This window comes from Tachypleus tridentatus, chromosome 5 (assembly GCF_004210375.1).
Source record: "Tachypleus tridentatus isolate NWPU-2018 chromosome 5, ASM421037v1, whole genome shotgun sequence".
NCBI lineage: Eukaryota > Metazoa > Arthropoda > Merostomata > Xiphosura > Limulidae > Tachypleus > Tachypleus tridentatus.
The window spans coordinates 40,593,950-41,170,665 of NC_134829.1; the positions used below are offsets into that span (position 1 = coordinate 40,593,950).

The following is a 576,716-nucleotide window of genomic DNA, read 5'->3' on the forward strand; positions in this document are numbered from 1 at the left end:
TTCTGAAGTTAATGAAATTCAAAGCATTTATGAACACTGTGTGTATCTTAGCACTACTGATTTACTTTTCTGTTGTCTATTTATACTCACGGAGTTCTTTTGGTTGTCACATGTTCAAGGTATTGGTTGTACCTATACTCTGCTAGACATTTTATTAAAAACTTTTTAAAATGAGTTTTGTTCCATGTTGAAATTTGCAAAATTGAAAGTTCTGGAAGATTCTTATTTGCTGATGGGATTTTTTCCCATATTTTTCTAATTTTCACTATATTTTTCTAATAATTACATAATTATATACTCAAAAAAAATTTAAAAATGCATTTTTTTTACTGTAAAGTAATTATTTATTAGCCAGTGTAAAACAGTAGTACTAAAGAGTACATAGAGAGTTTCAGTGTCTTTCATATTAACCAGACTTCATAATTCTGTTTCTATGTTACACTTACTGTTGAAGGCTTGATTCTTTGCAGTGTTGTGCAAATGTAAAAACCCTTGGTCTGCAAAAATTTTAAACATTATAAAAGTTACATCAGTAATTGTTACTGCTAAGTGTATTTTCATGAGAAACAGTAAAAACTTACTGATAAGTCATGTAATGAAGCTGTAATAAGTTGTAACGTAAAATATAATTAAACATCATTTGTTATAACATTAGTTATTTTCAAAACTAAACTGTATTGACTGAAGTTATATCGAAATGGAATAAACATATGCTACTGATTAAACTTAACATATATTGGCTGATTCTTTGTTCGGATACATTTAAGGTTTGTGGAGAACAGTCTTTTCTGTCTGACTAAAAGTCCAGACTGATTGTGAATCTGAAGATTTGTAGTTTGCATCTCATTACTGCAAAAATATACATAATATGACTACAAATTTTAGGATGGTGGATAGACTACAAGGTTTCTGTTTCAAATGTTCAAGCACAGTTACAAGAGTTTGATAGTTTTGAAGGGGGAAACCTATTTAAATTCTCTCAATGCCAACTTGTTAGACTACTGTAATCAAACAGCATGAATTCACTGTAATAACTAAGCACATTTATATTATCTACACAATCTTTAGCAAAATAAGAATTGAAGTTTTTTCTCATGTAGTTAGTTTCTCAGTAATTTTGACAAATACGCGTGTTTCAAGAAAACCATTGAAATTGTGTAATTTTATTTGCTTATGTTCTCTAAGCCAGCTAATGTATATTTTGTCTGATGGGGTATTACAGATGGTAATACTGCACATCTGTGTGGAAAGGGTCAACAAGTGTGAGAGAATGACTAATCACAAAATGATATTCCTATAAAACAGAGGATTCAGTACTTCCTGTATCATAACAGAGTTTCAGTTCTACCTGGTTATGTGATGTGTAGAGATTCATTTCAAGAGACAAAGTAGCTGATTGATTCACAGGTCTAGAATAGATCGTTATTCACTTATCTACACAATTACGCATGATGTTTTTTCAGTATTAAAATGAAAGTAAATAAAGCTGACAGTAATTCTATGATTGCATCCTTTGTTGTGTATTAAAGATAAGTTAATTGTTATCAGTAGATTTGAGATCACACGTTGAGAAATTTTCAGTCTGGACCCATTGCAGTGAAAACAATTCAGTGACTTGCTGGTGTGGAAATCCTATGTATTAGGTTGAGGAATAATTTGTGAGCGTTTTTAAATAATTTCATTCAAGCATTACATGCAAGACTATACAATACTTCAATGCATGAACGCATTACACCCAAAACATTTATTATGATACTTTATTTCATGTAATACCTAGGTATATAGTATGCATTGTTTGAAACGAAATTGCAAGAAATTAAATGCGAAAAGCAGATGGTGTCGAAAATGCTCAATTTTGTCCACTTGACATTCCATTTAATGAGCTGAAAATGAAAGCAAAAATTAAAGACATATGAAAATCAAACACACCATCTATTAGAGCAAAAAATTATCTACCAAATGACATGAAATATTCGTTTCATTTATGAATATATTTTTTTAACTTGAAAAAACACTCACGAATTATTCCTCAACCCAATATTTGTGGGATCAATTCATTCCAACAATGGTTACTCAACATTACATAGGTATGAGTGAACTATGTTTGATAAAGCAACTCTGTCAGGTTTGTTAGATCATTTCAACAATGGTTACTCAACATTACATAGATATGAGTGAACTATGTTTGATAAAGCAACTCCGTCAGGTTTGTTAGATCATTCCAACAATGGTTACTCAACATTACATAGGTATGAGTGAACTATGTTTGATAAAGCAACTCTGTCAGGTTTGTTAGGCAAAAGGAAGATATGTTAAGGTGCTGTGTGAATTTTAAGCAGATAAACATGGTAATTTGTTTTTGTGCCTTTCTTTTAATGCATACAAACAGTTGAATGTCTGAAAGTGCTAGACGATTTCCATTGGTCTAACATATTGGATCTGACATGTGGCAAGTCAACTTGGACAACAAGAAGAGGATTAATAGAGCTTGCAACACAGGTAATGGCTTGTATCAATTCCACCATGTTCAGCAATATAGAAATTTTTTAAAATATTTTGTTTACTTAGTTCATTTACATTTTAATAAGAATCATCTTTCTATCTCAACTTAGTAATAATTATGGTTTTTGAATCAAACACGCCCCTTCAGGAATTAAGTGAAAACAAGGAGCACTCAGAAATAGTTCATCTTCAGTTTCACACACAAAATTAAAATGTAGTTCTGCTGAGGAGTAAAAGATATTAAAAGTCATGCATCTGATATGATACGTGCTGACAGTTAAACTAATGAGTGATTATTTTATATAATGTAAGGTAACAAGGACTTGTGCATTATAACTAACTGAACTAGTTGGAATTCTAATTAGATAAATGGCTGATGCAGCATCTGGGAAATGCTGTAAACTTGATACAAAAGAAAACTTATCTAGAATGCAGTAAGAATAATTTTATGTTAAGACAATATAACCTTCACGAAGTAAAGATTCTGGATTAGGTCAGGGCACTTGTCTCGTAATCTGAGGGTCACAGGTTCGAATCCCCATCACACCAAACATGCTTGCCCTTTCAGCCATGGAGGCACTATAATGTGACGGTCAATCCCACTATTCGTTGATAAAAGAGTAACCCAAAGTTGGCAGTGATGGCTACCTGCCTTCCCTTTAGTCTTACACTGTTAAATTCAAAACAGCTAGTGCAGATAGCCCTTGTATAGATTTGCACAAAATTCAAAACAAACTAAACTAAACCTGGATTACAGGTGAGTATCCTGTGACAATCACTGGTTAACTTTACAGCAAACCTAATATCCTGTGACTATCGCTGGTTAACTTTACAGGAAACCTTTTTCATCAGTCAGAAATGGAGATAAACCAACCAATTATAACAGCTCTCCACATTTCATCAGAATATATAAAGAGTGATTGTGTCATATACACACTGATCTGAAGATGAAAGGCAGAAGACTTTTGAAATGTCATTCTTTACACCTGTGTTTCCAGAACAGGCAGTTTGCCATTCATTCAACTATGTTTCATAACCATTGAAACTGTTTCATTCTAGATGTCTTTCTTCTCTGTAGCAGGTGATATTTACTCTGCCCAAGATGATATTGTATTAATGTCACACATCTGTTTTAAAAGGGTCAGTGACTGTAATATCCTTCACTGGCATGATAAATAATATCTATATGTACAGCCAATGAATGCTGTGAGAAAATGATTTGTCATGTGGCAGTTCTATCACAAAACATTTATCTTGAGGTGGAAAACTGTTGATTTATTCATAGATCTATTGGAGGGGATTATCTACCATCTATTAAGTACACGTGCCATTTTTTGCTTTGTTTTAATATTATTTCACTCAAAACTACAACATTATATATATCCACTCTCCTTATTTTTCATGCACTTTAAAACTCAGTTAAGTTTTTAAATAAAAAGTGTTATATAAATTTCCTGCCATTAAACAAACTTGTTTAATATTTTATGTAGATTTGAGTAATACGGAAGAGTTTGTATTCATAAGTTGATACATCTTTGCATAAGATATTGTTAGCTCTGGCAATTTGTTTTATGGCAGTGTTGTGGTTATAACCTTTTTGTCATAATGTTTATGAAACAAATTAATGCAACTTTCATGGTTCTTACTGTCAGCGCAAATTATCTTAAAACTAAGAGTAGTTTTATCATGGAATACAGGTCAGCGTTAGAGCTACATTTAAATAGTAGATCTGAGTAGCAAAGAAATCCAAAGTAAATTTAATAAAGTTATTGAAGAGCTTACATATCTGTGAAATAATGATAGGGAACCTTTGTTTTCTGCTTATATGAAAAACATGCCACAATGGATCATCTCCAGACTTTATGAGAAATATGCCACAATGGATCATCTCCAGACTTTATGAAAAACATGCCACAATGGATCATCTCCAGACTTTATGAGAAACATGCCACAATGGATCATCTCCAGACTTTTGGTTCCTCTGTATAATTTTCTGACAGTCTATTTCCAAATTTTCCATAGAATTGCTAGCATAGTTGAGAACATTGGTTTTGATCCTAGGTTTAACAAGCTGCAAACTCAGGTACAAAATAATAAAATCTGATGAAAGTTAAAAAAACAATAACAAATAATTGAATGAACCTAGTAATTTGACTCGACAATTATGTAAAAGTTATTTAATAAAAAATTCTGATCAAGTTATCTTTATATATCCTAATTATACGTTGAGATAAAAAGTTTTGATTCATGATTTAAATTTTGGTATTCTAAGTAGGATTGTTTTAACAACAAAATCAAATAGTTTATCTGCTGTGTTCTGTGCAGAGAATCGAACCAGAGATTTAATGTCGTAAGTCTGTACGCTTTCCGCTATCCCATCGGGGTATCCAATTATAATTAAATTTAAAGTTTTTTTCATTATTTATGAATTGAAAACATTTTCACAAGTAATGTCACATCAACATATTTGTAACGATTCAGAACAATCTTTTAGCAATGTTAGAATTGAAATTAATGGTTTAGCCTCATCTGTCTGTAATAACTAATAGTAATTACAAACTTTGAAGAGTTTGAAGTTTTAAACAAATTACAAAATAGTAGCATTGCTATTACAGTATGGTATACTGATAAAAGGGAGACCAAATTGCAATGATATTTGCTAGAACTAAAGGAAATGCCCTTAATGAAGTATGGTATTGGAGTATTATAGCATCAGGGATTCAAGTTGGAATCTATCAATTACCTAATGTTCATAAAGCAGGTTATCCTTTATGTCCAATATTGAAATTTATAATGACGCTTTGCATTTCTAGAAGAATCGTTAAAGATGTTCACCAGAAATGAATATACCTTAAAAGATAGTTTTGAGTTCTGTCATGAAATTTAAATTTGATAGTAATGTTTATTATGCTAATTTTTACATTGAATCATTATATCCCATTAGAAGAGATTATACAGATGTGTAAAAATTTGATTTGCAGCAACAATTCCAATGAAGTAAGCATTCAGAAATCAGTTTTGTTTTTAGTCTAATTTCGTTTCGTATTATCAAACAGAGGATGTCGCCACAGGTTCAAGAGTGGCACATCTCTTGCGAACTTCTTTGTCTGTTTTTATAAAAAACAATAGTTGGACAAGTACCCACAATGGTTTGAACCTCTTCACTGTCGCAAGTTTGTTGATTACACCTTTATTATTAAAAAAACATTCTGATCAGGTTTCCTGTTTTTTGAGGAACTTGAACAGAATCGTAACCTTCCATTCCTGGAAATATTGATAAATACAAATAATAATGGAAATTTTAAGTGTGGAACATATAACAACAATTTCACGGGAATTATATTCCGATTTTGTAAGTTTCATTCTTACCATTTTAAAAGAAAATTTATATACTCATTCATTGTGTGTATTGAATTTCGCGAATAGCTACACGAGGGCTATCTGCGCTAGTCGTCCTTAATTTAGCAGTGTAAGACTAGATGAAAACAGCTAGTCATCACCACCCACCAGGTTACTCATTTACCAACGAATAATAGAACTGACCCTCACATAACGCCCCCACGGCTGAAAGGGCGAGTATATTTGGTGTCACGAGGATTCGAACCCGCAACTCTCAGATTACTAGTCGAGCACACTATAACCACCTGGCCATACTGGAGAAAACATAATAAAGATACGCAGTTTAGTTATTACTTCTATTTTAACGAACGTTGAAGACTAAGTCCATTGTTTGAAAACTGTAAGTGTAAGCAACAGTAAATTAAGGATTTAATGTTTGTATGCACGGGTCGTTGGATTAATGTTGTAACATAGGTTCATTAACTGTAATGCAATTCTTTGCCAGTAGTGTTATACTGTTCATGACATATGTATATACATATGAAATCTGTTTGATTGTAGACATAGTTAAAAAGACTTTTATTAAATTAGTATTAACGAAAAATGATTTTTCTATCGTTTTCAAAACAACGTGTTAATTGTGAAACATTTTAAAATATTTGAGTCTATATATATATATACATTAGCTCATAAGACCTCGTTCACCGATGTAAGAGCAGCATCTATAAACTGAATGTTTACTCACTCACTCTGATTAATGAATGGATGGACAGTAGATGTTGAGAAGTCTCTAGGGAAATCCGACATTTCTGTTGTAGTGTTTGCATGAAACCTTGTGCAGCAGAGGGTAGCTACGTGCACGAGGCTTTAAGACACTCAAGAGGCGAATTCCGCTGAAGGCTGCGAAACTACGTGTCACTTTGCATTTTTTATTCATAAAACATCGTGTTGACTACTAATGCCCTTTTTTGTCGAGCGTGGGTTTGGATGTTCTATATTCATGAGTTGGCCATCCCTTGCAGTTAGTATCTGCTCTGCTTGAGGTTTGTTATGAAAGGGATTAGTTCCTGAGAGACTGCATCCGTCACAGGAAAGTTCACCATCTTGTGTTGGTGCACCATATCGAACCTCCATAATAAAAACACAACATGCATTATATTTCTCAATGCCGTTTTGACAATAATACTCTCAATTTGTATGCAAAACCAGTTTTTAAAATTTTTGCCAGCACCTAGTAGACAGCCAAGACGTCTTCAATGAAGTCTACGAGGTGTAGAAAGGAACGTCAAGAGAAGGTTTGACTCTGTATAAAGAGATACGAAAGGAAACTGCGTGGTGAAAGTCAGCATCTTTAATAAAGCTATCAACTCGTTATGTTCAACACTTGACTTGTTTCTCTATAACAACGAAAAGTATTTTAAATAAACAATAAACTACAATAAGTTATTTTATGAGTTTCTTTTCCTCTTTAATCTAATCTTTCCAGATTTAATGTTCTAATAACTCCTAGTGGAAAACAAAGATGATATCTTGGATTTTACTGTTTTAAACTTGTTTTTTTCTGCTGGCTCCCCGCTAGTACAGCGGTAAGTCTACGGATTTACAACGCTAAAATCAGGGGTTCGATTCCCCTCGGTGGGCTCAGCAGATAGCCCGATGTGGCTTTGCTATAAGAAAACACACACACTGCTTTTTTCTGACTCCCCTTCCAGTGGAACAGTGGAATGTCTGCGAGCTCACACCACGAGAAACTGGTTTTCGATACCCGTTGTGGACAGAGCAGGAATAGCCTATTGTATAGCTTTATGCTTAGTTTTAAAAATAAATCTTTGTGTTTGAATTAAGGTAATAATAAAACAACTTTAGGTCAAGAATGCGCTCTTTTTCTTTAGCGTTAGAGAAGAGCATTTCCTATATAAATGAACCCCAACTAAACCATAAATACTTGAAATAAATTCAATGTAATAAAGCACATACTTTATCGAAAACCTGACCAATCGGTCGTAGTTAATTTTGTTTTTAATAAAATTCTGGTGTCATATTAATCTAGAATAAATTATAGACTGAATAATTAATTAAGGGACTAATAAGCAAACAAACAGAAACCTTACCAACAGACTTTGATATTTTATGTTTTTACTCTGAACTGCTTATGGGACACAGTGGTTAAGTTTAGGTAGCGCCTGTAATCCATAAGGTTACTTCTGATCTTTATCACGCTTGATTATTATAAGTGTTATCGGCCGGTCTCAATGGAGACAAAACCTAAAGTGAAGATGACCTTTGTGACACTAGACGGATATCACCAGTTTAAAAGGATGATGTTTCGGTTGGTCAACTAAGCAACGACATTCAACCTCGTGATGAGGAATATCTGGCACAAAACACCACCATCGAACATTATGTGAACAACATTCTGACCCACACAACCAGATGGGAAGACCGCCTGAAGAAACTTAGAGTAAGTCAGGGCAGCAGGTTTGACCATAAGAATATCTAAATGCTACATCTATTGGAAGCAAGGTGGGCAACAGACAGACGGCCACGGAAAAAGGCTAACCCATACGCAAGAAGTGCTAGCAACGACCAAGCAACAGGTCAGATTCTTCCTGGGGTTAGTGGGGTACTACAGAATGTTCACCCCAAATTATACTGAAGTTACTGCACCATTAACTGTCCTGACCAAGAAAGGTCAACCCAACAAAATGAAGTGAGAACAACCACAGCAGATGGCATTCCAGGAAATGAAGAATATATTAGGAAGTTTGCCAATCCTTAGAATGTCAGACTCTAATAAATCGTCCATTGTTCAGGCCAATGTATCAGAACTGGAGCAGTACTTCTGGAAGCAGCTGCAGATGGACTGTTTCCATTAACGCGCGTCAGTAACAAGCTGTTGAGAAATGAGAAGACTCGATCAGTGATTGAACGAGTGTCTGGCTATCATATCTGACACTTGGAAATTTCAGAACATTGTCTGTGGAAAGGAGTTCATCATCCAGACGGACTATCAGCTCCTTCCATACATTAAGGGGTGCAAACTTGACAGTACGAGAATCACGAGGTGGCGTTGTTCTCCCAGAACTACAGGTTCTGCATTGAGGCCATCAAGGGACTGGAAATATTGGTGCAGAATGTATTAACGGCGCATAAGCTGAAATAGGTTTTGTATAAAGTGAAAAGGTGTGTAGATTTTTCTTCAAGAAGGACTTTTTGTAACATACACATTGTTTCTGTTTAAGTTTGATGCGAGTTTTATATTTAGTTAGGAGCGATAATGTATCACAGGTTTGTTTAGGTAACTGTTAATTAATCATACACTGTGTAATTCAGTAGTAATGAATTAGTGTTTGTTTCTGAACTTTTCTTGTTCTTTTCATTGAGTATTATTGCATCATAATATCTGGTAGTATATGGAATGTTCCAGATCTTTGTCGGGATATAACTACGCATGAAAAATATAGTTAGAAATATTTGGATTCAGACTGCATGATTGTAAATTTAGTCATAAAGATCATATAGTGACGATTTTTAAAATGAACTTATCACTGATTATATTGTAATAACAGATCAGTGAAGAATAATTCGTCTTGACGATTGTGTCCCAAAGTAAATGAATCAGCCTTAATGGAGTTTGACGAAAAAGAGAATTGTTTAAAGCTCTGGACACAACTGTGATAACAACAATGTAACGAACATTTGTACAAACGCTTAACTCATTTTCATATATTATTTTAAAACAAGCGTACTATTTGGTGTTTGTTCTTAGTGGAAATTTGCATACCAGTCACCAATGAGTCACATACACCCACTGTAAAGAATGCGGCCCATACTAAAACCTGACAGGTATGAGTGAATTTTGCTGTAAAAGTTTGTAGGAACTGATGATTCTGTGTGCAAAGGACGTTAAATATTTCACAGAATTTTGTTTGAAGTAAAGCGAAACAAAACTGTCAAAATGAATGCACAGTTTGGTAAAGATTCACAAATCTGACATATCGTTTCCAACGTAGAGCATTTTAATTACAAGCTGTATATATTTTTATATAAAATCACTTTCCTTAATTGCACATTTAAAGACAGCTTTGGGTTTTTCTGATAACATTAGAAACTAGAGATTTGATGAAGATGTTTATTTAGCCAGTCTAGATATTGACCCTTATATGAGACTATTGACCTTTGTATTATTCTATTTTTAAAGACAATTTTTTTTACAATCCTTTAGACGATTGATAAAACTTGCACACAAAAATATGTTAATTTTTTTTTAGTTTAATGCTGAATATTTGTGAATAAATTGATGGAATCAGCATGAGGTCCAGTTTAGTGCCTGGCGCACAAACATAAAGATTAGTTCAGTGAAATTTGTAAAATTTAAGACTTTTAGACATAATAGTTAAGTTCACCTGTGAATACCACCTTTTCTTTACACAATTATGTTCAACAAACGAGGACATTTTGATGATGTTTTGGTTTTTTTCATCAGAAACCCACACACACCGGACTATACGCTCAATTTGACAGTTGTGTTCCACTTTATTTCAAAGAAGATGATGAGAAATATCTTACGTTTCGTGCATTTTTATAGTGAGGTTTTCTCAGACGAAAATTCATTTTTAAACCTAATTCCTTCCTGAACAACTTTGTAGATTCTAAAACCAATTGAATTATTCAATGACTACCCCTATCAGGTCACTGAATTATGACATTCCAAAGCTACGACGAGCGACCTCTTTACTACATACAGGCTCAAAACGAATTTTTTAAAAGCAGAATTAAAAACCATAATCAACAGATTCTATACAAAAATTCGCCTTCAGTGTTGATTTCTGTAGAAAAATCAAAACCTTTGGAATTGTATACATTGCATCCCCTCGTTTTCAACAGAATCCTGCCATTTATAAATTTTGCTGTCTAACCTGTAGTAGTTTCCAGTAGAGGGCACTTTGTAAAGAACTAATGTCACACATTATATTTTTAATTTGTGTCTTTGGCGAGAAAGAAAAAAATATGACACTTGATAAAAGGAAATTTTTTTATAAGTTGTCAGTAATATGAAATTTATACTGTAAACATACTCTGACAGGTGCATAGAAATAACAACCATTTGAAAATGTAACAAACAAAGTATGAATATTAACTTTTAAAGAGGTGAATTTTTAATCCAGTCACATGATTAACGAGAAAATGAAATTTAATGTGCAGTATTGTCAGAAGATGGCAGCAGGCTACTGGACTAAGCCTCTTTTTTATCATTAATTTCATGCAAAGTTACTCCTGAAGGTTTTCGTTACTGTTTAAACAGATACTGAAAGAATGTTTCACGTGTGTTTTTCAAGATCTATGAACAAAATGTTTTAAAATAGTTTTTTATAAAGCAAATACATTAAAGATTTAATTATAGGTCGCAGTTAAGCCATTTATAAAAGTTATATTATTAAACGAATTATAATATACAGCAGTTACTTTTAAATTACAAAATTAAGTTACTGTAATTATGTGGTTAATTAAATTGTTCAATCTATTACTCTCCATCACATCTGAGTGATTAATCTTCATTGATTTTGGTTTAAACAGTGTATTATTTTTTAACTTTTTTAAATTTAAACATGCAATTTTGAGATTTCACAAAATAAAACTAGTCGTAAGAAGACTCAAATCTACAAGGTTATCCACTTCAGTTACGTTTATTATTTACTCTTAAAGTGTTTGTTTGTTTGTTTTGAATTTCGCGCAAAGTTACTCGAGGGCTATCTGCGCTAGCCGTCCCTAATTTAGCAGTGTAAGACTAGAGGAGAGGCAGCTAGTCATCACCACCCACCGCCAAATTTTGGGCTACTCTTTTACCAACGAATAGTGGGATTGACCGTCACATTATAACGCCCCCACGGCTGAAAGGACAAGCATGTTTAGTGTGACAGGGATTCGAACCCGCAACACTCAGATTACGAGTCGAACGTCTTAACCCAGCTGGCCATGCCGGGCCTACTCCTGTTGTCTTTAGTACACCATCATTTTGACTTTTGATTTTCTTGTTTCAAAAGTCAAGAGTTTTTAAGTGATTCTGTCTAAAAAAAAAAAGCTTCATAATTTATCACGTGCAACTCAGTTCTGTTATCATACTTCATATAGGAAAGTAAAGACTTCTTAAAACTTTTAATAACTGCAAACAAGACAAGAGGTCGATAGGAAGTTATATAAAATATCAGGTACAAAAATTATACGTCAGAAAATCCAAACGATTTAAACTAGATACCGAGACACACGCGCGTTAAACTGAAAGACCACGTCGGAAACTTTTGTGTCTCGGATATACCCGTCCCTAATTTTGAATTACTAACTAAAGGAATAGCAGCTAATTAGGCCCGGCATGGCCAAGTGTGTTAAGGCGTTCGACTCATAATCCGAGGGTCGCGGGTTCGAATCCCCGTCGCATCAAACATGCTCGCCCTTTCAGTTGTGGAGGCATTATAATGTGACGGCCACTCCCACTATTCATTGGTAAAAAGGGTAGCCCAAGAATTGGTGGTGGGAGGTGATGACTAGCTGCCTTTCCTCTCGTCTTACACTACTAAATTAGGGACGGCTAGCGTAGATACCTCTCGTGTAGCTTTGCGCGAAATTCAAAACAAACAAAACAAAAAAAAGCAGCTAATTATTAGCATTCGTCAGTTCTTGACTCCTGGCACCGAATAATGGTATAGATTGACTGTCACGTTTATAACGCACCCAGAATGTGTGGATGTGTTCATTAGTAACTCAGCTCCAACCTCGGTCCTCCAAACAGTTTTCCCAGAAGATAACCATTAAACCACAACTTTTCCTTCTTAAACTATAAAAAATAAATCTACAAGTTACTTCAGAGTTCTCTTTCAGAACTTGCAGTGCATACATGAAGGATTTACACATTTTGATAACATGTAAAACCTCCAAGTAAACACTATAGATTTGCACATTTTGATAATGAAACTAGAAGAAACTACAAAGGCAAAAAACGTTAGTTGAAATATTAATTTCCTTACAATTATTTGAAGTGTAAGGGTCGTTTTTGTTTTGTAACTTTATTATAAAAATACTTAATTGTAACGGAAGTAATTGAAGCTTGATACATTTGTTTTGGAACCACTGAATAGATGTATCCAGTTACAGTTGCTGTTAGTTTTGAAATAACGAGGGTTACTATATTAATAACTAAAAACCTCTGAATCAAGTCAATATTAACCAATTCCAACTACAATATAAATAATTATTACAGTTACTGTACGAAAAATATAGAAACATCCATAGTAAACAAACTAATAACAATCCAGTGAGAGGGCTATACATACTAAAATTGTTAATTTGACTCCGAAAGTTTTTCTTAACTCCAATTTTAGTCCATTCGCCTCGTGCATCACAAAGTTAGGTACTCTCAAATTTAAAGTAAAAACCAGACAACAAGAACAACAAAAGATCAACAGTCTTCTGCTTATATCACATAAATATGATAAAATTTGAAACTCGGTTCAACGAACGGCAGTTTCCTGTTCAAGAAAGACAAGTATAGAAGATGACGTTTCTTTCCTCTTGTGGCAGAAGACTATCTAAACGTCATTCTCTATACTAGTGTTCCTACAACAGGAAATTGCCGTCCATTTAACCAAATTTCATCATGATTGATTGTTTGGAATGAAGCACAAAGTTACACAATGGGCTAGCTATGCTCTGCCCATCACAGGTATGGAAATCCCGGTTTCTAGCAGTGTGAGTCCGCAGACATGCTGCTGTGCCACTGGAGGGAGGGAGAAATTTCATCATGAATACCCTCCCTAAACAACCAAAGAAATGTTCAAACTGTTTTTAAGATCCTCCAATAGAGAGAAAAAATACTTTAGAAGTCCAGATGAACACAATTATTGCTGAAAATGTGTTTTACTTTAACATGAACTTGTTTTCTGTTACTCAAGGTTGTCGCCAAGTGAATGTTCTGTGGGGTGATGCGAACGAATACAAATACGGACCACCACTAAAATTAAATTCCATGCACGACCCCTTATAATTTATTTGCAGGTTAGGAGTGGAACGTTTATTCTTGGCACACACATTAGGTATTGAACGAAATGAACGGTCAATGATCCCGTACTAATCAGACAAACGCCATACTATAATAACACGTTATGGCCAGGATATATCTTTTATAATTTCGTTTATGCTGGGACAATTAATTTTGCTTTCGACGATCGTAAAGTTTTAGTCGTAATACGTGCAGTATTACGTGTATATACGCACATATTTAAAAAAAAATTCACCATGAACACGAACGAATATCACTAAGAAAACACTAGCGACATCTTGTTCGTTATTCATTTTCACTATTACAAAAAAAATCAAAGTTTATGTGTGCTGCTTAACACTATTTTGATACTTGTTTAAACACAACATGGAAAATATATAAATGTTAGTTGAATATTACTTGTATATGATCACAAAATGATTCGTGAACTTTTAACATGCTGACTGTATTTCCTTTTTTCTCTTATTTCTTTCTTTTTTTAATGTATATGTTGCATGGCCAGGTGGCTAAGTTGCATAGTCAGGTGGTTAAGTTGCATGGTAAGGTGATTAAGTTGCATGGCCAGGTGGTCAAGTTGCATGGTAAGGTGATTAAGTTGCATGGTCAGGTGGTTAAGTTGCATGGCCAGGTGGTCAAGTTGCATGGGAAGGTGATTAAGTTGCATGGTCAGGTGGTTAAGTTGCATGGCCAAGTGGTCAAGTTGCATGGTCAGGTGGTTAAGTAGCATGGCCAAGTGGTCAAGTTGCATGGCCAGGTGGTCAAGGCAAACGACCCGTAATCTGAGGGTCGCGGGTTTGAATCGCCGTGTACCAAACATGCTCGCTCTTTCAGCCGTGGAGCGTTATAACGTGACGATCAATCCTACTATTCATTGGTAAAAGAGTAGCCCAAGAGTTGGCGGTGGGTAATGATAGCCCTCGAGTAGCTTTGAGCGAAACTCTAAACAAACCAATTAATGTATATAAGGTATAATTACAATTCACAATAACGTAAGGAAATACAGATCTGGTTATTTATCATTTTTGTACTTCAAACTTCCACTTTTCTTTGTTTTTGTGATTAATTTTAAGAAAAGGGACTTTTCGTATCAAACTAAACATTTTGTTATATTGTAATCTGTCCATCAAATAGGAGTCTTACATACACGAATAAGAAAAATAATGCTGTAGGTACTTCAAAGCCAAAAGGTACAGAAATAAGATAGGGATTAATACACAAAGTCACTATATAAGTAGCCAGATATTTCCAAGAGAAACTTTTATCTACAATTATACGTTGAATTCCTTTCATTTGCATGAATTCAAGCTTGAGTGAAAGTATTTGAATTGGATAGTGCTTTAAAGTCTTACAATGGCCAGTTCCCATACACTTGTACAATTGATTCAGTGGCTGATTGTTGTGTAGATATTTTTGTATGGCTTTGTGTATTCCTTGTTTCAGTACTTTTTTACCATTTTTGCATCATTTTTGGTTTTTATTTCTTATTTCTCTACGTTTTTAATACAATCAATATTAATGAATGACAGACAATATGAAGGCAACACTTTTAGCCTGGCACGAAGAGTTGTTTTGTTAGAGAAACTCTACACTGTTTCTCTGAGCTAAAATACAACAGTTTGGTGTGTAAGTCATCACAACAAGTTCAAACATTAATAAACTAGCCTAGCCCTTCTGAATCCAGAATCAGAATAATCGATAAAACGTTTAGCTGTTTTTCTACTATAACCATGTGTTTTTGGCTAAACTGGAAGTTTTAATAGCTTTTGAAAACCTATGTTAGAAGTTTAACAAAGTTTCTTAGATTTTTATACGAGAGGTTTGAGACTACGATGAACAATATATAATGTCATTTTTTACCTTCCCTCTCTCAACATACAAAGTACTGCCATTCTTAGTTATACATATAGTCATATGCTAAACACAGCGAGCCATTTGTTTCGCTAATCGCATATTTTCGTGGTCGAATTTAAAGTTTTTCGACTGCATATGGTTGTGTTAAGTTTTGTTTCGGTGTATGTCTTGATGAATACTGAACCTAAACACTGACAGATTAAAGATATACATATATAAATATATATTTTTTCTCCCAGATGTATTTTTTACCACTTTTCTTTAATTTAAACAGAGGTTGTTTCATAACTACAAGTAGGCATACAAACTATTTACTCAATTAAAAACAGATATTATTTAATATAAAAACAAAAAAAAATAGATGGAATGGACTTCTTGAAGAGCTCTAACCCGACGTTTATCAGAAGGTGAACTTCATTTGGTAGACAATCGTATAACTTCGAGTCTCTAGTGGGAGTTGATTAAATGTTATTATAATATTATGTACTCGACACAAATATCAGTACAACGACGATATTGGTAAGGGTGATTATTACTGACAGAGACATTCGGTGGAACATCATGCTGCTAGAGATGGTTGTTACCAACTGGTGGTGCAAAGAGACACAGAAGTAATTAGAATAAGTCTATTGTAATGGTTATTACTGACTACTGCTAGAGCTAGACACGGAGATCAGTTACAAAAATCATATCGCTAACAATTGTTGTTACTGACTGTTGCTACGGTGAACACCAACCTTAGTTACAAGATGTATAAAGTTTAAAACGATCTTTTTTTTTTTGAAGAGAAATCATATTGTGCGTCTTGTTATATTTAAACCAAATTTAAGTGTTTTTTTATGCTCCTTACCCCTGTAAAAGAATAAAATAACATGCTGCTACAGGTAAGGTTCAACAGAAACCAATTTAATGAACTGAAACAACACTTGAAGGAGATTTCTCACATTCTAAAAACACTGTTAATTAGCACCTGGATGTGATACTAATGTCCATGAACAATAAAACATAAATTATAATATTATTTATTTCGAATATCCTGCAATTATATCAATCACTAACTCTCTTGTGACTCACTTTATGAAGCTTGCGGCAGGGAAGTTATTCACTGCGTTAGATCACGAGAGTACATCTCTTGCTTTCGTAAACTTAAATAATCGTTTGCTACATTTGTAGTATAAATACGTCATCGCTTAGGGACCTGATGTTAGTTTCGTTATACAGACATATTTATTCCAAATACGTATAATTACCTGGAAAGTATGTTAGCTTCTTGATGTTACTAAAGATTTAAAAATTCATAAACTAATCGATAGAATGAATAATAAATAAACGGTAAACAAAACCACAATGAAAAACTAGAAATTTTACGTCTACTGACACACACACAACAAATATTGGTGATTACACCTACATTGCAAAAAACTTTATTTGTCTATTGTTTCTTGATAAAGTAACAAATCTGGCACAGTATGTCCTTCCTGACGCTCACTTTAACAATGCAGTTGGAATATCATAGGTAGGGGAACAGGTTTACAAAGATTTCTTGAAAAACGCAGGAAGCTGTAACTGATCTTTTCTTTAGGAGTGACATTTATCTTAATATTTTCTACACAAAATATAGATGAAACTTTAACCCTTAATTGATAGTTACATAGGTGTGCCTGATCTTAACATTTTATACATAGGTGTGCCTGATCTTAACATTTTAACATAGGTGTGTCTGATCTTAACATTTTATGCATAGGTGTGCCTGATCTTGACATTTTAACATAGGTGTGTCTGATCTTAATATTTTACACATAGGTGTGCCTGATCTTAACATTTTATACGTAGGTGTGCCTGATCTGAACATTCTAACTTAGGTGTGCCTAATTTTAATATTTCATATGTAGGTGGGCCTGATCTTAACATTTTATGCAAGGTGTTCATAGATAAACAAGGTCAGCTGATCTTAAACTTCCATAAAACATTCTACTGAGAGCGGAATGTAATCGTTACATAATATGAGTACCTGAAGAAAGAATATCAATAGTAAATACCAGTTCACCTTTGTAAGGTTATAAATGATCTATTGTTTGTTTTTGATGAATTTATGTTCAGAGTCATTCACATTAAAGGCTAGTAGGACTTACTTCCCTTGGGTTGAGAAACGACATATTTTGACATGCCACATGGATTCCGCTCGACTTACATGTCACCACAAAGCCGTCAAGTGGGTTTTAAATCTTGTAGAGGGCGCTGTGTTGTTGTCCCGACATAATTAATGCAAATAGTATGCATATTTAAAATTAGCTACGAAAAATAAATACGGATGATTGAAATGTCGTGCAGCAGTGTATTCTTTTGAAGGAAATGAATCGATGTTGAATATGTGTGACGACAGCTTTAATTTAGAGCTAAACAATTTATATATATATCGTAAACTGCACAAAATAGTTACCTGCGAATATGACTAACAGTAAAAAAAGATCTTTCACAGTAGGCTTAACCTTTACTGTCGATACCTTGAGCCTGTTTTACAGTGAGTTTAAATATCATTGTCGACATTGGGCCTGTTTTATGGACTTTTCTGTTTTGGTTTAGCTTCCAGACGATCATTTGACTGGAAACGGAACGACCTTTGGGCTCGAAATTTCGCCCTAGGATCGATCAAAATCATGGTATATCTAGAACATAAATTTCACCGAAGAAATATCTATATTAAAGAATTCTGGAACCTTACAGACGGGTCATTAAAATTGTTGAAATATTGTATGCAGACCATTTGGTAAATACGGACTAGATGTTTTCGTATGAGTAGCTGGCTTGAAAGTAAGTATAATAGTATAATTAGTTATTTAAATTCCGTAATATGTTATGCTTTAGTAACACAATGAAAAGGCTGACCTAGAGGTTCTTAAGTAACATAGTTGCTACTAGAGGGCACTGTCAGACAATGATTAAGTAGAGAACTTTAAAAAGTAACATATTAACGCCATTTCTCAATACTATTCGATAGGAATAGCGTGTCTTATTTCTGCTCTGTTCCAAAACATATGAAATTCTTTCTTATATCTATATGGTGTGATTTTTATATACTGAGAATGGATAAAGGATTCAGAAAATGTAAAACTTATGCGCAACGAGAAAACTGTTTGTTGCATGTTTTCTTACGTGTAAGTTTTTTCAAGTTCACGATTTTTCAATGCTATGTATTACACACTACATTCGACTTCTCCCAACTAAGATGCATCAGAACTTAACCATCTCTCGTTTTTCCTTTTTATGTTGATCTTACATAATTCTCTACTGTGAACACACTCCCTGTTTTCAGTTGTGAGCGTGTTTTAAAAGTATCAATTAATCTTGTTCAAAGAGAGAAGGCAAAACCTTTGTGGCGACTGTTGCTTATGGCTGGCTTTTTTCGTCTTCATTGGGGTTTAGATTCATATATGGTTGGCTACCTTTCCTCTAATTAGTAGTTTGAAACTAAGGACGCTCGTATTTGAACACTAGGGGTCTCTGTCTTGACTTTTTAGCCCACAGGTGCATAAGGTACAGTTGAGATGGGAAATATTTTCGCTTGCTCTAACAATCCCTGGTTTCATTTCTGTTTCACCATTATTTTCTATTTTTTTTTTCATTAAGTACATGTAAAACATGAGCAATTAGTTCGAATACTGTTTCTGCTAGTTAATAAAATAATATATATAATTAAAGGAGTGGCATGTGTGTGTGTGTGTGTGCATGGAAAATTATTTAAGCTTCATTAGACTGTGCAAAAATAAAATTAATAACACTAAAGTACACCATACATTGCAAAGGGGGGAAGCCTTCTTTTGAAAGCAATGTTTATGTGTTAAGTCTTTATGTGTAAATTTCTTCATTTATTTATAGACACAAAGTCCATCAGTTTGTCATTTTTGATCAAATTCGGCTCAAAAGTATATTTTGTACTCGAAGTGCTTAGTGGGTATCACGTATTGTAGAACAGTTTTGATCTATTTAGGCTTAACCTCGCAGTCATTGAGACGCTCTGCACGGCCATCATATTTGTTCGTAAGTCTGCGTAACTTACCTCACCCGTAAGTAGCCTGCTTTAGTTAATTAATGTACACAGTACTGCCTTCATACTTTATAAATTTTGTGCATTTAAATGCAAAATATCACGGTCCGGCATGGCCACGTGATTAGGATACTTGACTTGTAATCTGAGGGTCACGGGTTTGAATTCCTGTCGCACCAAATATGTCCGTTCTTTCAGCCGTCGGGGCGTTATAATGTGACGGTCAATCCCACTATTCATTGATGAAAGAGTAGCCCAAGAGTTGGCGGTGGGTGGTGATGACTAGCTGTTTTTCCTCTGGTCTTATACCGTTAAATTAAGGACGGCTAGCGCAGATAGCCTTCGGGTAGCTTTGCGCAAAATTCAAAAACAAATTTGAGTGAAATTCGAAACAAATAAACAAAATACCACGAATTAAAAAAAATTCGTTTCGTCGACATAGTTTATTCTTAAACAACGCTGGTGTTGAGAGTGTATGAAAATATTAAAATCTCAAAATATTTTGTTTTTAAATCATACTCGCGGATTTCCACGGCGCCGCAAATCATTTACGCTATTCTATGAGCAGCTCAGAGCTTGTTAATATTGATGTATATTGAAGGTACAGAATGGCTGAACACGAACCATACGTCACTAGATCATGAAGAGTATTTGTCCCAGTTAGGGTTAGAGCCCTGCAGACATTAAACGCACTATTGTTTTCTGGTCTTATCAGACGTTTCACCTAATATTTGTTTCGATACATATGTGCTTAGCCTTATATGGACTTCCTGTTGACGAATGAAGCTCCATCAACAGTAAAGTTACAGCGACGAATTCTCCATTATATTACTAATACTTTCCACGTAATAGGTTCAAGTGGTCTGGAAAGGAGTTAAGGTTTTATTATATATTATTCTTTAGTTTCACTCAGAAGTTCTTAATAATGAACTGGTAAAAACTAGTAAATAAACTGTTTTTTTACTGTATAAACTTACAAGTGAAATTAAGAACAATACAATATGCCAACCATACTTCATCTGCCATATCCGGTGCCGAAACGGCCTTTCGTTGAATACCAGAGCCCATCTTGCTGGTTGGGATACGATAAACATAGGTGTTATTTATATATCATAACGTTTCATGAACAGCAACTTTTTTGGTGCGAATTAGATTAATCAAATGAATGTTAATGCTCTCAGGTCATCCCATATGTAATGTCCGAAAATTTAATACAGAAAGTGCATCATCATTTCTGTTTGTAGAAGGCTTTGATGACTAAAATATGTAGTAGGACGTGTATAAAAATATTCAGACAAATAAAATAAACTAACCCAATTCCACTTTTTCAGATCATTAATCAAATAAACCCTTATGGAGATGGATGTGTCTGAGGAGCACATTAGGCATATAATGCTTTATGAGTTTAAAAAAGGCAATAGTGCAGCAGAAACTACACGAAACATTCAAGGTGTTTATGGTGCGGAGTCTCTTAATGAAAACAATGTCGAAGATAGTTTCAGAAGTTCAGATCACGTGACTACAGCTCAAGTGATGCGCCACGTTTAGGTCGTCCTGTTGAGTTTAATTATCACTTTCTGCTGGCTGCACTTGATGAAGATTGTGCTCTTACAGTTGAAGAACTAACACAGAAGCTCAATTCAACCCATTCAACAGTTTACCGTCATTTACAACACCTTGGAAAGGTGTCAAAATTTGGAAAATGGGTCCCCTATTATATCAGACTTCTATTATCAACAGTTATAGAGCTTGAATGTTGCACTGAAAGAAAAGAGACCTGCTTTGATCAATCGTAAAGGTGTTATGTTACATCAGGATAATGCACAGCTCCATAAAGCAAGGATCACATCTGTAAAGATTGAAGAGCTAGACTGGGAAAACTTCCACATCATCCTTATTCTCCAGACATTGCCCCATCTGATTATCATCTGTTCTGAAGTTTGCAGAACTATCTTGATGGAAAAGAACTTGGAATACATAAAAATGTCAAAACTACCCTCTCGACATTATTTTCGTCCAAACCCCAAGAAGTTTATAGAAGTGACATTCAGAAGCTTGTGAATCGTTGGCAGGAAGTAATTAATAATAATGTAACATACATTATTGATTAAATGACATTAAAAGCGTTTGAAATCCTTTCTCTTTTTCTGAACCTAAAATCAGACATTACTTAAGGGATGGCCTGATACTAAGCTAACTTGTCCAAGTGAAACTAAACGAAAAGAGAGTGATTTTGTAGCATTCTACAGGTACCAAAAACGTGGAAACACAATAATCTAAACGGCCAGGTCAGAGGGCACTATGGTTCAAGAACCAGCAGTCTGAAGCAGCTATTATTAAGATAGTACCGGGATTGACTAGCTCTCTGCTGAAAAAGGATATCTTCTTTGGTAGTGCTATGTCTCGAACCAATAGACCATGCTCAGATATCTATATTAAGAAATAATCAAATATAATCTACCTATATTTGTTAATTTTTTTTAAACAATAAAATAATTTCTTTCTTACAAAGATTTTGATGCTGTCAATATGTTTTGTTGTTTATTCAGTTACAAAGAAACAAAAATTATGTATTTATTTCCCTTTATTTATGTCGGGAAGTTGTGATTATTTAATTAGGTTTCGTTCAATTATTTTAAACGTGTTTGCAACTCGCCCCCTGTCACCAACATCTCGACTTAGGCGCTCAAAACTCAGTGACATCAGACAACTGAGTAGCACGCAAGACCGGAAGTAAACAAAAATTACGTTCAACATGATATACGATTATTGTTCGCCGGCTGATAAAGGTGGATAAAAATCATTTTATTTTTGTTACTTTAACAGAACAGCGACATTCATTGTGCTAGAATAATACAATATTCGCGAAGCAAGAAGCTACAGCGTTTCACCAAAACTTAGCAGATAAAATTTCAAAACTTTAGTAATAGTAACAATAATAAGTTTTTAAATATGTGAGTTGGCCTTGCGTTCGATCGCAACAGAAGTTCCTAAAAGCTCTCTACGCCACAGCCTTCTTCCGCGCGTTCTCGTACCTTGTAGTCGGCACGCCTGCGCTCATTTCCTGCGGGGATGTCACGTCCCGCTGGGACTTTGTCTTCGTGACGTAGCTACGACTCAGAGCCCTGTTTATATTGAATATCACCCTTCGCTGCCCACATTCAGCGTTTGTGCCTGTCTGCGAATAATATTACCACGTTGACTCCTATACAGGTAGGCTCGGACGAAACCAACGGCTTTGTAAAGCGGCTTCTACTAAACAACAAATTAACGTTAATATTAATCTAATTTACGACATAACTGTTTTGTTTGTGGAATCCAATCGTTCACGTTTTCTTCTCCGTGGCAACTGGAAGAAGTTCGCACCTGTCAGTAATCGCCACATACTGTCATGTCCCGGCGAAAACAGGCTAAACCACGCGCGCTTAAACGTAAGTAACTTCAACATTGGCATTTTGTATGACATAATATTCAGTACGCAGTTTTACCGCATTTTAGACGAAGTATATTTTAATGTGTAAAAGATCCAGGTTAATTTTGTGAGAAGAATAGCAGAAGACAGTGGTTAACAAAACAAGTTTTGTTGATACAATTTACAAATGAAAATGAACTCATCAGCTGTGTAACGTTTTGTTTTTTTTAATAATTATTAGATGTAATCAGTGTTAATATCTTATTATAATGAGATTAAATTATAAACCTTTACACATTTATGCTTATAAATTTGGCTTATTTTACCGCTTGGGTTAAAAGTGTTGTGTTTGGGTGAGTGTATTTTCTAACTGAATCAGTGACATTTTAACAGCAACTTTGACTAGCGACTTTGTCTTAACTTCGTATGTATCTATCTGACAGGCTAGCCGTCTTGTGAATGAAAGAATGCCTACTGTACATGTTATATATATAGGAGACGCGTTCAGGAAAAACGCACAATGAATAGTAAATACAGGCTTAAAAGTTTAGGGTAACTGTCTTGCTTGGCATTATTATTACAATCAGAATTAGCGAGCGAATTGGGCGTGGCTACGTGAGTGCGGTATGAAATATCACTCATCAGCACAAACAATGCTCTTGTAAATCAGGATTTAGTGGCTGGATCCTGTATTTGGATTTTGTAAGACAAAACTGAGAACGAAGCTAAACTTGTGGATTCTATAGGTCAAGTTGATGTTTAGATTTTCATCATAGGGTTACTTTATTTGAAGTTTTTTTTTTTTTTTTCAGTTAGTTTCTGGTTTACTTTCGTGCATGGACTTATGTTTTGAAGAGTGGTTCGCAAAGAGTTTTGGAAAGGGCTTTTGAAAATAAAGTTATTTTAATGTTTGTCTTAAAATGTGTATATTAATATAGCTTAGTCTCTCCCGTTAGGGCCTGGCATGGCCAAGTGTGTTAAGGCATTCGACTCGTAATCCGAGGGTCGCGGGTTCGAATCCAGGTCGCACCAAACATGCTCGCCCTTTCAGCCGTGGGGGCGTTAATATGTGACGGTCAATCCCACTATTCGTTGGTAAAAGAGTAGCCCAAGAGTTGGCGGTGGGTAGTGATAACGAGCTGCCTTCCCTCTAGTCTTACACTGCTAAATTAGGGACGGCTAGCACAGATAGCCCTTGAGTAGCTTTGTGCGAAATTCAAAACAAACAAACTCTCACGTTATCACCAGATCTGTATTTCTCTACAACCTGTGGAAACTGCTATCGTAGTTCGCTTGGACGTCACTACGTCCAAAGAATCCGCAGAGCCTGAGGTCTCCCAGTGGTTTAGGGGAAACTCGAGGCTCATATCGTTAAAATTATGAATTCGATTTTTGCGCTAAAAGAAACAAAAACTGAGAGCCACTGCACTGGAGGCACGGATATCTTTCGTAGCTGTAGGAAGATAAGAAACAGATTTATAGTGTTAATAAAACAAATGTTTGCACAAGGGGACATTTATGTGCCGTTATTTTATAAATGTAAGTATTCAGTGTTTTGTAGTATGTCACAAGAGATTTGTTAGGCTTCGTAACTTGAGCCAGTGTAGGGTCCAGCAACTCACAGGTGCTGATATGTTCAGTACGACTTACTCTGGTAAAATACTAAATTTGACAATGCAAAGAAACAAGATCTCATTCGTTTTTGTACAATGTTCTGGTGGATTTAGAACTTACCAATTCAAGAATAACAAACTGTATAATACACAACGAGATAATATTGCTGTTTATAGTCTGGTAAAGCACTTTTGTTTGTTTGTTTTTCAGTGGAAAACTGAATGATCCTAATATCCCCGTAGATATTTTGAATATCATCTCAAGAATAAAAATGTACAAATGAAAACAAAATGCCCCCCCCCTTCAGTGGCAAGGCGATGTGTCTGCGGACTTATACCGTTAGAAACCGGGTTTCGATACCCTTTGCGAGCAGAGCACAGATTACCCCATTGTGTAGCGTTGTGTTTACCTACAAACAAACACAACAGCGTAAAAAATGAATTCGTCCACCACTGTTTTTTGAGGTCATAATTCAAGAGCGGGCGATATTTAGGAGTTAGAGGGCGTAAGCGAAAAAGTAGAATTTGTTCTCATGAATGTGGTGATTTTTATTGTCGACCAGAAATTAATGCTAACTGTTTTAAGTTCCACGGCTGGTAAGCTCTCTCTCTGTTGCCTTTTGTTTATATGTCTGTTTTGTTTAGATATTTAATTTGATAGATTATATGTGGCTGCTGAGTTTTTTGACGAAATATTTTTTGTCACATAGTTGTCCGGGTATTTTTGACAGACCCTGTTTTATATGGTTGATGAAAAATCGTAATATAAGTCTTTTTCTTGTTAGTGTTTAGTTCTGACTTGACCGATGATTTATTCGATTGTTACATGACCGAAGAATATTATTGATTAGATATTTTGTTGTTATACGTTGATTTGAATATTTTATTATAAAATAATTTTATAGATTCGCTATGTTTTAACTGACGACCATGGTTCTTGACAATAACCTTGCATCGTAGTTCCTATTGCAAAGGGCTGTCATATCCAAAGCATACAGTTCATTCTTGGCGGCCTTCCATAATCCATCTAATGTACAAAGACGACGGCTCTCCATCGCCCGTTTCAACAGTTCGACCACAGAAATTCGAATGCAACTTGAGTGCTGTGTTTTCGTATGGAATAGCACGAGTTCCTGTTTCGTTCTTTAGTTGCTTAAGGTTTACGATTGTTGAACGTTCCGAACCAAGTCAGTACTTATGTGTGGTACAGAGGGGACAAGAACATTTTATTGATAATAAACAAAGCTAACCTCTGAATTTCCCCCCCTAACCATTGAACAGTAGAAAATTGTATAAGACTTGTTACACTTATCACGCACACATACGCTTTGTCGACTATCACTACGTATTTCCATTGTTTTTCTTTCAGCTAATTACCACTCACACAATTTTCTACAGTCTTTTCCTGGATATGATGTGGAAACTGCTTTTGTGGCTTTTTTAGATAAGAATCCTTTTGATTATGTTGCATACAGTTCGTGATAGACATGGATAGATTTTACTAATGATCTATAATGCTCGTGGGTTTTAAGTTATTTCAAGAGGATGCAATTTCATTATCATGGTTGGGTGCGACTTGTTGCAAGTTTGTTTTTTTTTGTTGTCCTGGTACTTTAAGTTAATCGATATAATTTTATTTTAAAACCATTAAGTACAAGAGATATCCCCGTCTTAAAAGTATGTTTCTTTCTCAGATCTCAACACATCTTTAGTCTTAATATATTAATATTTTATGTCGGAAAAGATTGTCGCATACGTTTTCCAAAAACGACCACTTTCCAGTGACATCACACTACCTACAGAACACCAACCAACATCACAATGTCATTCTAATACAATCAGTTCCAATTTAGTATAACGTATTGAGCCCTCTTTGTAACTGATAAATATTGTTGGTGAGGTATTATTCTGTTTTTGTATAATTGATGATTACTGTTGATTAGATATTATGCTCTTATATAATTGATGGGTATTGTTGATGAGGTATTCTATTTTTACATGATCAATGGGTATTCTTGATGACATATTCTGTTGTTTTATAATTGATGGGTATTGTTGATGAAGTATTCTGATGTTATATAACCAAATAATATTGTTGATGGGATATTGTAGCTTAGATAACAGGTATTCTTAGTGAGATATTATTCGGTTGTTTGATGACTGATGGGTATTTTACTCTTATACATATATATTGTTGATGAGTATTGTAATAGGGCTTTCTGGTATAATTTGATCGATTTGTTCTTGTTGAGATATTCGATTGTTATAGGATTTGTGGATATTATTGAGAAGGTGCCTCATATATACGTCCGTGACTGATGGATAACAGTCTTGAAACCTCGAAAGGAAAACCAGAATAATTTTATTAGAGAGAACACTGACAGAAGTGACATAGCAAGCTCTTGTCAAGTCTTCACTAATGATATTACAACAGCTGATTCTACAATATCAAGTAACATTATATACTCTCTATCTAAGGTATTTTCAGAATAGAACACATTCATCGTTCCTTTTTTTTTACACCTAAGAAGATGAAGGAAACAGATGTTAGATTCTAAAGAATTGGGGGGCTTGTGTCTGCTATTTTCATGCCTCAGTGAATGAGCCTTTAAACGTAAGGGTTATAAATTATGTCTCGAGTTCTGACAAAATAGAAAATAGGGGTGTACACCTGCTACCAATACAGCAGTCACTTCACCTTCCTCGGGGCAGCTGGTTTCCTTGCTCTAGTTTTATATTTTCGTTTAGTAATCTATACCATAATTGTTGATTTTGTTTTTAAACCTCAATATCCAATTCGTTGCGCATATAAAATTATCCTAATGTCACATGGAAGTTTTTTTGTTTGTTTTTGAATTTCGCACAAAGCTACTCGATAGTTATCTGTGCTAGCCGTCCCTAATTTAGCAGTGTAAGACTACAGAGAAGGCAGCTAGTCATCACCACCCACCGCCAACTCTTGGGATGCTCTTTTACCAACGAATAGTGGGATTTACCGTCACATTATAACGCCATCACGGCTGAAAGGGCGAGCATGTTTGGTGCGACGGTGATTCGAACCCGTGATCCTCGGATTACGAGTCGAACGCCTTAACACGCTTGGACATGCCGGGCCCCACTAGGAAGTTACACACCCTTGTTTGTCTGTGTTTTCACTTCTACTTCTTTTGTTCTTTAGTATGTCTTAAAATAATAATGCCGCGTTAATGGAGTTTGTTTAGGGTGTGGTGCCCCTAATGATGTTTCTGACAGTTCTGTGGTTCTTCTTTACGCTTGAATCCTCTCTCAATAACAGACATTCATCAGTGATATATGCCACTCAATACAGGTTGTGGCCCTGGGTAATAACGTTGGAGAATGTGGGCTTATATTCAGCTGTCAAAATATTATAATGTCATATTTGTGAAATAATGATAGAACTAAAGCTGACAAGCCCCAGTACGTAGATAAGAGACTACACCTGTCATTCTGCAGTTTCGATGTATTGGTGACTCTGTGATGTATCAGTAACGTTGTTTTTCATGTAGTAGTTTTGTAGCAACGAAACGCATGCATGCGTTCGTCCAGTCTGGTACGTGATTAACAGTGGCGTTGTTACACAGCCACGAACAAGTTGTATTTTTATGGTAAATTTTGCTTATTTATAACCGTGTTGTGCAAAATGTGAGGCACGCCCTCCAGGGGAATAGGGGCACAAAGAGTCGGTAGGGGACGCACAATTACGACTATGGGAACACGAGAATTATATACCTGATAATACAAATTTAGAAGTAAAGAAATTAAAAACCTACCTACGTTAGAACAAAGTTGTCGATACAGTTACATTCTACAAACTAGGTTTCTGATATTTTTTTCACAACCCTTTTATCTTTGGAGTAATAAGTATTTTCAGTTTTTAAACCGACAAACTTTAATCAAGAATCTGCTACTTGTTCAAAATGTCAAATGTAAACCACGACTTTCAACCTACTGACAAATATACATTTTCTTATATTTCTGTTTAACTCTCTGAACAGACAGATACTGATTGAAGCAGTTTCGTTTATCACATTTCACGTTAAATCAATTTCTTTAGTCGGCTTTAGGCATGTGGGGAAATATACATTTACAAGAGGTATGTCTAAGTTATCGAGTATTTAGCGGTAACTGTAATCCCCCTCGCGAATGTATTTATCAATATATTACCCAAGGGGTCTACTCCCTTTTCATTTATATTCGTTCGTGTAGGTTTGCCTTTAATAGTGTGTTTATTCACGTTTTTCCCTCAGTACTCTGAGCTAATGTTATTTACAAAATGTCGTGTTGTTTACTTCCTTCATTATGTGTAGTAATTAGTTTTAACGCTGCGTGTTTAATTACTGCATTTAACATAAGAGGTGCTTAACTTAAATACAGTTGAGCTGTATTAAAGTTGATATGTTAGGCTTAGCTTGGACCTTACTAAAGGTACGTTTCCCGAACAAAGGCCCCACGCTAGTACAGCGGTATGTTTACGGGTTTACAACGCTAAAATCAGGGGTTCGATTCCCCTCGGTGGGCTGAGCAGACAGCTCGATGTGGCTTTGCTATAAGAAAACACACACACACCCGAACAAAGTTAAATCTGCGACAGCGCCCTCCAGTAGCACAACTGTATGTCTGCGGACATGGAATGCTAGAAACCGAGTTAAGATAGCCAGCCCAGTGCGTAGCTATGTCCTTAACTACAATAAAATAATTATACAACAGTAGTTGAAGTTGATAGCTAGAGTTTCAACGTTCCGCACGTTAGATATATTAATTAGTCATTGATGTTTTCATTAGTCGTGCTGGTTATACCATCTATATATTGAATGTCGTTAATTATTTATTTTCATTTATGTTTGCTATTTTACTTTCATTATAAAGGCTGTTTTGCAGCGTTAGCTAAAGACACGTATTTAGAACTAATTTAAACTTTCGCCCGGTATGGCCAGGTGGTTAGGGTGCTCGACTCGTAATTGCATGTTCGAATCCCCTTCACACCAAATATGCTCGCCTTTTCAGCTGTGGGGGCGTTATGTAGTGACGCTCAATCCCACTATTCGTTGGCAAAAGAGTAACCTCCGAGTTGACGGCGGGTAGTGACGACCAATTGCCATCCCTCTAGATTTACACTGCTAAATTAGGGACGGTTAGGGCAGATAGGCCTCGAATAGCTATGCACGAAATTAGACACAAACAACCAACATCTGAACTTTATAAGTTGTCTAAACCTCGGTGAATATGACAAGGATTAAACCAAAACATATCGTCAACATGTTTTAATCTAACTTGGGTAGTGGTAGTGATTAACCATGCAACTTATATTAGGCTTTACTTGATAGATTATTTAGCTAGAGTATTCATGATGAAACTTGTTTGAATGAACGGCAAATTCTTCTTCTACAACAAGCAGTTGCCGTCCATTCAACTAAATTTCTCCACTGTGTTATTTATAGCTTGGACACTGGCAAAATTTAACTTCATATTATATGTTTTAACTTAATTTTGATGGTGGAATAATTCACTGAACAACTTATGATTATCTTGGACACTGGCAAAACATAACTCAATGTTATATATTGTAAAGCATCTTGGGTAGTGATAATGATGTTAGGCTTAGCTTAGACAATGCAAAAGTTAATCCAGTGTTGTATCTTTTTAACGTGACGTAGGTGGTTATAATAGTTAAATATACAGCTTACGTTAGGCAGTGGCAAAATTCAACTTCATGTTGTATGTTTACTGTAGAGTAATTGGTGAAAATTACTAGCTTCACGATGTACTTCAGGTTTAGATATGCATGTTAGTTGTGTAAAGACAATATATATATATATATATACATATTTGGTTGCATGTTCAGAATCCTTTCGTACACTTGACTTTTATTATAAATAATGTATTTACTTTTGACTTACTCTCGTATTTTTTAAAAAGTTGTCTACTTACATTTATAAACACATACTAATTTTTCAAGTAAACTAGGTAATTAATCTTATTTCAATTCACCACGTAGAGGATGAAGTCGACGAAGGTTACACCGACGAAAGCCCTGAAGAAGATGAATCAACGATAGCGCTACTCTTAGGGAGAAGAAAAAAAAATACTGGCCACATAATTACAGGTTGGTATGCTAGGTGTTTAACCAATGATCGTTAAGTTATTAAAAAGTAAAATTCCATGATTGATAGATTTGTAGTAACAAGGTGATATTAGTCTTTGTTTGGAGCTCCTGCTCTAAACCCGTTCTCATAATTTAGGGCTAAGTGAAAAAAAGAACTGCAGTGGTTATGAAACAGCGCCCTCTTCTTGTTTCCTTTGGAAGAAAGTACTTAATATCAAATTTAAAAGACAAAATGAAAGGTCATTTGTTCGATAAAAATTAACATAGAACATTAAATTCAATAATAAGGCCCATACGTATTTTTTATTGAAGCTAATAACATCTGAGTATGTGACGTCGATAAAAAAACTTATGATTTATGGATATACATAGCGCATGTAAACATGTACATGATATAATTCAAATAAATAGGAAAGGTATTGTTTTTCTATTTAAATGCCTATTTGTTTTGTAGATGTACTTAAAATTTGTGTTTATCTTGATATTTAAGTTTTATTAGGTTATACTATCTGTAGTCAGTTGAAAAGATTAGTAAACTTACAATTCAAAGGTTTCGACAAGAAAACCACGAAAAAAAACCCTTTGTGCTAGCTATTGGTATTTATGCTAACAAACTGTTTTTGTTTTTGTCAACCGGATAACAGCTAAAAGTAACTGATATAAAATCAAAGTTTTCGTATCAAATGGAGTTGGACATGGAAAATATTTTTTTTAAATATAAAAAAGTATCAAATGGGTAAAATAGTCGTTTCTTTCGTCGTAAGCAAAACCTCCTACTAGATTAGTAGGAGTGATTATTGAAGTGATGGCTTTTATGGAATGTGTTTTACATCAAAACCTTTGCACACTTACTAATATATACGTAATTTATTTGAATACTTGACTGAAACAAAGTGTTTGCTTTTTATTGTATCATAAATATGATTTTAATTTTCTCTTAGTTTGGTTTGGTTGTTGTCAAACACAAAACTATGCATTGTGCTCTGCCCATCACAGGTATTGAACCCACATTTTGGCGTCGTAATCTTGCAGACATACCTCTGAGCCACAGGGGAGGGAACTTAGAAATCTAAAAAAAGTCTCGGGCGTTGTACTAGAATATTAATGTTTTTTTTTCTCTCTGAGTGGTTGGTTCTTTTAATAAATTTTGTTGATAGTTGGTCTCCAATACGTAACTCGCCAAAAATTTGGTACGAAACAAATTTAAAAGAATATTTTCACCACCAGTGGAAGTTTATTGTTTTCCATCTGAAAAATTCCCTTGTAATCTGATCACCAAAAATTTTGTTTCGTGATAAACAAACAGAAAATTAGCATAAGAGACAATTTATTTTAAACTTGTAATTATGCTTCGAAGGCATGAAGTTTTCTAGAACAAAGTTTGTTGTACACTTGTGTTAAAACATATTATGTCCTCTTTATATCTTTCTTTTGGTGTTTTCCTTCTTTTTTTTTTGTATATGCTGTTATCCAATTATTTTGGAGCATTCCTTCGTTTCTGTGTATTCTTTGTTACTTGCTTTTGACTTATTGTATTCTCGTGGTTTCTGTAAATATGTACTTAAGTTTGGCTAAAACTAAAGTTAGTTTGTTAACAAGAATAGCAATAAAAAGCAGAGATTTTTATGACTATCCACTAAATTGCCAGTACAGGACATAACATGCATTCCACTTCCCTTTATCATAGTTATGGTGGGTTTCTGCTTGTTAGGTGTACCTTAGTTGATAGGAACTATAGATTCTTCAGATAGGAGAAGTATTTTCGTTTTTTTGGTTCAGAGATTATTTGTCTTCAGAGGAATTTTGATTGGATGTTTAAGATGAACCTCCACTTACATGGATATAACTTGGTTCCATCTCTTTTAAAATATGTAACAATCTTTTCTGAGACATGTAAAATGTTAAAGAGAAAGACATTGTTATTGAAATATGTTTAATCAAGCTTGTATTGAATATCCGACTAATTCCGTAGCTAAGACTACGTTATTTAACCTGGAATATTTATATTTTATATTTGTTGATATTTATATATTTATTTACTTGTTAATCAATGTATGATACTTTCGAACATGCGCTCCACATGATTGTTATTGTAGGGGCTCCAAACCGGGGACCACGGTCATTTTCTTATCACAAAGTGGTGATTTCTTCTGCTATAAGCATACTTATTTATCACATGGTGATGACGTCACTTGAATACACATCACTTACTTATCACACAATGGTAACATCCTCCGAACACACACATCTCTATAAGCATGTTGTATCACACAGTGGTAACATCTCTCGAACACACGTATCGCTATAAGCACGTTTGTTTATGATGCAATGGAGACATCTGAACATATATCACGAGAAGCACATTTGTCTGTTACATACTGATGACATATTATTAATACACATCAGTTTAAGCAAACTTTATCACACAGGTTGATGGTATTGATTATTATTTGATTATTTGGAATTAATCACAAAGTTACACAATGGGCTCTCTGTGCTCTGCCCACCATGGGTATCGAAACCCAGTTTATAGCAATGTGAGTCTGCAGAAATACCGCTGTGCCACTGGGGGCAGGCTCATGATATCTCTGAATACATACTGAATACATTTCAGTATAAGTATACATGACATTGAGGTCGGATAAAGCAATAAAGTTTGGTTAGTTTGAAACCACTTATTTAACCAACCAGAGGTTTTATTAGTAGACTGAAGTGTAATGATCAAATCATCATCGTAAATGTAAATTAATTTTCTTAAAAAAATTAATATTTGAATTACCGTTGTTTTGTGTAACAGTTGAACGTTCACTTTCCGCGTGGAATCTGTAAGCAAGTTTGGTTTGTTTTGAATTTCGCGCAAAGCTCCATGAGAGCTATCTGCGTTAGCCGTTCCTAATTTTGCAGTAAAAGACTAAAAGGAAAGCAGATAGCCATCACCACCCACCGCCAACTCTTGGACAACTCTTTTGTCAACGAATAATGGAATTGACTGTTACTTTATAACGCCCCAGGGCTGAAAGGACAAGCATGTTTGGTGTGATCGGGATTCGAACCCACGACTCTCAGATTACGAGTAGATTAACTTAACCACGTGGCCGTGCATGTAAGAAAGTGGTCTGTATAAAATACATACGAAAATGTTGGTATAAATGTGGGATAAAAAGCACTTTACAGTCAAAACAGCAGAGTTGGAAGGCGACTGCCAAACGCCCTTCTATTTAGCTATGTAAATTTTGTACTGGAATGTAATGAAGACATTATTGGATATTGTTGTTTATATAATAAAATGCAAAATATAACTAGCCAGGACACACAGTTAATTAATTATTGAATGTTACTATCTGAGAATAAAACAACTAAATTCGAAACATACAACTAATTACAAAATATCTGCTGTTATTTATGACAGGATACAGATGATAGAATCAAGTTTGTATTGTAATGAATGAGCTTAAAAAATTAGGACAAACTCTGAAAATAATACCTGAATTTCAATATACGTAAAAAGTAACAAACAAAATCGTTCAAGGGGTTTTCGAGTTCCTGGTTTGAATGGATTGATAAAAGTTACTTCATAATATATATATTTTTTACTTATTATAAGAAATTATGAATGAAATCAAAGAATAATAAGTAATAACATGTCAGCTTCGCCATCTCTGCCATATCTAGTGCCGACGAGATCTTTCGGGCAATACCAGATCTCATCAAGACACCTGGGACACACCCGACATAATAGACACTATGTCATCAGTTCAATGAACAGAAATTGTAACGTTTGTGAATTGGATTGAAGTATGCTGTGACGTATCTAACGCTATCGGGCGCTCTTTCACGTGATTTATTCAGCTTTTCTGAACGTCCTCTAATTAAAGTGCATTCTCAGCGGGTGTTTGAAATCTCCAGGTTATTTAAGGACGAATGATTTGTGTTAACTCTTTTAGCTCCAAATCAACCAGGATCTTATTGACAGGAAAAAAAAAAAGGAGAGATTTTGTGTCAATTGTTGTAATTTCAAATCCGCATATTCTTAATGAGGACAAGACGATGGTTGTGTTAACTCTTGTAACTTCAAATCGGTCAGGGCCATATTGACAGAAGGACGATGGCTTTTGTTTCAATTGTTCTAATTCTAAACTGGGCGGATTCTTACTAACAGTGTGTGTGTGTGTGTGTGTGTGTGTGTGTGTGTGTGTGTTTTCTTATACCAAAGCCACTTCGGACTATCTGCTGAGCCCACCGAAGGGAATCAAACCCCTGATTTTAGCGTTGTAAATCCGTAGACATACCGCTGTACTAGCTGGTGCTTTACTAACAGAAGCCAAAGAAATTTTGAGTAGATTCTTGTGATTTCAAACCAGTCAGGTTCTTATTCTTATGATAGAAGGACGAGGCAAATTTTGTAACTCTAAACGAAGCAGATTTTTACTGATGGCAGAACAAAGGATGTGTTTTAACTCTTATTATAACACCGAACTAGTCAGTTTTTTTTTTATTGAAGGAAGAACGTGGAATTTTGTGTATACTCTTATAATTTCGAACTGGACAGGTTCTTATTGTCTAAAGGACGAAAGATTTATGTCAACTCTTGTTCCTCCAAAATGAATGACAGCCACCACAGCATGTTTGACGTTCTTTCAAAAGGATAATAGAAGACATTGATGGGAGGTTATCTATTGAGACTAAGTAACAGCAGGCGTGTATAGAGCTAGCCCAGGAAACTCTCGAATGCACCATACCGGGCGAGAGTGGGCGAAAAGACGCTTGGCTTATGAGAACTTAATTCCGTACTTGGCACCAAAGGCAATTTTTTCCCTATAGAATTGGGTGACGGCAACCCACTGAGAGGCAGGTAAAACCTGAATAATAGCATAAATTATCTACGGTAGATTTAAACTTTAAAGTAACACACCTACACACATATGCTCACACCACACATACATAACACTTTAAAGGTTACTTAAGAAAACATCATTCGAACCTCCTTCAGAACCACACAGTTCTCCACGTATTCATCCTGCTGAGCCAAGGTCAACAAAAGCACGTGCTATCGCCTCACCCTCTTGTTGGCTAAAGATTAATGACTACTGTATCTCGCATGTCGTAGGATTTTCAAATAAGCGTTGCCATGGTAGTTTATTGACCCATTTGTTATCTAATAGCACTCAGTGCAAAATGATTTGGTTAGGTACGGTTATGTTTTCTATTCATTTGGTACAAGACAGCTTCTAGCATTTTAATCCAGTCATATATCTGCTGTACATCTAGTTATTCCATGTTTACTTTCGCAGACCAACAATTAATTTAATTTTTATTATCTGATGTGTTAGAATGGTGTTATGTCTCTTTGTATATAAAAGTAACATGAAAGTTTGTTTGTTTGTTTGTTTTTGTTTTTGAATTTCGCACAAAGCTACTCGAGGTCTATCTGTGCTAGCCGTCCCTAATTTAGGAGGGTAAGACTAGAGGGAAGGCAGCTAGTCATCACCACCCACCGCCAACTCTTGGGCTACTCTTTTACCAACGAATAGTGGGACTGACAGTTACATTATAACGCCCCCACAGCTGAAAGGGCGGGCATGATTGGTGCGACGGGGATTCGTACCCGCGACCCTCAGATTACGAGTCGAACGCCTTAACCCACCGGGCCATGGCGGGCCCGAAAGGGTATCGAAACTTGATTTGTAGTGTTCTACGTCTGTAAATTACAGCCGGGCCACACTGGGGTGATGGCTATTGTAAGTTGTTATTTGATTTTTATATTTATTAATACTTCTTTGTGCAAAAAAATGCATGGCTACTTTTTGCCTTCACTTAGACTTTCAACCAAGCATCGAAGAAATATAGCATCAAAGTGAAATTCATATTTATATGGAAAAATATTGTTTCTATATTTGACGTAGAATACTTATTTATGTAGAACTTCCAGTTGAAAATCAAGCCCTATCCTACAAGGCCCGGCATGGCCAGATGGTTAAGGCACTCAACTTGTAATCTGAGGGTCGCGGGTTCGAATCCCCGTCACACCAAACATGCTTGCCCTTTCACCCGTGGGGGTGTGATAATGTGATGGTTAATCCCACTATTCGTTGGTAAGAAAAGTAGCCCAAGAGTTGGCGATGGGTAGTGATGACTAGTTGCCTTCCCTCTAGCCTTACCCCCCTAAATTAGGGACGGCTAGCGCAGATAGCCCTCGAGTATCTTTGCGCGAAATTCAAAACAAACCAAACCCATCCTCCAACGTCAGTAAATCATCCGATTGCACGAAAAATAATAATAAATTAGACTACTATAAATAACAGGTTCATAAATTATCTCAAAGCTGACTTAATTTAGCTAACTTCACACAAAGTTTCACACATAAGCCCAGACATATATATGTATGTATATAAAGTTTTCGCCATTTTTCCTTTCATTTTTGCCAACTTCCTTTAACATAGAAATCCAGATATTTCATGTTATTATTCAGTTTTTCTCGTTTCGTACACTGGTTATTTTTGTTACTGCTATATATATTTGTTAAAATCTTGGTAGTGTTTTATAACTATCTAATTTGCATGAAATTTATATACCTACATTTCTGAAACATAATTCTGTGTTACGATATTGTGGTTATTTTTAACGGAAAACTTTTTTTTGCTTATTTATTTTAAATATTCAAGCAAAGCTAAACAAGAGTTATTTGTGGTAACCGTACATAATTAATATTCATGTGTGGTGTTTTGAAATGTCACTTACCTAAACCGACTGACAGACTAATTGGAAAGCAGCTAGACAACAACACCCAACACCAACTCTTTGGCTACTCTTATTGGATAGTGGGATTAAACCTTCATTTTTATAATACATCAACAACCCCATAGTGGGAAGGATGATTTTGCGACAACGGAAAGTAATTCATGGCCCCCTCAGATTCAAAAGTCATTATTATGCTATGCTTCACTCCTCCTTCGAGACAAACTCAGCACGTTTATGATAAAAGTCAATGCGTATTCCATTATAAAGTCTGTAATTTCCCCCACTTAAAAACGAAAGCACATAATTTTTAATCAGCGAATACTTGATTGACTGTTTCCACGATTCACAAAAACAAATCTCTTTCATGTTAGGCCCGGCATGGCCAAGCTTGTTAAGGCGTGCGACTCGCAATCTGAGGGTCCCGGGTTCGCATCCCCGTTTAGCGCAGATAACCCACGTGTAGCTTTGCGCGAAATTCAAAACAACAACAACAACAACACCGATACCCTTCCGTGGTAAAGAGAGTACACATAGCATTGTTTAGCTTAGAAACAACGAAACAAAAACCAACAAACAGTAAGTGTGGATGTTTTGTTGATGTTTTAATTTTTAATACTTTGGCAAAATCAAAATTGTAGCGGATCTTCTGTAAAGAAACATTACAAATCATGCTTTGTTGTAAGGCTATTAAGATAGTTTACAGAACTGAACAAAACATAGGTTCAAAGCAGGAACTACAATATAGTTAAATAACGTATCTCACAGATTAAGCTATTGCATTAGATTTGCATTAGAATGTGAACTGTCCTCAGTGGCGTAGCCAGGTTTCTTCTCAGGAGTGGCAGAAAATTTTAAAAGGAAGCTATAAATTAAAAAGCTGAAATTAATCTGAATTTGCAATAAAATGGCCATCAAAACGAATTAAGTACAATAGTACTTGCAGAAGTTTTATTATTTTTTGTTATTAAATAATGCAAAACTAGTTTGTTACATACACTGCTGGGCAAAATCTTAAGGCCAATGAACATAAAGAAAAAATATGCATTTTGCGTTGTTAGACCCAACCACTTATTTGTGTAGAGCTTCGAAAGATGAAAATAAAAAATGGGAAAATAAAATAAAAAACTTTTTAGCATTTAATAGGGAATATATGAACACCATAAAATTAGCCTAAATACCAGCTGGTCAAAAGTTTAAGACCATACCAAAAAGAAGTTCTAAACAGGGTAGGAAATGCCCAACAAGAGGTCTCAGTAGTGAGTTGCACGACCGTCATTGCAAATAACTTCAAACATTCGCTTTGGCATGGTCGATATAAGCGTTTGCAGAAGGCTGGCTGGAATGTTATTTCAAGTGGTGAAGATGGCTTCACGAAGATCATGCATTGTTTGGAATTGACGTCCATTTCTATAGACTTCCCTTGCCATCCACCCCCAAACATTTTCAATGTGTTTCAGTTCGGGCGCATACGCACGCTGAATGGTCCAAAAGAATCACGTTATTCGCCATGAAAAAGTCTTTTGTCCTGCGGACATTGTGGATTGCAGCGTTGTTCTGCTGAAAGATCCCGTCATTTCCACATAAACGAGGGCCTTTAGTCAATAAGGGATGCTCTCTCCAACATCCCAATGTATCAAGCTGCTGTTTGACGTCCCTGTATAACCTGAAACTCCATTGTTCCATGAAAGGAGAAAGCACCCCAGATCATGATGGAACCTCCTCCACTGTATCGTGCAGAAAATGTCTCTGGTGGGATATCTTTATCGTACCAGTAACATTGGAAGCCATCTAGACCATCCAGGTTAATTTTTTTTTTTCTCATCAGGGAACAAAACCTTCGTCCATTTTTCTACGTTCCATGTTTGGTAATTCTCAGCAAAGTTTAACAGAGCTGTTTCGTGGTGTAGAAGGAGGCGTGGCCTTTGAAGACGTTTACGGTTTTGAAAGCCTTTCTCTCGTAGATGCAGTCTTATTGTTCTTGAGCTGCATTCTGCTTCCGTAAGGGCCTTAATCTTATTCGACGATCGGATGGTGTCTTGCCGGACAACCCGTCGAATCCTCCTGCTCAATGCTGAAGAAATTTTCTTGGGCCGACCACTTGAAATTCTCGTTCCGTATCCCTCAGGATCTTTTAAGAAATTTACAACGGCAGTTTTACTACGCCCAATCTCACCAGCGATGGCACGTTAAGAGAGACCTTGCTTTTGCAGCTCGACAATTTTGTCACGTTCAAACTCTGTCAGCTTTTTAGCTTTGCCATGTTTTTACCCAATGTAACAAAGGAGATGTCAGTGGGAGATGTTGACAACGCTAATACTTGAACACAAATGACTAAATTTCGTTACGTGTTTACCGATTAACGCTTCGTTTCAGTATGGTCTTAAACTTTTGACCAGTTAGTATTTAGGCTAATTTTATAGTGTTTACATTTTCCCTATTAAACGCTAAAAATGTTTTTTATTTTTATTTTCCCTTTTCTTATTTTCATCGTTCAAAGCTCTACTCAAATAAGTGGATTAGTCTAAGAACGCAAAATGCACATTTTCTTTATGTTTATTGGCCTTAAGATTTTGGTCTGCCATATATAAGCTGAAAAATAATTAATATACCTAGATTTTTCAGGGGCCGGGACCTCTCTAGGCTACGTGTCTGATTGTTCTTTGAGATTAAATAAAGATGAATGAACAGTAATTAGACAAACACGAACAATGTATTCACTTTTTATAAGGTCCGGCATGGCTAAGCAAGTTAAGACGTTCAACTCGTAATCCGAGGGTCACGGATTCGAATTCCGGTCGCACCAAACATGCTCGCCCTTTCAGCCGTGGGGGCGTTATAATGCGACGGTCAATCTCACTATTCGTTGGTAAAAGAGTAGCCCAAGAGTTGTCGGTGGGTAGTGATGACTAGCTGCCTTCCCTCTAGTTTTACACTGCTAAATTGGGAATGGCTAGCGCAAATAGCCCTCGAGTAGCTGTGCGCGAAACTCAAAACAATTTTTATAAAATTTGATTTTTTAGCGCCAGCAGAGCAGCACCCAGAATTGCTCTGAGTGTTGTTTTTTCTCTTTTCCAAGTATAAACTTTCAGCTCAAAGCTGAAACGTTTTGTTCTTACTCAAGTTTTGAATATATTTCATGTGTAATTTTGTAAGTTTTAATGTAAACTTAAGGTTTTATTGGGTTTCCAAAATTACTTTAAAAAGTCTATAACCAGTAGTGACTAAACCCTCCGAGGATGGGCTACAACTCTGTATTTTGTTGAATTTCTGTACATTTTATTACTTGTTTTAAGCAATGGCATAATGGCTCATAGAATGGCTGTAAGTTGTTTTTTTTTCAAGTACAAAAGTTTAGTTCGTAGCTCTGTGATCTTTTGAAAGATTTTATATCTTCTTACAGTTTTGGATTTAGGTGGTCAAATTCTTTCGACTGATGTATCTGATCACGCTCAAGGTCTCACAGATTAATTTATTATAATCCTGGGCTGGTAGAGATCCTGATGAGTAATATAATTGAATTGAGTATACTCACACCCCAAACTTGGCTTTGCCAACGCATTAGAAATATAGCTAATAAAAAGGTGGGGGTAAAAGTCTTATGGATTACTTTACCTTAATCCTGCTTAAACGAATTTCGAGTGTTCCAGCTGTTGAGGATTCTTTCTAGTTTTTTACAGCTATTTCGTAATCATCTTTTGCAACACAAAGGGTTGAATAGGTAAGACATATGACAACCATAATCAATATAACGTCATAGTGGAACAAATTGTATTAGGACTACATTTTGATATTTCTAAACATTTCGTATATAGTTTGATGCCATCGATAGTTGATCGGTATTAGGAATGGTATATAATAGCATTTTCCGACGTAAAATAATGGTACAATTAGATCATAACACAAATATCCTTTGCATTTAATTACATTAATATACAAATAAATATGGATCATTTGGGGTACCAGGACCATTCATGAAAAGACTTGCAACAAATCGCACCCAAGTCCTGGTAATTAAAATGTGCCGTCGTTTAGCAGGTGTGAATCCACGAACACAACTATCGGTGGTAAAAGCGCCAGATTAAAGTATGGTGCATACTCAAGACGATTCTACGTCTAGAAAAACGATACAAGTCGTGTGCACGTTTGTTGCATAACATGTTGGATGTCTTTTGTTTTACAAGTAAGTAACAAATACTTTGCATGTATATTCGTGACTCGATGCCGCAAAAATGCGTTTCGTTCTTTCAGGTTGTGGGTACGCTAAAACAGTGACGGTAAAATCCCACTACTCGGTCAGACAAGAGTTATGAACGGCTACGCGCAGATATATAATCCTTGTATAACCTTGCATGAAAATTCTAAACAGACACACAGTCGCCAAGAGCTTCATAATCATCGAATGGTGATCTGCAATAGAAGCCTGGCATGGCCAGGTGGGTTAAGGCGTTCAACTCGTAATTCGAGGATCGTGGGTTCGAATCCTGGTCGCACCAAACATTCTCTTCCTTTCAGCCGTGGGAGCGTTATAATGTAACGGTCAGTCCCACTATTCCTTGGTAAAAGAGTAGCCTAAGAGTTGGCGGAGGGCGGTGATGACTAGCTACCTACCCTATAGTCTTACACTGCAAACTTAAGGATGGCTAGCGCAGACAGCCCTCGTGTAGCTTTGCGCGAAATTCCAAAACAAACTGTTATATTGCTATCACACGCAATAGAAATGAATGAGTTGAAAGTAATGTCAGTCCCATGCTGTGTCTGAACCCTGAATTTTAACCGGAGTCTTTTCGGTCTTTTCATAGAAAAACCTTGGTTTAAACCACAAAAATGAATGACAGGACTCTTGTACAATGCAATGTTGACTGACAATTCGCTGCTTGTTTTGGGGAAGAAAGGGCAATACTGCAAGAAGCCACTACTAAATGACTGTTTCTAAGGGGATCTGAGGATATGCTCCCCCCAGAAAAATGTTTGAACACTTAAAACTGTGATATTGAATCCAGAGCCATTTTAACTGCAAAAAATGTGATGTATTAAAAGAAGCAAGTTTTAGTTGCAAATATACATGCCATGAAAAACTGGTCAGGCTGTGGCCTCGCTGGCTTAACCTTTTCATACGGCTCTGGGGGACGGGAGCTTGAAAACACGAAACTGTAGCCACAAGTGAACAATGATTTAAACTACAGTAATATAAATTAAAGCATGTTTACTACGAACACCAAAAGGGTATTAAAAACAATAAAAATAACTCAAATTTTCAGAATTTGTTACATGATTTTTACATCTGTGTGTTTGTTAGCAAGATGTCTTGAAAACGGCTGAATGGATTTTGACGAAAGTTGGTACTCATCTGGAATACGACTAAACTTAGGAGTGATTAATATTTGGAGTGTCACGATTAAAATAAAGCTACGAAATCCCAAAACATTCGTAGCTGTTAACACGGGGTAGATTTTTCACCCATGATATTTTGATAAAATTTAGTGGACTTATGTAGAATATTATTCCTCATTGACCCGCCAAAAATGGTTTGTGTCCGTTGATAATGACGGACATATGAACGCATTTTTCGTATTGTTTGAGCCTCGAATATGATCAACGCTGCGTGACAGAAGTATACGCTCTACTGTGTGTCCTTCTAGTTTAAACATTTAATTATTTCACACTTGTAGTTTCTTGTCTACTTGTTTGTTGTAATAAATCTGTTTGTCACTTTTCACACTGAAAAACTGTCAACAAAACAAATATTCCAGTTACCCGGAAATGGAGGGGTGGGGGCTTAGAGTATGATCGTAAATTGTGGGGAGAAAAAATAGAAGAGAGAGACTACTTGTTTGTAAAAATGTGTGAAAAAGAGAGACGTATAGCAGTGTAAAAACTGATACGTAAATTAACTCTACGGTACCATTCCTTGATGTACATGTAATAGAAAGCGTCTTTTTTCTTTACCCATGGTAGTTTTCATTTTTCTGTATACGATGGTTTTTATCTCCCCCCCCCCCGGGAGATTGTGAATGTAATTTGCATGCTTAGTGAGGTTTGAACGTTACCATGGCAACTGAAATCCCACGACGACTACCTCAACGAAGCCAGAAGAAATACTTGATAAATCAATTTTCCCCCAGGGACAGGCGAAAGAAACGGGCACATTGTTCACTTTTTTATGTTGATTAATTAAGTTTGAATTTCATACCGTAATGAAAAGTGATGTTCTAATATAAATCAAACATTGAATCTCTCTCCAGGAAACTACGTGAAAGAGTAATCTGAAAGACGGGTGCAATTTGAATCTATTAAAATTTACTTAACGAATACCTACCACAAACGACGACTCGTATCTAACCTGTAAATAATCAAGTTAACACAAATTCTCCGAACTTTAACATTTTTCCTGATCCGGTCAATCTTCGTTTGTTTATATACATTCATCTTAAGTTCAAGTAATCCTATCATTTTCTAGCAGCTCTCAAAACGACGTCCCTTTAGCTGCAATTTCCTAGCCGTGCTTTGAAAACAGTCAATTTATACGCGGATAAGAAAAGTCGTTCAACACGAGAGCTCACGTCAATCCACGAGGGACTCGAGCTTACCGTCGCTATTTTCTGTTCAGCAAACGAAGCTCCCTTAATCCCGTCTCAGTTGTGGAAAAGTTTTGAGAAATAAATTAAGATGTTCAGCTAGAAACACTGGACTACAAAATGGATTATGGACCCCACGGTGCCTCCATGGTAAGATAACAAGTCCTTGTAGCAACTGGGAACCCCAAACCAACCGTGTGGGATCGTTGTGAAGTTAAAGAAGTGGGATATTTGGGAGCATATTGACGGCTATTGGGTCGAGTCAGTGGCCCAAGAAATTCGATGCAATAAAATGGATGGTAGTGGGTGGGTAAGAAAGTCAATGTTAGAAACTACCACAATTCTTTGGTTTAAAAACACTTTTCTCTCCCCTCCCTCCCTCCTATACAGATTCAACTATAGTTTAGTCTTCTCTGCGTGATATGTCTGATGCTAACAGCGGGTGTATGGGACAAACACGGTAATTACGTTAGCATCTCTAACTGTTCCCAAACGGTGCGTGTATTACTCGTCGCCTGCAACCAACCAGAAGACAACGCCGCGGTGAAAACCTAGCTGTTTCATTACTTCTGTTGTTTACAGAAGTAAATAATATGGAAAATACACTTTAAAATATAATGAAACTACGCATCTTTCAGTAATAATAATAGACAATTTATTGTTTTCAGTTTAGGAATAGTTAGTTGTTTAGGAGAAAAATTATTTTGGAAAATTCTGTTTGTCATGCGTCACCTTAAACTACAGAATTAATGTTTTGTTAAAGTTTCATGTTTCACTGCTGATTAGAGAATCAATGTGAAAGTTGAGAATTTTTCTTAAGTTACATAGCGTTTATAAAAATCAAACAAGTTCTGAATTTGTATGGGTTCAATTCATTCAGAAACAACAACTCTAACAAGAAGTTAAGGAAGTGAGCATAATTTTCGATTGGAGATAAAAGCGGATCTTACCTTTATGACATAATTTCGTACTGAATATTGCAGAAATTGTTATTTTCAATGTGTTAATAAAACACGCAAGACCAACTTCAACAGAGGGTAAGTTTGTAAAACTCACCTGGCCATAGTTTTAAAATCATAATATTTAACATATGTCTATTCTTTCCTTTATTTCTTTCATTCCAACAACAGTAACCTGTTCTATTCTCGCGCAAATTGTACTTCTTGTGAATCAATAATTGGTTATTTCTTCATACCAGTCCCGGCATGGCCAGGTGGGCTAAGGCATGCGACTCGTAATCTGAGGGTCGCAGGTTCGCATCCCCGTCGCGCCAAACATACTCGCCCTATCAGCTGTGGGTGCGTTATAATGTGACGGTCAATCTCACTATTCGTTGGGAAAAGAGTAGCCCAAGAGTTGGCGGTGGGTGGTGATGACTAGCTGCCTTTCCTTTAGTCTTACACTGCTAAATTAGAGATAGCTAGCGCAGATAGTCCTCGAGTAGCTTTGCGCGAAATTAAAAAACAAACGAACAAACAATCTTCATACCAACAACACTAACGCGTTCTTTTGTGATGCAATTAAACCTTCGTCAGTTCAACAATAATTATATGTATCTCGTAAAATATTCAGCATTTATCTTATGTCTGACGATACCTATCTGTTCTTCCGTGACGTAATCATTCTTTCAGTAGGCTTAAAAGATCAAAATTTCTCTTTTAAGAGGAAAAATTTAAAATAACAAACATGTTGTTATCGTTAACCCTAAAATACATCAAAGGTAAAGAGTGATGGTTCGGTGGTTTACTCCAGAACTGTGTTTCAAGAAAACTGGAAGCACTAGCATATAATTTATTGGCTGGTCAGAGTGACTAACATGTTATTTCCCATTGAGGTCATGGAGAACGACACGATAAAAGAACGAAGTCCTGGTATGATTTCTCTGATGTATCTTTAAAAAAAAAATCATGCTGAAATTATCTTTTACAATCGCTCTGATAACGTTAATGGTAACAAGTCAAAGATCGTATGAAAACAATTAGTTATTTTTTTCATCTCTCCTACCTTCAGACCCTCGCTAGTACAGCAGTAAGTCTACGGATTTACAATGTTAAATTCAGGGGGTTTGATTCCTTTCGGTGGACTCAGCAGATAGCCCGCTGTGGCTTTACTACAAAAAAAACAACACACACACACATTCGTCACTTCATATTCTAAATCGTTATTCTCGAGTTCTGTATTTCGTTTTTTAAATTTATTGTATTGTATTTCCTGTTGTGTATTAGTTTCAATTTATGTTTCTACTATCTTTCTTCGGGCTTGGCATGGCCAGGTAGTTAAGGCACTTGACTCGTAATCTCGGGGTTGCGGGTTCTAATCCCCGTCATACCAAACATGCTCGCCCTTTGAGCCGTGGAGGCGTTATAAGTGACGGTCAATCCCACTATTCGTTGGTAAAAGAGTAGCCCAAGAGTTGGTGGTGGATGGTGATGACTAGCTGCTTTCCCTCTAGTCTTACACTGCTAACTAAGGGACGGTTACCGCAGATATCCCTCGTGTAGCTTTACGCGAAATTCAAAAACAAACAAACAATTTTTCTTCATGTGCTGAACTTTTAGCATGACCATACGTTTATTTGTAGCTTTCATTATTTTTCTTTTATGATTTGTCACTACGTAACAAATGGCAATAATCATAAGTCTTCAACTTCAGCCTGACTTCAAGAACAACAATCATCAGCATGAAGAATAAACTATTCAGTAAAAACCACGTTCAGTCCCTACTGACTCTCTTTATTCTATTTTTTAGTTGTCTTTATATCAGTATCTCAAATTATAGTTTTTGCTGGTATCTGTAAAAAATGTTTGTTTCTTGTTAATCTTAAATATTATCATATTTTTGTGTTCATACCATCAACAACACCTCCAGTCACTAATTACACCCACACCATTACCTTCATAATCACTTTATGTTCGTATCTTGAACATGAATTTCAGTTTGTATAACATTCCCCCTGTTTTCTGTTCATTTTCACAGTATTACCTTTAATATCAACTTCCATAATATTTTCTTTTGTATTTTTATATTCCTACCATTGACATATACATAATTTCGCTAAAACCACAGTATTTCTTTAATTTTATTCTTATACTTACAATACTGCTAAATGGAAAACAGTCAGCAATACCCATCGCCAACTGCTAGGCTACTCATGTCTGACAGAATAGTGAGATTCGACCTTCAACTAAACCACGGCCACAAAGTAGGAATTGCTCCTCAGTTGCATAGCGCTATGTCTGCATACTTTTACTGCTGTAAACCGGGTTTTGATACCCGTGGTGGGTAGAGCACAGATAACTGTTTGTGTAGTTTTGTACTTAAATACAAAACAAGTAAGAAATTACATTATTGCGTTAACAAATTACAAACTAGGAAGTCTCGGATTCCCAATCCAGACAGATTAATCACAAGGCCACACCCGGCTCAGTTTGGTATGTCTGATGTAAATAAAAAAAGGATTTGTAGCTGATTAACATACATATTTTTCAGCACTGATGTTTTACTTCGATTAGTTATTATCGCTGGTCGCCAGATGCATATTAGAGATTCTGGTGAACTGCACGCCTTTAATTATTTAATTAGTTGTATATGATAATTATATATCCGCGGACCTCCTAAAGTGGCAGGTTTGAGAGTTGGCACAAACAGCAATTGACATCGTATCTCTCTCTCTGTCTTCCATTGCAGGATTAGAGGACACGACAATGATCTTTACTCCTAAGTGTGATCTGGAGGTACCTACTGTTACCATGGGGATCGAAAACAGTTTTGAATCAGGTTAGTTATTAAGGATGAGCATCTCCAAGGAAATTATTTTCTTTGGCTCCTGGAGAGAAAGTTTGATCTTGTAAATCCATAATTTTTATATTGCACGTGCATAAGAACTGTCGTTATTATAGTGTAGGTGTGAGGTGTAACAGGTATGTTTTTGTACAAGCATTAATAACATATTGTGATTGGTATGCCACAGTCAGGTGTGATAACATATCCTTGTAGTTAGCGCGGTGCACTACAGAATTATGGTTAAGTAGATGTATTAAAGTAATTCTGTGTTTTCGTTACTTCCAGGTGTTGAGTCACTGACATGTAACTTAATTATTGTATGCACTAAAGTTTTGTGGTTAACATATTTAAAAAATGTAGTTTTTATTACCAGTTGTAAAAAAAACGGACTCGGATCATTATAATAAATAGTCCAAGGCTATAATGAGATTAATTGGCTGAGAAATGAGTTAATTGGATTATAATATACAAGTTCAAATTTAATGTGTTTTTTTTCTAGAGCGAGTTAAGATACAGGAAAAAAATAAATCGAGTTAAGTCGTGTATTTATTTATTATTAAGCACAAAAATACATGTGGGGTTATCTGTGCTGTGCATTATTTTAGGGTGTTTTTCTTAAGTACTAATGTTAAACTTAAGTTTCGATGCTATTACGTTTATTTTTATTAGATGTTTTATCAGAAGTTGATGTTTCATAATTAACCTAATTGCTAACTTGTGTTGCGTTTCTTCAGTTAAGTTTTTACCTTTTGCCATTTGTTTGTTTGTTAGCTCTGGTGTTATTATCCCGAAATGACAAAGCGACATGTCTGTGTGGACTTATAATGCTAGAAGCCGGCTTTCGATATCCGTGGTGCATAGAGCACAGATAACCCATTGTGTAGCTTTGTGATTAACTTCAACCAAATACACAACAGGTTAGACCTTTTAGAATGGTTTCTACCAGTAACAAATCTGACGGCGACAAACTTTCCCGTTAGGATTAACGTCGACAGTAGAGTCATATGTAACGAGTAACGTATAAATTTCATTGAACTTAAATTTGTAGAATAGAGTTATGGTATACAGAAGTATAATTTTTTGGTAAGATAACATAAGATTGCGTTTAGTTCTTGTATTGACTCATCACAGGCTCGGCACTGCCAGGTGGGTTAAGGCGTTCGACTCTCAATCTGTGGGTCGCACGTTCGAATCATCGCCCCACCAAACACGCTCACCCTGTCATTCATGGGCGCGTTATAATGTGAGAGTCAATCCCACTATTCGTTGGTAAAAGAGTAGCCCAAGAGTTTGCGGTGGGTAGTGATGACTAGCTGCCTTCCCTCTAGTCTTACACTGCTAAATTAGGGACGGCTAGCGCAGATGGCCCTCGTGTACCTTTGTGCATAATTCAAAATCAAACAAACTTATGACATATTTTAAATGTAAAACACATTGGGATAGCTGGAGTGTAATGGGATAAATTAGAAAATTGATAATATTTTTGTTTGAATTTCTTTTATGTTTTATATACTATTAGAGATAATGTAACCAACAAAGACATGGACCTACAAGCAATGTGGTACAAGTAAATTACAGAAAAATGGACTTAAAAGGTAGTTTATATCCCATCAATAATTCTATGACTAAAATGGACTTTTAAGTGATTCCTAAACACTTTTCAGAACATTATAGTGATTACAGCCAGCGTAATAAAATTCTTAGTTTTTCAACTTGCCAAAAGAGAGTGCACAATAGACCTTACGTAAGTTGGGAAATATATATTTTTGTTGTTTTTAGAGCTTTTTACATATATAATTTGTATATAGCTGATAATATATTGGAAATTTGTATTTTAAACTAACGCCAGAGGTCGCTAGGAATAACGAGAAATGCATAAGAACGATATTGTCTTTTCTGGGGTTTGGCATGGCCCTGTGGTTAGGGCACCCGACTGTCAATCTATAGGTCGTAGGTTTGAATCTCCATCGTCAAACATGATCTCCATTTCAGCCACGAGAGCGTTATAATGTGACGGTCAATCATACAATTCGTCTGTCACTGCTGAATTAGGAACGACTAGCATAGGTATTTTCCGTGTAGCTTTGCGCGAATTTCAAAACAGACCAAACTCGTTCTCATTTTCGTAAACATATAACGCGATAGAAAATAGTCCTGAGAGATTAAACCGATATCTATGTTTTATTATCAATATTATTTAAACTGCATACTGTGATTTTTTTTTTTTTTAATTTCGTGCAAAACCACGCAATGGCTATCTATGCATAGCCGTCGCTGATTCTGAAGCGATGGACTAAAGTGGTAGTTAACTACTTATTAACACCCACCGCCAACTCTTGGGCTACTCTTATCAGAATTATTTCACTGTCACTCTCGTAGAGCACCCAAACCCAAGTTTGTTTGCGGAGTCATAAACTCGTGGAGTCATAGTCTGATTGCACCAACCACTAGGCCACATCCAGCCCATTATAATTAAAGAAAGAAGATAACCGTTACTTTAATATGGATATTAGATTTAGAAAAAAATAAATACTTTCGTTTCTTACTTCTAAAATATTTTGATTATTCAGTATTGTATTGAAAACCATCAATGCACGGAACTGGCAGAAGCTGGTTAGCGCTGGGACAGCGGTAAGTATACGGATTTGCAACGTTATAATCAGGGGTTCGATTCCCTTCGGTGGACACGGTAGATAACTCGATGTGGCTTTGCTACAAGAAGAATACACACAAACACACACAGAAGTTGGTTAATTTGCAATCATGTAAATGTCTATATTCGTTTCTAAAAAAAATGAATTTAATTACAGATATATCAACGTCATAGACATGAGAATTATACAGGATAGCAATAATATAGTCAATTACAAAAGAAAATATTCTGATTAAACCAATGTCTATCCTTTGCCCACCCTAGAGAAAAACTGGTTGATCGCCGTCTAGTTAGTGTTATAAATAGATTACATGCCATGCAAGAAAAAAAAACGAAATCCTTTAGGGAGAATTTATTTTCTAAAATGGTTGTATTTTTTTAGCCAAGAAAATTATCATGCGATTTTAGAAAGTTTGGCTAGTTCCCAAGTTTCTTGACAAAAATCGAGTTTCTTACATTTAATGTAATTAAAAAAAAAAGGAAAAGTAGATTTAGTTGTCTGTTTTTGTTTACTCAAAGGGCCATTTAGGCTAAGCACCAGTGAGGTCTTTAATTCAGGATTCTATCTTTATTATGTCTCAAAATCGATGTAAATAGAATCTGTTGGAGTTGGATAAAAATGAAATTATGGATATGTCACTTTGGAAAAGAATTAACTCTTATGAACAAGCGTGCATTATTCTTTAACTTCTTGAATACAATATGGAATAATATACCAAATGTCAGTGGAAGTTTGTTACGTTGGATGGTGTCTGATACTGAGAGAGGTTATAATAAAAACAACACATTAAAACACAGATTGTTTTATAACGTTTCATGTTTTTGAGCAATGACTTATGATGATATTTTTTGGTCTTTTTATTTTATTATAACTTACGAGTGAAACAAACATTGAAATATATCGTTAGAAATTTCTCACCAACTAATATTGTTAAACTCAACCACGACGGACGTTTATAACGTTGATGACGTTGTTATCACGTACTTGTGTGCATGACAGTTGGATAACATACGACAGTAAGGGATCATGCACGAGTCACGTGATTACATCACGTGCTATACGATGTCAAAAGGAAAAAAAAAATACAGCCAATGCAAATCAGGCATAAATGGTTAAGCCTAAATAATAAGTAGCTGCATTTGGCGAAATTAAACGAATTTGGTAGATATGTAGGTCTTTCAAAGTTATAAGTGCATTCACTTCACAGCGAAGTGAATATACTGTGACAATAAATCATCTTTGGTGTTTTTGGTAAGTAAGATCCAAAGCTTTGTTTAAAAATTTCATGCACAGATATACAATGGTTACCTGCATGTTGCTGTCCCTACATTTTAACTAACACATTACAATTAAGACAGTTAATCAACAATACCTGCCATCAACTTTTGGGCTGTTCTTGTCCTACCATCAACTCTTGGGCTGTTCTTGTCCTACCATCAACTCTTGAGCTGTTCTTGTCCTACCATCAACTCTTGGGCTGTTCTTGTCCTACCATCAACTCTTGGGCTGTTCTTGTCCTACCATCAACTCTTGGGCTGTTCTTGCCCAACCGAAGAACTCTTGGGCTGTTCTTGTCCTACCATCAACTCTTGGGCTGTTCTTCACTACCACTTTTTTTTTAGCTCACACACGACCCAAAAGTTTAGAACTCGTTTTTTTTTTTTTTTTTGCAGTAACGGGTCACGAGTCATGAATTACGTTATATGAGGTGCTCTTACCTTTGTTGAAGTACACATTATAATCGAACAACGCCAGTAAAAGTGCCGTTACTGTAACACTTGTTAAAAAAGTACTTGATAACCGAATTGTGTTGGGAGAGGTGCGCGTATTGCACACTCTAGTTTAGGGTAACTTGATAAACGAATAACGCTAGTAGATGTGTTCTTGCTTGAGCACTCCTGTTAAAAACACATTGTAGTTGAATTACGTTAGTAGAGGTGTTCTTGTAAAGCACTCCTTTTGAACAACACTTGAAACGTGAATTATGTTAGTTGAGAGGCATTTACTAACACGTTCTTGTTGAAATAAGCTTTTGATAACGGAATTACATTAGTTGAGGTGTTTCTCCTGAAGCACTTTTGTTGAAAAAACCAGTTAATAAACGAATTACATTGGTAGAGGTATGCTAAAGTACACTAGTTGGAGTACAGTTGCATATTAATAGATTGGAATTTCTCAACATGCCAGTAGAAATTATAATATATTCAAAATACGTTTAGTTGAATGCCATGGAATTATCGAATAATATGATAATGAAAGATATTTCTTACAGCTAAATGATATGACCGTGGTATAAATGACAAGTGGTTAAGTAGGTAGATATGGCGCTGTGTACTGGGAAAAGTTATGTGACTCGGGGGTTACTACAGGAATGGCACTATTGTTTGTTTTTGAATTTCGCGCAAAGCTACACGAGGACTCTCTGCGCTAGCCGTCCCTAATTTAGCAGTGTAAGACTAGAGGGAAGGCAGCTAGTCATCACCACTCATCGCCAACTCTTGGGCTACTCTTTTATCAACGAATAGTGGGATTGACCGTCACATCATAACGCCCCCACGGCTAAAAGGGGCGAGCATGTTTGGTGCGACGGGGATTCGAACCCGCGACTCTCAGGTTACGACTTCAATGCCTTAACCCACCTGGCAAGAAAGGCACTATGAGCTGCAAGCTGTCACTTTAAAGGTTTCCTTTATCACATGTAATACTAATTATAAAAATAGGGTGAAATAACTAGGATGTTTTTTCGACAAACCTGATGGGAACCAAAGCAGAAGTACTTCACAATCACCGGGTAAGAAAATTAGTCATCGAAAAGAGAAATAAAAGAAAGTGCAAACAGGTTCAGTTCCAGGAACACAGGAAACATGACAAATCACAATTTAACAGGTGACTAATCAACGAAAACTAATAAAACAAAAATCACGAAATGTTTAATGTTATAGATGTCTGATTCAAGGGCAGATCTTACATTTTCCCTTGCTAATGTATCCTATGTAATACTTAAAATTTCTTATTTTAGAAACAAGTTAAAATGTATTCATGTTTGGGATATAGATTAAAAAAAAACCTTTGTTTGCCACCCATGGCTGACAAAAGCTGAAAAACGTACAATGTTTGTGTACAATTGTATGAAAGTAAATTTAGTTTAGGCCATTAGAATTATTATTTGTGACGACTATCTTTTACTATCTCTTACTGTGACGACTATCGTTTACTATCTCTATCTGTGATGACTATCTTTTACTATCTCTATCTGTGATGACTATCTTTTACTATCTCTATCTGTGATGACTATCTTTTACCAGCTCTATCTGTGATGACTATCTATTACCAGCTCTATCTGTGATGACTATCTTTTACTAGCTCTATCTGTGATGACTATCTTTTACTAGCTCTATCTGTGATGACTATCTTTTACTAGCTCTATCTGTGATGACTATCTTTTACCAGCTCTAACTGTGACGACTATCTTTTACCAGCTCTATCTGTGATGACTATCTTTTACTAGCTCTATCTGTGATGACTATCTTTTACTATCTCAATCTGTGATGACTATCTTTTACTATCTCAATCTGTGATGACTATCTTTTACTATCTCAATCTGTGATGACTATCTTTTACTATCTCAATCTGTGATGACTATCTTTTACTATCTCAATCTGTGATGACTATCTTTTACTATCTCAATCTGTGATGACTATCTTTTACTATCTCAATCTGTGATGACTATCTTTTACTAGCTCTATCTGTGATGACTATCTTTTACCAGCTCTAACTGTGACGACTATCTTTTACTAGCTCTATCTGTGATGACTATCTTTTACCAGCTCTGACTGTGACGACTATCTTTTACTAGCTCTATCTGTGACGACTATCTTTTACTAGCTCTATCTGTGATGACTATCTATTACCAGCTCTATCTGTGATGACTATCTTTTACTAGCTCTATCTGTGATGACTATCTTTTACTAGCTCTATCTGTGATGACTATCTTTTACTAGCTCTATCTGTGATGACTATCTTTTACCAGCTCTAACTGTGACGACTATCTTTTACTAGCTCTATCTGTGATGACTATCTTTTACTATCTCAATCTGTGATGACTATCTTTTACTATCTCAATCTGTGATGACTATCTTTTACTATCTCAATCTGTGATGACTATCTTTTACTATCTCAATCTGTGATGACTATCTTTTACTATCTCAATCTGTGATGACTATCTTTTACTATCTCAATCTGTGATGACTATCTTTTACTATCTCAATCTGTGATGACTATCTTTTACTATCTCAATCTGTGATGACTATCTTTTACTATCTCAATCTGTGATGACTATCTTTTACTAGCTCTATCTGTGATGACTATCTTTTACTAGCTCTATCTGTGATGACTATCTTTTACTAGCTCTATCTGTGATGACTATCTTTTACTAGCTCTGACTGTGACGACTATCTTTTACTAGCTCTATCTGTGATGACTATCTTTTACTAGCTCTATCTGTGATGACTATCTATTACCAGCTCTATCTGTGATGACTATCTATTACCAGCTCTATCTGTGATGACTATCTTTTACTAGCTCTATCTGTGATGACTATCTTTTACCAGCTCTAACTGTGACGACTATCTTTTACTAGCTCTATCTGTGATGACTATCTTTTACTATCTCAATCTGTGATGACTATCTTTTACTATCTCAATCTGTGATGACTATCTTTTACTATCTCAATCTGTGATGACTATCTTTTACTATCTCAATCTGTGATGACTATCTTTTACTATCTCAATCTGTGATGACTATCTTTTACTATCTCAATCTGTGATGACTATCTTTTACTATCTCAATCTGTGATGACTATCTTTTACTATCTCAATCTGTGATGACTATCTTTTACTAGCTCTATCTGTGATGAATATCTTTTACAAGCTCTAACTGTGATGAATATCTTTTACAAGCTCTAACTGTGATGACTATCTTTTACTATCTCAATCTGTGATGACTATCTTTTACTATCTTAATCTGTGATGACTATCTTTTACTAGCTCTATCTGTGATGAATATCTTTTACTAGCTCTGACTGTGACGACTATCTTTTACTAGCTCTATCTGTGATGACTATCTATTACCAGCTCTATCTGTGATGACTATCTTTTACTAGCTCTATCTGTGATGACTATCTTTTACCAGCTCTAACTGTGACGACTATCTTTTACTAGCTCTATCTGTGATGACTATCTTTTACTAGCTCTATCTGTGATGACTATCTTTTACTATCTCAATCTGTGATGACTATCTTTTACTATCTCAATCTGTGATGACTATCTTTTACTAGCTCTATCTGTGATGACTATCTTTTACTATCTCAATCTGTGATGACTATCTTTTACTATCTCAATCTGTGATGACTATCTTTTACTATCTCAATCTGTGATGACTATCTTTTACTATCTCAATCTGTGATGACTATCTTTTACTATCTCAATCTGTGATGACTATCTTTTACTATCTCAATCTGTGATGACTATCTTTTACTATCTCAATCTGTGATGACTATCTTTTACTAGCTCTATCTGTGATGACTATCTTTTACCAGCTCTAACTGTGACGACTATCTTTTACTAGCTCTATCTGTGATGACTATCTTTTACCAGCTCTGACTGTGATGACTATCTTTTACTAGCTCTATCTGTGATGACTATCTTTTACTAGCTCTATCTGTGATGACTATCTATTACCAGCTCTATCTGTGATGACTATCTTTTACTAGCTCTATCTGTGATGACTATCTTTTACTAGCTCTATCTGTGATGACTATCTTTTACTAGCTCTATCTGTGATGACTATCTTTTACCAGCTCTAACTGTGATGACTATCTTTTACTAGCTCTATCTGTGATGACTATCTTTTACTATCTCAATCTGTGATGACTATCTTTTACTATCTCAATCTGTGATGACTATCTTTTACTATCTCAATCTGTGATGACTATCTTTTACTATCTCAATCTGTGATGACTATCTTTTACTATCTCAATCTGTGATGACTATCTTTTACTATCTCAATCTGTGATGACTATCTTTTACTATCTCAATCTGTGATGACTATCTTTTACTATCTCAATCTGTGATGACTATCTTTTACTATCTCAATCTGTGATGACTATCTTTTACTAGCTCTATCTGTGATGACTATCTTTTACTAGCTCTATCTGTGATGACTATCTTTTACTAGCTCTATCTGTGATGACTATCTTTTACTAGCTCTGACTGTGATGACTATCTTTTACTAGCTCTATCTGTGATGACTATCTTTTACTAGCTCTATCTGTGATGACTATCTATTACCAGCTCTATCTGTGATGACTATCTATTACCAGCTCTATCTGTGATGACTATCTTTTACTAGCTCTATCTGTGATGACTATCTTTTACCAGCTCTAACTGTGACGACTATCTTTTACTAGCTCTATCTGTGATGACTATCTTTTACTATCTCAATCTGTGATGACTATCTTTTACTATCTCAATCTGTGATGACTATCTTTTACTATCTCAATCTGTGATGACTATCTTTTACTATCTCAATCTGTGATGACTATCTTTTACTATCTCAATCTGTGATGACTATCTTTTACTATCTCAATCTGTGATGACTATCTTTTACTATCTCAATCTGTGATGACTATCTTTTACTATCTCAATCTGTGATGACTATCTTTTACTAGCTCTATCTGTGATGAATATCTTTTACAAGCTCTAACTGTGATGAATATCTTTTACAAGCTCTAACTGTGATGACTATCTTTTACTATCTCAATCTGTGATGACTATCTTTTACTATCTTAATCTGTGATGACTATCTTTTACTAGCTCTATCTGTGATGAATATCTTTTACTAGCTCTGACTGTGACGACTATCTTTTACTAGCTCTATCTGTGATGACTATCTATTACCAGCTCTATCTGTGATGACTATCTTTTACTAGCTCTATCTGTGATGACTATCTTTTACCAGCTCTAACTGTGACGACTATCTTTTACTAGCTCTATCTGTGATGACTATCTTTTACTAGCTCTATCTGTGATGACTATCTTTTACTATCTCAATCTGTGATGACTATCTTTTACTATCTCAATCTGTGATGACTATCTTTTACTATCTCCATCTGTGATGACTATCTTTTACTATCTCCATCTGTGATGACTATCTTTTACTAGCTCTATCTGTGATGAATATCTTTTACAAGCTCTAACTGTGATGACTATCTTTTACTATCTCAATCTGTGATGACTATCTTTTACTAGCTCTATCTGTGATGAATATCTTTTACTATCTCAATCTGCGATTACTATCTTTTACTAGCTCTAACTGCGATGACTATCTTTTACTATCTTAATCTGTGATGACTATCTTTTACCAGCTCTATCTGTGATGACTATCTTTTACTATCTCAATCTGTGATGACTATCTTTTACTATCTCAATCTGTGATGACTATCTTTTACTAGCTCTATCTGTGATGACTATCTTTTACTAGCTCTATCTGTGATGACTATCTTTTACAAGCTCTAACTGTGATGACTATCTTTTACTATCTCAATCTGTGATGACTATCTTTTACTATCTCAATCTGCTATGTCTATATTTTACTATCTCTAACTGTGATGACTATCTTTTACAAGCTCTAACTGTGATGAATATCTTTTACTAGCTTTTTCTAACAACAAAAAACAGTAAGTGTCTTGTTATTCGTACCTTCTGGCATTTACGCAAAGGCTTGACTTATTTTCGTAGACAACAGGGTAAAATATCAAGGGTGAATTGCGCACAATTGACTCCTGTTAACTTACATTTAATCGCGCTCCACCTGAACAAAATTAATATTTGAATAACTTCAAAATATTTGAAATATTTTCGGTCCTCTAAAACGTAAATTCTTTGTTTTCAGAATCTGCGTAATTCAGGGTTTTCCTGCAGTAGTTGGTCACAAAACAGTTTTCGAACTGCTAAATAAAGTCCCAGGTGTTCAGACATTTTGTGGCTTTATATCTAGATACTCGGAATATTCGTTGTTTAGCTACAATTATAAATAACGAAATAATCTACTTTAGCACTTACAGGTTACAAGTAAACAAGGAAACCAATTATAATTATCGAACAATTATAATTACAGAGGTTTCTTGAAAAGGTCAAATCCTTCTGCGACTAGGAATCGCTGTTGAACTCTGGCTCTGTTGACACAAGCGGATAAGAATGGTGACAGATTCGATGGGGACGTGATGTCATTCCATTGTAGTTCAACCCCCCCTCTCCTATCTATCACTTGGTACCCATCAGAACGTTGGGCAGACTAAAACAATAAGAGTGAATAAAATGTCACACGGACATATCGCAAGTAAACCTCGAGCTCACAACGAATCGACTTTGAGTCCAGAGCGAGAAGCTATTAAGCCTCGCTACCGTCAAGGGTTTCAGAATTGTTGTGTGATATTTAATTCTGGCGTTTCTGTTTGGTGTACTCTCAGAATTTTTATTGTTACTTTCATTCCAGCGCACAAGTTTTAAATAGCTCTAAAACTGATATTTTAAACCACGGTTGTGATACTTTTTGAAGTCTTAATGATTGTTTTTGAAATTTCTTTTTAAATAAAAGAGTAAAAACGTATGTAAAATAAAATTTTGAATTATAATGTACTTTATAATAATGATTTCGTTAAAATATATTTTTTTGTAAAATGGTTTAGTTATATTTGGAATGTAACTCAGTAACATGCACTTTAGAGAACTTTAAAATGGCGTCGTTTCTATAGAGTTCAAGTTCGAACAATATGTTAAATAGATCTTTTAGTTACTTGTTATGTGGCATCTCAGAACATAACCTAGTTTTAGGCGAAAGGCCTCGTCGACATTAGAAATGGTAGGTGTAGTGTGCTTGTCATATTACAGTGCACATTCTCCTTTGCTTTCTATAATGGAGTGTTAGAATAACGTACACCAGGTGGCAGTTATTATGAAAATGAAAATTGCGAACTTTAAATTTTGTGAGCATGTGTAGTTACGTGCGATATATTTTTCTGTGTTTTATGTAGCGAAGTTTTAAAGGTTATTCAAAATAATTCTTTCAGGGTGACAATACCAGAAATAAGTGAAGCCACCATTTACACTTCAGTTTCACAGAACACAACCTTACCACAGTAACGTGTATTGACTGCTATCTTTACATGTAGTTACGTACACAGTATTATCATAGTAACTGTTTAATCCTTTAGTTTCACTTCGTATTCTTACAGTACAACAATAATTTTCAATAAGTCAAGCAAAATTGAGTGCTATAACACTGTTAAATTCTCGATACCATTTACTTACACTGGACTTAATTTACTTATTTAAAAGAATCAGAGTTCACTTTGAGTAAGAAACAGGAATAGTAAAGTAAACATCGTGAAAGCACGTATGATCTCTGAATACGCGTCAGATGACATGGGAAAATTCAGTATGGAATTGTCCAAGTGCTGTCTGTTTAACGTGTCTTTACTGTTTAAACACAAACTGAAAAAGAGCTTCAAGTATTTTGAAGCAGGACAGTGGGATTTATAAAGGAAGAGTTGTTATTTGTTAGAGCAGGTCAAGTGGTCATTTGAGACTGTTTAGTTAATCCCTTTCTAACATTTCATATCTCGACGAAACTTATTGGAACTCTCAATCAGAGATTGTGTTATAAATTAACTTCATTGTTAACTGCTTGTTTCTTATCGAACGTTAGTGGAGCTCCGAATGAATGAATGTATCATCTTTCAAGAGTGGATGTCGTCCAAATTAACTTCATTGTTAACTGCTCGTTCTTTATCCAAATGTTTGTGGAGCCACGAATCAATGAATATATCATTCAAAAGTGATTATTGTCTTAGTTATCTACGTTGTTAACATCTGCTCGGTCTTTTATAGACAGGTATAACTTAAATCCACTTATGTTGGTGCTTGGCGTGTTTACTTTGTTCACTGTAGAGTTTATTTATTCAATGTTTGTACTACATAGTTAAACAGTGGTTAACACGTTGACTTCCACTGGACCCACCGGTGAGTCGTGGTCTATTTACTTTTCAAAGGGTTACTTTTTAGAAAGAGTGTATGTGTAGCCATTTTGTCCCAGTCCAATAAGTAAAATCACTAGTGGGATCCAGAAAAGTGTCGGTAAAACAGGCTTGGGAGTCAATATGTTAAACCTTAATTATGTTTTGTGGCTAGTGTTTTGCTTATTTATTATATTTTATTAAAATATCTTCGTTGTTTTTTTTTGTAGCTATTGATAATTATTTAGTGTTGTTTCAGTGTTATCTGAAGTATTTGTATTTTGTTTAAACGAATCGTTCATTGCTTTAATGAAAGTAGTGTTTTTCACTTTGTTTATAGAGAAAGGTTTCTGATGTGGAGGTTAGTTTCAGAAAACAGAGATGTCTGTGTATCCATATTTCCTCTATATGTTAAACGAATTATTATGCTACTCAATATCTTAGTCAACAGATTAATGTGAAAGTAAAAGGTATTTTATGTTTCTCAACACTGGAAATAAACCTTTGGGAATAGCGTGAGTGGATGGAAGTCTAGTTTGAAGAATTTTGTCCATATTCTATGGCTCTATCACTTATGGCAGAGACTAATGTGAAAGGGAGCCATCTTGTGTTCATGGTTTCTTTGTACTACATATAATTTCCATGTGACAATCAGGATGAAATAAGAGGAGCTGGTCATGACTATGCCATCTTCAAGTCTTTTACAACTCAATTACAGAATACAAGGAAAAAACGTTAGAGCCATCGACCGTACTAAGATGGCGCTTTGTATGATAATAGGGGTTACGAGAGGTTTGGTTTGTTTTGCATTTCGCGCAAAGCTACATGAGGGTTATCTGGGCTAGCCGTTCCTAATTTAGCAGTGTAACACTAGAGGGAAGGCAGCTAGTCATCACCGCCAACCTCCAACTCTTGAGCTACTCTTTTACCAACGAACAGTGGGATTGACCGTAACATTATAACGCCCCCACGGCTGAAAAGGCGATCATGTTTGGTGTGACGGGGATTCGAACCCGCAACTCTCAGGTTACGAGTCGAATGCCTTAACCACCTGGCCATGCCGATCCTGCTAAGATATGAAGCTTAGCTAACATATCATTATAAGCAAATAAAAAAAGTTTATGTTATCATCACGTGTGCTACACACATTTCATTATTCTTTTAAAATAGTGTTGAAGAGAACAAAAGCCAGTAAATCAACTTTGTGTTGTCGTCTTATGCTTTACAAAAAAAAAAAATCTGTGCTGACCAGTGTTGATGATAAATGTATACTTTTGACTTGGCTTCTTCCTTTAGAGTTTTAATTTTACGTTGCATGGTTCGAATGAATCGCATCTTACTATAAATTTAGACATCCAAGATATGGTTTTTGGTATTACGTCGTGGGTGGGTTCTTGAGAAAGAAACCATTTATCTACATGGAGCTTCATGGGCTATGTGGGAAAGGCAGCTACTGTCGTAGTCTCACAGTATAATATATATATATCTGTGTGTATATATTATCTGTAGTGACATTTCTACACTTTTATTTTCCCAAGAGATCAGCATAGTTCCTGAGAACGTCATAGTACGTTTATCATTTTTGTTTGGTTATTAAATTTTGCACGAAGCTACAAAGAGACCATCTCCCATACCCCTCCCTAGGTTTGAACTCATAGTGCGTAGTGGAATTTGACTGTCCCTTTTACAGCTGGCCCACAATTCAAATTGCAAAATGTGTTTATTTGAATTCACTGTTTGACTAATCATTTGGTGCGTTATGTTTATTGATCTTTATGTTTCTCTTTCTCATCTTTTCACGTTTTTATTTTTCACCTGATAAGTTATTTTTCACTTTTATACGTTATCTCACAAATTATTTTTTACCTTGACGCGTTGTTTCACGCCTGACACGTTATTTTACACCTGACACGTTATTTTATACCTTATCCTCCATTGCGTATTTCATAATTTCCTTTAAAACGTTATTTTTAGGTCCTAGACAATATTTAAAATTCTATATACAAAAATCACTTTGTGTAATTTGATTTTGAAGCTTACCTCGTGGCCTGCCGGAAATTCGTCCAAGTTTAAAAAAACAACAACACATTTTACAAGATTGTCTGACTTCTATAACCTACTATTTGTTTATATTATTTGTAAACGGAAAATATAAGTATTCTTATAACATGTTGAAACCAGGTTACAGTAAAACATTGTTTTATTGAGTAATTATTTTAAACAGTAATCCAAACATATTCTACTGAAAAAGGGCAAATGCTAAGCATATAGATAGATATTCTGTTACCATAGAAGACATCTCATGAAGTTTCTTTGAATTATATAAGCACATATTTAAAAAAAATTCACCATGAACACGAACGAATATCACTAAGAAAACACTAGCGACATCTTATTCGTTATTCATTTTCACTATTACAAAAAAATTAAAATTTATGTGTGCTGCTTAACACTATTTTGATACTTGTTTAAACACAACATGGAAAATATATATATGTTAGTTGAATATTAGTTGTATATGATCACAAAATGATTCGTGAACTTTTAACATGCTGACTGTATTTCCTTTTTTCTCTCATTTCTTTCTTTTTTTAATGTATATGTTGCATGGCCAGGTAGTCAAGGCAAACGACCCATAATCTGAGGGTCTCGGGTTCGCATCGCCGTCGCGCCAAACATGCTCACCCTTTCAGCCGTGGAAGCGTTACAATGTGACGGTCAATCCCACTATTCGTTGGTACAAGAGTAGCCCAAGAGTTGGCTGTGGGTGGTGATGATTAACTGCCTTCCCTCTAGTCTTACACTGCTAAATTATGGACGGCTAGCGCAGATAGCCCTCGAGAAGCTTTGCGCGAAATTCAAAAAACAAAACAAACATTCTTTAAATTATAACACTATGTAACAAAATTTTTACTTTTTCTTGTTCCTGGGTAGAAAGTGTTATTTCTCAGTTGCTTAGGCCTAAAGTAAATAGAAAAGACCTATTTGTCTCTTCAAACTTTGCTTTTGTGACCTGGGAGCGTATAACGAAAACATGATGGGAGGCTGTATTTGGGGACTGATACGTGAAAGTGATTCATATTACAGTCGCAAATCACGAAAAACTACCCACTTATAAACATTTTTGTGTAACTTTAGTATAAATACATGTAAATCTTGATTCATATGTTAATTTATTCAGACCTTACATAAATGAAAATGTGCAAATTTGCCCGTTTTTACATAGAAAATAGATTAATTTCTAAATTTTATTATCCAGGTCACAAAAGCAAAGTTTGAAGGGAATAATGGCCATTTTCTGTACTTTTACAACACAATCAATTAAGATATAACACATACTATCCAGGAACAAAATTTCTGTTACATAGTATAATTTATAACAGTAATATACATAACATGTAACTGTGACTTATCATTTTCAACTGTAACGTATCGTTTATTAATATTATTTAAAACGTTTTGTAATACAACTCTGTTAATTATTTGTAAGTTTACTTTGGCGAATATTAGTTGCTTGTTTATTAATAACCATAGTTTGGCAAATATAAGTTTATTTATTTAGTTGATTTCACGCAAAGCTTCCCTAGGATAATTGCAGTAATCTGTCTCTAATTATGAAGTCATAGACAAAAAGGAAGGCAGCTAGTGATATCCTTTTTAAAATACCAAAGTAAAATTGTGAAGGATCTCTTTTATTCATCGGATGTAGTTACTTTGATGATGCTAGAAGATGAATGATTTTATTATTGTGCAATATTCATATGTCAGCGTTATAACTGTAGTTAACAAATAACAGAACTTATATATATATATATTTTACAAAAAAAAGTTGATTTGAAAAATCTCTTACTGTGTTCTAATCATTCGCTTTGAAGTCAGCTGAGAGCTTTCGTTTATTTATCGCTTTATGGCAAAGCTATTAAAACTATCTCCTGTTCAATGGCGTATTTAGGTAGAAGCTAGAGGGGCCTCAACACCAGGGACTATGGTGTTAATGGGGGCCTATTGCAAATTTTATTTTATGTAAAATTAAATGGGATGTAAGGCCCACAAAAATTATAAGCCTTTGGGACCACACAACCTTAAATCCGCCACTGCAATGCTGTTATTCCCAATATGAACTACTGGCTAGTGGGAAAGCAACATCTATTTCCAGCTCTTGGGTTACAACTTATCAACGAATAGTGGTATTGACCATCATATTAAAACGCCTCCAAGACTAAAAGGGCATAAATGCTCGATGCAGATTTCTGGGCCAGTACCGTAATCATCACAAATTATATCATACTATATAAAAGAAGTAATATAGAAGTGTTTACGTTGTGGTGAAAAAACACACAAAAAATAACACACACACATAAACAGTTGTTGATTCCATTGAACAGTAAACTTCGTTTTCGAGATTTTCCCCCCTCTAGTGGCTCAGCGTCTGACTATGAAGGTTTGTAACCGGCTTTCAGTAGTCGCAGTTCGTACAGCATGCATTGTAGAGCCCTTTATGCAATGAAATGAAATGAAACTTTTGCTTGTTACAATGAGCTAGCTATGCCTCTTGTGAAGGTCAACCTTTTTTTTTTTTAATTTGTAATTTTTGAAGCTTGACACTGAATCACCGTGACACATTACTGGAAGTGGCTATGCTTCAACACACAAACCTTTGTTATTACTGTTTTTCGTTTGTTTCTTTCTTCACGTGCAGCTACACAAGGGAGAATTGGCATTCTGCCCTCTACGGAGGACGGAACCTTGGATTTTTAGAACTGTATATCTGAACACTTACCGCTGACTCACCAGGGACAAACACACAAACTATGGCTTTACCAATATTGAAACTTTTCGTTTCGTTGCTAGCACCTCAGAAGGAAGGAGTCTTTGAGGTAGCACTTGGTGTTAAAACTTTTATGTTAATACTAAGCACTTTGGGTTAAAAGAATTTCCTTTACGTGGCCTTGTAAAGCGAACTCTTCAAATGTTTCTATTTTTTTAGCGTCAATACAGAAACATTTTTTTTCTCTCGTATTCACAGACTATTCTCATCAGGTCTTTTCTTTGGAATTCGAAGGAGATTTCCAGCGATACCTTTTTTGCCAACGCCTATTTGTTTATTTATTCTTGTCTTGGTCGAATTCTGAAATGGGCCAACTACGACTGTGATGTTTTCTCACATAGCACGCGAAAACGTGAATAAGCCTAATCTCCCTTTATATTCTGATTCTAACTTCTCAGAGGCATGAGCAATCCTCGTGGTCGTGTTTGGATATCAAACATTATAATTATATCCTATGCTACTCCAGCACGGTATATTGCAATGACAATTGATAGTTATCTATTTCTGACGCTGATCTGTTGCTCTGATCTGATCTCTCTATTTGGTTTATATCTACGTTGTTAGAAATAATTTTTTGTTTAATATAAGGCACGTTGCTGGTATGACTTTCAATAAAGATAAATAGAAAAACAATACAAATTTGACCTACTACACTTGGTTTAGTAAACTTAATGTTATAAATAACTGTTTGTCAGTCAATCTGCGTAGCTGGATTCTTATATTAAAACCTTCATTATTTGTGTGATTTCTGTACATTTGATAAACACTATTTGTTGCTTTGAAAGTGTCATCGTGACGAAATAGATTGTTTAGAAATATTAGATAACACGCAAAAAGTATTTATCATATTGAAATGACAGGTGGGAACACGCTTCTATCGTTATTGTATATAACAGTTAAGATGTTAATGAAACTTAAGTGTACCCGACAGTAATTGGCTTTTTTGTAATGTTTAATCCGAAACAATCCATCCTGACGCACGAAGAATTGGAAATATATAGTAACTTTCAATATTTTTGCATGTTTAATGTAAGTAAATTAATTATTCTAGGTTACTAGTAATCTATGTTAATAATTTTCAATTTTGGTCTGTCTTGAAAATGCTCACGCACCTTAATATCTAAATGCGCATGCGCGCGCATATATTTCATCGTGTGAAAATATACTTTATTATGTATATTATTTATTTGTGTTTTTTTAAATTTCAAGCAAAGCTACACGAGGATTATCTGCGCTAGCCGTCCTTCAGGCAGCTAGTTATCACCGCAACTCTGCCAACGAATAGTAGGATTGACCGTCACATTATAACACCCACACAGCTGAAAAGGTGAGCGTGTTTCATGCAACGGGGATTCGAACATGCGACCCTCAAATTACGAGTCGAGCTTCCTAACCACCTGGCCAATCCGGGCCAGGTATATTGTACAAGAACATATTAAAAGCATTTCAAAGATTTTAAAAAAGTTCCAGCGTTAGTTAGTAGAATAGCATTATAAGTTTACTTACTGTTAGTATTACGTGCGGTAAAGTTTAGCCCTAACTAAACTGAAGCAAAACATGTACCGCAATTTTTAGTACAAATTCATCACTTTATCGAATATAGGTCGTACTTAAAATAAAAGCTTAATTAATTTTAGGCCTACAACAAACGGAGTCACATGTTTTGGTGTATACGATCAACATTCTTTTGCATTGTTCTAGAAGTCCTGTAGTTAAAAATATATATTACAATAAAGGTACTAATTTGGTCGCAAATGTTTTCAAGGTTTCTGGTTGTGTTTATATATATTACGGTTATATAAATTTATATGATTTTTATTTGTTTGTTGAATTTCACACTGAGCTACACGAGGGCTATCTGCATATCCGTCTTTAAATTTCAAGTGATAGGTTGTATAGAGGAAAGATATCGCGTCAACAGCACCCACAAGTTGGGGAGCGCTGTTTTTCCTTTTTACAGTGACGGAACGCAAACAACGAATCCATGTTCCGGCATTATAACCACCGGCCTGACATAGCCTAGTGGTTAAGACACAAACTGCGAGTCACAGGTTTGAATCCATCAACAAAACGCTTGCCCTTTCAGCTGCGGGGAAGCTATAATAGTATGTCTACGGACTCACATCGCTGGAAACCGTTTTTCGATACCTGTGGTGGGCAGAGCACAGATATCCCATTGTGTAGCTTTGTGATTAATTCCAAACAAAGAAATAAAAACAACTACAGACTCCTCTATGCGAAGTTCTGTTTTGCTTCCCAGTAACACAGCAGTATGTCTGCGGATTCACGTCGCTAGAAACTGAGTTTCGATACCCGTAGTGAGCAGAGCACAGATAGCCCATTGTGTAGCTTTGTGATTAATTCCAAAAAACAGACTCCTCTGTACGAAGTTCTGTTTTGCTTCCCAGTAACACAGCAAATAAAAGCAGAGCAACTACAGAATCCTCTGTACGAAGTTCTGTTTTGCTTCCCAGTAACACAGCAGTATGTCTGCGGATTCACGTCGCTAGAAACTGAGTTTCGATACCCGTGGTGAGCAGAGCACAGAAAGCCCATTGTGTAGCTTTCATATAACCGTCCTCGTGGCTGTTAAGAAAAAGGCAAAACGTTATATTAGTTGCCTTGTGTGTGTGTGTGCAATAGTTTTTAGAGAATGCTAATATGTATCATATTAGATACTACAACAATCGTGTTGGTTTACATAAAAGCCTGAAGTATAACTTACGTGATATACTTTGGTTTTCCTTAAAAAAACACAAAAAAACTCGACATTGTAGCTACACATTTCCATTTGATTCAGATAACGTTAACTTTCTGTTATGTTTGCTATAGTCCTTCAAGACTATTGCCGTGAATGTAAATTAAAAATCTATCTACCTAGTGTGAATATATCTGTCCCTATAGCATATAATTTAACATTAGTAGCTCTATTATTTTTCTTGTCTGTTTACGTGTAAACACCTCGACATCAGTTTTACGTACGGTATGAAAATATGGGATACAAATTGTTTAGGAACAATGTTCGCATTTAGTAATTATAGTACCGTCAGAGCTTAGAAAACCAACTTACATTTAACATGTGGATTTTATGTGCTTTGTTCCTTGGAAATGTCTTTAGGACGAATCAATAGAGTTTTGTCTGTTAGCTGTTTTCACATTACCACATACTAGTATGTGTGTTTTCTTATAGTAAAACCACAAGGGACTATCTGCTTCCTTCACCGAGAGGAATCGAACTCCTGATTTTAACGTTGTAAATCCGAAGACTTATCGCTGTTCCAGCGAGGGACTGCAACCTACTAACCTGATTCGATTGACAAATTTCTTTATTTTGTTAATTTTGAGGGTGATAATAAGAAGTAGATGATGTAAAAGTAGTTAGAATATGAGAATAATGAAGATTTCACCCGCGATATTTAGGGCTACAAATAAAAATCATAGACAATGAAAATGATCTCACATTTAAAGAGAGTGAAAGTTTGTTTGTTTTTAATTTCACTCAAACCCACACGAGGACTACTTGCGTTACTGATAGACTCTTTTACCAATACAAAGTGTGATTGGCCGTCACATTAGAACGACCCCACAGTTGAAAGGGTGAAAGTGTTGTGTAACGAGATTCAGACTCCCGACCCGCAGATTGAAAATCAAGCACAATAACCATCAGGCCATGCTAGGCCCATGTGTGTAAAAAACTTCTCAATAAGGACTAAACGTTTGTCCTCTTTAGGACCTCCCTGCCCCCTAGTGTCACGGCGGTATGTCTGCGGACTTTGAACGCTGGATACTGCGTTTCAGTATAATTGGTGGACAGTGCATAAATAGCCATTGTGTAGCTTTATGCTCAGCTTCAAACAAATAATCAAACAGGAATAAAAAATAATAATTTATTTTCATCAAAACGAACCTTCTTCCGGCGAAGCAACGGTACGTTTACAGACGTATAACACTAAATCTGGGGTTCGATTTATCCTGGTAGAAACAACAGGTAATAAAAGATATTAATTTTATCTTTAAAATATTTTTGAAGTTTATTCCTTTTAAAAAGAAATGTTAAAATCTAAAAACATTCATTTCCAGAGGAGTTACTTACCTTTTTCAAAAGCAAATTTGAAAATAAAAGATATGTAATAATTTTAAAGTTTACTATATCTGCAATTCTAAATGTTTTATTTTTAGCTGCATCCGAAGAAAACAACTGCACAATTTAACATTTTTCATACTTAGGAAAGGCATCTTTTAAGCCTGTTTTTTCTGTAAGTGTATTGTTAAAACCACGAATAGGTATGTGATGAATAGGTCAGTGAAATACAGTCCGTTTCCGTGGGGTTTCATCTCAACTAAACTCAATTGTATTATGCAATCAAGAAAGTGAGTCTCATGCGCATGCGTTAATAATGACTTCATTTCCAAGTTGAACAGAAAGGTATTCCGATGTAGTTACTGACTGTATTATTTTGGCAGCAACACGACCATTAGGTTCTCTGTTTTTGAGTTTGACTCAAAGGGGTAGATTATTTGTTTGTTTTTCGAATTTCGCGCAAAGCTACTCGAGGGCTATCTGCGCTAGCCGTCCCTAATTTAGCAGTGTAATACTTGAGGGAAGGAAGCTAGCCATCACTACCCACCACCAACTCTTGGGCTACCTTTTTTACCAACGAATAGTAGGATTGACCGTAACATTATAACTACCCCACGGCTGAAAGGGCGAGCATGTTTGGTGCGACCGAGATTCGAACCCGCGAACCTCAGATTACGAATCGAACGCCTTAACCCACCTGGCCATGCCGGGCCTCAAAGAGGTAAATCATAGGCTGTTAGAGAAGGCACACAACTTTTAAACAGACACTCCAGATTCCTTCTGTGGATATATCTTTGATATATATATTTTTTTTTCTAGTAATGTAGGTTTTCGTTTTTAAGACACCTAGCGTTAGAAAGCAGTGGTGCGCATCAGCAGACGACTGGTAATTAAAACGATCAAGTTGGTACAACATAATAGGATAAAAATGATCCGAGATGAGACTGTCAGTTGTGGCCACCAATTATCTGTAAAGTCTATTCTTTCCACTTGAATTCTTGTGGCGTAGGTATTTGCTTGATTTTTTTTTTTATGTGGCCGGTCAGATGAGTGTCGTGTTTAGTGCAGCATTTATCAAATCAAATCACTATTTTATATGATGACATATTTACGTAACTTTGTTTCACATACAAAATTGTAGAGAAACTGAAAATGTTCTTAACGAGAAACGTAAATAAAAGGCCTTAAATTAGTTTCATTGATTGCTATGCGATAAGGAAAACATCTATTGGTCCATATTACGGCACGCATAACTGTCATGTATAGAGATGAGTTACATACATAGCATACAAAGACAAAAGAAATATTTGATAATATGATAACGTGTCAGTATTTCATAAGATTAAACTATGTAATATCGTTTTGGGCCCGGCATGGCCAGATGGGTTAAGGCGTTCGATTCGTGACCTGAGGGTCTCGGGTTCGAATCACGGTCGCACCAAACATGCTCGCCCTTTCAGCCGTGAGGGCATTATAATGTGACAGCCAATCCCATTATTCGTTGGTAAAGGAGTAGCCCAAGAGTTGGCAGTGAGTGGTGATGACTAGCTGCCTTCCCTCTAGTCTTACACTGCTAAATTAGGGACGGCTAACACAGATAGCCCTCAAGTAACTTTGTGCGAAATTAAAAAAAAAAAAAACTATCATTTTGACATTTCGTCAACTTAAACTGTGATTGCACAAAACCGTATTGGTTCGTTGTAGCATTAGACTGAGATTTACCTTTCCAATCTCAAAACGAAATCTTAATTTTTCATCAAGACATTCATGTTCATATTATCGGAAGTGAAACAACATTTGTTGTTCTTCTCAGGAGATAGGATTACCAGATAATATACACCTATTTACTTCCTCACTGCCACATCCTGAGAGGAGTTTGTCTGTTCAGATGAGGAGAAGGGAGGATGTTTCTAGTTCACTAATCAAGGAAATGTGTGGAAAGTGGGGAGAGTTACAAAGTTTTGTGGAAAAATTTCACCCTGACAAAGCTGTAGCAAACCGCAACATAAATCTTTTCAATGACAACGCCATGTCTTATTTCAGAAACAGTTTACAATGCAGGTAGAAACAAACCTCATGAGACAAGTTTTAGTGAGAAATAGATCCAGTGAGTGTCAAGCAGGTTGTAGCGGTGCAATGAGACAGAAAAGAGAAAGAACTCCAGAAGGAGAGTTACCTGACATTTTTATGGAAGGTGACTCCCCTTCCAAGCAACAATAACCCTCCTACGTTCCTCACCACATTTCACTTACGCCATCAGCTCTCCTCAGCACAGGTGAAGTGCAGTTAAATTTTTATTTATTGTTTTTTATTGTGTTTATAGTTTTTGTGGTTGACATGTAAGTATTATTATACAGGTATAAATAAGCAATATTATTACTTAAAATGCTTCATAATGCGTAATGTTTGGAGGTCTGTAACGGATTAATTTAATTTACAGTATTTCTTATGGGAAAAATTGATTCGGTTTTCGAACAGCCTTTTGGAACAGATTAAGTTCGAGAACCGAGGTATCAGTGTATATTGTATTCGTTTCCTTTCAAGCTCCCCGGACCCGGCATGGCCAAGCGTGTTAAGGCGTTCGACTCTTAATCCGAGGGTCGTGGGTTCGAATCCCGGTCGCACCAAACATGCTCTTTTGCTACTCCTTCTGAAGGTCTTGGAGTTCTTTCGTGGTGAGCTCAGTGTTGTGGTCTTCCACCCACTCATCCATATCATCAACACTCACATTCAAGCCTATACACTTGCCCAGTGAGACAATATCCTCGACAAACAGGCTCAGCCTCAAAGCTTTCAAAGTCTCTTTCTGCAACTGAGGCTGGCCACAATTTCTTCCAGGCTGAGTTCATGGTCTTCAAAGACACTTCCCTCCAGGCTTTGTCTATGATCCTCAAGCAATGGAGGATATTAAAGTGATTTTTCCAGAACTCTCTGAGGGTTAACTCTGTGTCAGAGATCACTTCAAAGCACCTTTGAAACAGTGCTTTGGTGTAGAGTTTCTTAAAGTTCGATATGATCTGCTGGTTTATGGGCTGAATGACAGGAGTCGTGTTAGGGGGCAAGAGCTTCGCCGTAATGAAATTGTACTCCTCCACCAACCCGTCCTTCAAGTCTGGTGGGTGAGCAGGTGCATTGTCCATCACAAGAAGGGCCTTGAGTGGCAACTGTTTTTCCGTGAGGTAATTCTTTACACTTGGGGCAAACACTTCATGAACCCACTCCATAAAACATTGCCTAGTTACCCATGCTTTACTATTAGCCCTCCACATGACATTTAGTTTACTTTTCAGGACATTATTTTTCTTATAAACCCTCGGGTTCTCAGAACGGTACACAAGCAAAGGCTTAAGTTTTAAGTCCCCACTTGCATTACTACATAACAATAGAGTTGGCCTGTCCTTCATTGGCTTGTGTCCTAGCAGTGACTTCTCCTCCTTGGTGATGTACGTCCTCTTTGACATTTTATTCCAAAAGACCTCTCTCATCACAGTTGAACACTTGTTAGGGAATAAAACCCTCAGCTTCTACATAGTTCTTAAATTCCCTAACAAATTTATCAGCAGCGTCTTTGTTAGAACTGGCACCCTCCCCACATCTCACCACACTATGCATGCCACTTCTCTTCCTAAATTTTTCAAACCACCCCCTTCTAGCCTTAAAGAAATCACTTGTACCAGCACTCGTTCCAGGGGTGTTTTTCAGGAGGTCAGCATGCAACAGCTTTGTTTTCTCACAAATGATGGTCTCAGAAATGCTATCACCAGCTATCTGTTTTTCGTTTACCCAAATCAACAACAGTTTTTACCTCTTCCATTGTTTGTGATCTTTGTTTTGTGCGCACTGCCACTCCTTTTGCAACATTAACTCCTTTGATGACCTCTTTGTTTTTTACTATGATGCAGACTGTAGACTTTGCCATACCAAACTGTGTAGCAAGGTCAGACACGCGAACACCACTCTCATATTTCGCTATGAGATCTTTTATCACCTCTATTGTGGCTCTAACAACTTTTCTATTTGGTTTGCTGCTTTCATTATCCTTCTTTGACCCCATGGTGGCTTATTTAATCAGAATATTTAGAAAAAAAATTAAAAACGAGAACGTTCACAGCAGATTTTAGCGGGGGTGTGGACTGAGCGACAGGTGAGGGTAAAATGTTTTGGGCAAGCTTGGCGTGGGCCGAAAATGGTTGAAGGGTCGTTCGGGTCATCAGTCGGGTTATTTCGGGGATTTGGCCCACGACAGCTTGGTTCGGAAACCGAGTTTATGTTCGACAACCGAGACATTTTTTTCTCAAACAATATGTTCGAAAACCGAATTGTTCGAGAAGGGAGTAGTTCGAGAACCGAGGTACCACTGTATTACAATTCTAAGATTCATCTAGTAAGGAAGTCAAATATTTTGGAACAAGCAAAATATTTTTAACTAGGGCGTGAACGACTTGGTTGAGAGGATTACAAAATAAGTACAACCGTAAGAAAATATAGAAATATTTATTGGTAATATCATACCTCAGACACAAGTATTCCTTATTTAATATTAGAAATGTTCTTTGTACTAAATGCTAAACAAAGATGTTCTATTTTATTTACTGTTCACTGAACCTATTTGCTTCCTAATCAGTATGAAATTATCTTTAAATTTACCTGTATCCCTATTATCCAAACAGGTGTATCTAGACTTTCCTCTGTATCCCTTCATTAGTATAGATATCAACCTAAATTTACCTATATCCCCGTGATCCAAACAGTTATATCTAGACTTACCTCTGTATCCCTTCACTAGTATAGTTATCAACCTAAATTTACCTGTATCCCCGTGATCCAAACAGTTATATCTAGACTTACCTGTGTGTCCCTTTACTAGTGTATTTTTAAACATAAATTTAAATGTACCCTCTTTAATTCAAACTGTTATAGATTGAAGTCAAGTTATAGATAGAGTCTAGTCAAACTAGACTCACCTTAGTGTACCTAAAATGCTACAAGTATTTTTAGATTTACCTGTGTGCTCATGAACTATGACGATGGACACCTGTAGAGCTACCTGGTTTATTTTACAGAGTCGATTTAAGGTATTAACTTTAATGATGAATAAACATTGTTTTGATCACTATGTGTTTATATTATGTATAATCAAGCACACTTTATTTAATGTGAACCAGTTGAATTAAGTTTCTTAATTGTTATTATTACGGTCACAAAATGTTCTATGCCTTTATAATACTATTCCAACAAGAAAAATGTTCAGGGTGTGATAAAAAACATGTCATCACATGATGAATTATGTATATTATACTGGAGACATTGAACACCAAATGTATCTGTTGTGTAACATATTTTCTCTGCATTATTAACTTTATTTTTAAATAAGATTTGGCTGAACAGGGGGGAGCGACCAAATCCAACTATTCGGTCAGACAAGAGCGGCCGAAGAGTTTGTTGTGGATACTGTTGACGAACCTGTCTTCCCTCCAGTTTATCAGCTCAAAATTAGGGACAGCTATCACACGTAGTTCTTGATTGGTTTTACTAGAATATTTAGTTGTTGTTGTTTTTTTTTGCGTTTATTTGTGTTTTTAAAGAACAATGCTACAAAACAATGGGCTATCTAAGCCGTGCCCACGACGTGTATCGAAACCCATTTTACCGGTTCGAGCCTTCAGACTTACCGTTAAACTACTGGAGGGGGTGCAAATATCTAAAAACAAAACAGCTATCTGCACATCATAAGTTTGTTTGTTTGTTTTTAATTTTGCTCAAAGCTACTCGAGAGCTATCTGCGCTAGCCGTTCCTAATTTAGCAGTGTAAGACTAGAGGGAAGGCAGCTAGTCATCACCACCCACCACTAACTCTTGGGCTACTCTTTTACCAACGAATAGTGGGATTGACCGCCACATTATAACGCCCCCACGGCTGAAAGGGCGAGCATGTTTGGCACGACGGGGATGCGAACCCGTGACCCTCGGAGTACGAGTCGCACGCCTTAACCCCCCTGGCCATGCCGGGTCTAAGAAAGGACGTCTTTCCTTGTAATAAGTTGTTGTTGTTTTGAATTAAGCACAAAGCTCCACAATGGGCTATCTGTGCTCTGCCCACATCACAAGTGTAAAGAAGTTTCATTTTTGTTAGTAGCTTGTATTTTTCTATGTTTAAAGCGTTGAATTAGACTGCTCTTAACCCTTATTTAGCCTGTGATGGCTGGCTTGGTTGTTGAAAATGTTGATGGAAAAACCAAAGGCTCGAGACGTGATATGACTGAATGCATTCCGCACTTTCAGCTTTGAGCACGTTATAAAAGTAACAGTCAAATCCCATTAATCGGTTACATGAGTCGGATAACGCATTTTTGGTGCCGAGTGCTGTTGGCTAGCTGGCTTCCCTCTGGTGTTAGTAAAAATAGATACGGCTATTCTTGAGCCCTACCAATCTCAGATTTGCCCTCTTAGCTCACCTGCTTGATTTCTACGAATGTTAATTGTTTTAGGATTTAAACACTAAACACGTCTGCTCTTAGCCCTTTATAAAAAAAAATCTATCACTCTAAAGTTAAGTATGTTTTGTAAAAAAACACACACGAAATCTCCAAACCAATTCTTCGAAACACGAACAAATAATCTTATCTACAACCGTCGATGTATCAGAGGTTGTCTTTGTCATTCTTTAACAGTGATACGTATCGTTAATGAATCCCATGTAATTATCCTAATAGAAATCCCAGTACTCTACAAAAGTTATCTGATCGATTTTAATGAGTTCTCTTGCACAATAATTCGTATTTCAAGAGAACTTCAATCTTCCCCAACAATAATGAGGCTTCGAATCTCAGAACTTATCTTATCCCTTTAATATAACAATTAACCTGGGAAGTTTGTGTTGTTTTTTCTCTTAAACAAACTGTTTATTGTGTGAGTTAGTTAATATTATTGGTAAAGTAAAATGATATTAACAGAGTATATCTATTAAAAAATATAGACACGAACTCAGCAAGTCTTGTTTCGCGATCTCTCATTCAAGGATAAATTTGTGGTTAAATATATATACATGTCGTGTTTGCTTATTTATCTTTATAACATTTTTCCTACTTTTTTATAGAGGCGGTAAAAAGCTCGAAATTGATCAGTTATAAAAGATCTTCAATTAAGCTGAAAAACCGAATTTATTAAATAATTACCGCAGATATCACTCGAGGTAAAAAAATCGTTAAGTTTTGTTATTGGTGTATCTTTATCAGAACATATCCAATCACGCACCGACTTCATTACACTCTCTTTTTAAACAACTTTTTATTATTTTTAAAGATTAAAACACTTTTGATAATTTTGAGCAACGTGTGTGACACAACGTAATGATATTTGCGCATGTGCAGGTATGTGGTTATCTGAGAAAACATTAGTTACCTGAGAGTATTTTTGCCTTGTTTGTGAGAAAAATGTGTTTAGTAGAATACTATACATAATTCCTTTTAGTAATATCAATTTATAGGACTGATTTAAAAACACCACCACCAGTAACAGTGTTAGAATTTAAAGATGAACGAGATTACGTCATTAAGTTAAACTAAAATCACTCATTTTGATTGGTTTAATTTTACGTAAAACGTTATTGTACGTTTTGTATTTGTTACTTAGTTACGTATATGTATAGTGTTCAATGCTACAGAAAGGTAATGACGTATTATGGAAACCTAGAATCGCACCCTTCCATTGGAAGCTCATTCCTAACACTTATCAACCTGTCAAACAACACTAACTGCTTACTGGTATCATAAGACCGCATGTTGACAGATATACGTAGTTTTTGTTTGCTTCACCAGAGAAGAATGATATGAACAACATTTAAGGGTGTAATAACTTTAACAACTTGATATTAGACTATTTGATTGTTCATAAAAGAAGTCAATTGTTAAAGAGCTAAAGCGGTGTAGTTTGAAACGTGTAACTTTTTATTTTAATTATTATCAGTTGGCTAATATATATATTTAGTATCCTAGTTATTGTTTTAATTCTTTAAATGCTCTCTTATAATCAGCCAATCAGAGATAGGAAGTTTTCCCGAGACTGTATATTTAACTATTCCTGCTTATCATGTCTTGATCAGTCAGTCTTATTATCGAGGTAAACAATGTAACAGCAAGAAGCACAGTCAAGTTTTGAACGCACAGACTAGACGTAAGACAGTTAACAGCGACCACTGCCAAAGTTTGAATCACTATTTTCTAATCGAATAATGGAATGTGACTGTTACTATTATAACGCACTCACGGCCTGAAGTGCGGAGAGCGTTTTACGAGAATACATCACCAACCATGAATCCTCGTACTCAAAGAGCATACTAAATGTTCAGTCACACCCAGCACCTCAAGATATCAGTGTGAAATATATATATATGTATTTAACTTTAGCACACCCGATAGAACTTTATTGTACGTTTTAGGATTTTATCACATTTGGCAGGATTTCATGAATATTTAGGAGATATATTAAAAATGGAATACAGACTGTAGAGTGGAAATGGTAAAGTTTAACCTAGTGGGAGACGAATCTGTGGTAATTTTTACATTGTCGTGGGTATACATCATTTATTAGTTGAAAATGTTATTTTAAACCCAACAACCACGGGTTATGGGTGTGATGGTTAGGAGAACGCCAAAATCTTTCACTCGAGAGCCCTCGTGCGGTACTGTTCAGAAATAAGGAAGCAACCATACGAGGTCTCTTGTAACCACTTGTTACTGCTGAGATACCATCCCTTTGATACTAATACTGTGCGTTAAGAAGAGAGATGCCATCATAGTTGACCAACATCTTTTTGTTGCGATCCAGGTCGCTAAACCGGATCACAGTCCAATAATGCTACCTCTCGAGTAATTGGGTGTTGGTTGAAAAAAAACTACGTCTGCACTGAACTGTGAGAAAACCCTTCATTTTTTTATGTAATGGCAATCGACACAAGTGTCATTTACAGTCTTTACTAGAGCCACTCAGTGGAATTAACAACCTGATTTAACCGGGAGAGCAGGATCACGTAAACGTCCGAAACCGTAATTTTCACTCGGCTCACAGACTTCAATAGACCGCGATATAATGTTCCACTATAACTGGCGTGTACTTCCTGCCACTTTTCGTATATTCTGTCAGTAGCCACCGCTGTCAGTGATTTGTGGTAATAGCTTTCAATTGGATAATTATCTATTCAACTTATCCGAGATGGGTGCAGAAAATGGCACTTATTCGGGGTGAGATGCCATCTGTAAAGAATAGCACATTTATTAACTTAAAACGTCGGGCTAAGAAGTCCACTTAACACTTAATTTCTAGATATGATTATCATGCAAGCTCATCGGTTCACCTAAATACCCAATGTACCAAGCAAGTTCGCAAATAAATATCCTTGCTTTAGACAAAGTAAATGAAAAGTTATGCAATGAATCGCGGTGTTTGTTTTCGAATAACAAAAAAGTTATTTAAAATTCCTGGATTATGCATCGTAATTTGTTCTGTTTAAGAGCTAAGCAATCGAATGGTCGCAGAGCACTGTGCCCAATACGGGCATAAAACCCGCATATTTTGTGCGATGTAAGCCATCATGTTTGCCGCTAAGCCACCGGGGAGCGGAGGATGAGCTGCGTCCATTCTAAAAAACAACGACCTAGAAATTTAAGGGAACCCCGTAGTAGAACAAAACACAAACACGTTTTATAATGCACTGTTGTGTTAAAAGAGTGAAGTGAATGGCTGTAAGAAAAAAATAGCCTATTTTCAGAGCTATTTATACAGGGATATTCACAGGTACGCCAAGAAAAAAATATGTGCTTTGGAACGTCCATCAAAAAGTAATGAAAATTGTAATAACTCTGCCAGTTTTTGCGATGCCTTAACAAAAGAGATACCAAAATGCAGCTTATATGATGGCTTTCAATAATGTATGACATAATTTTTATTATTCGTAAAATAACTCTGATATTCTGATACAATTTTTAGACTCGTTTTTTTCTCTTAATTTGTTGTTGTTTTGAATTAAGCACAAAGCTACACAATAGGCTATCTGTGCTCTGCCCACCACAAGTATCGAAACCCGGTTTTTAGCGTTGTAAGTCCGCAGACATACAGCTGAGCCACTAGGGGGCTCTCTTTATTTATACATTATCATTATTTATAATAGTTCATCATTTTGACGTTCTCTTTGGACGAACAATTAACAACTGTAAGTCGTATTTTGTCTGTGATTCATATACGTAATTGTTGGATCTACTTGTGTGCGCTGACCGACACAGTTTGTGAAAGGTAAACTTAGTTTTGCTTGAAATAATGCCGTTTTGTAATGGTTCATACTCCTTGTCATTCGTGATGACGAGAAACTCACTTGAAGTGAAAATGTATACTGAAGATGTGCTGGTATTAATACTTTAATTAAAATAAAGTGCAGAACAACGTTTCGACCTTCTTAGGTCATCTTCAGGTTAACAAAGAGAGTTTCCAACTGTCCGTCTAGGAACAAGAGTGTAAACGTGTAAACAAGTGTTCAGAGAAAAAAAACAACAGCCTTCACACGTTTTTGAACATTTCAAATCAAATAAGAACAACATAACCATAGAAAACATCCAGATATTAAGTAGGGAAACAAATAAAAACAAACGCAAAATCAAAGAAGCCGAACTTATGCAGCAACTGAAACCAAAATTAAACCAATACATAGGAACACCTTTATACCTATACCGGCTCGGCATGGCTAGGTGGTTAAGGCACTCGACTCATAATCTGAAGGTCGCGGGTTCGAATCCCCGTCACACCAAACATTCTCGCCCTTTCAGTATGGGGGCGTTATAAAGTGATGGTCAATCTCCCTATTCGTTGGATTACACAATAGGCTATCTGGGCGGTGATGACCACCACAAGTCTTATGCGAAATTAGGGACGGCTAGCAGTAATTGAAGTTCAAACCAAATAAACAGATTATACCTATACTAATTAATAACCTAACTGCAGCACCCCCTACAATCTCATACCTGTTTAGGTTCTACATGCCATCAGTTGCAAACTCTCTTTGTTGACCTGAGAAGGTCGAAACGTTGTTCTGTATTTTATTTTAATTACTTTAAAGTATTAATACTCATACCAGTCGTCTTGAGATGCATCATCATTTCTCATCTCACTGTCAAAGAACACTGCTTTCAGTTCTTTTTGCCCAACACTCTCATTGTCTTTATACTTTGACAGTGTTTTCACACCTCAAATTTTATGTTATTCATCAGATGAAAATCAGTAGCTCCTGCCATTGAAAAGGGTCTATCCCACCCTTAGAGCCAAATAATATGATTAACACTTATTTTATAAAATGCCAACGCATAAAACGAAGAGTGTGTTCAATAACTCTGTGCTTTAACTCTGGATTCCTTCATCAGTAACCCGACAAGCTAACCACTAGACCAAACCTAATTCAAGGAGTTTTGATTAATGTTTCGAAAGAAGAACCTCAGATTATAACGTTGTCATCGCTTAGATACGAGTTTTTAAAAATTAACGTAGTTCTCTGTCCGTGTATTTGTATTTGGCCTCATTATACACCAATTAGGGGTGGTTGGTTGGGCGTTTGTTTTGGAGGATAAATATATTATTTTGGAAACATACAATCCTTTTCTATTCGTATCATGTGGCGAATATTGTCTACAATCCCTTTAGGCTACTGCCATGCTCGGTGATAGCACTAAATACAACGCATACGTATATATGTAAAAACGGCTCGTTTGGGTTGAGAAAATATTTTACGTAGAGGAGCGAACAACGTTTCGACCTTCTTCGGTCATCGTCAGGTTCATAAGAAGAAGGTGGATTTTCTCGACATCACTGATTACAATGCATACGTGTTTTAGAATTTTCGTATAAGTCAACCGCTACTTTCGCATAATACTTTACAAATCTCGTCTGACCGCAAAGTGACATCTGACTGTCTCTTTTACAGCGCACCTATTGTTCAAAAATCAGGAGTATGCTTTAGGAAGAAACGGAACACAAACCACGAACCTTCGAACTCAGAGTTCGAGCATGTTATAACAGCTAAGGTAAATGTAAAGTACAGTGTGTATGGGTTAGCGTGAAGTGGTAAGTGAGTGTTTTCCTTCAAGCGGAGAAACACTAAATGAACGACTTGTTTCTTTCAGTGTACGATTCTTACTCCAAGAAATGTCCGTCAAACCTCACGACTTCGGTGAAATCCCAACAATAATATTATGCACTTTCCTATTTTCATTTCGAGTTTTCCATATTCTTGAATTATGTTTGCGTAATGCATGACGTAACGAACTTTAACAATTGATTTGGCCCAGTGGAAACTTGAAGACAAAAATACATAGACGACTTTTAAGATATAATTTTACTATAACATAAATATAGGCGCGAAACGTGTTTTTTTATTGAAAGACACATCTGACCAAGTGACGAGTTGGTTGGTTGCATCTTTTTGTGAAACTAAATGTCACACAATTGTTTGATAAAGAATATTCGTTAAATTATAAAAGTTCTAATGTTCTATGATATTTCTCGAGTCTGCTGTAATAGCGTTTAACAAGGTATAGATTATTTTAATTGCTACATTATTGTTCTGATATCATAGTATAATTATAATACTAACAATAATAATTGTGTATAATATTGTTTGCTTTCATCACAAAGACAGATTATGTATTTGTATATTTCATGGGTTGAGTAACTCCAGGCAAGTAATATACAACGCTTACCAGAAAAGTTTAATACGTCGTGTAGTGTACGTTACCAAACAGATACGAGCAATGTAAGGGAGGGGGGCTCATTACCATAGTCACGCGTACGTATACAACTGAATGTTTTAATGTATGTTTATCAGTTATTAACTGCATCCCGTACAAAAGTTACGCAAGAAAACAGGTTCGCAGACCTTACGACGTGTTGGCGTCCATTTTGTAAAGTTCTACCTCTTATCAGAAGTTATTAACCAGCGAAAACAAGCAGTTGAGATGAAAATCTCACAAGTATGATGAAGTCGATGATCGGCTGATTAACACGATGTCATAAGAGTTAAAATATCCCACCCACGCTCCAAGGTAGTCCTTGCTATGCTGTCCTTAACTGTCCCAACACAACGTCTGTAATTGTCTTTTCTGTCATTTGGACCTACATGCTTGTCACACACGTTTCTTTTTTACTAAATCCAGAAGCAATGAACTCAATTCTTCCAAGTAGAACTCGCGGTAGTAAAAACACAAAACATATTAATTGTAAAGAAAGATTTGTTTGACCTGTTCACTTGTTTTGTATCTTTTCTTTACTGACCTATTTAGAAATTATCATTCTTATTATATGTTCAGTATAATTCCTCTAAATCTTCCTTTAAGGAACAGTTTTGAACTAATCTCTGAGATAAATGCTACGTCATCATGTTTATTATTCTAAATTGTCTGTGGAATTTCAGTTTTTTGTTGTTTTTCAAGTTTGGATTTAGTATGTCTGCCCGAAAATTATGTACAACAATCAACAGCAGTGAGTTAAGTAGCCCTACAAAAACAAAGAAATCTCTTCACAAGAATATTAAATATTCAGAAATAATAATTTAATGTCGTCTTGTTCGTGCTATAGCACTGTCTTCAAATGATTTCTGTCATAACATTCCTTTTGGATAATTCCTTTTGAAGCCTTGTATTTAAGAATTTTAAAGTTGTCTTAAAATATTTGGAACAAACTTTTCTCAGTACGTATTTAAACAAATATTTAAATCATACAATTATACATTGTACAAAATAAATACTTTCTCCTTGAACAGGGCTTTTATTTCTGTGCACTTGCTCATTAGTTCGTTGCCCCCGGCATGGCCAGGTGGTTAAGGCGTTCGACTTGTAATCCGAGGATCGCGGGTTCGAATCCCGGTCGCATCAAACATGCTCGCCCTTTCAGCCGTGAGGGCGTTATAATGTGACGGTCAATCCGTTGGTAAAAGAGTAGCCTAAGAGTTTGCGGTGGGTGGTGATGACTAGCTGCCTTTCCTCTAGTCTTACCATGGAAAATTAGGGACGGCTGTCGCGCAGATAGACCTCGTGTAGCTTTGCACGAAATTCAAAAACAAACAAACAATGCTTATTAGTTGTTCATCTGTAGAAAAAATACTTATAGAGTCGAAAATTTAACTACAGAAGTAAGTTGAAGTTGATTATGTTTTTTTAAAAAGACGTATCTAAACTTATAAAATTCCATTTCAGAGTTAATAAATAAATATATTTTCTATAATATTCTTAATTTTTAGGATCATTTGTTATATATTATAGAGTACAATAAGACGTCTTGTATCTGTGTTTTTCTTATAGCAAAGCCACATCGGGCTATCTGCTCAGCCCACCGAGGGGTATCGAACCCCTGATTTTAGCGTTGTAAATCCGGAGACATACCGCTGTACTAGCGGGAGGCGTCTTGTATCAAAAAGTGATGAACTTAAAATACAGTTTTGTAGCTGAAAAAATATTAGCGCAACTGGACTTAAAACACAATAATTTGAAAATATGCAAACTGTACCGCTGCCCAGTTAATAAAAACTTAGAATGTCATTAGCTATTGATGTTTTCATATATATTGTTTAAAAACTACGCTTTAATGTATCTTGCTTTTGATTATTTTTTACGTTTCCAAATTGTTAATTAATTTAATTAATTCAGTGAAATAAGGCAGTGTATAAATATGCAATAACACTGTCGAGAGGAGACGAAGTTCAGTTATTTTCTAGTTTGTTTGTTTCTGAATTTCGCGCAAAGCTACTCAAAAGCTATCTGCGCTAGTCGTCCCTAATTAAGCAGTGTAAGACTAGAGGGAAGGCAGCTAGTTAGTACCACCCACCGCAAACTCTTGGGCTACTCTTTTACCAACGAATAGTGTGATTGACCATTACATTATAACGCCACCACGGCTGAAAGGGCGAGTGTGTTTGGTGTGACGGGGATTCGAACCCTTGACCCTCGGATTACGAGTCGAACGCCTTAATCCACCTACCCATTCCGGGCCTGAAAACACACCTGTGCTTGTCAGGGACCGAACCACTGTTTGTAGATAAGCACAAACCTAGACATTGGGCATCTGTGCTCTGCCCACCACTGGTATCGAAACCTGATTTCTAGCGTTGTACGTTCTCAGACTTACCGCTGTGGCACTTGGAGAGGGTACTGGTTTATTAAGCAAATAACGTAACTTTTTTCATTTACTCTTCATGTAATAATTTATATAAATTTCGTGAGTGTTTAAATATCCGTGATTTTGTGAATATTGTACCTGTACTTTCAAGACTACACTTACACCTGGAAGATTTGAAAATATTCAAAAGCGTCGAAAAATTGACCTGCAGTGAAATGCAAATCTTCTAAGTTTTGGTTTGGTTTGTTTGGAATTTCGCGCAAAACTACACGAGGGTTATCTGCGCCAGCCGTCCCTAATTTAGTAGTGTAAGACTAGAGCTGGTCATCACCATCCATCGCCAACTCTTGGGCTATTTTTCTACCAAAGAATAGTGGGAGTGACCGTCACAATATATCATCCCCACGGCTGAAAGGGCAAGCATGTCTGGTGTGAAGGGGATTCGAACCCGCAACTCTCGGATTATGAATCGAGCGCCCTAACCACCTGCCCATGCCGGGCCCACATTCTAACGACTGACTTAGAAAGAAAGAGTCAAATTGTCTAATTATTGATCTATAATGAAAGAGTATGAATATAATTCTCACGTCTTTAATCTCGTTAACATTGTATCTACAATGCAATATACCACTGGAAACTAAAACAAGAAAATTAATATCAGACAACAAAAGTGTAATATAAATAGACGGTAAGTAAGTTTTTGAGTAAATCATCACTGTTTTAACAAGAGAAACGAATAAATAGATGTATTTACAAACATGCAAAAAAGGAAAATATATAAAGAGAAATTTACTTGTGTTTGTTAAGTTTGTAAAGGGTTGAACTCTTTACAGTAGGTGCCTGTGACTTGTTGACGATGAATGTCAACAATAAACGAACGGCACAAAATCCACATGTTTTAAAATAATTTATATTTAAAACAGTCAAACATATGTACAAATGTTCATTGCATTATTGGTTATCACAGTTCTATCCAGAGCTTTAAATAATTGTTTCTTTTTCCGTCAAAGTCCACACAAGTAGGTTTAATTACCTTAGAACACACCATGAAAAGACAAATTATTATCTTTTATCGTTGTTATTACAACAAAACTGTGAAATTACTTTAGAAATCGCCAATGTTCGTTCTTTATGGCGAAACTTACAATCACGCAGACTAACTTCACTTTTATTTAAACTTTCACTTGACTCCCAGTGGCACAGCAGTATGTCTGCAGACTTATAACGCTTAAAACCGGGTTTCGATACTTATGATGGGCAGACCATAAATAGCCATTGTGTAGCTATGTGATTAACCTCAATAAATAAGCAAATACTTTTTCTTTGACTAATTTACCTATTTGTACCAACTCGGTCGCCTCCAGATATATTACGTGTCTGAAGCCTTGAACTTTCTGCATTGTTACGGTAACTGTGTGTCTTTGAATAAAATATGGAAACAACAAACATGTATCTGACACTAAAGTTTCTTAGTTGTGTATAGTGAATATTTTACTAAACTGAAAAATGATTAGTACTTAGTTTTATTCGTCGATATGTTATCCTACAAGGTTATAAAAATTTACTATATCTCACATTTTTCTTTCTAAGCCTATTATGCATACCATAGTATCATTGCAAAATTTTGGATTTATCAAAAGTATCTATTCGTCATATTGTTAGGCTTAAACTTTATTATTTATATTTAGGCCAAATGATACAATATATTGGAAACAACTTACATTATATTTTGTTTTATTTTAAACTTATATGTAGTTTAACTAAAAATGTATTTACTTCTAATGACAATGCGAATTAGAATATGAATTATGAAGCATTCTAGTAAAATAACAGTTTCAATGTGTTCCTTTGTATGGTTCGAGACTAGAGTATATCAATATGTATGATGCATAAAGCTAAAAGAAAATATTTCGAAAAGTGATTGCGCCCAGAAAAACAAAGTAAAAAATATTTTACAATTTGTTAGCGAACTGCAACAGGAATCATTTTAAAATTAAAATGTCTACGGTAATAGCTCCCAAAATCATTGGGGATATCCTGTCCATCAGATGTGCTCCAAATAACACAATTGTAGAATAAGACAGCTAGCGAGGAAGATATTAGATTGTTCAGAAATAAATGTCGTTTTTTAACTGCGAAGTTTGGAAAAGTATAAACCAGTGTTGTAAAAAAGGCGTTAATCAAAGTAAGCACCATTTGCCTCAACAAACTTTTGCCAACGTGTAACGATGCTGTTTATACCCCTGCTGTATAAATCAGAGTTTCTATGGTCAGTGAACTACCTGAAAGCTTTTTCTACAGCTGCCTGGTTTTGAAAGCGTTTGTTGTTCAAAAAGTTGTCAAAAGTGCTTGGAAAATTGAAAGTCTATAGGAAGAGGTCTGGGGAATAAGGTGGATGAAGCAGAACCTCGATTTCCAATTCGTTCAATTTTTGAAGCGTCATCCTTGACAGGTCTCATAACGCCGATTTTGTTGATCTTCAGTCAGCTCATGCGGAACTCATTTATCCAACTTTTCGGCTTTCCAATCGCATTCAGATGGTTGACAATGTTTGATTTGCTTGTGCTTAGCTTTTCTTCAAGCTTACGTACTGTTGTGCGAGGGTCTGTCTCAACTGCTTTCCTTTATGTGTTTTCATCTCAGGATGGCTTCCTTCCACGACCTTCGTGGTCAACAAGACTCATCTCCATGTCGAAACCTTTGGTACCAACGCTGAACTGTACGTTCGGTAACAGATCCATGGCCGAATGCCTTGTTGATGTTCCGTGTAATTTCGGTAGCTTTTTGTCCAAGTTTGAAATGGTAGAGGTAAATCAGACCAATGTCCTTCTTGTCATGATGCCTTGGGGTTGCGAAACTTACATTAAGTATAGTTGAAACAATTAGGAACTTGTAAGCGACAACATCAACGATAAGTTAGTCAATATTCAACTTCTATATGTCATCGTGATAATTCTGGACAACCTAATAAAATAAGGACCATGGTTTGGAAGTTAGAACTCAAAACGCCCCAATCCTACTACCTCTCTCGGCCCAGCATGGCCAGGTGGTTAGGGTGCTCGACTCGTAATCGAATCCGCATCACATCAAACATGCTCTCCCTTTCAGACCTGGGGACGTTATAATGTCACAACCAATCCCACTACTTTTTGGTAAAAGAGTAACCCAAGAGTTGGCGGTGGGTGGTGATAACTAGCTGCTTTCCCTCTAGTCTTATACTGCTAAACTATGGATGGCTAGCGCAGATAGCCTTCGTGTAGCTTTGAGTGAAATTCACAAACAAACAAACAAAAAAAACAATCTCTCTATCCACCATCTAGCTACCTCTAAAACCATTAATAATTTAAATAAAAGGATGTTATTTATAAGTTCAGAGTAGAGGTAGTTATTAATTAAAAACTCTTAATTTATACGTTTGTATCACACCACATATCCACTACTATCGTTACAATATCAACATTTCGTGATGACGAGAAACCCGCTTGCAGTAAAAATGTATCTCAAGTCGGCTGGTATGGGTGTTAAAACTTTTATTGAAATAAAGTAGAGAATAACATTTCGACCTTCTTGAGGTAACCTGAAGATGACCTAAGGAGGTCGAAACGCTGTTTTCTACTTTATTTTAATAAAAGTTTTAATACCCATACCAGCCATCGTGAGATATGGACCAAACTTTGTGTGACATTAAACATGTTGACGATCGTTACAAGATAAACATTTGTGTGACATTAAACCTGTTGACGATCGTTACAAGATAAACATTTGTGTGACATCAAACCTGTACCCGTGACGATCGTTACAAAATAAACATTTGTGTGACTTAAACATCTCTACCCGTAGATAACAATACGAACTATAAAAATAAGTAAGATGTTTTGGAAATTTAAACAATGTGTTTAAACAATGTATTTAAACAATGTATTTCTTTTAGGAGAAACTGAAATATATATGGAATGAAGTGTGTGTGTTCATATTTTAAATGTATAACCTTTAATATAAAACAAATAATGTTAACCTAAAAATGAAAGTTAGTTTACTAATGTGATGAAATTAAACGCATGTGAAAATGCACTAGTTAAGCATGTGTTCTTTTTTGTTTAAAAACGGTAGTCTGTAGAAATAAAACGATTGTGTGCTTGGTTTACAATGATGGCGAGATTTGTCAACAGACTCCACACGTGTCTGTAAATACTTTGTACATAGGTGTGTTGAAAGCTTGACCGAAATATCGTGTTTCTTTACCTGAGGATATTGGCGAGACACCAAGTCAGATTTAAGGTCGACTTTGACGAGATGATTGTTGGATGTAAGAAGTATTACCCTGTTTTGACATTTGTAACAAGAGCGGACCTGCACTTAATGCTGTTATTCTGACGGATACGTACACGAAGAAAGAAAGAAAGACTGGCTTCTAGCAGTTGAGGATGGGGAGTGGAACACAGAGGTTCGATTGGTCATTCGTACGAAAGTCAAAATTCATTCGTGCAATTCTTCGTTGCTTTTTGTAACAGCATGATTTTGGGTAAGACGTTTCAATTAGCAGCTGGCCCATTAAGAATGGAATGGTAATTTTGGTAAAGGTGGTTTGTGACCATTGCTGGTTTTTTTAAAATGTCACTCACTTTTGTTTCAGTAAATATTCGGATTTGTTTGTACAGACTTTTATATTCTTTCCCTAATAGCTTAACTACGGATGTCTCTATTGACGTCACACTTGTGCTTTATCCCCCCTCCCGATCAGCTGGTACTTTCATGTGCAAATGTTCATTCCTTGTTGGTCAATGCGCTTATTTACGACGTGTCTTTTCAATGCTTCCCCATCCAGGATTTGTGGGAGAGGAAAAGGGGTACGTAACTATATACCTCACGCACATTTATCCCCATGTGTTCTTTCCTCCATGGAGTTGTTGTATCATCTGGGAACACGCGCACTTCTATGGACAGCACATAAAACGAAAAAAAAAAACCAACAGAAACAGTAGCCAATAGGCTGGCGTTAACGAAGTTTGCACGACGTACACTTTATCAAAACACTCTGAGGACGAGTTGGTAGTAGAACAACTAGCGTGATATGGTCATACTTAACTGCACTGACTTTAGGGTAAGGTATGAGTAACTAGTGCACGTGATTGCTAGGGTGAAAGTTACACAGCGACATTGATGCCAGCGTTTAGAGATACCAAGTTATTGAAAAGTGCAGGTAGTGTGTTTTCGGTGTTACATGGATAGATATATACTTTAAGGGCTTTACATATGTGGCTAGTGTTTGTACTTTTTTCATCATTTTGTTATTCTATATTCAGAAGAGTATAGCAAAAGGTATTGTTATACACATTCGTAAACTAAGATATGATGTTCGTTTATATACATACTGGTAAAGTAAGATATAATATCCCTTTATATATACATTGGTAAAGTAAGGTATAATACTTTTATATATACATTAGTAAAGTACGGTATTTAACGTTCGTGTATATATACACATAGGTAAAGTAAGGTATAATCTTCGTTTATATACACATTGGTTAAGTAAGGTATAATCATTGTTTATATACACATTGGTTAAGTAAGGTATAATCATTGTTTATATACACATTGGTTAAGTAAGGTATAATCATTGTTTATATACACATTGGTTAAGTAAGGTATAATCATTGTTTATATACACATAGGTAAAGTAAGGTATAATCATTGTTTATATACACATAGGTTAAGTAAGGTATAATCATTGTTTATATACACATAGGTAAAGTAAGGTATAATCATTGTTTATATACACATTGCTTAAGTAAGGTATAATCATTGTTTATATACACATTGGTTAAGTAAGGTATAATCATTGTTTATATACACATAGGTAAGGTATAATCATTGTTTATATACACATAGGTAAAGTAAGGTATAATCATTGTTTATATACACATAGGTAAAGTAAGGTATAATCTTCATTTATATACACAGGTAAAGTAAGTTATAATGTTCGTTTTTGCTGCTCAGTTTTACAAAGTTTTTTTTTTTCTGAATTTTTATCTTTCCTTTCGAATGAACATAATTTGCATCTCTGGTATGGATATACATTACTCAGATTTAAAATGTCAGTGTATCGTAATAGTTTATTTGAGACCATGTCATTTGGCAATGTGTTGGTATAGTCCAATTTGTTTGTCATTGTATTTATAACGAGCTACATGAGTGAAGATAAACTGTCCTTGTCTAGCAATGGTTCCCAACCTTTTTTATGCCCCGCACCCCTAAAAAAAATTAATATGTTCTCGCACCTCTCACAGTAATTTTTTATTTAAGAATAAAGGTGAAGGTGGCCAAAACAAATTTTTATAATTAGTTTTTAATGATATATAAACAAAAACGAAACATTTTGAAAAGAAAAAAATATTACAACTAACTAAAAGCTGCATAAACCCTACATGGCCTACAAAAAATAATTTTCATTCATACATGAAATGAAATCTCGCACCCCCTGGAACGCTATCGCGCACCCCTGGTTGGGAACCACTGTTGTAAAGTAATAGTGTATTTGAGACCAGTTGGTCTGTCAGTGTGTCACATTAGTCTATCTGAGTTCAGTTCATTTGTAAACGTTCTGAAGTCTTTGTGTTTCAATAGTTGTTTCAGCATATAACATATGTCACGAGAGTAAATAACATAGAGAGTTGAGGTAAAACAAAATACTGTGATAAACTTAGAGAAGTGGAACTAGGTACAGAATACGGTAAGACAACCGACACTTGTGTTTCTATAACAGTCCAACCAACTTAGTTTCATCAGTTTAACAAAATTCTATCAACCCGTTTTTTTCACATGTCGTATTTGGGTCGGACCTTGTCTAAATGGCTAATGTCTCGGATTATGAATCCGAATGTCCGTGGTTCATATCCCGTTATCAACAATCGCGATCCCTATTTTGAGATCATGGGTTTGTCATGACAGTTAAGGTAAGGTCCAACGACTCGATTAGAGTCACCCAGTAGTTGGCGGAGGGTGTTGTTGACTAGTTTCCATTAGTTCAAAATCGGGAGAAAATATTACAGATGGCTCTTGTATAGTTTTACGATGCACGTCATCATCTCGATTATTTTACGTCACTTTATCGTTTAAATTTATTTATATGTTGTTTGTCTTTATCTTGATATGCCATCTGTTCTTCATCTTATTAACCTGTATATTTTATGTCGTGGTATTATTAGTATGCCAGTCTTGTTTATTTGATATTTCTATTAGCATTTCCTCTCTTATTACAACTCTCCTTCTATCTTCTTCATTATTTCTTTTACCATTCTTTGGTTTCCAAATATCTTTTGCACACATAATTCCCAATCATGAATTTATTACGTGCCGTTTAAGTGCAGTTAGTTAAAAATATATGTTTCGAATGTTTTATATTCAGTAAAATCAAATTTATCTGTTTAGGGCACACATATCATGCTCATTTTTATCTCAATAGACTCTCTTCTAAGAAAACGTTTTGTTTGTTAACATAATCGATGATATTTGAAAACATATCCTCAGGAAGTTAAAAAGGCAATATCATTTTTTTCTAACTTTTTATAACTATCAGAGTAACAAAACCGAAAAAAAGAAGATAAATTATGTGTTCGCCATTTTTTTAAGTTGGTTTGATAAATGTGTTAAAAGTTTGATAAATATTTATACAATTTAAACTTTCAAACTTTTAAAAAATGAGAACAAAGGTGCGATATATGATTTATAATGTAGGTTTTTGTTTGTTTAGAATTAAGCACACAGCTACATAATAGGCTATCAATGCTCCGCCCACCACGGGTATCGAAACCCAGTTGTAGCGGTGTGAGTCTGCAGACATACCACGGTGACACTGGGGGGCTAAAGTATATGGGGAATTTAAGAATACACTTGTGAAGTATTTATAAAAATGTTCAGATTTCGAACTTTCAGATTGTGATGTTTTTAAAGTGTGGCTGACATTTGTAAGTTGGTTAATCCCACTATACGTTGGTTAAAGAGTAGCACAAGAGTTGGCAGTGGGTGGTGACGACTAGCTGCTTTCCCTCTAGTCATACACTGCTAAATTTGAACGGCTAGTGCAGATAACCCACGTGTAGCTTTGCGCGAAATTAAAAACAACAACAACAAACATTTGTAAGTTGTGGATAAGAAGGTAATATATAAGAAAAACAAATCAATTGTGTGGTCATGGCGTATCTTACGAAACCGGTAATGATGTAAATGGTTATAGTGGAAACCGACTTATTTAACTTGTCCTTTAAATTAATGTAAGAATATAATTGCAGTGTCACTGTTCTTTCTTATTTTTCCACATACGTGAGTAAAATTGCTCACCTCAAAAATACTTCTTCTTTCGAATACATAAAATGAGTAATAAAACGTTATTCTGATACTTATAGTCGTTGTAATAATTAGCATATGTATTGAACATCGTATTTAATGATATAAGAAGCTCCCTGGAAACGTTGTTCATGTTTTCAACAGGGTTTGGCCAAGTGAAAGAAAAATACGCGTTTATCTTTCTCGCTTGCTTCCTATCTTTTTGGCCAGGTGGGTTGAGGCGTTCGACTCGTAATCTGAGGGTCGCGGGTTCGAATCCGGTCGTACCAAACATGCTTGCCCTCCCAGCCGTGGGGGCGTTATAATGTGACAGTCAATCCCACTATTCGTTGGTAAAAGAGTAGCCCAAGAGTTGGTGGTGGGTAGTGATGATTAGCTAGCTGCCTTCCCTCTAGTCTTACACTGCAAAGTTAAGGGACGGCCAGCGCAGATAGTCCTCGAGTAGCTTTGCGCGAAATTAGAAAAACAAACAAATCCTTTCTTTGTTCTTTTTGCTACCGACTTTCCCTTCAATTTTTGTAGATTTTCTTTCTTCGTTTATGAGTTATCGTTTTGTGATCATAGAAAGAAAGAAAGAAAAATATGATAAACGCGGTTTATTCATCATGTTTTTTTTCCTTTGTTTATCATAAATTCTGGATCGTTTTCATAAAAGAAGACTTCTGTTTGACATGGACTCTTTGCAAACAAGTAACAATCATGTAAAAAAGATACAAACTTTATTTTAAAGAGGTCATTAAAAAACAAGAAAGAAAAGACCGTCCCTTCTCCGAATACTCCGAACGTTAAGCATGTTTTTTTTTCATCTTTTACTTGGCCTTATTTTCCGAATTTTTTTTTACGTATCTGTGTTTAAAAAGAAACAGTTGTCAACTATAAATTATGAAAACAGCTGAAATATGTATTTTGTTTACTCTGTTTTTAAATACCCAATGGTCGTTTGGGTTGACAGTTTTCACAGTTTCAAAATAAGAACGAAACAACAATGTAACCAGTCTAGAAGCTAGTATCTTTTATGCAGCAATTCAGATTACGAGTTACAATCCCCGTCTCATCAAACATACTCGCCTTTTCATTCGTGGAGGCGTTGTAATGTGTCAGTCAATCTCACTATTTGCTGGTAAAAGGGTAGCCCAAGAGATAGCGGTGGGTGGTGATGACTAATTGCCTTCCCTCTAGTCTTACACTGTTAAATTAGGGACGAATAGCTCTCGTGTAACTTTGCGCGAAAATTAAAAACAAAAAGAATATTAAGTGTTTTTTTTTTTGTAAAATATATGTCACTGATTGAAAGAACAGCAATTTCACAAACATTAAGAAACAACGTGTTTGGAATCCATAGATTCCGTGCAACATCTGAGGTAAGAAAATACACATGTTTTGTATGGGTAAAAACACATGCCATTGCCTATGGAATTCAACCTTCGCACAATAATAAATAAATTAATGAAACAAAGTTAAGAGGTGGTTAACAAAGTTGTGAACACGCGAGATATGTTTGTTTGTTTTTTAATTTTGCGTAAAGCTACACCAAGGCTATCTGCGATAGCTGTCCTTAATTTAGTAGTGTAAGACTAGAGTGAAGGCAGCTAGCCATCACCACCCATCGCCAACTCTTGGGCTACTCTTTTACCAACGAATAGTGGGATTTATCGTGACATTATAACGCCCCCACAGCTGAAAGGGCGAGCATGTTTGGTGCGATGGGAATTCGAATCCGCCACCCTTGGATTACAAGTCAAGTGCCTTAACCCCTTGGCCATGCCGGGCGGTGGGATCTGACAAACTAAACCACAATTTCTATTCGTTTTAATATACTTTATGCTATGTTAAACTATAACGCACTTTAAATTACGCTCTAAAACATTCTAGTGAAATAAAAAAAATGAACTGAAGTTTGTACCTGTTTGTCTAGTTATCTGTAAAACTGTGCACAAAATTTTTTTTCTTTTTTGTTGTTGTTGTATAGTTTTCTATTTGATTATGCCGGGAACAATGAAATACCTTATATCATAGTGTCTTATCGCTTACTGTAAGCATTGTGTTCACATGAGCTAACAGTAATTGTAACTAGCCCGTTCCAACCATTTAATGCAACGTTTAGGATAAAAAAACCCAAAAAAACTGCAGAGTAATGCTGGCTATTGTATTGGCTTAGGGTGTGCCTGACAAAAGTTTTGTCAGAAATCGCTCAAAAGGCAAGACAGATCCAAGTTCTACCTGGCTTTACTAAAAGGGTGGCGATTTCTCTTACCCGGTTCTGTGAAGGTGACTTTTCTAAACACTAGGGGGCTGCCTAATTTTACCGTAATATCTTTCCTCAGGATTGAACGGGGGAATGAGAACCCCCACTTCCTGGAGGTCTTCAGATACACCCGACGACCAGTCTCTTTCCACGTCGCCCACGAGCTGTACCACACCCTCGGACCCAGACGTTGACCTCTCCTACACTATCGGTGTTACGGAAAATACGCCTCACGCATGTCAGTTCTGCGAGAAAGCCTTCCCTCGCCCCAGCTATCTCAAGAGACATGAACAAGTAAGACAATTAATGAAGGACTGAGATAAAATAATGATTTATTTTACGTCACTTGTCAACCTTATATTGCTCATTTGTTATTCGATGTAGAAAGTGACTTTTATATGATAATTTAAATTTCAGAGATCCCAATTTGATCATGCATTTCTTGGACTTCAATTATTTTGAAAGCTTTTAAAGAGGAAAATATATCAAAAGAATTAAAATTGCAGGATTTGTTTTATCAACATGAAGGTTTTTTTTCCATTTTTATTCGTATTCATTTTTTTTATATGGACTGGAATTTTTGAGAAAAACAGAGGGTTTCGCATTTTAAGAAATATTTTACTGCATCCAACTTGATGTACATTTACCGACTTTGCACGTTGATGTTACAACACTGAGAGATAGGATGCTTGCAAGAAACATTAGAGGCGGTTTTTAACAAAGAGTCGTGTACGTATTTTGAGGAGAATTAGTAGAAAACTGATGTTTTCCGTACGATTCACTTTAATACGGACACACGGATTTTTTTTTAAATTCACGAAGCATCGGAAATAAGCAACAACTTGGTGAATTCAACTACTTTAAGTAATTATATGAAGTCCAAAGAGTCCTGATTCTTTTAGATCGAGGGATCATGGATTGTTACTTCTATCGTACACAGATTTAAAACAAAATGATCACAATAAAGTTAGTTTCAGTTTTGATTAACGTTTGATATTGAATTAATAGTTGCCTGTTATTTTCTGTAACATTTGAAAAACATTATTGAAGCGAGAAGTTTGTTCATAGCAACGGGATGAAACATAACTTTAGTATGTAAAAATGATTTGGAGTTATTTTATAAATTAGCAGTATGGAACTAGTATATACATTTTATTTTATTTTGCATAATTTCAAGATACACAGTGACCAAATGCCATTCAGATGTGACTACTGCCAGCGACTGTTCAAGCACAAGCGTAGCAGAGATCGCCACGTAAAGCTCCACACGGGGGACAAAAAATACCGCTGTCCCCACTGCGAGTCTGCATTTGCACGAAGTGACCATCTGAAGATTCACATGAAGACACATGATCATGCGAAGCCTTTTCAGTGTACTGTTTGTAATCGAGGCTACAACACTGCAGCGGCGCTGACTTCGCACGTGCAGAACCACAACAAGAAAGAAGCTGTTTACACTCCCTCTGATGCTCATGCTCGGTCGCAGTCACTTCGGTGCCCCCAATGTTCGACGTATTTCACCGATGCTAAAGACCTCCAGGTAATAAAGATGGCCTTATTTTACGATAAAATATTAAAAGGAAAAAAACAACACGTTAATACAAATAAATGAACCCATGTCATTTAAGTAATATATAATACTAGAGCAGGAAAATGATTTCATGTTAACATTAGCCTTACATGGCGATAACACATGGTCGTAGGCCCGGCATGGCCAGGTAGTTAAGGCACTGGACTCCTAATCCGAGGGTCGAGGGTTTGAATTCCCGTCGCACCAAACATGCTCGTCCTTTCAACCGTGGGAGCATTATAAAGTGACGGGCAATTCCACTCTTTGTTGGTAAAAGAATAGCCCAAGAGTTGGCGGTGGGTGTTGATGACTAGCTGCCTTCCCTCTAGTCTTACTCTCCTAAATTAGGGACGGCTAGCGCAGATAGCCCTTGAGTAGCTTTGCGCGAAATTCAAAACAAACCAAACACATGGTCGTTTTGTTCAATAATTTTTCAATTTATGTTGCTTTTTTATTTTCCAGTGTACCTACGACACTCCTGTATTTACCACTAGGTGTCAGTAACGTATGAAAAGGTCGTTAACTAAGAAGTGATATAACTCGTTTTTCTTCTGCAGTTACCACACTCGCTCATTCATATACAGCGATTTTCTTAACATAGTTTAATAAATAGAAAACCTAAATTAGGTCACAAAATATTTTTGAAACAGCTAGGGTTACATCTCAACAATTAAATAATTTATTTAGCATAAATCATAACTAAGTATATCATCCCTCTAGTGTTTCTCTTAGTAACTACAGCGAAATCACATTGAGTCACCAGTATGTTAGAGTTAACATTTATTATTTTTTCACCTAGAAAAATAATAAAAGAAAATTCTTGCATGTTGTCCTCGAAATTTGTAGTTGTCGCTCAGAAAGTTTACAACGAAAGTAATATATGCTACTTTTTATGGTATGATAATTTGTTAATAGGGCTACTACGAGTTTTACATATCTATATGGACAAACCATAGAACCTACAGGTTTCAAAATTGGAGTTCATACCCTTGGGGGGGGTTACAGCAAAGTGTCGGGGGGTGTAGCAAATACAAACGTTATACAATATTGTACAAGTATTCAGTACCTATGGATTCAATGGTTGAGAACTAAGTAGGATGTGGAATGTCATGGGGACACACATGCTCATATATGTGTACTTGTTACGAATGTTTCCCTTTCTTTTAGTACTTAAAGTCATGTTATTCTAGTATATGGGTAACCGTTAATTTCGTTTACATCGGATAATGACAGTTAGATAATTTAAATATCAGCACCAGTGCTTACATAAACATCTTTACAGGTTTTACGCATGACGATGGTTATCACTAGCTATCCCTAATTTAGCAGTATAAGACTAGAGGGAAAGCAGCTAGTCATCACCACCCACCGCCAACTCTTGTGCTACTCTTTTACCAACGAACAGTGGGTTTGGTCGTCATTTATAACTCTCTCACGGCTGAAAGGGCGAAAATGTGTGGTGTAACTGGAATTCGAACCCTCGACCCTCAGATTACGAGTCGAGTGTTTTAACTAATCGGCCATGCCAGGCTCTCCTCGAGGAGAATTAGCGACATATAATTAATAAGTAAACTAATCCCTATGTTTAATATATATTGTTTGAGATTTAATAGCGTAAAAAAATTGGAATAAGGAGTAGAACTGAACAAAAAACTTACCAGTTAATGTTGTAGATTGGCGCTGTCTGCTGTGTCCACCGCGGGAAATCGAACTCCGGATTTTAGCGTTGTAAGTCCGTACGTTTGTCGTTGTTTCACTAGGGGACCTGTCAGAACAAAAGCGATAAGCCAAACAGTATCTACAGGGTGGCCTGTAAGTCCTTACCCATCCATATGATATTATGTTATATTCAATTACGCATGTATTATGACACTTTTCCAGACAAATGGATAAGTCGTGGTTCTGTAACATCCCCGACACCCATGAAATGGCCCGTAAGAAGTCCGGACTTGACAACATGTTATAACTCTCTTTGGGGATACATAAAGGACATTGTGTCTAAACAACGTTATAATACTAATGATCAGTTGAAGGCAGCTGTTACCGCAGCATTTGGAACAATAACCCCTGTGATGTTGATGAAAATGTCTCACAGAACATGGTGTCGCATAATATTATGCAGCGAGAATGAGGGTCAGCACACAGATACACTGAATACATAAGATATATGCATGGGTAGGGACTTACGGGCCACCCTGTATAATATGGTTTGTTTTATTAGAGAAAGTCTCCGAGGTAACAGACATAATTAAACCTTTGTTAAGTTCGTTAACTTAATACATCAAACCTGCCTCTCTTCAAACAGAAACACGTTGTACCTTTTACATATAAAATATAGTTGACTGGCTATTCCAAACTGCTTGTTGTTCCGTGCGCTACGTAACGCCATTACAATAAGTGTTAATCAACAACAACAACAAAAACCAATTTGTTCAGCTGTAATAGGATTAACATTTAGAAATAGAAACCAAAAGAAATACGTTATAAATATCAATATTGTTTTAAATAATGGAAAAAGCTAATTCCAAAAAAAAACACACAAAAAAACCTTTTAATACTAATAACAAGTGATAAACAGTAATAGTCCGCTAACTGTATGTGTTTTCTTTTATCAAAGCCACACTGGGCTATCTGTTGAGTCCATCGAGGGGAATCGAACCACTGATTTTAGAGTTGTGAATCCGTAGGCTTAGTAACGCTGTACCAGCGAGGAACCCATTAACTGTATCGTTCATAATCTCGTGCTCATGTCCCACACACTCTCTCTCTATCTGGGGTAGTTTGAGTCGTTTAGATGTAATACTTTATCACTAAAGCACTTCCTAACTTGTTTGCGCATGCTCATGTATCATTATGCGTTAAGAAGAAATTGATACTGAGAAAAATATTACAATTAACTAAAAACTAATAACTTCAAGAAACTAACTACAGTGTAATAAATTTTTATATCTTATTATCTGGTTTATTTGTTTATAGAAAAACACAGAGCTTTACAATGGGCCAACTGATGTCCACCACGGTATTGAAACCTGGTATTCAGCGTTATAAGCCTTGAAAGTTGTCTATGGGCCACTCGATGGCAGCTACTTTAAAGTCCTTAAGCTCTATGGCACGAGTACTCTTATACATAGCAGTGAATAGAAGAGCTAGGCTGAAGTAAAAAGAAACGTAATACGCTTTTTTGTTTTGAATTTCGCCCATAGCTACACGAGGGCTATCTGCACTAGCTGTCCCTAATTTAACAGTGAAAGACTATAGAGAAGGCAGCTAGTGATTAACACCCACCACCAACTCTTGGCCAATTCTTTTTCCAATGAATTGTGGGATTGACCATCAAATTATAAAGCCTCCACGATAGAAAGGGAAAGCATGTTGGGTGGGATAAGGTTCGAACTCTCGACTCTCGGATTGCGGGTAGAGCACCCTGACCACCTGACCATGCCACGCAGTGCATTTTTTTTTTTTTTTTTTACCTACGGCGTTCTCTTGCACTTGAATTCAGGCGCGGGTTAGTAAAGGTTTGGATTTCAGAGTTGGCGGGCCGGGTTCGAATATGTGCTAAAAGCACATAATGTTCTCCACACATGTAGTATTGTGGGTGCATTATACGAGTGGTAGTCAATTCATTAACGTGGGTTAGTAGGCTGTTCTGGCTTGCTGCCTTTCGTCTGGTCAGTAGTTCAAAATAAGAGAAGAGAACAAATAATCTTTGTAGTTTCGACATAAATACGTATGTGCACTTGGGGTCAAATTGATTCTTATGATATGTAATTACCGCCTGCTCGAGAGTTTTAATGTTAACTTATCCAACCCTTATGACCTGACAGACTTCTTATATTCGGGGGACTCGGTTATATTTTTAAACAAGGTAAAAATATTTATTGTGGTCGTTAGGTGGCTCGTATATGTATGTTTTTCAGTGTTAGTATTTAAATATTCACTATACCACTGGCATATGTCAATAGATGGCGCGATTTGTTTATGGTAATGTATTATGCTAAAACAAATTGGCTTTGATGAACCAAGACCTCCAACCAAGCAACCTTGAATATTATCATTAGTTGAGGTTTTATGGCGGTGGCTGGTTGAGTGATAACAGAAAAATCACCATTAGATTAATACTAGACAGCAAGACAAATGTTGAATGGAAAATGAAACAAGGAACTGTCACTGAAAACAGCTATGATTTTACATGAAACGTACACACACACGAATTCAGTTTGTTTCAATACGTTGTTATTTCCTTGTGTATTAAGTACTGTCTAAATCACAATAAGACAGGTTTAGTTCCTTTTTGAATGAAAATGAGAATTATATACGGTGAACATTTTTTTTTTTTTTTGTAAAATCACTGAAAAGTTAAGCTAATTTTACGTAAGAGTACATAATGCACAATAGCGCCCTTGGGCACGTGTACAGATTTTGTGTGACGTCATCTGATGGTCTCCTTGACATACAGTTTACACAAAAGTAACAGCGTGCCAAAAGGTATTAAGGTATGAAACAACAATTTTTACGTATTTACTGAACATGCTGTGACCAATCTAGATTGTACGTATAGGAATTTATACCTGAGAATAAATCACTACATCATTAAAAACATAAAACAAATGTTTTACAATTGGCATAAATAGTGAGAGGAAGCTTGTAATAAGTTACTTACGTAACAATATTATACCACACTTGTGTAATATCAATCTGTACTGTTAAACAAATGATGTTGTAATAACACTTGGACATTATAATGATGTGATTTGTTTGTTTGTAATAACAGCAGTCATACATGTATCAGTTGTTGGTATACTGTGCATAACGTTGTTTTCTTTCCTGAAATATGCATAACTGACATGAGAAATCTGTTTCTTTAACTTTAAGAATATAATGTCCATTTTTCCTCTGGATGCAGACTTCCGGGACTCCCTGTATTAATTTGTCGTTGAGAGTACTTTTTGCCTTATAATTTTGTACAAAGTTTTATTATATAACTTGGTTTCATTGAATCGAAAATGGTAAACACTCTGTGTGCTAAACATAGCACTCTTCTTGCACGAAATTGTTATGTACCTTGGCATGCCTTGCTGTTAGTTCGATTATTTCCTTGTAACAGTTAGATTAGATAGTTAATATGTCAGTGCGCAAAAAATCTGTAACCAGATATCAGAATGACGTTAAGTTCAGATATTAATTTTCTTCACGAGTGCCTACAAAAAAACAGTAGAAGCTATACCATTTCTAAGGCCCGGCATGGCCAAGCATGTTAAGACGTTCGACTCGTAATGCGAGGGTCAAAGGTTCGAATCCCGGTCGAACCACACATGTTCACCCTCCCAGCCGTGGGGGCGTTATAACATTACGGTCAATCCCACTATTCGTTGGTAAAAGAGTAACCCAAGAGTTGGCGGTGGGTGGTGATGACTAGCTGCCTTCCCTCTAGTCTTACACTGCTAAATTAGGAACGGCTAGCGCAGATAGTCCTCGAGTAGCTTTGCGCGAAATTCAAAAACGAAACAAACAAACAAATGCTTTATTTCCTCTTTGACACACCGCACCAAGTGCGGGCAATAAACGGGTGATCTGAACGTCATCTGCAGTGGTATAGGTAGTGAATCAGATCTCACGCTGGGTGGTATATTTGATCGAAGCGTCTCTCTTTTTTTTTTTATCCTGTGAAGAGAAAGAGAGCACCCACGGCAAATGTTATCTGTTTTACAACAAAATACAGAAGTTTCATTTTGTTTCGACAACCGCTGGTACAAAATACAAAATTTTCCCGTGACATTTTTTTGTGTCTGCTAAGAGCAATTCAGTAAACTTTATGTAACTAGAGTTATAATGTCAACTCTGATCAGTCAGATAGGCATTTAAACCAACATTATCTGTCACGTGTTTCGGATATCACCTAAATCCACACAAATTTTGACAGTCCATTAAATATCAGTGCAAGACTTAATGTGTTCATTTTCGTTAATTATGTTTACAACCGGTGACTTACCACGAAACTCATCCATCTTTGATTACCGCCTCGAAAATCTGGTTGTTTGAAAAAGTAAGGGAATTTACTGAGGTATTTTTGGATAAATCTATTTAGCATTGACAATTAGCCACTTTTGATATGGAACTATATATTGGTGCCATTTGGTAGAAGTATTATGCGAATTTCTTCTTTTGTTTATACTTTTTGAGAGAAAATGAACACGTGCTGTATATTTTGCCCCCATTACCTGTAACTGTCTGAGTTTGCAATCGTGAAACTTTCAAGTCAACACAATCTACTCCAAACTCAGGAACCTAAAAAAATATTAATATTATATAAGCAAGTTTTTTTAGATTTTCAAAGAAAATTAGAATATTCTCAATTGTCTAAATATTCAACTCCTTTGCTACGACAACCCTAAATCAGCTTCGGTGCAAAAGATTAGTTTGAAAGGTCACAATGAGTGTAATTGTCCCTTTTCTATGTGCAATCAAAGTGATTTAACTTACGTTTAGAGTAAATGCATCAGTTAAAGCCCAAAGAAGGTCACAAAAATTTCGAAGTTGCTGATTATCCTTTTGAGTACAGTGAAGTCCATCATTAAGAAATGGGAGGTGCTTCATACCACCCAGTCACTATTCAGATAAAGTCACCCTTCCAAACTAAGCAGTAGAGCAAGCAGGAATGCTGGTTAGGGATGCCACTGTGACTCTTAAAGGTTTACAAGTTCCATGACTGAGATGTGAGTCAGTGTTCATACATCGACAATATCCTAGTCCCTACGTAAAATACTGGCTTAGGCGGTTGAATACTTATCCAATCAGCAATGTTGAATTTATGTTTTTTTCCTTGCGGATTTTGCTGGAATTCAACATCCTTCACACACACGTTACAGTATTAAGTTTAATCATTAGAGATTTGAATAAAAACAAGTTAATTAAAATATTTCTTTACAACACTTGTATTTCATTAAAATATGACATTATTGGTAAAGGTGAATACTTTTGTAAGCTACTGTTTGTACTTCAAAACGATACTCTTAAAACCTGAACGTTTCCCATCCTAATTAAAACTTTTTTCTTGGTAGGTGGCGTTAGTTGTTAAAATGTATATAAAGTAATACTACTAATCACAAAATAAATCTTACGGGAGCTAACAATTCACTAAATCAGTGGTGCACAAACTTTTTTGAATCAGGGGCCACAAACAGACTTCTCGTAATCGTTGGGGGCCACAAAAAAGTGAAGATTAAAATCGTCCCACAATTGTTTCACACAAGATGGACATCACATTTAAGAACACACAAATAACGATTACATCAAAGAGTTTGCACATTATTCTAAGAAATGTTATGATCCGTCAACTATTACAAAGTTAGTGCGATGGATAGTGCTGCATGTCATCTACGAGCTTAGAAATGTCCGGCTTGATGTTTGATGTTGAAAGACGCAAGACTGCTTCAAGATAATCATCAGTCAGCTGATTGTGAGTGTTGTTTTTGTTCAGTTTTATATGCGAGAAAGCCTGTTCGCAGCAGTACGTGCTGCCAAACATGCTGGTGTGGACAAGTGCGTTCTCTTTCAGATTAGCAAATGTATCAGGCAACGTTTTGTAGAAGTCAAGCAAACTGTTTTCTCGGTAAATAGCACGCAGTTCATCAGATGCCTGGAGATCAGAAAGTTCGAGCTGATATTCTGCTGACAAGTCATCCACTGACACACTGAACGGATCAGCAAAAAGTTTCATCAACAATCTGCATTGGTCAAAGTCATGAAACCGTGAGTTGAAGGATTGAATCAAGGTATCTAGCTTCCCAACATAAACTCGCGTGTCAATGTCCTGATTCTTCTGTAGCTGTGACTGAAAAGTGGGAAAGTGCACGAAGTTGCCTGATGCTTCTTGCTGCCGGAACAACTGCAACTTTGTCCTGAAAGCTGAGACGTGATTTGCAAGCTGACAGACAAGCTGATTTTTTGCCTTGCAACTTCAACTTCGGATCATTCAAGTGTTGTGTCATGTCGACCAGAAAGGTCAAATCAGCTTGCCATGCTGGATCAGTCATGGAAATCACTTCTGTGTCTTTGTTCTTGCTTCTGAGGAATTCTATCACCTCATCAATCAACTCCCAGAATCTTCTGAGCATCTTCCCTCGACTCAGCCAGCGTACTTCACAGTGATACACAAGGTCACCATAGTCTGAATTAATTTCTTCAAGAAGACTTCGAAACTGACGGTGATTGAGCCCTCGTGATTTGATGAAATTAATGGTTTTCGTCACTAATGCCATCAGTGCCTGAAAACCAAGTTCTTTACTGCACAGGTTCTGTTGGTGAATAATACAGTGCAACTTCACCAACTGTCTGTTTTGCTTTCCTCGATGCTTCATCAACAGTGCTACCAGCCCGCTACTTTCTCCGGTCATGGCTGGTGCTCCATCAGTTGTCACACTTACTAGTTTCGTGAAATCCAATGAAACATTACTACATAGTCGTACTGTCTCCTAGTATAGAGCAGACCCAGTTGCTGTTAAACTGATGTCAGTCGACTCGTCTGCTGCCAAAGAGAAGTAGACAAAGTTCGCTGCTATATTTGTAAGCTTCACGTCTGCTGAGAGGTGTGAAATTCAAATCCACCGTCTGCAGCTAGCGAACTGCTTTCGGACACAACTTTTCCGATGCAGTAATCATACACTGCTTGACAAAATCACCATCAGTGAACGGTCGGCCAGATTTCGCTATCATCAACGAAATATTGTAACTGATTTCACATGCTGCACCTAAATCTGCTGACTGCTTTGAGAAAACGTTCTGCTGGTGATTCAGCGACCGTCGCAGAGATTCAATTCGAGCTGTTTGTTCATTACCGACAACGTTGTGGAAATTTTATGCTTCGACTCATAATGACACTTTATATTGGATACCTTGCCATTGCTACTTTCGAATGACACAGCAGACAAATTACGTTCTTCTGTTGTTGAACAAAACACTATTGCGCAGTCCAATCATCATGAAACTGCCGGTTTTCGTCGTCAACTTTTCTTTTACGATTAGCTGCCATTTTTATATCAAAATAGGGCTCGTAAGTAAATCTCGAAGAACAATTGGAACGCGTGAGATTTCGCAATTACGGAAATATTACGTCATTGCGCCAATGATTAAATGCCTATACATTAACGAGATTTGCTTATTAAATTTTCTTTATTGCTCAACACAAATATGGAACCATCCAGTATCTAATCTAATGCATATTCTTCTATAGCGCTTAATCTTCGCGCAGGCGCAAACTCTCCATGTTTGACTTTCCCACTGGACATCGCGGGCTACTCGACGACTCGTCGCGGGCCGGACTTTGTGCACCACTGCATTAAATGAAAGTCTGGCCTTCCCCCCCCCCTTCAGTGCCACAGCGGGATATCTCTGGACTTACAACGCTAGAAACCGGTTTTCCAGACCCATGGTGGACAGAGCATAGATGACCCAATGTGTATCTTTGTGCTTAACTACAAATAACAACAATAACTTGTAATATTAAATAAAAGGGTTTAGTTTAGGAGTTTTACATTGTAGAATTTTAAGGTGGCTTAACTATTCATTAAGGTTACATTTAAATATTAATGGGAGCTGCTTTCCAGCAACTGGTTGCCGACAACGAAATGTAGAATGAGTTGAGACGTTGTGAGTTCAAGCACTCAAGTCTCCCAGTAGCACAGCCTTATGTCTGCGGAGTTAGAAAGCTAGAATTCGATACTCATGGTGGGCGGAACACGTATATCTCATCGTTTATTTTTCTATTTAGTTTTGATTAAACAATAAATAAAATAATTTCCATAAGATAAAAAGATTTATGTTTATTTTGTACTGTAGCAACATGAGTCAATATATTATAAGGTTTGGCTTGAAAATTTTCCATTTATCCAATCAACCCACGTGCGAAGATAAATGAGATTCGATTCCCCTCGGTGGACACAGCAGATAGCCTGATGTTACTGGCTTTGCTATAAAAAACACATACTCAAGGAAAACTAAATTAACACGATGTAGATTGGTCTGATTTGTTTAGAATTTCGCACAAAGCTACCCGTTCAGTAGTGGTATACAAGAGGGAAGGCAGGTATGCAATATCACCCATTGCTATCCTTTGGGCTACTCTTTTACCAACTAATAGTGTTATTTAGCGTCACATTATAACGCCTCCACGACTGTAAAGGCGAGCACATATGGCGACAGTAGTTAGAACTGACGACCCACAGATTACGAGTCGAGCGCCCTAATCACCAGGTCATAAAATCAATATAATCTTATTAAAAATTAGGAAAAATATCAGAACGATAACTTTTTAGATGCTTTATTCTTCCTTGTTCAAAATATTTTGCCCCTAGTGGCCCAGCAGTGCGGCTGCAGACTTACAACGCTAGTAACCGGGTTTCAGTACCCGCGCTAGGCAGAGCACAGATGGCCCACTGTGTAAGTTTATGCTTAACTACGAACAGGCAAAAAGTTTGTTTTCTTTCAAGCATGTACGTCATCAAGATAAAAATGAAAACAAAATTTAAATTCGAGATTATTAAATATTTAAAGATATTTTATTATATTAACACAGGGAATAAGTTTGCACAATGTTAGTGATTCAAGTAAAACGTTTAAGTTTTTACGTTTCTTAAGGACATAACAAATTAATTAAAGCGATCCAGGTTGATAATAATTGAAAGATCGTCAAAAATAAAACTATATAGATACGTTAAGTTAGGAGATCTTGGAAAATTCATTTTCAGTGTGTTTTTCTTATGTAAGAGCCTCATCGAAGTATTTGCTGTGTCCAACCGAGGGGAATCGAACTATGATTCTAGAGCTGTAAATCCGAAGAAAGGCCCGCCATGTCCAGATGGTTAAAGCACTCAACTCGTAATTCGTAAAAGAGTAGCCCAAGAGTTGGCGGTGATGACTAGCTGCCTTCCCTCTAGTCTTACACTGCTAAATTAGGGACGGCTAGCACAGATAGCCCTCGAGTAGCTTTGTGCGAAATTTAAAAAAAAGAAAGTATTTTTTTACTATTAGCGCTCCCGGAGTCACAGTGGTGAAACGGTGGTTGAAATAAAAAATATTATATGGAAACTAAAATCATTTTTGTTCCGACTTTACTGATAAAACTCAACACAACAATTTATTTAGTATCGATCGTCAACACTTATATAACGAAACAAATAAAAGGAACTTGCAATGGCTCTTAGCAATATTTTGATTGTACCAATAGTGTTAGTGAACTTTTTACTCTGCTATCAGGCTCATGTGGAGGCACATTGTGAAGAAACCCCGTCACCGAGTTACAAGACAAGCCAGTGCACATTCTGTCAGGAATCCTGTGTTAATCCAGAATCTCTCTTACTTCACGTTCAACAAAACCACCCCTCCGAGTCTGGAGGAAAGCACCTAGCTTCCAAAGACTTTGCCTCTTGCGTACAAGATTTGGTGCACAATGAAAAGGTAAACACCGAAACATTGTCGTTTATGTATTACATTTGAGCTGTTTTTTTGAAAAGTGTTTTTTTTTTCATGTGAAATTAGAACGTTACCAATATTTCTTACTACTTTTATTAAAATATAAAATACCGAGAATGCTGTCACACAGAGCATAATGATACTAGTTAGATCTAACGCCCTGTTTTAAAGAGTTTAGGTCCCAGGTCTGTGTTTATTTCTAAACAGCTTTTATTTTTATGATTAACAAATAAAATTTATTCTAAAATTGCTACAAGAACTCACGACAGACATAAAACAGAGACACTAAACTTGAAGCAGCTTTAATATCAGACAATTATCTAACAAGCTGTGAAAAATTCTGATATTTCATTGGAACTTTAGGCAGAGTAGAGACAGTAAGTTTGAAAAAGATCTCAGAATAAAATTCGAAACATCGTTTCCTGATTATTCAACAGGCAGTTGGAGTCCATTACTTGCGACCTTGCAAACTGTGATGTCTTAACAGAAGCTAGAAATCTACATAAACAGACAACCATCTAACAAACTGTGAAGTCTTAACGGATGTTAGAAATCGACATTGTTATGGTGTCAAAATAATATTATGCAGCTAAGAACGTGTTTTTATGTGAATTTTGGTTGCCAAGTTATGGTCGAAAAGGCCCAAGGTTCAACTTGCAAGATGACGCAGAATACTTTACGCCATTTCATTTGTAGGGTTGTTTATTATAATTGCAACACTCAATCCATTATTCAATTGAGTTTTGCTCTACAGGTGACAGGTGCTGCCGACTGGTTGTCCACTCTTTCGTCAGCAGTTATAATTTAGCTTATTATGTCACGAAAAGTGGCATTCAAATTAAAAACACCAAAATAACTTATGCCAGTAAGCTGTGCGAAGAGACCAAACATTGAATCGCGTATAAAATTATTTAAGTAAGATGATTTGAAAATATGTTCTCAAAAAATTGCTTAGTAATAGAAGCTATCAAAATTTCAATGTTTAAAATACCCAAGTTTTTATGACCATCTTCTAATATTTACAAGTAAGCACTTAAAATAATCATCGCACTTGAAAGCTTGTTTAAAAGTGCTGAATTTTTAACATCATATTTTTCCAGATTCCTGATGATGTTGAGATGGAGAGTGCTAATAGTAGTGTTGAAGTTAAAATAGAGCACAACCATTTTCCACGTGGCTTCTGCACGATAAACGGATTATCGTCATCAGACGTTGCACAGTTACATGTGCAAACAGTGCATTTATCAACAGCAGGTAAAGATGTGGGACAGATTCTGCTGAATTCCCCATCGCTTTTTAACTTTTCACCTTTGCAGCAACGTGAGATATGTAACAGCAACGGCAGTTTCACCTGCGAGTACTGTAACACAAAGTTTGATAGTGTCCAAGGTCTACAGAAGCACACACTTTCCGTTCACAATCTTACAGATGTAGTCGATGACGGGGAAGAAAGTCTTTATTGCTCACAGTGTAATGTGACCTTCTTAAATATCAGCTCTCTTTCGGAACACTTGAAGTCCATCCACGAAGGAAGAAACAGAAGTCCGAAGAGTCAACAAGGTCCACCTGGAACTCAAGTTAGCTCTTCAGACTCTTCTTCAGGTGTTGCCACCGAAACCAGTGATACATCATCCATAAAGTCAAAATTACGTGCATCGAAAGAACCTTTAGTGAACCGAACTATTCAACAGTTCTTACAGGGTGGTCCTTTACTCTGTAGTCAATGTAGTGCCGGATTCCCGGATTTCGAATCCTTTCGAACTCATCTAAAAATGCACTTAGAACAGGTGATTCCAAAATATACCTGTCAGGAGTGTGAGGTCAAGTTTACCACTGAGGACCAACTTGATGAACACGTGATGTCTCATTTCTTATCAACCACCACCGAGTACAGCTGTCAGCAGTGTTGTTATAAACTTTTCTCCAAACCAGATGAACTGCAGAGACACCTCATAGATGTTCACTCCCATCTTCTCTACAAGTGTTCCTTTTGTAAAGAAATATTTAATTCTAAGGCAAGTATCCAAGCTCACTTTACCGTACAGCATAGTAATGAATACCACCTGTTCGAGTGTACACGCTGTAGAGTTACTTTTCGCACTGAAGTCGAGTTCCAGGTACACGTGAAAGTTATGCATATGTTGAAGACTCATCCTTTTCGCTGCTTACTCTGTGACCAGCGTTTTCTCACAGAATTCCAGCTCCAATATCATCTAAACACTCACGTAAAGCAGTTTGTCTGTACATTTTGTGAAGAGGCCTTTCATGTCGAATTTTTACTGGACAAGCACATTCAGGCTTGTCACAGTGACTATCCTACCATCTCTACCAGTGACGTTCAGAATCTTAGCCTTAAGCCACTGGACCTTAAAGATCAGACGGTGGTGCCCTCTTTAGAGTGTAGGAAAGAGTTAAGGTGCGAAATATGTGACAGATGTTTTTCTTCGGAAAGTCACTTAATCTTGCATCGTCGACAAGCTCACAACATTCGAACAACTGGCTCTCAAAAACCAGGTCAAGCAACTTTAAGTTTATTTTGCGCCTATTGCAACGAGTCCTGTAAATCTCGTTCAGATTTAGAAAACCACATGAAGGCGCATACAATCAGCCCTTCCAAACATAAATGCAACATCTGTGATGAAGTATGTCCCAATACGGTAACACTTGCTCAACACAAGCTTAACCACTGTAAGGTCCTGACCGCAAGCACGTGTGTGACTTGCAAGAAATCTGTACAGAATAAAGAAGAATTTTACCGCCACGTCCATCAGCACGTGAGCAACGGTGTCCCCGTGCACTGTATTATTTGTCAACAGACTCTGATGTCAGACGTGGAAATTGAGGTGCATGCCAAGTTTCATTTGAAGAACTGTGAACGTCTTTACCACTGCTGCGTCTGTGCGAAGCGGTATGAGACGGATGACCTCATTATCACCGGGAAACAAGACAACGGTCACATCTACATGTGTAAAGATTGTTTTCACACGAGGAGCGACGATATGCGTTGTCCAGATTGTCAAGTAAAGTTCGAAACCCTCGCTGCACGAGAAAAACACAGGCTAACACACAAGAAGACATACCAGTGCATTAAATGTCAAATGTCTTTCAAAAGCGAGGCAGAAATCCAGGATCACGTTACCTCGCACGTGGCTCAAGAAGGTACCAAACACGAGTGTAAGTTGTGTGAAACAGTGTTCGAGTCCCCAGCTAAACTCCAGCGTCACTTGATTACGCACACGTTTGAGGGCTGTAGCTATTATACGTGTTACATGTGTAGCGCAGTGTTTACTTCCCCGCACTTAATACAGCAACACATGTTACAACACGGACTGAGTTCTCGTCCTTACGACTGTGCTTATTGTCACCAGAGATTTTTCTTTCGTGCCGAATTAGAAAATCATTCCCATACGCACAAGGAAAGCAGTGCTGGTGAAGAACAGGCCAACTGTGAAGAGCGTAAAAAAATGTTTAACCACGTGGTTACCCTTAACCACCATCGCAAGATCCACGAACAAAAGAGTGGCGTATTACAATGTCCATTGTGCTCAGAAATCTTTCAAAGTTATGTTGCAGCACAGCGGCACTATGTTCGATACCATGATGACACAGAGCTTGAAGATGGAAATAAATCCTTTCCTTGCATAGAGTGTGGAAAAGTTTTTCCACATCTCAGCAACCTCCAGAGTCACATAAAGATCCACACCCAAGGATTTGCTCTCTCTCGAAATCTGAATGTTCATACACGCTCACACAGTGGGGAGAAACCTTATGAATGTCCTTTCTGTAAAAAACACTTTGCTCGAAAGGAAAATTGGAAGGCACATTTAAAGTGTCACGCTGGTCTCAAACCTTTCATGTGTCCCCACTGTGGAAAAACGTTCTCTCGCAAGTGTTACTTGAAGGTGCACACGTGCATTCACATCACTTCCACCACCTACCCTTGTGAATTTTGTAGTGAAACTTTCAGTTCACTCAAGCAGCAGAAGCGACATCTCGTGAGTAATCACAATAAACATTATGACCATGTCTGCTGTGTGTGTGGAGATGTTTTTAAACATTTAAGAAACTTTCAGAGCCACATGCAAAAGCATCACGAAGTGACGGCAACAAACACCGAAAAGACAGTTCCAGAAGGTTCGTCTGATTCTTCTCCTGGCCAAAGTTCAACATCAGGAGATAAGAAAGACTCTGAAGGGAGGGAGACTAGTAACGTGGTGGAAGGTGGTGACACGAACAAATCTCCAGGCCGAAAAGTTGATAGAAATAATTCTCTGTCATCAGAGGTGGTAACATAATCAAAAGATGTGAAAGTCGTATGAAAGTTAACTTGCCACGAAAGTGACCTTCAGTTAAGAGAAAAACACCACCACCAAAAATCTTCTTTGTTCACTACTGAGTATTGTTTTGTTTGGAAAGTAATTTTTAAATTAGTGTAAATAATCACAGAGTTTGGATATTTATTTAAAGAATACTGGCCTTTGTACAATTGTGTTTTGGATCGAATTTCTATATTTTCGGATATTTATCCCAGTAATCCTCGGGATAATTTACTGAACGCCTCAACAAAGTTAACTAGCACGTGAGTAATGCGTTTGATATACTTTTATCACTAGAGCTCAGTATCAATTAGTTGTTACAGTATTTCCTTTGTTACTGATTGAAACGTCATTGGATCATCATGTCTAACAGTATGGGATTTGTTCTTCTGGAATTAAAAGACATTATGTTTAAATACACGATTTATTGTTTACAGTAAGTTAAATATTGTTACTTGTCTGAATGGATTGTATTCTGACACAGGCTTGTTATTAAAATACGTGACAATTCTGTAGACTTACCTAAAGAGTTGAAACAATTTGTTTTTAAGCCTAAAACCAACCCTTCATTCGTTGCTCTTTTACTCGTTATAAACGGTTACATTCGTAAATCTTTAATGTTGCTGTTAAGTTTATTGGTCTCATTAATATAATATTATTTAACTAACTAAAGCAATATTTATCTATATTTTTTAATTTTAAGTTACGTCTAGGGATAATGAAGCATTAGAAGTGGCATATTAACTGTGACAAGTCAGACCACACTAGAAGGGCGAAACATGGATTCTTTAACGAGATCATTCAGATGCACGTAGTAACAGCACGAAAATTATCCACACAAATAGTGTCGTTACTGCCAATTGTTACTGCGTAATTATGAAAGATACTGTCAATGTATTTATGTTGGACGTTTCCTATACAATGTTTGGGCTGTTATTTACTTGGTTTCTTACTGATTTTTATTAAAACAAATAATATTTGAAGGAGAGAGTTCAATGCTGTTAAACCCATGAATACACTGAATATGAGCAAAGACAGACAATGACGTCACAGTTAGCTTACAGTGGTGTCACCTATTGGATTGTTTCCAAATCTTTTAAATTTTACGTCCTTTTTTTTTTTTTTTTTTGAGGGGCAAAACCAGAATTCTTTGTGCCTGTGATCAAAATACAGTTTATATTTAAATAGTTGGATTAAAACGTAACGTCTGATTGTCTTTTGATAGTCTTGGCTACACTTAAAATATGTAATTTAACATTTTGTTTGGTCTATAACTTTATTATTATTATTATAAAAAATAAGCGAGAAAGGTTTTCGTTACACAACTTCTAAAGAAAAACGAAAATCGATCTACTCCGTACGATAAACAGTAGAAAGGTAGATGATATTTAAAGCTGCTTCTCCGATTAAAGTTAAGACTTTCATTATATTGTAGAAGACTTTTGTAAGGCCCTTTTAACTGTTTCCATGGTGATTTTCATACACCTATAAAACTATGACTCCCTCGAGAGTATTCTTTAGCTTTCCCTTATGATCGTTTCGAAGGTCTCCACCCAGTTTCTGCTCATATGATCTTACAACGTTCACTGTTGGAAGCAGAAAAAGACATAAAAATATTATAGTATTTCTTTTTTTTTACTATAAATATTTAACATTTTGAAAAGCTAAAAATATTCTATACAAGTCCTAAAATATCATATTTAGGCCTCAGTGTTACAGAAGCTGGATATTGTTTTTGATAACTTAGAGTAACTAGATGCAAAAAGTTACTTTAACAGGATGGAAATTGTGTATTGATGCAACAAAGATAAAGCTATGTAAGTGTATATAAACATCTTATGTAGTGCATAATATGTAATACATGCTTTCTAGACTGAGCAGTTAATAAAATTGTTAAATGTTATATATATAAATATACAAGACAAAAATAAATTATTTGCTAAAATTTTATTCTTTCTACGTTGAAACTTATAAGAATTATTGTTGTAAGTGGCAATTTTGTTATATAATCATTTATGGTGCACTTTTTCGGGTTATTATTTTTTTTTTTTTAGGATCACCAGGGGAGCTCGATTCTCTTGTACACAACTTGTAACACAGCCACGAGATTTGTACAGTAATGATATGTACATATAAATCTGTATAAAATGATTGTAAATATACATTAAAGAAGAAATCACGTTACTGCATACTCAATGCAGCAAAATGCATTATTACGTCTCCTTCATAGGGAGAGAGGCATATTGGGTTAGGTTTGTTAAGTTTCGTGAAAAGCTGCTCGAGGTCTCTATGCGCTAACCGCCCCTAATTTTGAGCTCTCTCACAGCCCAGCACTATGTGTGCGGATTTATACTTCTAATACTTGTACTTCTAATAATCTGGGTTTGCTACAGTGTAGATATTATATTGAGTAATTTTGTGCTTAAATACAAAAAGAAAGAAAGAAATGAAATCCTAATTTTGAAGTGAAAGACTAAAGGGAAAATAGCTGGTTAAAGCCATCCATCGGCAACTCTTATGCTACTTTTCACTAACTAACAATGAGATTAATCGTACCATTATAACACTCACCTCCCACTGCTGAAATGGTAAGCATAGCCGGCAGTGAGATTCGATTACGAAACTCGCAGACTCCAGTCGTAATTGATTTGGTTTGATTTCGCGCAAGGGTACACGAGGGCTATCTGCGCTAGCCGTTTCTACTTTGACAGTGAAAGGCTAGAGAGAAGGCAGCTAGTCATCATCACCCACCTCCAACGTTTGGGGTACTTTTTTACCAACGATTAGTGGGATCGACCATCACTTTATAACGCTATCACGTTAAACATCTTTGATGGAATAGGTGTTCGAATCCGCGACTCTTAGGTTGTGAGTCAAGCACTCAAACCACCTGACATTGTCGGGCGTTGCAGTAGTGAGTGTTGTATAACTACACACTAACATTCAAACCGCGTTGAGTGCTAGTATATCATTTAAATGTTCACTTCTGACAACTGTCTTCCCATAAATGGTCGTAAACAGTGATTGTGTAGATTGATTCACGATAAGACGGTTCATGTACCAGGCACTCTGATGCTTTCAAATGTGTTATTCAAGAGTAAAAACAAAAAAGCATTTGTTTTTGCCTCAACGAATGAGAAAATCTTTATCAAAAAATTATCAGCCTAATATTTTCGGTACCATATTTACCATCTTCAATACTGTTGAATACTGTGTTACCGCAACTAGTGGACCAACATGGTCACAGGTTCGATTGTTTATTTGTTTTGTTTTGAATTTTCGTGCGAAGCTACACGATTGCTAGTTGTTAGTTGTCTCTAACTCAGCAGTTCAAAACTAGAGGGAAACATCACCACCCATCGTGAGATTGACCGTCATATTATAACGCTCACATCGCTGAAAGGGCGAGCAAAAACCGACGTGGCTAGGCGGTTATGGCCCTCGATTCGCAATCTGAGGGTCGTAGGTTCGAATCCCCGTCACACCACATATGCCTGCCCTTTCAGCAGTGGGGGCATTATGATGTGACAGTCAATCTCACTGTTCGTTGATAGAGTAGTCCAAGATAATGTTATTAAAACATGTTTAGCTAGTTTCGGTTTGGTTTGTTTGAAATTTCGTGCAAACCAAATTGGGCCCGGCATGGCCAAGAGTGTTGAGGCGTGCGACTTGTAATTTGAGGGTCGCGAGTTCGCATCCCCGTCGCGCCAAACATGCTCGCCCTTTCAGCCGTGGGGGCGTTATAATGTGGCGGTTAATCCCACTATTCGTTGGTAAAAGAGTTGGCGGTGGGTGGTGATGACTAGCTGTTTTACCTCTAGTCTTACACTGTTAAATTAGGGACGGCTAGCACAGATAGCCCTTGAGTAGCTTTGTGCGAAATTCAAAATAAACAAAATAAACCAAACCGAAACTAGCTGAAAATGTTATAATAACATTATCTTTTGTTGTGCCAAATGCAAACAAACAAACTCCATTTTTGTTTATTACTAATAATATTGGCGTATAATTGAAAAGATGGATCATTTTCAATGTCACTTGAATGTTAGCACGTAATTATATACCATTAATGACTCTATCTATATATACTTTTTGTATATTTTTATACATGTGCTTGCGTTTATGGATTGCATTTTAACAGTACTTCCATGGGCCAGGCACCCACAATTTTAACAATACTTCCATGGCACCCAGAATTTTGCAAAATCTAGTTTTTACAAGTCATTCCGAATCGTTTGTTTAATAGCAAACAATTTGGATCGGTATGATTAGGTGGTTGTGGCGCTCGACTCGCCATCTGATAGTCACGGGTTCGAATCCCCGTCACACCAAATATGCTCACCCTTTCAGCCCTGGGGGTATTATAATGTTTAAATAAATTCTACTGTTCTAATAGGTCAGTATTTTTTTCATTTTCCCATAACGCTGCTTCGTAAATGTATTGAAGGGAACTTCAGCTCATTAGTTACATTACTGTAACGCTTTTCCATTATTGAGACATACTAACACTGGCTAATAAGCGTGCTTTTTTTTTTTTTTTTTAGAAGATGAAGATGTTTTTCTGTAATAGTAATAGTAACCATTGCTTGTGATTTATGTGCTCAGCAGGACCCATGGTGTGAGGGGAGAGGTACAGGGTCTTTGTTTTTGATACTTGAGAGAGCTACCTTTTCGTTTTTATTTATATTTTCCCAAGAAAGCTGCATAAATTAACTTCTTGGTCATAAAACGTATTCTTGTCTCTTTCTCACGTGTAAAACCCAGCTGTTCAATGAATTCGATGTAACGTAAGAGACGACGCGCATCATCTCCAGGCTGCTATGTTCCATCCGTAGGTGTGGTTTAAGTTTTTTTCTTATTTCACGTGAAATAATTTTAAAAAAAATGACAGCGTGTAAACAAAACTGTTACATAATTCCAGAAATTTTACATAATATTAAACGTTTTTTAGGTATCATATTAATTGCGTCGTATTCGTGTTACTACAAACTGGATTTCAAAAAATACGTTCCAAATATGTCATGGTTAAGTTAGATCATTAGTGACAGACCATTTCGTCAATGCATATGTTTAGATTTTGTTTTTGAAAGCTACACGAGGGCTATCTACGCTAGCCGTCCCTAATTTAACAGTGTAAGACTAGAGGGAAAGCAGGTAGCCATCACCACTCACTGCCAACTCTTGGGCTTTTCTTTTATTTCCAACGAATAGTGGGATTGACCGCATATAATAACGCCCCCATGGCTAAAAGAGCGATCATATGTGGTGTGACGGGGATTCGAACCCGCAAATTATAAGTCCAGTGCCTTAACCACCTGGCTATGCCGGGCCGTATAGTTTTAGTTCAGAAGAAAAACAAACATATCTTGTGTAACATTTATATAAATTTCTAGAACCTGGCATGGCCCAGTGGTTAAGGCACTCAACTCGTAATCGAAGGGTCACGGGTTCGAGTCCCCGTCACACCAAACATGTTCACCCTCTCAGCCGTGGGGGCGTTATAATCCTACGGTCAAACCCACTGTTCGTTGGTAAAAGAGTAACCAACAGTTGGCGGTGGGTGGTGAGAACTATCTGCATTCCCTCTAGTCTTACACTGCTGAATTAGTGACGGCTATCGGATATAGCCCTCGTGTATCTTTGCGCGAATTTAAAAAAACAACAAACAAACTAATGATGATGTGCAGATACCTGTTTTGTAACAAAAATAAATGTCTCAAATCTGAAGTTTTGACCACTTGTCACGGAAAAAATAAAGATATTTAAATTCTTTACCAATTTTCGAATCATCACAATCCAGATATAAAGTTATTTTAACAACATTCGTCACTCACTGTTAATAATTTCTTTAGAATAATCGCGCACAAACGGTCACAAATATTTTCCACTCTTCAGAACCTAGCAGCCAAGCCTTCTTTTAACTTTTATTTTTATTCTCATTAAAATCTAAATGCTCATGGAATATTCCAAGAGAAAAAATAGGACCAGGGGTATTTTTTAGTATATATAATTTGTTTGTTTTCTCTGCCAGTCGTTGACATAAGTTTAATTTTTTTTTTTCACTCTTTCATACTATTTATGAGACTTCTCTTAATGTATTGATTGCATTCCACAGTAATTTATTGTTGTTTTCTGGCATGCAGTTGGAACGATGCAAAGTGTACGTCTTAAGCCATCATGTGTAACCAGTATATCTAAAATTTCAACGTACTTATTATAATCATCACACGAGGCAGGAAAAATCTAGTCGTTTTGCAATTACTTTGCCATTAAAAACATTCTCTGAGTAACGTCTTGGGTTGTGAATACCATACAATTTCTAATGATAAAGGGAAAATCGAAACCTGCTCGATAAACTGCGGGAGCACACTTTTAATGTAGCAAAAATTAAATAATTTACTGAACTGTAAAGGGAAGATTTTATTTCTGTTTCGTTTGCAATTAATGACGGATCCCGGTGTGAATAGTAATGTTGTTTATATGTTCGAGAAAAGATGAAAGCACGTCCACAGTAACTGTTCATTGTTCAGTGGCTTCGATTTCTGAAATACGCTTTGAAATTTTACGACGCTCCCCGTGGTACCGAAGGATGTCATTTTTCTCGTGCATATTCTAGCTACCCATAAGTTATTTCAATGATAACTTTAAAAGAAATCTCCTCGGACTTTACCTCCACGTACACTTTTCCTGAAGGCTAAAACGAAATTCTCTTAGGGGAGTTGAGCCACTTTCTCTGTTTCCTCTTTTTCCTGAAAATACGCAGTGAAATGATGAAAAATAAGGAGAAAAATATGGCAAGAGCCCGAGGTTTAATGAGCTTGGAACCCCTCGAGACACGAGACCTGATCCGAACGCACGCGGAGGCATTAGTTTGCATGAATTAGTCTCTCTCCAAAGTTCAATTTTATATAAAGACGAGCAAAACACAAAATGAGCTGTGAGCAGCGTGGGAATTGTAGATGGAGGATTAGACTATGTAATATCGAAACGAAAGCAGTGAATACTAATGAATACTACCACATAGGGAAAAAAGAAGACAGGATATTTATGAATATGAGACATATCATCCCACTTTTCTGAAGTTCGACATTAAAGTATTTTATAAGTTTGTTTTTCTTATTATTATTAATATCATTTTTTTTTCTTTCTTTCTGATTTTACGTTTTCTGTAACATCATTGAGTTGGATTTCGATTAGTTAGATAAAGCTTTTGGGTTGAGTGTATATCTTTCAGACAAGGAGTTTTCACCCTGGAGAATAGAGATTCGTTAACGCTGCTGCTCTTGAGTCTACAGACTTACATTTTAGAATAGTTGTACGTTTTTTTTTTTTTCTTGTTGACGTTGAAAGTTTTCTTGAAATTTGAATCCAAGGAGAGATTTATTATAGAAACCAGTCAAGTATTAGGTAAGAGGTATTTAAGTGCACGAGTTTATGGGTGTGTGTGTTGCATTTAAGAGTATAGGCTATTTCAAAAGAAATCTGTAATAAGTTGAAATGTTCTGTAAAGGGTTGTTGTTGTTGTTTTGGAATTTCACACAAAGCTACTCGAGGGCTATCTGTCCTAGCCGTCCCTAATTTAGTAGTGTAAGACTAGAGGGAAGGCAGCTAGTCATCACCACCCACCGCCAACTCTTGGGCTACTCTTTTACCAACGAATAGTGGGATTGACCGTCACATTATACACCCCCACGGTTGGGAGTGCGAGCATGTTTGGCGCGACGGGGATGCGAACCCGGGACCCTCAGATTACGAGTCGCACGCCTTACGCGCTTGGCCATGCCAGGCCGTTTGTAAAAGGGAATAACTCTTTATTCTGAAGATGGAACCTGTTTTTCTTGTATTGTTATTTTGTTGCTAAATGTGTATAGGCACGAATGTGTATATATGTGGGTGTACTCTGCACGAGAATAGCTTAGAATTATGGATAGGTATTTTTTTTTCCCAGGCCCCCGTGGCACAGCGGTATGTCTGCGGACTTACAACAATAGTTGTAATTCGGGTTTCGATACCCATGGTTGGCAGAGCGCAGACAGCCCATTGTGTTGTTTTGTGCTTATTTACAAACAAATAATTTTTTTCTAGCAGTAGAAACAGGTGATGCAAGGGCATGTTTACGAGGGTATTGGGTAGGGTGGGCAGTATCCCACTGAAAAGTTCTAACCCTCCTCCAGAGTCCCGGCATGCTTAGGGCGCTCGACTCACATTCCGATGGTCGCGGGTTCGAATCCCCGTCCCTAATTTAGCAGTGTAAGATTAGAGGGAAGGCAGCTAGTTATCACCACCCACCGCCAACTCTTGGGCTACTCTTTTACCAACGAATGGTGGGATTGACCGTCACATTATAACTTCCCCACGGCTGACAGGGCGAGCATGTTTGGCGCGACGGGGATGCGAACCCGGGACTCTCAGATTACGAGACGCACGCCTTAACACGCTTGGCCATGCCGGGCCACTTTGATTAATAATATAACGCTTTGGAACAGCATGGAAACTATTGGTCCATCACGACTTCTTCATCCTATGAACTAAACTAAAACTATAAATAAATACATTTCTATAAATTTTAACTCCAGTCCTTAGCATTCATATTCTTATCAAGCTTTTCCTTAAACTTGCTTAAAATTAATGAAAGCAACCTTCTGTTAAAAAAATAAAACTATCTTATCTTAAGATGACTCTTATTCTGCCGAAATTTATATTCATGTCACTTAATCTTACTACTCTCATTGTCAAATATGAAAAACCTTGATGCATCAACACTGTCAGTTATTCTGTTCGTTTCATCAGGAAGTTATAATTAGATCTACTTTCTCTTGGGGTCAGCGACTACGATTATTTCCACCTGTAATGTTTGGTATGTACTTTCTGAATGAAGTATCTCGTATATTGACCATGGTAACCTAACGCATACGAAGATAAGCTGTTTTACATTTGTTCCAAGATTTGAATTATTCTTCAATCTTTTACTATTTCCTATATTCCGTATGAACAAAAGTGGGCAAATCAAGTTAGTGTGCTGGGATGTGGGGGAAGGTCCAAGGTCTGAGCTACGACTTGCGACTGCACATGATGTGTACTTTCAGCTGTGTGTGGAGAGTTATAGTTGTGACAGTTAAATGTTCTATTGGGTTAAGAATAATCGCATAGGCGGCAGGTGTTGTTGACTGATTGCCAACCATTGTTCGACAGTTTTAAATTTGGGAGAGCTCTGCTTGGACTTCAAACTCTCTGAATGTCACACGAGGTAACTCTAACCTGTTCAGTGCCGAAGACGAGATAACTCGTCCAAGCCGATCGGTGACACAGTGCCACGGTCGAGTTAATTTATTTTCAACAATACCTAATGTCAACGCTAGATGTCAGCACCATACATGCATTTGACCTACTTACAAATTGTTTCACTTTCGATCCAAAATGGCGTCACGAAAAAAGTTACAAAATGAAGAAGCATTAGAGTTGTATTGTAGCAGCTGAAATACTTGGCAGTCAACAGGTTAATTACGAAGAAAATTGTGCTATAACTTCAAGAATCTTGATAGCATGATGAAAACAATCAAGCAAAAAACATGATAAAATAAAATTATTTACAATAACCGTAAAATTTTGGAACATAAATGATGCAACACAAAATGACTAGTTTGCTGGCTGGGTAGGGGTTGTGAATGATAGTAAACTTAATTTAAATAAAAACAATAAGAGTAAATGAAACACCAATACTAAAATAAAATAAATAATATGTAATTAATTGCTATCTTTAAAGTAGTGACTTGTAAATGACTTCAATAAAAATAATTATTATTGCAGTTATCGTGTTTTATCTGGTTCATACCATAACGGTTGCTCTTCATGAAGAGTGGTGATATATAAAACTCGTCGGAGGGTTTTAGTTAGCTGTGTCATATTTCCGCCTTTATGGAAGAACCGCGGTATTGAGTAAAAGGCCTTTTCTAAGACTAGATATAAAAGACAGAGTGTGGTCAGTTTCACTAGAAACGAACATCTTACTTTAAATTATGTGACACTCAAGTTTCTGACCAGAAAACCCATAACTAATTCGTAAAAAAAAACAACATAATGGTAAAGTCATAAACAAAGCAAGTATTAAAGTAATCTACCGTACACTGCTCAAAAACAATGAACTAATAATTAGAACTTTCTAAATTATAATCATGACAAGGTACCACCCCTCTTGTTAAATATTTTTAATGGAATCCCTAAGCTCATTGTCATGCAAAACAAATGTGAAGTGATCAGTAATGACATTCAAATTTCTACATTTGTTGCCCAACTCCATAAAAGCACGTCTCATAACGCAAGCTTTGCTGCCCAATAAACGATAAAAAAAGGTGTTACTAGTATCATCTAGCGACAAGTGATTACAATAAGGCACTACTATGTAATAAAATAAATAACATTACTCCATTGAGCAACAAATGAGATTATTTACAGAAATCCTGAACCACAAATTAAATATATATATATTTAAATTATATAAGGATCTTATCTCGTACGTGCGAGATAGCAAGTCGTGTGTTTAAGTGTACAAACTGTACAATAAATGTTTCTAATTTTATGGATTACTTTATAAATAACAGTTATTTGGCGTGCTCTCATTTTATAAATTAGTTAATGGGTTTGTTTCATTATTACAATTTACATCAGTTTCGTATAAAAATACTTGATCCTAAATTTAAAGGGTCGTTCTGAACATCTAGAAATCACAGTGGTGTTACTGTAACTCAGGTATCACATGTCCATAACAACATTGTAGTTTGTATTAAAATAGACTTCTAGTAAAATAGAACTTAAAGTTTATTCGAACTACGTGAACAGAAGTTCGTGTATTAAATCATCATCTCCAGTAGTGATTGAAACATTATCTCGTTAATTCAACTCTCAGATTAACTATATCACTTTTAGGGGAAATCTGAACTCGCTCAGCCCGGCATGACCAGATGGTTAAAGCACACAACTCGTAATCTGAGGGTCGCGGATTCGAATCCCCGTCACACCAAACATGCTCGCCCTTTCAGCCGTGGGTACGTTATAATGTGATAGTCAATCCTACTATTCGTTGGTAAAAGATTAGCCCAAGAGTTGGCGGTGGGTGGTGAAGAATAGCTGCCTTCCCTCTAGTCTTACACTGCTAAATTAGGGACGGCTAGCTCAGATAGCCCTCGAGTAGCTTTGCGCGAAATTCAAAACAAGCAAAGAAACAATAATAACTATATAGTAAAGATACTTACATTTCCAAAATAAACAAATAAACAGCATTACAAACACGCTCATAAGTTACATTTTAAAAGTTCCTATACTACAATATCTAAGAACCTTTCTTCCGTAATATCATAAAATAAATATACGAATAATATTTTAACAGTGAATCTTATAATTTTGCACAAATGATTATGCCTCTTGGTGGCGCAACTGTAAGCCTGAAGGTTTATAACACTAAAAATCGGAATTCGGTACCCGCAGTGTGTAAAAGCGAAAATTACCCTTTGTACAGCTAAGTTCTGAGTAACAACCTAATTACCACAACAATTCAAGAAATACACAACAATGATTATACTCTCTGACAAGTCAAAATGTTTGATCATTCATATATATTTGGCTCGGTATGGCCAGTTGGTTAAAGGTGAATGAATTTTACAGAAAAAAGAAAACTTTACAGTCAAAAGAACTACTCACAATGATTAATTTTGCAGGTTAACATTTTTTATAAAAAATATGTGTTAATAAATGAAACATAGAACTTGGTGCAGAAAGAGCCCTTTCCGAGCGGCAATCCGAACGTTTTAGTTTTTACGTTTGCCGCTAGGAAAAGTACTGTGACATAATAGTTGCCAAACAGACTACCAACGCCAGCACGTTGAATGTAAATAAACATGGCCAGTGCATACGGAGAAACAGAGGCGGAGTCTGTTTTGACTTTGTGTTCTGAACAGTGTTGAGTAGCGCCATATCAATTCAAACCTACTCTGAACCAACCTAGAACAGTTACTTTTGACACAGATCTGACAAGTTCTAGTGATGAGGATAGTTCCACGAGCGAGAGTAACGGAACTGTGACTATTACTGATAGCGCCCAGGCCGGTTGCGAGTCGGTCATACATCCAGTGGAAGAATGGTAAGCCTAAGTCATGACAACAAATATGGTCTGTATTATTTCACGTTCAGTTTTAAGCATCTCGAAACCTGTCTGGTGTTTATAAGTTATTGGTATCACAGACTGGGTTTCATTTGTTTATACTTTGCCGACTATGGTACTAATACTCAGCCTTTCCACATTCATTGTACCGGGTATTTATGACTCGTAACAAAATGAATTTCAATTATACGTCATAATTTTGTCTATAAAATCAAACTAGATGTAGAAGTATGAATAGTTAATTTGATATTTACCATAAATGTATAATTTATATGACATATTTCGTATGTTTGTGCAAGGTGTAGGTGTGGTTTATGCGAGCAGATGCCAACCAGGAGAGAGTGCGTTTGTTGTCGCTCATACGACAAGGTACAAACCGATTAAACGATGAAGAGTGCATTACGCAGACTCGAGGCTTTGATGGAAATTGCCTGAATATCGATGTCTTGGAAGCATCATACTATAAATTTGTTGACTTGAATGATGAGGAACCAATTCACGAGTGTGTATTTTTCAAGATGCTGTTAAACCTAAAATAGTATATTTGAGTTTAACCTACAATTAAAGATACTGTTTATCCAAAACTATTATCCTACTTGAAACCTACGGAATCCAAAACAGTGGGATCCGACGTAAAACATGACCGTTCAAAGTGATCTTAACAAAGCTTTGCATGGTGTGAAGGAGTCCAGTTCTTCCTACTGACCATCCGCACCTACAGTCGCCACCTTGCTGGTTTCTTCTTCTTACACGGAAACGAAAAGAAGCTTTTGCCCGATGCCGAACCGTTTTTACAAACATGAACAACGCAGTAAACCGTGTTATCATAAAACAAACATAGAGTAGCAATATCAAGACAAAAAATAGCCTCACAAAGTATGTAATCCGAAAAAAGCATCGATAGATTTACATAAAACAGCAGCACTGAAAGGAAAAAAATGGTCGGCGTGCAACGAAGCGTGTTTGGCAACTATTACGTCATAGTTGTAAAACGTTACGGAAACAGCCGAACGACCGAGAGGAACTTGAGTTCAAGGACCTGCATATTTTGTTTTAATTTTTATTCAAACCCTAAAGTGTTTTAAAATATGGCAACCACACAGGAATTATATCTAATCAAAGTACAGTTTCTAAGGCAATTATTAAATTTGTTGAAAATTCACCTTTAAGGCACTCGACTCGTAATCCAAGGGTCGCGAGTTTGAATCCCCGTCACACCAAACATGCTCGCCATTTCAGCCCTCGTGTAGCGTTGCGCGAAATTCAAAACAAACCAATCATTTATATTTATATCAAAGCATTCTCTGGTATGTCACGAAGTGTGTGAGGTAAAAATATTGATTCATCATAATGTTTAGTCTTTACTGTATCGCTAGATGGCAGCACAAGCCTTGAGCACTTTTCGGTTTGAATTTGGTCATTAAAGCGTACGATACGACCTTACGAGCGAGATTTCATAACTTTGATACATGATTCTGATTGATATTCTGGACTGTTTGTACAGATTGCAGAAGAACGTACAATTTTCAGAGCACACTTAGACAATATATTTTCAAACTTAAACTTTAAAACTTATAACACGAAGAGGGGGAGAGCGGGTGGTCAATCTTACAATGTGATGACCACATTAGCATCTTTGAAACATATTTCTCAAAACCGTTTATGCACTACATTGGTTATAGGGATTGTATTATCCTACTTATTGCTTAATAGTACTGACCTTAATAATTTTACATAGAAAATGAATGACTTTACACTTTTTTTGTGTTATAAAGTATTGAATATGGTAGAATATGTGGACTCCACCAGTCGTGAACAATGTAATTAATAGAAGCTCCCATAACCCCATTAGCTCATCTGTAACTCTGAGTGCTTGTAACTCTAAAAGTCGAGTTTCGATAATCGCGATGGACACAATACAGATAGTCTATTGTATAGTTTAATACTTAACAACAAACCAGCAAAATAGATGGATTATTTGAAACATTTAACGATGGTTAATCACTCTAGCATATGAAAAAAAAAAAAGTGTGCATTATTATAAAATTAGTAATACAGGACTGTAATGTTTTTATTGTCTAATAATACAGGACTGCAATGTTTTTATTGTCTAATAATACAGAACTGCAATGTTTTTATTGTCTAATAATACAGAACTGCAATGTTTTTATTGTCTAATAATACAGGACTGCAATGTTTTTATTGTCTAATAATACAGAACTGCAATGTTTTTATTGTCTAATAATACAGGACTGCAATGTTTTTATTCTCTAATAATACAGGACTGCAATGTTTTTATTGTCTAATAATACAGGACTGCAATGTTTTTATTGTCTAATAATACAGAACTGCAATGTTTTTATTGTCTAATAATACAGGACTGCAATGTTTTTATTCTCTAATAATACAGGACTGCAATGTTTTTATTGTCTAATAATACAGGACTGCAATGTTTTTATTCTCTAATAATACAGGACTGCAATGTTTTTATTCTCTAATAATACAGGACTGCAATGTTTTTATTGTCTAATAATACAGGACTGCAATGTTTTTATTCTCTAATAATACAGGACTGCAATGTTTTTATTGTCTAATAATACAGGACTGCAATGTTTTTATTGTCTAATAATACAGAACTGCAATGTTTTTATTGTCTAATAATACAGAACTGCAATGTTTTTATTGTCTAATAATACAGAACTGCAATGTTTTTATTGTCTAATAATACAGGACTGCAATGTTTTTATTGTCTAATAATACAGAACTGCAATGTTTTTATTGTCTAATAATACAGAACTGCAATGTTTTTATTGTCTAATAATACAGGACTGCAATGTTTTTATTCTCTAATAATACAGGACTGCAATGTTTTTATTGTCTAATAATACAGGACTGCAATGTTTTTATTGTCTAATAATACAGAACTGCAATGTTTTTATTGTCTAATAATACAGGACTGCAATGTTTTTATTCTCTACTAATACAGGACTGCAATGTTTTTATTGTCTAATAATACAGGACTGCAATGTTTTTATTCTCTAATAATACAGGACTGCAATGTTTTTATTCTCTAATAATACAGGACTGCAATGTTTTTATTGTCTAATAATACAGGACTGCAATGTTTTTATTGTCTAATAATACAGAACTGCAATGTTTTTATTGTCTAATAATACAGAACTGCAATGTTTTTATTGTCTAATAATACAGGACTGCAATGTTTTTATTGTCTAATAATACAGGACTGCAATGTTTTTATTGTCTAATAATACAGAACTGCAATGTTTTTATTGTCTAATAATACAGAACTGCAATGTTTTTATTGTCTAATAATACAGAACTGCAATGTTTTTATTGTCTAATAATACAGGACTGCAATGTTTTTATTCTCTACTAATACAGGACTGCAATGTTTTTATTGTCTAATAATACAGGACTGCAATGTTTTTATTCTCTAATAATACAGGACTGCAATGTTTTTATTGTCTAATAATACAGGACTGCAATGTTTTTATTGTCTAATAATACAGAACTGCAATGTTTTTATTGTCTAATAATACAGAACTGCAATGTTTTTATTGTCTAATAATACAGAACTGCAATGTTTTTATTGTCTAATAATACAGAACTGCAATGTTTTTATTGTCTAATAATACAGGACTGCAATGTTTTTATTGTCTAATAATACAGGACTGCAATGTTTTTATTGTCTAATAATACAGGACTGCAATGTTTTTATTGTCTAATAATACAGGACTGCAATGTTTTTATTGTCTAATAATACATGACTTCAATGTTTTATTGTCTAATAATACAGGACTGCAATGTTTTTATTGTCTTAACATTTTGCCCCCCTCCCAGTGGCTCAGCGGTATGCCTGTGGACTTACAACGCTAAAAACCGGGTTTCGATACCCGTGGTGGACAGAGTAGAGATAGCCCATTGTGTAGCTTTGTACTTAATTAAAAAAAAAACAACTTAATTTTTTTTACACGTATTTCCTGTACAGTGAATCCCAAAATGGCACCAACTCTTCTCCATCATCTGGAGGTTTTAGAGTCTAATCGATCGTTCTAGAACCCACGAGAAACACACCGCTGGTATATAAACGACGAATAAACCGAATGTCGTGTCATTTTTGGATAGTATTTGCTTGTGCGTGCACTTTGACCTTGTTCTTGTTCTTTTCAATATTATTTATTTGTTACTTTGGTAACAAGAGGTTGTGCAGATAACCCAAACATATTCTGTTATATTTGTGGCGAAACGTTACAAAATTCTTTAAAACAAAAACGTATTGTGCATATTTTGTGATAAAACTTGGGGACCAAGACAAATAATGGGCTCTGCTCTAAGTTTGCACCGTTTGTGTCGACGAGTTGAGATAATCGATTAAAGGTTAAAAGAAAAGTATTTGACTTTTGTAACTCCAGTGGTCTGACATGAACCTAGAACCTGCAGCAATGACTACTAGTTTTGCTCGTATAACGAACACAACACTCGAAATAAAAAATAAAATTTCTTTTCCAAAACTGACTTCGAATGAACAGTTTGAAAGAACAATGAGAAATGTTAAAAACAAAACCTGGATTGCCTTTAAAGATGCTATAGACAAACGTTTAGGAAACAACAAGAACTCAAATTATGAAAATATTGTCAATAATATGTTTGATATATTCATAGAGTTGGGTTGTGACATGAGGTTGAAAGTTCATTTTTAGACAGTCACATATTGAGGTTTTCTTTGAAAATCTCGGTGTCCTTGGCGAATAAAAAGGTAAAAGATTTCATCAAGACATCAGGGACGTGCAGGAGAGGTATCAGGGAAGATGGAACATTAGCATAATACCTGACACGGAAGATGGTCCAGATGCAGTGTATGAAGGAAAGACCATAACACGTAGTTTTGAGATTAAAACACGTTGATTTCAACAAAAAATCAGGATGAATAAGAAGAGATATTCATTTGACATCAATGTTCTTCCATTTCCTTTAGTTTGTTTGTACTTTTATTAACAAACTTAACAATAAAAATGTTCATTGTGGTAAACCGGATGATAAATTGTTCCAAGTGAGATTTTTTATTTACCATTTTTTGTAAAAAATTCTTACGTAATAGAAAAAAAAGGAATATTATTTTCGAAATCTGCGTAGCTGAATTATGGCATATCCGTCATTAGAAGCAAAATAACTATTATGAAGTTTAAATTAGTGTAAGAACTCGGACCAATTTTTTTTACACTACCTCATTATTTATATCAACAACCAAAATTTGAAGTAAAGAAAAAGAAACAAAAAGTGGAATATTCTCTTATAAGTTTTTCATAATCAAATTTATGAAAAATGGGTCATAATATTTTAATTTTTTCAAAACAATTGATTTATTTTTGTAGTTTTTGTTTTTAGACTAAATTCGTCAGTGTGACCTTTCAGTGGTACAGCAGTATATCTGTGGACTTACAGCTGTAGTAACCGGGTAACCGGGTTTTGATACCCTTGGTGGGCTGATCACAGATAGCCCATTTAGATTAAATTCGTTACTGTGACTCTTCAGTGGTACAGCAGTATATCTGTGGACTTACAATGCTAGAAACCGGGTTTCGATACATTTGGTGGGCTGAGCACAGATAGCCCATTGTGCAGCTTTGTACTTAACACCAGACAAACAAAGCGTCAGTACGTAAACCGTGTAGTAAAGTTCAACACATTAAACTGACCGAATAACTTTAGCCCTTTAGTGGTGTCGCTGCGAACTTAAACCACTAGAAACCGAGGTATTGTAGACATAGAAGAGATAGATAGCCCTTAGTGTTCCTTTGTGCTTAATAGCAAAAAAGAACTCAATACATTTTAACAAGATGTCACTAAATAAGATAACGTAAAAACACGTAAATGTTGTTTTTAACGCAAAGCTGCTCAATGTGCTACACTCACTCTGTCCACTGTTGCATATCGAAACCTGAACTCTATTGTTTTTCGAGCATAAGCTTGCCGCTGATAAAGTGGGAAACAAACATCTTCGTACGTATACAGTGAAGGACTTTTAAACTATCGCAATGGTGTAGGAAGGAGTTGCAAAGTGGGGTGCTAAGATAGACTTGTGTAAGAAACTGGGGTGCTAAGATAGACTTGAATAAGAAACTGGGGTGCTAAGATAGACTTGAATAAGAAACTGGGGTGCTAAGATAGACTTGAATAAGAAACTGGGGTGCTAAGATAGACTTGTGTAAGAAACTGAGGTGCTAAGATAGACTTGAATAAGAAACTGGGGTGCTAAGATAGACTTGTGTAAGAAACTGGGGTGCTAAGATAGACTTGTGTGAGAATCTGGGGTGCTAAGATAGACTTGTGTAGGAAACTGGGGTGCTAAGATAGACTTGTGTAAGAAACTGCTAAAAGCAGATCCAATTTTGCCAAAGGCATCTCAGTCTAGGGGAATCTAAGGGCATGTTCTTCCAGAAAATTAATACAATAATATAATTTATAGTTGCTATATGAGTCAAATATGTAAATTTGGGGGTGCTAAAGAACCCCTCGTTTCGACGCCTTTCTGTTGCAGACTATATGTTATGTCACATATTTAAGATTTTTAAACATAAAAATAAAATAGGATTAATTTATAATAAATTTAAAGCCACCCATAGATAACTGCTACTGTTACACCTTTTATTAGATTTTGAAGTGTTACAGATTTAAACAATGCTTGAAGCTAAATATTATGTACGAACTAGTCCTTTAATTTAAATATTTTAATTTCAATTCAAACTTTATATCTTTTATTTATTTTTTTAAATCTTCACATTCCCAACAAAGAAAAAAATATTTCAACATTAGTTTAACACTTTTCACCATATGGTATTTATCTATTTGTTAGAAGATCAGGATAGTTCTGAAGACCTCCATTTATATCTAAAACATTGCCAGAGGAAATAGGTTCGTTCAACTCTCGGCGTCGTCACCTGGCGGCAAACAAGAAAAATAATACAGAAATAGAAAGAAATCAAGAGCAGTTTCAGTCGAACATGAAGTTTTTTAAAAATATATCCAGGAAAAAATACTATTTATCATTTATAAAATTAGTTTGAACTATCTTTTACAGTCGTATAAAATAAATATATCGTTATCAGTTTGTTTGAATTTCGCACAAAGCTACACGAGGGCTATCTGCGCTAGCCGTTCCTAATTTAGCAGTGTCAGAAGGCAGCTAGTCATCACCACCCACCGTCAATTATTGGGATACTCTTTTACCAACGATTAGTAGGATTAACCATCATATTATAACGCCCCCACGGCTGAAAGGGCGAGCATGTTTGGTGTGACGGGGGATGCGAACCCGCGACCCTCAGATTACGAGTCGCAAGCCTTAACTCACCTGGCCGTGCCGGGTCTGAAAGTTATTAGAGTTAGGACTAAATATTATATATGTCATCTAGTGACGTGATTGAATGTTTTCGTTAGAAACATCATAAGATTAACAAATGTATATCAGTATATCTTTAAAATTAATATTAGTTTTTTCAAGGAGTTCTATTAATGCTTTGAATATTATATATTGGTAAAATGAAATAACATCACAGTGAAGTGAACTGTCGCTATATACGTAATGATATTTGTTACAAGAAATATATCATTTCAGAATTATAAAAATAACTACCCCCAATGTCTGCGCACTTACAACGCTAAAACCCGGGTTTCGATACCCGTGGTGGGCAGAGCAAAGATAGCCCATTGTGTAGCTTTGTGCTTAATTCAAAACAACAACAACAAAAATAACTGAATACATGTTATCAGAACAAATAATGTGTTTCCTTACACTAGGGTAACTGATCGCATTTCCAACTTATTTAAGGTAAATAATTCGGTTTCTAAACTGGTCAAGAACATTTGTTATAGTGAGACGTTTATTGTGGTAAATATAGCTCAAGAATAAAGAAATGTTGCGATTGAGGCTATGAAGATAAAAATTACTCCAGAATATAACAAAGGACACACACCAGGGGACAGGGAAGACAGAAAGTTGAAGCTTCCTGAAGTGGAAACCATCGGAATAAGTAATCTTTTTCACCATGGTGGTATTTATAGCTAACCATGGAACCAGAAGTTTGCTATTGCGTGTGTTCTCCTTTACTGAGGCCCGGCATGGCCAGGTGGGTTAAGGCGTTCGAATTCCTGTCACACCAAATATGCTCGCACTTTCAGCCGTGGGGGCGTTATAATCAATCCCACTATTCATTGGTAAAAGAGTAGCCCAAGAGTTGGCGGTGGGTGATGATGACTACCCTCTAGTCTTACACTGCTAAATTAGGGACGGCTAGCCCAGATAGCCCTCGATTAGCTTTGCGCGAAATTAAAAACCAAAAAAACAAACCCCCTCCTGTAAATTCGAATACCAACCTCAAAGGAACCTGGCGCGTATTTTCCTTGTAAAATGTGAACTTATTACTCGGGAAATTAAAGAAACCTTGGAAAAAAGAATATCATACACGTGGTCCACCAAATCATGCCCTAGACTACATGGAAAGCTACCTCCCCTCCTTGTTAAGGTAGTAGACAATATCTAAATAAAACTACAAACAAATTACTACCGTGTTTCTCCGATAATAAGACCTACCCATAAAATAAGACCTAGTGTGATTTTTGGGGATAGTTTTAATATAAGCCATACCCTTAAAATGAGCCCTAGTTAAGAGTGGCAGGAAGAGGAAAGAAATAAAAAAAATAATTTATTAATTAGTTTAATAGTTAGTTAATTAGTTTGTTTAAGTATTAATCAGTTAGTTTAATAGTTTAATAATAGTTTATTTTAAATGGTTAGTTTAATAGTTTTACTTTGTAACTTCATTTTTTAATATATCAAAATAAGACATCCCCCGAAAATAAGCCCTAGTGTCATATTTTGGAGTGAAAATTAATATAAGCCCTGTCTTATTTTCGGAGAAACACGGTAATCCGTAGCTGTTTTCAGTTCCTTTTGTTTTAGGGTAAAAACAAAGAACTCTCTAGAAGGAATAACAAATCGACCCGATCACAGGTAAACAAACAAAACGAATTTGAGCTACAGGCGCGACCTACGTAGGCCTTCGGTGCCTTTACACAGACCGAAAGAACAAAAGAAATTATGGACTTTAAGATTACAACTCCTCCACCTAAGCCCAGTTCTCAGCCGGGAAGACAAGAATCAAACAAACCCAGTCAGGGAAGCAGCATGACTCTGACGCAGGGGAAGAATACGTAGAACCCCCGAAATTAGATAGATGCTCCAACGTTCCACCGAATTGTTTACATGGATCCTCAGTCATCTACTTCAAGGACCCATCTGATACATAACCTGCCCTTACTACGGAAGGTAATGTATTTCTTAGTAGGTTACCTATCTTTGAACAGTGAGGAGGCCCGGCATAGCTAGGTGGGTAGGGTGTTCGACTCGTAATCTGAGAGTCGCGGGTTCGAATCCCCGTCAAACTATACATGCTCACCCTTTCAGCCATTTGGACGTTATAATGTTACGGTCAATCCCACCATTCGTTGGTAAAAGAGTAACCCAAGAGCTTGCGGTAGTTGGTAATGGCTAGCTGCCTTCCCTCTAGTCTTACACTGTTTAATTAGAGACGGCTAGCGCAGATAGCCCTCCAGTAGCTTTGCGCGGAATTCAAAATAAACATACAAATCTATAGTGAGGACAAGGCCGTGATCGGTCTAAGATTATCTAGATAAAGATGTTGGAGGATATAACGGGTAACGAAACGTCGGGATCGGTCTAAGACTATCTAGATAAAAATGCTGGAGGATATAACGGGTAACGAAACGTCGGGATCGGTCTAAGAATATCTAGATAAAAATGTTGGAGGATATAACGGGTAACGAAACGTCGTGATCGGTCTAAGACCATCTGGATATAAAATAACATAGTAACATACACTCACCTGAGAGATACAGCTTATCACAAAATAATATTATTCTAAAATGTCCTTTTTGTTTTCTAAAATGTCCTTTTTGTCTTCTTCGGCTTCGTGGCTATAACTACGAGAGTACCACAGAGTAGAGTATGGGTCGTAGTACCGATTATCGTGGTATCTATAGTAATACGGATCTTGACAGTAGCGACTTCCGTAGCGACAAGGAATCCAGTAGCGATGATAGTAGTCTCTATGCCGGTAGCAGGGAGGACCGTATTTGCTTGTACAGTCATAAACGGTCCACTCTTTGGGATACCACTCGTAACGTTCGGGCCAATAATCGTAACGGTAAGGTCTTCTCCAATACTGTTCGTAATAATGCGGGTAATGAGTGTAGCTTCCTGCGACAGCAGCGACCAAGAAAGTGGCGGCAGCAAGAAGAACTAAAGAAACCTATAAGGAAAAGTAAATAAGCAGCTACTGAAGTAACAAGTGTTTCCAGTACAAGTTTCTACAGATACACAATTTTAAAGTAATAAAGATTTACGCTAGGTAGTTCTTAAAAGTTCTCATATTATAGTTTTGAGAGCTAACATCAAGGGCCAGTGTTCTAGTTCTAGTGCACGTTTCACTCAGGTTTTAACATGTTAATATCTAGTTGCGTTTCGAGAGTTAATGTAAGGGGCCAGTGTCCTAGCTCTAGTGTCTAGTTGCGACGTTTCACTAAGGTTTTAACATGTTAATATCTGGTAGCGCTTTGAGAGCAAATGTAAGGAACCAGTGTCCTAGGTCTGGTGTCTGCTGGGGCAGGTTTTGCCAAGGTCTTAAACGTGTTAATATTTGGTTTGGAAGGACTAAACCCAACCTTTAAGAAAGGCATAGAGTGACTCCTTGACCAACGGTTTGATACAGTTCTAGCCCGTTTATTGCCTTAGCTTTCCAACATATATCAAGCAACATATTAAATCAAGGCCCGGCATGGTCAAGCGTGTTAAGGCGTGCGAATCGTAATCTGAGGGTCGCGGGTTCGCATCCCCGTCGCACCAAACATGCTCGCCCTTTTCAGCCGTGAGGGCGTTATAATTTGACGGTTAATCCCACTATTCGTTGGTAAAAGAGTAGCCCAAGAGTTGGCGGTGGGTTGTGATGACTAGCTGCCTTCCCTCTAGTCTTACACTGCTAAATTAGGGACGGCTAGGACAGATAGCCCTCGAGTAGCTTTGTGCGAAATTCAAAAAAACAAACAAACAAACAAATTAAATCAATATGTTCAGAAAAAAAAATCTTATCTGTTAGCAACTTTTATAATATGCAATCCCCTCTATAATATGTCGCTTTTGTGTATGTGTTTTGTGACATCAGAGAACTATCTAAGGATATTCTTCGAGAAAATAAATGTGGATAAATTCTCTAACGGAATCTACACTCAGTCTGTAAAAAATGTGTTTAAAAACGTTTTCACCTGTAGCACATAACACACAGTCAATAGAAAATCACATCAGCAGAGATCTGAAGTGTTAGACTCAGCTTCCCGCTTAAAGTCAACATTGTACTAAAGGAGTTGAGTAGTTACTTGGAAGCTGTTTTTAGTTAAAAAGTAACATTTTTCTTTTAACTTAAAGAAATATGAATGCATTGATCATGAAGAATAACTCATCGATGTACAGCAAGGAAAAAATATGAGTTTCAAACAGATTATAACACCTTTAGTATTGATGTCACATCCTATTAAATAATTCTATAAATCAGAACTGTAGAAGTTTCAACCATTGTTCTAATTTCGCTGAAAAGAAAGATTAAAAATAATTGTTATATAAACGCATTGTAATGGTCTAAGATGTTCTAAACCCTCACACGATGAATACAGTTTATGTTATACCAACAGAAATACGAGGAACTAACCTGCCTCATTTTCTCTCTCTCTCTCTAAGAAGGTTCTCTGAGATGCTTTGCACAAGAATACAAAAAGCACTCCAACCTCCCACCTTAAATACTTCGGTTTCTACTCTTTTTTTTGAATCACCTTCTCCATTGAATGTTTGCGTACAATAACATCATAGTTCAGAATGTATGAATAACGTATAATTAGTGTAATATCAAGGTTATTCTGCCCTTCTTATTGTGTGTTGTCAGTGGAGCGGCGACTAGAAACGTTAACGCACTGCCTAATTAGGTGAACGTGTCCGTAAGGCTACACCAAAAAAGGAAAAATAACAGTTGTCGTACAATTTGCAGTAATCTGTCTCGTATATTTTAAGATTTTGCCACGTATTACCAATTTAGTGTCATTAATATGACATATATTTATCTTTCAAAATATGAAGTCAAATTAACGTAATGAACAGATGGATTATTTTGCTATTACCATAACATTTGTACGACAAAATTACCTCAAATGAAATTTCTTTTATAGAAGAATATTTAAATTTATTCGACTGTTACTTGTTATTATTAATCCTCTTTAAAGTTAACTGATCTAGTTCAGTTTCAGTCATTTCAGGCTTGAATGTCCTTAACTTGTTGTTTCCACATAGTCTCGTACAAACGAAAAATTTGGCGAAGGAAAACTGACAGGAAGAGACGTTTATCCAGTTACTTTTTAAACAGTTACTGTGGTCATCCTGTGACACCTGAAACATTACACAATTAGCTCTTATCTACTGATCGATTTAACCTACCAAAGAGCTTTAAGCTGACGTTCCTAGGCCTGATGAACAGACGGTTGCATGAAAAGGTCCTGTTATTTAACACATGCTGTTGAGAGTGTTACTACAACAGAATTCTTATATATAGGAATTAAGCTAGTCGCATAGATCGTATTCTAATGTACTCTGGTCAAACGTTCACCAGATAGCAGTTTCAGCCCACATCAAAGCAACACAAATACAATAAAACTTTAATCTGAATAGTAATATATTTTTGGTGTTTTTTTTTTCTTCTAAATTTCGCACAAAGCTACACGACAACAATCTGCGCTAGTCGTCCCTAATTTAGCAATGTTAGACTAGAAGGAAGGCAGCTAGTCATCACCATCCACCTCCAACTCTTGGGCTGCTCTTCTACCAAAGTATAGTAGAATTAACCATAACATTATAAAGCCCCCACAGCTGAAAGGGTGAGGATGTTCGGTGTGACGGGGTTTCGAGCCCGCAACCCTCATATTACAAGTAAAGCGCCCTAACTACCTGGCCATGACAGACCTAAAGTAATGGTATCAACATAAAATAAACTCAATACACGGAATACACTAATGGCTAATCAAATTAATTGTATATATTTATCAGGGTTCGAAACTTTCTATTTAAAGCCGGACATGTCCATTAAAAAATCAAGTTTGACCAGCACTTTCCCATCTTTCACCGGACATCGTGACCGGTGGTCACATTCCTAACATATCGGACACAAATACATCGTCCCCTCAAAAATAAGTGAGGCAAAAGCTGTGCATGCACAAAGGACATTATTCTATAATGAGTGGAAAATAACTTGCAAAATTTAAGATGTAATTTAAAACAAAAAAAAGCAAATTTTAAAAACGGTAGTGAACGCTCACAAAATGCGCTTTTTAGGTCGCCTTATCCGTGCCGTCCCGGTTAGTCACGTGACTGCCAAACATTCACAACGATCTGACCATGGCGTCTGATAGTAAAAAAAACAGGAAAGTCTCATGATCTATTTCAGTTTGGCTTCACGAGCAAGACTAATGAATCAGAAGACAATACTATGGAACCCCGAGTGAAAAAACCCAAGCTTGTTGACCCAAGCCCAAGTGTTAAAGCAAAAACTGTTACTGATAGTACTGGTGCTAAGCCTACTCGTCGTTTCCAGGATGAATGGAATAGAGGCTGGGGTATAATAACGCTACCGGACTGATGTTTTGCTCAATTTGTCAGGAATATGACCAAAGTAGTGGAAGGCAGAAGAACACCTTCATAACAGGATCTTCCAACCTGAGAGCAAGTGTCGTTAAGGAGCATAGAAACAGTCGTGCCCACAGTCTAAGTTGTCAAGCTAAGACAGTAAAAGAAACACCTGATTTAACTCCCATGATGAAAGAATTGAGCAAACTTAACCAGACTGAGAAAGATTGTTTACTTGTACTGTTCAGGACTGCCCTTTATATGGCTTTGAATGTCAAACCATTCAGCAATTTTCAAGAGCTTCTGTTGCTGCAGGAGCACAACTTTGGTATGAACTTAACAGAACATTATGCTAATGACAAACAAGCAGTTATCTTTACGAAGTATATTGCAAAAAACAATTAGAATTAATGTCAGATCTTGTCTACACACCTCATTATTCTTTGGCATTATGACTGACGGCTCAACAGACACTGCCAACATTGAGCAGGAAACAGTCTATGTAAGATGCTTGGACAGTGACTGTTACCCAGTAACCCACTTCCTGTGTCTGTAGTCAGTTGAGAAGGCTGATTCTGAACACTTGCTACAGGCACTTAGTTCAGGTAAAGGTTTCTTAATTACCTGGGATGAGAATTTTCTGGATCTATCCTGAATTCCTAATTAAAAAATTAAAATGGACAATATTTCATGTACATTTGTGTTTTAATTCAGGTTTACATAGTCATCCCATTATTAATACACATCAGGGAAAACTCAAGCATTTTTCAATTGATTTAAACCAAGAAGAACCATGTATTTACCACTGACAGAATTGGAGCTTCACCTTGCACAACTAGCGTAATAGATAACGGAGAAATTGAATTTTCCAAAGTACAAACTTACATTTTGTTTGTTTTTTTACAGAAACTAACTAATATTGGGTATTAATTTTTGTACTTGCAGCATTGTCCATATATGGCAAGTTTCCCGACTGGCTTGAATCAATTGTATGCCTGACAGCTGATGGGGAAGCTGTCAATCTTGGCACAAATAAAGGACTTGTCAATAGATTGAAGGTGCAAAAACCTTATTTGATAGGGATCCACTGTGTTAGTCACAGATTGGAACTTGTAATTAAGAAGACCATCAAGGGCATCCCTTACCTTGATAGTATCCAAACCTTTATAGAAAATCTATGGAAGTTTTATGACAATTCGCCACAGAACTGGGCTGGCCTCAAAGAAGCTGGTAAAGCCAACAACATTGTTGTGAGAAAGCCAAAAAAAGGGACAGGAACCCTGTGGGTGGCCTACAAAGAGCGCGCTTTGGAGTCAGTTTCTCATAACTGGCAGCTTTAGAGGAGCATTTGTATCAAGTAAAGCTGCATGACAAAGGGGAACGTGGACAGAAAGCTGCAGGATTATACAGTACTTTGACAAGCCTTAAATTCATTCTGTACATGGACATACTCTTGGCAGTTCTGCCTGTTTTGACATCTCTTAGTCTCGAAATACAAGACAATTCTGCTACTGTGAACATTGTTTCTGACAAACTCACTGTTTGCAAAGAGAAGCTGGGCCACCTGAATCATGTTGAGAGATCCCAGAAAATTGTTAAAGAGCTCACAACATGTGAACAAACTGGTAAGTGGTTACTTAGAGGAAAGGTGATTGCTATTACTGGTCAGACAAGGGCCAGAGGCTCAAAAAGTGCCACAAAAGAGACAGTTGCTCAATCAGTGGCTGAAGAAACTGCCATCTTCATAGGTAAAATTGTCTCATCTGAATGAGAGATTTGAAGAATTTGATAAGGATTTTATTGGTGCCTTTGAAATTTTTTGAACCAGACAACTGGCCTAAAAGCAAGGAAGCATTGTCATCTTATGACCATAATGAACTCCCAAACACTCTTGGACCACTTTGGTTCTCTGCTAGAAGCTAAGGGTTTCAAGATTGCAGCTGATATTTGCCAAGCTGACTTACACGAGACACTGCTCAAAGACACAAGATTTGCCAAATCAGATGAGTCCTTGGCTAGTAGTGCAAATGGATTGTGAGCCCACATGTTAAGTCAAATTACTGTTGAGGACGGTAAACCTTTCCCTGGATCAACAATGTTAATCTTGGTATGCCTCGTGCAGGTGATTTCCGTGTCATCTGCTGAACCAGAACGTGGATTTTCCCAGATGGCAGTTATTAAGGATGACTGGCGGTCCAAACTAATAAATGATTCTCTTAATGACTTGATGACAATAAAAGTAGTTAAGAATAGGACCTGTGATCTTGCAAGCACAGAATTACCGTGCAAGTCTGTAGAATCCTGGTGGAAGGACAGTAAAAAAAACAGACGATTTGTGAGTAGAGACAATAGAGATACTAAGTCTGCATCAGCTGATGTCTTAGTGCTGAATGACTAAATCTACCAGTTTGATTGATGTGTCATTTTTAATGGATACAAAGCTTGTTGCCACTTGCTTTGAAATAATGTTTCAGTGCCATAAATAAAACGATTCTGTTTTATATAATAATTGTCTCTACTTGATTTCTTGTTTTCGGTAATGTCCGGTGACAATTTTGAGGTGTCCTGCTAAAATTTCAAATGTCCATGTACAGAATGAATTTAAGGCTTGTCAAAGTACTGTATAATCCTGCAGCTTTCTGTCTACGTTCCCCTTTGTCATGCAGCTTTACTTGATACAAATGCTCCTCTAAAGCTGCCAGTTATGAGAAACTGACTCCAAAGCACGCTCTTTGTAGGCCACCCACAGGGTTCCTGTCCCTTTTTTGGCTTTCTCACAACAATGTTGTTGGCTTTACCAGCTTCTTTGAGGCCAGCCCAGTTCTGTGGCGAATTGTCATAAAACTTCCATAGATTTTCTATAAAGGTTTGGATACTATCAAGGTAAGGGATGTCCTTGATGGTCTTCTTAATTACAAGTTTCAATCTGTGACTAACACAGTGGATCCCTATCAAATAAGGTTTTTGCACCTTCAATCTATTGACAAGTCCTTTATTTGTGCCAAGATTGACAGCTTCCCCATCAGCTGTCAGGCATACAATTGATTCAAGCCAGTCGGGAAACTTGCCATATATGGACAATGCTGCAAGTACAAAAATTAATACCCAATATTAGTTAGTTTCTGTAAAAAAAACAAAATGTAAGTTTGTACTTTGGAAAATTCAATTTCTCCGTTATCTATTACGCTAGTTGTGCAAGGTTAAGCTCCAATTCTGTCAGTGGTAAACACATGGTTTTTCTTTGTTTAAATCAATTGAAAATGCTTGAGTTTTCACTGATGTATATTAATAATGGAATGACTATGTAAACCTGAATTAAACACAAATGTACATGAAATATTATCCACTTTAATTTTTTTAATTAGGAATTCAGGATAAATCCAGAAAATTCTCATCCCAGGTAATTAAGAAACCTTTACCTGAACTAAGTGCCTGCAGCAAGTGTTCAGAATCAGCCTTCTCAATGGACTGCAGACACAGGAAGTGGGTGGTTACTGGGCAACAGACACTGTCCAAGTATCTTACATAGACTCTCCTGCTCAATGCCTTAAATTCATTCTTACATGGACATACTCTTGGCAGTTCTGCCTGTTTTGACATCTCTTAGTCTCGAAATACAAGACAATTCTGCTACTGTGAACACTGTTTCTGACAAACTCACTGTTTGCAAAGAGAAGCTGGGCAATCTGAATAATGTTGAGAGAATCTAGGAAATTGTTAAAGAGCTCACAACATGTGGACAAACTGGCAAGTGGTTACTTAGAGGAAAGGTGATTGCTATTACTGGTCAGACAAGGGCCAGAGGCTCAAAAAGTGCCACAAAAGAGACAGTTGCTCAATCCGTCGCTGAAGAAACTGCCATCTTCATAGGTAAAATTGTCACATATCTGAATGAGAGATTTGAAGAACTTGATAAGGATTTTATTGGTCCCTTTCAAATTTTTGAACCAAGCAACTGGCCTAAAAGCAAGGAAGCATTGTCATCTTATGGCCATAATGAACTGCAGACACTATTGGACCACTCTGGTGCTCTGCTAGAAGCTAAGGGTTTCAACATTGCAGCTGATATTTGCCAAGCTGACTTGCATGAGACACTGCTCAAAGACACAAGATTTGCCAAATCAGATGAGTCCCTGGCTAGTAGTGCAAATGGATTGTGAGCCCACATGTTATCCTGCTAAAATTTCAAATGTCCGGCAAGCTTCACTGTCCAGCAGGACATGTGTCCTGCTGAAAATGTAGAATATTTCTACCCCTGTAAATTGTGTACATCAACCTGTAAGAAATAATCTCCTTAACATTCTCGAATATTAAGTTTTAGGGCGTAAAACTTGTTAACATATTAAGTTTCTAGAACGTAAACACATTGAAATGCTTAACAAACTAAGTTTCGAGAGCGTAAACCTTCTTAATATATCCGACATATTTATTAAAGTCGCCATCACCCACTACACAATGTAAGATTGAAAGTAATTTGTAACTATCTACTGTATCATGGGTGTTTGAAATTATAGTCGTCATCACTTACTGTATAATGTGTGTTTGAAACTACGGTCATCATCACTTATCGTATGATGTGTGTTTGAAACTACGGTCATCATCAGTTATCGTATGATGTGTGTTTGAAACTACGGTCATCATCACTTACCGTATGATGTGTGTTTGAAACTATAGTCGTTATCACTTATTGCATAATGTGTGTTTGAAACTACGGTCATCATCAGTTACGGTGTAATGTGTGTTTGAAACTACGGTCATCATCACTTACCGTATGATGTGTGTTTGAAACTACGGTCATCATCACTTACCGTATAATGTGTGTTTGAAACTACGGTCATCATCACTTACCGTATAATGTGTGTTTGAAACTACGGTCATCATCACTTACCGTATAATGTGTGTTTGAAACTACGGTCATCATCACTTACTGTATAATGTGTGTTTGAAACTATAGCCGTTATCACTCACTGTATAATGTGTGTTTGAAACTAAGATAATCATCACTTACCGTATAATGTGTGTTTGAAATTATAGTCGTTATCACTTATTGCATAATGTGTGTTTGAAACTACGGTCTTCATCACTTACCGTATAATGTGTGTTTGAAACTAAGATAATCATCACTTACCGTATAATGTGTGTTTGAAACTATAGTCGTTATCACTTATTGCATGATGTGTGTTTGAAACTACGGTCATCATCAGTTACCGTGTAATGTGTGTTTGAAACTATGACCATCATCACTTATTGTACAATGTGTGTTTGAAACTATGGTCACCAGTACTTACCGTATAATATGTGTGAAATTGTGGTCGTCATCACCTACTGTACAATTGTCCAGTTGTCCGGTTACTATGAAGCTCATGTAAGGAAGTAAATTAAACTGGTCATATAATAAATCTATATATTTATGTTGTTCAGTTAATGGACTAGATATAAAATTTTAACAAATTTTAATTTATTAAAATTTTAAGTTATACAATTCATATAACGAAGTCAGTTAAACTGGTCGTGTAGGAGGACTACATTTATACCGTTCATATAACGAAGTCAGTTAAACTGGTCGTGTAGGAGGACTACATTTATACCGTTTATATAATGAAGTCAGTTAAACTGGTCGTGTAGGAGGACTACATTTATACCGTTTATATAATGAAGTCAGTTAAACTGGTCGTGTAGGAGGACTACATTTATACCGTTCATATAACGAAGTCAGTTAAACTGGTCGTGTAGGAGGACTACATTTATACCGTTCATATAACGAAGTCAGTTAAACTGGTCGTGTAGGAGGACTACATTTATACCGTTTATATAACGAAGTCAGTTAAACTGGTCGTGTAGGAGGACTACATTTATACCGTTTATATAATGAAGTCAGTTAAACTGGTCGTGTAGGAGGACTACATTTATACCGTTTATATAATGAAGTCAGTTAAACTGGTCATGTAGGAGGACTAGATTTATACAGTTCATATGATGGAGTCAGTTAAACTGGTCATGTAGGAGGACTAGATTTATACAGTTCATATGATGGAGTCAGTTAAACTGGTCATGTAGGAGGACTAGATTTATACAGTTTATATGATGGAGTCAGTTAAACTGGTCATGTAGGAGGACTAGATTTATACAGTTCATATGATGGAGTCAGTTAAACTGGTCATGTAGGAGGGCTAGATTTATACAGTTTATATAATGGAGTCACTTAAACTGGTCATGTAGGAGGGCTAGATTTATACAGTTGATATGATGAAGTCAGTTAAACTAGTCATATAGGAGACAGAGATATGTATTCGAGTCATATACTAAGTTATTGTAATTATTGTTGTATTTTATAAAGTGTCTAAATGTCCTACTTCGTTTAGATGTCTAATTGTTCTAGACGATACAGCATGACACGAAGTTTGTGATTTAAAACTTTTGTAATACAAAACATTTTTATTAAATTTTAACATAATATACACACGGAAACTAACATACATTCATAAGAATCACTCTAACTAAGCCTCTCACCTATACATACAACTGTCCTTTCATATTTATTTTTCTTTATTTGCAACAGAATAACGGACACATTTTTTTTTCAAGCAATATTATTCTGCAATCAGAACGTGTCAAAATTCGACAAATTATATAGAGCTGTGTTATTTTACGTTACGGTCTAAAATTATGAATTTTTCGAATTCATATCGAAAAAGATCTATACAAAGTCTCAACGAAAACGACATTTCAATACTTGCGTCTTCAGTAACATAAAGGTTTACCCTGTCGAGTGGCCGTATTTTGGACAGAACTACGTAAAGCTAACTGTAATAAAAAAATTGACTCAACTAAGTGTAGCTCTGACTGACAGTTATCCGTATTATCAAATTACATTATTGTGATATTAATTAATGATCTAATGTCTTTATGCACGTAACATACGCTTGACTAACAAGTAATACAATATACTTGGGTTGGTTTTTCATTAATAGTGGTCCGGAAATAGCCTAACAACAATTGCTAGTTACGCAACTAATAGAAGGACAAATTAACAAAAATAAAAATACTCTCTCTTGACATCTTTATGGGTTCATTCATGGTTTGAAAATGAGTCATTTGAGTGACTCATTTGTCAGTGTGTGAAGGTCGAGGGGAGAGAACGTTGCGAATTTTCAACACGTTTCATTTAATGTTTGGGATACCTTATTGTCACGCCAGAGTGGCGATTCCTTCCATTGTCTGTATGTGTTCACTGGTATTTGGTTGGGCTAAGACTGCAGAAGCATAAGTTATAAATTAGCATAAGAACGATAATTGTTTGAAAGCTACACGAAAACAAAATACAGACCACATTACTGATACAAATAACAACAATATAAGACACTCTTTGGAGCAAATATTTTTGTAAGATGTTAGAATGAAACAGCACAAAACTCTTAAACACTTTTAAAATGAAACAATGTAAGATATTAAACACTGTTAAAATGAAAAAAATATGACATTAAAACACTTTTAGAATGAAACAATATAAGATATTAAAACACTTTTAGGATGAAACAATATAAAATTTTGAAACTCCTTTACCTTTTTATTTCTCCGTAAAAAAAAATAAAATATATATATATATATATGTATATATATATAATTACCCATTTTTATATTTTGTAAGAGCGCCATCTGATGGGAGATAAAAGATTCATACCCCACCTTATTGTACATATTTTAGTTATTAAAGCCTTCTACAAACAGATATGATGGTGCACTTTCTGTATTAAATTTTCAGACATTACTTATGGGATGACCTGATATAATATGCAGAATATATAATGCTTTACGAGTTTAAAATGGGCAATAGTATAGCAGAAACTACACAAAACATACAAGGTGTTTATGGTGCGGAGTCTCTCAATTAAAGAAAATGTCGAAGATGGTTTCAAAAGTTCAAATCAGGTGACTACAGCTTAAGTGATGCACCACGTTCAGGTCGTTCTGTTGAGTTTAGTTTTGACTTGCTGCTGGTTGCACTTGATGAATATTGTGCTGTTGCAGTTGAAGAACTAGCACAGAAGCTTAATTCAATCCATTCAACAGTTCACCGTCATCTACAACAGCTTGGAAAGGTGTCAAAAGTTGGAAAATGGGTCCTTCATGATTTGACAGAAGCCAACCTCAGAGCAAGAGTAGACATTTGCACTTTGCTGCACTCTCGTGAACGTAACTCACCTTTTCGGACAGGTTAGTGATTGGAGATGAAAAATGGATATATTATAAAAATGTAAAGCACCGCAGACAATGGCTTAGTGCAGGTAACTTGGCTAAAGCAAAGCCCAAAATGGATCTCCATCCTAGAAAAGTCTTGTTGAGCGTTTGGTAGGATATTGTTGGTGTGATCCACTTTGAGTTGCCGCCACTCAATGTAACGATTACATGAGACTTCTATTGTCAACAGTTATAAAGCTTGAATGTTGCACTGAAAGAAAATAAACCAACTTTGATCAATGGTAAAGGTGTTGTGTTACACCAGGATAATGAACGGTCTCATACATCAAGGATCACATCTGTAAAGATTGAAGAGCTAGGCTGGAAAATCTTCCACATCCTCCTTATTCTCCAGACCTTGTCCCATCTGATTATCATCTATTCTGAAGTTTGCAGAACTATCTTGATGGAAAAGAACTTGGAACACATGAAGATGTTAAAACTACCCTCTCTACATTCTTTTCCTCCAAATCCCAAGAATTTTATAGAAGTGACATTCAGAAGCTTGTGAATCGTTGGCAAGAAGTAATTATAATAATGTAACATACGTTATTGATTAAATAACATTAAAAGCATTAGAAATCCTTCTCTTTTTCTGAACCTAAAACTGGACATTACTTAAGGGATGGCCTGATAGATGTTTGTTTCGTGTTTCGAAAGTGAAAAGACAGGATGTATCGTGTGCTACTTATTTGAAACAAAAACTAACTCGTTAAATACTGTTTCTCTTTTAACATATTTCAAGTAAAATTTCAAACTTTCTATCTAGCGACGAACATCTGCTCACAGTTTTGTGTCGTACAGTATTCATAGTTCATCATCTGTTAACGTTGTGCAATGAAATTATCGTATTTGTCTTCCTCAAACTATTTCACATATTGTTATTGTATTTACTGCGAAAACGTCTTTGTATATTTGCTACACTGCATTCGATACTGAAAGGCTTAGCTAGTTTGAAAACAAACAATATTTAGATCCACACTGTTAATTAAAACTAATAATCCCGATTAGAGGAGCAGGCATACTTTAAAAGTTAACATTTCGAAATACAAATCTGAGGACCCATATCTCGCCTCCTACTGGTCCACGTCTCGCCTTCTATTGTCGTACTTTGAGGCCGCGAAAGCGTTATAAAAAGAACTGTCGTATCTCGCTATTCGATTTGAGTAACCAGTTATTACACGTTGGTATTAACTCAGTTACTACTGCAAGCTGGTCATATTTCAGTTATTTCACATTGGTACTGCCATTTGTAAAGAGAAGCACCTAAGACGTATCTTTTACCATTTTCTGTAATTAGTCTGTTAGCGAAATGCACTTTAGCCATTTGTATTTTTAACACCATATTTTTTGACATTTACTTTTAAACTTTTAGCCCTAAAGAATAATTATTATCAGCTTACTTTTGACTAAAAGTTTTTAATAACTTGTTTTAGGTACAAAATATCCAGGCCACGGTTTCGTTCCAGCTTTTTTTTTTACCTAATGTTTCTTTTTTTTTAAATTAGATTACAGGAATACAAACACATAATTCGTTATCATGAATTTCTATGCTTCGTGAGAATCGTTGACAAGAACACTTCAAGTAAAAATCTCAGCTGATATAAATTAACATAATTCTAAAATAATTGTCGGAATTTCTCAAGGTCTAGAAAGATCTGTCCAAGGTCGGGTCGTGTAACATAGAATATCCTTGTCAGTCCATTTACCACAACAAATACGGCTAGATAGTACGGTTCTTCCGTTTTCTTAACCATTCCTCGTCAACCGGAAATATGAAAAGAAGACTATCTTACGAAATAATCGAAACAAGAATTCTGACATAATAGAGCATTGTGTGGTAAACAAAAACACGCTGTGAAACCGGAGCTACGCTTGTGGTCGCGTCATCTGGTGTTCTTTTGTTTTTAATTCAAACTTCCAGAATTCTCAAAAATAAACTTTTTTAATACTGAATCTTATCTTATTAAACATCTTTTTCTCTCTCAGTTATAATTATTGAATTCTTAAACGCAGTGTTATTTCTTGTTCAAGGTTCTGGTTTCTTTTTTAGTGTTAGTTTGGGAAAAAAAAACTATAGTAAGTTAAGACTAAATGTTTGTAATACCGTCATTTTCTTTTCTTTTCAAATAACGACTTAAGTTAACTTTTGTTTTTGGTTATATTGTTTACGATGGGCCTAACTACTTATCAGTTCTGGCTTGACACATAAACAATTTTGATATAAAGACTTTTTGTGTTTATTGTTTATTAGCGAACAAATCTCGGCCGCATTCATAAGAAAAAATTCTCTCCTTTTATATCAGACAATATTAGTGGATATTTTACATAAATTTATAGAGGTCTCTGTAAACACATTATTTCAGGTTCAGTTCTCCGTATGTTTCTTGGGTGAAGGATATTTTATTTTACCATTAACTATTAAAAAGAGAGATAAGCTGTTTAAATCAGAAATTAAAGTTTATGTATAGCTTTATACGTATAAGACGTCCATACAAATACTTACATCGCTTTATTAACCGGTATAGTGTAAATATGTGTTTAATAGTTCCATTTTGAAGTTAACAATTACCAATTCAAATGAGTATCTTAATTGAATAAATAGTCCTCCTTCGAAAAATCGATTATAAAGTGTAAATTGTTTGTTTTTGAATTTCGCGCAAAGCTACACGATGCCATCTGCGCTAGCCGTCCCTAATTTAGCAGTGTAAAACGAGAGGAAAGGCTGCTAGTCATCATCACCCCCGCCAACTCTTAAGCTACTCTTTTACCAACGAATAGTGGGGTTGACCGTCACATTATAACGCCCCCACGGCTGAAAGGACGAGAATGTTTGGTGTGACAGAGATTTGAACCCGTGACCCTCAAATTACGAGTCTAACGCCTTAACCCCCTGGCCATGCCGGGCCGATAAAGTGTAAATACAAAATAAATAAATTGCATTGTAGTATAATATTTAGAGGCTAGTGGCTGTACTGAAATGAGTGTCCGAAGGTCTCGAGTTTTAGACAGAGTGCTACCAAACGCTAATTGCATTTTCGGCCATGAATCATGGTAAAAGTGGTAGTTAATCATGCTAGTGGGTCAGGAAGAGTCACTTCAGGCTTTCACTCTGATCCAGTTTTAAATTGGGTATGGTTATGCTTAAAATAGAGACCTTTCTCATCTCACATTTAATCTATTGGGTGTCTTCCAGGTGAACGACCAAACCAACAATAAATGGTTACTGTTAGAAAGACGTCAACCGGCTTCTTTCTAAAATCAGGTATCATTCAGGTGTACAACCTAACTATCAATGAATGGTTTCTCTTAGAAAGACGTTAAACGGTTTCTCTTAGAAAGACATCAAACGGTTTCTCTTTAAAATCAAGAAATAAAAAACCCCTAACTGATATCAGTTTGTACAAGTTTCCGCACCACTTTAGGTAGGCCTCTTACACGGAAAAAATGATGGATTTTCTGGCCGGTGAGATATACAACCTTTAACTGTGTAAAATACATTTTTTTGCAACTTTTGGACATTTGGATATTAATAATGCCAATATTACAGCAAATATACTTCAGTATATCTGTCTAAAGATATATTTTGAACTAGTTTTGGAAAAATGAAATTTATGACCAATTTAGTGAATGATATAATAGAACTAACTACAGGCTTTGAAAAAAAAATTTTTTTTGAAGTTTCAAATTCTTTAACCATAAGACATTAAACAAATACAGTATAGTATCTATCTTACTTTAAATTATATCAATAACTTTGAAAGTTAGAAAATGACTGAACACCTACAACATTAAATTTCAGATGTCTATACCCGTGGTGGACACAACAAAAGCATCCCATCTTCATCTTTGGAACAAACCAAGCAGTCTCATTGTAATTAAACAGAGAGTAAAACAATAGGCTCTCTGTGCTCTGCGCACTACAGGTATCAAAACCTGGCTTTTAGCGTTGTAAGTCCGCAGACGTAAGTTGTGCCACTTGGAGGAACTGTCTCTTCAAAACTGTAGTATGTTTTAGGAAAAACCTCAAACTATTGCTTTGTAGAAACTGTTTGAAAGTTACTAAACTAACTAGAATTACTATACTATAATTACTAAACTAACTGTAATTATTATACTATAATTACCAAACTATAATTTCTATACTATAATTACCAAACTATAATTACCAAACTATAATTTCTATACTATAATTTCTATACTATAATTACCAAACTATAATTTCTATACTATAATTTCTATACTATAATTACCAAACTATAATTTCTATACTATAATTACTAAATTATCTATAATTACTAAAGTAACTATAGTTACTGAATCTCAGGACGACTGACTGAACACTTCTTCAGACTGCATCTCAGGACGACTAAATACTTCTTCAGACTGCATCTCAGGACGACTAAATACTTCTTCACACTATATCCCAGGACGACTGAACACTTCTTCAGACTGCATCTCAGGACGACTGAACACTTCTTCAGACTGCATCTCAGGACGACTGAACACTTCTTCAGACTATATCTCAGGATGACTGAACACTTCTTCAGACTGTATCTCAGAACGACTGAACACTTCTTCAGACTGCATCTTCAGGACGACTGATATGAGTATTAACACTTTTACTAAAATAATGTTAACCTGAGGATGACCTAAGAGGATAGAAACGTTGTTCTCTGCTTTATTTTGGTAAAAGTTTTAATACCCAAACCAGCCGTCCCGATATACATTTTTTTAGTTTAAGAAGGTTTCTTGTCATCACAAACCTCTTCAGACTGCTGCATCTGCCAAATCTCTAGGATTAACATACGACTCAAAACTAGCATGAACAAACCATCTAAATAATATTAGAACCAAAATCTTACGAGGAACAAACTATGCTTGGAGTCTATCTGGTAAAAACAGTGGAGAAACAGTTGACGATATATTAGAAATTTACAAAACAAATATATGACCCGTAACTAACTTTGCAGCCCCAGCATGGGTAAACGTAGCACCAAAACTAGTACAAACTAACCTACAAACTAACCTACAAACAACACAAAACACATTACACACAACAACATATGAAGTCCCTAGAACAATGACCTTCAACTTCATACAGAAATACTCTAACATAGGAACAGTATCAGATAGACTCCTACATAGCACACTAAATTATTTTGAGAAAAATGGAGAAAATGATTTATGTAAACTTGACATATATTATGATGATAGTCCTAAGCACCTGTCCGCAGTGACTATATAAATAAGAAATAAAAACAGGTCACCTTGGTACCAGACCAACCCCCACAATAGTTATGAACTTAATTAAAAACATTTTAGGGTATTTATGTAAACGTTCCTAATTTAAGCCTATAAAAAGTAGTGACTTTATACTAATGTATCTGTAAATAATATATAGACAATGCTCTGAGAGGGGCCGGAGTAAGTGTGGCCTACTCTGGCCCTCATGCAGCATATCTAAATACATTTATCAGAAGCTGTAAATAAACGTAGAGGAGGGAGGAAAAGGTCAATGTACCTGATCTCCTGGGTCTCTACACCTAAGTCCCGACAAGACAAAGAGAACAGTATAAGTTAGACAGTCTTGGTGCAAGTCAGTGTCGTTATTGGAAATGAGGCATCCCAATACCTAGAATTGCCTAGCACTGAACTGAAGAAAACTAGATTAATTTTTTAGACGAGTTACAGAGATATCGGAAATTAACCCTAACTTTAAATTTTCTTGAATACTAAACCAAGGTTGTTCCTCTGTGATTTCTTAGGTTTGTAGGTTGCGTGTACAAAACGTTGTATTGTAAAATAATTTGTCTGAAGAGTAGGTGGACACAAATAGTTGGGAGATGGACATGGACTTTTGGTTAGTATATTGGATCAAAGGGTCCAGAATTTTAAACATGATTCATTCTTTCATCTGTGGAAGCTTTATAAAAGTGATGAATCATTCTGTTATTCACTTGTTAGAGTGATGGGTAATTATATTAATCAATTATAAAAGTGATGGATCATCCTGTTATTTAATTATAAAAGTAATGGGTAATCCTGTTATTACCTTGTTAAAGTGATGGGTAATCCTATTATTCAATTATAAAAGTGATGGATCATCCTGTTATTCAATTATAAAAGTAATGGGTAATCCTGTTATTCAGTTATAAAAGTAATGAGTAATTCTATTATCTAATTATAAAAGTAATGAACGATCCTGTTATTCAGTTGTTGAAGTGATAGGTAATCCTGTTATTCAGTTATAAAAGTAATGGGTAATCCTATTATCCAATTATAAAAGTGATGAATGATCCTGTTATTCAGTTGTTAAAGTGATAGGTAATCCTGTTATTCAGTCATAAAAGTAATGGGTAATCCTATTATCCAATTATAAAAGTGATGGATTATCCTGTTATTCAATTATAAAGGTAATGGGTAATCCTGTTATTGAGTTATAAAAGTGATGGACCATTCTGTTATTCACTTGTTAAAGTGATGGATAATCCTGTCATTTGGTTATAAAAATGATAAACCATTTCTGAAAAGAAAAAACGCGTTTAACATTTTGGTGAATGTCATTAAGTAACAACTAATTCCCACCATTCAATCAGTCAACAGTAGTTTCCACCATTCAATCAGTCAACAGTAGCTCAAGAGTAGATGCTGTTGACTAGTCTCTTCTCTCTCAGTTCAAAATTAGAGATGGCGAAAATTCTGAAATAACCAACCAAAAACTGGACAAGTCCCTGGTGGCAAGAAATACAGCTGGTTGAATGGTTTCCCTCTTATCAGCAATTGTACCTGAACGCTAGGTATCTTTTATATGGCCACTTTATTCACGAGCTTAAGAATGAAATAATTAGGAATGACTACAAATAAATGTTTAAAAAGATAATAATGTTTGTATTGATAAGTTTGATAAATTCTGAGCAATAAAAAATCTCAAATTTTCTAACAGACTTAAATAGTAGAATTCCAGTAGATTCAAGCCGTTGAGAAGATTGTTTCTAATTATATCATAAATAAATTTCATATGTTGTAATGGAAACTATTAGCTTTAATCCAAAACATCTAAACACAGTTAACATAATTTAATCGTGATAAAATAATGTGGTAGATAAGGAGACTGACTGAGAAAAGTTAAGAGTTGATAAAACAAACTTGTATACGAACTGCGAAAGATGTTTACTCTTAGTGCAGTGGCTTAGAAAAAGTTTATTGTAAATTCAAAGAGTTAAGTTTGTTTGTTTGAAACTTAGCACACAGCAACACAATAAACCATTTGTGCTCCGCCCACCACGGGTTTTGAAACCTTATTTTTACCATTGTACTTCAGCAGACATACTGCTGTACCACTAGGAGGACTAAAGAATTATGAGAATAAATCAGTGCGAGCTAAAACCTCAGTAACAGTTAACTGGTTAAAGCTAAATATAATTTATTGTAATTTAAAATTAAAGACTCTCCTCGTATTAAAGTTAAGGTAATTTCATACGCTGCATAAAACACGTTTTCGTATGAAATTGCATAAATAAATTACTTCACTTCTAGATAAACAGTATAGTAAAGAGCTTCACAATGTTAACTTTCTCTGTTTTTGTTATTTTCTCTTTAAACAGTGTAATTTATGCTAGTTGACATACCTGTCGAACACACTCACAAAACATAAGACCCTAAGCGAACATGCCAGGTTCGGTGACTATCTACCTAGCGTTTTGCGAGTTGCAAACGTACTCACATACAGACAAACTTGTGTTAAAGTATTGGTTTAGAATTTAATTTGAGAGAAAATAATCATAGCTAATCTGAGTGTGAGTAAAACACAAGTTCTCTGAATACTATATTATCATACCTTGTAAACTAAAAATGTTGGTGAACTTGATACTTCAGTTGTGACAACTGAATATATTTTGACGAATGCGTAGGAATGCGTAGAGAAACAGTTTGAGTTTGTGTAAACGTATTTGATATTTGAGTCACTATTCGAATAATATGTCAAGGTTTTGATTTCTAGTCAATAACAACACGAACATGACGGTTTTAAGAAACTGTCTTTCAAAAGCCTTGTACAGCCCTGCACCGAGAGCTCGCAAACCTGGCTTACAATATTCATCGGCTGAAACTTTGTCCTGAATACATTTGTGAAATGGAGGTTAAGAGATTAACAGTTTGTTTATTTTAAAGCAAAGCCACATTGAGCAATCTCCTCTGTCTTCCGCAAGGAGTCGAAGCCAAGATTTTAGCATTGTAAGTTCATGAACTTACCACTGTTCCACCAGAGGACGCTTAAGAGAGTTTTAATCTCCACGTTTACCGTTAATGTAAAGCATGTCGGTTTGTATTTCTTTACCAAATACTAATCACGGGTTAGTCCTCCGACATTTCGGCAAAACGGTTTCAAATACAGATCGGTATTACTATTTACAGTCGGTCTATCATCTCTGCCCAAGTTGTGTGTTTCTTTCTCTTTAAGCTGTTTGATTCATTCTTTAATTACCTACAAAGTATATGGTAAAATTAGATAGATTTCAACGACCTATACATTTATTCAGGACCTTGGCACTCATGAATTAAAATGTTAAAAAAAACTTCTGATTACAAAAATTAGTTGTAAACAATCATAACACGTAATTTTTTATAATAAATACACAGACTTTATTAATTATTGTCATGGTTCTTTTGTGGGTTTAGAGGACTATAATACAGATACCCATATTTGAAAAAATGTAATGCTTTCTTTTGGCTTACAAATATACATTTTATCAGGGTTGAGAAATATATCTGGCATCTAAACGTGACCTTACGTGAAAATGTTCCCTTACGATTCGTGTGACGCCACCAATACTTGTGAATAATTTGCATTCTTTGTTTTTGTTGTTTTTTTTTTATTTCGCGCAAAGCTGCACGAGGGCTATCTGCGCTTTTCATTCTTTATTGGCTTAAATCATTTTTACACATCTTAACTAGAAGACGTGAGTTTGATTCCAACACATATTCCTATTTTGCCTTCTGATATCAGAAAGAATGAGTCTATCTGATAATGGGGCGTTATGGAACATTTTGTTTTATTTTTACCAATAGTTAAACATGTTTATAATGTCCCTTTCCTGAATCATCATGAAACTGCACAACGCGCTTTCCAAGGACAGGGATTTCAGTTCTTTTCCAGGTATAAACCTACTACCTAGAACTAGCACACATTAAGAAAGAAAAGAAAGAATATACTTTGTTAGTTTTTTTCACCTGAGGACAGTTTTGCAAATAGTAAATTTATTTTATAATTATTCATATTAATATAAAATCAAAGTACAAACACGTAGGTTTTGTATTATTAAAAGGTTTTCAAACTCTCAGATTATTATATGTTATTAAGCACTTTTAAAACGATATAAACCAAAATACGGCTGATACTAAAATAACAATATGTGTCTTTTTATATTTCGCATCATTCACATGTTAAGTTTTTCAAAGTTTTAACACTAAGGTTTTCTAAGATAGACAAACTTTCGTTGACAAAGTGACTTGTAATCTCATAACAAAATCACATCAATATTACGATTTCTTAAACTATTTAGTGGATTACGAGAACAGACATAAACAAGACGATTATTAAATATCGAGAAAGTAATCTTTTGTTTGTTTGTTCGAATTTCGCGTTAAGCTACACAAGGGCTATCAGTGCTAGTCGTCCCTAATTTAGCAATGTAAGACTCACCACAACTCACTGCCAACTCTTGGGCTACTCTTTTACCAACGAATACTGGGATTGAATGTAACATTATAATGCCCCCACGACTGAAAGGACGAGCATGTTTGGTGTGACGGAAGTAAACTTTTAACGTAATAATTTGTTTTTGCACTTTCCATATAGCACATTATATCGATGTGAAAAATATTACACAAATCGTGTAACAAAACGTTGCTTGTAGCATTGTGGTTAACTTGTTAGGCTATGTATCGAAAGTCCAGGGTTCGAGATGTGAGACACTTTCAACTATAAGTACGTTATCAAAGTTCGAGTCAGTTATGTTATTCGGTTAAAAAACAAGCAAAAGCTTTTGTGGCAATGAGCACTATTGGTTGCTTTCCCTCTGGTCAATAGCTCAAAACCAGGAACAACTGTATCAGAATTCTAGAGATCTCTGACCTGGTCATTCTGGTTGGAATTTCTAATTCCATATTAAAGCGGCTGTGTTTGCATTTGTTCTTTAGTGTAGCTCATGCTTCGGAACGTGTTTCCTGGACCTGCTTGAGTATTGAATCCTAAATTTTAAGTTCGATATACAAAACCTGTTCCGATAACTTGTGACATTAAAATATTGTTTCTATTAAATGTGGAGACCTCCCCTTGGTAACTTATTGTAATGAAAATAGAGTAAAATAATCGGAATAAATATAAAGTACCTAAGACGATCTTGAAACCAGTGATTTGTGGTTAATATATCTTCGAATAATTATTTGTGCTAATTCTCGAGAATTTAGCAGAAGGTTTTAAAGGGAACTTCTCAATATTAAACATTTTCAGCTATTTCTCAGCCAACTATACTCCTTTGAGCTAGATGTTAGTAGCTAATACAAAACCACGTTTCGAAGCGTTATTTCTTAACAGTTATCAGTTATTTTAAAACTGGTGCCAAATATTCTGTAGATAATTTTTCAAACATTCCTATCATTGAGCCTGGCATGACCAGGTGGTTAAGGCACTCGACTCGTAATTCAAAACCAAAACCAAAACAGAAGAAACAATGTTAGGATTAGTTTGTTTCGAATTTCGCGCAAAGCTACACCAGAGCTATCTGCGCTAGCCGTCCCTAAGTTAGCAGTGTAAGACTAGAAGAAAGGGAGATAGTCATTACCACCCACTGCCAAATTTTGGGCTACTCTTTTACCAACGAATAGTGGGATTGACCGTCACATTATAACGCCCCCACGGCTGAGAGGGCGAGCATGTTTGGTGCGACGGGGATTCAAACCCGCGACCTTCGGATTACGAGTCGAACCTTAACCACCAGGCCGTGCCGAGCCCCTCTTTCTTCTTGTGTCCTCGCTAGCTCTCAAGCATTATTTCTTACTTATAAACATGTTAGTTAGGTAGAGAACTAAGGTCTTAGTTTTATATTTAGTTAATTATATCTTTGTTATGCTTTAAAATGTATATTAGAAAAGTTTAGCAACTTTTTTTTTAAATGTAAGCCAAATTTTTTTGATTTATGAGGTTTAGTGTAGTGGGCAAAATATGTCAACATTCTAACAACGGTTAAAATGTCGCTACCTAGGACTCCTTGAGAATTCACGTTGATCGGTGTTGCGACAAGTAATATTACTAGATGGTAAGAAAGGAAAATAAAACATCAAAAATAAATGTTTGTTGAAACTAAAAACTTACAATTAAGAATTTTAACTAATTTTCAAGAAAATTAAAAAAATTAATTTTCACTGCACAATACGTGATGATAATATTCCAAATATTCAGAGTCTGAGTGCAGATATCTACAATACGAACATATTAATTCTTTGTTTAAAATAATAAAACATTCTCATTCTTTGTTTACAAAATGATCCTGATCTTCTAATCCAGTTTTTATGAAGATACGTTAAGAAAGCTCGGAGTTATTGTAAGTAGACAGGTAGCTAGGATCTGATAACAGATATTTCCCAGAGTTGATGGTATAAAAACAAACAGAGAGCTAGAACCTGGTAACAGATATTCCCTAGAGTTCATAGTTTAAAACAGAAGAAGATAAATAACTGCAAAGAAAAAGTGATTACAGTTGTGACGTTATCTTTACTGTAGGTTGTCCCTTGTTTGTGTATTTTCTTGTTCAACGTAAAAGTAACACAAATAAAAAATTACTTATACACATATATAGGAATAAAATCCCCTTAACAGCGAAAAACTAATCTTTTTTTTTTCAAATCACGATTTAAATTATTATTGTTTTACTTCTTCAACTTATAAAAGCACAAAGCTGAACAATGAGGTACCACAAGCATCGAAATCCGGTTTCGAGCAGTGTAAATCTGGGAGGTACTATTGTAAAAAGAAGCCCATAAAAACCACAAACCAAAGAACCTGAAACTACAACTTTGTACATATATCCCCCTTGGCCCAGCTAACCTCCATACCAAATTTGTTGAATATCTATTAACAGGAGAAAAAGTAGTAAACGCGCATAAAATACCGCAACGTACAGAACTGAAAATTTATGTCTTTCTCCCCATGGACCAAATGAATCTCCATGCCAAATATGGTGAAGATCCATCCGCACCCATCATATATTTCCAGATTTCTAAAAATATTTAAGTCTCTATATCTGATGAACGAAAATAAATGTCTTAAACATAAAGTTTGCTGAAAATGTGATTTGTTATTGATTGTAAAAACGTTATTCATCTTTTATTTAAGTTTACTGTATTATATACACACTCTCAGACATTTTGAACAGTATCACAGTGAAACATAGCATTTATCAAGCTACTAATTAGGTTAGCAACATTGGCCCAACATAGCCAGGTGGTTAGGATGTTTGACTCGCAATCTGAGGATCGGAGGTTCGAATCCCTGTTATACAAAACGTGCTCACCCTTTCAGCAGTGGGGACGTTATAAATTTTCGGTCAATCGCATTATTCGTTGGTAAAAAAAGTAGTCCAAGAGTTTGCGATGGGTGTTCATGACTATCTGTCTTCCCTCTACTCTTACACTGTTAAATTAAGGACGGCTAGCACAGATAACAGTTGTGTAATTTTGCGCAAAATTAAAAAAAAATAACAAACCCTTGGCAACAAACAGAAGCGTGATTTATTTCAGCAACATAAGTCATTTGATTTCTTAAGAAAGAAACAATTACACGACTTACGCGATGGGCCTGTTAACATGATGGACTGAGGATCTGTGATTATAACAGTAACTTTCAAATTACACTGTTTGATCTGACAAAATTAGCTCAACTGGTGAGTGGTGTCGACTAGCTGCCTTCCCGATAGTCAGTTAAAAATTAGGGATGGCTTGTGTAGCGCGAAATCCAACAAAACAAACACGAGACATAAATATAAATGTTGGAGATGCGAACTCTACAAAATTTTAAATTCAAGAACAAGTAAAAAAAGGATAGTAATACATCATTTAAAAATAACGTTTTGAGTTAACAGTGACGAAACGTTGTTTTTTAAATGATATAATTCTGTCCCATATTAACCGTTTTTAAATAACGGGATATATTCCAACTCTCAGTTGTTCATAACCGCTAAGACAAACCGTCCTAAGAAATTTTAGAAACTCAATTTGAAACTTTTCTGTAGTATAGCGTTTAATTGTTGACTGTCGTTTGAAATGAAGAACGTTTCTCAAGTGAAAGCCTGCAAACAGTTCCGAGATAAGCCATCCAAGCGTTGCCTGGTTCGATGTGGACTTCTGTATTAAAGATACTTCCCATTCGACTATTGTTTTAAATCGGTACCAGCCTTACCGTAAACCAAAGAGTTGCTACGTGTAACGTCCAATTCTTTCATTAGGTTAAGTATATCTTTTAGCTAAAACGTTACAAACACGGTAAACAATTCCACAATTGTTACCATGTAAACCAGAGTTGCTACGTATAACGTTCAATTTGTTACTAAGCTCAGCATATCTTTTAGTTGAAAAGTTACAAACACGGTTTTCCAGACTCTACATTTCAGAGGACGACTTAATGAACACGATATGGGTCTCAGGCTGGTCTAAGTCTACATATTTTGACCAGTAACTTCCGTTTTCCAGATTTGGTTCCGGTTTGTTTTCACGACCCATTGTTATATATCATAATTCCCAGTCTTGTCGACATAGGTTCTTGGTCACCAAAGCAATCAAAAACACTTCTATGAAATTAATCATAAATATAAACATACACCATGACTTGATGGTTTTCTATGAAAATGTGAACGATAAAAACCTGGAGTCATTTCCGAACGACAAATACATAGATATTAATGAGGTATCTCGGTGTAACAGGCTCAACCAGGGTGTACCAGTTGTGTGAAATGAGTTTTATTATAAAAACTCCCTCTATGAGAATCTATCTTCATATAATTCGTTCCACATCAGTTTGCCCAGGTTCAGAAAAGAAAAGAATAGAACGAGAAAGAAAACTGTACAACATGAACTTTATTGTAAGTATACATGACTTACGTATAATGTTAAAACTGTACAACATGAACTTTATTGTAAGTATACATGACTTACGTATAATGTTAAAAGTGTACAACATGAACTTTATTGTAAGTATACATGACTTACGTATAAAACTGTACAACATGTTAAAGTAACATGACTTACGTATAATGTTAAAAACTGTACAACATGAACTTTATTGTAAGTATACATGACTTACGTATAATGTTAAAAACTGTACAACATGAACTTTATTGTAAGTATACATGACTTACGTATAATGTTAAAAACTGTACAACATGAACTTTATTAATGTTAAAAAAGTATGACATGACTTACAATGTATAATGTTACGTAAATGTTAAAACTGTACAACATGAACTTTATGAACTTTATTAATGTTAAAAAAGTGTACAACATGAACTTTATTGTAAGTATACATGACTTACGTATAATGTTAAAAACTGTACAATGTGAACTTTATTGTAAGTACGTATAATGTTAAAACTGTACGAACTTTATTGTAATACGTGACTTACGTAAATGTTAAAAACTGTACAACATGAACTTTATTGTAAGTATACGTGACTTACGTATAATGTTAAAAAAGTGTACAACATGTATACATGACTTACTTACAACATGAACTTTATTGTAAGTATACATGACTTACGTATAATGTTATACATGACTTACGTATAATGTTAAAAACTGTACAACATGAACTTTATTGTAAGTATACATGACTTACTTACAACATAATGTTAAAACATGTGAAAATTTCTATTTGTAAATTTGTAATTCTTCGCATTTTTGTGCGACTGGTTGAAGTTAAAACTTATTTATTTTTACTGTATCACAACGAAGTTCATTGATAGTAATAGAAATGACCCATTAAATTTTTGTTCAGGGTTATTATTCTTGATACGAAAGTAAAGTCACATGTGTATATATATATATATATTAGTAATTCTATATTGTTCTAAACATACTTTAATATTTTGTGCAGAGAGCGTGTGTTTTTCTTATAACAAAGCCACATCGGGCTATCTGCTGTGTCCACCGAGGGGAATCGAACCCCTGATTTTCGCGTTGTAAATCCGTAGACTTATCACAGTATCAGCGGGGGTCTTTATACTTAGAAAAACTAAATCCAGCACTAATAACATTGTAGGATACCAAAATTACAACAGTTAAATATTATTTAGAGACTTTAAAAATGGTTGTGTGTTATTGTTTTGTTTGGGATTTCGCGCAAAGCTACACGAGGACTATCTGCGCTAGCAGTCCCTAATTTTGCAGTGTAAGACTAGGGGAAAAGTAGCTAGTCATCACCATCCACCTCCAACTCTTGGGCTACTCTTTTACCAACGAATGGTGGGATTGACTGTAACATTATAACGCCTCCACGGCTGAAAGGGCGAACATGTTTGGTGCGGCTGGGATTCGAACCTGCTACCCTCAGATAACGAGTCGAGTGCCTTAACCACCTGGCCATGCCGGGCCTTGTGTATTATTAAGTACGAAGTTGCACAAACGGTTATTTGTACTCTGCCCACCACAAGTATCGAAACCCGGTTTCAAGAGATATAATTCTGCAGACATACCGCTGTGCCACTTGAAGACACTTTCAAAAAATACTGTTCCAGTTTGTTCAAGACAATGTAAAAAAAAACACGCTTCAATTAATTTGAGGCGTTTTTTAAAATGACATCAGTTGTTTGCAATGATTAATTCTTAGAAAAAATATATGTACCAGATTGTTTTTGACAGGTATGAGAAAAAGAGGAACTGTGAATTTTAGAATTTAACAGTTTAAAATAATTATGACTATTTATACCAAACATGCGCACCCTTTCCGCCGTGGGGCTTTGTTTATATGAGGATCAATCCCATTATTCATTAGTGAAAAAGTAGCCCAAGAGTTGGCGGTGGGTAGTGATGACTAGCTGCCTCACACTGCTAAATTACGACTAGAGCAGATAGCTTTCGTATAGCTTTGCGCGATATTCAAAACAAATAAACAATTATAAAGTTATTAAGGCTACCATTGAGGATGAGGATAGAGGGCACTAGAATAGCTGATTACATCAGTTATATAAAATTTGAAATTAGTAAAAACAAAAATTAAAAGAAAGGTTCTGGGTCTCATATTTCGGTATATCCGACAGAAGTTAAACATAGATTATTTACACTCTACCTGTGTTTATAATAAAAGAAGAATATTCGTAACACTTTCACGGTAAACGAAAACATTTTTTTTTTTACTTGAAAGAAGTAACACATCAAAACCGTTAGGTTTAACCAAAATGTTTTGGTTTTTCTTTGGCTCTCAACAGATGTTTTAACCAATGACTAACAGAAAGCTACCCTGAGGTAACTAACCAATATTTCAGTTAGCGATTTGAAAGTCAACGTGTGAAACTGATTATCATCATTTATTCGCCTTAAGTAGCTTATTTGTAATATGGTCGTATATATATATATATATATGTATAAAGTACAGAAATTATTGTGTCTGTCCGTTTGACTCTCTGTTACTTCAGTACTCCTAAGTATTTGGTCTAATCTCGACGAAACGTTGTAGGATGATGGATTTAAACAAGAAGCGTGTTAGCGGGAGATTAACAACCCCTCCACCCACTATTGTTACTGATATTAAGTATTTATTATCTTTGACGTCAGTTAACGTTAACCACATGCATAGATGACGCCATGTCCTTACCCTCACACGCACACAAAATAATTTTTCTATAACACAACATACATTCAGTGCGGAGAGAGGGCACAGAAACGCCTTATATATCTCAAAGATGGCGCTAGCGCTCTCTAAGCAAGAACGCATTTGCAAATGTTGCAATAATAAATAAATTTACCTGAAGTTTCTATTTTAACAACCATAAAGCTGAGATAGAGAAAAGTTTCTAGAGTTATATCCACTTCATATGTTGACCTGTGGCCTTTCAACTTCGGCCTATAAAACACTTATGCGATCAACGACCGTCATTTAATTAATCACGGGAAATACAGTGGAAGGACGTTGCGGATGGGTGTTGAAAGCGGTAACAGAAAGTACCCCTACCACTACTATTTTACAAAGTCACCCTAACCAGTCAGTCTTTTAATTATATACGTATCGAGTTCTTAAAGTTTATACAAAACACTTAGTGAGGCAATAATGAATACTGCAGTAATGTGTTATATCATAAATAAATTGTGTGAAAGGTAATATTTTTGTGTTGTTTATCATAGCAACAACACCTATCAAAGTTTTAAGTTCATAACTCGGACAGAAGGCGAGTACCTCAGCTTGTGTTAATATGTAATATAAAAGGATCATGGGAAGAAGAACATTCCAACGAACAGTTTTTAATTTTGCATTTTATTACTTACTTAACAGGTGGCGTTTTCTGTCCTCTCGTGTGCTTTGGTTGTGGTGGCTGTGGACGACACCAATGAGCACCCTGATAATTTACGCGATCCCACGATCAACAGCCGTCTCCCACCCAGCTCTGACTTCGACAACCGAGGCTTTGATAGATATAGCAATAACCTTTATGATAACCGGGGAAGTGGATATTTCCCTGTCGGTTTTAGAGGGAATGGAAACTATCCTTACCGCGACCGATTTCAATTTCGCTATCCACAGTCTCCTTACAGCAACAGCTTCAATTCCCGATACCCATACGACGATAGATTCGATTACAGAGGCCCTTACGACGATAGATTCGGTTCCCGATACCCATACGACGACAGATTAGATTCCCAATATCCCTACGACGATAGATTCGGTTCCCGATATCCAAACGACGATAGATTCGATTCTCGATATCCAAACGATTATCGCTTCAATAACCTAGGAGACAGAAGTTATCTTTATGATCGTCTCTTCGATGATCGAGGCTACGGAAGTTATCCTTACTACAGGTATCCCTACAACAACAGAGGTCACTCGAGGGATAGTCGCTATAGATACGGTAGAAGATATCCTTATGACTCAGCCTATGGTAACTCAGTTCCTTATGGTGATCGTGTTTCTGGTTACACGAGGTCTTTCCGCTCCACAGACGGTGTTTCGCCACTGGTTTACTCTTCAAGGGACAAATACCCCGCAAGTGCGAGCAGTAATATCCACTACCAACTAAAGGTTCCAGGAGTTAACGTAGGTGGAGGAGATGAGCCCTCTCGAATCTTCAAAACAAAAAAAGAACGTTCAGTATAAATAGATCATCTTCGCCATTTTTGTTCCGCACAGAAATAAAAGTTCACAGGTTTATCAAACATTTTGAAATTATTGAGTATTGAAACACGCGAAAAGAGTTTATATTTTTCTTTTCGGAGAAGTGAAAAACAAAATCCAAATTCGGATAGTAAGGATTTCTTGAACTTCGTAGATAGTTTGCAGATGTTACGACAAGTAATTTTAATCTTATCACTTCATAAGTAAATGTGAAATAACTATTAAAAACTGTGTTTTTCAAATAAACCATTGTAAAAGTTAGAGGGAGCTTCTATCACTTTACTAAGCAAAATAGAAACGTTGGAACACTCTTTTACACCTTCATATATCAACTTTTCTTGTTAAGGTCGCTGCGTCGTTAGCCTTTCTTTGGTATTTCTTGCGGATAAATGTTTATATGATATTAATATTAGTGTGCATAACCATATTTGGAATTTTCTAAAATGCATTCCTCTCTTAAAGAGCTGTGGAATCAGAAAACCTTACAATTTCCTGTAGCTATTGGACACTTACCTACTTCTAGTAGCTTCCCTCGATTTGATTCTAAAATTTCACAAGAGAAACTAAAAATAATGTAAAAATGGTTTAATGTTTTTATAAAACAAAATTAGCTGAGGTTTATATTTCTATTTCTGAATATTGATTGCTTTTTTTAGAAAGATCAAACACTCCAACGTTTTGCCAATACGTGTTAAATTATAGATTGCTATTGATAACTGGGCTGAGACACCTTCTTAATGTGTGTGTTTTTTTAAATATAAATGCACATAAACATAAATATATGAATTACGTTTGTGTGAAAGCTTTTCAACAGGTAATAAAACGGAAGTTCTTCAGTCCAAAGTTGTGTGAAGAGTTTTTCTTTGTAAACTATCAAACCAAAAGGTCCCGGATTGTCCAGATGGTTAAGGCACTCGACTGAGGGTCGCGGGTTGGAATCCCCGTCACACCAAACATGTTTGCTCTTTCAGCCGTGGGGGCGTTATAATCTTACGGTCAATCCCACTATTCATTGGTAAAAGAATAGCCCAAGAGTTGGCGGTGGATGGTGATGACTAGCTGCTTTCCCTCTGGTCTTACACTGCTAAATTAGGGACGGCTAGCGCAGTTAGCTTTCGTGCAGCTTTGTGCGAAACTAAAAACAAACCAAACCTGAGAAGCTAATGCTGTTAAGCCCAAAGCTACACAAAGGGCTATCTGTACTCTTCTCATCAAAAGTATCGAAGCCCGGTTTCTAGTAGTACAAGTCCGTAAGTATACTGCGCTACTGGGAAGTGCTTAAGAAACACTTCTCTGTATATTTTAGAAAGACTTAGAGTGGTGTCATAAATTTAAATTCTAAAACTATCTTCCAAGAATCAAGTTGAAGAAAATGTTCGAGCTGAGTTTCTTCGTCAAGATAAAAAGTTTAATATCATCACATACTGATAATTCGTACCAACGAACAAGCCGAAAATGCAATAATATACTACTATGGTTTGTTTTAAATTTCGCACAACGCTACATGAGGGCTAGCTTTGCTAGCCGTCCGTAATCTAGAATGTTATTTCTATTAAATAAAATTTAAAACTCTTTTGCAGCAAAATGTATTTTATTAAAACTTTTTTTTTCTTTTCTGGGGTACCTTTATTTTGCCCCAGTTGACAGTTGAAAAGTCTTTAGAAACAAAGTTACACAGTAAGTCAAGAGTCAAAACGAAAAAAAAAACGGAAGAACTTAAGCCTGGAATCTCAATTTTTTTAATTGTACAATGGATCTATGCAAATGGATGGATAATAGCAACAGAATTGTTTTGTCCTCTCTTATTATATAAACAAGTCACTATTTCAACATTAAATAAAGTAAATACAAACAACAACAGATTTTGGAGACAAATCTGGAAAGTTACATATGATGAGAATAGAAACGTGAGCAAAGCCGTCGTCAGTTTGTTCATACACAAAAATCCATTTGAACGCAATGTTGCAAAGAATGCAAACAATCTTGGTCATATTTTTGCATGTTGCTAAACCTAAGTAGTGTTTATCAAGTCCCTGCATGCTGAAATAACCATATATGGTTGGCATATCCTTACACGTGGTAATACTCAAACACGGTCGGTCAGAACGACCGATAAAAGTCCTAAATGTTGCAAAGACCAAACACAGTGGACAAAGCACAGTACATTATCTGCAATTTTTGGTCTTAAATGAGCTATGTCTGAAGAATATTAACAGAAAAGATTATTTACTTCTTTGTGTACGATAAATATTTCAAATTTCATCATATCATTGCAATCATCACCAGTTTTGATGGCAGATCACAACAAGAAATAAAACGTATTAATATTTCCGGTCTGTACTGAGTGATCTAATCAAGTTTAAATGTTTGTTTTAACTAGTCTAAGCAACTTTAAGTTTCTGTACTAAGTCATCTAAACAATTTTAATATCTGTTCTAAGTTGTCTAAGAAACTTGAAGTGTCTGTTCTAAATAATCTGAGCAATTTTAAGTGTCTGTGCTAAGTGATATAAACAAGTTTAAGTGTCTATACTGAGTTATCTCAACAACATTAAATGTTTGTACTAAGAGACCTAAACAGCATTTAGTGTCTGTACTAAGTTATCTCAACAACAATAAGTGTCTCTGGTAAGTAATTTCAACAGCGTCAACTGTTTGTTGTAATTTCATCAACTTTATATGTTTGTAATAAGTAATTAAATACCTCCAAATGGATATGGTCAGTTTACTTCACAAAGTAACGTCTTTTGAATACCTTTAAATACTTATTGTAAAGATAATTATGATAAAATATTGTAACTACGACTTCAAACGGTAAATGAGTTAATAACAAGCTGGTATCTAATAGTGCTGTATCTATAACATAGCAATATTGTACTTGATACCTTTAACACTGAGTATGGTACCTTGGCACGTTGCGTTCAGAACCTAGTAACACTGCATGTATTTGGCACGAAGCAACATTATATTGTACATTTAACAATAGCTCCTTATCTTTTGTGTTGGTGAGGGCAAGGAAAGTGTAGATTAGTTTTTGGGGAATGGAGCATTTTAAAGCAGCATTGAATGCAACTCCCCATTTAGAAGAGTGAAACATGTTCAGTTTATTGAATCTTTATTATTATGAAAACTGTAAATTGTCTAAATATACTTTTTATTGTGGTTACAGCACGTATTACACTTTAGTTAAATAAAAGTACAAGAATAATAATGTAGTATGCTGAATGTATTTTATAATAACCACCCACCTCGTTCGTTGTAAGGGTTGATTAAACACATAACATCAATCAAGATGCGGTCCTAACAGTCGAATGGTCACCTCAGTATCTGCAATGCTACAATGCGCAAACTATAGCTTAACACTAAGCCTACTGTGGGTAAACTATAGCTTAACACTAAGCCTACTGTGGGTAAACTATAGCTTAACACTAAGCCTACAGTGGGTAAATTATAGCTTAACACTAAGCCTACAGTGGGTAAATTATAGCTTAACACTAAGCCTACAGTGGGTAAACTATAGCTTAACACTAAGCCTACTGTGGGTAAACTATAGCTTAACACTAAGCCTACAGTGGGTAAACTATATCTAACACTAAGCAATTATACAAGAACAAATGGAACGGTACGCGGATGACATCAGTCGCGTGGGTGATAAACATATGTAAACACTTTGACGGTACATACGGAGTATAAAAGTTGGAGTGAAAGTTCGAGTTTAAGGAAGGTTTCTTGTTTGTTTTTAATTTCGCGCAAAGTTACACGAGGGCTAGCTGCGCTAGTCGTCCCTAATTTAGCAGTGTAGGTCCCTAATAAGCAGCCAGAGTCTAGTTAAGAATAGTATAAAGAAAGCTACACTACGAAAAATGGTTATTTGTTTAATTTATATATATATTTGAATTTAGGCTAAGTAAAGATACGTGTATTATAATTTTATTATTTCGTTTTTAAATTTAAGGTTGGAGGAGCAATCCACACACTCGTGTTTATTAAGTGTAGACAACCACTGTTTACACCTAAGAACATTATGTGTGACACCCAACTGTATTTTATGAGTAAACTGATAAATTTGAATGTTCCGTAAGCTTGTTTCAATAACTTATAATTGCAGGTTATTATAAATAATCCTGTTACGTAATGTGTCATATATAACCTTGGTTAACATTTTACCTCTCACGTATAAACAAACTCAAAGATCGTTCAGTACTCGGTACATTGATAACTTAGTTTAGTCACACTATTTGTTTTGTTCTTAATTCATGCACAATTTGAAATCACGTACACGGGGAGAATTACCATGTTTCAAAGTGATTAGGGTTTGAGCTAATCTCATCTAGGAGCTATTAAATTATACTTATTAACCAAATGGAAAACGCTTGAGTGTCGCCACGCCCAGCTTTGCGCCATCTATCTGTCATAAGCTGTAACTTTATCTACACATCTAATTATTTGCAAATTGGCTCTACAGATAATAAGTAACCGTTATAACACAAGGTGGCTTATGTTAATGTTTTATTTTTTTAAGTTCTGGTGCGAGATTTTCGTCTTTTTTTAAATTTCGATTCAATTTAAGAAATTCAAATATCAATCAATTAAGTGTATATATATTTCATTTGCGCATTTTCTAGATACAAATTTGTGTTTTTTTAGCACATGCTTTATGAAATTATGTACACAAAGCAACAGCATTTGGTTCTGTAGCGTCACGATTTTGAAACAATAGTTTTACTACAGCTCTCTTTAAAGAAATACATCAAACAATAACAACTGTCTATACACTTGTCTTTGGTGTGTATCAGGAATATTTGGTCACTAAATAAAATTAGAAAACTTAAAATATTAAAAAGAAAATCAAATCACGATACAAGTGGTCTACAAATTCCAGTACTATCGGAATTTTCGTTTATCATGTGAATCAAAGAGAAATGTTACATTAAACCAACGATATGAACTAATACAAGTTCTGGAACAGTTGTTCTATCTTATTTAGCGTACTCAGCAGGTCAAAGGTTTCATCGATTTTTGTTTTCTTGGTGTTGAATATTTTGTGTTTTTTTAGGGGTGTTACTCGTGTGTGTAAACATTTTACCATAAATTACACTATGTAATACAATTTTAACTTTCTCTTGTTCCTGGGCAGAAAGTGTTATTTCCCAATTGCGTATGTCTAAAGTAAATGGAAAAGACCTATTTTTCTCTTCAAACTTTGCTTTTGTGACCTGCATAATGAAATTTTCAAATTTACCCATTTTCCAGAACATTCCAGGTAGATTCAGTGCTGAGTAGCTGATAGAGAATTTTCTCGAACTTAAAAGGATTTTCAAGACTTTTCTGGTGGCATTTTTGATGGGTCTTCAAGGAGGCTTTACCAAGTTTCCCTGTTATCTTTGCCTTTGGGACAGCAGGGACACCGCAGCGCACTACAACACGAAGCGCTGGTTTCAACGGACCGAGTTCTCTGTGGAAAGGCACAATGTCAAGTGTGAGCCACTAGTGGACCTCCAGAAGGTGTTCTTCCCACCACTGCACATAAAAATGGGTCTTATGAAACAATTTGTCACAGCTCTTGATAAGGAATCTGCAGCCTTCAAGTTCCTTCGACACTTCTTCCCTAAGCTGTCTGAGGCAAAGGTCAAAACTGGTGTATTTCTTAGACCACAAATAAAAAAGACCCTGGAGTGCACACAATTCCTCAAGACACTCAGTAGCTTCGGGCAGCTATGTCGCAGTGGTTCGGAGCTTCTTGGGCAATCATAAGGCCGAAAATTATGTGGAATTGGTTGAGGCTCTGGTAAAAATCTACGGCAAAATTGGCTGCAGGATGACCCTGAAAGTTCATATCCTTGACGCTCATCTTGATAAATTCAAGGAGAACATGGAAGCATACTCAGAGGAGCAAGACGAGCGCTTCCACCAAGGTATACTGAACTTTGAACGCTGCTACCAAAGAAGGTATAACGAAAACATGATGGAAGACTATATTTGTGGGCTGATACCTGAAAGTGATTTACATTACAGTCGCAAATCTCCAAAAACGACTCACTTCTAAACATTATTGTATAACTTTAGTATAAATTCATGTAAATTTTGATTCACATGTTGTTTTATTCAGACCTTATGTAAATGAAAATGTGCAAATTTACCCGTTTTTACACAGAAAATAGGTTTCATTTCTAAATTTCATTATCCAGATCACAAAAGCAAAGTTTGAAGGGAATAATGACCATTTTCTGTACTTTTATAATATAAGCAATTAAGAAATAACACATACTATCTAGGAAAGAAAGTTGTGTTACATAGTGTTATATTAGATATATGTTTCAAAACTTTAATTACTATTACAGGGGTGGCCAAACTTGCTTAACGTAAGAGCCACATACCATAAACTTCAGATGTTTGAGAGCCACAAGACATGAACAGATATTACACACATGTTTCTACTGTTACATGTACATTTTGTTACATATATTTTATATAAATATCAAGAAATACATGTACGTAATAATATTTATTCATGTATGTAATTTTTAAGCTGTTAATTTGTATTAGTTTCAATAATCACAAAGTACACATATATACTCTTCAAAAAAAGAAACGCAAAAGGCAAAATTTGAGACAAATTGTTAACAAGTTTATTTAAGGTAGTTCTGTATGACATGTGTGAAACTTTGCACATTCACTACTGAACATCTAAAGTCTGCAAAGGCGAAGTCCACGCTCACTAGTTGAAGTTTAACGTCACTCAACGTCAATAACGAGTATGCCCCCAGTGAGCATCAATAACTGCTTGGCATCTCCTACCCATGGAAGCGATGAGATGACGAATCACATCCTGTAGAATGGCTGTCCACTCAGCCTGCAAAACTGCTGAAAGCTGAGGTAGAGTCTGCGGTTGAGGTTGTCGCCGTCGCAGACGTCGGTCCAACTCGTCCCAAAGATGTTCGATGGGGTTTAAATCTGGTGATCTGGAGGGCCAGGGAAGAAGGTTGATGTTGTGGTGTCTTAAGAAGACAGTGGTGAGTCGGGCTGTGTGAGAACGGGCGTTGTCATGTTGAAAAACGTCGTTGACGTTCACCATGATGGGTTGCACATGGGGCCTAAGAATCTCGTCGACGTATCGTTGAGCCGTAAGATTCCCCTCGAATGTGCAAAAGATTTGTTCTGGCATTGTAGGCGATGGCAGCCCACATCATGACACTGCCACCACCAAATCTGTCAACTTCCTGCACACAGTTTGCTGCAAAACGTTCATCTCGGCGACGGTAAACACGAGTCCTTCCACCTTGCCTACGAAGCATAAAACGTGATTCATCGTTGAACCAAACATGCCTCCATCGTCGATGAGGCCATACCCGATGTGCCTGAGTCCACTGCAGCCGTGCTTGACGATGTTACTGGGTGAGGATGACGCCTCCGACTGGACATCGAGGTCGGATTCCTGCATCTCGTAGACGGTTGCGTACGGTCTGATCGGAAATCATACGCAGCCCTGGTATGTTTGAGGCAGTAGACGTCGCAGTGGTGGTCCTATCCCGAAGGTGACGTAACCGGATGTAGCGATCTTGTGCGGGCGTGGTCACACGAGGTCTGCCAGATCGTGGACGGTCACGAGTTGATCCATGTTGTTGGTGACGATTCCATAGCCTTGTGATGGTGCTTGGGTGGACATTCACAGCTCTGGAAACATCTGATCGAGATTCGCCCCCTTCCAAGCGACCAATGGCGTTGTTGCGTTGTGCTTCAGTCAGTCTTGGCGTAACTGTATTGCGTGTCGGTGGCTTAACACTGAGCTATGAAAATCGAGAACCCGTTACTTTTATAGGGATTTTTCACATGTTGCACTTGCAGAACATGCAGATCTCTCAAACAAATTTATTAGACACGAATGCGTTTTGGCGAAAAATCCGATGTTTTCCTCCGTTTTCAAAGTGCACAACTTTTATTGTCATTTTGGCCTGACAATCAGTGCCTTAACACGTGTAACATCACATACTCTGAGCTTGTAACGTTATTACATATATTTCTCTTTAAAATAACAAAAATATCCCTTTTGCGTTTCTTGTTTTGAAGAGTATATATACCTAATGTTTTCAAAATCCTGGCTGATTATTGTTTTAACTGTATTCAGTGTATTTAATACCGTAATGAAGTTAAGAAAATCTAAGAGAAATATGGAAATTTGCATTTCATTCACATTAAACGAGACTGACAAAAATAATAATAAAAGGGATAAAAACAGATATTTTTAATGATATTTATTTGTCTCAGTAAATATCTGGTCAAAACATGGAGGAAAATATATAAAACAATAAAATTAGAGATATTTTAATCAGATACCATCTTACAAAATTTTAGTCTATCACAATACTTTTCTGACACAGATAGACATTGATACAATTATCAGGCTATTTACTGCTAGTTGAGGTGTTGTGAGTTTTCATCTTGGTTGTGAGTTGTTGAAATTCCGACTCACAAACTTCATTACAGAGTACAGTTATTCACAGCAGTATCTTGTGTTGAAAATTGAGATGAATCGCACAATGGTTTTCTTCAGTTCAGAATATTTTATTTCTGGAACATGCTTCCAGAACTCGATTGTAGAATGGGATTTATGGATCATCTTTAGACCCAGATCCTTTTGTAGTTCTATTAGTTTCATTTCCACAGCAGATGATTCTCTAACCAGAGGTTCGAGAATTGGACAACCATCATTAATCAAATCAACCATGAATGGATTTAGAAGAAAGGAGAAGCAAGACTTCAGCTTCTGCAAGTCCTCAAACCTGTTTAGGAAATTATCAAGCAGTCCTTGTAATTTATCTTTGTGTTCTTCCAGTTTGTGATCCTTTATTTCAATGTTAGGGAATGTATTTACTATCCTTTTGAGATTGGGAAAGTAACTGAAGTTTCTTCACAATATGTCTCTTTGAAAAAGTCTTATTTTATTCTGAAATTTGAAAATTGTCTGAGTAAGATCAGAAACAATCTTATCCTTCCCCTGGAGTGCCAAGTTGAGACTTTGTAGATGATTCATTATATCAGTAAGGAACATTGGATCTTGTGTCCATTCATCATTTCCCAGTTGAGGATAGAATCTTTTCTTTTCTTCAAGAAAAGTAATAATAGGCTCCAATAGATCCAAAAATCTATTCAGACATTGCTGGTTGACATTGCTGTAGAAAGAGACATCACTTTGCTTATTTTCAGACTCCAGTTTTTTAATAACATTTTTGAACTGTCGGTAGGTCTTTCCATTTAAGTGTATGAAATTGACAATTCAAGAACAAATTTCATAACATCTTCATACTTGAAGTATCTGGCTGCCAGGTGTTCATGATGAACAATGCAATGAACAGAAAGAAACTCTGGAATTCTGGGATCACTTTTCATAAGTGCAATTAATCCCGAATTTTTCTCCACCATTGCAGGTGCTCCATCTGTTACAACACTGACGAGTTTATCTAATGGAATATCAGAATTTGTTAAGGCTCTGTCAAGCGCATTTTTAATGTTAGCAGCACGAGCTGTTTCTTTTAGTGCTATTAAGTTCAACATCTCTTCTTTCACAGTTACATCAGAGGAAGCATAACGAATAAATACCGCCAGTTGCGGGTTATATTATATGTCTGTAGATTCGTCAAGGGCTAAGCTGAATGCAAGAGAATTCTTTAAATCATTTTGCCTGCAACATCAACACTGATCTGGGAGATACGTCTCTCTGTAGTGTGGTGTGAAGCTGGTGACTGTGCTGTTAGACGCTGAAGTTTTGTGTTATTTGGATCTAACACTGCAACAACTTCAGCTATATTCTTCTTAACAAATTCACCATCAGAATATGGGCGTTTAGCACGAGCAATATTCAATAATATAACAAACTAGCTTCAGTTGTTGTTTCAACTTCCTTACTAAACGTTATCAACAGTGTCTGCTGGCTGTTTAGTGATGATGTTAATACAGTTAACTTGTTTTTTTCCGTAATTCTGATTTAGGTGGATAATTAGACGAAAAGTTTTTTTGTGATTTGTTTCATAGTGGCGTTTCAAGCTACTGGCTTTGTAATGACTGAGTAACACATTGCAGATAAAACACAAAGGTCTAACTTCTTTAACATTGAATGCAAAATCTTCCTCCCACTCTGGCTTAAAATTTCTGTTTTCATCTTCATACTTTCGCTTCTTACAATTTGATGACGCCATCTTCCTTCACAAAATTTTCACAAACACTTCTAAAACATTAAAGTGAAAAGAAACAATAAGCTCCAACACGCGCAACGCAACCAAATTCTACAGCGTCCGGTATCACACTAACGCTCCGCTTATGCACTGCCCGCAACACATCCACACACGCCGCAATCGTAAGCCACGCCCACCAAAACTAACATTGTCAGCACCGGCTTGTACAGTTACTGATTCTCCAGCACAATTCCTCTGTAATCCTTGGTGATCTGAAATTTCTTTAATCCGTGATTCAAATCTAGTATTAAAATTAGGATTGAAATTCTTAAGTATATTTACTCACCATGAATATTAAACTTACGTTTTAATTCAGTGAACTCTTAGTTTATACCTGGGATATAAGTATAAAGTTTGAAAATTTTTATTTACCTTTTGTATTAATTGTGATACAAAAATGAGCTCAGCCTACATATTTCCTCGATTCGCACATTATTTGTCAAAGAACCGCATGTGGCTCGCGAGTCGAGGTTTGGCCACCCCTGGTGTAAACCATACATCCAGACAAATATATTAATTAACGATAAATTAACAGAGATAGTTAAGTAAAGTAAATTGAATGTGATATACATAAGACAATTAATAAGTTAATTTATTTTGTAAAAGTAATGAAGTAATTTTCAATCAATTGTCCGAAAAAAAACAACTGAAAATGTTTCATCAAATTAAAATAATTTCTTAATTTATATATATATGTACCTTTCTCATCCAATAAAACTCTAGCGGATCATGAAGAAAAACAAACAGAATGTCAAAGAAGGTGAAGGTATTCAGTAGTAAGTTTATGAACATAAAACACTAAAACCCAGAGGTCTAATCCCTTTGTTGGACAGAATGCACATAGTTCACTATGTAGCTCTGAATACTGAGGAAAATATACTTTAAACTGATTTTGCCCTCAATGGCTTAACGGTACTCTAAATGGCTTATAACTATAAAATTCATGTTTCGATACCCACTGTAAGTACTATAGCCTATTGTTTCGCTTCGAGTTTAAAAACAAGCTCCATTATTAAAAAAAGATAAGAGATGGCAGCACCATCTCTGACAAATGATTGGTAAATATGTAGTTGCAAAATAACAAGGTATAACTATTAGTGTGATTTTTCAATGAAGATTTTTCTTCTTGATGACAATGGTCCAATAAAACTTGTATATGGTTCAGTAAGACCTAATGCCTTCAACAGTTTTTTTTAAATATTATACACCTTTTAATAAATAAACTCAGATTCTAAACTATTTGTATATCTTCTACAGTATTTACCTAAATATCACCTCAAGTTACTAAGTTTATTCAGTTTGTTTTTACCTTTACCAAAATTCTATTGTTTCGTAACTATATAACAATATAAAAACAAATGTTCCATTTTCAAGCAGTTTAAATGGATCATTAGACTGTTCATTTTGTGATTTAAGTAACTGAGTTTTGCATTATTTCTAAACTACGAAGTTGTAGGTTTTATAATACTGCCTGGAATATCGGAATTGCCAAACAGAAACCTTAAACTTAAGACAGCAAGAAAACTTTTACCTGTTTATTTTAAAATATAATTGTTTCTTAAAAGACTATAATTGCAGTTATTCACCATTTATAAAAAGTAGTAATACTGATGTACCACATCTATGTTAACTGGCTTCAGCGAATGGTTAGTTTTAAGGAAAAAAGGGAAAACAAATTACATCAGAAATAACTCCATTAGTATAACACCAAGCCAAACCACACCACTAATTGTCATATTTTAACATCATAAAAAACAAGTACGACACATCCAAAAATAAACAAAACTAGGAAATAGAACCTCTGGCCTCTTCAGATCTGGGGCTCTATCTGAAGTGGAACCTTTTGCCCTTCTGTTCCCAAGTATCTCAAATAAATAAAAGTTTCTGGAGTCTTCCGTGTCTAATATTCGTTTAAAATCTTATAGCTGCCATTTTCCCATCTTGAACTGAAGAAAATAGTTCATTAAGACACTGTTAAAGCATTTTCTAGACAGGAACCCAGATGCTTCCTATGGTATGGAACTCTGGAACTCAGTAACAAGAAAGTAGAAAAAGATGAAATTTGCGACTGACTGCTCCAGTCAACTCGTTGACTGGTTAGTGTCATATTTCACGCAACGTTGTACACAGTTTAATACAACCCACAACCTCGTAGGTTGTTTGCTATGATCACGTCCGTCACAGCATCGAACACAAACTGGATGTTTGTTGTGTCTGTGGCACAGGTCATGTGGCAATAGATCTCTTTAGTTCTAGATTTATTTTTGGCTTCAAACTGAGCTTGAATGTAGGCTGCTGCCTCGCCGTATTCCTGTGCTCCTAAGAAGAATATATTTTGGTGAACGTTGGTTCAAGTATTAAAAATTGTAAAAAGAAAGAAAAGATCGTTAGTTTAAACAATAGAATAAAAATAATTAAGTTAATAGCACAGTTGGAAAAATATGATATATAAAAGTCTTAAGTAAACATGAGTAATTACTTGAATATAATATGTTTATTATAGACTGTCATGTCATATGCGTTACTTCGTTATTAATAACTCTCGTTTTGAGTTTACTTTATGATTATAAGTATTATTTTATTACAAGTTTCAGCTTTTCCAGTAAGAAAGGATATCTTAAAGAAAGGTATGACGTTTCGTTCACTGGTCTGATCGTTCTCAAGAAGACAATTTTTAACGTAAAGAAGGTTTCAACATTCAAATCAATATTCAACAATCTAACAATGCACTTAGACTTTAAAATTGGGAGTGGTTACTTACCTGTGAGGCCCGGCATGGCCAAGTGTGTTAAGGCGTCCGACTCGTAATCTGAGGGTCGCGGGTTCGCATCGCCGTCGCGCCAAACATGCTCAACCTTTCAGCCGTGGGGACGTTATAATGTTACGATCAATCCCACTATTCGTTGGTAAAAGAGTAGCCCAAGAGTTGGCGGTGGATGGTGATGACTAGTTTTACACTGCTAAATTAGGGACGGCTAGCACAGATAGCCCTCGAGTAGCTTTGTGCGAAATTCAAAAAACAAACAAGCTATAGATAGTTTGTGACACCGACTATAACTATCATTCCTGTATCTTATAACATTTTCCTCTTTCTAATCTCGTTGGCTACCAATGTTATATCTAGTAACATTTCCTGTTTAAAATCTCATAAAATCCTTTCCCAGTGGAAATTAAACACCCACTGGCTCACACGATTATATCTCACGAATTTTAAATATAAAATCAACAGAGGACGACCTCATTATTGACTGGAAGGGGTGTCCAAGTACTTTTAGTAATGTAATAAATATTGTTGTGTTCTATACGTAACAAAGCAACTGGTACTTTTAGTAATGTAATAAATATTGTTGTGTTCTATACGTAACAAAGCAACTGGTACTTTTAGTAATGTAATAAATATTGTTGTGTTCTATACGTAACAAAGCAACTGGTACTTTTAGTAATGTAATAAATATTGTTGTGTTCTATACGTAACAAAGCAACTGGTACTTTTAGTAATGTAATAAATATTGTTGTGTTCTATACGTAACAAAGCAACTGGTACTTTTAGTAATGTAATAAATATTGTTGTGTTCTATACGTAACAAAGCAACTGGTATTTTTAGTAATATAATAAATATTGTTGTGTTCTATACGTAACAAAGCAACTGATAACAAGCTCTTCTTTGTAAATATTCTTTGAAAATATTAGACTTTGTCAATCTTTGACGTATCTTAAATATTATCATGTTATTATTACATTATATACAAATTGTTTCTTTCTAATAAATTAATGCCTGATTTGCCACTATCAGTATGCTCAAATTTACATAAAAATATACGATGAAGCTCTTCATACACTTACATAACTTCACTGAGAAATTTTTACAGTGTAGCTGAAACCAAATCTCATAAACCACGTTCATTCATGATATTAGAAAAACACGTGGGTTCAAAAAGTCTTGACAGAAATTAATAACAACCCAATAACCGGAGGGCTTTCAACAAGTGGGCCTTTCTTCTTCACGGCCGATTTGTCCTCTCAAGAAAAATGGTCTACCTTCCGAAAGCGCTCGGATAATAGGGTTTTTATTCATAAACCATGTTCATGTTTTCACTTTTTACCGCCACTAAGATCAGTATATAAGAATTTATAATTAAGTTAGTTGGTTTGTTTTTGAATTTCGCGCAAAGCTACACGAGAGCTATCTGCGCTAACCGTCCATAATTTAGCAGTATAAGACTAGAGAAAAGGTAGCTAGTCATCACCACCCACCACTAACTCTTAAGCTGTTCTTTTACCAACGAATAGTAGGATTAAAACCAAACGGCTGAAAGGGCGAGCATGTTTGGTGTGACGAGGATTCGAGCCCACGACCCTCGGATTACGAATTAAGTTAGTATCCAGTTTAGCTATACAGCAGAACTTAGATCACGAAGATAATGATAATTTGATCAAGGAAAGTTTTCATTGTGTGTTTACAACATCGTTCTAATTTCCAACAATAATAACTATTTATTATTATTTGTCATTCGGCTACATTTTATTTTACTTCGCTCAAACTTTATCACAAAGCTACACAACTGTATTCTGCAAAGCGTGGGTACCGAAACCCAATCGTTGGGTTTATAAACCATCAGTCTTTCCGTTGAGTCACCAGGGGAAGGAGGGGTGCTTTTATATCTGATCTTTGTAAATATTTTGCTTCGATCAGAAGTTAGTAAATAAAATTATTTCGATAAAACCCGTCTTTGACTGTATAATTTAGCAAACCAAGAATGCACTAATTAAGCTATTATGTTTCATTTCTGTTCAAGATGTTTTTAAACGTTGGTATATTTTTTAGTAAAATCTCACAGAAGTATCAAGGAAGTGTAAATGTGTTGCCATCTGTCGAGCTGAAAGAAATATAATAATAATATGGAAGACAAAAGCACCATAGAAAACAACGGCTACATGAACTTTCAGTGATTACGTTAATATGGAGTTTCTCTATTATACAGTGTAAACTTTCCAGACATTTAACGTTTATTATGATTATTCTCTAGTTTGATAAGTGCCACAACTATATTCTATAAAAATGTTTTGTGTTTTTCGTAAAATCCGAATATCATAAATTATTAGAATTTTGTGAGACATTATACTTCTAAAGTGCCATCTAGTGAGCAAGTTTCTCGTCAGTTGAAAGACGAAACGACCGATGAAGGTGGAAAGTTAAGTACGTCAAACAAAGAATTCCTCACAAAATAATAAATTTAAAGATACAAAAACCTTTCAAGGTTTATTCTACTAATATTGAATTTGTATCAGTACACTGACAGAAGTTGATGTGTCTGGAATGCTCACAGTTTTATATGCCTAGCAACCAAGATGCTCCAAGGATATATAGCACTAATAACACATGGCTGTCTGGGAAACGTGTGTCCAAGTTATCAAACGTCAACACAACCCACCGTGCGTTTAAATATATTTTCCATTTATTAATTATTACACGTTTTGTAAGAACTTGCGTATAGATATGTAATAGGTCTTTTAGCTGGGATTTCAAATAACTTGTTTATAAATTTACCTGTGTACTCTTGGAAGCAGGTGGTAAGAGGAGACTTCTTGATCTTTTCCTCAAAGAGGTCCTTCTTATTCAGGAAGAGAATGATAGATGTGTCGGTAAACCATTTGTTGTTGCATATGGAATCAAAAAGTTTTAAGCTTTCCTGGATGCGGTTCTGTGGGTCACAACAAACATTCCATGAATTATTTCCAGTCGTTCTTCACTTTCGTATAAAAATATGAGAAACAAAATTTTCAAATCAATTTGTGTTTATATAATGGATCAGAGAAAATACACACACATACAGTTTAATTTTTGTTTGTTTTAAATTGCGTTCAAAGCTATACGAGAGCTATCTGTGTTAGCCATCCCTAATTTAGCAGTGTAAGACTAGAGGGAAGACAGCTGGTCATCGCCACCAACCGCCATCTCTTACGCTACTATTTTCCCAACAAACAGTGGGATTGACCGTTATAGTATAACTTCCCCACGGCTGAAAGGACGAGCATGCTTGGTGTAATGGGAATTCGAGCCCGCGACCCTTAGGACTCTTAACACACGGCCATGCGGTGCCTCTTGAACACAGTAACATGGGATCATAACAGTTTAATGTAAATATATGAAAATAAAAGATATAACTGAATTATATTCAACTAACGGCAAAAACTCAGTCTATTGATCATTCTAAAATAAAGTCCTCGCGCTCAGCTGCGGTGTTCAAAAGTCTCTTCACCATTCACTGAGGACCGAGCGCACCGATCAAGGTCCTCCGTTATAGTTACCTTAAGGAAGATTTAGGTGAATAGAAATAAGAGTTGGGGCAGTCGCGTGATACCTAAGCACTCACGTCAAGTTTGGTCCAGCTGGCTTGGAAATGGGGATATAAATATAATTTCAAATATGGAACCTTTGGAATCATGAAGAGAGCAGGAACGCACACAATTCTATGTTCGATTGGGATTCAGGAATCTTGTAAACCTATTATTAGACCTCCCCCGTGGTGCCACGGTAGTTTTCCAGAGGCGTTTTAGCCCTTCTTCCTTGGTATAGGAGCTGAACTAGTAAAGAATTACGCCCTCAGTTGTTACCATTTTTAACCTGAATTTAATGCACAACGGAACTGAGGTGACGCTTGATACATATAAATTTAAACAACATGCATACTGAGAACAGATTCAAGAAATCAGAAACTTTCACCTTTATACTTACGACATTAGTTACTGTACAAATTCATGTATCACAAATCTACTGTGACTCAATTACAGCCTGTTGGAATTTAGCTCTAGATTTTTCTTTCGTTTCTCGGTTAATATTTAGGAAAGGATATTGTCTTATGGTAAGTTTTATCATGATATTTCATGTTGCATGTTGTCGAAATGATGAATCCAATTTCATTATATACAGCACAAGTATAGCGATCAAATATTACGTAGAGTTAGGCATGGCAAAGTGCTAAGTGGATCGATAGATCCAAGGTTTGAGACACGATATTCATCTGAATATTTTCCACACTTCCGGTTGTTGTGGTGTTATAGTTACAACAGTCAGTCCCTCTGTTGATAAGAAGTGTCCACTAGGCGACTATTTCTGCTGACGTTTACCCTCCTTCTGGTCGGTAATTTTAAATTAGGGATGGGTATACCTGGACTTTTCGATTCTTTAGCCGGATCGTTTACTCCACGTGTCATGTTATGTATGGTATAGTTTGAAAATGCTACATATTATACTTCAATACTTTAAAATACACAATTTATTACTCTATGAATACTATGCAACCATTACAGACTACACACTAGCAACCGTATACTATACCTAGAACTTAGGTATTCTAATAATATTCATTTTTTTGTCTGTTCTGAAGGTGTTAAAGAAAGTAGACATACATATACTTTAGTAGAAATTTTGTGCAACTGCGTACTAGAAGCTTATTAAAGTTTTTAAAAACGTCTAACGTTAGGTCGTATAATAACATTATACGAGAGCTGTTCAAAAAATACGCGGACTGTTTGAATTGCGCGGCTCCAGTTGGTTCCAGGGGAATCCGCTTGGTGTCGCTAGGTTCGCACAGATCAGCTGATTACGACGCCATTTCCCGATTGCAGATATCTTCATTTGTGTATTAGCTACGCGGTTTTAAGTGAAGTGCGATTTTTCCGTTTGGCGGATTTCAGAATGAATGACCTGAAGGAGCAACGACTTGCTGTGAAATTTTTGTGTTACACTTAAAAAATCTGAAACTGAAACTTTTGCTATGCTTAACACGGCTTACGGTGATGTTGCTATGAATCGTACGGCATGTTTCAAGTGGCATGAACGTTTTAAGGATAGTCGACAGTCCATTGAAGATGATGAGCGTCCTGGACGTCCTTCCACGTCAACTGACGACCCACACGTCGACAAAATCAACACCCTGGTGCGGACAAATCGACCTCTGACTGTCAGGGAGCTTGCTGAAGAGTGTGGGATATCAGTTGGATCTTGTTACGAGATTTTGACCGAAACATTGAAGATCCACCGCGTTGCTGCGAAATTCAGCCCTCAGAACTCGTGAGTTTTTGGCCAAACACTCGATCACTGTTCTTCCCCCCCCCTACTCACCTGACCTTGCTCCTTGCGATTTTTTCTTGTTCCCCAAACTCAAAAGACCCTTGAAAGGAAGAAGATTTGAGACGATTCCCGAGATTAAAGCAAATGCGACGAAAAAGCTGGAGGACATTACAAAAGAAGCGTACCAGGATTATTTCAACAAGTGGAAACACCGTTGGGATAAGTGTGTGCGTTGGGGAGGAGAGTACTTTGAAGGGGTCCCAGACCTGTAACTTCTAAATAAAGTACATTTTGTTTTATGACGTCAGTCCGCGTATTTTTTTAACAGACCTCATAAGTTTATTTATTGATAGTATTATGTACGTTAACATTTAGTCCTAAATAAACTAAAGAAAAAAACCGTGCATAAGTTACAGTATTAATTTATCTTTTTATTGAATATAGGCCGTACGAAAGGATATAACCAATGTTAGGCCTAAAACAAGTTGACTTGTAGATTTCGGGACCTGATATTAGATATTTTTGTGTAATTTTAGAGATCCTGTATTTAAAGACGTACTGTTGTAATAAAAATACCAATGTGTAAAGATACAGATGTATTGCTAGTCTCTGCTAGTGTATAAATAGACCTTACATGTCTTTATACTTTCATTCCATTACTTTATACGTGTGTGTGTTTCTTACAGCAAAGCCACATCAGGCTATCTGCTGAGCCCACCGAGGTAAATTGAACCAGTGATTTTAGTGTTGTAAATCCGGAGACCTACCGCCGTACTGGCAGGGGCTAGTTGATACGTTTACTGAGTTTATTTCACTCAAAAGGGAGAACAAATAACGTATTTTCTCTAAACACAACTCACTGTGGTCTCGTCTTCGTGAAGCACTTGGTCATATTCACTCATTGCCACACAAAATATAATAGCCGTGACATCTTCAAAACAATGGATCCACTTCTTTCTCTCTGACCTTTGACCTCCGACGTCAAATAACCTGAGAAAGAAAATTTCATAAACGAAGATACGATCCAGAAACCAGTTAAGTAAAATATATAACATAGAACAGATGAGCAAATTCCGTGTATTTTTTCAAATAATAAATCTCAAAAGCCAAACCTGCTAGTCAAGCATGTACTAAATATCGTTTAAAGAGAGAAACGTTTCGTTCCAACTGCATGTTAGGCATGAACTATATACCATTTATAGCGAAGTGTTTCGCTCAAACTGCTTGTTAGGCGTGAACTACATACCAGTTATAGAGAAACGTTTCGCTCCAACTGCATGTTAGGCATGAACTACATACCAGTTATAGAGAAACGTTTCGCTCCAACTGCATGTTAGGCATGAACTACATACCAGTTATAGAGAAACGTTTCGCTCCAACTGTTTGTAAGACATAAACTAGAACTAGTTACCATTTAGAGAGAAACATTTCGTTCGAACTGCTTGTTAGAATTAAATATCATTTAGAGATAAGCGTTTCGCTCGAGCTTTTGGTCAGGCATGAACTAAATATCATTCATGGCCAGGTGTGTTGGACAAAATGTACAAACTGCTCATTGAACCGTAAGCCTTTCAGTTTACACAGTACATGAATAATGATGGAATGATATCTAGAACCAACAATGATCAAGTGGTCAGTTACTCGAGGTTGAACTAAATATCACTACTTATTGACGTTTTGCACGAGTTTCTAATCAGACGTAAACTAGAAATATTATGCAGAGGTTTCGTAGTTTACGGTAACTTCGTTATAAATTTCTATTAAAAAACACTCACTGTAGATGGAATTTTTCGTTTCTGTCCTGTTTTTCTTTTCTGATTAAGCATACAAATTTTCTCAGCAATAATTAAAGTTAAATCTATTTTTTTAATAGAGACATTATCAACTTATGATATGTTTCTTATGTCTCGTGTCAAACTAGTTTGGTTTGATTCGCTTATTTTAGAGCAAAAACACGTAGGATTATCTGTTGTGTGCACCGCGAGGAATCGAACGCTGGATCTCACAAATCCCTAAACGTACCGTTGTCCCATTTGGAGGATTCGTGCCAAACAAAATACGTTCATTGTTATTATTTTTCTATTAGAAAATAAATTATTTATAGTTCTTTAACTACTAAAGTTATTCTTGCTATAATTTATAACGAACTTTAAAATTTATGAAATTATGTAATTGTAAAAGAATGTATATTTAGTACAACTTGTTGGTTACACATATCTTAAGCTAAAAAAAGAGCCACTGTGCAAATGAGTAATAGTCATGGTTAATTATGTGCTTTAAACATTTATACACTGTGCAAAATTGATCACTTTGTATCCGATTAATGGTACAGTAGGAAAAGATTAAAGCTAAACAAAGAGACGAAACCGATGTTCTGACACGTTGAAGGAGGCATCATGTGTTTGGGAGGGAATTTGTAAAAAAAAAAAGCTTTATACATACATGCATTCGATGCTTGGTTTCACGTGTATAGATTTACAAGGAGGTACAATGTGCAGCAATGTGAAACTTTCATTAGTGAGTAGACCACGATCCAATAAAATCTGAGAAAGTTACAGTTCGAATTCTCAATGTCCAACAATGTTGAAAAAGTACCAGAAAGGATTTGATTTGTTTTATTTTGAATTTTGCTCAAAGCTACACGAAGGCTATATGCGCTAGTCGCCCGTCCCTAGTTTAGCAGTGAAATACTAAATGGAGGGCAGCTGGTCATCACCATCCACCGCCAACTTTTGGGCTACTCTTTAACCAATGAAGAGTGAAATTATCTGTCACATTATAGCGTTCACAAGATTGAAAGCATATTTCAGTTGGATGTGGATTCGAACCCTCAACCCGTAAGTCGAGTGCCCTAACCTATTGGTCATTCTAGACCAATCAGAAAGGGTTTGATAGGACTAAACAGTGGAAGGTCCCCAAACATATTCAGGAATTTATTGCAGTGTACTTCATTGGTCTCGACAGAAATGGATCTCCAAAATGAAGGGAGTATTTGGAAAGGTAGAACATCATATGCCAGCAGGCAGGGATTTTTTATATATTTTTTTTTATTTTACAGACTTCATACTTTCTTATAATTCTACCAAATTAGCACTATGTTTTATAATTTGCTTATTGTATTATTTCATATAAAAAACATTCTGCAGTAAATATTCAAACTACGGTACTAAGAAAATATAAACACAAAAATCTTAAAAATGAGGATAGTGTCTGAACACGTTTATTTGAAATATACCAATAACTGAAATCGCTTGTAATATGACTTGTGAGCACGTGTAGCTTCTCAAATAATGTGTGTTTTTGTTTTTCTAACAGCCAAGCCACACTGGGCTATCTGCTGCGATCACAGAGGAGAATCGAACCTCTGGTTTTAGCGTTGCAACTCCGTAGGCTTACCACTGTTCCTGCGGGGAGTTTCTCAAATAATAAAAAATACGGGAGCACAATTTTCCCAGACATTTCCACGCTTTTCGTACTAACGATACCAGAGATAGTGATCTGGTGAAGAGGTGTGGCCCAATGTTCCTCTTATCAAGGGTTACGACCCACATTTAGGTGGTAAGAATGTACAAAATGGTGGCAAACAGACTTTGAAAATAGGTAATACTTCATTTATTATGTCTCTACAGAGACATACTGTTACACATAATTTTCAATCGACCGAGGTATACTGTTACACATAATTTTCAGTCGACCGCCTTTCCTTCATTTCTTAACATAAGTCTTAGTAGGTTTATCCAATAATCAAACACGCCCGAAAAAGGTGTATTTTTTTAATTTTGTGACTTAGGCCTTTTTAAGAAATTTATATGGTCAAAATTTACCTCTTGGGTTGCTGTACCATAAATGTTAATGCCCACAACACCTTGACATACAAAAAATTGGATTTTCTCACTTTGAGTTTCTTCAGAAGGGTCAGAGTTCACAAAAAAGTACAATTTTGGGGGGCTTGGTCAATTACTCATCCATATTTTCATCAACTTACATAAGATTTGGAACAAAAATACTTTTTCTTTCATTTTTACAGGTCCTATACATATGCTTACAAAAATGTGGGATGTACCCATTTTTGGTCATTTACGGGGTGTCAAAATCTTAAATAAATCCATAGCTTTAGGGGTTTTGATCAATTACTTAGCCTCGTTTGGGTTTGTTTGTTCGTTTTGAATTTCGCGCAGAGCTACACGAGGGCTATCTGCGCTAGCCGTCCCTAATTTAGCAATGTAAGACTAGAGGGAAGGCGCCTAGTCATCACTACCTACCGCCAACTCTTGGGCTACTCTTATACCAACGAATAATGGGATTGACGTCACATTATAACGCCTCCACGGCTGAAAGGGCGAGTATGATTTGTGCGACGGGGATTCGAACCCGCGACCCTCAAATTACAAGTCGAACGCCTTAACCCACCTGGCCATGCCGAACCCCTTTGTTTGGGACAATTTACGTTGAATTTGGTACAACGTCACGTTTTACAGGATCGATGCATATATATGCGCATACAATAATGTGAGATATGCTCATTTTTAGTTATTTTAAAAGAGAGGATCAATTACTTAGTCTTGTTTCGACCAATTTACATGGAATTCGATACAGAGATACACTTTGCAGGTCCACCAAAAAGATATAGACATTTTTGGAATTTTTGTCTTTTGCCCAATTGTTTTGAACAAGGAAAGTACAATTTGGAGTGTTTATTGGCCTCTTTAATTTAGCAAAGACTGTTTTTTTCACTAAAGCCATTTTCTGGGTACTGACCAGCCACCAAAAATGGGTCTTGAACCAAACATACAAAGATGAGAGTCAGTGCTGTATATGATGTAATTCGTTTGGGAGTTAAGCCACCTTTACGGTCTAAATACACTCGGCCAAGACGTTTGGGAGTTATGCCACCTTTACGGTCTAAATACACTTGGCCAAGACGTTTGGGAGTTATGCCACCTTTACGGTCTAAATACACTCGGCCAAGAAGGGAGCCTAATATTTCAATCACTGTATACCCTTGTAAATTAGTTTATAGATTTTGTAAGCTGATGAGCTAAGTGACCGACACTTTTTATTATTAATTTTTACCTAATTTTTGTCACAACACTCACCTGAAGATGAAACAGATAAGAATGGAATCAGATGTTTATAACCTAAAACATCCATTGTTCCTCGCGCAAAAATATTTATCATTCATAAAATATGGCAAACAATGATAAAGACACACATACACACGAATATACATTTTAAAAAGAGACTTACTTGAAATTTAAGTTTTTAAATGAAAAATGTACTTCAACGATGCCAGTAGTTTTTACTCTCGTTCTAAGAATGTCTTGTTCCGTAGGCAAATAATCTTTATTTCCAAGTCGTTCTAGGTCATCCAAAAAACTGTTAAAGTAAAGAGAAAGACAGTTAATTACAGAGAACATTGCATACAAAGCTGTCTAGTTTTGTATAACAATTCACGTGATATCAAATGTTACGACACTCCTCATCAGTGGAGAGCGGGCATGGCCAGGTGGTTAAGGCACTCGACTCGTAATCTGAGGGTCGCGGGTTCGAATCCCCTTCACACCAAACATACTCGCCCTTTCAGCTATAGAAGCGTTATAATGTGTCAGTCAATCCCACTATTCGTTGGTAAAAGAGTAGCCCAAGAGTTGGCGGTGGTGGTAATGATTAGTTGCCTTCCCTCTAGTCTTACACTGCTAAATTAGGGACTGCTAGCACAGATAGCTCTCGAGTGGCTTTGCGCGAAATTCAAAACAAACCAAACCTAAAGAGTGCAAAACGATTTAGGTAAACTCTTTTAATATAGCAGATCTTTTGTGAGATTTAAATACCATACCATTCTCCGTTTCAAGTATAGGACTTCATTACTTATCCTGATTAAATTGATATGTACTAACCTAGTGATCGGTTTGAAAAATTACCTCAGATGTAGCAATACTTGTTACTAAAGTGGACGTACGTTCTGATATGAAATACAAATGTAAAACGTGAACAACGAACGCCCCAAATATTAACAACTTAAGCGTTAAACTTATGGTTCCTATATGGTTAGTTGGGTAAACATAAACAGTAAACATAAACATAAAAAGAAAATAACCAGTTCAAAAGTTCAGACATACATTGAAGGAGAAGACTATGGAACTGGTACTACTTAACCTCCTTCACGAAGTTCTATTTAGTTTATTAAAATGAATCAGCTCTGGCCACAACATATATATATATACACTCAACACTGGAGTTGAAACAGTAGAACTGGTACTACTTAACCTCCTTCACGAAGTTCTATTTAATTTATTAAAATGAATCAGCTCTGGCCACAACATATATATATACACTCAACACTGGAGTTAAAACAGTAGAACTGGTACTACTTAACCTCCTTCACGAAGTTCTATTTAATTTATTAAAATGAATCAGCTCTGGCCACAACATATATATATATACACTCAACACTGGAGTTGAAACAGTAGAACTGGTACTACTTAACCTCCTTCACGAAGTTCTATTTAGTTTATTAAAATGAATCAGCTCTGGCCACAACATATATATATATACACTCAACACTGGAGTTGAAACAGTAGAACTGGTACTACTTAACCTCCTTCACGAAGTTCTATTTAGTTTATTAAAATGAATCAGCTCTGGCCACAACATATATATATATACACTCAACACTGGAGTTGAAACAGTAGAACTGGTACTACTTAACCTCCTTCACGAAGTTCTATTTAGTTTATTAAAATGAATCAGCTCTGGCCACAACATATATATATATACACTCAACACTGGAGTTAAAACAGTAGAACTGGTACTACTTAACCTCCTTCACGAAGTTCTATTTAATTTATTAAAATGAATCAGCTCTGGCCACAACATATATATATATACACTCAACACTGGAGTTAAAACAGTAGAACTGGTACTACTTAACCTCCTTCACGAAGTTCTATTTAGTTTATTAAAATGAATCAGCTCTGGCCACAACATATACTCTTCAAAACAAGAAACGCAAAAGGAATATTTTTGTTATTTTAAAGACCAAAATGACAATAAAAGTTGTGCACTTTGAAAACGGAGGAAAACATCGGAATTTTCGCTAAAACGCATGCGTGTCCAATAAATTTGTTTGAGAGATCTGCATGTTCTGCAAGTGCAACATGTGCAAAGTCCCTATAAAAGTGACAGGTTCTCGGTTTCCATAGCTCAGTGTTAAGCCACCGACACGCAATACAGTGAAGCCAAGACTGACTGAAGCACAACGCAACAACGCCATTTGTCGTTTGGAAGCAGGCGAATCTCGATCAGATGTTGCCAGAGCTCTGAATGTCCACCCAAGCAGCATCATAAGGCTATGGAATCGTCACCAACAACATGGATCAACTCGTGACCGTCCACGATCTGGCAGACCTCGTGTGACCACGCCCGCACAAGATCGCTACATCCGGTTACGTCACCTTCGGGATAGGACCACCACTGCGATGTCTACTGCCTCAACCATACCAGGGCTGCGTATGAACTCCGATCAGACCGTACGCAACCGTCTACGAGATGCAGGAATCCGACTTCGACGTCCAGTCAGAGGCGTCATCCTCACCCAGCAAGATCGTCAAGCACGGCTGCAGTGGACTCGGGCACATCGGGTATGGCCTCATCGACGATGGAGGCATGTTTGGTTCAGCGATGAATTACGTGTTATGCTTCGTAGGCAGGATGTAAGGACCCGTGTTTACCGTCGCCGAGGTGAACGTTTTGTAGCAAACTGTGTGCAGGAAGTTGAGAGATTTGGTGGTGGCAGTGTCATGATGTGGGCTGCCATCGCCTACAATGCCAGAACAGACCTTTTGCACATTCGAGGGAATCTTACGGCTCAACGATACGTCAACGAGATTCTTAGGCCCCATGTGCAACCCATCATGGTGAACGTCATCGAAGTTTTTCAACATGACAACGCCCGTCCTCACACAGCCCGACTCACCACTGTCTTCTTGAGACACCACAACATCAACGTTCTTCCCTGGCCCTCCAGATCACCAGATTTAAACCCAATCGAACATCTTTGGGACTATAATTTTTCACCAAGAATGACAGTGACAACGTATTTTGTTATCACCAACGATAATGTTTCACCAAAAATGACAGTGACAACGTATTTTGTTATCACCAATGATAATGTTTCACCAAAAATGACAGTGACAACGTATTTTGTTATCACCAACGATAATGTTTCACCAAAAATGACAGTGACAACGTATTTTGTAATCACCAACTATAATGTTTCACCAAGAACGACAATGATAACGTATTTTGTAATCCCAAACTATAATGTTTCACCAAGAATGACAGTGACAACGTATTTTGTAATCACCAACGATAATGTTTCACCAAAAATGACAGTGACAACGTATTTTGTTATCACCAACGATAATGTTTCACCAAAAATGACAGTGACAACGTATTTTGTTATCACCAACGATAATGTTTCACCAAAAATGACAGTGACAACGTATTTTGTTATCACCAACGATAATGTTTCACCAAGAATGACAATGACAACGTATTTTGTAATCACCAACGATAATGTTTCACCAAAAACGACAGTGATAACGTATTTTGTAATCCCAAACTATAATGTTTCACCAAGAATGACAATGATAACGTATTTTGTAATCAGAAACTACAATGTTTCACCAAGAATGACAATGATAGCGTATTTTGTAATCAGAAACTACAATGTTTCACCAAGAATGACAATGATAACGTATTTTGTAATCACCAACTACAATGTTTCACCAAGAATGACAATGATAACGTATTTTGTAATCACAAACTACAATGTTTCACCAAGAATGACAATGATAACGTATTTTGTAATCACCAACTACAATGTTTCACCAAGAATGACAATGATAACGTATTTTGTAATCAGAAACTACAATGTTTCACAAAGAATGACAATGATAGCGTATTTTGTAATCAGAAACTACAATGACAATGATAACGTATTTTGTAATCACCAACTACAATGTTTCACCAAGAATGACAATGATAACGTATTTTGTAATCACAAACTACAATGTTTCACCAAGAACGACAATGATAACGTATTTTGTAATCACCAACTATAATGTTTCACCAAGAATGACAATGATAACGTATTTTGTAATCAGAAACTACAATGTTTCACCAAGAATGACAATGATAGCGTATTTTGTAATCAGAAACTACAATGACAATGATAACGTATTTTGTAATCACCAACTACAATGTTTCACCAAGAATGACAATGATAACGTATTTTGTAATCACAAACTACAATGTTTCACCAAGAACGACAATGATAACGTATTTTGTAATCACAAACTATAATGTTTCACCAAGAACGACAATGATAACGTATGTTGTAATCACCAACTATAATGTTTCACCAAGAACGACAATGATAGCGTATTTTGTTATCACCAACGATAATGTTTCACCAAAAATGACAGTGACAACGTATTTTGTTATCACCAACGATAATGTTTCACCAAGAATGACAATGACAACGTATTTTGTAATCACCAACGATAATGTTTCACCAAAACGACAGTGATAACGTCCCAAACTTAATTTTCACCAAGTAAATGATAACGTATTTTGTAATGTTTCACCAAGAATGACAATGATAACGTATTTTGTAATCAGAAACTACAATGTTTCACCAAGAATGACAATGATAGCGTATTTTGTAATCAGAAACTACAATGTTTCACCAAGAATGACAATGATAACGTATTTTGTAATCACCAACTACAATGTTTCACCAAGAATGACAATGATAACGTATTTTGTAATCACAAACTACAATGTTTCACCAAGAATGACAATGATAACGTATTTTGTAATCACCAACTACAATGTTTCACCAAGAATGACAATGATAACGTATTTTGTAATCAGAAACTACAATGTTTCACAAAGAATGACAATGATAGCGTATTTTGTAATCAGAAACTACAATGACAATGATAACGTATTTTGTAATCACCAACTACAATGTTTCACCAAGAATGACAATGATAACGTATTTTGTAATCACAAACTACAATGTTTCACCAAGAACGACAATGATAACGTATTTTGTAATCACCAACTATAATGTTTCACCAAGAACGACAATGATAGCGTATTTTGTAATCAGAAACTACAATGTTTCACCAAGAATGACAATGATAACGTATTTTGTAATCACCAACTACAATGTTTCACCAAGAAAGACAATGATAACGTATTTTGTAATCACAAACTACAATGTTGCACCAAGAACGACAATGATAACGTATTTTGTAATCACAAACTATAATGTTTCACCAAGAACGACAATGATAACGTATTTTGTAATCACCAACTATAATGTTTCACCAAGAACGACAGTGATAACGTATTTTGTAATCAGAAACTATAATGTTTCACCAAGAATGACAATGATAACGTATTTTGTAATCACAAACTATAATGTTTCACCAAGAACGACAATGATAGCGTATTTTGTAATCACAAACTACAATGTTTCACCAAGAACGACAATGATAACGTATTTTGTAATCACCAACTATAATGTTTAACCAGAACGACAATGATAACGTATTTTGTAATCAGAAACTACAATGTTTCACCTAGAATGACAATGATAGCGTATTTTGTAATCAGAAACTACAATGACAATGATAACGTATTTTGTAATCACCAACTACAATGTTTCACCAAGAACGACAATGATAACGTATTTTGTAATCACCAACTATAATGTTTCACCAAGAACGACAATGATAACGTATTTTGTAATCAGAAACTACAATGTTTCACCAAGAATGACAATGATAACGTATTTTGTAATCACCAACTACAATGTTTCACCAAGAACGACAATGATAGCGTATTTTGTAATCAGAAACTACAATGTTTCACCAAGAATGACAATGATAAAGTATTTTGTAATCACCAACTATAATGTTTCACCAAGAACGACAATGATAGCGTATTTTGTAATCAGAAACTACAATGTTTCACCAAGAATTACAATGATAGCGTATTTTGAAATCAGAAACTATAATGTTTCACCAAGAATGACAATGATAGCGTATTTTGTAATCACCAACTATAATGTTTCACCAAGAACGACAATGATAGCGTATTTTGTAATCAGAAACTACAATGTTTCACCAAGAACGACAATGATAACGTATTTTGTAATCACCAACTATAATGTTTCACCAAGAACGACAATGATAACGTATTTTGTAATCACAAACTACAATGTTTCACCAAGAATGACAATGATAACGTATCTTGTAATCACCAACTATAATGTTTCACCAAGAATGACAATGACAACGTATTTTGTAATCACAAACTATAATGTTTCACCAAGAATGACAATGGTAACGTATTTTGTAATCACCAACTATAATGTTTCACCAAGAATGACAATAATAACGTATTTTGTAATCAGAAACTATAATGTTTCACCAAGAATGACAATGACAACGTATTTTGTAATCACAAACTATAATGTTTCACCAAGAATGACAATGATAACGTATTTTGTAATCACCAACTATAATGTTTCACCAAGAACGACAATGATAACGTATTTTGTAATCACAAACTACAATGTTTCACCAAGAATGACAATGATAACGTATTTTGTAATCACCAATTATAATGTTTCACCAAGAATGACAGTGACAACGTATTTTGTAATCACCAACGATAATGTTTCACCAAAAATGACAGTGACAACGTATTTTGTAATCACCAACGATAATGTTTCACCAAAAATGACAGTGACAACGTATTTTGTTATCACCAACGATAATGTTTCACCAAAAATGACAGTGACAACGTATTTTGTTATCACCAACGATAATGTTTCACCAAGAATGACAATGACAACGTATTTTGTAATCACCAACGATAATGTTTCACCAAAAACGACAGTGATAACGTATTTTGTAATCCCAAACTATAATGTTTCACCAAGAATGACAATGATAACGTATTTTGTAATCACAAACTACAATGTTTCACCAAGAATGACAATAATAGCGTATTTTGTAATCAGAAACTACAATGTTTCACCAAGAATGACAATGATAACGTATTTTGTAATCACCAACTACAATGTTTCACCAAGAATGACAATGATAACGTATTTTGTAATCACAAACTACAATGTTTCACCAAGAATGACAATGATAGCGTATTTTGTAATCAGAAACTACAATGTTTCACCAAGAATGACAATGATAACGTATTTTGTAATCACCAACTACAATGTTTCACCAAGAATGACAATGATAACGTATTTTGTAATCACCAACTACAATGTTTCACCAAGAATGACAATGATAACGTATTTTGTAATCACCAACTACAATGTTTCACCAAGAATGACAATGATAACGTATTTTGTAATCAGAAACTACAATGTTTCACCAAGAATGACAATGATAGCGTATTTTGTAATCAGAAACTACAATGACAATGATAACGTATTTTGTAATCACCAACTACAATGTTTCACCAAGAATGACAATGATAACGTATTTTGTAATCACAAACTACAATGTTTCACCAAGAACGACAATGATAACGTATTTTGTAATCACAAACTATAATGTTTCACCAAGAACGACAATGATAACGTATGTTGTAATCACCAACTATAATGTTTCACCAAGAACGACAATGATAGCGTATTTTGTAATCAGAAACTACAATGTTTCACCAAGAATGACAATGATAACGTATTTTGTAATCACCAACTACAATGTTTCACCAAGAAAGACAATGATAACGTATTTTGTAATCAGAAACTACAATGACAATGATAACGTATTTTGTAATCAGAAACTACAATGTTTCACCTAGAATGACAATGATAGCGTATTTTGTAATCAGAAACTACAATGACAATGATAACGTATTTTGTAATCACCAACTACAATGTTTCACCAAGAACGACAATGATAACGTATTTTGTAATCAGAAACTACAATGTTTCACCAAGAATGACTATGATAACGTATTTTGTAATCACCAACTACAATGTTTCACCAAGAACGACAATGATAGCGTATTTTGTAATCAGAAACCACAATGTTTCACCAAGAATGACAATGATAAAGTATTTTGTAATCACCAACTATAATGTTTCACCAAGAACGACAATGATAGCGTATTTTGTAATCAGAAACTACAATGTTTCACCAAGAATGACAATGATAGCGTATTTTGAAATCAGAAACTATAATGTTTCACCAAGAATGACAATGATAGCGTATTTTGTAATCACCAACTATAATGTTTCACCAAGAACGACAATGATAGCGTATTTTGTAATCAGAAACTACAATGTTTAACCAAGAACGACAATGATAACGTATTTTGTAATCACTAACTATAATGTTTCACCAAGAACGACAATGATAACGTATTTTGTAATCACAAACTACAATGTTTCACCAAGAATGACAATGATAACGTATTTTGTAATCACCAACTATAATGTTTCACCAAGAATGACAATAATAACGTATTTTGTAATCAGAAACTATAATGTTTCACCAAGAATGACAATGACAACGTATTTTGTAATCACAAACTATAATGTTTCACCAAGAATGACAATGATAACGTATTTTGTAATCACCAACTATAATGTTTCACCAAGAATGACAATGATAATGTATTTTATATTGTATAAAACGAAACTACAAATTACGTCTACGCACCGCCAAAGAACCGTAAATTACGTTTATGACACTATTTACTGCTTTGTAACTCCATAAATCGAGAAAAACAATAAGATCCGCGTGTGACGTTTTCATGACGTCATATCCGCACCCTGCGTGTTTGTAAACACATTTTTCCCCAGTTTATTTCAATTTCTGGCCATAAATGACAGTTTTCCGCTTGAATACTTGATCAATTGATAATACAGAACCGTTTCTGACAGTACTCATAGCTTTATAACTCTGTAAACGTCGAATTTACGTGTGACGTCTTCACTTTCTTTTCAAAGAATGGAGAAAAATATATGAAAGGCAGGCGAAAATCGCGACCTCTATTACAAATGTACAGACACCCAAGATGTGGATTGGACATCGCGAAATGAAAATGTTTTTCCAGTATTTTATTAATAAGTAAGAGTTACATTATTTTATGATATATATATAAACACACACACATAAACACCCGATATCAGGTTAAAAACTGTTATACTTAACTTTCTTCCTAACTTCTCATCAATCTAATCTTCACTGTATCAACTCTAACTGCAACATATATGTATATATAGAAAACTCTTCAATCCATTAAACTGTACCAACTCTTACTTCAATATAAATATGTATTAGGTTGAGGAATAATTCGTGAGCGTTTTTAAATAATTTCATTCAAGCATTACATGCAAGACTATACAATACTTCAATGCATGAACACATTACACCCAAAACATTTATTATGATACTTTATTTCATGTAATACCTAGGTATATAGTATGCATTGTTGTAAACGAAATTGCAAGAAATTAAATGCGAAAAGCAGATGGTGTCGAAAATGCTCGATTTTGTCCACTTGACATTCCATTTAATGAGCTGAAAATGGAAGCCAAAATTAAAGACATATGAAAATCAAACACACCATCTATTAGAGCAAAAATTTATCTACCAAATGACATGAAATATTTTGCGAAAGCGTTTCATTTATGAATATATTTTTTAACTTGAAAAAACGCTCACGAATTATTCCTCAACCCAATATAACTTTACATGTACAGTCAGCATCAGGGAAAAACTGCAGAACGTGATAACACTTAATTACTTGTATAAAACGATTTTTATTTAAAATGGGACTACTTCATCTGTTTTTAATAACGTGACGCGTACTTCGGTACGAGCTAATATCGCCTAGAGTCAAGCTGACGTAACTTGAACTGGAAGGGTATTTAATAAAGTATATACATTCGCCACGAAGCATTGATCACATTATGACCCGCGAAGAATATGAAAGTGTGTCAGGTTTATTTTGAATTTCGCGTAAAGCTACACGAGGGATACCTGCGCTAGCCGTCCATAATTTAGCAATGTAAGACTAGAGGAAATGCAGCTAGTCATCACCACCCACCGCCAATTCTTGGGCTACTCTTTTACCAACGAATAGTGGGATTGAACGTCACATTATAACGCCTCCAGGGATGAAAGGGCGAGCATGTTTGTTGTGACGGGGATTCAAACCCGCGATCCTGAGATTACCATTCGAGTGCCTTAACCACCTGCCCATGGCACGTCAAAAGTGTGTCACTATATCGGTCGTTATGAACAGACAAATCATTTTTGGCGGAACAATGAGGAATAATATTCTACATAGTTCACCAAATGTCATCAAAAAACAATTATTTTTGACTGAGTTATAGAACAAGAATAATATGAAAAATCGTTCCCATCTTAACAGGTATGTTGTGTTTTTTCCTTATTTTATTTTTGTGACCTCGCGCGACCTCGATCCTAAGTTCTGAGTTGGGTCGTAATCCAAATGTTTACCAGATTTCATCCACATGTGTTCAACTGTTTTTGAGAAAGCTTGCTAACAAACACACAGACACACACGGGGGGGGAGCATGGCCAGACGGGTTAAGGCGTTCGACTCGTAATAGGTGGGTCGCGAGTTCGAATCCCCGTCGCACCGAACATGATCGCCCTTTTAGTCGAGAGGGCGTTATAATATGACGATCAATCCCACTATTCGTTGATAAAAGAGTACCCCAAGAGTTGGCGATGGGTGGTGATGACTAGCTGCCTTACTTCTAATCTTACACTGCTGAAGTAGGGACGGCTAGCGCAGAAAGCCCTCGAGTAGCTTTGCGCGAAATAAAAAAACAAACACGGGGGGGTAAAACATCCTTCACCTACGATGATGTTGCCATCATTACATATGGAGAACTGAATGTAGACGAACTGAATGAAGTAGTTAGCACTGAATAAATGTTTTTAATAAGCTTTTGTTTCAAATTTTACTTATTATGGGGAAACCTATTACCGTAGTTCAAACCAAGTTTCAGTTCATTCGAACTCAATTTTATCAAAACTCAGATGACTAATGAAAGCTCCTAACACAGTAAAGTTTTTAAGAAACTAGAAACTTCCCAATCTTTAATCTCTTAATAGTATAATAATTTAATAATTTATTAAAACATTATAAAGAACGTGTACTAATTTGCAATATTTAAAAGGCGGGAACGAATCGGTGAAATGAGCGCGAATCACTTAGCACCATACTAGCAAATACGTTCCTCTTAACGACCTGTTCCAAAAAGAGTGTTTTCAAATAACTGTATAGAAATATCAAACAGGCAGTGAAAAATAACTGAAATCTGATGATGAAAATGAAGACTTCTAGGACTTAAAAAATCGGGAATTTAAAATCCTCACGAACTTTAATAACTCACTTCATTTTGTTAACTGTTCTAAACAATTACGCTGGCCTAAATACCAACTAATGTCAAATACACAGTCGAACTGGTCTACACCACGTTTTATAGACCCGGTTAAAATTAGACCAGTTGGAAACTTAGCTAACTGAGTAGCACATGTTTTTTTCTCAGTATCTGTCTTCTAACTCTATTATTTCACTATAACTGGTATTAAAATAACACAGTCTTTCATTCGTGTCAAACCCCACGTGTTTCGTTCGTGTGTTTGAATAAACAAGGCACATACACTATTTTTGAAAACATTCTATCCACACAACACACACGAATTACTATTTATACTTCAACCATACTAATACACAACATTGTATAACAATTCATCTACTCCAACAACAAATAATCATAGTGAAAAAAGAAAAAAAAACATTTTCAAGTTAGATTGTGTAAGCCCTTTTAATGTTAACGAGCACTTCAACTATTTTATAATTTTTGAAATATTTTAAACACTTTTGTACGTTATTTATTTCTAATTTTTTCGAACTTAGTCTTATTAATTACTTTTATAAATTTTAATCACTTTTTATTTCAACCAATAACATTAGCTTTGTTATATTGTCATTACTGTATTTTTAGCCCTCGTGTTTTTCTTTTCCACTACATTCTGTTCTAATATACTGTATACTTTCAGAATATCCTGATAGCAGCTTTCATTAACCGAGGGGCACGGCATGGCCAGGTGGTTAAGGCACTCGACTCGTGTCCCCCGCTAGTACAGCGGTATGTCTCCGGATTTACAACGCTAAAATCAGAGGTTCGATTCCCCTCGGTGGGCTCAGCAGATAATCTGATGTGGCTTTGCTCTAAGAAAACACGTACAAACACGTAACACACACTCGACTCGTAATCCGAGGGTTGCAGGTTCGAATACCCGTCACACCAAACATGCTCGCCCTTACAGCCGTGAGAGCGTTACAATGTGACGGCCAATCCCACTATTCGTTGGTAAAAGAGTAGCCCAAGAGTTGGCGGTGGGTGGTGATGACTAGCTGCCTTCCCTCTAGTCTTACACTGCTAAATTAGGGATGGCTAGCACAGATAGCCCTTGAGTAGCTTTGTGCGAAATTCAAAACAAACCAAACCATTAACCGAGAGGTTTATTTTCAACTTTACAAAGTGTGTTTGCTCGAAAAGTTGCGAAGAAAATAATAATAAAACTCAAAGTTTTTTAAGGGGGTTCATCCCCCACAGCTGAAATTCTTTAGTTCATCATCTTCGCAATAAAGAAATCATGACAAAAATATATTAATATTTATCACAATGAGAGGACATAATACTACCTCCATTTCTATACAATAATATCATAGAGAATGAACATCAGTTAGGTAAAAAAAAATGTGTATTTGGTAAGAAGGAAAGTATATTTAACAGTTATTTCAAATTTATGCTACTTCAGTACATTGTTAATAACTAACTGGTTGTGGCACAAATCGTGACGATACCAGGTTGGACATAATAACATTAATCACACCTATTGTGCAGTTATTTCGGTCCATTCATCCCAAGGTTCAACATCTCCTTTATGAGTAGTTACTATAGCAACAGTGGCTAAATTGTAATGAGTTCTTTACAGAATTGGATAGGTCACTATGGAAACCAAATACAGCTAGTTTGTTTAATTCCAAGTGTTTGTCTGTTGTGGAGTACATTGCTGTTTGAAGCATGCCGCAGAGCCATACATGTTAACAAGGTCTTTATTGATTTCACGTCTGGCACGTGGAGAATTTCTTCAAGAAAACTAAAAAAAATCAATCAGCTGGAGAGACATAGCCAAATATTTTTGCCATTAAATGTAATTTTCCAAACTCATAGCTCAGAAAAACCACAGAAATTTCAGTCAGTTGGAGAGTCGTACGCCTGCATGATTAACATTAAATATGAGCCCCTAAACTTACAACTCAGACAATCAGCAAGTTGAAGGGCGTTACGCCATCATTATACAAGTTAAATATAAACCCCAGCTTTCAAACCAGGAACTCGAGCAGCTTTTAACATACGCTACTTAAGCTAATAACAATAAACACGTTTTAGCAAAGAATATTTGTCAAAATTTATAAACCTTTTATAAACACACGATCTGGATTTACGTTTCTTCAGTCCCTGGTAAGCCTAGACGTAAGTCATATTGCTTGGTACGAGTTGATATTTAAATTGAGTCTGATGTGAATTGTCCAGACGAAATATGGCTCTGTTGTAGCGTTTAAAAAGTAACAATAATAAACATTATCTTCTGTACCCCACTCTCATGAATATATGTATCAAGTAAAAAAAAAAACGTTAAAGAAAGTTGGGTTTAATTATAAGAACTATGGAAACGTTATAATAATAAACAGTTGACTTTGTACAGATTTATATGTTTATTATATGGCTGTGTCTGTCCATTCTGTTGTCCCAATATATTAATGGTTCAATTGGAATCGACAATTTAAACAATGGAATTTCTATATCAGGTGGAAATTCTTTTAGTGTCGTTGTTATTAAACAGTTTCTGATTACACATTACGTATAAAAGACGTACGTAAGTCAAATAACAAGAGCGCAGATAGCCCTCGTGTAGCTTTACGCGTGATTAAAAAACAAACGAAACGATCAAATAACAAGTATTTCTTTCGTATCGCTTGGAAATCTATTAATTCAACTAAACTAAATCAAACTTAGCACGTGCATCCTTTTGAGAAAAAGAGTTATAATATAATAACATATCCGTGAACCAGCAGGAAACAACGACAACGAAAACCATCTAAACACTAAATACAAGGACGGTTAAAAGTCTGCCAAAGAAAACTTTCAACTTAACACCAGAATCGCAAAACCTACACTCGTGGAGCAACCAAGGAAAGTAGGTTGTCATGGCAACGATCTTGGCGGTCCCAGACTTGGAAATTACGGTTCCGCCATGAATTGATCACGTAATGTCTGTTTCGAAGTGTATTATACAAAGGCTGGGGTAGCTTTTGCACAGCATATACCGGTTGTAAATGTTTTGTAAATATATCATTTGATTTGTTTCATTAAAATATTTCTAATAAAAATATAAAAAATCAGTATTTTATAATATTAATATATGTATGCACTTCTCTGTTTTATCATAGATTCTAGTAAAAAAGGTGTTGTTTTTTTTATTTTCCACAACATCGACGTTAATGTCCAACGTGTAATTTATAGTGGTTCCAAAGATCCGTTAGGCCCGGTATGGCCTGGTGGTTAAGGCACTCGACTCGTAATATGAGGGTCGCTGATTCGAATCCCTATAACACCAAACATGCTCGCCTTTTCAGCCGTGAGGGCGTTATAAAGTTACGGCCAATCAAACCAAAGTTATGGTAAAAGAGTAGCCCAAGAGTTGGCGGTAGGTGGTGATGACTGGCTGCTTTCCATCTAGTCTTACAATACTTAATTAGGGATGGCTAGCGCAGATAGCCCTCGTGTAGTTTTACACGAAATTCAAACAAACAGATCCGTTAGTTTTGTCGAATCAACATTACCCTCTTAAATTTCTCAATTCTACACAAGTTTTCCGCATATATGTTTTTTTCAAACTTGAATTAATACTAAGAACATTTCCCATATAGCCTTAACAATCTTTATATTTAAAATATGCTTTCACTGTTTGCTTACGCAAATCACTTTACACATACCAATAAATAACCAAATAGACAGACAAGTAAATACTCACTATTTGGCGCTATCGTTCAGTTGGTATTCGTTTGATCGAGAGAAACACTCTTGTACACCCGTGTCCTGCCATAAGCGCATCATAGCAGACAGAAGCTCTTCGGAAAACGGTTCAGTATCTTCCATTCGGGTAACTACGTCGAAAACCAACTTCGCATCGGACTGATAAAAGAGAATAAATAAAAGTACTTGTATGTTTTGATAGCAAAATGGTAGCATTTGAAACAAAATATAAATATACAAAACTATTTGTCACTTTAAAAACAAAGAATACAGTTTCTGCATTATATACCAAACAATATGTACTATAGTTTTAGGAATTATAATCTTCTGTTTGGTTAAAACACTTTATCTCCCAGACATTCTAAAAGAATATTCTTTAAAACATGAAATATATATATATATATATATAATTTCAACAATAAAACTCCATTCCATTGAGTATATAATACCCACCTAGTGATTGATATGCAACCATCAAATTATCGGAATATTTTGGTTATTTATCGCCAGTCTACAGGTTTACAACGCTAAAATCAGGGGTTTGATTCCCCTCGGTTGACTCATCAGATAGCCGGATTTGACTTTGCTATGAGAAACACAAACACACACATACACATATCTATAAATAATGAATACTATCTCAAGGAATCTCCGCAGTCTCTTATAGAACTCAGACCTAATCATGTTTAATGTGTAAATCAACGTATAACTTTATTTCTAACGTGAATTTTGTGGGAGTGATAAGTACACACGTTTCACGAAACTTCTGGTAAAATTAAAATCAGAAATAACAATAATATATCGTTAGTATCATTGTAAACACTAAAATACCCCGTATCACTTAAAAAATACCGCAGAAGAATAAGAAAACTGTCTAGTGATGTACCGTTTAAAATGTGGCTATAAACATGTGAAATACTCTGCTTACATAAACAAGACATTGTATCCTATTATTTGACCACATATCTATTTCTGCTTTCAGAGCCCTCTAGATATTTAGTTCGGATCATTTTCCACCTTTTTATCAAACAGCTATTTTTTTTTTTTCATTTTATACTACAGCGCCATATTTATTTTACCTGAAGCAAATACAGAGTTGACGAATAAAAGGTTTACGAACTTTTCTATTTCCAACATTCTATGAAAATAAAAAATAAAAAAATTAAAAACGCCGTTTTAAGTTGAAAAAAAGTCCCAGTTTCCATGCGATACCTTCAATGTGTTTGTTTTGGGGGAAAAAAATTGTTCTACGTTTTCTGGTTGTTCGTTAGAGTTTTTTTCTAGGGCTCAAATTATATCTCGTTTCGCTTTATAAATTTGACTAGCTTCCTTCCCTCTAGTGCCCGGCATGGCTAAGCGTGTTAAGGCGTGCGTCTCGTTATCTGAGGGTCACAGGTTCGAATCCACGTTACACCAAACATGCTCGTCCTTTCAGCCGTGGGGGCGTTATAATGTGACGGTCAATCCCACTATTCGTTGGTAAAAGAGTATCCCAAGAGTTGGCGGTAAATGGTGATGACTAGCTGCTTTCCCTCTAGTCTTACACTGCTAAATTAGGGATGGCTAGCGTAAATAGCCCTCGAGCAGCTTTGTGTGAAATTCAAAAACTAAACAAACGCTATAGGGGAGCAAAATGAATAATTTCCAGAAGTAGCAAATCCTGAGAGCAGAACACCTTCCATTTATTTCCTATTTGGAAGTTTTAGTGTAAAAGTAACAAAATTCTAAATCAGTCTGCTTATTTTCAACGATTCCTTAAGTGTTCTTGTACATTTTCGAGTGTCGGTAGACACATCAGTGCACCCCCTTCAGAAAAACATCAAGTTGACAATTTCCAAAAGCTAGGTTATTTTTCGATCGTCTCTCTAGATATAAGTACCAGTTTCCAAGGAACTGAGTGAAGTTAAACTAGAGTGCACAGTTTTCTTAGACTGCGTCGCAACTCTTTCAGAAGCACATTCTTCGCTTATACTCTGTAGTACTCAAGAGACTGTGTAGAATTTCAAATCGATTTTGTCAAAAGTAGAGGGCAGAGTTCAAAAACAAACACATACTTGTAAGACTAACAAAAATTGATGTGTCATGAACCACAGTAGTAATTGCTCAAAACCTTAATAAACCTTAGAACAAAAAGAACCTTAAACAGTAAAGGGTCACTTGAAACAAGACTTTAAAACCTTCACTATTGACTGCTAAGGCTGTACATAGATTAAAATTCACAAAAAAAAAACACGTGTTAGGCTTACAAGAAAACAAACCCGCTTCAAACAGCCCGTTCATAATTCTCATTATTATTCACTGACTGTAATATGTAGGTACTCAATACTTTGTACACCATACAATCGGTGTCTTTAGGGAGTCTACATTATGTACTAAGTAAAGGAATAAATAAAACATCAATACAGATTAATTTTTATTAGACACATTTGTCGAATAATTACTTTAACATATACAAAGGTTTATATAAAGCAATGTTTTACACTTTTTTATATTTTATTTGAAAAGGCTGCTTTCGTAAAGGGTTTCTGTCTTAGTCTAGGTATGTAACTGCCCATTGCTATGCATTATATATACATATATATTATAACCATAAAATTTTCACACCATAAGCCAAAACACGTTAACATGAATTTTTTTTAATACGATGCACATTAAATAAAAAAGATTCTAGGGGTACAAGCTACAACATGGGATTATAAAATATACCCTAGATTTTGGAGATTACTGCGGAAGTAGGACCCACGTTGTGGTGGGGACTCACCATCTATCAGTCTTAACCTCCAATTCGCTAGTCTCACATGAGGAAATTAGGAGAGCGAAATGTGGGTGCTCAAGCCCACAACTTCCAACATCTGTATCACCTTTCACTGCCTACAGACAGTTGTGAGAAGGTGACTGCTCTTCCAAGTTAAAATAAGAATAAGAAAAACATAAAAAGGCGAAAAATGATAAATAAAATAAAAAAGGTTCTACCATTTGTGGGTAAGTAAGATGAAACTTACCTCTTGAAGTTAACATTCCTACCCTCAGTATGGTAGAGGCACTAATTAACACGATATCAGCAAAGTGATAGTTTACTGTGATTGTCGTGCTTTTACATGCGGCTTAACGTGTACATCCGCATAAAGTAGTGCCAAGTTCTTAGATGACCTTATTTATAACTTCTTTTTTTTATTTCATGTGCTTTGGTTTTTGGCTTGAAAATTTTATGTTTATAATATAATTAATCAGAGGTTGATATTTGCTGTTTTTAACGCAGTCCTTCCTCGTGATTTTGTTTATTCATTTAACTTCATTTAGATATAATTATATTTCACTAAAAGTTATATATATATATATAATTTAGTTACACAGAAGTTATAAATGTTCACTATGTTCTCAAGCAAATCTTCGTGGTAATATCCAGCTATATCTTAACATTTTACATCTTGAACTAATGCGATCAAATAGTTTGTAGCTACAGTAAATCATCATGATCGTATCAGCTAGTTACTAGCTATGGTTATTATAATTAAAATGTATAAAGTTAATTACTATATTACGTTATCCTTTGCCCATAGTTGAGAATAAAAATATTAGACAAACAAGAGTAGTAAAAAAGTTTAGAATTTAAAACCTTCAAACAGGAATCATAAAAACTAAGAAAACAAAATTAGAGACTCAGTAGACATTATTTACCCAAACTACAAATCCCAAGTTTGACTCCACCAAATATAAGTCTAGGCAACAACACAGAACCAAAATAGAGATTCATAGTTTGAATAAATAATGTCTACTGGCTATCCAGCCTTGTTAACTTACTTTTTTACGATCACTGTTTGCAGGCTTTTAAATTTTCAATTTTTATTTATCTTGTATATTACCATTATTTTGTATTGTGAATGTTACAGTGAGCCACGATTACAGCCATATAAACTCCTTAACCTTTATATTCCTAATTAAAACAAACAAAAACCGTAATTCGAGTAAAAACTAAATAGTAACGACCGTGACTTTTTGCACCACAGAATGTTCCAGATCACACATGCACTTGACAATAGGAAACGTGTGAAACTTGTCGCTTAACGCTAAGCAATAAGTTCACCGATTAGGCTTTCACGAATATTACTTGGAGTTAAAGTGATTTCACCTGATGGATCATATAGCCTACATCAGTTGTAATCTCGTGAACTGGGGAGATGTGGATGCTACAGTATTTAAATAAGGTTCCAGTCAACACTCTCCGTGCAAACACGCGCTTCACTCGCCCGTGTTGGTACGTCGTTGAACATCAAGTTCAAGTGACGCATTAGTCACGCCTGGAGATTCCTCATCCTACTCAACTACTATAACAAACAATTGTCATTGCCTCAAGACTGAGTCAGGTGAGAAGAGAGTGATATTTTCCAGACTGGAAAAGAGAATGCACGCATTTCTCTTCTGAAATGCAAAACTAAACCCCATCTAAAATCTTATGGTTGAAAATGTCAGCGGTATATTTGGACTGTTTCACTTGCACAGTAACCAACCTACCAAGTTAACGTTTTATGAACCGTTAATTCAAACTAATATGGTGAACTGAGCTACTGAAGTAAAAACATGTTTTCTATAAGACAATATCCATTGATTTGTATACTGAAGTCTTACAGGACAATATAATATAGAACAAATCTAACAATAACATTATAAAAAGTAAACTTGTTTCATATAACTTACATCTTAAGTTTACTTCCTTGTACGTAGTTATTACCAAATAATTTAATTTGAAAAATTCATCGAATAACTTAAAACAGGAAGATTATTCACACTTGTGACGAAACTTGATTGGTAATGAACTATAACATTTCAATATTATTTTTCCTCTGTAGAGGAATACGTTCTTCTTATGAGGGTTGCAGTTGAATTTTAAGTTTGTTGTAGGATTCAACCGCATTATTATTACTGGAAAGTGACTTTATAAGTGTGTTATTATTTTGATATATTTTCAACCTATCGCTCTCTACAAACCTAACAATTCTAAAGCAAGGTACGTTGTTCTCTCCACGCTCAGCATACAATATTTTCTTTGTATGATTGCTTAAGTCACAGATACGTGCAACAGAAGACATTATTTATAATGAACTATTTCCGTGCACCGCGACTGCCAGAATATCCGTGTTTGTCTCTTCTATATCTACTTTATTATCCAACCATAGCGTATAAAACTCTAACTGACGACAAACCGCAACTGCTGAAACACGAATCGATTTTCAGACAAGTAACATCTTGTCTTGTGTTGATTCTGCTAGAAGTTAAAAAACAACAGCATATTTGAGCTTCAAATTTCCTTTTCTTGTCGTTTTGTCTGGAAATATACTTTGAACTTCAATTATCACTATACTGTTTCCCTCTAAATGCAGGGTATTACCAATGAGTAAAAGACTAAGTACAGGATGAGAAATGATAATTTAAATAAATCATGATCAAAAATATAAATATAAAAAAACGCAACTTCCACATCTTTAATAAATAATCCAATAATTTGATTTTTTTAACTTGCATATGTAGCCTTAAGACAAACAAGGACTAACTTGGAAACAAAGACAACAAGGACTAACTTAGAAATAAAGACAACAAGGACTAACTTGGAAACAAAGACAACAAGGACTAACTTAGAAATAAAGACAACAAGGACTAACTTGGAAACAAAGACAACAAGGACTAACTTAGAAACAAAGACAACAAGGACTAGCTTAGAAACAAAGACAAACAAGGACTAACTTGGAAACAAAGACAACAAGGACTAACTTAGAAACAAAGACAAACAAGGACTAACTTGGAAACAAAGACAACAAGGACTAACTTAGAAACAAAGACAACAAGGACTAACTTAGAAACAAAGACAACAAGGACTAACTTAGAAACAAAGACTAACTTGGAAACAAAGACAACAAGGACTAACTTGGAAACAAAGACAACAAGGACTAACTTAGAAACAAAGACAACAAGGACTAACTTAGAAACAAAGACAACAAGGACTAACTTAGAAACAAAGACAAACAAGGACTAACTTGGAAACAAAGACAACAAGGACTAACTTAGAAACAAAGACAAACAAGGACTAACTTAGAAACAAAGACAACAAGGACTAACTTGGAAACAAGGACTAACTCAGAAACAAAGACAACAAGGACAAACTTGGAAACAAAGACAACAAGGACTAACTTAGAAACAAAGACAACAAGGACTAACTTGGAAACAAAGACAAACAAGGACTAACTTAGAAACAAAGACAACAAGGACTAACTTAGAAACAAAGACAACAAGGACTAACTTGGAAACAAAGACAACAAGGACTAACTTAGAAACAAAGACAACAAGGACTAACTTGGAAACAAAGACAACAAGGACTAACTTAGAAACAAAGACAACAAGGACTAACTTGGAAACAAAGACAACAAGGACTAACTTAGAAACAAAGACAAACAAGGACTAACTTGGAAACAAAGACAACAAGGACTAACTTAGAAACAAAGACAACAAGGACTAACTTAGAAACAAAGACAACAAGGACTAACTTAGAAACAAAGACAAACAAGGACTAACTTGGAAACAAAGACAACAAGGACTAACTTAGAAACAAAGACAAACAAGGACTAACTTAGAAACAAAGACAACAAGGACTAACTTGGAAACAAAGACAACAAGGACTAACTTAGAAACAAAGACAACAAGGACTAACTTAGAAACAAAGACAACAAGGACTAACTTGGAAACAAAGACAACAAGGACTAACTTGGAAACAAAGACAAACAAGGACTAACTTGGAAACAAAGACAAACAAGGACTAACTTAGAAACAAAGACAACAAGGACTAACTTAGAAACAAAGACAACAAGGACTAATTTGGAAACAAAGACAACAAGGACTAACTTAGAAACAAAGACAAATATACACACATTGAAATATTTCAGATTTTGAAACCGGTTTATTCTGGTTCTTAGAAAAAGTTTTAAAACATTTGGATCCACATTCTCCCTTTTGGATGTTATGAAAAATTGTTTCTGTGTTTTATGGCGCAAAGCAGCTAGGCTTTCTGCGCCATGTTTATGATAGTTTAATGTTTTACCTCTTGCGCTCCAAAAACGTGTTTTTTTACTTCAACACTTCTTAAATGTACTTTTACCAATTCAGTTAACCAACTGGCAATTCCAAATGAGAGATTTTTAACAGTCTTACAATACTTCATCCCTCAAATACCACAAACAAATATCCCTGTGAGTCGTTACTTTAATATGGTCCCACAAGTGATCGAACCCAAGACTTTTCTCACGACCGATTGAGCTAAAACAATAATCAGTAATTAGCTTAAAATCATCAAGTGCTTAGACCAGTATTAAAATTTTTCCTTATATAATGGTTTGAAAATACAAGAAATGTAACAAACGTATGGACATTTTTTTTTTACTTACACAATCAAATCCAACTACAGGAAAAGCAATGAAGATGTGGACCTTTTACTCTTATTCTTATGCAAGAGGCTCCGGCATGGCCAGGTGGGTTAAGGCGTTCAACTCGTAATCTAAGTGTTGCGAGTTCGAGTCCCTGTCGCACCAAACATGCTCGCCCTTTCAGCCGTGAACTCGTTATAATATGACGGTCATTTCCCATCATTAATTGGTAAAAGAGTAGCCTAAGAGTTGGCGGTGGGTGGTGATGACTAGCTGCCTTCCCTCTAGTCTTACACTACTAAATTAGGAACGGCTATCGCAAATAGCCCTCGTATAGCTTTGCGCAAAGTTAAAAAACAAACAAAGAATCTTATGCGAAGTGATTGTAGGGCTACCACAGAAAATGTTAAGCCTTTTTAATCACAATATAAGAACACAATACTCAATCGCAGAAAAAATCCCAAATGATTGAGTTCAGCCCTTTTCGCTCTGATACACTTTTAAGATGCCCCCTTTCCTTCTGCACCCTAGTGGCACAGCAGCATGCCTGCGGACGTACAACGCCAGAAACCGGGTTTCGATACCCGTGGTGGCAAGGACACAGATAGCCCATTGTGTAGCTTTGTGTTTCACTTTAAACAATGAAACAACCTTCCTCCCAAAAAAACTTCCAGTGAGATTGAAGTTGTTCAGAAAATGTAGAGATATGAGTTATGATCAGAATTCTAATACAACAGACAAGAGTCCTGAGTTCGACAGAACAGTCTATTCTACAATGCTCTTCGTTTTGTCCATCTCTTTCATTAAATCTATATTATGGTTTTTGTTTCATAATTTATTGTAAAGTGAAAATGAAATGATGTGTAAAATAAAATATATCCCCACCACAACCAAAAGAACAAAATAAAAAAGAGATGTCACCACTTACCTCTCTCTCGTTATTCCCGAAGTTTATTCCGAGATTAGGCATAGCTCGCAGTATAGCAACAATTGACTGAATGGTATTGCTGTACACCACAGGCTTATACTGCAGGAAATCTTGCTGCGTGAACCCACTGTCGTGGATAATTCTATAAAATCATCCAAAAAACAAATACCATTGAATATTTTCCCTCGTACGATTGTATGATGTTTTGGAGACAAAGTTTTTCTTTAAAGAATAACGTAAAATTAATCATTTGACTATAAATAATATTATTCTATATTTTGCTTATCTGCGATCAGTTTTAGATTTTTATGAGGTTTAATTTAAATACATTTAATTATAATTAACTCTTAACTTAAGGTTCTCATTTTTCAGTGTTTTAAGAATATTACAAATATATATATATATATACATTTCTATTAAGTAGTGCGCTGCGTTTTGTTAGTGGCTAGGCATGGCCAAGCGTGTTAAGGCGTGCGACTCGTAATCCGAGGGTCGCGGGTTCGCATCCCAGTCGCGCCAAACATGCTTGCCTTTTCAGCCGTGGGGGCGTTATAATGTGACGGTCAATCCCACTATTCGTTGGTAAAAGAGTATCCTAAGAGTTGGCGGCGTGTGGTGATGTCTAGCTGCCTTCCCTATGATCTTACAGTGCTAAGTCAGGGACAGATAGCGCAGATAGCCCTCGAGTAGCTTTGCGCGAAATTAAAAACAAACCAAACCATTTTGTTCAAGATTATTTAACGTAATAAGCAAATTACCCCGTTTGTTTGGCTCAGAGTTTTCGCACAAAACCTGTACTTAGTCGTCCCTAATTTTGAATTGAAATAAGGCAGTTAGTTAATAACACCCACCGCCAACTCGTGGGTTACTCTTGTCTTAATGAATGGTAAATGTTGACCATTATTCTTATCGTACACATGCGCCTTAGGGTGCTGAGAGCGTTTCGTGGGTATGGCATCGCGAATTATTGGATTTATAGCTAGGGTACGCTAATTATCAACTGAGCCACATTAGGTCCTAACAATATATATATATATATATATATATATATATATATATATATATTACTTAGTCAGCGTTGAAAAAAGTCTTAAAATATTATTTAAAAACTAATACACTTAGACCAAGCAAGAGTTTATCAGGCTATTAAATAGTTTTATTGTGATAGTTTACTGGGGAAGTTGTTTTTGTTTTGTTTTTTAAAAAACACAATCTGCGAGGCCATGCAAGAACCAGAAATAATCGGTTAGTCGCAAGTAGCCTTCTAGTGGCACAGCGGTTTGTCTGTGTACTCACACCGCTAGAAAGTGGGTTTCGATACTCCGTGGTGGGCATAGCACAGATAGTCTATTGTATAGCTTTGTGCTTAATTCCAAACAATCAATCAATCGTCAGAAATCCTACTTAGCATGAAATGGATGAATGCGATGAAACTCCAGCTATACAACTTATTTCAGGAAATAAATGTTCCACTTATGGGTCATTAAACTTTATGGGTCATTAAACTGTATTCATGGGACTTTATCTAGAATATTTTTCGTAAAAACGTTTTACGTTATAAGTAACAATATTAAGTGATACCTCCTCATGCTACAATATTTCACACTATTGTTTCCCTTAACAATGTAATAAATTCATGAAGATGTTTTAAACCATGGTACTTCTTGACATTCATTGTTTCGTGTAACTGTATTTGGTAATACAGTTTGGAAACAACATTACAAGTTGTTTTTTTTCTAACTTCGGAGTAACTTTTTTCCACCACCTTTGGTAAACTCGATTAAAACCACTATCATTGTCCATAGTTTTATTTATAAGATTCTTCAGTATGACAATTTAAGCATCCACCCCAGATAGGTACCGATTTTATACCTAAGACCCAAACCAAAACAACTGACTTAAGAATATTACAAATATGTGTATATGCACATCTATTAAATAGTGCACTTCATTTTGTTAAGTGTTGCCAATTTTGTTTGTTTGCTTTTACCATAAAATATTTAAGTGCCACTAAAACACCGGTACTCACAAGTAACATTTAACCTGTTCAGTGTCGTAGACGAGATCGGTAATACAGTGCCACGGACGAGTTAATTCGTTCTCAATAATACCTAACTTCAACGCTAGATGTCAGCACCATACATGCATTTGACCTACTTACAAATTGTTTCACTTTCGATCCCAAATGGCGTCACGAAAAAGTTACAGTATGAAGAAGCATTAGAGTTGTATTGTAGCAGCTGAAATACTTGGCAGTCAACAGGTTAAAACCACGGTACTTATCGTTAACGGTTCGAACCGTGATGATAAAGAGAAAAGTTCAAACGTTCGATGTATAAACATTGTGGTCTCAGCAGGGCTGTGCGCAGGAATTTAAATGTGACTGCTAGTAGTGAAGGAGGATCATATTAAATATACACACATGCTATATACATAAGCCATACCAACACACGCACGTGCATCATACGCATATAATTAAATAACATTACACTTATCACAATAATCATATCCATGTGACTAGCTATTGGAGGGCCCAGTCCCCTTGCTAGCTCCCCTTGTGAATGCCTTTGACTTTCAGTGTTGGTTCGAACCACAATACTCAGGAATTATGATTGGACTTCAGTACTTACCGATACAAAATGTTATGTATGACTCTTGGAAGTAAGTCTAATCTAATTATGGTTTTAAATCTAATATTTGTATATGTATATATATATACATATATTTTACAATTCACAGTACGTTAATTATAAATATAACGATTCTAATCTCAAACTAATCAAATTTAAACCTGTTCAAATTATACGTCAGTTTTTTATGACTAAGGAAGGATTACTTTAATTTTTATTTCAAGTCTTCTGCATAACTAAAGTTTTAAATTTGTTTATTTCTTTTGTCAGTTCTCAAGGAATATATTGACTACAAAGTTTAAAATAATTGCTTAAATGTAAGATTTTAAACTACACAATCAAACAGAATTATTTCTCTTCGCTATCTTGCTTAAATTATTTAGGTTTGATTTCGTTTAAAGGGCATATATATACATATAATTTTAAAATAGTTTTACATCAGTTGTAACTATTCCATAAAAATAAGTACTTTTCATTAGATGTTGACTACGGAGGCACATAAGGGGCAATTTTAATCTAATTAAATCTCTGCCACTTGGTTGAATGCGTAAGGAGTTTCTCTTCCAATGGAGACCACTCGATAAGAAAAAGGTTAAGCCATGTGAAAAACTAGGACATTCTTGATTAACAAATCGAATTTTATTACAGTTTTATAGCTCTTACTCAGATACATCTATAACGATCTGGGGTAACACAAGTGTAAACTAGGATAGCTACATTTTTTTTACAAGCCAAGCGATAGACATTATGAATCATAAACACATAAAACTTAAATAAGACAGAGTTACACAATTACAAATCTGAACCGAGCGTGGCCCAGTAACTTTCGTCCCAGATAGTAGTGGAACTGCGGGTCCATTGTTTGATTCATGTTACGGTAAGAAATATAATGCAAATAAAAATCAGGTTCCGCAGTTTGGGGCCGTTGGCGCGTTATAAGAGTGACAGTCAGATGAGAGTAGTCCAAGAATTGGCAGTAGGTGCTATTGAATAGCTGCCTTTCCCTCTTATCTATCACTACAAAATTAGGATAGGCTAGGACAAATAGCATTTAAGTAGCTTGCGCGTGTCGCAAAATAGGAACAACAAAACAACTGCCATTCTTCAAATTAATGAATACTATACATATATATATACCTCAACCCTTGAATGTGCATATTGGGTACACAAAAATGTGCCCATAAAATGTTATTCATTATCTGTACAGTGATATGTGTCGTTTGCTTACATATCATAATCCTCAATTTTTTATTTTATTTTTCGTACTTTGGAAGTTTGATTTTAATTTATGATGTGTGTGTGTGTGTGTGTGTGTGTGTGTGTGAATTAACGAAATAAAAAATAGTTTGAAAAATCCATATTTTACAGAGATCCAGATCTATCACAAAAACTTTTACATCAAATGCCCTCTGTGACACAGCGGTAAGAACTGGACTCATAAAGACAAAAAATCGAGTTTAGATAATTCTGGGTAATTGTAGCAGATAGATGTAATTTTGTGTTTAACTACAAACAAACACAGCAAATCTCAATATATTTAACACATACGAGGCTTATGCCACATCCAACCTTTTATGAACAACTTGAACATATTTTTATGTACACATATTTATTTAATAAAGTATCTCCACGGGTGGCGAGTTACTTTCAACAATAGTGAACATTCTCAAACATTAAAGTCTCACAACACGAAAAATCAAGTCGTTATCTTCCAGGTTACTTTGTTTTTGAAACAAAAAATTTTGCTGGGAATTCATAAACGAGTTTATATTTAATGTTTAAAGTTTTACTGGTCCACATTGATGGGCAATTGGAAGAAGGAAAAATTAAAACTACACAATTTATTAAACATAGCTTGTAATTACGTTAATTTGTTTGTACAAGAAGTGCACGAATTTGTGTAAGCAGTTCGTATAACAGACTTTAAATTTACACGTTTGTTTGTTTGTTTGTTTTGGAATTTCGTACAAAGCTACTCGAGGGCTATCTGTGCTAGCCGTCCCTAATTTAGCAGTTTAAGACTAGAGGGAAGGCAGCTAGTCATCACCACCCACCGCCAACTCTTGGGCTACTCTTTTACCAACGAATAGTGGGATTGACCGTCACATTATAACGCCCCCATGGCTGAAACTGAAAGGGCGAGCATGTTTGGCGCGACGGGGATTCGAACCCGCGACCCTCAGATTACGAGTCGCACGCCTTAACACGCTTGGCCATGCCGGGCCATTACTGAATGAAACAATGTTTTCATGAAAATGTATTCCTCCATAAAATACCCATTAACGTAATCCTCTATTTTGAGATAAAAAACATTGTCTTTATTGTTTATTGCTAGATAAATCAACGTTGTCTTTATCTTCTGTTGCTACAGTACGCAACACTGTTGTAATCTTCTATTACTAGTTAGAAAAACAACGTCGTGACCAACTATGACTAGATAAAACAATGTCGTGATAACTTGTTACAAAACAGAACAACATTTTCATATAGTTTATAGTTATAATCATGTGTTACTAAATATAAAAAACATTGTCGTAATTGTTTAGTTACTTTAGTACTAAAAATAACAGTCCTGATCATCTATTATTACATAAAACAATATTTTCTTCATACCTTTTTATTAAACAAACGAACAATGTCTTTATCGGCTATTGCTGGATAGAACAACATTGTTGTAAATGTTTATTGCTAGAAAAATCAATATTCTCTTAATCTTTTATTGCTAGAAAAAACAAATCTCGTAATCGTCTATTACTATATAAAACAATATTATCGTAATTGTCTGTTACTAGATAAAACATCATTTTATGATAGATTATTAGTAGCTTAAACAACATTGTCGTAGTTGTCTATTACTGGGTAAAACAACATTGTTGTAATTGTTTATGACTACACAAAACAACATTGTTGTAAGCATCTATGACTAAATAAAACTACATTGTCGTAATCATCTATTAACAGATAAAACAACTTTGTCATGACCATCTATGAGTAGACAAAACAACATCTGAGCAATAGCTTTCTACTAGATAAAATAATATTGTCGTAATTATCTATTAACAGATAAAACAACTTTGTCATGACCATCTATGAGTAGACAAAACAACATCTGAGCGATAGCTTTCTACTAAATAAAACAACATTGTCGTAATCATCTATTAACAGATAACACAATATTGTCGTTATTGTCTACTGCTATATAAAACAACACTGTTATTTCCTGTCCTGAGAGAATCAACTTTAAGCGTTAATCGAAATACACATTTTCGAAAGATGAATCTATTTTGTCGCAGTTTGAAACTGTTGGAAATGCAAGTTTTCTTTAGATATAAGTTCAGTTAAGTTGTACTTTAGTTAACTGATGTCTAATTGGCTGCAAAATCAACTGTTATCCAATCAGAATTCGAATCTGCTCTGGGCCTGTAAATAAAATTAAAGCAAGTTGCCCATACTACGTTTCAAATGGTATTCTATAGTTGTTGTTTTGCTCTGGTTAGACTCAATGTTAAAAATCACTCTAATTTGTTCGAGTATAAAGCATGTTATTTAGAGATAATAATGACAAACACGTGTAAAATGTGAAATATTATATCAACTAATACTTGTTGTTTTCTATCCTTTTTTAGAGTTAAGCTTAGTGACTAATGAATTCTTTAAAAATTGAATTACTATTTCGATAGTAGTGAAAATAAATCCAATTAGCCATCATTAAGTGAGTATCATTACGTCATCTTGTATTAGTCCGTCCACCAATCGTCATGCAAGTATCAATCCAGTTACGAGTCCGTCTACCAATCATCATGCGATAATCAATCCAGATATAAATCCGTATACCATTCAGCATGTAAGAATCAATCCAGATACCAATCAGCACGTAAGGAGCAATCCAGATACCAATCAACATGTAAGGAGCAATCCAACTACCAATCAACATGTAAGAGTTACAGATATGTGAACCGCTCGTGACGGATTTACAACAAAGGTTTGAATTTTCTTTTTTTTTTTTTTTCACACCTTTAGCCAAACAAAACGATTTAAGACTGTGACATCACAAACTTGTATCATATTTGCTAGGTTTGTTTTTTTTCTTTACATGTTCTAGGCTGAAAATTTTATCAGACAACTGCTTTCTAGGCTTACACAATAACTCGAAACGTAATTACTGATGACGAGAAACCCACTTAAAATAAAAAAGGTATCTCAGAACGGATGGTATGGGTACTATCACTTTTATTGATAAAGAGAGAACAACGTTTCGACCTTCATAGGTCATCTTCAGGTTAACCTGAAAATAACACTCATTCCAGCCGTTCTGAGATACATTTCGAAACGTAATGAATACCTGACAAATAGATCTTTACCAACAACAGTTTAATAAATTTGAATCCCAGTGGTTGATCTCGACACACTTGCTTTTTTTAAGTCTCTTAATATGTCGTTATAATGTGACGGTCAATTCGTTGGTAAAAGAGTAGCCCAAGAGTTGGCGGTGGGTGGTGATGACTAGCTGCCCTTCCTCTACTCTTACACTGTAAACTTAGGGACGGTTAGCGCAGACAGCCCTCGTGTGGCTTTGCGCGAAATTCAAAACAAACCAAATCAAATAAAACGATACAAATTTATAGTTTCGTTTGATATGGCCAAGTGGTTAGGATACTAATATGAGAGTTGTGGGTTCGAATCCTTGTTATTGAAAATGCTTTTTCTTTCAGTCCTGCAGGCGTTATAGTGTGAAAATCAATTCCTCTGATCTACCACTGCTAAATTAATGACGGCTACCGTAGATAGCCCTCGTGTAACTTTGCGCAAAATTCAAGAACAAACAAACAAAACTGTTGGTCCCAAGAAACACACACAAATATATGTTCTTTCTTTCTGCACAAACATGTCACCACGGAGAAAAGTAACTTTTATATTGCAGTCGACAGTACAAAAAACCATGAAACAGTTATTTAACACTACACTTGCCTACCTCTAACAAATAACTTTGAGATTGAGACACTAAACTGTAGGTCCTATGATCGACAGTAGACGTCAATTCTATTAGATGCTTTTAAACACTACATGAAGTAACAGAGACAACAACAGCAAAAGCACCTCATATCCTTCCTATTACAATAATAAAATAAGAATTGAAATACATTTTTTAAATCCGTAAAACACTTGTGTACGCACGCGCGCTTATATGTGTTTCTCTCTGCGCTCATCTTGTGTTCGGTTCGAACAGTGCTGTAAATGTCAAGTAAAATGCTCTGTCTGACTTTATTTTAAAAGTTTAAAAACTTCCTTGGTATGTTCGTAAAATGTGTTCGTGCGTGCGTTTCGCAACCATTTATTTCGCTTACGAAAAATTTGCATCACACCTACGGACAAAGAGAATTCGAGACAAACCCTGGATGTCCCACTCGTCCGACCACGCCCTGACTCATAATAAGCCGCGGCCTAGAACACACGTGCTCTTGTCTATAGATCAAGTCAGAATAACACCACAACGTCTGTCAGTATCTCTTCTGCGCTGCTCGTGGAAAGCTAGCCTTCAGTTTCATTATATTAACAAATTTCGATATTATAATACTGCACAAAGCTCAAGGCACGTTAAATCTCGCAAACATGTGTTACAAAATAGGTTTTACTAGTGTAGAGGAAATAAATATATAAGAAGTGTAATCTGAAACGACACATGTTCTTAGATAAAGGAACGTTTCTGTTTCTCATTTGTTTGTTTGATTGTTTTGAATTTCGCGAAAAGCTACACGAGGGCTATCGGCGCTAGTTGTTCCTAATTTAGCAGTGTAAGAGTAGAGGGAAGGCAGCTAGTCATTACCACCCACCGCCAACTCTTGGGCTACTCTTTTACCAACGAATAATGGGATTGACTTTCACAATATAATGTGCCCACGGCTGAAAGGGTAAGAATGTTTGGTGTGACGGGGATTCGAATCCGTGACACTAAATTATCAAATACAATTTTAGCGATTGTACACTGTCCGAGAAAATATGCTTTATTTGAAAAAAAGCCGTTGAGGTACGAGACTTCTTACAATGAAGTTAATACGAAAAACTGAATTAAAAACTTGATTTGGTTGTTGTTAAGTACATAAAAGGAAACAACACAAGTGAATATTCGGTAAGACAGGGATTCGAATCCGCAGCCCTCAGATTACGAGTCGAGCGCTCTAACCACCTGGCCATGCCATGCCTCTTGTCTCTCATCATCTTTGCCTTGCGGTTACTAATAGGACTGTTTTGTGCCTATATATATAAATTCAAATAAATACACTTACTTCATTTGCTTTACAATTGTGCTCTTGCCTGATTCGCCAGCACCTGGAAATGAAGTTAAAATACGTATAGATTATAAACCAATATTATGTTTAGATCAATGCCAACTGCTACACAGATCATAATTAAACATGAACCTGGTAATGAGTGTAGATAATTAAATATATTGTTTTTACACATAAAAATTAGAATGTTACGTTTCATCAGTTCAACACCCTTCCTGTCAATAATGTTTTCGGCAGTAATTCTACGAGAACTGAAATAGATATTAATACCACTGTTAACATTTTAAACGATCCTGGACAGTTTAGAATAAATCGAAGAAAAAATATCTTTATTAATTTTCAAGAAAACATAAATATCACACTGTTAAAATGACAACAATATTATCCTAGATTCTGGAGATTTGTTAAATGTTTACTATGGCAGCAGTAACTACGCTTTCATTCATGTTACTCGTAAAAACGGGTCAGTGACTTTTCAACAACAGCACCATATCTGAGAGGACAAAGTTTAACTTGATTACTTTCCGGTTTGCATTATCACTAAACTGATTGGGTCTATATTTTAACATTGTCAAGTTTTGATATGTTAATATTAGTTTCTCATAAATATAGCACGTTAAACCACACGTTTTGCAATTCAAGAAAAAATTATTTTTAAAGCTGGGGTGGTGGACGCAGCCTCTCCGAATTGGCATCTCTGGTGGCTTACCTAAAAGTAATAGTTTTATGTCCTTAGCGGCTTGCAATCCATCTTCCTTCAGATTTTTTTCTATTTTCTTACTGCGAGTCATCGCTGCTCGCTCTTCGGCACTCATAGTACATCCCATGATTAAGGCTGCAGTTCGCAGCTCTTGGCCCCGGCGAAGTGGCTTCACCTCTTCACATCATACAATGAGTTGTCACTTTTTAGAACACAAAATACTAAGCTTACCACTGATTGCCATTTTTCGCAAACAATTTTTTTTCGTAACAAAGATAACGCAGTTGTTCTCTAGGAACTTGCGATGTTTATAAATCTCTCACCATCAAAGTAAAAATAAATAAAAGGATTTATTACTTATTCAAAGGAATCCAGGACAGTATGATAATAAAATGAAATAATACGTGGAGGTGACCAATCAAGAACTAGTTTGTAGTTTCCAGTTTATGGTTGCCATGATACCGCACCACAGAACTTGGCGGAGAACATTACGTCAAGATGCTTCCTTCACCCAGCTGTGGAGAACTAGGGACCTTTTAAAACTTTGAAATATTTAGTCTTTTGACTGTTAAGATAATTATTATACACCGTTATTGGATAACAGAAAATAATTTTCAGTACTATAACCTTCCGCTGAGCAAATGATTCGTCGAAAGACACGCTCTTGCATCTGTTTTTGACGTACTAAGTATAAATCGCCCTTAACGTCTGTCTGTTACTTTCGAAACCTCGACGCGCAATCGCGGAAATGCTCGGGGCTCCCTCTGTCACGAACTTTAAGAAAGCAATTAAACAAAAAGTTCAACTAATAACTATCTAGTTGTAGTGATAAAAATGAAAACAACATATTAGGTTAGTATTCTTACATTAACTATGTGTATTTGAGCACACTTCAAGTTGTTTTCCAAATAGTTTTATTCGTTGAAGAATATAAAATTTCAACAAGTCATCACACGGAAATATAATTGTTTAAATTGTAATTATTAATAGATATCATACTGAAGAGTATCGGGAACAATAAAATCTGTGTACACATTTTCAACAAACGTTCATTCGCTGTTAAAATGTTGCAAGTCTCAGATCAACAGTAACGTGTAATAATGACGTCACACCATTTCATCCTTCAGAACATTACTACTTCAACTGTCGAACATTTTTCAAGAATGTCTTTTGTTGTTGTTTTTTAACTTCGCACAAAGCTACACGAGGGCTATTTGCGCTAACCGTCCCTAATTTAGCAATGCAAGGCTAGAAGGAAGGCAACTCTTGGATTACTCTTTTACCAACGAATAGTGGGATTGAGCGTCACATTATAACGCCCCCACGGCTGAAAGGGGGGTGCATGTTTGGTGCGACTGGGATTCGAACCCGCGACCCTCAGAATATGAGTCGAGTTCCTTAATCAACTCGCCATGACCGGCCTCCAAAAAGTGAAAAAGTGTTATGTAAAAAGAACTGACGAAAATTATATAAAGTAATGTTGAAGTTAAAACCTTCCAATATGCTCTCAAAAAGTAATATGCATTCATCTAGGTGTGTGTAATCATGATGGAAGTTGGTTAGTTTCGTACATTACACAGAACTAAGACGGAATTACGACTGACTGTAAACTTTTATGAACTGCGGTTGCCTGTGAAGTTAAAGACTGTTTCTATAGTACAGATTTCACCAGCAATTACATTACGTAAAGCGACATCTGCTACTTAAATTTAAAAACCGAAGCGTGAAATTAAAAATGAATGTATTTTACTTCCTCAAGCTTACAAGGAAAACTTTAACATTATCATGGGGAAAATCAGGCTTAAAATATGAAATACATTTATAAATATAAATGAAATTAAAATTATCGACACTTATACAATTTTCAGTTTTTTATTTATCTTTGGAATTTTTATTACTAAGTTTCGTATCGTGAGACAACCTGAATTGTTTCACTGTGAAAACTATTATCAGTACCTCACAGGAATTTAATTATATTCATATACAGTGCAAATAAACAGTTGAAGAAGTACCATGATATGTGCGGATTTTAAAAATAGCCTGTTCTTTATTAAATTGTGTTTAAATGTACCGTGATATGTGCGGATTTTAAAAATAACCTGTTTTTTATTAAATTGTGTTTAAATGTACCGTGATATGTGGGAATTTTAAAATAACCTGTTATTTATTAAATTATTTTTAAATGCACTCTTTCACCCAGTGTCATCACGCATATTAGGAATTTACATTAAACTAGTTTTCACGTTTTTAAAGGCGAGAATGAAATCTATAACTAAAGTTATCGATATTCCAAAGTGAAACTGTGTTAACAGTAAGTTAAATAAGACCACAACAACAAGAGGATTTGAGGAAATTTATGCAAAATATGAATAAATCAAAATTTATCAATGATGTCAAGAAAAGGTTGCACAAGTTACTTCTTCTTGAGACAAAAATAAATTTGATAAATATATAAAGATAAGTGAGTTATGTGACCAATCATTTCTCTCGCGACTTAAAACAAGAAGAGCAGGTAGAGGTCGCTAAAAAATTAATGATTGTTAACTTTGCTGGTACTATATATATAATGTTCAGACTGTGCTAAAACGCTTGAGGATGAATTTAATAGATGTTAAAAGACTAGTCTCATTATTCGAGAAACAAGTGTAGTTTCCTCTGTGTTTCTAGATATGTCTATCCATTTCTCGATATGTCGTAATAAAGCAATTAATGACGAATCACTGGTTACACTAGGCCTAACCTCGCGATAGAGTTGGATATATTTTACGAAATCTTAACGTTTAACTGGAATAAAGATAAATGTATTCCTTTTCTGTGTCATGTAAGGTATCTCAAGATGTTCAAAGTGTATGAAAAAACTAAAATAGCATTTTGTGCACTGTGCTTCTGAAAATGTCAAAAGTAAAATATGTATGGCTGAAATGTCCAGGATTAATATACTGAGGACATTAGACCTGAAGAGTAGGAAACCTACTACACTAGAAAAGTTTTTGTCATCTTTCTGTATAATATTCAGAAGAATCACCCACATATAATTTTGTTGTTGTTGATGTAGGTGTCGGAAGTATCCCGAATAAAATATTTAATAAGATAACAAATTATGTCACTAGTGAAGTTCAAAACATACAGAAGGCATTTTAACACCCAGGAAATCTATAGTAATTGGCATATCACAAAGAAAGGTGTTTGTTTTTGAATTTCGCTCGAAGCTACAAAGAAGGAAAACCTTCTAGAACGAGCTTTTTTTTTTCTGGAAGACACACATGAATCCTGTCGAAGCTATTTTAGTTGAGAAATGTTTTTCTTCTTCTGCTCTACTTTCGTGAATATTTAACACCATGGTTATCATCAATAACTTTTAAGGGTTTAAAATCTCCTGTCTGACATCATTATAAATCACAATGAACAGAACTACACGTGTTTCTGCACTCTAATGGTATTTTTAGCTACTGATTCGACATACTTGCCTACTGCACGTAGTTTCTGGGAATAGCACGTACTAAAATGTAGTGAAAAAGTGACAATTTCTGAACTGTACAAACATGTTTTCTGTGTTTAGTGAAATAACGTAAAATTTGCAAAAGAAATATTTCGGTTGGTCCTCGAAAACAACTTACACGACCAGAACTATAGTCAGTAAGCATCAGACAGTAGTAACGAATATTTCAAAAATTCTTATTGCACGTCTGCTAAATAATTACCTTGTAATACACGTTACCTCCTTCCCCAGTAGCAAAGCGGTATGTCTACGGATTTCCAATGCTAAAAATCGAGTTTCGATACACGTGAGGGGAAGAGCATAGCGAGCGCAGTGTGCAGCTTTGTGGTTAACTTCATGTAACAGCAACATTAATGCATGTTTTTGAATATTATTAAGTTGTTTTATTGCATGTTTATTTTTAGATTAGTCTTCATTATTAATGTTCATCGTTATCAGAACTCTCTTCTCACTTTTTCTTCGCAATATTTTCACACAATAAGACAAACTGCTTTAAACTCCGAATTACGTACTTACGTTACGCTATACATGTAAACTATGTTTATCTTGTTTGTTTCCCTGTTGAGCACAAAGCTACTAAATAGGCTATCTGTATTCTGATTATCCCAAGTAAAGAAACCGAAATTTTAATGTTATAAACCCTCGGAGTTTACGCTAAAGCCTCAGTTGTTTACCATAATCTATTTTGTTTGTTTCTTTTAGGGCAAAGCCACATTGAACTAACTGCTGTGTCATCCGCGCTGAGTCGAACCCGAGATTTAGCGATGTAAGCCTGTCTGTAGACTTACGGCTGCCTCACAGAAAGGTAGCGGTTAATTTATCGGTAATATATATAAGTCATATATATATATATATATTAATCAGTTCATGAATTTGTTGGTTTGAAGTTAAGCACAAAGCTATCCGTATATGAAATGTTACTATATTATCAATCTCGCATAGAGAAGTCACGAAAACAAGTTGAACGAAAAAGCTAATTAGTGAAATGTTATAAAAAGGTCAAAAAATAAATAATTTTCAAGGAAAATTCTCTTAATTTCAATTCCTTTATTATTTTAACCTGTTTAAGACTTATAAAAAAGTATACGTTTTATCTCTTTCTCCAACCAACTTGGAAGGGAAAAAAGTAACCACAATTGATGACGTTAGTTTGTTTATTTTTCCAAATTTTGTAGGGGTCAAGGGTTAGGTGTGATTTGGTAATTAAGAGTGTTTGAAAGGTAAAACGGAGGGTTATGTTCCATGGTCCGTTGTCACAAAAACACAGTCTGAACTTTTAAGATTGTAGGTGAAGATCAAATCCCTCTATTTGGTGAGACGAGAGTTGATGGTGGGTATTTTGACTATTTTCTCTCACCTATCATTTTATAACAAAGGACGATCTTTTGAATATAACAGCACAAAATGAACAGTATAGACTTTTCATTACCATATCAACACAATATCTGTTTTGAGCTGTTAAAGTTCCCATAGAAATGTCGTAGGTATTAAATATTCTTGTTCTTCAGAATTATGTTTGATAGGAGATCTATACGGTACCCACTTTAAGTATCGAAACATGGGATTTCCTGATATGAGCTTTCAGACTTACCGCCGAGCGTAGCCTGGTGGTTAAGGCACTCGACTCATAACCCGAGGGTCACGGGTTCAAATACCCTGCACACCAAACATGCTCGCCCTTTCAGCAGTTGGGGCATTTTAATGTGACGGTTAATCCCACTATTCGTTGGTAAAATAGTAACCCAAGAGTTGGCAGTGGGTGGTGATGATTAGCTGCCTTCCCTCTAGTCTTACTTTGCTAAATTAGGAAAGGCTAGCGCAGATAACCCTCGTGTAGTTTTGCGCGAAATTCAAAACACATAAACAAACAAGCTTCTTAAAAGTTATATTTCAAATGTACTTTTATTTTGTCAATAATTTGTTAATTGATTTAGAATATATAGTAACGCAGTAACGCATTATACAATAAGATATGCAATGAAATACAATAAACTTTTGAAAATCTCTCAAGCTGATAGCGTTTTAGTGCAAAAGAAAGGATTCATTTTCAAGAAATACTGTTTCTGCTTATTAGAGGGCGCCACAACTCTTACTTATCTCAGTTTGTAAAATGCGTATAAATTGATGTTTACACCCTAGACAACACCATAAAATTCACTTCAAACACGGCCCCGCATGGCCAGATAGTTAGGACGCTCGACTCGTAAACTGACGGTCACGGGTTCGAATCCCCGTCATACCAAACATGCTCGCCCTTTCAGTCGTGGGGGCGTTGTAATGTGTTACGATCAATCCCACTATTCGTTGTTAAAAGAGTAGCCCAAGAGTTGGCGGTGGGTGGTGCTGCCTTCCATCTAGTTTTACACTACTAAATTAGGGACGGCTAGCACAGTTAAATATAATTTACTACATTTGTTTCTTGAGTAAAACTAAAACTTTTATCAGGTTGCAGTTCTACTAATTCATGTTCATATTTACTTTCTATTGGAATATGTTACTTTAAAAAAAAAAGTGTTGTTTGGAATTTTGGCGATCGCACATTAAATATTGCCTTGATATATATAATTTACCATCGTCCACTTCTATGAATAAATTAGTTAATAACACTTTATTCTATATAATAATTATTAGTTAGTTTATGTCCTACGTTTCGACTGATAGTCTGCTGTCATTTTAAAGCAGTGTCGAAAGAGTAGGACTGTTTTCTGTGTTGATAGAGACCAAGATATGATCCATGAAACGGAAACCCTACTAAACTGTAACCAATATTCAAAAACCGAAACACAATATGATAACAGTTAACGCTTGCCAAATCAGCCAACAGTCAAACAGAGAGGCAAAACGTCATTTAAAACAATGTTTAAGAATGTGGACTACAGTATAACGGAAAAACAAAGAAAAAACGGTAACATGATAACTGCGTACTTTGATTGACGGTTTCAGTTGAAACTTAATGATTTATTCTACTCTCACTGACGGTTATTGTTTGAATAACTTATAATGTGTAGCATAATTTATTTTATAGGTTGGGTTTTTGCTTTTTCTCATTACACTTTTGTGAAAGCTTCCAAAAGTTTCCTAATTCATCTAATTTAATAAGCTAAACAAGCGGGAATCTTCAATAGCCTCGGAAATTAAAATCTTTTTAGGCAGGAATAAAGTAAATTACTTAACAAGACCTTTCTTTTTCTTTCTTATTGGCTATATTTTTGTGCAACAGCGACACCAAGCGTGGGACGCGCGTGTATCCGATTCACTTTTATTACTCATCAGGATCTCTACCAGTCTACCTACCTTCAAACTGAAATTATTTTGGGTAGGATTAGAGTAAATTAATCTATGAGACCTTGGACGTAATCAAATAGGTTAAACTGAAGGGTTTGACCTCCTGAGTCGAAAACTGTAATTAGATCTCGAATCGGTCAAGAGATAACGAAGCTGTGATGTAAACATTTGTACTTGAAAAAGTCAGAGCCATTTTATGGGCTGATATGCCAAGGCTAAAAGAGTTTCTCCCTAGTCTTTAGTTTACCCTTTATGCTAATCTTGAAGTACATTTTATTTCTTCCTTCGTGTCATCAATTAAAATATTTTCTTTGAATTCTTAAACCATTTAAACTCATAAAAAACCTAGATGTTCAAGAAAACAACCATGGAGAGGAAATTATACTGTAACCATGGGCAAAGAGAACGAAAAAATTAAGTTTTAAATCAGTGGCGGCGCCAGCACTGAAAACGGAGAGAACCAAAATTTGGAAGCAAAACAAGACATCTTTTACTCACGTGTAATTTTAAACACACTCATTATTCTCTCCAAATTTTAGTGTGCTAAATTACGTTAAGCCAATATTAAATTTCAAAAAGGTCTTTGTGTTGAGTTTTGAAGTCCCGCAGTACTCATAGATCTTAGAAAGCATCAGAAGTGTTTGACCATATCTAGCTTTAAAAGTGAATTAGTGAATATTGGCCAAAAGCATGAAGTTGAAGAGTCACCAACCGAAACTGTCCCTTTCTTCAACTTTAAGCTTTTGTTCGGTAACTTAGTAACGAGTCTGTTGACAATGTGGTTAAGATCAAGGAAAGAAAATGTCTTCTGTAGTCGCTACTCACTGTTAGACTCTTCAGCCTCTTATCTGCCATATTGGTTCTAAGATAATTTTTTATCAGTTTTAGTTGTGCTAACTGGTAAAGTTATTGATATCTTTTAACCTTGTAAAATTCAGTGAAAGCCATAAATGAAGGTTTGAGATGTTGTACAAACTCTTCAGCTTCTCCAGATGACGCATCTGAGCACCCAATCCTTCTATTGGGTTGTCTAATTTTCAGTCTATAATAGGCTGCAAGAAATTTCCTAGTCTCAATATCAAGGAATTTTTCAGAATTGAAATTGATTCCCGACAAAGAGCAGAACGTTTGGAGATTTCTTCCACTGAATCGTTTATTTAGTTATCCAAGAAAGATTTCAGTAGTTGGTAATTAGATGGCTTATTTCATATTAATCGAACGTTTGGAGATTCCTCTCCCCCACTGAAACGTTTATTTAGTTTTCCAATAAGACTATCAATGGTTGGAAAACAGGATGACTCGTTTCATACAAGATGAATCTCGTATGGCGTCCCGCTTTCTAAGTGTGGTTAGAACTATAAAGTCGTCCGTGTTTGAGAGTATGAAGCTTTATAACTAACGCCGACAGCAAGATTTCAAGTCCTTTTTGTCACAAGAATGTGGAGCATGATGTGCAGGTTTCTCGTCACACTGGAGCTTTGATTATTATAGGAAACTCTTAACCAAATCTGCTGCTTTTAAATAATGTAACTTGGATCTTTGCAGCGTATCTGATGGTTCTTTGGTTTCACATATGATGTCATTCAGAGACAGCATACAATACATGAATGTCTGGTTGAGTTGCGCCAAATGGATCGGGAATTTGATGCGCAATCTCGATTGCTGTCACCTATGTCAACGTACTTCAGAAATGTAATAGAACAATTGCACTGACAGCACGCATCTAGCAAGCCCACTGCGCTTCCGATATTTAAAAATTCTACAGGCTTTTCGTTTGGCTGCATGTCTTTCCTTTTGAAAAACAGTTAGTTCACTGTGTGTGTGAACATTAGAACCACCATAAAAAGTGTAGCAAGTGTGAAGAGTTGAAAAAAGGTAAGTTACCATGGTAAGATATTTTACCCTTTCTACGATGACCAAATTAAAAGGATGATCAAGACAATGAATGCAGATGGCTTGAGGTAAGATTTCTCTTATATTCTGTTGAATCTCAGAGCACTTGCCGCTCATGATGGCAGTGTCATAATGCCTTTGATCAGTAAGGGTTTGTGACATCAAGTCTGTTGTCCTTTAACTTTCCAGAATATATTTGGTCAACGATTTTGAAACGACTTCAAAACCAAGAAAGTTTTCATAAACTTGTGAATTATTTAAGTACCGAAGTACCATGCTCATCTGCTCTTTTCTGATAGGTCGCTAGTTTCATCGACTAAAACCTGAACTTCTCTTATTTCGTCCAAAATTATGTCACTGAGGATATCCAAAATGGCATCTTGTACACTGTGGCGCGTATATTCGGTAATTTTAGGTCCTTCACACAGTTGTTCATTTAGGAAAAGTCTTTAAGAAGTTTAATATTTCAAAAAAAGTTTCCTTTATTTCCTGCTGTGTCTTCTTGACGATGACCCCTCTTGAACTATTCTTTGGACAGCCGTAAGTCTCGACGTCTCTATAAGTATTTTAATGTATTCCCTATTTTTTCCGCAAACAGCCGGTGAGCTTTACTTTAACGTGATTACAACTGTTTTCTCAGACAGCTTTGATTCGAAGTAAGCATTCTATTTGTAGGCATTGTTCAAATGTGCATCAGACTGCTTGTGTTTGAGAAGTGTATTGTTTTTTTTTTTTGGAAATTGACCTTACACTTTTCCATGTATGGAACTCTTCGGACACCAGAGGTTGCTTGTCTTGATATTTAGCACCTGTAGTAAAATGATGACAGACAAAACAGTTAACCATGTCATTAGATGTGGAATATTCAAGTCGAGGACATACTTTATATCATTCAGATGTAAACGTTCATCCATCAGTCTTCGAAAAGTGAATCTTCATGTACGACTATTTCATTTTTACTCCTTCAGAGCTTCTTGCTTGGTCCACTTGTCTCATTGATAGATTTACCTTTCTGAGAATCTTGTGATTTACGCAGGTTTTTAAAAAAATTCTGATGTCCAAATTCCCAATAGTAAGATTTGATATGTCTACACGTGTACGAACAACACCAACTTCAAGTAACGATTAACAATAGTAAAACGTTTTGTTTAAACATATTATTCGCGACATCTTGACCTAGAAACTTGAATAACCACCTCGCAACAAGTGCTTAGGCGGAAAGGCGAGCGCTGAAGATAGCTGTGTACACAACAAGTGTGTGCTTGTCATAACTGCTTACCGCCAAAACTCGTTTGAAGAAATTATTTGTCTGAGAAGAGCAGACCTAAGTCTGTTGTTAACCCTTTTGAAGGGATAATTATAATATTGTTATTGCTCATACAAAGCATATTATTTATACCTTTCCATTTTAATTACTTACAGAATTATCAAATGGAAAATCAGACCCCTCTTGCCACACCCACCTGTCAGTCTTCCCTTTCAGAACTCACTAATAGCTTTCTCCGATATTAAGCCATTAGAAAACCAAGGATTCTGCCTTTGAACTAGCGTATTATTTTACTTTCTTTCTTTTTTTCTCAATAGACAATGCGTAGTTTCAGTTTCACTTTTGTTTCGACGGAAATCATATCGACCAGCTTTGTCTAATTTCAACGACGTTTTCGTTGTTAGAAAGGCAAAAAAAATTGTAATAATTATGGAACATATTCTGCATTTTTCATGTTATTGTTCTGTGCTCTTTCGTGCGTTAGTTAAGTAAATATATAATTATTTAGTGCAGTAGTGCCATTAGTATAAAAAGTAGGGTTAAAGGAACTGGCTATAATTATAGCATATATCTGGTTGACTTCTAGCATATAAAAAAAACAACAACCCGTAAAACCGTAGTGCGTGTGTGAACGTGTTCTTTTATTATACATATTATATATGCCCTATGTATAAAGAATTATATTTGTCCTCCTTGCCTTCTGTAGCGCCGCACAGTTTGAAACTAGTTGAAAAATGTCACTAGTGGAAGACCTGGGTTAAACCAACAACTACGACGGAGTTAAAAAATACTCTTCCCTATTTAGGAAAAAATACTGTGTGAAGGACCTAAAATTACCGAATATACGCGCCACAGTGTACAAGATGCCATTTTTGATATCCTCAGTGACATAATTTTGAACGAGAAACATCAAAAAATAACTTGGAAAAACATATTCTAGGATATATTTTCAGTAAAACCACACACAACACAGAAAATATACCGGAACGTAAAAAAAACAAAAAAACACCTGAACATATAACATCTAAAAATACAGTTCATATTAGGAAGAGGTAACAAACTCTTATACCTAGAAATAATGGTAACTAACAGACATAGCTCATGTACGCCAAGAGTTTACAGAAAATTCAAAAATACTGGTAAGTACTAAGCCAACAGTCAAACAACTCCAACAGTGTTAAGACAGGTGTCACAGACAACTTAGTTTATAAAGGTGAACATGAGCTACTAAAAAAGTACATCACTCACCTTTCCTTGAAAATGGATACCTGAAACACTTGATGAGGAAGGTACTTCAAGTTACAGAGCTGTGTTTTCCTATATCAGAGGTGTTAAAGGATTTCCACTGTACCTTGGAAATGTTTATGTTTAATTTATTTTAAGAATATAAGAAACCACTCTTCCTGTATCTTTAATTGTTTCTATGACAAATAACCTTATTGTTTAGAAATATGTCCTGTCGCTGTATGCGTGTTGAACATAAAAACACTATTCACCAACTCACTAGGTGAATGTTTACCTTGTTTCACCTAAACATCAAGATCTAAGTCTTTCTTCTCACAGGTGAGATTCCTCATTAGGATGTAAAATATTAGACCCTTGTTCATTTCGAAACTAATTTTGCTCTTCGTTCTTGTATCATTAGTGCAACAATAGTCAGATTGTTAGTGCAACTATTAAAAACGCCTGGCATGAAATGAATTATTAAGATGTTATATGTATTATATAGATCATCAGTTTATTCTACCAGCTTACAATATATCAACCATGCTTGTAATGATTTGATGTGAATTTTACCATGAACTTGCCATCTCTATATAATTAAAAATAGTATGTGATTTTTAAATTCTTGTGGGTTTTTTATTTTTGTGCTAGAGATGTTTGGTGAACATTACGCTAAGTAGAATAGGTTTAACCATATGGTCGTTAAGACACCTCGCATAGCCGTTATATTCGTTCAGAACCCTATATACGTACTGAGTGTCACGTGTGAATATTGTAGGTAGATCATTTAACTGTTTTAATTACTTTAGGTACACAGCAATGCCTTTACAATATATAAGCCTTATACATTCATATATAAAATAACACTTGAAAAGAAACAAATGATTCGTTAATGAAGCACGAGTTCCTTCTCAGTTGCAATTATTACTATAACCCAAATTACTTCTAAAATTTTTCACGTGCTCATAACTAACTTTTAGGGCCCGGCATGGCCAGGTGGTTAAGGAGCTCGACTCGTAATCTAAGGTTCGCGGGTTCGAATCTCCATCACACCAAGCATGCTCGCCCTTTCAGCCGTGGGGGCGTTATAATGTGACGGTCAATTTCACTATTCGTTGGTGAAAGAGTAACCCAAGAGTTGGCGGTGGGTGGTGACGACTAGCTGCCTTCTCTCTCGTCTTACGCTACTAAATTAGGGACGGCTAGCGCAGATAGGCCTCGAGTAGCTTTGCGCGAAATTAAAAAAAAAACAGAAAATACAAAAAAACACAACTCTTTAACACAGGGGTGTGCAACATTTTTCGTCGGTGGGCCATATAACCAACTTCATCAATCAAGCGGGGCCACTTAAAATACAAGCTTATTCGTGTACATGCACAATAAATTAAAAAAAATTCTCAAAATGCAAGCAATAATATTTTATATTTTTGCATGAGTGATCATTTTAGTGCGACACTTGAAATTTAGAGTCCTTGCAGAGCTTGTCAATATCAGCTTTGACAGAAGTGGTTGCCACTCTTAACTGACTGGTCAAATGTTCATCAGTCAGCTGACTTCTACATTTGGTTTTGATGAGCTTCATTTTGGAGAAAAATTGCTCACAGCAGTAGGTGCTACCAAAAAGGGAGGCAATTCTTTGTGCATGACGGGACAAATTGGTTAATTTTTCACGTACACAGAGTTTGTAAAAGTCTAGCAAACTGTTTTCAGAGAATTTCCTTTTAGTGTCCATGTCAGCCTGCAGTTCAATGAGTTCCATTTGGCAATCATCAGGACTGTCTTCCACTGCCAAATCAAAAGGTTGAGCGAACAATTTCAATCTAATTTCAGTTTGTCTGAAATCTGGAAATCTGTTTGCAAACTCATCACGCAGCTTTTGTACACTGGTTCCATATTTGGTGCAATCCAGATTAGGAAATTCCAGTTTCCTGGTTGCAAGACATGTAAAATGGGTCAATATGGCTCTTCTCAACTGAACCTGGAAAAGTTCCAATTTCTTCTCAAAAGCACAAATATGCTCAAACAACTTATTCACAAGTTGACTTTTCCCTTGTAGTTTTAAGTTTAAATCAGACAGATGCTGTGTAATGTCTGTGAGGAATGCTAAGTCATTCAGCCAGTTCTCATTGCTCAAGAAGTCCACATTCTGACGTTTGCTCTCCATGAAGAACTTAATCTCCTCTCGCAGATTCCAGAATCTCTTCAAAGTAGCAGCTCTACTAAGCCAACGTACAGCAGAGAAGTACAAAACATCTGAATACTCACTGTCCAGCTCATCTAAAAAGTTTTAAATTGTCGATGATTTAATCCTCGTGTTCGAATATAATTTACGCATTGGACGACATTTTTCATGACTTCTGCAAAATTCAGAACTTTGGTGCACAAGCTCTCTTGGTGAATAATGCAATGGCTTACAACTACGTCTTGTGCTCCAATTGCAGTTAGAAATTTCTTGGTGAATCCATTTGTCCTACCTGTCATGGAAGGAGCACCATCTGTTGTAACACCACATAATTTATAAGGATTCAGTTCAAACTTTTCTACAACCTTAAGCACTTGTTCACAAATATCCTGTCCTGTGGTTGTGGAGGAAAGGCTTGCCATATCTAAAAACTCTTCGAAAACATCAAAGCCTGCAGTAACAGCTCTGATGAAAATGACAAGTTGGGATGTGTCATTGATATCAGTGCTTTCATCCAAAGCCAGACTGAAAGCTTCACACGAATTCAATCTCTCTTTCAAAGTTTCTTTGATGTCCTCTGAAAGATCTTTTGTCCTGCGTGAGACAGTAAAGCGGGAAAGGCTAGTTTGCTCCACCAAATATTTTTTCTCTGGACATGCATATTCTGTGAATATTGTTAAACAATTTTGAATAAATTCTCCATCACTGAAAGGCTTTCCCTTTTCTGCCATACATTCACAAAGCTTAAAACTCAGTTTTGTCACCAGTTCTGAATTTTTCTTGAAAGTGGTAAAACACCTTGTTGCTTTTCAATGGATGTTTTAAATGTTCAATTTTGTCCTTTCGTGCCTGACCAACAATTTCATCAAACTGGGAGGAGTGCTTAGTTGCGTAATGTCGCTTAATATTGTACTCTTTCATGACTGCAATTGTAGTTTGACAGACGAGGCAGACAACACCTTGATTATGTGGGACAACAAGGTATTTTGTGCACCATTCACTGTTGAATAACCTTCCCTCATCATCAACTTTTCGTTTCTTAACTGCTGACATTTTACTAGCCCTGAAATCAAAACAAAAATTATTCTCACGAAAATAGCAAAGTAGAAAAAAACATAGAATTTATTTGCACATGGAACCTCTTATGGACAGAAACACATGTTTCTAAATTGGCATCCCGATCATAGCCTTCCGGTACTTAAATTAATTGAGAATAGCAAAATACAGTGTGACCTCGCCTATTCGCGGTTCGCCATTCGCGGCCCCGCATATTCGCGGGTTATGCGCGAACTGCGTTTTTGTAGGTCACAGAGACTGAAAGGGCTTTTCGAGGAGATTTCTGTTGTATTTACTCAATTAAGTCGTTTTTATCAATTGTCGTCTTCACCAAACAAGATTGGACTGCTATTGGCTGACTGCCTCAGCTTCCCCAACAACGCAAACGGCAAAGCACAGCCCGGTAACGCACGGTACAATTTAGTGAAATACATGACAGTATGCAATATTGCAACATTATTACTGCATCAATGAGTATAAGTATCATTAGTGTTTGGGAAGCATTTCATATAGTATATAATCGCATACATATACGTTTTAAAACTGCGTCCAATATTCGCGGTTTTCGCTATTCGCGGGAGGGTAAAGAACGTAACCCCCGCGAATAACGAGGTCACACTGTACATAGAATCAGATGCATCTGAAAGCAAAAATTTTAATAAATTCAGTAAAGTCACAACAATATGCTAAATAATAATCAATTTACCTTCAATCTCTTGTAGTAACTGTAAAAGGTAATAAAATTTTCACCAATAATGAATGACGGACAGCAGAGGTTAGGGAAAATTGTCGCCAGCGGGCGAAGGCGAGGTTCAGGACATGACGTTGAGTCGTAGACAATAGTGCTAGTGCACGTCACCTATTCATGCCCTAAGGAGGCCGACCAATCGAATTCGGCCTGCTCCTCTCTAGCAAAGATAATTTTAGAAGTTTGTCGAGTCGAAGCCTGGGAATCCCGTAGGATCGATGCTTTTAAAAATATTCCATTTGCGTTGGATTACAGATCAGGCCACATGGCTAGATTACAACAACTAGGGCCACACTAAATGGCTTGGCGGGCCGGGTTGTGGCCCGCGGGCCGATTGTTGCACACCCCTGCTTTAACACGTTAATAATTTTCTTATATTATCGTAAACTTTAATAGCCTTGGAAATTTCTAAATTGGGGTATTTAACTCTCTACTAAGCAAGTCTTTATTATAAATAATAGTGTTGCAAGGTTTAATTACCCTATTGTTGATTTTTCTATCGTCACGCCAGGCCACACCTCTTTTTAAAGAAAGAACGGCTGACCAGGTATAAATGTTATAATAATATGAGAATATTTAGACGTGTGCGCATGCGCAAAAGAATTAACTATGTATTCCATGACGAACAGTCTTGAAGGTTTTTCACCGCAACCTTCGGTTAACCTGTTTGTTGATGTTTTAAAATTCCTTTTTTGCTTTCCCTGTCTTTGATTTACATCGTGGCTGTGACAATGACACTAGTGAACACACAGAAAACAGAGTTCGGCTCTGGAGTTCTGATTTCCAAGAGGACAATACGATATCCTGAAGAAGAGAATAGAAAAACTTGTAATTTAGATCAGAATATCAAACCTATTCACTTTGCGGGTCAGATTTACAAATAACTGACATGTTTACGGTTCATGTTATCCTAACAACTATTTCTCTTTTCTAACGTAATAACTCATTAAATCCGAAGTCCGAAGATACAGCTTTTGAGTGGATTGTTCACTTTTGTTGAATGTTTTACGACGTTTCGACCACTCTTGTGGTCATCACCAGGTAACTGTGTGTTTTTCGGGAAATACTGCACGTACATTTTGTTCCAGTTTAGAAAACACCTAAAAGTTAAATAAAAATAAATAATCCTCTCCAGAATTCTAACTTTGGGCATTTATTTTAAGTGTATAGAGGATTTCCTTTCCTCACAACAATATTTCTTTGTTGAACGTCACAGTCTTGGCTAGATTCCTGAAATAAGCAATTCACAGTGTCTAACAGTGCGATCATAAGCACGAAGTTCAGAGAAAGTTAAAAATCTGTGAGAGTTTATAAGCTGTGTTAAATATTCAAGTACTTCACGCTGTATGCGAGCAAACACAAAACAAAGTAAAAATTTAAACAATGACTATTGGCTAGTGTTCTGAATATTTACAGTTATAAACATACCTCGTTAAAATAAAAAATATGACTCACTGTGTATATCAACATTACACACAAGCACATAAAAACAATATATATACAAAAGATTGTGTATAATACTACTATTAATAGATCTGGTAAATTGTTCATGATGTTTCTTTTGCTCTTAAACGTTTTTGTGTTGTTGTCGTTTTTTTACGATCGCAGCGCCCCTAAAGAAATTAAATCTGAAACATTAATTTTTTCCATATTACAACTTTTAATTAAATCCACTTCAACAATGATCTGAAATAGAATGTGCTAAATATTGATATCTATGCTTATGGACTTAAGACTGTCATCCTGTGAAATCCTCAGATTCATTGACTTCCCTAAAACTAAACCACAGGTAGAAGCCAGACGACATCTTCTTTTAACTGAGGCGAATGCATTTTTACTGAAAAGGTTTAGAGATGAAGTTGATTGATATTCTTATGAGTGATGCATGTAGAAGTTCTGAAAGTTTCATAGTATTCTTCTCAAGTTGTATTTGAAGATGTTGTTTCAGTTTTCAGTTCTAAGTTGTTCCAGGCTGAGAAGACATAACATTATATAGAATAGTCAGTACAGCTCGTTTGTTTGAATTTCGCGCAAAGCTACACAAGGGCTATCTGCTCTAGCCGTCCCTAATTTAGCAGCGTAAGATTAGAGGGAAGGCAGCTAGTCGTCACCACCCATCGCCAACTCTTGCGCTACTCTTTTACCAACGAATAGTGAGATTAACCGTCACATTATAACGCCCCTACGGCTGAAAGGGCGAGCATGTTTGGTGTGACGGGGATTCGAATCTGCGACCCTCAGATTAGGAGTCGAATGCCTTAACCCACCTGTCCGTGCCGGGCCAGTTAGTACGGTCACTACTCTTCAGGACGCAAATGCCACCCATGTGGCAGAGGGACACTCTTAGTATCAGAAAGAGAGGGGAATGTCCGTCGGGCAATAGGGTGTGATGACCTGATTTTGTAGTAGAAAATACCATTGTTGTTATCTATAACGTATGTCATGAGAAACCTAGTAGATCAACTTTCTGTATTAAGATCTAAGTTTGAAGTATATGGAAATTTAAAAATATGTATCTGGTAATTAAGGGGGATGAGTAAGAAACATACGTTAAGTCTTACGTATCCGCCCCTCCCTCTAACCAAAACTCCTGGCCCATCATGGCCAGGTGGTTGAGGCATTCGATTCGTAATCTGAGGGCCGCGGGTTTGAATCCCCGTCACACCAAACATGCTCGCCCTTACAGCCGTGGAGGCGTTATAATGTTACGATCAATCCCACTATTTGTTGGTAAAACAGTAGCCCAAGAGTTGGCGGTGGGAGGTGATGACTAGCTGCCTTCCCTCTAGTCTTACACTACTAAATTAGGGACGGCTGGCACAGACAGCCCTCGTGTAGCTTTGCGCGAAATTCAAAACGAACAAACAAACGCCAGTAAAGTTTCCAGTTATCTTTTCTGTAAAAAATATGGGAAAACGATGACAATATATATTATATAAATAAATACCATGTCCCCGATTCTGTTTATATCTAGATGTAGCTACATATCATAATCACCATAGTTACAAATCTAAGTTTCTGTTGTTGTTTTGATCAAACCAATGAATGATATGCTGAAGATAAAAGAAAAATAGAAATCAGAAAACAGCATAATATTGTCAAAATCATGATAAATAAAAAGCTGATTTTATCCAGTGAAATGTGTCGTACCTTCTTTATTTTTGATAATCTTAATCATATTATGATATATTCTGATCTCTAGTTTAAGAAAGTTTCAAGAAATGTAATATGATAAAAACATTACTAATTTAATTACTTTATAAATGTCCTGTAATAATTCTATGAACTTTTAAGCGAAAATAAATAGGAATAATTAACAATATGTCAACCACACTATAACTGCCATATCGAGGGTCAACAAAGCCTTTCTGCCAACACCAGGGATTACCATATCGAGTAGCCCAAGAGTTGGCGGTGGGTGGTGATGACTAGCTGCCTTTCCTCTAGTATTACACTGCAAAATTAGGGACGGCTATCGTAGATATCCCTCATATAGCTTTGTGCGAAATTCAAAAACAAACAAACAAAACAAAAGAAACTCCCCTCTCTTAATTAAAATCTCGAAGAAACCACAAGAAATGGAGTTCTCAGGGCAGAGGAATATCAGGTCTATGAACCACTTTAAGGTAATCATGAGGCGAAAGGACAAAGTCATAGAGGACGACATCGGTAAAATGTAGTCAGTATTTAGATTAGGCAAAGACAATACTAGGGTAACAAACAAACAAGCAAAGAAACGACGTCGAGAGGGTTATAACAAACACTGTAGTATTCTAGGTTTTATTTATGCCATCAATTGGTTTAATAGGCTATAATTATAATGTGAACTGAATTAAGTCCGTTATGACACAACATTTGAGTGAGGATTAATAACACGATATTATACGTTTGTTTTTATTTCAAATTATATGTATCATTACTGTTTTTAGTTGAATGAAATCTACTATTATTCAGAAGAATTGGCCAATCAGCAAGCTAGTCATCATGGTCCCGAAGCGAGTCAACGAGAGGAAACTATATTAGCAATTATGTGAAATTACGAGTGAAAGTGAAGGAAGATACATGATAACAATTCTGCCATATCGAATGCCAAGAGAACCATTTATCCAATACCACGACTCGTTTCTCCGGCGGAGATAAGTCAAACATAGCAGCAATTGGGTTGAGATGCTATTTACAAGCTTTTTTTTTTTAGTTTAGAAACTTAACACCTGGTTATTTTAAGAAGAACTCGCCATAACAGAGGTTTATTCTTACTGACACATTGTATGAGTTGTTTTTGGACTATCTGCACATGGTATCACTCAATTTGATTTTTGTAATATAATTTGGAAGAGTTGTTCAGTGTGAAATTACTTTGCACCAGGGAAAGAAGTGTACTCTTTGCACTAGTAATTTTTTTTATTACTTGTTTTTGTACAGAAAGTATTAATGTGAGTAACTTTGGAAATGGACAGAAATCTTGTTTCTCGATGTAAACTAGCGTGTTATGGTTGAATCGAGTAGTTCTTCGTACGAAGTACAGTAATTTGACTTGATTCTAAAAATAATAACAAAAACTCTATACACGCAATAAGTAAACAGTTATTAACCTAGTTTGGTGAAAAACAATATCTCACACAACAGGTGGCGTTCCGTTCTAGACAGTGCTAGGCAAGAAAATGATGGACGTGCTCTAGATGGCCGGGTACAACACAGGCGGTGTCAGGTCTGTGTGAATCATTATCATATGAGATTATTCTCCTTGGATTCCACTCCTATCATTAATCTAGTTATGTTCCGAATAAATTAAAAGTGAAAACTGAATATTTGCAGTGAAATCCCCATAACAGATAATATACATCAAAGTAAAGACATACTTACTTTTGTTGTTCATATACAGAAATAGTTCAGAAACCGAATATCGTATCAGTTGCATTTACATGTAAGAAAATAATGTTTTAATCTCATTAAATGAAATCAAGTCAAGAAAAAAAGGAAATCTTAGAAATAGATTATGCTACACATTCTAAGTTATTTAAACAATACCTGTCGATGATAGATTATAGTAATCACTTTGACATTAGTTTCTGAGTGTTATTTGTTTGAACTCACGATTCAAACTGATGAATAAAAGTACAATTAATTGGTAATGAACATGAAATAACTATTCATAATATGTTACTTGTACATTTTTATAGCTAGATACTACCACGTTCTAGTGTTTGGTATTCTGTAAATAAATTAGACTCTAATTTTTAATTAATTTGTCCTTCGTTAACTCTGTTGGTTAGAATGTTTAATATATATGTGAGTATATTATTTTATCATACATTCATTACGCAAATTATTTTTAGCCTAATATATGAATCTTAGACAGATATAAATCTCCTTTGCTGGCTGAGCATCGTGCTATACTATTGGGATTACGGCCGAAAATATCGTTAACAGAAAAGATATCCAACTGATCAAACAATTTTTTCTAATCTTTATGAGTAAGAACGTGAGAAAAGCATTTGTAATTACCTGGTTGATTGTTTTAAAAATGGGGCCCCATATGGCCAAGTGTGTTAAAGTGTTCCACTCGTAATCCGAGGGTCACGGGTTGGAATCCCGGTCGCACCAAACATGCTCGACCTTTCAGCCGTGGGGGTGTTATAATGTGATGGTCACTCCCACTATTCGTTGGTATAAGAGTAGCCCAAGAGTTGGCGGTGGGTGGTGATGACTAACTGCCTTCCCTTTAGTCTTACACTGCCAAATTAGGGACGGCTAGCGCAGATAGCCCTCGAGTAGCTTTGCGCGAAATTCAAAAAAAAATTTTTTTGAATTAACATACTTATTTAATTTTTATTCATATTGGTAGCTTGCTTTGATAAGGTTAATTTTAATTAAATACCATGGAAATATTCTAGGTTTAGAGATAACACTAGAACATAACATTTGACTTTTTCCTAATAAAGCTATAATGTACTCTTAACAAAATAGATGTAACTCAGTAATAATATAGCTCACTTATGAAGACACATGATACCTAAGGTTAAAATTTTTGCATTGGCGCACCTGTCACGAGCCAATTGTATAAGAAAGGATGGGACACAATGTTATATCAAGATACTTGAACAATAATGTGTAATTTTTTCATAATTTTGTAAAAAAAGAGGTTATGTAATATATATAGATGATTTTGCAGTAAAGTTGAGGGATTATAATGCTAAAATATGAGGTTAGACCCCTGTGATGGTCTCAGCACAGACTACTCATTGTGCAGCTTTGCGCTTGCGCTGAAAATACTAGAAAATACTACACAAATATCTTCTTGGAATCTTTCTATACTTTTTTTCTGCAACAGTATAAAATCGCTAATTACGTCATTTTATTAATCACTTACACGGTGAAATTGACATAAGTATTTTATTAAGGCACAGCTTATATTAATTTATTATATTGAACAGAAACAGATTACATATAATGATATCCGGCTGAAATATTATTTTGAACTATTCTACCATGAGGTTTCAAGCTGAAGATAATTCTCATACTTCATTTGAGCTGAATCTGATACGATAGACTTACTTCAAATAAAGACAATTAAGGCACAGAGTACATTAACTTATTATATTGAGCAGAAACAGATTGCATATAATGAAATCCAGCTGAAATATTATTTTGAACTATTCTACCATGAGGTTTCAAGCTGAAGATAATTCGTAGACTTCATTTGAACTAAATCTGATAAGATAGACTTTATTCTAAGAACCGTGTTTATTTCAGGTTGAAAGAACGAGAAATATATAAATAATGTGTTCTGTTTAGTTAACAAGTCTGTTGCAGAGAAACTGTAATTTTTTTACGTAATTATAAAAAAAAAAAACAGAGAGAGAGAGAGGGGGGTTCTATAAAAGTTATAAATCCAATTTAGAAGACAGGTGTGGCTTCGTACGCTACCACAGTGAAGCCACCTTCGAGCTAAGTACGAAGTTCGCTCATTCAGGTCTAGGCGCGAAGGACGACGGCCTAGTTACATTTCTCCGAGACGTCTCCTTTCACTTTCTCGGTATCAAGGTACAAACCTTGCTTCGCTCTTACCATTCTCTCTATCTACATTCCTATTATTCTGTTTGTCTCTTCATGCGTGGAAAAAAAAAGTGAATGGGCCAAAGAGCCACGCCTCTCACGGTGCGCACATATATAAGACTGGGCCGTGAAAAGCCCCAAGCAAGCAACTTCTGTAATAGAACTTTAGTTCAAACATTTATCCAATTTCTCCTCCATCGCAATCATGAAGGCCGTGGTGAGTTTCATTTTGTGTCAAGATATAGAGAACTTTTGTGTATGATATAGTTACTAAACCAACGGATAACAAGCGACATTCTCGTGTTTTAATATGTCTTATACAATATCATTTTCATTGTCCATTGTAGTTTATGGGAGTTAAGACAGTAGCTTCGTCTCTTAGGAAATTCTATTATTACAAAGTATTTTAAGAACTTTAAGCCAGCTTTATAAGTAACTTTGTATTATATGTTTAGATGGGTTAATCTTATCTAAATAGGAAAAGTGTTCGTAGTAACATGTTTTCGTTGTATTTTTATCCAGTTTGCTTCTGTGCTCCTTCTGATGGTTGCTACTTCCGTCATGGCAGGCTATCTAGGTTACGGAGGAGGATATGGTGGTTATGGAGGATATGGGGGCTATGGCGGACGAGGATATGGTGGTTATGGAGGATATGGGGGCTATGGCGGACGAGGATACGGAGGCTATGGTGGTTATGGTGGACGTGGATACGGTGGCTATGGAGGTTATGGTGGACACGGGTATGGAGGATATGGTGGATATGGTGGACGCGGATACGGAGGTTATGGTGGACGCGGATACGGAGGATACGGTGGTTATGGAGGTTATGGTGGACGCGGCTATGGAGGATACGGCGGCTATGGAGGATATGGAGGCTTTGGCGGATACGGAGGTGGACGTGGCTATGGAGGCTATGGTGGTTATGGTTACCATTAGAAAAATATTATATATTTCCGGTATTAAAAAATACAAAACATATATTATGTTAAGATTGATATTAAATTTCAACTTTGTTACCCAGTTTTCTTTACAGTGGTTTTTCTTAACAGTTTTCTGCATGAAATGTAACATTGACTTTGTTCATAAAAGAAATGGAATCAGTTTCAAATACGATTCTAATGGTTTGAAAACTATAGGTGTAACTTCTCTTAAAAATATAGAAGTCATGGCACTCAAATGAAAAAGAAAAAAGACAAATAGACGGATATACATACATCCAGCGCTATAAATATAATATTGTGTTGGACTAACACTATATTTTCACGTGTTATATACACACATGCATATAATTTGTTCGCAATATTCAGTTTGTAAACTACGTGCTTTTCATCAATCTCTCAAGTTCTGCGTCCTAATCCGTTTAACTAACTTGTGAGACAAACATATAACACAACTGTAACTAATATTCACTATTAATCTGTTGCACTGGAGTCATTACACTTGCGGTAAATACTAATATTCATGAACGTTGTACCTGTGAGTATGGGCGTCAGCAGAAGATTTTCCAGGGGTGGATGACAATGTAGAGTGAAGTTGTACGTTGAATAAAAATATTCGTACACATATGCTGAATGAATAAAGAAAGAATTATGCTTCTCATTTCCCTTGGGGAGGGGAGTAAGTGCCCCCGTATACCCATGCCTGTAAAAAAACCAAAAAACAAACAGACAGTTTAAAGTAATCCTTTGATCTTTTTTCTCTTTGTTCGTTGTCAACAAACAGGGCAAGTATTTCTATACACTTTCAACAATTGTCTCAACAGAAATGTGCGCATTAAAAACTCAGTAAATATGTGTTTATAATACGATTTTGTTCATTGGTACGAAGGCGTCGCTAGGACCGTGTCCTGAATTCTAGATGGTGTTTTGGAAAAATTCAGAATAAGAAAGCATAATCGATATCGTACTGTTTGTTTGATGAATTTCGTGCAAAGCTACATGAGGGTTATCTGCGCTAGCCTTCCCTAATTTAGCAATGCAAGACTAAAGGGAAGGCAGCTAGTCATCACCACTTACCGCCAACTCTTGGGCTACTCTTTTACCGACGAATTGACCGTCATAACACTCCTACGGGAGCATGTTTGGTGTGACGGTGATTCGAACCTGCGACCCTAAGATTACGAGTCGAATGCCTTAATCACTTAGCCGTGCGGGCTAATATCACACTGAAACGCTGTGAAATTCCCGTGCCTATGTGTCCAGCCCTCGAATCTTGTAGCGCCTAGTGACGCTTCTACATTGGAAAGAAAAAAAAAAGTGTTGAGTCTTACGTTTCGTTTCAGAATAATTTAATTCAAAATTAAAATTATAAAAAAAACTATCACATAATAAGCATTGTTTCTCTACGACATAATACAGACTTACACTTTCGCTTCTACCTAATTACTAAAGGTCCTGTCCTCTGATAAAATTTTATTAAATATTTATCAAGAATTAATAGTGTATAATGTGCTAACTCTCAAGTTGTTCTTCCAGATAGTAAATATTCATGATTGAAGAGAAGTTTACAAATACACCAAAACTTTTACACACACACACAAATACACTTATTTGTTCATTAACGTAAAACCAATTTCTTGTATCCTTCCCTAGACACTGGCCCGGTGGTAAAAGCCCTCGACTTATAATCGGGGAGTCGCGGGTTCGAATCCTGGTCGCACAAAACATGCCCACCCTTTCAGCCGTGGGGGCGTTGTAATGTGACGGTTAATCCCACTCTTCGTTGGTAAAGAGTAGCCCAAGAGTTGGCGGTGGGTGGTGATGACTAGTTGCTTTCCCTCTAGTCTTACACTACTAAATTAGGGATGGCTAGGGCAGATAGCCCTCGAGTAGCTTTGCGCGAAATTAAAAAAAAAGATTCAAAATAAAACTTCCAAACAATTACAAATTTTATCTCTTGCCATAAACAGTTAGTAAGCCCTTGCATAAATCTCAGTTGCATTAATTTGAGTAAATAAAAGAATTAGGGTGAAGAACCAGAAGAAGAAAAACCCAGTTCCAAAAAAAAAAAACGTTCTTAAACTATACTTTTACTAACGAATACTGGGTTTGACTGATACAGTATAACGCCCACACTGCTGAAAGAGCAAGCATGTTTGGTGTGACGAGAACAAGAAGTCACAACCCTCAGACTACGAGTCGAATGCTTTAATCAACTGGCTATGCCAGGCCTAGCCTGAATGAAGCTTAGGTATTAGAATGCAATAATACTCGGTGAAAAATCTATAAGCGCTAATAAAAATAACTAAATTTAACATTCACACCGTACCTAAACAATCTAAATCACGACATTTGCATTAAACTAAACTTACAGTTGTGCATATCTAATAAAGTTTTATGTCAATCCTCCATTTTCGCAGATGCTTGCCATTATATGCTTCATAATTCTGACGAACTGATACAGATCGCTCCTGACAAAGTATTCAAAATATCACTTATATTTCAGAAAATCAATAAAACTAATCTGCTACACCTAACCCGAAAAATTAATGGTGTTAGTGTAACAGGTCGTATTGATACTCGGCCAGATTAGTCAATAATGAATGAAAATATATGGCTAAAATTAGGAAGAATGGCATAGCACTTCAGTTAAAAACTTGGAATATAGGTAATATGTATTTTGCAGATGGATTGACGAGCTGTTAATCACTGAGATACTTCGAAGCAAAGTAATAGTAACAAATAGCGTCGTGAACCAATGCTTTGTTGTCGTTAAAACTTTGTTCGTATCTTCTCGCATTCGATTAAGCCGTAATGAGCAAAATGAAGCTACCCTAAACTTTTTCAAAAGACATACGTGAGTTAAACATGTCACCTGGGAGGCATGACTACAACATGTTTACTGTTTTTTGTTTTTATTTATGTAAAACTTGTAACTGTTTGAAAGTTTTGTACTTGGATATCTGATATATTTTAATACATTGTTTTTGTTTAGCATTTTGTTAGAGTCTGTTTCAAGTTATTGTTGTTTTTGTCCTGATCTTTGGCACATTTTCCACGTATTCAAATTCTTCTAATTTTTTGTTTTTCTTTTGTTGTATTTATTGTAAATGTTTGTCTTAAAAAATAAGCATTAATATTTTCCTATTTAATATTATGTTTTCATTTCTGCTTATTTTAGGGCTTCTTGGTTCGAGAGTATTTATTTCACTGAACCGCAAGGAAATACTGTGGAAAGTGCTTGTATCTGCAGTTACAACTAAGTTGACGTACCATCTGTACTTCTGATACTATAGAACGTTTAGATGTTGCCAGCATTGCAGTATAAAACGCTTTCTAAAAACCAAACAGAATCAAATGTACCTGGATTTCTTATTAAACTTTGGAAATTAGTTGATGATCCTAGCTGCGATGACTTAATTACCTGGAGTGCGGTAAGCCTAAAGTATTAATTTTGCAAAATCACGAACTAGGCCTAGTAGTAGTCTTATTATTGATATTTTAAGTTTTGTTTTTAATGCCGAAAACCAGCGATATATTGAAAAACCTATTGTTTAAAAGTACAATTTGTTATTAAAACGTATTAATTGTCATTGTTATCATAACAATACTAGTAATACTAATATAGTACTTGTTTTCGTTGCCATGATATCACTACAACTAGCTGTGACTAACTTCCTGTTTGCACCCAGATCGTGCTTGTAGTTGTACTGTTGTAAAATTACCAGCAATACAAAGAATTATTAGTAGTTTAGTGTGTCGTAGCGGTAAATATTTTTGTCCGGATCATGTAAAGATTTAATTCTTAATAAAAATTAAGAACCTTTCGACTAATTTAGCTACTACTCTTTCAAGTGTATGTATGCCCCTTCCTATTTTGTTTCGTAAATTGGAGCATTTCTGTGTGAGGTTGGAAGTTTAAACCACCCTGAAGACTAGGTTATTAAAGTACAAACATCCTGAATTATACCACTCTAAAGGTTTATATCAATAATTAAATATTAAAAAGTATTTTAATTTTATTTTGTAAATAAACATAAATATATCACTGTAAGCTTATTAATCAAACTGTTAAAAATTTCATACAAAATTTCAGTACCAAGAATTAAAACCTGAAGCATAAGGAAATTTTGAATATAATGTGAATAAATGAAAGTTCCAAATTGATATTTCTCTGGAAAGAAAATTTTTTTCTCACATGATATTAGTCAATAAAAAGTTGTAGGCCTTTTAATCAAAGGTTAAATTTAAGAATGTAGTGTGTAAAGTGATATCTGGCAAAACTTTCTTCCATTCTAAGGTAAGGTAAAGTAACAAAATATTTTAATCATACGCTATAATATTATGCATATTATTCCATATGCTATGTTCTGCAAGCTTAGAAATATACATCATGATATTTGGTAAAACTAACACAGTATACTTTCTAGTAACTGTTGTGGCTTAACTTATTGATTACTCTCTCTTTCAATACTACTTCATAAATTGTGAAAAAGAATGGTTTTTTCATCCTTATTGCATAAAGTCCTATCTGGTATCCAAAAAAGACCAGAACTTCAATTTTGAATATGGAGCTAATATTGTGAAATGGTATTTGGTAACTAGAAGCCACTAAACATGTTTTTTTCATACTGTCCTTTGACTTTTTAACACCAAAAATACATTTTTTTTTCCATAAAGCATTTGTCACGTTATTAGTAATATCTTCTAAATACAAGTCTTAGTCGTTTAGAAGGAAAAAGTTTTGTCCCACTACTAGTGTTAATACATTAACACTGTCCTAGTATTGTAAGGTTTAACTTTCTCAGTTTGAACTGGGTCCCTGGGACAAACCTTGTAACTACTTTGTGTTTGTTATAGTTTTCAAACTATAACTTTTAATATTTGAAGCATATCTTCATGGAATTTTGTATATTATCAATAAAATATCTTGTGAACAAGATATTTTTTTTAAGTAATGATTTGCTCATGCATTTTTGTTTTTGAATGCTAACTATCTGGTATGTAGAGTTAATTTGATTTTATGATTAAAAATACTTTAATGCATCAGAAAACTCTCATATTTCATGTGTAAAAGTTTTTGACTTGTTAATAACCTCTAGATAATTTTTAAACATTTATATTTTTGTTTTATTTATATTCATTTAGATTTTTTATTTAGGTTTTGTTATTTTTGCTAGTGTATTACTGTTTGACCAACCTTGTAACCAAAATAAAATGTTAGGAAATAGAAATAAAATATGCTTCTCAGTTGACTACAACTTGTGTTCTCAGTTGACTACAAGTTATAACAAGAAACCACAAATGTTTAGTCTAATTGCTTAAATCCCATAAAGTTAGATGCCATGATTAAACAAAAAAAAAAAGTATACTTTTATTATATTGATCTTCAAGCTATATTTAGGTGTTCTTTTTAATATTTACTTTTAAATTAAAGAATTAATTCATATATTAAAGTTTGAATTATAATCTACAATTTGATTACAAACTTATTGACTTTAATTCAAGAAATAGTAATTCAAATGAATTTGGAATTCAAGTTAACAAATGCAGCGACATGGCCTGTGACCCATTGCAGAAAGGTTAAAAGTGCTAATAACATAAACTAGCAGTAAACAACTTATCCATCTTCAGTTACTGAAGAAAGTTAGATGGATACTATTTTAAAAAAACATGAACAGAGATGAAACTACTGTTTATCATATTGTCAGTTTTTTTTTGTTGTAATGTAGTCTAATTGTAGAGCTCATCCTCTGGTCTGGTCTGCCTGAGCCTTTTTTATCCCAAGGCCTGCTGATTTGGTCAGCCTTGTCCTGTGAATGTTGTAGGGGGGGGTGTCTTAGCTTTATGATCATCTTCAGTCTTTAGCTATTATTGGTTTAATCTCCAAAAATCTTCCACTATAAGTACAGGACAGTGCATTGGAATCTCACCATGCTTTCTTTTCGTTTTGCCACTTCTAACCACATTTGAGAGTGTAACAGTTCTACAGATAAATGAATACTGCCTGACTTTTTTTTGATGATGAGGGCATTCTGCTGAGAAGTATGTATTTTTTTTCTTTTTTAAATGCCCTTATTTGGCCTCCATTCTTATAAGGCTTGACCATTTGTTTTCTCATGAATCTATCTGTTTCTTCGATTCTCTTTATCTTTACTTAATCACACATTCAGATGGTGTCATATAAGTTGTCAGTTTCTTGCCTAACAGCTCAAATTTTGATGCACTGGTGACCAATATTTAACTCTGATTCCCACTTCTATTGCATTGTGAGTATTCTGGCTTTTCATGTTTCAGCAGTAAGCCTGCCAATTTAGACTTTTACATCATTAAAACTAACTTAAAATGAGTACTTGCATCCCAAATACATTACCATCCATTTCTCCTCACTTGAGAGATGTGGTTTTTTACTATGGCTGCAACTTCATGATGTGGATAATAGTAGAAAAAGAGAATTCATGTGTCACCTGTAACACAAGCACAACAAGTTGTGAGAGTGGAGAGTTATGGTTAAGTTGGTGCATGCTTTGCATTGTGTCAAGGATATTAAGAATTTTAATCACATTTGTTGATAGTAGAGGACAACGTATTAAGGTAGGGTTTTTTTTAATGTTGGAGATTAGTTCCTGTTTGAAATACATTTTAATTCTAAAGGTGTAAAAATAATGAAATATACTTGAAGACAAAAAAAATACAATAAAAAATATATTTTTTCTGAAAAAAAAGGGGGAACTTATTTCTTGATAAGGAGTGAGGATTTTTATTTAAGGCAAAACCTAAAAATAAAATCTTGTATGTTACATATAAGGAATATCAGCAACTTAAACTTTAGAATTTAAAAACTTTATTTGACTACTAATGGTGAATTGATCATGTAATTGTGTAAGTGTTCCTAGTTGTATAGTTCACACCATGTGTTGACAAGGGATCTAGATATTCAAGGATGATATCAAGTATGTTTTAAATGCAAATAACACATGATATTAAAAGTTAAAATATGAAATATTTGTTTGTCTTAATAAGTTTTGAAATTAAGGTTTGTCATTTTTCATGAAGATTAATAAATAATAAATATTTTACAGGATGGAACAAGCTTCATCATAACTAACCAGGCACAGTTTGCTAAGGATCTCTTACCAAAGTATTTTAAACACAACAATATGGCAAGCTTTATTCGGCAGCTGAACATGTGTAAGTAGATAAATACTTATCTGGGTATAGCCGTAGATAAATTAAAATTCATAGGTATGATAATGCTTGTTTGTCAACACACATTTCTATGTGCTGATACAATTTATTTTTTTATATATATATTCTTGTGTCATTTTATTGTTGAGTATTTAAACTAGCAGAGACTGCAATACATTTGTTGTTAAATTAATATCTGTTGCAATAGTACTTCTTTAAAGACAAATTTCTAGAATAATACAAAATAATTCTAGTCACAGACACTGAAGTAATAAAAAGTCCACTAACCTTTGGCCTAAAATTATTTAAGTCTGTTATTTACAACTTGTATGGAGTAAAGAAATAAATTGACCCTAATTTGTGTACATTTTTTGCTTTAGTTTAGTTGCAGCTAAAATTTACAATGCGTAATACTATCAGTAAATAAATGTATAATGTTATTTTACAATCTAATACTATACCTTTTTTGACAAGTTTAAGCTTTTAATATGTTGTTGTTGAAAATGTTATAAAGTATACTTAAATCCACCTTTTGATTACATCTGTTGAAATGAAGTGTGAAAGTATGCACATTTAGACTTTGTGTGTGTGCATTTTCAGGACTGACATAAAACTGAGTATTATTGTAACAGATACTCCAGTCTATAAAAATATAACTAGTTCTAAAGATAACTATTCTGAAGCTTTCTCAGAAAAAGTGCTTTGTCTTAGTAAAACAGCTACTTTTACTGATTTTTTTGATGTACTTGAAAAATTGGTTTGGCAAGTAAATAAAGCATTGGATTTTGTTTACAAGAAAAATTATATAACAATATTTTCTATGATTTAGTAAATTATGAAGGACATGAAGAAAATGGTTTTAACTCTAATAGTGAAACCTTTAAATGTTTAATACATGTGTGAAATGAGCCACTGTTAACTCTAATTGTGTTCTACATAAGTTAAACAATACTTTTTTATATTATGTAGATGGATTTAGAAAGAGAACAAGTCTGGAGCATGGTAGTCTACGAGCGGAAAAAGATGAACTAGAATTTTATCACAGATTTTTTCTTAAGGAACAGGAAAATTTGCTTGAAAAGATAAAAAGAAAGGTGTAACATTAACCTTGTTTCTTTATATTTTATTTAAACTCCTCAGTTCTGTTATTTAAATTTCAGTGAAACATATAGTTTTTAATAAGTTGGACAAAAACTTAAGTTGTAAGTGAATCAAAGTTAGTAATACCACTGAATGTTTTCATATATATAATGTGTGTGTGTGTGTGTGTGAGTGTAAAATATAGTTACATAATTAAAATTGTTACCTATAAGCATCAATTATATTTGTTAGTGTCGCAAGTAAATCAACTAATCAAAATTGTTTTCAGTTGTTACTATTTTGGGTTATTACAACAATCCATATAGTCAAGTCAGTAACTATTACTAATACTGTTAGTTTTGGCTGACTGTTGCAATATGGATCTTTTCTGCTTGTACAGAACTCATGAATGTGAGAGTATAGTCTTGTTGATTATGTAACTATGTTTGTGTTTATCTTGTATGTCTAATAGGGTAGCTTTCACACAGCATATTGTTTTTTTATTACAAGTTAAAACTATAACCACTATTACTTGGTGTAAAACTGGCAAGTTAGTATTCATTATTTCTTTTAAAAAAGAGTAGATTATTTAGAAACTTATTTTAACTACCTGAATACAGGCATGGTCAATATGACTGACCTTATAACCAACATATAACTATGAAACTGAACATACTATAACTCTGAATCTGCTAAGTGTATTTTCATAAAATATGGCAGGCAAGCTTTCAATAGGTATTACAAATCTATTGTACACAACATTCATGAATACTGAGTCAGTCTGAGAAAAAGGTGGTTTTCGTAGTAAGAATAAAAATACTTTTTTTCATATTTCATCTGCAGAACTTCTATAATCTCCTAAATTAATATCAAAAATTGTTTTTTTCTTTGTAAAAGTTTTTATTTTATCTTGTGTATTTTGTACGTTAACAACTAGTGAAACTATCAGTGTACAATGAAATGGAAAAATATAAAATGCAATGTATCTAGTTTTCATGTGAGCTATAAATATTTTAAATTCGATTAGCTGCTGTTAATCACAGACAAAGAATCTAAGGCCAAGTTTCTATATATACCAACCAAAAAAGAAACTGTAGTAAGCTTTATGTAATGTGAATCTGCTCTTCTGTTGGTTATAAACATGACTATCAATCAAATTTATATACATCTTGAATTCTTTGACAGATAAGAGGGTTTTTTCTGGTGGGTTTGACAAATTTATTGATATCTTAACATATCAGGAGGGTAGAAATTTCAGTTATATTATTGAAGATGTTAAATCTAAAGGGCCATTTCAGAGGACATACACATCATGCAACACAGAATTGAAAAATTATAATTTTTTAATCTTTTAATTTCAAATTAGGGAATTGAAATTTAAGTAACAAAAAATATTAATTATAAGTTACATTTTAATACCACTTTTATTAACAAACATTAATGATAAAGTTGTATAATTAAATTTTAAAGGTAACATAGTAAAACACTATGACAAGCAATAAATGACCAAGTTCATTTGCGAAAAGTTAACTGCTTGTCAGAAGTTATTAGACATTGGCTAATAACAGTCTGACAATGTAAAGTTCTTAACTCATTTAGAGAAAAGAGTTTAATTATGAGTAGCTATAGCTAGATAGGAAGCACTTAGAGGGTAAATAAATGTTAGTGCGACTTTCTTGCTATAAGTAGATCAAAGTGTGTGTTACAAGTTTTTAAAGAGCTATATTTAAAACTTGATTAACATAGTTTATTATCATTGTATATGAATAAACTTGACATTAAAACAGTTTTGAAATCAAATTTTGATATTGTAAGTTATAAGCTTGTAATTGTGTAAGGAAACACTAAAAAATCTTTCTCCTAGTATGATAATTAATAATTATGTAGGTCTTTCACTCATTTTAATTTATTTACCATCACCCCTGAGAAGTTACAGAATTTATTAAAAATACTCATAGATATCGCTAAGGCAAAGCATAATTTTTATAGCTTTCAATTTCATTTGTTTATGGAGCCATAAACTAGAAATTAGGCCCATGGGCCATGCCAACTTTTCACATTCTCATTCACAAATTGGTGATAGTTCTGTCTGATGTTTCATACTATGTTATATATAAACAATATAAAGCAAAAGTGTTAATCTATCAAATAACATTGTATTTGTTTTTTCATATAAAATAATGTCTATTTCATGTTCAGTATGAACAAGTTCTCATGCAATTTTAACATGGGTCAAAGAACAATAAAAACAGTACAATTTAAGTATAAATAGATTTATTCTGTTACAAGTTGTAAGCTATTTATGGCATTTAGGAAATTAGAAAAAAAATCTAAATATTTCTTTAATATTATAAAAAATTTAAAATTTGTTATCTTTTGTTTCCACCTTATGAATTATTTAACCTCTGCAAAGAGGTGATCTAGTATCATGTTTTCTTGTCATATAGCACACTGGTTTTGTTTTTCAGGGTCAGAGTAACTGTTTTCTCTAGAATTATTTGTTTATTGCAACAAGAATGTGGACTAGTTTTTTAACGTAGCATCTGAGGATAATTATTTTCACTGAGATTTAGTTTTAATTGAGTCATCTCGTGAACATTTGTTAGGATAAACTCATTGGGCACTATTAGTCATATTTTGTAACTTGTTACAGGTTTTGTACTTAAAGAATTTGTGTGTGCATGGACACAAACACATGGTAACTTTCCTTTTATGACAATTTAAGATTAAAACAAGACCCTAAATTTTGCACCTCAATATATCATATCAGTTTTAAAAGTTTGTGTAAAATGTGTTTCAAAATAAAAGCTAAAACTGGTAAGATTAATAGTTAGTCTCAAGTATGAATAATTGAATGTAATTTATTATTGTTACACTAATTGCCCAGCTTAACTTGTAAACATTGTAAATTAATTTTACAAGAAACTATTTTAAAATTAGTACATAATTTTTTAGTTCCTTTACTGCTGTTATTTGGTGTGTCCACTTTTGACATTTTCTCAAAATAGCTGATGTAGTCTGATTCCAGTTTTCACATGCTTTAACCTAAGTCTTTCTAGAACATTTAGCATTTTTGTTAGTTATGGTGTTTTTAAATATCTAGCACCTCTCAGCAAAGCATTCTGTCAAAAGATGTTAATTTTTTTAATTTTAATTGCATCTCCACATTGAGCTATACCTGATGATGCTTCTATGAAAAACTAAAAATGTGAAAAGCTAATTTTTTTTTTTCTGTGATGTCTGGTACAGAAATGAGGGCAGTTGTGCGACACTGTTATGTCACTTTGCATTCAGATTAAACATCTTTTAAAATTTTTGGTGGAGTTAATTATTTGTGGTTATATGCTTATTTTCTCTAAACCTTTTTAATTTGTAAAATTAAAAATTCACAGATAAAGTAAGGAGATGAATAACTTATTTGTTTTGATGCTTTTTAACACAGTTTGAATCTTCAAAAGTTTTATTTAATATAAACAACAAGTCAAACCTATAGAAGTTATAAGAGGTTCTGGTATTTGTCACTTTATATCTGGTTAACTACAAAAAGACCACTTGGTGAATGTATCATCATTTCCTATTGTCATTAACTAGGCTTCTAGAATAACCTGTAGGTAACAGCTGCACATGAAGTGGAAAAGTTTAAAAAATGTAGCTTGTTAATAAGTTTGTCTTTGATATGTGTTTTAACAGTATTATGTAAATATTATTGTACTACCTTGTAACTTTTATTTGTTTAAATGGTGAAAATACGTCAAAGCTTTGTTTTGGTTTGTAATTTTAAAAATTCTACGTATTTAAAAAGTTCTAATTGTACAGCTAGATTAGCCATTATACCGATATCTTCATGAAGTTTTGTATAAATGAATTGTAATTACAGTTATCTGAATAAAGATTTGTTATTCTGTTAGACAACATCTAAAACATTCGACAGTACTCAAGAAATGACTAAGATACTACAAGAAGTTTTGTTTGATGTGAAGAATATTCATGGAAAACAAGATAACATGAATTCACTTCTTTCAAAAATGAAGAAAGAAAATGAGTTTTTGTGGAAAGAAGTGGCTATTTTGAGACAAAAACACCTAAGGCAACAACAAATTGTAGATAAGGCAAGTGTGAAATACTTAGATATAGGTTCATAGATGCAAGGTAAGACTTCAATTCCACAATTGCTAGAGGCACAAATATGAAAAAAATTACACATGCACTCACTGAATATGCTGAGTGACACATGAACTAACTGCAGTAGGTACAGGGTGTTTGGAAAGTCACTGTGCAGTTTTGTAATCATATGTCTATTCAGTCTATTTCAAGCCAGCAACTGATAGCAGTGTTTAGAAACAAAATAATAAGGATCCAAGCCTGTATTGATGCCAATGGGGGTCACTTTCAACATTGTTTATAATTGTCATTCATATTTACCTCCTGTATTCTATATTGAAACATGCCTGTTAATAAATACATAAGTGCACAGTGACTTTCTGAACACCATGTATAACCAGGGACAAAAGTAAAAGTTTATTAAAATTATGAAATTTCTCAAGTTACCTTGAGAATAAAATTATAACTGGAATAATAAGTTTGTAATGTAAGTTTTATTAACATTTATTTTTGTATTAAGTAATTGAAGAAATCAAACATAAGTATAATTTTCCTTTTTTTTTGTTTTTTTAACCCAAGTTTTGATTGTTATTGAAATTGTGGAAATCATTAAATTTCTTGCTAGTACAGATACAACTTGTCAGTGAATGAAACCATGTCACACATTTGACACCTTTGCATTTGTTTTATTCTTATTTTTATCATAAACAGTTTGAAAACATTAAATGTTTGAAGTTGGTGGTGGCATTAGGAGCTATAAAATTTAACTACCTGCATATTTTGTTTCAAAGTTTTCAAGTTTCTTAAGCTGGCAAAATTATAAGTATATTGTTTGAAATGTAGCATTTCCTTCTTTTCACAGTATATTTATCTTAGACTACTCTTGCTTCACTTTAAGGCACACATTGAGGTTAAGTTTGCTTTTATTTTGTAGGCTAATAATTGTTTTCTTTTATTTGTAAGCTACAGAAATAAGGTAACTTAATGGATTTCTCTCTATACTGGCATTCTCCTTTAGCAAGCTGTCTATTAGCTTGTCTTTATTTTAAAGTAGTTTTTATATTAGGGAACTTTTTTGATTAGTGTGACTATTATTATAGCAATTTTCAATTTACTGCATTTTTTTTCCTTCTAAGTAGAATATGGAACTCCAGTGTAGTTGAGTATGTGTGGGATGTTATGTGCTCTGTTTTTGTGGTAGCATTGCTCTGTGTGTAATGGTATGCTCTTATTTTCAGGTCTATTCAATGTTGCACATACTACTTTGATGTGTATCTAATTAATACTGTAAAACATGCCTAAAAGGTTTATGTCCAGACAGTTTTAGGTTGGGAATGCATTAACCTTGTTAAGGGGGAATGCTGGTATTTATTATATTGGAGTAATTGCTTTGGAAGTTAATATTTTCTTTACAAGAACTGAAGAGTTATGTAACTGAAGATTATAATTAGTGATTATGTTTTGCTTCTGGGGCAAAATAGGGACAACCTCTTTTTTTTTTTTTTTGAACATGCACGTAAATTACAAAAATAGAGTTGAATCAGTTTTAGTATGTAATAGAGTGAGATAAATATCCATTTGTTGCTTCTAATACTTTAGATGGTTGTTTATTTCACTGTTTCCTTTAACAAAATGGCAAAGTACATCATTAGTTGTGTTATGGTATATGTATGAAAACTGGTTTTTAGATGACTGGTTACCTGGTCTGTAGATGACTATATGGTAAATAATTAAGTAGTAGCTTGTGTTGAATTATAAATGATAAATTGTTCCTCATAAACTGTTAATTCTCCAAGAAATGATTTAATTTGACCTCTCTTTATTACTGTTCTAACTTGAAATTACTATAAAGTTTTCACATTTGGCACTCAAATCTCTAAAATAATGAAAATTTACATTTTCAGCAAGAAAGTGTAAACATTTGTGAAAAGGGTTCTATAATACATGAGCATAAATTTGACCAAACTGATTCAGTATGAAAACAAATGTATTTCAAAAGCATAAAATTGCATTTTATATATATAGTTTTATCATAACTCTTAGAAGTTGTGTGCATGTGTCGGTATTTTTTATATTTACTAAAATGATTTGGAAGAAGTCACAAAATATAAAATTGCATTTCACACATGCACGCACACACTTAAACCACTTGTTATGTAAAAGAAAACAAAACTTTACAATGAAATAAAGCAAGACTTTGTTTCTAATGAGTAATTCAGTTATTTTGAGTGATAAATTATTTTTGTTCATTGACTAAATGGTTAACTGATTACCCATTGCAAGTGTTGGCATCATAGATGGATCAGCTGAATCTTGTTTATGTTAATGTCTACTGATTTCACTTGTAAATGGAAACTCATAGGGATGTTTGGCAGCCATATCAAGAACAGGAAAGATCTGTTGACTGTTGCAATGAAGAAAATGTTTTTAGCTGCCATGGAGGAAATTTGATTTCCATACTTAATATTAATACAAGTTCAGTTGACTTTATTCGATTTTTGTAGTGAAAGAGTTGAAAGGTCTTACAGATGTCATACTGTGTGTGTGTGTGTGTGAAGGATTTTTGTTTTTGACATGGTGACTTTTGAATTATTAACTTTTATTGATGCAAGGTTAGAAGTGTACTTGAAGTCACATGGCTTTGAAGTTTAAATTGTATGTAAAGTTATGAAATGTGTATGGAAGGATATTCATGCATTATTAAAAATGGTTAAATTCAGTGTGTTAGTCCTAGAAACTGTTTTTTGATGTGTATCTGCTTCCCTTGCAAATTTACAATAACTACAGCATAATTTGCAAATGTGAAAAAATCTGGCCTTAAATAACTTTTCAAAGTTTTTGCTGAACTTGTATTTCACAAGATTGTTTATAAAAATGTTTACAACAAATTGATTTAGGTGTGTTTTAGATTAAAACAAACTACCTGTGATAATGTGAAGCAATTAATTTTCTTTCACTAACTTAATGAAATTACTGAAATGAAAACAAAAATGTTGTGCCATTTCATTGTGATCTCACATACAAAAGTGTTGTGCCATTTTACAGCTGATTCGGTTCTTAGTCACTTTGGTTAAGACAAATGGAGTACCTGGAATTAAACGAAGCCTTCCTCAGGTGTTAAGTAATGAACCTAACAAAATGCCTCGATATTCCAAAGATCTTACCAGTGGAGAACCAAGCATGGTAATTTGAACTTATATGAAGATATTCCATCATAATTAATTAGTTCTTCTAACCATATGGAGACAGGCTTGGTAAATGTAAGAACTTTTACTAAAGCTTTGTATGAATGTATGAAGCCTTTACTGAGTCAGTCTGATTGAAAGATAGTTTTCATGCTTAGAATAAAACTATTTGTTCATAAATTTTATTTGCATAATCCAGAATCTCTAGTTTTTTGGTAGAATTTTTTATCATAATATGTGCACCTTGCACCCTTCATAGGATTAGTGTATGTAATTTATAAATGTGCAAGATAAATGTACTTGTACATTTCCAATTGACATGTCCCAAATTACCGTATGTGCTTTTACAAAAACTACCTCCCTAGTAGTTATGTCATATGTTTTTATATTTGTTTATTTATCATTACTAAAGCAGTGAAAACAATTCATAATTGATGCTTCTTCATAGTATTTAAGTACAATAATGTTTTTAAACCATAATTAACAATAAAATGATTTCCTGAAAAATTAAGAAACATTTAATAAAAATTATGAACCTTTTATAATTTAACTTTCTGCGGGTAAGATTTTATTAAACTAGTAAAGTGTGTTATGTTCCATATCATTATAGTCAAAACATTTGAATGCTTTTTCAGCAAGATTCCATGTATATTTAACCTGTTGACTGCCAAGTATTTCAGCTGCTACAATACAACTCTAAAGCTTCTTCATTTTGTAACTTTTTTACGTGACACCATTTTGGATTGAAAGTGAAACAATTTGTCAGTTGGTCAAATGCATGTATGTTGCTGATATCTAGTGTTGAAGTTAGGTATTATTGAGAAGGAATTAACTCGTCCGTGGCACTGTGTCACCGATCGGCTTGGACGAGTTATCTCGTCTACGGCACTGAACAGGTTAAACAAAGGTATTCTCTTTAAATATCGGGGAAGGTATTTATACAAGGGGTTCTAACGTTGTCAATGCTGTGTATTTTATACAATTAGTAAAAGAGACAGGTTTTGCTTCTGTTGCATTTCAGTACTGTGTTTTTAAGCTTGTGTGAATTATCTTGGCAAATAAATGTTAAGAGGGCTTTTGGTTTAAAATAAGTTAAAGGGTACCTTGTTAGCTTTAGAAATCACCTACAGGCTAGGAGTTTGGGCACCAATTAGGAATGACAGTAATGAAATATGTTTTTGAAGTAAAGAAAAACTTGAATAATTTTCAGTAAGTACTATACAAGTGTTTTTCAAAAACATACCATCTGTTAACGTTTGTAGCTATTTCTTGACCTTCACTTTGCCGATCTGAACATTGAATACGTGGGTTCCGTACTGGACTTTGTGATCACTTCTGTGTATTTGTTTTAATTCCCACTCTTGCTCTGAGATACTTTTCTTCCTTCCCCCCTCAACAAACTTGTATGTTGCTGGGATTTATTGAGTTATATACCCTGTGGGAAGGAGTTCTATCTGTTATGGCCCTCTGAGTTATGTGATGCTGCTCTTCTTTATCCCCCGATGTTTGCTCTTTTTCTTATTGTTGTTAACCTCTAGACTTTCTTTGACTGCTGCTGGTAATCATGGTGTGATTACACCTTACATGTTTTAACCCCTGATTTCTGTTCTTTACTTTATAGATTGTCAGAATAGGTTCTGTTGTCAATTTTGAGGCTCCTCCACTTGGGCTAACTGTTGCCAACAGTGTTGATGTTCACTCTCAGTGGGTGAGTTCTGTAGGAGCGAGGTTATTACAATTGATGGGCACCTGGCATTCCTTTCAGCAAATCGTGGGTATTCCAGGTTCTAGTGTTGGTTCTTCTGTTCACTTTTCCACCTCACTTATTCTCTTAACCTATGGTATTTCCACCCTCAAGATCAGTGGAGTATGAATTTTTCTTCTCTTTTTGTATTCTTCAAATCTCAGTTTCCTTCAGGTTGAGCACCATGCAGTCCCTTTAGTGGTCACTGTGCAACCAATGGATCAGGAGTTCTAATCCACTGAATCATTGTTTCCATCAGAAGTTACATCTTAGTTTTTGAATGGTAGTTGGATCAGATTAACATTACCATCAGTGTACCTATACTTCCCTCTGTCCTGAGTGTCATCATTTCACAGATGCCTCACTTCCAGAATGGGATGCATATATTGAAGATCAGGAGCTCCAGGGTATGTGGATGGAAGATGACTCTTCCTCTATATCAGTAACTTCAAAATTCTTACTGTCCAGCATGCTATGGTTCAAAGTGTAGTTCAATTGCAAATGAATGTTATGATACTTTCAATCACTTCCATGGTGGTTTCTTAATTTTCCTGTTGTAGGAGCATATGTTCTTGGAACATTTGTTGTTAAACAGTGGTTATTTTTCTGTGGATGTGCTCTCAATTTGGGTTTCCAATGATTGCTGCATTTATCACTCTTTGACACTCAACCATGTGCATTTTGATCCTGGAAAGATTTGTGATCACTCAAACCTTGGTGCTCTATAGAACAGTTGATACTTTTTTTTTCATTTTGGGTGACTTTAAGGGACACAATACCCTTTGGGATAATTCTGATATTAATTGGGTGGGTGTCTATGGAGCATGTGCTCTTGGATTATGACTAGTCTCCTTGATGGCAATTTTTTTTTTACCTCATTTCATTCACTTAGTCTTTCATGACTGTTGATTTATCTATCTGTTCCCCTTCACTTTTTTCTTGTTTTTGTTGGAGGGTTCATAGTGACTCACTGGGCAGTGATAATTTTCCTATTGTTTTGTGGGAGATTGACTGTGTCATGATGGAAATTGTACCAGGCAGACTGACTCTCTTTCACCTCTCTAAGAATTCGATCATGCTGTTATTAGTCTTCCATCTGTTAACAACTGTGTAGAGTCAGTAACTGATCATATCATACAAGCAGCTGTTTCTCATGTACCCAAAACCTCAAAACTTTTCCAACAATATCTTCATCCATAGTGGTCTCCAGCCTGCCAGCAGGTACAGAAGTGGGCATGGGATACCTTTTGCAGGTATCCTGCTTTTCTAACTGCATTGCTTTACAATGGGCACATGTCCATGCTTGGCAGGTCTAATGTTAAAGGGAAAAAAAAGCAATCTTGGATTCAGTTCACAAATAGCATCTCTTCTACCACTACTACCAAAGTTGTATGGAACAGGTCAGTGTTTTCCATTCCTTTTCTGTCTTACTCTCCAATGGGCAGAAAGTTGCTGACATACAGAGAATCACCAATACTTTCAATGGAGTGCTTTGCTTATCTTCCTAGCACTTATGTTTATTTCCCTGCATCCTTGGCCATTAAGGGCAGAGAGATTGCCTCTTTCCTTTTGGCCTGATTGTCTCTGATTTTATAATTACATCTTTATACTGGTGAAACTTAAGCTTGCTGTTCATTGGTCTGGCAGTACATTGGTCAGATCCAATGATGCTCACTATGAGATGCTACACCATCACTTTCCTGCTTTCCTTAGCCTTCTTCTGTTTGTTTTTAACCAAATATAGCAGGAAATATTTTTCCTGATGCTTGGCACTAGACTGTCCTACCTTTTTCTAAGACTGAGAAGGATCCCATGATTCCTTCTAACTATCATCTAGTTGTTTTGATTAGCTGTCTTTGTGATATCTTTGAGAGGATGGTTAATGCTCATCTTGTTTGGTTTATTGAATCAAACAACTTTCTTTTATCCAGCCAGTGTGGGTTTCATCAACAGTGCTTCACTGCAGATCATCTGTTTTAAGAGAGAACATCTTTTTTCTGTTGTCTTTGATTTTGAGAAGGCTTATGACCTAACTTCAAAGTATAACATTTTCTGGGACATCCATTCATATGTGTTATGTGGCTATTTGCCCATTTTAATTTGTAAGTTTTGCACAACAGGTTATTCCAAGTGTAAATGAGTTTAACTTTTTCTTGTTCTGTTTGCAGTATCATGAGTCCCTCAGGGTTCTATCTTAAGTGTTAACACTATTACTTGACTTCCTCATCTCATGTCAGGTATCAAATGTGTGGTTTATTGAGCAGCAGCTTCAAACTGTTCTAAATTACTTGTTGGATTGGATCATAGCAAACAGTTTTACCTTTTCTTTCCCCAAAACCATTTACATGTACTTTTGCCAACAATGGGGTTCACATTGATCCTGAGCACTCTGTCTTAGTGGTGATGTTATTCCCATGGTTCCTGAGCAAAGTTCTTAGAGCTTATCTTTAACCATAAGCTTACTTTCATTTTTCACATCAAACAGCTTCATGTCAAATATAAAAGGGCATTGAACATTCTGTCTTATCTTCCACCTTTTGGGAAGCAGGTTGAAATTCTGTGCTCAACATTTATCATGGCCTCATTCTATCCAGACTGAATTATGGGTATTTGTTCTGTTCTGTCAGGGCCTCTGCCTTGAAGACGTTGCACTCTATTCACCTTCTTGGGCTTCAGCTCTGCATAGGGGGTCTTCCACAGCTCTCCAGTACAGATTTTGTACATACAGTCCTGCCAACATCTTTGCTTCTGCTATTTGCAACTTTCTCTGCAGCATGCTCCCAAGTTTTGATCCTTACCACAGCATTCCTCCTTGGGTTGTGTCTTTCTTTCTCTATTGGCTGTGGTATTTGTGGAAACAAACTGAATCTGCTCTGGTGCTGTTACAACAGCTTAGGATGAATAACATCATAACAAGCTTTTTTAGATCAAACCTACTGTTACTCTCTGCCCATCTTGTCTCTGTAAGGATCTAAAGAAGAAAGTTAATTTGGCAGGCTATGCATTGGTCACTGTTTAACTCATTGTTTTCTTTTATCTGGTACTGATCCAGGAACGTGCAGCCTTTGTTACACTGAAGTCATAATAGCCCACATCTTACTGCTGTGCCATCTTTATGATCAGGAGGAATGGTGACACCATTTTAGGTGTTTTTTCTATAGGTTTACTTTTGATGTTGGACTGTGTTATTTGCAGTGGTGACACTATCGAACTTGATTATGTTTTTAGCTTTACATGGACCTTCAAGTCTATCTGAGATCTTACCTATTTTTTTACATTGTTTAGCTTTTAACTTCTTTTTACCAGAGTTTTACCTTTAGATTTTATCTTTACTCTGGTGATTTGGTGCAGATAGCCTCATTGCTTTGTACCAATGAACTTCAGTAGCCAATAAGCCAAGTTTAATAAGAATATTTAATAAGCCAATTTAATATTTTATTTTAAAAAAATTACTTAATGGTGATTTTATCCTAGCTTCATACCCATTACTGAAGTATATTAAGTGTATGAGGCCACAGACTTAGAGAACTAGTCATAGTTATCTGGGAGTTTATAATATATCCGAGATTTGTGAATATGATAGAATTCTAACATTGTGAATCAGTTATACTTTGTATTAAATGTAATCAAAATCAAATTAATCACCAGTTTTTGTACATTTATTATAAAAGCTAGAAAAGTTTCAAAAATATGCCTTTTCTTGCTGTATTTGTAACTACCATCAGAATAACAGTATATTCTACAAAAAGCATTCATGTGAGTATCAAAAGTGACATAATTAACTTTCACTTTGGTTTTAGATGAATTACAAATGTCTTGCATGGAAATTTGAAAAAAGGAATTTTCAGTATTTTTATATTTAACTTTTTAATTTCCAGTTTTTGCTACCATAAATGATCCAGATAAATGTTCCATGTACCAGCCCATTTTGAAACCACTGAATATTGCAACCGATTTTATTTTTTGAATTCTGTGAAAAGTAACTTGACATACATGTCACTGATTTTCATGATGGAAGGTTGTTTTAAAATCTGGCAAAAATATATTAACAATAAATGATTCCACTGGTGTCAAAGATAACAGTATTTTTAGTTTTTAGTGTTAAAAAAAGTTTGTTTTTTCCAGCCTGAAAACAGTACTTTGACAATACGTGATGTCACTGATTTTCTTGATGGAGGAATGGCCAATCAAGACCCTCATCCTATTGTTTCTTCTCCTGAAACCATTTCTCATGACTTGGAGACACTACCGGTTAATGTGACCTCACCTGATGATACAGTATGTTTTTCTCCAGATAACCTTGAGCCTTCAACTACCTGTGATTCACTGTAAGTATCTAAACAAAACCACATTCAAAGTTTTATCATTAACTGTGTCAATTTAAGTGTATTCTTTCGATTGTGTTAATGCATCTGATAGTGAAATTATCTTGAAGGGAAGATGCTACTCTGTTATGATAATTACACTTAAATTAACAGTATACCCAAATTTCAAAGACTCGCTAGTGTCTATATTACTGTGTTATTGCTTTTTTGTTCATTTTTTGAATTATTAGGTGAAAGTAAACCAAGTCCAGTCCATGTAGTGAAACAGATTAGCTTCTACAAGTTTTCACTTGTACATTGTTGTAACTTGTAGGCCTAAGAAAATGCCATGCTGATATTACTGTAACTAATAAAAACACTATGTGACTTGTACAGTTTTATGGCTGATTTAACAAGTAACTTAGTAAACTAAATATGAGCTGCTGTACTTTACTGAAGCTCTACCTTTGGTGAACAACTGATAAAACTATCTCAATACTTACTTAAACTTCACCAGTTGTTGATTCACACATTTATAACTAACACTTGTTCTAGATATATTACAAAGCCTTTAGGTCATTACATCATTATTAGGACCAACAGCTCCCTCCAAAAGCAAATTACTAGTTAAAAACATTGCTTATAATATTATCTCTTAGATTGTGAAGTATCTCTACACCACTCTAGTTTGTATCATTTGACTTATTCATTCTGTAGAACACCATCCGAAAGTTCCTAGATATTCCTTACCTTTACTGAAATATCTGGATGATGTGGCTTCTAGGTGTCTCTTCAGATTTGTTGTTCTATTGGTGTTTATCTCCAGATGTGTGTTGTTCTCTCCTGACAGCTTGTGGTCACAGTGTTTTTTTCAAAATTTGTAGTAAAAACTTTAAAAAGTGTTTTGTTTATCATGTATAAAATATTGCCACATATCTTCTCCAAAAAGAAAGCATTTTCTCTGTCATTTAGCTAGTCTCAGGTATGCTGTGTCAACCATAGAGTATGTCAGTCAAACACTGGCTAAGAATTGGACAAGCGTCAAACAGGCCTCATCAGTAGTTGTTTTGTGAACAACTGATTTTAATTAATGCAGTTAGTGAACCATTTGGAAAAGTCATGGATTGTGTGGAATTTCATCAGCTTATTTTCATCAAGAAAGCTAATTTAATCTATTCTCATGGAGTAATTTAATCAGTTTGTGAGGTCCTTTTTGTCATCATCATCATCATTCTTGAAGATATTCATCCACTCATCATCCTTGTCGATAAAAACAAAAATTTACAAACATTTTCTTCTGTATATTCATCAACAAAATTATTGCTAATTCAATTAGTTTGTGCTGTTTTTTTTTTCTCAACATAATGAAAATATTCTTCTGTTATGAAAAAAAGAATATTTAAGCATTTGGCTTCTTAGTTTGGCAATCAACTAGACACACAGTGTTTTGTCTTGCAAATCTCAGTTTCAATGTTAAATTTAGAACTGATACATTTCTGCAAGAATGAAGCTAAGTAATTTATGCAATATGTATAGAGCACTTACTGTAACTGTAGAAAACTTTGAATGTTCTTACACTAAGAATGATAAATGTGCAATTTGTAATCCTCTCTGTTATTTACATTTCTTTAGGTATAACAAAGTAATTAAATATCTGTAAAGCTAATGCCATATTGAGTAGAGCATATGGTTGGTCAACAGTATTGGGTTCCAGTGGAAAAAGTATCCAGTGTCTTACAAAATAATCTGACTATTTATATCTCAGAATTGCTGGTATGGGTATTAACACTTTTACTAATAAAGCAGAGAACAACATTTCAACCTTTCTAGGTCACTTAGGAAGTGCATTTTTACTTTATGGGTTTCTCGTCATCAAGAATCTGATAATTTCTCTGATATAATGGAAGTATATAGTATAATTTTTTTGCTTGACTGTATTTAGTTTTTTATATATAAAGTGATTATAAAAAAGATAATTTGTTTATTATAGAAAAATATTTCTATATGCTTTTGATAAAAGAGAATTTGTTTGTTCAAATTTATTATTCTTGTCATTAATATGTAAAAACAAAAGTAAATGTCACAAGAGAAAGCTGCTAGTTTGGTAGGATATTGTTAAAATTGTTGAACATAAAAAATGTTTTTGCTGTGAACATTATAAAGAAGTACACACTACACTAATAAATAAATTCTCCTGTTGTAGTAATTCATAATGCTTTTTTATTATTATTTTTTTAATTTTTGTACAATTTGTGATCACATAAATTTAAGTCTTTGCAAAGGAGATGTACATGCAAGTATTAGAGAAGGAGATAGAGGGCTGTATTTTGTTTATTATTTTGTTTTTGAAGGGACCCCAATCCAACAGAAGGAGGTGATACTAACTCAGAAGGTATACGTGAACCTTACCTTTCTAATGCTCATTTAGATAAACCCGAGTTCTTTGATGCAAACCAACCAGAACCAAGTACATGCATCACCAGTTCTACACTAAACACTCCATCTCCTCCACATGTTTCTTCTCCCATTTCTTTGCTTGCAAGTCCTGACAGTGTGGTTTGTACTGTATTACCAGTCCCTGTTTGTTTGGAGTCAGATAAAAACAACAACAGCAATGAACGTGAAGATGGTGATGTTGTAGAAAGTGTCACAGAAAAAAATAAGTCTTCTAACCAAGAAAAAGAGCTTCAGTTATCAATATCTGAACCTATGAAGTTGAGGTTGGTATATTTGAAATACAGATCTAAAATAAATCATTGATCAAGCTAGAAACACTTTTGTTTACTTGAGAGCTTAACTCATAGCTTTCCTAAGAAAACTTGTGTAATCAATATTTATATAAGACTTTCCTGCATTATGCTACTTAGTACGTTATTCAAATTTATTTTCAGTAATTTCTTGAACACGTGCACGTGTATTTTGTTTGATCTATAATATTATTTGTGTATTTCATTTTTAATCTAGAAATTGAATGTTGTTAAGGTGATTGCTCTAACACACATTATGATCATCACCTATGCTGTGAAACAATAATTTCATGTTTATCTGTATATAAAGTTTCCAACTAATCAACCCTTTATCACCAGTTACTTTAATTATTTTGTTTTTTTACATAAATTTTATAACAATTTAATTTTTGTCCAGTTACTGTCAGAAAATGACTCATTCATGCCATCCCTCGTGAAACCAGTACCATGCCTGACATGGTTACCTTTACTAGTATACAGTAAAAAAACAATTAGAATCGTATATTAGTTGCATGTTTGATGATGCAATTTAACATCTTCCTAATTCATGATAGTTTGTAAATTAAATCCTCACTCAAAACATACACTGAAGTGAAATTGATCATCTAGAAATGAATAAATTGTATACTTGTATAATCTACAGGTGTTTGTGTTTGGATGCTGTTATTTTTAGTTGTATTTTTTACAAAATGTAGTATGCAACTTGTATTTATTTTCTCCTTTAGACAAAACTTCACTAACTATTTAGATGATATTGAGACTGAACTTGATTGGTTCCAAAAGTTACTGTCACAAGATTCTTTGAATATTGATACAAATAAACTGAATGGGGTAAGTTGTTAATCAATTGATTATAATGTTATTGAAAATAGATTTGATTTTCATGTAATCATAATTTAATGTCAGTGTAGAAACAGTACATAGAACTGTATATAGTTTTTGTATATTTGAAGTTTTGTCACCATTGACTGCTGTTACTGACAATGAAGTTAAGTTTTACCTTTAAAATATTACACTATGCATTTTGTGAATTTTAAATTAACATTTATGAGTAGATAGTAAGTTTTCATAGTTTCTTAATATTGCAAATTAAGTATTTCATATTTAGTTAATAAATGACATCAGTTTAAATATTAACGTGTTTGATTATAAAACTTGTTTCACAGTTTAGTCTTATCACATGTATATTCATAAAAGTTTATCAATATTTTGATTCTGTTAATAATAATATCAAGAGAATTACTGCAAAATCCACTTATTCACTTTGTGTAATAGTAGCAAAGAAACAAAGACCAAGTTTGGAAACAGGGCTGAGAAATTGTTCATTTGGTGACTGTTAGAAGGTGTAGCTGCTGAACAAAACCTTCAAAATATAACTAATCTCACAAAGTTCAAAATAAGTTTCATCCCTTTGTTTTCTAATTATCAGTATTTATAAAGATAAAAATTTTCATATAAATATAAATGTTTAAGACACAAGATTAATAGAACATAGAGAGAGGTTCTAGTGTTCCCTCACCAATTTCAACATTTATTTTAATGCATGTCAAAGTTAATTCAAAACTGGCTATCACTGAAAGAAATTGTAGATACACTTAAGATATGTTTCTATTTAGAATTTCTGTGATGACTAAAAAAAATTGACCTATTGACATACTTTAATGAATTAATAACAACACTATACCTGGGAGAATAAATCAAACTTATCTTTGAAGTAATGACCACTCATTGACTGTCTTCCTTTTTTGTATATGGAGCTCCTCAGTGTTATTTTTATTAATAAATAAAGGGTGTTTAAAAAACATTACAAATTTCAACACTAATAGTTTCACCAAAATATGTTGTAAACAGAGTAAAACATTATATAAGGTGAACTGAGTTTTGAGTTTTAACATCAGTGTTAAGTAACACCTGTTTTTATTCTATGGATGTTTGAAAATATTCTTCACCTCATAAACAACGAAAACTTAGATGATTTGATATTCTGTAATCCTTTCTTTCTCTATCTTTTTTGTTTAGTTATTGCAGTTCAAGTTTGTAATAAGTATTTCTCAGCAGATTGATGAATAGATCAGTGACATAATTAAAAACAGTCATAAACAGTTAGCATAGCCTTGCTACCTTTTAAAAGTTGTGGTTTAAAACCCAAAAGTTGACAAAGCATTAGAAACCAATATGCCTAGAATTTGTGACATTAGGCAGTGATATATCTGAATTTTTTTTTTTTCATGTTTTTGACGTGGAATCCACGAATGAAAAGGTTAACAGGGTTGTGAAAACTAAACATTTGTAGCTTACTTTCTTTATCATAAATGACTGATTTCTAATGTGTTATCAGCCTTTTAAAGATTTACTGAAAAACAAGTCTGAAATACTGTTTTAGCAGATATCTGATACATAGTCAGAATTGAACTTCACTACCTTCTGCAGTCAGAACAAGAATAATCTTAAACATATATGAGAAACTTAGAATCTCTGTTTCCAGGCCTAAATTCAGTAAAATAACTTTACTGTGATAAATTGTTTATGTACATAGCTTGTTGTACATAATTATTTTATTATTTCAATTCCCTAAAATTTGCTCTAACAGAAGAGGTAACCATTGATGGAGAAAGATCAAAAGACTTTAAGTATTACCATAGACCCTCAAAGTGAAGCAGTCTCATTTCTTAAGTACTGTTTTATCCTTAACTAGTATTTACTGAATAAACCACAATCTTTCAAATGCATAATAAACATGAATTTAATTGTTTAGAACAAAAGTTGGGTGTAAAAGTCGAGGTTACGATGCCTTAAATTTAGAAGAATAGTCATCAAATTTATAAAAATAAAAGTAAGCCCTTCATTTGGATCGAACAACATGACTGTTTGAAAGCCTTGGCTCAGAATGCCAAAAAATAAGTTTAATGAAGTTGGTTTGCATTTGTTAAAATTTTGATTTAAAGAACAGAACAGGAAAGTACTAGATGTTTTTCATTTCAGACCATTAGAAATCTTTTGATGCAGAACACTGAACAAGATTCAAATAACAGCAAGAGGCAGAATAGCAAAGTAAGCAAAGCACTATAGTTTGTTTAAAAACAAAATCTTTGGGATTGGAGCACTAGGATATTTTTATGTTTGATCCTTCATTTAGGAGCAAGGAAAGCTTGGCGTTCCAATCTCCATGTTAAGATTGAAACACATAAAACTGTCCTAAAGTTCTTCTAGCAGTGTTTACTTATGTGTATCCTTTATCCCGTAATTAATTCAACACGACTGGCTTTTAACCTTACCCATCTTCAGATTGTCCAGTTGGTTAAATATTTAAATGAATGTTGTTGTTTTTTTTCAGAAACAGAATTGTGAACCATAATATAATAAATTACTTTTAAAGAAATTGATTTATAGTCTTTAATAAGTACTGTTACATGAAATATACATAAATCAGAAACATTGTGAGACTGACCAATGATGAATTCCTAATAGCTATGAGAAAAGTAGTTTACCTGTTACAGTTTCTGTTTATGACCAATTAGAATTCATATTGTACATATTTGATAATATAACTAATTGAAAGTTTAGTTCAAGAGTAGAAATTTCTTCACACCTATTTCTTCTTCACTGGTTTCATTAGATAGTATACTGGGACAGTGGGAATCTCAATAATCCATTCTTGTAATCAGTGATTAGATGCTGAGGCATTTGGGTACCTTAAGAGAGTCATACATACATGGATAATTTTTTTACTTTGAATTGATTTATTTATATAATAGCTATCTTACTTGCAGTGAGACATGATAAACAGGATTTTGACTTTGTGAGTTATAGAGGGAAACAGCCAGTTGTTACTTTTGTTTATTTTAGAAAATGTGTTAATGAGTCTTTTCAACATGAAATGTACTTGATGTAAATGTAGTATGTTGGATATATTATTTCTGGTTGAAGTTACTTTATCGTACAAGAACGTGTTGTACTGTAAAATTTCTTAAGTTATTGGAATTGTGTTAAGTTTGGCTAATAAGAGTGGTCCTGTGGTATCGTTATTAATATTTGGTACGTGTGTAGTGAAAATATTAAGTTAGCCTTCCAGAATGTTCTAAATGCTTTATATGTTAAATGGAATTTTTTACAAGTGTTTGTGGTTATATTAGTAATCTTAGAATGAGACTCAAGCACAGTAGGTTGATATGTCAGTAGGACAGCAGTAAGCCTACACACTAAAATCCAATACTTTGTTCCCTGCATGTAGCCCACTGTAGTTTTGCTCTAAAATCCAGGAATCTTAGTTTTTCATTTTGAGTTTGTAACTTTTGGATAGTTTGTAATGAATATAGAAGTGATTTTCTGTTCAGATAATAGCATTGTGTTACTTTTTCACATCTGTGAGCCACTGGTTAACATTTCAGTTTGATCTTTCCACTTAACACAATGTTTCCAAACCTTAGCACTTCTTCAGACATGTGAGAAGAATCAATATGTTCTGTCTGTTATAAAGATTTAGCTATTCCATAGTAATCAGATGAAGCTTGCTAATAAATGTTTCAGTTAATGGAACAAAATAACAGTCACACTAAATCTGTGTAACATCCATAGTATTTAATGTTTTGTTCTAAAGAATGTGCAACTTTTTATAATTAATTGTTCAGTTTGTTTTTCTTTATTTGATTTAAGCATAATGAGCCAGTTATGTAAAACATTAATTTTAGTTAAATAACTTATTTTCTGAATAAAATAAATGACTAAACATTGATCTAGTGTGACATGAATAAACAAAATTTAGTAAATATGAACATTGAAAGATTCTGTCACAGGTGTATGCATGTTAATTGTATTTTCAGATAAGGAACTTGGGACTTCTCTATAGTTTATTTTTGTGTACTTTAGGTATTTCATGTGATACCTAACTGTGTAAGAAAGATGAAGAGACACTTGGAAACAAGTAGATTACGATACTACACATTAGAAATAATGTAGGGGTGAACATGAAACTATACATTTGAAGAATAATGTAGTAATCAGTATTGGAGATAATGCATTATAAATCAGTATAAACAATGGAAGAGGTTTAATAAGTTCAAGTAGGTAAGAGGAGATAAGTGTTAAAAATCATTTTAGTGTTCAGAAAGATGTGAACTAGTGTAGATTAAAGGCATTAAATTAGCATAGATAAACCAGGAACTTAAATTTGTTTGCATAAAGGGTAGATATTTATAAATTTTCATTAAATACATGTACATAAATTTAAATGTAGCAAATGAAGAAAAGCATGAAAAATTCCATGAAAGAATGGAGGTTAAAAGAAAGTAGTGGAAGTACACCAATTATAAAACTTAAACAAATATGTTAATAATTGGCTTTGGCTAAAAGTTAACTTTAGTAATTAGTGTAAACTTGATAAAATGAGAGAGATAAAATTTTCTTAGCAAAGTCTTTAAAGAACTACATAAAAGATTGAAGGAGTGCATAAATGAATGACTTTCCATGTTAACTAAACTATAAACTCTAATAATTATTAGGTATTCAACAATGAAGGTGATGCCAAGTCTATAAACACCAAACTGGTAAGAATATGATCTGCAACTTACATCTTTAATTCTCTTTATTACATTCTAACTAATCAATACCCTAACTTGTCCCTCCTAACTTTGCTGCTGTTTCCAAGTGATATGATTGTGAACTAATTATTTCTTTGAGAATTTTTGTACATAAGATTTTAAAGTAATTAGAAGAAATTAGCATAGATATTAAAGAGTTTTGGCAAAGGATGTATCTGTCCAATTCACTCAGACTGAAAAGGAATCTACACTTAAATTGTCCTTTACATTTGTTTAATTGCACAATAGTAAATAAGAACTTAACTCTGGTGACTTAGTTATCCATAGCCTTGACTAGAGGATATGTTTATGATTATTTAAAATTTACTTATCCCACTTACTAGAATGGTTGGAGAGATATAGCAATCATGCTGCCTGTTCATCTACTTGTAAACACTATAACTAGGGTTCTGAACATCAAATCTAATCAAACTTCTCAGAGCATTTCTTTATGAAAGAATCCTAATGGCTTTATGGTATTTTAAGAAACAAAGTTGTTTTCTGTGTAGTGAAAACTGTGAAATGGCAAATTTCAGTTGGATTTCACAGATCACACCCTAGAAGTAGGGGAAAACTGTGGCTAAAAGGAAGAATTGTGGTTAACATATCAATAAATAGTAATTGTATGTGCAAAAGAAAATAACTACAGAATACACAGACACACACACACAAAATGACCAGAGTTATGAATTTTACTGAAAGGGTAAAGGTTTAACTTGATTTAGTAATGTTTCACATTTGTCTGTTGTGTTTGTAATATCTGTCATGCAACAGTAGCACATCTGAATAGTATGTTTTCATACATGTAAAAAAAAAAAAGTGCAAATAAAATAGTTTGTTCAAGCCATTAGGCTTAATTAATTATAATCACATCAGTTGTAAGAGTTTTAGTATTGAAACACTTGGAGAAAGGTATAGTTATCTTACAGGAGCTTTACTAGAACTAAAGTAAAATTTACACTAAAAATATTTCTGACAAAAACAATCTTAGGGAAGTATTAATGTGTTTAGTGCTGTAGTTACAATGTTTCACTTGTTTCTGTTGTGTGCAGTATTATGTATGAACACCAAGCAATTGAACTTAAGGACTATCTCCTTAATACTTGTTTGTAAGACAAACTACTGCACTCGCAAACAAAGTTTGTCCTCAACCCAACTGTATGGTTTCGAGATGAGCTGCACTGTGTGGTATTTTAATTTTCGGTTGTATATATTTCCTCATCTTGGATTCAAACATGAGACCCCCTTGCACGCGCACACACACACACACACACACACACACACACACACTATGCAAGTGCTCTACAAGCTGAGCTCAAAGGGCTATCCTCCTAGCAGTTGCTAGTAAGAAATTTTTTAGTGATTCAAACTACTAAATTTGTGAGAAAAAATCTTGTATACAAAACTACTTATTCGTATTGTGTTTTTGGTAGTTGAGGAAAGCTTAACGAATTAAACTTGTTATTCTAGTTGAATATAAAATTATAACTTTAAAAACATTTGAAGATTATATAGATTTTGTAATGATTCCTCTGTGCTTCTGTGGAATTTGTCCTCTCTCTGTCTACATTATACTGTTTTATATTTTTAGGATTCAAAGAAGAATAGTAAAGATGATTCAAATGAAATAAAAGGTCAGTGGTGAGATTTTTTTTTTCTGCCTTAAGAATTGGACAGAAGATTTGTTAATTTCTGATTGTCTGTAATATTTGATAGTTTTGGTTAGTGACATGTAGTCCTGAACATGGCAAGAACAAAAGTATTTACTAAATTTAAGAAATATATAGATTCTGAAATATTTGCTGGTGTTTTGTTTTCTATTTATGTACAGATGCATGTATATGCTTAGAGATGTGGTAAACTTTCATGAAACAGAAATTACCTACTTTTATGTACTTGAAAAAAGAAATTCCTTGTGAACGATCTTCTTTATTATGCATGTTAAAACGGCTCGTTTGGGTTGAGAAAAATTTTTACATAGACCTGACGATGACCGAAGAAGGTCGAAACATTGTTCGCTCCTCTATGTAAAAATTTTCTCAACCCAAACGAGCCGTTTTCACATATATTTTTCTTTACATCACTGAACTTGTTTATTACATGTTTACTCTGTAATTTTTTTGGGAAATCAATTTGTAATTATTGTTGAGAAAGTCATAAGGTTATAATTTAAGTGATTCAGAAACAACAGTAATGAATTAACACTTACGTAATATGTTTTTATAATTATCTGCAACTAGGAAATGAATTGATTCAGTACAACCCTGCACTCATAGCTAGCAGTGACAGCTCAGACAACTTGAGTACTCTATTATATAGTCTTTCATCAGACACCACACCAGTAACTAGTAATAACTCTCAGACACATGAGCAACCTACAGTTACAACATCAGCCAACATTGGGAATACTGACATGCCCATTGCCATTGAAGTTGATGCCAGTTTTCCTGAAGTTTCACTGAATGAAAGTTTTAATGAAGCAGTACCACCTTTGGGGATTGATACTTTTCTGTTTGACAGTGTTGTGTTCAGTGATGATGAAAGCTTAGTGCTGTAAAGTACATCTGTGTTTTGTATGATTCTCTTCTCCCAGTAGGAAAAACAAAAAATTCTAACATAGGATTTAGATTAATATAAAAGTAGTCTTGCCCCATCTTCCGTTGTTATAATAAAAAACAACAACCCATTACTGTGTGTGTGTTTTTTTTTAAGTTTTATCTCAGGTACAAATGATTGAGGTTTTTCATATTCCACAGAAGATGAACATGGACTCTGCATTGCTAACAGTTCTAAATGCTTTTATTAGATAAAAAAAAAAACAGCTTACATTTAAAAGTGTTTTTGGTGATAAGTACAAATATTTTTTATATATCTGTAATTTTCAGCCTTTCTGATAATAAATAAAATGGGTGTTTTACTTTAGAGAGAAAAACTGAGGTGTTGAGATTGGAAGTTTGATTGTAAGAATATTAAATGCAGTAGTGATGAACTATTGTAAATAAGTTACAGCTTGAAGTGTGATAGTCTCACCGTTAAAGTGCATGAAAAGTTTAATAAAGAATTGAACTATTTGAATGTTGTTGTTTTTTATTATATATATGTATGTGGAGTCCTTTCTACAACTTAATGTTTTTTTCTGTCTTGTTGGTGATTGTACTGACACTTACAACCTCCATATCTAATACATTTTAAATTACTAGAAACCTATGGAAAGCAAAAGTTAAGGTTTCTTTCAAAAGCTGTTTAATCAAGCTTTTTTGCTTTTAAGATTAAAAAAAACAAACCAAAGAGAAGTTATTGTATTTAACAGGGCACCAAGAAATTGTGTTGAACATTCAAGATTGATTGTAATTAGAATTATGTAACTAACTACATTTTCTGATAAAACAAGAAGTTCTGAAATGTTATAGGTGTTTAAATTAAAGGTAATATAAGAAATGAGTGAAACATAATAAATACAAGATATTTTTAATTTCACATAATTCTTGATGAATACAATAACATCAAATGCTCCATTTTCTCTACTGGATTTGTTGAAATATTGACTAAAAATTATGAACAAGATTTACAGTTAGAGAGAATAATAGTTTTATTTCTTGTGAAAGAGGAATATGGCTTACAAATATATGTACATCTATATATTTAAAACCTTATGGTGTAATATGTCTGTGATTATATTCAAAACATTTGTAACTGCACAGTTTTGATATTTATTACTAGAATTAAGAAAAAAATGTGTGACATTTACAATGTATCAGAGAGAGAAGTGTTATTTCAGAAAGCCAATGTCATACATGTGCCTTTACTAGTCTATTAAACACTGGGGTTCACTGTGGAAGCTCTCTGTCTCTGGATTAAATATTCCAATGATACTTTTGTTGAAGCAGTCAGTAGAATACATGTTGTGTGTTGGCACTAATTGGATTTTTTTTTTCTATTTATTTGTACTTGACAGTATGACCAAGAGGTAATAATGCCTTTGCATCTGCTTCATCTTTGTTTTTTGCATTCCTTGATCACAATTGTTTGTTTTATATATATATATATATATACAACATTTAACATTTTCATACTTGTGCCCTTTTAAAACTAAAAACATCTGGTATTAGCCAGAAAGCCACCTATTTTTCCAGTATAAGAGACCAAGATGTTTAAATTAAAAGACATTAGATGTTAAAAGATTAATCTTGTGTTGATATAAACATCACATACACTGTAGAGCTAGTTGAATATTTTGATTTTTGTAGTTTAGTCCTTATAAGTCAGACTGTTTCGTGTTAATGTACAAGATGGTATGGCTAATGTCTGAAAAACGTTATTTTAAAACTCATTAAACCACTTAATTAAACTGTCCCTTTGTATGCAACAAAAAGTCTGTTTTTCACAGACGATGCAAGTTGTGGTCTTGCATTATTTTGGGAGGTTTACATATTTTACATCATAGTTGTTAGGACACTAACATTTTCATTACCTTTTTGTTTTGTATTTCTTAGGAAATAAAACACTATTCTATTTTAGTAATTGTTGTATTTCAGTTCTTTAAAACTGTATATGATGGTCACTCCTACTGACCACAGTGAACATTACGTGACAAAGATCTGACCATGATGACATGTAAGAATGTTAAGTATGACGGAAGACCAGTGACATCTCACTGGTTAAAAGTTTCAAAAGATAATGTTTCAAGAGCATACGTTTTTGACATTTCTTGGATTCAAGTTTTAATACGTTATGCAACAAACTTCCATCTCGTTCATTATGTTAACGAATTCATAGAAGTATGTTAAATCTCCATGCTATACGAAAACGTATACCATTGAAAAATCTCTTGTACACTGAAAGCATATTTACAGTTAACTGTACTTTGTTAGAACAACGCCTTCTCTTTTGAAACTTGGGCCAGGAGTGGCCAAGTGGCTAGCAGGCTGAAATGTGAATTTTAGGATCTTTACGATTTGTATCCTTTTCTTGCAAAATCTTTCTTCATACTTCAAGACCACGTGTGGTCTTATAAGTGATGTCAAGTCATACTATTTGACTAGAGCTGGCAAAGGGTATTGTGTCTAGGCTATCACATAGAATTAAAGAAGGCTACTGCAGATAACCCTTGTGTAACTTTTGAGTGAGAACCCAAAATAAACTTTTCCAATCTTCACACCATATCCAATTTCATTTAACCATATATGTTTACATAGTTTTTATAAACCAAAGCATTGACCCTTGACTTGTTTTGGTTGAGCACAATGATGATCGTTCATTTTATAGTTTATAAAAACTTTTCCAAATGATATAACGTTAAATCAAATTGCATAACGTGGCAGTAATGATATGGATTCTACTTATAATTGTAAGGTTTAAAATGACTAGGTTTTTTTATAATGTTGCTAGTATACATCAATCTCTCTTTCTTATTTATAAGTTTATAAAAGTACTTAGCACTGTTAAGATATTCTGTGAGTGACCTACTTGGGTTAATGAGAGTTGACTTAGTTTTAAAATACAAATACCAATAGGTCGTGGTATGTGGTAACAAATGTGAACTGTTCGAATTCTATGCCAGCAATTTAGATTTATTGTTAATCCAAATAGGTTGCTTTTATACAGAAATGTGTTTCAGTATTCCTTCAAGTTAACTGGAGGTTGTGGTGAATATATTCTTATATTTTATAATTTATTAGTATGTACAGAAACGTTGTATACTCGGTGTAACGTGCTTGAAACATCACGGTATAGGTGAAGTGCTGAAAGTTATAAATAAGATGTATGCATGTTTTATGACGGAACAAAATAAAAGTATATATATCTGATTCAACATAATTATTGTAATTAATCAAAAGTTGTTAAACATCATGGGTTTGAAAGATTGGCTATGAAATCGGATGTGTGTAGCCGACCAGTCAGATGAAACCTGACAGTTGAAGCCAAGCTACAAACAAAAACAAAGTTTAGAACTGAAACGAAAAATACACAGAAATGTGATATTAATAGTTGTTAGCTAGAGTACCCGTCCATTGTACGGGTGAAGAAAAACTCATTTGTAACAAAGGATATGAAATTGTGCTTCTATTTTTTTCTTGACATAATAAACATTAAAAGTGCAATATAAACGCAAAGGTACCAATACTGAAAAGAAAGACTTACTGCTTTCAAAACTTCTATCAATATTAAATTATATGGAGGGTGGGGCCCCCACTCCCCTCGTGTTATCCTGTATCATTGTCAAGTTTGGCGCTGATTGATCAAGAAATCTGGAAACTAATAAGGAACAAACATGAAATTTAAAGATATACGACCATATTTTTTCCCTAAGACAAACTTCAAATAGTAGATGTGTGAACATTGCTGTTAGCCGTTTTAGAACATGACACGAGTATTAGTGCTACTGCAGACAATTTCTTCCATAACTCCTTCCAGTTTTCTAAGTACAAAACCGTATATAGGGTTTGTAATGATTTTGTTACATGGTTTATTTCTGAACTTGCCACGCTCAGGTTAGCAGCAGTTATACGCCTTGTACCCTCAGTTATAATCTAAAAGATAAATCGTGTTACGCAACTGTCACTTTTTAATAACTGATAAGTGTTTAAGCGATGTTATAGCTGAGGCGTATAATATCGACATCTAACAGCTCACATTCAAGGAACGGAATGAATTAATAGTTGGTCTGCGTTCTAGCTTTGGTGCTGCGAACTTTTTACTTTAAAACTGTTATTTGATTTAATATTGTGTGTATGGGATAATGAACGTGCTAGGATATACTGATTCCTTATTGGCTACATTGTAGAAGTGTATGATCTTCGATTGATTGTAACAGCAGTATCTCATTTCACTATTGCTGTGTCTGTTTAAAATGATAAACCAAACATAAATTTTGAAGACGGCTTAAATGATTAATATAGAAAACAAGTTTATTATAGGGACGTCACCTTTATATTTAACAAAATTTGTCTCAAAGTGAGTTCTTTGTCATCAAACTTGGCAAGCTGACCAGCCGCGCGTGATATTTTGCATCACTTGTAATGGTGTATGTATAGTAAACGACTTTGTGATTTTGTTCGCCACTCTCATTAATCAGGGCTGAGCGTTAGCTAATAGTTAATATTTTGGGCCGTGGAATGAATGATCTACGGTTCGATATCTGATGCTTTTGGATTCGATTCAAAGAGCCAAACAAATTCCTTGTGACGATGGATGCTGCTGATTGGCTAATAGGGTAAGGATTAAAATTATTTTCAATTAATAGAGAGTGTGAACAGTCTTAATATCTTCATTAACTTTAACTCTGATATAACTTGACTAATTTCCTGCCTCTTAAATCAGTAAGTAACAAAAAGTTTAACATACGCACACGGCAGACATTTTTTTCTGGTCAAAAATAAAGTGTTTTAAGTTATTCATTACCTCGTGTCCTTACTATGCTTTGAGATCGTGTACCGTATTTTGCCACAGAATCTTGTTTAACAGCAGGTTGCTATTTGCACCAGGTGTTAACTCATTTAATTAGCTCTTGATTTCAAGGTAATGTTGCCACAGTCGTAGCGAGCAGCAAGGTCAAACAGTACTCGCTGTCTCGAAACACCATCATGAGTAACGTAAATGAAAACCATAATCACCCCTACTCTGTTTTTATGTACTGCTAAACAAAGTAACAAACTTCTTTGTTTATGTATGTATGTATGACTTTATCTATCCAGCGTATTGCTTATAAGCTGTTGAAATGCATAGGTTTCCATGCATTTCAACACAATAAAACACAATTGCTTTATAAATTTTAACCTCGTTTCTTGCTACAAAGAGCTTGTGTATCGTGCATGTGTTCTGGAACTTTGTAGAGTAATTTATCAAATTTGATATCTACGTATGCTTACAGTAAAACACTCCAGTGGCAAATTCACAACATTAGAAACCGGGTTTCGATACCCGGGATAAACAGAACACAGATAGTCCCATTTTAAACAGACGCAGCAATAGAGAAATGAGATACTGCTGTCACAATCAATCGAAGATCATACACTTCCACAATGCAGCCAATAAGGAATCAGTACATCCTGGCACGTTCATTATTTCATACACACAATATTAAATCAAATAACAGTTTTAAAGTAAAAAGTTCGCAGCACCAAAGCTAGAACGCAGACCAACTATTAATTCATTCCGTACCTTGAATGTGAGCTGTTAGATGTCGACATGTAGCTTTGTGATTGATTACAAACAACAATAAACAATGTTTACGACGAAACGCTTATTTTACCTTTTCATACATTGTAAACGTTCTAATTAGTTACGTTTATATATAATAAGCATAACCAAAATTATAACGGGTTTTATTTAAATATATCTACATCAAAGTTCATACGTTTGTGTCATGTTAAAATATTTTACTGTGTGTACTTATTGTATTTCTGTTAGAGATGTAAATGAATACCAATTAGTGGCTATTGGTGTTTCATTTCACTGACAAAACTGGAACTCTGAAGTCGTTAAGACGTGCAAGTAAAGTCGATTCTGTTGTCGTTCGTAGAATATCAAATTAGTTTTTAATTTCCTTAAAGAAATATTATAGCATTTTAATGTTTCAATCCAGTAGTTTATAAATAAAGTCTGGTGGATTCACTATTCCGAAAGTTTGAATAACAAAGTGTTTATATTCTCAAAAAAGCACTATGGTAATACATCTTCCAGTTTTATTTCTCCGACCAGACACACGTAAGTTTTACAGTACCCAAGTATGTTAAACGGGTGGTATTTATGCACTGTCATTTTTGCTTGTGTACATATGGGTACGGTTTCATTAGTATTAGGCCTGGCATGGCCAAGTGCGTAAGGCGTGCAACTCGTAATCTGAGGATCGCGGTTCGAATCCCCATCACACCAAACATGCTCGCCCTGTCACCCGTGGGGGCGTTGTAATGTTACGGTCAATTCCACTATTCGTTGGTAAAAGAGTAGCCCATGAGTTGGCGGTGGGTGGTGATGACTAGCTGCCTTCCCTCTAGTCTTACACTGCTAAATAGATAGCACAGATAGCCCTCGAGTATCTTTGTGCGAAATTCAAAAAACAACAACATCATCATTAGTATTACGAATATTGCCATGGAGTTGCTAAGCAAGGATGACGCAAGATTCGCATGTTCTTAAACCAGGCAATAGCAGCAGTAGAGACACGAACAAAACATCAAGGTTCTAAGCCGTATCTGTCAGTCACACAGTAGACGAAAAGATTATAAATAGTCTAGGACTTTCCAGCGTTAAACTCAAATACAAAACAGGAGACTTAAATGTAGGAGGGATCACTGTGGGTTCAAGTTTTGATTGTGTAACAGCGAGATGTGTCGCAGGACGTTGGCTTTGTCGATATGGCTCTTGCAGTGTGTAACTTACCCTTTATGACACGGCCTTACACTTCGCTGAGCTTGTAACCACTCTATAGAGAAATGTTAGAGACTACGCCTATATTTACGAAGCTTTCTTGCTCATGTGTGCTTTATTATTTGTTTTCATTCCAACATAATATGCAGTTGGAGCTCTAAGTTCGCTAACCGCATTTTGGAGTCTCGCTTTCCAAACTGCCCTTTGCTGACCAGTGACATGACGCTTATAGCAGCGTCCCTTGTATAAGAGTGTTAAAAATGTAAGTATTGTTTTGTTCTTCTGTCATTAGAGGTCAGTTCCAGCTTGCAAAGAATCGTGTGATCCTTTATGGGAAATAATATTTTGCAATCTTCGACTCGCGCGTTAAGGCCGTTGCTGGCAGTGGGGTTGGGTAGGTAGACCCCACGAAATTTGGTTTTCCTTTCCAAAGTGATATCGTATATATTAATCTGATTTTAGATTTAGCATCATGATATATCCTACTGACCATCAACTCCCATCCAAGCTAAGAAAAGCTGAAGCCAGGAATGCCATGCGTCATGGTTTAGTATATTACATCTTTGCATTCATAATTAATTAGATATACTTAAAAGTGTTATTCAAATTAATCTGTTAAATAAAATTTTCTATTACATAAACATTTACTTGTTAATACGTCTCAAAAACTCATTGTCTTCTGTTTAAAATACATTTACACTTTTTAGTTTGAGTTTTCTATTTTGGTTAACCTTGCAGAATCTCGTATAATTCATATTTGTTTGCTTAGCTCAATCTTATGCTCATAATCTCTCTTTCTAGTGAGGGTCATGAATTTTTAACTAGCGAAGGCGTTGATGGACAAGTCGCCTGTAAATCACACTTTTTAACATAACCTTGTACATTAATCCATAAGCTACCTTTAAGGTCGTAACTTATCTCTGAATGTCAAGTTGCTTTGCTGCGTAATGATTCCACCAAGAGCTGGTGGTAATGTTCACAGTTTATACACGAACAAGGAAAGACGAATTTACCATATTCAAGAACTTGGACTTCAAAATACGATCATGGTCAAAACGCTCGAGAAAAGTCACATACGAGGGACGCCTAATATTTTAGTAATTAATTGTTTTTGTTATTAATTATTACACTTTTTGTTGACCTTTGAGTTTTATAGTTCTTAAAGTATGTGTTAATAAAGACTAGAAAGTAATTTCAATAGTATCTGTAATCATTAGCAAAAAATGTCACTACTGCAGTGGACATAACTGTTTTAAAGTGATAACGTATTAATATACTTAAGATTAGGAAGCTACTTCGTAGTTACTGGTTACGTTTCGTTGGACACAAAGTTTCCAGTAACGTTTCTGAAACAGGTACTCTCTCTCTCTCTGGTGTTTGGGTATATATATATTCTATACCCAGGAGGGTCAGGTACACCAGACCTCTTCCTCCTTCCATAACATTGTTGGAATTGACTGATTATTATGCAGTAATATCAACTTTAGACTGGTCCTTTTCAGGGCAATGTCCATTTATATTTTTCTTTAATTTTTTTAAGTCTAGTATGTAGGTGGCTGTTTTATTTTTTAGCACTATTTTCCTAATTATTATTATTTAAATTTGATTTTATCCAAAAATCAAATGTACAAATTTTAACGGGGAGAGATGTTGGAAGCAATAGCACCCTGGATATTGATGTGTAATAGTGTGAATTTATCCATGTTTAACAGAGTTCATGACGTATGTTAACATTTGTGGTAGGTATGTTTGGATGCATTTCATAATTATTTTAATGATTAAACTGTTAAACTGTTTTCATTATTTCGATTTGTGTATTCTGTCAATATTTCAGAGAAGGTAGAAGTAATGGCATTGGTTAGTGTGTTTTCAGTATTCATAGGTGTGGTTTTGTGTGTGTCTTCAGTTGTTTTAGGTAGGTCTTCATTACTTGTTGATGTTTTTCCCTGCATGAATGATGTTTTATTGACTACTGCAGCATATGAGTTTGTTTGTGTGTTGTGGTGTTTGAGTAGTAGTTGATTTTGATTGTTCTTGGATTTTGTTTGTTTGTGGCTTGTTCATGTTTGGATCTTTAAGTTCGTATAAGTGTCTTAATAGATTTGTATTTTTGGCATCTTTTATAGTTTGCCGAGTGTTCTTCCCCACAATTACAGCACTTAGGTTTGGGTTTTAGTTTGGTACATTGTGATATGTGGTGATTCTCTCCACAGCCTACACAGCGCGCAGTTGCTTGACATGTTGCTGCTACATGTCCAAACCTTTGGCATTGGTGACTCTATGTTACAACCACTGAAGGTGTTTTGGTTTGTTCTACTGTGTATTTGTGATACCACATTGTGATACCATTATTTATTAGCTGGTTTTATGGGACTCATTGTTAACTTTTCTAGGTTTGTTTTGAATTTCGCGCAAAGTTACACGAGAGCTGTCTGCGCTTAACTTTTCTAGACAGGTTCTTATTGCTAAGTTTCCTTATGTGGGTAATTATAAATGTTCCTTAAATTAATTATTACTATGTAGGTACTTACTGTTAACTTTTCACAAGCAGCTTCCTACTGGCAAGTTTTACGAGGTTTTAAGTATGAACGTTTCATACGTAAATTGTTAGTAATATATCTAGGTGGATATTTAATGAAAATAATTCCTAACGTATAATTCACTTTCTAGAGAGATTAGCGCTCCAGTAAATGCAATTTTAAAATATCACCGTATATGTAGTTCGTATAAAAACTACCACTGTACCATCTGTGGTTTATAGAGACAACTGCCATAGCATGTGTAGTTTGTATAGAAAATACCACTCCAGTGAATTTGTTTGTTCATTATTAACAATAAATTAACCGACTGTTTAACTAAATCTTTAAAGTCTAGACAGGTACTTCCTCCTAAGCATAAATAAAATTCTAACATTAAGAAATAAAATTATTATTTTGAAAATTAATTTCAAAGTCTAAGCTTAAGTAAGGTCCAATTCAATCTAAACTTTGATCAACGTGTGTTATTGGGTTATACTAATTTCTAATATTCAATTCGCCACTAAGTTGTATTAGATGTTCAGTCAGTATTTCCCTTGCCATATACATATTCAGTTCGGTCGGAATTTACCATGCCACATATTTACTTGGTTCACTAAGAAGTTACCATGTCAGCTATCGACTCAGTTAAGTCAGAACATATTATACCACAAGTTTACAGGTGTTTACTTAATTCAGTCAGTAGTTACCATGACAGGTCAACAAATACCACGTGTTTGTTTTGGAATTTCGCACAAAGTTACTCGAGGGCTGTCGGTGCTAGCCGTCCCTAATTTAGCAGTGTAAGACTAGAGGGAAGGCAGCTAGTCATCACCACCCACCGCCAACTCTTGGGCTACTCTTTTACCAACGAATAGTGGGATTGGCCGTCACATTATACGCCCCCACGGCTGGGAGGGCGAGCATGTTTAGCGCGAACCCGCGACCCTCGGATTACGAGTCGCACGCCTTACGCGTTTGGCCATGCCAGGCCTAATACCACGTGATATATAGGAAATGAATAATACATCCTATTATAATTCGTTCATTTCAATAACAAACTTTGTTATTTTAAGTTGATATTTGTCATAAAATGGGCAAGCTCTCTATAAACTACTGATCATTGAGGAAATTAAAAGTAATCTTCAAAAGTTACCTATAATCTCTGTTTATCTGGTGAGCAACCCTCGACAACAGCGTGTACTATTATATATCTTATGTCACCCTTTTGTATGTCTAGCAATGCCTAAAGTGCGGCCCGGCATGGCCAAGCGTGTTAAGGCGTTCGACTCGTAATCCAAGGGTCACGGGTTCGAATCCCGGAAACATGCTCGCCCTTTCAGCCGTGGCGGTGTTATAATGTTACGGTCATTCCCATTATTCGTTGGTAAAAAAGTAGCCCAAGAGTTGGCGGTGAGTGGTGATGACTAGCTGCCTTCCCTCTAGGCTTAACTGCTAAATTAGGGACAGCTAGCGCAGATAGCCCTCGAGTAGCTTTGCGCGAAATTCAAAACAAACAAAGCCTAAAGTGCATTAAAAAAGACACAAAAATGTTTAATCTGGTTAAATTGTCGTGTTAATTACAAAACAGTTTTGGTTTTAAAAGATAATTCGATTCAACGTGTTTTGCCTGAACGACATTGTTCCTTGAAGTAAAGGTATCTTGAAACTATAATTTAACAAGTAAAATGTTTCAAGTTTTCAAATAAATTTGTGCAAATGTGTCGTGAACAAACACGAAACTTTGGTGTTCATTTTCATTAATTTGTATGACTTTATAACCTGCTATTTTAAGCCTAAAACAAAATTCTAAACATATTTCGATACATTTGTAAGTAACTTGTAAGTTGATATTGCAGATTAACTCCTTTTGAAAGCTTAATCAAATTATATTAAATCTTCTTGCCAGCATAGTTTTCATCTTATTTAATTCCAAGGAAGAAACGATTAAGGTTGCAGCTGAATCCATCTATAGTAACCGGTTTTAACTGGTTTAAGAAGGAAAAAAAGAACATTACTATATCTCCTCTTTTTTTTTCTGCTGTAATCTTTTTTATTCTTATTTCAACTATTTAGACAATTCGTTATTTCACAAGGTGTGCTATTCTGAAGAATTAATATCAAAGTTAATATGGTAAGCGTGTACTTTATTGTTTTTGTCTGGTATACAGACCTTTATCAGATGCTCAATTTACATTGAAACAAACGTCCCACTTAGGTAAAAAGACGTTCTTACTTTTACCTCGTTTGAGGTTGTTTTGGTATGATAAAAAAGACGGTCAACTCCCAGTATTTGGTCAAAAAAGTGTTCACAGAAGGCGCTGTTGACCAGCTAATTATCTTTCCTTTAGTCTATCATTTCAAAACTTCGAAATTGCCTTTGAGTAGTTTGGTGCGTAATTAAGCAAAGAAAAAAACAAAACAAAAACGAATACAATTTGTATTTATGACAAAGCTTCTAAGGATATCTACTGCCGTCTCTAATTTTTAACTACTGACCGAAGCGACAGTAACCAGCCAACAGCAACTTGTCTTCTACAATTCAAGCTAAGGGATTGACTGTCACTCTTTACAACGCACCCACTGCTTAAAATGCAAGGAACATTTTGTAGTATCGAAAGGACTGGAGTCCAGTTCTCTACTAGTCTACTACAAGACAAACCCGCGTCCAAAGTGAATACCGAGACTTTATATAAATGTCATCATTTTCAAATAGTTTGCTCATCTATCGACCTTACGTTAATTGTAATCTTTGAAAATGTATGTTTTACGTTAGCTCTAAATTCTGTTCGTAATCAAATACCACATTCTGATCTAATTTATGCAGCCTTGCAAAGTGAAATGGGTTGTTTGTGACACTGCAGTAAATAGAATAAAAATAAATGATAAGAAATTGTAAGCATTAACGTTAGAAGATAAATTCACTTGGACTCGTCCCAATACAAAGCATCAAGAATCTGATAAAAAGAAATTTAAATAATTCATGAGTGTTTACCTTAGATCTCTTTATGGCTACGAGTTGAAACATGGTTAAATTGCAACCCTATAAGGTTTGAAGGTTGTAGTACGCTATCGTTCCGCCACGTGGCGTAGCTTGCAAGTCTGTTTACAAAGAACGAGAGCTACGTCTGCGAGCCAACGTTTCCTAGCGATTCGTCTGATGCAATTGTAGTTGGTTGATGCAGTGTTTCTGTTGTTGTTATACTGTAATTTATAACAGTTCTATACCAAATGCCTATTTTATATTGAAACTCACTTCCGTAAAAAGACGATCTTTCCGTTACTTAGTTTTATTTGAAACACGAACTTTTTACTGAAATAAATACATTAAAAATTCCGGAAAAGCTATATTATTACCAAGAATGTCGCGCCACGTGGAAGCACAAGGCTTGGACGGAAACGATAAGGCCGCTACAAGCAGAAAAGGAATGGTAAAACTCAAGAGAGAAATAACTTTGGTGAATGGCGTAGCAATTATTGTTGGATGTATTATTGGAGCAGGCATATTTGTTTCTCCACGAGGTGTTTTTGCTTACTGCGGTGAATCAGTAGGCCTATCGCTTATAGTATGGATACTGTGCGGTATATTTTCTATGTTGGGAGCTATGTGTTACGCTGAATTAGGAACATCTATTGTGAGATCTGGTGGAGATTACGCCTACATTCTGGAGGCATTCGGGCCTTTACCAGCGTTTCTTAGATTATGGGTAGCTCTTCTTATAATTCGACCGACAGCTCAAGCCATATTAGCACTTACCTTTTCCCATTATATCATTGAACCCCTTTATCCACAATGTGAACCGCCTAATGCAGTTATGCGGATCCTGGCGGCTCTTGCTCTCGGTAAGGACTAATATTAATTTTTAAATATTTAAGTTTCATCATGTTTATGAAATTAACACATTGATAAGATTTAAACTGTAAAAAAATTAGAATAAAGGTCCTGTTGTAATGTTTTTACTCTGCATTGTACAGCTATATGCTAAATCTACTGAAAAAGATATAATTTAAACCCTACCAATAACAATAAAAGTTGATATACAAAAAATATGGCCTACTCTAGTATATTAATAATTAAGTTAATTACACATTTTTATTTGACTGAAAACTGCATACATTTTCTCATATTTGAGCATGCTTTATGTTTCAGCAGACGAGAAAATTGCGTCTCGAAGTTTTGGTAACAATTACAGGAACAACTAATAATAAAATGATCAATTACAAACATCTTTCGCGCAGTTTGAAGCTTGTTTATTATGGAATTTCGCGCAAAGCTACACGAGGGCTATCTGCGCTATCCGTTCCTAATTTAGCAGTGTAAGACTAGAGGGAAGGCAGCTAGTCACCACCACCCACCGCCAACTCTTGGGCTACTCTTTTACCAACGAATAGTGGGATTGACCGTTACATTATAACGCCTCCACGGCTGAAAGGGCGAATGGGATTCGAACCCGCGACGCTCAGATTACGAGTCAAACGCCTTAACACACCTGGCCATGCCGGGCCTCTGAAGCTTGTATATATTTGACAAAAGTGTGTTAGTGTGCCCAATTATAAATGGCGAATGTAGGACCGATTATCACCGAACGTCACCAAGCACGAACGCAGGAGTTAAACAGAACCCCCAGTTTTATTATGTAAAAAAAAGCTTGTACAGCTGTAGCAGAATGCTTATGGTATTCAACATTTTCTACAAAATTCCCATTTTTGTTATAAAATATTACCAATTTTGTGGTTTGAAACAGTCGCATGCCTCCAACCCCCGTGGCATTTGCATGCTAATTTGTGATTCGCATAGTATGCGTTAGTTTTTATATCACAATTTAGAACCCCCATTCCAAACATTGCGCATGGGCCTAATTACATGCACTCTTAGTCCCCAAGGAAGCGATATGGGGCCGGGATAATGATCTAACCCTTTATGTCTCCCTGGGGTTCTATGTATTCCCATGTATCTAATTTTCAGACTTACAGTTTTTTGACCCATTTCAACTACAGCTGGCATCCACTGTTAGGATTCTTTGATAAGTGATTGGAAGGAGGTTCCAAATCTTATCCTCCTGTGCCACCCGACGACCCGACGACCGTGGGGGCGTTATAATGTGACGGTCAATCCCACTATTCGTTGGTGAAAGAGTAGCCCAAGAGTTGGCGGTGGGTGGTGATGACTAGCTGCCTTCTCCCTAGTCTTACACTGCTAAATTAGGGACGGCTAGCACAGATAGCCCTCGAGTAGCTTTGTGCGAAATTCAAAAACAAACAAGCACAGATAGCCCTCGAGTAGCTTTGCGCGAAATTTAAAACAAACAAACATAAGGTTTTCTGATCAATGTTATTAAATAAAAATTAAAGTTTTCTTCCTGTTATTGTTTAGTCCTAAAAACTGCATGCTTTATGAAAAAACTGCTATCCGTTCTTGTATTGTTTTTTCAGGCTTTCTGACGTATATAAACTGCAGGAGTGTACGTTGGGCAATGAACGTTCAAGACATTTTTACCGGGGCCAAGCTGTTAGCCCTAGTTATCATTATAATCACAGGCGTAGTGAATCTGTTTCAAGGTAGGATATAAATTGTAGATACTTGTTTTAATTCTGCTGAGGTTTTGTTTCTTAATTATTATAATTTCCTGGAGGATAACTGACTTTTTACATGTTACTAATAAATAAGTCTTTAATGTGTTTTTTTATTTACCTTTAAACCTATATTTATATAGGATTTGAAAATTATGTATTGTTGACTTTACTGTTTTTTTTTTTTTGTATTCTTAATTATTTATCTGACAAGAGTCTAGAAATAAATATGGAGTCCAATCTATCATTTGTTTCATTACTTCTCACTGAATTATACTGGTTTCGGGATATTTCGCCTCCTTACCAGTAACCCTAGGCAAGGGTAGATCGAATGTATGATGTTAAAAATATTTTTATAAGTTGTTCACTCACAAATGTGATGCAATTTATATATATGGATGTTATATGGATATAATTTGTTACAAGCAAAAACAAGCCCAACAAAAGTAAAAAAAAACAAAAAACGTTGCACTAATCGACGGGATCCCCAGGGTTCAGGCTATAATGTGGGATATAAAATGTACCCTAGATTTGGGAGGTGACTGCGGAAGCAGGCCCACATTACGGTGGGGATACATCGTCTGTCAGTCTTAACCTTCCTTCACCAGTCTCACATGAATAATAATAAAATAATCAAAGAAATCAAAATAGAAATTAGGAGAGCGAGATGTAGGTGCTCAGGCCCACAACGTCCCACATATCTATCACCCTTCACTGTCTGTAGGTAGTTGTGGGAAGGTGACTGCTCTCCAAAATAAAGGAAAAACTAATAATGATAAGGTGCTACCACATGTGGGTAAGTCAGTCAAATAAACTTACCCCCTGAAGTTGGCATTCCAATCACCATTACGGTGCTAAGACACTAATTAGTAGCCCAATAGACAAATTATACTGGTATAAAGGGTCCCAACCAGTTATTTGAAATAACTAGTAAAACTTACAATCACTATAAATGCTATAAGGTGTTCTTCCCCATAAAGTTGTGCCAATTTGTTTAAATGACCTTATTAATAACTACCAGAGGCGTAAATCCTGGGGGGGTTGGTAGGATACATCCCCCTCTTCATTTTAGGTGGTGGGTATGGTGCATACAATCATCTCCCCTACAGTTTTGTCTGTTGAATTGTTTTATTGCATCACTGGCCTACAAATTGTGTGTTTGTTCTTGTGATTCACGTGTTCTTGCCAATCGAATTACATAATTAGGCCTAGATGTAGGCTTTTTCAGTAGCCGAAATGTACATCTTTAATATAGGCGTGCTTCTAAGCTTTTCTATCTAAGCGATAGTTCGTAAGTATCAGTCAGTAGGCCTAAGTATACATGCAAGTATCGTGGCAACAAGATTACTCTGTGACTGTATGTTTACAGCTTTCAGGTTCACGGCTCGTTTGGGCTGAGATTACCAATTTGCTTCAAATTGAACTCGTCATCACTGATTTACAGCTTTCAGGTTCACGTAATAAGAGATTACCAATTTGCCAATTGAACAGTCCACATAAGTGGTTGCAAAAATCACCCCCCCCCCCCCATCGGGTGTAAAACATTTACGTCCCTGATAATTACAAATAGTTATCAGAAACTTTCAGTAAAATGACCGTATATATATGCACCTGTATAGTAAATAGAACCTATTCATCCTCTACTACCATAATTACTTGTAACAATTCGACTCAACGACGTATTGTTTTCCGTCATCGGTGAATGTTACAACCTAAAATATAACAAGGATAAGCCACCTGTCTAAAGCTAGGCACTTCTGACTTCGTCTGTTTATCTTCTAATTGTTACACTTAACGAAAGTTGTCGAAGATGCGAGCAGAATACTACTGAATTTACTTCGTCTGATATGTACAATTTAATAAATAGTCTACACCGATTTCTTAATCACTTATCATGCCATTTTCTTCGTGAGAGATAAAAATTAAGAAACGTGAGACGATGTATGTCATGGGGGTCATTTCAGCCCCTTCAAGAGTACAAGAAATTAGCAGACAGTATTATACGTTATTGGAAAATATATCTTTCCAACATACACCACGTGCTTGCTTTTCTTACATAATATGATTTGCTGAAGTTAACTTAGCGACTGTTTTACTGGTATGTTTTTCCTTTCATAGCATCTACACAAAAGTGCTACTGACTTATGAAGGTTAAACATTTCTTTCTCCAATTCGTATGTTTTTCTACACCCAAGATTTTGTATATCAAACACACTGTATATCACTATTCTAAAAACTATCAAAGTCTACTTAAAATCTTATTCCTGTTTATTTATTATATTAATGTAGCAGTTATGATATTTCCATTGTTTGAAATCTAGTGGGGATTTTCGAACGCTTTAAAACAAAAAATTGCTTATCTTGAAATTATATTTACAATGTTAAAAAAAAACAAATTATCGTTCACGATGATGTGAACCGCTAATTAATGATAAATAAATTATTTATTATTTTGGACATGATAAACTGAATGATGGTTTTCAGTTATTCCGAGTACTTGTTTATATTGTGCAAGTCCACAAGGTAGTTAGGGCGCTCGACTCATAATCTGAGGGTCACGGGTTCGAATCCCCATTCCACGGTGTAGCTTTGTACGTAAACCTAAAACAACTCAAATGCTTATGCAGAAAGTATGTGTTTTCTTATATCAAAGCCACGTCAAGTTATCTGCTGTGGCCACTGAGGGGAATCGAATCCCTGATTTTAGCGTTGTAAATCCGAAGACTTACTGATGCCCAGCGGGGGGGGGGACTATTATGCAGAAACAGAATTTTCGAGAAAAGAATTTAGATAGAAAGGACACCAACTCGAAGCTTCAATAGAATACTGTATACATAACAAAGCTGGTGTACATGATACATGGAACTAATCACGTTTTTACAACTTCCATTTCAGGTTTTCTTCAAAGATGACGCAACTAATTCCAACATGTAAAATATTAATGTATTATGATATTTTCAAATAACTCGAACTTACTATTCAATGCTGATAATTGTATTATTATAAAGATGACGCAATTCAAGTTTCTGAAACAATCTATGGTCATAATACCAAAAACTCGTTTTGTTGGAAGTGTCGTTTTTCAAATCTGTTTCTTCACTCTCTTCATTCAATACATAATTTTGGTAATTTACAATTAAATTTGTTGGTTGGGTATTTCACGTGCAAGAGTGTGCAATATTGCTAATTGGTGTGTTGTGACAAATTAAAAAAATGTGTTATTTTGTCGTGTATTTGTTGATTATTCATTGTGATTCAACGTCACTGGTTTGACCGATAGATGTGGTTTTAGAATGCAGTGATGCAAACATTGAAAATAGCAAGTAATTTAATCGAGAAGAACGTAGAAGATACGAGAAATATACTAAATTGAATGCATTATTTTGTGGGGCTAGGCATGGCCAAGTGATTAAGGCACTCGACTCATTGTTACTTAACAATGTAACACACCAAAACTGATTCAAATTAACAGGTGCCAACTAAATCGTGTATTTTCAAAACGGATAATACGCCAAAACTCATCCAGATTAATAGTTGTTAACTGAATCTTATATTTCGTGACAAAATGATACACCAAAACCAAAAAACAATAATGTGGAAAAGAAAGAGAAAACTGACGAATGACGTAGATCCGATATCGTATAAACCTGTTGTTGTTGAAGATGAAAAATAGGCCGAAACTCTACGAATAACAACAACTGATCAGAGGCTAAATATATGTTTTAAATTAAAGTAGTTGATTAGTGACTTGAGTTTTGACTCAGTACCAATGTGCAATCTCCTCTAAAGGCCAAAACCCCTAAATTCTTCATAGGTTTGTATCCTAGCGTTGGTACATGTTTCATAAAATAATTATATAAAACTGAAATCGTCGTATTACCTGGACGGTTTCATTTATTCTGTTAGAAATCATCATTTGTTCTTGATTCCAGGGTTTACCAAAGTAAATAGTCATTTATAGAGCATAGGTTATATGAAAACAGATATATATCACTGGAATATGAAATCGTACACTTAGTCGTGTAATACTTTTCCTTATATTTTGTTCACACATCATTCTATCCATTATCAAGGAGGCTTAGTTGCGGAAAACTTGAGAATCCATTTGTAGCAAATACGACAAGCCGCGCGAGCAAGAATCCATTTTGGAAACTGAAAGACGACAAATGTTTGATCAAAGATTCTTTTGAGGGAAGTCAGTTACCAAGAGAGTCCTGATGTGAAATAATTCGTTGTCATAGTTATAGGACAGGTAAAAGCGTCTATCAACATGATGACAATTAGCAGGTAACATTATGCCCCAGAAAAGAATCAGATACGCTCAGAGAAGAAGTGTATAAAACTGTTAAGGGACAGGTACGTGGAAAATTCTCAGGTTGATAACAAGTGATGTTCAAGAAATGGTTAATGAATTCATATCCAGTCTCAAATAAAAGAGAAAAACTCTACCAAGAAGGATTAGAATCTTTCAAGAATTTAAAGAACTCTGATTTTGATTTGCAATGTCATAAGGAACGAAGAAGGTGGCATCTTTTGTGATGGGCCCGGCATGGCCAGGTGGCTGAGGCACTCGACTCGTAACCCGAGTGTCGCGGGTTTCAATCCCCGTCACACCAAAGATCTTCGCCCCTTTTAACCGTGGGGGCGTTATAAAGTTACGATCAATCCCACTATTCGTTGGTAAAAGAGTAGCCCAAGAGTTGGCGGTGGGTGGTGATGACTAGTTGCCCTCCCTCTAGTCTTACACTCCTAAATTAGGGACGGCTAGCGCAGATAGCCCTCGTGTGGCTTTGCGCGAAATTCAAACGAAACCAAACCAAATATTTTGTGGTGAAAGATGTATAGTGATCTATGTACGGACAGTGCAGCACGAATAGAGAAATGAAAAAACGAAAACAGCAAAGTGTGACATGAGAAGAGGAAAACCAGGATAACCAAGTACTTGAAGACAACATTTTCCAGATTCAAAAGCTAATAATTTAGAAACTCCAGTGGAAACAGAGGTAGTTCATGGATTACAAATATTTGTTTTGCGTTCATCGCCAGTAAAGTTCTAATGGCCCCCCGCTAGTACAGCGGTCTGTCTCCGGAATTACAAGCTAAAATCAGGGGTTCGATTCACCTCGGTGGGCTGAGCAGATAGCCCGATGTGGCTTTGCTATAAGAAAACACACAAACACACACAGTTCTAATGTGTAAAGATAGCCCGATGTGGCTTTGCTATAAGAAAACACACAAACACACACAGTTCTAATGTTTTGAAAATATTTACACCCATTACTTGCACGTGATAACACTAGGATATGAACAAATTCTGGGTTATTATAGTGTCTAGCAAGCGATAAAGCAATCTTATATATATATATATATATAAAGTAACGTTTTAAATTTTATTTGGCCTTTATAGAGCTGTAGAATCGTTAGATCGATTCAAATAATGAATTTAAAGAAACAAATGGTTTTATTTTGTCGTTAATATCTCCGGATAAAGTGGTTAAACTTGTTTCGTTCTGCACTTATCTATTTTTGGAATATAAATATTCGCCTCAGTTAGCGTTTAATGGCTGCCTTTAGGGTCGGTAGGACGCTGGTATCGAGTCGAAATGGAAGATTGGTCTCACCAATAGATTTTGTAGCATAAATTACACACATTTTACTGGTTATCAGATTAAATTGGCAAAGAAAAAAACAACATACATAAAGTTGCCCAGACCTAGAAAGAAGACGTTGGTTTTGTATAGAGGCGTAATTAAAGGGGTGCGGACTCCCTGAAAATTCAAGGTATATTGATCACATCTTATTTTTAGCTTTTATAAATATAATAAACTCGTTTTGTATCATTTAATAAGAGAATAAAACTAATGTAAAATATTACATTTGATTATTTATTCATTTTAACAAACATTTTATTAAAAATGTAGATCAATTTCAGTTTCTAATTAATTGTCCCCTACTCTGTGTGCAAATTCTGGTTACGTCACTAATTTTCTGCTGTTAAGAGAAAGACGACGTGTTTATTGAGGCTGTCCTTGAATTTTCCTGCTAGCTGTTACGGTATTTTTCTACACTTGCGATGAAACGTATATCTAAAAGTTGATCCGAAGTCGGTGGTGCCACTTGATACCTTAATAAGATAATTTGGATACCAACGAACTTAGTTTGCCAAAAAAAACAACTCCTTTATGAAACATCATCCAGTTGCAGATGTTTATTAAGTTTGTGACTTGGGGCACGAATCTGAAAGATGCACACCGTTTAAAGAGATGTCTTTTTTTAATTTGTCATTGTTTTGTAATTGATTTGTTATTGCTTATTTATCAGACTTTCTTTTAGCTGGATACCAAGAAACGAATGTGATTGGGTTTGTGAGTCGGACAAAATTACCCTTTGCTGTTGACAGGGTAAAGTTGTTTGTCTGTTTGTTTTTGGAATTAAGTACACAGCTGTACAATGGGCTTTCTGTGCTCTGCCCACTACGGTATCGAAATCCGGGTTCTAGCGGTGTGGGTCCGCAGACCTGCCGCTGTGCCACTAGAGGACGTTAGTGTAAGAATCCCCACCCATAAGGGTATAAACGTATAACAAATAGAAGTGTACACACTTGCTGTATATATAAAGACGTGAATAACATAATGGTTAGGGACAAAGGGGACCTGTTGGTCCATATTGGCTGTCCTATTCTCTAAGCCTAATTAAAACTATTAAATAAATAAATCTAAAATAATAATAATAATTTATAACCAGCCGTTATCATTCGTATATCCATTAAGCTTTCTTTTAAACTCACTCAAATTTACTGTCTCCACGACATCCGAAGGCAACTCATTCCATAGGCCGACCACCCTTTTTGAAAAATAAAACTGTCCTAGCTGAAGACGGCTTCAACCTTACATAAATCTACATTTGTGTCTCATAGTTCTATAATTCTCAGTGTTATGTATGAAAAAATGTTGATTCATCAACATTATGAATTCCTTTCACAATCTGAAACACTTCAGTCAGTTCCTCTGTGACTCTGTGACTCTCCCTTTTTCAGGAGAAAACAATTTTCAAGAACAGGATGTGTATGAGAGAATGGAAGTCATGTAAATCGGGTGCGGAAAATAGGGTTAAGTACGTGTATCACATGTGGCGTGGATTGAGCATCGGATTGTAGGTTTAAATGAAGACCAACTAATTCATGTAATTTAAAATGTTAGGATAATATTTTTATTAACTGAAGTGAGATGTGAAATCACATTTGTGAAAAACATGAACTCGTGTCCCCCGCTGGTACAACGGTAAGTCTTCGGATTAACAACGCTAAAATCAGGGGTTTGATTCCCCTCGGTGGACTCAGCATAAAGCCTAATGTGGCTTTGCTATAAGAAATAAAATAAACACACACGCATGAACTCGTACGTTTTTTTGGAGGTGTACTCCCGTATTAATACTCGAGGCTCGTGAAGGGGTGTTGCGACATTATCATCTTCCAGAGTGGGTGTTCTGAGTTGTATTTTTCATCTTAATATTTTACAGGGGAAACTACCCATCTAAAGAGCACTTTCCAAGGAGACTTTAAGGCGCAAGATATTTCTTTGGCTTTCTACTCGGGCTTGTTTGCTTATGGAGGATGGTAAGTTGGTGACTTGTTTGAAACTATACATGTCAAACCAATGTTAACAACAGTTTAGACTCCTGTCACCACTGGTGACGTAGAACACTGAAGTCGTTTTCTTTACTGTGTAACTGGTTATTGATATATGTTTAGTAACATGTTAATTGTATCATAGAGTAATTTAAACATAGGAGTATATTGGAATGGACGGCAATTGCCTGTATAAAAAACGTTTGTTTTTTAATTTCGCGCAAAGCTGCACGAGAGCTATCTGCACTAGCCGTCCCTAGTTTAGCAGTGTAAGGCTAGAACAGGGGTCACCAAACTTTTTTCACAGGGGGCCAGATTACTTTGGGAGTGAGAATCGAGGGCCGCATGATCATTATGTTCAATACTCATAAGCTGGAACGAAAGCTCTCTGTAAAAGACTTAACACAAGGTTTAGGATGCCACATTAGCCATGTGGGAGTAGCATGGAATACACACATATAATAAAAAACAAACAGAAATACAACCAACATTTTTATTTACTAAAAGGTTATCAAAGAAGGTGACATTAGCAAAAAACAATTGTCACATCGCACATAGTGAGTACATATGTGGATTTCATTAAGCCGCAAAAAAGTTAGTGCGATTTATGAAATTGGCATTTGGCTTTCAAAATATCTTCAATGTTCGGTTTTGAATTGCTGCATCCAATCATTAGAATTGCTTTCAAATGTTCATCAATCAACCTTGATCGATGTACCGACTTCACATACTTCATTTTTGAAAATGCTTCTTCACAGACATAAGTTGTTCCGAACACTGATGCCATACCAGATGTGAACTGCTTCAGCTTTGGAAAATCGTTTTTAATGAGTTGCCCCTCTCTGTGTTTTACTTTCAACAAGTCATTTCCTTGCAAATCGATGACCTCCAGCTGAAGTTTCACTGGCACGTCATCAATGACAGAATCAAAAGGATTCTGAAAAAGGAGAATGTCACTTTCGATTCTGTCGAGATCCGAAAATCTCTCTAAAAATGCTTATTTAAATCACCAATAATCTTTTTTCTGAAACTCCAGGTTGACATCTTCTGTGATTCCACCATGAAATTCACTGAAACACTGAAAATGAGAGAGGTTTCCTCCTTCCAAATGCGCTCCAAACAATGACAGCTTTCTCCGAAATCCTTTAATGATTCTATAGAGATCACAGACAAGGTTATTCATCCCCTGAAGTTTCAAGTTCAATTCATTCATGTGGGATGTGATGTCAACCAAATATGACAACTTTGACAACCAGGTTGGATCCGACAGAAGTGGATCGGCTCTATATTTCTCGATAAGAAATATATCTATTTCTCTTCTCAGCTTATAAAAACGAGACAAGACTTTACCGCAGCTGAGCCACCTCACCTCCGTGTAATAAGGCAAGTCACAGAAATCCGAATCAATTTCTTCAAGAAACGCCTTTAACTGGCGATGATCACGTGCATAACCCCGAATGAAGTTCACTGCAGATGAAATGCCACTTTTTATTTCCAAGCGGCTAGCTGCTGGCGGGCCGGACAAAATGACCTCGAGGGCCGTAGTTTGGTGACTCATGGGCTAGAGGGAAGGCAGTTAGTCATCATCACCCACCGCCAACTCTTGGGCTACTCTTTTACCAACGAATAGTGAGATTGACCGTCACTTATAACGCCTCCACGGCTGAAAGGGCGAGCATGTTTGGTGCGACGGGGATTCGAACCCGTGCGCCTCGGATGACGAGTCGAGCGCTTTAACCACCTGGCATGTCGTGCCAAAAACCAAACAAACAACAACACACGGAAAACTTTTTGAAACGTTGTCCATAACACGTGATTTTTACAGTTGGCTTCCTTTCCAATATACTCAACATACATAGTCTGCCGAAACAGTCAAACACGTGTTGATGATTTTCGATGAATTGACAGAGATTTAAGCTCGAAAAAAAGTTAAGTGTTTGCTGACGAATATGGGTACATAATGTGGGGCCTGATGTAATTTGAAATAGTACTCTCAGTTGAGCGGCCAGTGTCACAGCATTGCTAGTCCTGTATCTGTAGAGAACATGAATTACTTTAATGATAATTTATGCAACATTTCAGTCGTTTTACATTTCCTACATGACAGCCTCATGTGTATTTTCTGTCTGAAATGTTACCAAACGTATTATAAATATACGTTTTAAATGTGATATGTGGATGAGAAACCATCAAAATATGATTTTTATAGATTTTTTTAAAACTTAAAATATTTAAGTCATCAAACACATAATCGTTTTAACTAATTACATTATGTAATTAACTTACAGTCTTCTTCATTTACTGTATAAACGCCGAAATAATTAATGAGATTAAAGATTATTTAGCAGTGTTTTCTCTTCTTCCTGCGCATAGGAACTATCTGAACTTTGTTACGGAAGAACTTCAGAATCCTTATAAGTAAGTAACATTTATGTCTTCACAATTTTTCACGTGCGCTGCGGGTTACTTTTGTAAAGACCAAAGTTTTGCATGGCTGTTCTGATAATTTGCTTGACATGTTTTAAGTCTGTGATAATGTTATGCATGTATAACATGCGTTGTGTCCACCAGAGGCGGATTGGCACTAAAGTACCAACCTGAGTAATATCACGTGCTGCAACACGGGCTAAACGATTAAAAATTAAAAACAGTTTCTAAGAATGCCCGGAGGCCCGGCATGGTCAGGTGGGGTAAGGCGTTCGACTCGTAATCCGAGGATCGCGGGTTCGAATCCCGGCCGCACCAAACATGCTCGCCCTTTCAGCCGTGGGGGCGTTGTAATGTGACGATCAACTCCGCTACTCCGCGGTGGGTGGTGATGACTAGCTGCCTTCCCTCTAGTCTCACACTGCACAGTTAGGGACGGCTAGCGCAGACAACCCTCGAGTAGCTTTGCGCGGAATTATAAAACAAACAAACAAACACCTAATGTATTTAAAACACTTATTTTTATTTGGTATAATATTTTCTGATAATCACACTTCAAAGTCCCACGGTGGGACAGCGGTAAGTCTTCAGATTTAAAATGCTAGAATCAGAGGTTCGATTCCCCTCGGTGGACGCAGCATATATCTCCACGTGGCTTTATAATAAGATAAAACAGATGCTTTACACTTAAAAATAAAATTTACTGAAGTATTACGTCGTGGTTTGTGAAATCTAACTAAGAAATATAATATTATTAAGCAAGTATCCAATTTCTATATCTGAAAGAGTATTTGAAATAACACATCGATTTTTTTCTCTTACAACTGTGTTTGTTATCTTATTTTTGTCTCCCGTTGCTCCATGTTTGTGCTTGTGTGTCAAAAATACTTGAGATAACATCTAATCGTTTGATGTTCCCATTCAGTAAGAGTTTAGCCTATAATCATTTGACCTTAAATACACGCTTATACATTAACGTTTATGTTTATAAATGCATATAAAAAATAATACATTAAAAGTGATGAAGCTTTATAGAGTGGATCTGAAGACGATAGGCGGAAGACTTTCGAAACGTCGTCCTCTACACCTGTGTCTCCACAACAGACAGTTGTCGTTCGTTCTACAAAGTTTCATCATGAATACAATACATCAAAGAATAGATTAAAAGGCTATAGAGTTTTGCTGTAAATTTAGAATAATTATTTACAGATAAATGATAGTGTAATAAATTATCAACTGTGTTTTTATTGTCTTTTATTCACCACGGTGAACTTATGTTTAAAGAATGTGTAACATTTATGTTATTTATATTAAGGATAACTACGAAGCCTAAAGTATTTTCAACAGCGTAAACGATAATTTATTAACAACTAGCAGAAGTACCCGTCTACTGGACGGAGTACCACGTCTGACTGGACACGAAAACATGTAAAACTGCACGATTTTGCATGTGATTTCACATAGATGAACGTTTATTTTCTGGTGAGATCTGACACGAAAACACCAAACACGTAAAAACTGCAAAATTCAAAATGTGAAACCGCAGATTTGCATGTGATTTCACATAGACCAAACAAGTCTTCATATTAAGTCTGGTGAAAACAGGGAGAGTGGATAATTAGTGGGAAAAAATGCAAACACGTCCATAAAAACTGCAAAGTGCAAAACTAAAATGCCGTATCTATTCCCACATGGACCTAACTAACCTCCACATCAATTATGGTTAAGATCCATCCATATCCTGCGAAGTAGTTACATGGAAACACAACGGATAATAATATTATATTGACACATATTCTTAGCAGATACTGAGTTGGGAGTGTGTTATGATGCAGCAGTAGTCTAAGTCTTAGAAAAATGTTGAACTGTGGTTATATACTGTTTCAGAAATTTACCTCGAGCTATTTGGATTGCAATTCCTATCGTGACATTTGTTTACGTCTTTGCCAACGTTGCGTATTTCACAGTTATTTCACCACTGGAAATGTTGGCTTCGCCTGCCGTTGCTGTGGTAAGTCACAGTTTCAAGTTTTTGGTTAGAGATGAAAGCAGTTTTCTAGTTTATACAAAATGTAAAGAATTGGAGATTGAAAATAATAAGGAACTAAAACTGCTTATGGGTAGAAAATTAAAAAATATATGTCTAGTAGTCGAGCCCATGGTGGCGTCCAAAACCAAACAAGGTTCGACTATTAACAGATTTAGTACTTTAGGATTAAAGAAAATAAAAGTATCCGTTCCCAGGTTTTAGCTTCCAGATAATGAAAATTATTTAAACAGATTTTTGGAGTGCTAAGAAAACCAACTTTAAGAAGACGTACACATAACTAAACTTAAGAAAACAAGAGCACGTGTTACTATTTCGCGAATGTTCTGTGTTACTCTATAAATCGTAACGAATTCTTTTATACGTTTTGAATACTAGTTTTTTTTGTTTGTTTGTTTCCTTAGTACGTCATGTGACAAAAACATTTGTCCTCCACCCTAATTAGGCCCTCTTATCAGTCAGTTAACACTATCTTGAAAAACATGGATTTAGTTAGATCAAACTTTTCAGAGCTTGTTTCCATAACACAGTCAAGTATTTTAAGATGGGTTAAGTTTAAACACATGGATAGTTTTACTATATTTGATTCTCGAAAATTAAAGCAGTTTCTCTTGATTTCCTAAAGTAATGGTTCAAAGAATATATTCTTCAATGTATTCGAAATTGTGAAGACCCTTCCAGACCATAACCGTATATGTTACCAAAGTGAAATGCTATAGGTAACAAAATAAAAATGTAATAAAGCTTTTAGTCGGTTTTGTATTGAGGTGGATTACGTTATATTAAAACGATGTTGGAGCCCAGGCACGTCGTTAAAGTCCATGTCACAACGTCCGAACATATTCTATTTCACAGTTTGAAAACGAAAACGATGTGGCAGATTTACGTAGCTGTATCCATCAAGTACTAAAGTTGATGAAGACAATTACCTAAACCTGTCATTTACAAACGTTTTCACAAATAATATTTTCACTAGACAGTTATCTATAATATTCACTAATAATATTACAGTCTCGATTACTCGCTGGCTCAGCGAAAGCTTTTCATGCTAAATATTGGGTTAAGATACTAGCAATGGGGAAAGCACAGATAGCCCATTACGTAGCTTTGTGTTTAACAACAAACAAGTAACTTTTCTCTTTTTTTTTTTACCTCGTTCGGTGGACTAGGCATGTCTTATATATTAGCGTACCCGAATGCCCGAACTTTGAATCTGATGATTGTGAGTTCGCGACCCATAACCGCAATAACTCGCTCCGCAATTTGTGGCCTGTGTGCTCTAATAAAATAATAGACAACTACAATAATTTAGTAAGATAGGGGTTGCTCAAAAGTTGAAAAATTGCTTTTCCTCCGATCTGGTCTTGTGTGGCCTGTAGGTTTGGGCACTCGACTCGCAGTCTGGGAGTCACGGGATCAAAACGTTGACAATGAAAATGCAACGGTGTAGCTATAGTGACAGTTAATACCATTATTCGTTTGTCGAGAATAACCCAAAAGTTGGCGGTTGGTGTGCTACCGATGGTAACCTTCCTCATGAACAGGATTTCAAAGACATGGTGAATGGCATATAGCTTTACTAGCTTATCCAAAAATAACAAAACAAATCCTCTGGTCTTTAAGTTCAAACTTAGACATGGAATACCTACACGGGGTTGCCCTATATGTAGCTTTGCACGAAAATTATTTATTTATTTATTTTATTCAAAAAGCAATTAAGTCACAATTTTCAACTAGCGTTTAACCAAAGTCTAACAGTTACCAAAAATAAACAAACGGAACTAAACTAGCTGACTTGAAACGAATTAATAATTTTCACATTTTTACCTTTCTAATGATGCCAAGTAAAGCCGAAATATTGGATGAAGTTTTAATTCGACGATGAACAACAACAATAGTGGTATAAGCATAACCCCCGACCCACACACACATAACCAGCAATTGTGAAGGGACTGGTCGAGCCAAAATGGGGCTCGAAGGCCATTAGAAATTTAAAGATTGCTGACAAGAGGAATAAATGTAGGGGTCCAATTACTCGTCATGCAAGGAGTCCATCCTTTGTAGTTACGCCCGTGAATATTTCATTGAGAAATTACTAGATTTCTGCAATATTTATAGATTACAGGGAGTAATGTATATTTTGCTTTTTATTCTTCTTAGACATTTGCAAATAAAATGTTTGGTGTTATGGCTTGGATCATGCCGATATTTGTAGGGTTGTCAGTATTTGGTGGCGTGAACGGCCTTCTTTTCACCTCAAGTAGGTAAGACGTTACCAATATTTTTCTGATTGTAGTTTTAATGACACAAACTAACAGTCTTCACTGTGATAATTGGATGAGGTTACACCTTTATTTTAAAAAAAGGAAGAAAAACTTTAGTTTTTGGTAGGGTCAGTGGTATAGTCATTAAATTGTTGGAGTGAAAGTTCATAGTTTAAAAAGTGAGGTAAATATCGTTCCCAGTATTTTATGTATTGGTATATTTGTGTAATATTATTCAATTTCCATTCATTTCCGTTTCTATGTTAGGCTTTTCTTCGTTGGTGCTCAGGATGGCCATCTACCGTCAATTTTTGCAATGATTCACCACGAAAGATTTACCCCAACACCATCACTTATGTTTACGGTAAGAGTCACAGTGTAAAAGATATTTAAGTTCTTAGCATATGCAAACAAATATATGATGTAATTTAAACAGGGAGTAAGTTAGGTTTTAATAGTATATTGTAAATATTTTTTTTACTATACTCTCAAGTGCAGTTCATTCATATCCTAACTGTTAGGGCTCTAGACTCCGAGTTTCGGTACTGTAAACCGTCACCAAATATACTATCGTTTCAGTGGTGATAGTGTTATTATATGAGGGCTAATCTCAAGATTTGTTGGTAAAGAGTTTCGGAACTATTGCCTACCCTGTGATTGACAGTTCAAATTTGAAGTACGGGACACCAATAGATAAGTATATATGTAAAAACGGCTCGTTTGGGTTGAGAAACTTTTTTACGTAGAGGAGTAAACAACGTTTTGACCTTCTTCGGTCATCGTCAGGTTCACCAATAGATAAGGTTAACAGATTTATCTTAACCAAACAGGCATATTAACTGCTTCATAAAACAACAAAGAAAAAAATATTTATCTTCTAAATAATTATGTTGTAATTTTAGAAATGACAATTTAAATATAAGTAGCATTACAATATACAAAGTATAAGTGCTATTAATCGGCACGTACGAGAGTGTTTTCACTTTACTACACAAAAATAATTGAGGTGTATGTTTTTTAACACTAATTCAAATCAATTTTCTAAATATAAGATAACTGGGTTATGTGTAAAAAAGTCTCTGTTATCGTACATGCTTCGTAATATTACAAGAATATTTTTGTGACTTATATTTGGAGCTACTGGATAATTATAATATCAGTAATATTACTTTCAATTAACATTCTTTAAATCATAGCAACATTGGTTACGATTTAATGTAATTACCGTACGCCAAATGTTATTCGTGTTAAGATTATGGAAGTCGTGCGATTAAAAATATATTTGTTGTGCTTTTACGATTTTTTTTTAATTTCTCATAATTGATTAATTTTCATTTTTCCAGTGTGCTCTTTCTCTTATAATGCTGACCACTAGCGACATCTATACTTTAATTAATTACTTCAGTTTCATCCAGTGGCTTTGGGTCGGCGTGGCCATCGCAGGCATGATGTATTTGCGTTGGAAGAAACCTGATATGCCTCGACCAATCAAAGTTTCATTAATTTTCCCAATCTCTTTTTTCTTATGTTGTTTATTCCTTACCGTCATACCTTTGTATGCTGAACCACTGCAGACCGGTATAGGATTGTTAATCATATTGACCGGTGTGCCAGTGCACTTTGTTATCGTTAAGACTAGAAAAAAGTCGCCCACTCTTTCATTTATTTCAGGTGGGTTTATTTTTATTCGGTAAAGCATCACTATTACACTGAAAGAAAGGTCGTTACTTTTAAAGTAATTTCAGTTTTATATCTAATTCTATATTTGAGCGTTATATAAAGTTTTATAGACATTTTTATCGTCAAAGAAATAATATTGTTCCAATAAATTAATGAACTGTACAATTTATCTATGATAACTCGAAACACTTTATTTACTGCACCTCTGTGAAGGCTCTAGTTTCGTCTTCCACTTTTCTAAAGGAAAAGTAACATCTGATCTTGCAGTTCAAACTGATGACTCCATATATGACATCAACGTAATAGCATGTCGTCCAAATACAATACTTACTATCAAAACTTTGCGATATCTAGGTTAATAACTGTAATTACGTTTCAATGTAAACATTTATATATTTGCATCTAAACTCTTGTAAGAAGAGTCCAACCCGCCAATCTAGGTGTTTCTCAACACATATTACACTATGACAGACTACAAATACTGCTTGAAAACGTTTTTGTATCCCAGTAAATAGATGATTAGGTATAAGAAGAACATCCTAGCTGTTTATTATTTTAAATACACATTTGTACCAATCAACTTTCATTCATCATCGTGTTAAAATTCATATTGCATTATGTTTAATGTTTGTACTAGATCATTTTTTAAGGGTAGCATGAACTTAGATTTTGACCCCTCAATTAATAACAGTGTGTTTGCTTAGTAATGGAAAATTTAATATAACAGTATAAAATGCTTAAACCACAACACTGAGATCAAAAACAGTTTTAGAAATAATACAGGGTGTTCGGAAAGTCACTGTGCACTTATATATGTATATGATTACAAAACTGCACAGTGACTTTCTAAACACCCTATACAATAAATGTTTTAAACTTTGGAGTAAGCCTTTCAATATTAATTGAAAATTAGACTTTGTTGACTGTGAGCTATTTACTAAAACTCTCAACAGATGTCGCGAAAATTGGTCATAAGGCATAGAAAAAGTCTAAATTTTTATTTACATATATGTATGTATATATTGTAAAGAACATAAGCTAAAACTACGTTTGTTAACCATGTTTTTTATGTGTAGGAAGGATAACTCTAGAATTGCAGAAACTGTTAGAGGTGATGATTCCAGAAAAAGACGACCCGCTTCTGAGTAAATGAAACAATAACAAGAAATCGTCTGGCAACTTCAGATCGTGATACTTGGTCAAGTGGGAATATTGAAATAAGTGTCATTAATTTTTGAGATGTTTTTACATTAATAAATAATATCGTGTTGGCACTACATTCCACAAGATGACGTCTTATTTTTTTACAAATTTGAAACTGATAAGTATAGAAGAATTGTCTCATAAATAAATATGTTTGGGAAATTTTAAAAGTATGTTGTCTTAAAACTCTCAAATTTAAATTTATATTTCATTTTATGAATCATATGTATTTTGTTACAGGTCCGGACATAGAATGTATTATAATTAATGCATTATTAATACGTATTTCATTGGTATATTTAACTTATTATTAGTTTTTAATGAATTCTTCTGAAAGTGTAGTTATTTAAGATGGACTCTTAAAAGCTGATACTTTATGAAATTCCTCTGCTGGTGTAAGACTAATATACAATCAGTTGTAACACGAGTGTTATCTGCACCAGCCGCCCCAAATTTAGCAGGGAAAGACTAGAGGGAAGGTAGGTAGCTATTCATCACCACCCATCGTCAATTCGTGGGGCACTCTTTTTACCAAGGATTATTGGGATTGACCGTCATTTATGTAGCCCCCACGACTGAATTTTGAGTCGATAACCTTAACCCACTTGGCCATGCCAGACTGACACCAGAAAAAGAGAGGTACTTACATATTATCGGGGACGCCATTAAAATAACTTCAGTGTATGGGAAATTTAAAACATATTAATACAATATTAAATGTACACAGTTGATTTAGATTATTTTTGTATCTTTTCACAACAACAAAAAAACTTAATAAGAAAGTATTAGACTCATAATGCTACAGAGAAGAAACAATTGTTTTTGGAGGCTAAACATTTTTGATAGAATTAAGTTTGTTAGCTTGTTTTGTTTTTTTTAAATTTCGCACAAAGCTACTCGAGGGCTATCTGCGTTAGCCGTCCCTAATTTATCAGTGTAAGACTTAGAGGGAAGGCAGCTAGTCATCACCACCCACCCCCAACTCTTGGGCTACTCATTTACCAACGAATAACGCCCCCACGGCTGAAAGGGCGAGCATGTTTGGTGTGACGCGGATTCGAACCCGCGGCCCTCGGATTACGAGTCGAGTGCCTTAACCACCTGGCCACGTGAGGCCACAATATTGTTTATGTGCTTATATTGTGTTACTTAGTTTTGGAACACCAAAGGGAAATGTGTTTTTTAAACAAGGAAATTCGGCAGGAAAACAGCAACAAAACATTTTTGGGATTGAAAAAGATCAGAGACTACATTTGGTATGGAAGGTAAAATCTGCACTACAAATTCTTAGCACGACTACCCCAAATACCTTTTGATACGTGCGGAAGACTCTTGAAATAGATAATATTTAGCTTTCCGTGAAAATTTCCGCCAAATTACGAGAGTTAATGTCTTCACATCAAACAGAGAGGCGATGTTTATCGATGTACTATTCTTGGCTCCATTCCTGTTTCCTTTCGAGAGACCGAAAATCTAGAACTTTCCGAGCCAATCAAAATCGAGTCGGCCTTCTTTTATTTGGTGCCACGTAAAGACTACCACACTTCTGTTTTTTTTTCTATTTCGACAACCACGAAACGTAAAACAGTAAGCGGAATTGCAAGTTGTTGAAAGGAGTAGTTTTGTTATACTTTTTAACCCCGAATAATAATTAAATGTAATAATCTAAATGTTATTCAATTGAAAAATTATTTATCATAAAACATAAAAAAAGAAATACTAAAGGAAAACAACATGTTCGATTTTTTTTCTCTTTTTGTAGAAAAATAAAAAATGCAAACACTTAAAAACATAGTTCTGTTGACTTATGACGCTAAAAACCGAGTTTTGATATCCGTGATGGGCAGAGCTCAGATAGTCCATTGTGGTGCTTTGCGCTTAACTACAAACAAAAGAACAATTTTTGGTACTTGCATATTAACGAGTGGGCCATTAATTTTTTTTATCAGAATTAATATAAATATAATGTGATTAAATTGACGCTAGTATCAAATTTTTTAGATTTTTTTTAGTTAAGCCACGCTTTATCCTCGCCCCAAAGATGATGAACTTTATGTGGAAACATTCCCTACACGATCGAGGTCCATTTGATTCTATACTTAATTCTATTGGCTCGGCATGGCCAAGCGTGTTAGGGCGTGCGACTCGTAATCTGAGGGACGCGGGTTCGCATCCCCATCGCGCCAAACATGCTCGCCCTTTCAGCCGTGGGGGCGTTATAATGTGACGGTCAATCCCACTATTCGTTGGTAAAAGAGTAGCCCAAACGTTGGCGGTGGGTAGTGTTGACTAGTTGTTCTTCAGAATTATAGATGTTTCACACAATGTGAAGCTCAACGTAAATAAACAAGTTTAAAGGGTCCACTGTTGTTCGTGTTTTAAAACTAAGTGAACTCGTTCGCAAATAAGGATTTATATTCAAAATAATTTATTGTAGGCTCAGGTGCAAAATCTAATTATTCAAGAACTTGTTTGTGTGTGTTTGTATTTAGTTAAGCACAAAGCTACACTTTTGATTATCTGTGCTATGGCCACCACGGGTATCGAAATCCTGTTGTACGTCCAAAGATTAACCTCTTTGTCGTTGGCTAGTTCTCTTAGAACAGGGATACAACTGGCTGTCACCTGCAATATTTGACATTGATAACAAGTAATTAGCGTGCTCTGGTTACTATTACACGTGAACGCCATCCTCATTTTGTGGTCAGATCCAACTAGTCTAGCTATTCAGAATTAGGATCAGTTATGCGGATATAGCTTTGTTTGAAAATTATGAAAACAAAACAATCTATCTAATGTTTAATTGCAATATATTACGTATTAAGATTATATGGATGTTTCGTTGCGTCATCTATTGAGCAATTAGAAAGTTTCTAAGTTATTGAAAATTCTGATCGTAATTTGCATAGGTTTGTTTGTTTGTAAGTTGAGCACAAAGCTACACACTGGGCTTATTGTGCTCTGCCCACCACGGGTATCGAAATCTGGTTATTAGCGTTGTAAGTCTGTAGACATAACACTTGGTGGGGCAGTATGTATTGGAAATCCAGTGTATTATAAAGTTTTGCTGTCACCGTTTTTTAATTAAGGAAACGTTTTTATTTTGTTTTTGGTTTTAACATTTCTAGCAATATTCTATTGAAAAATACGAAGTACTTTTGTCATACCTTTAAATCTAGTTGTATTAAAATTGGGCAGCACTTGTTGAACATATATTTGGATACATATTTACGGGATTGAACCACGAAAATAAGACACGCGCGAATTACCACTTTCTGCTTTCAGAATATTAAAGAGGAAGTATCCATAGTATTAACGTACACGTGAACACGACACACATATCCTATTGTGTGCCCCCCAGTGGCAGAGCGGTATGTCTGCGGACTCGCACCGCCATAAACCGGGTTTCGATACCCGTGGTGGGCAGAGCACAGATAGCTCATTGTGTAGTTTTGTGCTTAATTATAAACAAACAAACAAATCCTGCTATGTAGCTTTACTTGTGGTACGGATGTAAACAAAGGTTCTTTATTAATAAACTTGATCTGTTTATTATGATCACTATTGAACAGTTTTAAATACTGTATGTTTCCAAAATGTTCAATCCTTTGGTCATTAATAGTTTACTGAACTCGGAATCAGCACTTTCTCTAACGTAAGTTGTAATTTAAATATGATGTAATGAGGATGGAAGACAGATGGCTGGGTATGAAATTTTTTTGTTTTGTTTTTTCACTTATAGTGTGAAACTACATTGTGAGGTTTTTACGCTATGTCCATCGCGGAAGTGAAACCCTGATTTTTAGAGTTATAAACCCTTAAGACTTAGACTTTTTGGTGATCTTTCGAGAGATATTTATATGTGCTTGTCTTGATACAAACCTGTAAATGATGTATTCGCTGTGTTTTCTTTATGAGGTGTAGTAGTTTGGGATTGTTTGTTACGTTGTTAGTACATGTTATTAAAACGAACGTATAAAAACCTTGAAATTAATTAATACAACTGAGATGTCTAAATATATGTAATATTTAAAGTTATGATATATCTATGTATATGTTGTTTATTACGTACGAATAATTTGACCTGATATTGAATAATTAAAAACATTTTGAACAGAAACATTTATTTTTAACTTCAAGACATTATATGTGTATGTGGTATATTTATGAATCATCTATATGAGAAAACAGAAAACTTACAAGTTAGTTTGATATGACAAGAACAAGAATTCGTGCGTATATTCATAAGTACCCGTTTAACTTATTGTTGGGACTAAAAAGTCACAAATTGTATTTCATTGTATGTGGTATTTTACTGGTAGGACTTACACAACTGGCGTATTTTAATAAATTAAAATTACGTTGTTATGTTTTACGTTCTTACACGTTAATGATATATAGTGTGATACGGCAGTGTACATTTTAAATTGATGGCTTGTGACTTGTTATTATTATATCGTAATATAAGTTTACTTAAAGTAACTAATGCGCTGAATGTTCTAACGCAAACATAACATTTGTTGTTAGTCGTGTCTTAATTACTCGTTTCTAACCCAACAATATTAACAAAACATTGTGAACTTTGCTAAATAAAATGTAGTTATAAATTTGTATGATTTCTTATGTTATTTCGAATTCCTTCTCGACGTTTTTTTGATCCCCGAGTGTGTTCAATCAAACTGCTAGAGCTACAGATGGGTTTCTGACGTTGGTTTACAATAAATACAGTGAAAACAAAATATTAATAAACATTCGATTTTCGCAGAATTTATAATTTGAATTTGTTTTAGGACTAAATCAAAGCGTTGTTTCCTTTCCAGGTCATTGTAAAATAAGTGAGATTTATGACTTCCATTTTAAAACTTCTAATCGATTGCTATCTGCACTGACAGCTATACTTTAGTAGTGATGGGCTAGAGGGAAGGCAACTAGTCAAAACCACTCACCGCCAACTCTTTGATAATCTTTTTACCAGTGAGCATGTTCAGTGATGGGACTCGAACTTTCAACTACCTTTATTTGAATAAAATAGTAAAAGCTTAATCTATCAGTGTTTAGAAAGTGACAGGACGTAACTTTCCTTTATGTATGACGTATACCAAGCTATAAATCACAATAGAAGCAACATATAAATAAATGGAATATCCCCAACGCGTTTGGTATTTTTGATCACAGACATTATCTACGGTAACATAATGATGACAAGAGAAGAATTATTTTAAATTTCAGTCTTACTAAAATTTTTTCCAAGTTTTATAGTGCTGATTTCAATCGTAAAATAAAACGTAATGGAAAAGCAATGATGACTCAACCAAATGACAAGAATGTGAAATAGTGTTGGTCCGATAAGAAATTACTTTGGCCCAATATTTGGTAAAAACCAGCAGTGGCCGAACCTACCCTCGCGATCTAGGTAATTTCATTTCTATTTCTCGTAAATATTTGAGAAAATTTTGTAAGGCAGAAAATATTTTCTATTATCTTCCATTTTGTTATTATTCTAGTTCCTTTATTTGTATATAGATCAAAATTACAAGAAATTTATAAACGTGCTAGCTTTGAGTCATGCCTTTATTAAATTTTAAAAGATTTATAAACTGTGGTATGACTATGTATCAGGTTTTTATGTTTGTGTGTGCCAGGTTCATTGCAGTAGGTGTCTGTGACTTGTTGGCGATACGATTCAACAATAAACAAACAATAAAATTGTATCCAGAGCTTTAATTAATTGCCTTTTTTTTCATCAAAGTCCACAGAGGCAGATTCAGTTACTTCAGAACACAATTTGACAAGACTAATTATTATTTCTGCCCTGTTATTAAAATACAGTCTGTAATAATTTTATTTTAAAATCATTAATATACGCTTTCTATTGACTAATTTCGTAATCAATCACTCAGTCTTGATCTACCTATCTATATTTTGTTCATATATTTATACCCCAACAGAGGCCGAGAAAGTTCATACACTACTAGAGGTTATGATGCAATAATACTCAGTTAAGCAACAACAAAAACCTAAACATGACGCAATAATATAATCCCCATTTCACAACAATTTGACTACACAATGTAATATTCGTAAACATTTGTATAAACAAGCTTGCGATGAACTATTGCTTTTGAAAATAACTTAACACTCGCGCTATACTTAAACCATCTAAAGTATAACACTCGCATTAAATTTAAAAAATGTGTATATCTGACACCCGTTTTTGTGATCAACTTTTGATTAAACTTTACGTAAAACTACTAGAGAGTATCTGTGTTACTCTTAGAGAATATCTGTGTTATCCGTCACTAATTTTGAAGTGATAGAATAGAAGGTAGGGCCCAGCTCTGGATTAACCATTAAGCAAAATAAGCACGTGCTTAGGGCACCAAGGGAAGGGGCACCACACAATTTTACCCCTAGCTATCATGACCTTAACTCTTTCACAGCCACACTCAACTTTGGTTGATTTTTTTGTAATTGTCCTCATCTGCCATGTTAGACTTTACTCTGCATTGTTAAAAAAACGTTTTCTTTGGTTCGGTGAGTGACTAAAGTTTCAAGAAACTATTAAACTATGTATCTGAAGTAAGAAGTAATCGATTTGCGAAAGGTTACTATAAAGTGCAGTACAAAATGTTGATAAAACTTCAGGTAAAAGATGGTTCTGTGTTGTGATGTTTGACCTTAAAGATGAAATATTTTTCTCAATCATTCCTTCTGTTGTGTCTATTTGTAAGAAATTATAGCCAGTGGAAATGTTTTGTTTTACCTTTTACTGCTTTATTCAGTCACATCTACAGAAAAATAAGAGAATAATACCACAGAAACGTGAGTCAACCGAAGTGGTGACAGATGTGTACAGAGATGTAGCTAGTTTTATGTTTTTTCGGCTTATGTTTTCATACGTTATATTTGGGTTATTGTCTCGCTTGTTTTAGTTTTATTTGTGTTAGTATTGCATTATACATGTGTGTTTTGTAATATTTTTATAAGCGTGTTTCTCACTGAAGCTTTTCTGAGCCGTAATTTTTTTGGCTTCAAACAACTTGTAAAATAACCTCCTTTGTGTGTGAGTACATGTTTTGAAATTTATCATATCAAGAAAAAAATTAGAAAGGAATGCCACCGTTCATAGATTACATGTAACCTATAAGAGTATTTGGGCATGTATGTATTCTCTTGTGATTATGTAATAATATAAACAGATCTGAAGCTGAGATGTACCTGGGGAATAAATACAAGGGTGCCAGGTCTTAAATGTGATTTAACACTGGTACCCTTGTATTTATCCCCATTCGTAAATAGCCAATACAATTTTGTTAAATATGCTAATTTTAGGCCCAAAAATGGAGATCACAATTATATTCTCCCTACTTCTTCCTTGATCCTATCCTGACGTCATAATGTCTCCACCCGGCCCTCTAGTGATGGGTTTTATGAGACGAACGAACAATCCGAGACAGAAACACACAGACAACGACAATAAACTTTTAGGTGTAATTCAACTATTTTGCGACTATAAATTCAGATCAAGTGTGTGTTCAATTACATTTCTGAAAAGCTGGGAAAAGAACTGACTGATCGGAGCAAGATGAAACGTGTTCAATTAAGTGGTGCACAAAATAGAAAACTAGCAAAAAGGAACCAACAAATGGCTTTGGATTTAGTGGCCAAGACTGGAAAGCTGACTAATTTTTCACTCAACTTACACGACATGATTTTCCAAATCAAAACCCATTTCTGCCATCAGAAGTCACTTGTACTGACTCTGACAAGATTGAAGTTGAACCAATCTCCACACCTACAAGTACCACTTTGCCTACTTCAAAGTCAGATCATCATGATGACGTTGAAGTATCACAGGTTAGCTCAACTGGCACAAGTCTCACACCTGATCTCACTTTGCCTGTAAATTCTCCTGATATCTATAGTGCAGTGGTTCTCAATCTGGGTTCAATCAAACCACAGGGGTTTGGTGAGTCAGGGGTTCGGCGAAGGTCAAGAGACACTCACTGTGTGTGTGTCCGTTTCGTTCACCCTACTCGTATGATTCGTTACGTCATGCTCCACTTGGCCATCATTGGCTGCGGCTGATCACGTCACATCACTTGGCCTTAATATCTGTGCTGCAGGGAACTTTGTCGAGGATATTGTCTCACTAGGCAAGTGTATGGGCTTGAATGTGAGTGGTGATGATGTGGAGGAGTTGGTGGAACAACACTGAGCTCACCACGGAAGAACTCCAAGACCTTCAGAAGGTTTGTTTGTTTGTTTTGGAATTTCGCACAAAGCTACTCTGAAAACTTTCCTCGAGGGCTATCTGTGCTAGCCGTCCCTAATTTAGCAGTGTAAGACTAGAGGGAAGGCAGCTAGTCATCACCACCCACCGCCAACTCTTGGGCTACTCTTTGACCAACGAATAGTGGGATTGACCGTAACATTAACTTGTTTCTGAAAGGTAACACAAAAGTCACATTGATTTGCAGTAAATATTCATAACGGCTGGGAGGGCGAGCATGTTTAGCGCGACGGGGGCGCGAACCCGCGACCCTCGGATTACGAGTCGCCCGCCTTACGCGCTAGGCCATGCCGGGCCCCTTCAGAAGGAGCAGCAATAGAAGGTAACTGAGGAAGTGTCTTCAGATGAGGAGGAGGGAAGGGAGGATGTTCCTAGTTCACTAATGAAGAAAATGTGTGGAAAATGGGGAGAGTTACAAAGTTTTGAGGAAAAATTTCACCCTGACAAAGCTGTAGCAAACCACAACATAAACCTTTCAATGACAATGCCATGTCTTACTTCAGAAACAGTTTACAATGCAGGCAGAAACAAACCTCATTAGACAAGTTTTAGTGAGAAATAGGTCCAGTGAGTGTCAAGCAGGTTGTAGTGGTGCAAAGAGACAGAAAAGAGAAAGAACTCCAGAGGGAGAGTTACCTGACATTTTTATGGAAGGTGACTCCCCTTCCAAGCAACAATAACCCTCCTACTCACCACGTTCCTCACTACCTTTCACTTACGCCATCAGCTCTCCTCAGCACAGGTAAAGTGCAGTTAAATTTTCATTTGTTTTTTTTATTGTGTTTATAGTTTTTGTGGTTGGCATGTAAGTATTATTGTACAGGTATAAATGAGCAATATTATTACTTAAAATGCTTCATAATGCGCAATCTTTGGAGGTCTGTAACGGATTAATGTAATTGACAGTATTTCTTATGGGAAAAATTGAATCGGTTTTCGAACAGCCTTCTGGAACGGAATAAGTTCGAGAACCGAGGTACTACTATATGGAAATTCTCGAAAAGGATATCCTTCTTAGTTGTTCAAAACAACCTGTGAAGAACTCATTGAACCAATGGCTCAAAAGGTCCCTGCGTTCATTTTTGATGGGGCCTGGCATGGCCAAGCGCGTAAGGCATGCGACTCGTAATCCGAGGGTCGCGGATTCGCGCCCGCGTCGCGCTAAAACATGCTCGCCCTCCCAGCCGTGGGGGCGTATAATGTGACGGTCGATATCACTATTCGTTGGTAAAAGAGTAGCCCAAGAGTTGGCGGTGGGTGGTGATGACTAGCTGCCTTCCCTCTAGTCTTACACTGCTAAATTAGAGACGGCTAGCACAGATAGCCCTTGAGTAGCTTTGTGCGAAATTCAAAAACAAACAAACAAAACAATCATTTTTGATGAAGTAAATTATTCTGGTTATTTTAGCTTGTCAGTTAACTCAACGCCAGATCTATCACATATAGATCAGTTAAGTGTTGTTCTTCGATACTTAAAAGATAGGCAGTCTGTTGAACGCTTTTTAACCTTTCTGGAACTGAAAAGTCATACCGGTTAGGAAATGACAAACCAGGTATTGCAGTACTTACGTGAAATTTGCAAACTTAATTTTTCAAAATGTAGGTGTCAGTCTTACAACAATGCTGCTCATGTGTCTGGACGTTATAAGGGGATGCAGCAAAAGATTTTAGAAGAAAATAAGTTTGTCATATATGTGCCCTGTGCAGCCCATTCACTAAATTTAGTTGGCCGAAGTGCTTTTGACTGCTGTCAAGTAGCAGTTAATTTTTTCCCTACAATGCATTTGTTCTATACATTTTTTTCAGCCTCAACCAGCTGGTGAAAAATTCTTAAAGCTTGTCTTGGAAATGAAAGTGTATTAAAATCCCTCCCTGATACCAGATGGGAGGCACATGTTATGGCAACAACAGCAATTTTGAAGTATTTCTTTAAGATTTTGGAAGCTTTATAATGTCTAGTTGAAGACCAGTCAGAAAAGGAAGACACTAGAAGAGAAGCAGACAATATTGCAAATAAGATGCAAGAGCTATAATTTGTTTTTATGTTGATCATGTGGGATGAGATTTTGCTGAAGTTTCATGAAGTAAGTCAAGTTCTGCAAAATGAGGATATGAACTTAAAAACACGTGCAGATCTGTACGGGTCATTAGCTGACCAACTTTAAGGGATGACTTTAAAAGATTTGAAGCAGTTGCAAGAAATGCTACCAGATGTTAAGTACAATGTAGCTCAAACTCGCAAACGTGTCAGAAAGAAGGTCCTCAACTCAATGACGGAGATGCACAAGAAGAAGATATGAATGCCAGAGAAAACTTTCGTATCACCACATTCTATACAATTGCTGACAAACTAGAAACCCAGATGAGAAGAAGAGGAGAGATGAACAAAGACATAACAAACAGATTTTCTTTCCTAAGTGATGTGTCAAATGACGTCACTTCATCTGCTGAAACTGAAGGATACTCTCAGTGTTCCCAAAAGCTAATAGATACTTACCCAAAGAACTTGGGAACTAATCCCTCTGCCAAGCTTCAGGAGTTTCACTCATATGTGCGCCATAAGTTCAGTACAACAAGAGCTGTAAAAAAACAGATTCGGTCATGCTGAACTTTACAAAATGATTTCAGAAGACAAAATTGAGTGTACGTTTCCAAACGTAGATATTGCATTGCGTATATTGTTAACATTAATGGTCACAAATCGCACAGCTGAACGTTCATTTTCTCAACTCAAGTTTATTAAAAATCCCAACAGAACAACTATGCGACAAGACAGGCTGGATGTCTTGTCTCTGCTAAGTTTTGAAACAGATTTGTTTCGCCAAATTAGTTTGAGGACTTGATCAAAGACCTTGCAATTAAAAGTCTAGAAGAAAACTTTTTAAAAGTTAAATAAATATTAAGGCATAAGTAAATAATTTACTTAAAGGGTTTCAAGTTCAAAGTGAAAAATTGTTAACATCAAAGTGAGAATTGTTAATTCAGAGTGAAAACAAATATGCAGTAAAAATAATACCTTTTAATTATCATTAAACAAAGAAATAATTTCCCTCATCATTTATAAATAAAAGGCCTCAGCAATTGTTTGATTTTGATCCATGTCCAATCTGTTAAGTAAATAAAATAAAAAAGTTTTTATTTAATATAGTTGTGGAGTCTGACCTGGAAGAAAACTGAAGAAGGGTTATAAATTTTCAAACTTTTATTTCACATTTAGCATTTATTGAGTTTTGTCAGCTGAGCAATGGGAGGGGCTGAGGGGGTCACCATTATTGGGCTGTGCTTAGGACATCAGTTGCCCATAATCCGACCCTGAGATAGGCGACTAATAAACACCATCACCGCTAACTCGTCGGCTATTCTTTTATCTAGAATTGACCGTCATATTATAATGTGGCCCGGCATGACCCGGTGGGTTAAGGCATTCGACTTGTAATCTAAGGGTTGCACCAAACATCCTCGCCCTTTCAGCCGTGGAGGTGTTATAATGTGACAGTCAATTCCACTTTTCGTTGGTAAAAGAGTACCCCAAGAGTTGGCGAGGGGTGGTGATGACTAGCTGTCTTCCGTCTAGTCTTACACTACTAAATTAGGAACGGCTAGCACAGATAGCCCTCGAGTAGCTTTGTGCGAAATTTCAAAACAAACAAACAAACAAGACCACCAGGCTACGAGAAGTCTTATATATATAATAAATATGTGCATATATTTTAGAATACCTTCAAAACTACACCTTAAAATTTGGTTAATCTTTGAATATTTTTGTTCAAGTATCATGAATGTCGAGACTACTACCGTTATTATTTTCTAAATTTAGAGATAAAATTTCTTGACATCATTTTTCATCACTAAGTTTAAAAAGTAATATTTTAACGGTAGGTGTTTACGTTACCATGTTGGCCATTTTACTGTCAAATTTTATATATGTTATTATTGGAATACAGTCAGTTTAATAGATAAATTTTCGCAGGTTATGATAAACTTTATTAAGCAAGTACAATTTACAGATATAATAGAGTACAAAGCGATATTGTGAACAGCCATCATAACAAGAACAACAGGGAATTCTTAAAAGCTACGGCACTTGATTAGAGTAAATTTGTCCATGAGATTTCTTCTACTTTTCTTTCAAGCTATATTTTTGTAAGCCAATGATACCAAGCACGAGACGCGTGTATAGTCGATTCAATTTTATCACTCATCAGGGCATGGCCAGGTTGTTAAGACACTCAACTCGTAAGTTGAGAGTCGGGGTTCGAATCCTACTCACACCAAACATGCTCGCCTTTTCAGCTGTGGGGGCGTTATAATATTCGGTCAGTCCCACTATTCGTTGGTAAAAGGGTAGCCCAAGAGTTTGTGAATAATGTATATGATCACGTCCAAGGTCTCATAGATTAATTTAATCTTAATTCAGCCTAAAATAATTTCAGTTTGAGGATGGACTTGTGGAGATTCTGATGAGTATTTGGTTTGGTTTGTTTTGAATTTCGCGCAAAGCTAGTCGTCCCTAATTTAGTAGTGTAAGAATAGAGGGAAGGCAGCTAGTTATCACCACTCACCGCCAACTCTTGAGCTAATCTTTTACCAACGAATAGTGGGATTGACTGTCACTTTATAACGTCCTCACGGCTGAAAGGGCGAACATGTTTGGTGGGACAGGTATTCGAACCTGCGACTCTCAGATTACAGATCGAACACCTTAACCCATCTGGCCATGCCGGGGCCTTAAAGAAGTAATACTGTCTGAACTACGGACACCTTTTCTTTACTTCACCAGAATACAGGTTGTTTTATAATGAATACAGAACATGTTCACACCAACTGTGTATTTAACTCCTACGTTGTAAAAATGTGAATTTATGGCACCTTGTTCTATTGTTTTCCCTGATAAACGTAAAAAGTTTGATAAATCTGTATCATTCAAAAACCGTACATAACCTTAAACACCTCAATCAAATCTCCTGTGATCTTTCTCATCTCCAGAGAAAATAAGTTTAGACACTTGAGTCTTTTTTTTCTCAGGATAATCCCATTATCCCAGTGACCCTTCTCTGAACCTTCTCCAACAATTCAATGCCTTTCTGGAGGAAGGGAGCCGAAAACTGTACACAGTACTCCAAATGAAGCCTTACAAATAATATGTACAGTGGGACAATAACATACCTTGTCTTATATTCAGTATTTCTTTAGGTGCTACTAGTAATCCTATTAACTCTATTACTAGCTACAATACAATGTTTAGATGACTTAACTGATTTTTTCATTCTTAACACCAAGTTATTTTTCTTTAACCACAGTATTTAATGTATTCCCATTTAAACTATAACAATAATTATATCTGTAAAAACCTAGAGGCATCACCTTAAATTTTGGATAGTTAAACATCATCTACCATGTATCGTCCCAATGTATCAAATGATCTAAATCTTCCTGTAAGGATGCAACATATTTGTTACTGTTAACCACTCCAAAATGTTATTACCTCAAAATTTTGTAATTCATTCTAGAGTCAATATCAGTAATGTAAATCACAAACACTAAAGGACGCGCATTAGTGTTCAGTATATAGTGATATTGTTATGACTGATAAAGCAAGATAAAATCAGTTTTTTTATTTTGGGATATGCGCTGAATGTCCAAAATATTTTAGGTTGTTTAGGAAGATATCCTCAGATAAGAAATATAATTATTAGATATTATACGTTTTTCACGAATATCATTCTTTTCTCTCACCTGTTTCCGAAACGCACTTCTGATTATTAAAAAAATATATATCTAATTATTTTTTTAAAAATAATATCTAATGAAGGCACGGCATGGCCAAGCGTGTTAAAGCACTCGACTCGTAATCTGAGGGTCGCGGGTTCGCATCCCCCTCGCGCCAAACATGCTCGACCTTTCAGCCGTGGGGGCGTTATAAAGTACGGTCAATCCCACTATTCGTTGGTAAAAGAGTAACCCAAGAGTTGGCGGTGGGTGGTGATGACTGGCTGCCTTCCCTCTAGTCTTACACTGCTAAATTAGGGACGGCTAGCGCAGATAGCCCTCGAGTAGCTTTGGGCGAAATTCAAAACAATTCATTGGTTTTCATGAAAGACGAGAAGCTTTCGTCACTCGATAATGTTTAACACTTTAAAAGAAACGAACTGAAACAAGTTTGCAAGAATAATAGTAATAATTTCACAGAAATCTAAAATTTGTGAAAACATATTTTGAGGTTCACTTTTGAATATGCATTATTAAGTGCTTCTTGCATTGTTATGATTGCCATATGATCACATAAGTTTAATAACTAATTGAACTGGCCTGGCATGGCAATATGGTTAAGGCACTCGACTCGCAATTCGAGGGTCGCGGATTCGAATCCATGTCACACCAAGCATGCTCGCCCTTTCAGCCGTGGGGGCGTTATAATGTGACGGTCAATCCCACTATTCGTTGTAAAAGAGTAGCCCAAGAGTTAGCGGTGGGTGGTGATGACTAGCTGCTTTCCCTCTAGTCTTACAGTACTAAATTAGGCACGGCTAGCTCAGATAGACCTCGAGTAGCTTTGTGCGAAATTCAAAAAACAAAACAAATATCTAATGAAAAGTATAATAACAAGATGGCATACATATTTTTATGAAAAAAAGGTTTAATTATTTTAATGCAGCCGATTTCATTTTCATGCAAAGGTATTTCTCTTTGCAAGCACTCCAGAAAATTTGGTCACTTTAGGTATAATTCAAACAAAACATATCATTTAGTAATTCTTTTAATTCAAAAAACGCAAAATTTAGCTACGTTCGAAACATTCCTGAAACCTCTGAGACGAAGTCATTATTTATAAGCTATAAAGTATTATATAAGTGTCATTTTTTAATTCCTGTTTCTTGTGATAATAACATATATTCTGCATATCTTAAATGGTTTGTTTGTTAATTTCGCGCAAAACTACACGAGAGCTATCTGCATTAGCCATCCCTAATTTAGCAGTGTAAGACTAGAGGGAAAGCAGATAATCATCACCACCCACTGTTAAATCTTGAGCTGCTCTTTTACCAACGAACAGTGAGAATGCCAGTCAAACTATTACACCCTCATGGCTGAAAAGGGTGATCGTGTTTGGTGTGAGGGGAATTCGAATCCGTGAACCTCGGATTAGGAGTCGAGTGCCTTAATCACCTGGTCATGTCAGGCCATCTTAAAGAGTAATTGGTTATTTGATTTTGAAATAACAAATGTACAGAGAATATTTTCAGGTTACTAAAAAATATTTTAGTTGTCACCTATATTTTCGAAATTTGATTTTTTACATTGAATAATATGTTAAAATGTGTCAGTCATAAAGAAATTATAATAATTATTAAAAATTTCCCTGATAAATGTTAATGAATTTTAGTTTTAGGTGAAAGGAAGTTAAGAGTCTGTCACCGTACGAGGGCGTTGTAGTTGCGCTAAATTGGGGAGAGATTGTGTTGAACGAGTAACAGCTGGTAGGCCTTTTTATGCATAATATTGTAATTTACAAACAAGTATATATTAATTTGGAATAATAGTTTTGCATAGCATAAACTTATCCTGTAGCTTAGCACACCATTTACTGAGCAATCAGTTGTTCGATGTCTGTTATTTAGCCTGTCTAATATTAATAGTAGTATCACTGCTAGTAGATCTACCGGCAATACAATTTACAAATGAGCGCCGTTTCAGCAGCAGATTAATCAATGCTATATAAATTATAATGGCAGTAAAAATCCGCTTTTGTTCGCTTAGCACGTTGGTATAAATAATGCAAGGGCAGTTATACATATATTGAAGATATTATTTATAAAATAAGTACAATTTTGACATAATTTAAACTGTTTGCTTTTCATTCCTGTTGTAGTATTTTTTATCATGTAACTTCAAAATTCAATACTTCCAAGTTACTGTTTGATTTTCATTGTTACTAAAACAGTCGTAACATATGAGGAAAATTTTAAACAATGTTTCAGCGAATACGTTTTTAGTTGCCACCCCTGTCTGTAGACTTTTAAAGAAAAAACTGGATTTTAATACCCATGTAAATAAAAACAAATATTATATGCTTAAATTATTACATGTCAAATGTTTATATGTTACTATATGAACTTTTGTTCAGTGGCTGAGAATAGCTTTTACAGTATATATTTTCATAAGTAGTACTTGTTGTTATGAGCTTGATGACAATAATTAACATCCATTTCAAGCTGTTAAAAGATTAATAAAAGAAGGTGCAGCCTGGCATTCTGTGAGAACCTCAAAATTGTTTTGTAAAAAAGAGGACTCTTTTTATTTATTTTACCCTAAGGATTATGCTTAGTTCATTTTTAGTATCAAACAGCATTCAATCTTTAGGTTTTACCAGTTGATTTTAAAGTTATTTCAAGTTCATTTATAGATGGTACAGTTCATCAAAATGCTTCAGATTTTGCTGTTAATTTCTTTCACAAACAAACATCTTATTAGTGAAAGTTTGTTTACCAGATTCATTTAAACATAACGTTTTGAAGGTTTTAACAGCTTGAAATTATAAAGTTTTTAGGTACTTTAACATACTTTAAACCTGAGTTAACAAACATCAATTGGGTTCTTGAAAATATTGTTTTTTTCTGTTACAGGTATTAATTAAAATCTCAAACATAGTAACTCTAATGACATTAATAACACTTAACCAATTGAGACAATCCATAAATCCTTGTTTTTAAAACATAAAGTTGTGATATAATTAAGATGGTCTGCACATGTTAAATATATCTATGGGAACTTGTTTTAACAAAGAAACTTCTTTCCATTCAATAATAAAGCCAATAACATGCAATAGTTTCTTGTTGTTTATGAATGCAGATATATATATTCTGGTTGAAAGGGAGCATTGGGTCCTCTCTAAGATGGCCTTGAAAAAGGATAGCAGAATATTACAATTCTTACATCTATAACAACTTGCATGCTATATAGCATCTTAGGGAGTGTGAATATTGTATTGTATTTGAAGACTTTGAAATTCTATTTAAACAATATATGAAAGAAAAATTAAACTTTGAAGAGGATCCGATCAGATAGAGCTTTCAATCAGAAATAAATGAAAAAACCTTTTAATATGTTAAAGTAAAATTATTTTAAGAATTCTGAATCCAGTTCTTTCTACTTGAACATTTTAATACATTCTATGATGAAACTCCTTCCTGATTCTCATGAGTCTTTTTTTTTACAGCCTTTGTTCCATCTTATTCCTGACACCAAAAAAGTTTTGAGTTTTTATTATGAGAATTAAACTTAAAATGTGAGTGTAAGTTCATGAAAAAGTGTCACTGTGAGTCACACTGTGATGTTTACCAGAAGTTTTTACCATATTGTCGTTTGACATCATGTGATAAGAGTCAAAAATGACAGTCTCACTATACTTGTTCTAAGAAACTGCAATACAAATTATCAAGTTGAAAGGACAATTTAATGTCTTAAAATACACCTGAATATTGATCCATTTCATTAAAATGTTTGAAGTTTTTCAGCTGTGGGGGCATTATAATGTGACAGTTAATCCCACTATTTGTTGGTAAAAGAGTTGGCAGTGATGACTAGCTGCATTCCCTCTAATCTTATGCTGCTAAGTTAGGGATGGTTAGTGCAGATAGCCCTCATGTAGCTTTGCCCAAAATTCAAAACAAACCAATGTTTGAAGTGATAAGTTTTTTTAGTAATTGGAATAAAAATTATGAAACTGAAACTAAACTTTGATGTTGCTTAAAAAAACTGACCTCTGATTCACTTCATTAAATTATATGAAATGAACTTCCTACCCCATCAAAGAGGTTTAGTATTCTTACATAGGTTTCAACTTCTTGTTTGGTTGTGGTTACTCAACATACAAACAAGAAACCATGTGAAGTCTATCTGGTGCTCCTGGCCACATTAAATACGAAGCTGTATGAATAAGTAAAGACTGCATTTTATCATTGCTGTAATATTGTTAGAGACTTCTGTTTCAGATAAAATAAGTACTTTGTTACTAAAATTATTATCATGTATGCTTTCACTAACCTGGTTTATTAAAATGTTTTGTTTTTTACTTAGTGTTGCTGTGTTAACTCAGACAATGAGACCATCACTTACTGTTATATTGAGTGTTGTTTTTGTGAGCTATATTTTTCATTCTATCTGGACAATCTACCAGCTTTACAATCCTAAACCTTGCCCTCTTAAAGAAAAATGTCTCAAACCATCTTGGAAAGAAACATCTAGGTTCCAGGTAATTCTGTGATTGTTAGAAATTGTTTGTTTTGAAAATTTTTAGGATTTAGCTAATACAAATATAGTATTCTGTATAAAATATTGATAATTATATAATTTTATAAAGGTTTTTTTGAGCTTGTTTTCTCAGCTGTTGTTGGACAGTTTTTAAGAAATTTCTTAAGAAAGATAATATTTGTTTCACTGTTTTTCATTGATGGTTACAGATTAAACTGAGGAACTTGTTCAGAGTTGTGTGGCTTACGATATTGAATGTTTTGTTTGGATGTGATGTATTTTACAATTAATATTAATCTAGGCCAGTGAGTATGCTTCTCACATAGGTATTATGCAAACAAATAGAATTGAAAATGAATAACCATTGCTTGGCAGCAGAGTTTATTTTCTGCTGTAATTTAAACAGTTATTTTTAGTATTATGTGAAAACAAAACTAATTGAAAAGTTAGCTACAAAAATTATATGTTTATTGTCTACAGGGTGTTTGGAGAGTCACTGTACACATATATTTATTAACAGACATGTTTCAGTACAGAATATAGGAGGTAAATATGAATGACAATTATAAAAAATGTTGAAAGTGACCCCTGTTGGCATCAATACAGGCTTGGATCCTTCTTATTTTGTTTCTAAACACCACAATCAGTTGCTGGCTTGAAATAGACTGAATGAATGCTGTTATCGCTGCTTTCAAAACTGCACAGGGACTTTCCGAACACCCTGTGCGTTAATTTTTAATATTTGTGTGTATATCAGTTCAGGGTTACTTTGTGTTTTTTTTTTTTATAAGTTACATTTAGTGTTATATTCTTAAGAACCACTTATGGTTATAGGTAGTTTACATTCCAGTTGTTAAAATGTTCTCTCATGTAGTGAGAGCTTCTAGTTCAGGATGTGAGTTTCTTACTGTTAGTTTTATGCAGGAATAATAAATTTCATGAGTAATATATCATATTATTTAATGGATTTATTTATAAAAATGGATCTTTCAAAGTTTCTATGGTTTCTATGAAAAGAACGTATGATGTGACCTATATTACATTTGAAGAGCTTTTGAAACCCATGTTATATCAGGTGGTAACTGATACCCTTAATTAATTGATTGCTTAAGTTAGGCAATGTCTATGTGAAGTGTATGTTCTTTATTATTTTCATGTCACAGGTTTATTTGTGTACTTCTCCAAAAGTTGATGTGAAGAGGGAGTCGGAGTTGACAGTTGTTTGGTCTGAGAATGATTTTGATATTAGTGTTTCAAAAGATATGTAAGTACATTACTTCAGCTGAACTTTGTAAGTGTTTATCAGGTTTCGTATGATAGCCTTCACTACAAATTCTTGAATTACTGACTTGATTAAAACAAAACTAAAAATAATACGTTTTGAAAATTGTAGAATATTAATGTGAGTTGCTAAAACTCTAGAATTTTAAAAACATTTTATGGTATAGTTTTACTTAGTTACACTAATACTTGATTACTTTTTTAAAATGTTTTTCATTGTTCAGCAAAACTATTAAAACTTTTATTTTTTTTATTACAGTCCTTTGAATATATCACTGCCTCGTAGCACCTTAAGAAATGGAACTCTCAGCATACATGCTTTTATAACTCCTAAGCAAAACATAAAAAGATCTCTCTCAGACCTTATAGGTGATAGCAGGACTTCCCATGGCAGTGGTCTGTTGACAAAATATGTTGTTCCCACAAGCCAAGCATTTAACCTTCTGAAAAATGAGAAGAAAAAAGAGGTATTTTTAAACCACAGTTTTTAAGCCATAGTTTTTGAAACTTAGGTAACACGGGAACAGTTAAATTGACAGCCCGGCATGGCCAGGTGGGTTAAGGTGTTCAACTCGTAATCTGAAGGAGGGTTGTGGGTTCGAATCCCTGTCGTACCAAACATGCTTGCCCTTTCAGCCATGGGGGTATTATAATGTGACGGTCAATCCCACTATTTGTTGGTAAAAGAGTAGCTCAAGAGTTGGCAATGGATGGTGATGACTAGCTGCCTTCCCTTTAGTCTCACACTGCTAAATTAGAGATAGCTAGCACAGATAGTCCTCGCAAAATTCAAAAAAAACAAACAGTTTCTACAAAACGGGCAGGTGTGACTTTTACTTCCTACACTCGTTTAAGAACGTTTATGACAAAAAATGAAAGAAAATTAGGAAAACATTCAGAGTTTTATGTTTTTTTCAAATGATTGTTGTTTTGTTGTTGTTGTTGTTTAGAATTAAGCACAAAGCTACACAATGGGCTATCTGTGCTCTGCCCACCATGGGTATTGAAACCCAGTTTTTAGTGTTGTAAGTCTGCACACAAACCAGTGAGCCACTGGGGGGCCATATTTCGAATGGAAGTGAGATTATGTGTATATGACCCTTTTGTTATCCTGACACAGCCACGTGAATTGGTTGTGGATGGTGATAACTAGCTGCCTTCCCTTTAGTCTTACATTGCTAAATTAGGAATGGCTAGTGCAGGTAGCCCTCGTGTAGCTTTATGAGAAATTTAGAAACAAATAGTTAAATTGTTTGTAATCAACTGTTTATGTATAAGAATATACACACTTCATGAGCTCAGGTTTATTTGTTTGGATATTTTGTTTGTACATTTATAATTAACTAGTACACTCAGTGGTTGGAGCTGGTTAGGCAAGATTTAAGAGCTTGTTTTGTATTTTTGTATATACTTTTTTCTAATTATTTAATTTAGAGGTACAACTATAAATGTGTATTTAAGTCCTCCTGTATATTCTTAAATGCCCAGAATTACATTTAAAATCCCACTTTCTCATATTTATAAATGAACAAAATCTGTAAGAAATATTTTACAGCTATCTTGTATATATATATATATATATGTGTATAAAAATGTACAAAGTGTTGGTTTTCAAGGAAAAATAAAACAGTTGTTTAAAACATATTTATTTATTCTGTTTGTGTCACTCTTGTTTTACTTTATTGATTTGTTTATAGGATCCAAATAAACAACAGGTAGAAGATGAAAGACCAGTAACCCACTGGAAACCTAACTTTGCTTTTCATGTAATGTTTGAACCTTTACCATTGTACAAAAATAACATCCCTGGAGAAATATTTCATCTCCTAGTGTAAGTTTTTGACATTTGTTTAGATTCAACTTTATTCCTGTTCAGCTCAATTAAAATAATTTCTAAAATTGTAATATTTTTAAACTTTCGTAACCAGATAATACTTCTTTCTTGTCAACAAGTGAATATTGTATTTTAAAATCTAAGTAAAATCAATAATTGTAACTCATATTTCAACAATTTTTAATTCACAAAATATTTTAGTTAATTTTTTGTCTTTATGTGAAATTTATTTAGTGTAATGCAAAAAACAAAAGGTAAATTTCCCAAGTATTATTTCTTCACAGCTCTGATTAGTATTGATTTTATTAAAAGATTTATGCCCTTCCAAAAATATATGTTGAAATTTGTTAAGGAACTATCATTCATTTTAAATGTAATGATTTATATTATGTTTTTCATGGGACTTTATTTCTATAGTAGTAGTTTTATTATATAATAAATATATAATATAATATATAATAAAACTCTCTATAATGTTACAGCATGCGGTATGAAGAACTACTGGTGAAGTTCAGCTTTGGAAAGAGCTTGAGCCAATAACTAAATACTAGTTTAGAGAGCTGATTATAAACTGTGTACTCAGTGAAGAATAAATAATTTGGTATTAGCAAATATTTTTGGTTTATTGAAATATTGTCTATTTGGAGCTTCTGCAACATTGAACAAAGGAATTTTATGGGAAGTTTAAAAAACTTAGAGGAATACTGTAGCTCTAGGAATCTTCACTAATTTTTTTGTAAATTATTTTTATTCCTGAAAATATTTTTATGTTCAGTTATATATGTTTGAAAGTTACAGAAATGTTCTCGAATGTAATCAAATTAGCTTAGGCAGGTAACTGTGAAATACTACAGTGATCCAAATTCTTATTTATGGATTATTATTGTCAGGTTAACTGTGTTAAAACACACAAATTAAATTTACTGTTTATTGAAAAGAAATGATAATTATTGGATATAAATTGCACTTGACCAAAAATGTTTGCAGAATCATACCTAGTCTTGCTAAGTTTACAGTGATGCTATTTTGAGAGGTGAAATTGTATGTCACCATACATTTTGCCATGTTTTTCAAAATTTATAACCAGAAATGATAACTATTGTCATTGATAAAGTATCAGAAGAAGGTAGTAATGAACATCAGTCATATTATAACTAATAAAATGGAACATTGTAATGAGCAATAAAAAATGTTTGAAACTCCAAAATGAAAGGAAATAATTTTAGGAATTTCATAAGTTAAAAAATATTGATCCCACTTTATCTTAAGTGGAAATTGAATACTGTTTGGTTCGGAAGGGTTAATGGAAGTCAACATTACTTGTTTTGTACTGACAGAAATAGCTTTAAAATGAATTGGTTTTAAAAACTTTTTCTATAATCAAATTTACGTTAACTAAAATAAAGAGCTAGGTAACTGCACAAGTTTTGTGAAATGGCACTTGACATGTGATGTTTCAAATATTTGTTTCATGACAATTTAATTACAAAATGCTATTACCTTCACTCACCCAATGCTTTCTTAACCCTGATTTGCACTTTAAGCATTGTTGAAAACGTTTTCCTTAACAGTGCACCAGTCTGTTACATCACTATTTTTGTGCCATTTACAAACATGATACTATCCTCCACCAATTATTCTGTGCTGTCTATACTAGTGCAGGTATCTTCCGCTACTGTTCTAACACAATCCTCACTTTCTTGATTGGCATTCACGTATTTCCCACCCTTCATTCCTATTGATATCCTGGTGTTTTAGTTTATAATTACCAATTTTTGAAATATAAGTAATGCAGTGTGGAGGGTAGTTATATGATGTGCACATATATCTAAATGGTACAGAAATAAAGGGGTATAATAGACTGGTGTGCTATTAGTGAAAAAAAAAAATGTAGACAGTGTTTAGAAGGCAAAATGAGGTTGAGAGAGCTTTGGGTGAGTGATGTGCTTATTGGAAATACATTTAAAATGTAGGAAAATGTTGGTATGTGTATTAATTATCTCTATATTTTTAGGACAAATGAAAAGAGAGAGTACTTACCAATAGTTTTTGCTAGTGAACTCAGCTATAGGATTAAAGACCTAGTGGTAAGTTAATAAAATATGTACTTTGATGGTGAGTAATTTTTAACTGATCTAAAAACTGATTGATTGCTTTAACATATTTGGTGTTTATTCCAATCAAGGAAATCCAAGTACAATGCATTAATCAACATTTCAGCATCAAACAAGTGTATTTTTCCATAGCTATATGAGTGAAAACATAAAAAATAATATATTAGTGATTCTAAACATGATTGATAACTGACAAGAATATGGAGTATTTTAGCATCATACATAATGATGCTATTTCATGTAACAAAACATACTGCATTCAATAGGTGCACTAAATTAATTTATCTCACCCTGATTGGTGTATCTCATCTCAAGGTGAAAGTTGTACTAGTGAATAAAAGACATTACAGAAAATAAAGCTGTTGTCATTATTCCACACATTTTGTTTTCAGAATACTGCAGAGTTGAAAAAGTTATACTAATTTTTGTGCATACAATTACAGTAAATTTTGATTGTGATTTGATTTCATCTTTTCCAAACACAAACATTATTGCCAATTTGTAATGGTGAGATGTAACTACCAGTATTCCATCTTTGAGAAGTTGTTGGCTGGTGATCTAAACAAGCAGTGTTTAAAAACTGTATAAGCTTATATAGTTTCCATTTCAGCCAAGGTTCCAGTAGAGATTGGAACAAAGTGATGAATGCTTAACTTTTTTATATGTTGTCTGAAGAAAGATATTTGAGAACACAATATTTTATAATTACAGTTCTGTTTTTTTTTGTCATACCTTACAAAAAACTTGCTTTATCATATGGGGGGGAAAATAAAGTTTTTTTTTTCAAAATGAAGTACATTTAGTTACATCGTTTTGTACTTGTCTGCATTATATTTAAATTTGCTGACAGTGATGCTATTGTTAGGTTGTGTGTAGGTTAGGCCTTATTGGCCCACACAGCATTGTGAATGGTCACTAAAATTCACCGAAAAAAATGTTAACAAAGATATATATAAATGAATATAATATAGAATTAAAACTTACTAGGTGTATTAAATGAAACCTTGTGATTAACGATTAAAAAAAAAGGTTACTTATAATTTTGGTACTTTTGAAATATTTTTATTGTATGTCTGTGTAATTGGTGGGCTAGTCTTTGGAGCTTGACTTCACCACCAGTCACAACAGATCTGTATTAAATCCAGAAGTACAGTCATGAGTGGAGTTTACAGTTAGAATAAAGAATTTGGCTTGGATTCTATACTACTCCAGTTTTTAACACAACATAGGCTCAAAACACTTTTGGTTCATTTATTAACTTTAATAAACTTTCTAATGAACAGTCATCAACCTATCTCAAATCAACTGTGTTGTATAAGCTTTCCTTAACACTATGCTTTACAACAACAACTATTCATTGTATTTGATTTGAGAAAGATAGCAATGACTATTTTCTTGGAGCTCAAGTGAGACATATTTTCTTGACCTTGGAGACATTGGCATTGTTGTTCTGAACATCATATCAGTAGGTTAATAACTTTTCTTGGGAGAGTGACTTCGACTGTAGTGGACTTTTCAACAGAATTCTGATTTTTAGATCTATATTGCAGAACTTTCAATTCATGGCCAAACAGGGGCTCTCATGTCAATTCCTTTCGGGTTCTTACATCAATTTCTTTTCGTGTCCTTGCAATTTTCTAAATAGCTTGCATATTCACTTGCAAGTAGACCTGTCACTTCACTGGATTATTTTTTGCAACTCATAGTGATTTTTGGAACCAAAATAAAAAATACTTCAGTGATTGGCCATAGTAGAATACAATAACTTAACTGCCTTCTTGCATGTATTTGTCCTCATCCTTTGGACATCAATTCCACAATAAAATACTGACTAACCCTTATTTGGAAGTTTCATCCAATGTAAACATTTCTTGTAGCTCTGTCATGCTGACATCAGTCACTTGGTATAGATTTCAAGTTCAATTGTCTAATGAAATTTGCAAAAGCATTTTCACAACCTTTTCTCTCTCTTGATAGCATGAGATTGAGAATAGTGTAAGCCTCTGATTCTCAGAGTCAGTCACTCACATCTTTGGTTTAAATACGACATATATTCTTTCACAGTTGAGTGTCTCCATGCTTTGTACAACATTTGATCATACTGGGCCATAGTAGGATGTTTCTGGCATATATTTCTTGCTTGTGAACGTACTGGCAACAACAAAATATTCCTCAAAATTCCACACTTCTTCACCAGTGATCATAAACACAATGAAACTGTGTGTGGTATTTTTCAGTTCAAATTGAATCAGAATTTCAAGTTTCATTAAATGTAAACTTTACAGGAATGCTTTTCTAAGACTGTAGGAAGACATAATAAGCAGTAATTGAAATTTAAAACAAATGTAGGCATTCTTAATTACTTTTAAATGTTTTTGCAATGCAAATAGGATAAACCACACAACGTGTATCTTATAGTTAAGTACACTGCATAAGTAATTTGGAAATTTGTTGCTTCTCCTAACAGCTGTGGTAAAGTAACTTGTGATAACTGCAGAAAATATGGCTTTTCCTGTTATACATTGGCAGAATTATTTCTGTGATGACCAAAACCTGCTAAATGATTGGAAAACTGTTGTAGTAGACAAGCAGTGAGTACGCATAGGCAGAAGTGCAGGTCATTGTTTGGATTGTTAGCTTGTGGTGAGGACTGTAATTTTAGTTTGACAAAAAAGAAATCTCATTATTAGCACACATCAACTACAAAACCTTTAGGTTTAAAGAAAGTTAACTGATAATTTTCAAAACTATATTTAGTTGTGCTGTGTGACCATCAAAATCACAACTGCCAGAGACATAAATAATTACAATAAATAATCTTCATTTTATACATAATTTTAACCAGGTAATAAGTTTAAAAAATTCTTAATTTGTAATGAGATTACAATAAGCCACAGTAAAGCCACATAGTTTTCAGTTAATTTAAATGTCACATGATCCTTATCTAGTACTTTATGTATAGAATAATTTGTCTTCAGTGTAAACATTTGGTATATTTATAACTTAGTTTACAAATGTTTGATAAGTGTAAGGACAATTAGAAATTTGCTAAACTTACTTAACTTGATTGGACGTGGTTTTACAGTTTAATTAAAAGATATATCTTTATTTTATATTTGATAATGTTCTTGTCATTGTTCAGCCCCTTAACACAGTTGAAATGGTTATGCCTTTGACTGTTAGTTACACACCAATATCCTTAGGTCGGCTGAGATTAATGGTCACAGTAGAACATGCAATGAAGTCATTGGAAAAAGCAGGTGAATAAATTCTTATATATTTCTTGTTTGTCTTGAAAACAAATATCTAAACAGATTCTAAAAAATAATTTGTATTTAGAAAGTTATGTCAAAGTATTTGTTGTTTTCATCTTTTATTAAGTTCCAGGTATTTGAATACTTTTATATACTTATTCAATAATCTTGAACTAGTTGGAATATACATCTATTTATTTGTTTTATTTTTTGTTGATACTTGTGGAAAATAAACATTTACGAGGTGTAGTACTTTGTGCTGTTGAAGTTAATGTTTTATTTTTTTTGTGAATTTTATAATTATTTAAAAATTAAAGAATTAATTTCAGTACCTTGTACATTTTTTTAAATCAGGTTTTACTCCTAAGGATACTGATGAAATAAAGGGAATATTCTTTGATACAAATATCTATCTTTTACTGCTAACTTTCTTCGTGTCTGCATTTCACGTAAGTTAAAAACCAATAGCAATGAATCTTGATTTTATTTGCACTCAAACCTATATTCCTAGAATTGGAATGTATGTGTAGATTGTAAAACAGCTTCGAGCTTGAGTGAGATGTTAAATGATAAATGTGAAAGGTATTTTATTTTCACAGCATATGTAAACATAGAGGTGCATAATACGAGTAAATTAGTGGTGTCATAGTTTGTACAAAATGCAAAAGTATTGCAAATTTGAGACGGAAACTTAAGAATGGTAAATAAAAGTACAGAAACTTCACGTGTAATAATCACAGTATGTTGTAGTGCACAGTTGTTGAGACCACTCAATGATATTAGATGCACAATAATACAACGTTTAAAAATGTTCAGAGTATCCAAAGATATTGAGAGTGAAGAGTGGTTTGTTGTTAGAATTTTTAAAACCTGTAAACTAACTGTTCTTTGTATTGAATTCATTTGGGGTGATGTATTATCTGTGAGGTTTGTGTAGTAAAATAAGTGTATTTAATTAGCTGTAGGATTTCTACTTTGATTTTTAGCTTTGCTTTAAGTATATAACATTGTTAAAGGTCTACAGTACATACAATGTTCCAAAGAATGTTCATTGCGATTTTGCTTAGTGTTAGATTTACACCTTTGGGATCTTGTGGTCATTCTAAATTCATTGAAGTGGAGAGAACTCAAAGTTTTGACTGATTATGAGTGTTGAGGTGTTCAGTAGAACAGTTTGAGTTTGACATCAGTTGTAATGTGATGGATTGTGGTGGATGTGTTTTGTATGGGATGGATTCTGCAGTTTGGGCAGAGAAACATTCTGTGGAATGTCTGTGTATCCATGGGTGCCAGTAGATATTAACATACGGTGACCATATTTTGTAAACCAAAACCAGGGATCTTTTTATGGAGGTTTGCACCTATATTCACATTTTTGCAACTTTCGTGATGACAGTGCCATTGTCACTTGTCAAGAGTTAAATATACAATGAATATCACATTTTAACAGTGCATCATAACTTGTAACAGGAGAATGTTCTGTGGCATGTTCAGATTTGTACATGTGGCAACTGTACTGGTGTTATCACGTGATAACGCTTCATCTAAAGCTGAATGTTTATAAGTAATGCATTTTCTACTGCTGCAGATTCTATAAGATAAGAAATGAAACATAATGCATTTTGGAGGAAAGTACTGTTAGGGATATTTTTATCTCTTGGAACAATATTACTTAAGTGGGGACTGTCCTTGGAAATCTGGAACATATGCTCACTCTTTATTAAAATATTCCACAGTACATGACATATTCTTTTACTCAAAAAGGTCATTTTTTTGTGGAATAATGCATGATCAGGACCTTGTTTCAAAATAACACCAGATTTGAACTCTGCAGAATGTTTCTCAACCATATAAGTGGTTAATTTGTAAGGTTAGACCACATATTCATAGGCACCATCATCTGATTGAACTCTGCAGAATGTTTCTCAATCATATTAAGTGGTTAATTTGTAAGGTTAGACCACATATTCATAGGCACCATCATCTGATTGAACTCTGCAGAATGTTTCTCAACCATATAAGTGGTTAATTTGTAAGGTTAGACCACATATTCATAGGCACCATCATCTGATTGAACTCTGCAGAATGTTTCTCAACCATATAAGTGGTTAATTTGTAAGGTTAGACCACATATTCATAGGCACCATCATCTGATTGAACTTAGAGTAATATTGAATAAAAATTCACGAAACACTTGTCAGGATGTCATTAAGAGAATTCTTTGTAAATTAACAACAGTTAATCAAGGTTTATCACTTGGACAACCTCTTTTCAGAATGACTAAATTTTGATTAAAATTATTTAACCTCAATGCATGATAAATATACTTAAATACTAATAATGCTACTGCATGGAATAGAAGTATATTACTTAGTATGTGGTATCTGAAATAACAAATACTCCATTTTGTACATGTCTTCTGTCATAAATTTTGTGAGTGGGGATTTCAACATAGCTTACACACAGTTGCTTCACTTTAATTTTGTTGTGTACTTTGTAAATGCTGATATTATACAATTAATTGGATCTTTTGTACAATTGTTCCTAAAGGGTCTATAATTTAGAGATTTTTCTCTAATTTTGTTGCAAACATGTTTGATAGATACATTTTAAAGAGTTTATTTAACCCATGGATGGATGTAAAGGAGAAATATTTTGTACCTTTGTAATCTAATTAAATATATGAATAACCATATTTTTCCAGTTACTGTTTGATTTTCTGGCATTCAAAAATGACATAAGATTTTGGAGAGGGAAAAAAAACATGGTGGGAATGTCTGTTCGGACTATCATCTGGCGGAGCATAAGTCAAGTGATTGTTTTTCTTTATCTACTGGATGAAGACACAAGTCTCCTTGTTTTAATTCCTTCAGGAATAGCATCTGTTATAGAGGTCAGAGGTTTTTTTATGTCTGCATTCTCAAAGTATTTGTCAAAACAAAGGTAAAAGTACTAATCCCATAGACGTGAAAAATTTATTAGGTGTATATATGTATTTTTTTTATTAATTCAGTAATTCATACTTTAGTTCTAGATAAATTTGTCTAATTGTGATGCATTTTGTGAGTAGAAGTTTACATCATTATTGGAAATAGATCCATAAAGCTAAGATTTTATTACTGGTGGTGCTGACTTGTTTATCTCTTGTTCTCTTAGCCTAATATTCATCTAGCTTACAGATCATTATATTAATCGTAATTCTTTTTGTTAGTTTTCTTGTTCAGTAAATGAAGTTTGGTCTGCACTGTATATTTAACAAATTGGTTTTGTTTAAAGTTAAAATTGTATTTCTTTGTCTTACACCATTTGACTTCTTTTTAGGTGGTAGTTATATAACATTTCTGTATAATATACTTTGATTGTGATGCTACAAGTATGAAATAATACTTTATGTACTGTAAGATTGTATTTATATATTAAATACTCTTTTTATATTCACTGTTTGTGGTTACAAAAAAACAACAACCGTGTCACTACTAAACTAATTGCTTATAGTTTGAGTTCAGTACTACTGAAGACAGCTTACATATCAAGACACTATTGTTAACTGTTACATTACAAAACTGTTGAGTGTAACTGCACTGAAAATGTTAAATTACATTCTTTTCATGGATGTTATTTCATAAATTCTTCAAGCTTTAGTATTTAAAGACTTTTCTGATTTCTTTACAGTTTTGGAAAGTGACAAAGGCACTCAAATTACATGTTACATTTAAAGGAATAATTCCTAACTTTAGGGTAAGTTCTGCCTTCCATGTCTTCAGCATGTTTTCAACTTTGTAAGTGTGTGAATGTATTGATTGAATTTGTTTGACAAGTATAAATCATTGTTAATGCTGTGATATATAAATACAGATTTAAACCTTTTTTTTGCCAATATTTATATTTTAGGCAGTAATCTATTTTGAAGCAAGTTAATTTTTGTAGGCTATCAGTTGTCATTAAATATTTCAAACTTTGTAACTTGTCGATAGATTAAACAACATGTTTAGATTTGGGAATGTCTCAGAAAACTTAATTTTGTGATTTTACAAAATCACAAAGATTTAAGATATTTAAAATAGAAATAACTCTTTGTGCTGATAAAGTTTGCACTTATCATTTCTAAGAGTTAAATAAAACGAATATTCAAACTTACATTTAAAACTGTGTTTGAAAAAAAAAACATTAAACGTATCTGTTAGTACTTAATCTAATTAAATCTACATCTTCTGTGTGCAAAACGGGCACTTTTTAGACTCTAAGGCTCAGTCCGTATACACATTGATTTAAAATTAGGGCATATGCTAGGCTTCAGGTCTTAACTTAAAAAACAAAACAGAAATATAATTATAAGTAATCACATAAACTATATTATTCTTCCCTTCTGAAAGACATGCAACCATAGTAAACAAATGTATAGAAAAAGATTCTGCTTTCAACACAGTTTACTTGTAAGGCTGGAATGTCTTACACCTTACTCTTTCCAGGTTATTGATGTGCATATTTTGGACATGCTCATAAGAAGTTCTGCCCTCACAATAATTAAACTTCAATAATATATTCAATATGTATATTCATGTAGAAGATGTTTTGCTAGATCCATTTTTTGTTTCTGTTTGTATATATGTTTATATATATACTCTTGAATGTTTTATAGTTTGAAAGTTCAAGTGCAAGTGAAAAGCAGACAGAGGAATACGATTCACAAGTACAAAATTTATTTATTTAGTTAATTTGGAGAAATTCACTTTTTGAATTTAAAATACCTAAGAGGCTTCAGTTCCTCACAGAATTAAACTAAAATCTGTAAGTACTTTTGAATTCTCAGTGAGTCTGGTATAAAACTGTATTTGTTAGTCTATTTATTACAATATCGGTTTCATGGTCCAGCAAATTTTCCATGTCATTCCAATATATAGTGAACATATAAAATTAAATCTAGTTCTTAAACTTATTGCGATTTATAAAATGTTTTTAGCAAGTGTTTTGGTAGTTTATATATTATTCAGTTTTTAGTAGTTTAATACTGGATAAACAAGTACATTGGTTGAAGAGCATATTTGTTGTTTTTTTATCTTTTATTAGAGTATGAAATACCTGTCATTTCTGTTATATCCCCTGTGTTTGGGAGGAGCTGTCTATTCATTATTTTATGTCCAACATAAAAGGCAAGTTTGTAAATCAACAGTATTGTATTTGTTTCATTTTGTATGGTATATTTTATTGTGTGGAAATGCCGTAGAACATAACTGATGTTTCTGTGTTTAACAGTCTCATCAGATCTGTTACAAGTTTTCACTTTCGAAAGATAGACACCAGGAACTAATACTAGAAGAAATTGAGATTTCTATGTATTATAACTAGTTTTACTGGTAACCTATTATAATTTTATTAAAAGGTAAAAAAATTGGGGAGTAAACCTCTCTTCCATTTTATTATAATTTTCCACAAAACATTCATGCAAACAAGTGACTATGCTTGACCGATGTAGCTCTGTGAAAGTAGAATTGGTATTCCAATTTTTATGGATGTATGCATTTATTACATGACACAGTTCTATTAAGAAGAGACTTTTGTACAGGAAATGTTTGTTTCCACTCTGCTCTTTCTATGAGATATGTTAAACAGCTAGATTCATCAGTATATATGTAATAAAAACATTCGTGTTCTGGTAATGAAGGAATTGAGTGATAAAAACTTATGTTCTGAAATGTAGCTATATTTCAAAGTCTAGGATACTGAGATTTGTGTTATTTCCAGAACTGTCTAAACAGCTTTTTATCAGTTTTTTAATTTAAAAAGTGAACCTGAAAGAGATGTTTTAATGTCATTTATCATTTTGCAACTAAGAGAAGTGAAGTATCAAAAGCATTGCTTTACTATATACATAAACATACCTAACTGTAAGTTGTTACTGATGTAGGGAATGTTACTCGTGGATACCCAAATCACTGACATTTTTTGTTTTCAAGTTACTTATCTTGAATATTGTGAAATATTTAAAAAACAGATTAACAATAAGACATGGGTATTTTTTCCCTTAGCTATTACTGAAAGGTTTTGTATGCTTACAAAAACATGTACACACAAACATTGTGAGAACCAAATATTTCTGATTATGAGTATGTTATGTTTATAAAATGCTTTTTTTTTTTTTAAATGCAGCTGGTATTCCTGGTGTATCCATAGTCTTGTTAATGGTGAGCTTTCAAGTTTATATTCTTAATTAGGCTCAGATTGAACATTATGAAATTCTAAATGTTTACAACCGTAGTTATCAAAGTTGTTACACTGAATAATTGAAAAGGATATTTTTGTAATGTATATACGGAAGTGCTTTTCTCCATTTTGTAAGATGTTTGGTTGGTGACTCCATTACTAATTGTATTTTCTGTTGGATAAGGTTTTATACAAAAATATAAAACATTAATATAGATATATATATATATATTAACAAATTATGTAAATCGGAAAACAAAAATCCGTTTTTTTTTAAATAACATCTGTAGTTTTATTTTGTAACATACTTTTACAGTCCAATTGAGACCAGAAAGGTCAGACAGAATACCAGTTAATTCATACATTTCAATGTATATCTGTCTGTAGAAGTTTTATTTTGTGATTAATTTAATTAGAAACAAAAACCTGAAGTTATTTTACAAAACTTCTAACCATTCTAGGTGTTTATGCCTTTGGATTCCTCTTCATGTTACCTCAACTGTTTGTTAATTACAAACTTAAGTCTGTAGCACATCTACCTTGGAGAGCTTTCATGTATAAGGTAAATAATTTTAATTATTTAAAATGAAACAGCTTTTAAAAACACTCATTTGAAAAACCAAACTTTGTAATCAAAAGCAGTATCCATAAAGAGATTGACCTTCTGTCAGTACCTATTTTGTTATGTATACATACAATCTCAAACAACTAGTTAAAACTTTCCGGTTGGAACAAGTTCAGATATATTAAAAAAATTTATTAATAAGAAAAAAATATTGATGGGATATAAAATTTGTTTTCATAATTCAAAATTGTATGACGTACATAGAGAACCAAACAACTAGGGAAATTTTTAATAATTTAATCTCTGTCATTCATGTAATTGATTATTTTCATATAAATCTAATCTTCCAATTCTCAGTTTTTTATTAAACCTGCTCTTCATGTAATATGATAGGCAACTTTGGTGTAATAGTTTAGGAATGAGTTACATACATTATAGATATCTTCAGGTACAATAGTTTAGGAATGTGTTAAATTTAAATCATGAACTGTTGTACTTAAAAATGTATCATGTATGAAACAAGCCATAAATATGAATTATATACTTTATTGAAAATAATTGTTCTTAGACTTTGTGCAATAAAATTCAACATTTGACACAGTGTACTAGATGTATTAGTCTCTGAAAACAAATGAATTCTAATCATAAACAAATCATACATTTACTGTTTTATGATAAAGCATGTAATGATACTAGATGATTTCTTTGAATATATTACAGTGATTCATAAGGTGGAAATACGTTGTAAGAAATATTAATATAAAAAAGGTTTTATTACAGGTGTTTTTATTTAATTTCTCAATTCTGTCATCAGCATGTAAACTTCAGGAACATTCTACATATTTAACTTTCCATACAATAAGTTTAAAGTGTATGTGTTATGATAATGTTTTGTTTAATATTTAATTAAACAATTTTGGCACCAATGTATGTCAGTAAACATGAGATGTAGTTTGTATTTCAAATTTTCACTGTTCCCCCTTTATAACATTCTACAGACAAAGAAAAGAAGTGTTTCTTTTCATCTTACAATATTCTTATTTTCTGTCTTAACAGTAATTAGTGAGATGAAAAATGTGAAATAATATTATCTTTTTATTATTGGAATGCATCATTTGTGACCAGATCTTTAATTCAGTTGTTAACCGTTTCACTTATGATTTCCTATAATTTTGTTTTAATACTATTCTTTGTACTCACTAGACCGGTAATCCTTCTATCAAAAAGCATTAAATTATACCAAGAGTCAATTAGTTGTTTCCTGTAGAGCCAACATAAAACAACACATGATCTAAAGCTAAAGAAATATTAGATGTTATGTTGAGAAGTTTAGAATTTTTACAGTTTAGTTATGTTAGTTGAACGATACATAACAATAAATAAAAATATATGCATAAAAAATTATTTGTAGTACTCGCAAGTTGTTTTCTATGTGCACATTTTTATACTTGAACTGTTTGGACTTTATTTAATAAACGTATTTGACCTCCCCTCCCCAAATTTGGGTGTCAAAAAATTAATGCAGCATTTTACAATACAAAAAAACTAAGAAATAGCCACTTTTTTTTAACCTTCTCTTTTCAGTGGTTCCTACCAAGCTATACAGTCCTTAAACAGGAGTCCCATTAAAGGCATTATGCTATTGTTAGATTATTACTTAGCCAAGCCTAGTAATATTTGACAGTCTGAATTAAACCAACAAATTATTCAACAATCAAAATATTTTTGAGCGACTGAAGAAAAGTAGATATTAATTTGTTGTATCATGTTTGCTAAAGTGAGCAAGCCACAAACTTTTAAAAGAGTGCCATTCAAGATGATATAACATATTTAATGTCAGAGTTTTCAACTGTTTATTTTAACTTACATGTCTGATTTAGTGATAAAGGAAATTAAATACAAATACAATATACAGGAACACTGAAAACAGTGTTTGGGACAGCATAGTGTCACTAGTTTACTTTGTTACTTGTCTGCTTTGCCGTAAATTATAGTCAATATTCAGTGGACCAAGCCCGTTCACATTTGATTAATCAGTTATTGTGCGTGACTCAAAGAAAACTGTTTAATTGTATTAATCACTCAGCTCTAAATGTAAATGAACCTGCAAAAACAATACTGTTAAATTTCTGTAATGTTGTAGAACCTTAGATCTAGAGCAGACGGCAGATCTTAACCACTAATTAACTGAGTAATCTTTGGCTGGGTATAAAATACATGAAGGGTATTTCTTCCTCATACTGTGAAGAAAGACATTTATAAACTTTTATTGTTTTAACATTTTGTATTTTTGTTATTTTAAAGTTTAAATACATGGATTTTCCAGGCTTTCAACACATTCATTGACGATCTCTTTGCTTTCATCATCACTATGCCCACAGCCCACAGGGTTGCCTGTTTTCGTGACGACATTGTCTTTCTGGTGTACCTTTATCAAAGATGGTAAGTGCATAAACAGACATGTTTGTGTGAGTTTACAAATTCTTTGGACAATAAGACAGACTGAGATTGAAAGAAACCATATTTGTTCCAAAATTATATCATTTAGAACTTTTTATGTCAGTTAAGTATTACAAGAAATGAAATACTCCTTATACAGGACTTGGAAACCAAATACATAATGATGTGTGTGCACGTGACATGCTATTTTTATACTTAATGTTATACTTTCATATAAAGTGAGAAAATGAAATTAACATTCATCATAAAACAAATAGTAGCACAACATTAAGTTCTAGGAAGTTAATCTGAAATCTTGACAACAACATTGTCATACTTACATTATGTATGATTGATTTATAACATTAGAGTCAGTTATATAAAGTAACTTCCTAGGGTTTTGTATTAAAATTCACTCTGTCAGTTCCTCTTGTATACAATGAAATGCACATTATTTTTACAAAGAAGAGTTTTACTGATGTGACCAAACTAAACTGTTTGCTACAGGTTGTATCCAGTTGACAGGAGTCGTGTGAATGAATTTGGTGAGTCGTATGGTGAAAAAAATGAGAATTCAAAGAAAAACAAATGAATAATTGAAGACAAGAAATTCATTATGGTGTGGTATAGGTTACTTTGTCTTCAATTTTTATGATTTAAGTAACATTCCAAGACACATTTTCTTCATATTAGTTGGAACATGCTAGTTGGAACAGATAAGTGGTGTGTTTTTAAATCTAAATCTTGAACACATTTGAGATTTTAAAATAACATTTCTTCCCTGGTCACTTGCTTTAAGTATAGCTTCCAGCTTATCAGACTTGTATCGGTAATTTAGCCACTGCTTGCAAATAAAAGTGTTAACACAATGGACTCAAAAATTATGATATTTTGATATTTTAAATAGATCAGTGTATGTGCTGCTAACAGTTACTTTTGAATAGTGCAATTTCTTTTTCTTCGCAGTATTTTTTAACTATGTAACAAAGAAAACGAATAGTCATGTATTTAAAAAAAATGCATTTTGTTATACTGCTGTGATCAGGATATTAAAAGTTTTGTGCAACTCAAGGCAAAATCTATCTCTTACCAAAATGTTTGAGCATCTCTGAATATATAACGTATTCAGTTTGTTTCAGAAACCATTATTTTTATAAGAATATGTAAGACAGCTAGATGTGAATTTAAAATATGTCTCTTACTTATTTAAAATCACCACGTATCTTCAGTGGTGTATAAACATCAAATTCATACTCTCTCTGGTTCAGTAGCTCTGGTTGTTTAAACCATTCATTTTGATATCTTGATTTGTGTACATTACTACAACTAATTAATTACAATGTTGCTCTTTTTATTGTGTACAAGGAGATGCCCTATCTCTACCATAGTAATACTGGGAACAATAATATGGTGTACATACATTTTTTTTTATTAGTACATTCATGTTGATAAGATTTTCAGAAAATATTTTGAATGTCATTGGATGATTTATTTCTAAATGTCTACCAGATGGCATTGGCTGATATTAATGCAGGTTTGTTGATATACAGATGAAATCTTCAACTAAACTACAAATTGTTTTTAAGTGCTTTTCCTTCTACTTTTATATGTTATTAGATTAGCTTCATTTGAATTATCACAGGCATGACCTTTGATAGAAACAAAGAAATTGTTAGCATGACATTTTGATACATAAATTGAATGTAATGGAACTGTTGTTAAGCATTAGTTAAATTCATTGATGTAGTGCTGAGATGGAAGAGAGGTTTTCCATTAAGCTGCAATAGATACTAGTCTTCTGGTGTGTGTTAAAGAATATAACTTACATAAAATAAGTTTTAATTACAACTGATTAATTAGATCTCTTTAAAACATAAAAACTAAATAGTGACTTGGTTCCCATATGTGTTTCAAATTTACATTTTGCATAGACTTATATCGTCATTAATGTTATTACGATGGTTATTATAATAAAAATCTTGTGGTTGGATGCTTGCATAAATGTTTTTTTTATATCATAATGTGTAGTGGTATTAAATGTCCAGTACTCAATGCTTATTGTAATAATTTGATGTTTGAAGTAAACATGCAAGATTTCATACATGAAGTTTGTTTGGATTCTTAATAAAGAATCTCAAAATTCTGTATTTGAGTTTGATATAAACATCTGTAGAAAATACAAGTTCTTCAAACACACAAGAGAATTGATGTTTTCCTTGGGGAATGCTAACAAGAAGTATTTCTAAAGGTTAAAATACATAATTTATTTTTAACATTCACAAATCATGCTCAAAATATTTTAAGTCTCAATTCATAATTTCATTCAGAAATCTGGTTTACTAACCTTTTATCATATTTCACAACCTGAGTAATCACTATCTATAAACTTTTTTTTTTTAAACTACAAAATATACTTCAGGCAATCTTGGTTTTCTAGAAAGTTTGAAGATATCATTGATATATATATATATATGTAAGAAGCTTTGAAGAGTATTTGAAACATGGTGCCATCAAAATTCACTTCTAGCTTCTCCTGATGCATTTGATGTGTTTATAGAAAAAAAAACTAATACTTGAGATGCCGTTGAACTGTAAGTGGCCTTAGCAACCACTGTGATGTCGTTCTCCATATAATGACCCCTAGGAACAGGGATAACATGTGTGATGAAAGCTTGGCAACACCGCTGAAAAATGGACAGTAGGGACACTGGTAAGATCCACACACTTCACAGATGTTTAGAACGTATAAGTCGTAAGCTTCATAGATCACTTCTTTGAATCGTTCTGATAAAGTATAGAAAAGGTGGAGGAAGCTCTTATTTACTTGCATAATACACACAAGGATTGCTAATTTAATATAATTTCCCAACTGAAATACAGGACTAAACTAAATTATGGTTAAACTATACTGGTATACAACACGAATCTCGTAACTAGAACCAGTGTTTTTTCGTTCTGTAAAAAAACTGACATTAAGCAATTAATTTAGAACTTTTAAATTTACTGTGGATGAAAGGTGAAGAAAATAATGATTAAATTCACAGTTTTATCATGCCATAGATAAAACTTCAGTAATAACCCCCTTGTAACAAAAACAATGGGGGGTAAAGTTGCCTGAGTAGGTAAAACAAAAGCAGTTGTATGTTTCATAAAAATTTCATATATTAATGACCACGGTTTCACCAATACAGGCATTGGCTTGATGATGCCTTTAGTGGTTAATGAATGAAGTGTTTATGAAATTGTCTTTACTTTTTTTTTCTCAGTTTTGTTATTACAGAGTTTTACCAAGTTACAATAGTTTCAAGAATGAGCTAAAACTGAACTTACCAGGAGTATAATAGTCATAAACCCTGGCTTTCAAGTAGCGAGTTAAGTTAGCCACAGGGTACCATCTTTCTACTGTAAAATTCACACACAACCACTCGAAATCCAACTGAAAAATAAAAAGATAACAGTTGAAGTTTTGAGTTTCTTTGATAGAAGCTGATCATCAATATGTTAACATTACTGTTACATGAGTAAGTGGTGTTTACAGTGGAGTTACTGTACTCAGTTACGGGACTTTCCTGTAAAGAAACTAACATCTTTGCCTTGAGCTTTAGGTAAAGCTTCAACTTAAGAGTATGCAACACAATTATTTGGTTTTTATATTCATACTTACATATTCAAACATGAAAACTGCTGATCTTGGGATAACTCTGCCTCGTCTGAGTCGAGGCACTACCTCTTTACGAATGTAGGAATCCATAATAGGTTTGTACATCATGTATCCTGTTGGCAAAGTAATTTCTATTACAGCTACTCCACTAGTGGGACTTTCTGAAAGCAGTTTCCACCTTGAAAATCATTAAAAAGAAAAAAGGAACCATAAGCTAACTTTAAGGTTAATTTAATATCTGTGTATCTTATAAGTTCTCTTTATACAAAAGAGCTCAACTTTTGGGTTAATGTAATGAATACATATTTTTATGGAGAAATTCAACCTTAGTGATGAAATGATGCAAGTTTTCATACAAAGACAAAACACAGTCCAAGGATAAGTTGTTTAAAAGGTATGGGAAAAATGTGCTTAGTTTCAATACCAGGAAAATACATTACTAGTGTAAGACAAAAGCTTTACTAAATTAACAAAGCAAAAAATTTAGTTACCCATAAATATGGAACCATTGGTAATCCCAGAGAAAATTGTTGTGGAATAAGGAAGATTTTAAATCTTCTAATTTACAAGTTTATTAATAACTAAAAATAACAATTCTTATGTTTGTCCTGAACATTTTATTAGTTACAGAAAATAAGGAACTGTTTCCTGCTTTTCATTACAACTATGTCTGACTATTTTTTATTTATTTTTATTATTAAAGAATGTGTGCATTGTGATGAATTATTTATCGGTGGAACAGATAATTTAAGGTTATGGATAAGTTTACATAAATTCTGTGTTAGATGTCCTGAAAAAAAAAACTGTATGCCAGGAAACATTTTAATGTATTTTGGAAAACAAAAAAAATATTAAAAGAACCATATTTGGGCATGTGAAGTAAAACATAAAAAAATATTTTATAAACTTGTTTGGTACTACTTTAAATAGATAAAGTAAGAGGGCAGAAGTAACTGCTTGAAGAAGTGATAAAGGAAAAAAGAACCTCTCTCTTATTCTAGTAGTTTATTACTTATCTTATAAAGGCCCAACCTAAAATAATGATAACTCAATGGATTGTTTAACTTTGAGTTACTTTTATAACTATCTAGTTTATTTTAATAGCAGTACAGATTTCATTCCACTGTAGTTTTCTATAGATTATTAATGACATCTATACTTATTAGGCAAGGTCTACCTTGCACAGCTTTCAATGTTTAAGTGAGATTTATTCCGACCATGGTAATGAGCAGTAACTGTCAAATCGAAGGATTCTAACGGTGGCTGGAGGAGGAGGAAGTCTCTGTCTACATTGTATTGAATGTCTAACTGAAGAATTGCAAGTCCTGAGCCTTTAGCTTGTATTTCCACATGGCCCCACACATTAGGTGCAACCTAATAAATAAGCAAATTGTTAAACTTCATACATCAGTACGTTAATCTCTCTGACCAAAGTGTTCTTTGGTAGATAGGATGACCGGTACACAAGATTCCATGTAATTAGAAAATGCACATTGTGTTATTTTGTGTTATATTCTATACTCATCTGAAAAAAACTGATAAGATATCAGCACAGATATATGCATTAATCATCACAGGAGGTTTTACCTTGCAAACACAATGTTGTACTTGATATCAAAAGCTCCTATTTTCTTATTATTATTAGCTGCTGCTGGTCACAGAAATGTATTTAAGACTGTAAATTCATTTTTAAACAGTTATATATCTCAAAAGATGCTTTCACCTTTCAATCATTGTACCAAACTGACCTCCATAAACTTATATTTGCTCGTTTTATCTCCCAATAGGACTATCTTACCTCGTACATTTTGTCATTGATAGAAAGTGCTTTGTATCTTAAACTTTCGTCATCAAATAACATGATCTACCTTAACATGTTATCTTTCCCAGAAGTAGCTTTCTATTTATTTTATTATAATAACGACACCTGCAGTAAGTCTTGTATCTTAATTTCACAGTTTTGTATCTTACCAACACAGACTTGGAGGCAGCTAAGTTGCGTTCGTCCACCTTACGCTCATCAGTTTCACCAGGATTGGATGAAGATTCAACTTGCAAAGTCATTTTTGTAATATCTCTCACATGAGTTCTGAATGATACTTCTATCAGTGCTTGCATGGCAACAATAGTATCCTAGCAAACAAATATAAAATGTAACCATACATAGAGAAATTAATGCTTTTTAACAGTTTATTACATTTCATGCAAAGCTACTTGGAAGTTTATCTGCACTGAGCTGTCCTTTAGTTAAAGAATAACAGATTAGATGGAAGGCAGCTAGTCAACACCATCTACTGCTAAATATTGGGCTGCTCTTTACAAATGAATAGTGGGATTGACTGTAACATTATAACACCTCCATGACTGAAAAAGCAAGCATGTTTGGTGGTGGAATTCAAACATATGACAAAAATCAATCTTAATGAAACATTAAAGTAATCTAACAACATTAACAGAATTATGAGATGTCTTGAATGAAATGTAATTGTATTCTAGTAACACAGATGTGAATTTTGCTAAATATTAGCAACCTCCGAGTAAAAAATGAATACATATAGTTTAATATACAAATAGTAGACAAGTTATAATATTCTAGACATAGACAAACAAATATAGTTCACAACTTCAAGTAAATTTATCAAAAGAATGTTTCTGAAGTATAAGAAAAATAACCATAGTATTCTAGTAGCATTAGTTCACGTACATGTATCAAAATCTGTTGGGCAAAACATGCCAACTTGCATTACTTCTTCCCAGTGAGTGGATGTTATTACTACTGTTTGAAACAAAATAGCTGAAAACATAATCACATTATAATTTATAATGTTAACTTTTTTTTTTGATTTAAGCATATTAAATGATTGATAAAGTTACTAGTCACATACTTGCGTTGAAATGAAACCAGCATCATAACGACGCATTGTGTTCAACCATCTTACTATCTGGTCTTGAATAATGCCACCGTGCCTTACATACACCATTAAAGCATAGGCTGTGGCTTCCACTGCTACAGCATCCCATTTGCTTGGAAATCGTGGCATAATGAAAGGTCGTTGATTTTGATAGACTATCTCTGGAGGAGGGATGGGTTCTGGACTCCAGTACACCAACCCCTCTGTTTCAGAAAAAGATCATTATAATTACTATATCTTTTATAATCGTTTTTCACTCCAATCAAGAAATATTCAGTAGAAAAGAAAAAAATTAAACTGAAAATTTAGTAATTAATGTCCTTAATCCTGAAATATGGTTTTGTTTTATTACAGAAGGAAACCATTTGTATTTGTTTATAATTTTCTATTCAACCTAGTCACATTTTTGATGCTGTGTAATTTTGTTTTAAAACAATTATTTCTTAGGATGTGACATTTTCTCATGATCATCTTGACTTAAGTTTATGTTTTATTACAATTAGAACAGGAAATGTAACTTATTATATAAGCTGAATTAACAATCTCACCAGGATTGAAATTTCATCCAAGTGACAACCATCTTTATTTATTATTTTACAGAGTTGAATCAACTGTGTAGTCAAGGGTATGCATAGATAAATGGTGTTTGTTTTCTAATTTGAGTAATATAAGATTTATCCACTTTTATTGAAAGTGGCAACCCAAGTTCCTACCATGCCACCATCTGACCTGGAACATCAAGTGGGAAAGTTGACCCACTTTTTTATTAGCCACTACAGCACGGAGTTGAACAATCAATAAACAAAGACTTTTGTTTTTTCTTGGTCATGCTGAATCAAACTTATTTCTTTTTTGGTAGTTCATAACAACTGGAAAGTGATTTTTTGTGTAAAACTTAAAAATAAATGTAGAGAATGAATTCCATTTTAACACATGCTATCTGTTGCTATGTCTTTTGTCATCATGTTTCATACTGACTGTAATGCGCATACTTGTTTAATACATGCTATCTATTGCTATGTCTATTATCATCCATCATGTTGTGTTTCATACCGACTGTAATACACACACCTGTTTAACACATGCTATCTGTTGCTATGCCTTTTGTCATCATGTTGTGTTTCATACCAACCATAATGCACAAACCTGTTTCTCGTTTTATCTTATCTAGCATGTTAAATCCCACTTCAGCCTCAGCACTTCCAGCTACCATCAAAGCATAGGTGACAATAGCAACATCATATGGACTAACAAGCTGGGGTAACTGACGTTCTAAGTATAACACTGCTCGAGCTCGGGCATTTGCTGTCTCAGTACGTAGCCCCTATAACGTAAAACATTCATTATTGTATAATTAATTACAGAGTACATAATTTTATAAATTTGCAAAGAAAACAGTAAACTATAAAGAATGTACACAAAAAAAATTTTTTTGTTAATTTTAACTTTTGCAGGCGTATGTATCAACAAGTATACACAAACTTATGAAACCTAACTTAAGTTTCTCATCTGTAAGTGGACTTTCTAAATTCAATTTCATGACAAAAAATAGGTTTAAAAGAAAAAAAGTCTCTAGTATTAAAGTAATACAATTGTCATGTGAGGATCTAAACATCTTACGATACCCCAGGCAAGCTTGATACTTCAGCAAGAGTGATTGTCACATGAGCTGTTAACGTCACATTTCTTGTGGGTCCGTCTTCAATTTGTCGTCGCATCTGTGTAAATAAACAGTTGTAAAGAGCCACGTGTATCATTGATACAAGTATTAAGTACAATGACTATCTCCGTATCTTGACACTTTGAAATTACATATGTTCTAATTTAGTTGAACTAGAACTAGCTGTGTTTAAAAGATGCTGTATGTAGCTAAGTATGGCTTTACTGTTGTAATTAAATCTATTGATGATATTGGAAAGATGCTAAAACTGTATTAAATAAAATGTGTAAATACTGAGTAATGTTCATCCTAATAAATAATTCTTTTATAAAATAGTTATTTTATTACATTTAACCTTGTAACAACTTAAATGGTATTTTTGCAACCCTTCCCTTTTCTTCAATTCATAAATAACAGAAATACCACAAGCACCATGAAACTAGTTACATACACAGCCATAGTACCATGAAACTTCATACAAATACAATCCTAGCACCATCACTCTTGTTACATGCACACACACACACACAGTTATAAACATGATATTTATGAACATCTCTTAAGTTATTAACCAAACTCTTTATTAAATGTATAAAATTGTAACATTGTTTTATTTAAATATATGTTTTCAGCACAGTTCAATAAAAAGCAATGCCATATTTCAATATTGAACTTACTAATTATCTCCTAAAAAAGAGACACCAATATTTTTATAATTATAATTCACATTTTATGAACGAAAGGAAATTATCTCCACCTGTGGATCCATTTTTCTGTTCCATGAATGTTGAACAGTTTCATAAAAAGACCCATCACTCCTTTGATATTTCAGCAAAAACTTAACGGAGTCAGATATAACTTGTGGATCTATGTAGAGGTAATTCTCCCAGTCAGGGTACTGAGCTAAGTTGTATATTCTAGCACAATAAGCTGTCAACCTGTTTATTTCCCACAGAAGAAGGGTATCAAAATAATCAATATTTCTAACTTATAATAATCAATAAAAGCACTCAACACATAAGTACTGTTTATTCTAAGCACATGTAAAAAAAAACCTGTTATTTAGTATCAAAATCTTATAAGGTCTCTCTTCCCAGGCATTGTTTCAATATGTATAGTGATGCATTATACGTACAGACAGATCCAATAATAGGGGAGGTCTTTAACCGTCTGAACAAATCATTAATGTTCATATCTAGAAGAACATGCACATTTTATACTTAGGTATATTTGAGTTAATTGATACTGTAAAGAAACTTAAAGCTAGCATTTTATAGAATCATGTTATCACTAGAAACAAATAAATTTAAGAAGTAATGGTTGTAATGAAGTGTGGCGTGTCTATATTCACCATAAAGAGTGATTGAGAATTTGCACAAAATTAGTGAAGCATCACGTGGAGGACAATATCCCAAACAAAAATATATGACAGGAATACACTGTTTGGCCACTAGAGGGATGATACAGTATGAAAAGTTTAGTCTTATACTTAATGCATGCAGTAGAACTGTGACCTGGCATGGCCAGGTGATTAGAATGTTCAAATTTCAATCTGAGTGTCATGAGTTTGAATATCTGTCCCACCAAACATGTTCACTTTTTCAACTGTAGTGATAATGTGATGGTCAATCCAACCATTTGTTGGTAAAAGAGTAGTCCAAGAGTTGGTAGTGATGACTAACTGCATTCCCTTTAGTCTTTTACTGCTAAACAAGGTATGGCTATTGCAGCCAGCCCTTCTGTAGCTTTGAGCAAAGTTCAATACAAAACATGGGCACAATATCAACAGCATGAGAAGTGTAGCATTTGACACTACTAAATAACCCTCTGAGGGTTAAACAGTATATAGAGTGTTTTTGTCATACACGTTTTTCTGTTGGATAATATCATCCATGTAACCTCTTCTACTTGGCAATTTTCAGACAAAGTTTCTTGAATTATAATTAATTCTGTAGGAATACCAGTACACAAAAAAACAACAACTATAAAGTATGAGTAACATATGAGAATATAAATTTTATAAACATTAAAACACAACTTCAACTTTTTAAAGATACAGTTTTAATATGTTAGATAGTTAATATGTTAATTCAGAAATTTTGAAAAAGTAACAAAGGTTTGTATCAAGATAGAGAAGTATTAAAATACAGCATTACTTAGACACAAAAATTCACTAATATGAAGCAATGAAACAGAAATTATATTTACAAAAATATATTTAAAAGCATTTTTTATGTACAATTACTTATTTTAAAAGAGGAATGACTTATGTAAACCAAGGATAGTCAAGTTTAGTTGAGCAGGATAGAAATGATTCTGTTTCTATACCACATTTGATATCCACATAAACAAAACTTAAACCTAATCTCTCCTTACCAGACACTTGGTTCTTTCTTGAACATGCTAAAGGCTCCATTCTTCCAAAACACCATCTGGTTAACATAAGCTGGAACATTTATACAAACACATGCAACTCAGAAACTTTGAGAAGATTAATATAAATTATTGTAGTCTCTTACTAACTTTTCATACATTTTTTCTAATGTGAGTGTAAGTGGTCATTAATATTTTATGTGGTATACTGAGAAAACCATAACAGTTTACTTCCAAAACATACTATACAAAAAACACTGCATTAAAGTCCAACTGATATCCAACAAAAACAGCATGAAAGACCATTAATATAATACTTAACTTATCCCATTTTTGCACAGTCAGTAAATTAGTTAGACAATATATCTATTTAAAGAATTGGGTATACTTTGTGTAGAAATACTAATCAGAGCTGTAAGAAGCTACCAGTAGGCATGTATATCTGCAATTTAAGTATTAAAACTTGCTTAGTTTGATTTAGTATATTACACTGTGTGTATGAAGTACTTATAGTTAATGGCTCAAGATTCAATCTCCTTAGCATTAAATGTACAAAACGTTTCTGGTGGCATGAACCCAGAACCCCCTACTAATAGCAATGTTGCAATTGTCTGATCGCATCAAAATTGTTTCCATACAGAAATGCTAATGGTAAAGATGTGGTGATTAGATAGCAGTTTTCCTTACAATCAGTCGTCTATACAATCATCTAAGCATAATAATTAGTTACTACTTTTTTCTATTATTTTAATAATTAGTAATTAACTTTTATAATACATTTGAGATGCAAATCTGTTGATATCTTCAGATAAATTCTGAGAAGGATTGAATCTGTGGTGGGCTAGCTAGAATCTTATAGTATATCTTTAAGACAGGCTACTAACTCATCCAGGATCCCCCTTTTTAAAATTGAATCAACCAACTTACTTGGGTAGTTTTTAGAGGGATATCAAAGTTTTTCTGAATTATATGCTAGGTTTACTGACTATGTTATCAATCATGTGAATATATAAGGCTTCTTTTCTTGAATGTATGGTTCATATTATATTCATTTGGTGTTATTCCAAGTTATTTTTTGGCATGATAACTTTTGTAGACAAGTCAGTATTATGTATCATGTATATTTATTATGCTCTTAACTCCAACTTTTGTTAGTCTTCTTTGTTTCATCAGTATGTTAAATAAGAGTCCACATTACCAAGGAATATTGTAACTACTTTTGTTCTCCATTACATATACGAGTGGTCTGCTATATAATAAATGTGGTTCTGTTGTATTGTGGATTCTGAATACTGTTCTTATTTTATGCTTTCTTATATATTTTCTGTACCTCTTCAGAGAGACCTTTGAAATAGGATAATATGGCTGTGTATCTGCCATTTACAAGCAAGAAAGTCACAAAATGTAAACTTACACTATGATACCACCCTAACAGAAAATTACAAATATAAATTTAACGATGAGAACACCACAACAGTTATACCAGCAGATAATGTCACTGTAATAATGGAAAAAGGAGAGCACAGTATTAACTGACTGTAATGGTTTACCACTCTCACAAACATGATAGACTGTGTTCCAACACAATGTACTTCCAATAAATAGAAAAATAACAACAACCAGAAAGCTTAGTATGGATATAACCAGGACTTGTTAGCCTCTATAAGAAGCACTTCAGAGATAATATCTAAAATAATCACACTAAGTCTTAATATTGGCTTTAGTGTGTTTAGATATATTTGTAATATGGTTATATAAATTACATACAATGTAAGTACAAGAAAATAACAAACTCCCATTCAAAATGTGATGATTACCAAAGTCACATTCGTACATCCAATGAGTATGTAGGGAAACAATAAATAGACTCTCTGGTTTTCACAATAAACAAGGTTTATAATACCAGAAATGCTAAGAAGGAGAAAGGAAACAAATCCTCCTTATGAATGGATACTGGGAACACTTGATGGAGGAAATAAACAACAAGTATGAAACTCACAACCATATTTCAAGTGTCTCTCTGAAAACAGAGGATATGTAAACATTTTGAAACTGGAATAGCATTTAGAAGAAATAACACAGTATAATTTAGAGTTAATACATATTAAATCACATGAGACTCAATGAAAAGCAAAAGCACTATATGCAATATCCTCTAATACAACAGAGAAACAAAATAAAATCATAATTTGGAGGCATATGAGACAAGATTTTTTTAATACTGATCTATCTACAATACTCATCATGCCAGAGAAGACCACACAGTAAATCTAATACTAAAGTTACAGTAAAGATAAAAAAGTTAAAGAAAAGATTGAACCCTGTCACTATCACCAAAGAAACAATCTTTCTAAGAACTTCTATGAAAATGGCGCACCAGACGTAGTAAAAGAACAAATAAAAAGCAGAAACTAATTATAATTTGACACTGGTGTTCATCTACCGTGTTTCTCCGATAATAAGACCTACCCATAAAATAAGACCTAGTGTGATTTTTGGGGATAGTTTTAATATAAGCCCTACCCTTAAAATAAGCCCTAGTTAAGAGTGGCAGGAAGAGGAAAGAAATAAAAAAATTAATTTATTAATTAGTTTAATAGTTAGTTAATTAGTTTGTTTAAGTATTAATCAGTTAGTTTAATAGTTTAATAATAGTTTATTTTAAATGGTTAGTTTAATAGTTTTACTTTGTAACTTCATTTTTTTAATATATCAAAATAAGACATCCCCCGAAAATAAGCCCTAGTGTCATATTTTGGAGTGAAAATTAATATAAGCCCTGTCTTATTTTCGGAGAAACACGGTATATAATAATATATGCACATATACATATCTAAAGAGTCAGGTGCATGTGCATTACCATGACAGACAAAAACTTAGCATTATTATAAACAGACAAGCAGAAACCTGAAAGATATTTGCACTCAGATTATAATCTTTATTGCAACACCACTTCTAGAATAATACAAAAGAAATCTAATCACAGATGTTGAAATCGTATCATACTATAATTTTGCTGTTTATATGCCTTATCAACAGTAAGAATTTTATCCAGAAAAACAGTGCAAGCACCTACTTGCACAATAGTTAAAAAGCTCAACAAACAAGAACTGCTCTGGATGCACATAATATTTATTAATCATGTAGTACAATAATGTTAAAAGTTTTGAGTTATTGAAAAGGCCTGATGTTAGGCCATAAAATAATATTATAGGTTTCTTTCTATGAAGTGCAGAACCTTTTTGCCCTAACTTAACTACTGTAAAAAACAGTACAGTGTTAATTTATCTCTTTATTGAACTTAAGCCTAGTATTAGTTAAAATTTATAACGTGTAGCCTAAATAAAAGAGAATTTCTGTGTATAATTATTTGTTATGTATTATTCTACAGATCTAGTATTTAAAGAAATACTGTTGCATTAAAGATGTTAATTTAACAAGAAAAGTTTTGTGAATCTCTGCTAGTATAGAATCATAGTCATGACAACATTATGTATGACTTAGTTTTTGTGCTTTGAACATGAAAAGTATATGTTTACAATACCTCTGTTTAGAAATTCCAGGATGCTTCTTGCATCACTTCCTATCAGCTGATTGGTCAGTCTTAGATAAACCAGTGTATAAAGATTATAAGCAAAGTTAAACATGAGATGTTCACCAGATTTCACAGGTAGAGCAAATTCCAAATCCATAGTATTGATGAAGTGGTTTTCAGGTAGAGGGGCTCCCACAATATCACCTATGTCATTTTATAGGAGACAATCGAGTATTAAATATACAAATATATATCACAAATAACTGACCTCAAAGTGTAAGAACGTTTTACTATAGGAAAGAAATTACAATTTTGAAACAAAAATTTGTCAGGAGAGTACTTAACTGAGAGTTATAATATATATATATTATTAATATTCATACAAAACAGCATGAGAGCTAGCACTCCCTAATTTACTAGTGATAAACAAAAAGGAAGACAGGAAGTCAGCATCACCCACTTCAACTCTTGGGATACTCTTTTACTAACAAATAGTGGGATTGGTAATTACATTATAATGGTCCCATACTATAAGGGATAGCATGCTTGGAAATGAGAAATCAAACCTGAAACTTTAAGATTGCAAGTCAAGCACTTTAACCACCATGCCAGGCTATGCTTCATAGTACTGTTTGATAAAAAAGTACTTTTTAAAGTGTCCATACCAATAATAGATACTTTTGCTCTTGGTGATCCAAATATGTAACGTCTATACATCTGCTCAAAAGGAATGATAGGATCTTCTGTGATCTACAAAACAGCATGAGAGCTAGCACTCCCTAATTTACTAGTGATAAACAAAAAGGAAGACAGGAAGTCAGCATCACCCACTTCAACTCTTGGGATACTCTTTTACTAACAAATAGTGGGATTGGTAATTACATTATAATGGTCCCATACTATAAGGGATAGCATGCTTGGAAATGAGAAATCAAACCTGAAACTTTAAGATTGCAAGTCAAGCACTTTAACCACCATGCCAGGCTATGCTTCATAGTACTGTTTGATAAAAAAGTACTTTTTAAAGTGTCCATACCAATAATAGATACTTTTGCTCTTGGTGATCCAAATATGTAACGTCTATACATCTGCTCAAAAGGAATGATAGGATCTTCTGTGATGTTTATGTCTAAAAACTTTATGTTGTAGGCCTGGTTTCTGAGATCCAGTAGTAGTGATGTGTGTCGAAACACTGGTACGCCATCAGCCTAATGAAAAAGCTGTGTTGTATCACTAAATCATAAAACCAACCTGTATTATCTGCCACTATCGAAAATATTTAGTTTTTGGCTTATTTAAAAAAAAAAATTGTTGCACATATTTATATTTGTTGTGAATTTAAATGTTGCAAACTCTGATAAAAACTGAGTTTTGGTCAAAAATTATAAAATTTAACAGTAAATCCTCTAAAGGAATATAAAACAATTTAGATACTAAGAGAAATTATCTTCCATCAATCAAAGATTTTCACTCACAGCAAATCCTATCCTGTAAATAATTTTTTATAAATTTATGAACATCATTACAGTAAAACAAGATTTTCTCTTACTAAAATAGTGATAGGTGTGATCACTTCATCCTTAGCAACTTGCGTTCTTCCTGTGATTGTGACCTCAATGTCTCCTTTCCTTGTAGCAACTATGGGAACATAGACAACTTCATATAGATATGGCTTGATCTGTAAGAAACAAGAATGAAACAGGTGTTCTTATATTCCATTTTCTAGTGGGGAATATAAGCTCAAATAAATTACACCTTAAATTTTAATAAATGTTAAAGTTAATACATTACTGGTTTATGATCCACTATTATCTCATATTTGAAAATTGTTAATCATTGACTAAAAACTAACAGTTTGTAAACTATTGGTATGTTAACATCCTAATAAATAAGCAACTAGTTTTATGGGGTTTTTACACAATGTGGTAAAAAATACTAATTAAAATTATATATTATTAGCTAAAATAGTCAAATCTAGATTTGATTCTTTTGACTGAGTGGTAAAAAATACTAATTAAAATTATATATTATTAGCTAAAATAGTCAAATCTAGATTTGATTCTTTTGACTGAGTTTTTCTTTAAAGTATGAACAATAGCAACAAATAAGAGAACAAAACTTATGATTATTATAATTCTTTCTACAATATTATGAAATTATCTATCAAACATAAAACGAACTATTCACTATGTTTGGTCAAAAACTATGTATACCAGATTAAGCCTTCAATATTATGATAGTTGTATAATTAAGAAGAGCCTTATTTGTCATATAAACAATGTTTCAGTTCTAATAATACAGCATTGTGTGAATGTGGCTAAAATTAATTAGTGGTTGGCATGTAATTACTTTGTATTTAATATTTTGTTTACTAATTAACATTTTGACTGTAATCTACCACTAGCTTTAATTATATATTCCTGATAAATAAGGACTGTTAAAGGAACTGAAACTTGGAATCTTAGAAACAGGGTGTTAACTATAATGTGAATTGTAATTTAAGATGATGTATTTAGGCTTTTCACTACTTATAACCAGTTTCTGGTGACATTGATGCTTTTTAAACTTATAGAAATACCCTTCCTTTATGCACTGTAAATGAGGCAAGGATCCCCTATGTCTTAGTTTCCTAAGATATTATAGGTATTGAGGAAACTAATATTAAAAAATAACATAAATTTCTTTCCAGAACTATCTATGTCAGCTGTTGTACTTTTGAACTAACATACAAGAGAGAAAGTAGGTACCCAACAGAATCCACTGACAATTCTTAAGTTACAGTGGAATTTAACCATCATCTTTATATATCACCCATAGGCTCAAAATAATTTTTTTTTCTTTTGTGTGGTATTAGAATCAACACTTTCAGCTGGTTCATAGTTCAAAAAAGTTAATTGTTGTTTTCAAGGTGATTTACTGAACTTTATTTTTGTTCTTTCTTTTTTCCCATTCATTCATCAGTCATAAGTGCAAATGTTCAATACAAAGATACAAAGTAAAAAAACTGAGTGTATTGCCAATTCTACTGGTAGTGATTTATCTGTACAATGCTTTGAAAAAAAAATGTGATAATGATAACAAAGATGTACTAATGTAATCTTTTTTCATGATATATATTCTCACTTCAAATTTAAACCTAAGAAATGTTGAGTGCATACTTTACCAAATAATCTAATGGATTAATCCACTAGTGCTTGTTAGTTAAAAACTGGAGTTTTCCTCTCAAAAATATGGCTATCCTTGGGCCATATTTCTGCATCATTTCATGTCCCCACAGTGGATGCCAATATGGAACTTTTTTAGATTTGCTTGAATAACACGTGAACCCAAAACCTCTTACTCATCAGGGGGAATGATCCACCAAATGGGCTAAATGTATAACCCACTAATACTTATTAGTAAGATACATTTCTCTAACAACTCAGAATACTACAACACTACCTGTGAACTTAGTATTTAGCTTTATGAGGACAAACACACTGTGAGTTAACACAGGTTAAAACATTGATCTCCATGGTTGATAGATAAGGAATAAATCTCACAAGTTAAAACTCCTGTATCTAAGTAAAGTCTTGGGGCCCCAGATTGGGAAACACTGGCTTTTAAGGTTCTTGACAAAGTGGGAATTTCAGTAATATGAAATAAATTGGACAACAACATGCTTAGTTTTGTACTTTACTGCTAGACATAGCAGTACCATCATCATGAACATGGAGGTTGGAATTAGATGGCTAAGTTGTACTGTAACTTACTGCATGCTATAAAAATTCTTACTAATAAAAAATAATGTAATTTCAAGTACATATTCTCTTCTAATGGTCCTTTATAAACAAAATTTGTATTTTCAATTAAATTAGTGTCCAAGCTATTAACCATTTTATACTTGAATGGGGGAACTTTGAAATTCTAAGCTACACGTATATTAGAATATTCAATATTTTTCACAAATTATACAATATGTAATATTTCAAAATTAGACAAGTTAGATATTTTTCTCACATATAGCAAATGTTGGTGCTGTCCTCCAGTTATTCGAGGATCGTATGAGGAAACAACGCCCAGAGGTTCCACTTGAACAAATCTATAGTCATCAGATTCTTCTAAGATGACCTCAGCCTAAGAAGTTAAAAAATTAAATACATACGAAGTGTTTTTATGTGTTAGCAACCACACTTTCCTGAACAGGCTGAGCAACCAAAATATAAGGAAATTGCTCTTGAATTATTTTCTGTTCAAATAAAGCTTCAAATTTTTAAACGACTACACATGTATTTGTCAAAAGTGTTATTCAAAAGATATTACAAACTTTAACATTCATAAGACTTAGCAATAACCACGAGTACTGCTCCATAATTTCCAAAGTTATAAACCAAAAATTGTTGAATGAACTGAATCAATGCTTGTTTTCTTTATAGGAACAATTGTCGATATTCTGTTAACTGTTAATTTTGAGGGTGATATAAGTTATCGTTTATTCAAAATTTGCAATAAAGTTTATTTTAAAGACAAAAATTTAGTTTTAAAACATTGTTTCCTGTATAAAGTTTGTTATCAGGTAATATTTAGCTACTTAAGAATCACCACACACCTTAATCTCAAACTCAGCATAGTTAAACACTACAACTCTCATTCCAATCTGTTCACCAATAACAGCAGTAGTTGGTGCCTCCACTGTGATGAAGAAAGGCTTAGTTGCATCATACTGCATAAACCAGATATAAATAATGTATTTAATAAACACATGAACCCATTTATAAATACATACATACACATAAAAATACTTAATTATACATGATAAAACATTAGAGACAACAACTGGTATTTTAAAACTAGATTCTAAATTCTGCTAGATTGTATTTACTTTCCTGAAGTTTTATACACAGCACTACAAATATGTCAAATCTAGTAATACTGCTAATGTTTAAGCAGGTGTGTAAAGAGCCTCTACAATAACTTAGTACTTACATAAACAAACTCATTAAGAATAGCCAACCCAGATTCTTTGCTGACTCCTACAGCATTAATCCTCCAGAGCCCAGGTCCCTTTGGTACCTCACAGCCAACAAATTCATCCTCTGCATTTCTGTAATACACAGAATTTCAACATGCCTATTATTTGTTGTTTTTTTAATGGATTGAGGCAAGACCAACGTTTTGGTTAACTTATGTTTAAGAGGTATAAGATGCCAAAATGTTGATTTTAGTATTAAAGCTGGCTCTATTCAGAATAGTCAAATGATCCAGTTTTGTTTAACAAAGGATTCCAATAGGGAACTTGTTTTTAATCATTCAAAGTAATCATTTGCCAAAAGGGAAACCTGAGTCTTGTAAAATTATATTACAGCTCTAGAACAGTATGTATCTTTATGAGTGGTCCATATAGCAATTAGTAAATCATATACATTGTTCATCTATCGAAAGCTCATTCTGTAGACAGATTCCTTGGTCATTTTTAATAAAGTGAACAACACCGAATAATATATTATAGTCAGAACCTTAAAATATACGTAAGTAATATAATCAGGTTATAGTAATCTCACAATTAAACCACAGTACATGAACCAAGAAACTTTTTTCAAAGCACTAACATGTCATACCAATATTTCAAGTCTGTCATTATTACTTAAACTTCCCTTTTCCTTACTAATAAAAACCTGTCAGGATGTATTTGATGTCGTTTCAATAATTTTGGTTAAGAGTTCTAAAATGAATGGGGAACTTAAGTCTAAAAGCAAATATTTTACATAACCAGAAAAAGCTTAGCTATGTTGTACATTATTAAAAACAAAATTAATTTTTCATTTTGTGGTTATAATGCTGACCCTGTTATAACATCATGCCATGCAAAGTCCCCTCCAGTAGCATCATAGAAAAAACTATTTCGGCTCGTTCGGTAGACGTGGAAGTCAAGCAAATCTTCGTCTTCGTCTTCCAAGTGGAAACCTGTCAGTATCATTGAAAAGAAACAAAACAAACTCATCAACCTCACAGGTAAAACTTATGAAAGTATATGGTTCATATTGTTTCAGTAAAGTCTACTGTTATATGTACTTACAATCTCCTTCATCTGTTCCATCATCACAGTCTCGAACTCTGTCACATATTTTCTCAACGGCAATGCACATTCCACTTCTACAAGGAACAACTCCAGAAGATTCGTTACATAAGTCTGAAAGAAAGAGATTCCACAAACGTAAATTAAAAAAAAAAAACTACTTAAATTATATAACAAAAAATCTAAAGTCTATAACATTAAAAAATAAAATTTATGAAATTGTAGTATATAAAAATATTATTCATTTCAACTTTTTGTTTTGGTATAGTATTATTCAGAACTTATTACTTATTCTGCATACATGCAGTTTTTCACATAACACATGGTCAAGAGTCGTTAAATTGATTTTGTTCCTTGAAATTATTTTGAGGCCACAACTGTACTGTCCATGCCATTGTAATGCACCACATTGAACAAGAAGGCAACCAGCAGTGATCTTAAATGGTAGTTCATACAGAATGTTGAGCTTTCTGACCTCCCCTGTACATGAATGAGAATGACTAGTCATTTAGATAGCACTGGTCATTCCGGATAAATCCAAAACTGCCTTCAAACACTGAATTTAAGCAGCCAGGTAGATGATTTTTGACCTAAGCAGTTAAAGACGACTAATCCAGTAGAAGTGATTACTTCTTATCTAATAAGGCAAATATACGCCTTGTGCCTATGAAAAAATATTGTTTACTTGTTACCTCTGCTACCCAAACTCAATGGAGTTCATGTTTTCACCCCTGTTTGAGTCTGTCAATAAGATTTCTCGAGTGTATTTGGATGAAAGTTAGCATACATTTGGACTATGAGTCAATTTAGAAGTGGATAGTTTTTAAAGGGTCAATCCCACATAAATAAAAGGTTCCATCTGCTAATATGCTGACCGATTTTTCAAACTATGTTTGCTCTATAAGTAAAAAATGATCGGATTTTGATGAAACCTGTTGGACATGTGTAGAATATTATTTCACACTGTCCGTATCTGTTAATAACGATGGATACATGGACAAATTTCCATATTTGTAAAGATTTGAATACTATCAATGCTGTATAGGGACCGTATGTGCTCTACTGAGTACTCCTTTAGCATTTTATATTGTGTCCAGCCTCTTTATTTAGTTTGTTTGTTTGTTTTTGAATTTCGCACAAAGCTACTCGAGGACTATCTGTGCTAGCCGTCTCTAATTTAGCAGTGTAAGACTAGAGGGAAGGCAGCTAGTCATCACCACCCACCGCCAACTCTTGGGCTACTCTTTTACATACGAATAGTAGGATTGACTGTCACATTACAACGCCCCCACAGCTGAAAGGGCGAGCGTGTTTGACGCGACGGGGATGCGAACCCGCGACCCTCAGATTACGAGTCGCACGCCTTAACACGCTTGGCTACGCCGGGCCTTTATTTAGTTTACACGACCTTGGTTACTCAGAAAGTTAGTACTACTTCATAATAAAAATCTTTTTAAACTTAAGAGGTAAACGTGTATTTGGTTTGCACTTTTGAAGACTGTTGAGTAAGCCATTGTTCTGAACAGAAATGATTTGTTTGTTTTTGAATTTCGTGCAAAGCTACTCGAGGGTTATATGCGCTAGCCATGCCTAATTTAGCAGTGTAGGACTAGAGGGAAGGCAGCTAGTCATCACAACCGCCAATTCTTGGGCTACTTTTTTGCCAACGAATAGTGGGATTGACTGTCACATTATAACGCTCCCACAGCTAAAAGGGCGAACATGTTTGGTGCGACCGGGATTACAAGTCAAACGCCTTAACCCACCTGGCCATGCTGGGCCGCTTTGGCCCGGACACTGTACAGAACCACACCATAAATATTCTCTCATATTTTTATTACCTTGGACAATTACCATAGCAACCAATATACAATTCCAATGACAATAAGTACTCTCCCACTGGGTTTTCTGACTCGAGAGTATGATAAATAAACTCTGTGGGAAAGTCTGGGTAATTACATCAAACGAGCTTATTTGTTACTGATCGTGTCCTATTATGATGTCATGTAAGCAGTCTAATGGCAGATCTAGTGACTGTTTTATGATTGGCAGATTTCTAACTCCATTCACTGTCAGTAAAATAAACATAGAAAAGGTTAGAAGTAGAAACTCTCAGATTAAGTTCTCTCAAACTTTGTGGCCTATAGTAAGAAAGTTTTTTTTGTTTGTTTTTTGAATTTTGCGCAAAGCTACTCGAGGGCTATCTGCGCTAGCCGTCCCTAATGACTAAGCTAGTCATCACCACCCACCGCCAACTCTTGGGATACTCTTTTACCAACGAATAGTGGGATTGACCGCACATTATAATGCTCCCACGGGTGAGAGGGCGAGCATGTTTGGTGCGACCGGGATTCGAACCCGCGACCCTCGGATTACAAGTCGAACGCCTTAACACGCTTGGCCATGCCGGGCCCTTAAAATTATTAAATATATGTGATTAATAGTTGGTTTGAATTAAACACAAAGCTACTCAATAGGCTATCTAGCCCCCACGGGTATCGAAACCCGGTTTTCAGCATTATAAATCCCCAGACATATCGCTGAGCCACTGAGGGGATTCACTAAGAAGGATATAACAGTACTATTATATTCACTTTATTTCGCATTTTTCAATCGTTAAAGTTTAAGTATGGTTAGAAGAGCAGTCAAACTGTCTGACACCATATATAAAAAAACAACGTTTATGGCACAATAATAAGCAACATTTTATAACATAACTTACAGTCAACTAGTTTCGGAAACGTGTTGCTATTATCAAAGCAAAATTCTACAAATTTTGCACAATGTGCCTTAAAAAGAATTATGACATCTACATTTAAGATGGAGAAAATATTAAGTTTTTATGAAAAAAAGACATTTGTTTAGAAGATATAAGATATTATGTAAATCAAATCTGAAAATGTTCATATTAATAAAAGTTACCTTAACCTTAATTTGAAAATCACTTTGCAGCACTCAGAGCAGTCAGAACTCTGGCTCCATATATTCATGAACAAATTTGTATTAAAATTACTTCACTAAAAATTCTTATTTTTTTGTCTACAGAAAGACTTGTAGTTTTTCCGGATACTAGCAAGTCGAGTTGAAATGATGAATGTGGATTTGTATAATTGGCGTAACAGTTGTGTGGAGAAGAGAGCTGTTTGTTTGTTTGTAGAAGAAACAGAATTCCTTGTTTCACACTGATCACAAAATCAGTTGTATTGAAAGGACTTTCTAACCTTTACTTTTGAGCTATGGAACATTTTTACTATAGTCCATAGGATATTGGATGATGGCTTCTTTATTAACACAGTTAGAATAGCTGATGTTTGTAAATGTAATGCCCCCCGCTAGTACAGCGGTATGTCTCCAGATTTACAACGCTAAAATCAGGGGTTCGATTCCCCTCGGTGGGCTGAGCAGATAGCTCGATGTGGCTTTGCTATAAGAAAAACACATTGTAAATGTAATACCTATATTTTCAACAGTTTGCACAACTAAATGAGGGCTAGATGTTATAAAATTCACCCGAAATGGCTTTGTGACTCTGGATTTAAAAGCGAAGAAGTTTGAATACTGTTTGGTTTTCACGAGGTGGTTTCCAGTAGTAATCAAATTACCATAATAAGATTTCTAAGAGTATCCAAACCAGCGAAACTTGAAAGTTCTGAAAGGGTTAGGAAAATAGTGCTATACTTTAGAATTAAGATAACCTAACTTGAGAGTGGCAGGTGGACTAATGATGTAAATGTCAAAATGAGAATGTTGATAGGTCACATTATCACATTTTTTCAATGGAGATATGCCAGGTGGCTGAAACACCTTGTCTGGAGATACAAGAATCTCTGACGTGAAGATGTTAACACTTTTCATATGGGCTTGGTCTATTTGATTGAACTCATAACCATAAAGTAATTGCTACAGTTTTCATAGTACAACTTTATAATATGATGCGTGTATTTTAACGAAAGTTGTCAAACGTTTATGAAATATTGAATGTCTTTTGTACAAAAACAAGAAGGAATCCTCAACAGCTGCAGAACTTTAAATCATTTTAAAGATTAAGTAAACTAATCTATGATACTTTTGTTTTCCTTTTTGTTAGTTATATTTGTGTGCACCAGCAATATCGAGCGTAGGACTTGCGTATACTCGAATTAATTTTATTAACCATTACGATCTCTATCAGCATATCCCTCAAATTAAACTTTAGGTAGGATTAGTAAAAATTAATATGTGAAATTTTTGACCTGTTCAAATACATCAGTTGAGTCCAAAATTGTAATTGACCAATATGATGAAGCTATGAACTAAACGTTTGTACTTGGGAAAACAAAACAACCCAGAGCCATTCTATAAGTCGCTATGTCGTGGCTAAAATCAGATTTTGCAAAGTATTTATTTTTAAATTGTATGTTAATATATGGAATCATAGTTTTAAATGCTCAAAGGGCAAAGTGATTTTTATGTTAATATTAAAAGTACTTTTCGTTTAAAGGTTATAACTAGACTCTGCCTTAGTAATGCAATTCCTGACACACCCACATATATATTATAGTGAGTAAGTTACATTAAATTCTGTATTTCAGAGAAGGATAATAAGTAAATTTGTGGAGGGAGAAGGTCTAAAGAACGACTATCATAATTCTCATACTAAGTGAGACTGGGGATTTTTAAAGACATTTTCTTATAAGATTAAGGAATTAAAATAAATATTATAATAAATTTTGATTTACTAATCAGGTTTCGGCTCCGAGTTTATTTGTTTACAGTTGATAATAATATATTTTAATCAAATCCTAAAGTTAATTCTCTAAAATGCTGTGACATGCACACTCTGACCTAACCATAGTGACAGGGTTAAGTCATTCCCTCTAAGAATATCCTATTGAGGAATTCAAAGCAGCATGGAGATAAACCTCAATAAGCATATTTTCAATGGATTTTAATTTGAAGAGGCGTTTGGTATCTTGTAGTCAAGGTGTTTCAACCAAGATGTCTCTAGATTGTAGCTTTTCCACCAAATTCAGAAAGCCGTCAGGCTCCTCTAGTCTGTTTTGAATGGAATGGGGAGATATCTACCCTAGAGATTTATCTGAAAACTAAAGAAAAATAAGAAATTGAAGAATAGGACTGCATGAAGCTGGTCACTGTGGGACAGTCTTCCACTGGAGGTACTTTTTCAATTATTATATATTTTTATTATTATGGATCGCCATAAAAAGCAGAATATTCAATACCCACTGTCCCCACCCATTATGAAATACTACTGTACTGTCAAACAATGACAAAATAGCAATGGTCTCATTGGCACTATAGCTGTACCAGACATAATGTCCCCACCCATTATGAAATACTACTGTACTGTCAAACAAGGACAAAATAGCAATGCCAGGGTCTCATTGGCACTATACCCAAAGAGCTGTACCAGACATGATGTCTACAACACCTTTTTCTGATATCTAATATAATTGAGTTGAACTTTTTCATACAGGAGCAGCCAACCGATTTGTGGAAATTACCTGTTTACAAGAAGTCAAGGTCATGGTAGTTTGCTGCTGTGCCCCCGAAATATTAAACTACCATAATCCTCTCCTCCTCTTCACGAGTTGTCTCACACAATAAAAACATGGACAGATGTTTGGATCACAGAAGAGGTAAATAACTAATGAAGAGATCCAATAATGCCTGTGGAACAAGAAGTTCGTGGGTGTTGGGTATGCATATTCCACAGACAATTAGTGTGTGTGCACAGATAAATCTCATAGAACAATTGCTTGACCAAGGTAGTTCATATATTACTCTCTCTAGAAACAGCTTATAGGGAAATGATGATTCTAATGAGGCAGTTATAATCTTTCTTCAATCTATACACTTGGATAAAGTTTTTACCAACAGTGATTTATCTGACCTTGAATGTTCGATCTGGACATTGCTATCCAAAATCAAATTCTTGACCATTTGGATACTTTGTTCTCTAGTTAGACAGTGATGATTTTCATTCTTGTTTTCTAAAGCCTCAAAATTATTCTTATGCTAAAATGGAAGAAACCTACTGTGAAAATCAATTTGCCAAGCACTTTTGGAATAGTAACTAGCTTGCTTGCATGGTAGAAAACAAAATTCCAAGTGCAGGTCTGATGTTTGATGTGATGGGGCCCATGGATGTAAATATATTAACTTGTATTCCAATGTGACATGGAAAACCCTATTGCATTGTCAAATATACTATCCTAGACTGCTGTTGATCATAGACTGGCCAGTAAAAACAATGCTAGCCATGGATACACCGTGGAGAAGCCAACTGACATAACAATTCTAGCATAACCAAGCCTCCATGTGGCTTAAAAGCCACGAATATCCAACACCTACACCTTACCAAACTCCTTTGAAGAAGACCTAGTGACATAAACGTCAGAAACAACCCATTCTGTGTCCTTTGGCAGGTGTTTGACCATCTAAGATCTGTGCCCACCTCCAGAAGGACTACTACATCCTGAAAGCACATAAAAACCATTTGTAGAGATGAAGTTGATCTGATGATTCAGTGAGATTTGAGTAAATCTTTCCAAATTGAGGGATAGTGGCCAACCTTCAATGACATAAACCTTACTGATAACCACTAACAAGGTAGCAACTCACTTTATGATGAGTAAACAGACACCACATGGTCGTTCTTCCAGCCGTGGGGACGTTATAAAGTTACGGTCAATCCCACTATTCGTTGATAAAAGAGTAGCTCAAGAGTTGGGGTTTGGTAGTGATGACCAGTTGCCTTCTTTCTAGTCTTACACTGCTAAATTAGGGATAGCTAGCGCAGATAGCCCTCGTGTAGCTTTGCGCGAAATTCAAAACAAACCAAACCAATCTTTGTTAAAGAGTTTGTATACATTTATAATTGTGTTAAGATTTAATTGAATTGCTCAATTTTGTTGAAGAATTTTCATTTTTGAGCTTTTCATTGTTAAAAGTTTTTCTTTGTGTGTGTGTGTGTGTGCTTGGATCTATGTTAAAGGGTTATCACTTGGATTATATGACAACAATTACCTGTATTTGTTAAATTAACCTTCTTTTAATAATATTCTGTTATTTGTTTAACGGTTTTACCACCCATGTTATAAGTAAGTTCAAATGGTCAAGAGAAAATTAATATATTCCCTAGCCAGACTGAAAGTTTATTATTATTGGTTTTCAATTTTTGAAATTAAAAAAACTTTTTGGTTAGAGGGCAAGCTTGAAGTAGGGGAGAAAGAGGAAAGTGTTGTACATTTTTAATCTGATTTTAACACTAATTCCGTATATGTACAGGCTTGACATAATGCATAGTCAAGAAAGCAATTAACGTAATGTTCCTGAAGCCTTTGTTTCTTGTCCTTGAACTGAGGTCACATTTGTTTTGCCTATAGCGAGCATCGACAGAATGCTGAACGTTATGCAAAAAAGCAAACAGTATTGTCTTCATTGGTAATTTGGCCCAGCATGAACAGGTGGTTAAAGCACTAGACTCTTAACCTGAAGTTCGCGGGTTCAAATCCCTGTCACACAAACATGCTCGCCCTTTCAGCCGTGAGGGTGTTATAATGTGACGGTCAATCCCATTATTCGTTGGTAAAAGAGTAGCCCAAGAGTTGGCGGTGGGTGGTGATAACTAGTTGCCTTCCCTCTAATTTTACATTGCTAAATTAGGGACGGCTAGCGCAGATAGCCCTCGAGTAGCTTTGCACGAAATTCAAAACAAACTAAACCAATCACTGGTAATTCAGCTGGTAACCTGAGGTTGCAGCCTTTACTATGATTGAATGAGAATGACCAATAATGTGGACAGTGCTAGACACTCTGGATAAATCCAACGTTACCTGTGAAGTAAGGAAGGTTGAAATTAAACAGTTTGGAGATGAGTTTGGCCTAATTACAACTAATCCAGTAGAATAATCCGTAAAAATACCTGTGAAGTAAGGACCGTTGAAATTAAACAGTTTGGAGATGAGTTTGGCCTAATTACAACTAATCCAGTAGAATAATCCGTAAAAATACCTGTGAAGTAAGGAAGGTTGAAGTTAAACAGTTTGGAGATGCGTTTGGCCTAATTACAACTAATCCAGTAGAATAATCCGTAAAAATACCTGTGAAGTAAGGACCGTTGAAATTAAACAGTTTGGAGATGATTTTGGCCTAATTACAACTAATCCAGTAGAAGAGACCAGTCTATTTCCATAAAAGCAAGTGTTCACATTGCGTTTGTGTCTGAGAATAAATAAACAAATTTTTACTTTGTGACCAGTTTCTTTATTTCGTTCTCAAGACCTCAGTTATTCAAAACTTCAAGACTATTTAATAATGAATATTTTGTTGAATATCTTGTTATTAAATGATACAGTTTTATTGTTCTCAGGTTAATTGATTTAACTGAATATGCAACACGATCACAATAAGCAGAAACCATAAAACAAGTATGTTTATGTTACTTTAATTTTGTAAACAATTTAGCTCGACATTCATTTTGTAGCTTAGGTGACTATCGTATGATAAACGCCTCGATTTACTGACGGTCCCCCAAACTGCCAAACAGTTCGGATACCGTACAAGGCATATTTGAAATGAACATTGTCACGTACATCTACTACACAGAATTAATATACTTGACTATGTAGAAGTATCTGAGAAATAATACTAAAATTACTCACTCGGCATTGACGATACAACCATATTCGTGAACACTATTAGACTCGAAAACTGAAAAGGAAGAGAAACGTATGTTAGTTCTTATGACTAAACATTGACAGATGGTTACTGCATGCATCTTTGAGAGATGCTAGACCGTTTTCATGTCTGTACCTCTTTCATTAGAATTCAATATTGGAAATTAGACTCATAATGATTCTATTAAAAACCTTTTAAATCATTATTGAATAAGATAAGCTGTCACTTTAAGAAGTCGATATATTGGTTACATCTCACAAAATATTTGAACAGTTTGTGTAAGTCTTACTAGCACGTTAACTCTTTAGTTCCTTTTGGAAAACATTTATTTGCTTAGTGTATGGGAAGTCCAAGGTTCAGTAAAGCTCATGGGTTTATATGATATAAACTATAATATAAAGATTGGATGAAATGGTTGACTTTATTAAAATACTTACACACTAATTCACAAAATTCAACAAAACCACCTTAATGATATCATATATAATACTTATCACTTAATACAAAATAACATAGCAATTATAACAGGAGCGAAAGGTGAGAGGTGAGTTACACGAACAAATATTTATCATCAAGTTAAATATTAAAACTTACAGCAAAAGTCTGATTAGAGTCTCTTCCATAACTGGATGTGGAATAATAATGGATATTTTCTGGGTCGCCCTCTCGATCTCGCCAAACTGCTCGCTGTAGTCGTAAATGCGACTCCTCAAATTTATACATAGCTTCTACCGCCTGAAAAATGAATAACAAATGGGCAAAAAATGATCTTGTCAGACAAGTGGCTGACTTATTGACAAAGGTTGGATATTCACTGAGCAGTTTCTGGTGGTACGTATAAATCAGCAATAATATCATTATCTTATCAGACAAATGGCTGACTTATTGATAAAGGTTGGATATTCACTAAGCAGTTTCTGATAGTACGTATAAATCAGCACTAATATCATTCTATAAATTTTACATTCATCTACATGCATGTAAAACAAACGTAATGGAGCGAATATTGTAAAAGAGTTATTCAAGATATATGTAAACAACTTGCATATCTTATTATCTTTTCCCCTTGCCACCCATATGACCTGTTTTAAACAGGTTAAAAAATTGACCCTTCTTGTTACAAGTAAGTAACATGTGGTGATTTGCAAGGGCATATGACACTTACAACTTGTTCCTTCTATAAGGTTTATATTTCAGAACTTTCGGGCAGACAGAAAAATTTCATATTCTGAAATCATACAAGACATAAAACTTTAGTGTTCTATTAAAACGATTGGTAAAGAAAGGGAAGTATGATATAATTTGCTTCAAAATTGTTGCATAGTAGCAATTGCTACATAAAACGTTGCATAAGAAATGGAAATATCTGGATGTCAACGAATGAGTAAGTTGTTATCACATTGTCTCAACGCAGAAATAAAATATATGCGTCAAATTGCATATAAAACGTTTCAAATATTATTTATAATTACTACATGTATTTTTGAGTGATGTTAAAATTTTCTGTCTATATTTCTTCTTTTAGAAAACGTACAAGGGTGGACGAAAAATAGTGTCCGTTCTTAACAATGTTGTTAATTTATGTCTTTCATTAGATAACATAAAGATACGTAAAACTATACGTTTTTATAACGCACTCTACGAAATCTTTTGAAATCCTAATTTTAACACCGGCTTTCCATGATGTTAGTTACATTTTATTATAAAGAGTGTCGTGCACGTGCTGTGGTTTCTTAGACCTTCGTATTCCAATTAGCTTACAAAATGATCAAACAAGTTTCTCTGCAATTGTGGAGTCGTTAAAAGATTGTTTGTTTTGTTTGTTTGTTTTTGTGAATTTCGCACAAAGCTACACGAGGGCTATCTGCGTTAGCCGTCCCTAATTTAGCAGTGTAAGACTAGAGGGAAGGCAGCTAGTCATCACCACCCACCGCCAACTCTTGGGCTACTCTTTTACCAACGAATAGTGGGATTGACAGCATATTATAACGCCCCCACGGCTGAAAGGGCGAGCACGTTTGGTGCGACGTGGATTCGAACCCTCGACCCTCAGGTTACAAGTCAAACGCCTTAACTCACCTGGCTATGCCGGGCCTTAATCATAATAACCAGGGATAGAAATAAGGAGTATGCCATACCTTTAGTTAGTGAAGGTTGAAAATAACCTTTACATAACTGATACTACTGTGAGAATACGTGGCATCAATTAAATCAGGGTCAAAATATTCACATTTTTGCATGTCTCTGAAGATTGACCAAAGATGTGGCTTTTCAATGGCAGACAGCATACTGGAGATACTACAAGTAGGAAGAAAGAGATAGTGAATGAAGAAAACACTTGCTACAAGTATTTGTGGGGCATTATCTAACGTGCTGTGGGGTGTTACATTTGTTACTTTTAGGATAATGTTTTTGAAAGCAAACAGTCTCTAAATAGGCATTGATGGGTTTATCAACATTAGCTTATCCCATAAGCACAGCTACCGTATTCATGAAGAAAGATAATTGGAGATTTTCATTAATTATTATTCACTTGAATATTTGTGGGCAGACTCCTGAAATAACTGAATATATATTAGATTTTTAAATTGGTTATAGGAACATCCACTTCTCACGCGCAACAGAAATTTTACTTCACAGGAAAAACTAGGCCTATTTTTTCAATTTTGGAACGTATTCATAGTTCTGAAAACCAATTTCTATTCCTGTTAACAATATTACCTTTTAATATTTGAATATTTATTTGAAGATTGTGAAATTGTGTTAGTAAGTTATGCCCAATCAGTTATTTTTCCTATTTTTAAAACTTGTATTATGCGGTAGGCCTACTGAAAACATATCCGCTTATGTTGATCATCACATCAAAAGATATCCTCCCCCCTCTCCCCACGTTTGATGTCGTACATTAAAGACGCAGCAAATTTTCCAAACATGACCTATATATATGTAAAAACGGCTCGTTTGGGTTGAGAAATTTTTTTTTCACTCCTCTACGTAAAAAAACTTTTCTCAACCCAAACGAGCCGTTTTTACATATACATTTCTCTACAAGTGGGTTTTCTCGACATCACTGATTAAACATGACCTCTGACATCAACAACAACGGAAAACTTCCTCGAAACACCACACTCTGTAATGTGTATGTTTCTTCTCTATACACAAACATTCCCCACGACGAAGGCCTAAAAGCCCAAGAATCTTCTCTGCAGAAACTAGACAAACCCAACACTCAAATTATTACAGACTTCGATTAACTAGTACTTACACACACAGTTTTCATTTTAATAATGAGTTCTATACTTAAAAACAGAGGCACGGCTATGGACATCAAGATGGCACCAAACTGTGCCAACATTTTTGTGAGAGACTTAGAAACGAAACTTTTGGACAGCTGCACAGACGAACCAACGTTTTAGAGACGCTACATCGATGACATTGTTTTCTTCATTTGGGTGGGAGACGAAGATTCATTACTGTTCTTTTATAGACGTGCTAGCACCTTCCACAATTTATTAAATGTACTCCACTTGAATGTAACCCTAACATCAAAAGATGGTGTTCTACATAGTGACTTGCACCGAAAATCAACGGATAAATCTTTAATCACGACACTTACATAATCAAAGCTGTCATCCTTCACACTCAACATCACATTCAATCAAGCACTTAGCTTAAAGAAGATATGCTCTGATACTACAAAATATGACCGTCACATTAATTATTTGAAACATACTATGACTGAAAGAAGTTATAACCAAAACACTATCACCCAACAAGTCGAAAAGGCTAACAATATACCACATGCATCTGCTCTGAAACAATTACCTAAAACCAATTATGGGCGTGAAGGTCAATCCCACTATTCGTTGGTAAAAGAATAGCCCAAGAATTGGCGGTGGGTGGTGATGACTAGCTGCCTTCCCTCTCGTCTTACACTGCTAAATTAGGGACGGCTAGCACAGATAGCCCTCGAGTAGCTTTGTGCGAAATTCCAAAAAAACAAAAACAAAAACAAACTCTCTGTTTTTTTTAATAAAATAATTCTAAGAAATATTGTTGTTTATTGTGGAAATGTTTATGCTGAAGACCGAAATGAGAAAATTCTGAATTGTCACGTTCTTTATCTACCAGTAAATTATTGATTCTAGCTATATGAGTATTGAACTTAATTTAGACTTGCAATAACTTTCGAAAGTACAGTCACGTGGGACCTATTCACTTGCAGATGGAGGTACGTAGTTCGTCTGTTGCTGATCAGTATTGCCAAGTGAGCGTATTTCTCATTTTACGAATCATATTTTCTTGATATCGTTTTTGCCAGACTGAGAAAATCACAACGATATACTGTACAGAATGTCATCAGTGAAAATGGGAACTGGGGAGAGATGGGGTTAGATATCAGAGGCTGTTTTAGGTCATTTTCTGATAATAAAAAATATTGATTGTATGGGATTCTAGAACCGAAAATCTTGTTTAAAAAAATGCGCAATTTTCCACAATTTTCATAATTTGTGCAAACTCCCTGTTTTAAGGTTGCTCAAATATAGTCTGAAAAACCAAGAAGAAAACCATATTGACCTAAATGTACGTATTTTAATATTGGGTTTAATTCTTTATAGAATATGTACCATGAAGTTCATACAAAAGGTATAAAGTTGCAGTCTTAAAAATAATACAGTACTAACAACAAAAAATGTGATCGAAAAGGTTTCCATGTAATTCACGCGTCGAAAAACCATCCAGTTCAATTCCTAAGCAAAAAACCGACCATTCGAAGTATTAGTAACGATATACAGGGTGGCCCGTAAGTTCCTACCCATCCATATACCTTATGTATTCAGTATATCTGTGTGCTGCCCTCATTCTCGCTGCAAAATATTATGCGACGCCATGTTCTGTGAGACATTTTCAAGTGTAAATGGGCTTAAATCGGCCATATTTTTCTGACAAAAAAGAAAAAAAAATTATAATACATGCGTAATTGAATATAACATGATAACATATGGATGGGTAGGGACTTACGGGCCACCCTGTATTATGCGCATATAAACTAATAATACGCTAAAAACATCCCTTACGTTTCTGGTATAAAAGTTAAAAAAAGGGCTAAAATAGCAACGTTTTCGTCTGCTACTTACCTACCTGATTCCTACAAAAAAAATTTTGAGCTTTCTTGACACATTTGTGGGTATTAGCTTTAGATATTTCGATAAAGACATACAGTTTTTATAAATCGTATACATATCAAGCATATATTTAAATATTTTTAACCAAATTCAACCCAACAAATCTTTCTTACTTGTACAATTTTTATTGCAGCATGTATATATATCTTTTGATACTTTTTATGGCAGATATATGAATAACCAAGCATCTCTATTTTCAATTTAAATTTGAATTTTTTATTCTGTATTTAGTGATTCTAAATTCTTTTAATTTTTTGTGAGAAATATTCACTAAAATTTATAATTCAATTCTTTCATTGAAGGGTTTTTTTAGATTATCTAATAAAAATAACTTCATTTCCTGCTCACATAACAATAACATATTACTTAATTTGGTCCTTTAACATTTCTATTTGCTCTAATGCTAGTATACTTCCCTAGGCCTACTTTCAAATAACGTTAATTTACCCTTCGTTATACAAATGGACTTGTTTGTACAAAGTAATCACTATAGCTAACACACTGCACGACTGGTTCACTCCCTATCGGCCCGGCATGGCCAGGTGGGTTAAGGCGTTCAACTCGTCCTCTGAGGGTCGCGGGTTCGAATCCCAGTCGTACCAAATATGTTCGCCCTTTCAGCCGTGGGAGCGTTATAATGTGACGATCAATCCCGCTATTCGTTGGTAAGAGTAGCCCATGAGTCGGCGGTGGGAGGTGATGACTAGCTGCCTTCCCTCTAGTCTTACACTGCTGAATTAGGTACGGCTAACGCAGATAGCCCTCGTGTAGTTTTGCAAGAAATTCAAAACAAACACTCTCTATTATAAAAAATCACTCTATTGTTTTATTAAAACAACCCTCTCCCTAGCTGACTTAATGGTGCTTCACGAAATGCTATATTTATTATTTACATGTGTGTTTCTAGATATTTCTAGAACCTTCTTGATCTTACGCTTTCTAGCTAAGATTTAAATCAAACAAATTACAACATTATAAGTATAGCTTAGAGCAAAACGATTATTTGTGCTTCCATGATGTACCTTTTCTACAAGAAGACAATTGTTTAACGTATAAAGATATATGATATTTTCAGAAAGAACTGTATAATCAAATCCCCTTTGCAAGTGGTGGTTTTGTTCCTAAAAATAAATGAACAATTTGTTTTTAATTCAACGTTTTTCAGTAACGTTATCCTAATAAAAATTTTGGGTTTATTAATTTTTGTCACTTTTTTGAAATTACTCAACCAGTGAACTTTTTCTCTTGAAACCAGTATGTAAATATTTTGTGACCTTTCCTTCGAGTAAAATTATTCAGTCAGGGGCTAATTTAACTTTCAGCCACATTTTATTGGTTTATACTTCTTTACGTTCATGAAGGCACCTCAAAACTTACTGATTCAATTTGAAATCTATATTTCATATAATATAATTATTTAAAATTGAGTCATTATTGTCTGTAAAACTGTCCGTTGCAAAGTTCCTTAATTTGAATCTCTTATTACTTTCAATTATCTTAATCTTTGTTTGTTTCTGAATTTCGCGCAAAGCTACACTAGGTCTATCTGCGCTAGCCGTCCCTAATTTAGCAGATAAGGCAGCTAGTCATCACCATCCACCGCCAACTCTTGGGCTACTCTTTTACCAACAAATAGTGACTGACACATTTTAACGCCCCCACAGATGAAATGGTGAAAATGTTTGGTGCGATTGGGGATTCGAACCCGCGACCTCCAGATTACGAGTCGAACGCCTCAACCCACCTGGCCATGCCGGGACTCTTTACTTTTGGGAAGTTGAAAATACCTTTCGAATTAGCTTGAAACTTACTCTTGTTGGTGTCAGCTCGTCTCGCCCTTGTGAAGCTGTCCAATCATCGTCAAATGCCGAGAAGCCGATAATAGATTCTATAGTAAGGACTGGCACTAACTCAATCAGATTACCTGACCGATCTTGTTTTGTGTTGATTTCCATGGAGAACTGAAATAAAAGATTAAACTTAAAGTACAATATGTAATAATTTTACCTTTAAAAATTGGCATCCTCTCTATAATACCAATACATTTCTAAGAAAAATACCGTAAAATAATAAGTTCAAAACGCATAATTTCTTTGCATAAAAATGTTAAAATGGGCAGTATAAAACTATTCAGCCACAATATGCATAAATATTTAAATATAGTTTATTTCCAGTTTTTTATAGAAATATGTTGAATGTCGTAACTGCTAATCATTACAGAAGTTTATTAACATTTTACTTAATTCGTTAATTATATCATATTCGTAATATTCTAATACTGAAATATGTAATAAACTGTAACTTTGAACGTTTGTTGAATCATGTTTAATAAATACGAAACATAATTAAAGTACCAAACCAACATCTATAATATTGATTAAAAAATAAAAACATAACTTTTATGATAAGCCCATCAAAGTATGTCTAAGTTCAAATATCTTGAATTACATAGCTATCGATATTACCTCGAGTATTAAAATACCTCGAGCTTCTAAATTTTGTGAATGTATGAAAATACTTTTTTACATTAAATTTGCCCAAAATTTTCCATTCACATACTTTCACCTAATAGATTTTACAATTTTAGATCTAGTATTACATATCTTGCATTTTTAAGCACCATTAATTTGTAAATATTTATTTTTCAGGCAAGATACTTAAAAGTACTACTAACATCTGCTCGGTTAATTGCAGCAACTGGTAATATTACGCTGTCAGTAAGCACATAGCCATCTGTTGTCACATGGTATACTATTACGTTACATGAAGGAGCCATTTCTGGTGAGATTGCAACTGAGAAGGTGGTAATGCTGTTTATCATTCCATTCACTTTTTCCACACCATCCACAATTATGATCCCTTTAGAAACCACCTGTATTAGAAAGTTATTATTATGTACTGTAACCTTAATCAACAAAATTTGTAAGAAAATTGAAATTATAGGTTGTACAGATTATAATATACTGGACCAAAACATTTTCGTTATACATATTACTTCTCAGAAATCTCCATTGTAGTTTACCTGACTCTGTTATATATTAAATGTACAATATTCATGTTCGTTGCTAATTCAATTTAGTAATTTGAGTTTTTCACATAAATGTAACAGTTATAAGATATTGTAATTAAAATATATCTATCTTTTCACAGTCATTTGCTTTAAACAGTAGCTTTAGTCCAGTTTATTCAAAGATGTGTGGTTAACTATGATTACATAAAAGTACAGTACATATATTTATAATCAATAGCAACTGAAGTGAAAAAATACAACTTAGCTAATTAATTTTTTGTTAAAATAAGTTAATTTACAAAATTGTTAAAGTAGCTTTTTTATTTTACTAAGCTGCAACAGTCTTAAAAACATTACCACATACCAGATAATGGAATGTCTTCATATAAAAATTTGCCCAGACATGGAAGATGGCATATTCTCCAGCCTAAAGAAAGAAGACACACACAGACATTAAATATTCTGAAAAGTTTGTATATGTTTAAAGATATAAACGTTAAGGCAGAAAAACTGCTTTCACATTTATAGTACCATAAAACTGACTTCACAAGGAATTTTATATCATAACCTTGCTTTCATTTGTTGAATTTATACAAAGCTATTTGAAGGCTAATTGTGCTATCTGTCTATAATGCACACATGATAGACCAGAGGGAAGGCTTTTTTAAATTAACACCATGCACTCACTGTCAACTGCTTGGCTATTCTAATTGAACAGTGGTATTGACCATTATATCATTTCTTCCTTCTCTTGCTGGAAATGATAAACATTTGTTTATGGGATCTGAACCCATGATCCACAGATTACAGAGTTAATTGGCAATGCCAGACTTTATCTTTTAACAAGATATAATAGTAAATGACAGTTGTGTCACTTTTAACAAGAAATAGAATATTTGAAATATTGTAACTTATAGAATATTATCATATTAGTCTGTAACTAAAGATAAGAATATAATATACACATATAGTATTTTTTTACAACAACAGTTATTAATAATAAAATAATATAAGTATAGTATTTAAAAAGGAAAAAAATTAAAAATATTTTCTTTAAATCATTTTAAACATTTTCTTTGAAAAGTTTATATATCTTATTTAAGTGTTTTTAATTTTCTATAAGTTATTTCGCCTTCATGCACTTCTGTATGAAAGAAAAGCACATTTTGTGTAATAACTTATAATAGCTATATGATATTCTTGTACAATACAATCTGATTTAACTATCTAGATGTAGAGCTGTTTATTAGCAGAAGTGTTGTAACCTGTTTCTAACTGAGATGTCCATATTGTTATTTAACTGAAAGAAAGTTTAATGTAATGTGATAGAAGTGACCATCTGAAGCTTTTTTATCTAAAGTTTGGAGAATTGATACTAGTAGCATAGGGCAAAACCAACATCACCCCTTGATAAACATAAAAGAAATAAGGTTGTCTCTAGAATCATTTATCATAATCCCTGGTCACATTAGGTTACACTTTTCTTTCTTGAAAACCCTAAACTTGTAGTGAATGCTGAGTTTGTGATTTTTAGCTAAAAAAAATAAGGTACAAAATTTCGGTAGATAAGTCGAATTCTATTTATAAATACTTTATTTGCAAAGTTAGGCCTAGTGAAAAACGTTAATTATCCGAATTATGGGTCTTGAAGTTGGAAATATATTTTTTTATTAAATTGAATATTCTTTACATTATTCCTTTTTTACTAAATAATTCTGAAATATGTAGCAAAGAATAGAAATAATTACAAAAATGTTGTCATGAATAGGGTTACTGGGATAAACTCCAGGCTGAATTCCAAGATGATAATGCATGCATCAATAAAGATTAAACATTTTTATGGTAATGGTGAAACAGTGGAAAAAAGACAAACTAAAAGAAATCATGAAAAAAAAGTTGAAAGATTAGAACTAGACTGAAGAAAACTAGAAAAAAAAGAGATTAGAATTTAAAAGAGAAATGCCAGTAATAAGACAAAATTTAAAGAAAACTATGAACAAAAACAGTATGCTTGAAGACAAGTTCCATGAAACCATAGTACATGAATTAAAGGCTTCAATGAAATTAAAGAAAAAGGAAGTGCAAATTGACATCATTGAAATAAATTATAGAAATACAGAAGGACATCATTGAGTTACATATAACAAAACAGTTACAGAAATACAAAAGGACATCATTGAGTTACATATAACAAAACAGTTACAGAAATACAAAAGGACATCATTGAGTTACATATAACAAAACAGTTACAGAAATACAAAAGGACATCATTGAGTTACATATAACAAAACAGTTACAGAAATACAAAAGGACATCATTGAGTTACATATAACAAAACAGTTATAGAAATACCAAAGGGCATTATTGAGTTACATATAGATTATAACAGTACATTTAAAGAAGTACTAAAGGATATCAATGATATACAAAAGGATTATAACTGAAGTGCAAATGCAAAGGATAAAACCTGCCACAAACCTCTTTCTGCATTTGCTAAAGCATTTTACGTGAAACACTACTACTTATGCAACAATGAGTTGGAAAACCCATCTGGCTCGCATTATTTGCCACTACTTTTGTGCCACTTATGGCTGCAAGCCTTACACAGAATACTCCAGCTACACTAATGTTTCATTAAGTTAATAAAGTTAACAGGCCATTTCAACAACATTGCCAAATCTAGAAAGAAAACGAACCAAGAAGGAAGAGTACCATGGGAGGTTCAGTTTGACATAATTACGAAGCCAAATGAGTAGAATTGTGAACAGCAAGTTGCTGCTTACTATATTATTGCTGCTTCTTTAAAAATAGCAGCTTTAACAATTTTAAGAAATCTTTTGAGAAACATAATAACTAATTATCAGGTATTAGGGGCAGCTTTTTCAAATGGATTTAAAATGTTTTATCAGAAGACAGTTTCTACAGCAAAATTTAGAAACAGAAAAAGAGGAGAGACAGGACCTTATCCAAATTTTCTGAAGATGTTATCCACATATTCCACATGAAATGATGGATTTGTTTCTATGGGACCAATTTATAGATGTCTTTTTGGATGATGGCTTGTAAAGTAGACTAAAGCAGAGTTGGTGTACTTTTGTAAAGAAACTATTCAGTAGGCAGTGAGAAACTAAAACCAATTAAAGCCACATATAAATAAATGTACCTTTAAGTCCAGAAGAACTCAAAGGTTATTTAAATAGTTATTGACTCATAATGGAAGAAGCAAACTGCAAGACAACACGTATTTCAGTTGGCACTTAAAGAAATATTTGGCTAAGAACTGCTGAAATAGCCTATAGTGTATAAATTGTGCTCTCAAAGGTTCACAGGAAGAGGAAAATATGTACTTCATTGTGAGATATCTCACTTGGGATGCTAGTGCTGATGCTAATGACAAAGGTTTAAATCCTACTTTCCACAGTGTAGCCACCAACTTTATACTTTTAAAACTTATTTAAAATTCCTAATTACTAAAGTGACACATGGGACAACTGGAAGATAAAGTGATAATCAATCGAAAAACTTGTATAGCAGTGTTAATCTTTGTGGCAGAACTTATATCTTTAAGCATCTCTCCACCATTGAACAAAATCAATCAGGCAACTTCCGCAAAAAAAACAAAAACCCATCCTGGTAGAATAGTGATACTAGTAACACATTTAAACAATACTGAATTATTATGGCTAAGGTATGACCCAATCTGGGAAGAGGAGGCTAGGATTGCACAAGAGGAACTTGTGTTCCTCATGAGTTACTGGCTTTAAGGCACGTAAGAAGAAATGAAATGAGCTGTGTAGTCATGCTAATCTCACAGATACTTCATATTCTGACTTTCACAACCTTTTGCAAGTATTAAAAGATGATAGTGTTAGTTGCTTAAGATAATGACGTTGTTCGTATGGATGAAAATAAAAGCAGGCCTTCATGCTCAGGTACGTTAATCAATGTGACCATAGTAACATCCAAAAGAGGCTCAAGCTAAAGGAATCTCTATGTTATGGAAACCATCCTTACTTTGGATAAGACACATAGAGCCATAATTACATCTAAAGATAGATCTATAGGTCCTGCTGGTGTAATATCCTCTCATGTAAGAAGTTTACAGAAGCCACACTGTTAAATTTAGTGTTGGAGCATCAATATAGCTGGGAAACAGGATCATCCCTGAAATATGAACAAATGCTTTTATCAAATCCTTACTGAAACCTATTAACGATTACTATATCCTTAAAGACCAGTGGATCATTGTAATAAAGAACGTCATTGGCAAGATTTCAGAGAAGAATGTAGCTAAAATATTTGCCTATAAAACTGAACCACATGTATCATTATCATTAACTGGATACTGCAATGGAACAGAAACCTGGATCAGTGCTGCTGAATTTACAACTGATGAATGAAAAAGGCTTTAAACTGGTAAGAATACCTTAGCAGTAACTTTAAATCTGGAAGATGTCTGTTCAGCTACCCATTCTTGTTGAACACGTGTTTAGATCATTCATGATTGTAATATGTGTAAGATGAGTTGTAACTACAGTAACTAGAAGAAAATACATTATTGACCACAAAACTAGAAATTGGAAATGACCATCATCAACAATGGTCTGCCTCTAGAATCACCATTTGTGCCACTATTCTTCAACGTCTACTCTACGAATCTAGCTCATCCTAACAGTCTAACCAAATGCCATGAACTATCCTTTGGCGAACAATGTTGGTGTAAGCAGAGGCTCTAGCAAAACTGAACTTGGAAGCAAAATACAACCAACTCTCGATGGATGGTCAAGTAGTTCAATGACGCAAGAGTGTCCATCAGTCCTCCAAAGCCACAGACCTGCGAATAAGGGTAAGTCGTCATTCCACTGTATTGGCACTGTTATGATTCTGGAACAAATACTGAAATACCTAGGAATAACCACTGGACAGACAACTTTAACAGCCACCATGTTAACGAGAGCTACAAAATGCATCACCCACATAAAACTGCAGCAGAAAATAGAGCTTAAGTGTTTTTTTGTTCGAAGTTGAACACAAATGCGCAATGAACTGTATGTACTCTGTCCACCACAGGTATTGAAACAAGATTTTTATCGTTGTAAGTCCGCAGACATACTACTGTACCACTGGGGAGACGAGCTGAAGTGAGTCACTATTTATGCCTTATAAAATAGTCTTATATGTAGCACTCATATTGATCTTTGGTATTTCTACTCAGTTTTATAGGAATAAAAATATACAAATTACCATTTGAAAAATAGTCAGGGGTTTTATTATAGCTATCCCCATGAAAACTATTATAACCCCACAGGAGTCAGTTGCATCAAAGAACAGCAACAATATTTACGAGCAAAACTCCTCATTAGGACATAATATTGTAAAGACCACACATTCTATTACCGAGCCACTGCCCTTGTCAGCTGGGAGATTCTAGCTTCACGATGATCCTGCAGACACCAGTTAAGCAGAAAACAGCCTAAAAGGCACCTCAAGAGACAGTCATTGATGGACAGATGTTATACAGAAACCACTTAAATAATTCTTCACCATCAGATCTCTAATCGTTCTATATATAAACACATTTTTGTCCTTTATCTTTGGAAATAATCATAGAAAATGTAAAGATAAAGCAGAGAGTGTAGCATAAAGAGCGTGTCAGAATCCATTTAATGGTGAACAATCAAGTATCACCAGAGGTAGTGGTAGAGTTGGTTAGCCTTCACTGTCTTGCAAGGCAATAGCATTTTACATAATACTACTAGTAGAACATTTAACCTTCTAGAAGTAACACACAAATGTAGCTAGAATATATTGCTATTAACATGATATTTGCAATTGGTTCATATGGCAGTATTGGAAAACCTTTAAAGTGATTGGTACCCTGAAGTAAGGCAAAGCAATTGAATCATTACTTTGATGCATCTGCCAATCCATTCAGGGGAATATGTGAATGAGAGGTCTGACATACTTGCAGGAGAAGCCTCTTTATCAAATCCAGCACAACTCTATTGGCAGAGTATCGTCATCATCTGTATTAGTAAGATAAAGATGACAAACGTGGGAGGTCTTCATCGGCATTCAGAGAGTGTGAGACTTTTTGAAAACAATGTACCATATGGTGTAGAAAGGAAAAGTAAAAGATGGGAAATGAATAAGCCAAAATACCACCGGTAATATCACTAAAAGAATCCTACATCCTACGAGGCAGCTGGTGTCCATATGAGAAGTTAATTCCCAGGGTTACAACACGCAGGAATTTTACCTAGTATTAAACTGAAATGAATTATTTCCTTTTTTTACATTATTTAAAGTTTGAGGTATGTAATATGACGTTTTTTTCAGAATATTTTGTTATTTATACCGATTAACTTTATAACAGGAGTAAAAAGGTTAGTCGTAAAGTCATAAAAATTACAACAAGCGCTCACTTCCTCTCAGAAAATACGGATATCTCATTGTCACTTCTTCTTTTTGGCTATAGTATCTAAAAATTGATACCAAAAAGTACTTTAAATGAGAAAAGAGGGTAAGTATACATCTTGTTAACTACATATTAACACCATTTCTAAGCGTACATGTTAACACCATTTCTAAGGGTACATGTTAACACCATTTCTAAGGGTACATATTAACATCATTTCTAAGCGTACATGTTAACACCATTTCTAAGGGTACATATTAACATCATTTCTAAGGGTATTTGATATTCTTCTTTCTCACTATTATATAGTATTGGATAGGCCTAATTATTTGATTGGAAACGGAGGACTATTTCATTTAAATATTATTCTAGAACGAAATACATTTATTTACTTTAGAAAGGATATAAACAAATATTTTCTTGATTATACACAACCACGTAACTTCTAGGACTTCTGGCACATCCATTAACAAGTGATACAATACAGTATAAACACATTTCGAACAGAGATTAGAGACCTTAGGTAATTATCATTATTTAATGTGTCCAATTCCTAATATTCCGCGATATATGATAATTTTAGGTAATTATTCTGGGACTGAGTAGATAAAAATACATACCGACGATTCTTCTGTACTTGTAGTAATTTGCATATATCTGTTTTAGGGAGTAATAAGCCAGCAACACTAATTCTGTTGTAATTTCGTCATCAGCATCTTCATAATGTGCCTGTGAATTATCATAAAATCTTTATTTTTCGAGTTTCTTTTCTGCTTAGAAACGCACACGATTTCACAAATTAGAACAATAGTAAATCAACAAATTGAAATTATAAATATTTCTTTATTACTTCAATATGAGGTTGTCTGGAACACCAGGACTTCTCATTGTGTAAAATAGCAGTCTTGATGAAGAAAAATCGTTAACTGTATAAATATAAGAGTAATAGGTAATAAACGAAAAATATATATTCCGAGCGCTTTCCGAAAAAAACGCTCGGGATACAGGGTTTTTATCATTTTATAATAAGACTCCTTGCAGTCGCGTGTTCTCTGACACCGTGAATACTATGTAATGTGTGTTGAAACTGTTAAATAATAATTTCATGAATATTTTTTAAAAATGTATACATCAACAAACATAATCCAAAACAGATTTGTTTTCCAATAATGTGTGCTCTGAGTTATAGGTTCAGCATAGCTATAAAGGAACTTTTAGTAATTTTGTTTAAGGTAATTTTCCTATATGCGAATTTAATTATAAAATTAGGTAGGAAGGTGAACCGTCATGATTAATGAGTCAACAATACTAGCTTACTGAAAATTCCACTATACCGTTCTAATTGTATAGTTGCTATAGTGACAAAAGAAAAAAGAAAGAAACTGAAGAAATCATGACATATACGTTTTCCAGACACGAAGCTGAATGGAGCCAAAATTATTTGTCAAGAAAAGAACAACAAAACAAATGGAGAATTACATTTAGGGTTATCTTAGTAGCATCTTTTGGTGTGTCAAATTCTATAGCCATTAATCCTTCTTCGCCAAACGACTCTTCAATGAGTTCAAGTTCCATTTTTCCACCATTAGCTTTCTCAGCAGTGGGACGCACTTGAACTAAAGATTCGGATAATTTGTCTTCTGAGAGAGGCACTAAATCATCGTAAGAAATCGCCAACTACAGAAAAACAATCATATGTTTATTACTGATGTATATGGAGAAAGTTGCAGTCAGTAATTTAGAAATTAGACAAGAAATTATGGTATAAACTTTCCAAGTTTGGAAAAATCATAAGTGAGATATAAGTATATAATGATGAAAAATGAAAACTCTTAACACGTTAGGGACGCTTAACGTCGCAATCTGTGCTGTTGTGACGTCAGTTAAATGTGAGCATTTTATGAATCACGAGAAGAATTATGCAGTATGTAGGCTACAATACAACATGACATATCTCTTTTTCAAAACTTACATGTGTTTTGAAAGGCATTCCTGGTTTAAATATCTGTGGAGTGACCCCTAAGAACCTTAAATGTAACTCAGCCTTGATAATTCTAGTTCTGGAATAGGCAGGGAACACAATTTCCAGAAAACGGTCAACAACTTCAACTTGCACCTCCACCTCACAGCCTTCCAAGGGATGTGGATCCACGAGCTGACGTAGATCATCAAGTGCGAACTGGAAATTGTAGCTTCCTTTATACTGGAGATAACAACATTAAAATTAACCGGTCTTCCCACAACATTTACTCTCAAGATTTAAAAAAAAACAACATTTATAGTTCAATTAAAAAAACCCTGCTAAAACTGAAATCAGTAATAGATAATTCGTCAATGGTTTTCGCACAGAATAACAAAGGAGTTTTATACTTGTGTGAAAAGAATGACAAATAACTGGAAGATAGCATTTCGCCATATCGTTTTTCAAATATCATGAAAAAAAGTTTCTTTTATCTATATTTAATGGCCGTTGGTAACACATACAACAGGTTTCTTATTACAGTATTTCTAGTAAGATAAGTCTTCTCAATAGTATAGTAAGATACATTAATAAATCAAATGAAGTGTACGAAACATGAACATTTAGAACAAGTTTGTTTGTTTTTCAATTTAGCACAAAGCTCTACGAGCCGTCCCTAATTTAGTAGTGTAAGACTAGATGGATGGTAGATAGTCATCACCACTCACCACCATCTCTTGGGCTACTCTTTTACTAACGAATATTAAGACTGACCGTCACATTATAACACCCCACGGCTGAAAGGGCGAGCATGTTTGATGCGACGGGAATTCAAACCCGCGACCCTCGGATTACGAGTCAAGTGCCTTAACCACCCGGCCATGCCGGGCCCTTTTAGAACAAACCGGGAAGTCCAACCAAATAAGGGAGAAAAACGCACATATACCTCACTCTGATACCGAGAACGTTATTTAAAATATTAAAAACTGGCTTAAGAGGACACAGATACATATCTAACTCGTGTTTTAAATAGCTGATAATTTTACCCTTCCATGAAGAGTTTAGAATATAACCGTATTAACATATATTTGGTTGTTGTTGTTTTTTTCAAATTTTCGAGAGGGAGTTATGCTTGTAATTACGACGTCTTGTTAACTAGATATTCAAAGGTCGTAAACATATGCTCAAGTTTTACTTTGGTAAACAATACACAAGGCAATGATTGTCTCAAAAAAACTTGTATCAAACTTTGCTCCTCGAGAAAGGCCAATCCTATTTCGAGTGATGGCACAGATGCTAATACAATTGGGAATGAGACAGTTTGTTTGACTTAAAACTGTACTTAATATTACCATTTCTGTCTTTTTCTTCTGCAGACGCGTTTGGAAAATCCTTTTATTCATTTATTCAGTCAGTGAGGTCAAAACGAAAAATTGAAACCTACTCACTGCATTTTAGGTATCAGTGTAGATACAATATCTGCATATATTATGTTTGAATGTTGATTAATTTAAGAAAAAAGATACTGTACAAATAATGATTTAACTTATATGTATATGTGTGTGTGTGTGTGTGTGTGTGTGTAATATTAATTCTTTACACTAGAGAAACATAATGTTGAAAAAAGTACCTTACTTTTAATACTATACTATTTTATGACAATAATATCGTGTGTGTGTTTTATTGTAGCAAAGCCACATCGAGCTATCAGCTGAGCCCACCGAGGAGAATCGAACCCCTGATTTTAGCGTTGTAAATCCGTAGACTTACCACTGCACTAGCCGGGGGCGATAGTAATATTCTGATGTAGGATTTAAAGACATATTTTTGTTGACTTTCTTAATTCTGTTCACGAATGAAAATATTTTAATCACCGAACAAAGTCCCCTGATGGTTCAATGGTAAGTTTCAGCTTATAATGCTAAAATTCTGGTTCGTATCTCCGCGGTAAGCATGACACCGACAGCCAAATGTGTAGCTATGCGCCAATAACAAACAAACGCTGCTTGGTAAAAGGATACATAGGTTTTCCTTATTGTCACATAAAACAAAATCATATTGTAAAGAAAACAAACAAACGCTATCTAATGAATGAATGTATTAAGCCTTCTCAACTCCAGTTATTGACCCTTTCTTTACTTACAAGAACAACCGTTTTTAGTAAGTATGGATCCCATATCGGAGGAAGTTTATAATGGTCAGGGGCTTTAATCACTGCTCTAATAGTAGCATTTCCAATAACTGGCTCAAGACTCGTGTGATTGGACGCCACAAGTCCTTCTAAGTGTTCGTCCGTGGTCAGAACATAAGCAGGCACATAAATAGCGACATCCATCTTGTGACCATGCCATCTTTCTAGTTTGATTTTCTTTTCTTCCACCTGTTCGAGTGCAACAACTCGCACCTTCCACCATCCTTTTGAATAGTCGGAAGGAAGGTGGAAATGAACACTGACAAATCCTAAATGAAACGAAGGAGATTAGGTTTAACGTGGAAGAAACCTATTGATCTGTAGTTTGTGCATATTACTTCACAATAAAATCATATATATAGTGTTTTGTCATTTTGAAAAGTTGTATATCATAGTGAAAATGTTGTTTATTTACGTATTCAAACAGTCAAAACACTTTTGATTTTTTTTTTTCCTTTATTCACTGACAATTTGTAAAATACTTATTATAATAAAAACAGAATGGCGTCGTAAAGTGAGATATAAACTGACTTATTGACGTAATTAGTGCTCCCGTCGCTGTAACAGTCGACTATTAACAAAATTATTTGAGTGTTAACAGAATATAAGACCGAAAATATTGTTAAGAGAGGCGATAACCAACCGATGAAACAATGCATTCTAATATTTATAAGTTAAGAACGGTATATTGAATTATCTATACTTATTATAAGGTTGTGTGTCTTTTCTTATAGCAAAGCCACATCGGGCAATCTTCTGAACCTTCCGAGGGGAATCGAACCCCTGATTTTGGCGTTGTAAATCCGGAGACATACCGCTGTACAAGCTGAGAAGGTTATAAGGTTAAATTTTGGTTTTGCTCTCAACATGTAGCTTGTTCTAATCGGAAGTTAATACTAACTACTCAAATAAAGGTAGCAATCTCTATAAGTTGTTACTTAAATAGGGTTAATATTCTGTCCAAGCTATATGTCAGGTAAGTAAAATGAAAGCTACAAAAGTAAAAACGATTTATTAGATATTTTACTGCAATGTTTCAGGACAATAAAGTACGGATTTTTTAACCTTATTTTATTTTCTAATCTTAATGTTCATTAATTATATTTAAATAATACATGATTCGCGACGCCAAAAGATATTTTTTTCAAAATCATTAGCACTTCAAAAGGCCAAGTTTACCAAATAATTTTCATAATAAATCTTCACGTAACATGCAGTTTTTGTTTCACTTGTACTTATTAAGAATAAACAAGCTGGTATATAATGCAGCTGATTAAAGATAGGACACTGTTTTTACTGAGTTACTGTTAGAGGCGATAATACATTTTCTACATTGCCATCAAGACTCTAGACAATAGAAGGTAAAAGTAATAAACGAGTGAAGTCTGAGAGAGTAAACACAAATTCACATTCACTTTTTACTTAAATATCTAATTGATTATATTTCTAATAGAAAAGATGCCTCGGCGCCAATTGGGTTTTTAAGAACTTGAAACTTGCTGGAATTTAAATTTTTTTTTTAGTTTCTCAGCTGAATAAATTTTACATTATAAATTGCTCGTATTTTCTTAAAATGTATTCTTAAGATGTCTAACCGACCCGAAAATAGTAGTTACAAATAACATTATAAATATCAAGTGACCAAATAAAACATATATAATTGAAAACATATGCCAAGGTCAAAATATGTTACTAGCATCATTTTTATAGCGTGTTTATTTTTAGTTCGTTCAGAAAAAAAAAGTATTTCTTACCACTGTATGGATAAATAGATACCCATCTTTTCATCACAATTCCCTGTGAGTCCTAAAAGAAAAGATCGTCGGTGAGAGAAATAAAAAATAACACTCGTTTCAACCTGATACTGAATATATATATATACACACAAGATTTGAACAAAGCTATTATTACTACCTCTTAAAACGTTGCGCAGCGACAGAGTATTCTCAAAGTTGTGAAACTAATTTTATGTCCTCTTATATCTTCTCAGGATAAGCTAGTAGGATCGAAGGAAATCTTTAAGGGGTTTTTCCTAGCAACGTTATAGTGTCTTCCTCTTTAAATTTGTAATTTTAATTTGGATTCTAAAATTTTATTCAAGTTGACAGAAATTGTTTTGTACATTAGTTTATTCTCAGTCGGATAATTTAATTTTAGTCGTATCTTAATTTTCTGTTTATTATTTAAAGGTAGAATTCGTACATAAATGTCGCTTTGGAAAATAAATAAATATAAATAATCGAGTGTTAAAAACGAAGTTATATTTTCCTTCCCCCATAATTCTGTAGTTTTCTTGGGAATTTTCCAAATTTTCCCTATAGGTAACCATACAGTATGGCATCTTACACAGTTTGTATTTCCAATTATCCTTCCCAATTTTGATAATATATAACCTTATCTAGAATCATAGAGTAATACCATAGTAATAATAACAAAGTAAATATAATATTACTTCTATTGTAGCAATACAATGTATATTAATCCCATATTTGTAAAGTTGTGTCTGAATTTATTTGTTTGTCTTAGAGTTTTGAAGTAAATTTGGCAGATGGAATACAAGGGGAGGGGTTAAAACACATCCAGAGAATCACCCATGCACAACGTGGATTTAGAACTTGGTTTTTCAGAGTTTTTGAACTCAAATCTGTCTTTATATTTTCTATTAGTGACATCCCCGCTAGTACAGCGGTAATTCGACGGACTTACAACGCTAAAATCAGGGGTTCGATTCTCCTCGGTAGGCTTAGCAGATAGCCCGATGTGGCTTTGTTATAAGAAAAGGCACACAAAGACAGACACTATTAGTGACTCCCCACCTGATCTCGGAGGCACCATTTTTGGGCAGTATTTCATTCGACATTTCATACAACTACTTTATAGCACAATTCTCAACGTGCCTTATTTAGGAATTTCACAGTATTAATTGATATACAATTAATTATCGTTTTATGTATTATTTTTTCATACCTTTCTGAGTGTTTTGTGATTGTTTACATCTCTTTGTTGTAGAAAAGCTAATGACAAACTCACATTTGAATATTCTTGGGGCGTTACGAACATTTGCAGAAACTTAGGTCAAAAGGTGACCGAAAATTTTAGCCGATGTATAGAGACAATTGAAACAATATTCCCCAGTGACAAACTGTATGACCGCATGAAAATAAGATAAATGTTTACATATAACGTTCTAATGTATTCAACAACTGAGTCATTTTTCTTTTGCATTTTCTGTGATAATGTTGTGTAACGTTCGTAGATTCGACACTTAGCTGTTATTATGGTTTTACTGTGCTCCTTTATGTGTAAAACTGGGTGCTACCATAATTATGTTCATTGCAGTATGTATACATTTTAAAACGGTTTCTTCACATATTCTTTTCGCTATTATAACTGTTCATGAGTGAGACAAAGAGGCACATTCGTTTCCTACCACTTATAGAATTTTAGTGAATATGTATCCCGTGATTCCTTGCAAGAATATACAAGCATACTTTTCACTTACAATTAAAACACATTTCGCAGACACCAACTAACATTGAACTACAACAGTAAGGCACGTATATTTATAGCAACTTTAAAAAACTACATTGCATTGCTACAATAACAGTCAGTTACTTCATTTGTATTGCAAATTTCAATCATCACAACAATGAAATCGCAAAGGTAAACCAACAGCTTTAATAAAACGTAACTCCTTTACTTAAAAGTTTTATAACAACCGCCAGATGGCACCACTTTAAGTTTAATATTTTGATTATCAACTAATCTTAAATTTTTATGATTAATTAATCAGAATAAATAAATGCCCAAGATAATAATGCTAGAATATTCCAAGAGAACGATGGTTTGTGTTTAACTGTATGATACTGTAATTAAATATTCTTAAAAAACTAGTGAATTTTCAACTAGAGAGAAAATTATCACCATTGTAAAAATATATTTTAATAAGCGAAACAAACACGTTGCAAATATTTTTCATCTAAAGCTGAACAAATTCATCAATTAGTTATAATGAGTGGTTAGTTCTGTACAAGAAAAGAACAACTTACAATTAAATAAATGTCCACAGGATCCGTATAGGGTTTTAATTGCATCGTGAGAAGTATGGCTCGGATGTATACTAGAAAATAAAGTATTTGATTGAAAAATAACGAAACGCATTTCTGTAAACTATGATTATTAATTGTTCGCTCAAATAATAACCATTTTTATGTCTATCTTTGATTTGTAAATTGAAACCAGCAAAACAACTAACCTTTAAAACTAAAACAGCAAATTGGCATTTAAATGTTTTAACATCAAAACACCGTTTTGGAAACGCGTATAATTCATTCTGCCTTATCGTATAATTCCCAACATTATACGTTTAAAATACACGAGCTACAAATTTTAGAAACAAGTTTAAATGTGACAATTTAAGTTGGAGTAAAATGTAAAAAATGATTAACCGAGACTTCGTATTTCAAATATTTGTAACGCGTAGTAACATCGGACAGAGAAATGTTTAAGAAGCCTTTGGAAAATACAATACAGTTAGCACTTGAAACCAAAAATATGGCTGAATTTCAATAAGAATAAAACAACGGCAAATTTCAATTCATTCTTACCACAAACGTAACTAATATATCTGAGGTAATATTATACACAGTAAAGCGAGTTCATTAAACCTAAGATTTGTTTGTTGGTTTCTAGTTTAAGTGTTGTTTGTGCTGTGCCAATTACAGGTATCGAAACCCGATTTTTAGCGTTATAAGCCTTAAAAATATCGCTGTGTTATTGGAGGGCGAAAAATTTTAGTGACTTAATAGGTCAAGAAAACTGAATAAAAATAACTTATGATTAAATATACTTTTTAAAGTTTCCTTAGTGCGTTGTCGAATTCAAACCAGGCATGTCACGTGTAAATATTATTATTTCCCATCCATTTTGTATCTCCTTAAATCGCTACCTAGAAACTTTGCTTGTTGTTAAGCGCAAAGCTACGCAATGACTTTCTGTGCTCTGCCCATCGCGTGTATTGAAACCAGATTTTTTGCTTATAAACCTTCTGTCAAACCAGTGAGTAACAGAGGTGCTCCTAAGAAGTTCATACGTTGTTTTAATCACATTTTGTATTCAGCCATGGTACTTCTTTGCTTATAAACTTTCAAGTTTTTGTAAACGTTTGTTCCCCCTAGTTTGTTTTGTAAGCCATCCCTTCGGTATCACATTTCTTTAATAACACTGGAGCATTAGAACAAACTGACACGCACACAGAAGTTGGTGTTTCAACGATTTGGTTCGGTTTTGTTTACATTGCTTCTTCTCCAATTAGTTTCACTCTTCCTAGAACCACACAACTGTAATGGTGTGATTGTAACACTACGTGCTTTAAATGTTGTTTTTCTCAGAACAACTAACTTTCAGTTAAATATACAATATAAAAGAAATTAGTAATTCTGTGAATACAGTTACAAATACAGGGTTTTAAAATTGGAATGTTTTTCTTACTATAGAATTTCTCCCTGAACCAAAGACGTCTTTAGGTGACAGGGATCGGACATAAAAGTTTTGGATTATACGATCCTGATGAAACTTTTATAGAATGCAGCACACGGCGAGATTTGGGAAATAAATACACAATATAGTCCAAATCGGACAAAGATTGTCCGAGTTATGACTGGACATATCATCATCAGAAATCCCGTATTTAATGACAGTTATTTTTGTGGAGTAATTGAGATATCCGTTACGTGAGCTCGCTCCTTCTTTGCTATTTTTGCATCTGTTTTACAGGCCAGAGCCTAAAAGACCCCCAGCAAACAGTTTCAAACCATACCGACAGTGACTGAAACTTTGACACACTTTGGCGTCTCGTTCTCAACCATCATATTGAAACTTTGACACACTTTGGCGTCTCGTTCTCAACCATCATACTGGAACTTTGACACACTTTGGCGTCTCGTTCTCAACCATCATACTGGAACTTTGACACACTTTGGCGTCTCGTTCTCAACCATCATACTGGAACTTTGACACACTTTGGCGTCTCGTTCTCAACCATCATACTGGAACTTTGACACACTTTGGCGCCTCGTTCTCAACCATCATACTGGAACTTTGACACACTTTGGCGTCTCGTTCTCAACCATCATACTGGAACTTTGACACACTTTGGCGTCTCGTTCTCAACCATCATACTGGAACTTTGACACACTTTGGCGTCTCGTTCTCAACTATCATACTGGAACTTTGACACACTTTGGCGTCTCGTTCTCAACCATCATACTGGAACTTTGACACACTTTGGCGTCTCGTTCTCAACCATCATACTGGAACTTTGACACACTTTGGCGTCTCGTTCTCAACTATCATACTGGAACTTTGACACACTTTGGCGTCTCGTTCTCAACCATCATACTGGAACTTTGACACACTTTGGCGTCTCGTTCTCAACCATCATACTGGAACTTTGACACACTTTGGCGTCTCGTTCTCAACCATCATACTGGAACTTTGACACACTTTGGCGTCTCGTTCTCAACCATCATACTGGAACTTTGACACACTTTGGCGTCTCGTTCTCAACCATCATACTGGAACTTTGACACACTTTGGCGCCTCGTTCTCAACCATCATACTGGAACTTTGACACACTTTGGCGTCTCGTTCTCAACCATCATACTGGAACTTTGACACACTTTGGCGCCTCGTTCTCAACCATCATACTGGAACTTTGACACACTTTGGCGTCTCGTTCTCAACCATCATACTGGAACTTTGACACACTTTGGCGCCTCGTTCTCAACCATCATACTGGAACTTTGACACACTTTGGCGTCTCGTTCTCAACTATCATACTGGAACTTTGACACACTTTGGCGTCTCGTTCTCAACCATCATACTGGAACTTTGACACACTTTGGCGTCTCGTTCTCAACCATCATACTGGAACTTTGACACACTTTGGCGTCTCGTTCTCAACCATCATACTGGAACTTTGACACACTTTGGCGCCTCGTTCTCAACCATCATACTGGAACTTTGACACACTTTGGCGTCTCGTTCTCAACCATCATACTGGAACTTTGACACACTTTGGCGCCTCGTTCTCAACCATCATACTGGAACTTTGACACACTTTGGCGTCTCGTTCTCAACTATCATACTGGAACTTTGACACACTTTGGCGTCTCGTTCTCAACCATCATACTGGAACTTTGACACACTTTGGCGTCTCGTTCTCAACCATCATACTGGAACTTTGACACACTTTGGCGTCTCGTTCTCAACCATCATACTGGAACTTTGACACACTTTGGCGTCTCGTTCTCAACCATCATACTGGAACTTTGACACACTTTGGCGTCTCGTTCTCAACCATCATACTGGAACTTTGACACACTTTGGCGCCTCGTTCTCAACCATCATACTGGAACTTTGACACACTTTGGCGTCTCGTTCTCAACCATCATACTGGAACTTTGACACACTTTGGCGCCTCGTTCTCAACCATCATACTGGAACTTTGACACACTTTGGCGTCTCGTTCTCAACCATCATACTGGAACTTTGACACACTTTGGCGCCTCGTTCTCAACCATCATACTGGAACTTTGACACACTTTGGCGTCTCGTTCTCAACTATCATACTGGAACTTTGACACACTTTGGCGTCTCGTTCTCAACCATCATTATTCCCTCGACTATTTTTACGTACAAGGCTCTAAAATATTCAATCCCCAAGTTATGCAGCTGGTGTGAATGTTACCATGATAGAAGTTTTAAAATTCTTTGCTCAGGCAAATCCATTTAGCAAGCCATAGATGCTGTGGCAGCACTCAAACATAGGTTGTATGTTGACGAGGGCACTGGTTATAGCAGCTACAGCATTCTGTCATATCAGAAGATCAAGGCCTCAAACTTGGCAACTGACAATGACCACATAAGTTGATTTGATAATCAAAGAAAGAAACAGTAAATTTGTGTATGTACGACTATTGCTTGAATCCTGGTATGACCACTCTGAAAACTCTTGTCTTTTGATTACTCGTAACAACTCCCGACTGAAATATGTTACCAGCATATGGATTGAATAAACCTCGCGCCGGACTTTTTAATGGTGTATGTTCTCTAATAAACAATTACTGGAATTGTTTGTTCCTTGCCCGTATTTACCATTATACGTTTATTTTACTATCTACGTTTGTTTCAGTACAGTTTTTTGTGTGCATGAGACATGTATTGTTCACGTGTTTTGCCCTTTTCCCAAATTTATTGAAAATTCTTAAGAGCAAGAATCAACAATATTTGTTTTACGAAAACGCTAGCGTGTTTTCGAACAGTGTTGAAAGTTTGAAAATCTCGCGTGATTGGTATATAAAATTCGACGGTCTGAGAGACAGTTAGTATTATTGGTCAGCTACAGTAAGTGTGCTATACGCCTCGGAAGTTATAACTGTGATTAACGCTTATTAAGCGTAAAACTACAGAATTTGACAAGGACCTTTTATAGATTTAAAACACTACAACCAATTTAACTTCAGTGAATTAACTTCGGACGTTAATATTCCTACGAAGACGTTAAATATCTTTGTCGTCAAAACTCAGCTCATAAGCGTGAAGCCAACCAAGCTAGCTAGTATCAGCGAGGTGTGACAGTAACAACTCAGAATTAATTTGCTCGTCGTGGGCCGTCGATAAAATATTCGGTTTTAGACTGGAAATAAGACCCAGTAGTCTCTGTAAGTTTCTAAAACTGTTGTATATCAATCATTATTTGTAACAATCGTTATTATAAATTATATTGTTATTTGTATATTAAAATATATTTGTATTAAAAATAAAATTTTGTGTATCTTTTTTTTTACTTTTGCGCAAAGCTACACTAGGCCTATCTGCGCTAGCCGTCCCTAATTTAGTAGCGTAAGACTAGAGGGAAGGCAACTGGTCATTATCACCTACCGCCAATTCTTGGGCTACTTTTTTACCAACGAATAGTGGGATTGACCGCAACATTATAACGCTTCCACGGCTGAAAGGACGAGCATGTTTGGTGTGGCAGGGAAAGCAGTTCAAATCTCTTACCAGCAGTCACTATTTCACTGAACACTTCTGTCAGGAAAAAAAAGAAAAGTATCGGTCCGTCTGTGATCTTATAACCTGTCCAGAATTTTTATTCATATTTAACACTTATAGTAAACAAAGTCTATGCACTTGTGACCAAGTTGTATCAGTATATGTTTGAAATAATTTATTGTTTTTTTTTAAAAAAACATTCACGTTTCTAATGTTCCTTACATGTATGATAATTTTGGTTTAGGTTTAGGAATGGTGACATTCTTTCATATTCAGACCAAGCACCTATACATATGTGTAAATGCGTAGCTTTAAATATTTGGACTATCTAACATTAACATTCAGATCGCTAGCCTGGCATGCAATAGACTTTGATACCGGTAGAATGCACGTTTGAAAAGCACTAAAACGTTCATTTTTCTTAATGATGGTTATTTAAACAGCAAGTCTCCATGATTTTTGAGATTACGAGAGCAGGCAGGATATGATATTACAGCGTTCGTGACGTTATTGAAAAAGTATTTTGTGGCTTTTTAATACGGGATTTTTCCTCAACCAGAGGCAAAGTAGTGCTTTTGGGTGTGTTACGTACGTTACGTAGTTTTACTATTTCAAATAACTAAAAGTTTTAATTTTAACTTAAAAGCTAATTAAATGTTATTATGTATTATGTTTATGATACTTACCGACAAGGCTGATGCACAATATGCCCTGCATGGACAGGTAATTAAGACACGCGACTCGATATCAGAGGATCGCCGGTTCGAATCCTCGTCACACCAAACATGCTCGCCCCTTTTAGCCGTGGGGGCGTTATGATGTGACGGTCAATCTCACTATTCGTTGGTAAAAGAGTTGCCCAAGAATTGGCGGTGGGTGGTGATGACCATCTGCCTTCCCTCTCGTCTTACGCTGCTAAATGAGGGACGGCTAGCGCAGATAGCCTTCGTGTAGCTTTGCGCGAAATTCAATAACAAACAAACAAACCAAACTGCTTACTTTGTTGTCGGTAGTTATATACAAGTTTGTTCGTTTGGATTAGGATTGTCAAGAAACGCTGTGAATACTCCACTTCTGTTTCGTTTATGAAACCAGTTCCTCCCAAAGCTTCCTTTACCTTTCCCTCAACACGTAACGTATACCTTCCTGGTTCGGCGTGAAATGGAACCTACAAAGTGAATTTTTTTAGTTCAGAATTGAAATTTATTATAACTTCAAATGGAAGAGTTAAATTGAGCTTAAAGATTTTATCTGAAATGTGTATTGTTCACTGTGTATTGTTCATTATGTATTGTTTATTGTTCAATGTGTATTGTTCACTGTATATTGTTTAATGTGTATTGTTCACTGTATATTATTCATTGTGTATTGTTCACTATGTATTGTTCAATGTTTATTGTTTATTGTTCACTGTGTATTGTTCATTGTGTATTGTTCATTCAAACGTAATTTGGTTTATTACTTATTTTCATGTTGCAATACTTTACATATCATTATTAGGACGTTCCAGAATTCGAAGCCCTGACATTTTTAAGAACCCAAACTACCCAGCCATCATTAAAAATGTAACATAATTATATAAAACTATCATCTTCGTCCTAAAAATATCGGTGATTTAAAAAAAACTAAAGAGAAGAAAAAACGGATCAATATCAATAAAATACTCAAGTGGCAAATTGTGGACTTTTTCGAATATCGACTTGATTATCTGACCAAAACATTTAACATGTACAAATACAGCTGAGCCGTATAAAAGTGTGGTGCAAAAACTGAAGGAAGTCAAGTTAAATAAGAAGGCAAACTCTGTAAGGATATAATGTAAAACTGAGCAAGTCAAGAATGTAAAAAGGGAAGCTTGACTTCTTTCTTACATTGACATTGCTGCCTGTTACAGTTGCAATAAAAATGGATGCCATGCTCTGTCAAATTAAGTTCTTGTTTAGATTACCCAATTTTATATTACATATCTAAAAGGTTCGCTCTTATACACAACTTTGGTGGCTAAGCCTTTATTCTAATTAGCCTGTGTTTGTTTTGGTAAACAACATACTTACTTGTATTACTTTACAGGTAATAGGTGCTAATAGTTGCCAGTTTTGTGTCAGTTTTTCTTTATATACTTTTGCCAGTTCAACAAGAACAACAACAGTAATATTTTGAATCTGTTGTTTATATAAATATAAGAATTGTGGCATTCGAACGTGCAGAAAAGCTGTGGCAGTAGCCCAGATTTGACCCAGAGTTATATGGAGCAACAATAACGTTACTCTACCTTCCAGCTTGACAGGAACCACTACAATGAACCAAAAGGAAGGATAAACGCTAACGTAACGAATAATCATGTGGCAAAACAGTGCGTCATTTTGAAAGAATTTGCGAAAGTAAGCTACAAACTTTATAATCCGGGCAGATAGCCCTCGTGTAGCTCTGCTCGAAAGTCAACTCAAACCAAGCCAATCATTACAATTGTCTCAATTGTGAAATAAACTGACTGAGGTGACTGACTAGAGGGACATCAGCTAGAAATATCTTCCAGTTCCAACTCAAGCTATACTTGTCAGACCGATCAAAACACATCCGACAGTCCCCCAAAGTGTGGGACATGATTTTTTTTTTGGTAGAGGTAAACTGGAAACGAACCACGGACCTTCAGATTCACAGATCAGCAAACTAGCACTGGGCTAGAGTCGGTATCCCTAAGTAAGTGAAAAGTAACAAACTCAGTTGGGTCATATTAATATTTTATTGTTTGTTTTGTTCAGTGCAAAGTTAAAGAATGGACTTTGTGAGCTGTGCACACTGTAGAATCGAACCCTAAATTTTAGCGTTATGAATTGTTAAACTTATTGTTTAGTCATATATAATTTTAAAAACAACTTATGTTGACAGTAATACCAGTAATACCTTTCAATACCAAGTTAAATGGTGAGAGAAAATGGCTTCTTCAAGAGTGTGACGTACTATTTGCTTATTCTTAAACTATTCAGTTAGTTTTAATGCTTAGTACAGAGTACATGTATAAAACTATTGCCTGTAGTAAAAACGAAACAGTTAACGTCGGCGCCTGATAGGAGAAGCATGATTAGTCGTGTTCAAAATGATGACGTTATTTGACGAAACGAAATACCCGTATTCACAGTGTCCTTTTCTATGGCTTCAAAAACGGAATCAAAATGTGGTAACATGGAAGTACATGTGATCAGAACATATGTTAAATCGGAAGAATAACTCATTTACGTAATAGTAATAATTAACTAAATTTTTTGCACATTCAAGGGGGGAGGAACACGAGATTTTTGTGTTTGTTTTGTTACGTGTTCTCTGAGGGTAATTTTAAAGTGATTTATTTCACATTTCAAATATTGTTACACAAAATGTAATCAAACAAGCAATATCATTACAGTTGTTAAGGCACTCGACTTGTAATCTGAGGGTCGCGGGTTCAAATCCCCGTCACACCAAACATCCTCGCTCTTTCAGCCATGGGGGCGTTATGATGTGACAGTCAATCCCACTATCTGTTGGTAAAAGAGTAGCCCCACAGTTGGCGGTGGGTGGTGATGACTAGCTGCCTTCCCTCTAGTCTTACACTGTTAAATTAGGGACGGCTAGCACAGATAGCCCTCGAGTAACTTTGTACGAATTTCAAAAAAACAAACAAACAAACTCTAGTCTTACAGTGCTAAATTATGGACGGCTAGCGCAGATAGACCTCGTGTAGCTTTGCGCGAAATTCAAATAAAACCAAACCAATCTTTACACCCTGGGAATTAACTGTTTTAACAGATAGTGTACTCTTATTACTGTAAACATAACCAGTACCTTGGGTTTTGTAGTCCACCAATTAATAAGTTGAGTGTTAGAAGGGGGCGGATTGTTACAATTAAAACTTTACCATTATTGCTGTGGATATTAAATAACTATCGCTTTTATTTTCGGCTGTAGCTGTTAACACAATTTATATTTTTATTTTTAACAAACTAATTTGATGGCCAACATTTCTTAAAGTTTTATTTTTTATTTGTTTATCAATTATACTGACGCTACTGATTTACTTTATTCAGCAAAATTGAAGGGAGCGTCTATGTGATTCAGTAGCTTTTTCAATCTATCAGACACTAAACAGAAAAACAGCGAGGGAACTCCCTTTTGCCAATTTCGCTCCGGCATGGCCAGGTGGTTAGGGTGCTCGACTCGCAATATGAGAGTCGCGGGTTCGAATCCCTGTCACACCATATATGCTCGCCCTTTCAGCTGTGGGGGCGATATAATGTTACGATCAATCCCAATATTCATTGGTAAAAGTGTAAGCCAAGAGTTGGCGGTGGGTGACGATGACTAGTTGCCTTTTCTCTTGTCTTACACTGTAAATTAGGGACGGCTAGCACAGATAGCCCTCGTATGGCTTTGCGCGAAATTCAGAAAAACCATAGAAAATGTTACTTTCTTTTTTCAATGAAGGAAAATATTGAAATAATTTTGTTATATTCTTGAAAAATATATGTCAAGCACAAATATTATGCTTTTATGATTTCTATATTTTATGACAACATAAAAAAGTACTAGGGAACTGTGTAGTTTTGCGCAAAATTACTAAAACAGTTTCCTAAAATTAAAAAACGACGCCTGAAAAATCTGTTATCTTCCAACTATATATGGATGACATTAAAAAATCAAAATATAATCGTTGTTGTAAACAATAACACATTTTGTTTTCGTGTTATAACTTGTTTTCTATGTTCTATGCCATGAGGTGTTTTCGCGCCGCCTAATTTATATACAGGATAATTAGAGACATGATGTTACAAACACACTAGCTTGTGATGAGTACAGCTGAGGGTGGCTCAGTGGGTAACCAGCGGGTATGTGGGTCAGAGCTTCAATGGTTTTCATCCCGAACTTTGAGGCTAAGGTTACGTTGTAATAGTGACAGTAAAATCCTAAGGTTCGTTCAGAATAGCCATGACTTGGCAGTGTTGACTATTTACCTTTTCTGTATACTATCACTCCAAAGTTAATGTGTGCTTTTTTCAATTCGCGCAAAGCTACACAAGGGCTATCTGTGCAATATGTCCATAATTTATCAGTGTAAGACTAGAGGGAAGGCAGCTAGCCATCACCATCCATCGCCAACTCTTGGGCTGCTCTTTTACGAACGAATAGAGAGAATGACCGTTATATTATAATACCTCCATGGCTGAAAGGGCGAACATGCTTGGTGTGACAGGTATTCAAATCCGCGACTCTCAGATTACGAGTCGATCACCAGAACTATCTGGCCATGCCGGGCCCAAAGTTATTGGAAACCAAAGCGAATAAAGTCTCGAGTGCTTATAAACAAAAAACTCAATCAAACAGTAGTTAAATAGTTTTTTTTTCATCTATTTACAAGGAAACATCTGAGAACACAAACCTTCATCATTAACATATTCTCTATTTACAAGGGAACATCTGAGAACACAAACCTCCATCATTAACACATTCTCTATTTACAAGGGAACATCTGAGAACACAAACCTCCATCATTAACATATTCTCTATTTACAAGGAAACATCTGAGAACACAAACCTCCATCATTAACATATTCTCTATTTACAAGGAAACATCTGAGAACACAAACCTCCATCATTAACATATTCTCTATTTACAAGGGAACATCTGAGAACACAAACCTCCATCATTAACATATTCTCTATTTACAAGGGAACATCTGAGAACACAAACCTCCATCATTAACATATTCTCTATTTACAAGGGAACATCTGAGAACACAAACCTCCATTATTAACACATTCTATATTTACAAGGGAACATCTGAGAACACAAACCTCCATCATTAACATATTCTCTATTTACAAGGAAACATCTGAGAACACAAACCTCCATCATTAACACATTCTCTATTTACAAGGGAACATCTGAGAACACAAACCTCCATCATTAACATATTCGTGAATCCAGACGTCATTTTTGTAGAGTCTGCTGCCAATTCTTCGCTGTCTCGGTGGAGAGACGCTCTTACCGTCAGAGGGAGCAGGGACGACAAAATCGTGACAGCTACTCGGTAGATCTGGCCTGGACGAACATATTTGGAAGCCAAAACAATGTAGCGGCTATAAAATAGAGAAACGATACAAAAGAAAAAATATATTAGTTTGTGAAATACACTACTGAAGCCTTTAGCGAGATATTGATATGTAAAACATCTTTGTAAACACTCTTTCTATACCTGTAAAAAATGTCATTTCTTTTTTTTTGTTTTAGATACATATTCTAGTGAAAAAAGTAACATGATTGGAGGTCTACATGAATTACACAAGAAACTTCCATTTCAGTCTGTCATATTACAAACCCTGGTATAATAGTATTTGAAAACAGAAAAAAACAGGCCCGGCATGGCCAGGTGGTTTAAGGCGTGCGACTCGTAATCTGAGGGTCGCGGGTTCGCATCCCCGTCGCGCCAAACATGCTCACCCTTTCAGCCGTGGTGGCGTTATAATGTGACAGTCAATCCCACTATTCGTTGATAAAAGAGTAGCCCAAGAGTTGGCGGTGGGTGGTGGTGACTAGCTGCCTTCCCTCTAGTCCTACATTGCTAAATTAAAGACGGCTAGCGCAGAAAGCCCTCAAGTAGCTTTGCGCGAAATTCAAAAACAAAGAAGCAGAAAAAACAGCGTGGCTCCTGTTTCGTCAGTAAAAGCCTTTTCCCTCAGTTGTATAACAGTGACAGACGAGTGTGAAAAATGAACGAAAATATCACGCTCTGCTTAAACACAAGCTTTATATAACTGAAGTCGATGCTTGAACCTACACCCATGCAGGCGTATCAAAACACACACGTGAATATACCACTGCAGCTAATGCTTATACTGTTTAAGATAACGCGATCTGCAATCAAGGTCCAAGAAAAATAATTTATTAAACTCTAAGGACACGGAAATAAAATTTAGCACCTACAACAAACACGCGTATGGCCGTGACTGGATATCAGTTTCAATGATAAATAAAACATAAATGTGAATATTAATTACCGCAAATAATGAAATCATGGAAAAGAACCACAAGAAGTAAAAAAATAACATTTTAATAACAATATCGACTGACAAACAGTAATACTTCATTAATTATATCGTTTACCGATTATTTCGTAACCCAGTATATGAATATCGTGCCAGGTTGGTTTTTGTTAGCTCACTAGTTTACATAATCGCTCGCTACATTAATAACATGCGTATCTCAACAACAAAGCAGCTTGTGTCAGTATCATAATACGTGGATATTTACTCAAAAGTGATTGGTCAGAAGATGAGTTAGCGTTTTAACGTAACTAAAAATTCGTTGATGAATTAAACGTTACAATTAATAATATATAAACAATAAACTAAACCATAAAAAGTTGAATTCGCTAACCTCACAGGTGTATTATTACAGTAATTCCCAAACTTAGACCCATGTGGGTGTATGTATCATTACAACCCCTACTTATATTTAAAACCGTCACCGAAATTATTATAGGTCTAAAGGCTTAATACAGAAACTGAATATTTCGTGAATGAGATAAGGGTGAAGGATTCTGGGTAATTAAGAGTTCGAAAAAGGAAAGGAGGAAACAAATACAGTTTCATTCATTTATTATTTCTTTGTTATTTTAATTGCATTATTTGTTTAGTGGCAACAACAGCACGAATTATGTTTTACGTTCATATATCTATGTTAAAAGATACATAAATTATTTATACGGATGTGTCTTCGATTAATTTATGGCATTTCCTGAACGCGACTATTTTACCTGTACGGATTATTTTTTATTTTTTCTAATACATTTAAGTATTATATTCGAACAATAGGTAACATAACATTACCTTTTCCAGCAACAAATACTTTTACCGTGGTTCCCCCAGTAGCTCAGCTGCAATGGAACAGTTTTAAGCTTACAGACTTACAACAGCAAAATATAGGGTTCGATTCCCTGTGGTTTACAGAGCGCAGATAATCTAGTGTGTATCTGTACGTTGAAACAATCAAACAAAATACAACAAATTACCATCCATCTCCTAAAATTAATCGTCTAAGAGGCTTAATGGTATATTTAAGAGCTTTTAACGCCAACATTTCGAGTTCGGCTCCTGCGATAGGAAAGCCATACATCGTACAACTTTGTGCTAAGAAAACAAACAAATATCTAGAAGAAACTTTGGTAAAAAGTTTAGAAAAACTACTTTTATAATCCAGATATGTGTAAAAGAATGTTTATAAATATTTTAACCAACATTTCGCCTTTGTGGCTCTATTAGAGTTAAGATACACGTAATGTGTAAATCCCTCTCTCTACGTGTTTGGGTATATAAATTTGTATACCCGGGAGGGTCAGGTACACTAGACCTTTTCCTCCTGTAAATCCCTTCTTCGTGTATCAGAAACTTTGAAACACAACAAAAAAATAAAAGAAAACGTGTTACTTTGGCCTTGGTCTTCGTTTCTCCATATTCTTCAACTGTTTCAACTAATATTTTTTTTTCTTTTTTTTTATCTTTGAACTCCCTGTTTTTATGTTACTAAATGAAATGACGCGTAATATTACATGTATGTTTTACTGAAGAAATCAGACAGAATCCCACACAAATAACATGCAGCAGTTGCGCAAAAAGTATTATATTCCAGGATAACGTTTCTCAATGGTGGGTCGCTGCTGCCCTCTAGTGGGCCGCGAAAAGACACTACTAAAAAGAAAAAAAAAACATTGCGATGTTAAAAGTTAAAACTACATAGCATCTCGCAAAACACAAATTTTAAGATTAATGAAAATGTTAATAATTTTCTGTATAATTCACACTGAATTTATTGCTGAAATTAGTTCTTTTTAAAACGGTTTGAGGGCTGATTTACTGTGAAAACAATACGGTGGCAACTTTTCGCAGCACGTATCATGCACGTGAACCCCACACTGTCACTATAAACAACACTGCCATATCTCTAATATTCTGCGACGAACTGTACGAGGTTACGTAGAGTTTAGTATTCTTATTAAACCTGGTAATCCTTGTTGATGAGAAACCTACTTGAAATAAAAACGTATCTCAGAACGGCTGGTCAACTAACATATGTCAAGCTGAAGATAACCTTGGAAGGTCGAAACATTGTTCTCTGCTTGTCAATAAAAGTGTTAATACCCATACCAGTCGTTCTGAGGTACAAACCTGGGAATCATATCATACGTAGAAGTGTGTTTTTTTCGTATAGCAAAGCCACAAAGCCCACCGAGGGGAATCGAACCCCTGATTTTAGCGTTGTAAATCCGCATATGTAAAAGAACGCTAGACAGTAACCTATACACATACGTGTCTTTAGTAGCAACAACTTGCATACACTACAATTTAACCAAATCCCAAATATTCACCTTAAAACGACTAGGATTGTCATTCCTGAAATAAAACAGGTGAATGTTGTGTAATAACAGTATTTATAGACACTGGACACACAAAATGGTTCTCTCTTTTTTTTTCCTTTCAGGTTGAACTGGGTTAAACAGAAAGCTTGGGGGAGGGTGGTTGTTCCCTACATTTGGTGAGCTAGCTCGCTATGGTGTTTAGAAAATAAATTAACTTCATCAGTAATTTGTTTATTGAATACGGGTATACACGGGTGACCAAGACATACTATTGCTTGTTGAATACGGGTGTACACGGGTGACCAAGACATATTCTCAAGTAGTTTAAGCCTCAGCAAACCCCTCCCCAATACTGCCGTCTCTGAATGGCGGGAGTTGATAAGAACACACAAAAAGCACTTCCTTTGGTTAGGGCTTCTAAAACACAAGGACGCCCTAGACTGTGAAAATATGAACGGAAGAAAGTAACGTACATTTAGATATGAAATAAAATTGTTTTTGTGTTTTAGTTACAAATGGAACAGAAAATATTGCATTCGTTTTTCCAGCTTATATTTTACTTCCACACCTTACTTAAAGACAGTACGTGTGTTTGTTAGTATCCATAATCTAAAGGTGACTGGCTCGACTATCGTAAATCTTTGTTTGGCAACCCACAAACTGTTGATGTAAGTGGGCTATTTGGTCTTAGAACTTTTGCCCCAAAAGTATGGCACATTTCCATTTGTTGTTTTATATGCTTCTTGGTTTGAATTTAAAGCAGCGAGAACGTAATTATGCGGCCCAATTATTAGAGTGCAACTAGTTAAATAAACTTTGAAGCGATTATTTGAATTGTTTTGTTTTGGAATTTTTGCACAAAGCTACACGAGGGCTATCTGTGCTAGCCGTCCCTAATTTAGCAGTGTAAGACTAGAGGGAAGGCAGCTAGTCATCACCACCCACCGCCAACTCTTGGGCTACAATTTTACCAACGAATAGTGGGATTGACCGTAACATTATACACCCCCACGGCTGGGAGGGCGAGTATGTTTAGCGCGACGCGGGCGCGAACCCGCGACCCTCGGATTACGAGTCGCACGCCTTACGCGCTTGGCCATGCCAGGCCCCGATTATTTGAAAGAAATACTTTGAAGGCTCAATATAAGCAAATTGCACGACTATTCAAATTGACATGATATTTTTTTTGTCCACCGCTGAAAGGTTATATAAATATATATATATGTATGTATACATAGAGAGATAGAATTATATCTGAAAGAGTAATTCGCGCTGTAACTATTTTTTGTATCGGAAGTTACAAGGTAGTTGTAAGTGTTAAGAATATGCTGTCTCAACCGTTGAAGTTAGAGTGACAATACACTTTCTGCGAGAATTAATTTCTGCTATGATGTATGACCACGAAGTCTTTTAAAGTAGGACCGAAACTGCTCGAGTCATACCTGCTGTAGGCTAAGTTGCATAATACAGCAATATAATATCTCATTTAAAATGAATATACATTAGATTCCTACCCTCTTTTCTAACACAACTCAAAGGGAAAATGTTTCAAGCTTTCTTGAATATTACGCTGAGAAACTAACTGTGAAGCCAGGGCGTGGTGGACATTCGTTGTTTTATAGTGGTGGGAGTACATGGTGTTGTTAGAAGCAACATATAAATTAAACGTACCCTTTGAAAACCTGAACTCAGGAAATATATGCTACTTAACTAAAGCCGAAAATCTACCTTTTGATATGGAAAGTACGCATACATCCATTAGAAATTAACAAATAGAAATAAAAAAAAATGAGCGTTAAACCACTTAAATCTAGTTAGAACAAGTCGAGACCGGTTTTCGCTGAGGAAGCTTTTTTTTAAAACACAAAATAATGCCTATCAAGGTATTGTTAAAATTTCACCAACACAGATTCTGAGCCCCTGAAGAAGCCAGTTTATGTACATCATTCCTTACGCAAATAGATATACATACACAGAAGCCTACCCACTAAGATTTCTCATGTGTCATTAATGTTGAATTTCTTATTTCTTTGTTTTCGCATGTTAAAATACACTTGCAGGAACAGATTTCCCTCTCTTTTTCTCTTCGCATTGCTAATTCACTCGCAGAATTGTATTTCAGAACTAGGCTTAGTTTTTGATCAATATTAATAACCTAGTATAACATTTTTGCAAGTTAAAACTTAAAGATTCAGTAACTGTAAGAGTACTGCGTAGTCGCATGTGCGCACAGCTCACAGGTAAGCTCAGTTCAAATACACGCCATACCACAAACTATTACGTCAAATTTGAACTGTTGGTGCATTATAAGAGTGGTAGTCAATGCCTTAGAAAGGAGGGTGTGTCGTTAAGTGCTGCCGACTGGCTGTCTCCTCTGTGGTCAGTAGACCGAAACCAGAAACGGCAGCAGCTTCGAAGTAAATACAAATACAACAAGAAGTATTGGAAGAAGAATAGCTTTGGAAAAGTCCGACGTAACCATGTGACAGCTTCTTTAAAAGATACGTTACTAGCAATAGCTTCTTCTCATCTGGTTAAGCGAGAGATCTTGGATTCGATTCCGAGTCCAGGAGATGCAAAAACTTACATTACCAAACATCTATTATTCATTGACATTGAAATAATTACGACTGCAAAAACGTAAACTGTTTTAGTCTTTGTTGAAAACATATTAAGTTTGGTTGTTTCATAGCAAAGCCACGTTAGGCTACCTTTTGTGTCTACGATGTGGAATCAAACGACAGAGTTTAGCGTTCTAATTACGGTCCTGTAACTGTCATCAACGGACAGGCTTGTTACTGACCTGAGAAATAGAGTTTGCTCGAGACATCTCTAAGAAAATAAATACACGTAAGTTAGAAGGTTAACTTTATATTATTTCCAGAATTTAATTTTTTTCTTCTGTCTTGCTTAATTCGGTACAGTCCAAAATAGTGGTTTATTTGATTAGCTTGTTCAATTTCACGCAAAAATACTTGAGACCTATCTGCGATAGGCATCCGTAATTTAGAAGTCAAAACAGTTGTAGCTAACTCCAACTCATCAGCTACTTTTTAGTAACTAGAAGTCGGATTCACTGTCACATTATACTAAAAAATACGTGAACAATCCGCGATAGCAATCGAAGCGGGATCCCGTTGATTAAGAGTCGAACTTACTAACCACAAGTCTGTGTACCTATGTAAAACACATAATAAGACTTTATGTTTCTCTGTTCAAGAAATGGTAAACAAAGATACCGAGACTTTATGAAAACTCTACTCAATATAACGATGAATTAATTATTAGTAACTGAACTGCAAGTCCTCTGAAGCCCCATTGTTTAAGATCCTGTTTTTCAATAAAACTGAATATCTGGATAAAACAAACTTAAAAAGTTTTGAGTTTGAATTAAAGTAAAAATAAAACGTTGACATTAATTGCATTTCTACAACTCATTAGAGTCAGATTTTGCTTAAACTTAGAGCACATTTAACCGTGTTTTGCATCTTGTTTACACATACATACAAAATAGTGAAAACAAACTCCATTAAACTCTGAATCACCATGTTTACACATACACTACTGGCCAAAATCTTAAGGCCAATAAACAAAAAAACAAAAAACATTTTGCGTTGTTAGACTCAACCAATTACTTGAGTAGAGCTTCGAAAAATGTAAATAAGAAAAGAGAAAATAAAAAAATATTTTTAGCATTTAATGGGAAAATGAACACTATGAAATTAGCCTAAATACTAGCTGGTCAACAGTTTAAGACCACACTGAAAAGAAGCGTTAATCGGTAAACACGTAACAAAATTTAGTCATTTGTTTTCAAGCATTAGCGTTGTCAACATCTCCGACTGACATCTCCTGTGTTACATTGGGTAAAAACATGGCAAAAGCTAAAAAGTTGACAGAATTTGAACGTGACAGAATTGTTGAGCTGCAAAAGCAAGGTCTCTCTCAACGTGCCATCGCTAGTGAGATTGGGCGTAGTAAAACTGCTGTTGCAAATTTCTTAAAAGACCCTGAGGGATACGGAACAAGAATTTTAAGCGATCGGCCCAAAAAAATTTCGCCGGCGTTGAGCAGGAGGATTCGACGGGTTGTCCAGCAAGACACCAGTCGATTGTCGAACCAGATTAAGGCCCTTACGGACGCAGAATGCACCTCAAGAACAATAAGACGGCGTCTACGAGAGAAAGGCTTTAAATACCGTAAACGTCTTCAAAGGCCACGCATCCTTTCACACCACGAAACACCTCGGTTAAACTTTGCTGAGAAGCACCAAACATGGGACGTAGAAAAGTGGACGAAGGTTTTGTTCTCTGATGAGAACAAATTTAACCTCGATGGTCCAGATGGTTTCCAACGTTACTGGCACGATAAAGATATACCATCGGAGATATTTTCTATACGACACAGTGAAGGAGGTTCCATCATGATCTGGGGTGCTTTCTACTTCCATGGAACAATGGAGCTTCAGGTTATACAGGGGCGTCAAACAGCAGCTGGCTACATTGGCATGTTGGAGAGAGCATCCTTATTGATTGAAGGCCCTCGTTTGTGTGGAAATGACTGGATCTTTCAGTAGGACAACGCTGCAATCCACAATGCCCGCAGGCAGAACAAAGGACTTTTACATGGCGAATAACGTGATTCTTTTGGACCATCCAGCGTGTTCGCCCGAACTGAACCCCATTGAAAATGTTTGGAAGTAGATGGCAAGGGAAGTCTATAGAAATGTACGTCAATTCCAAACAGTACATGATCTTCGTGAAGCCATCTTCACCACTTGGAATAACATTCCAGCCATCCTTCTGCAAACGCTTATATCGACCATGCCAAAGCGAATGTTTGAAGCTATTCACAATGACGGCCGTGCAACTCACTACTGAGACCTCTTGTTGGGCATTTCCTACCCTGTTCAGGACTTCTTTTTCGTATGGTCTTAAACTTTTGACCAGCTAGTATTTAGAGTAATTTCATAGTGTTCATATTTTCTCTGTTAAATGCTAAAAAGTTTTTTATTTTTATTTTCATCCTTCGAAGCTCTACTCAAATAAGTGGTTGAGTCTAACAACGCAAAAGGCATATTTTTTTCTTTATGTTCATTGGCCTTAAGATTTTGGCCAGCAGTGTATATACAAAGTACTTAAAACAAACACCATTAACATCTGAAGCACCGTGTTTACACATACATAGAAATTAGTGAACACAAACACTACTTAACATCTAAAGCAGGAAAGTAAAACGAATGTAGTGTACAGAGGAGTAAGATATTATATTATATTATATTATATTATATTATATTATATTATATTATATTATATTATATTATATTATATTATATTATATTCATAAATAGTTTTCAGAAAATGTGCTACGAATTATTTTACATTCTCATACTTCTGGAGTTCTCAGTTTGAAAATTTAAACTTTGACATTTTCTTGTTGGTAATGAAATGTGAAAGGAAGACTTCACAGCCAGACAATTCTTCTAGGATATTTATGAGCAGAGCTTGTGGAACAGTTATTTTTGTTCCCATTCACTACAACAAGGTAACAAATGTATAAATGAAGGAACATATTGGATAATAAGCAATAAGAGTGCTTGTGTGTGGGGGGGGGAGGGCAAAAGTTTTAATTATGTGCAACAGGAAATATTCTTGCACAAAATCAAACAAAACTTAATCGGGCTTACGATGTATACCGAGAGAAATTAGGAAAATTCCAACGAAGGGCCTTCATTACATTTTAATTTGGTGTTAGTTTCAAAGTTGATATCAGCTTGTGGTTACCAATAGGCGGCCCACTGGCCATATCAAGCCCTATAAAAACCTGACTGGTGGCCGCACTGCGATCAGTTGATACAAAATATAATCGCAACTATATCTGCAGGATGAAATGCTCCCCAACAAGCTCAGGTCTGGCTTTTGACTTCATGGCCATCATTTGAAGTGCCTAATGTGGAAGATAATTGTTGGCTGTTGGTTCACATGATTAGAGACCAATAATACTAATAGTAAAAACAAAGAGAGTTTATCAACTTCATAAATATGAGTAAAGTCCTGTAGTCTTTCTAACGAAAAACTAAAACTAGGCTATCTGTGTTATTGTGGAGAGATGAACCCTGCATTTTACGACTCTTAACCCATGATTTAGACAACGTTTTCTATTAAATGCTTCCCTCAACCAATTACAATAACTTAGTAATAAGACTAAATCATTTCTTTAAGATTTACCAAAGCATTAGTGCAACCGCTTTACTACGATGGTGCTCAAGTAAGACAATTCAAGTAAGAATATTCAAGAACAGAACTTCGGGAACAGTTACCTCAGTTTTCATTCTCCACAACAAGGGAACAGTTATCTCAGTTCCTATTCTCCACAAAAAGAAAACAGTCATTCTGGTTCCCATTCTTCACAACAATGGAACAGTTACCTCAGTTTTCATTCTCCACAACAAGGGAACAGTTACCCTGCTTCTCATTCTTCACAACAAAGGGAACAGTCACCCTGGTTCCCATTCTCCACAACAAGGGAACAGTTACCTCAGTTCCCATTCTCCACAAAAAGAAAACAGTCATTCTGGTTCCCATTCTTCACAACAATGGAACAGTTACCTCAGTTTTCATTCTCCACAACAATGGAACAGTTACCCTGCTTCTCATTCTTCACAACAAGGGAACAGTCACCCTGGTTCCCATTCTCCACAACAAGGAACAGTTACCTCAGTTCCCATTCTCCACAAAAAGAAAACAGTCATTCTGGTTCCCATTCTTCACAACAATGGAACAGTTACCTCAGTTTCATTCTCCACAACAAGGGAACAGTTACCCTGCTTCTCATTCTTCACAACAAAGGGAACAGTCACCCTGGTTCCCATTCTCCACAACAAGGGAACAGTTACCTCAGTTCCCATTCTCCACAAAAAGAAAACAGTCATTCTGGTTCCCATTCTCCACAACAATGGAACAGTTACCTCAGTTTTCATTCTCCACAACAATGGAACAGTTACCCTGCTTCTCATTCTTCACAACAAAGGGAACAGTCACCCTGGTTCCCATTCTCCACAACAAGGGAACAGTTACCTCAGTTCCCATTCTCCACAAAAAGAAAACAGTCATTCTGGTTCCCATTCTTCACAACAATGGAACAGTTACCTCAGTTTTCATTCTCCACAACAAGGGAACAGTTACCCTGCTTCTCATTCTTCACAACAAAGGGAACAGTCACCCTGGTTCCCATTCTCCACAACAAGGGAACAGTTACCTCAGTTCCCATTCTCCACAAAAGAAAACAGTCATTCTGGTTCCCATTCTTCACAACAATGGAACAGTTACCTCAGTTTTCATTCTCCACAACAAGGAACAGTTACCCTGCTTCTCATTCTTCACAACAAAGGGAACAGTCACCCTGGTTCCCATTCTCCACAACAAGGGAACAGTTACCTCAGTTCCCATTCTCCACAAAAAGAAAACAGTCATTCTGGTTCCCATTCTTCACAACAATGGAACAGTTACCTCAGTTTTCATTCTCCACAACAAGGGAACAGTTACCCTGCTTCTCATTCTTCACAACAAAGGGAACAGTCACCCTGGTTCCCATTCTCCACAACAAGGGAACAGTTACCTCAGTTCCCATTCTCCACAAAAAGAAAACAGTCATTCTGGTTCCCATTCTTCACAACAATGGAACAGTTACCTCAGTTTTCATTCTCCACAACAAGGGAACAGTTACCCTGCTTCTCATTCTTCACAACAAAGGGAACAGTCACCCTGGTTCCCATTCTCCACAACAAGGGAACAGTTACCTCAGTTCCCATTCTCCACAAAAAGAAAACAGTCATTCTGGTTCCCATTCTCCACAACAAGGGAACAGTTACCTCAGTTTTCATTCTCCACAACAATGGAACAGTTACCCTGCTTCTCATTCTTCACAACGATGGAACAGTTACCCTGGTTCCCGTTCTCCACAACAAGGGAACAAAAAGTTAATTGTTCCAAATACCATTTTTTTACAGATATATCCAATGTAAAGTGTTACAAGATATACAATTTTTTAATTCAGTGTTATATAATTTGTTTGTTTGTTTGTTTTGGAATTTCGCACAAAGCTACTCGAGGGCTATCTGTGCTAGCCGTCCCTAATTTAGCAGTGTAAGACTAAAGGGAAGGCAGCTAGTCATCACCTCAGATTACGAGTCGCACACCTTAACACGCTTGGCCATGCCGGGCCCAGTGTTATATAAGCAGTTTTAAATCGAAACTTGATTTTCGTTCAAGGATTTCCTCATGTCACTTTCCTACCTCCAACTGTAATACCACACTCACCTACATACACTCTCCGAGAAATCTAACCACAAATTGAACTCGCATTAAGACAAGCGTTAAATATTCATTCATCTATCCCGTGCCTTATGCTTAGGGTTAGCGAGCTGACGGAAGATGTTATTATGGAAACATCTTCATGTAATTTAAAAGTATTCAACATTTATCTGGAGTCTCAGTCTGTTCAGCAGATAAAGTTGATTTAAATAAAACAGCTGAGCTTCAAATACTTTGTTGGTGCCTGATTCAAAATTTTTATCAAGAGTTTGTGGTTGTGTTGAATAAACAGATTCAATTCCTTTGAATAATATTACAATAAACACTTTGGCAACACTTCTTTCAACTTACCATCTGTTCTACATTTGAATACAAACTCATTAAGTGAGTTATGGTGTGGATGTAATGTCCTTCAAAATGCTAGACCCTCAATATTAGCTAACGCTTATTCGAGGTTAAACAAAAAACAGGAAATCTCGTATTTTGTTTCTATGTGAAATGCATGCCTGAAATCACAGGAGAAACAATAATAATGCGTTGCAAAGTTTTTACTTTTTAAACAATTCCTCTTTCAATTCCTTTTTACTGCGGTAATTTGCTTGTGAGTTAATATGTAATAGGACAAAAGGAATATTTATCCTCCAAGCACATGGGAACTTTAGAAATAATGAGTTGCATCGCTTAATAGTGTCGTAATAATGAAGCTTGTTATTAAGAGAAACTTGTTTAAAGTTCTTGACAAGAATAGTTTATTTTTTCAGTAAAGGTTACGTAACAAAATATGTAAATTTATTATTTTTCTACTACAAACCAAGCCTTACATCACATTTTGTTTTTTTTCAATCTCCGAACCACGAAACAGTGCATGACTAGAATCTATACAAATAAACGTGTGTGTAAAAAAAAACAAACACTTAAAATGAATTTTTACATGCATACTAGTGGACCTTGAGGGTGTACACCAGAGTATTATTACCTATTCACGTTGTATGCGTGCATGCACATCATTTTAATGAGATAAGCTAGCAAAAACCCACATAGAAATGTAGTAGTTCCTTATATTACAAATAGAAATATCATTCACACAACACGATCTTTTATTATAAACGTATAGACCGTCAAAACCGATGAGGTAAATGCTGCCACCACGTAGTATACCCTAATGTATGCCAATTACTTAACAACCTGCAATATATAGAAAGTCAGTGAGTTTTGGTAACACTATGTTCTAACAATGTCTTTTACATCATGTTGCTCAGCAACAAAGGAATAACCTAATATCGTTGTTAGTCTAAGTACTGAAAGCATAAAATGAAATGTTTTTACAACAGAACTGGAAAAACAGTTGTTGACGTCTTAATTTCGAGTTTCAGTTGACTGAAGAGGTTTGTTTTCTTATTGAAAACATTTTTGTCATATAAAAGAGAATAGCTAGTTTAGAAAAATTAAGTTTAAAATTTGATCGATATTTTCACTTTCAAGATAAATTTGACGCACTTGGCTCTAGGCTAGATCATCTCACTTTATGTATTTACTTTGGACTCATTTATTAATTTCTTTAAATCATACCAACATTCACAACACTTACAAGGTTTCATAGCCCCTTTAACTCTGCCACTAAAATCATAATGGGCAAATCGTATTGTTTGTTAAAACTGAAACAGAAAGACTACGATTCATTCACATAAACCAAAAGATGCAAAAACCTACAGGATGCTAAAACAGATTCAGAATAAGCACATTCACATAGTCATCTATAATGTATCAACCTAATAACCCCATTGAAGTCGGGTACTTTCACTGATATAAAATATGTGAAAGAGATAAAGTCTAGTAGCAATGGGTTCCAAAGTTATCATTATGACTAGAATATTGACAATTAAGTGTTATTTTTTTACATTATCAGAAATCTGTTTCGTGTAATAATAAAGAACTGCAAAAGATTTGTTAAGGTTTATGCAGTAGACGTTATTTTGATAATTTACACGAGATAATAAGCTGCTTATGAAACAATGACGAATATTCAGAATGCATGCGAGTGGTTCGAATAAAAACTCATAACTAAGTGTTATTTATGAGTGTCATACCCAATGGAATGAGAAAAACACACAGGAAATTCCGTTTTCCATTATTCATGTCAGTTCGAACATATAAATATGTATGCACACAGGGGTTGAATATATTATGTTAAAAATATTCTGTATACACAAACTAAGACAGTCACGTGAAAAACAAAACCGATTTAAAATCATGGATGAATTGTATATCAGAACTATAAGTTCCTAGAATGATTACAGGACATTTATAAAGCAATTAAATTGGTAATGTTTTTATTATATTACATTTCTTGAAACTTTCTTAAACTAGAGATCAGAATATATCATAATATGACAAAAATTATCAAAAATAAAGAAGGTACAACACATTTCACTGGATAAAATCAGCTTTTTTATTTATCATGATTTTGACAATATTATGCTGTTTTCTGATTTCTATTTTTCTTTTATCTTCAGCATATCATTCATTGGTTTGATCAAAACAACAACAGAAACTTAGATTTGTAACTATGGTGATTATGATATGTAGCTACATCTAGATATTAACAGAATCGGGGACATGGTATTTATTTATATAATATATATTGTCATTGTTTTCCCATATTTTTACAGAAAAGATAACTGGAAACTTTACTGGCGTTTGTTTGTTCGTTTTCAATTTCGCACAAACCTACACGAGGGCTATCTGTGCTAGCGGTCCCTAATTTAGTAGTGTAAGACTAGAGGGAAGGCAGCTAGTCATCACCTCCCACCACCAATTATTGGGTTACTCTTTTACCAACGAATAGTGGAAGTGACCGTCACATTATAATCCCCCACGACTGAAAGGGCGAGCATGTTTGGTGCGACGGGAATTCAAACCCGCGACCTTCAGATTTGGAGTCGAACGCCCTAATCCACCTAACCATGCTAGGCTTACGGTTATTACAAATAATAATTTATATACAACATTTTTACAAACTCACAAAGACTACTGAGTCGTCTACGTGGTCTGGAACTGAATTTTGTTTGACAGTTCACAGAGAGTGAATTAATTCTATGTTGATATAGAGGCACACTTATTTTTCCAGGAAAGAAGTTTCTTCACACCCGAGTTTTTTACCCAACAAAAATATCTAATATCCTTGTAAGTGTATTAAAGTCCGAAGTTAGTTCACTGAAGTTAAACGGCTTGTAATGTTCGAAACATATAAACTTTCCTGGTCAAATATCTGTGATTTTCCAACTGATAAGCATTTATCACAGTTATAGCTTCCGAGACTTATAGTATCCTGACTGTAGCAAACGATAACTGTATTAAACTGTCTTCCGCGTGTTGACCTTTTATACTTATTAGGCGAGATTCTTAAAAATTCAGTTGGCAATAATACTGGCAACCACTGTTATTTTATACACGCACATCGTACGTTGTTTATTCTTACTCTCATGAATCTTCTACAGATTTAGAGAACAGGCAAGACTTTCACAATATATATTTAACAACGTACGTTACATGCAGTTTTAAATATACATTAAACTGAAACAAACGCAGTTATCAAAATAAATGTATAACATTAAAACCGTTACAATTCAAATCAGTTATTTAGATTTCCAAGAGGGGTATATCTCTTGTTTTAATGCCACTGAAATATGGATGAGCTTGGGACACAAGGACCATGTAGAAAGCGAGCTGCAATAACTTGGACCCCACCGTGGTAACCAACGAGTGACACCTCATAACAACTGATAATCCACGAACAAAAACGTTGGTAGTAAAACAAAAGAACAAAACTACTTAACATGTCCTGGAGAGGGACAAAACCAGAGCAATGAATTTCTACTGATAACAAAATTATTTGGGTAAACGTCAAGACAAAAGTAATCATATTATACTGATAACTACGATACACAGCCTTTAAATTATTTATATATTGTTTTAACTGTGAATGTATACTGGGATTCAAGATAACGTGCTTACCTGGTTAAGAAAACTATACGATAAAACTATGTCGGTGATAAAGTGAAACTGTAAGATAATTCTGAGATAAGCTGAAAGTTTTCAGAAAATTTAAAATGTATATGTCTGTGTTTTCTTATAGCAAAGTCACGATGGGTTATCTGCTGAGCTCACCGAAGGGAATCGGACCCCTGATTGTAAATCTATAGACGTACCGCTGTACTAGTAGAGGACTTTAAGAATAAGACAAACAACTGATAAACAGGAATTTAACAGCACTCTTTAATAACAGTGTTTACTGTCAATACTCACAGATTCTTGATTGAATCGAACGTGAGGCTACTCCTGTTCACGAGCAGCACTTATACACCAATCAGAGTTTAAAATGCAGAACAAACTATATGAAAACAGCCCTATGAATATTTCAGTTTCACTATTAAAATGTTTTATTTCGTTTAATTTTTTCAGTTAATAAATAGAGCGGAAAACGTTTATTTATGTTAATTCCATCCTCACTTGCGTGTAAGCAAATGAAACACTAATATACAATGGACTGAATATAAAGAAGAAACCATCAATGAAATATTTTAAATTAACTTAGAGTCAATTTGAGCTGACAGTCTTTTGGTTTTTTACGCCCAGTAGTTTTGTTTGTTTGTTTTTGAAATTCGCGCAAAGCTACACTAGGGCTATCTGCCCTAGCGGTCCCATGTTTAGCAGTATAAGACTAGAGGGAATGCAGCTAGTCATCACCACTCACCGCCAACTCGTGGGCTACTCTTTTACCAACGAATAGTGGGATTGACCATTATATAATAATCCCCCAACGGCTGAAAGGACAAGCATGTTCGGTGTGATGGGGATTCGAACCCGCGACCCTCAGATTACGAGTCGAAATCCTTAACCACCTGGACATGCCGGGCTTACGTCATTAATTACCAAATACTAAGATACGTCTCTAGTCTGTGTAAAATAGACATGCTCTCTTTACGAATCGCTAACGTGTTGATCAACACAATATACCAGGTTTTTTATTCGTCGAATTGTCACGTGACATAACCTTTTCGCCCTCAGATTACGAGTCGAAATCCTTAACCACCTGGACATGCCGGGCTTACGTCATTAATTACCAAATACTAAGATACGTCTCTAGTCTGTGTAAAATAGACATGCTCTCTTTACGAATCGCTAACGTGTTGATCAACACAATATACCAGGTTTTTTATTCGTCGAATTGTCACGTGACATAACCTTTTCGCCCTCAGATTACGAGTCGAAATCCTTAACCACCTGGACATGCCGGGCTTACGTCATTAATTACCAAATACTAAGATACGTCTCTAGTCTGTGTAAAATAGACATGCTCTCTTTACGAATCGCTAACGTGTTGATCAACACAATATACCAGGTTTTTTTATTCGTCGAATTGTCACGTGACATAACCTTTTCGCCCTCAGATTACGAGTCGAAATCCTTAACCACCTGGACATGCCGGGCTTACGTCATTAATTACCAAATACTAAGATACGTCTCTAGTCTGTGTAAAATAGACATGCTCTCTTTACGAATCGCTAACGTGTTGATCAACACAATATACCAGGTTTTTTATTCGTCGAATTGTCACGTGACATAACCTTTTCGCCCTCAGATTACGAGTCGAAATCCTTAACCACCTGGACATGCCGGGCTTACGTCATTAATTACCAAATACTAAGATACGTCTCTAGTCTGTGTAAAATAGACATGCTCTCTTTACGAATCGCTAACGTGTTGATCAACACAATATACCAGGTTTTTATTCGTCGAATTGTCACGTGACATAACCTTTTCGCCCTCAGATTACGAGTCGAAATCCTTAACCACCTGGACATGCCGGGCTTACGTCATTAATTACCAAATACTAAGATACGTCTCTAGTCTGTGTAAAATAGACATGCTCTCTTTACGAATCGCTAACGTGTTGATCAACACAATATACCAGGTTTTTATTCGTCGAATTGTCACGTGACATAACCTTTTCGCCCTCAGATTACGAGTCGAAATCCTTAACCACCTGGACATGCCGGGCTTACGTCATTAATTACCAAATACTAAGATACGTCTCTAGTCTGTGTAAAATAGACATGCTCTCTTTACGAATCGCTAACGTGTTGATCAACACAATATACCAGGTTTTTATTCGTCGAATTGTCACGTGACATAACCTTTTCGCCCTCAGATTACGAGTCGAAATCCTTAACCACCTGGACATGCCGGGCTTACGTCATTAATTACCAAATACTAAGATACGTCTCTAGTCTGTGTAAAATAGACATGCTCTCTTTACGAATCGCTAACGTGTTGATCAACACAATATACCAGGTTTTTTATTCGTCGAATTGTCACGTGACATAACCTTTTCGCCCTCAGATTACGAGTCGAAATCCTTAACCACCTGGACATGCCGGGCTTACGTCATTAATTACCAAATACTAAGATACGTCTCTAGTCTGTGTAAAATAGACATGCTCTCTTTACGAATCGCTAACGTGTTGATCAACACAATATACCAGGTTTTTTATTCGTCGAATTGTCACGTGACATAACCTTTTCGCCCATGTTGTTATAAATGTTCTATTAGTTATTCTTAAGATGACTTATTACTGTACATACACAATTGTGGTCTAGTTTGTGAAATAAAAAAGATGGGTTTATTTGATAAAAAAACTGTATTTTTGTTACAAAATTTCGCGATGGTTTTAAATAGTTTCGAGTCCCTAAACATTCGGCCCCCCTCGCTAGTACAGAGGTATATCTACGGATTTGCAACGCTAAAATCAGGGGTTCGATTCCCCTCGGTTGGCTCAGCCCGATGTGGCTTTGCTATGAAAAAAAAAACACACACACACCCCCAAACATTGAACAACTTTATCTCATTTCAACTTAAAATTGTGAAACGTAGTAATAAAACAACTATAACCATCAGTTTAACTCAAAATTAAGGCATTAAGAAATCTGTGCTGTGAATAATTTTGTGTGTGTTCTTAGTAATAACTACTATGAAATCATTTATGTGAACTTAGCGATTTCGACTGATACATTTGTATCGTTGTACAAATGAATTTCGTGAATCCATAATTTCTGCATGATTTCACGTTTAAATAGTCTATGAAAGCTTCGAAACAAATACATAACATTATGGCATTTTGCCAATATTATTCCAAATAAGTCCAGAAATTGAAACCGAATTAAAATTTTTTTCCCAGCAGAATGAGCTTTGTAATAGAAAACTTGTTTGAGGTATTTAGATATTGCAAGTAATGAACATTTAACACCCACTACGTGACTAAATTATGAAATTCTCAACTATTTTTGAAATTATACTGTTTCATGAAATGGCTTCGAACATGAATAAATTATACATGTTCTGAGGTTTGTATCAATACACTGTTTGAATGAAGACTTGCTTTCTAAATAACAACAGTACAAGTCACTGAGTTTCATTTTCTAACAGAGAAATCATGTTACTAAGGGGTGAAACTCTGCTTGTACTCAGGGGAACTGAGCACCAAAACTCATTTTCTGAGGCGGGATTAGTACAGGAACTTGCTTGAGCTGCTGGAGAGCTGTGTTCGAGGCCGTGCGACACTACAAATATTTTTCCTATATTCAAGCTGTGAGTGCGTTATAAGAGTGACGTCAATTCCTTAGGGTTGATAAGGTGCTACTGTATGGCTGCCTCCCCACTGGTCAGTAGTTTAAAATTATGGAGAGGGGGACAGCGGATAACCTTGTTAGCTTTCCCATAAGTTTGTTTGTTGTTTTGGAATTTCGCACAAAGCTACTCGAGGGCTATCTGCGCTAGTCGTCCCTAATTTAGCAGTATAAGACTAGACGGAAGGCAGCTAGTCATCACCACCCCTCGCCAACTCTTGGGGTACTCTTTTACCAACGAAAAGTGGAATTGACCGTTACTTAATAATGCCCCCACGGCTGAAAGGACGAGCATGTTTGGTGCGACGGGGATACAAACCTGCGACCCTCGGATTACGAGTCGCACGCCTTAATCCACCTAGACATGCCGGGCCTTCCCATAATTATTTAGCAGATGCGTTTTAAAAGCTATGCGCGGATTTTTTAAAGGAATGTTTACCACAGTTAGAAAAGGTTTTCTTGAGACGAAGAGAGAGATAAGAAAGTGTGTAACGTTTTATCTCGTCTATAAGAATAATACAGCTTAAAAAATAATGTATAGAACATCTTGATCTTACAGAAACGAAACTCAGATAAACGGTTTACTTAACTCTAGCAGTATTCATTTTCTCTAAAATATATACGCATTGCCCAACTGAGGCCTAGAAATTTCTACAAACTACGAGAGCTGTGATGTAACAATGCTCACTCAATGAAAAAAAAAATCGGAACCTTCAAGAAAGATGAACTACACAAAAAAAAATGATTCTTAACAAATTATGATATAAGCAAACCTGCGATATCTATCGCGTCGAAAAATAACTTACTCTAACACTGACGCTTTCTAAATATTAATGGAGGTTTAAATAAAATAACAATATCAGGCCTATCCGAAGATAGAGACTAGTATTAGTATAGTCATTGTGAATACAGTATTTTAGCATTATAACTAAATTTCAGTGATATTTTGAAAATAGAATGGTGGAAGAAGTTTTGATTTTTCTGTTAGTCTATTTTCAAGCTACAAAATGGTCTATGCTCTCCGCGGGTGTCAAACACGATTTCTATTTCCATATCTATTATTTCTGTTGCTATTCCTTTACTTTATTTTATTTCTTTATATGAGACTGATGAATGTAGACTAAGATTGCTAGATGGTGTATGCCCACTGCAATGTGGGTCTTACTTCTTCAGTCACCTCCATAACCTAAGGTACATTTTATATCCCACGTTATAGCTTCTATCCTGGGATCTTTTCAATTAGTATAGCGTTTTTTTAAAATTCATTTTTATTTCGGCTTGTTTTTTTGTTTTTGGTTATAGTAAACTAGTTTATATACATAGGCGACCGAGTTAGTGAAAGCGAAATTAGACTGATGATTGTGAGTTTAGCCATAAAGACCATATAGTGATGCTTTCAAAAGTGAAGGAATCGCAGCTTATATCGTAATAACAAATATATAAGAATTTCACAGGTCTATAAATCTAAACTTAGTAAAGATTATTTTGGTTTTAATAACAGATTTTTCTGTAATTCAGCTACGCAGATTTCTAAAATAATTCATTTTTTTCTATCACGTAAAGATTATTCACAAATCAGGAAGAAAAACTTTTACTCAGATCAAATTATTATTTCATTTACCACAATGAACATTTTTTTATTATATGTTTGTTGTGTATGGGTTTTAGAACGGTTGATAAGACTCTCACATTACGACTGGTCTAGTGAAATCTATATCCTCTAGATGAGATGTTTCTCATAAAAAAGAAGATGTTCAGCTGTGGGCATGACTGGACCACGAACACCTGCTTCTGACAAGGGCAACCAGTATGTGCCTACAGTAGTCGACCGTGTGACACAATATCCAAAAGCCATATCACTATCGAAGATAGAGAATGAGAGAGTAGCAGAAGCCCTCCTGGAAGTATCGTGTAGAGTAGGTTTTCTGAAGGAAGCCCCGAGTGACAGAGGGACCTAGTTTAATTCAGAACTGATCCAAGAAGTACACAGACTCATCAGCACAAGACATCTTTTTAAGACCTCATACAACCTGGATTTAATGGACTTTGTGAGAGAGTCAATGGGATCTTAAAGATCATGCTGAAGAAGATGTGCCAGGAGAGACCACAAGACTAGGACAAGTACCTGCAGACAGTATTATTTACTTACCGAGAAGTCCAAGATATGCTGAAGAAGGTGTGCCAGGAGAGACCACAAGACTAGGACAAGTACCTGCAGACAGTATTATTTACTTACCGAGAAGTCCAAAAACAAATACAGGATGTTCATCCTTTGAGTTGCTGTGAGGAAGAACCGTATATGGTTTAATGCAAATATTGGAAGAGCTGTGGACAGAAGAAGAAGAGGTAGAAGAGAGGAACACATACCAGTATGAGTTGACCTTGGAAACCAAGTATAAGAAACCTTTCATCTCGCTTAAGAGAGCTCATACGTTTAAAACCTGACAGAAGGTCTTGGGAGTGCTAAGATCAAGGATTAACGTTTTAAAACCTGACAGAAGGATTTGGGTTTTCTACCCAACAAAAAACAATCCTCCAATGGAAAGATCATTTGAAGTTCAAGAAGTGGTTAACAAAATGAAGTGTAAAGTGAAAGTGGACAGGAAGGGTCAAATATACCATACCAACTGTTGAGGAGGTACTTTGAGAGGGAATAAGATTTACTGTGTGCAGCTACTGAGACACAGATGGACATGGCAGGTGTAGCTAGCATAGAAACAAAACCAGAAGACAGTGATTTTGTCATAGAAGATGAAGACCTACTAGACCTAATATCCCTGGATGGACTTGCAAGAACGTCAACATAAGTGAGAATTGACTGGCAAGCAGAAGAACAACCTATAAGGGCCACTGTGCCAATACATAGAAGTTTTCACGGATAAATCAGGCAAACAAACCTTGTGCAACACAATATCAAAACCACGACCAGGGATCCAGTCAAAGTGAAGCTCTCCCAGATGCTCTATGCAGTGAGATACTTCATCAAGCAAGAAGTCGAGACAGTGTGAGAAGCTGGAATCATCGGGCCTTCGAATTCAGCTTACTTTTCACCAGTGGTAATCTTGAAGAAGAGGGATGGCTCAAACTGCTTCTGCATAGAAGTCTGGAAAATAAACCTCGTAAAGAAGCTTAACTCCAGAGCTATGGACAACCCAAAGGCTATCATGGTAAAACTATATGGGCCAAATTATTTTCCAAGATCAACCTCAATATAGGTTATTGACAGATACAGATAGAGACAAGATCTACAGAGAAGACAGGATCTACAGAGAAGACAGCCTCTTTGGCACTAGGTAGATGTTACTAGGTTAAGAGGATGTTGATTGAGTTATTCATTTTAGCAGCAACATTAAACTGCGTGATGAGAATGATGCTGCATAAAATAACCAATGTTGAACATTGTGTGGAGTACCCTCACACATTCAGTTGGGAAAACCACTTGAAGAAACAAGTGAGGGCAGCAGATCTGACCAGTGAACCATCTAAGTGGTACACTGGTTATTCTTTGCTGGACTTTGTTGGACTCAAGATGGGCAACTGACAGACATTTATGGAAGAAGAAACGTTAACCTGTATACAAGATGCACCAGGTACAGTGACCAAGCAGCTAATCAGATTCTTCCTGTGGTTAAAGAGATACAACAAAAAGTTTATCTTAAATGCTGGTGCAGACTGTTGCATGGATTGAGACTGGGACATTGCTGTTCGTTTATTTGTATGTAAAACAATCATAACTTTTTTTTTGAAGAGGAGCTTATTGTTAAATATGTGTGACTGTATAATTTAGATTGTTTCCATACTGTAAGTGTTAAATAAGTTATATTTAGAAGTGGCGGATATCCAATTTATTTATGTAACTGTTGACGAATCATTTGCTGTGTAGTTCAGTCGTTGTGAATTGATGTCATGTTACTCGAACCTTCTGAAAATTTTTCGTTGCTTTAGGTGAGTAGTTTTACATCATAACATCTCATTGTTTGTAGAAAGTTCTAAGCCTCAGTTGGGTAACATATATAATCGAGTTTAATACAAATAAGTAATTTAAGTTCATGAAAGTGAAGTTAGACTGAATGATTGGGAGTTTAGCCATAAAGAGCGTATAGTGGTGTTTTCTAAAGTGAAAGTATCACAGTTTGTACTGTAATAACAGAGACAGAAAAGAATAATCATGTCTTGTGAAAGGGTGTCCTAAAGTAATTCAACCCACCCGTGTGGACTTTGACGAAAAAGGGACACTTATTCAAAGCTTTGAATACAAATATAAAAACCAAGAATGCAAAAAATATTTGTACATATGTTTGACTTGTTTTCAATATGTTATTATAAACCAAGTGGATTGTGTGCTGTCCGTTTATTGTTGAAATTTATTGCTAACAAATCACAGACACCTACTGTAAAAAATTCGGCCCTGTAAAAACCTGATATAAGGGAATTTAAATATCATGTGTGAACCTGACGATAACCGAAGAAGGACGAAACGTTGTTCGCTCCTCTATATAGAAAATTTTCTCAACCCAAACCAGCCGTTTTTACATATATAATGTTTGTTTGAAAAGGGTAACAAATAATTCAACTGAAACAAAGTGAGTGCTTGTATACAAGTGCCGTTTATTATATGCTACAGAAGGTTGTTTTTACACAATATCTGTACTATTGGCTTAGTCTTCTGAAGGTAACTACCACTTGTATAAATAACATAAATAAGCGATGATTTCGTATCATGTTGCTATACTTATTTTATCGAAATTATTAAAAACTGATTGCTGTACTTTAAGGAATGTTTCTGATCAAGATAAACTGTTATTCACTTTTAAATGCGGTGTTTGTTCGTTTTTTGAATTTCGCGTAAAACTACACGAGTATTATCTGCTCCAGCTGTTCCTAATTTAGCAGTATAAGACTAGAGGGAAGAGAAAAGGGCGAGCTTGTTTGGTGTGAGGGGAATTCGAACCTGAGACCCTCAGATTGCGAGTCGAGCGCCCTAATCACCTGGTCATGCCGGGCCTCGAAATAACGAATCACAAACCACTGAGCATACTTTTTTTCTTACAGCAAATCCACATTGGGCTATAAGAAAAACGACAACAAAAAACACACACTCTATGGATCCTCAGGATGACAGTCATACACCTTGACCACAAGGTCATATGTGAAGATCCAGTAACTTTTCGCTCGAGCTGATTAACTCCCCTGAGAACGTTTTATCTAACTGCCTACGTAGCGTTACTAATTTACGATTATATACACATTTTAAAAGGTATATAGTGAGTTCACTATATGAATACAAATATCATGTTGGCCCACGACATTTTTTTTTTATTCAAATGGAAGCTACTTCAAAATAAGTTAGTTATACGATTTTTATTTATATTAATCTCATATGAATTACAAGATCAAATATTGGCAAAGGCAAAATAACCTGGGCTGTTTATATTTAATGCTTACACACTTCGATTATCCCACTATCTCTTATCGATTGTGATGCTGCTACAAATCAATAGCTGTTGTTTAAAAATGGATTGTATAATAATAATAATGGCATGAGATATATTTTGTGGTTTTTTTATGTACATGAATTTCTTTGACAATCCAAGACAAATAATAGGTTAAACGTGCAGCAGAATACGTTATTTTCCAGTGGGTATTGGTATTCTGTGATGAAGAACAAACTTTTTTAGGTTTAAAAATGGCGGTTGAAAGTTACATAAACTACAGATATTTTTACAGTCTCTACAGGATTCGTCATAGAATGTGAGAATATAATTTGAAGTCATTTTTTGTTTACCTTCTGCAAGTATAAAGTGTTTTATTTTAGTTCAATAATCTAATATTGATTTACAGAAACCAATAAAATTTGCCGTTCACACTCAGTATTACAATAAAAGTTGCTGTTCACACTCAGTATTGCAATAAAAGTTGCTGTTCACACTCAGTATTACAATAAAAGTTGCTGTTCATACTCAGTATTATAGATGGATGTCAATCTGTTTAGTAACAATGTGGCTGAAATTGATCGACTTTTTATATCACGTCCTTTTAGAGGTCAAATGACCCAATCACAAAATAATTAATAACGTATCTATTAATAAGTACTGGAATAAACACCAAACACTCTTACATTAATGGAGCGTGCATAGTTCCATTCTTGTTAAATATTCCAGTTGAATTACACTATTAGTAACCACGTGATTTTTGCTGAGTTTTTTAATGAAATAACGAAAAGTTGCTTCTCTCCACAAAATCTGTCTACGATTACATTGTTACGTAGGCATCACGTGCCCCATTCACTTTTTCTAGGTTAAGCATTTTTCCTATACTATCTTTTCATCAAACGTGCATTTTGTATACATTTAGTTTAGAACTATGTTTTCTTGTAAGGAAAGCGGCCCAGTATGGCAAAATGGCTGAGGCGATCGGCTCGTAATTCGCGGGTTTAAATCCCCGTGTCATCTAACATTGAACAGATTACTGCGGTCGCACATGTTGACACTGTCATAGAATTTATTTACACATTCTAAATAACTTCCTATATAAATAATATTAAACTATGAATGTTATTCTACTCCATAGTACACCGTATTTTTGATTACCCATACTTTTAAATAGAAAAAAAACCTATATTATAAAACAAAGCTGAAAGTTGTATGAGCCTTGTGATTTTATTAATGCGTTGGTGTAATATATAGACAATGTAATTACAGACAGCAAATATACCATATGTCACTTTCACGTTACTATGAATAACAAAATATGTACCAAAGTTTCTTGTAATTATTTGTCACAAGCTACGTATGTAGCAAACAGAAACATAGTGAATGTTTGTTTGTTTTGAATTTCGCGCAAAGCTACTCGAGGGTTATCTGCGCTAGCCGTCCCTAATTTAACAGTGTAAAACTCTTGGGTTACTCTTTCACCAACAAATAGTGGGATTGACCGTCACATTATAACGCCCCCACGGCTGAAAGGGGGAGCATGTTTGGTGCAATCGGGATTCAAACCCGCAACCCTCGGATTACGAGTCGAACGCCTTAACACGCTTGGCCATGCTGGACCCTCATAGTTAACTGCCTAGGAAATATAGCCTAACATGCTACCGTTTATTTCATTAAAGTTTAATGTATTAATGCTAGATGGTCAGCTGTACTGTAGTTATTGTAAAACGTTATAATATGAAAACTCTGTAAGTTCTCTGAAAATAAAATCATTATATAAGTGTTAATATAAATCACCGTTCGTTATCCACTTATCACACGTTCAATACTTGAACGCTAGAAAATACAGTTAATGAAAATAAATCATTTCTTGTTGACATTTCTAGTAGTTAACTCGTGTAAAACAATGCCCTTGTTTGATATAAAATTATTTAAAAGATTTTGAGTTTGAAATGAATTTTTAGTTCAATACTTTTACAATACTTACAATTTATTTTTAGGAAAACCATGAAGACATTGCTAACAACATGAGCTTGCTTAAAAGTAACACATGAAATCACAATACTTGGCTTTTCTGAGGAATAAACAGAAATTGTTTTTCTCCTACAATCGATTCAAAACCTGTGGTAAAATAATACTATTATATTATTATGTTAAGAGTCCTGCGCACTTTAGTAAGCATGGCAGCTGTCACTTGCCAGAATTTCTTGTCAAGAGGTGTTCGTCCAACACTGATACTTTAAATTACATGAATATATCACCAGTTACTATTGCAACATCAGCTGAACTTGTCAGTAGTTGCTGCGAAAATGTTTAAACTGTAAGACATTGAGTTTCAGTTTCCAAACAAAAATAATGTTGGCTGCTCACTTTATCAAGCTCTGATGGGTGAAAGTTCTTTAGTACTGCTGGACGACTTACCTCCACCAGATCAACAACAGTGTTGCTGGACGACTTATTTCCATCGGGTCAATAAGTTTCTTGATTTCACAAAAGTCAATCTGGACTGTACCCAGTTTCTGGCTCGTGCGGATGTTCGCTGAATCCACTTTCTATCACACTTAGCCTACCTTTTACTGAACACGTTCTCGAGGGTGAATCTAGTTCATTTTCACATTCATGTTGCAAGGTGACATATAAACATATATTATACATACTGACATGTTGAAAACTAAATGATTTCCACCCGTCAAAGCCAGCAATCGGCAATATTTTCTGGCCTCAGTGGGTTGCAATTTTCATAGCAAAGTCCACAGTATGTATGAAGGAAAAACACATATTACTTTGATAGTCATCCCGATTTCCAGTTACTAACAGTAGAATACGAACACAGTTTATAATAATTCATATTTATTTTGGTTAAGTTTAATAGATAGTAAAACAATTTACAATACACAAGGTTTGAACCAGTCAAACGCGGAACAACTGTTTGTAATATTTTCTTTTGTCTGGAAACCCCTTGTCCAGTGCGCAGGTGAAAAGTGCCCGTAACATTACGGATGTATACATAATAACACTAGAATAACGATTTTAGTTGGGATTATTTTATACTAAATATTTGCAATTAGCCCTACAATACTGACACAACACTAACTCGGTAGAAACTGATACAGTGATAGCGGACAGGAAAAAAATAACGTTATGACCTTTGAACTAAGTTCGATCTAATTCCTCTAACTGTTAAACCCCTGTATTCCAGCTTTCTGTTTATCTGAGACACGAATGATGTGAGACAAATGATAATCAATTTCATTTCTCACAATTATTTTCAGTCGACTTTGTGACTGAAAGTTATTTCAACTCGCCATTGGACTCGGACAAAGACAGAAGTTTGTTCTATTTTCACAAAATTTTTGTACTATGTAGCACAAAACACAGAAACCAGAGACGTAGCTAGGGTTTTCAGCGCCCGGGGACAAAGTCAGTTTTCGCGCATCCTCGTTACACAATTTTCCTAATTATGTAACATCAATTTGGCGCCCCCCACCCCTAATGCTGCGCCCGGGGACAGATGTCTTCCCCTTGCCCTCTCCCTGGCTACGCCACTGACAGAAACTGATGACGTAGTACATGGTCGTTGCTATTAATCATGGTTACGGTGCACTCTGTGTTTCAAAACTGCGTATTAAAATGAGATATTTTCCCACTACCATTGACCGCTACCACTGCTAGTAACAGACAGAAAACGTCTCGGTACAAATAATATTCCTAAGTAACTAGCTCAGAAGTAATTCATAGAACATTATATGCGAAATATAACAAGGATAACCAAGAAGAGTGGATGCGTGCCTCCTTTTAAAAAAAAAATAAGGTTCAAAATTAGGCCTACAGTTGGAAGTTCAGACCAGGTGAAAACAACATGGAGAACAACAAGAAAGCTTTATTTTGTCTTCCTAACGATATTTCCCCTGTTGGTGAATGTTGTTTGGTTGACTTGTGTGACTGATCTCCGCTGAGGCTGAGACTTAAAATTAAAATGCAGTTTTCTCTACGTAAACAAACGTTATGACTCAAAAATATACTCACGGTTCCGTTAGAAACTTGCTCGAGTCTCCAAAAGTTTGGTATAAGAACGTATCATCGTCAACAACGATGTTATTGGTGTGATCCCAAGGAAGAAAAACCATTTCTTTATCACTTACAGTGAGTACGATCTGAATATTATCAAACAGAATTACCCACGTCACGATCAGCGTTAGAAGACGAGTGATCCATTTACTTCCACAGGCTGAGTACATACTTTTCTAATAACCTACAGAAGCACGAATAACCTACCCTTGCCCACCATTCATACAGAGTTATATTGCATTGTTTAGTTTAAACAAATCGAATTTTCTAATATCCCATATATTATCTTCACAACATATTCACTTATCTGTGAACTTCTGTAGATAAGGTGCTAACGCTATCCACCGCATTATACGCGCGAGCAAAGCACTATCCTCGCCTGGTAACTCGGCGCTATACAGGTGCACAATTCCACCTGGCTCACTAGGTGGCGCTTCACACACATACAGGTCAATTCCAGTATGGGCAAGTTTGTTTTTTTTAAACAGGGAAAGTAGGTGTGTTCACCCTTGTCCTCAGGCTGTGTAGAGGGGAAACAAAATAAAATGTTATAGAGGGTTGCATTCTTTAGTTTACTCAAAGTTTAAAAGCATCCAAAACAGCATGGGTTATGAAAACATTTTCACTTGGAATAGACAAAAAAAAACACACACACACACAAAACACAACACATTATTTAAGCAACCATTTCGTTAACTCTTGGGGTTACCATATAATTATGTTTAATAAAACTAGTTCAATAGTTTATGGTGAGTTATACCTATTAAAATGAATACATATAATATTTTAATCATAGGTTTTGATGTTTATGTTAAATTCAGCAAATGGATGGCATGAATGAAAGTTGTTCAATTGAAGTTCACATTAAAGCACCATAAACATTGAATAAGGTACTTAATTCAATTAATTTTTTGTTAACAGCCGAATTCAAAACCTTTGATATCTTCATTCCCAGAAACTTAAAACTAGCAATACATGATATGTTAAATAAAGAAACTTAAAACCAGTAATACGTGATATGTTAAATAAAGAAACTTAAGACTAGCAATAAATGATGCGATAAATAAAGATACTTAGACTAGCAATACATGATGAGTTAAATAAAGAAACTTAAGTCTAACAATACATGATGTGTTAAATAAAGAAACTTAAGTCTAACAATACATGATGTGTTAAATAAAGTTATAAATCTAGATCAAGTGTCAAAGTTATATCGTATTGAAATTTGAAACGATCGGTCACAAGTAAGTAAATATTTTAATGTCTTACCTTTTACAGGTTTTCGTCTGGGGCTCAGAATTGTAACGTCTCATCTGAGGCCTTTGTAATGTTCTAATTTATTGTATCGGTGACTGTTTTATTATTTATAATGTTATTTCAATTATATATAGTATTATGTTCTGTCTATTGTTTTTTTATAAATATTATGATGGAATTTGAAATCCTCTTTTACAAAGATGTCATTGTTGTAATGTTACCAAATGAAATTTAACAATTACAGTTTTGAAAGAAAGGGTCTTACTTAAAAAAACCAAACTCACTGACACGATATCGAGTTTCAAAATGCTGTACAACAGAGATGTGAAAATAGATCAGATCGAAATACACATGTCATTTTCATAATAATTAAGCCTTTTGGAAACAAGACTTTTTATCACACAATACTCTCGACTCAGGGGTTGTTGTCATGAGTAACTATCCCCTTCAACGTTCTCTAGCATGCGGAAAAAACCATTGACATATAATGAGTGGGCGTATAACGTTTAAATTAAAGCTCTCGAACAATGCGTGCTAATTTTAGAGTTCTTCACTTCGGTTCGAAACTTGTGTTAAAAGCCGAATTGGATACAGTTTTGTAAACACACTGCAGTCTCATGAGATCTAACAGTTAATACGATATTCACATTTTTCGTCTTAGCCAACGTTGTTTGTAAAAAAAATATACACATGGTTGACACAGCAAAGATAATAAATTGTGTAACTTTGTGTTTAACAACAAAACATACATTATCAGTTACTTACCCAACAAAACTTTCAAGGCCTATTTACAAGTCACTAATGGTGTAATCTCAGCGGTTCATCAGTAAGTCTGAAGTTTTATAAAGCTGAAAGGGCCCGGCATGGCCAAGCATGTTAAGGCGTTCGACTCGTAATCCGAGGCTCACGGGTTCGAATCCCGGTCGCACCAAATATGCTCGCCCTTTCAGCCGTGGGGACGTTATAATGTGACGGTCAATCCCACTATTCGTTGGTAAAAGAGTGTCCCAAGAGTTGGCGGTGGGTGGTGATGACTAGCTGCCTTCCCTCTAGTCTTACACTGCTAAATTAGGGACGGCTAGCGCAGATAACCCTCAAGCAGCTTTGCGCGAAATTCAAAAACAGCAAAAAAACAAATAAAGCTAAAACCCAGGTTCGATTCTATGTCGCTTTATGATTAACAATGAAACAGTAAAGTAAATTCATGAGATATAAAAGTTAATATGATAATCACAAGGATAATTATTTTAATAAAATATCACAAACTCAGTATTAATGTTATCGATAACTTGTAAGCGCTGCTTTGTCGTTCTTACAAGAGCCTAACATGATATAGTGGATAAGATGCTCGGCTCACAATTTGAGGATCATGGGTTCGAATTTCCCTCACCGACTGTGGTCGCCCTTTCAGCCGTGGTGATTGCTAGCTACCTTCACTTTAGTCTATCACTGATAAATTAGCGCAAATAGCCTTCTTCTGTCTCTACACAAACCGAACAAACAGTAGTTCCTAAGATTATGGAACAAGAGACATGGTATGAAAAGACGGGTCGTTGTCTGTTTTCTTTACAGAATGCTTTATATAATCAATTTCTTACACTAACATCACGCTGTTTTAATGTTATCTTGAAATGTGACTAAAGTACATAACATATTCATGTTAATTTGCCTATTGTAACAAACTCAACAATGATTTTCCAAAGTAATCTTACTCTTCAAATAAACCATATTGTTACGCAGTTTTGGAAACTTTTACCCTAGTTATTGTCTTTTTATTTCTTTTTTTACTAGTTTAACTCCTGACACTCATGGGAAATTCCCCACTCCATCAAAAGTGAACTGCTCATTGCGATTCAGAAATACCCGACAGAACAGTGACCCACGATAAACGGTTTTCATCGGCGTACTGGTATGTACACTAGACCACTGGTTCTCAACCTTTTCCAATATCGTTCAACCCTCTAAGTTTCTTACACAGCTCACTCACTCCAGTTTGATAAAAAGACATAAAAGTACTAAGTTGAAAGGTGAAATTATTTATTATAGTTTAAATATAACACCAAACTGCAAGTATGATAAATACAACATAAAAATGAATAAAATATAAAGTGCTTATCAGTAATAATTTAGAACAGTTAATGACCTTTTCATTCTCGAAGTTGTTGTTGTATAGCTCGTGATACACATTTACCGGCCCGGCATGGCCAGGTGGGTTAAGGCGTTCGACTCGTAATCTGAGGGTCGCGGGTTCGAATCCTCGTCATACCAAACATGCTCGCCCTTTCATTCGTGGAGGCGTTATAATGGGACGGTCAATTCCACTATTCGTTGGTAAAAGTGTAGCCCAACAGTTGGCGGTGGGTGTTAATGACTAGTTTTATAGTCTTACACTGCTAAATTAGGGACGGCTGGCGCAGATAGCCCTCGTGTAGCTTTGAGCGAAATTCAAAAACAAACACATTTACCCTGCCTTTTATGACATCGGTATTACTTGCTCCCCGCTAGTACAGCGGTAAGTGTACGGATTGACAACGCTAAAACAAGGGGTTCGATTTATCTCGGTGAGCTCAGCATATAGCCCGATGTGGCTTTGCTATATGAAAACACACACACACTCTCGTTGTTACTGACCCTCATTCTCATCTCATTACCCTCCTCCTAGTGGCACAGGGATATATCTCCGGTCTTAGAATGCCAGCAAGCGGAATTCGATACCCGTGGTAGGCAGAGCACAGATAGCCCATTATGTAGTTTTGTGCCTCATTATAAACAATAAGCAATCAACTGGTCTTATTATCTTCTGGGTGAATCATTCACTCACTTGAGAAACACTGGTCTAGGCAATAGAATTTCTCATCTGGTTAAACTTGTTAACTAATACACAGTTTAGTAGCACTGTTAACTATGTTTCTAATGAATAAGGTGATATTTAATAAACTTTAAACATATTTTTCACACGATGCAACATACGAGGCTGATAGTTTTGAATTCACAGAGGTTATTAATACAAACTACATCTAAATTCACAAACCTATATTATATAAGTTTCTCTAAAACGCAGAATGTGAACAAGTGCTATTAATAAGATAATTATACAACGTTTGGAAACTGTTTTAATTAAATAAGCAATAATGGAGTTCTTTTATCTCTAAGTTTACAATTGTTTGTCGTTAACTTTGATATTTTATGGTCTTTTGTAGAACCAGTTGTAGTTTGTTTATTCAGGCGAATATTGAAGGTTTTTGAAGCATATTAGCTGATAACATCTTAAGAAGAATTTCTCTGTTTCACAATTTTCGAGCAGAGCTAACAAGAGCTATTTACCCATAGACTACCCCACTACCCATCGCTAAGTCTTGTTTGTGTATAGAGAGACTAGACCGACAGTCTTTTTGCGCATGCCTCCCAGTGACACAGCAGCACTTGTAACGCTAGAATCCGGGTTTCAATACTCGTGTTGAGCAGATCAAAATAGCACATAATGTAGCTTAATTACAAACAATTACAACAACTTGTTGCGCACCTGCTGCTTGCGTTTTTATGGCAACAGATTGAAACTCAGAGTTCAGGCTGACCACTAGATTACACCTGACCCAATGAAATGATGTTTGGAAATAAACGGAAAACAAAATCTAAATATAAACTTATTATTCCAAAACTGATATTTCACCAAACGTGCTCGCCCTTTCAGCCATAGGGGCGTTATAATGTGATAGTCAATCCCACTATTCGTTGGTAAAGAGTAGCTCAAGAGTTGGCGGTGGGTGGTGATGACTAGCTGCCTTCCCTCTAGTCTTACACTGCTAAATTAGGGACGGCTAACGCAGATAGCACTCGTGTAGCTTTGCGCGAAATTCAAACCAAACCAAAACAAAACCGAAGTTTCGCTTGTTCGCCAATTTGTAGTCCCGACTTACGTAAAGTGAAATAGAAATTCGTAGCCCCTAATCGTAGATCGAGAAACTTGTTGATTGATGAATTGTTTATAACCCAAAATGCATAGACTAATATAAAGTTGAATAAACATTATTCAGGTTGCAGCTGTTTTTAGTAATGAGTAATATTTTAAAACAGTTCGTTGTATCAGGCGCTAGTGAGATCATTTTCAACTACACGTGGTTTAAACCATAAAGAATCGGAAAAAAAACAAACTCCTTCACCGCTGTGTACTAAGGAATTATCCCACCACTGAACGAAACGTCGTCCCTATTTTATATAATTCCCTTCTTACTGTATAAGCTGTAACTTGTAACAAGATAGTTTCCATAAATAATAAACAAATTTAAAACGGAATTATTAAAGCAGAATAAACTTTTAAGTGTTTACGTACAGATCAATATGTAACATAATAACAGCTCCTTTATAGACTTATATTGTAAGGTCCGGCATGGTCAAGCGCGATAAGGCTTTCGACTCGTAATCCGAGGGTCGCGGGTTTGAATCCCAGTCGCACCAAACATGCTCGCCCTTTTCAGCCGTGTGGGCGTTATATAATGTGACGGTCAATCCCACTATTCGTTGGTAAAAGAGTAGCCCAAGAGTTGGCGGTGGGTGGTGATGACTAGCTGCCTTCCCTCTAGTCTTACACTGATAAATTAGGGACGGCTAGCGAAGATAGCCCTCTAGTAGCTTTGTGCGAAATTCAAAACAAACTTATTTTGTAACTTTTAGGTAAATATGTGTGTTTGCCGTGCCATCTAGTGACGTTAAATGTAGTTTTTTACGAGGATACTTGTTATTTCAACCCGGGAAAGTGAAATCTGTAGGTTTTCTTTCTCATTATAATATTTCTAGTAACAAATTTGTATGAAACAATCTTTGATAACTTATAAATGTTTAAATAAACTGAAAATAATATAAACAACTCAACAAATATTAAGAAAAGCTCGAGGTAAAATTTCTTTGACATTTATGAATAGTTGGACATAATAGGTAGCTTCTCACTGATTATGGGCGAAAATAAAATGAGAACCTTTTTTTTCATTTAATGAATTTTATTTAATAATTTTAACGCAAAAATTACAGTTAAAATAGGAACAGTTTTTAATTAACAATAACGAACGTTGGACAGAAGATGAATTATTCTCAAGTGAATAATTGTAATGTTACTATATTTTGCTCAATGGTGCAACTCATAGAATGAAGTAAATTAGCATCTCGGACCTTAACTACTATTCTTAATTAATGAGGGTTAAGTGAAGGACTTAGACATGACCATCAGTATAGGCCGTTGTATCTTTGTTTTAAAGAGCTTAGTGTTACGTAAAAGCAAAACTGAAGGACGTCGAACGAAACGTTGTTACTGTTTTGAGTTCTAATTTATTTACTGTGTAGATAAACACTTTAAAATGAATTTGTTGGTGAAATGGTAGAACTGTCGATTGCTTACTTTTAACAATGATTAAATCTCTGGTTCTGTGTCTAGAGGATATACCAAAGTACTTTAAAATATGGTTAATAAAGACTCAGTTTGAAGGCATGCAAAGAGAAAGAATGTTCGAATATATACTGAATGTTAATGGTTGTAATATTAAAACTTAAACATTACATGTTGGAGAGGTGACGATATATCTACTTAAGGTTTTGGTTTGCGCTTAATTATTGAGTTACTTGAATGACATCTGTACTTTGAAATAAAATACAGTATTTGTTTTAAGTGTTTGAGTGCGGGTTGCTTTATTTCTAAGACATGAATTACGATTTGTGAAAAATGTGCTAAATCAAGTCAATAGATGGCGTTAGCAATCATTTAGCACAAGGTTTACTCATTTGTCGATCAGGCACAGTTACGACAGAAAGTGTTCGTATCCCTGCGTCCCAAGTAGTTTTTTGCTCATAACTTGAAAAGTATCATGATTAGGCTAATAGACGTATGCTGTATTATAAATATTATACTAACACACATCTACACAATTTTTTATGTAAATTAAACGACAAATAAACTGTTTATAAACAAATAACCAAAAATAGGAGGAGCAGAAAGTGTTCGTACAGTTCAGAACGTGTGAAAAAACTGATATTCCCGGAAAAATTTTGTTTAGTTTGGCGAATAAACTACATTATACCATTTCAGAAATAGACACTGGGCTCATAATTATTGGAATTAACCAGTAAAAAATGTACTTCTGGCAATTAAGCTCCGTCTCCGTCATTATCTGCTTGGTCATCATGGCAAACAGAAAACAACTGTCCAGTGATTTAAAAAACCGAATTATTGTAAAATACAAATCTCGTGTGCCTCTTTCCGGTATCGTTACACAACTTAATGCGCCGAAGTCTACTGTTCAAAGCATAATTGCTAAGTTTAAGTTTACAGGATCAACTGCTAACCTCCCTCGTTCCGGACGCCCCACCAAAATTCGAGAGAGAACCAAGAGGAAGGTCCTCAGAGAAGTTAGTAGGAACCCTCGTTTAGCACGTAATGACATACAGAAATTGGTAAAGGAAACTGGGGTTGAAGTAAGCACCTCTACAGCTACGAACATGTTACGCTCTTCTTTAATTTTTTTCCCTCTTTTAATATTAACATTTAATTAATTAACAGAGATTATAAACTGAACAGCAAATTCACTTTGACGAATATTAGATAATTGGACATCTACAACACGAGATCTTAATGAACATTATTTTTTAAAAATATGTTTAAGTGAACGTGTTAAGACTTGGTTTGAATTTCGTGCAAAGCTAACTGTCCCTAATTTAGGAAAAAAAAACTAGAGGGAAGCGATCACCACTAATTGATAACTCTTGCGTTACTTTTTAAACCAACGAACACTATAACTGACCTTCACATTATAAAGCCCCCTGGCTGAAAGGGCGTACATGTTTAGTGGGATGGAGGATTCGAACCCGCATACCTCAGATTGTGAGGCAAGACCCCTTCAGAATAGAGATCCAATACCTTGAAGTAAAACAGTAAAAAGATAGTAAAATCAATTTCCATCCAATAAAACATGTATTGTCAACCAGATACAACAAAATGGAACACTTTGGAGAAGAACAGATTAGGTTTGTTTAAAATAAATACAGGTGAAAAAATATTTCACTAAGTTTGACAGAGACCAAGGTAACCAATGAAGCAAAATTATCGTAATGTCTCTGTCGTATGAAATAGTTTTGATTTGTTTACGTATATCAGTTGTAATGTCCAGTTTAACAAAACATTTAAGATGTACATTTTAATTCTCGAGAAAAATAATTCTTCCTTTAGAGCAATAAATAAATATTTGCAATATTTCTTTGTGATGTTTCTCTGCAATTAATTTGATGTAAAATTAAGTATGTAATCACAAGCCTTAAAGTTAATTTTAGTAGCACATCTATAGCAGTGAGGGTTTAGTCACTCGGTTTAAAATGCCCTGGTAATGACGTACTTCCATCTACTGTTAAAAGTCATTAATAAAGTTAATGGACCCTAATTTGAAGTGATTTAGTTAATCTTTGTTTTAATAGTTGATCCCTATCAGGATAAATGATTTACCCTAACGAAAAACTTTGATTACATACGTTTTATATAATTATTTTCCATTAAATTTAAACGATACTTTGAAAATGGCAGAAGCTAATATTTCACATTTTATATTTTTCATAAATAATCTCTTATATTTTTATATTATATTATATATTTTTATTGTTCTTAAAATTCCTGTCTCTATCAAATATTTTATTATGGTGTTTTGACAGTTTGTATTAAAATCTGTTTCCGGTTTAATGTTATGAAATTTTATCAGTTTCTTTTGAAACCGACATCTACTTTACTAATTTATTATATAGCAATATTTCCAGCGTGGTTATTCTTAAAGATATTTAAATTGTTTCAATGGAGTATCCAACGTGTTTAGTGGCAAAAACTCTGTTCCGAAGTAGAATGATTTTAGAAGAATGATCCATAGTTTGAATTCTGGTCTGACTGAAATCAATACCTGTTGCTCTTTTCTTCTAAATCAGAGTTTCCTTCTTTTGTTCATATAGTGTAAGGATTAAACGATGGACTTTCTCCACTATCACCACGGGAAATCGAACCATAGACTGTCTTTCGCCGCCCCTAAATTTGCTTCTTTATAGTTAAGCACAAAGCTATAGAATGGGCTACCTGTACTCTGCCCATTATAGGTATCAAAACCCAGTTTCTAGCGTTGTAAATCCACAGACGTACCGCTGTACCACTTGAGTGGGAATAATTTTGAATTGTTGACAAAAGAAAAGGCAATTAACCACACCCACTTTAAGCTCTTGGATTATTCTTTTACCAACAAACTCTGGAATCGAGTTACATAATAACATTCGCACGCAAAAAGTACGACCATATTCAGCAACGGGTTTCGATCCCGCGATCAGTAGGTTACGAGTGGTGCATTCTACTCACCCCACCAGAAGTCTTCAAGCGAGAACTATACGAACGAAATAAATGATTCACGTTTGAATACTTTAGTCAAAAATAAAAACAAGAAGCAACTTGGATTCGCCATTGTACTTACTGTTTTCCTAGGACAAGTTCACCAACTCTCGTGTTACATTTGGGTAGGAAGTACTCTCCTTCCTCCAAACATACAATCTATAAAAAAAAATGTTATCTACACTACTGGTTACGTGTGACTTCTGAAGTAATTAGTTTTTTTAAGGAACTTATCACTCATCCCTTTTTCCTATCTTCTTCGTGTAACGAATTTTGTGTGCGTGTGTGAGTGAAAGTAATAAAACACGTTCTGTGTCAACGATTATAAAAAAAATAACAAAAAGTCAGTTGTGAAAATCAGACTACAAAGATAAGCAGTAAAATATACTTACTGTTTTAGAAATCAGACTACAAAGATAAGCAGTAAAATATACTTACTGTTTTAGAAATCAGACTATAAATATAAGCAGTAAGATATACTTACTGTTTTAGAAATCAGACTATAAAGATAAGCAGTAAAATATACTTACTATTTTAGAAATCAGACTATAATGATAAGCAGTAAGATATACTTACTGTTTTAGAAATCAGACTATAAAGATAAGCAGTAAGATATACTTACTGTTTTAGAAATCAGACTATAAAGATAAGCAGTAAGATATACTTACTGTTTTAGAAATCAGACTATAAAGATAAGCAGTAAGATATACTTACTGTTTTAAAAATCAGACTATAAAGATAAGCAGTAAGATATACTTACTGTTTTAAAAATCAGACTATAAAGATAAGCAGTAAGATATACTTACTGTTTTAGAAATCAGACTACAAAGATAAGCAGTAAAATATACTTACTGTTTTAGAAATCAGACTATAAAGATAAGCAGTAAGATATACTTACTATTTTAGAAATCAGACTATAAAGATAAGCAGTAAGATATACTTACTATTTTAGAAATCAGACTATAAAGATAAGCAGTAAGATATACTTACTGTTTTAGAAATCAGACTATAAAGATAAGCAGTAAGATATACTTACTGTTTTAGAAATCAGACTATAAAGATAAGCAGTAAGATATACTTACTGTTTTGGAAATCAGTCTATAAAGATAAGCAGTAAGATATACTTACTGTTTTAGAAATCAGACTATAAAGATAAGCAGTAAGATATACTTACTATTTTAGAAATCAGACTATAAAGATAAGCAGTAAGATATACTTACTGTTTTAGAAATCAGACTATAAAGATAAGCAGTAAAATATACTTACTATTTTAGAAATCAGACTATAATGATAAGCAGTAAGATATACTTACTGTTTTAGAAATCAGACTATAAAGATAAGCAGTAAGATATACTTACTGTTTTAGAAATCAGACTATAAAGATAAGCAGTAAGATATACTTACTGTTTTAGAAATCAGACTATAAAGATAAGCAGTAAGATATACTTACTGTTTTAAAAATCAGACTATAAAGATAAGCAGTAAGATATACTTACTGTTTTAAAAATCAGACTATAAAGATAAGCAGTAAGATATACTTACTGTTTTAAAAATCAGACTATAAAGATAAGCAGTAAGATATACTTACTGTTTTAGAAATCAGTCTATAAAGATAAGCAGTAAGATACACTTACTGTTTTAGAAATCAGACTATAAAGATAAGCAGTAAGATATACTTACTGTTTTAGAAATCAGTCTATAAAGATAAGCAGTAAGATATACTTACTGTTTTAGAAATCAGACTATAAAGATAAGCAGTAAGATATACTTACTGTTTTAGAAATCAGACTATAAAGATAAGCAGTAAGATATACTTACTGTTTTAGAAATCAGACTATAAAGATAAGCAGTAAGATATACTTACTGTTTTGGAAATCAGTCTATAAAGATAAGCAGTAAGATATACTTACTGTTTTAGAAATCAGACTATAAAGATAAGCAGTAAGATATACTTACTATTTTAGAAATCAGACTATAAAGATAAGCAGTAAGATATACTTACTGTTTTAGAAATCAGACTATAAAGATAAGCAGTAAAATATACTTACTATTTTAGAAATCAGACTATAATGATAAGCAGTAAGATATACTTACTGTTTTAGAAATCAGACTATAAAGATAAGCAGTAAGATATACTTACTGTTTTAGAAATCAGACTATAAAGATAAGCAGTAAGATATACTTACTGTTTTAGAAATCAGACTATAAAGATAAGCAGTAAGATATACTTACTGTTTTAAAAATCAGACTATAAAGATAAGCAGTAAGATATACTTACTGTTTTAAAAATCAGACTATAAAGATAAGCAGTAAGATATACTTACTGTTTTAGAAATCAGACTACAAAGATAAGCAGTAAAATATACTTACTGTTTTAGAAATCAGACTATAAAGATAAGCAGTAAGATATACTTACTATTTTAGAAATCAGACTATAAAGATAAGCAGTAAGATATACTTACTGTTTTAGAAATCAGACTATAAAGATAAGCAGTAAGATATACTTACTGTTTTAGAAATCAGACTATAATGATAAGCAGTAAGATATACTTACTGTTTTGGAAATCAGTCTATAAAGATAAGCAGTAAGATATACTTACTGTTTTAGAAATCAGACTATAAAGATAAGCAGTAAGATATACTTACTATTTTAGAAATCAGACTATAAAGATAAGCAGTAAGATATACTTACTGTTTTAGAAATCAGACTATAAAGATAAGCAGTAAAATATACTTACTATTTTAGAAATCAGACTATAATGATAAGCAGTAAGATATACTTACTGTTTTAGAAATCAGACTATAAAGATAAGCAGTAAGATATACTTACTGTTTTAGAAATCAGACTATAAAGATAAGCAGTAAGATATACTTACTGTTTTAGAAATCAGACTATAAAGATAAGCAGTAAGATATACTTACTGTTTTAAAAATCAGACTATAAAGATAAGCAGTAAGATATACTTACTGTTTTAAAAATCAGACTATAAAGATAAGCAGTAAGATATACTTACTGTTTTAAAAATCAGACTATAAAGATAAGCAGTAAGATATACTTACTGTTTTAGAAATCAGTCTATAAAGATAAGCAGTAAGATACACTTACTGTTTTAGAAATCAGACTATAAAGATAAGCAGTAAGATATACTTACTGTTTTAGAAATCAGTCTATAAAGATAAGCAGTAAGATATACTTACTGTTTTAGAAATCAGACTATAAAGATAAGCAGTAAGATATACTTACTATTTTAGAAATCAGACTATAAAGATAAGCAGTAAGATATACTTACTGTTTTAGAAATCAGACTATAAAGATAAGCAGTAAAATATACTTACTATTTTAGAAATCAGACTATAATGATAAGCAGTAAGATATACTTACTGTTTTAGAAATCAGACTATAAAGATAAGCAGTAAGATATACTTACTGTTTTAGAAATCAGACTATAAAGATAAGCAGTAAGATATACTTACTGTTTTAGAAATCAGACTATAAAGATAAGCAGTAAGATATACTTACTGTTTTAGAAATCAGACTATAAAGATAAGCAGTAAGATATACTTACTGTTTTAGAAATCAGACTATAAAGATAAGCAGTAAGATATACTTACTGTTTTAGAAATCAGACTATAAAGATAAGCAGTAAGATATACTTACTGTTTTAGAAATCAGACTATAAAGATAAGCAGTAAGATATACTTACTGTTTTAGAAATCAGACTATAATGATAAGCAGTAAGATATACTTACTATTTTAGAAATCAGACTATAATGATAAGCAGTAAGATATACTTACTGTTTTAGAAATCAGACTATAAAGATAAGCAGTAAGATATACTTACTGTTTTAGAAATCAGACTATAAAGATAAGCAGTAAGATATACTTACTGTTTTAGAAATCAGACTATAAAGATAAGCAGTAAGATATACTTACTGTTTTAGAAATCAGACTATAATGATAAGCAGTAAGATATACTTACTATTTTAGAAATCAGACTATAATGATAAGCAGTAAGATATACTTACTGTTTTAGAAATCAGACTATAAAGATAAGCAGTAAGATATACTTACTGTTTTAAAAATCAGACTATAAAGATAAGCAGTAAGATATACTTACTGTTTTAGAAATCAGATTATAAAGATAAGCAGTAAAATATACTTACTGTTTTAAAAAGGACAGAAAATGTTTCATAGAAATACGGTGAATCTAAGTATTCAGGGAATTGAATTTCTTATATTACAGTTTCTATTTGTAATGAGGAAAGTTTGCTTAGGGCAATTAATCAAAGTCTAAACAAACGCTCTAATTTCTTCTTTTAAATTAAGGGGCCGTCACATTTTCTCCAATTTCGAGATCTCGCTGAAAAGCCTGCCGAATAAACGACAACTCATTAAAAGTTCTTTAATGTTCAACCCGTAACACTACACATACGTACATACGTAAGATGGTTATGCGGATGAACTACCGTAATGAGAGAGAGATTATTACGTTACCATTCGGCTTTTGGTTGCTACGTGATGACGCCCTGAATATAAACGAGTTCTCATTTTATAATAATGCTTGCAATTTCCCTTCTAATGAACAACTCTTAACTAAAACCCTATCGGCAGGAAATGTTTCACGTTGGTGAGTTTTAAGAATGGCGCCATCTCACAATTCGACAAATGACTATTTCCAAATTTTAGGTTCAGTTGATAAAGAATACCGTTGTGTGTAATTCAAATAACTAGTACGTTAGAAATTTCATTATGGATGTCTCTGAGAGGTTCTAAAAATCCCTCTTTTGCATTTTAAACATTATGATGTATTCAGAAAATTAAAAGAAAAGTTACCATTAGTGTTTGGAGGTCCTCCGCTACCTGTACAGCAGCTAGCCATCATTACCCACCGCCAACTCTTGGGCCACTCTTTTACCAACGAATAGTGGAATTGACCGTCACATTATAACGCTCCCACGGCTGAAAGGGCGAGCATATTTAGTGTGACGGGGATTCCAACCAGCGACTCTCAGATTACGAGTCGAGTGTCTTATCCATCTGGCCATGCCGGGCTGGGAGATGTAGAAGTCGAGCTGAGAAACTTGGCAGAAATGGCCAAGCAACTGCATCACTTCTTGTTTAAAGCAACCCATTTCGCAGTAGAGATGTGGTCAAGATTTTTACTGTCTGAACGTTAATACATTTAATGCATTAAATCGAACAATAATCTTGAATTGTTCTTCTGAGGAAAATTATATTCTAGATCAAAACGTAAGAAATATTCTAAATATACTTAATTACGAAACACTTCTTTAATTCAGTCTCAAGCGCTTATTATAAACCTATTATAAACTAGAATTTAAACAACGTGAATCAATGAAGAACGGGAAATTTAAACAGCAACAATATATTTATTCTATTCACTGCAGCTGGATATTTTATTAGTGTGTATTTGATTATTATGGAAAACAAGCCAAAATACTTACAAAATTTATTAGCAGTTTTTTTTACTTCCAGAATTCTGTTATGGAGTGAGTTTATTTAAACTATATTTCTAGTAGCTGTTACGCTAAAGATATAGGGTTTATTTTTTATAATATTTCAACTTTTTAAGACCTAGGAAGTTTAATAAGAATTTTGGTTAGTTTTCAGACTATTAAGTTTTCCTTGATATTCGATAGTTATCGCACATGTATGGTTTAACATGTATAGTGCATACCTGAAGAAGTCCTGTACCCAGGTTTTGATACTCAGCTCAATAATATAAAGTATCGTTTGTCTAAAATTTATCAATTTGTTTGTAATGCACTTTGGTTTTAAACTACAGCAGCATTAAGTCACGTGGTGTATATTGTGACTCCCGTTTGTAAGGTAATTTTTCTACAAATATTGATGAACAAATATGAAACGTGCAGTCAGCTCGATCAGTTGGACCATGGACTATGTGCAATGTTATTGTTTAGTTGGACAGTTATGTGTTATTTAAACAAGAAAAATTATACTGCATTTGTTTTTAAACAAAGAAACCCGATTGCGGTGCACTATTGACAAAAAAGAGTTTGGTTTCGATGCAATAGATACAATTAGCACAATAGAGAGTTCAGGTTTGCTTAGTAGCGATAGGAGATGTTTCTGCTGGATGCCACTGTTATTTGTCATTTTACTGAGTGCAATAAAAAACACCACAACTGAACTCAGAGCTTTTGGACCGGTGTCATTTCAACACAAAGTGTCAAAGGAAAGATATACTCAATTCATTTGTAATCAGATTTTTCGATATGGTAAAATAAGTTCATGCATGTATATAATACCAATATGAAACTAATATATAAACCAAACGAAAATAAGCATATGCTCAAACCCATTCCTCTCTATATACCTTTTTTTTTCCTTTATGTTTCTATTTTCGGAATACTTATTTCAACCAATCAACCAAGGAAGTCCATTTTTCGCATGAAATATCCTCATAATTAGAAACATTTTTATGTTCAATACGTTTTTTCAGGTTGATCATTTAGCGCATACCAAGAATGGCAGGTTGGTATTGATATATAATTAAAACTTTAAGAGTTACAAAAAATAAATATTTTTTTCCCTGTAAGATACTTTTGAAAATAAGTATGTTGAGATATGAGCAATCGTTCAGGAGATACAAATATGTGTGGTTGAATTCCATTCAACTCCACTAGATGGCCATCTGCGCTAGGCGTATGCAATTTAGTAGTGATAAACTAGAGGGAATGCAGCTAACGATCACCATCCACCGCCAACTCTCTTACCAACGATTAGTGGGATTGATCGTAATATTATAACGCCTCCACGACTGAAAAGGCGAGCATGTTTGGTGGTTAGGAAGTAGAGAGAACTACAGACAAACAGACAGACATTTGGCTATCATATATACATATGCATATTTATGCGAATCTGCGAAGTGAAACGAGTTTTTCGCCAAAGGAAAGAAGCTTGCTATATCTTATGCAATCGTTTGTCGGTTTTATATAAGACGGAAACTCAATTATAAAAATATCCATATCTGAATTAAAGTCAACAGGAAGTACTGGTATCAATCAGGCTTCACGTATGTAATGCTTTATATTATTCTTCTAAATATCTTCCCTTTCACCAACATATAAGTACACTTCACTTCCTTCCTTGAACGTCTTCCTGCTCTCTGAAGATCGACTTGCTAGTCAGAGGGCCACGGATCACCGGATCACGGATTCCAGAATTTCTTGACTTGTTTCCTTTGCACAAACAGACCACGCCCTCTAAGTTTATTGCTTGAAGAAACATCAACTTTAAAATTCATTGGAAGATTTGACATTCCACTAAAGGAAGTCTTAGTTGTGGATACACGGCCCATTATATATATGGCCATTTTTGACTTTCACATCGTCTGTAAAGAGGTATAGAGCATTCCGAACTATCTAAAAGAAATGTTCCATAGGCCTATTTCTTCTGTTGAACAAACAAACCTCATCTCCTGAAATCAACGATTATATTTCCTTTTGAAAAAAAGCGGAAAACGATTAACTTCTACTGCAGCTCTTCTGGAATAAAGAAAATAGTGACGAATAATAATATGAAACGTAACTGTCTGTGTGTGTGTGTTTTCATATAGCAAAGCAACATCGGGCTATCTGCTGAGCCCATCGAGGGGAATCGAACCTCTGATTTTAGCGTTGTAAATCCGTAGACGTTCCGCTGTACTAGGGAGAAACACGTAACTGTGCACTAAATAAATGTTTAACAACATACTATAGCTTTACAGATTGTTAAAGTATAGATACAAAAATGTAAACAGTGTGATTACTTGTTTATCAAATGATATTTTCTGTCACTGTTTGGTTTAGAAGGCGAGACATTGAGTTACTGTGCCATAAAATTCACAATAGATTATTTATGTTTGTAAAAAACAAATAAAAAACACTATTATTATCAGACATTTTAAAAATTCCCTAAGTCATAAATGGCGTGCTCACATAACATTACAACTAATTTATTTCTGCAATAAGACGCTGCCTTCGAAGTCTTTTGCGTGAAACATTTGCACATAAGGCAGAATGGGTCATAAAAGAACAAAGTTTAGATTCAGACATGACTTATTGACCGTCATAAGAATATTTTGAACGAGGCTTAGTAAATGGACAAGTTTTAAAATTCATGTTTGTTCAGTACATTACGGAGTCAAAAGATTCCAGACCTAAGTTGCAGGATTGTCTGTCTGCTCAAGGACTGGTCATGTTTGCTTTGAAAATATTTTATCACCATGCACCACAGTCCACTAGCTCTTTATACAGAACAATAATCACCATGCACCACACACCACCAGCTCTTTATACAGAACAATAATCACCATGCACCACAAGCTCTTTATACAGAACAATAATCACCATGCACCACACACCACAAGCTCTTTATACAGAACAATAATCCCCATGCACCACACACCATAAGCTCTTTATACAGAACAATAATCACCATGCACCACACACCACCAGCTCTTTACACAGAACAATAATCACCATGCACCAAACACCACCAGCTCTTTATACAGAACAATAATCACCATGCACCACAAGCTCTTTATACAGAACAATAATCACCATGCACCACCAGCTCTTTATACAGAACAATAATCACCATGCACCACAAGCTCTTTATACAGAACAATAATCACCATGCACCACACACCATAAGCTCTTTACACAGAACAATAATCACCATGCACCACAAGCTCTTTACACAGAACAATAATCACCATGCACCACAAGCTCTTTATACAGAACAATAATCACCATGCACCACAAGCTCTTTATACAGAACAATAATCACCATGCACCACACACCACAAGCTCTTTATACAGAACAATAATCACCATGCACCACACACCATAAGCTCTTTATACAGAACAATAATCACCATGCACCACACACCACCAGCTCTTTACACAGAACAATAATCACCATGCACCAAACACCACAAGCTCTTTATACAGAACAATAATCACCGTGCACCACAAGCTCTTTATACAGAACAATAATCACCATGCACCACACACCACTAGCTCTTTACACAGAACAATAATCACCATGCACCACAAGCTCTTTATACAGAACAATAATCACCATGCACCACACACCACTAGCTCTTTACACAGAACAATAATCACCATGCACCACAAGCTCTTTATACAGAACAATAATCACCATGCACCACAAGCTCTTTACACAGAACAATAATCAACATGCACCACACACCACCAGCTCTTTATACAGAACAATAATCACCAAGCACCACACACCACTAGCTCTTTATACAGAACAATAATCACCATGCACCACAAGCTCTTTATACAGAACAATAATCACCATGCACCACACACCACTAGCTCTTTACACAGAACAATAATCACCATGCACCACACACCACCAGCTCTTTATACAGAACAATAATCACCATGCACCACACACCACTAGCTCTTTATACAGAACAATAATCACCATGCACCACAAGCTCTTTATACAGAACAATAATCACCATGCACCACACACCACTACACTCTTTACACAGGAACAATAATCACCATGCACCACAAGCTCTTTATACAGAACAATAATCACCATGCACCACACACCACTAGCTCTTTACACAGAACAATAATCACCATGCACCACACACCACTAGCTCTTTATACAGAACAATAATCACCATGCACCACAAGCTCTTTATACAGAACAATAATCACCATGCACCACACACCACTAGCTCTTTACACAGAACAATAATCACCATGCACCACAAGCTCTTTATACAGAACAATAATCACCATGCACCACACACCACTAGCTCTTTACACAGAACAATAATCACCATGCACCACAAGCTCTTTATACAGAACAATAATCACCATGCACCACACACCACTAGCTCTTTACACAGAACAATAATCACCATGCACCACAAGTCTTTATACAGGAACAATAATCACCATGCACCACACACCACTAGCTCTTTACACAGAACAATAATCACCATGCACCACAAGCTCTTTATACAGAACAATAATCACCATGCAACACACACCACAAGCTCTTTATACAGAACAATAATCACCATGCACCACACACCACCAGCTCTTTATACAGAACAATAATCACCATGCACCACACACCACAAGCTCTTTATACAGAACAATAATCACCATGCACCACACACCACAAGCTCTTTATACAGAACAATAATCACCATGCACCACACACCACCAGCTCTTTATACAAAACAATAATCACCATGCACCACACACCACCAGCTCTTTATACAGAACAATAATCACCATGCACCACACACCACCAGCTCTTTATACAGAACAATAATCACCATGCACCACACACCACCAGCTCTTTATACAGAACAATCATCACCATGCACCACACACCACCAGCTCTTTATACAGAACAATAATCACCATGCACCACCAGCTCTTTATACAGAAAAATAATCACCATGCACCACCAGCTCTTTACACAGAACAATAATCACCATGCACCACCAGCTCTTTATACAGAACAATATTCTGAGTTTCTTAGTGGTGAAAATTTTCAATCTTGTATTCTTTCTGGAAACAAATTTATTTTGTTTCACAAAAGGAATTAGTTCTCAAGGTATCGTCTGTGAAGTATTCTAGAAACAGCGACTTTAAGGCACAACAAACCGAAGGATGAAGAATAAAAAAAAGGTAAATGTCTATTTAAATAAAAGGCAGTATTAATAACACATACAACATCTTACTTGTTTGTTTGTTTGTTTTGAATTTCGTACAAAGCTACTCGAAGGCTATCTGCGCTAGCCGTCCCTAATGACTAAGCTAGTCATCACCACCCACCGCCAACTGTTGGGTTACTCTTTTACCAACGAATAGTGGGATTGACCGTTACATTATAATACCCCCACGGCTGAAAGGGCGAGCATGTTTGGTGCGACCGGGATTCGAACCCGCGACCCTCGGATGACGAGTCGAACTCCTTAACCCTCTTCGCCATTCCGGAAATACAACAACTTATTTGTGTTACTTGGATTTGAAATATCTGTGTTGGCAACTTTTAGTATCGAGTTAAATCACTGAAAGTTATCGTGTTCCTTTTGTGTTGTGTGGTTGCTGAGGACATTCTGAAGCAAATAACCAAAAATTTATAATTAGATCAAGAGCAGGACCCAAAGGTCAAAATCAAGGACACTATAGTAAATTATGAGAATAATTGGCTTAATTATGTTGGTAAATCCAAAGAAGTTGGAATCAGTGAGTGTAGCTCTGTTTTTGGTCGAACCAAAGAATGTTGTATGTCCTAGAAGGCCACTAGTTATGTACAAGAATCAATCAGATAACCAGCCAGTTGCACAGATTTGGGTACAATTTACTTGAATATGCTAACTTCTAAGAACTCCATTCCAAAACGCTCCTTGGCACTGGACAACGTGCCTCGTCAGCGCTGGATATGGCAGATATAATGTGGTTGAAACAGTATTAAAAATTATTCTTTATTTCACTCATACTTTCTTAAGAGTGACCAATGTCGGCTTCTTCTGTTAACACTGTAGTTGTTTGACCCAATCCGGTAACAATAGGACGAGTTTGCTGGTTAGTCAGTTTTTATGAGTTATTGGAAACTTTAATCGAGTAACAATAAATAATAGTAGTAAATACTTGGTGGTAAAATCAATGAATAATAAATGGATATAAATTACAACACATTAACTACATACAGTTTACATTACAACAATCGCTGCCTACACAACTTGATAATTACAAATAACGCCTCAGTCGCTATTGTGTCTGTCACATCTATGAGTATTGGTATTGGGCGGAAGACCTTGTCTGCATTGTGCTGTCATTGTTAATGTTTGAACGTTAAACTACAAACTCAGCTATCTGCGCTTCGTCTTTCGTGAGGTATCGTACTCTGATTTTAAGGATTGTCAGACCTTAAACCTAACGCTGACCCACCAGTAGGTCCAGCACTGGATATGACAGTTATATTATAGTTGGCACAATGTTTTCCACTCTCTTCACTCCTAATCTTAAGTTCTTATAAATGATAGCTTCCATCTTGAAAACAAAAGTTACAGTAAGTGCCCGTTACGTTTGTAAATGGAGTAACACGTGCTTGAAACCTTGATCATACGGTTAACCACATGTAGAAACTGCAGGCAAAATAATATGAGGTGAGTATATTAGAATAGATATTCTATTGTAGTTTAAGAATGGAAAATGCACAATTTTTCCATTGTTAGAGCAATTTGAACTCAGTGCACGTGTTCATGTTCATGTTGGTTGTAACTTGTTGGTTGAGAGTTTGTTTGTGTTAGTGAAAAGCCACATAATGGGCTATTTTTGCTGTGCCCGTTGCAGCGAAATACGCCTGAGATTTTAGCGTTTATAAGTCCGTAAATCTATCGTTAGCCCTCTAGAAGACGAAAATGAATGACCAAAAATTTAAAAAGATGTTTAAGTATTTATTTAGTTATTTATTATTATAGTTAAAATAAAACTTCATAACTATTTTTATGTTGGTTGTAACGTTATGGTTTGAGTCACTTGTATTTAATTACCCTTAACCTAAACAACTTATCAGGTTTAACGCTATAAAGTTTGCTTGAAGTTAAGCATAATACTAAATAATGGGCTATCTGTGCTCTAACAACCACGAATATCGAAAAAACATATCTCGAAATCACTGGGGACCTAACGGCCCAAAAATGGCCGTTTAAGGATAATACATTGGTATTTACTGTAATACAATTAGCATTATTTTATATTTAATTAAAGTGAAAAGTCGCTAGTGAACGAAAAGGGGGGAATGTGCAAGTTATTAGTTTGAAAAGATGGTTTCTGGTGCTACTGCACTCTGATACATAAACTGTAACACAACAATAGTACTCTACTATGATACGATGGTTTCGTTTACTGCTGAACTTCGATACACTAACTAGTAAACAACAATATCACTCTACTATGCTATTTTGTTACTGTTTACTCTGATATATTATCCAGAACATAACAATGATATTCATCTTTTATACGATGGTTTCTGTTAGTGCTGTACTATGATATATTAACCAGAACACAACAATAATACTCTACTATGATACGATAGTTTCTGTTGCTACTGTGCTCTGATACATTAATCGGAACATAACAATAACACTCTACTATGATACGATGGTTTCTGGTGCTACTGTATTGTGATATATTAACCAGAATACAAAAATAGTACTATACTATGATACATTGGTTTCTGGTGCTACTGTGCTCTAAAACACAAACTGGGACACAACAAGAATAATCTACTACAATACGACGGTTTCTGTACGTTCAGTACTCTTATATATGAACCAGAAAACAATAATACTCCACTATGATACGATCGTTTCTGTTACTGCTGTACTCTGATATATTAACCAGAACACAACAATAATACTCGACTAGGATACGATGGTTTCTGTTACTGCTGTACTCTGAGATACTAACTAGAACACAACAATAGTACTCTACAGTGATACGATAACTTCTCTTACTGCTGTACTCTGACTTATTAACTAAAACACAACAATGGTACTCTACAACGATAAGATGGTTTCTGGTGCTACTGCAGTTTGTTACATTAACCGGAACACAACAATAATACTCTTTTATGATACGATGGTTTATCTTACAACTGTACTCTGATGCATTAACTAGAACACAACAATAATACTCTACTAAGATACGATAATTTCTGTTACTGTTGTACTGTGATACATTTACTAGAACACAACAATAGCACTCTACTATGATTTGATGGTTTCGGCAGCTTCTGTTTCCTGATATATTACCTGGAACACAACAAAAGTACTCTACTATAATACGTTGTTTCTGTTACTGCTGTACTGTGATACATTAACTAGAACACAACAAGAGTAGTCTGCTATGATACGATGGTTTCTGTTAGTGCTGTTTTCTGATATATTAGGTAAAACACAACAATAGAACTCTACTATAATACGATGGTTTCTGGTGCTATTGCAATCTGATACATTAAACTATAACACAACAATAGTACTCTATTATGATACAATGGTTTCTAGTGCTACTGTGCTCTGATACAATAACCGGAACACAACAATAAGACTCTATTATGATACGATGGTTTCTGGTGCCACTGCAATCTGATACATTAACTAGAACACAACAATAGTACTCTATATAATAAATGGTTTCTAGGGCTACTGTGCTCTGATACATTACCCGGAACACAACAATAATACTCTACTATTGTACGATGGTTCCTGTTACTTCTGTACTCTGATACATTAAGTGGAACACAACTTGAGTAATCAACTATGATACGATGGTTTCTGATGCTGCTGTACTTTTATACATTAACCAGAACAAAACAATAATACTCTCCTATGATACGATTGTTTGTTATAATTCTGTACTTTTACACATTAACTAGAACACAACAATAGTACTACACTATGATACGATGGTATCTGGTGCTACTTTACCCTGTTATATTACTAGAATACAACAATAGTACTCTACTATGATACGATTGATTCTGATATTCCTGTTCTTTGATATATGAACTACTACACAACAATAGTACTCTACAATGATACGATGGTTTCTGTTACTGCTGTATTCTGATATATTGACCAAAACACAACAATAATACTCTACTATGATACGATAGTTTCTGTTACTGCTGTACTTTGATATATTAAATAGAACACAACAATAGCACTCTACTATGATTTTATGGTTTCTGGTGCTACTGTTCCCTGATATATTACCTAGAACACAACAATATTACTCTACTATAATACGATTGTTTCTGTTACTGCTATTCTCTGATATTTTACGTAAAACACAACAATAATACTCTACTATGATGCAATGGTTTCTGTTACTGCTGTACTCTGATATATTAACCGGAACTCAACAATAATACTCTACTATGATACGATAGTTTCTGTTACTGCTGTACTCTGATATATTAACTGGAACTCAACAATAATACTCTACTATGATACGATAGTTTCTGTTACTGCTGTACTCTGATATATTAACTGGAACTCAACAATAATACTCTACTATGATACGATAGTTTCTGTTACTGCTGTACTCTGATATATTAACTGGAACTCAACAATAATACTCTACTATGATACGATGGTTTACGTACAGCTGAAGAAATAATATCGTGTAACTACGATACGCTTCTTAGCGTACCATTGAAGAAACAATAGTACCATGTTATGATAGTGTAGTTAACGTAAATAAAGAAACAATATCACTCTACTCCGATACCACAGCTAACTTGCATCTGAAAAATTATAGCACTTTACCCTGATACGGAATTTGAGTACAACTGAAGAAACAATATTACTCTACTCCGATACGCTGGGTAATTCACAGCGAATGAATAACCTACCTGTGATTTGTTGTTCTTCTTTGGCCAGTTTTCCATAACATTACCTTAAGAGTAGATAAAGCACTGTGGAATTTGATAAAATTGATCGCTCTGATATTAACCTGTTTGTTTTATTAACGATACCTGATGATAGTTTCGTAGAAGAACAAACGTACCTATCTTGGAGTAATATCATGTTTATAAAACATGATTATTAAAGTTTTGCCTTAGTTGTAATTTTTCTTTTCATCTAGTAAATATTTATGCACGCTTAAAACATGAAGAAATAAAAAAATAGTCTTAACATTATTTAAGCGACAGTGGCACATCGAAATATTTCAAGTGATTGCGCATGCGTAAAGCCTCCGATATGCATGTAACTTTAAATTCCGGATTAATAAAGACTCGCATTCACCAGGAAAGAAACAGAAGATTTATTTTGGTGGAGGAATATGGGATGGTAAAAACAAATAAACCCATAAAGCGGGATTCAAGGCGTGCATAAACACGTTTACCGAAATGTAATTTTAACGTTTCTGTGTTCTTCCGATCTAGAAAGCAAAAGCAGAAACAGCAGACATACATATAACTGGAACATAAAAACGTACACGACAAGCTTCGTTCATATAACGAGACTTCTCTGCTGCGTTCCACGGAAAACGAACTGCTTTTCTGATTCGTTCGCCTTTGTTATAAATTCTCCTTTTTATTGCCTTTATGAACTGTGGAGCATAGCTTACTGGGTTCAGGTTGATCCTGGCCATTAATTATGTTCATGAAGCTCCTATCTTCTCCCCCAGGAAGACATGAAATCATTGTTACGATATATTTTACAGCACCAGGGTTCTTCCTTACAGACGTGTATACATCGACGGTTAAGTAATGTCTCTAAAATACTAAATATATATATATTACATTATAAAGGTTTTCATAATCAGATTTATTTCCGCTGAACTGTTATCGTTTGTAATAAAGAAAGAACTAAGACAACTTTTACAATCTCATTTTTTGTTGTTGCTGTTAAATCTGGTTGGATGCATTTATTTTATCTTAAAAACTCTGGGCCTATAAGATATGATTTTAGTTTGTCGGCTTTGGCAGTTTCCGCGCTTAGCTATGTGATATCTATCCACTCTTAACCGTCTTAAAATCTGAACTGACTAGAGAGAAAATCAGTTCTCCTGTTTGTTTGTTTGTATAATGGGATCTAGCTGTACTCTACCCACGACGGGTATCGAATTCCGGATTCTAGCGTTTTGATTTCGCAAACATATCACTAGAGGGCCAGCATTTACTCAATGGCACCCATCGTCAACTTTGGGGTTATTACTATAACAGTGTACCCAAGGCCCCAAAATGCAGAGATAAAATTCGTGTTGATAGAACGCGAATAACGAATCCTTGATTTACCGTTCTTGCATTTTAATCATTAGGTCACATTTGGTCACAATATTAATTTAACTATAAAATGTATAGAATATTTATACTGTGCAGCTGATGTAATGTTTTAATTAAATGTGTTATGTATTTCTCACATTGTCTAACATGATATGCCTGATATTTTAGACTCACTGTAAATTTTTAGAAATATGTCCTACAAACATATTAACGTTGTAATTTAAAGTAGTAGTGTATTACATTAACAGATGGCAGCAAAAACTCTTTGGGGTATAGCACAATTATAAACTTGAAAGTTAATTATAAATGAAGCAAAACCGAACTGAAAGAAATCTACATTTCAGGAAAATCATATCGTTAATATTTTTACGTTTGTATAAAATGAACTCTGTGTGTGTGTATAGGAGTTAACGTTTCTAATAGTTAAATATATTTTGTTTTCTTTAAGATTTAGGGGCAGTAAGGAAATGGTGTGGCCTAAATTTTAGCGTACTTTTATTGTGAAGCTGATGATTCATGGTTTGCGTCCCGCTGCTGTAAAAAGAAAATATTTTCTCAGCTTGGAGCCGTGGGTGAACTCTGAAAACGACAGTTGAATTATACTATTCGGTCAGATAACGGTAGCAGATGTAGTTAGCTAGTTTGGTTTGTTTTCAATTTCGCGAAAAGCTATACGCGGGCTATATGCGCTAGCCGTCCCTAATTTAGCAGTGTAAGACTAGAGGGATAGCAGCTAGTCATCACCACCCACCGCCATCTCTTGGTCTACTCTTTTACTAATGAATAGTGAGAATGATCGTCACATTATAACGCCTCCACGGCTGAAAGGGCGAGCATGTTTGGCGCAATTATTTTATTTTTAAATTTATTCTGGACAAGAACTGAAGTTGATATTTTATTTTTAAATTTATTCTGGACAAGAACTAAAGTTGATATTTTATTTTTAAATTTATTCTGGACAAGAACTAAAGTTGATATTTTTTTATAAGCATAAAAAGGTTTTTTATGTGTGTTTAAATGTGTTCAAATTTTGTAAAATTCATATACGTATTACACATTTAATATATATATATATATATAGTTTTCTAGAATGAAAATAGATGTTTTAAGTTTAACAGAATCGGAAAACTCGACGATGAATAAAACAAGCTGAGAAATACTTTAATCTCACAGAAAAACATAGCATGAGATGGTATCGTTCATTTCAAGTGACCAGCTGCTTGGGGTCGTTCGATGGTCGTTCAACAACGTTTCTTCTGTGTGAACATTCATCGAAAAAGCCACCTAATCGCTGCTGTTGTCGAAGACGAAATACGTTTAATCTCGCCACTTGACCGGAAACTACGGAATAGTATATTGGACAGCAGGATGAACCCCCATTTCCGTGCTAGGTGATGGTCCAGCTAACCAATGAGGGTGTGTTCTTTAATGAACTCCCCCATAGCTTTGTCAATGGCAAATCAATGCGAAGGAAATAGGGGATTTGGACATGTGGAATAATCGCCTAGAGTCCAAAGACAAAGTTCAAAAGGGACAGATAGATCTTCTGCAATCAATGGAAGAAATGAGAAAGAAAAAAGTACTTTAGGCCTAACTTTTCCTTAACGAACTTGGTTGTTGTTCTTTTGGCACGCCCACTCAAGTATAAAGGTTGTAATTGAATTTTTACTCAAGTATGTACACAGCTATTGAAAACAAGTTATCAAGTCAAATGAGCTGACATTTGTATTTCGTTCGTATATAGTATTAAATGTAACGTTTTTAGATTTTAATAAAGCGTGGGCTTAAACATTCTAAATGTGGTGTATTTTAAAATTAGAATTATTGATTCATAATCACTTATATATATATGTGTGCGTGCGAAGTGATTTTCTTGTTGGCTAGATCTCTAAAACTTTAAGATACAATGTGAAAAAAACAAACACTTGCTGTGTGCAGTCGTGTGATGGCAGTGTGAACATGAAACATTTATAACTGTAACATGTAAATACTGCTGTTAGTGACTGAAATGAGAAGGAAACAGATTTTATGATTCATGCTAAATGCGAGTGATCTCTAACATTAGAAAAATACGTACACTATAACATATTATTACTACCTCTCATTATTTGAATGACAAGAAATCAAATACAAGTGGATAATCCAGTAATCAGATTTACCTTAGATAATATATCATAACCTATTATAATCTTATGTAAATAAGACATTTTATTTTTGTCGACAGATGATTGAGGTTTTTATTTAAGAAATCATTGTCCATAAAATAAACGAAGCTTAAAAGGTGAAACTTCTGTGAGAAAAGTCTTCAGGTATAGTAGCTTCTTGGTCTGAAAGTTTGCTGCTAAGTGATCTAAAGTTTGCAAATAATACTTAAACTTAACAAGGATGCATAAGTTTGTATCCACTTTAAGTAATTTGTAAATTTTCGCTGTTTGAATTTTTTAAAATTTTATCAGTGTTTCCATGATCTAGAGCTGTTGTTTGGAGAAGCACCTGACGCACTATTTGACAAAAAACCTGTGTGGTTGTGTCTGTGTGTCCGTTTATAACTGTCGAATCGCTGGACTGATCGTCATCAAACTTGGCAACTACCATTAATAATCTTTGAGTAGCGATATACGATAGTCGGCGTTCGAATCTGCCCCCCGCCTCCCAATGTAGTTTTTGTGCATTGAACAGGCATGTCAGCTGGTACCCTTTGTGGATGAATACTTGTTTGTTTGATTGAAACGAAGCACAAAGCTACACAATAGGCTAACTGTGCTCTGCTCACCACGGGTATTAAAACCAGTTTCTAGAGTTGTGTGTCCCAGATTTCCGCTGTGTTAGTGCAATGATGAAGTTGATCCAATTAGATAAGGAAATGACATTGCTCATATACAAATTGCAGTACTAACTACTGTATGAACATCAGGGAGTTGTTCGAAAAATTAGGTCTCGAATAACGATGTACCACATCAGTTTTAAGCAATATAACAGGAACTACAGGGAAGTTACACAATCAGGAGTGTGGCCAGCATGGTTCAGTTGTTAACGTACTGGACTATGTATCTCGTGGATCCAGTGTTCGCGTCCCTTTATCTCAAGAAACCTCGCTCTTTTCTTATGGGTTGTGGGTGTGTTATAAGGGTGACTGACAAATTTCATTATTCAGTTGGTCTAGAATAGCCAAAGAGTTGGTTGTGGGTGCTGATGACTACGCTCGCTTCCTCTAGTGTTTAACATCGAAATTAAAAATGGCTAACACAAAAAAAGCTCTTGTGTGGTTATGCACGAATATCTGAAAACAAAACCAAAAAAAAACTGGAAGCTGAGAAAAGCAATTATTTAAATATTTACAATGTAGTTCTCTATTGGCACAGTGGCTGTCTGCGTATTTACAACACTAGAAACCGTGTTTCGATACCCGTGGTGGGCAGAACACAAATAGCTTATTGTGTAGTTTTGTGTTTAATTACAAACGAAAAAACAATTTATTCGTATGAGAGTAAAAATGAACTTAAGTTGTCTAGGTCAACAAGTGCTACACATAAGAAGAGAGAAAATTAGGATGTACTTTCTAAATTCCATTACTGTGTAACATTTAACAGTTAACTGTTTTGATTAGTGTTTTTTCGATTTCATTAAAAGTAATTATCTTATCACTCATTTGATTCGCGAGGCATGAGAAGAGAAGCAAAACTTGATGTAGGTACAACCCAACCTCTTCAAGGATCTTGTTGTAATCGATACCTTTACATGTTAAAATTAGCATCACTGCTATTTTGACTTAATATTCTGAAAAATTAGCCTGAAATGGCATATATATATATATACGTAAATAACACTAATGACAGAATTTGTTTCGAATTAGTCATTTATTATAAACAGTCCTGGAAACCAGTTAGCTTACAATGATACATAAAGGTATACGATTACATTGAACTATCATGAATATTGGTACGGAAGATCACATGTGCCAGTCCCACTGAATTTGGGGCCTGGCATGGCCTAGCGCGTTAAGGCGTGCACTTCGTAATCTGAGGGTCGCGGGTTCGCGCCCGAGTCGCGCCAAACATGCTCGCCCTCTCAGCCGTGGGGGCGTTATAATGTGACGGTCAATCCCACTATTCGTTGGTAAAAGAGTAGCCCAAGAGTTGGCGGTGGGTGGTGATGACTAGCTGCCTTCCCTCTAGTCTTAAACTGCTAAATTAGGGACGGCTAGCACAGATAGCCCTCGAGTAGCTTTGTGCGAAATTCCGAAACAAACAAACAAACCCACTGAATTTGAATGTGAATTGGATGCCGATCTGTTTCTTATGGCTTATAGAGATAATAAACCGCCACAAACAGTTATTTGCAAAAGAGATGGAATAAATAAAGGATCTTATGGTCCTCCTAAGAGGTGTGGTTATTTGTTTCTTACGTCAGTGGTGTAATCTCGTGCTCAGGTTCTTTGTAGAGGAAATGTTGGGGGAATGAGAGCTTACTAGACGTATTAAGCTTAGTCGCCTAAAATTTATCGCGTCTTGATCCATACGAACGTAGAACTTTAATTGGTGTTCTCGATAGATTATATGCCAACATATCCATTACTTGCTGGGAACACCATGAGGTTGGATTCCAAGTAAGGGTTGAATTCCACAAGCCTGCCAAACACATGTCAACATATCCATTATTTGCAGGGAACTCCATGAGATTAGGTTCCAAACAAGGGCTGCATTCCACAAGCCTTTCAACATATCCATTACGTGCAGGGAACTCCATGAGGTTGGGTTCCAAAAAAGGCCTCTATCCCTCAAGCCTGTAAAACACATACCAGCATATCCATTAGGTGCAGCAGGGAACTTTATAAGGTTGGGTTCCAAAGAAGAGTTGCGGTCCACAAGCTTGCCAAACACAGTCGTGAATATAAGATATAAGCTCTAATGGTGATCTAAACAATGAAAAAGAAGATGACTTGAAGCTATGAATTACGTTGCACATTATTTGTTTTGGATTGACTAATCTGAGCTTGCTAAGAAATTGGAAATGGTTTGCATAAGAGTGATGAGTGTATTGGAATAGATTTGACTTATCTGGATTGTCAGTAATAAAGTATAACTGTCGGTTTGGAATCTGTTTCACAGCCTGTGGCGATATAATTCAGTAAGAAAGAAGTGCCAATGCACCAGCCATGCCACGTGCAGTGCCAGTAACTTCTAGAATCTATCTTAGCCAGCTCATAGCCCTAAGTTAATCTCGGCTGAATTGCTCTGAACAATTCTGAAATGCTTCCTGGAAACCAAAAGAAACAGAACCAAATATTCATCACATTTGGAGCTGTTTCGCAAATGGTAAATGTTCTCTTCAAAGTCCAAACTGTGATTAGTTCTAAAAAATGGACCAACTCACTGTCAGAACAGGCGAGGTCGAACGAGAAAGCACGACTTTTTCATTTTTCAAGATGTGCTATCTTCGTGCATCTGATAACAAATATACATAAGATATTGTATATACATATATATATGGACCTAATTTTAAATTTTACAATTGAATCATTCGAGTATAAGCCAATGTCACAATTACACTTTTTAATTAAGATAATAAATTAAGAAGGTTAAGTCACAACCAAACTGAAATCATATCATTTTATTTTAACTTGGTAATTAAACTGTTGTTTAATTGTTTAACAATTAAATTGCTGTTTAATTCTATCTGTTGTTTAATTGTTGTTTAATCAACATGTTGCTTAGTTATTAAATATGTTCAATCGGTATCTTAGTTAAATATTAAATACACTTTAACCATCCGTTATTTAATATAAGATACATTTTATCGGTATGTTAATTAAATATTAAATACATTTTATCGGTATGTTAATTAAGTATTAAATACATTTTATCGGTATGTTAATTAAATATTAAATACATTTTATCGGTATGTTAATTAAATATTAAATACATTTTATCGGTATGTTAATTAAATATTAGATACATTGTATCAGTATGTTAATAAAATATTAAATACATAGTATCGGTATGTTAATTAAATATTAAATACATTGTATCGGTATGTTAATTAAATATTAAATACATTGTATCAATATTTTATAGCCATATTAAAGGTATCTAAACGCCATAGAATCTTTACACTTTAACGACACTTTATCGATAGCGTTTCTATTTATTAAATAAGTTTTTCAATACTTTATTCATAAGGTGTCGGTATATTACGACTGAACAATCCCTCTTGCATATTCTTATGTTATCTCAGACAATATGTATCCATCTCTATGTGGTGGGCTTTGTTTAACGTTATGTCTTTGTTATTCAGATCTATTATACTATAATTTGTTCTAGAGTACGTCAGAAATTCATATGGGAAAAACACCCTAACCCCATACTGGTGGCATGATTTTCGACTTACATACGCATTCGGTGGTGTTAGAACGCAATCGATGCTAACATCCATGTCGTCACAGACTTTTAGTTTTCAATATCCTACGATAGAAAAGTAGAATGTAGCGCCTTCAACTTCCGCGAAATTTAATCAGTCAAGAAAGGGGTCATAATAATTAGCCTTGTCTGCCACTAGGGGGCTTTAACAAGAACTCGATGAGCAGTTTCTGTTGATGAATAGCGAAGAGTATGATTGAGCAGGCGCAATGTGTATGAGATTGCCATTTGCCTGAGCTACTTGCTAGAGGAAACATACTGATGAGGCTGACAAGTTATTGTGTCAGTAAACACTGTAAAATGGTGATTACCTATCATACTAAACTAATGTATTCAACAGTAGCTGTCTACACATGTAATGTAACTACTATACCTTTTACTCAAGAGAGGTGGGGTTTGTTTTGAATTTCGCGCAAAGCTACACGAGGGCTATCTGCGGTTAGCGTCCCTAATTTATCAGCGTAAGACTAGAGGGAAGGCTGCTAGTCATCACCACCCACCGCCAACCTTTGGGCTACTCTTTTACCAACGAATGGTGGGAATTGACCGTCACATTATAACGCCTCCACGGCTGAAAGGGCGAGCATGTTTGGTACGACAGGGATTCGAACCCTCGACCCTCGGATTACGAGTCGAGTGCCTTAACCACCTGGCCATGCCGGGCTTACTCAAGAGAGACATGTCATCACTCACAACAGACGTTTCTTATGTCTTCTTGCTATTCCTTCAGTTAAAATGAGGGTATTTTAAGCCTTAATGCAACGTCATAAGTAAATATTAGCGTATTTTATATCTTCATACAACGTGATCAAAAAAGTAAATGCATTCTAGGTCATCATGCTATGTCATTGGTAAAATTAACGTAACCTAAATTTTCATATTGCGTCATCATTAAAAATGAACGTATCCTAGGTCTTCATGCCAAAAGCTATGTTTTCACAACATTTAATAATTTTAGGTAGCTGTTCTTTAGTTTCGTGTTCAAGCGCAAAACTGCAAAATCAGTTATCTGCGCTAGGTTTACAGTGGGTATCGAACCTACATTTGTAGCGTCATTATTCCAAGTCTGATATGACCTGAGTGATTAGGGTGCTCAATTCGAAACCTACGGATCGCGGAATGGAAAATCGTCACCGAACAGTCTCGTCTTTTAGACCATGCGTACGTTATAAGGAAACGATCGTGAAAGAGTTTCCTGAGAATTGACGATGGGTGTTGTTGACTGGTTGTCTTCCTTGTATTTTGTCACTTCAAAATTAGTGATTGCTGGTGCTGATAGTCCACGTAAAACTCAACAATGAAACATAAAGTTACAAACCTCAAACGTACAGTTAAGTAACCGGGACAAGATAGTTGTTATTAAAAATAGCGGAAAAAAAAACAAAACAAAAACAACAATTAAAGAAATAAAAATGAAAGATAATTTTAATCACATAGTGTAAAAGAAAAAGACTATTTTCAACTACTTATTTTTAAGATAACGAGTGGATATTACTTCCAGAGAAGCTATAACCGTAGTTTTTATGACGGTTTTCTTGAACTTAATCTGACAATCGTTAGTTTTCCCCGATGTGTTCTTTAGCTAATTACCCATAATTCCGTCACAGAAGATAACAAATTATAGGAGAAGCTTGATCCAAAAATCAAGAATTAGCTTTCGTTCAATTTTCTCACAAGAAAAGTTGTTACCACTTAATGGTAAGTCGATAAAAAACAACAAATTAAACTTGGCTAGATTTGTTAGAAAAGAGCTAAAAACTTAAGTAAGTCTAAAAGCAAAAGAAAAAAAACCCGAAAAATAAAGAATTTTGATAAGTGCTATTTTAATCTTTTTTATTCTACGCAATCTAAATTACTCTTAGCTGACACTTGCATAAAGCAATCACGGCCATAACGGGGCCTTGTATAAGCTAAGGGATTAGGTTGAATTCCCGGCCAGTTGTTTTCTCTAATGAGCATTTGGTGTAGCGATGGAAAGCGCGTGCATAAATTATGACGGGGGATTTGCAAGCAGCCAGTTATCTTGTCAAAATGTGACAGCCCTCCAAATGAGATCTCCATATTATCAACAGTAATGCAGACTTGTTTCTCAGTAAGCAGAGGTATATAGTGGCGGCACCCGCGCACGAGCGGTTATGAAGTGGGAACCCTAATTCCCTTAATTTACATGCATGAACAATAACAAAGTTGTCAGAAAGGGCAAGTGGCAAATTTATTAAATTGTTTGCTTCTGGAGTCTGTAAGCGGAAAGCAGTAATTCATTACTTATTCTATATGTTTTACTCGGCCTTCTTCGCGGAAGTAATTCGCTCGCGCGCTAACAGAATATCTCCGAACAAAGCTTAATCCCTCCGGAGCGCCCTCCTGCGTTACATAACTGTGCTCTCTATCTGCTGCATTAAATCAACGCCGCTCAGGGTGGGCGACGGGACAAAATAATACAATGGACAAATTAAGCTATTGATAAAATTGGTAAAAAGAAAAAGGCTTCGGTGCCTGGCAAGATGAATTAACGTTATTATAGGATTAAGAAGTTACTTTAATTGCATTTTACAAGCTCTTCAATAAATACAACATAAAGATGAAGGGATATTTTACATAAAAGACTTGAAGAAAAAAAAGTAAAATGAAGATGAATTAATGTTATTACAGGATTACAGAGTTACTTGAATTATATTTTATAAGCTTTTCAATAAAAGGGCTGAAAGATTATAGAATGTTTTGGAATATTGAGAACGTCGTTTTGCTACACAGAGATTTGAAAAAGTAAAACGAGTTTCCAAAGAATAGTTTTAAATTATTACACTTTGTCCCATAAAATTTATACGTTTAGATTCCACTTGCTATAACGTGTATGTTGTATTTTTAAACAGATAAACAATCAATAAATGACCCAAAGAGTCAGTGAAATGAATAAATGTAATCAATAAACAAAACCAAAACTGTACATTATGTTACGTAAAGTCCAACTTCTAAGTCCATTCTCCTGGATAAATAAACATTTAAATAAACAAACTTTGTTTGTCATGCTTTGACCAATACCTTTTGTGAAGCTGTAAAAGTTTATTCATATAATATAAATATTACATGATAAACATCTGATTGACCACTTCCAGTTCTGGCTATACTACATATTAAATATCTGATTGACCACTTCCAGCTCTGGCTATACTACATATTAAATATCTGGTTGACCACTTCCACCTCTGGCTATATTACATATTAAATATCTGGTTGACCACTTCCACCTCTGGCTATATTACATACTAAGCATCCGATATGTTACTTCCAGCTTTGGCTATACTACATACTAAATATCTGATTGACCACTTCCAGCTCTTGCTATACTACGTATTAAATATCTGATTGACCACTTCCACCTCTGGCTATATTACATACTAAACATCCGATATGTTACTTCCAGCTCTTGCAATACTACGTATTAAACATCTGATTGACCACTTCCAGCTCTGGCTATATTACATACTAAACATCCGATATGTTACTTCCAGCTTTTGCAATACTACGTATTAAACATCTGATTGACCACTTCCACCTCTGGTTATACTACGTATTAAACATCTGATTGACCACTTCCACCTCTGGCTATACTACGTATTAAACATCTGATTGACCACTTCCAGCTCTGGCTATATTACATACTAAACATCCGATATGTTACTTCCAGCTCTTGCAATACTACGTATTAAACATCTGATTGACCACTTCCAGCTCTGGCTATACCACATCATATACGTTCTTTCGTTGTGGCGGTGACTGGAACTTTGTAATCGACTATTCTACCACTTTGTCTTTGTGTGAGAACCTTATGACTGTAATAATATACAACTGAGACAATAAATTTAAGTTTAAAATATGATGAAACTGTTAAGTCGTGTTTTTCTTATTTAGACTTGAAATATGAGTTAATTTTAACAATAACACAAACAGATCGACTCATTATAAAGAGCTAAGAAAAATATTTATTATATAATTTGCAAACGGTAGATGTGGTGTTTGGTATTTTAACCTGAGCAACATATTATGTAACATGTTGGCTAAATAACAGGGTTTGGTTTCTTTTGAATTTCGCGCAAAATTACACGGGGGCTATCTGCGTTAGTCGTCCATAATTTAACAGTGTAAGACTAGAAGAAAGGCGATTAGTTATTACAACTCACCGTCAACTCTTGGGCTACATTTTTACCAACGAATAGTGGGATTGATCATCACTTTATAATGCCCCCATGGCTGAAAGAGGAAACATGTTTGGTGTGACGGAAATTCGATGCCACGACCCTCAGATTACGAGTCGAACGCCCGAACCGCCTGGCCCATGCCGGGCTAAGCAACAGGATGAAACTTCTCGAGGTTCAGGTACAATAATTCCTGATTTAGCACTACTCATTAGAGAAAGGGCTGCCAGTCAGAAGCGCCCACCGCCTACTCTTAATCAAATAACGGAATTGGTTGCTATGGTTAAAACTCTTTCAAAGCTGAAAGTTTGGAGCATGTTCGATGACATATTACAGTTCGAAACTTCAATCTTTCGAACAAAAGCCTGTTACGTTAATCATTAGGTAAAATAAAATAATACATTACTTCCACGGAGTTAAGACGAGCAAAGCTTTTCAGCTTAACTCTAAAGAGTTAGCCGGATTTGAACTTGTGATTATGTTTCAGGGATACTTGAATGCTTATATAAAGTAAAGATCGGAGTATCCGGACTCCGGATCGCACTGAAGCACTTCTGTAACAGGTAGGTAGCGTGTTTTCAAAGTCTTAGGCTATTAACTCATCACCACACGACTAAAGTATCCGAATCGTCAATCATTGTGGATCTGAGGAGTTTCTGGATTTTCGAGGGTAAAATTTTAAGTTATCCAGTATAAACGCGAGCAATCTTGAAAAGGAGCGAGGGGGCGGGCGTATGACGTCCCTGTGTTTGCCCTTATTTAAATTTAACTACGTGATTATCAATATCCCTATAAAAGAGTGTAAAATGACAAGGCTGCGTTGTTAGAAATTTTTTCTTGATCAGTTTAAAGTGTCTTATCAATGCACACTTATTTTATTCATAACTGGGCAATAAACATGTGCATTTATTTTATAAATTTATAACAGTTGTTTGGGGGTTGTTGTTGTTGTTTTTCCTGACCGTCAGTTGTCTGCTCAAACGATATAAAAATGATAGAATTATTTACACAGCGAAATCGTTCAGATTTCTAAGAAATTACTGGAAATTTTCCGAATAATTTTCTATCGTTTACTATATTTAACGAAACGTTTCTCCTGAACGTGTGAGAACAGAGTCAAAATCAAACTTCTTCCCAGCGTGGCTAACTCGAATTCAATTTCAACGTCTCCTTCCTGCACCCACCGACAAACTTTCAATAACCGTCAATCACTGTTTTCCGCAGTCTTCTGACTCAACGCGTCTAACCTGTTAAACCGAATCCGGATGGGTCAGTGGTATTCAATATCTGGTGGCAAGATGTCGCCAGAAGCTCATCGGATTTTCCACATTGGTGGGTTTTCTTCCACATTTTGGATCAGGTAGGACTGTTATTGTCTTTTTCTTGTTGACGCTCACTTGCCCTAATGTGATCCAGCTACGACGGAATATGAGAGTTTCTGGTACAGTTGTTCTTTTCAAGAATGCGGAATTCTCGGAATGTCACACCAAATTTCGAGCTCTTGTGGACCAATGGAATTTCTTTATTTTTACAGTTTTCTTGTGGAAATAGTTTTTAAGGAATATCTTTCGTCTTTAGTTTGAAATTGTTAATGTCCAGGCTGTGGTCATTCGTTAATTACTACAGTATTTCTTGCTTACAAAGAATTTTGTGTGGGTGTCGAAATCGTGACTTTTATCTGGTTTACATTTTTATGTTGCTAGTGATAGTTCATAATCGGGTTCTGACAGTCAGAATGAAAAAAAAACGTGCATTTGGATTAATACTTGATTAATAAAAGTAAGATTACATGTTACTGTGGGGTCCGACTCAAGATCTATATTTTATACTAAAATGGTATTTTTTTTAAGCTTGTTTTTTGAATTTAGCGCAAAGCTACACGAGGGCTATCTTCGTTAGCCGTCCCTACTTTAGCAGTATAAGACTAGAGGGAAGGCAACTAGTCATCACCACCCACCGCCAACTCTTGAGCTACTCTTTTACCAATGAATAGTGGGAATCAACCGTCACATTATAACGCCCCCACGGCTGAAAGGGCGAGCATGTTTGGTGCGACGGGAATTCGAACCCACGACCCTTGGATTACAAATCGAACGCCTTAATCCACCTGGCCATGCCAGGCCATTTTTTAAAAGTAAGATTACAAGTTACTGCGGGGTGCGAGTCAATATTTATATTTTGTACCGAAATGGTATTTTTGTTACGTTTATCTTTTTAGAAAATTGAATAAAAACAGGGACCGTTGCACGTTTCAGAAAAACTTTACTCGTTTGTGGTTTTTTTTTTTAAATAAACAAATAATATTAACTTTTACTGTTTCTACAGTAACAATGTTTGAGATCAATATTTACGTACTCCAGCTTTTTCAATAACAAGAAAGCACAGTGTGCTTTATTAATATTACACAAAAGTTGTAACACACTGCGATACCATAAAAATTAAAATACACTCTGATACAATTGGATGTGCGTGGGGGGCAGAAGGGAGATCATACGTTATAAAACAGTTATATCAGAAGGAATCTATCTTGTTCCATCTATCATCACTAGATGGCGATATAATCTAATTGTTTTGAACTTCTAGCAATAAATTTCTTCATATATGTTGAAGTTTAACTTTTATGCAATCGAGGTAAAAATGAATGAGGTTAATATATTTCTACAATAATCTTGAACTTAAGAAACAATATCACAATAGTATTAATTAATAAATTGGAAGGTATACAGCTGTACGATTATATATAGAGAGAGAAGTGAAAGGAAAATGGCCTCGAGTTTGAAAGAGTTATAGCAAATAATTACCAAGTAATATAAGTTTCAAGTTAGAAGCTAGTCGGCACAAAATTAAGTGTAAAAGGATATTTTAGCCAACCAGGAATTATCAGTTATTATTGATGACGCACATCAGATTCAAGCATACCGAAAACATAATATTCCCCAAAATACATAACACCTCGGTAACTAAGGTTTGTTTGTTTTAAATTTCGCTCAAAGTTACACGAGGGCTATCTGCGCTAGTTGTCCCTAATTTAGCAATGTAAGACTAGAGAGAAGGTAGCTAGTCATCACCACACACTACCAACTCTTGGGCTACTCTTTTACCAACCAATAGTAGGATCGATCGTCACATTATAACGCCCCGACGGCTGAAAGGGCGAGTATGTTTGGTATGACGGGGATTCGAACCCGCGATCATCAGATTACGAGTGGAGTGCATTAACCACCTGGCCATGCCGGGTTAAATTTCATAAAAGTGAGACTTCAAAACCTCCACTCTCTGTAAACAGTTAAGTAATGATTTTGCTTAAGGCTACTGGCACTTGGTAATTATGAACTGTTTTACCCCATATTAGGAGTCGAACGTAGTCTAGTAGTTAACGTATCAGACGATGGACTTAAGGCCCTGTGGGACCGAGAGTTCCTTTTATTAGAGACAGTTCAAATCCCACTGTTCGATGATACAGAAGGAGCCCGAAAGTTAGTGGTGGATACTGTTGATTTCCTCCTTCCCGCCCCCGTCAGTGGCACGGTGGTATGTCTGCGGACTTGCAAATCATGAATACGGGTTTCGAAACCTGTGGTCGGCAGAGCACAAATAGCCCTTTATCTTATTAGTTCAAAATCATGACAGTTGGGACAGGTAGATTTGTGAGCCAATATCTCAAAACAAAGAAACAGAAGTTTCAACTTATGTAAGGTCCAGTAAAACGGGTAGCTAAATTGAAAGTATGCTTAAAGTAGCGCTATTTTGAACATGAAATTAATTATATTTTTATATCTTTTAAGTGTAACTTATTTTAATGTGAAAACTGTTAGTCATTTCTAAATATATGTTCAGAGAAGGTGTATCACTCAGTCAGTTCTAATGTGTCGTATCTTTGCTTACTTGTCCTGTCTAACGTGTTTTTAAGATGTACTTGAAAAGACAACGCAAATTTCAGAATTTATTCATCTGCATTACTTGAAGTTGTCCATGTTTCGTTATTTGCACGTGGCCGTTGGACAAAATAAAACACGTAATATTAAAGATTTTATTTAATTTGCTACTAGAATATTGTCTCGTAATGCTTATTGCAATCTTGGTTTTAGGGGGGATAAAAGGTCGTTTTCTTTTCTAGGAATGCAGTCAGGCCTCTCTTCAGTTTTCTGGGTTTGCGTTTTCTGGATCTGGAGATTAACGCTGACAGGATTCTATCACTTGGAGGAGAGATTACTGCCATTCCTTTTGTACCATTAGTCGTACCATGTCTTTTGTAGCTGGCCAACTGAGTCCAGCAACTTTTAGAAAAGCAACGCCAATCACCCATAGCAAAGCGGAGAGGGCTCGTCACGCCGCGTGTTGCTTGATTAAACTCATTTCTCGACCCTTCTTATGACAACGCCATGTTGATCTGACACCAGAAATTCTCTAGGGACACTTGAGAATTTCGCTTTTTCTCTTAGCATTGACCAAATGGCTACTTTATTGCTGACCATTTCTGAAAGGAATGAAATTGCCCATTGGTTATTGCATTGCGACGTGCAACAATCGTTCTTTAATCTGGCCGAAAGAGCCATGCAATGCTATCTGGGAAAGACTGTAGCTGAACGACCAGTGATGTCATTTGTCTTAAACCGAAACTCTAATGTGTAACGGACTAAAACGACAGCTATCAACCTCTATAGCTGTTGTTCTATGAAGAAATAACATTCTAAGTTTTAATTCGTTTGAGTTTATAGTAAATGGTCTCGGTTAAAAACGAGTATACCCAAACAAAATGATACGAATATCGAAATGTACTTATTTTAACATAACAACTGCCCCAAAATTATCGTGTTTTGATATTTCAGTTTGTCGAATACCAATAACAATAAAACTGGAGTCCTTCGCTTCCTCATGTTTGTATAAGATATTATACAGTGTGGACTTCTTGATATGCCAAGATTAATTATTCTGTATTCTTAAGTCAATTGTCAGAAGTGTAATACCTGTAAACACTCACTCCACTTATGAAGTTGTATTCTTAATATAAATGGTGCGTAGCAGAAATCCTTAAGGCCAAATTTTTGAACTTTTTTTTCATTTGAAATCCATATTAGTTATATAATTGTATATTTTATGTGCCATGTATCATTTTCCACACAGCTCATCAAAATATCAAACTTATATAAATATATTCTACATTTCACTTTACAAAGAACTCACCAGAATGTTAACTCCATATTTGTATGGTTACATGTATAACTCTCTACAGAACCTACCAAGATGTTAACTCCATATTTGTATAATTACATGTATAACTCTCTACAGAACCTACCAAGATGTTAACTCCATATTTGTATGGTTACATGTATAACTTTCTACAGAACCCACCAAAATTTTAACTCCATATTTGTATAATTACATGTATAACTCTCTACAGAACCTACCAAAATGTTAACTCCGTATTTATATGGTTACATGTATAGCTTTCTACAGAATCCACCAAAATGTTAACTCCATATTTGTATAATTACATGTATAACTCTCTACAGAACCTACCAAAATGTTAACTCCGTATTTATATGGTTACATGTATAGCTTTCTACAGAATCCACCAAAATGTTAACTCCATATTTGTATGGTTACATGTATAACTTTCTATAGAACTCACCAAAATGTTAACTCCATATTTGTATGGTTACATGAAAATTTTCTACAGAGCCCACCAAAATGTTAACTCCATATTTATATGGTTACATGTATAGCTTTCTACAGAATCCACCAAAATGTTAACTCCATATTTGTATGGTTACATGTATAACTTTCTACAGAACCCACCAAAATTTTAACTCCATATTTGTATAATTACATGTATAACTCTCTACAGAACCTACCAAAATGTTAACTCCGTATTTATATGGTTACATGTATAGCTTTCTACAGAATCCACTAAAATGTTAACTCCATATTTGTATGGTTACATGAAAATTTTCTACAGAACCCACCAAAATGTTAACTCCATATCTGTGTATTTTAGGTTTCACTTTCTACGGTAGTCACCAAAATGTCAGCTCTATGTTTGTATATTCATATATTCTGTGTACCGATTTCGATAGAACTTATCAAAATGCTAACCCTATATTCTGTTTTACCTTAATATTAGGAGTTTAATTGAAATAAAATAACGACGACTTCTGAACTTAAACTCTCAATTGAATAAAAAATGTGTAGTTCATGTATAGCAATTCTGTTATCATTCTTAGACTCGAACTTAAGCAATAGAAAAACAAAGTGTACAAACGAAAACCAACGTGTAAATATTAACAAGAAACAAGACATTGTTTAATAGTAATTCTATATGTATTTAGTTATCAGATACAATGAAATAGAATTATTAATCTGAACAGTATTTTATATACACCTGGACTAAACGGCCAGGTCAGAGACCCTCAGGGTTCGTGTGTAGTTGGTCATTACTTTGCACTGTTGACCATAAGGACGGCAGCATCCGCCGCCATATTGGTTTTATACAGCTCTTTGAATTAAGTAACATGATCCGTTGTGACTTTTATGATGTGGCCAGAGGTGAAGGTGCTAAGTGTGTTCAATGACGTCATGAGCCACACCCGACAGTTATTGGACTGACAAAAAACGTAAAACAGACGAATCAGCTGTTACTGATAAACTTATACATATGATGTTGTTTTATTGGATTGGATTACTCTAATCCTCTATTTGTATCATTTATATATAATATATCTTTATTTTTAATTATAAAAGCTGCATGAAAAGTATGTCGAAACGACAGATAAAAATTATTGTACATGTGTTTCTTATAGAAAAGCCACGTCAGGCTATCTGCTGAGTCCACCGAGAGAAATCAAACCACTGATTTTAGCGTTGTAAGTCCGTAAACTTACAACTGTATCATCGGGATACAAAAATATTGTAACATACAGATCTATTCAAATTTCTGACTATTATATTCTAATCGAACAAATCCCCTGTGACTTTGCAGGATTATCACGTTAAAAAATTGGGTTTAGATACTCGTTTGTTTGTTTTTTGAATGTCGCACAAAGCTACTCGAGGGCTATCTGTGCTAGCCGTCCCTAATTTAGCAGTGTAAGACTAGAGGAAAGGAAGCTAGTCATCACCACCCACCGCCGACTCTTGGGCTACTCTTTTACCAACGAATAGTGAGATTGACCGTCACATTATAACACCCCCACGGCTGAAAGGGTGAGCATGTTTGGCGCGACGGGGATGCGAACCCGCGACCCTCAGATTACAAGTCGCACGCCTTAACCCACCTGGCCTTATCGGGCTATTGTGTGTGTGTTTTTTATAGCACAGCAACAACGGGTTATCTGCTGTGTCCACAGAAAGGAATCAAACCCCTAATTTTAGTATTGTAAATCTGTAGACTTACCGTTGCTCCAGCGAAGGACATGTGAAGTTCGTAAATATAGTTTTTATTTGTTTGTAGTTAAACATAAAACTATACAAAAGACAACCCGCTTTCTAGCAGTGTAAGTCCACAGACATTCCACTGTGTGTTTGACGGTCTGGTGCAGCTTAGTACCAATAAAACATGGTGAATCGATTACTTTTGTCTTGAAAATTAATTGCAAATAAACAAAACATTATCATTAGATTTAATGGATAGTTAAAAGAGAAGTCAACCTTTCTTGTTTAATTGTAATCCAAGTTCTTTAGTTTGGATAACTTCTTAAATTATTTGATTGTTGATTGTCTTAACTCCCCGAAGAAACTTCACGGGAAAGACAAAAAAAGTTTTAATTTATGTTTTATAGACACAGTTTCCATCGCACCCTGCTAGTACAGCGGTCAGTTTCCGGATTTACAATGCTAAAATAAGAGGTTCGATCCCTTCGGTGGGCTCAGCAGATAGCACTATGTGGTTTTGCTATTAGAAAACACGCGCACACAGTTTCCATCACCCCCTGCTAATACAGCGGTCAGTTTCCGGATTTACAATGCTAAAATCAGAGGTTCGATCCCTTCGGTAGGCTCAGCAGATAGCACTATGTGGTTTTGCTATAGGAAAACACGCACACACAGTTTCCATTCTGTAATCTGAGCAGATTTCTCATCTGTGTAAGTTTTCTCATATAAAAAATTAGAAATAAATAACAAGAAAAGATTCGCAGAAGACATTCATTGTGAAGCAAGACTCTTCTAACACTCCACTGATACGCGTTTAGAGTCTTCTAATTCATGTTTAAAACAGTATACAGCATCTGCAGTGTTTTTCCCTTATGTGCAAAATACCACAGTTATATATATATATATATATATACAGACGAAGGAACTTATAGGAAAGGCTGCTTTTGCTTGTGAGCAAAGCTATACTGGGCTATCTGCTGTGTCCTCATTAGGAAATCGAATCCCCGATTTTAGCTTTGTAATTTTGCAGACATACCAGTGCCCCACCTGGCGGAGGTGAAGGGACGACAGCTGTTAACATGTAGCAGATTGGTCTTTAACGATTTTTAAACGTTACACAAATCAAAAGAACTTTTTTTGTTTATAAGTACCTCGTCTGAGTTCGAAACTAAACTTTAACACGTGGTTTTTGTTTATAAGTACCTTGTCTGAGTTCGAAACTAAACTTTAACACGTGGTTTTTGTTTATAAGTACCTTGTCTGAGTTCGAAACTAAACTTTAACACGTGGTTTTTGTTTATAAGTACCTTGTCTGAGTTCGAAACTAAACTTTAACACGTGGTTTTTGTTTATAAGTACCTTGTCTGAGTTCGAAACTAAACTTTAACACGTGGTTTTTGTTTATAAGTACCTTGTCTGAGTTCGAAACTAAACTTTAACACGTGGTTTTTGTCAGTGATCATTTTATTAAACACTGATTTAACTTAACACAAAAACCCAGAATTCAGCTCAGAATTTTAATAGTTCGTTTTTTATATTTTTTCAGCTCTTCTAACATAAAAAAACAGTAACAATACTCGAACATAAAAAGAAGTGAATTCTTAAAAAGAAACAAAAAGAAGCGATATATATTTTTGTTCTTACTCTTAACAAAATAGAATTTTATTAAGAGCACATAAAAATTAAAAAGCCTTACATTAAAGAGCAATAATTCGTGTCGTTTATTTTGTAATACAATTGGTAAGAAACAAGTTTACTTCAGAAAAATATGTTTTAATAACTGGTTTTCATGATTCAGCTCACTTAATACCTTTAACATGACTTTATAAAAACCTAACTCGTAAACGTCCTGGGCACAATGAATAAGACAACTTTTAAACGACAACTTCTCTGAATAGGTTGTAAAGTACGCTATTGTCATTCAAGGTAACTCTTGCAACAATATTTTGTTGCTGGTGGATAATACAACTTCTAAACCACAACTTCTCTAAAAGAGTTACAAAGTACGCTATTGTCATTCAAGATAACTATTGCAACAATATTTTGTTGCTGGTGGATAATACAACTTTTAAACCACAACTTCTCTAAAAGAGTTACAAAGTACACTATTGTCATTCAAGATAACTATTGCAACAATATTTTGTTGCTGGTGGATTATACAACTTCTAAACCACAACTTCTCTAAAAGAGTTACAAAGTACGCTATTGTCATTCAAGGTAACTCTTGCAACAATATTTTGTTGCTGGTGGATAATACAACTTTTAAACCACAACTTCTCTAAAAGGGTTACAAAGTACACTATTGTCATTCAAGATAACTATTGCAACAATATTTTGTTGCTGGTGGATATACAACTTCTAAACCACAACTTCTCTAAAGGGTTACAAAGTACGCTATTGTCATTCAAGATAACTCTTGCAACAATATTTTGTTGCTGGTGGATTATACAACTTCTAAACCACAACTTCTCTAAAAGGGTTACAAAGTACACTATTGTCATTCAAGATAACTATTGCAACAATATTTTGTTGCTGGTGGATAATACAACTTTTAAACCACAACTTCTCTAAAAGAGTTACAAAGTACACTATTGTCATTCAAGATAACTATTGCAACAATATTTTGTTGCTGGTGGATTATACAACTTCTAAACCACAACTTCTCTAAAAGAGTTACAAAGTACACTATTGTCATTCAAGATAACTCTTGCAACAATATTTTGTTGCTGGTGGATTATACAACTTCTAAACCACAACTTCTCTAAAAGGGTTACAAAGTACACTATTGTCATTCAAGATAACTCTTGCAACAATATTTTGTTGCTGGTGGATTATACAACTTCTAAACCACAACTTCTCTAAAAGGGTTACAAAGTACACTATTGTCATTCAAGATAACTATTGCAACAATATTTTGTTGCTGGTGGATAATACAACTTTTAAACCACAACTTCTCTAAAAGAGTTACAAAGTACACTATTGTCATTCAAGATAACTATTGCAACAATATTTTGTTGCTGGTGGATAATACAACTTTTAAACCACAACTTCTCTAAAGAGTTACAAAGTACACTATTGTCATTCAAGATAACTATTGCAACAATATTTTGTTGCTGGTGGATATACAACTTCTAAACCACAACTTCTCTAAAGAGTTACAAAGTACACTATTGTCATTCAAGATAACTCTTGCAACAATATTTTGTTGCTGGTGGATAATACAACTTCTAAACCACAACTTCTCTAAAAGAGTTACAAAGTACACTATTGTCATTCAAGATAACTATTGCAACAATATTTTGTTGCTGGTGGATAATACAACTTTTAAACCACAACTTCTCTAAAAGAGTTACAAAGTACACTATTGTCATTCAAGATAACTATTGCAACAATATTTTGTTGCTGGTGGATAATACAACTTTTAAACCACAACTTCTCTAAAAGAGTTACAAAGTACACTATTGTCATTCAAGATAACTATTGCAACAATATTTTGTTGCTGGTGGATTATACAACTTCTAAACCACAACTTCTCTAAAAGAGTTACAAAGTACACTATTGTCATTCAAGATAACTCTTGCAACAATATTTTGTTGCTGGTGGATTATACAACTTCTAAACCACAACTTCTCTAAAAGGGTTACAAAGTACACTATTGTCATTCAAGATAACTATTGCAACAATATTTTGTTGCTGGTGGATAATACAACTTTTAAACCACAACTTCTCTAAAAGGGTTGCAAAGTACACTATTGTCATTCAAGATAACTCTTACAACAATGCTTAACTCTTGGTGGGAACGTGTTCCATCAGAATATCATAATGAAGGTATAATACTTAAACAGTTGTTATTATTCCTTAATCCTGGGAAACGTGTCGCATTATCAACGATTGAGTTTTTTTTCTTTACAGTAAAGTTTTCATTTCTTTCTTTTTTTTACCCGCCAGCTAAGCATCCAACAGAGACAAAAGCTTATAATCAATATCTTTCATTTTAGAGAGTACAAAACTTCGATGGCGAAGCCCTGAAATTTCGACTCCAACCAAAATTACTTATTTAAAAAAACAAAAAAGAGTGATTCGCTTTTACTTCTGACACAAGTGGGATGGTTCTTTTTTTTTTTTCGTAAAATTCATTCAATTTTAACGTTGTTAGGGGGGATCCACTTTCTGTATTAACCGTTTCAATACACCCCAGTACAAGGCAACCATTACACTGGAAAGTTACGTGGCTTGAGTCTCCAAGGGTAATTGAGTCATCCATCTTTCAGGTCCTCCAATCTTAACTAAATTTTTGAAAAATTGGAAGAACTAAGCCTAGATCATGTTTACGGCCACTGCCTCTATAGAAGAACTTATTTTCAATGATCTTTGGTGAAACCGTTTAAAATGTTTTTATCTTAAAAAAATAAAAGTGTGTTTTACAATAATTGACCTTAGTTCCCTAGGGCAACGCCCCCTAACGTAGCAAATTGGAAAGAAACAGGAGGAAGAGAAATGAGCTTAGTTTTATAAAGTAATTAGAAACCTTGTGCAATAATGAAGGGGGAGTCCACACCACAAATTACGCTTCAGTACTTAGATGAGACTTTCAGTTAGTCGATAAATCAAACACTTAAAAAAACTGAGTATACAATACAAATGTTAAGCCTTATGTTAACGTGGCGTATATAACAGAAACAACGTGTAAAATGTAGTATTTATATTATTTATTTCGCTGGATTGTTTGTTTGTTTTATTATGTAGCGCAAACCTACATAATGGGCTATCTATGCTCTGCCCACGTGAGTATCTAAACGGCCCAAGAGTAGACCAAGAGTTGGCGGTGGGTGGTGATGACTAGTTGCTTTTCCTCTAGTCTTACACTGCTAAATTAGGAACGGCTAGCGGAGATAGCCCTCGTGTAGCTTTGAGCGTAATTCAAAACAAACAAACTTATTAAATTTCCTAAAATGTAGCTTTCCTTTAAGATAAGTTAATATTTACTCTTTCGAACGATAGCTCTTAACGCAATGGGTCTACAACTGATTTCTACCAGATTAATTTCCAGGTTTGGCAAATCAGCTTGTTCAAAACGTTTCCAAATGTGTTGTTTATCTTAGCAAGCAGAACATTAAAGAATATTCATTAAATCGTATTTCTTTTCTGGCTTCACTATTATACACCGGCCCCCACTGGTACAGTGGTAAGTCTACGGATTTACAACGCTGAAATCAGGGGTTCGATTCTGCTGGCCTGGCATGGCCAAGTGTGTTAAGGCGTAATCCGAGGGTCGCGGGTTTGAATCCCCGTTACACCAAACACGCTCGCCCTTTCAGCCGTGAGGGCGTTATAATGTGAAGGTCAATCCTACTATTCCTTGGTAAAGGAGTAGCCCAGAAGTTGGCGGTGGATGGTGATGACCAGCTGCCTTTCCTCTAGTCTTACACTACTAAATTAGGGACGGCTAGCACAGATAACCCTCGAGTAGCTTTGCGCGAAATTCAAAACAAACAAACACTATCATACACTTAATTATCTGTTGTGATATATGAGTTTAGAGTCACGCGAAGACTTAATTTAAGGCTATTTATAATCGTTGTTTATAAATAAACACACAGGTCTGAAATTGTGCGACTCACTACTAATCTGCATGTGTAACAACTAGCTCTTGTTACTAAGCCTAATGGCCATCCGTTACCATTTTTACAACAGAGACAGTGAAAAGGAATAACTTTACTGCATGTGTTTCTCTTTATTCTTACCTAGACCGTAATAAATCGTTTCAGAAGATATTCCAGTGTTGAAAGATTTAAACCTGTTTTATAACTCATTTATTGTTCCTTCCTGTTAGTGTATAGTTAAAAGGACATGATTATCGCTAGTAATATAAAAAAACTTTTCTGAATATACCAAGATACTGACCAAGTAATATCAATGATATATATATATACTTATATAAATTTATAGCGGATGTATCATGAAGAAACTCAAATTTCTCCGGGTCAGTTTTAAGACGACTATACACGGGCGATTAAAAACAAAACGTGTAATATGGCCACATGAGAAATTTATAACTGAATAAAATGAAACCCTGGTTGCCGATTTTGTTTTATTAGCGTTTTCTAAAACAGTCTCAACAGGATATGGTGTCAATTTCTTTATTAAATTTCGCTCAAAAGTACAAGCTGCACTAGCTGTCCCTAATTTCGAAGTGAACGACTACAGGGAAGGCAGGTATCTAACACCATCAATCTCCAACCAGTAATCTCCCATTACTGCAATACTCATACAAGTAATATTTCAGTCTGATTTTAATGCCCGGTCAAGCTGTTTAAGTTCTGATATACAACGAAATGGCAGTGTTTCACGAGCGAGAAAGGATAAATTTGAAAATCTATCCTGGCGCAATCCTGATTCATCCTGGCGCAATTCTGATTTAAAATATGAAAAGAATTAATTAAGAAGAACGTAAAACAAAAATTTGGTTCTATTCTTCTATACCTAGACGTCTTACACCGGTATAAACTACCAGTTCTACTGAACTAAAGACAGTATCTGTATTTCGATCTACTGATCAAAGAGTGTCTGTTTTCTTATAGCAAAGCCACATCGGGCTATCTGCTGAGCCCACCGAAGGGAATCGAACTCCTGATTTAGCGTTGTAAATCCTTAGACTTACCGCTGTACTAGCTGGGGATGGGGACTGACCATAGAGAAGGCAATCAATCAACAGCACCATATTTACCCCAACCTTCCATATACGAGAAACTACACCTTGAACTGTGAGTGCGTCATAAGAGAGACAGCGAATCGTTTAGCTCGTACGCTAAAAGATTCACTGTCTCTTTTTTAACGCACTTACAGTTCAAAGGGCAGGCAGTGTGTTGTGACTTCTAGAGTCGAACCTTGTTCACCAAATTCGAAATCCAGAGCTCTTCCAAAAGGCCAACCCGCGCACTAATAATAAGAGAATATAAAATGTAGGATCTTATCTAAATTATGTTATTAAAAATATGAATAAACACTTACTGTTATTTCGGTAATGATAATGTTCAATATATAATCAACAATTCTATGACCAATACTTATTAATACAAAACATGCATTTTCTGAAATAACCAATGAACTCTAAGAACAGGATCTAGGGCCTCTAGAAATGTAAGAATTATTGACTAGAAACAACCAATCATCGTTGCCATCTGAAAACTGTGTTGTTATGTTTCAGAAGAAACAACAATTTTGTTTCCAAACTCACGTCATAATAAATTACGTTGAAAATGAATCCCAGCGTTTTTAACTCAGATTAATTTTCATTAAGTTTGCGTAGAAGAAACTCGAAAGCGGTTGAAAGCAGGAGCGCGTGACGAGATTATATAATATAAAATCTCAGCTCAACGTAAGGTGTTGTCAGTTTAAAATTTGATAAGTCAAATAAAACATTAGTACTCCATACATCCACCCTTTTTAAAAACAACAACAACAACAACATGTTCATACTTTAAGTAAAACCTTGAGAGGAAAAACTTATGTAAAATTGTATTTTGTCAGAAACTGTAACGATATATATCTGACTTTGTTTCATAAAAAAAAAAATGTAAAGACGATGGGTGGAGCACAGAGCATCCCATAATTTCATTCTTCATTTTCATTCGCCCATGTAGTTGCGTTCTTATGAACTGGCAAGGAGTCTCACGAGCTGTCATAGTGAGGATTATTTATTCTTCACGTGCTCTTCACCCAAACTCCTTAATATCGAAAGGAAAACCTCCTTTTCAGGACAAACGATTTCCACAACATCGCCTAAAATAGAGAACCATAAGACTTAGCTCATCTGTGGCAGTAAGTCAAAGGGAAGGAAGATGTGATGAATGAATCATTTGACTTTTAAAAGACCTCGAAGAGATGGTTTCTATCAGTGGGAGAGACGAGTTTTTGCAAGTTGAAGATCGCTCTGACGTAAAGTCTTCACTGGAAATTAGATCGCAGAAAATTCAAATTATACGCATTGTAAAAGCACAAGTTGAGCCAGCAAATAATGGTTTCCATTAGCATCAAAATTACAGAGGTGAGAAGGGAGACTTGTGGATTATTATTCACGTGCAGAGGTCTCTCTGTTTCCTTGTTCTTATACTTTAGATAACAGATAACAGCCCACACCATTTTTCAACCTTGACAACCAGAAGCAAAGGAACTTAAACATACATCCTCGTGCCATGAAAAGAAGATGAAACTGTTCACTAAAGCAGCACGTGCCAATATTATCACCTCCTCACATATACCATAAAGAACACGTTTTCAAAATTAAATGCAAAACGGAAAAGGCAATCTCTTATAGATCTTTTATCGAAAAACTGGCTCTCACTGTACTCTTAGTTAACAGTGGAAAGACCGTTTCTTGAGTCTTTTCCTAGAGAGAAACAGAAGAAAGAACCAAATAAGTTTAATGTTTATCATATATATATGTGTGTGTTGATCTATTTGATTAGAGTCGCTTTATTAGAGTTGTACAAAAACGAATAAAATGTTTTATGTTCATTTTTCCCACACGAATAAAAGTTTTGTTCCAATTTTGTTTTGGTCGCTATTTTGTCTAATACTATATTTGAATAAATAAAAGATAAATATGAAACGTTTTGTTGGAAGGCGATGAAATGGAAACCGACAGATATGAAATGACCGAAAGCTCTAAACATTGATTCTCATGTTGTGAAAGGACAGCTGGGATTTCTAAATAGATTCATAGACATAAGCTTATAGAAACATAAATTATAAATTAGTTGATATATATATATTTATATTATTTTCAGATTTCACGGACCCCTAGTTTTATTTCGTAATAACACATTTCACTGATGTTGGATCCACATATTTATCATTTTAACTAATTTTATGTTTTTATCTGCAACAACATTCAATGTAAAGAACTGAATAAATATTGAATGAAACCACTCGTTTTCTGTGTACAACCCATAGGTGTCGCCAGCAGTAACCAATGAGTGTATTTACAATATTGGTGGTTTATTTGTTTACACCTTTTTACGTGTGTTACTTAGTAAAATGTTTAAAACGGCCAAAAAAAACCTAGGACTAACATAAAATATACAACATGTAATACATTTATATATTTACGCTTTTGTTAATCTGAAGGTGACCTCAGAAGGTCGAAACGTTGTTATTTACTTTATTTTAATAAAAGTTTTAATAACCACACCAGCCGTCTTGAGATACATTTTTACTTGAGGTGTGGTTTCTCGTTATCACGAATTACATATTTTAATAAATTGGATTTCTGATAAACATAAAAACATACGTATCAGATATAGTGTTCCTAATGAACCTAGCCTTGTGGCTACTATATTTAATTACTTTGATAATTGAAGTGTCACTGAAGAATAAATATACAATTAACTTAACTAGCATTCTAAACTGCATTTATCCATCGAATCTCACATCCAAATTTTCTACGAATCTTGACGGAAGTTTAGTTGTTGTTCTAACCAGGAAATGAGAGAAAAACTAAACCATTACTAGACTCGGAAATTTGAATATGGCTCCAAAGTTTGACAACTAGAAGAGAATAAAACATAACTTCAGTACAAAATACAAAATAAAACGATCGCAACAACAACAACAACAAAAACGTTTTGGTCCTTGTTGCTTCTTAGAAGTTGGACGCTCAGTTTGTGTTCTGGATTTTAAAATGTTTTAGTAAGTCAGTAAGTTGCTACAGCATTATACAAAAAACGACTGCACTGGTGACACTAAGAAAACATGAAACTATTCGTTAGAATATAGGCCTAACATTATCTGAGTTAACAACGGAGAAGACGGGTCGTGTTGTTTTTTTTTTTTTTTTGTAGACTTGTTCATTTTGTTTACAAAAGTTTTTTCGTGAAAAACGACAACAAATAAACTCCGTTTTCTAACGACAGAATGTTAACAAAAGGATTTTTACTCTCATGTGATTGTTTTAAATATTAAATGTTTTTTTTCCCCACATTTGAAAGTGATGATCCATACTAAAACTTCTTTGTTATTTTTTTTTGGCGTTTTAAAAGTTGTGTAGAAAATTAAAAAAAAAAGTCTTAAGTCTGAAACACGTTTAAGGAGTGGAAACATAGCATATCTTCTTGTTTTTTTATTAATGTGTATCTTTTCTCTTGTCCATCTTTCTCTCTATTTAACCATGTATTTTATTTCTGTTATTATATTCCTCGTTTTTTATGTCACTCCATTTCTTTATATCGTTTAACTATCTATTAATATTTCTATTTTCCAATTATATTGATCTGTCTTAAGCCACTGGCCCATCAATTATGAGTGTTGTGTTTTTTTTTTCTTTTAGCAAAGCCACAACGGGCTATCTGCTGAGCCCACCGAGGAGGAATCGAACCCCTGATTTTAGCGTTGTAAATCCGTAGACTTACCGCTGTAATAGCGGGGGGCCATTAATTATGAAAACACAACTAATGGTTTTTGGCCTTTGGTTTAGTTAAACAAAATTCCTTCGGCAATCCTATATATAAATACATTTTACAAATATTTAATGTGTGTGTCACAAAAGGACACTTCTTCTGAACTCATAACAAACACGGCCCGGCATGGCTAAGCGTGTTAAGGCGATCGACTCGTAATCCAAAGGTCGTGAGTTCGAATCTCGGTCGCACTAAACATGCTCGCCCTTTCAGGCGTGATGGCGTTATAACGTTACAATCAATCCCACTATTCTTTGGTAAAAGAGCAGCCCAAGAGTTGGCGGTTGGTGGTGATGACTAGTTGTCTTTCCTCTAGTCTTACACTGCTAAATTAGGGACAGATAGCCCTCGAGTAGCTTTGCGCGAAATTCAAACATAACAAACACATCACAAGTGTCCGAATTAATGTGTAAGCTTATTTTGTCAAGTTGAAAAAAAAAACATATAAGAAAATCATTAATTTTATGATATTTTTAGAATATTAATATTGTATTTGTTAATTCCCTTATATAATACAACGAGTTAAAGTTCTAAAGAAATTATTCACACCTAGTTGTTCCTTTAATTTAAAACTACAGACATCAACTCATGGAAACACATTGATTAAGCTTCCCGGCCAGTCTACTTTTGTGTTTTGAGAGATCTGCTGAAATATAGAAAACTAACAGTCATTGCCGTATAAGTGAAGATTTTATTATTGATAGAATAGCAGATAACAGAATTACTTTTTTGATACAACAACAAATCCTCATTAGATAAATATTATAGACATTTTCAATAAAACTTTTTAAATAGTATGTTTGTATTTATTTTTCAATGTATTGTTTATGTATTTCAAGTTGCGATGATGTTTTTTATTGTTATGATAAACAGGATTGTATTTAACGAACGTAATTACCTATTCTGGTGATAAAATGTTTCTCCAAACTTTTTCTTATCATGATTATGTTATTGGTTCGAGTCCCGTCTGTTTTTTATATATTGTTTTAGCGTTTATAAAAGTATTGTTCAATATTGCTGTTGCTCAAGTTTCGTAATATCTGAGAGAAGTGCGTGACAATTATAGTTACAACAATTATTGAAATACAAATAAACCGATCAGTTTTCTGTGTATGAAGACGTAGTCTGAAAACCGAAATTAAAACATGACAAGGAGCAAAGATGCCAAAAGAAAACTACAACACGTTAGTATTCTCAAATAATATAAAATATAAATGTATATCGTGTGAAATAAAATAAGTGAGCAGTCGTATTTAAATTATTTGAACAATTTCAAAACAATAGTGAATTTTGAATCAAGAGGTATGAATTCTGTCCAAAACCCAAATTATTTTTCATAGCTGATTTCTCTGGTTTTCACTAGATGGCACCAAAAGCACTAATAATCTTGATTATGAATTTGAACCCTCTTCAACACCAACATTTTTTTGCGATCTGAAATATTTTTTGTGGCTAAAGAAATATTAAAATTACAATTTCCAGAGTCATCGGATGTCTTCAAATTAAAACCGTAATTCAAATATGGAGTCACTAAAGGATGGAAAGCGACTTTGAAATTCGGTTGGATATTTGTTACTAATTTTAATTTTTGGAATGGTATGAACTGGTTTCGCAATATAATTTTTTCGTAAAACGTTTTGACACTTGTTAATTAGCTTCAAGAATAAATCAAGTAAGATGTTATCATTTTTCAGCCGCATGATGCACAACATCAAATGATATTCTTGACTTTCCACTGTCGGCATTCTTCTCTTGATAGTTTTTGAAATTAACACAGAAGGACAAATGTTAAACATTCACTGGTTGTTAGTAACTGTAACATGAAATAAGCGTTCATGCGTCATTATAAATATTGTATAACCTGTTACATAAATGTGTGTCGTCGTGGCTTGCGTTGATGGATTTGGCCAGGTGGTGAGAGTGTTCGACTCATAATTTGAGGGTCACAACCTATCACAACCAAACATAGCTCACCATTTCAGCCGTGGAGGAGTTATAATTCTTGGTGGTGAAAAGTTAGCCCAAGAATTTGATAATGTTTTAAGTAGTTGCCGAAAACTCACCATCTCAGAGACATTTATTTAAATATACATATACTTGATATTTTATAAGTTTTTATTGTGTTATAAAATAGATATCACTTTGATTCACTGTTGATTAACCAACAGTTGATTTTCAATGAAGATGTCTTGAAACGTTCTCTCTGAATGAAATGAACTATTGCTGGGCAGTAGATCGTACACTTATTTCTTTTATAACACGTTAAATCTACTTTTATTTACAATAGGTTTAAATCTGAAATGGTATTTTTTTCTGAGTTAAGAATGCAAACGGACTAAAAAACAACACAAATAACTGTCACCGTATTTCAGTAAATATGTCAGATTATCAACAACACAGAAAAGACTTGTGTTAAATATTGTGTTCGTGTTATAATAAACTAATTTGTTCACATCGCTCTCAACACACATTGAAACACAAAATATAACAAAACTGATGTTAAGGTAATAATTTTAATTCTATTGAGCACTGCAGTAGGTTTGAATATTGTGTTAAATATTGTGTTCGTGTTATAAAGCAATAGTTTTAATTCTATTGAACACTGCAGTAGGTTTGAATATTGTGTTAAATATTGTGTTCGTATTATAAGGTAATAGTTTTAATTCTATTGAACACTGCAGTAGGTTTGAATATTGTGTTAAATATTGTGTTCGTATTATAAGGTAATAGTTTTAATTCTATTGAACACTACAGTAGGTTTGAATATTGTGTTAAATATTGTGTTCATGTTATAAGGTAATAGTTTTAATTTTATTGAGCACTACAGTAGGTTTGAAGTTCTTTGGCACTTGGCTTGTGCTGTAACATTGTACACTTATTTTATTGAGAGTACAGGGGGCTCGAAGCTCGTTATAATTTTACTTTAAGTAGTAAATACAATACCTTAAAACTACGACAACCTCTAAGTGTGAACCTGGTTTTACGAGTGTTGTAATAACACAGTAGTTTTGGCTTTACTAAACACCATAGTGGGCTTATAGTTTAAAGGTCATTTTAGTTTGTTCTTCCTGTCAACTTTAGAACACAAAGTAAATTTGTTTATCGTACATTGTGCACGTATCAATGACAAAAATTCTAAACAAGTTTCAATCTTTGTTTAAATATTCCTGTAGTTAACTTCTCAAGTCTTCCACAATTTTAAGTAAGTGATATATCAAGGTAACTATTATACGTATGATTTACTATCAGTGGTCAATTGGTTTACATTAATATGTGTACATCACATGAATTTTACAGTATTCTGAGTTCGTTCTACTTCATCATATATAAATCTAAATAATTTATGAAGCTGATATCTGAAACCGTAGGTACTTAGTGAGAGCCCCATAGTTACAGAATTTTATGTAGAACTGTATTATTTATAATGTATTTATGATAGTACAGTTTTCTACTTTTTCTCAATTATGTAAATTAATTAAAGATATTAATAATGTTACGTCATTAAACATCATTTTTTCTTACTCATTGTGAACAGAATAAAATCTATAGATCGATAGTTTGTAAGATATTCTACTATAAATGTTTATAATATTATTGACAAATATGTCTTTACAATTCAAGTAAGGAGGGCCTGATGGTTAGGGCACTTAACTCGCTTTGTGTGGATCGTGGGTTCTAATACCGATCATAGAACATACACACCCTCCTTTAATTCTGGAGACGTTATGATGTTTTGGTCAATCCCACTATTGGTTCATAAAGAGTGGCCCAAGAATCGGCGGTGGGCGTTGTACACTTGCTTCTTTTCCTTTACCCTATCACTTCTAAATTAGAGACGACTAGAGTGAATAGTTCTCGAGTTGCCTTTCACGAAATTCATTAAGCAAATAATCCTGGTAAGATGAATATGCCAACAGGTTTATGGTAATTTAAAATCCCACAAATACTGATCCGTAGTTATATATGTATAAATACCATATTCATAAACTAATTTGTCCACATACTTCTGGCCAGGTGGTTAAGGCGCTCGACTCGCAGTCGGGGGTCGCGGGTTCGAATGCCCTTCACATCAAACATACTTGACCTTTCAGCTGTGAGGGCGTTATATAGTGGGGTTAGGTTCCACTATTTGTTGGCCAAAGAATAGTCCAAGCGTTGGCGACTGGTGATGATGACTAGCTGTCTTTCCCCCCACCCACTGCTAATATATGGATGACTAGCGCAGATAGGCCTTGAGTAGCTTTTGACAAATTCAGAAACAAACAAACAAATGTGAAGAAAACTTGAAAATGTGTGCTTGTAAACGAACTGTAATATAGAGCTTCAACAGACTGATGTTTTACACACAAAATGTCTGAGGCGTTTTGCTTTTTTTAAAGCACAGTTCTACTGAATTAAAGTACATTAAACTTTCTTTACTTCACGTATTTTCTGTAAATAACAATAAGCCTCTCCAAGGTAGCTTCTGAAAATTTGAAACTTGTAGACCTCTGTGGTTTGAATCTTTCGTTATACAATCATTTAACCGACACTATTAATAGAATAAAACTTTTCCTTCAATACTGAATGAAATTAGACTATTTTCTATGTAGTAGACGAAAAGTTACTATCATTGAGACATTCACTTAAATATATATATATATCAAGGTAAGTATCATATTTATGATTTATTTTCAATTGTTAGTTTGTTTATATTAGTATAAGTATATCACGCGAATACGTATATATATATATATATACTTAACAATATTATCTAAGTTTCTACTGTGTTACAGGGGCTCGATTTCCCTCAGTGGACTCAGCAGACAGCCCAACGTGGCTTTTCTATAAGAAAAAAACACACAAAAACACTCTACTGTGTTATGATAGATCTATTACTTTGATTCATTGTTGAGTAAGAAACGGATGATTTTCAATGAAGATGTCTCGAAAGGTCCACTCTCAATGAAATGAAAGTACATCATTTCTTGGCGGGAGATTCTACGCTTATTTGCTTTATAACCTGTTAAATCTACTTTTATTTACAATAGGCTTAAAATTGAATTTGTTTTTCTGAGTTAAGAGTGGTTTGAGTTGCTTTCAATTTTGCGCAAAGCAACACTAGGACTATATGCGCTAGCCGTCCCTGATTTAACAATGTAAGACTAGAGGGAAGGCAGCTAGTCTTCACCACCCACCGCCAACTCTTGAGCTACTCTTTTACCAAAGAGTAGTGGGATTGACCGCACATTATAACGCCCCCACGTCTGAAAGAACGAGCATGCTTGGTGTAACGGGTTAAGAGTGCATACGGATCAAACAAACAACACTGTTACCGTATTTCATTGATTGTAATTGTATTAGATTTTTCTTGTAATCTGAGGGTCGCGGGTAAGAATCCCCGTCACATCAAACATGCTCGCCCTTTCAGCTGCGGAGGCGTAATAATGTGTCGGTCAATTCCGCTGTTCGTTGGTAAAAGAGTAGCCCAAAAGTTAGCAGTGAGTGATGATGACTAGCTGCCTTCCCTCCAGTTTAACACTGCTAATTAGGGACGGCTAACGTAGATGGCACTCGAGTAGTTTTGAGCGAAATAAAACAAAACAAAACAAAACAAACATTATTAAATGTGTACTCAAATTTCTTCTAAACACTGTTACACCATATATAGAACACCGTTCTATTAGATAAGTGTTTATACTTGTAATCCCCCTTAACATCTTTGCACTAAACATAATGTATTATGTTTGGGGAATGTACACACCCTTACTCTTATTTAAAATTGTTGCACCACATAGAACTTTGTTGTATTTATGAAAAGTGTTTTTATCGTTCGGGCGGTTCCATATTTCAAAATGTTAAGTATGTTAAACGGTTTTCAAAAATTCAATGGATTTTGGGCCCGGCATGGCCAAGCGTGTTAAGGCGTGCGACTAGTAATCTGAGGGTTTCGGGTTCGCATCCCCGTCGCGCCAAACATGCTCGCCCTTTCAGCCGTGGGGACGTTATAATGTGACGGTCAATCCCACTATTCGTTGGTAAAAGAGTAGCCCAAGAGTTGGCGGTGGGTGTTGATGACTAACTGCCTTCCCTCTAGTCTTACACTGCTAAATTAGGGACGGCTAGCGCAGATAGCCTTCGTATAGCTTTGTGCGAAATTCACAAACAAAACAAACAACGGATTTTGAGCATATTTATCAAAAGTTTGAATAAAGAACGTGGTCAAGGTTTAGAGTTGGTCTAGTATTTTTATTGTTTAACAAAGAAAAAAACAACAGTTTTAGAAGTGAAAAAATTCTACTGTTTAAAGTAATGAAAAGTCAAGTTTTATGATTCATTGTTTTAATCTTTCAACAAATGTTGTTTTACATCTTCGACGCACAATCTAGCAAAATCTTCGAGCTAGCTCAGGGACAGACTTTTGTTTCTTATCATCTCGTGCATCTCGCGTTCTGCTCATGAAGTGGTACCCCGCGTGAACGAGGGTGTTGATGGGAAACGAATATTTTAAACGACGCATATCACGTTTTGTGTTTCCTCGCACTCTCTTTTATTTTTTTCTTTATGGAGAGCCAATTCTGTATTCAGATCTCAACTGGTATCATGAATCGTAGATTTTATGGAGGTTTACGGACAGAATTTTACAGTGAACACCAACTGGGGCATAAAACGACCCCTCTTTAAACAAACCTGATAACGCCTTAAGCTGGGGCTTGGCCTGGCTGTCAACTCGTTTAAACGTTAAATGGAGATCATCTAATTCGTTTCTGATAACATTCATACAGCCCAGTGTGAAGATTTTTGGAACATGGGATTTTAGAAACTATTTCAAAGAAAGAGTAGTTCCAACTATGGAATTGAAAATCGATATCGAAGTTGGATTCTGTACTGTCAAAGATGCCAGCGATTTTGACAGGTTTAAATCAGATTGAATAATATCAGTGGCCGTTTCACATTTATCTGAAACGTTTTATCTCTTTTCACATGTAACACTGAAACTTGCATACTTATATCATCATTGTTGTATTTCTGACGGGTTTATTTCTCGCTCAGTCAGCCAGTCATTATTCAAGACTTAGAAATCTGGACCCATTCTTTTGCCCACGCACGATAGGCAATAATTTTATTCAGTATTGAAGGAAAAGTTTTATTCCATTAATAGTGTCGGTTAAATGATTGTATAACCAAAGATTCAAACCACAGAGGTCTAAAAGTTTCAAATTTTCAGAAGCTACTTTGGAGAGGCTTATTGTTATTTACAGAAAATATGTGAAGTGAGGAAAGTTTAATGTACTTTAATTCAGTAGAACTGTGCTTTAAAAAACAAAACGCCCAAAGCATTTTATGTGTAAAACTTTAGTCACGGATACTTGACACTTGTAAACATTATAGCTCATTTACAGACACACGTTTTCACGTTTTGTTTGTTTGTTTTGAATTACGCCAAAAAGCTACACGAGGACTTCTGTGCTAGCCGTCCCTAATTTAGCAGTATAGCACTAAAGGGAAGGCAGCTAGTCGTCATCACCCACCGTCAACTCTTGAGCTACTCTTTTACCAACGAATAAGGGGATCGATCTTTAAAACGCCCCCACGGCGAGCATGCTTGGTGTAATGGGAATTCGAACCTACGACCTTTCGATTACGAGTCGAGCGCCCTGACCACCTGACCATGCCGGACCATAATAATAACAATGCTCCATACTTTTGGCAAAGACAGAGATTCGAGCCCGTGAGTCTCTGGTTGCGAGTCAAGCCCCCTGACTACTTGGCCAGTGAACCCTCGTTAGTGTGCAAGTGTCATGAAATTGACGATTGAAAAAATACAAGTCGTTTACAGGCACTTGATTTTGATGTGATGGTGCACAGTAACTCCACAGTAAAAAAACTACAGCTTGTTTACAATATTTTCAGTCTTAGTTCTAAGAATTATAAGTGTAAGCAAAGAATAATGCACGAGTACGTCAACAACATTGTATCTGCTACATCCAGGGTCAACGAGGCCTTTTTTCATGTACCAGGGCTCGTAAGGTCATCTTGAATATAAATGTCCTGTGAACGTCCCACTTGATAGCACTTAAGTTTCACATGCGAGTTTCGCTGACTTCTCACTCGCAGACATACGCATTGTTTACAGGTACTTGATTTTCACGTGTGTTAGTTTACATATGTCGTAAGCGTCACATTCACTTACATGCATTCGAGTTTTTGTAGATTCGTGTATAAATTCCTTGTTTCAACAGACAGTAAACCAAATAAAGATTTAATTTATGTTGAAAAATCGAACAATTTGGTCATCCTTGAAGGAAACATAACTTAGTTTTTACGGCACATTTTCTATTATATCTTATTCAGTCTATTCCCGTGTCCATTAAGCAGGGCGGTTAAGGACAATAATATTTTATGAGCATGTTATCTTAAGATGTATTCAACTAAATACGTGATGTTAAGCCTATTTCATAAAACAGATGAAAGTAAAATCACCATTCAATTTCAAAACCGTTTCTAATTGTTAGACAAACAATAAATTTATGAATAAAGTTTTGTTAGTTTGTTTAAAATTAAGTTGAGCACATATCGGAATATCTGTGCTCTGCGCACAAGGGGTATTGAAACCCGGTTTTTAGCAATGTGAATTTACAGACATACCGCTGTGCCACTGGAGGATTGGGCAAAAGAAATCAAAAACAAGGTTACTGAATATTTTAATGAATAAATTTTCGGTCTACAGTCAGACTTTTTTTTAATTTTAAAAATACAAAGCTTGTCCCTTAATTGTTACCTCATGTGGAGTGTCATTCCTATTACAAGTATCAGTCAGAAAAGTACCATAGTTTGGTTTATTATGAAGTTCATAATACACTTTTGAACGTCTCCTCCAAACTAAGATAATGTGTAACTAAGGCACTGTGTCGCCTGGCAACGAGAACGTACATTGTCAGACCACAAGCCTCTGGCATCATTTACGAAATGGACAGACGTTGTAAATTATTCATGAAGTAATTCATCAAATGAAAAGACGTTTTGCAGATTGACGCAAGTTAGTAGATTAAATGAAGGCCCCTTTTATTCCCCATCTTATCTTATGAAGAATTCCAAGGAACATAAAGATTAGAATTTTCCTGATCTTCAATCTTCCGGACAATATACATAACAGAAAACAAAAATGTGTTTAAACCTTAGGCAATATTATGATACACACATATACGTGTGTGTGTGTGTGTGTGTATTTCCTTCTCTTTACTCCTTGCAATTATTTTGTTTCTTTGTTTTTGAATTTCGCACAAAGCTACTCGAAAACTATCTGTGCTAGCCGTCCCTAATTTAGCAGTGTAAGACTAGAGGGAAGGCAGCTAGTCATCACCACCCATCGCCAACTCTTGGGCAACTCTTTTACCAACGAATAGTTGGATTGACTGTCACATTATAACGCCCCCACAGCTTAAAGGGCGAGCATGTTTAGCGCGATGGGGATGCGAACCCGCGACCCTCAGATTACGAGTCGCACGCCTTAACACGCTTGGCCATGCCGGACCCGAAAATTATGTGTGTGTGTATTTTTCTTTTAGCAAAGCCACATCGGGCTATCTACTGAGCCCATTCAGGGAAATCAAACTGCTGATTTGAGCGTTGTAAATCCGTAGACCTACCGCTGTACTAACGGGGGGCTGCAAATATTCTCAGAATGTTGAAGTAATATTTAGTTGTTTACATTTTTCAATGTGTTTCATTTCACATCTTATATTTTCTTCTTGTTTTAAAGGCATGTTATTTAAGGATACTGGAATTCATATATTCACAAATGTTTTGTCAAGACGAAAAGCCACTGTCACGTTTCTCCGCCGGGACAGCGGTAAGTCTTTAGATTTACAATGCTAAAATCAGAGACTCGATTCCCTTCGGTAGACACAGCACATAGCCTGATTTAGGTTTTCTTTTAGAAAACACACACGCATACCCCAGCGCGCGCCATAAAAACAACAACAGCAATAAATGACATACGTATGAAAATGCTTCTATCGATGCAAATCACCAGCTTTTAGATTTTAATGTGGTTCACACTTGTAAAAATCATAATAGCAATAAATAACTCACGTGGAGCTTATAGCTTGGAATCAAAGTTTTTAACTGTGAAGACGATTTTTATGACTCATGAAAGATTCTGAAAAGAGGTTACTGTCAAGGGATACACAAACTGAAGCGTATGTACGTATATGTTTTTCTTGTAGCAAAGACACATCGGGCTGTCTGCTGAGCCCACCGAGGGGAATCGAACCACTGATTTTAGCGTTGTAAATCCTTAGACATACCGCTGTACTAGAGGGGGGCGTATGTATGTGTATGTTTATCTTATAGCAAAAACACATCAGGCTATCTGCTGAGCCTACCGAGGGGAATCGAACCCCTGATTTTAGCGTTGTAAATCCGTAGACTTACCACTGTACTAGCGGGAGACTAAAACTGAAGCAATTGTGAGCAAGGTGTGATAAAATATCCAGTAAAATAAGTGGAAAATTTTAAATTAAATTAATATTTTCAAAGAAATGCTCAGAATTGTTTTCTTAAAGTAAAAAAAAAATATCAGTTGTTATGTACAAAGAAAAGTTTTAGATGTGTGCACGAAATGAAGATTATAATGCAAAGGTTGTTGTTTTTTGTTGTTTTTGAATTAAGCACAAAGCTACACAATGGGCTATCTGTGCTCTGCCCACCACGGGTATCGAAACCCGGATTTTAGCGTGTAATGCTATAATGCAAAGGAAAATGTGGCAAAACATCACGTAAAGAGGCAAAGATTTGTACATATGAAACACGGATTGAAGCGAAATAATCATAAAACGTGGCATATTCTAACCAACTGATAACGAAAAATTTCTGAATTAAACCTGTGTGAATGATATCAGTGTATTCGTTGTAGAATTTAATGTTTTCTAAACGTTTACAATCTGCTTGACGGAAACAAAAATTTTAGAAATGTTAGTTCTGCATAAATTACAAAAAAAAAAAGAAACTCTGTAGCCCATATCTGAAGAAACATCTACTTTCTAAAAGCGCTTTAGTTATTGAGGTTTTTAACTGTAATTTGAACCGAACTGTAAGTATCAAATTTCGTGGTTCGTGTTTTGTTGTTGCCAAAATACGCCGTGGGCGCGTTATAAGAATAGCAGCCAAATCTCAATTTTCGAATAGTTCAATAATTTGTGATGATTGACGCCTTAACTCTATTTTATTGGCTAAAAATTAGAAAGGGATAGCGCAAGTAGCTCTAATATAGCTTTGAGTTAAAATTACGAAATAAGTTTTACTACTTAAGACCATTGTTAACATCATTGTTAACTCTGGATTTTAAAACTGCTTGATCGCTTTTTAAGTTGGTTGGTAAAATTTAAAAAAAAACGCGGGTATTTTCACTAAAACATTATGAATTATACACTAAAATATAATTTTAGTATTATTTTAGCTTTAGAAATAAATTAAGATACATTACGACTATGAATGTATGATATTAAAAAATAGAGATTCAGATATTTATCAACAACGAATATCATCTGACGATCGAATGACCAGTCCAATTGTAAGTGTATATATGTAAGTTTTATGGAGTCGTTCCTCGTAAAAAAAAAACAGGCCCAGAATGACCAGGTGGTTAAGGCACTCGACTCGTAATCCCAGGGTCACGAGTTCAAATCTCCATCACATCTAACATGCTCGCCCTTTCAGCCGTGGGAGAGTTATAATGTTACGATCAATCCCACTATTCGTTGGTAAAAGAGTATCCCAAGAGCTGATGGTCGGTGGTGATGACTAGCTGTCTTCCCTCTGGCCTTACACTGCAAAATTAGGAACGGCTAGAGCAGATAGCCCTAGTGTAGTTTTGCGCGAAATTAAAAAAACAAAGAAACAAACAAATAATTGTTACTCATAAAAAACGTCTTTATGGTTTTAAGCAGGAAAAGAAGTTAATGAAATTTAATTATGTATTTTTTATTACGTGAAAGTTAACTTCTTAATTCAGTCTAACACAGTGTTAAAAAGAATATATGACAAAAAACTGAAACTAAGAACAAGTCTGATGTATCCTTGACCAGCTACAATAAAACAATTTAACATTCAGTTCATGAACGGAACACTTGAACCGATCTACGAGCAGCGAGTTTTTTGGTGTGTTTTTTTTTTCGTAAATCTTTAAACCTGCCTCGTCCGTTTGTTAGAGGTTTGGAAATTTGATTTGTCTAACCAGCCTGTGTACATAATCCTAAAGTCTGTTGACTGGTACTATAAACTTTCGCTACGAACCAGGAGAACCACAGAAACAACCATTCTCTTGGGGACATGCTTTTTAAATTTTAAAGTTTAGTGGAACGGTTTTCTTCCTTGCTCGACGCAGAGCTCACGTATGGATTAAATGTTGGCCAATTTTAACTATGTACGTGGTTTCTACTTTTCTTTCTTCTAGAGGAAAGTGTTTAAATGCTCGAACAACATACCGGTTTGTCTTGAAAGTTCAGGTATTTGAAAGCGTACGTATAAAATAAATAACGTGTTTATTTACTCCTGTAGAAAGTTAATTATCATTAACTAAGCAAACTACAGGATCAAGGGAAAATCCACTAATTGAAGAAAGTGGTGGGAAATGGACATTTAATCACGATGTAGAATAAAATAAATCTCACGTGCCAGCTATAAACTGTATCAGTATAAACTTAAAAATGCCTTTTCCCCTCTCTTAAATAGAACCTCGATGCATATAGAAATATACTGATAAAAGTGGATTTGCATTATGTTTTAAGAAATATCTATAACAACTACAAACTTTTTTTTATTTTGTAAATTTTGAGTTTTTATTTCAAGACGTATCTTTAGCGACCTCTTTTGACACCTGACAAAATGAAACAAAAAAATCTATGAAACAATACTTAGGAGACCCATGAAAGTATAGGTAAAAAACCCCAAAAAACATACAAACCATTGTATGTAAAATTTTATAAGCTGGTTACAGCGACTGTCGCTAAACTACTCGGTTTGTTTGAAGTGAATAAGTAATTTAAAGATTTCAGTTAAGTGACAGACAAGATGTGAATTTCCAAGAATGAGTTTGTTTGTTTCACGCAAAGCTACACGAGGGCTATCTGCGTTAGCCTTCCCTAACTTAGGAGTGTAAAACAGCTAGTCATCACCACTCACCGCCAACTCTTGGGCTACTCTTTTCTCAACGAATAGTGTGATTGACCGTAACATTATAATGCCTCCATGGCTGAAAGGGCGAGCATGTTGGGTGTGATGGGGATTCGAACCCGTGACCCTCGGATTATGAGTCGCATGCCTTAACCATCTGGTCATGGCGGGCTTCTCAGAGTAGAAAGAACTGTCCAACGTTTGAGGGCTGCCGTTCATACATCAGTAATTTTAAAAACTGTCAACGAATATTTGTGTGAAGATTCTGTTGTCTTGTACGTGTTTTAACAATTCTTACGTCAGCACAATATCTTCGTTATTTCTCGAAGAATAATCTTCGAATAATACGGTTTGTTATTTTAATTGTTTTTCATAGAATTATCTTTTACTTATACGTTTTTTTTATCTTTTCTGTCTTATACAAAACAAAACGTATTGTTTATTACTTTAGCTGTGTTTAAAAATAAGTTCATAACAAAACGGTTTCTTAACTTAGTCGTTTTTTTATAGCACAATTTCCAGCAACCTTAAAACATACGCTTTCTTATTATTCTTGTGTTATAAAGAATGACATTGTAATAATGCGATTTGTTATATTTATTGTGTTATAAACAAAATTTTAAAACAGTGCGAATTGACACACTTGCTGTCTTTTCAAGAAGGACCTCCCAACGATACGATTTACGTTATATTTCGCAGACTGTCTTTTTAAAAAATTGCTTAACAGCAGTAAGGTTTACTGTTTTGGTTGCGTTAAAAAATCCCACTGTAGGGGAGTTTGCTATATTGACTGTCTTTTCCAAAATAGTATGCTTTGTTACGTAATCTATCTTGACTTTCACTTAGTAAATAACCTCACTATACCTTTGCTGTCTCTTAAAATATTAAGTTCGGAACAATACAATGTCTTATGATATCTGCATTTGTATTTTAGCTGTACATTAAATAACTTCACGATAACGTATTAGTAATTTCAGTTGTCTATTGAAGAATATGATCACGGAAATAGTGTGATATTTTGGCTGAGTGTTGGATGTTGGTCTCACTACCGTATGATTTGTTATTGTTACTAAAGAATTACAAAGTGGTAGGTTTCTCTCACTTCTTTTTTAACACGAAGACATGAGATATGACAACTATGTAGTGAAACAAAACACTACAATATCATAGTTAGCTTAAAACAGAAGACTGTAGTACCACCGCCAGTTTAAACAGAATACTATAGTACCACAAGCAATTTAAACTGAAGACTGCAGTATCACAGCCAGTTTAAATTGAATATTACAGTAAAACGTAATTTAAACAGAAGACAACAGTACCACCGCCAATTTAAACAGAATACTATAGTACCACAAGCAATTTAAACTGAAGACTGCAGTATCACAGCCAGTTTAAATTGAATATTACAGTGAAAAGTAATTTAAGCAGAAGACAACAGTATCACAGCCAGTTTAAACAGAAGGCTACAGAGGCACAACAAATATAAATAAAAGACTATAGTACCACAGTTGAAACAGAAAGGCTTTCTTAGAGTTATAATGATCTTAGCGAGCACATAGTAAATTTCACCATATTAAGGGAGAAATACATTGATTTCACTTAGAATACAAGGCACGACAGTGCGACATTGGGGGGGGGGAATCTTTAATCTGATCAGATTAAGGGTTTAGGTTTTTGGAGTCAGTTCACGTCTGCCAGTAATGAAACGTCTCTCTAATTGTGTTTTCTTAGCTTCTGAGCCGCACACGAAGCCTGGTGTCGGAATGTGGAGCTAGAATCACAGGAAAGGAGTTCCCTGTTTTCGAAACCGAACCAGGAGAAGGACTCAACCCTTTGTACCCTACAATTAAATTATCATGTCAGCATCCGTTGAAAGATTAAGGTAAACTCAATTACCCATTCGTTTTTGTTGGTAACGAAAACCAATAGATGTTTCGTGAAAAAAAGGCACATACGAAATATATACTTAACTTCGTTACAAATACATATATATGCTTGTACCCATGGGCAAGTCTTATGGTAAATTGAATAAAACAACTGGCATGGTTGCATAAAGATTCGGGCTATTAGTATGCATCTTTGGATTCGAAAAAAACCAACTCTCTTGTACCGGCCAAAGTGTTAGTAAAAGTACAGAAACAGAAAAAAACAACAACACATTTAACAAAAACAAGAACAAAACGAGTATCATCTTACATTTCATTAGTACGTACAAGCGATGTATTGGTAATAGTGGGCTAATTGAAGTCTACTCGAAAGTTTAATAGTGTTGTGAATATAATATTACCCCTCTGGCGAATGTTTTCTTTGGATCCAGCTTAGTGATTAGTAACTTAAATACACAAAAGAACTGATTATGTAAAGCACAGCACTCTATGAAATGCAAAACAGGAACAAAGAACAAATTATTCTAAGTTTTTTCAAAGTTAAGACTCTTCAGTTAAAGGCATATTCACTATAGGAGTGTCTATATTTTGTGTAATATTCACTATAGGAGTGTCTATATTTTGTGTAATATTCATTATAGGAATGTCTATATTTTGTGTGATATTCACTATAAGAGTGTCTATAATTTATGTAATATTCACTATAGGAGTGTCTATATTTTATGGCATATTCACTAAAGGAGTGTCTATATTTTGTATAATATTCACTATAGAAGTGTCTATATTTTATGGCATATTCACTAAAGGAGTGTCTATATTTTGTGTAATATTCACTATAGGAGTGTCTATATTTTGTATAATATTCACTATAGGAGTGTCTATATTTTGTATAATATTCACTATAGGAGTGTCTATATTTTATTTCATATTCACTAAAGGAGTGTCTATATTTTGTGTAATATATGAGAGTCTATATTTTGTGTAATATATGAGTGTCTATATTTTGTGTAATATTCACAATAGACGTGTCTATATTTTGTATAATATTTACTATAGAAGTGTCTATATTTTGTGTAATATTCACTATAGGAGTGTCTATATTTTATGTAATATTCACTATAGGAGTGTCTATATTTTATGTAATATTCACTATAGGAGTGTCTATATTTTGTGTAATATTCACTATAGGAGTGTCTATATTTTGTGTAATATTCACTATAGGAGTGTCTATATTTTGTGTAATATTCACTATAGGAGTGTCTATATTTTGTGTAATATTCACTATAGGAGTGTCTATATTTTATGTAATATTCACTATAGGAGTGTCTATATTTTATGTAATATTCACTATAGGAGTGTCTATATTTTGTGTAATATTCACTATAGGAGTGTCTATATTTTGTGTAATATTCACTATAGGAGTGTCTATATTTTGTGTAATATTCACTATAGGAGTGTCTATATTTTGTGTAATATTCACTATAGGAGTGTCTATATTTTGTATAATATTCACTATAGGAGTGTCTATATTTTGTGTAATATTCACTATAGGAGTGTCTATATTTTGTGTAATATTCACTATAGGAGTGTCTATATTTTGTATAATATTCACTATAGGAGTGTCTATATTTTGTATAATATTCACTATAGGAGTGTCTATATTTTGTGTAATATTCACTATAGGAGTGTCTATATTTTGTGTAATATTCACTATAGAGTGTCTATATTTTGTGTAATATTCACTATAGGAGTGTCTATATTTTGTGTAATATTCACTATAGGAGTGTCTATATTTTGTGTAATATTCACTATAGGAGTGTCTATATTTTGTGTAATATTCACTATAGGAGTGTCTATATTTTGTGTAATATTCACTATAGGAGTGTCTATATTTTGTGTAATATTCACTATAGGAGTGTCTATATTTTGTGTAATATTCACTATAGGAGTGTCTATATTTTGTGTAATATTCACTATAGGAGTGTCTATATTTTGTGTAATATTCACTATAGGAGTGTCTATATTTTGTATAATATTCACTATAGGAGTGTCTATATTTTGTGTAATATTCACTATAGAAGTGTCTATATTTTGTGTAATATTCACTATAGGAGTGTCTATATTTTGTGTAATATTATTTCCTATGCTTACTTTATTCTTTTGTACTAAAAACTGTTTATCTTTTACGGGAAATATGTGAACACAAAGATAAACAACTAATATTCTATTAATAAGGTTTCTTGAAAGCAGTGAAACATATCATCAAATTAATACAATTACGAAGTAGGTGTCTCGTCCTCACACTGGTTGATTAATAGGAGCACAGCTGATACGTAAAAATACGTAAAAGTGGTAGTATTATTGTATTTATACACTTCTTTAATTAAAAATGTACCAAGTAATGGTTTTCAAAACCATCTGTAAATTAAATAAATTCTTAGCTATTGCAATCCCCTAATAATAATAATATTAAAAGAACCGAAAGCCTAAAACACCATGCTATTAAAACTTGCAATACTATTCTTAAATATAGCGATTAATCTTTGTGTACTTAAATACAAACAGCATGAAAGACGATACCTCCATACAATGAACACTGTGAGTTTGTTTAAGATGATACCTTTTTATAATAAACACTTTAAGTATGTTTAAGATGACACCTCATTACAATAAACACTTTAAGTATGTTGAAGATGACACCTCATTACAATGGACTTGCTGTTGGAAATGATGTCGTCTCAATCCATAATATACCTACAATCTTAAAGGGTGTGTTCGTATATGATAGCATTGTAATATTTTTCCCAGAATTATATCTGGCATGATAGTTCGTGAAATTTAGAAAAACTCTGCGTTTAACAGCTCTCGGATAGTCCAAGTTAGATTATCTGTAGCTTAATCTTGGTAGTTCAAGCCAGGGGACTTTTGCTTCATATTGGTAGCCCAAGCCAGGTAGTTTTAATCTAATCTTGCTAACCCAAGCAAGTGGTTTTTAGCTTCATATTGGTAGCCCAAGGCAGGTAGTTTTTACTCTAATCTTGGTAACCCAAGCCAGGGATCATTAGCCAATTCTTGGAAGCCCAAAGTTTGTAGGCCAAGCCAGGCAGTCTTTAGTCCAATCTTGGTAGCCAAAGCTAAGTGATTTTGAGCCCAATCTCAATGGTTTTGTTGTGGCTCTGGGTCACAGACTTAGTAATACAGGCTTTCACTGACCACAGATCACACTGCATGAGTCTTCTCTGTCCCATGTTAGTTTACACGGAGACTCCAAACGCGTTTTTCAGGTCACAATGAAGCCACAGTGGAATCACGAGAGGGCATTGATGAAGATGTCAGGACGTACACTTATCCCCGTAACTTTATCCATGTCACGTTTCTATGGATTCTGTTTCACCTCTAAATATGACAAACAACATCTTATTTTGCATTTAAGGCAGAGCAATATGTCGTTGAGATACCCCAACTTGTGGCATATCGTGGCCAAGTTCCAATTCCTCCCAGCGGCGCACAATACGTGGGATAGAATCCCAAACCTACGAGAACTGAAACAAATAATAAGTCATGCGATCTAGAACACTGGCAAGAATCCATTTCTATGAGTCGAACTAAGCGTTGTATGATCAGGAGTTGAAACTACTGACTCATTGCTTTAAATAAAATACTACTGTCTTCTTGGCTGCTAAAAGGTTTTGAAAACGAAATATGTTAGAAGCAACGATCCTTCGTAAGTGCTAAGTGGTGAATTTTAATAAAATATTGTAAGTTTACAGTCTGTTTATGTGCCAGAAATATTCGTTCATTTTTTCCCTTTCTTTTCTTTAGCAAAAGGAGGCTTACAACTCAATAAGTTTAATGCTTAAAACAGCATTTTTAGCACTACTTATGGGCGTAAAACTACTGAGGTATAACAAGAGATATCATACATTAAAGGATAATAATATCAACACTCTTTCCAAGAACATTTGCCAGGTATTATATATCAGGTGAACATTAGTAACCATGCAGAGAAAATACGGTCATAGCCTTTGATAACCACAGATATGATGTTTACAAAAATGTTACCTCAAACTTAATTTTTATCAGGTGCTATTAATATAGTAAAATAAAGACTATAAGGATATATGGACAGAACTTATACTTTGATATAAGTTTGGAAGCAGTCTTACAACGATAGATACTGCTTTTCCATGGTGGGCGGAGTGCAGGTAGCCCATCATGTAGTCTTGTACTTAAATACAAATAAACAAACCTTCTGATATTTAACTTTTTTTCTAACTGATAACTAACATATTTAACAGATTTAAGTTTATTTGTAATTAAGCATAACGCTACACAGTGGGCTAGCTGTGACGTACCCATCGCGGGTATCGAAACCTGATTTTTAGAATTATAAGCCCTTTAGGAAAGGAGCTCATTTTCAAAGAAATATGATTTAGGCATGATACATCATAAGCTAACAATATAAGAAAAGTGTATAATAACTAGCTGAAACTAGACGGCACTATTGGCCGTCCTATTGTTAGTTTGTTCAAATAAACTATTCCCATGTAACACCAGCATCGTTGTTTATATTCTAATACGCTTCAACAGATGTTGGTATTATAACAAAGTTGTTGTGAGTTTATATTTTAGTAGTTAGTTAAATCCTGTAGGCGAATCAAACGATGCTAATAGAAAGTAATCGTGTATTCGCGACAAAACGTTCTGCTGCTAATAAAATGTACATAACCAGACGTACTTCCGCAGGATCCCCGAAAGTTTGAAGAGTAAATAAAACCAAAATTAACGCATATTTTTTATTTCTTGCTTTTGAGGTTCATACGTCATGCTGTGTTGTAGCCTACAGAGTGTATCATTATCCTCGTGATTCATGGCATGCGCATGTTTTCCTGATGTCGCGACAGTACAACCTGTAATGTTAAACGTCCTTTACGATATGTCATTTTAGTATCTACTGACTGACTGACAAAGAACAATCCCTTTGGCGGAAATAATACTACATGGTTTAATTTTTTTATGATTGTATTATCCCACGCTTGGTGTAACTTCTTATATTTTTATCACTATTTCTGTTGTATGTTACATTGTGACCACAGAACTCTAAAGAAATCCATTTATTTACTTACTCTACAAGCTTGAAAATACAGTAGTTACTTGGTTATTTCGTTATAGCTCATGAACTGATAGAACATTCTCCCTACCCCAGCCTCCTAGTGGCACAGCAGTATGCCTGCGGACTTATAACACTAAAAACTAGGTTTCAATACCCGTGGTGGGTAGAGTACAGATAGCTTTTTTGCAGAGATTTGTACTAAGAGTAATTAAAATGTCTCATCGCAGTAATAGTGTCAATAAAAAAAACTTACAAAAAGTGTAACAAAATTTTATTTATATTTTAAATTCCAAAACCCGAGTGGTAGAAATGTCTTAAGATTTCACAACGCAACACGAAATACAAACATCTAAAAACTAGTCTAATCTGAAAACCACAACGCTCATTTCCCACATATTAATGTGTTTAATTGTGTTTTACACCAATAATTATTCAAGCATTAAATATTATTGTTATTAATTAATTCTTAGCTGAAAATGTTCTTATTTGTTAAAAAAACAACTCAGGTTCTCACCCGCATCATAGTGACAGTAAAAGGATATAGTGGTTAGCAGTTTTACAAATTTGTGTGGAAAACAAACACGTGCTTTAGAATTTTAAGAGAGGATTGGAGTTCTTCTGTGAAGTCGACACAGGTTTTTATGTGTTTTTATAAAGACAATTGTCTTCATTCTTGCATAATGTTTCATGTAACACCAACTATAGCAAAATATTGAGAATAAATTAACAACTATTATCTACACGTAAAAAAAAAACAATAATGAATCACTTTTCTTATTATGGTTTAATTTGTTTTTACACTAATTATTAATGCTGAAATTTGATGCGGCTTTGTATCATCCATTTATAGTAGTCTAGTTTTAATATAACACTCAATCTAGTTTTAACAGCACTGAGAATCTCAGAAATGAATTTTAGCTCAAGAATGGCCAGGTGGTTAAGGCATTCGACTCGTAATCTGAGGGTCGTGGGTTCGAATCCCCATCACACCAAACATGCTCGCCCTTTCAGCCGTGGAGGCGTTATAATGTTACGGTTAATCCATTATTCGTTGGTAAAAGAGTAGCCCAAGAGTTGGAGGTGGGTGGTGATGACTAGCAGCCTTCCTTTCAGTTTTACACTGCAAAATTAGGGACGCCCAGCACAAATAGCCTTCGTGTAGCTTTGCGCGAAATTCAAAACAAACCAAACCAAGAATATGCCTCGAAGTCTCGTTTGTGTTGTATTCCATAACGTGATCGAAAATTAATACACAAAATTTTACTGTGATAACTGTTATTAACATAAATTGTTAATAAATCTAGGGCATAGTCAGGCCCCAGTTTGTACAGTAACGTGATACACCACGGAATTTGGTTTGTTTCTCTACATGTAACAATACTAACTGCACAATTTACCATCTAACTGTATATCAGAATCACACGTGTTTCACTATGATTGGTTGGTTGACTTTTAACATGTACATGTTACCAATGATAACACAGGTAGAAAATTACACCTTTAACGAGCATAACATGTTAGTGCCAAAAATGTTGCTACTTGTTCTAACTTCAATGAAAAATGATTCTTTATTTTTTTTTTGTTTTAACCGCCCAGTTTCACATCTTTACAGGTTTGTCATTTATTATTATTTTAATATTTTATAACACATTATTATATGGCTGTCCTCCCCCGTTTATTATAATTAAGCTGATCTTCTGCATCCACCATATAAGACTGATATGTCTTATATCTACGGGTTCATCGAGCTTTAGATTGCTTTGCATATGCGTTCTCTCAGATATCTTTGAGTATTTCGTTACAGTTTGTATAAAGTACCGCATGGAGAGTGAAGTGTCGGTTTGTTACCTACATAATATCAAGTCGAGAAGATCCGGTGGTTGGCTTGCTATCTAAATGCAGTATCAAGTTGAGATCAGGTTGTTTGGTTTCTCATGTGTCATAAATACTTCGTATCGAGCTAAAGGGGTTTAACTTATCACCTACGTTAAGCCGAAATAGAATAACTTGTATAATTAATACATAACAACGACTGAGGGGTTAAAATCGGTTGATTTGCAGTTACAGCATACAAAAACAGAACGTACGCTTATAAAACATTTCTGTCAAACTGTTATTCACGACTTAAATCATAGCACGATTTAAACTTCCGAAAAATACTTGTATCGAACAAGAGAAACGAAACTAGAAGTCCACACTAGTAGTTTCATCATTGAAAGAATATTAGATACACGAGATCTGTATTTTATTTTTTTATTATTTGCAGAGACATTTAAAATATCGAGATAAAAAAATCACTGATCAGTTTAAACCAGTCATGTATGCTATTTTTCGCTATTAGCTTTTAGGAATCGTTCAAAATCAAAATGAATCGACTAAACGTTATGGATTTTCGACATGATCAACAGCGGAAACTATGTGAAAATGTGTGAGATAAGCGAACCAGTCAGCTGAAAGTGTCGCTGTTTGATCTAGGTAGTGCCACTCTCTCTTTGTTTCGTAAGCGAGCCGTGATATCAGTATCCTGACGCGAAAAACCAGGAAAACAAATAGCATTAAGCCTAATGCAAAGGTTATTCCACGATGGATTTCGTAGGTAAGGTGCGGCGACTGATGGTGTTTCCATGTTCGAGAGAGAACAGACATGGTCTTAAAAAAGTCAAATAAAGAAATAACACAGCAAAAAAACAAGTTCATTGCACAAGGGGTTGACAGACGTATACATTAAGTCTCGGGATGTTAGTTGAAATTTAAGACATCTTATTTGGTGATCTATTAGGGGATAATCTTCGTTCAAAATAATCGCATGGAGACAGGAACGAAAACAAAGAAATTCATAACGAATCTTGTGTTTATAGAAATGTCGATTTTTGCGAGGCTGAAGAGAATTTTGAAGAACTTATTGCCAAGTACAATACATTTTTTTGCTAAAAATGAAATATTAAACAAACAGTCTAAACGTTTTATTCATCTCAATAAAATACCACATACAAGCACCAGCTGATGAAAACGTTCGTTGTCTCTAAGTGTCAGTAACAAATTATTTCTCGTTTCACACTTGATTGTATTGAAACGAATTAAAACCTTATCAGGTGACTTAAAATGCTAATATATTTTTATATATTACAGTGAACAGTTAAGTAACACTTTGCATATGTTGAAATAACCAATACGGTAATACCTAAAGCAATAATACCACCAACATTTAAACACTGAACAAATGACTAGCCTTAAACAGCGATACAAGTTTTACTTCATTCTAGTAAGTGTTTCACCAGTATGATTAATCATTATTGTAACAAGGACTATGCTGTTTATTAAAAGATATCAATATTAACCAGATATCCGATTGATATAAGAACATCTTGAAATATCATACTCTATATGAATTAGGGACAATCCATTATGTTTCAGTTTGTTTGTTTTTTAACACTCATATGATTGCTTTGGAATAAAACACAAAACTACATCAAAGGTAATCTGTTCTCTGCTCACCGCGGGTATCGAAACCCTGATGTATGTCTTATAGTTTGGCAACATATTAAGTCTTATTCTCCTAGAAGGTGCAAAAAATGATCACAGTTAGAGATTCAAACGCTTTTAGTTAATGATTGTTAATTTTCCAAATACAACCGTGACCCACAACAGATTAAACCTAGCTCAAATGCTGTTAATGCACTGTGGGTTATAAAACTGTACTGGGCCTGCTAAGAATGAAGTGTCGATCTCATTATCAGCCTCATTGGGATATATTTATGTTCAAAACTATAGTATTGGAACAAATTATGCTAAAGTGTAATAACACATCGTACGGTGTTTAGAAATTTTCATTAATGTGTAAATAAATAATTACTAAAAATTAAGCCTAATATATTTTTATCAAGTCCCTCTTGCCTTTGCTCACTATTTCAGCTCGTATGCTCTATTAAACAACTTGATACATAGTTTAATAAATAAATTTGAATTTTCTGAGCAATGCGTAACATTTATTATTGGAACGAAAGTTAAAAAATTATCTTGCTTACATTAACTAAAAGATGTGCTTAACACATTGCAAAAGGGGAAAATTAGTCATTTTTGATTAAAGGTGACTTATAATTATATAGATAACTTGCAAACAATTAAAGTAAATTTGACGTGATTCGCAGAAATAAATTATATGTTCGATATTTTTATCGGTAAATAAAATAAACCAGTTGCACTTTGCAAAGGATAACCCAGAACCAGTGTCGTAACACAAGAAATCACAGTTCACGTGATGTAAAAGCACGCGAGAATGACATGTCCGGTGAAAGGAAGAAATGTTGTGGTATTGAAATAGAAACGTCTATGGTAATACGTACAATAATGTTAATATCAAATCAGTTTTGAAAAGTGAGTCTGTAAGTAAGAGAGGAACTTAGATGATAGGTTAACCCGAAATGATCAAAAGTCGCTAGCATCACTTCTAAATAAAGTAGGCAATGATTCGAAACGTTAATATTGTTTGTTTTTGAATTTTGCACAAAGCTACTTGAGGGCTATCTGCGCTAACCATCCCTAATTTAGCAGTGTAAGACTAGAGGGAAGGCAGCTAGTCATCACCACCCACCGCCAACTCTTGGGCTGAAAGGGCGAGCATGTTTGGCGCGACGGAGATGCGAACCCGCGACCCTCAGATTACGAGTCGCACGCCTCAACACGCTTGGCCATGCCGGGCCTAAACGTTAATATATAATGATTTATTATTATGTTATTTTTATGTTTTTTTCATTTTTGAAATATTGGGTTGTTAAATGGCAATATTTTATGAAGTCAGTTGAACGACATATGTTGACGAAAGTTGTTGATAATTCGTCGTAATTATTCATAACTGAGTTTCATGGTTGAAACTATTGCTTATAGAATTACCATTGTTCCAAAGCACTTAAAACATTGTACCCAAACATTCTGGTAATTTTCAAACTGGCCCGGTATGACCAGGTGGTTAAGGCACTCGAATCGTAATCACAGGGTCACGGGCTCGAATCCCTGTCACACCAAACATGCCATATAGCGGGTATTGAGACTTAAATTGTAGTGTTATAAGCCGTCATAATGATCTCTGCTCCACCTGTGGGTCAAGGAAGGAACGACCAACAACAATCAATCTGCAATTAATTAATTCTAAAGCTAAATCCAATGCAAACGCATGCCTCAACTAAACCAGTTTTATTTCAAGTATAACAAGGGTTAGCCAAGATATTTTAATCACTGTATGTCTAAAACAAGCAAATAAAATTTATCCGACTACTGCCACCCCTCCTAAAAATCAGCAGTAACGTTGCCTGAGTTTAGCCTAAGAACAAATGTAAGGCTATTAACGTTTAAGTTGCTCAGAGGCTCACATTGGAAACATTGGCTTAAAACCGTATTGATCTTGTGAGTTGGCTTTAAAAAGCAAATCAATAGATTCAACTTGCTTTAAGCCTAAGCCCCGTAGGAAGATCAATGATTGGTAAGTTATCGTAAAGAGATAATATACAGAGATCTTGAAGTAACCGTTTGGTCTAATTTTTTAATGGTCTAAACCCACGTCCAGGAGAGTTTCTTCCAGTTAACGTCATCTATCTAAACACTGCCGCTCGAAGCAGTCTGAAACATTCACGAAGGCGAGATGGTTAATAGAAGTTTTTAAACGGACGTACCCTACATACGAAACACATTAATGTTTTTGTAAAAGCGTTGAATTATACATTAGACCAAAACGATGTAGCGATGTAGTCATGTACCTTAGATTATATAAACAATGCGTTATAAGTATGTAATTATATACTATTGATTATACAAACCATAGCGTTCTAATTAAATAGTTCTATACCTTAGATTATATAGACCAAAAAGTGTTAACTACGTAATTCTATACAATAGATTACGCAGACCAAAACGTTGTAACTATGTAGTCCTATACCTTGGACGATATAGACCAAAACGTTGTAGCTCTGTAACGATATACCATAGATTAAACAAAAAAATCGTTGTAACTATATAGTTGTATATCGTAGATTATACAATGCTAAGCGTTTTAGTTTTATAGTAATATACGATACATTAAACAAACCAAAACACTTGAACTATACTGTCAACTGTAGGTTAAAAAATCTTTCGTAAAACTACACGAGGGCTATCTGCGCTACCCGCAATGAAAAACAAGAGGTGAAGGTAGCTAGTCATTACCACCTAACCGCCCACTTTTGGCTATTTCTTTACCAGAGGATAGTGGGAGTGACCGTAACATTATAAGGCCTCGTGGCTGAAACAGCGAGCAGGAGTGAGAGGGATTAGAACCCGCGACCCTCGGATTACGTGGGCAAGCCAAAACAATTTAACTATTTAGTTGTATATCGTAAATTAAACAAACCATAACATTTTTAGTATGTAAATTATAGACTTTAAAAATTTTGAAATGTTAACAATTTTAACAAAACAATTCAGTTTATTTTTTTAGTGAATGTTATTAAGCATGAAACTACTTAATGCCCTATCTATACTTGCCAACTGTAAGTATCGAAACTCAATTTTATATAATCTCTCGTATTTACCATTGAGCCACGGGGGTTATGAAGTAAGAGGCAGTTTTAATACTTTTTAAAATGATACTTTAATAATTGGAAATGATATATTTCTCATCTAGCTTTCAGCAAAATCTTACATCTCAAGTTATGTTTACCCTTAATACAAATCAGTTTGCAGGAAAAACAACAGTCACAGGGGAGAATATTTATTATAATTGAAAGCCTTATTGTCTGGCAATTGCGAAATTAGTAATTTTTAAGAAAATTTTCGTAAAAATGTTTGACTTTGGTCTTATTTTTGTTGATGATCCTTTTAGGTGATCTGGAATTTAAGAAGTAAAAATCCTCAGAGGACAAATCTGGTAAATAAGTGTGCATTGAACTCAGCTGTACACCTTTCCTCTCAGCCTTTCATATTGTGGAAATGATATTATGATTAGGACTTCTGACGATACCTCAAGTAATATATTCATACTTAATCTAAGCTAATTCCATTTGAGGGAGTACAGGTGTCTTGACGGTTATAAGTTGATGTCTTAAAGGGCTCGCTTGGTTACTCAGGTATACTCAGGTGATTCTGAATAGAGAAGATTATCAAAATTACTATTTGAAGGCTAAGTCTACAGAATTGCAACGTACATATTCTAACCTGTAACCCTCAGGTTGCTAGTCCAACGTCCTAACCATGTAACTTTGTTAAGCCTAATATATGCTGAAACTTCGAGTGATTGAACGTTATACTTGTTTATAAGTTTAATAACTTGCAAAAGTTATCTCCAGTTGTTTTAAGCTTTAAACTAGTTAATATTTAAGCGGAAATGACATATTTACACGGAATAACTTTGCATTTCCAGGTAATATAATGTTTTAGATATACTAAATTTAATATTAAGTATTATTATACATATTATAAAAACTGTTTAAGCATTTAGACGATTTTAGCTGGAGTCAAGGCTACTAAATGATTGAAAATGTTCTATAGAAGACATGATTAATAGAGGGCGCCACCCACTCACTCAAATCCATTTGTCTCAGTTATGAAACGTGTGCGGCATGGGAAAAGAGCAAGCAGTCTTTATGGCATTTTATTGGGGTCGTGACATCTCTGATTGGGTAAATATGGGGAAAACGAGCGGAAGTATCGCATGTCTCGTGCACAATGTTGCGCAGGAGGGAAGAATGAGTAATGTCTGATTTGATGTCACATCAGATAGAGAACCGTAATCATAGTGTCAGAATATGAATCTGACTACAGATACGAGATGATTAATAGAACCAGAGAGTAGCTGTTAGGAGCGGACATGAGAATATTAGTTTTATCCTGGAAGAAGTGTAAAATAAGCACAGGGATAGATAATACAGTCTTTTTGGCGCTTTATCTATCGTGACAAACATGCAATGATTTAGCAAGTGACGAAGTATCATATGAAAAGAAATGGAAAATTAGCACATATTGGCATGAATGTAACCGGTTGAAACTAGTTTTGAAAGTAAATTAAATATATATTTACTACAAAAAATAAAGGGTGACCAAATATAATACACATAAGCAAGTTGTTTTCATTTCATGATTTTTATGTGTTAATTACCCCTTTATTCCAAAACCCCTTACACTTCTTCATCAGGCTCTGTGAGACAGTAAACTAATGTTCAAACCTAAGTATCTTATAGTGGAGCTACTAGGACTATTTGATCCATTTTATAATTGTTCTACTAATGAGCCAGCAGCACAATTTACGTAAGTATCGTTTGCCGCTATTGTAATAAACAAACAGCTTGAAATCAGAGGGATATTTATTTTGTGGTATTGCATGGGTTGAACCCAGTTTGCCAGCTTTAAATAAAATCAGAGCTCTATAGGGCCAGCCCGTGTCTTAAATCTTAAGTGAAACATATGCAGACAAAAATAAACATACCCAAAGATGTAGAGAAAATGTTTTTAAATATCAGACTTTGTTTGAGTTTATAATCTATACATTTGATTACTTTGCACGTGCTCATGAAGACATATTTCTGGTTCTTTTAGTCTGAACTGTTTTTAGGGTATAGCTATTTTGAGTATTCATGCATTCTCTCAATAGTTTCACAGAAAATGAAATATATTTTAGTTTAAAAGTAGGGTTAGGAAAATGCTGCGACGTAAAACTAGTAACACATAAGTAATTCTTTGATGTCATTTGAACGTTTTGGGTTGTGTATTATTATATTTATTTCCAAAATATTGCAGTCTGTGTTTTCTTTCATTTTATTTAATTATTTCAATTGTTTCATGTGAAGTATTTAGATTTTTTTATAAATGCAACCGACATGAGCAATTAAACTAAAATCAATGTTTCTCTCAGTTGATAGTTATAAATAACTCTTTATGTTCCAATTAAGAAGTTTTAAACAGCCGTCAGAGTTTCTGTTAGCGAATAGTTTTAAACAACCATCAATTTTTTTTTATCTCAGCTAGTAGTTTTAAATAAATATAAATGTTTCTGTCAAGTTACGACTTTAAACAGCCATCAATGTTTCTGCCAGTTGATAGTTTTAAAAACAACCATAAACATTTCTGTTAGAAGGTAATTTTAAACAACTGTCTACACACCTGTCGGCTCGTAGTTTGCAACAGCGTAAAATATGGATTATAAAAAAAGACTACAAGAATGTTAAAAACAATTTGCGAAACGTTCTCTTTTGAACTTGAAACTAATGTAATGCAAAGAGACATTTTCAAAACCGTACGCGATGTCAAATATTAAAAACTATGACTAACAGTTTATACTACCAAGTTTACTATTTGTTCTGTGATCGAGGTAAAACATCGAAGATTGTCATTATCAAATAGTATAGAAAAGTTGAGATCTGAAAAATTGCAGAAATGATAGGATGTAGTAAAAATACACAAAACAGCTGTATGTTCTTCCCCATAACGTAACATGCACGCGAATCATATTTATAATGATAAGATGTAGTAAAAATACACAAAACAGCTGTATGTTCTTCCCCATAACGTAACATGCACGCGAATCATATTTATAATGATAAGATGTAGTAAAAATACACAAAACAGCTGTATGTTCTTCCCCATAACGTAACATGCACGCGAATCATATTTATAATGATAAGATGTAGTAAAAAACACAAAACAGCTGTATGTTCTTCCCATAACGTAACATGCACGCGAATCATATTTATAATGATAAGATGTAGTAAAAATACACAAAACAGCTGTATGTTCTTCCCCATAACGTAACATGCACGCGAATCATATTTATAATGATAAGATGTAGTAAAAAAACACAAAACAGCTGTATGTTCTTCCCCATAACGTAACATGCACGCGAATCATATTTATAATGATAAGATGTAGTAAAAATACACAAAACAGCTGTATGTTCTTCCCCATAACGTAACATGCACGCGAATCATATTTATATTTGTTATTATTTCACAATGATTTATTCAAAAAAATATACTTGACTTTCTGATTTGTATTGTAACAACGTTGCTTTTAATAAGGTCTTTTCACAATACCTTCATTCCGGAAAGCTATTTGCAAGTTGAACGATTTTAATTAAAGTGATTAATTACGTTACATTCACATCTGGAAAATGATAAATCTGTCACTGGAGGCGAATGTCAAATAAAACCGTATAAAATGCATTAAATGTGATTGTTATAGTATGCTAATAAAACGTGAGGAGATTTAGAAAAAATATTCCATCTGAAACAAGTCAAGTGTCCCGAAGGAAAGAGCATATCCAGGCATTTCATAAACATAATATTAAAAATATAGTTCATTAGATTTGACTAAAGTCAGTTTTCTTTTACAGATCATGTGACCATTCCAAATGGCGAGGGTTTCTACGTTTTAAGATAGTTAACATGATTGATTTGATTTATAGACCCACGTGTTAGTTTGTATGATTATATGTCAGTACTATGAAACTTAGTTATCTATATACCGGCGATACATGGTTAACTTGGAATTTTTGCTAAAAAAGGTTATAGAGTGACATCACTTTCTTTAGAACTGACGTTTTTTTTTTAAATTTGCCTTTGAAATGGCCTGACAGAATCTGATGGTTGGAGTACTCAATTTGCAGTCTGGGAATTCTAGGTTGGAAGCCCCTGAACCAACATGCTCGAGTTAGGGGTGGGTGGTGTTGACTGTATACATTTCTTCTAGTCTATCAGTTTAAAATTAGAAACGGCTAACGCAGATAGCTTTTAAGTAGTTTCACACGAAATTCAGCAAACAAACAAACGAATGCATTTAAACCAATTACTTGTTATGGCAATTGTGTAAGCAAGCCTACCCACGGATGCCTGAAAGAAAGCAATAACCCTTTTTACAGTAAAAGACACCCTGATGAAATATGAAAATACAAATATTCATTACTTCATTCCACAGTATTACTCGAGACATTTATGTGTTCCCTAAGACTCGCTCCCGATTTCACGAGCACACTAAAATGAATAAAATATAAATTATTCAAATACAATTTCTTCAAATATTTGAATAATCCGAAAATTTAAGAAAAACTTATGATTTCAAAAGATTCTCCGTAAAACTCATATTGTGCAAAATATTCATCGATTTCTGATTATTTTAATAGATTATATGATCGTACATTTTATAATGGAGAGTAATAAAAAGGATACCAGTATTTACATTTATAAATCGGAATTTGTGCTGATTGTAATATAAGACGGTAAATTTAAAGAATATATGAGATGTTTTAAACCCTGTTGAGCTTATGATGTTATTTTGTGAGTCGTGAGCATTTCACACTTTGAGCAGCTTTATTTGCTATAGAAAATCGGGTTGATTACATCTTTGGCACTTCAGTACTTTGACTTGATTCATGACAGAGATCTAAAATCCTGTTTCGTTTCAACTAACTTTTATGTATAACTCAAGTTTTGTTCTTCAAGAAATTAGAAGCTTTAGTGTGACTAAATTCACGTTTCCTCTCAGGAAAAACAGAATATTATAGTAACAAGACCGTCTCGTTGTTTGGTGCAAAATACTGATAGTCAGAAAACAGTGTCTTTTGTGGTGAATAGAGCATCTTCCAGCCATGAAGCTTCTGTCTTCTTTGGCCATCAAACTACTCTTTCATTATCTCCAGTGCTTGGTGAGGTCTGATTCCTGTGGGATTCTTAGCCTTTTGTCTTCTTCATATATCATCAAACCGAGCTCATTTGTCATCCAGTGGCAGCGCGAGATGCGAACATTCCCGCGTGGAACACGTGCTTTGGAATCTAAACTGAATTATAAATAGTTTCTAGAATAGATTGTTGAAACTCTGCACTGATTTTTCGCTTTTTTTTTTACTGTTGTCGTTAGAAACCGTATCTATTGAGTAGAATTTAGAAAAAGATTTGAAACTTTCTCAAAAATCAACTTTGCTAAAAGTGCAAACTAAAACACTGCTCTAAGTTCATTCAACGTCGTGTGTTTTCAGACACTCGATGAATGTAAACCAAATATATTTTTGCCTTTAACAAAGTTTCACATTTAAATAACTTATTTTTTGATAAAAGAAATACTAAGTGTGTTTTTCTTATAACAAAGCCACATAGGGCTATCTGCTCAGCCCACCGAGGGGAATCGAACCGCTGATTTTAGCGTTGTAAATCCGGAGACATACCGCTGTACTAGCGGGGAGCAGAAATACTAAGGGTTTCGTAAATTTTACAACAGAAATAAAACTTAAACAAATTTTTGGGTAAATACGTATTTTTACCTCATAAATCAGGAGTTATTCTCTATTGAGGAATTATAGTTTATAATAAAAATTGTAGTCTCAGAAAATATCTTGTCGTCAGTCGTCAAGTTAAAAGAACTAATCGCGGATTTTTCTAAGTTTTCGCACCCCTCCCCCAGGGGCACAGCGGCATGTTTGCAGATTCGCACCGCTAAAAACCGTGTTTCGATACCCGTCGTGAGCAAAACACATACACCCCATTGTGCAGCTTTGTGCTAAGTTCGAAATAAATAAACTAGCTAACTAAGTTATCGCAATAAACGTGAACTTGATGTGTAGCGTTAAAGCAATAGGCTCGGCATGGATAGGTGTGTTAAGGCGTTCGACTCGTAATCTGAGGGTCGCAGGTTCGCATCCCCATCGCACCAAACATGCTCGCTCTTTCAGCCGTGGTAGCGTTATAATGTGACGGTCAATCCCACTTTTCGTTGGTAAAAGAATAGCCCAAGATTTGGCGGTGGGTGGTGATGATTAGCTGTTGTTTATCTAGTCTTACACTGCTAAATTAGGGACGACTAGCGCAGATAGCCCTCGAGTAACTTTGCTCGAAATTCAGAAACAAAAAAAAACAAACACTAAAGCAATAATTCTAAGCATTTTTTTTCTTTCTAAATTCTCGATTTTGTAGTCTTTTAGTGGGTCTTCTAAAGAGAATTGAGAACGGAGATATTCCACGATGAATAAAAAGTTTTTATTTAAAATAATCTAAATTTGGATAAAATAAGTAAATAAGTATTAGGAAAATATGTGCGGTAAGTGAAAGTCATGTGACAAATATCAACCAATGAAAGACACGGAGATAACGCAATAAAGTTAATGGGTCTAACGATCTGTAAACAAGCATAGTGGGGAACCTGGATGTTTAGGTGAAATAGTGTACCAACGTATAAAATAAAGTTTCTTTCAGTTGCATTAATTTATACGATATAATCAGATATATTCCAAAGCAACCATAAGAAGTCGGTTTGTTTCGTTCCAAGTTCTGGATTAGATATTCTTTGTCGAATTAAAGCATTTTTGGCTATAAATTCATTAAGGGACTTGAAATAAAACAAAAGTTTAATTTTGCTAAACCTTGTCATTAAAGGCATAAAATTCGAAAGTTTCCGCGAGTCTGCTTAAAGAGAACTTTAGAAGAATCGATGCATTTAAGACATGGGAGAGGTGTGTTTAAATTTTTCTTTTCTCGATGGTAAATGTGGAAGATGGTTTGAAGAATCGCGTGATTCTTGTTATTCCAATCTTATGCCAAGCTTGGAGGTTTGAAAATTCTTTTTTTTGCAGTTTTAAAAACTCTTAACGATTTTTAAAACGAGTCGAGGTTTTGAAAGAATGTTTTATTTATCAAAATATAAATTCTTTATTAGATGTTTGTTTGTTTTTTGAATTTCGCACTAAGCTACTCGAGGGCTATCTGTGCTAGTCGTCCCTAATTTAGTAGTGTAAGACTAGAGGTAAGGCAGCTAGTCATCACCACCCCCCGCCAACTCTTTTACCAACGAATAGTGGGATTGACCATTATATAATAATCCCCCAACGGCTTAAAGGACGAGTATGTTTGGTGTGATGGGGATACGAACTCGCGCCCATCAGATTATGAGTCGCACGCCTTAACACGCTTGGCCATGCCGGGCCCTTATGAGATGTTCTTTTTAACTTCAACGTTTAACAGAATTCAAAAATAGCACCTTTAAAATATTGATACCTCTAGTGGCAAGTCTGAAGACTTATAACACTAAAAGCGTTATGTACTTTTCGCTTAACAACAAAATATATTATCTAATTAAATTTTTTCAAACTACCTCGGTTTTTTCGAAGTGAAAACGACCGATAAAACTATTTTGAAGAAAAGAAACTTCGCATATATTTCAACAAATTCAAAACTTTAAACAGGAGTTAAATGGTAAAAGAGCGTTTGATTTAGGCTAAATATATAAATAAATTCCTAAAAGGTCCTTATATTGTTTAATAAATATCCATGTTTCTCTCTATAGCTGTTTGCAGATGATTTGATAATGTTCCCTGGTGACTGAGTGGCAAGCCTTAGGATTTTTGGCGTTAAACATTGGATTTACATACCTGCGATGTAAAGAGAACAGATTGCTCATTGTGTAGTTTTATAATTAACCATAAATTAAAACAAACAAAGGCTCAGCCATTTAACGCAAGTGTTTTTGAATTTCGCGCAAAGCTACACGAGGACGTCTTTGCTAGCCGTCCCTAATTTAGCAGTATAGCACTAAAGAGAAGGCCGCTAGTCATTACCACCCACCACCTACTCTTGGGCTATACTCTTTTACCAACAAATAGTAGGACAAACCATAACATTATGACGCTCACATGGCTGAAAGGGCAAGCATGTTTGGTACGACGGGAATTCGGACCCGTGACCTTCAGATTACGCGTCGAGCATTCTAACCACCAGTTCGTGTTTGTTTCACGACTTCTTAGTTTTCTGTTTTTTAAAAGTATCTTTGATATTTTTATATTTTCAACCTGACGATCTAAAACTATCATGGGTGCAAACTAGCATGGGTGAAACGTAATATTTTAGAACATGGAGTCCTATTATTCTCACTGATAAGTTTTCAAACAAAAACACAAATTTATCATAAAGCTTCATTATATTTGCAGAATTTTCTTTGAATAAAGCAGATTTGTATTAAATGAGAAATTTTTCTACCTATTCCTACTTTGTTCACTTGTTTAAGGTGTTTGTTTACAAACCATTACTACTAGCTTGCAAACATAGCTATGAGAGAAACATCTTTTTAACATAAACATGTTTCTGATTCAGATGCAAATTACTCAGATCATTCTGAAGTAGAAATTGTGATCTCGGTAGATATAACACGGAATAGATGACACTGTTTATTTAAAATGGATGGGTGATGAAATATATATACTACACATGAGTTTAAACATACAAATACACCGTTGAGTAAATGGGGTTGGAAAACGTTTGTTCTGGATTTCGCGCAAAGCTATATGGTGCTATCTGCGCGAGTCGTTCCTAATTTAGCAGTGTTAGACTAGAGGGAAGACAACTAGTCATCACCACCCACAGCCAACTCTTGGGCTACTCTTTTACCAACGCATAGTGGGATTGACCGTCACATATAACGCCCCCACGACCGAAAGGGCGAGCACATGTTTTTGGCGCAACGGGGATTCGAACCTGCGACCCTCAGATTACGAGTCGAACGCCTTAATCCACCTGGCCTTGCCGGATCGTTTGGAAAACGCCAAGTTTAATATACCTAGATCCTAATGTAGTACATTATTACGAAATTATCGTGGGAAAATGTTTAAAACTAACATTCTTTAAATTCAACGAATATAATATTTCACAAAATATTTGGATTCGTGTTTTAATTTCTAACAAACAAGTAGTAATGATTTAAAAAGTTATAAGGTTATTATTATTAATGATAATTAATCTTCTTTACTAAATAAATTTGAAGCTATAATGAAACACAGAGTAGATGAAGAAAGCAGTTACGTTTTGACAAATAAATTTCGACCCAGTTATTACTATGTCTAATTTATTATACCGTTCTTACTTATGATAATTAGGATGCATTGATTCATCAGTTAGGTACATTTTCTGATAGCGATATTTTTTAGCATAAACCCAATAGCATATCATATCGTTAATGGAACTAACATGAAAAAAAATATATAACTCACAAAACACATAAAAACTAGTTGTCTGTCAGATAATATAACCGATTCCCTGTCCAATGAAAAGCCTATTTGATCTCACTTAATACAGTTTTGTCATGCAAACGTAACGCGGATGAACCAGTGATGAATACACAAATTATCAGATGAGATGTTTCAGTTAGAACAAAGTAAGTTCGGATCAAATACAGTTTCTGAGACATGAGAAAGATAATGAATTTCTATCTATTTACATTATACAGATATCCTTAGTGAAGACAGAATATTTTCCCTTTATTGCTGGAGAAAAGGAGAAAAAAGGAATCTGTTCAGGAAAATCTTTATTTTCCCTTATGCTCACATTTTCCTTATTCTCAGTAACCTTATGCTCACATTTTCCCTCTCAGCAATGTTAAAAAACTTGTCTGACATACTTCGTTCTTTCAATATTGTAACGAAACCTTGGTTCATTTACATTTTCCCTCCAGAATGGTTAGATGGTTACATTTTTCTTTCGGTAATATAACGAAACGTTCACTAATGTGCATCATCTGTGCTGCGTCGTAATGATGTGCTGACTAACATCTTTATTCCAGCGTTGTAACGAAATTTTCATTAATGTGCATCATCTGTGCTGCATCGTAATGATGTGCTGACTAACATCTTTATTCCAGCGTTGTAACGAAATTTTCATTAATGTGCATCATCTGTGCTGCATCGTAATGATGTGCTGACTAACATCTTTATTCCAGCGTTGTAACGAAATTTTCATTAATGTGCATCATCTGTCCTGCATCGTAATGATGTGCTGACTAACATCTTTATTCCAGCGTTGTAACGAAGCGTTCACTAATGTGCATCATCTGTCCTGTATCGTAATGATGTGCTGACTAACATCTTTATTCCAGCGTTGTAACGAAATTTTCATTAATGTGCATCATCTGTCCTGCATCGTAATGATGTGCTGACTAACATCTTTATTCCAGCGTTGTAACGAAGCGTTAACTAATCTGTATCATGTTCTGCATCGTAATGATGTGCTCACTAACATTTTCCTACCAGCGTTGTAACGAAATTTTCATTAATGTGCATCATCTGTCCTGCATCGTAATGATGTGCTGACTAACATCTTTATTCCAGCGTTGTAACGAAGCGTTAACTAATCTGTATCATGTTCTGCATCGTAATGATGTGCTCACTAACATTTTCCTACCAGCGTTGTAACGAAATTTTCATTAATGTGCATCATCTGTCCTGCATCGTAATGATGTGCTGACTAACATCTTTATTCCAGCGTTGTAACGAAGCGTTAACTAATCTGTATCATGTTCTGCATCGTAATGATGTGCTCACTAACATTTTCCTACCAGCGTTGTAACGAAATTTTCATTAATGTGCATCATCTGTGCTGCATCGTAATGATGTGCTGACTAACATCTTTATTCCAGCGTTGTAACGAAATTTTCATTAATGTGCATCATCTGTCCTGCATCGTAATGATGTGCTGACTAACATCTTTATTCCAGCGTTGTAACGAAACGTTCACTAATCTGCATCATGTTCTGCATCGTAATGATGTGCTCACTAACATCTTCCCTCCAGCGTTGTAACGAAACGTTCACTAATCTGCATCATGTTCTGCATCGTAATGATGTGCTCACTAACATCTTCCCTCCAGCGTTGTAGCGAAACGTTCACTAATCTGCATCATGTTCTGCATCGTAATGATGTGCTCACTAACATCTTCCCTCCAGCGTTGTAGCGAAACGTTTGAACTATCGACACTTTTTTCTCTCCCGTATGCAAGAAAACCATGATGAAAAATCTAATTTTCCTATTCGTAATTTAGACGTTTCTCTTGTTTGTAAAAAATTAATTGTTCTTATCTTCTTTGAAATCAACAACAAATAATTCCTTAATATTCTATTTCATAAACTATAAAAACAGCTCCACCTGTAGTTTTACAATAACGTCTACGCTCATAAGATTTGTAAGTTTTATTTTTCGTTTGAAATGCTAGCAAAGAACGTTCAAGTAAGGCAAGTTAGTGGAAGTATTTAACCTCAAACTATTGGATTTAAGTTTATAAATGAGACATATTTTAGAAAATTAAAACTGATGTTTTCTGTCTGAATGTAGATGATTTGTTATTGGTATATTTCACTATCATTCAAGGACATATTGTGTAATTTTTTATAAACTGTTTCATAATGAGTGGTTTTTCGTCATCATAAGTTATTATATATTAGAGTTGTACGTACTGTATTTATTTTCTGGTAATAAGGAACCGGAATGTACATTATTAGTAGTGATTAAGTTCGTGGAAAAATAAATTAGCTTTCCTAACTATTAGCGCACGTTTTTCTTTTGTCGCATCACGTGGAATACTAAGTATCGAGACCTGACAAGGCCATATGGTTAGGGAACTCTGAGGGTCGCGGGTTCGAATTCCCGTCACACCAAACATGCTTATCCTTTCAGCCGTGGGGGCGTTATAATGTGACGATCATTTCCCCTATTCATTGATAAACGTGTAGCCCAAGAGTTAGCCGTGGGTGGTGATGACTAGCTGCCTTCCCTCTAGTTTTACACTGCTAAATTAGGGACGGCTAACACAGATAATCCTCGTGCAGCTTTGCGCGAAATTCAAAAACAAACGAACTAGGTAAGGATTGACATATTCAACACGCTTATAATTATATAATATCATTAAATCGTTATTAATAAAAAGACAAAAAAGTCGGAGGAACATTACTTATTTTATCTTAATGTGAATTGAACTTTCTCCTTACTTGATTTCACTATTCAAATAGCAATTTTTTTATTGCACAAAAATGTAGAGAAGTGTTTCAGAAAGAATCACGTGCCTTAAGAAAAAAAAGGGAATTTTTGCGGCAAAGAAAACGAGAATTTAAACATCATAACGATAAGAGAGATTATGACGTCATATATACACATGTTTTTTTCAACTTAAAATATTTATTTCGAGTTTAGCCGCAGCTTGACCCTAGCAAGTGACCCACGTACTTCATTAATTCTAACTGTGAGGTTTTCCAGAACAAAATGAAATGTTTAGAGTGATCGAACAAACAGCCTACTTCACGTAACAGAGATATATAGGATCTTTAATACAGGTAAGATAAATCTCGAAATATTTTTCAGTTGCTACACGTGTAGCCACATATCTGCCTGATACCAAGTGGGATTATTCTGATGGAGGCTTTGGTAGATAAGACAAACAGCTAAGCAGTATTTATTGGAGAAGCTTACTATGATTACCTCTAGTAAAATCTAAGACTGTGATTACACGACTTCCGAATTTATCCTATGCGGTATCAAACCATTTCCATGTATCTCTTATCAGTTCATCCCCACATTAGGTTTAGCATTCTACATTAAGAATGCGTCTGTTGAACGTTATCTCGATTCTCTACACGCCCTCATTCCTCTGTACTGAAGGTTTGCTTTGTGATGTTTATTTTTCAGAAAGCCATTAGAGGCTCAGAACACAATAGTTCATTAAGGAGATTGAAGGGCGCATTTTCGCAGCCGACTGCCGCCACTAGAATCAGTGAGCTATTATTCTATCTAGGAATACGTTATCATTCCTTACGAGCCAGGTGGACAGCACGTGCTTATGTGACTGACCAATCATCAAACTGGACGAGAGATGTGGGACTTGGAGGTCGATATTGCAGAATATGAAGGGAAAAGTCACGAATTAGCTCGCTAATGGCAACATTAAAGAACAAAACTCTTCTTTTCTCGAGAAATTAGGAAGACCGTCACTTTGGAAGATGTCCTAATGAGAAACAAACTAAGTTTAGAAAACTGAAAGGCGACGTATCCATCTTCTATTACAGTCTGGGTTAGTTTCTTTCTGTTTCTTATTGGTCCACGCCATTTAATCATGTATACAAATTAAACTTAATGTCAGAAACACAAATGAAATACATTTCAGAACTGAGTTTCTAACTTCCTCGCTAAAAGCATTCTAAAGATTTAAAGTTGTAAGAAAAAGAAAATTCTGGTGAATTTATATCTCGTGCTCTTATTAATCATAAGTAAGCACGTGACTTTGATTTTGAATGTATAGAAAAGTATTTTATAATGGACTAACCATGTTAACAATGACAGGTATTTCTTATTGTCAGGCCGGTGGGACAGCGGTAAGTCTAAGGATTTACAGCGCTAAAACCCAGAGTTCGATTTCCCGCGGAGAACACAGGAGACATCATAATGTGGCTTTGCTGCAAACAAACAAAAGAAAAACCAAGTATTACTTTTGCAACAAGATAAATAAAAATAGGCGAATTATCAACTTATTACGTCATCAAATAGCAATATTGTGTTGTGAGAAAATGACCCTGAGATTTCTGGTTAACAAGACACATTATTCTACCTCTGAACTAGCTACTAGTACAAGTCGTTCAAATTATTGTCCACCTATGAAACCTTTCACTATGAGTATATTCACCACGTTAAGTTGCATAGCAGGCTTATTCATTTTATGCAACTAGTGGCAGAAGTTTCAGTATTCTTGTGTTAAGTATCAAAGAAGACTCTTTAGAATATAAAGAAAAGTTACAAAGTAGAAACTTTGTGATTATGAGATGTGAAGCTATGACATGGCATGTGAATCAATAATTTAAAATCTCTTTTCAGAAAGTATGATATCGAAAAAACTGAAGCCATTAATAAGAGTTTGTTTGTAATTAAACAACAAACTACACAATGGGCTATTTGTGTTCTGCCCGCCACGGGTACTGAAACCAATTTTCTAGCTTTGTAAATCCGCAGACGTACTGCTGTGTCACTGGGGACCGCTAATCGGTTTGTTTGTTTATTTAGAATTAAGAAAAAAGTTGTTTTTTTTTTATTTTGTGCAAAGCTACACAAGGGCCATCTGCGCTAGCCGTCACTAATTTAGCAATATAAGACCAGAGGGAAGGCAACTAGTCATCACCACCCACCGCCAACTCTTGGGCTACTCTTTTACCAACGAATAGTGGGATTAACCATCACTTTAAAACGCCCCCACGGCTGAAATGGCGAGCATGTTTGGTGTGACGGGGATTCGAACCCGCGACCCTCGGATTGCGAGTCGAGCGTCTTAACCAAACACCTCGCCATGCTGGGCCAAACACAAAGCTACATGGCCAAGCGTGTTAGGAGTTCGACTCGTAATCCGGGGGTCGCGGGTTCGAATCCCGGTCGCACCAAACATGCTCGCCCTCCCAGCCGTGTGGGCGTTATACAGTGACGGTCAATCCCACTATTCGTTGGTAAAAGAGTAGCCCAAGAGTTGGCGGTGGTGGTGATGACTAGCTGCCTTCTCTCTAGTCTTACACTCCTAAATTAGGTAAGGCTAGCACAGATAGCCCTCGAGTAGCTTTGCGCGAAATTTAAAACAAACAGTGGGCTATCTGTGCTCCGTCCACCATGGGTTCCGAAATCCATTTTCGAGTCTTGGAGATTCGTTTTACCTATTAGCCTTGTCACTTACATATTACGGTAAATTAATACAGAAGTTATTACAGCTAAATCTTATTTAGCGACGACTAACGACATGTGGACTGTGCTGAATGAATTTTGTAATTATTTGTTCAATTAAAATGTACTCTACCAGGATTTTAGTATTCCATTAACATTACTAGCATAGATATTCCTTAAGATTCCATGAGCATGGTGCTCCCAGTGGCTCAACTGTAACTCTACGTGGTTACGACACTAGAATTGGGGTTCGATACCCGTGGTGTGTAGAGTAGAGGTTTAACAACCAGCCCATTGTGTAATCATGTGCTTAAAACAAAATCAAAGAATGGACCCAGCATGGCCCGGTGGTTAAGGCATGCGATTCGTAATCTAAGGGTCGCGGACGTGGGCGTTATAATGTGACGGTCAGTCCCACTATTCGTTGGTAAAAGAATAGCCCAAGAATTGGCGGAGGGTGGTGATGATTAGCTACCTTCCCTCTAGTGTCACACTGCTAAATTAGGAACGGCTACCGCAGATAGCCCTCGTCTAGTTTTGTGTGAAATTAAAAAAACAAACCAAAGAATGAGTATTGCTGGGAAGAGCAGTGCCACCTGTTAGTGTAATATGGCGACATTTGTCTTTTGCAATACTATGTATAAAATCTTTAATTTTAGCGCAATTTGCTACAAACAATATTTATTAAAAATTAAAATGTGTCTAAGTACGATAAGTTCAAATGTTAAAACTACTTACGAAGTCAGTCTCTGGTTTATAGAAAACTAACAAATTCTATTTCGATGTTTGTGCTCTCTTGAAACGACATAGACCAATGGGCACCTTTAGTTTCATAGCCTCAATCTCATCTCGAGGTTAATAACTCACTCCGCACAGCTAATGGGAATTAGAATCTAGATGAAAAAGAAACATCTACAGAATTTTCAGGTCAAACATTACAAGAACTTTCCGATGGTCGAAAGTTTGCAAGTGGCCACTCCATATAGAGGGATTTATTGCCAAACAGCTATGGGAAGCAGGGGAGGGTAGGCAGAGAAGAGGGCAGAAAGAGACTCGTGGTTAATTAAACCGTTTTCTTCCTGCTGGTACTGAAGTAGATGGAAACTTCCATAACGGGCCTTCGGGTGGCTATAAAGCTTCTGATATCTGGTTGAACAAGGAATTCAACACAAGAGAGTACTTCATGGGACTTCTGACTCCATAGAACGCTTCCCTTGGGAGAAAGTGTTAATGGAGTTGGGTAATTAGTAGACGTGCCCTGTACTTCACTGTCGTATCAAACGTCACAGTGAACTATCTCTGGCGTGAAAGTTGTTGTTAAGTATTAATGTTCCACGGATAGCTGTCTGTCCGTTTAAAGTAATGAGCTAAGCGATCACACCTGACAGTATCTTGGTTCTGGGTGTCATTGTGTTTAGGATCATCTCTAACTTTATGGGAAAACCTTGTTTACCACAGTTATTAATCTTCGTATCATTAATAATTCAAAAATACGAGTGAAGGGTGTAATGAATTTTTTGGTAAAATTTTGATTAAACACTTATTTCTTTATTATTATTAGCAAAACGAATAACATATTTTAAAGATCTCGTGTAATTTTAGTAAATTCTTGGATCAGGATTTTGGAAAAGGTTTGTTTTAATTCATGCACAAAGCTGCACAATGGGCTATCTGTGCTTTGCCCGCCAATATTGAAAGCCAGTTTCTAGCGCTGTGAGTCTACAAACATATCGTTGTGCTACTGGGAGCTTCGGAAAAACAACTCTAAGAACAGTGCGAGATATGAGAGATTGATCTCATAGCAACATACCCATTTTTTACCTTCTGCAAACAGTTATATATATATATATATGATTATATAATATTATATTTATCAGTTCTTTCATATCAGCCGTTAGCAGGCTTCTGTTTTAACTTCATTCGAACAGTTTTTTTTAATATTTATGTTTGAAACGCTGAAAACGACTCCTTAGAAAACAAATAGTAGTTTTAAAACACACATATTGTAAGTATGACATAGTATTAGGTTCAATAAGTTTAAGCCTATCTCAGAAAGCACAATAACTAAAATAACAAGCCACTACTAAGAGGACGACGAATGAAATTTGTGTTAAAACAGTCGTAGAGGCGGAACAAAAAAACCAAATATCTTTACCCATAACCCAATTGTTTTTCCTGCTTTCTCGGGTTTGATAAGAATCCTATAAAACATGGTGTCCGGTGGGATTCGCTTCTGAGGTTTGTTGTTAGTTAGGAGGATTAAAACTTGTTCAGCTGACAAACACTCACATGTTACAAACACTTGAATGCTCTTCTTCGGAAGATCCTATAGAAATAAGCATTTGTTGAAAGAACACATCAACTCTCTCTGTGGGCCCGTTAACAACATACAAAACTTGACCTTATCTATAAGTCTGCTGCTTACATTCCCATTAGGTTTCCCTCGAGTCACATGGTCATATCAGGTTGAAAGAGACGTAGTAAGAGCACATGGAACGTATTGACGTTATATTCTTTCGTACAAAAAAAAAGTGAAAACAAATATAGAGAAATGTTACCGGCGTCTCTTAAAATAAATCCTAGAAATAACACAATAACCTATTCACTGCGAGACTGATTTTTAACATTTATTTAAAAGTGTACTTTTTTGGTGTTTTTTTATGAAGTATTTATCCATTCAACTTATAAACTAAAGACGCCTATTTCAAAAAACTTTCATTGGTGTTTAAACAACAAAGTGGACAACGTTAAGAGCGTCATCCTAAAAAATCAAATAAAGGAAAATCTGTTTTTTAGGCTAAGAACGAACATCGTTTTTTTAAATTCTTAACATTAATATAGAACTTAAGGAGAGTGTTTCATAATTTCATGTCATTGCTAAACTGTCTGTTTGTTCTCTAGTTTAGTCGGAGTATTATTGTAAAATAAAATATATTTAAGGCTTTAAACAGAAATAGATGCTTTAAGGTTATATAAACCAGCCTGTCAGTGGTTTAGCGGGAAGTCCAAGGACTATATGACGCTAAAAAGTGGGCTTTGATACTTGCGAAGTGCACAACACAGATTGGTCATTGTGTAAGTTTGCGCTTAACAAAGACAAAAAGCTATTTGTTTAATCCGTTTAACTACAAATCTTTTCTTTGTTGTAACTGAATTATTTAGAGGAAGAAAAATGAAACAGGTCGAATATAAAATACTATTACACTGTTAGAACATTTAGAAGTTTTCTCATTATATCGTGTGTAAAAAGCATCTAACCATTTTGTCATTAAATCGTGTAACATAGAGAGTCTACGTGTTTGCCATGTTAAATTATGCTCTAGAACGTCTAGTTGTTTATCTTCTTGCATTATGTGTTAGAAATTACAGATTTTTTCTTGTTATATTACGAACTAGAACTTTCACCATATTTTCTTGTTACATCATGTGTTGAAAGGTCTGGATGTTTCACTTTTTAATTATTGTGTTATAAAGTCTCTACATTTTTCTTAAACTTCATGTGTTAGAAGATCTAGCTGTTTATATTGTTACATCATCTGTTTAAAACATCTTGCTGTTTTCTAGTTGTTAGAAAATCTAGATGTTTGTATCGCAAAAACTATCACATTTTCTAGTCTTTGATTTAACTTCAATTATCTGTTTACTTTTAGTATCACTTTAATTTCCTATTACATTAATTTTCCTTCACGTATTTACATTCAAATAAACATTATATGTGCTGTTTTATTGTGTGCTATAAATATCAAGGACTTATACTTTGTTAGGTATTACACGAGTTAGGGAGTCTTTACCTGTGGTAGAGACAACTGATGTGGTTTCGACGAGCACACAGTAAAGCGGTATAAGACTTACAAGTTAATATCACAGACATAGCCTCTCGGTAATAGACAGGTTTGAACTATTGTAGTTAATATCACATACATAGCCTCTCAGTAATAGACACGTTTGTACTATTGTAGTTAATACAATAATAGACAGGTTTGAACTATTGTAGTTAATATCACATACATAGCCTCTCAGTAATAGGCAGGTTTGTACTATTGTAGTTAATACAATAATAGACAGGTTTGTACTATTGTAGTTAATACAATAATAGACAGGTTTGAATTATTGTTGTTAATACAATAATAGACAGGTTTGAATTATTGTAGTTAATACAATAATAGACAGGTTTGAATTATTGTTGTTAATACAATAATAGACAGGTTTGAATTATTGTAGTTAATACGACAATAGACAGGTTTGTACTATTGCAGTTAATATCACATACACAGCCTCTCAGTAATAGACAGGTTTGTACTATTGTAGTTAATACAATAATAGACAGGTTTGAATTATTGTTGTTAATACAATAATAGACAGGTTTGAATTATTGTAGTTAATACGACAATAGACAGGTTTGTACTATTGCAGTTAATATCACATACACAGCCTCTCAGTAATAGACAGGTTTGTACTATTGTAGTTAATACAATAATAGACAGGTTTGTACTATTGTAGTTAATACAATAATAGACAGGTTTGAATTATTGTAGTTAATACGACAAATAGACAGGTTTGAACTATTGTAGTTAATACGACAATATACAGGTTTGTACTGTTGTAGTTAATGTCACAATCATAGCCTTCTGTATATAATATTCTTGCTTCTTACTCAACTGAGTTCAAGTCTCTGATTGTTACCGAAAAATCAGTTTTATGCTGAGATTCAATATGCACAAGACTTCTGAAGTCCCGTGCGAGTAAAGTCACGAGCTCTATCAATCATGACAAAAGCTAACCGTTGTTACATTATGCTGTTTAATTCTCTGTAGTGTAATGGTATTGCGATCTGCTTCGAAGGAAGTGAGGAGGCAAGCTGTCTACCCCAAGTTTGACGGGTATGTATTTACTCTCGACACCAGGGAGCTACGGAGTGCATGACTGATGAATTCAATACCCGTCAGGTGAGTTATATTGAGTTATAAAGACCCATTTAAAGTTACAAGCGAGGATGGAATGATTTATAGTTTCCTTATTTTGTCTTCGTCAAAGTAACAATGATTAAAGAGCTAAGATAAAAGTTAAATCACAAAATTTGAAGATACCTCAGAGAGTCCCGCTCTCCTAAAGAGTTATTTGAGTCTCGCACTTCGAACTAAATTCCCAGGTGCAATACTTCAAGTTCAGGAAGAACGGCATTCATTTTTCTGTATAATTATAGCATTCGGTCCCAGGATATTATAGCAAGTCAGATATCCTACTTAGGCACATCCGATTAAAATATAGAAGTACTGTCTTGTGAGCGTGTGTGTTTGTGTGGAAATCTCGAGCTACTTAAAGCTTTTTATCTCTCTCTCTCTCTGTAAGATATAGATCGGCTAAACATTTGCCTGTTTTCACGAACTAAATAAATCCTAAGTGTTACGTTATACTGAAACTACGTTTTAATGAAACCAAATTCAACTGGCATTTTAGGATCTCTGGAAAAAACAAAAGCAACACATTTAAATTTGGAGAGTGTTTTTATTTTCTTTTAGAATTTATTTGGCTTTCTTTTATTAAAGCGAGTAAACACAAATAACATTTGCAGGCTTAACATAACATAAAAGAACCATAGGAAAAAATAGTAAGTGAAGAAATCCTGGGTTATCTCGTTTGCGGTTCTGTAAAAATACACTTTTAACACTTTCTGTCTTCTTTAGGATGAAACGTTTTGTTTTCATGTTTCATTGTGATGAAATCTTAGAAGGGTAAATGGAATTCTCTTTGAGATTGGAAACGTTTCCAAAGGGACATTGGGAAGAAACACTAGCAATAGGAAAAAAGGTTTCACTTTTTGTAATGGATTTTACTCGATACCACAATACTGAGTGTAGTTCAGTATCGCAACATTATCAGTAATGCATTTTTATTCGACTTTTACTGAACTACATCCATATTGTGGTGTCGAGTAAAATATATTACTGATAACGTTGTGAAACTGAACTAATCCAATATTGTGATGTCGAGTAAAATATATTACTGATAATGTTGTGATACTGAACTACATCCAATATTGTGGTGTCGAGTAAAATATATTACTGATAATGTTGTGAAACTGAACTAAATCCAGAATTGTGGTGTCGAGTAAAATCTATTACTGATAATGTTGTGAAACTGAACTACATCCAAAATTGTGGTGTCGAGTCAAATCTATTACTGATAATGTTGTGATACTGAACTACATCCAGAATTGTGGTGTCGAGTAAAATATATTACTGATAATGTTGTGAAACCGAACTACATCCAATATTGTGGTGTTGAGTAAAATCTATTACTGATAATGTTGTGAAACTGAACTACATCCAATATTGTGGTGTCGAGTAAAATCTATTACTGATAATGTTGTGAAACTGAACTACATCTCATATTGTAGTGTCGAGTAAAATATATTACTGATAATGTTGTGAAACTGAACTACATCTCATATTGTAGTGTCGAGTAAAATATATTACTGATAATGTTGTGAAACTGAACTACATCTCATATTGTGGTGTCGAGTAAAATATATTACTGATAATGTTGTGAAACTGAACTACATCTCATATTGTGGTGTCGAGTAAAATATATTACTGAGAATGTTGTGAAACTTACCTTCATCCAATATTGTGGTGTCGAGTAAAATATATTACTGATAATGTTGTGAAACTGAACTACATCCATATTGTGGTGTCGAGTAAAATATATTACTGATAATGTTGTGAAACTGAACTACATCCAATATTGTGGTGTCGAGTAAAATATATTACTGATAATGTTATGAAACTGAACTATATCCAATATTGTGGTGTCGAGTAAAATATATTACTGATAATGTTATGAAACTGAACTACATCCAATATTGTGGTGTCAAGTAAAATCTATTACTGATAATGTTGTGAAACTGAACTACATCCAATATTGTGGTGTCGAATAAAATATATTACTGATAATGTTGTGAAACTGAACTACATCCAATATTGTGGTGTCGAGTAAAATATATTACTGATAATGTTGTGAAACTGAACTACATCCAATATTGTGGTGTCGAGTAAAATCTATTACTGATAATGTTGTGAAACTGAACTACATCCAATATTGTGGTGTCGAGTAAAATATATTACTGATAATGTTGTGAAACTGAACTACATCCAATATTGTGGTGTCGAGTAAAATCTATTACTGATAATGTTGTGAAACTGAACTACATCTCATATTGTGGTGTCGAGTAAAATATATTACTGATAATGTTGTGAAACTGAACTACATCTCATATTGTGGTGTCGAGTAAAATCCATAACTGATAATGTTGTGAAACTGAACTACATCTCATATTGTGGTGTCGAGTAAAATATATTACTGATAATGTTGTGAAACTGAACTTCATCCAATATTGTGGTGTCGAGTAAAATATATTACTGATAATGTTGTGAAACTGAACTACATCTCATATTGTGGTGTCGAGTAAAATATATTACTGATAATGTTGTGAAACTGAACTACATCCAGAATTGTGGTGTCGAGTAAAATATATTACTGATAATGTTGTGAAACTGAACTACATCTCATATTGTGGTGTCGAGTAAAATATATTACTGATAATGTTGTGAAACTGAACTACATCCAATATTGTGGTGTCGAGTAAAATATATTACTGATAATGTTGTGAAACTGAACTACATCCAGAATTGTGGTGTCGAGTAAAATATATTACTGATAATGTTGTGAAACTGAACTACATCCAATATTGTGGTGTCGAGTAAAATATATTACTGATAATGTTGTGAAACTGAACTACATCCAATATTGTGGTGTCGAGTAAAATCTATTACTGATAATGTTGTGAAACTGAACTACATCCAATATTGTGGTGTCGAGTAAAATCTATTACTGATAATGTTGTGAAACTGAACTACATCCAATATTGTGGTGTCGAGTAAAATATATTACTGATAATGTTGTGAAACTGAACTACATCCAATATTGTGGTGTCGAGTAAAATATATTACTGATAATGTTGTGAAACTGAACTACATCCAATATTGTGGTGTCGAGTAAAATATATTACTGATAATGTTGTGAAACTGAACTACATCCAATATTGTGGTGTCAAGTAAAATCTATTACTGATAATGTTGTGAAACTGAACTACATCCAATATTGTGGTGTCGAATAAAATATATTACTGATAATGTTGTGAAACTGAACTACATCCAATATTGGGGTGTCGAGTAAAATATATTACTGATAATGTTGTGAAACTGAACTACATCCAATATTATGATGTGGAGTAAAATCTATTACTGATTATGTTGTGAAACTGAACTACATCCAATATTGTGGTGTCGAGTAAAATATATTACTGATAATGTTGTGAAACTGAACTACATCCAGAATTGTGGTGTCGAGTAAAATATGTTACTGATAATGTTGTGAAACTGAACTACATCTCATATTGTGGTGTCGAGTAAAATATATTACTGATAATGTTGTGAATCTTACCTTCATCCAATATTGTGGTGTCGAGTAAAATATATTACTGATAATGTTGTGAAACTGAACTACATCTCATATTGTGGTGTCGAGTAAAATATATTACTGATAATGTTGTGAAACTGAACTACATCCAGAATTGTGGTGTCGAGTAAAATATATTACTGATAATGTTGTGAAACTGAACTACGTCCAGAATTGTGGTGTCGAGTAAAATCTATTACTGATAATGTTGTGAAACTGAACTATATCCAATATTGTGGTGTCGAGTAAAATATATTACTGATAATGTTATGAAACTGAACTACATCCAATATTGTGGTGTCAAGTAAAATCTATTACTGATAATGTTGTGAAACTGAACTACATCCAATTGTGTGGTGTCGAGTAAAATCTATTACTGATAATGTTGTGAAACTGAACTACATCCAATATTGTGGTGTCGAATAAAATATATTACTGATAATGTTGTGAAACTGAACTTCATCCAATATTGTGGTGTCGAGTAAAATATATTACTGATAATGTTGTGAAACTGAACTATATCCAATATTGTGGTGTCGAGTAAAATATATTACTGATAATGTTGTGAAACTGAACTACATCCAATATTGTGGTGTCGAGTAAAATCTATTACTGATAATGTTGTGAAACTGAACTACATCCAATATTGTGGTGTCGAATAAAATATATTACTGATAATGTTGTGAATCTGAACTACATCCAATATTGGGGTGTCGAGTAAAATCTATTACTGATAATGTTGTGAAACTGAACTACATCCAATATTATGATGTGGAGTGAAATCTATTACTGATTATGTTGTGAAACTGAACTACATCCAATATTGTGGTGTCGAGTAAAATATATTACTGATAATGTTGTGAAACTGAACTACATCCAATATTGTGGTGTCGAGTAAAATATATTACTGATAATGTTGTGAAACTGAACTACATCTCATATTGTGGTGTCGAGTAAAATATATTACTGATAATGTTGTGAAACTGAACTACATCTCATATTGTGGTGTCGAGTAAAATATATTACTGATAATGTTGTGAAACTGAACTACATCTCATATTGTGGTGTCGAGTAAAATATATTACTGATAATGTTGTGAAACTGAACTACATCCAATATTGTGGTGTCGAGTAAAATATATTACTGATAATGTTGTGAAACTGAACTACATCCAATATTGTGGTGTCGAGTAAAATATATTACTGATAATGTTGTGAAACTGAACTATATCCAATATTGTGGTGTCGAGTAAAATATATTACTGATAATGTTGTGAAACTGAACTACATCCAATATTGTGGTGTCGAGTAAAATCTATTACTGATAATGTTGTGAAACTGAACTACATCCAATATTGTGGTGTCGAGTAAAATATATTACTGATAATGTTGTGAAACTGAACTACATCCAATATTGTGGTGTCGAGTAAAATATATTACTGATAATGTTGTGAAACTGAACTACATCCAATATTGTGGTGTCGAGTAAAATATATTACTGATAATGTTGTGAAACTGAACTACATCCAATATTGTGGTGTCGAGTAAAATCTATTACTGATAATGTTGTGAAACTGAACTACATCCAATATTGTGGTGTCGAGTAAAATATATTACTGATAATGTTGTGAAACTGAACTACATCCAATATTGTGGTGTCGAGTAAAATATATTACTGATAATGTTGTGAAACTGAACTACATCCAATATTGTGGTGTCGAGTAAAATATATTACTGATAATGTTGTGAAACTGAACTACATCCAATATTGTGGTGTCGAGTAAAATATATTACTGATAATGTTGTGAAACTGAACTACATCCAATATTGTGGTGTCGAGTAAAAACTATATATTGTGGTGATAATGTTGTGAAACTGAACTACATCATCCAATATTGTGGTGTCGAGTAAAATATATTACTGATAATGTTGTGAAACTGAACTACATCTCATATTGTGGTGTCGAGTAAAATATATTACTGATAATGTTGTGAAACTGAACTACATCCAATATTGTGGTGTCGAGTAAAATATATTACTGATAATGTTGTGAAACTGAACTACATCCAGAATTGTGGTGTCGAGTAAAATATATTACTGATAATGTTGTGAAACTGAACTACATCCAATATTGTGGTGTCGAGTAAAATATATTACTGATAATGTTGTGAAACTGAACTACATCCAATATTGTGGTGTCGAGTAAAATCTATTACTGATAATGTTGTGAAACTGAACTATATCCAATGTTGTGGTGTCGAGTAAAATATATTACTGATAATGTTGTGAAACTGAACTACATCCAATATTGTGGTGTCAAGTAAAATCTATTACTGATAATGTTGTGAAACTGAACTACATCCAATTGTGTGGTGTCGAGTAAAATCTATTACTGATAATGTTGTGAAACTGAACTACATCCAATATTGTGGTGTCGAATAAAATATATTACTGATAATGTTGTGAAACTGAACTTCATCCAATATTGTGGTGTCGAGTAAAATATATTACTGATAATGTTGTGAAACTGAACTATATCCAATATTGTGGTGTCGAGTAAAATATATTACTGATAATGTTGTGAAACTGAACTACATCCAATATTGTGGTGTCGAGTAAAATCTATTACTGATAATGTTGTGAAACTGAACTACATCCAATATTGTGGTGTCGAATAAAATATATTACTGATAATGTTGTGAAACTGAACTACATCCAATATTGGGGTGTCGAGTAAAATCTATTACTGATAATGTTGTGAAACTGAACTACATCCAATATTGTGATGTCGAGTAAAATCTATTACTGATAATGTTGTGAAACTGAACTACATCCAGAATTGTGGTGTCGAGTAAAATCTATTACTGATAATGTTGTGAAACTGAACTACATCTCATATTGTAGTGTCGAGTAAAATATATTACTGATAATGTTGTGAAACTGAACTACATCTCATATTGTGGTGTCGAGTAAAATCCATAACTGATAATGTTGTGAAACTGAACTACATCTCATATTGTGGTGTCGAGTAAAATATATTACTGATAATGTTGTGAAACTGAACTTCATCCAATATTGTGGTGTCGAGTAAAATATATTACTGATAATGTTGTGAAACTGAACTACATCTCATTTTGTGGTGTCGAGTAAAATATATTACTGATAATGTTGTGAAACTGAACTATATCCAATATTGTGGTGTCGAGTAAAATATATTACTGATAATGTTGTGAAACTGAACTACATCCAATATTGTGGTGTCGAGTAAAATATATTACTGATAATGTTGTGAAACTGAACTACATCCAATATTGTGGTGTCGAGTAAAATATATTACTGATAATGTTGTGAAACTGAACTACATCCAATATTGTGGTGTCGAGTAAAATATATTACTGATAATGTTGTGAAACTGAACTACATCCAATATTGTGGTGTCGAGTAAAATATATTACTGATAATGTTGTGAAACTGAACTACATCCAATATTGTGGTGTCGAGTAAAATATATTACTGATAATGTTGTGAAACTGAACTACATCCAATATTGTGGTGTCGAGTAAAATATATTACTGATAATGTTGTGAAACTGAACTACATCTCAAGTAAAATATATTACTGATAATGTTGTGAAACCGAACTACATCCAATATTGTGGTGTCGAGTAAAATCTATTACTGATAATGTTGTGAAACTGAACTACATCCAATATTGTGGTGTCGAGTAAAATATATTACTGATAATGTTGTGAAACTGAACTACATCCAATATTGTGGTGTCGAGTAAAATATATTACTGATAATGTTGTGAAACTGAACTACATCCATATTGTGGTGTCGAGTAAAATATATTACTGATAATGTTGTGAATCTGAACTACATCTCATATTGTGGTGTCATCCAATATTGTGGTGTCGAGTAAAATATATTACTGATAATGTTGTGAAACTGAACTACATCTCATATTGTGGTGTCGAGTAAAATATATTACTGATAATGTTGTGAAACTGAACTACATCCAGAATTGTGGTGTCGAGTAAAATATATTACTGATAATGTTGTGAAACTGAACTACGTCCAGAATTGTGGTGTCGAGTAAAATCTATTACTGATAATGTTGTGAAACTGAACTATATCCAATATTGTGGTGTCGAGTAAAATATATTACTGATAATGTTATGAAACTGAACTACATCCAATATTGTGGTGTCAAGTAAAATCTATTACTGATAATGTTGTGAAACTGAACTACATCCAATTGTGTGGTGTCGAGTAAAATCTATTACTGATAATGTTGTGAAACTGAACTACATCCAATATTGTGGTGTCGAATAAAATATATTACTGATAATGTTGTGAAACTGAACTTCATCCAATATTGTGGTGTCGAGTAAAATATATTACTGATAATGTTGTGAAACTGAACTATATCCAATATTGTGGTGTCGAGTAAAATATATTACTGATAATGTTATGAAACTGAACTACATCCAATATTGTGGTGTCAAGTAAAATCTATTACTGATAATGTTGTGAAACTGAACTACATCCAATATTGTGGTGTCGAATAAAATATATTACTGATAATGTTGTGAATCTGAACTACATCCAATATTGGGGTGTCGAGTAAAATCTATTACTAATAATGTTGTGAAACTGAACTACATCCAATATTATGATGTGGAGTGAAATCTATTACTGATAATGTTGTGATACTGAACTACATCCAGAATTGTGGTGTCGAGTAAAATCTATTACTGATAATGTTGTGAAACTGAACTACATCTCATATTGTAGTGTCGAGTAAAATATATTACTGATAATGTTGTGAAACTGAACTACATCTCATATTGTGGTGTCGAGTAAAATCCATAACTGATAATGTTGTGAAACTGAACTACATCTCATATTGTGGTGTCGAGTAAAATATATTACTGAGAATGTTGTGAAACCTACCTTCATCCAATATTGTGGTGTCGAGTAAAATATATTACTGATAATGTTGTGAAACTGAACTACATCTCATATTGTGGTGTCGAGTAAAATATATTACTGATAATGTTGTGATACTGAACTATATCCAATATTGTGGTGTCGAGTAAAATATATTACTGATAATGTTATGAAACTGAACTATATCCAATATTGTGGTGTCGAGTAAAATATATTACTGATAATGTTATGAAACTGAACTACATCCAATATTGTGGTGTCAAGTAAAATCTATTACTGATAATGTTGTGAAACTGAACTACATCCAATATTGTGGTGTCGAGTAAAATATATTACTGATAATGTTGTGAAACTGAACTACATCTCATATTGTGGTGTCGAGTAAAATATATTACTGATAATGTTGTGAAACTGAACTACATCCAATATTGTGGTGTCGAGTAAAATATATTACTGATAATGTTGTGAAACTGAACTACATCCATATTGTGGTGTCGAGTAAAATATATTACTGATAATGTTGTGAAACTGAACTACATCCAGAATTGTGGTGTCGAGTAAAATATATTACTGATAATGTTGTGAAACTGAACTACGTCCAGAATTGTGGTGTCGAGTAAAATCTATTACTGATAATGTTGTGAAACTGAACTATATCCAATGTTGTGGTGTCGAGTAAAATATATTACTGATAATGTTATGAAACTGAACTACATCCAATATTGTGGTGTCAAGTAAAATCTATTACTGATAATGTTGTGAAACTGAACTACATCCAATTGTGTGGTGTCGAGTAAAATCTATTACTGATAATGTTGTGAAACTGAACTACATCCAATATTGTGGTGTCGAATAAAATATATTACTGATAATGTTGTGAAACTGAACTTCATCCAATATTGTGGTGTCGAGTAAAATATATTACTGATAATGTTGTGAAACTGAACTATATCCAATATTGTGGTGTCGAGTAAAATATATTACTGATAATGTTATGAAACTGAACTACATCCAATATTGTGGTGTCAAGTAAAATCTATTACTGATAATGTTGTGAAACTGAACTACATCCAATATTGTGGTGTCGAATAAAATATATTACTGATAATGTTGTGAATCTGAACTACATCCAATATTGGGGTGTCGAGTAAAATCTATTACTGATAATGTTGTGAAACTGAACTACATCCAATATTATGATGTGGAGTGAAATCTATTACTGATAATGTTGTGAAACTGAACTACATCCAGAATTGTGGTGTCGAGTAAAATCTATTACTGATAATGTTGTGAAACTGAACTACATCTCATATTGTAGTGTCGAGTAAAATATATTACTGATAATGTTGTGAAACTGAACTACATCTCATATTGTGGTGTCGAGTAAAATCCATAACTGATAATGTTGTGAAACTGAACTACATCTCATATTGTGGTGTCGAGTAAAATATATTACTGATAATGTTGTGAAACTGAACTACATCCAATATTGTGGTGTCGAGTAAAATATATTACTGATAATGTTGTGAAACTGAACTACATCCAATATTGTGGTGTCGAGTAAAATATATTACTGATAATGTTGTGAAACTGAACTATATCCAATATTGTGGTGTCGAGTAAAATATATTACTGATAATGTTATGAAACTGAACTACATCCAATATTGTGGTGTCGAGTAAAATATATTACTGATAATGTTGTGAAACTGAACTACATCCAATATTGTGGTGTCGAGTAAAATCTATTACTGATAATGTTGTGAAACTGAACTACATCCAATATTGTGGTGTCGAGTAAAATATATTACTGATAATGTTGTGAAACTGAACTACATCTCATATTGTGGTGTCGAGTAAAATATATTACTGATAATGTTGTGAAACTGAACTACATCCAATATTGTGGTGTCGAGTAAAATATATTACTGATAATGTTGTGAAACTGAACTACATCCAATATTGTGGTGTCGAGTAAAATATATTACTGATAATGTTGTGAAACTGAACTACATCCAATATTGTGGTGTCGAGTAAAATATATTACTGATAATGTTGTGAAACTGAACTACATCCAATATTGTGGTGTCGAGTAAAATATATTACTGATAATGTTGTGAAACTGAACTACATCCAATATTGTGGTGTCGAGTAAAATATATTACTGATAATGTTGTGAAACTGAACTACATCCAGAATTGTGGTGTCGAGTAAAATATGTTACTGATAATGTTGTGAAACTGAACTACATCTCATATTGTGGTGTCGAGTAAAATATATTACTGATAATGTTGTGAAACTTACCTTCATCCAATATTGTGGTGTCGAGTAAAATATATTACTGATAATGTTGTGAAACTGAACTACATCTCATATTGTGGTGTCGAGTAAAATATATTACTGATAATGTTGTGAAACTGAACTACATCCAGAATTGTGGTGTCGAGTAAAATATATTACTGATAATGTTGTGAAACTGAACTACATCCAGAATTGTGGTGTCGAGTAAAATCTATTACTGATAATGTTGTGAAACTGAACTATATCCAATATTGTGGTGTCGAGTAAAATATATTACTGATAATGTTATGAAACTGAACTACATCCAATATTGTGGTGTCAAGTAAAATCTATTACTGATAATGTTGTGAAACTGAACTACATCCAATTGTGTGGTGTCGAGTAAAATCTATTACTGATAATGTTGTGAAACTGAACTACATCCAATATTGTGGTGTCGAATAAAATATATTACTGATAATGTTGTGAAACTGAACTTCATCCAATATTGTGGTGTCGAGTAAAATATATTACTGATAATGTTGTGAAACTGAACTATATCCAATATTGTGGTGTCGAGTAAAATATATTACTGATAATGTTATGAAACTGAACTACATCCAATATTGTGGTGTCAAGTAAAATCTATTACTGATAATGTTGTGAAACTGAACTACATCCAATATTGTGGTGTCGAATAAAATATATTACTGATAATGTTGTGAAACTGAACTACATCCAATATTGTGGTGTCGAGTAAAATCTATTACTGATAATGTTGTGAAACTGAACTACATCCAATATTGTGATGTGGAGTAAAATCTATTACTGATAATGTTGTGAAACTGAACTACATCCAGAATTGTGGTGTCGAGTAAAATCTATTACTGATAATGTTGTGAAACTGAACTACATCTCATATTGTAGTGTCGAGTAAAATATATTACTGATAATGTTGTGAAACTGAACTACATCTCATATTGTGGTGTCGAGTAAAATCCATAACTGATAATGTTGTGAAACTGAACTACATCTCATATTGTGGTGTCGAGTAAAATATATTACTGAGAATGTTGTGAAACCTACCTTCATCCAATATTGTGGTGTCGAGTAAAATATATTACTGATAATGTTGTGAAACTGAACTACATCTCATATTGTGGTGTCGAGTAAAATATATTACTGATAATGTTGTGATACTGAACTATATCCAATATTGTGGTGTCGAGTAAAATATATTACTGATAATGTTATGAAACTGAACTATATCCAATATTGTGGTGTCGAGTAAAATATATTACTGATAATGTTATGAAACTGAACTACATCCAATATTGTGGTGTCAAGTAAAATCTATTACTGATAATGTTGTGAAACTGAACTTCATCCAATATTGTGGTGTCGAGTAAAATATATTACTGATAATGTTGTGAAACTGAACTACATCTCATATTGTGGTGTCGAGTAAAATATATTACTGATAATGTTGTGAAACTGAACTACATCCAATATTGTGGTGTCGAGTAAAATATATTACTGATAATGTTGTGAAACTGAACTACATCTCATATTGTGGTGTCGAGTAAAATATATTACTGATAATGTTGTGAAACTGAACTACATCCAATATTGTGGTGTCGAGTAAAATATATTACTGATAATGTTGTGAAACTGAACTACATCCAATATTGTGGTGTCGAGTAAAATCTATTACTGATAATGTTGTGAAACTGAACTACATCCAATATTGTGGTGTCGAGTAAAATATATTACTGATAATGTTGTGAAACTGAACTACATCCAATATTGTGGTGTCGAGTAAAATATATTACTGATAATGTTGTGAAACTGAACTACATCCAATTCGAGTAAAATCTATTACTGATAATGTTGTGAAACTGAACTGTGGTGTCGAGTAAAATATATTACTGATAATGTTGTGAAACTGAACTACATCCAATATTGTGGTGTCGAGTAAAATATATTACTGATAATGTTGTGAAACTGAACTACATCCAATATTGTGGTGTCGAGTAAAATATATTACTGATAATGTTGTGAAACTGAACTACATCCAATATTGTGGTGTCGAGTAAAATCTATTACTGATAATGTTGTGAAACTGAACTACATCCAATATTGTGGTGTCGAGTAAAATATATTACTGATAATGTTGTGAAACTGAACTACATCCAATATTGTGGTGTCGAGTAAAATCTATTACTGATAATGTTGTGAAACTGAACTACATCCAATATTGTGGTGTCGAGTAAAATCTATTACTGATAATGTTGTGAAACTGAACTACATCCAGAATTGTGGTGTCGAGTAAAATCTATTACTGATAATGTTGTGAAACTGAACTACATCCAATATTGTGGTGTCGAGTAAAATATATTACTGATAATGTTGTGAAACTGAACTACATCCAATATTGTGGTGTCGAGTAAAATCTATTACTGATAATGTTGTGAAACTGAACTACATCCAATATTGTGGTGTCGAGTAAAATATATTACTGATAATGTTGTGAAACTTACCTTCATCCAATTTTGTGGTGTCGAGTAAGATATATTACTGATAATGTTGTGAAACTGAACTACATCCAGAATTGTGGTGTCGAGTAAAATATATTACTGATAATGTTGTGATACTGAACTATATCCAATATTGTGGTGTCGAGTAAAATATATTACTGATAATGTTATGAAACTGAACTACATCCAATATTGTGGTGTCGAGTAAAATATATTACTGATAATGTTGTGAAACTGAACTACATCCAATATTGTGGTGTCGAGTAAAATCTATTACTGATAATGTTGTGAAACTGAACTACATCCAATATTGTGGTGTCGAGTAAAATATATTACTGATAATGTTGTGAAACTGAACTACATCTCATATTGTGGTGTCGAGTAAAATATATTACTGATAATGTTGTGAAACCGAACTACATCCAATATTGTGGTGTCGAGTAAAATCTATTACTGATAATGTTGTGAAACTGAACTACATCCAATATTGTGGTGTCGAGTAAAATCTATTACTGATAATGTTGTGAAACTGAACTACATCCAATATTGTGGTGTCGAGTAAAATCTATTACTGATAATGTTGTGAAACTGAACTACATCCAATATTGTGGTGTCGAGTAAAATATATTACTGATAATGTTGTGAAACTGAACTACATCCAGAATTGTGGTGTCGAGTAAAATATGTTACTGATAATGTTGTGAAACTGAACTACATCCATATTGTGGTGTCGAGTAAAATATATTACTGATAATGTTGTGAAACTGAACTTCATCCAGTGGTGTCGAATTGTGGTGTCGAGTAAAATATATTACTGATAATGTTGTGAAACTGAACTACATCCATATTGTGGTGTCGAGTAAAATATATTACTGATAATGTTGTGAAACTGAACTACATCCAATATTGTGGTGTCGAGTAAAATATATTACTGATAATGTTGTGAAACTGAACTACATCCAAATTGTGGTGTCGAGTAAAATCTATTACTGATAATGTTGTGAAACTGAACTACATCCAATATTGTGGTGTCGAGTAAAATCTATTACTGATAATGTTGTGAAACTGAACTACATCCAATATTGTGGTGTCGAGTAAAATATATTACTGATAATGTTGTGAAACTGAACTACATCCAATATTGTGGTGTCGAGTAAAATCTATTACTGATAATGTTGTGAAACTGAACTACATCCAATATTGTGGTGTCGAGTAAAATATATTACTGATAATGTTGTGAAACTGAACTACATCCAATATTGTGGTGTCGAGTAAAATATATTACTGATAATGTTGTGAAACTGAACTACATCCAATATTGTGGTGTCGAGTAAAATATATTACTGATAATGTTGTGAAACTGAACTACATCCAATATTGTGGTGTCGAGTAAAATATATTACTGATAATGTTGTGAAACTGAACTACATCCAATATTGTGGTGTCGAGTAAAATATATTACTGATAATGTTATGAAACTGAACTACATCCAATATTGTGGTGTCGAGTAAAATCTATTACTGATAATGTTGTGAAACTGAACTACATCCAATATTGTGGTGTCCAGTAAAATATATTACTGATAATGTTGTGAAACTGAACTACATCTCATATTGTGATGTCGAGTAAAATTCATAACTGACGAAATCGGAACGCTTAAAAATATTAAGTACACCTTCTCTACAGTGTTTTGAGAAACCCAGGAAAGAGTAATACGTCATTAGAATGGAGACACGGTATACGTAATTCCAACTGATAGGCTAAAACACTAGAACTGAAAACACGATGTACATCATTAGAACTGATACATCAAGACTTACGTTATTACACATGTATGATAAAAGATTTTCACGGTAATCACTGTTAGAAATCGTCAGACTTCTCCACGCTCGGAAACAGTTACTATTGGTAAAGAGATTTTGTAAAACAGATCACTTCATTCGTAATATTTTATAGTATATATTTTGAGATGTATTTTCGTTGGATAATTTTTCCGTCTCAGAACTTTACCTGAAACACTTTATGAAAGGTGAATAACAAAATAAACATGTTTAACAACTCGATTTTTATCATTATTTTGATGCTAAACTTCTAGGTACCAGAATGTAAAAAAATTGCTGTTTACCCTAACCATTAATGTGAACAAACAAAACCAATATATAGAACTGTTAAAAAAGTCTATTAATGAATTTCGTTTAAACAACTGTGAGAAATATTTTACTATTCTCAAGTGTAGCTTCTAGATAAGCAGGACTTGAGTGGTAACAATTGTCACGTGTTTACTTGAAGACACGCCGTGATGTCATATATGTTATCTAGTACTCCAGCGGAATCCAGAGTTACGATGCAAGAACTATTGTCAGTTACAAGAAACCATGAGTTATTGACGGTATGGTGTATGGTGTATGGTATTTTAACGGTTAAAACAAAACTCTTATGGTGAGATATCTCATTACGTCAATAATGACAAACCTAGTTAAATGTGAGTGATTTTATAAACAGAAAATATTGTAAATATATATTTAAAATTATTAAACTAACGCTCATTTTTATTCTCTGAAAAGTTTTTACAAAAGAACTCAATGAGAAATTAGATGTTTCAGAATTATATGAAAATTAAGGTGAAACTAAAACTACATTTTAATATAAATACGCTTTAATTCTTGTTATAATTTATGTTCTGTAAAAATAAAAGTTAAGTGTCTATTGTAGTGTGTAAAAATATGAATAATTACGTTATTGAACGTACGGTAGTTATCGTATCGATAACTCTACAAAAGTTAAAACAGCTGCTGAACTACATTTGATAGTCAAGACCTACATTATTACAACTAAAATATCAAAATATACATCACTACAGCTGATACATCAAGATATACATCATTACAATTGAAATATCAATAGCTACATTATCACAACTGAAACATCCAGATCTACATCATTACAACTGAAATATCAAGATATACATCATTACATGATATATCAGCTGATGATCTACATCAACTTAACAACTGATCATCAAAATCACATCATTACAGCTGATCATAAAGTCTACATAATCACATCTAACAACTAACAACTGATATATCAAAAGCTACATCATTACAACTAATACATCAAGATATACTTCATTACAGCTGATACATCCGGATCTTCATCATTAGAACTTGCAACCTTTATAAAACTCCCTGCTGAGACTTCATTTAAGTCTAAAACATTTGATTAGATCATCACTATCTTCTGTTTTCAATCCTTTTAGGAACAAATAAGTTGGCAAATAACTACAAATTATGTACGACCGACTCATCAATAGAAAAGATGGCATATGCTTCCCCCTCCTTCCCAACATCTGATAGGTTTGTCACATGCACACGTAATTAACTGATGAAACGATAAGTTAAATGAAAAGTTCCAGAAGAAATAAATCAATAAGTTAAGGTATTAGAAAGTAGGTAGTCTATGTTTGAAACTTGTTATTTATTAAAGAAAGGCTGGCTCGAACTGAACTAACCATAGACTGGTTTCATTTAAGGCTCGTGTATAATCCATCAAATCCTTGTACTCTGTAACGATGAACATAAATATTTCAAAAGAACCAACCTTGTACTCTATAACGATGAACATAAATATTTCAAAAGAACCAACCTTGTACTCTATAACGATGAACATAAATATTTCAAAAGAACCAACCTTGTACTCTATAACGATGAACATAACTATTTCAAAAGAACCAACCTTGTACTCTATAACGATGAACATAAATATTTCAAAAGAACCAACCTTGTACTCTATAACGATGAACATAAATATTTCAAAAGAACCAACTTTGTACTCTATAACGATGAACATAAATATTTCAAAAGAACCAACCTTGTACTCTATAACGATGAACATAAATATTTCAAAAGAACCAACCTTGTACTCTATAACGATGAACATAAATATTTCAAAAGAACCAACCTTGTACTCTATAACGATGAACATAAATATTTCAAAAGAACCAACCTTGTACTCTATAACGATGAACATAAATATTTCAAAAGAACTAACCTTGTACTCTATAACGATGAACATAAATATTTCAAAAGAACCAACCTTGTACTCTATAACGATGAACATAAATATTTCAAAAGAACCAACCTTGTACTCTATAACGATGAACATAAATATTTCAAAAGAACCAACCTTGTACTCTATAACGATGAACATAAATATTTCAAAAGAACCAACCTTGTACTCTATAACGATGAACATAAATATTTCAAAAGAACCAACCTTGTACTCTATAACGATGAACATAACTATTTCAAAAGAACCAACCTTGTACTCTATAACGATGAACATAAATATTTCAAAAGAACCAACCTTGTACTCTATAACGATGAACATAAATATTTCAAAAGAACCAACCTTGTACTCTATAACGATGAACATAAATATTTCAAAAGAACCAACCTTGTACTCTATAACGATGAACATAAATATTTCAAAAGGACCAACCTTGTACTCTGTAACGATGAACATAAATATTTCAAAAGGACCAACCTTGTACTCTATAACGATGAACATAAATATTTCAAAAGAACCAACTTTGTACTCTATAACGATGAACATAAATATTTCAAAAGGACCACGTTTGTTATCCATTTTTAGTAATGGTTCTAAAAACTAGTTTCCATGACAAAATGCCTTCCGATGGGTTAGCGGTAAGTTTACGGATTTATAGCGCTTATATCCAGGGTTCGATTCTTCTCGGTTGACAGCGTTCATGTATCTTTGCATAAAGGAAAACGAAAAGTAACCTGACAATATATATATATATATTTAATTAGTTGCATTTACATTCAATTTAACACTTCATGAACGTATTGGAAATGTTTGTTGTTACACCTGAAATTAATTTGGTTTCTTAAAGATATTTTCCTATTACGCATTTTTCACATTACTTAAAATATATTTGAATTAAACTTTCCTTGCAAATAAGCATTCTAAACATTTCTCATGAGGTATTTCTCATAAATAAGCCCCGGTAGTACAGCGATAAGTCTACGGACTTACAATGCTAAAATCAGGGGTTCGTTCCCCTCGGTGGGCTCAGCAGATAGCCCGATGTGGCTTTTCTATAAGAAAACACATACACTCTCATAAGTAAACTACAATAACATAACTTGAATCTATCATGCTCGGAAATACCTTTCTAATGAGAGCCACAAACTGTTTCTTTGAAGTAAGAATAACATAGCATACATTCGTTAGAAACACCTTTCTTCATCAGAACGGCTTTAGAAAAAAAAACAGTATCTTAATATCTTAAAATACAACACATTTTTTTAAAGAAACTATGCAAATCATTCGTTTATAAAAAGTTTGACGTAAAAATTGCATTTCCACTACCCAGCAGCCTTTTTCCCCTCCCCTCGTGAGAAATCACGCGACTTACTTCTTTAAAGGAATCTTTAAACATTTTTTCTCTTCCCTCTTACAAGAAACGAGATTTCTCATGAGGAATAATGAACGCAGCAACTGTGAAAAAAACAACAACTTTAATACGAATTAAATCTTTAAAGTGAAGAATTAATCTTCCAGTGAAACCCAAGTTTGTCCTCAGACGATTCCAAAATTACAAGGATTAATCAAAACCCCTTTTCAGTAAAATATCGACAGCTCATGTTTAGATGACACTAAATCAAAATGGTTCATTCTCTTTAACGTTCAGTGAAATCTGATGTTAGGCGAATCTTCCACCAGTGAAATGTGTCTATTTCTATTGCTCTGTATTTGGTTAGATGATTAGTGGACCTTCTTCCACTTTCAGTAGACAATATCTGAGTTATAGAGTATTAAGACTTGATATCTGAGTTATAGAGTATTAAAACTTGATATCTGAGTTATAGAGTATTAAGACTTGATATCTGAGTTATAGAGTATTAAGACTTGATATCTGAGTTATAGAGTATTAAGACTTAATATCTGAGTTATAGAGTATTAAGACTTGATAGCTGAGTTATAGAGTATTAAGACTTGATATCTGAGTTATAGAGTGTTAAGACTTAATATCTGAGTTATAGAGTATTAAGACTTGATATCTGAGTTATAGAGTATTAAGACTTGATATATGAGTTATAGAGTATTAAGACTTGATATCTGAGTTATAGAGTATTAAGACTTAATATCTGAGTTATAGAGTATTAAGACTTGATATCTGAGTTATAGAGTATTAAGACTTGATATCTGAGTTATAGAGTATTAAGACTTGATAACTGAGTTATAGAGTATTAAGACTTGATATCTGAGTTATAGAGTATTAAGACTTGATAGCTGAGTTATAGAGTATTAAGACTTAATATCTGAGTTATAGAGTATTAATACTTTATTCTTTTCATTGAAGCTACGGCATGTATCTTTACCTGAAAAGATAAAATATATTGTTTACACGATTATCTCAGTTTCTAGAAATATTCACCAAATATGCTCGTCCTTTCAGCCGTGGGGGCGTTATATGTGACGGTCAATCCCAGTATTCGTTGGTAAAAGAGTAGCCCAAGAGTTGGCTGTGGGTGGTGATGACTAGCTGCCTTTCCTCTAGTCTAACATTCCTAAATTAGGAACGGCAAGCGCAGATAGCCTTCGAATAGGCTTGTGCGAAATTCAAAACAAACATATAAACATCTAGAAATATTCGATCTATTACGATATGCAGTTACTATTCAATTAAGACAGAAGAAAGGCTAAAGCAGCCTTGTGTTAGAATATTATATTTTCTTTGAATATATTTTTCTCAATGAAAACAAAAAGCGTCTGTAAATTCTTTGATATGGATTCCATATTTCTTCTGCTCTTTATCGTATAAAATGTTTAACATCCAATCAGTTAATACCTGATTACAAATAATGTTTATTTTTTTGGTCGCTCTTAGACAAGTTCGCCGTCTCTTTCAGAGCATCTTTATCTCGTACGTTTATATTTGATTTCAAACTTTTAAAACACAATACGCGCTCTTAGTGGACGTTAAAGTAAAGAAGCCCGTTTCTTTAAACACTGTGCTTCGGAGAACAATTTTAAAGCCCGAGTAACTGTTCTTTTAAAGACTTCATAAATTCACTGTTTTTGTCCTTGTGTGTGCTTTAGTGGGAATACAAGAGAACGCCTTGGGTTTAATGCCTGTTTTTCTTCCATATGTATGCATCAAGAAAGAGAAAGGAAAGCGCAATCAATAGGCGATTGTTTCCCACCTATGGCTGTACGAGCTCCGCGGCCTTTGTTCCGGCTAGCTCGGGCTCACGTGTCATCTGATCAGCCATGAACAGGGTCCTATTTTCACAGTTTCTATGATTGATACTTCGACGAACATTTATCAATCCACTCGAATCTTCCCCATTATCAACGCGACTTGAAAAGGGCGGTGAGCCAGAGAATCCATGATGACAGCATCTAACTAACCTAGCTGTCTTATTACTTATATACGTATATAAAGAGAAAGACTGCAAGCTTGGCGAATATTTGCTTGGAGTAGGTGGAATAAGTATATAAAAAAAAAATGTTTATTTTTTTTTAAGCACACACACAACCGTATGAATGTTTATATAAATGTGCCGCATAGTTTAACAGTTAATACATGGAATTTTCTATTAATAATAAATGTGCTCCCTGTAGTACAGCGGTATGTCTACGGATTTCCAACGCTAAAATCAGGGGTTCGATTCCCTTCGTAGGGCTCAGCAGGTAGCCCGATGTGGCTTTGCAATAAAAAAACACGTACAATAATAAATGTTGGGTCGAGAACTTAGAAACCGTTTTACGGTTGTTATGGTGATTTTACTAATGTCATTTTAGTTAGTTTTTGTTTGAAATATAGAGTGTTTCTGGGAGCAACAGTCATTATCCACAATAATAAGTTTAACTGCAATAATTAAAATATATATTTTGTGTACAGTTTCCTTCACAGTCCTGTTTCAGACACGAGGTATATATCAATATTTTATGCACTGTTTCCTTCACAGGCCTGTTTCAGACACGAGCTATATTGTAATATTTTATACACTGTTTTCGCCACAGTCCTGTTTCAGACACGAGGTATATATCAATATTTTATGCACTGTTTTCGCCACACGCCTGTTTCAGACACGAGCTATATTGTAACATTTTATACACTGTTTTCGCCACAGTCCTGTTTCAGACACGAGGTATATATCAATATTTTATGCACTGTTTTCGCCACAGGCCTGTTTCAGACACGAGCTATATTGTAATATTTTATACACTGTTTTCGCGCACAGGCCTGTTTCAGACACGAGGTATATTTTAATATTTTATATTTATACACTATTTTCGCCAAAGCCTGTTTCAGATACGAGGTATATTGTAATATTTTATACACTGTTTTCACGCACAGGCCTGTTTCAGACACGAGCTATATTGTAATATTTTATACACTGTTTTCGCGCACAGGCCTGTTTCAGACACGAGGTATATTTTAATATTTTATATTTATACACTATTTTCGCCAAAGCCTGTTTCAGACACGAGGTATATTGTAATATTTTATACACTGTTTTCACGCACAGGCCTGTTTCAGACACGAGGTATATATCAATATTTTATGCACTGTTTTCGCCACAGGCCTGTTTCAGACACGAGATATATTGTAATATTTTATACACTGTTTTCGCCACAGGCCTGTTTTAGACATTTCAACATATCGACTTGTTTTTATACGACGTTTCAGCAACAGATCAACTTGAGACACAGTGTATATTTCAACATTTCGGCTATAGACTCACTTTTGTCATAATATGCTATATATTCCAACGTTTTGAATTTAAACACAATATAAGTATTTTACAGTTTCGAACATAAGCTCACTTTAGGCAGAAAAGTCTACACGTTATATCGTTCCTTTGAACTTATGAAGTGTTTTCTATAGCTATTATAAAATGTTTTTAAAAATCATAGACATAAATGTAAGAATTGTTTAAAGGCCGAACAAGGGAAGTTAAGATGTAAAAGCCAGAACTATATTTGTTTTGCGTATTTGTTAACTGAATAAGTTAAGTAAGGGAAACGCAAGTTAACACTCAAGTACTTGGCACTCAATAATAACTCAGTATTCGAGTTATCAGAACTTAAACTTTTAAAGAGAACTAGACTCGTTTCGTAGCACCTCAACTGAAAAAGGTTTCTCTGTTTCCAGTTGTTTATATTCGAAATGGTTATTCTATTATACATTTGATGTTTTTTTTTCTTAATTGATATATTTTGATTGTATAATAGATTCCAGTTTGTATAATTCATGCATTAACCAGTATTACTTATCTGAAAATTATAGTATTGTAAATACCACTCAGGCCCGGCAAGACCAGGTGGTTAAGGAGCTTAACTGCTAAATTTGGGACGGCTCACGCAGATAGCCCGCGTGTAACTTTGCGCGAAATAAAAACAAACAAATATCAATCATAAACTTGAGCTTCGTTCACTTCTCCCTCCTTAATAAGTTAAAGCGTCTTTTAAACAAGAAACCCAGTGATGAGTGCCATTAAGGTTCACTAGTTCTAACGACTGTATGGAAAAAAACAAACAGCATTTACGTAATTTACTTAATTCACTATTAATAACAAAAATGTAAATTAAAGTCTTGAAGCTAATTTACCCTTACGTAAGTAGTTTCCTAGCAATATAACTAAATAAGGATGAGGGTAAAAAAGAGGAGGGTAAATAGTAACTTATTAGATTTTTATTACGATTTTTATTTTATTTTTAAAATATTTTTGTGTTTAAAACACCCTTACGCAAAATTAATTTAATCAGAAACTGTCGTAAAACGCAATAAAAACTATGTACTTAAAATAAAACAACACTAGGTGCTCGTATTTGTTTTAACTTCTCTAGTGGGTTGTTATCGTGCATAAGAAGCAGTTAAAATTTTTTTGATAACATAATGAACTAATTATTAGATGTATCCCCACCACCGCATAAGTTCCAAGATGGAGACCACTAGCATGTATGGACTACTGAAGTAATTGGAGTTTCAAAATTCTACGGTTAATTTGATTTTTTTTCACGATATTCATTCTGCTTGTTTATCACACTTAAGAGGTTATAAGGTTTATCAAAACCCAACACGCTCGAAATCTTCTGCAGGCCAATAGAAATTAAGCTGATGCGAAACCATCTCCTTGCACAGTATTGGGTAAGGAAGGAGGTTTTATTTAGAAGCAGGATAGCTAAGGCTAAGGATTCTGTTTCTAAGGAAAGTTAATTAGCAGTATTCATTATGACTCCTTTTCTCTTTGGAGCTTTGCTAATCGAGCAGGTTACAGCTCTTAAGCTCCGTCTCTTGAGTTTATTATTAGTTTGCTTTATCGAGAAGTATTTGACATGGAGCCAAGAAAGGGGATATGTAAGAAAACTGCAAGTTCTTTGATTATTTACTTTGGATTTTCAGAGCAGGAGAGAAACAGGTAAACAGAGGGTTAGTATTAAGTACAATTCAATATAAACGTAATAGTTCAGTAAGAGTCAAATTCGAAGACTGATAAAATTAAACATTTTTTCTCAAAGTTTAAGGGACTACTCAGTATTAACCGTGTTATTAGAAGTCTATGTCACTACTTAAATATATTTAAAATATTTAGCATTTTTTCGTTTTAAATTTCCCAATCTTTAGACTAATGATGCAAAGACATTTGTGGTATACTAAACGTTCCTCTATTGACCTCTCCTGAACTAGAGTAAAAATATTTTCTTATATCAATGGGAATATGCGGATAGAATCTGTAAAGTAAAAATAAAATAAAATAAACTAATGGAAAAGTTGGTTGAATAAAAAAACAATATTTCATTATAATAATTCTGTTTGATATGTGGAACTAATTTTATTCGATAGAAAAAAAATGACAATTTTAAAATATTTCTTAATGCACCATTAACAAGAAAATTATGATATGAAGTACCATATTTAAAGTACTACAACCTTGGGTAAATAGTGTTTTATTAACGTCTTCAAATAACGGTGAAAAGGGTAAGTAATAAAACTTATTAGACGTTTTATTGAGTTATAAGTACTAGAGGGAAGGCAGCTACTCATCACCACCCACCGCCAACTCTTGGGATACTTTTTTTTATCAACGAATAGTGGGATTGACCGTAACATTATAACGCCCCCACGGCGGAAAGGGCAAGGATGTTTGGTGTGACGAGAATTCGAAACCAGCGACCCTCGGATTACTAATCGAACGCCTCAACACACTTGGCCATGCCAGGCCAAGTAGATTGCATGCTAAGACTTATTTCAAATATACGTGATATCAGATAGGAGTAACAAACACAGGTTAAGCAAAGTAATGTTAATAAACATATAACGTACCTTGTAATTAACCACTCAGAAATAAACCTAAAATTTGTGATAAAAATCTCGTTAACTTCGATTTTTTTTCTTACCATTCCTATTAATTCGTTCTTTTATATGATTTTATTTTCACAAGTTTTGGAAATGAAAAAAGAGGAATGTGGAGAAAACATTTGCAACTAGTGTGGTTTTTAATCGTAGTTTTTAGGCTTATTGGTTTCTAATGACTTTTCAGGCTTCAACGTTTAATCTGAAACTCTTTCGGAAGCAATTAGCAAAAGGCAAATATTCTGATCAACAAATTAATTAGCAAACGTTATAAGTTGCTACGTTGGTAAACGGGGATTGGTAAATATATAACATGTCTCAGCTGGTTTATCCTATATGTTATAGCATTTGCTTAATGTTTATCCAAATCTTATATGGGCTAATTTTACGTCCTATATTTACATCCATCTTTCAGAACCTTTTGTATTCAACAGAAATGTATACAGCTTAAATATTTGCGTTTACATAATATAAAAGTAAATATTCTTTAGATGACATTTAATGTTATGAAATCTGATTTCTTCAGTGGATAATTTATAAAGATTATTTTTATTTGAAGAAATTAGGTTCTAGTTTTTTTCCTATTGAGCACTCTTCTTTAAAAAAATAATAAATATCTTAAAATACAACTATGAAAACAAAACACAACACATTATATGTTTACATCCGCCAGGAGGCACCACTATTACAAATTTTTAAAAGGATAGTGTATGTAATGGTGGGAGCTTCATTTAAACGAAAATGAACAGCTTTATCTAAAAGAGGTCTGCCTTTACTCAAAACTGTTTATTGTGGTGTGATCGGTAAAACTAAATAATTCAGAGCGATGAAGAATACTGTCTGATGTCTGTAATGTCGAGAAATAAACTTTTGTAAGTCATTTGTTTGTCTGTTTTTGAATTTCGCGCAAAATTAGACGAGGGCGCTCTCCGCTAGCCGTCTCTAATTTAGCAGTGTAAGACTAGAGGGAAGGCAGCTAGTCATCACCACCCACCCAATCGAATAGTTGGATTGACTGTAACATTATAACTCCCTCACAACTGAAAGAGCGAGCATGTTTGGTGTGACGGAGATTCGAACCTGCGATTTTCAGATTACAAGTCGAGTGCCTTAACCACTTGGTCATGCCAGGCGATTATGTGATAATTCCAGAAATGTGTCAGTCTCCAATTTATCGTTTGTAAATTGGGTTGTAACTCGTAAATCATATATGTATATTAAATATTAGTTTGTAGATACTATTTCAGTAAAAATTTGGTATCACGTGGTATCTGGCTTCATACACCTTTGTAGATGGTTAATGTATTTAGAGGGTCTATAAACGATTGTGTGTTATTTCATAAATAGCTTGACGAATTAACAAAAATACAACTTTGTGAAAAAAGTGTTTTTTGATTACGAACGTGATAATGCGATACAATACAGTCAATAAAACTATAGAAAGTGTTCTGGTCTCAACACTGATATCTTTATGAGGTTAAACGGTCAAGTCAAAGATCTCTAAAGTACAAGCGTGGCCATCTTTAATTTATAACTGACCAGACGGAAAGCAATCATCAGCGGTACTCGCCACTCACTCGTAAAGGAAAAAGCTAGACTGTCTCTGACTGTTATGATTATAACGCCTACACAACTGATATGTTACCGCCTCGGACATTGATCCCAGTGTGTTGATCACTAACAGCTAAAATGTATATACTTGTAAACATCAGTTTTGTTATATTTTGTGTTTCAATGTGTGTTGAGAGCTATTGAGCAAATTAGTTTATTACTATGGTGTTTATACATATATAACTACGTATCAGTATTAGTGGGACTTTACATTACAATAAACCCGTTGGCACGTTCATTTTATCAGATTCATTTGTTTTGTTCAATTTCGTGCAAAGCTACTCGAGGGCTATTTGCTCTAGTCGCTTCTAATTTAGAACAGATAGACTAATTGGAAGGAAAACAATTGAACAACGCCCACTGCCAATTTTTGGGCCACTCTTTATGAACCAATACTGGGATTGACCAAAACATCATAACGTCTTCAGAGTTAAAGGAGGGTGTGTATGTTCTATGATCGGTATTAGAACCCACGATCCACACAAAGCGAGTTAAGTGCCCTAACCATCAGGCCCTCCTTACTTGAATTGTAAAGACATATTTGTCAATAATATTATAAAGTTTATAGTAGAATATCTTACAAACTATCGATCTATAGATTTTATTCTGTTCACAATGAGTAAGAAAAAATGATGTTTAATGACGTAACATTATTAATATCTTTAATTAATTTACATAATTGAGAAAAAGTAGAAAACTGTACTATCACAAATACGTTATAAATAATACAGTTCTACATAAAATTATGTAACTATGGAGCTTTCACTAAGTACCTACGGTTTCAGATATCAGTTTCATAAATTATTTAGATTTATATATGATGAAGTAAAACGACTCGAAAAATAATAAAATTCATTTAATGTACACATTAATATAAACCAATTGACCACTGATAGTAAATCATACGTATAATAGTTACCTTGATATATCACTTTCTTAAAATTGTGGAAGACTTGAGAAGTTAACTACAGGAATATTTAAACAAAGATTGAAACTTGTTTAGAATATTTTTCACTGATACGTGCACAATGTACGATAAACAAATTTACTTTGTGTTCTAAAGTTGACAGGAAGAACAAACTAAAATTACCTTTAAACAAATCATTAACAGCTAAAATGTATATACTTGTAAACATCAGTTTTGTTATAATTTGTGCTCCAATGTGTGTTGAGAGCTATGTCAACAAACTAGTTTATTATAACACGAACACAATATTTAACACAAGTCTTTTCTGTGTTGTTTATAATATGATATATTTACTGAAATACGGTGAAAGTTATTTGTGTTGTTTTTTTAGTCCGCTTCCATTCTTAACTCAGAAAAAAATACCATTTCAGGTTTAAACGTATTGTAAATAAAAGTAGATTTAACGCGTTATAAAAGAAATAAGTGTAGGATCTACTGCCCAGCAATAGTTCATTTCATTCAGAGAGGACAATTCAAGACATCTTCATTGAAAATCAACTGTTGGTTAATCAACAAAGAATCAAAGTAATATCTATTTTATAACACAATAAAAACTTATAAAATATCAAGTATATGTATATTTAAATAAATGTCTCTGTGATGGTAAGTTTTAGTCTACTACTTAGAAAAAAGTAAGCTCAGTTCTTAGATGAACAATCTAAAGAAGCGTTGCTAAGACGTATATGTGTTATACATTAGTTTACAACTTAAAATGGGTCGTTGTGGAAGAAGATATGTTCGTTTTTATCTTATTGCAACAAAGCGTTGAACCTGGTAGTTTTAGGTGCAGATATATTTTTGTTCATATACTACATTTGCTGCTCTTGGAAATGCTGAATGAGTTTTGTTGAAATAACTCAGTTTAAATAGCGTTGTATATTTTCATAGAAAGGTTAAAACAAGTAGAGTTTGTACAGTTACATGTGCATATGATAAAGACGAAGTAGAGTTTGTACAGTTACATGTGCATATGATAAAGACGAGTAGAGTTTGTACAGTTACATGTGCATATGATAAAGACGAAGTAGAGTTTGTACAGTTACATGTGCATATGATAAAGACAGAAGTAGAGTTTGTACAGTTACATGTGCATATGATAAAGACGAAGTAGAGTTTGTACAGTTACATGTGCATATGATAAAGACGAAGTAGAGTTTGTACAGTTACATGTGCATATGATAAAAACGTTTAAATTTAAGATTTATGTATTTTATGCTTAAACACATATATTCTTTTTGAAATGTAAATCACAAATTGAGTGTATAAAGCTACATCAGTGGCAGCTTACTTCTAAATATGTTTTTAAATTACTGGTGTATAAAGACTACATCAAGAGCTTTCACTTCTAAATACGTTTTAAATACTGGTGTATAAAACTACACTCAGGTAGCTTTCACTTCTAAATACGTTTTTTGTAAATTACTGGTTGTATAAAACTACACTCAGGTGGCTTTCACTTCTAAATATGTTTTAAAATACTGGTTGTATAAAACTACACTCAGGTAACTTTCACTTCTAAATATATTTTAAAATACTGATTATATAAAACTACACTCAGGTAGCTTTCAAACTTCTAAATACGTTTTTTAAATACTGGTGTATAAAGACTACACTCAGGTAGCTTTCACTTCATAAATATGTTTTAAATACACAGTGTATAAAACTACACTCAGGTAACTTTCACTTCTAAATACGTTTTAAAATACTGGTGTATAAAACTACACTCAGGTAGCTTTCACTTCTAAATATGTTTTAAATACTGGTTGTATAAAACTACACTCAAGGTAGCTTTCACTTCTAAATATGTTTTAAAATACTGGTTATTATAAAACTACTACCTCAGGTAGCTTTCACTTCTAAATATGTTTTAAATTACTGGTTATATAAAACTACACCTCAGGTAACTTTCACTTCTAAATATGTTTTAAATACTGGTTGTATAAAACTACACTCAGGTAACTTTCACTTCTAAATATGTTTTTTAAATGCTGTTTGTATAAAACTACACTCAAGACTTTCACTTCTAAATATGTTTTAAATACTGGTTAGTATAAAACTACACTCAAGGTAGCTTTCACTTAAATAAATATGTTTTAAATATTGGTGTATTATAAAACTACACTCAAAGGAGCTTTTACTTCTAAATACAGTTTTAAATACTGGTTGGTATCAAAACTACCTCAGGTAGCTTTCACTTCTAAATATGTTTTAAAATACTGGTTGTATAAAACTACACTCAAGAGCTTTCACTTCTAAATATGTTTTTAAATATTGGTTGTATAAAGGCTACACTCAAGGCTTTCAATTCTAAATACGTTTTAAATATTGGTGTATAAAACTACACTCAAGGAGCTTTACTTCTAAATACAGTTTTAAATACTGGTTGTTATATAAAACTACACTCAGGTAGCTTTCACTTCTAAATATGTTTTAAATACTGGTGTATAAAACTACACTCAAGAGCTTTCACTTCTAAATACGTTTTAAATATTGGTGTATAAAACTACACTCAAGAGCTTTCACTTCTAAATATGTTTTAAATACTGGTGTATAAAACTACACTCAGGTAGCTTTCACTTCTAAATATATTTTAAATACTCGTGTATAAAACTACACTCAAGAGCTTTCACTTCTAAATACGTTTTAAATATTGGTGTATAAAACTACACTCAAGAGCTTTCACTTCTAAATACGTTTTAAATATTGGTGTATAAAACTACACTCAAGAGCTTTCACTTCTAAATACGTTTTAAATATTGGTGTATAAAACTACAGTCAGCTAATCTTTACAACTAAATAGGTTCTAAATGCTGACGTTTAGAATCATACTACTGACGAAAATTTGGGCACATTGTATAATTTTAACAATAAAACGTACAGTGTTTTGAAGACGTCGAAAGGCGTTATGTATTTTTGTAAGGATATGATTTTGACAACAATTTCCCATGTATCATACAATATTGATTTGTGAAGCTGAGGTGTTATTAATGTGACAGAAGATAATACCTATTGTAGATGAAGATATGATGTTGTGTAAAATTAACATGTGTTATGTAATTCAGTTGTTTAAAGCTCCGGTGTTATTAATGGGTTTTAAGTTCCTATATTTGGTAGGTACTTAAAATTTATGTTTTGCTGAGTTTATATTCTTATGGAACACTTAAAGTTATTGTGATGAACAGTTTAGCACCAAGATTAGTAACACCATTATTAAGTACTTAGATTCATTGTTTGGACTAGCTAAGTATATACCACACACTCGGCACATATATTGTTTAATACACGATGCTCGTTTGTTAAGAAATGTACAGCTTTGATAAATTCGGTTTTGAGTTCTGTCGGTGAACATAGAGATATAATGAGAAATATGTCAGGTTTATGACGTAATGTCGTTGTTTAAAATCATGCGCTGTTGTTACCAATCATTTGAACACGTTACTGTTAATAAAAAAACAATACATTCTGGTGAACGTCTTTATTCATATGTATTGCTGGTTTTGACTCATCACACGAATCATTGCGATTCAAATTATGTTGACTTAGTTTAATATCATACGGTTATGGCGTGTGAGCTTTGAATTAACCAATAATGATAGTAAGAGCATACCCGAGAGTTACAATAATTGATAATAATAGTAAGAATATAACCAACAGTTAAAATAATTAATAATAATAAGAATATACCTAAGAGTTGAAATAATTGATAATGATAATAAAAACATACCCAAGAGTTACAATAATTAATGATGATAGTAAGAATATACCCAAGGTTACAATAATTGATAATGATAATAAAAAACATACCCAAGAGTTACAATAATGATGGTAAAGAATATACTCAAGAGTTACAATAATTAATAATGATGGTAAAAATATACTCAAGAGTTACAATAATTAATGATGATGGTAAGAATATACCCAAGAGTTACAATAATTAATGATGATGGTAAGAATATGCTCAAGAGTTACAATAATTAATAATGATGGTAAGAATATGCTCAAGAGTTACAATAATTAATGATGATGGTAAGAATGTAGTCAAGAGTTACAATAATTAATATAATGGTAAAGAATATGCTTAAGAGTTACAATAATTAATGATGATGGTAAGAATATACTCAAGAGTTACAATAATTGGTATTATTATGGTAAGAATATATTCTCAAAGAGTTACAATAATTGTAGTAATGATGGTAGAGTTTACTCAAGAGTTACAGTAATTAATGATGATGGTAAGAATATACCCAAGAGTTACAATAATTAATTATTATGGTAAGAATATACCCAAGGTTACAATAATTAGTAATGATGGTAAGAGTTTACCTCAAGAGCTACAGTAATTAATGATGATGGTAAGAATATACCCAAGAGTTACAATAATTAATGATGATGGTAAGAATATACTCAAGAGTTACAATAATTAATAATTATGGTAAGAATATACTCAAGAGTTACAATAATTAGTAATGATGGTAAGAGTTTACTCAAGAGTTACAGTAATTAATGATGATGGTAAGAATATACCCAAGAGTTACAATAATTATTTATTATGGTAAGAATATACCCAAGAGTTACAATAATTAGTAATGATGGTAAGAGTTTACTCAAGAGCTACAGTAATTAATGATGATGGTAAGAATATACCCAAGAGTTACAATAATTAATGATGATGGTAAGAATATACTCAAGAGTTACAATAATTAATAATTATGGTAAGAATATACCCAAAAGTTACAATAATTAGTAATGATGGTAAGAGTTTACTCAAAAGTTACAGTAATTAATGATGATGGTAAGAATATACCCAAGAGTTACAATAATTAATGATGATGGTAAGAGTTTACTCAAGAGTTACAGTAATTAATGATGATGGTAAGAATATATCCAAGAGTATACAATAATTAATGATGATGGTAAGAATATGCTTAAGAGTTACAATAATTAATGATGATGGTAAGAATATAGTCAAGAGTTACAATAATTAATGATGAGGGTAAGAATATACTCAAGAGTTACAATAATTAATGATGATGGTAAGAATATATCCAAGAGTTACAATAATTAATAATTATGGTAATAATTTACCCAAGAGTTACAATAATTAATGATGATGGTAAGAATATGCCCAAGAATTACAATAATTAATGATGATGGTAAGAATATAGTCAAGAGTTACAATAATTAATGATGAGGGTAAGAATATACTCAAGAGTTACAATAATTAATGATGATGGTAAGAATATATCCAAGAGTTACAATAATTAATAATTATGGTAATAATATACCCAAGAGTTACAATAATTAATGATGATGGTAAGAATATGCTCAAGAATTACAATAATTAATGATGATGGTAAGAATATACTCAAGAGTTACAATAATTAATAATTATGGTAAGAATATACCCAAGAGTTACAATAATTAGTAATGATGGTAAGAGTTTACTCAAGAATTACAATAATTAATGATGAAGGTAAGAATATACTCAAGAGTTACAATATTAATAATAATAATAAAAACATTAAAATATTATATTAACTAATCGTTATAGTAAGAGCATATCCGAAAATTGAAATAATTAATAATGATAGTAAGAGCATATCCGAAAGTTGAAATAATTAATAATGATAGTAAGTGCATACTCGAATATTAAAACAGTTAATAATGATAATAAGTACATATCCGAAACGGTAGGGGAAATGGAAATCGCTTTAATTAAGTCGAAGCGAAAAAAAAATTAATTCAAAATTCCGCACTTGTTATTGTGAGATGATTAGATAAAACTACAGACGACTGGGTTAACTTTCCAAGAGTTTGATAAAATGTTGCAGTAATAAAAATCAATAAACACTAGTTTCTGTATGTATTTATATTATGTAGCAGAAGAATTGAGGTTAAGTAATGAAATAGCCTAGAATAATTAGCCAGAGAGGTATTTTCAGGCAATTAAACTTGATGGTGTAAGCTGAATGTTTAATTTAAATGAACAAATAGATGATATGAACTAATAGGAACAATGTTTAAACATCAGATTCAGGTGATGAGGCAGATGGTATTGTAGGGGGGGTCAATATTGTTAACGTCATCATGGATTTGTCTAGAAGATAGAAACCGTTACATAGAGTGGACTGACATCTAGAATATGGGAAAAATTGGAGCAATTTAACAGAATATTTTAAGGAGGTTTGCTGTAGAGCACAGACGTAAAGTTCTATGATTTATGTGGTCGAAAGACAGGTAGTGTTTTGAAGAATCATACAGTATTTGGTGATAGTTGTTAAGTTACACGTTTTAAAGGTGTGTAGATTGTTGGATTCGTTGTAAAGAATCTTCCGGTGGAACAGAGGTAAGTTTACGGATTTTCAACCCTAAAGTCTGATGTTCGATTTCTCTCAGTGGACACAGCAGTTAGCCAAATATGGCTTTAATCTAAAACAAGTTATCATGAAGCATAAGGTTTGTCTAATTTAGTCCCACACTGGCACAAAGATATGTCTGCAGATTTATACCGCTAGAAACCAGGTTGGTTTTGATACTCGTGGTGCGCAGGACACAGATAGTCCGTTGTACAGCTTCAAAGAAACAAACCATTGTTTTGAAGTGTATGATAGAAGCACAAGGTTACACATTTTGACAAGCTATACATATTTGAAATTACAGTAAATTTAGTAAAACTGCACCATCCTAAAGAAACTGAAAGCTCATTTGTCAATTGATGTCAATTGTTTTTAAAATTATATATTCATATTGAAACTAACTTATGAAGTTTTATATTAGAAATGTCTTATTTATCAATAAGGTCATCTTTCTACCAATAGCTCTCACATTTATTAAGAACTGTTTCGTGTTTTGAAAATAAATTTCATTATAGAAATTATTCTTTCAGTAGACGACACTAGATCAGTGGCTGTATCCTTGTTGAGATTCGAATATGGGATCTCACAGGTTGAAAACGTTGTCTGAGAGAGCTTTATAAAAGTCGATTCTCTTTGATGAATTCAAAGTGTCTTTTCTTTAGCCTCTTTCACTCTCTGTCTCTTGAGATTTTCTAGAACTCTTTCGTGGCCCACGTGAAATAAAACGCGGAAATCTATTTACATTTCGTTTTGTTTTCAAACTTTGTTAGTTTGTCTGAAGTTACGAGCGATTCATTCATTAGGTTTTGATTCTATCTGTCGAACCTTACCGAAAACATATTTTATTTGTAAATATTTAAAAGCCCCAAAAAATGTTTCACTTATTACTACATGAAGTTTCTAAGGGACGTGCAGACAGTAGACATTACGATTTGATTTTAAGCATGTTTTTCATGTTTTTTTTAACATTTTAAAAGTAACCAAATGAGAGTATATGAAGTTATTTAGATGTTTCTAGATACCTGAGTGAACTTTAAGACAGACAGTTTTTAAAAAAACTGTTTATTAGGTAGATCTAAGCCTATGTACAGCAGATTAATTTAATTAAATGTTGTTTATTTTTAATAAAATAAAATCCGTAAACTTTGAGTTTTAAAAATACAAATTTTGTTAACATAAACGAGAATAATTAGTATCTCAGGAAACAGTTCAGTCATTACTTTTATTCACCCGCGTGATTTAACATTTACCCAATGTATAACTTTCTGAATACATTCACTTTGTTAACAAATAGACACATATATTTAATAAAGATATCACAAAAACACGTGACTAGAGATCTTAAATAGGAGTAATCAGAAAGAAACACAATTACAGACTTTTTAAACAGCTGTGACTGCAAAGAAACGTGACCATAGGTATTAAAAAGCTGTCACCACAAACGTGACTACATATATTAAACAACCATAACCACAAAACATGACTACAAATATATATAAACAACCATAACAAGAAACGTGACTACAGGTCTTGAACAGTTGAAATAATAAAGAAACAGTACAGGTCTTGAGCAGTTGATGTCACAAAGAAACATGACTACAGGTCTTGAACAGTTGAAATAATAAAGAAACAGTACAGGTCTTGAGCAGTTGATGTCACAAAGAAACATGACTATAAATCTTAAGCAATTGTGATCACAAAGAAACAAGACTATACATATTAAACAGTTGTAATCATAAAAAAACATGACTACAGGTCATTGCTAAAATCACAAAAAAATATGACTACAGAGGTTAAGCAGTTTTGATCAAAAGAAAACATTACTACGGATATTAAGCAATTATGATCATAAAGAAACATAAATATACATATTACATAACTGTGCTCGCAAAGAAATATAGCTATAGGTAACAAATATTTCTAACTCACCCTTACTCAAAAAACAAGTGAAAAAAGATTACTGACTCTAAACAAACTCACAATTGAGATTACCGTATTAACCACATAATTTATGATGGACAAGAACTCCTCTCTCATCACGGCCATTGGCTTTGTAAACATGTATTTTGTAAGCTACATTATACGAAGATGCAAGAACTGTTAATTTCATACCCCGTTAGGCTGAATTTTAACATAATTTGTTTTAGTGTTTAATATAGTTAGGATAATTTTAACCCTAAAATTATTGGTAGAGACCTATATTGACCTTTTGTATATCGTTGTTATTTATTTCAACACATTTTCCTAAACTATTTATGCTTGTAGAGGTCCATGACTCTGATGGCCTCAGAGTCGCTATAACATACGAGTCATATGAAAAATATAAACAAAAATTACCGTCACTAATTACCGTAATTAATCCTACTAATTGATGCTAAAGTAATATACACATTTTAAAAACAAAATGAGTTATTTCACTCAGTTGTTTTGGATAGATTTTGTTGTTGTTACAATGAGTGATCAAACATATAATGTTCTTATATATGATTGTGTTATTTAAATCCCACTATCAACGAATTGTATAAAAATAAATTATTCCTTACCAAGGCGTATCGTGCCTATAGCTGCACGTGCATAGGCGTAATTTATGTATAAAATGATTGCACTTTCTGCTAAGTTTATTGTTACTTTTATAGAACTGAGCAACTACGTATATATATATAAACAATCACATAAAACACGTTTTCAAATGCATAAGTAAGTAAAATTTGTCTCGCTGTTGTTTGTCATTATTGTTGTTTTTTTTTTGTGTTGTTTTTGTTTCTTTTTTCTGTCCACGATTTTGTAAAGTTACGAAAAAACGAAAGTGAAACCTATTGATGTAGTTTTTGTTTGAATAAAGTATCTTAGCTGTAGTTACTTCTCTGTAAAACAGAGTTATATGTTGATATTTTAAAACCATCTCCTCCTTTATTTTCTTAGAATGTAAAAAAAACCAACAACAAACAAACTTCAATCATTACTGCAAAGGATGAACAACAGGCTGCAATACCATTGCTGGTAACACAATTTGAATACAGCTATGTAAATCGCCTGATATAACGCTGTCAGCTTATACGTTATTACCTACCCTAATAGCCGAAAGCTGTACACCAAAAAACAGGAGGTGGTCCATTCTGCGGGAAATAGTGATGGGTGACGTCAGCAAAGAACCAATCACCGTCTTTCTCGTCATACTGAGTATTAATAAACCTCACGACGCCCCAAGACACGCCTTGCGGTGGTCATACGCATGACTGAGACATAACTTCATACGTCGATGTGGCAACTTCATGCAGATACAGTACATGATATCACTAGACTGGGCGGGGGTCACTTTCAAGAAACATTCCAAACATGGTTAGACAGATTGAATATGAATCGAGCGGATGAATCGCCTTCGCCAGTGGATGGTGATGTTTGCAGACTAAAACATATGAACATCGCATCCAGTCACGAAACCATGTAGTGTATCAAAGTGCACATCGATACATATTATACAGCATTTGCATTTCCTTGGTTTTGAACATTTCCCTGTGCCTTAAAGTACTGTATTGTCCTGGGGCGTAGAGCTCTTGAATAAAACACTAGGGCTGAACGCTACCAGTGTACACTTTAGACATGACTAACAAGACAGGCTCGCTTGACGAGATTCAGGAATTCACCCTACATTTAACAACCACAAGAAATTCATCTGTCTGCCTACTGGCTCTTTCTATAGAAACCAACAAGACTTTCGTTACACGAAATGAGTGTGCGGTCCAATGCGATGCTGAGCTGCACAACAGTCAACCGGAGCAGATCAATAGTCACTATCTTGGCCGCGTGGCATGCTAACTAGGTGACGATTTCCACGGGCAATGTTCTCTTAAGTTCGTTTTACAATGTCTGCGTCGGATTCTGTTTTAAACAACAGTGAAGTCTACAGTTAACCGACGACCTCAGTACTGATCCCAAGAAAGAAAGAATGTAAGAAACCGCACTGAAACGAAGAATACATCAGACGTTTAAACATAAATAACTTGGACTCTAGGGCGTACGCGCATTTATAAAACTTGAAAATATGTAAATCATTTCTAAGTCTGACACTATATTAACTACCGTCTCGTGTTTAGTCAATATTTTGCCACTCCTTGATTTACAAATAATATTCACATCTGATTTAACAATAGTAATACATCTTATTAATAAAAAAATGTCGGTTTGTCATTAACAACATCAGAAATTATTGGTTCCAAACCTAAATGATTTGTATA

At 34.6% G+C, this 576,716-nt stretch overlaps 8 protein-coding genes and 1 pseudogene across 15 annotated transcripts; 6 read left to right on the forward strand and 3 right to left on the reverse strand.

Annotated features, from left to right (window-relative positions):
- Positions 1–22,768: 22,768 nt before the first annotated feature.
- LOC143250994 (uncharacterized) lies at positions 22,769–113,900 on the forward strand. 2 transcript variants are annotated; one of them, XM_076502261.1, is made up of 7 exons: positions 22,769–23,221; positions 30,832–30,939; positions 47,940–48,029; positions 95,485–95,699; positions 96,583–96,945; positions 108,229–108,429; positions 109,545–113,900. In XM_076502261.1, the coding sequence occupies exons 1-7, from the start codon at positions 23,182–23,184 to the stop codon at positions 112,737–112,739; spliced, it is 4,212 nt and encodes a 1,403-aa protein (XP_076358376.1). In that variant the 5' UTR covers positions 22,769–23,181; the 3' UTR covers positions 112,740–113,900. The 2 variants fall into 2 exon arrangements, with proteins under 2 accessions (XP_076358376.1, XP_076358377.1); XM_076502262.1 differs by lacking the exons at positions 22,769–23,221; positions 30,832–30,939; positions 47,940–48,029 and adding an exon at positions 89,569–90,017.
- Positions 113,901–131,559: 17,659 nt separating this feature from the next.
- Positions 131,560–136,838, reverse strand: LOC143250995 (uncharacterized). Its single transcript, XM_076502263.1, has 3 exons — positions 136,713–136,838; positions 134,838–135,263; positions 131,560–131,873 (listed from the first exon to the last, which is right to left on the reverse strand). The coding sequence occupies exons 1-2, from the start codon at positions 136,719–136,721 to the stop codon at positions 134,868–134,870; spliced, it is 405 nt and encodes a 134-aa protein (XP_076358378.1). The 5' UTR covers positions 136,722–136,838; the 3' UTR covers positions 131,560–131,873; positions 134,838–134,867.
- A 24,010-nt stretch (positions 136,839–160,848) lies between these two features.
- Positions 160,849–166,127, forward strand: LOC143250997 (uncharacterized). Of its 2 annotated transcripts, none has more exons than XM_076502265.1 (2): positions 160,849–161,043; positions 164,445–166,127. In XM_076502265.1, the coding sequence occupies exons 1-2, from the start codon at positions 160,864–160,866 to the stop codon at positions 165,264–165,266; spliced, it is 1,002 nt and encodes a 333-aa protein (XP_076358380.1). In that variant the 5' UTR covers positions 160,849–160,863; the 3' UTR covers positions 165,267–166,127. The 2 variants fall into 2 exon arrangements, with proteins under 2 accessions (XP_076358380.1, XP_076358381.1); XM_076502266.1 differs by lacking the exon at positions 160,849–161,043 and adding an exon at positions 161,757–161,776.
- Positions 166,128–176,085: 9,958 nt separating this feature from the next.
- LOC143250996 (guanine nucleotide-binding protein G(o) subunit alpha-like) lies at positions 176,086–222,489 on the reverse strand. Its single transcript, XM_076502264.1, has 8 exons — positions 221,757–222,489; positions 221,045–221,087; positions 212,131–212,272; positions 203,792–203,952; positions 188,835–188,963; positions 184,448–184,577; positions 181,062–181,215; positions 176,086–177,831 (listed from the first exon to the last, which is right to left on the reverse strand). The coding sequence occupies exons 1-8, from the start codon at positions 221,872–221,874 to the stop codon at positions 177,644–177,646; spliced, it is 1,065 nt and encodes a 354-aa protein (XP_076358379.1). The 5' UTR covers positions 221,875–222,489; the 3' UTR covers positions 176,086–177,643.
- A 21,450-nt stretch (positions 222,490–243,939) lies between these two features.
- On the forward strand, positions 243,940–244,978 carry LOC143250998 (uncharacterized). The gene is made up of 2 exons (XM_076502268.1): positions 243,940–244,174; positions 244,480–244,978. The coding sequence occupies exons 1-2, from the start codon at positions 244,163–244,165 to the stop codon at positions 244,891–244,893; spliced, it is 426 nt and encodes a 141-aa protein (XP_076358383.1). The 5' UTR covers positions 243,940–244,162; the 3' UTR covers positions 244,894–244,978.
- A 3,116-nt stretch (positions 244,979–248,094) lies between these two features.
- Positions 248,095–277,895, forward strand: LOC143250999 (heat shock factor protein-like). 3 transcript variants are annotated; one of them, XM_076502269.1, is made up of 12 exons: positions 248,095–248,329; positions 251,978–252,086; positions 253,053–253,177; positions 257,072–257,272; positions 260,310–260,447; positions 266,319–266,521; positions 268,849–269,217; positions 269,970–270,075; positions 272,227–272,295; positions 274,743–274,787; positions 276,412–276,454; positions 277,061–277,895. In XM_076502269.1, exons 1-12 carry the CDS (start codon positions 248,201–248,203, stop codon positions 277,375–277,377), a joined length of 1,854 nt encoding a protein of 617 aa, XP_076358384.1. In that variant the 5' UTR covers positions 248,095–248,200; the 3' UTR covers positions 277,378–277,895. The 3 variants fall into 3 exon arrangements, with proteins under 3 accessions (XP_076358384.1, XP_076358385.1, XP_076358386.1); XM_076502270.1 differs by lacking the exon at positions 272,227–272,295; XM_076502271.1 differs by lacking the exon at positions 260,310–260,447.
- Positions 277,896–289,831: 11,936 nt separating this feature from the next.
- LOC143251002 (large neutral amino acids transporter small subunit 2-like) lies at positions 289,832–314,135 on the forward strand. The gene is made up of 9 exons (XM_076502276.1): positions 289,832–290,548; positions 292,139–292,264; positions 299,795–299,891; positions 302,277–302,321; positions 304,218–304,341; positions 306,538–306,641; positions 306,909–307,005; positions 307,985–308,312; positions 309,398–314,135. Exons 1-9 carry the CDS (start codon positions 290,068–290,070, stop codon positions 309,472–309,474), a joined length of 1,479 nt encoding a protein of 492 aa, XP_076358391.1. The 5' UTR covers positions 289,832–290,067; the 3' UTR covers positions 309,475–314,135.
- A 3,564-nt stretch (positions 314,136–317,699) lies between these two features.
- Positions 317,700–347,900, forward strand: LOC143251001 (lipid scramblase CLPTM1L). 3 transcript variants are annotated; one of them, XM_076502274.1, is made up of 16 exons: positions 317,700–317,776; positions 327,895–328,069; positions 329,232–329,332; positions 329,609–329,816; positions 331,047–331,180; positions 333,198–333,270; positions 336,440–336,557; positions 336,906–337,000; positions 339,256–339,444; positions 340,224–340,289; positions 341,191–341,241; positions 341,619–341,701; positions 342,699–342,733; positions 343,214–343,314; positions 345,644–345,759; positions 346,264–347,900. In XM_076502274.1, the coding sequence occupies exons 2-16, from the start codon at positions 327,917–327,919 to the stop codon at positions 346,346–346,348; spliced, it is 1,608 nt and encodes a 535-aa protein (XP_076358389.1). In that variant the 5' UTR covers positions 317,700–317,776; positions 327,895–327,916; the 3' UTR covers positions 346,349–347,900. The 3 variants fall into 3 exon arrangements, with proteins under 3 accessions (XP_076358389.1, XP_076358388.1, XP_076358387.1); XM_076502273.1 differs by lacking the exon at positions 317,700–317,776 and adding an exon at positions 318,390–318,559; XM_076502272.1 differs by lacking the exon at positions 317,700–317,776 and adding an exon at positions 325,202–325,295.
- On the reverse strand, positions 346,495–437,736 carry LOC143251000 (CD109 antigen-like; annotated as a pseudogene). Its single transcript, XR_013028459.1, has 32 exons — positions 437,302–437,736; positions 408,390–408,570; positions 403,456–403,624; positions 397,449–397,519; positions 395,154–395,205; positions 393,352–393,668; positions 391,221–391,451; positions 390,728–390,925; positions 389,869–389,977; positions 383,195–383,257; positions 382,495–382,692; positions 381,632–381,781; positions 375,229–375,369; positions 374,619–374,667; positions 365,953–366,066; positions 365,720–365,840; positions 364,863–364,980; positions 364,486–364,599; positions 363,897–364,013; positions 361,447–361,575; positions 360,934–361,105; positions 359,907–360,101; positions 356,366–356,435; positions 354,747–354,927; positions 353,955–354,047; positions 353,476–353,653; positions 352,303–352,532; positions 351,389–351,550; positions 350,595–350,791; positions 349,421–349,595; positions 349,087–349,192; positions 346,495–348,540 (listed from the first exon to the last, which is right to left on the reverse strand). The product of XR_013028459.1 is annotated as a CD109 antigen-like (transcript).
- Positions 437,737–576,716: the final 138,980 nt, after the last annotated feature.

What these genes read in the sequence shown, in the direction of transcription:
- LOC143250994 (XM_076502261.1), top strand. Translation starts at nt 23,182, where the DNA reads ATGTCCCGGCGAAAACAGGCTAAACCACGCGCGCTTAAAC. An exon ending in CGAAAACAGTTTTGAATCAG is followed by an intron (nt 48,030 to 95,484) that starts GTTAGTTATTAA and finishes ATCTTTCCTCAG; the next exon opens with GATTGAACGGGGGAATGAGA. An exon ending in ATCTCAAGAGACATGAACAA is followed by an intron (nt 95,700 to 96,582) that starts GTAAGACAATTA and finishes CATAATTTCAAG; the next exon opens with ATACACAGTGACCAAATGCC.
- LOC143250997 (XM_076502265.1), top strand. Translation starts at nt 160,864, where the DNA reads ATGAGGTATCTCGGTGTAACAGGCTCAACCAGGGTGTACCAGTTGTGT. An exon ending in TGTACAACATGAACTTTATT is followed by an intron (nt 161,044 to 164,444) that starts GTAAGTATACAT and finishes CTTACTTAACAG; the next exon opens with GTGGCGTTTTCTGTCCTCTC.
- LOC143250996 (XM_076502264.1), bottom strand. Translation starts at nt 221,874, where the DNA reads ATGGGATGTACTATGAGTGCCGAAGAGCGAGCAGCGATGACTCGCAGT. An exon ending in CTGAACGATAGCGCCAAATA is followed by an intron (nt 188,964 to 203,791) that starts GTGAGTATTTAC and finishes TTACTTTAACAG; the next exon opens with TTTTTTGGATGACCTAGAAC. An exon ending in TTCACGAAGACGAGACCACA is followed by an intron (nt 181,216 to 184,447) that starts GTGAGTTGTGTT and finishes TGTGACCCACAG; the next exon opens with AACCGCATCCAGGAAAGCTT.
- LOC143250999 (XM_076502269.1), top strand. Translation starts at nt 248,201, where the DNA reads ATGTTGCCAGCATTGCAGTATAAAACGCTTTCTAAAAACCAAACAGAA. An exon ending in TATTCGGCAGCTGAACATGT is followed by an intron (nt 252,087 to 253,052) that starts GTAAGTAGATAA and finishes TATATTATGTAG; the next exon opens with ATGGATTTAGAAAGAGAACA. An exon ending in AGTCTATAAACACCAAACTG is followed by an intron (nt 274,788 to 276,411) that starts GTAAGAATATGA and finishes TTATATTTTTAG; the next exon opens with GATTCAAAGAAGAATAGTAA.
- LOC143251002 (XM_076502276.1), top strand. Translation starts at nt 290,068, where the DNA reads ATGTCGCGCCACGTGGAAGCACAAGGCTTGGACGGAAACGATAAGGCC. An exon ending in CCTGGCGGCTCTTGCTCTCG is followed by an intron (nt 290,549 to 292,138) that starts GTAAGGACTAAT and finishes TTGTTTTTTCAG; the next exon opens with GCTTTCTGACGTATATAAAC. An exon ending in CACTCTTTCATTTATTTCAG is followed by an intron (nt 308,313 to 309,397) that starts GTGGGTTTATTT and finishes TTTTATGTGTAG; the next exon opens with GAAGGATAACTCTAGAATTG.
- LOC143251001 (XM_076502274.1), top strand. Translation starts at nt 327,917, where the DNA reads ATGAGACCATCACTTACTGTTATATTGAGTGTTGTTTTTGTGAGCTAT. An exon ending in CAGAGGAATACGATTCACAA is followed by an intron (nt 341,242 to 341,618) that starts GTACAAAATTTA and finishes ATCTTTTATTAG; the next exon opens with AGTATGAAATACCTGTCATT. An exon ending in TATCCATAGTCTTGTTAATG is followed by an intron (nt 342,734 to 343,213) that starts GTGAGCTTTCAA and finishes TAACCATTCTAG; the next exon opens with GTGTTTATGCCTTTGGATTC.